This window comes from Ursus arctos, unplaced genomic scaffold, assembly GCF_023065955.2.
Source record: "Ursus arctos isolate Adak ecotype North America unplaced genomic scaffold, UrsArc2.0 scaffold_12, whole genome shotgun sequence".
Lineage (NCBI taxonomy): Eukaryota > Metazoa > Chordata > Mammalia > Carnivora > Ursidae > Ursus > Ursus arctos.
In genome coordinates, this window is record NW_026622786.1 from 35578962 (window position 1) to 36107513 (window position 528552).

Sequence of the window (528552 nt, forward strand, 5' to 3'; positions counted from 1 at the left end):
CTCACCCTTTTTTGTTTTGGAAAATAGTTATTTTTCATTTAAATATTTGTATTAACATATGGATTATTTTAAAGCAGTTAACACAAATAGTTTTAGAATTGTGTTTTAATTTCTACTGTGGTAAATACTAAAAGTTATAACTCACATGAATAAAAGTTCTTTAAGCCCCTTAATAATATTTAAAAGTGCAAAAAGTTATTGAACTGAAGAGTTTGAGAACTCTTATGCGGGGTTTTCTAAGATCAAAGCCCTAATCACAAACCAACTGGAAAATATAAAGGTGGCTACTATTTAGTACTTGATTCAGTTGCCCATGTTTAGTGCCAATATTTTTATGTGACCCATGCCCAAAATCTGCTCATCCACACAGGCATGATGGTCAGAATTATTCTGCATAGAACCAGAAAGGATGACCTTCTGCTTTGTGAATAGACCATGCTTCTCTATCTGATAGCTTTTGTGCAAGGCTGTTCCTCTGCCTGGAAAGCTCTCCCATCCACTCTCCTCACATTTAGTGTTCAGATATCAGATCAGATGTCACTATCTCAGAGAAACCTTCCCTGACCTGTTCCTTCCAAAGCTCTTCTCCTCCAGATTTCACTGAAAGCCCCTAATCTCTTTATGGGTCCAAGCATACTTTTTCTTTCATTAGCACATATCACAATTTGTAATTATGGGGTTTTAAGGTTTAATTAGTGCCTTTCTCTCCCTTAAACTTCAGCTTCACAAGGGCAGTTTTCTCTTTAGCTTACTGTTTTGTCCTCAGTATGTATCACATTATTTGGCAGTATATATATACAGAATGATTCAATTATTTTCCAATATGAAAACCACATGTTGAGGCAAGGAAGAGTGCATTTTATTGATTGTCCCATCATTTTAAATAGTTTTTTCAAATTACTACCCATGAGTTATGAGAGATCTGTTGAAAACAGTTTTTATTGTATGGCCCTCCAAGTAAAAAGATATCTTAGTGGCACAATCATTCTGAAAGAAATTAGATTGCTTGATTTGTTGACACAGATGCCATTTCACAGAAGTTTCTCCTAACTCATACTTCTTAGTTTCCAAGCTTTTTAAAAAATAAAATACAAAAAGACTTTTACTAATGGTTATGCTGAGCCTTTCTCTAAAAATATCTTTTATTAAATACAGGAGGAGATTGGATTCATGCTGTATTATTTCTTTTGGGACTAATGGTGCATTTTCCAACTTTAGAAATTGTTTTTAAGACCGCAAAAGTATCAGATTAAACGAATGTGGTGACTACCTCAGGACAGTAGTATTTTATTATATTTTCCTTCCAAAAATGTAACTGTTATAAATTACTACAGTTATTTATTCTTCATTTTACAATTTATTAACTGAGGCGGTCATATTTCATTCCTCTTCCATTTGAGTAACTTTTGTGTGTGTTTTTATGTAGCAGTGGCAAATAGTTTTTCATTTGATGGCTCTAGACTTTGGTCCTGTTTTAATTAGGAGACTTTTGAGATTTGGACGAAGGCAGCATATTGTCCTTTCAGATATCCAGGCAAAATTTGCAAGATCTGTCTAACCATAAGAGTTACAAACCCCCTTCAGATAATAACTCTAGTATACTTTAATAGCATGGCTTTCAGAATTTACAGCTTTTACTTTAGAGTACTCAGTGTTGATGTTACTGCTAATCTCAAATGGTTTTGTTTTACACAGAAACAAATGGATATCAATGCTGCTATTCAAGCCTTGACTGAATCGCACTCTGCCTTACAGATGGAGGTAATACATCTGGCTTTATTTACATTGGCACTCTCAATAGACAAGCAGAAAGTTTTTTCAGAGTCCAAAATGTGGCTTTATCTCAAAGATTGTATTTAAAACAGATTGAACATAATGAAACTGTTTTTAAGGACAAAGTAAGCATTTTTAATAAACAGAAATATATGCATGGGATTTTTTTAAGGAAAACGTTAAAACAAAAATGTAATACATTTAAGGAATTTTTAAATGAAGAATTAGATACTTTAGAAGAAAATAGTTAAATGAAGCCTAGCCATTTCTTAAAATGGGATCTATCATTGTTACTCATTTTTCTTATTTAAACTCTATTCAATGCATAGTTTTCTTTAAAATATTATACTACAGTAAGCATAATGATTGTTAAGTTTTTTTTTTTTTAAAGATTTTATTTATTTACTCGACAGAGATAGAGACAGCCAGCGAGAGAGGGAACACAGCAGGGGGAGTGGGAGAGGAAGAAGCAGGCTCATAGCTGAAGAGCCTGATGTGGGGCTCGATCCCAGAACGCCGGGATCACGCCCTGAGCCGAAGGCAGATGCTTAACCGCTGTGCCACCCAGGCGCCCCTATTAAGTTTTATGTTAGTTTGAAAACTAGGCCTTTAGAGTAAATTTAATCTCTTATTTAGGATCAAGATTAATAAAATATACACATAGGTCTTTATTTAAATATAAACTGTTCTTTATACCCTACTCCCAACTCATTGCATACAAGAAGAATACATTTTTCTTCTGCCTTGGTCCATGTTGGTCATCAGGGTCACGTATTGCTGTATGCTGTTTTGCTGATATGATTCCTCTGATGACTTGGCAGAGCTACCAGAATACCGAAGTGACTCTAATTGACTACAGTGCTGAGATATTCAAAACCCTGAACTACCTTAGCAAGTTACTGCACAGCATCAAGAATCCCCTTGGCACACGAGATAACCCAGCACGAATCTGTAAAGATTTGCTTAACTGTGAACACAAAGTATCAGATGGTAAGTTCTTGGTTTGTTCAAACCCTGATGTCTGATTTCATCATTTCAGTGTGTTTAAGATTTACAGTGACACATATGCTGATTTGAAAAAAAAAATGTTATATCCTTCTGTAGGGTGAATAGTAATGCATATTTTGTTTGACTTATATACATATATGCCACATAACACACACACACTTACACATTCTTGTCCAAAAACACATACTTCCACTAGAAGTGCAATGAAAATATTCACTTTATTTATATTGATAAAAAGCTTAACTTCTGTAGATATTTCTTGCCCTAGATTACCACAAAAACTAAACTAATATTTATAGTTACAGCTGCCTATAGTAATTCTAAGTTTGATTCTTTCCCATATTTGAAGTCATAAAACTGTAATTCTATAGAATTGAAAGGAACAAAGACATTTTAAGACAAACAAGTGCCTGAAATCTAATTCAAGGTCTGCTTTCCTTGTAGGAAAAATAGCTAAGTGTATGGATTGCAAGGTATCAGAAAGGTTTTAATGCCCAAAGGTATTTTCATCACTAGGAGGCAATGAATGCTATAGAGAAACACAAAACAGCAGGGAAGGGGGCTATGGTAGAAGGTGGAATGGGGCTAGTTTTAAATATAGTAGTTAGATAAGACATGTCTGAGAACATGGCATTTGAGAAATATCAGAAGGCGGTAAGGGTACAAGCTACAGGAAATCTAGGGAAAGAGCTTTCCAGGCAGAAAGAACACCTGCAAAGGCCCTGGAAGTGCGTGTCCTTAGTGTTTTCTAGGATTAGCAAGAAGGCCAGTGTGACTAGAAGAGAGTGCATAAGGGGAAAGTGGTAGAAAATGAAGTCAGAAAGATAGAAAAAGCCAGATTATATAGGATCTTATAGACTACTCACAAGACTCCAGCTTTTATTCTGAATAAGGTGGGAAGCCACCCGAAGTTTTTCAACAAAGAAATGGTATGATTTGACTTAGCTTTTTAAAATATTACTCTGGCTAATGTATTGCAAATATAATGAAGACAAGAGTAAAAGAAGCCACTGAGAAGACCATTGAAAAAATCCAGGAAAGAGATGATGATGGGTTGAACTAGGGTTGGTAGCAGAGGAAGTGATAAGAAATGATCGAGTCTTTGGCTATGCTTTAAAGTAGAACCAACAGTTTTTGATGATAATTGGATGTGGGTTAAGAGAGAAATAAAAGGATAGAGGATGACTCTAACAAGGTTTTTGACTAACAGATGGAAGTGTGGGGTTACTAGAAGAGAGATGGAGAAGCAAGTTTTAGAGAAAAGATCAGGAGTTCAGTTTCAGGTACATTTCATTTGAGATGTCTGTTAAGCATCAGGTAAGAATGTCCAGGAGGCAGGTGGTTATTAAAGAGAGAGGTCCTGGCTAGGGTAAAAACTTAATCCACTTACATATAAATAGCATCCAATGCCCTATAACTGCTTAAGACTCCCTAAAGAATAAGTGGAGAAGGAAAAGCAAAGAGGTCTAAACACTATGCCTTAGGGGTCTTCAATGTTTAGAGATCAGGGAAATGAGGAGGAACTAGCAAAGAAAACTAAGAAGCTATACCTGATAGGAAGAAAACTAGATGCCTGTGGAGTGAAGAAAATTATGCCTGAGGAGGAAGAGACTGACTGGGTGCCTGTCGGGTAAAGTTAAGACTGAGAAAGGCTACTGGATTTAGCAGCATGAATTTCTATGATGACCTTCACAAGAATAGTTTAAAGTAATGGTAGTGGTTAAAACTTTATCTGGTTTTAAGAGAAAATTATAGAGCCAGAGAGTGTCCATTTCCAGTAATGAAGCAGGTAATTCAAATTGCCTGGCTACATTTTTTTTTAAATTTTTTTTAAGTTAAAAGCGTCAAATAGCTAACAAAATAGTGAGGATATTTCAAGCCAACATGTTGAAGACAGCAGAGAGATGAACACACTTAGAACTGCTTTTAGTTTTGGGGCGCCTGGGTGGCTCAGTTGTTGAGTGTCTGCCTTCAGCTCAGGGCGTGATCTCGGCGTTCTGGGATCGAGCCCCACATCAGGCTCCTCTGCTATGAGCCTGCTTCTTCCTCTCCCACTCCCCCTGCTTGTGTTCCCTCTCTCGCTGGCTGTCTCTCTCTGTGTGTCAAATAAATAAGTAAAATCTTTAAAAAAAAAAAAAAAGAAAAGAACTGCTTTTAGTTTTGCACAAATTAAATACCACTTTTGGTGGCTTCATGGGGCTAGGAGTCAAAAGATGGAATCTGTGGTCCAAGAAGTGTGGGGATTTAGGCTTTCAAAGGGCTCCACTCTAAGAGCAAACATAAACCAAAAGAAAAGAGACATTCATACAGACTGTAGCCTAGCTTCATATCATGAAGGTAGATCAGAATCTTAAGCTTTGAACTTGGACTAAAATGGTTCCACACTGTTAGTACCCCCACCCCATTTTGACAGAAACAAAAGTCTTTTATAAAATATACCATCATCCTAGGGCTCAAATTATTTCCACAAATCATTTCTCAAATATAGTGCCCCTCACACAATCAATGATAATGAGGCGTATTGGTTAATAAAACACCGAATGAGAACTGGCAGAAACAGCAAACAGAATTAGACTCAAAAGCAAAATCAGAGAGGAAAAATTTGAAACTGAAGGTATAATAGACAAGGTAAACCTTATATAGGAACATGGTTTCTTCACAATAATAACAAGGAAGATTATATGTGAGCAAGGACAGGTAGGTAAATAGTTGTAGTAGTGGGAGGTTATAGAAGTTCCTTTCAGATTGCTTTAGTTGTCACAGTGAAATTGAAAGATTATCAGTCAAGAATAAGGATGAAGGAATAGGTATAATAAAGGTGAGGGAAGAAGAAAAGGTTTCAAACAGTTAACTAGGAGAGTGACAGAGGGAACTAACAAGGGAAAGTGTCGTTGTCTGGCAGCCTTACAAACATTTGAATTTAAAGTGAGTCCAGTCAGCATAGTTGTATTTTTCTTTAGCCACATTTAGCTGCGTAACTTCAGGCACAGATGAGGCACAAAACTGGACTTTTATAAGGTAGGGACTTTATAAGACAAGTACGTTGAAGCGAGGCAGGGCAGGGATGTTAAGGAAGTCTCCAAGGAAGTAATTATAGTAAAGGACTAGGGGTTTTACTTGGGTAGGGAGGGAATTGAACATATGATTATGAGGGATGATGAAAAAAGTGGTAGTATCAATGAATATTAGGTCCTGACAGGATGGAAGAATTATTAGAGTCAGGACACCAGTGTGAATGAGCTTAAAAGAGAAGAGGTGAAATTATGGCAGAATTCTAGTTGTAGGTAACAACAAAGGCTAGGATATGGCATGGGAAGTTAATGGTTAAAGTGAATGGGATAATAAGGGGAGCAGGGAAGTGTATGAGGACATTGGCAGAAGAGTTCCAGAAACTGAGAGGCCAAGGTTGGAAGTGCTATCCATGTGAATTTAAAATCACCAAGAATTGGGTCATAGATAGATTTAGTGAAAGTGATAGCCATCCAATGGTAAAATCTTCAAAGAAAGTGAATGAACGCATGGGTGGCTCAGTTGCTTGGGTGTCTGCCTTTGGCTCAGGTCTTGATCCCAGGGTCCTGGGATCCAGCCCTGCATTTTAGTGCTCCCTGCTCAGTGGGGAGCCTTCTTCTCCCTCTGTCTCCGCCCCTCCCCCTGATAATGCCTGCACACGTGCACTCTCTCTGTGTCGAATAAATGAATAAAATCTTGAAAGAAAGAAAGAAAGAAAGAAAGAAAAGAAAGAAAGAAAGAGAGAGAGAGAGAGAGAGAGAGAAAGGAAGGAAGGAAGGAAGGAAGGAAGGAAGGAAGGAAGGAAGGAAGGAAGGAAGGAAGGAAGGAAGGAAGGTGCAACAGGAAAGGTAATGGATGATATAATGTAATGACAGTAATTTTACCATGAAGTTATTTTAGGGAAAAAATAGGGAGAATGGAGGCGGCAATGAAGAGCAACGAAGACACTTCAGGCACATTGCTAATAGAGGCTGTGGCAAAACTTGAAAGGACTGCAAGAGAAGCACTGTCCTCATGAGTCAGTTTGGGGTTAGAACATTTAGGCCTACAAAAGGTATATCATGGCGTAGTGCTTTATTACGAAGTCCTTACCAGGTCACCGTTGTACAACATAATGCCTGAATTCAAACAATTCTACCCTATATGACTGAGAGTTTGCTTGATGGAAAACTTTTTATAAGGAATGTATTAGCTCACGTAATAGAAAGAAACTATTTCTCTGGAAGAGAAGAGATAATAGTGAAGATAATGTGTTTATCCCATAGATAAGATTGGAAGCCTGCAATCCTGGTAGATCCTGGTAAAAAATCCAGCACTGATTTCTATAAACTTTACAAAATGTCCAAAATTCTGAGGGAAGGGGACAAAAAGGGACCAGAGGATAGGATTTCTTTCACCCCTTTCTTCCATATCTCAATAGATCAGTGGTTCTTCAAATGTCCCTGGAGCAGAATGAGATTCTGTTGAGATACAGATTCTCAAGCCCTAGCTTAATGAATCAGCAACTCTGGGGATGGGGCCCACCTCTCTGTGTTTTAACGGATGGTTCTAATGCTGCTAAAATTTGAAAACGCTGCAATAGAGGACAGTCCCTATTCTTGGAGCCACCAGCTTAGCAAGTATTCATTTTGAAGGATTAGTAGAATAGTAGAGGAAAGAAGAGTTGAGGATATTTTGGAAGCCCAGAGTGAGGCAGAGGAATCTTTGCACTAGGGAAAGGATGGAACGGACAAGGATTTCTACCTACGGCAGAAATGACATTGCCAAGTACTGCTTGATTGTCTTGCCTTCTTAATGCAAAAAAGCAGGGCTATCTCATTCAAAAATTCTTGGTCTTTGCTTTTAGAATAAGGTGCTACTTCAATATTCTGAGCTTGTTACTCTGAAATTAAGATACTAGATCAATACTTTTTCAGCCTGAGTATTTCTTGTAGGCTGACTTTAAGTCTCCATTTGATGCTGCTGGGCATTCAGTGAAGACAAAGGTTGGCAGGCTTACACAGGCTGCAGGGACTCCAGTTTTTCTCACTCACAAATCTGATGAGGAAAGCACAAAAATGATAACCATTTAATTGTACATTTTCTTTCTGAAAACAAAGGATGTTTTATTATTTTCATTCTAATTATAAAAGTAATATTTTACTTCAGGGAGATTGAAGTTGTTTCTGTTTTATATATATATATATATAAATATATATATATATATAAATATATGAACAATCTATATATAATATATATATACATTATATATATATATTTATTTATTTTTGAACTCTGTAATGACAGAACGGATGTATACACGTACCCCACATCAACTGCAACTTTTCTATTAACTATGTAACTTTAGACGGTTCCCTTTAAGAAGATGAGCTCATCTGTGGAAAGGAGCCATAAATTCAGCCATTCTATCATTTTTTGTTGACATTTTAAAATGCCTTTAAATTGATAGGTATATGAAAAAATACAGTATTTTTGGTATCAGTTTTACATAATGCTCGCCACTTTCATTTATTGACTAAATGTAAACATCTTTATAATCTAAGTTTTTTTATAGTTAAGTCTGTAAAAATATATATTTAAAATATGATAATTTGTAATGATGGTTCAAATATGTTTTAGTATGGAATTTATATATTTTTATGTTTTACAATAAATTAATAGGAAAATACTGGATTGATCCAAATCTCGGATGCCCTTCAGATGCCATTGAGGTTTTCTGTAATTTCAGTGCTGGTGGTCAGACATGTTTATCTCCTGTTTCTGTAACAAAGGTATGTATTGAATTATAGAATATATGCCTGTACTTGCCCAGTATCAGTGAACATAATTTTTTAAATTCTGTCACTTTAAATAATTGTGATTTTTATGAATGGAAGCAAGGTATCATTCTCTACCATATATAAGAAAAAAAATTCTTTGTTTTTAAAAAATAATTCTAATGAATCTTGAAATTTCGATTGTGTATTTTATGATCGACAGGTCATGGCTTAGTCTACTGATTATGCTTTTTAATTTCCTTTTAAAAATGTTGGAGGGGGCATACCTGGGTGGCTCAGTCAGTTGGGCTGCCGACTCTTGGTTTTGGCTCAAGTTGTGATCTCAGCAGAGAGTCAGCTTGGGATTCTCTGTCTCCCTCTCCCTCTGCCCCTCCCACCCCCACTCATGCACAGTCTTTCAAAAAAAAAATGTGGAACCTATGTTTTTATGCATACACATACATTAGAAAATCCCCAAACTACTGCAATGTTTATAATTAGTAATCAGTTACCTAAAGGTTTTCTGAAAATGACATCATTAAAAGAGGAATTTTGCCACAAAGCTTGCTATTTTTGATGATTTGGCACAAAAAAACTCCCTTAAACATCCACTGAATATTTTTTTAAAACTTCTTTCAAATATAATAAAATGAATGAAAGTTAGTTCGGTATGATACTGGGATTATAATAAGCATTTGTAAAACCTATAGCTTAGTTCTACCTGTAACAGATACTGAAGAAATCAAAACTGCATTTCTCTCTTTTTCTGGTTAAATCAGTTTGGCATTATTACCAAGAACTTATTTCTCATTGACAAAGAACTGATAAACCTGCCCTTTGTATGTTTGGTCCATCATAAAGAGGCAGCAGCTAACATGTGCAGTCTATTAGTCCCTCTAGCTGCTTATTGTTCCCTGCCCTTTCCTAAAATATCCCTCTTCATTAAGGGTGTTTCACCAGTTCATCACAGTAGGCACTCACCGTTATTACTCCCAAAGCAGAGGCAGGAAAGATTCTTCCATTCCTAGGGAATCCGTGTTCCTCTGATGAAGAGCAGCATGATAGTCTTACTTCCAATATATCTGCATGACCATCCTCATTCCCCTGGATATGGCCCAGGATTTTTATTTGGATTATCATAAAAGACAGATGGAGACCGGGAGGTGTGTACAAAGGAGACAGGAACAGTGAAGTGGCTGCATTCCAATTCCTTCCTTGACTGAATCAACTCTCCCATCTCTCCTATCCATAAACTCAACCTGAGAAAGACTGGGCAAGTAGTAAAAAGAACGGTAGACTTGAAATCAGGGACCTGGGTTCTAGTCTCTATCCCTCTACTAACCTGGCAAATGATACTCTGAGCCACCAAAGAGCCTACTCCATGCCAGGCGCTGTGCTAGGTAAGTGACATTTGGCACCTTAAATCCTTAAAACAATCCTGCCATGTTGCGTCTTACTCCACTCTACCAACAAAGAAACTAAGGTTCAGAAAGGTTAAATAGTTTACAAGTTTGTAATTCTCAGCTGTAAAATAAAGGAATCTGAACTACTTAAACTCTAATGTTCCTTATGATCCTTCCATGTTTTCATCCTCATTGACCTTCCTTAGCCTTTCTTCTCTGTTCCTTTTACTTTTTTGGTTGTTGTCATTTTATTTTTTTCCTTTTCTGATACCTCATAACTGATATTTTTCTAATTTTATGTTTGGAAATTAATATAAATTCCTTGTAGAAACCACTTTTGTTCACTTATGTTATGATAATACATCTGCTTGAATAATAATAAAATAATAATAATAATGTCAAAACCTTGTCCAAGCCGGGGAAATCTGCAGTCTGACCTCCTTGCTCTGATTTTGCCCCATATTATTGACTTTATTATTAATACTTGTCCATGAATTCGTTCATTTCAATAAACATTAATTGATGACTCCACTCTACGACTGGAACTGTATTAGGGGCTGGCAACACAAAAAATAGGATTCCGTCCTTGTCTTTAAAGGCTCTCATAGTCAAAACTACTCAACAAGATATAATTACAACTTGTAGCTTATCTTTGAAAACCCAAAATAAAAATTCTTCAAAGGAAACTATAGACAATTTCAGATTTTTGTGGAAAAAATTATTAAAGCATTAATCAACAACAAATAATTAATGCATTTTAGATAACATTATGAAAATTACCTTCATTTTTTTTGTCATGTCTGGTAGCCGAATGGTATACTGAAGCCAGCTCATAGAGACTCAGGATACCCTATTGTTAACACCCCTTTCCAACTCCATGTTCGGTGATACCACCATGATTGCCTAAGTCAGCCATGGTAGGAGTATGTACACCATGGAAATTGGAAAATGCTGTAATCAGGGATTAGCCTCCCTAATCCACCTCTGCAAGAGCCAGTGGTTAAGCATTTATTGGCATACTCTTGACTGGCACTTAAATGCCAAGGAAAGGGGCTTTCTCAAGGCTGCATTTCAAGGACTTTCCTCAGATTCTCCCAAATTATAAGTTTCTCAATTGCCACATTTTATAACCTATATATTATTTCTGTGACATTAGTTGGAGTTTGGAGTTGGAAAAGTCCAGATGAACTTCCTTCACTTACTGAGCTCAGAAGCCACTCATATCATCACCGTTCACTGTCTAAACACGCCATTGTGGACAAGTGCTCAGTCAAGTGGCTCAGGATTGCCTATTGGTTTCAAGGGATGGAATGGCCAGATTTTTGAAGAAAACACTCTACTTGAACCTAAGGTGCTTTCAGATGACTGCAAGGTAAGTGATGGCACTTTTAGAATTGTTCAGTATAACTAACATAAAATTGATAAGGCCATAAAATTAAAATAATGGGGATAAGACTTTAATTGCAAACTGAAGATCCAGAAGGATAGTAAGTTTTAATGTGCCCTATTTGTAATAACATTACATTTTTCAGAGTCAATCATTTGCTTTTATCATATCCTGTCAACTTCTGTCACACCCACTGGTCATCCATGGATTTTTATATGCAAAACAAGCATTAATACATAAATTTATTTTTTATTGCTCATGTAAAATATTTCTATTACCCCTGCATGGATAGAAAGAGCATATAAATAAATAGATTTATTTCATACAGTTTCACTACTGTAATTTTACATCTCATTATGTATGGAAGACAGGTTATAGAGGCAAGTCCGTTGTATTTTATTTTGTCAGTCCTTATATCTGATGCCAGATATGGGCAGAATTGCAGATTGACTGGCCCTACCAATCAATATTTGAATCATAGCCCATTTTTCTAATTAAAATTAAATAACAAATGTTATGAAAAATCTTTAATTTTAAAATACTGTGGTATGAAGCAGGTGTTGGCAAACTGCAGTCCACAGACCAAATCCATCCCACCACTTGTTTTTATAAATTAATGCTATTGGAATATAGCCATACTCATTTGTTTACTTATTATCTATGGCTTTTATCACACTATGATGACAGAGTTGAATAAATGGGACAGACTATGAAACCTAAAACATTTATTACCTAGCCCTTTACAGAAGAGTTTCCCAACCCTGTTATAAAGAGTATCCACTCTACATATGTATCATTAATGACTTTAAGTTGCATGGTTTCCTGTTCTTGTGTACCATGAAGCCCATGATTTAACATCTCTTAACATTTCCAGGGGACTCTACTTTTTCACAGCATTTTATTTTCAGACAAACAGTGGTTGAGTATTTGACAAATGAGAGGCAAACAGAAATATATGGCTCATTCTCTATAAGCAAAGAGATCAATATTATCAACAAACTCACTTAACTTTTATAATTTTCTCCAGAAACTTTGAGTGACTCACTACTATCTCTGAGACACAATCTAAACTTATCAGCTCTTTGTTTAGCACTTAAAACAGCCAAGCCCCAACCTACCTTTCTAGTTCGGGCTTTCAGTGGCTGTTAACCCTAAACTATGGCCAAACTGATTTCTTCTCCTTCTCCTTCTTCCTCCTCCTCCTCCTCCTCCTCCTCCTCCTCCTCCTCCTCCTCCTCTTCTTCTTCTTCTTCCCCCTCCTCCTCCTCCTCCTCCTCCTCCTCCTCCTCCTCCTCCTCCTCCTCCTCCTCATCATCATCATCATCATCACCATCATCATCTCAACAATAATTCCTACTATTAGTCCTTGGGGCCTTATTATATAGCTGTTACCCTGTATTACATACATTATTTTATTTAATTATAACAGCTTTGTAAAGAAGTTTCATTTTATCAGTAAGAAAGTGAGGCACAGAGAGGTTAAATAACTTGCTCAAGGTCATGTAGCTAATTAGTGGAGAGCAAGAAATATACCCTAGGTGTGTATAACTCCAAAGCCCATGCCACACTATACTGCTAGGTACTTTAAATGAAATCTCATTAAATCCTCACAACTGTGTGAGATAAGTTTTCATTTTTCATGTTTTATATATAAAGAGAATGGTGGCGCCTGGATTTCTATCAAGATCTGCACTTCATCCCCATGCTAGGCTTATTTTTGCAACCATCTTCTATTTTTCCAACAGTTTTTTTGTTTGTTTGTTTTTACTCATGTCATTATCTTTCTCTGAAATGCCTTCTCTACCGCTCTAACCAAGTGAAAAAATTAGGCATACTTGAAGGCCCATTTTAAATTCTGAATTCTGAACCCAAAGGTTTCCCTAAGTACTTCAGTTGGAAATGAGGAATTTAGTGCTCACTGTCTACGTTATTGATACTGCACTCACCATATGTTGTCTTGTGTTATGTCTATGTGTTTGTGTTTCCCCTCTCCAACTAGATTTATAAGCTGCTAGTATTCAAAAGCCAGAACTAATTTATTCGTCTTCGTATTTCCCAAGCACTGTTAGAAAATAGAGGATTACTAACATAATATAATAAAAAAATCATAAAAAAAAAGAAAAGAAAAGAAAATAGAGGATTGCCCCTTATTCAACCATGCCAGTTGTACTTCATATTCAATAGATACTGCTTGAAGGACTTAACGAGTTAATCTAATGGTGTATTACACACACACACACCGAGCTGATGACTAGTAAATGGAATTTATAGCTTATATAATCGCTAAGGATCCTTCCTTAAAATCTATATCACAATAATTCTGTAAAAGAGTTAAGTGAATAAACTCCTTAATAAAAAGCTTCACAAAACTAGTCAGTTGTGTTTCTCTATTTTGTCTTGTTGAATCTTAATCATAAGAGATTTTATGATATGTTTTTGTTCCATAGTACAATTTGTCAGGAAAAAAAAAAAAAGAGCATACAGTAATAAGAAAAACAGGCCTAGAAAGAAGAGAGGGAAGAACTATATAAACAGTAACCACAGACTGGAAAAAAGAAACCTAAAAGGTGATTTAACATAATTATAATTTCCTTCTGACTGAAGCAATTCTGGTTATTTCCTGCCTAAAGTTCAGAGAGGTTGAGAGCTCATTGCCTTTCATCCAAGAATGCCCATCCTAAAGAATCAGCCCCAAATAAAGGAACACAGAACAGATGGGTGTTACTCATATTATGAATAGTACAGCCTTTTAATTCATACCTGGTCCAGTGATCCACAGACAACAAAAGCAGAAGCCTAGCCTTAGTCCTTGAGACTGAAAAATCAGAATACACACGGCCATTTAGAGAAAAGGATGAACCCATGTTTTCAATTAGTCATGGTGCTTGTTACCATTGAGCACTACTCTGCCAGCACTTACTTGGTGCTAGGGACTTTCTATTCATTATCTCTAATCCTTAAGCTAAATCTACGCTGTCTGGCAATGAAGGGCATTGTCTGCTGAGAATGACTGCTAATGACACAATTACATATCAAAGCATTTTGTTCTTGTTTTACAGATTCAAGATGGCAGCTGGCATAAGGCAAAATTCCTTTTTCACACCCAGGACCCTAATCAGCTTCCAGTAATTGAAATACAAAAACTTCCTCATCTCAAAACCGAAAGGAAGTACTACATTGAAAGCAGTTCTGTGTGCTTTCTCTAAGGTTTCTGAATTAGTTCAGAGTTTGTGCTGTTGGCCAGGTAATTGCTGCAGAGGGAAAAATATAGACAGAAAGATACTATCATTGTGAAATGCATGGAATAAAGCATTGGCTAAATCTTAAAGAATCTCAGGAAGAAAAGATTTCCTCCTAAGAAGGAGAAAAGGCATTTTTAAAGGACTATAAATGATAAAGTATTTAATTCTTTAAAAAATTATATTGATCTGAGCTTTCTTAGAGAATTCCCTAGAACTGAAAATTTATAAACATGGAATTCTTCAGATATCCTATATTTTTTGACTGAGAGCAAAGTACCCATTAGACAGCTGGAGATGCAGAGCGCTAGGGAGCAATACTGGCTAATGCTTCCATATGTGCGATGCTTCTGTCTAAAAATTACAAGCCACGGTCTCACATGTCTTATTTTCCCAAACACTAAGCTGTATTCAGGTCCCCAATGGGCATATACATCTTAGCCGGTGGTACACTACCTCTTACGTGTTGCCTTTTTGTGTTGCTCGGTGCTCTTTCTAAAACAAGGTGCTTGTGGCTTTCGTAGACTATTTTATTTCTTTTTTCGTCTTTGTCATTCTTTAAGAGTGTATGTACTGGTTACATCAAGATATGTTTTGGTCGTTAGTACTTATTTTAATTTGTTTGGTTACATACTTAATAACAAGTAAAACATTATTTATGTGAAGTCCTTGTTCTACTTAAAAATTCTCTTTGTGGATATGGAATCAAAGCCAGCACGCTGTAACCTGTGCTTATGCACAAGAGAATTGGGAGGTTTCTTTTGTTTTTATTTTTTAAATTGTTGTAAAAAATATTACAGGCCAGCTACATCCAGTAGTAGGTTTGGGTTAGACTTTGGGGTTGTGATATACTATTTTTAAAAATCCATGATCATCTGGAATGATACTATGTATATAAATATTTTGTAAAGTTTTAATTCAGCAAATCTTCTGAAATTGCTGCTGTTTTAAATTATAAAAACCATTATTTCTGCTTCATAGGAATTACACGTTTTGTAGTATTCATTGATATTATTTCACTATTCTCAAATTTACTGTGTTGGGACCTAAAAGAATTCAACTTACCAAGTCTTTAAAGCAACATTCAGGAAAAAAAAAATCTTTAGCCATTTAAAATAGGCTCAGCCCATCCACCAGACTTTCCTTGTCAAAGAAATGTTAGTTCAGTATTAAAAAAAATATTATACCTTTTGGTATATAGAAAAGCTTGTACATCCATTATAAACATATCTTTAGCCACAGCAAACCACACTTACCTATCTATAATAAAAATATGCTTTAAATCTTTTTTGGTGGTATTCATTTTTCTTCTTTTGTTACCATATCCTTTTATTATGTATGATAGCCCTTTGCCGACAGTCCTTCTGTACTCTGTACATTTACATTATTACAAAGTATCTGTTACATACCTATAAGAAGATTATAGAGTCTATTTCCTACTTGTACAAAATGAGGTCAGGGCACAGAATAAACTCTCGCACATATGGTCAAATGACTTTCAACAAAGGTGGCAAGACCATTCAGTGGGAAAAGGACAGTTTTTTCAACAAATGGTGCTGGGAAAACTGGATATCTACATGCAAAAGAATGAAGTTGGACCCTTATCTGGTATCATATACAAAACTTAACTCAAAATGGATCAAAGTGCTAAATATAAGAGCTGAAACTATAAAACTCTTGGAAGAAAACATAGGGGAAAGTCTTCATGACATTGGATTTAGCAATGATTTCTTGGAGATGACCCTAAAAGCATGTTCAAAAAAAGAAAAAGATAAATTGGACTACATCAAAATTAAGAACTTCTGAACATCAAAGGACACTATCAAGAGAGTGAAAAGACATCCCACAGAATGGGAGAAAAAATTGCAAGTCATATATCTGATAAGGAATTAATCCCCAGGATGTATTTTTCTAAGACTCCTACAACTTGGCAGCTCTTCCTGCCCACAGGTCCTGTCCTCGTGCTTTAATAAAATCACCATTTTGCACCAAAATTTAAATAATTAATTAAATTAAACTTCTACAACTCAAAATAAAAAGCAATCTAATTTAAAAATGGGCAAAGGACTTAACAGACATTTCTCCAAAGAAGACATACAAATGGCCAACAAATGAAAAGATGCTCAACATCTCTAGTTATTAGGAAAATGCAAATCAAAGCCATAGGTAGATACCACTTGACACTCACTACGATGACTATTATCCAAAAGAAAACAAAAACAAAAAACAAAAAGAGGAAAATAACAAGCATTGGTGAGGATGTGGATGAAGTGGAAATTTTGTATGTTCCTGGTGGGAATGTAAAATGGTGCAGCCATTGTGGAAAATAGTTTGGCAGTTTTTCAAAAGTTAAACATAGAATTACCATATGACCAGTTGAGTATATACCTAAAAGAATTGAAAGAAGGTACTCAAACAGATATTTGTACACAAGTGTTCATAGAGATATTATTCAGAATAACCAAAAGATGGAAACAACCCAAATGTGCATCCACAGATCAATTGATAAACAAAATGCAGTATGTACATACAATGGAATATGATTTGGTCTTAAAAAGGAATGAAATTCTGATATATGCTATGACACTGATTACCTTGAAAACATTATGCTATGTGAAATAAGCCAGATGAAAAAAGGGCTAATTGTCTGAAGTACCACTTACCTGAAGTACCAAGAATAGACAAATTCAAAGACAGGAAATACAACAGAGGTTATCAGAGGCTGGGTGAGGTGGGAATGAGGAATTATCTTTTTAATGAGTACAGAGTTTCTGCTTGGGATGATGACAGCGTTCTGGAGATGGATAGTAATAATGGTTGCACAACATGTGAATGTACTCAATGCAACTGAATTGACACAATGATCTAAACGATCAATGTTATGTTGTACATTTTACCATATTTTTTAAAATAAGGTGATGGCAAAAATGTCTGATTTCCTGCTTGAGGACCATAGAATTGTTTTTTAAAAGGAGCAGAGGTTGATTCTAACTGAAAGAAACTGGAGTTTCTGTCTATGTGCCATACCTTTTGTTTCCCTCCGCCAAAAAATATTTTATTTCAGAGACACAAGTAGTTTTCCTAGATATCATTTAAGAAATATATATAAAATAGAAATACATTACTTTATGTTTTTTTTGTTTTTGAAATACTAACTTTAAAGCACATTTTAATCAATGTAATCATAGGCAATATAGTATGTGTAGTGGTTAAGACTACTCTGGGGATTAGCTGTGTGACTTTGGGTATATTATTTTTCATTGCCTCAGTTTCTTCACTGCAAAATGAGGATAATAAAAGTAAAAATCTATAAGAGTTAGGGTTCTTAGGGAAATAGAACCAGTAGGAGATATAGATAGATATAAGTAGAAATACAGAATTTACATGTAATATACATATAATATTATTATATATGCATAATATATAAAAATATTTTTTATTTTATGTTTTTATATGAGATTTGGCTTTGATGAACATTATGATGAATTGGCTTACACAATTATGGAAGCTGAGAATTTCCACAATCTGCCGCCTATAAACTAGAGCCCCAGGAAGGCCAGTGATGTTATTCAGTTAAGTCCAAAGGCCTGAGAACCAAGGGAGCCAATGGATTAAAATCCAGTCTGGTGGCCGGCGAAGATGAGAGGTCCCAACACAAGCATGCAGACAAAGCAAAAAGGGGCACATTCTTCCTTACTCTGCCTTTTGTTTGATTCAGGCCGTCAGTGGATTGGATGTTGCCCATCCACTTTGTGGGAGAAGGACAATTTACTTTACTGAGTCCACTGGTTCAAAGACTTATCCAGAAACACTGTCACAGAAACACCCAGAAATTATTTTTAACATGGGCACCTGTGGCTAGTCAAACTGACACATAAAATTAACTATAACATTATCTCACTTGGTGGTTGAATGGATTCAATAAATTGCCATGGGAAAGTATAAAACTGCCTAGCACAAAGCCAGTAATCACTCTGTAAGCATTAGCTGCTGCTCTTGTTGAGGCAACAACAACATCATTGAAGATTTAATAGATAAAGCTCCATGCTAGTTTTCACCAAGGAGGTGGTGGTGAATCCCTTAATAAAATCATTCATCTGTTTTACAGCCATGCCATCCCCATAATTTGTTTTATAACAATAGATTTATATATTTTAGAACATAGATTAACATAGATTATTTCTAGAAATAAGGTACAACTGTAACAGTATATAATTATATAATGCGACTCCCTTTTCTCCCCATTTTTGTATATTAATGTAGGAATTACAGTGGTCATTATAAGTAAATATCACCAATCTTTTTATGATATAAAACCAGAGCAGAAGGAATATTGGATTTAGATGCATAAAAGTTGAATTCAGTTCCAACCCTCTCACTCATCAGTTTGGGGTACTTGGTTAAATCACTAAGTGTCTGTTTCCTTATCTATACTGGGCAATTTTTTTTTTGTCCGCTTCTAATTATATGAGGTAGGTGTGTTAAAAATCTCCAACTGTGATTATGGATATTCCTGTTTCTACTTTTACATTTCATATTTTTGCTTGATACTTGTAAGTAGTCGCATCCAAATTTACCACAGCTTTATTCAGAGGTGTCCTGGTAAATGTTTAATAACTAGCCCTCCAGGGTGAAAAGAGAAACAATCCCTACTTGTCGTGTTAGCCAGTTTTCATGGTGTAAATGCTTGGACCATGCCAATTTTGTGTTGTAACTTGTTAGTGTCAACATGGTACATCTTTGTTCATCCCCTTATTTTTCATCTTTCTGCATCATTCTGGTTAGGCATATTTGTTATACTCAGCATATGCTTGTAGATTTGTTTATTTTTAATCTACTTTGACAATTTTAGACTCTTAGAGTAATTACTGTTAAATATGCATTTAAACCTGATATTTTACTATTATTTTGTATATGCCTCATCTCTGTTTCTTTTTCTTCCTTTAGATTAGTAAAATATTTTTTTATTCTATTTTCCCTCTTTTAGCTTGTTAAACATTATTTTTATTTTCTTTTAGTGGCTACTTTAAAGACAGTAATAAATATCCTTGACTTTGTAGAAGCCACAGAAATTAGTACTTTTCTACTTTTCAGACAACTCAAGAATATTATAAAATGTTAACTCCACTTATCTCTCTCTCTGACATTTTGGAATGTTATTGTCAGGTATTTTAATTCTGCACATATTTAGAATCCTACGGAATATTGTTATTTTCTAATATTTTAAACTGATAATATTTATTTGGCTTTATCCACCTATTTATACTTTCCTGTACTTTTCTTTCCTTCCTTCCATCCTTCATATTTTAGGTGAACTTGAAAGAAGCAAGAGAAGATGACATATGCTTTATGTAAAGGCAGAGTTACCATTGAAGCTAATAGATTTAAGCTTTAGGGCCCTGAAATGGCCTTCAAATTGTCTTCACCTGGGCATTTATGTTCATAGAGTTTGCAAAAACATAGCAATTTTTAGTTATTTTCCATAAAGAGGACCCTAAATTGTATGAGCCTCGGGCTTCACAAAACCTAGATCTATCCCTTCTTTTTACCTGGAATGAAATACAAATGTCATTCTTTCTGTAAGAAACAAGTTTTTGTTTATTTGATGACTACAATAAACAAAAACAGGGAATGTTGCTCGTGGCACAGAAATGACCTGAGCAGTAGAAACATGGTGTTCAGCAGCAGGCACTGTGACAGACCTCATTTTCTGACCAATAGTTAAGTTTGGTCCTCCGATATGAGAATAGCAACTTTTACAGTTTCAGAAACAAGTGTAAGCTAACCCTTCAATGTAATGTGCTCTGCCCTATTCAAGCACAACTTTTCTACCATGACCTACATAGTAATTGGCTGTGAAGGTATGACTAAGTCATTATCACCATAGCCCGGGTACACAATTATGCAATTTGTGTGCTTTGGATTCAGCGTCCTGGTATAATCCAAAGCTAATTTAGAAAAATGGCACCTTTATAGAGAAGAGCAACTAGTGGGGAATCCAAGCTATCATCTTAGCTGTACCTAGGAGTGGAATTTCAGTACTGCACAGAAGTGCAAAGTAATCCCAGTAACAATTCATTAAAAATAATTTGACTTGACAAGGTACCTAGTTTAGGATAAATTTAGAGTTGAAATTCAAGAAAACTTCTCATTTCTTGAAGCAGACACTGGAAATCCAGTTTCAGGAAAAAGACATTTCTTCATGAAGGGATAAAGATCTCTCTCAACTATTAGAATATAAAAACTTTATTTGAACTTTCTTGATATTACATTCAATTTTTCTCACTTGAATGTTTCAATTTGTAAAAGAGGTTAAACCATTTAACTACCAAAACAATTGCCCAGACACTATATAAAACATGCAGTTAAAATAATTTTTAATTATTCCCAAATATTTCGTACATAATCCAGTATACCATAGAAAAACACTATATATTTTTCCAAGTCCTCCTACAATGAAAAAATAAAAAAACTTTGAACAAGACTTATTAACTAGATACTAATGAGTTTTTGTTTTAATAGTTGGAAGTGAGAAATTAAAACAATCAGACTTTATTTAGTTTGATTTTATAACCAATATTATTGCTGCCTTCAGGGTTCAGGTGTTAAAAGAGAATAAATATTTTGGAATATTTTTCAGAAATTTTTTTCTAAAATCTTTGTAGAAATCTATTTCATGTACTTCCCTGCTGCAAATAGTTAGGACTTCTGTATTAGGTCCTGGATTCCTCTAATAGTAATGACCTAAATTGTTGGATCCCTCTAAAGACTCATCAATTATGTTTGAACCTCCTGAATCATGATTTGTTTGTTTGATCCAAATAATACTTTTGCCAATAATAGATTCAGCCAATTCTTTGGAAACAAGTGACTTGTGTTGTAATAATAGGCCCATCCAAATCACAGTATGTCATGCTCCCCTGCTAAAGAATAATCATACCCAGAACAAATCTGCGGTTTCTTCTCTGTGTCCCAACCTCAGAACCCAAGCCGAGGAAATGAAACTGACTCCTGATCACCTCTAGGATAAAGAAATCCAAGTTTTTCTGCAAGGCCTATAAGGCCTTGGTGACTGGGCCTCTGATCACCTGTCAACCTGCTCACCTTCTTTTCTCGTCAGCGTCAGTGGACTCCAGCCATACCTAACTTATCTCATGTTCTCTGAACACACTATATGTTTTCATTTCTTTGCCTGGCAAGTTCTCCTGCCTTGTCCTCCTGGTCAACTCCTACTCTTTCTTCAAGTTAGCTCCTTGGAAAACCTTTCCTAACTTTTCCCACAAAGGAAAGCATGCTGCTTCCTCTTTGGATCACATTCTGTCTTCTCACTTGCTTCAGTGGGCTGTTACTGCTCTTCACATGCCTGTCTCCCTTCACTACAATGTGACCTTCCTGAAAGCAAAGTGTAGATTTTAATGCTTATAATCACGTAGAATGGCACAGTGTGTGATGCAAGTAGGAGCTCCAGTCCTCCACGTCTTCATGTTTTGTAGCATATTGTCAAGTAGAGACTGTGCTCTGAATTGGCAATTCAAATTGAGCAAAAAAGGCAATGAGCTGTGTGCTCAATGAGCTTTCTATCTAGGAGAGAAACTGATGGTTAATCAATGATAGCATTCATGAATATATCATTACAACTTGAAACCAGTGCTCTGAAAGAAACACCCACATACACACGAACTCTGACCTAGGCTGGATCAGAGGGAGGAGGAGTGCCTAAAGAATGCTTCCCTAGGAAAGTAGGGCCTACTTCCATCTGAAGGATGAGTAATGAGACATGAGGCTGAAGAGAAGATATGAGGGATCTTTGCAAGGCCATGATAAGGATTTGCTTCTTTATCCTAAGAGCAGCAATTAGACATTGAAGGGTTTTAAGGAGATGGCTGACATCATCAGACTTGTGATTTGCAAAGATGCTCAGGCTACAATTTGAAGAATGAAGAGACAAATATTTATTGACTGAATTAACAAATGAAGTACCACACCTAACTGATTCTTGAATATTTCTATTATCTAAATCTCAGCTAATTGGAGTTTGAATTCTAATAATCTCTTCTAGTGAAGCACTGCCCAATAGAAATATATAAGCCACATATGTAATTTAAGATTTTCTAGTAGCTACATTAAAAAAAACAGATGAAATTAATTTTAATAATGTATAACCTAATATATCTAAAATATTTTCATTTCAACATGTGATCAATATAAAAATGTTATTAATGAGATATTTTACACTCTTTTTTTATGTGCTGAATCTTTGATAGCTAGTGTACATTTTATATTTACAGCACATCTCAATTTGGATAACCACATTCCAAGTGCTCAGTAGCTATTGTGGCTACCATCTTGGACTCTGTAATTGTAATGCCTTCGCCCAGTGATTTGCAAACCTGCTTATACACCGTAAGTACACACAGAGACACTTGTTAAAAGATTTTCCAGTAGCTCTCTCTATTTTGATTAAGTACCTCTACAGAAAGATCCAGAAATCTCATCAAGCACACCAGGTGATGCTGATACAACAGTCCATGGACAAGTACATGGGAATTGCTGCATTGCCTCAAAGTTGCAAATGTAATGAAATCTGTGTGGATATAATAAAACAGCTTGCATCCTGGAAAAATTTGAGCAATATCATGGGAAGCCCAGTAGGAAGGATGTTTAGGACACCTCTGAAATCATTTCAGAAAGTTACTATCATCCTTATTTTTGAAGAGCAATATGGAGAATCCAGTTCCTGAAGAAGATAGACAATTAATAACACTGTTATTTCTTGGAGTCCCCAAGTCTAATCCTAAAGATGTCATATAAATGAGAGGGTGCTAATGGAGCTCGGATACTCTTCAGAAAAAACTGAGAAGCCTGTAGAAGATGAAAGGCAGTTGGGGCCCATTGTGGTGGGGTAAGGAAGGCTTAGAGTCATACATGGACACTGATGGAGGCAAGGGGTAAAATGGAGGGATAGTATCTCTGGTTCTGCCCTTGTCTACCCGCATTACCCTGGGTGGATCACAGCCCACCCTAACTCAAGGGCCAACAGCAGGGCTAGCCCGACACCTGCCCATGGAGGTGGAATAACATCAGGGAAGCTGATAACTATACATACAGGTTGGCTGGCAACAGTTCTCTTCCTTCTACCCTGGGGTCTGGGTGATACCACAGAATATAGTAGTTCTTGAAAGGGATGGAAAATGCATATGGGGCATGTTCTCCTCATGAAAGGCCCAAGTGGTTCTAGTGGAGCCCCGACTATAACATCAGAATCTTTCTACCTTAAGATTCATCCACTCTCTTCCTTACTAGCCACCTCAGAAAAAAAAAAAAAATCAGAAGAATCACAATCCAAGTTTCAGGCTTTGATCCTCCCTTTCAAGTATGAATTACAGCTGAAGTTGCTGATATTCCCAGGTGAATATGAGATCACAGGGGAAAATATTATAGCATCTGAAGAATGTAATTCCATAAAAGAACTTTCTTAGAAAACTGGACAATTTGTACTAGTGGAGCAAAATTGATGGGTTTTTTAAGAAGTGAGAAACGTTAAATGAGTAAAAGAAATATCTCCAAAGCGATAAGGGAGAATATTAGCAATACGAAGCAAAAAGAAGCTGGAGAAACTGGTTATGAAAAATACAGTGATTGAAATGAACTTAGTGGATGGGTTGACTAAGATTGGATACCATCAAATAACAAATGAGCAAAGTAGAAATTAGAGAACTCCTCTAAAAGGCATAAAGAACCCTGATAACCAAACCTGATGACATTACAAGAAAAGAGAGCTACAGACAAACATACTTCATAAACATATATGAAATCTCTAAACAAAATATTAGCTAATCGAATCCAGCTATATATAATATATATATAATAAAAAATGAATTTAGTAAGGTTGCAAGATACAAAATCGATATAAAAAAATCAATTGCATCATTATAGGCTAGTGATGGAAGATCCAAAAATGAAATTAAATAATTCCTTTCAAAATCACATCAGAAAGAATAAAATACTGGGGTGTCTGGCTAGCTCAGGCAATAGAGCATGGGGCTCTTGATCTTGGGGTCATGAGCTCAAGCCCAACATTGGGGTAGAGCTTACGTAATAAAAAGAATAAAATACTGAGGAATACATTAAGCAAAAGACATGCAAAATCTTGTACACTGAAAACTATACAGCATTGTTAAGTGAAATTAAAGACAATCTAAATTAATGAGTGACATTCCATTTTCATGGATTGTAAGACATACTATTGTTAAGATGCTAATTCTCTTCCACTGATCTATAGATTCCACTCTATCCCTGTCAAAATCCCAGCAAGCTCTTAATGTAGAAATAGATAAACTAATCCTAAAATTTATATGGACATGCAAAAGACCTAGAATAGCCAACACAATTTTTAAAAAATTTCTTGAGTATAGTTGACACACAATATTACATTAGATTCAGGTGTACAACATAGTGATTCAACATCTCTATCTGTTCTGCTATGATGACCAACACAATTTTGAAAAAGGACCAATGGAGGAGGACTAATCACCCAGTTTGAAAACTTACTATAAAATTACAGTCGTCAAGAAAATGGTGCAAAGATAAACATATAAATCAATAGAACAGAAAGTCCAGAAATAAACCCTCATATTTGTGATCACTTCATTTTTTACAAAATATCAAGGCAATTCAAGGGAGAAGGATGGTCTTTTCAACAAACGTGCTTGGATAAGAAGAGATCCATATGCGAAAAATAAATCATTAATTTGCACTATAAAAAAACTCAACTGGATCATAGATCTAAATGTAAGAACTAAAACTATAAAACTTCTAGAAAATATAGGAGAAAATCTTTGGGACATTGGGCTAATCAAAAATTTATTAGTGTGACAAAAAAGCAGAATTCATTAAAAAAATTCATTAACTGAACTTCACTGAAATATAAAACTTTTGCTCTTTAAAAAGCATGATTAGGAAAATTAAAAACAAGCCACATAGTGGGAGAATATATTTGAAAACCATACATGGACTTGGTATTAATTATCTATTGCTGTGTAGCAACTGCTCTGAAACTTAGAAGTTTAATACAGTAAATATTTATTATGTCACACCATTTTTGAATATGAGAAATCTGAGTACAACTGTTGGACAGAGCTGCAGCCCTGCCAAGACTTGACTAGGACTAGAGACTCTGCTCCCAAGCTCACTCACATGGCTGTTGACAGGCCTCAGTTCCTTGCTGTTCGTTGCCCAGTGTATTAGTTTGTTAGGGCTGCTATAAGAAAATAGGTCAAATGTGTGGCTTAAATAACAGAAACTTACTTTCTAACAGATCTGCAGGCCAGAAGTCCAAAATCAAGTGTTGACAGGTTTGGTTTCTTCTGAGGCCTCTCTCTTTGGCTTGCAGATGACCTCCTTCTTGCTGTGTCTCCACGTGGTCTTTTCTCTGTGTGCACACATCCCTGATCTCTATTTGTGTCCAATTATCCCCTTCTAGAAGTACACCAGTCAGACTGAATTAGGGTCCACCTGAATGGCCTCATTTTAACTTAATCACATTTTAAAGGCCCTATCTCCAAATACAGCCACATTTGAGGTACTAGGGATTAGGGTTTCAACATGTGGATTCTGGAGGGACACAGTTCAGCCTTATAATACAGAGTTCAGCTTCCTACTACATGAGCCTTCCTGGTAGAGCAACTCAGGAACATGGCAGCTTGCTTCCCTCATAGTAAGTGATCTGGGGGAGAGAGAGTAAGAGAACAATTGCCTGAAACAGAAACCACAGCCATTTTTCAAACCTAATCTCAGGAGTAACACAGTATACTTCTACTGTGCACTATCAGTAACTCAGGCCAATCCTGGATAATTTGGGAAAGTTTCATACATTGGCATGAATAGCAGGAGGTGGAGATCATTAAGGAACATCCTGATGGCTACCTACAGAAGATTTTTACCTATAATATATCAAAAACTACTATAATTTGATAATAAAAAACAGATAATTAAAAGTAGGCGAAAGATTTTAATATATCACTAATCCAGATAGATAACTGGCCAGTAAACACATGAAAAAATGCTCAACATCATTAGTCATTAAAGAAATGAAAATTAAATTCGTAGTGAGATACCACTATCTATCCATAATCAAAAAGACTGACAATAAATACCAACTATTGGCAAGAATGTAGAAAAACTGGAACCCTCATACATTGCCAGTGCAAATGTAAAATGGTATAGCTACTTTGGAAAACAATTTGGCCATTTCTTAAAAATTAAATATACACTTACCGTATGGTCCAGGAATTCCACTCCTAGGTATCTACTCAAGATAAATGAGAATATATATATATATATATACACACAAAGACTTATATGGGGATGTGGAAGCAGAATTTTTCATGATACCAAACCTAGGAACAATCCAAATGCCCATCAACTGATGAATGAGCAAAATGTGATATATCCATACAATGGAATATTATTCAGCAATAAAAAAGAATAAACTACTGAGACATACTACAACATGGATGAACCTCAAAAACTTTATGCTAAATGAAAGAGGCCAGACTCAAAAGACCACATATTGTATTATTTCATATGTAACTTCCAGGAAGGGCAAGTCTATAGGAATGGAAAGTGGGTCAATGGTTGGCTGGGCTGGGGATGGGAACAGGGATTGACTGCAAACTGGAACAAGGGTATTGGGCGGGGGTGGTAGAAATGTTCTAAAACTGGATTTTGGTGATGGTTGCACAACTATAAAATTTCAAGTTTAAATTTTTGAATTGTATGTTTATCATAGGTGTATTTTATTTTATGTGAATTACACCTCAATGAAGCTATTAAAAAGATGCATACAATAAAACAATTCTACGTATTTCACAAAGACATATATATATAAGGAGCCATATTAAATGTATAAGCGTGAGGGGGAAGGTAATGATAGTGGAGATGTACAAACAGCAAAAATATTGAGAGGGTTGTTGCACATGAGAAGAATGTGCCAAGAACTGGGAAATGTGATTTTCTCAACTTTGTCCTTCATGATCCGAAAAAGAAAACAATTAAGCAAGCTATCATCAGCAGGACTCTCAAAATTACTGGTAGAATAAGGAAAATAAAACTTATATTTGTAGAATGCTTTACTGTTTACAAAGCTCTTTTACATACATTTTCTCATTTAATTCTCAAAATAGTTCTGTGAAATACATATAACTGTCTCCATTTTACAGATAGATTCACTGAGACTCAGAGTGGTCACCTAGCTACTGGCAAAGGAGATTTAGACTCAGTGCTTTTCCCTATTTCCCTTACTTGGCTGATCCAATCAGATTCTTTCCCCCAGACATTTGGAATTAGACAATAATGAGTCTCCATGATTATATAAGCACTGAGGATATCTAAACCTCGGAGTTGTGGAATGGCAGTATTTTCTAACAAGGTACATGGGGAATAGAGACAACTTGCCTACAAAGAAAGTAGAGTGAAGCCAATTCAATGACAAGAGACCATGTGGCTACAGAGGAACACATTCACTCTGTGGTAGCCACGGAGATGTGCCACCCAGATCTTCTTCAAAGAAGGACTTGCTACCTAGCCACAAAGAGCAGTCCAGCTGTCAGCTCCAGCTGCAGAGAGCCCTCTTGCCCAAGATCATGCCCTTTCTGGGGCAGCCTGTATCAGATGACCCAGGGGGGCCAGATATAAAATATGAGGCGTTCTGCCTGAAGTGAGACACTCTAAAGACAAATGCTTTCTCTGAGGTACCTGTCGGGTTGGCCAAGGCTTGTCAGACCTGTATCACAATTTAAATGCTTTCTCTGGCCAATCCTGCTTCTTCTCCTTTCTCTTCACAGGTATTGATCCCTAACAACTCTTATCAGCATCTGTTTCTGAATAGCCCAACCTGCAACACATTACAACACACACGCATACACAATAAAATTCAAACTTCCAGGCCTTCTGGTTCCTGGCTCCTGCTTCTTGTGTGGACACAGCTGAAATTCCGCTTCCTGGCCTTTATCTTAAACTAACTCAAGTGCAAACAAAGGGCTTTGTCCAGAATGTTAATTTTCTGTGTCAGTGCTGCCACTAAATAGCCATTTAATCTTGAGCAAATCATTTTATTTCTCTGGGTCTTTGTTTTCTTACCTGCCTATTGAAGGGTCAGGAAAGGCCCTTCATTCTATAGTCAAGCAGACAGTTGACTACACAAAGTGTCTGCTGAGCCGCTGAAATGATTTAGCCATCCCTAGGATGCACCTTTTCATGGCATTTCAGTCGCAGCTAAGATGCTTTCCTAGAAGCACTCTTAGGTTTCTGGCTGTTAAAATGAACTCAACTATGATTTTGGCAAAGGGCCAGTTCCTAAAGTGGTTAGCAGAGCTGCAAGGTGATGCGTGGTGCAGAGGCAGGAGACAGAAATGATAGGCACAATCCTATAATGACAGAGCTGGGCTTGTCCCACTGCTCCACTGAGGTGGAAAGGGGGGAGGGGAGGAGTTTGAGGAACTGGATAAGAATTCAGTTAACAGCTCCACTTAACTTCTGCCTCCCTTTCTTTGTCCTTGTCCTGTCTCCATACTTGCATACAATGCCGTGCTCTATACTCCAACAACCCAAAGTTCCCTCCTTCAGGACCACTCAAGCCTTCATTTGCCTTCAAAACTACCATTCAACAATACCACTAAAACCTCCAGTATCACCCCTACAGTCCCACAGTGTGGATTGTTTAACTTAGGTAAATGATTAGCTGTGATGCCATCAAGGAGCCTTACCGGTTTAACGATTTTTCCTCCAGTGACTGTTAAAAAAACACACGGATTACAAGAACAAATGTAGGGAAATGACAAAAGTTTTAAAATCTTACAGAGTCATTATGCTTCTGGTGTCTGATCTGTAGTTCCAGAACTTTTCCCTTTCTTAAATGGAAATCCAGACGGTTTTATTCTCTTGAGGATCAACACTCCCTCTTGTTGCGCCCATCTCACAAATCTTGCCTTTAGCAAAAACCACATGGATTCTTTCTATCATTTAGCCCCTTTCCCCAGTGTAAGTATGTCATCTGGCCTGAAAATCCGATCAGGCTTTCTTTGACTCCATGGGCAGGTAACACCTCTAAGTACCTCCAAAAGAAGCTTCTTTCTCACAACCGGTAAGAAGATTGAACTAAACTCTCCCAATTTATTTCGGTGCTCCTTCCAGCACTACTTAATCCGTGGTGCCCCAACCAGGTTTCGAAATTTTCTTCCTCCCTTGCCTGCCCACCCATTCAAAATTCCCATTCCTTGACCAACTTGCAAATGAGTGGTAACAGTTTAATGCCATGCATTGAGGAGTTAATACAAAGCAGCCTAAAGCAGAGAAACCATTTCTTTGAAGTCTCCTTTTCGCAGCAAGAAAAATATATGTCCTATGAAGTCTCCTTACACAGTGAGAAAAATACCTCGCAGACACGATGTGAAGATCAGGTGAAAGTGCCTAATGCCCAGTGTGTAATAATAATAATTTTTAAAAGTAACTGAAATAGATAAAAGATTGGTTTTCGTTTTTTGCATTTTTGTGTGTATTTTTTGGATCTTCTATTTCTGGGGATCGAACTTTTGGCCCAGTCTTTAGGGATACACACACACACTTTCTTAAAGAGAGAATCCTGTAGGATGCTGGGAATGGGAAACTGGCTCCTGTGGGCTGTTACTGACGGAACTGAAAGAATAAAAGTTCCCTCTTTCCTATCTGAAACCTCTCAGGATTGATTCCCTGTAACAATAGCCACCATATATGAGCTTATTTCAGTAACTACTGGCTTATTTCCATGCACGATTCCATTTAATCTTCACAATAACACTTAACACCACTGTCTCTAGTGCATAGGTGAAGAATGAAGCTTGCCGAGGCGTAGCATCAAGTGTTTCTTCCATTTTCATACAAGATTAATCGTTAATACTGACCAAGGTGGGTCTTAACCATTCCAAAACTGTCTGGGATTTGCTTCTCTTTGCTCCGCTCCGCAGCTCCACTCTTTACCGAGAAGTGCCCCGCACAGATGGGGGGCGGGGAAGGCCGGCAGAGGTTGCCTCCCCCGGGGAAGGGTTTGGCGAAGCCCCGCCCCGGAAGTGGGCTCACAGGGGCGTGGCTTCACGCCGATTCTTTCAGAGTCTCGGGGCCGGACTGCCGCAGAGCCGTAAAGGGCTCTAGGAGTCGTGAAGTGGCGAGGCGCGGAAGTGTTGCTTTACGACGATTTGAAGGAAAGGTGCAGGCCGGCGTTTGCTACTTGCGACTCTCGGCACCACACGTGGGCGAGTGTAGGTGTTCCGTCCCAGAATTCGTTCCTTTTGGCGTGGACAAGCCACACTGAAGGACAGAGTGGCAGCGGAGGCCAGGGGTCGTGAGCTGATGGATTTTGCTGTTGATAATGAAGGGACATTGGGAGGAGGTCTGCAGAGTGGAGCTGAGGGGGCGCGGCTGAGGCTCGACTCCGGTAGGGAGAGAGTCGGGGGCACAGCAGGGACGGACGCTGGCAGCGTAGAAGTGGGGAATGGACTGGCAGGAATGGAGAAGACAGATGATAGAGAAGGAAGTGGACAAAAGGCAGATGAGATGCGAGTGGACATAACGGTTGTGAAACAAGAAGTTATGGACTGGTCGGAAATGGAAGACGGGATGCTGGATGGCCGGTGGGTAAAGCAGGAGGTGGAGGATGGGCCTGAGGTGAAAGAGGAGAAACCAGGCACTTTGGAGGTGAAGCAGGAGATGGAAAGTAGTTTTATGGTAAAAGAAGAGAAAGTGGATGAAGCAGAGGTAAAAGAAGAGAAAGTGAATGTGAAGGAAGAGGTAATGGACTGGCTAGATGTGAAGGAAGAGAAGAAGGATAACTTGGAGGTAAAAGAGGAGGTGTTTGTTGCTCAGAACATAAAAAAGGAGGAAATGATGGATGAAGTTTGTGTTAAAGAAGAGAAGTATTTCCCAAAGGAAGAAGTGATGGATGGTGATACAAAGGTGAAAGAAGAGCCTCAGATAAATCCCCCAGTGGGTTTCAAACGGAAACTGGCCATGTCAAGGTAGGACAGGGAGAAATTCATTGAGGGAATAAAGCTGTGGAGTCCTCTGTTGTCTGGATTGAAGGAAATCTAGCAGCCGGGTGTGGAATAATGAAGAATAAGTGCAAACTTGGGTCCCTGGAACCTGCGTGTTTGTGGTGGAGGGAGGGGGTAATTGGGAGGGCAGGATTTTGTCAAAGGACAACAAATTCAGTAAAAATGTGTCAGGCTGTTAGTGGCCAGTGGACAATGGCCAAGTACGGAAGTGATAATTCTGGGGACCAGAAAACCCTTGACCAGATTCTGGTTTGACTTAATATGCTCTTGACTCAGTATTCTTTTAAAGAGGATAGACATAAGGAAAAGTCTAATAAAATTAACAGTGACTACATGGATTAAGTTAAAATTAGACAAAAATGCACTTGAAGTCACCCATTCTCTATGGATAGTGTGAACCTTTATTGCTTTATATTTAATTTCTTTATAGTGTATGATCATGTGACAGCATAGGAAATAAAAGAGTGGTCAGATTCTTGGGACTCTTACTGTCTAGAACACAGTGGGCCAAATAGAAATGACTGTAGTTTGGTTGTCAGTATCCCAAGATCCTAGAAGAGCAATTGGAGATAGATGATGGGTAATAGCATTTCTGGATTATTTTAATGCTCATTTTAGGTTGGGTGTGGAGATGAGGAGAAAAGATGCAGCTGTTACTCTGTAAATTTGACTTGGTCTTATATTCTTTTTGTGGTATATGTGCGTTTAAGGTAAGTAAATTCATGGATTGATTGGACTTCTGGTTATATGCATGCGTACATGCGTGCGTGCACGTGAGCGCACGCATACACACACACACACACAATCTTTAGCAGACTGCCAGGAATTACAAGTTAAAATGTTAATGAATAATCTCATTTTCTGATTGCAGTAGAAAAAGAAGTCAAAAGTAAGATTTTTTTTTAAATTTAATACATGTTTCCGTGAATTATGTAGTACTAACAACGTTGTAAATGTAGTTGTCATTTGGAGACAGTTTTCTAGAGGAGAATTTTCTAAGGATGTTTGAGAGCTATCAAATATTTTATCAGTTACTTACATATACTTTATTCACTGACTACATGATTGTGGTGAGTAATCGACTCAGCATTAAAAATTTATAAATCAATAAATAGAATTAATATTTGATAACTTACTTATTAAGTTTCTTTTGGGTTTTTGTAGGTGTGAAACTTGTGGTACAGAAGAAGCAAAGTACAAATGCCCACGTTGTATGCGATATTCCTGCAGGTATGTATGTAATTTCCTACCTTACTACCTCTTTCTGTACCCGTCTTACCTCAGAGTATGAAAGTACCACCTCATTTGTCTCTTCAGTTTGCCCTGTGTAAAGAAACACAAAGCAGAACTGACCTGTAATGGAGTTCGAGATAAGACTGCATATGTTTCTATACAACAGTTTACTGAAATGAATCTCCTAAGTGGTAAGTCATCTTATGCATAACAGATTAATGCTTCATGGCCATTGGCATATGTCATTTATTTTTCTGTTTTGAAATTTTTAGATTATCGGTTTTTGGAAGATGTGGCAAGAACAGCAGACCACATTTCTAGAGATGCTTTCTTAAAAAGACCAATAAGCAATAAACGTGTAAGTATTTCTTTTCATCTCTTCCAGTTAAAATTCTTTTAGTCAGTTAGATCCATTTTTTTCACCTATTATTAAGTGGCTATTGTGAATCAGAGCTATTCCAGTTACCAGGGATACATCAGTGACCAAAACAAAGTTCTTTCCGTCCTGGAGCTTGTATTGTGTGGGGAGAGACAAGAGATGAGTAGAGGAACAAATATAATTTCATATAGAGTTAAGTGCATGTAGAAAATAAAACACAGGATATAAAAGAAAATGAAAATGGTGTTTGTTGGGAGGAGGTCATGAGTAATATGGTAGTCAGGAGAAGCTTCTTTGAGAGATGACATTTAAGCAGTGATCTGAATGATGAGGAAGAGGCAGCAATGTGAACCTTTGGAGGAAGACTATTCCAGGTAGTGACAAAAACATAAGTAAGACTGAGTTAGGAGTGAGGTTGGTGTGTTTGAGAATTAAAATGGGGACACGGTGACTGAAGTATAGGTGAGTAAGGAGGAGAATGTAATGTTGAACATGAGGTTAGAGAAACTGGTGAGGGCTCCTAATATATTCTAAGTGAAAATAGAAGCCATGGGAGGGTTTTGAGCACATTTGCTTTTTGAAAGATCACTCTTGCTGCTTTCTGCAAAATGAGCTTTCACATACATATCTGAAAGAAAAATTATCATGCATCAGCATGTTTTTCTCAAGCTTAATTAAGCATAATTAAGATTTCTGCTTAAAAGACAAATTACTTTTTAAATTTTTTGTTTTTATCGTAAAGAATTGCATGCATATTAAAAAAGCATAAAATACAAATACACTGTTTAATGAATAATTATAAAGTGAACATCCAGTGTTCAACCCAGGTCCAGAATTAGAACATTACCAACTTCTCAAAAATTCCCTGCCATTCCCTTGTGCCATTCCTTGATCCATTTTTTCTTCTAAACAGTTTTCTAGTTTAGGACCATATCATTTATTTATCTATTCGGTTGTTCATGGATTCTGAGTTTTCTATTATAACATGGACTCCAGGTTTTTTGTAATAACAACAACAACTAAAACCTTAACAGCATTGCAGTGAGCACTTTTGTTTATGAATTGTGGTTTGTGTACACACCTGTTTTTTCTAGGGTCTATACCTGGGGATGGGATTACTCTTTTGTGGGGTATGCACGTATTCAGTTTTACTAGATGTAAGCAAAACATTTTCCAAAGTGGTTATACCAGTTTAGACTCCCAATATTGTGTGTACCTTTTGTCACATCCTCTCCAATACTTGATTTGATCAGAGTTTTAAAATTTTTTGTCAGTTTGATGGCTTTGTAATTTTATTGGGGTTTTTAATGTGCAGTTCTCTGATTTCCAGTGAGATTGAGCATCTTTCAAATATTTTACTGGCCATTTGGATTTCATTTTGTAGAATGCCTGGTCAAGTCTCTTGCTCATCTTTTTATTGGTCAACTTTCTTTTTCTTACTGGTTTGTAGGAATTCTTTGTATTTCTTGGATGCCTGTTGGTAGTTGGTTGTACGTGTTATAAATACTTTCTTCCATTCTGTGGCTTGTTTTTCACTATGTGTCTTTGCTGAACAGATGTTCTTAATCTTAATGTAGTCGAATTTATCATGTTTCCTTTATAATTAGTAGTTCTAAATGTTTATAAAAAAAAACTCTTTCCTACTTTGAAGTTATGAAGCTATTCTCCCAGAGTTATTTTCTTTAAGCTTTATAGTGTTGCATCTCACAGTTATGTTTGTAAACTACCTGGGATTAATTTTTGTGTATCATGTGAAGCGGAGATCCCATTTAATTTTCCATATGGAAAATCCACTTTCTTAGCATCATTTATGGAAAAGTTCATCCTTTCCCTACTGCTCTGCGGGACTGCCTTGTCATCTATCAAGTACCCATATATGCTTGGGTCAGTTCCTGCCCTATCTATTCTATTCTGTTGGCGTACTTGTCTGTCCAATACCACACTCTCAGTTATAGTTTTTTACTGCAACTCACTATCTCAGTGTAATTCCTCAGACTTTGTCCATTTTCTGGAGCATGGCCATACTCTAGTATGGGTATGACTCTTTGTAATTCTATACAAATATGATGAATCAGCCAATTGATTGTACAGTCTCCTTTTCCTACCTGGGAATTTTAATTGGGGTTGCATTCATTTTATAGAGTAACTTGGGTGATTGGACTTCTTTACAGCATTAAATCTTGAAATCTCTGCATTTATTTAATATCTCCATAATTTTCTCTGTAGAGATCTTATATATTTTTTGTTAGATTTATTCCTAGGCACTTTAGAGGCGCCTGGGTGGCTCAGTCTGTTAAGTGTCCGACTCTTGATTTCCGCTTAGGTCATGATCTCAGGGTCCTGGGATCGAGCCCCATGTCAGGCTCTGCGCTCAGCATGGAGTCTGCTTCTCCCTCTCCCTCTGCTCCTCCCCTGCTCTCTTTCTCTGTTTCTCTCAAATAAATAAATAAATAAATAATTTTTAAAAGATTTTTTTACTAGGCACTTGATTTTTTCATGCTTTTTTAAATAGTATTTATTTTTAATCTGCTGGTATTTAGGAATGGTATTTTTATTGTTATTTATTTTATGGAATTATAATCTGCATTTTATAGAATTAAAATCTATACTTGTACCTTATCTGTTCCTTGAGATTTTCTCTTTAAACAATTCATCCCAATTTGTTTTTATCTTTCTATCCTTTTCTTCTCTTTTTCTTATTGGAATAGCTAGGACTTCCCATTCATTGTCAAGTACTAATGATGATAGTAGATATTTATGTTGTAAGTCCCACGTCCTCCCCTAGGTTTGATTTGCTAGATGGATTCACATGATTGAACAGAGTTATACTCATGGCTGAAATTTATTACAGTGAAAGAATGTAGAGCAAAATTAACAAAAAGAAAAGGAGCAAAGTCTGAAGGAATCCAGTTGCAAGCTTCCAAGAATCCTCTCCTGCTTGGAGTCACACAGTATACAGTTAATTCCTCTGTCACTGAGTTGTGATAGCACTTGTGAAGTATTGTCTACTAGGCAAGCTCATGAGAAATTCACTACCCAAGGTTTTTATTGGGGGCTGGTTGCAAAAGCATCCTCTGTCTGCCTAGCAAGTGCCAAATTCCAGGCTCCCAGAAGGAAAACAAACAAAACCATGTTGTGTATGCAAACAATTCAGGCACAGTGAACCACACTTACTGTTTTAGGAAAAGTCAGTGTAGAGAACCATTTACCAATCATTTAAATTTCCAGGCACTAGCCAGGGAATGACCTTGCAAGCAAAACCACCTAAAGATAACAGTCTAAGGCCTGCTATGTTAACTCTTCTGTACATCTTTGTTTTATAACTCCTGATTATAGAAGGAAAACTTCCAAGATTGTACCATGATGTTTGCTCTTAAATTTTTTCTAGATAGAATTTGATGTCTAGATTATGGAGGTTCTAGTCCTAGTTTGCTATCAGATTTTTCACGAATGGTGGTTATATTTTATCAAATGTTTTTCCTGTATTTGATTATTTCATTTGTGTTCTTTTAATCTATAATTTTCTAATATGAGTGCTCTTTTAATTGGTTTTCTATTTTAAGCTAAACTTGCATGGTATGTTATCATATCATGCTTTTTATTCTCTGCAGAATTCATTTGAATTATATGTGTCTTCACCTTATCCGTGTACTCATTTTGTATTTCTCTTCATGAGTGAGATTAACCTTTAATTTTCCTTTTTGATATTCTCAGGTTTCCATATCAAAATGATTCTAGTTTCATAAAATTATTTGGGAATATTCCCATTTCATTCTTAGATGCATTCACTAATATTGGAATTGCTTCTTCCTTGGGAGTTTGGTAAAATTATTCAGGAACCAGTGAGGGCTTAGAGTTTGGGTCACTGAGGTACATAGTCTTTACTATTTGTGGGATTCTGCAGGTTTTCTGTGTTTTCTTGAGTTAGTGTTACTAGATTATATTTTTCTAAGAATTTGTCCATATGACCTAAATTTTCAAATTTATTGGCGTAAAGTTCTTCATAAACCTCTCCCTTAAAGCTCTATAGGAGTTGTAGTCATTTCATTTGTAATATTGGTTATTTGTGTCTTTTTTTCCTTAGCTCAGTTGCTTTTATATGTTTTTTCTATTTTGTTAATGTGTCCTCTTGACTTTTGTTGTATTTTTTTCATGTTTAGCTTATTTGCACTGTGATCAGAGAACATACTCTTTAAGGTCATTCCTTTAAAATATATCAGTACTTGTGTTTGTGGCCCAGTATATGGTCAGGTTTTATAATGTTCTTTGTTTGCTTGAAGAAAAGAATATTCTGCAGTTGCTGAATATAGTACTCCATATACCCTTTTTAGGTCAGGTTTATTAATTATGTTGTTCAAATTGTTTATAATTACTGACTTTTTTTGTGTATGTGTTTCTTCTGTAAGTTTCAAAAAGAAGTATGTAACATTTTCCAGTAGATAAAATCAGTTTGATTTGTTTCCCCTTGTGGTTCAATTTGTTTTGCTTTATATGTTTTAAGGCTAAATTATTAAATGCATACCTCAGGAAGTATTTCTTTGTGTATTTATCCTTTGGCATCATGAGGTGACCCTTTTTGTCTCTAGCTTTTTGTGTACTTTGACTAATGCTTATGAAGTATTACTTATATCAGTTCTTTGCTTGGTAGTTCACAGTCTGTTTTTTTCCTTACTTACAGCCTCTCTGTGTCCTTATGTTCTGGATGTAGTTGGTTTCCAGTTCTTCTTCCATCTGATAGTCTGTAACTTTTAACTAAATCATTAAGTTCATTTACATTTTAATAAAATTATCTATATACTTGACTTTAAATGTATCACATCATTTTTGCTATTTGTACCAGTTTTTTTTTTCATCTTCATGTCTTTTGGCCAGTTTTTTTTTTTTTTTTTTTTAGTCATTTGAATTTTTCTCTATCAGTTGAGAAGTTATACACACTTTTTCTATCCTTCTGTTGGTTAAGGTAGACGTTACAAAATACATGCTTAATTTGCCAGTATCTAAAGTTAAGTAGTACCTGAACCCTGTGCCTAAACAATGCAAAAGACCTTAGAACAGGAGTTGGCAAACTTTTTCTGTAAAGGGTCAAAGAGTCAATATTTTTTCCAGGCCATATGGTTTCTGTCACAACTACTCAGCTCGGCTGTTATATCAAGAAAGCAGTCATAAACAATATATAAACTAATGGGTGGGGCTAGCTTCCAACTGAATTTATAAAGATAAGCAGCAGGCAGATAACAGTTTACCAGCAGTTACCTTAAATTCCATTTAACCTTATTTGAGGGAGAGAGTGCGCACAAGCAGGGGCAGGAGCAGAGGGAGAGGAAGAAGCAAACTCCTCGTTGAGTGTGGAGCCGGACACTGGACTCTATCCCAGGACGCTGAGATCATGACCTGAGCCAAAGTCAGACACTTAACCAACTGAGCCATCCAGGCACCCCTTGAGTTTATATATCCCGCTTTCTTTGCTTTTTATTCCTTCTGTCATCACCTTCGATCTTACGTCTGAGAGATCACTTTTTTCCTGCTTCACGTACATCCTTTAGAATTTCCTTTAGAGTGGGTTTGCTCTTTGTCACCTCTTGGGTTCCTCTGTTGGGTTTTGTTTTTTTGGTTGTTGGAGGTTTTTTTTGTTTTTTTGTTTTTTAAATTTCTATTTATTTGCCATTCTTCACTCTGAAATGATTTTTCTCTATGGAATTCTGGGTTTATAATTAGTGTTCTGGTGTCTTACGGCTTCCATTGTTATTATTTCAGTCACCTGGAGTTTTAAACTGCCTTTGATATCTTTTAATCTGCCTGCATTTTTTTATCTTTGCTGTTCTGCATTTGTGCTGTAATATGAAAATGCAAATTTTTTTTTCATCTTAACTTGAGAATTGTTAGATTTCTTGAATCTGTGGCATATCTTCCATCAGTTCTGGGAAATTTCCAGCCCATTTCTATTAAAAGATTACCTCTGCCTTCTTCCTTTCCTTTTCTTCTAAAACTACCATTAAATGTGAGTTAAGCTTCTCCCCATATTTTACCTATCCTTTAACTTCTCTGATTTTTTAAATCTTTTTTGTCTCTGTAATGTATTCTGGAAATGTTCTAGTTTTATTTAGTTCTTTTAAAAATTTGCTGAGTCAGTTTTTATAGTTTCTTCACTGCACATAGTTTCAAACTGTTATATGTTTTTAAATTTTGCAGAGCTGTTCTACAGTCTGTGTACGGTCCTTTTAGTGTCTGCATTTATGGGGAATTCTCAGCTACCTCTTTTTTCTCTTTTGGTTCTTGCTCACTGACCATTGTTTTCTTGCATTATTTATGCTTCTTTATTTTTTATTGAGTATTGCTTTTTTTTTCTTAAATTATTTGTGAGAACTTTTTGAAGAGTAGAACGCAGGCCTTTTTTTATCTGCCAAGTATCTGGGAATATTGCAAATCTGGACCTATCTTATACCAAGTTGAAAGTTTAAGATTCCCTTGACCACACAAAGCAAGGGAGATCATTTCAAATTTCAGCAAGAACTGGCCTTTGGCTACAGCTTCTAATGAATTGTTTTTCCTTTTTCCCCTCTGTTCCAGTCATTCCAATATAAATTTCCTTGCATGTTCTGGGGACAGGGTTTATTTCTGGTTCACCCTTATCTTATTATTATTAGGCATATTATGTGACTGAGATTCACTTGAGGTGGGGTTCCTAGAATATTACAGGGTCTGAACTCTGACCCTGTTGCTGAAAGGCTGTTGAAAGGGAAAGCCTTTGCCAGAATTTGCAAACGTGGCTTCATTGCTTTGCTTACCTCTCTTGAGTTTCCACTTCTCACTAAATAATAGCCTGTATTTTCCTGGTTTTGTTTTCACTTCTTCAGTGCTTTTAAGGTGATTTTAAAATATTATTTTATTACATATATTTATTTCCCCCGCTATCTGTAATTCTTAGATGTTTTCAGTGGGTGGGTTGGTCCTTATAATCATTGCTATTACTGAAACCAAAGTCCCATGAGTTATAATAGATTATTTCCCTTCTTAACAAATGATAACTGACTCTCCCTTTCCCTTGGCTTATGATTTAATTATCTAACTCTTTGGATCGCAAATTCTAGATTCCCATTCACTGACCCCAAAACTTGCGTTTATACTTTGCCATTTGAGTGATCAAGGAAAAAGTCTTGTGATATTACTTCCTTCACTACTCTCTGGAGTTGACTAGTTCAGCTCAACCTACCCAGATGGTCAGTGGGGTTAACACATGTCGGAGCCAGATTGATTATTCACATACCCATTTTGTATAGTCTATAGCAGTGGTTACTTTAAGTTGGGCCTTGTACTAGGCAATGCCATGGTTCTTCCCCTGAGTGAACTACCTGTCTAGTAATCAAAGCAGACATGTATACAGCTAAGTATGGTATAAAACCTTCAGTAAAAGAAAAGGAACTGTACAGGTAGCCCCTATGAATTGCCAGATTACCTACATTTTTAAAAATCCCATTAAATCCTCCTTTTGGCTTATAGAATGTATGGTTAAAAATACAGGTTCTAAAATTAGATATACCTGAGTTTAGTACAGGCTCTGTCTGTCAGAAATAGCTGTATAATGTTGGCATCTCATTAACTTTTGTTCCTAGATTGGGGATAGTAATTGTACCTATCTGATAGTATTGTGAGGATTAAATGAGATATTGCTGTTTAGTGCATTTTGTGAAACAAAAGTACCCAATAAATCTCAACTATTATATTTTGAACATTGTTTTATTCACTTCTGAAATTTAAGGCATTTTAAAATTAATTTGACTATTTATTTATTTTTGGTTATTAGATGTACTTTATGAAAAATCGTGCCAGAAGACAAGGTATTAACTTAAAGCTTCTACCTAATGGATTCACCAAGAGAAAAGAAAATTCAACATTTTTTGATAAGAAGTAAGTTTCTAACTTCATTCGTAGTACATTGGGTATTCTCATTTGATCAGGAACATCTTTTAAGGTTTCGTTTACTATAGAGCATTGTTACCCAAAGTGCAGTCTGTAAGCTTTTTGTTATTGGTTTATAGTATATGAGAATACCCGTTTAAACACCTCACTCCCACTGAGTTTAATCTTTAAAAAAATGTTGCTAACTTGAAAGGTTGAAATGACTTTTTTTAAAATTTGCTTTTTATTTAATTGCTACTGAGATATGGAATATTTGACTACATGTTTCGGAGTGATATCTTTAAAGTTCAAGCGTAAAGTTTGACTTAATCCAATCTGTTGTGGTAAGTTGATCTTTCATTCATAGGACCATTTGAGGGGTCAGTTCAGTGAAAAAAATAATTCAAAATCTGTGTAATTAAATTTTTCCATTTGTTTGTTGTTAAATTGCCCATTATTATTTTTAAACGAAAATGATTTTGCTACTAACTGAGTTTAAAATGTCTGTATTCAGATGTTAGATGAATAAAGCACTGAGGTGAGTTCCCAGTTAGATGGAAGCCATACTGAATATTGAGAATATTGCTGGTTAGTTAATTGATAATCAGCCTGGAAACCTCTTTAGTGTGTCCCAATATTTTGTTCATTCTTGTTCAGCATTTTCATCAGTGATTTAGATCATGATTATTCATCTTGGCCCTGCTGACGTTTTGAGCCAGAGAATTCTTTGTTGTAGGGGGCTATTTTGTGCATTTTAGGATGTGGCCTCTACCCACCAGGTGTTGGTAACACACATACACACACACCCCTACCCAACCCATCTCTCTTGTGGGAACAAGAAATGTCTCCAGACATTACTAGATGTTTCCTGGAGTGGGGGCAGAAGGGGGAGGCAAAATCACCCCTATTTGAGAACCAGTGATTTAGATTAATATGGAAGACATACTTCTTGAACTTACTGTATAGTAGAATCAGGATTGCAAAAAATTCTATTGCTCAAAGGTGGTGTATAAGTAGCAAGATAAATATATAAGGTCTTGTACTTCACTTGTAGGGGGAAAAAATGGAACAAAATTTAGAAAATTTAGAAGCACCTTCTTCAGGATACTTTGTTTTCTTAGCCATTCATATGAAAATGACTAGGTTTTAATGACTTTAAGTGTTATTTTATGATTTAGTGTTATTAGATAATGTGTTGTTATTTAAGATGATTGCTGGAAGGAGGGAAGAGGGGGATACTGAATCTTCTCAAAGGATTATTTTCACTACCCATTCCCCAATATTCTATTTTTTAAGAGGCTTATTTTCAGTACTTTTTTTCAACTTTCAGAAGTGATTAATGTTTTGACTCAGATAAACCTGAATTTGAATATTGCCTGTACCATTTAGTACACACTGGGTGACCTTGGACAGGATTGAATTTACTATGTTGAGAGGATTAAATGAAATTATACCTAAAGTAGTACCTGGCACTGAGTAAATAATATACAGTGACAATTCAAGGTCTTCTTCTATTATTTGAAATCCTTGGGGATATGGTAAATTTATTATATTATATTCACCTCTAGGAGGTCTGGAGCAGCATTACATAATCAAACAATACTATATCTACAGTGAAACCTGCAAATGTTGACATTATAATGGGTAAATAATGATTGTGAACTGGATCAGGCAGGTTTTGCTGGCAAAGGAGTTAATGGGAAAACTTTCAATTTCAGATATTTGGGGATTTTACTGTAACTGTTCACATGAGATTTTAGTGCTGTGTACTAAGATGATTACTATAACTCCCTTGGTATTAAATTGGTCATTTGCTTGTTTAAGCAGCTTGAGTTACAATATAGTCAAAAACTCAAATTGAACTTGTTTAAAATTAAATGTTCCAGTGGTAATTTTTGAACAGAATGCAGAAGTCTTTGTGGTATTTATGTATGGTAATAAGTATTACCATGTGAAGTGTGACTAAAGCTCTATTGTGCCTGAGTTACCTCTGTAGAACTATCAGTAGGTTATATAGCAGGTGCCATAGGTACCTTAGAACCATAATGTTCACCGTAAATCCAGGCATCCTTTATTGCAGGAGTTTTTGACCAGTATGGCTATGAATCTCTTTTTTTTTTTTTTTAAGATTTTATTTATTCATTCGACAGTGAGGGAGACAGCCAGTGAGAGAGGGAACACAAGCAGGGGTAGTGGGAGAGGAAGAAGCAGGCTCCCAGCGGAGGAGCCTGACGTGGGGCTCGATCCCAGAACGCCAGGATCACGCCCTGAGCCGAAGGCAGACGCTTAACGACTGAGCCACCCAGGCGCCCCTATGAATCTCTTAAATCGCATATGCAAAATTGTGTGATATGTGAATTTTTATAAGAATAGGAAGTGTAATTTTCATTTTATAGTCAAAGTGGGGTATAACACTAATCAATCTGTGAGGTCCAAAATGTATTTAATAGTGGGGTGCCTGGGTGGCTTGCTTAGTTAATACATGACTCTTGATTTTGGCTCAGGTTATGATCTCAAGGTCATGAGATCGAGCTCCACATCAGGCTCCGTGCTGGGCTATAGCCTGCTTAAGATTCTCTCTCTCCCCTCCCCCCTCCCCTGCCCACTGTTTCTATAAAAAATAAAATAAAATAAATTTTAAATGTATTTAATAGTGATGAATTTTAGAGGACTAGTGAATTTGTAGAAATGTCCTAATGGGTAACTTTAATGAACAAAGAAGAGTAAAGGGATGCTTATCTTAAGAATAAGTGGAGCCAAAACAAAATTGACATTCTCTTTAAAATAGAGGAGCCCAGAAGTGCCTGGGTGGCTCAGTTGTTAAGCATCTCCCTTCAGCTCAGGTCATGATTTCAGGGTGCTGGGATTGAGCCCTGCATTGGGCTCCCTGCTCAGTGGGAAGCCTGCTTCTCCCTGTTCCACTTCCCCTGCTTCTGTTCCCTCTCTTGCTGTCTCTCTTTGTCAAATAAGTAAATAAAATCTCAAAAAAAAAAAAAAAATAGAGGAGCCTTATAAGGAAATGTGTCCAGTAGAAGGCTTACCTACTTACTTTGGAGCAGATCCCAGACTATTCTTTAAAATAGTGACTCTTTCAGAGGTAACTCCTTTACCTCATCTCTTTGTGGGATGTGTAACTTATGTTCACCTTCACCATTTTGAGTATGTTCCAGTCAAAAACTGTGGAGGAAATATGAAAGATCTGTATAAAGAAAACCTAAACTCTACCAAATAACTTTAAAGATTGGAACAAATGGAAAAAGGTACCTGTGCTTAGGAGATTCAGTATTATAGAAATAACATTACTTAAATGAATGATCTGATGTGATCCTAATCAAAATACTAATTTTATTTGGTTTTGATTTGAGAATTTTTTTTTCTTTTTTTGAGAAGAAGGAAAGATTTTATGATAAAATGACTTAAGTTCAATTTGAAAAATAAACATGGAAGAAGCACGAGGAAAAACCTGAAAAAGAGGAGTAATGAGGCTGGACTCATGAAAATTTATGAAATTCTAGTAAAATTTTTTGGTGTTGACATAGAAATCCACAGGTAGCTTAAATTATAGAAAGTAGATGTAAGGCTATTTTGTACTGTAGCATATGATGAAGATAGCAATTCACATTAATACAGATAATTAATAAATGGGGTTGAGTCCAGCTTGCTGTTTGTCAGGGAAAAGCTGGAATTTTAAGTAGAACTTCAGGTGGATTAAAATGCTAAACCTGAAATTAAAAAAACTGGTGTATTTTCATAATCTTGAAGAGAGGAAATACCTCATCCAAAGCCATAAAGGAAAAAAAAATAACTAGACTTAACGTAATATTTTTTAAAATTGTATGGTAAAAAAAGACCATAGTAAGCTCAAAAGACTAGACAAAAAAATCTTTAGCATATATGACAAAGAGTGTTTATGCATTAATAAGAAAAAAGACTAGAAACTAATTAGGAAAAGGGGAAAGGCTAGAAATAGATGGTCATGGAAAGATATGTACATACTATAGAAAGATATGTATACATATAATACATGGCCTATAAATTTATATTGATAATATCTAATATAATGAAGGTATGGGTTAGCCAGGCCAATTTGCTCTTCCACTGTTGTTGAGAATATACATTAGTGGTCATTTTAGAAGGCAATTTGGTAATATTTCTCAAAATGTTATATATGCATACTCATATAATTTAGCCTACAAATGTATTTGTACAGTTTACAGAGATCCATGTGTATATATTCCAGCATTGTTTTTAATAGGGTAAAAACTGGCAACAACTCAAGTGTTCATTACTAAAAGACTGAGTTAAATTATGGTATCTTCCCAAGGTGGAATTCTAGGTAGCCATTAAACAAAAACAAGCTAGATGTGGAAGAATTGTCTTGAAATGACATCACGATATGCTCAGTAAAAGAAAAAATAGAGTTTAAACAGTTGTGTGAAAGATAGGAAGCTCACTTTTCCTATTGATGTAAAATTTGCATGCAGTGACATGCACAAATCTTAAGAGTACGCTTGTTGAGTTTTGACAAGTGCATAAATAGTCATACCTTGTTTTTGTTGTACTTCACTTTATTGTGCTTTGCAGATACTATATTTTTTACAAGTCAAAGGTTTGTGGCAACCCTGCATCAAGCAAGTCTTAAGGTGCCATTTTTCCAACAACATTTGCTTGCTTCATGTGTCTATGTCACATTTGGTAATTGTCGCAATATTTCAAACTTTTTCATTATTGTTTGTCACGGTGATCTGTGATCAGTGATCTTTGATGTTACTATTGTAATTGTTTTGTAGTGCCATAAACTGCACCCATATGAGACAATGAACTTAAATGATAAATGTTGTGTGGGTTCTGACTGTTCCACCAGCTAGCCAGTCCCCATCTTTCTCCCTCTCTTCAGGCTTCCTATTCCCTGAAATACAACAATATTGAAATTAGGCCAATTAATAACCCTACAGTGACCTCCTAAGTGTTCAGGTGTAAGAAAGAGTCTTATGTCTCCCACTCTAAAGCAAAAGCTAGAAATGATTAAGCTTAATGAAGAAAGCATGTCAAAGCCAAAGTAGGCCTAAAGCTAGACCTCTTGTGCCAAACAGTTAGCCAAGTTCTGAATGCAAAGGAAAAGTTCTTGAAGGAAATTAGAAGTGCTACTCCAGTGAACACAGGAATGATAAGAAAGCAAGATAGGCTATTGCTGATGTGAAGAAAGTTTAAGTGGCCTGGGTAGAAGATAAACCAGTGACAACATTTCTGTAAGCCAAAGCCTAATTCAGACCAAGGCTCTAAATCTTTTCAATTCCATGAAGGCTGAGAGAGGTGAGGACGCTGCAGAAGAAAAGTCTGAAGCTAGCAGAGGTTGGTGTGTGAAGTTTAAGGAAAGAAGCCCTCCCTGTAACATAAAAGTGCAAGGTAAAGTAGCAAGTGCTGATGTAGAAGCTGCAGCAAGTTCTCCAGAAGATCTAGCCAATATAATTAGAGGTGATTACACTAAACAACAGATTTTCAGTGTAGACAAAACAGCCTTATATTGGAAGAAAGTGCTCTCTAGACTTTTCATACCTAGGGAGGAGGTCAATGCCTGGCTTCAAAGTTTCAGGGACAGGCTGACTATCTTATTGGGGACTAATGCAGCTGGTGAGTTTAAGTTGAAGTCAAGGCTGTTCTACCATTCCAGAAATCCAGCATGCTAATTCTACTCTGCTTATGCTCTATAAATGGAACAACAAAACCTGGATAGCAGCAAATCTGTTTACAACATGGTTTACTGAATATTTTAAGCCCACTGATGAGAACTACAGTTCAGATAAAAAGATTTCTTTCAAAATATTGCTGCTCATTGACAATGCATCTCGTCACCCAAGAGCTCTGATGGAGCTGGACGATAAGAATGTTATTTTCATGCCTCCTAACACAGTATCCATTCTGCAGCCAGTGGGTCAGGGAGTCATTTTTACCTTCAAGTCTTACTATTTAAGAAATACATTTCATACGTCTATAGCTGCCATAGACAGTAGTTCCTCCGATGGACTTGGACAGAGTCCACTGAAAAACTTTTGGAAAGGGGCTCACCATTCTAAATGCCATGAAGAACATTTGTGATTCATGGGAAAAAGTCAAAATATCAACATTGACAAGAGTGTTTAGAAGTAATTCCAGCTCTCATGGAAAAAGTTGAGGGGTTTAAGACATTCATGGAGGAACTAACTGCAGATGTGGTAGAAGCAGCAAGAGAACTAGAACTAGAAGTGGAGCCTGAACATGTGACTGAATGGCTGCTGTCTCATGATCAGACTTTCACAGATAAGGAGTTGCTTCTTATGGATGAGCAAAAAGAGTGGTTTCTTGAAATGGAATTTATTCCTGGTGTAGTGCTATGAAGATTGTTGAAATGACAACAAAGGATTTAGAGTGTTACATAAACTTAGTTGATAAAGCAGTGGTAGGGTTTGAGAGGATTGACCTCAATTTTGAAAGAAGTTCTGTGGGTAAAGTGCTATCAAGTGGCATCACATGCTGCAGAGAAATCATTTGTGAAAGAAAGAATCAGTTGATGCAGCAAACTTGATGGTTGTCTTATTTTTAAAAGCTGCCACCCTAATCAGTCAGCAGCCATTACAATACTGAGGCAAGGCCTCCCCCAGCAAAAAGATGATGACTCACTGAAATCTCAGATGATGGTTAGCATTTTTTTAACAATAAAGTATTTTTTTAAATAAGGTATGTACATTTTTTTAGACATAATACTATTGCACACTTAACAGACTGCAGTGTAGTGTAAAAATAACATTTTATGCACTAGGAAGCAAAAAAATTCATTTCACTGGCTTTGTTGCAATATTTACTTTTGTTATAGTGGTCTGGAACTGAACCCGTGATTATCTCCGAGGTATGCCTATATCTGTATAACACAGTCCCTATGAATATATAGAATATTACCATCACCCCAGAAAGGTCTTTCCTTGTTAGCTCCCCTGCTTGCCAGGACATCCTGCTCTGACTTTTTCCCCTGGTGATGAATTTTGCGTTATTTAAAATTCCATACATGGAATCATATAGCTTACCCTTACTTTTGAGTGATAGCTTAGTTGAATACGAAATACCTTGATATTTTAGTACTTCCATTCAGTTATTTATTCCCTTGTCTTCTTTTTTTGCCACTTTGGAGAACTCTGGTTTTTTTTATATAGTCTTTTTTTTTCTTTCAGTTGCTTTTCAGATCTTCACTTTTGTCTTTGGAGTTCTGCAGTTGCAGTATGATATGGATCTTCATGTGATTTTTAAGATTTGTTTATCTTTCTTGGAATTTGTGCTTTCTGAATATGACAGTTCTGGAAATTCTGAGGCATTATTGTAATCTCTCATTTGTTTGTCTTTGCTACATTCGGGGTAATTTATTCAGTTATTATCATCCAAGTCACTATCTCCTCAGCTGTGTCTAATTAGTCTTATCTTTAGCTCATGCACTGAGTGTTTTTCTGTTTCAGTTTTGATTGTCATTTCTAGAAGTTCTGTGTCTTTCCCAAATCTATCTGCTCTTCTAGATAGAACTGTATTCTTTTCTCATGTTTAAGTTCCCCTTTGTTTAATAATTTAGAACATTTATTATCTGTGTAAATAATTCCAGTATTAGAAGCTCTTGGAAGTCCATTACTGCTGTCTGCTGTTTCTGCTGACTTTTGATTATGGTGGCTGGTTTCCTTGTTTTTTCTCCTAAAAAGTAGCTGTGAATGCAAGTTGACATAGAAGGCGGCATGCATTTGCTTATGCCAAGATACTCCATGGTGCCAATTCAGGATCCTCTTTAATTTTTTAGTTTTAAGTTTCTCAGACTATATTAGTAGGAATAATTTGAACCCCCAACCAATTTGAGGAAACTACGGTTTCTCATTCTCAATCAAGATCTTTCCCTCTACCCCATCTACCTTTCTCCCCAGAGCCCAAGCTAAGGTCCACACGTTTCCTAGTTGTCTTCTTTTGCTAGTGGGCAGGACTTTTCTGGTTTACACTTTCACTACTTTTATGTTGTGATCCCAGTTTGAGGTCTCTAGCATATGTGGGCCCAAGATCTTGTCTCCTGTCACCCGCATGGTTGTCGACAAGCCTCTCGGTACCAGAATTGGCAAAGATTTCCAGAGCAGGTTTATAGCTTCAGCATTCCCCCAGGGTCTTTAGTTCCTGCTTCCTTTTGGTTCCAGAAGGTATCTTTTACTTGCTGATAAGCTCGGTCTGTTTATTTTATTTCTCCAGGATTTCTTAATATATGCTGTTGAGAAGGTTTTCTGATTATCTTTTCTAAAATGTCCTAATTGTTTAAAATAAATGCTGGCCCCAGTACAAAGGTAAGGTCAGTAGTGGGAAAGAGATGGATCAGGAAGACATGATAATTACTCATTCACCTAGCAATTCCACTTCTAGAAATGTATTTGATAGATATAACCATATAAATGGAAAATGGAAAATGTACAAGGATATTGAGTGCAGTGTTGTTTGTAATAGCAAAAGAGTAGTATGAATCTAAATAATTTGTCAATAATGGACCTCTTCATTATGGCATGTTTTTACAATGGAAAAAGAATGGAGCTGAATGTACTAATATGGAATGTCTAAGAGAGTCTAAGTCTCTTAGACTTAAGAGTGTGAAGATGGTAGAAGTGTGCCCATTATTTAACAACAGTGTGAATTAATAATTGAGCTCCAGTCCTGTTTTAGAAGCTAGCCACTAGATGTCTCTCTTGTAAAGAAATAACCTTTTATAGAGTCACAAAATTACTTTTTCTTCAGATAAAATTACAGCATTCAAATTATATTGCAGTAATATACCCATCTACCTATTTATTAATGTCAGTAGCACTTTTTCCTTAAGCAGTTACGTGGTGATACATTTCATAAAGTACAGTATTTTATTTGCATGATGACCAATAAGTAGTATAGGTTTGTACTTCACTGCAAACTGACTTTAGAAAGGAGCAAAGGAAAATGAAATGACGGGTTTAACAGTTGTGGTCATGGGGGGGACAAGTGGATTTTGCAGTGATCTGTTTTGGTGGAAGAATTTCAGAGCAATAGCAGGAATTTAGAAAAAACTGTGAAAAAGTAGAAACTTACTGGTCCCCCAAATAGGCATTTCCTTACAGGGGCCGTGTAGGCAGTGGTGAGAAAGTTTCTGGGACATAGCATCACAGAGGTTGTACTTTTCCATAACCACAATTAGCCAGCATTCATGGAAATGGAAAACACCCTTGGTCATCTTGGGGTCCCCACCCTGGTTCAGTTAGGGAAGTCTTCCTCAGTTCCCAGGTCTTCTACTTCATGATATGCCTCTGGCATCTGTCCCTTTCCATTTCCTTAACTGCAGCATTTATCAACCATATTCTCCCATGCAAACCCACCTTGTCTCACCCTGGACTATTGAGGAACTACTAAGTGTCTTCCCTACCGCAGTGTCTCCTTACCTCAGTCACGCAACACACGGCTGTCCAATAAATCTTTATAAAATGTGTTTTTATTGTGATGGTCACCTGCTCAAAATCAAGAAGTTAAGTCTCGGTTTAAGGATGGTCTTGTGGTGAGGATATCAGATGCTGAAGGATAAAGTAGTAAATTTAAGACAGTGTATGTAGTTTGGTGTGTCTAGAAACTAGGTTGGGAGTTGATAAGTGGTAGGGGATGAGGTTGGAGAGAGCCCCACTGGGGCTGGGCTTTGCAGGACTTTATACGCCATGCCAGGGAGTTTAGACAGTCATACTTTGAGCAGAAAATATTCCTGTTGGTATGAGGGATCCATACTAAGTATGAATTTTCATAGTCTGTCCCCACCTGATTTGCTAATGTATTCAACCGAGCATACCCAGGCTGGTCACCATGCTTAATCCTAGAATATTTTCCTCATCGATTATTTTCTAGCCATCTGTGAAAATACACATGATAGCTCATCTTCTCCATTACTTTTTGCTGCAGTTCCTATAGTACATATTTTCTCCACAGTTAATACGAAACACATGCTGCATTTAGTGCTGGCATTCGGTTTTTGGTATGCATATATATCTGCTCTCCTTTCTTCATTCTAGTGTTTCTTAGTAGGGGCTCTATTGGCATTTTGAACAGGACAAGTTTTTTGTTGTGTGGGACTTTCCCATGCATTACAGGAAGGTTAGCATTTCTGGTCTCTGCCCACTAAAATGCCTAAAGTGCTTCCCAGTCTTGGAACAGTAAGAACTGCCCAGCCATTTCCAAATGTCCCCACCGCCCAGGTTGGTGCAACTCCCAGTTGAGAAGTGCTTTATTAAGTGCTCAAGTATTTATCAGTTATTTGAAGCAAAATGTACTTTTTCATTTCAGTCTTCACCTGCTATATCCATTTTCTTAATATACTGTCTACTAAAGCCAGTACCACATACTTAACCTGTTTCCTATTATTATTATGTAGTGGTGAAACTAATTTTTAAAAGAGCAAAATGTAATATATAACTGGAACTTTTCAAAGTATTTTCATAATGATGTGAGACATATAAAATTATGGTTTTCATTCTCCCCAATTCTAGTAATTTTAATCCATGCTAAGTAACTACACAGATCCTTTGTATTCACTCTTCCAAAAACAGTTATTATGGTACCAATCCTAATAAAATAGATGGATTATTTTTTATGAGGAATAGTTATATTTATTCTTGAGACTCTAAAATTTGCTCTTGAAATACATTTTAAAAGATAAAATGCCTGTGAGTGAAGGATTATGTAGATATTTTATACATTTGTTTTTTCCTTGAAGGGTTTCAGAATTTGGTAGATTTTCTTTCTGCTTTGAATTAAAATAAGGTTTTATAACTGATGGTGGAACAAAATGGTTTTTTCCTGAAATCCCTTCAGGTAGTATGTGCTGCTTCCAAATTTCATGAGTTGACAATTTACAGATTAGTCTATCTTTCCTTTCTACTGCTTCAAAATGAAAGATGAAACCTAGAAAGAAGAAAACTTTAATTCCTTATATCAGAATGCTTGATGTTGCTTGAAATAAATACCCAATTCAAACCGGTTTGAGCTATAAAAGAGTATATTATTGGCTATCATAACTGAATATCCAGAGGTAGGATGGACTTCAGAGTTAATAGATAAAATGACTCGATTACATCAACAACCCAGTTTATTGCTGATTCTCCATTGTATCTTCAGTGGTGTCAGCTGAAGCCTCATGGTCATTTGCGTGGTCATATTGCAACAGTTTGAGTTGCAGTAAACATCCAGGAGTGCTTCTCTCCCAGCATTACTGAATAGAAAGCCTGAAATTCACCATGATCGGACCATCTTAGGTTATCTGCCCAGTCCTGAGCCATTGTGTCAAGGAAAATCTAGGATAGTGATTTTCTTAGGCCAACCAGTAAGCGCATGTCCCTAGAGGTAGAGGATGGATTCTGTTCATCAAAGTATGGTTATGGATTAGGAAGGAGAATGTTGGTAAGAGATTGCCAAGGAGGCAATTAAACTGTAACTCTTAGAAATGATTTCAAAATACTAAGGCAAAACCGGGGATGTACTGTATGGTGACTAACATAATATAATAAAAAATCATTAAAAAACAAAAAAAATACGAAGGCAAATATATAAAATATAACTGAGCTGCATTTGAATTAATAGTACATAAAAATACATGGTTTGTTGTTGAACTTGCAGTTCTGGTTAAGTTCATAACGGTATAGTTGATTAGAGCATAGACTCCAGGAGCTATTGTACTGTCTGGGTTCAAATCCCACCTCTGCCACTTTCCAGCTGAATAATGACCTTGAAAGAGGGACTTTTCTCCATCTTAGGGTTCTCATCTGTAAAATGAAATAATGGCATTCATCTCAGAGTTATAAGAATTAAATGAATTAATACATGTAAAACATTTAGAACAATGACATATTAAAAGCACTTAATAAACTATTGTTATTACTATTGCTACTTGCTAGTGCTTTCTGGTAAAAGGATCTGCTGGTAGGTTTGATAAAGTGTAGACTTTACTAATTTAATTAGTGATACAGTATTTTGAAGAATAGACATGTGGAAATTCTAGCTTTAGCTTACTCCCACGGAGTCACCTGTATTTAAAAATCAGAAGTAAAAATTTTAGGCATGTTTGAACTGACATGAGCTGTCATTGCGCTTCTCAAAAGTAGTGAGAGACGTTTCCCTTAGTAATTACAAACAAGGGCTGAAAGGTTAATGTCTTGAATGTACTGTGGAATATACTATAGAAATATTTACTAGGAGAGTTAAGTTAGTAGGGTGATGAGTCTCCCTCTGAGCCCTTCATTTCACTCTTCTTTAAAAACCTTTGTTTTTGGTGCATTAACCACAGAATAAAATCCATAGTGTTTAGCAGAACATTTAGGGCTTTTAACAATCTAATACGAATGCAGATGTTCAGTTTCATCTCTAGCTACTAAACACTAAGTTCAGTGTAAGTGCAATTTGGTTAAGAACTTGTAGCAAAATATTCTCAGTTAAAGGACCTGTGAATAATTTAGAACATTGAATTGAATGTAGAATTACAACAATGGCAATAACAGTAACTAACATTTTTATATGTTCTGAGCTCTCAACATATATTTACTCATTTAATCCTATGATATAAATACTGTTGTTATCCCCCTTTTACTGTGAGAAACCTGAGTCACAGAGATTTTTCTCTTGCTCAAGATCACATCAAATTATAAAATTTTAAGAGTAGGATTCAAGCACAGAGTCCGCTTAACCTTTGCCCTGAGCTACCTCTGGTCCATACAATATATTGAGTATTCTTCCTCTCTACAGCATCCCTGAAGAACAAGGTGCTCTCATATGGAAACTCTATACTCCTCCTCTCACAGCCACATGGAAGGGAAACACAGTGCCCAGGATTGGTGGTTGTTAACGTCCTAAACAGAAGTCTTCCTTTGCCTCATCCCCTTTGTCTGTTCGCATCCTTAATGCCTAGGGAGTGCTTTGGAGTCTTCTTTGAGTAAATATTGGTTAGTCAGTGAGAGAGTGGAATGAAATTGGTGAATTTTTTTAAGAATAAAAATACCCAAGCTCATTTAAATTTTATATTAGAAATCTTAGTTCTTAGAATTTAGCCTTCATATGCAAGTCTTAGGTGTGGCGTATTTCTTGAGGAATAGCTTTGAAGCTGTCAAAATGATTAGATAAGTAACCGGAGTTCTGGTTGGGTAGTAATTTCTGAGATAAAAAGGAAGCTTCTTAAAAGAACACTTCCAATAATGAATATTTTTAGGTTTAAAAAGAATGTTAAAATTAGCCCTGTCCTTTCTAGGACTACCATCCTGTACTTTCCAGTGGAAACATTTTTGACTTTGCTGATTATAAAAATTAACAAATGATTATGTCAGAGATTTAATGGAGATATATACAGTAAGAATTAAGTCCTTTCATAATGGCAAGAAATAACCATAGTTAAAAGTTTGGGGCATGTCCTTCATACCTGTAAACACATGTATGGATATATATTTTAAACATAAATGCCCTCATTCAGCACGTACATTTTTCTACCTCAGCGCATATAGTCCTGCCTCATCTTTTCATTCACTATGTAGATCTGCTATAATTTATTTAATCAGTTCTCTGATGATATCCATTTAGATTGTTTTTTATTCTTTTCTAGAATGACACAGTGGACATGAGCATATGTCATTACTTCTCCAATTATTTCCTTGGAGTAAATTGCTGGGAATAAAACTATTGAGGCAAAAATATGTGTATTTTTTTTCATTATGAATATTTATTTATAGCTTTTATGAAATTGAACTGCCAGAAGCTTACACCAACTTATATTCCTATCAACAACAGAAAGTGTCCATTTCACCACACGTTGCTGTACTTCTAATTTTAACATTTTTGTAAATCTGGCAGGTGAAAATACTTCATTTCTATAATTCTTAGTTATAAATGAGCCTGAAAATCTTACTGTGTCAAGAGATCAGTGCCATTTAAAAGGATCTGGTGCCTTTGTTTTCTGCCCTTCTTCCTTGGAATTATGGTAGCACTCCAGATATGAAAATTAGCGATTTTAAGTAATGGAGTCAGAAGAATAATTAGAGGCATGGTTACAGAACTTCCTTCCTCTGTAAGTTTGTGTCATCATAACACATACTATTTTCTTGAAACTGTGGGAGAGAATGACCCTTAACAGTTTCTAGTAAGCATTAGCTGTTAAGCAAGTGTCCTGTATTACCTTATTAAAACCAAGTATCAAATAATATTTATTTTCCTCTTTTAAAACATATAAGTGTTTCTCAACCTTTTTTATTATTATTGCCTCCCAAGGAGCCCTTTTAGACATTTTCCCTCTAATTGCTCCTCCGTGATATTTGATATCATAGATAAACTGCTTATTTGTCTTATTTACATACAGTGACCCTTTGGAAGCCCACACACGATGGTAATATTTAAGATTTTTTTTTTTAGCCTTCCCAAGAACAAACTTTAATGCCTTTGGGGTGATGCTGCCCCCATTAAAAGTGCATGACTGAAGGGGTAGGAAAAAAGCTTTGCTTTGCATGAGTAGTTTTTAGTTTCATGGGACTCAGAGAGAGGTCACTGTTCTATTACTTTGTCATATGGTCCAGAAGGGAACATTAGGTTTAACAATTGCCACCACTTCTTCGCTAGTCTGTTAACAAACTCTAGACAAAGTACCTTGAGGTGCCTAGGTTACCTAGAATATTTGGGTACAGTATTTCCATTTGTGAGAACACTGGCAATTTATGGCAGGGACACAGTGACATTATTATAGTTGAAGGCATTTTGTTGAATTTAGGGAACAGTAGTCTTAACAGTAGGAGTAATAGTAAATGTTTTAACCTCTATCCCAGTGGTTCTCATTAAGTGGTGATTCTGCCTCCCAGAGGACATCTGCAATAATTTGGGGCCATCTTTGGTTGTCACAACTGGAGGAGTGGGTGTTGCTAGTGGCATCTGGAGGGATGCTGCTAAACATCCTACACGGGAAAGTGTCTCCCCTGTCTCCCCACCACCCCACCACCCCCCGCCATAACAAAGAAGTATGTGTTCCAAAATGTCAGCACTGCCTAGGTTAAGAAACCCTGTTCTAGCCCAACGATTCTACTCCTTGGGATCTGTCTTTACAAAATAGTCCAAAATACAAAAGTGTGTGTGTGTTTGTGTGTGCATAAAGATACTCACTAAAGCGTTACTTTTCCCTTTATGGTGTTCTTCTAGGAAATTCACTAATACAAACAAAAAACATAAAATTACTCATAATCCCCCTCAAAAATAATGTTGGGATTTTGGTGTATGTGTATTTTTGTAATTGGGGCATGTATCACCATATATATAACTATGAAAAGTGGGAAACGAGCTTTATTTAATGAACAACAGACTGATAGTTACCAGAGGAGAGGTGGGGGAGGTGAAATAGATGATAGTGCTTATAGCATGATGAGGACTGATAGAACACTGTATGTTAACTACACTGCAATTAAAATTAAAAATTTAATAATTAAAAAAAAAAAACCTAATTCTTTGAGACTTAGAAGAGCTTCAATTGTCCATGGCAGGACTACATCAGTTTCAGGAACAGTAAAGAATTGGCAACTACTTTAGAGATAAATTAACTCAACCATTTCAGGAATCCTTTATACAGTACCCTTCAACTCTCTGTGTCCATTCCTTCATTTAACTCTTCTGTTCTGAATTACTGCTTACAAATGCTTTTTACACTACCAGAGAGTTAAAAAAGCACAGGCAATTTTTTAAGGAAGCTAACTTTTAATTCTGTGTACCAGTAGAGGTAAATGATAGACCCATCTCTAGAGATAGTGTTTTTTTTCTTTACTGTAATTTAATATGGAAGAACAAATGATAAAAAATTGGACGCAGTCATGATGTCTATCAGTAGAGAATGGATAAATAGATTTTGGCACTTTTCACAAAATGAAATACTGTACGATGGTTTAAATTAATGAACTAATGTATGTATTATAAATCTAAAGCATAATGTAAAAGAAAAGCAAGGCATAGGATATTTAGAGTATGATAATTTTGAAGTAAATATTAATATCACACAAAATACTATATTGTTTAAAGGTATGTGTATGTATATATACATAAAATATAAGACCATGGATGGCAAGAATACATACCCAACCTCAGGAAATTAGCTACCTCGGATGATGGATGAGAAGGGAATTTGATAAAGTGATAGTAGAAGTAACTTTTTATTCCTTAGAAGAAAAGAGTATTTCAAACAAATATGGTAATATGCAAGTTGGTTTAATCTTGAGTATGGGTACATTGAGTGTTCTTTATACTCTTTTGCTTTGTTTTTGAAATATTGTACAGTCACATTTTTTTTTAAAGTAAACATACTTTTCAAATTTGTTCATGTTTGAACTGATCCCAAATATAGAAAGATTTTTATAATAGTCATTATTTGGCAATGTATATATAATAAAATAGTAGTGAATGACTTCTTTACAACCACAACTAGTTAACTATAGCAAATAAAATGATTTCCAAGGGCTTTTCTTCCTTTGTTTTTGGAATGCAAAGTACCTTCTGAAGGTATTTATGGTCTACTGAATGTTAAGAAAGATAAATGGTTCTTGAAATTACTCAAGCAATGATTGGGGTAATTGAATATGATTTACACCTCCATAAGATGTTGAATTCATAATCCTTTTTCCTCCCCTATAACTTAACATGGAAAAAACAAATATATTTAGAAAGAAACCATATTACACATCAAGATTTAACAATCAGTTTATTTCTTACTAAGAAATGTGGAATTGGGCCTAGGTGGCTCAGTCGGTTGAGCATCCGACTCTTGGTTTCGACTCAGATTATGCTTAGGGTGGTGAGATCAAGCCCCGTGTTGGGCTCCACACGCCACTGAGCACATAATCTGCTTGAGATTCTTTCTCCCTCCCTCCTCCTTTTCTCCCCCTCTGCTACCCCCCCCCCCCCGCCCCCACACACACACATACACGTGTGCTCTCTCTCAAATGAATAAATAAAATCTTTAGGAAAAAAAGGAAATGTGGAGTCTCTGAGCCTCTTGATGGTGATATGATGCAATGCCTGTTTCTCAGATAAGGAACATTGCAGAGTGTTTTGTTTTGGAAGAATTGTTTGTTTAAAACCAGGAACTGTTATAGTTGCATTCAAATTTTTTTAAAGTTTTTTCCTCTGAGGTTTTAGACATCTGGTCTTTAAATTAGTAAAGGGTGCTCTATGGTTTTGTTTTATCAAAAAAAACGAATGCTAAACTTAACATGATTGTTTCTTATATGTCTTGTTATTGAAGAAAACTTCCATAAGCAGATCTCTGATAGACTTACCCTAACAGAAGGATTTTTACTTGCTTTTATGGTTATTGTCTTCTGACAAAATTTGACTAAATCATATAAATATTTGGTGAGAGAGATTCTACTAGATTGTATTAAAAGAAAATTATTTGAGATTTTGGAGCCATGCTGCTAAGGGATAGATTTATCATGATGCTGGTCCTTTGCTTGGACATGCTGTTGGCCATTAACTTGCCAGTGGGTTGTTAGAAATTTCTTCTAAGTAAGGAAAACATGTAAAACCATCATATGGTGAAAACGTTTGAATTTCTCTGTCGGATTCAATATTTCGAGCATTAAATTTTTTAAAGAAGGAATGGTATATAGTGTCACCAGGTTTAGGTATGTTAAATAGAACATATGGTCAGTATGCTAAAATTAGACATTTAGTGAATTATTAACTGTTGATCCTGTATCAAACCAAAGTTTAGACCTGAAAGCAAAAGGACTCTAGCTCGTAGTGCATTCTGCTTAGCAACCAGCTTGTTGTCTACTGTTTTGCTACTGAATGCACGTACTCATGGCTCAGAAGTGTATCCACAGCCAGCTGGTCGCAACCAGAAAACACTTCATTCACCTAATTTCCAGACTAGTTAGGCAAAGACATCAGCTTATTGTTTTTAGTCATGAGTGAATTTATTTGTAAACTTCAAGTAGTAACACACTGATCTTGAAAACCCCTGAACTGTGAGAAATTGCCTTCTAATTCAGGAATGTAAAGTCCTTGTAATTCAGAACTGCTGCACTTAATTTTGTTTTCCTCTTAAAAATCCTTACAGGTATATTGTTTAAAAAACACAGCCTCTAAAATCTTAGAAAAGAGAAAACAGCAGAAAAGATACATTAAATTCTAGGAATACTTTTTGAATTCTTATCTGAAAAAGAAAATTCAGGAGGTTTGATTTGTGCTGAAACTTTTATTGTCTACCTTGATCCTCATAAGATTATCTTCTAATTTAGAAAACAACAGTTTTGTTGGCATGTGAAGCTCCAATTTCCTCAGAGTCAAGCTGTGTACATAGAAAAAAGGTATGGTATTACCACTATTAAGAACTTCTTTGTTCTTGTTGTGTTTTTGTACTTAAAGTAAACCATTAACTTAAATGTGATATCAGTAAATGTCTGTCAGGAGTATAATGGATAATTAAGTTGTTGTCTTTGAAGTTGTATACCAGACTAAAGTCAGGGAAAGGACTTAAATTTTATGGATAGGGATATATAACACAATAGTATATATGAATATGTATAATTGATTGAGGAAAGTTACTCATTCAAAGCAGTGTCTTAGTTTTGTTTCCATAGATTTATAGTTCTAAATAATGTGCACATTTACCAGAAAGTTGAAAACCTGAAATACTTTGATTCCAGGGAAAGTAGTTATCAATTTTTTACCCTGGTCTTATGATTTAGAATGAATAAACTTGAACGTGCACTGAAATTAGCATCATTTGCAACCTTTCTTTGAATTTTATATTTCTGCAACTTTCAAATATATTTCATCTTGAGTTCTTCTCATCTGTGAGCACAGGTGTGTGTTAAAAGAGGCTTCATATTTTTATAATTGATTTATAGAGAGCTTCTCAAAATATTGCTTTTTAGGACTTTTTAAGTGTGTCCAAGAAGTCTTTTTGAGCTTTTTCCTTAAGTAATTTTTGCTTAAAAGGATATTATATTTTGCCAAGAGTAAAATAAAAGGTCTGTGTTCAGTCATTTAAACAAAAAGCCACAAGATTTAGTAATTCCAAGTTAACACCATTAATAGAAGATTATAAATAATAATATAAGTTTTGTTTTTGTTTTTTTGTTGTTGGGAAGAGTACCAGATGATAAAACTATTAATGAAATCCTAAGACCTTACATTGATCCTGAAAAGTCTGATCCTGTAATTCGTCAAAGGTATGCTTCAAAACATCTTGTAATTTTCTGAAATTATTACAAATGTTGAGGTACTGGTTATGTGCATATTTATTATGTAAAGCTCTGACTTTATTAGAATGTGATACGTCAGTGCAGTTTACTTTCTGTGCCATTTCCTTGGTGTTTATTCAAGGCTTTGTCAGTCATGGATGATGCTTTTGGATAACTAAAAACAGTACATAATACTTAGCATTTACTGTTTTCCAGACATTCATCGAAGGAGATAATAAATATGTATTAATTAATTTAATCCTTACAGTAACCCTTTAAGGTAGATTACTGCTATTATACCCATTTTGCAGATAGGGAAACTAAGCCTTAAAGTGGTTAAATGACTTCAGATAGCAAATAAGCAGGGAAGCTGGGATTTAAACCCAGGCATTCTGGAGTTAGAGTCTGCACTGTTAACTCTCAAATCAAACTTCTTTAAAGTTGAATCAAAAACTTTGAAAATTAAGAGTTTCCAAGTAACTGTTAAAGACAGGGAATTCTGTTTCAGCCAGGCCGTCATAAAACTAATTAAGATACACTCTGCCTCCTGTCCAGAAATATAGCATGGAGAAAAATGGTTTACATATTATAGTAGAAAGATTCAGTTATAAATATCTGGGCTAGAATAACTCGCTCTATCCCTTTTTAGCTATGTGGTCAAAGAGTAAGTTACTTAACTTCTGGACCTTAATTTTTTTCATCAGTAAAATGAGAATGATAATATCTACTAGATAAGGTTATTTGAAGCTTCAAAAAAAAAAAAAAGCATATATAAAGTTCCTAGTACAAGGCCTAGCACACAGTAGGCAGCACTCAAGAAAGGAACTGTTATTAGAGTGTGAATTAATTTTCCTGAGCAGGAACCCATTTGACTTTGTTTTCTCTGGATGGTACCTGCTTGGGATATGAATGCTTGTTTTGGTTCCAAAGAAACCTGGTGTTTAAATTTTAGACTGAAGTGGATTCTAAAATCTCTGATCCAATTCTAGTTAAATCTCATCTTCTACTTTTATTAAAAGACTGTGCCCAGACTGAACCAGATCCTTGCCCCATATCAAGTAGTGTCTTTGGTACACGTATAAGTGGTTGAATTTCTTTCTTCTTACTGATAATCCAGTTGTTATCGTTGGTCATGTGTTTGGCAGTAAAACAAAGTACCTGTCACTAAATTGGATACATTTTTTTAAAATAAATAAGATACCAGGTTTAACTTAATTTACTGAAATAGATACTTTTAAATTTAAGATATTCTACAGAGAGAGGAAAGGTAATTTTTAAAATTCAAATCCCTGGTTAGAAAATATCTTTAACCCCTTTTCTATGCTTGGATTTTAAGTATTATTAGCTACTCATAAATGTTTGGTCTTCCATAGATACTATCTTGAAATATATTAAAATATATTAAAAATCAGTTTTGCTTCCTTCAATATGACATTTTTATTTCAGGTTGAAAGCCTACATTCGCTCTCAGACTGGGGTCCAAATTTTAATGAAGGTTGAATATATGCAGCAAAATTTAGTAAGGTAAAATTGCTTCCTCCCCATTTCTTTAAATATTTTCTAATTCTGTAATATAATTAAGTAGCTTGATTAGCTTAAGTAGCTGGTTATTATACTACTATGATTATTAATTAAAATTTCAAAATACTCTTATGGGATAAATTCAGTTGAAAAATTACTCTGGTTAAAATATCTTAAAATAGCTTTGTGTACAAGTAAAAGATTCCTAAATCCCATTTTAACTTCAAGAAATACTCTCTACAACAGAGTTCGAGTGTTCATGTTTTTGCCTGTGGAAATACAAAAATTCATGTGATCAATTGAGCATTGCATATATTGCATTTTCTGCAGAGAAATGTAAAGAGAGCTGGGTTCTAGCAAACCATATTATTTGAGAAAGTTCTTAACTTTACTGGGCTCTGTTCCTTCATTAATGGGGTGGTAAAATAGTCTACACCGAAGGATCTCTGGGAATCTCTGCAAAGTCTGCTTACGTGCCAGTACTTTGTCATCATACTGAAAGACAAAACACTGATCTTACATGACCTTTAATGCTCTTCCATTGTTCAATTAACAAAACTACTAGAATCAGTTGAGACTGTATCTGGTCCGTCTCACCTGTGATTTGATTTGTTAGTGTAGCTTAGAGGTTTTAGAATCCAAGCTGTGAAAGCAGAGCTGGGATTTCAGCCCAACTCTGCCTGCTTCCAGTTATGTTAACTTGAGTAAATTATATAACCTCACTTACCTTAGTTTCCTCACCTCTAAAATGGGGATGATAACAATAATTATAAGATTGTCATGAGGGGTGCCTGGGTGGCTAGTTGGTTAAGCGTCTGCCTTCGGCTCAGGTCATGATCCCAGGGTCCTGGGATGGAGTCCCACGTCGGACTCCCTTCTCAGTGGGGAGCCTGCTTCTCCTCCCTCTGCCGTTCCCCCTATTTGGGTGCTCGTTCACGTCCTCTCTCTTTCTCTCAAATAAATAAATAAAATCTTAAAAAAAATAAAAGATTGTCATGAGAGATTAAGATAGTTCATTTAGCACACGGTAAGTGCATGCTTTTATTACTACTACAGATAAATGGATTCTTAGAAAACATCTACACATAAGGTTATAAGACTTGTAGCTAAGAACAGATTTAAACACCAAATCTTGACCACCTTTTACCAACATATCTCAAATACTCTCAACTTCATATCATTGATCATGGTTCAGTGATGTAAAAATTCAAGTTTTCTATCACATAGTTTTTTTCCCTAGACTTCTTAATTCAGTATATTTACATGCAGTTCATGCTTTAACTCTCCTCCCTCCCCCGAAAGATTTGGGGTCTCAGAGAGGGATAGAAACTTTTGTGGGTTTTGCAAAGATAGTTTATCCAGTTATAACATCCATGTTAACCAAAATCAGTATTTCTGAAATTGATAATCAAACATGTATGTAATTAGTGAGAAATGCTGACGTAAAAGGTGCATTCTTTCAGTTTTGCTTAGCAAAATCTTAAATTTCATACAGTTTGTGTTTAAACAAAACAATTTGCATAATTCCTTTGGAATTTACCTCCTGTCAATCATTAAATAATTTTTCCTTCTTTTATTATCTGTTACCTCATTCAAATTCAGTTCCTTTCTTAACATTTACTATATTTTATTTAGTTAATTCTGGTAAGTGTTACTCACATTTACGTGGTGCACTCTTGACGAGTATACTGTGGCTTCGGTCTCATAAGCCTGTTAAGAGAACACCTATGAGGGTTTTTATGAAAAATGAAATTGCTTTCTGGATAGTTGTCTCATCTCATCTTCTCTAGGCCGTGGATCTAATATATACTCTCCCAGGTCTTCTCCTGACAACCTGCTGATGAGTCCAACATTCTAACACTTTTGCACCGCTCTGAGCATTTGCCAACTCCTTGTCATAGACTGCTAGTGTGGGGATGGCATGTATATGGCTCCAGAAGGATTGTGGAAGGGAGACAGTAAAAGTGCTACCCATCCAACTGATTGCTTCATCTTTTCCTTTGTTGTACTTATCAGACCTTGAATAATTACAGATAGCAGCCATTGGCTACTATTTTAATGGCTGCATGAATGCAATTATTTGTTTTCTTAAGATGTATGTGTTTGAAATACCATATTGCTTTTCTAGACTTAATAAAAATATTTTGGTGAGATTGGGCATCGTCTTGACCACAGTCGCCTTTTTTACCTAATCTGTTAGGCAGATAATTAAAACTCTTTACCAAAGCTAAGGAAAACAACCCATTATCATTTTGGTACAACTGCTAAGGACACAAGGTTTGGGTTTTGTTTTTTTTTTCTTTCTCCTTTTTTGTTTTTATTTCATTCTGGTTTCTGTTTTGTTTTGTTTCTTTGTTGTTTCCATTCTTTATTTCCTCCATTACCAGAAAGAGAAGGTTTGCTATATTTTCATTTTAGGTCAAGGCAAACTGGGGAGTGGCCAGTGAAGAAACGTGCCAGCTCACTGAGCCAGCCAGACTTGACTCTGGCATAGTATCGTCTTCTTCCAAAATTGAAGGAAACCAAAATTGTACATGTTAAAAGGTGGATACGGAGTATTTTAAAGTTTATAATACAGTACAGGCTGTTTGGGCTCAGATAGCATTCATTTTTAACTTGGAAACGTGTACTATAAGTGCTTGAAGAGGCAAAAAGGATAGAGATTTCAAGATGAAGATCTCAGCATGTCCTAACAGACCAGGGTTTTCCAGGAGAGTGGCTAGCTGGCAGAAATGCCTGCAGCATGACATGATCCGGAGGGGAGTAGTTGGGAAAATCATTTCACGCAATTGAATTAGAAAGAAATCAGGATACAGAGAGACCAGAGCACAGGAAGATACAGTCAGATTGGAAAGGTTTATTTTAACAGAGAGGGTAAACCTGAACCCAAAACAAGGTCAAAGAAGTGCACTGAATTGAAATTCAAATGACCTAATTCTAGGCACTCAATTTCTCTGTGCTTCATTTTCCTTTAAGGTCCTTTATTTTCTCTTACTTTATACCTTCTTTAGGAACCCATAGAGGACCAAAGTTGGGCCTTGGGTTAACCTTAATCCCAAAGGGAAAGGAATAGTAGATTAATAAAGTAAAAGGTGAGTGTTGTTCAAGGAATACCTAGAATAGGCTGTTTTGATACTAAACCTGAGCCAATCTGAATAACATGAAAAGTGTTTTGACTTTCTTTTATCTATATAAAAAACCTTGCCATCCAGATTTCCCATTTGAGCTGTTTATTTGAACTCAATGATCTGTGAAAACATTAAGAAGAAGGGGAAGGTTACAACCTAGGTCCTCAGAAATGCCAGTGAAGGAATTTTTATTCTAAATTGGGTAAGGTATCATGTATTTCGGATTGTTAAATCAGCTTCATGATACAATGATCCTAATTTCTATAAAACTTCCCAGTTTTTGAGTATTTTCTAATCGCGAATAATGAAATTAGATACATGAGAGAATACTTTTAGAAATAGATTTTCATTTGATTTTTTTAATTAAAGATTTTTAAATAACTGTTTTTCAGATAATGCATTCATAGGACAGGATGAGCACTTACAGTTGATTATATACTTAATTACACTTGTATCATTAAACATTCAGAGAACATCTAAGTAAGATTATTATAGGTTTTAAAATGTTAGGCTTCTAATACAAGATAAGCATGCTAAAATAGGATTTTATTATTTCCTAAAAAGTACTTACAAGGCAGAAACATGTAGTTTTCTTGTGGCTGTTGATTTTAAATGTATCCTACGGTTTACAGCATTCCGATGACTCCAGAGTAAAGTGTTTTTACCAAATACTTGATGTTGCCAGTTTCCAATGGTTGTGTTTTCCATTCTTGGAGGGTTTATGACAGTTGTCTCATGATATACCTGATCAGCTAGAGCAATCTTAAATGTTTCCAGTTTTTAGCCTTGCCATACATGACTTTTATTTTTAGATTTAGGGACTTATAGAATGCATGTCTAACCCTAAGGAATTTGCTGCTGATCTCTTTGGGACTTTTCTTTCCAGAATACACAGGGTTTGAATTTGTATTTTCTTATAAAAGCTAATATGGCTTCTTAAGTAAATTCACGAGCAAACAGTGATATGCACTGTGGTCCAGGCTATCATTCTAGACATTAGGGTGATGGCAGTAAGAAGAACCATTCCTGCTCCTGTGGAGCTTACATTCTCAGTGGAGGAGAATTCATGAAAGGTGCTTGTGTTAGCAGGCCACCCTTTATCTCTAGCCCCACCATTTCTTAACCATTCTCAGAAAGTAAATGAGTGGTTTTGAAACAAAAACCTATCTTGGTAATGCCAGGCACTGTAAGAGGCCGTCATTGTATTGCTGCTCATTTAAGTTGTTACTGACTGAAGAATTCAGAATACTCTCAAGTTTGATACTATTCATTCGATTGTAATTTTCCAAATCTACTTTCTGTATTTTACTTACTAATGGAACCATTGATTTCCCATAAAGAAGTTCAGATACATTTTCTGTTCTTTATGTTTACTTTGCTGTTTTGATGTTTATGTAAGGTCCTTTTTATTTGGGTTTTTTTTTTTTTTTTAAGATTTTTTTGAGAAAGAGAGAGAGGAGGAGGGAGGGGCAGAGGGAGAGAGAATCCCAGTCAGACTTCACTCTGAGCACAGACCCCAATGTGGAGCTCGATCCCACAACCCCACGATCTGAGCTGAAACCAAGAGTCAAATGCTTAACTGACTGTGTCACCCAGGTGCCCCTATAAGGTCCTAGTTTTGATAAAGATGTGGTTTAAGCTATTATGGGATAATTCTTTCCAAATTTACTCAGAAACCATTAATTAAGCACATTTTATCTTTGAGGCATATAAATAAAAACTGGGGTTTATACAAGAATGAATGAGGTATAGTTAATATAGTGGGAGAAAACAAACACAAAGCAAAGGTGACTGACTGAGGTTCCTGGCATGGATCTGTTTTTGGAGAGTTGCAGGTAGGGCCTGGAGAGTCTTAGGACACATTGAGTTTTAAGTGGAAGTGGCATCATTTTCTGGAACATTATTTTTAAAAACAATGGCCTTTTTATACTACTCATTTGTTACTAGGATCCCTTCACAGTGAGATTATATCATATTCCAGTAAGAAATAGTAATATCCTTTCAGAATACATAATCTTTGGAGTAGACCTGATTTTACTTTGGGAGGTTCCAGACTAGACTTTGTAGACCAAAAGTCTCACCATTGTAAATACTAGGCATATTAGATCACTGCTTCTCAGACCTAGCTCAGATTATGAGATGTTCCAAAATAACCTTTTTATTTTTATGCAAAAACCTACATCAAAGTAGATTTTCTATAAAGTCAAATTAATGTTAGAAATTTGGTTCAAACCTTGGAAAGTTACTAAGCTTGTTTACCCTCCTGAAAGTGGGGATCAAAACAGAACCAATAGTGCATTGTTGTGAGGATTATTTTGTGATGTTAGCTGCTTATTAACACAGTGCCTGGCACATAACAAATCACTCTTGGTAAATACATATTATTCATGTATTAAGAGTTGTGATGGGGCGCCTGAATGGCTCAGTTTTGTTAAGCATATGGCTTTGGCTCAGGTCATGATCTCAGGGTCCTGGGATCAAGCCCCACGTCGGGCTCTCTGCTCATCGGGGAATCTGCTTGTGCTCGCTCTCATTCTCAAATAAAAATTTTTTAAAAAATTATAAAAAGTAAGACTTGCGATATTCAGTCAACATCTTGCAGAAGTGACTCAATATAAGGGTTTTTATTATTGTTTTAATCCTGTAGATTACTTCCTTAGAAAAAGGAGGGGGGCGCCTGGGTGGCACAGCGGTTAAGCGGCTGCCTTGGCTCAGGGCCTGATCCCGGCGTTATGGGATCGAGCCCCACATCAGGCTCCTCTGCTATGAGCCTGCTTCTTCCTCTCCCACTCCCCCTACTTGTGTTCCCTCTCTCGCTGGCTGTCTCTATCTCTGTCAAATAAATAAATAAAATCTTTAAAAAAAAGAAAAAAAAGGAGGAAGTCTGCTTAAAACAAAAAATTCCATGTAGCCGGCATAGACTATATTATGCATTACTTTTTTTTTTTTTAAATAACAACTTGTTTCAGCCATTACGTATTTCTTATACTTGTGGAAAGCACCCTAAGTTCAATATTAGCTATACTCTCAACATGCTCACCATTAACCACATGGGGGCAGATACCCAATCATGTTAGTTTCTATTTCTTTTAACAGAAATTGGGTATTGGGAGAATATGAGGTTTGAGGAGCTTGTGTACTTAAGGTGTTATCAAGTATTATTTCTGTACAGTGACTCCCAGATATAGACATATTTTCAACCTTTCTCCCAAACTTCAAATCTTGGTTTGTATCTATCTTAACACATCTCATTAAATCTTAAACTCAAACCATTTAGACCTCGTCACACCACATCTGTTCTTCGTGGTGTGTGTTTGTGTGTGTGTGTTTTGTTTTAAATATAGATTAAATGGGTTAATGATGTTCCTGGCATCTAGTAAGCAGTCAGCAAATGTTGATATCCACGCTTTGTTACTGGTTCTGTCATTCTTTGTAGTGAAACATAAGACCTTAGAGCCATCTTGCACTCTCCCTTACCACCCTGGCTTACGCGGTTGCCTCCATAATGAGTCTCTCCTCTCCATTTTTCTGAGTAGACTGTTGATTATCAGTATTTACAGTGGAGCCTGTCCCTTCCCACCAACTGGATGTGATTTCCTTATTCTTTGAGCCTTAAAAAATATGTTGTACTTGTTAGAGTTTCCTGCAATCATATCTTATTTTTCTCTCAATAAGATTTATCCTATTTGATGATAAACTCCCTTTTGAAAACAGTGACTACATTAGGCATCTTCATCTTTATATTTCCTGCAGTACTAAATCAATGACTTTCCCATAGTAGGAATTTCAGTGTTAATTTTTTAACAAGTAGTGTACTGATTCACTTAAATATATGTATGCTTGCTATTTGCTCGGCGTTGATACCACTTTAATACCCAAAATCAGGACTGGGACAACTTTTTCTAAAATGGCCAGAAAGTAAATGTTTTTGGCATGGTGGGCCATACATCACAATTGTCAGCTCTTCTATTAGAGCACATAAGCAGCTATAGATAATACATTAAATGAATGGGTATGATTTATGTTCCCATAAGACTTTATTTACAAAACAGACAGTGGGTTGGATCTGGCCTGCTGACTGTAGTTTGCCAATCTCTGCTCTGAAGGATTTTTTTTTCTTAAGTAGGCTCTGCACCCAGCATGGAGCCCGACATGGGGCTTAAATTCACAACTCTGAGAGCAAGACCTGAGTAGAGATCAGGAATTGGACGCTTAACCAACTAAACCACCAAGGTGCCCCTAAGGCATTTTTTTATTGGTTATTTGTGACTATATCATTTAATCAGTTGAGGGCTTCAATTCTCAATATGGAAAATGAGAGAGAAAAATAGAAAGGGATTATAACAACTGCCCGGTATAATTTAAAGTTACTTTAGAAAAAGTTCCTGCTCAAAAGACAGGCTTTTTGATAAATGAACTTGACCTAAAGTATCATTGAGCCCCTTCCATGTGCCAACTCAGTGTTAAGCCAGGGTTACACAGGGCTTCTAAAAGACTAGCCCTCAAAGAGCTCACAGTCTAGGAGAGAAGGTAGATATATCGTAAATGCTATAGTAGATAAGTATTTTATATATAAGGCATAACAAGTGCCCAATGGAAGGCACGGGCATTTTGCATAGACACTCCAGACTTGTCATTTTTTGATGGAAGCACACACCAATTGCCTTCACTCTACTTCCAAAGATTGGCATATAAAGTGAAGAGTCTAGACTTTAAACCCAAGCCAAATTAAGGTATTATTTAGGCTTTGACCTAATGAGTATCTCAGAAGATTATTTCTCTTCGTGGGGACACTACCCTATTATACTTGCACAGTTTTTATTAGCTGTTTCCTACTTTGCTGGCTGTAGTTAATATTTAGAACACCTTTTTTTTTTTCTTTTTCTTTTTTTTGAAAATCAACCAGCAAAAGTATGAGCTCTTTCTCTTGGATGGTTTTATTTCCATGCTGAGAGGATGTTTTTAAAATAAAAACTAAGGTTACTTTACTTTCTTTGGATCTGTAACATGAAATATTTTAAAAATCATTTATAGTGAAATTACAGAGGTAAGATACTTTTTCCTGTGTTGTTTTAGAAAAATTGATTTTGCCTAAGGCCTCAAGTAAGACTCACCTGACCTCCTTTTGGTTTTCACTAACATATTCCCTCCCGCCTGCCCAGCAAGCAAAAACCTTTTCTACCTTAGAGCAGAGCTGACCTCCAGTTCACGTAACTTGCTCAGATTCTCATTTCCCGGACTCTCAGCTCTGCTTGGAAGATACCACCTCTCAGTCTTAGCTGATTCTGAGAGCTTGGTCTCTTGCCTGCCTTTCCTCATAGCCCTGCCACATCCCTCCTTGCTTTTCACCTAGCCCATATCCCTACTGGCCAATTATTCCTCCTTACCATAAACATCTCCCCAACTGAACTTTTTTTTTTTTTTTTTTAGATTTTATTTATTTATTCGACAGAGATAGAGACAGCCAGCAAGAGAGGGAACACAAGCAGGGGGAGTGGGAGAGGAAGAAGCAGGCTCATAGCGGAAGAGCCTGATGTGGGGCTCGATCCCATAACGCCGGGATCACGCCCTGAGCCGAAGGCAGACGCTTAACCGCTGTGCCACCCAGGCGCCCCTCCCCAACTGAACATTTAACCTGTATTTCTTCTTTTTTCACAAAGTGCTTCTCAGATTTCAGTGTCCATCATAATCATTTAGGACAGTTGTTGGAAATAACAGATTTCCAGCCTACCCTCAGAGGCTCTGGTTTATCAGTTTCACATAGGACGCAGAAACCTGTATTTTTATAGTCTCTGCTTCCTAAGTTATCCCTGTGATCATACTTTGAGAAACACTAGCCAGGGTGGTAAATTCCTTGAGGACATTTTTGGTTCCCATACAGTGTCTGACATGTTTTCTGTATAAGTATTTGGCAGAGTTTATTCAGTTGAATTGTTGAAGATGTATAAAGAAATATATAATTTGATATTAAGATGGATTTTTTTGAAATCAGATTTTTACATCTTTAAAGATACTAGTTTGTACCCTTTTGCCTAATTGAACTGGTACTGGAAAATTAAATTATCTTATTTCAGCCTTATAGAAAATAATTGAGAAATATACCTTGAAGATATTCTTTTTTTTTTTTTAATAATGATTTTTTATTATATTATGTTAGTCACCATACAGTACATCCCCGTGAAGATATTCTAAGTTAGAAATTTGTAGTATGCAGTTAAAAGTTAAGATTTTTTAAAATGTCCTGCCACTAGAAAACAAGCTGTTGGAAGTTAACATTATTTGAGAATATTGGTACAGAATTAAATATATTATCAGAGAACATTAAAGGAATTCCTGAATGTCTAAGAACAGCATTAACTACTTTCAGATGTCTTGTTTTATGAAAATTGAAGACTCCATTGTTGTGTTTTAGTTAGATCCCTTGAAAGTAACTGCTGAAGGAAGGGTTAGTAAAGACAGCAGTATGCTCTCTAGATGGGATTACTTAAATTTCCTTGTTTTCCTTTTGGAATTTGATTCTGTTAATGAGTACTTAAAATAGTAAGCACACTTGCATGTAATAGAAGATGCCATCATCCATGATTGGACATCACGAGATGCATTTCCAGTAAAAATTTTATACTTCAAATGTAGTATGTTTGTGTTTTGATCAATTTTTTACTAATAATTATTAAAATTATTCAATTCAGAAATATTTTTAACAATTAAAGTATTAAGGTCATAGATAATAAAATTAAAATTTTAGCTTACATACACATTTTTGTTACATGTATACATGGGTAATCAATAAAAGATTTTCAAACATAAATGCATTACTCAGGGTAAAATTCTTTGGAGAATTGGAGTGGAAATACAAGTTCAAGGAGAAGAGGAAACCATATAGGATTTCTAACTATTAAGGAAGAGCTTGAAAAAAGGGGGAAAAAAAGAAGAGCATGTTCATTTGTCTTTTAAATGGATGATATCAGTATCAAATGGCTATGGTATTTAGATTTGAGTGAGTTTACTTAAGAGTGAGGTAACATTTTCATTTTTAAATAATCAGTATTTACACCATACAGTAAATTTTGTTCTTTGCATCTATTTAAACTCGTGAGTAAAGATTTTAAATGAAATTTTAGAGAATCTGTTTGAAAATATACAAAAGTGGGGCACCTGGGTGCCTCAGTCCATTAAGCATCCGACTTTGGTTTTAGCTCAGGTCAAGATCTCAAAGTTGTGAGATCGAGCCCCACGTTGGGCTCCATGCTCAGTGTCGTGTCTGCTTGAGATTCTTTCCCCTCCCTCTTCCTTTACTCCTCCCCTGACTGGGGCATGCACTCTCTCTCACACTCTCTATCTCAATAAACAAAATCTTCAAAATATGTATCTGTATATCTATCTACACACACACAGAAGTATCATTGTTTTCCAAAACTATTTTATATATAACCAAAAAAGTGTGAAGATCCTGAATAAGTTTTCCCAAACACACACAAAAAATGTTTGCTGCAAGGGTGAGTTAAAATCAAGGTTAGATCTAGAGGCAAATGGGTATTTTTATGATATATAATAAATTTAAATAACAACCTCTTATTGAGTGCCTCCAGTGTTTTTTTGGTGCTTTGGTAAGCATTTTGTATACATTATGATTATGTTACATTATACATGCATTGTAAGTTTTACACTTATAATTGGCATAGAGAGCCTGCAGCTTCGAAACCACCAAATGGTGGTACCTAGATCCTAACCTAGGCCTGCTTGTCTCCCAGTGCTTTGGTATGTTTTCTTCAATATAGTACATGCCATGAATGGGCATAATGCATGTTCTTAGATTATGTAAAACCCAACCCAGTTCTTTGTTACACCTTTTTTGGATTGTTGATTATTTTTTAGGATGAGAGCCATGATCAAGATGAGTATGTGCTCAAAATAGTATTAACCTTTGGCCACATTTCGGATCTAGACCTTAGAACAAAGGAAACAAGAGATCATTTGAAGACTAGAAAATGTTAAGAGTCAATCCGAAGAATGTCCATACATATAAAGGCAATATGTAGAGTGAGGTACTAAATATTTTTATCAGAGAAGACATATATCCAGTGGGTTTTATGCGTGGCATTCTGCTTGAAGCAGTTTTATGGTAAGAACTATAAACGTAGCTGTAGGGAAGCTGAAGCTCAGCCAGTTGGCACAGCTGGGTTAGTATTTACAGGACAGATGCAAGGACAACTATTAAAATTCCAGTAGCTGTGAACTTGAGAATTTTAATTTGAGAGGCTGTACTGAAGAGTAGTTCCAAAGTGATATGATGATCAGATTCTTACTAGATTGTAAGTCCACACTTCCCATAGTGATCTCATTTCAAATATATACTGTACTGATTAGTGGTTACAGGAATTATGTGAAGTATAAAGTGAGAGTTTTCTCTGAAAGCTTGGGAAATACATTTTAATTCTCAGTGTACTCAATTTATACATTCTGATTATATGGTAATTTGTAACCAACTCTTATATGCTCTTCAGTGGCAATAATGATATGATTAGTTGACATTTCTACGTGATTTCAAATATTTCATTTTAGCCAAAGAGCCTCAACCTCCTCCAACCAGACCTTTCTTTTTAATATTTTTTATAAGTACCCCAAATGTGAATTCTACGTATATTCCCATATCTACTTTCCACTTAGTCCTATGGACACCTAGCTTCCTCCTGACTCTTATTTACCTTGTACATATACTTTCTTCTTGAAAAGCCTTCATCCTTGACCTCTAGTCAGTACCTAATAGTTCACCATTATTTTCCCAGAGCCTGGAACAGGTCTGGTACAAGTTGGGACCCTCAATAAATATGTTTTGAGTGAGGAATAAGTGAACAAGAAAACAATAAGAGTGAAGGAATTCAAGATCTGCTTTATAGCCCCAATCCTGCATCTCCTTGAGAGACCCTGAGTAAGACCCTGAGGGCTTCATTGCCCTCAGCTGGAAGACAAAAAAAAAAAAAAAAAAAAAAAGGCTAGAGTAAGTTCTTGCCAGTTCTAAAGTGATATAATTCTGTGGTGGTCAATTCATGAACTAACCTTTAAGCAAAAGTTTCTCTGACGAAACTGATCGTATTTTGCAAAGGGATAGTTCCTAATAAAAATTGAAAATTAAGGGGCGCCTGGGTGGCTCAGTCAGTTAAGCATCTGCTTTCAGCTCAGGTTATGATCACAGGTTCTGGGATCAAGCCCCACATCAGGCTCCCTGCTCTGAGGGGAGCCTGGTTCTCCCTCTGCCTGCCGCTCTCCCTGCTTGTGCGCTCTCTCTCTCTGTCAAATAAATAAGTAAATCTTGAAAAAAAAAATTTGAAGATTAAGAGTCTGTTCTAATCATACTCTTATATTCAATTTAGTACCAGAAGAAATATGTTTTATTAACAAGAGTAAGGCTAATTAAAATTCCCTGTGTTAATTAGAATATCTTTAAAGGAAGAAGGATTTTAATAAACAGTTAAGAAGGGGAGGTAACTAGACTTAGCAAATGAAGTACCTAGATACTGAAGGTATGTGCAGCCTGAATATCTGCAGGTGGGTACGGAACAAGAGAGAATGTTTTCTGAGTATCTACTCAGCTTTAGATTTCTATTGACACTTGTCCCAATGAAATGTGATTATTATTTCTTTGACTAGTACCCTCAGTAAACTGTGGGATTTATTTCTGTGAACTTCTGTTACCTAGCAGACCACCTGTATGTGGTAGACACTAAATAAATATTTAAGGAATTAATTGATGAATAAGTGTTTACATTTCCACATGCATTAATTGTAATGAAGAACATACTATATCTCTACAAGATAGGAAGGTTAAGCACTGAGAAATTTACCTACCCAAAAGAAACCCATTTATAATTACAAAGCCAGGATTTGGACTTAGGTCTGTCTACAAGATCATACTTGTTCTACTAAGTAGTCTTGTTATAGATCATGAACATAATTCCTGACTAGTATGTCATTTCCCTGCTTGAGGTGCTTTTAAAAAATCTTTGGAGTATAAAATCTTATTACTGATACTAGTTGGACAAGTTCCATTTTAGAAACATTTTCATCTGTTAAATTCACTTATTTAATCTTTACAAGCTAGCCGTTGAATAGATAACTTTGCCATCATTATACTGATGAAGAAAACGGAGTACCCTTGAGGAGTCTCACATCTTAAGGACCTTAAGATCTTCTGGATTTAAAAGTAGCTGAGCTTCCAGTAAGGATCAGGAAAGACTGAACAAATGGCATGTAGAACAAGTAAGAGCCTTGTAAGGCCCTCCTTAAAGTTTTAAAATACATAATCGGTCACTATTTTACCACATCCCATAGCTGTCATACCATGGATAAACTGGAATCATTTACCACTGCAGTTATGAACTGTTGAGCTTTCTGAAAGAAGAGGCATATGTCTGCACTACCCAACTCATGACTGGTGCCCCATATCAAGCACTTGTAATCCTCATTTACATAGATATATTAAAGTCCCAAAACAAAGTGCAGCAAATTACTAATTCAACTACTGTTGGCTTTTTTTTTTTTTTTTTTTTTTTTTTTTTTGGTAATATGAGAACTAAGAGAAATTAGGTAAGAAAAAATTCAGCTTTGGCAAGATCCATTTCTAATCTGACTTGGACTGTATGAATTGCAAAAATTGTGACATAGTATTATTTGGAAGAATTTTAAATAGTAACTTTTTCTTTTAAACAGAAAAATTCAAACTCTCTGACTCTTGTACTTAGTTTGGTTTTATATGTTTTAGTTTATGTATTTTTTTCTCCTATCCTGTGTCTTCCTTAACAATTTGATTTCTTTATTCCTTTCATTCGGATTTTGAAAACCAGTTTGTTTCCCTAATCCATTCACTTTCTACTTTATTAAAATTAGTTTAGTATAGGTTGTATTATTTTCAAGGAATTTGATAAATGTGAATCTCAAACAATTAGTTTTTGCAGTTGATTCAAAAAACCATAGTTCAGTTAATGCCAGGATGAGCTGTACCTTAAAAACAGTTAACTATCAGATAACTGACTTATATTAAGGTTAATTTGGGGCTCCATGCTGGGCATAGAGCTTGCTTACATTAATATATATAAATAAATATTTATTTACATAAATAAATAAACATATATATAAATTTTTTTAATAGCCAAAGATTTGGCTTTGTACATTTGAAATCAATTAATTGCGCTTTTAACTTAGAAATCTAGATTGAAAAATGAATGGACCGGTTAAGAACATAACTGAAGAGCTATAAATATCGCATAAATATCAAAACTTGGCGGGGAGCCTGCTTCTCCCTCTGCCTGCCACTCCCCCTGCTTGTGCACACGCTCTCTCTGTCAAATAAATAAAATCTTTAAAAAATATATCAAAACTTGCAGAATTTTAAAGCTGGAGTCAACTTGGTGATCACTTCATCCAGTGACTTTATTTTTTTGTGAAAAAAGTTCTGTGGCCTAGGGACTACTATTAGATTATTAAATTTGGAGAATATTCATATTTAGTTTCAGTTTTTTTAGGAGGGGAAAGAGATAATCTAAGGAGTGTCAGCAATGGAAATAAAGTGGTTTGTGACTTTTTTAAATTCTGTCTTCTTTTGAGTTAGGAGAAATTTTGTTTAAATCCTAATATGCAAATAAAATAGAGGAAGAAGTTGAGAACTTGGCCAGTTTCTCTGAAAGTTAGTAACAGAGCCAAGGTTAAAAACATTGACTATCAAGACAACTTTTATTTATATAATGTCAATCACAGTAACACCTGTTTAGCCTACTGAGCCATGCTGCCCTTATAATGCCCCTGTGAAGCCGCCTGGAGCGGGGTCAGCTAGCAAGCCCGTGAGGGTGAGCAAGTGAAATAACAAGAGGAAATGTCTGAGAGGGTCCCTAAGGGTAAAAAAAAAAAAAAAAAAAAAGACAAATGTTGGTGTCTTAATTCTTCCAAACCTAAGTAGTTTGTCTTATGGTAGCAGAGCCATTCTACTAATGGGAACTCCAGAGTCTGAGAAAATTTCAAACAGATAAAGCTGTCCTTTAGGATTCAATAACTTAAAGGCTTGCAAAAGAACTAAGACCTAAATGTTTTCGGCACTGCCAAGCTGGACTCTACAACTTGCCTAAAGATAATAGAAATAGAAACATTCAAAGTACTTTTAGCCTCCTGGAAGTAAATGTGATCTAAAATAATAGTTTGAAAGTTGTAATTCTATATTTAAAATGTAAAATGCATAAAAAGGCCAAACATGTTTCTGTGCTTACGTTTATATAGTAAGTGCCATTCTTTGTTACTCTGAAGAAGTTCAGTGACTGTCCTGAACTGAAGTTTCTATCAGAATGTGTTTTAAGTAAATACAAATGTAAAATTTTGTTCATGGCTGAAGTATATGAGCTAACAGTTTCTGTGTTTTATCATTTAACCCCCACAATAACTCTCTGAAGTGATACTGTCATTCTCTCCAGTTTCGTGTGTGGAAACTAGGGATCAAAGAAGTAAAGTAACTTGTCTAGAATCACATACCAGTAAGTGATGGCACCTGGACTTTAACTCACAGTGTTGGACCCCAAACCCAAGCAGCCACTAAAAGTTGCTGCTTCATTTAACTACAAGTCACAAAATGTTACCCCATATGTTTTGATAGCTTTTCTTTATAAAGTTTACATAATTTTCTTTTTAAATTTATGGGCAGATTTTAATGGTAGACTAAGAGTAACCACTAGTAGTAGAAAAATAAAGAAATTCAGGATTTCAACTAAAAGATTATCTAGTGAAGTCCAGCCTCTTTAACAGACTTAAAAGCTGAAGCCTAGAAGCTTACTGACACTCAATACTAATATTGCTATGATTAGAAGTTTGGAACATTTTAGGGTAAACATTAAATAAAATTCATCGGTTCTAATGAAAACCATACAGCATACCAGATTTTCACTGTATTTGAATAAAGTATTTTAAAAATAATTCATTATAAGTTCTTATAAATCTTTGCATCCTAAGCGCTTTTGTTAAAGTAGAAAGAAAAGTAAAAGGGCCTGCTACACACATGAAACAGGGACCAAAATTTTTTTTAATTAGACAAGTAATCATTGTAGTTTTAAGGTTGAAGTAATGTATAACTTATTACATGGTAATTTTTAAGTATCTCTAAATGTTCCTCTGCTGGGAACATATTTTATACTGTATCAGCAAGAATATTAGGCTTCCCGTTACCATATGGCTTTTGAAGAATTTTTTTTTTTTATTTAGCTTTGGAAATCTAGAGAGACCTAATGATTGAATATTATGAAAAGAAACAGATTACCTAAAATATTGAGTCTACACTGAAAATTATCAAAAACTGAAATAAGTAGAAAACATTCCCTTATTTGTGAAATGTCTCTTAATAGAAGTCTTATGATTCAGTTTAAGTTCACAGAAGATAAGTTACATCAAGTGATTGTAGGATACTATTTGAAAATTTCCTATTTGAGAATTCAAGTCTTATTTTCTCCTAAGAAAAATTTGGTTATATCCATTTTATATTTTACTTTAAAAGTTAATCTTTGATATCTAATTCAATCTCATTTCTCTCTTATGTATAATTACTGCTAACTTTAGGGAAAAAAAGACACAGCTTATTTCAAAGGGAAATAATGTTTAAAAGATGTGAAGCATTTAATCCTTGAATGCTGGAACCACTTTTCAAGTATTGTAAGCACATCTGCGTTACATTACACAGGGAAAAGAATGTATGCATTCCGTGGCCTATGGGCACTAGGGTGGCTGGTTTAGGAAAACTGAGTATTTTGCATTTCATGTGTTTTTTTTTTTTCAACATAAAAAAATTTCTGTGATTCTAAAATGAAGAATTGAATTCCAGGGGTGGGGAATGTAGTCAGGCAAACGTAAGTTAAGCACAGTTCTCTCACTTGCCATCTACTTCTGAAAAAAATCATTTCTGTAGTGGGTTTGTCTTTGCATTTTGTTAAGCACTTTTTTTCCCCCTTATTTGAAAAGTATTCCATGGAACAAACTTAAAGAGATATCACTACACCGGGAGTTCTTCATAAGTGCACTGCATGTCTCAGTCAACTGCGAGTTACAGTACAAATAATCTATTACTAATTAGGAAATAGCAAAGTTTGCAAATGATTTACACTTAACAAAATTACAGCAGATTCAAATGTATTCCAGTGATAACCTCAGTCTTGATCACTTATATCCAGTATGCTTTCTTGAGTGGGAGGGAAAAGAATGGAGTTACAGCTATCAGGCTGGGTATCCCTTAGGATGTGTGTTTTGCATGTGAAGATCATCTGTCATTGGTGGAGATGGAAGAAAAAAGTTGGAGAATTATGACTACACTGGTGGACGTGTTCTCAACTTTTTTCCTCTTTAACGTGACATGATATTCACATGCCAACACATTCCCATATGCAACTCTTAGTGAGCTAGATGAAATTCCACCTCTTTCTCTGCTACCCCAGAAAGCAAGCAAGGGGAGAATGTTAGGGGAATGCATCTTTAATCAACTCAAAAAAAACACCCTTTTTTTAAGTAATGACTTAAGAGTTTCATACCTTAAGGAACATTAGCATCTAATTACCTGTGACACATTTGACAGCTACATCATGATACCATGACTTATAAACTACATATTCCTTGAATTCATTGTGTTTTAGCCTCATCTAGAAACTCAAACCTGTTTTATTTTTGTTTTTTTTTTTTTAATTTCAAAATAAAGGAAGGCCAAATGTATGGCAATGTAAATTTCTGGAAACTACTTAGAATTAACTTTTTACAAAAGTATTTGTAGCCAGTTATTTTAACACCATATATTACTGGAAATTATCATGGGATAGTGTTTTGTTTTTCTTTTAAGGCTCAAACTAAATATATTTGAGGAATTTGAGTTTTGAACTAGTCATTGCCTGTTCCAAGAAGAATTCATGACACATTAAACCATAGATATTGTATAAAAGTTAGTCTTTATTCCTTGATCTGAAAATGACTTGTTCTCAAGCTTTTCTAATGTCAGATTATTTGATATGCTCTTGATTTAGCTTTAGAACCTGTATTAATAGCACTTTTACATGGTTTTCTTAGAGGTATTAAACTTACTATATTATAAGGAAATAACTATTGAATTAATGTCATTAACATTTTAAAAAATTTTAATATAAGGGCCTCTGATATATTTTATTTATTAGTAACTTTGAATATGAAGGGTGTTTTTAGTTTTGTTTTGCTTTTTTTATTGTAAGGTATTATGAACTGGATCCTTACAAAAGTCTCCGTGACAATTTGAGGAACAAAGTGATCATTGAGTATCCAACATTACATGTGGTATTGAAAGAATCCAGTCATGACATGGAAGTTCTTCACCAAGGTAAACGTAAATTTGTTCCTGTAATGCTTAGAATAACTCTAGTGAACTTGAGTGATTACATGACTGTCTTTATTTCTTTATATATTTGTTTTCCCCCTGTATTTACATACTTAACTGAATTTGCTCTACAGCTAGCTATAGTTAATGTAAAAAACCAAATGAATGAGCTGCTGATTCTGTCATGTTTGAGAGCACATAACTTGCAATATCAATTTAAAATGAACAAGTTTGAGTGGCTACAAAACGACATTCTTTGCCGTTTTGGAGTTCTACATGTTTTTTGTCTTTTTTAAAGCTAATACCCTTTAAGTAAGAGTGTGTCCAATATCAGATAAATTTACTCTCTAGTTAAAACTCTTCCTTTAGGGGGGCACCTGGGTGGCACAGCAGTTAAGCATCTGCCTTCGGCTCAGGGCGTGATCCCGGCGTTATGGGATCGAGCCCCACATCAGGCTCCTCCGCTGTGAGCCTGCTTCTTCCTCTCCCACTCCCCCTGCTTGTGTTCCCTCTCTCGCTGGCTGTCTCTCTCTCTCTGTCGAATAAATAAATAAAATCTTTAAAGAAAAAAAAACAAAAAAAAACCTCTTCCTTTAGAGATTCCTAAAATGAGGGATTATAAAACATTTTTAGTATCTTACCTTATAGAAAGGGATAATGTTTGAAAGGACGTCATGTTTAAAATTTGGACTGTGTTTACAATAAGCTAGTGCCATTGATTTGACCTTTATCTCCTTTTTTTAAACGCACTGGTTTTATTTTCCTTGATGTTTGTTTCTTTGGCTATATTCCTTGTCATTTTAATGATTCTTTAAAAGTAGATAATTGTCCCTCTTTGGTGAGTGGCAGAATTGGAAGTATTAAAACTGAAAATGGTATATGTATAAGTTTAGTATCTAAAATGACTTATCCATATTTCCAACTGCTGATTAGAGTAAGCTACTTGTATTTCTGAATGCAAATTCTAGAAGATGAATAAAATTCAGAAATTACTTTTTAAAAGGGAGAGAGGTGACTCAGCTCAAAACCATTAGATACCACTTTCAGCTAAGAATAATAGCTACAGGCCACATTTCATTGTAACAGTCTCTGGAGAACCAGTGAATCCTTGGACTGGATTGAAATCTATTTTTTAAATAATATTACTTGAAACATGTGGCTACATTTTATTGTTACACCAGTAGTATAGGCTGAAATAGGCAGTAACCTTTGTTCTAAGGTGTTCTCTTACATGTGTATAATAGGTTTTTTTTCTTGGCAAAAGTGAATAGGAGAAATTTTTTTTTCAAAGTGGCCGAAATTTTGTCAGCGTTACAATTTGAAAGTAGAATTGTAGCTAGCAAACGTGAAATTTCTAATAATTGGTTATGGGCCTCCAAAACCTTAGATTAATTCTTGACTTTATATTTTTCACAATTTGAGAATGTCTGATTTTATTTTCTCAAATTACAAGTGTGTTCTAAATGACCAGTTTTGCTTTTTTTTTTTTTTTTTAAGCTATGTAAAACCTTACTTTTTCCTTAATATAATTCACATAGCTCTCTAAACGTTGGTTTCAGGGAAAGTTGTTTAGTAATGTGGGTTACTAGCCAGGGCAAACATGTCTGTGTAAATAAACAGAGCACACACAGCTCGTCTTTCACCTTGTTTAGGAATGCACACTGAAGGAAGGCTTCCTGTAATGAAGCAAAATGAAAAGACTACTTTTGTAGTGTACTTGGAACTTGATTAAGTAAAATTTGCTATTTTTTGGTGGGCGTATGATATTTGACTTATTTACAGGAAGACAAGTGACTAGTGCTTTCAGGATACAGGATCATTTAGAGCTGCTGTGGCAAAAACTTAAAGAGGGCCTGACAGGATCTTAGGGACCATACCAGTGTTGTCACATCATAAATACACTCACTTTAAAATAATGCCAGGTCTTTTGTACATGAATTTCTTTGAGCACTTCAAGATATCTATTTCTTTGTACATTCTTATAGGTTTGGATATTCTGCAGGGTGGTCCCTTAATGCAGGAGGAGGGTTATATAAGAACAGGGCATTTTCTTTGGAAAGCCTTGAAATTCCTTCTCTCTCCGGAGGCAAAAATGTTGGATTTTGATCTTGAATTCATAGCACAAGGTGTCTCTCTTCTAGTTTGGGAAAAATGTGTTTCTGGGCTGGCATTCAGTAGTTTTCACACTTGATCATTGTTATAATGTTTGCTATGGTTGTAGATTGCCATAATTTCTTTTCAGAAGTCAGCCAGTATTGATGGGCAATAGGCAAGTTTTGTTTGTTTGCTTTTTAAGGAATGTAAAAGGTTGACTATAAAAGATTGAGCAGTTAAGGTAGCCCACTAGATTGAAAATGTGGAGTTCTGGTCACCCATCTTGTATCAGTCCAGTGGGAAGTGCTCAGAATGGTGTTACTTGCTTCACAGTTCCCTATTTGCCAAAGTTAGCTAGTAGACTTAATTGACTTAAGAGCATGCTGCTTTTCAGTCTTAAGAAAAAAAGAATGGAGTGCAATAAAAAGAAAACAGGCCACCTCAGGAAGCAAGGAAAGAGAAGCGGTTCCCCAAACTGCAGTAGTACAAAGCTCCATTAATTTAAAAATATCAGCAAAACGTATTTCTCTGTTCTAAGATAACTCCAGTAGAAAGTGTCTCTGCCTTTTGAAAAGGAATCCAACCCAAAACTGATGACTTCAATTAGTGAAAGTACATACAGCATAGGAGCTACTCATGCATCAGTCTCTCATTGGGCTAATATATCCTTTCATCCATTCTCCCTCCCTCTCTCCTCCCCTCATTCTTCCTTACCCCCCTTTCTCTTCCTGTCTTTCACTGTGTGTGACACATTGGGGTGGGGGTGGGGGGATGGATCTCAGGCACGAGAACACACATGTAAACTTCACAGTGCAATAGGTACTATAATGAAATGTGTATAAATTGCAAAGAAAGCCAGAGGAGAAACAACTGACTTGTATTATCATGGAGATACTTGAAGAATGCTGCTAGAGTTTATAAAACTCCACAAGGGTCAGGACTATATCTTGGATTGAACCTGTTTCAGTACTTTACTCATAAAAAAGGATTCAGTAAACATTTTGGTTGATGGGACAATCTTAAATCTTGGTACCATCGACAAAACCCAAGGAACTTGGCAGTTGCATATGAGGCAAGATCTAGGTTTATGATTCTAGCATCAGCTCTTAAGCTGTGGGCCCTTGAGCATTTACTCTACCTCTGAGCTTTATTTCCCTCACTACACAATGGAAATAAGTGGCTATAAGCCTGAAGCAAAATAATCTGTATTTTAACTGTACTTTTCATAGTGTTTTAATATATTATTTCCTTTTAGCTTCACTTTAGCAATGAAATCGAGCTGTTACTCTGGTTGACTTGCATTCATATTGATTCAGCAAACAAGCTACACTGGGAGGTTAGATACAAGGAGGAAAGATCTAGTCTCTCTCCTTAAGGAACTCTCAGCTTAGCAAGTGATTCACAGTCTTGCTTACTGTAGTCAGGACAGCTCCTTTAAAGGAGCTCCATTTCTGCTCTAAGTTATCTTTCCTATGAAAGGAAGGAACCGATTAGCTAGTCTTCTCTCAGCCCACATTCACTCAACATACACTGACCCTCAATTTTAAGTTTAAAAAAAAAATTATGGAAAAATTTATTCCAACCACATTTGGCCAGCCTATGTGATAATAGTGGTTTTTTCAGTGGTACGAATATGGGATCATAACCACACTGTGAAGTGACCATTCCCAAGCCTTCCACAGAGTCAGGGAGGATGTTGCCTCACAAAATATAATTGCCACTGTCAGACATCGTTTCTTTATTGTGGCCAGAACTGTATATCCCGCCTGCCTGGAACATGACATGGTGTGTCTGTCCCCATGAGCAGTGCTGTTGGTATGCACCGGAAGGGAGGAGAGAAGAAGGAAAAACAGAACAAGCTAAACAGAAACAGTATAAACACTTGACTGTATGTTTACTTATTTTTTTCAGTGAAAAGTGAATCTACCAAGAACATTGGCAATGAAAATTGAGCACTTCTTCTGGAGGAAGAAGGCGAAAATTCCCAGACAATTGCAGAGGACTGACTATGCATTGACTAGCTGTTGGATGACTGGGATATTGTCAGTGGGTGGTTGAAATTTTTTGTTTCTCTGAGAGTAATTAAACAATCTAAAAATATTTTTGAAAAAGGTGTATTTTCTAGCCTCTTGGATTGACTTATAAGGCCCTTATTCCTAGTAATAACCCTTTTTCTGCACCTGACCAGGATAATGCTTATTTTAGTTAGGCCCAGGATTTTAATATGCTTAATTCCATAGGCTGAAAACTCTTTTTGTTTGTTAGTTTGATGCAAGACCAAACCCAAGGATCACCTGTGTTAGCCACAAAGTTGGCAGTCTCATTGGTGGAACCTCACTAAACATAAAGGCCATGTGACACACCATGTAGCCACAGGAGGACTGATCCATCAGTTGCCCATTCTTGCCTTTGGGGTTTATTTGTAACTTATCCTCTTGAGATGGCCAAGTGGGTCTTTTTTACTTGGGTATCATCTAGTACAGTGTCACATGTAAGGGATAAATAAATACTATTACTTCTTATATTCAGTTCACAAAATCACTGGCTTCTCATTGTTTGAACCATCAGTGCTCACAAATTTGGCTCTCCTTGTTTGCACAGTGAGCTGTGTCTTATTATGAATTCTGTGCCTTTCATCCTGTTCCCGTTCCATTCTCCTCATTACCATACAGGGGTATTGTGATGAGCAGTTTTATGCTGTTTTGAAACATCCAGCAATAACTAAAGAAAGAAACACTTGGAACTCTTCAAAGTGTTACTGGAATGTATATGTGCATTTATGTATATACATGGCTTAATTTATACCTTATGGCAGCTCCGTATACATTATGATCTCACATATTGAAATTAAAGTTTCCTAGTTTTATTGGAATTTATACAGTTATGAAATTGCAATATGGCCATAAAAGAGTAAAAGATTATTACATCTGTGTTGCATCTGTGTACTTAATGGTTAAGAAAACAATGATAAAATGGGAAATTGGTGAATTCATTTTTAGTTTATAATTGGAATAAGTTTTAGACCAAAAGGAAGCCAGAGGCATTAATTAAAGAGGCTTGGGAAAAATAGAAATATGAACTAATAATGAGAGGATGAGCATAGGAGAAACTTGTAGAACACAAATATGTATAACCTGGGGGTCAAAACTGGAGAAGCGAATCCAAAGATAATAATGCCACAAAGACCCTTAGTGTAAAAGTAATAGTGGAACTGTGACTCATAGAAAATAAGCCTTGCAATTTGAGAAATAGGTACACTTCCTAAAGCAACTTCAGGAATCTGACTCATACAGTGAAAGGTTTGTGTAGAATTAGGTTTTTCACAGTATTTCTGGGGAGACAACTAAATGGTATTTCAGAGGATTCGTATTTAATCTAAAAGTGACATTTGTTTTCTCGAAACAGGCAAGAAATAGGATGAATTGAATCAAATGTGTCACAGCATTGTTAGTGGGGAAAGTGGGATAAAGTACACACCAGGAGCATATGATCTGAATAGCAGGATGGAGAGCAATTTCCTGATAGTGAAATCTGCTATGACATAGTCTCGTTTCCAAAGAAAGTATTGAGTTCCATGTCTCCTAGAATTTAAATGAAAACTGGACAACCGAAGGATTTATCCTGTACTTGCCCCTCCCTGCCTAGGAGGAAAACAAAAGCAGAAGAACATCTGCACCATCCAGTGCGTCTTTGCCATCCCTATAGTCTAAACTTCTATCAGATTTTACAATTATAGACTCTTCCTTAGGAAGGAATTTGGCATAATTCCCTTAAATATAACTATCAGCTCATTTGATTAATGTACATATTTATTCCCACAGGATTTGCAATAAACATGTTTGAGTGAATAACTATGACAACTGCTTGGAGGGGGTGAAGTGGAAATGATTCACTGAGAGCCTTAGAAGTCTGTAGTAGTAAAACTTAATTTCTTTTTTTTTGAGGCCCTCTCCATTTGGATTCTTGACAAATTCGGATGAATAAACAAACTCCCTGACCCATGTTAAGTTCAACATCCTGCATTTTGTTCACGAATCACATTTGAAAAGGAGGAAAGCTTCACCTGGCCTTCTTTATTTTTTAAACAATGATTTCAAAGGCAAGGTAGGCCTTTCATAATTGCTAATTATTATATATGGGATTAATAGCCATAAATTACAGTAAACAAAGCTTGCACCTGTTCATATTATAAATAGGAATTAAAGAGAGTTAGTATAATAGATATTTAAGATTCCAAAGTGTAGTTGAGCCAATTTGTTTCCCTGTAGCAAGTAGTACAATTCAGGTTTCACGGTGTATAGTGAAATGTTAAACGCCTAGCTCTAATGCCAACAATTTTCTTTATATATTTGGTTTAATGTGGTTGACATATATAGTGTGTTATACCTGATTTCATATTAGTCATTAAGTTTTAAGTAAAGATACCTAGTCTGCTCTTATTTAATCATATACTACTGTGTTAAAATTTATTTTCGAGTATATGTTGTACACTTTTGATTATTAACCAATTGTTCTTCATTTGCAAGTAACAGAAACTCAACTCAGGCTAGTGTAAACATGAGTGGCAACTTATCAGCTCATATACAGGGAAGTCCAGGCATGACTTGGTCCAAACACCCTAGGAAGCCATCTTTCCATCTCTCCTACTTCGCTCTGATTTATGTTTGCCTGGGTTGGTTTTCTCTTTCAGGCCGACTTTCTGTATGGGGAGGGAGGCAGTGAGGTGAGAATGGTAGATGGCAGCCATTGACAGTGTCAGCTTACGCCATCATAACCAAAGCATGGCAGCAAGTTATGTAAAATTTGGGAAAGAACTTTGATTTGGCTCACATTTGATCACATTCCATTCCTGATCTGATCCGGAGAGGAGATACCCCGAAGGAAGGGGAAATTATGAGAAAAAGGAAGAGGGTAGGGAATAGGAGAGGCAAGACAGTTACTGAGAATACAAAACTAACAGATGTTCATTGCACCCTCTTTGAGTTTGTGTATCAAGAGTTTTCTGATTTGAAATAACATAAGGAGTAAAATTCAAAACTAACCTGTAAACCCTCATTGGCTTTAACTAGAGATTTTAATTCCTACTTGATGCCAGTGCAGCTTTGAGTTGCCATTATAGACTTGTAAAAAACACTTTCCGTTTGTGTTTGACTTTGTGTTGCTGCTAGTTTCATCACATGCACATAGCACCAGTCCGTTGCCATCACAGATTTGGAAACTTCCAGTTTCATCAACATTTGAGAAATTTTGGTATTGAAATTAGAGTTGTACTGGAGGAAAATACTTTAAAAAATGAACACTACTTAAATAAAAATAGGCCCTTAAATAAATTTGAGGGGATCTTCACTACAAAGTGTTTCCTTTCAACTTTGGTCAATGAAAGCTATCTAAAGTACGTGTGCATATGTTCTTTAAAATGAACTGTAATGTAAACATTTCCCATATTGGAGAGTGGCAGACTGTGCTTGTTTTGAACTTCATAACCAAATACATCCTATAGCTTTTGATGAGCTACTACACAAATCTATTGCTGGTTTTCTTTCTCGCTGCATAAAGTACCAAAATCCTTACCCTTTATGACTTGGCCCCAACCTCCTAGTTTTACAGCCTCCTCCCTCCTTCTCTTTCTCTCTCTCCTTCCCCCCCTCCTCCTTTCCTCCCCTTTCTTTTTCACCCGTTGACTCAGTCACAGGAAACAACATAGAGGCTACTATATAGACATTTCAGGGTTTTTTTCCTCTAATGTGCCTTTCTTCTCATTCATTGTCTCTCCATGAACATATTGTACCTATTCTCTGAGACGTGGCTTGAGCGGTAATAGTTGTGATCCCTTTGTGTAGAACTCATAGTTATGTTCACGCTGTACGTGTCTCCTGATTATCTGATGCTAATGCCATACTGTCTATTAAATGTGTTTAATATCATACCCATAATAAGAGTAATAGCTAACATCTATTAATAGCTTACACAATACCAAGCATTATTCTAAGCACTTTATATACTTGGATCAACATTTAAGATTTCTCACAACAGTCCAGTGAAGTAGATGTGACAGTAAAGCCCTGCAGTAAGTGGGGTACAAAACAAAAATTCAGTAATGTGAAATGGATCTGCATTGTTGCAGGCTGAAAGATAGGATAGGCTGAGTTGGTACAACTAACTGTCCAAGAATTCCAAGTGTCTAACTGTAGAGTCCCAAGTCCATTCTCTAGTTTGGCACCCATGGTGGCACATGTCCACCCAGGCTGAAATGTCGATGGGACAATTCTGAGTCAGTCCTATATCTGACTTGTACTTCTAGGATAACAGAGTGAGTCCAGCAATCTCCTAGATAGTTGATGCCTGTTTCATCATCCTTATCTATTAACCCACCCCCTGCTTCCCCACTTCCTGAGACAGCCTGCCATTTCTTTCCCCAGCTTCATCTCCCCTCTCATATTCCTCACCTTCACCAAGAGTTAAGAATTTGAGCCCACCTGCCACTTGTGAACAGGAGCTAGATGGAGAATGGAAATGATCGTGTTGGCAGCATCACTGACTGGATTTACCTTCAATCCATTTTACAGATGAAAAACCTAAGCATAGAGGTTGAAGCTTATTCTGAGGTCAAATTGCTAAATGCTAAATGATGGAGCTTGAATATTTTCCTTGTCTTGATTCCTCTCTGTACCTGGCATTATCTTTCTTCCTGTCTATGTAATTATTGGTGAAATTCTTCTAGTCTTAAAGGCCAAATCTATGGTTGATACTTGCATGAGAACAGAAGCAGTTACTGGCATGAAGTAGCCCTCAAGAAAGATTGGGCATTGAGATAAGGTGGGAGGAGTAGGAAACCTCTCTAGGTTGAAAGATTTTATAAAAAGTTTTAATTTATATAGATGGATCTCTTTCAATCTATAGCAAACCCCCTGACTTATCGATAGGTTAATGTAAATAGCTAAAAACCTAGAACTTAGCATGATCTAGGCACCATTGTAAACAAAACTATCAGTCATTGAATCCTCACAATCCTGTGAGTTAAGTACTGCTGTGTTTCTTTGAACCTACAATGTCATTAATATAAGATGCACATTTTATGTAACACTAAAAAGAAATTGCTGCCAGTTAAATTAATGACATAATGCTTTTTAAAAACTCAATTCAGGGGCACCTGGGTGGCTCATTAAGCATCTGCTTTCGGCTCAGGGCATGATCCCAGAGTTCTGGGATCAAGCCCCACATCGGGCTCCATGCTCTTCTGGGAGCCTGCTTCTTCCTCTCCTGCTCCCCCTGCTTGTGTTCCCTCTCTCACTGGCTGTCTCTCTGTCAAATAAATAAATAAAATCTTTTAAAAAAATAAAAATATAAAAAAATAAAAACTCAATTTAGACTTTATACTTACATAGAGAGCTTTTAGTCATTTTATTTCAACAAATCTAACACTCCATCAATTTGTAAGACATACCATTTTGTATACCACCAGGAACAAAAAAACAGAGCTTAATTGTGTGACACATCCTGACTTGAGATGGTAAAATATGGAATAATCATGCAGAATTGATGTAATAGGGAATGGAGACAAGTTTTTATATCACTCTGTACTCATATAAAAAGAAAAACATAAGTGAAATTCACTGGATAAGGCATTCCGAAAGCTTCCCATCAATCAGGACAGTGATTTGTGGACCCAAATACTGAAAGGCTGCAGTTGTCCACTCTTGCCACCAGAAACAGCCACCAAGTCCATGTACGCACAAGCAGTGACAACTACATCGCGACTGTGGCCTGGCCAAAAGCTATTTCACAACTAAAGATTTCAGAGATGTTAAAATGTGGGCTCGCTCAAGAGTCCCTTGAGTACAGTACCATCATCGCCTTTTTGTAGGATATGGGAGAGAAACTGAGCCGCAGGTCAGTCACATGGAGAGTAAAGAGGTGAGCCCAGATTCAAACCAAGGCCAGTTGGGCTTCAGAAGTCATGTTCCTAACCTTTAGGCTACATAACCTCCTGAATGGGTTTGATCTGGGTCATCCAGCGACATTATTTTTTGGAAAAGGACAGTTTCTTTACAGTTTGTGAAACTGCTTTGCTTGGAGGTTTTTCTCTTCGGTGATGGGCAGCAGGCTGAGTTTCTCTTAGTATGTTTAGTTCCTCTCGGGTATTTCATCCATGGTACTCACATATTTCACTGGTTTGGGCATAAAAACTTCAGTCGCTTCAGTTTGTTTGAAAGCAGCTGTTAATGCTAATGCCGGTTTCTTTCAGTGGATTCCAGGGTGTTAGCCTCAAGTCTGTTTTACTGGCCATAATGAATTGTGTACTGCCGATTTGAGCACCACTCGAAGCATTTGCAGCAGACCTCAGGGCACGTGGCCTCCAGGACTCCTTGGGGAAGGGGCCCAAGGGGAAAGAACACAAGGATGCAGAGACAACTGTTAATGATTGTCACGTCACAGGAGGAACTTGTGCTGGGCATGCTGGTGACCTCAGCTGAGAGCTATTGAGCATTGCCTCTGGCCAGGACAGGCTTGGGGAGTCAGGCTGGGGGCAGTTAGGACAACCCCATGGGAGGAAGTATCATTTCAGGACCTGTTGGGAATCAGGAATGGCTGTAGAAGTGGAAATGGGGTGGTTGGAGGAAACCCATGAAAAGACCAGAGCAGACAAATGAAAGGCCTTGTAAACAGGGAAATGTGAGTTTTAATTCTTAGTTCCGTAGAACTAAAGCCACTTCTCATGCTCTAAACTATATAACCAAGGAGAGAAGTACATTAAACCACTTGATTTTTAAAAGGGGAATTTTCTGTCTCCCTGGGGTACATAATGAAGGGACTATCGAATGGTGGTTTTGCTTTTAACTTCAGAAAGACTTCCCTTCTCCCAGGTTTCTGCTAAGCACTCAAAATTATTTTTACTGTGAGAAGAGACTGTCACACACTACCTCTTGGTATCATGATTTTTTTTGGCTCCTTAAACAGTTGATTCTAGTTGAAGTCCATGTGGTATAAATCTGTGGTGCAAAGACAGTCCCAAAAGCCCACTAACGTCTTAGTTTTCCTAGAGCCCTGTGGTCCTACTCTTGACTGCTGCTCTGTGTTCCTAAAGAAAAACAGTAGGGTCCAACCTCTGGGTTTGGAAGTTTCGGTGGCTGGTTAACCAGATGCTGTGATGCTATGCTTTTGGGCCCCCATCATTACCGAAGAGACAGCAGCTTTTTCCATGTTCCTGACAGATTGGAAGGTGTTTTTTCACATTCTCTGCTTCAGATCTCTTCCCTGGAAAGGTTGGTCAGTTGCTCAGCCAACATCTTTGGCCTCAGCAGCGAGTGCAACATAGAAGCCTGTAAATAGTTTCTGCCACATTTGGACCCTCACAAACAAAACTTCTAAGCATTGGAAATGGAAAACCTGAGGTGCTGAGAAGAGCCAGGTGAGAGCGGGCATCCAGTCTCCCCGGGAATGAATTCGTGGGACTCTGTAAGAAGGAAGCCAGTGTTTGTGGCTGACCTGTGTGTGGACAGTCAAAGGGAAAACATGATCCAGAGGTTCTTTTTTCACTTTTCTAAGTGGCAAGGGGAGCAGTTGTGAGGTTTGGCTTGGTTTTCTTTCTGAGCAATCAGATTCTCTTTTTTCCTAGCAAACTTGGGTGCCCCTTAGGAGTGAGAGGGCAAGCACGTTATTTTGCAGCTTGTATCACACATCAAAAAGTCCTTGATTTGAAATTCTGTAATTTGGCCCACCCAGAAGTACTTCATTATCATCTGCAATCTCCTACAGTCCCATTTTGTCTTTCTCCAAAAAGTAGTAAGGAATCTAGAAAGCTGAGGCCAAGTGATGGTACCGTATGGATTGTATTAAAAGGTATAGTAAAAATCTGTTGTTTGCTCCCCGACATGCATCCCTCTTCTTTCTGGTAACCATACCTTGAGTTCCTCTGGGGAACTACCAGCTCCCCTTTGTTCTCAGCCTTTTGGTTTAGATGGGATTAAGCCGAACCCTAGCTCCTGGGTGGGTTTTCATCAGCCTAAACAGATCAGAATATCCCACTCCTGTGACCACATGTTTGGTTCCAACTGTGCAGGTGGCCTAAGCTGGTGCAATCTGAGGGAGCCACAAAACACGCAGGGCATGGACTCTCCCCTGCTGTAAAAATGTAAGGCTAAAAAGTGGGTTAGCCTGTTTTGCTACTGTAAGGAGAGCCAGCCTGAAGCCAAGCCATCTATCCCCATGGAGTGTTCAGTTGCACTCGCCAGTGCATTCCTTTTCTTTTTCCTTATTCAAGCATTTGTAAGTTGGATTTTCTGTCAACTATATCAGAATTTGAAACCAGGAAATGAAGTGTGGCAAGTTATAGGCCCTTGATTATGGAGTTGACTGAATCAAGATCGTGAAGAGAGCCTCTGTCCCAGACTAGAGTGTTAGTAGGGACGACATTGGTACATAAAGGGAAAATAATCTTTACTTTCCCTTTAAGGACATTTTACGGCAGTTGCACACAGCACTTCTGTGCATCCCATTTATAGAACTCGGCCATGTGGCCACACCTACTTACAAGGAAACCGAAGAGTCTTGATGCTGGGTGGCAATGTGATTGGCTAAAAGTTGTGGATCTCCTCTAAGGAGGAGAATTAAATGGGTATTGGAGGACAAGGAATAGTCTTTACTGTAGTTGATCATTAGCAATTCTTGCTTTGTGGTACTGGAATAGTTGGTTTTTCCATTGTCTAATGTATTTTGGGACCTTCAATTCATATGTCTCCCTGGGCTACAAAATTAAGAGACTTGGACAAAAAGTTCAGGCTGTAGGATGGATTGATTATAAGTTGAAGCCTTTGTAAATCTTATAAGAAAGAGAGATTTACTTTGAAACTAACACCTCTAAAAACCAAGAAAGCATAAAATAGAGCCTTGCTGGGGCGCCTGGGTGGCACAGCGGTTAAGCGTCTGCCTTCGGCTCAGGGCGTGATCCCGGCGATCTGGGATCGAGCCCCACATCAGGCTCCTCCGCTGGGAGCCTGCTTCTTCCTCTCCCACTCCACCTGCTTGTGTTCCCTCTCTCACTGGCTGTCTCTGTCTCTGTCTCTGTCAAATAAATAAATAAAATCTTAAAAAAAAAAAAAAATAGAGCCTTGCTATAAGAAATGGTTTCTGCTTGTGGGGGTAGTCCCAAGTAGACTGAGTGCAGTAGTCTGGATCCTTGACTGAATGGGAAAGCCAGATTGCTTCCTACAGTTAAGGTAGTTCGAGCAAAATAAGGGAGAAGGGAAAGATTGGGACCTGGAATAAGTGTGATCTCCCAACTATCTTCTAGAATCCTCTTTTTATACCCTTCCCAGCCTGTCCAAAGGGACATCCATGCCTTTTGAAAAGATGCCGCTGGTGTACAGCCCTCTGGCAAAGGGATGGTAGCTGTTCCTCCCCTCTGTAGGTCATTGCTTTGTATTGCCCCCCAGACAGAGGCCAATATGGAAGTGGAAGCCCTTAATTATAACCATCCAAACCTGTACTCTAAATGAAAAGCTATTGTAATCAACTAGATCGCTATTTTTATTACATAACCCATGGAATTGACCAGTGCGTCAGGGTTCTCAAAACAGAGCCAAAAGGGTATATATAGAGAGAGAGAGAAATTTATTTTTTCTCATCTTTTTAAAAAATTTTTTATTTTTATTTAAATTCAGTTAGCCAACTTACAGTACATCATTAGTTTCAGGTGTAGTGTTCAGTAATTTATCAGTTGCATATAACATCCAGTAGTCATCACATCACGTGCCGTCCTTTATGCCCATCATCCCCCCCCCCACCTTCCCTGCAGCAACCCTCAGTTTGTTTCCATAGTTAAGAGTCTCTTATGGTTTTTCTCCCTCTCTAACGACTTCCCATTCTGTTTTCGTTCCCTTCCTATGGTCCTCTGCCCTGTTTATGTTCCACATATGAGTGAAACCATACAATAATTGTCTTTCTCTGATTGACTTATTTCACTCAGCATAATACCCTCCAGTTCAAAATAGATTTATTATACAGAATTGGCTTATGTGATTATGGAGTCTGACAATTCCAGATCTGCAAGGTGAGACAGCAAGCTAGAAACCCAGGAGAGCTGATGTTTCAGTTCAAGTCTGAAGGAATGTCCTAGTTCAAAGGTAGTCAAGGAAGAGGAATTCTTACTCTGGGGAGGGTCCGCCTTTTGTTCTTTTCAGGCCTTCAGTTGATTGGCTACGACTCATCTACATTGGGAGAGCAATCTGCTTTACTCAGTCTTCTAATTTAAATGTTAATCTCATCTACAATACCCTCACAGAAACATCTAGGATAATTTTTGCCCAAATATCTGGGCAGTACGTGGCCCGGTCAAGTCGACACATAAAATTAAACATCACAACCAAAAACACACAGATGGGAGCCAACTCAAGTCATGAGGTGGCTGTGTGGCTCAGTCAGTTAAGCATCTGCCTTCAGCTCAGGTCACAATCCCAGGGGCCCAGGATCCAGTCCGTGTCCGGCTCCCTGCTCTGCAGCGAGTCTGCTCTCCCTCCGCTCCTCCCCCCACTCGTTCTCGCTCTCTCTTGCTTGCTCACTCTCAAATAATATCTTTAAAAAAAAAAATCATGAGGGATTTTTAATACAGAAAAATCCCCAATGACAAAAATGATTGCCCAACCCCAGAATCTGTCCTCAGAGCCCCATCCCCCACCACTCATACACTCTAGTGTTAAACCAACAGCAGTGACTGCTAAAGCTGTATGGTCTTCTGCAGAGGTTGGACAACGGAGATCCTCTTAGAGAGTGAAATTGAGGCAACACCAGACCTTCACTTCACTGCAAGATAGGGAGTCTTCGCCATTTCTGTCCAGAAAGACTGTAATATGTGTGAGGACTGATGGCCACTGGATGTTTCACATTCTCCCCTCTGCAATTGGGAATTTTTATTGCAGTTCCGTTTTCTCTGTCCTGTTATATATAGGGTGTGGTTAAACTTACTATTTACCCACAGATCACTGAACCATGAAGAGTTACTTGACATGATTTGCACGTTGACATAAATATTGGACTTGGATCTAGCTTTAGTAACTGGATGAATTTTTATATTATCTCCCTTTGGGAAGGGAATGTGGCCTGTACGTTTGGAAGCTGTGGGATGATGTTAGGTGGCCAGAGAGTTTGGACTATCCAACATTGCTTTATCCTTCTATCTAATACTCCACATTTCCTTTGAGAGCTACTTGTCCTCATTCTCAGCTGTATGATTTGGCTGCAATTGATACCCCTCTTCCCATTCCACCCTCTCAGCCAAAGTAATTGGTTCAGGAACGGGCATGTCAGTCTCTTCCAGGATGAGCCTCTGGATTTTCACTAGGAGCGCTAGAACTCCATCTCTCTTCCTCATTGGGCTAACGTACATGGGGATACGTACCCATATACGGTGCCCCAGGGGGAGGCAGCCTGAGAATCAAACTAGATGTGGAGTTGAGAGATGATCCTAGTAACATTTTCCTGTCATTCTACAGTCCTTCTGGCATGCTTTCTTTCCTCTCATCTGCAACTGCAGCAGTAATAATTTCCCAAGTGATAGAGAGAATGTGAGGAAGTTCAAATGAACGCCTCCTGTTAGTGGTTTTGTCATCTTTTCCAAACAGCTTTCCTCTGTGGTCACCTCCAACATGTGTGATTCAAGTCTGCAGAACCATAGAATCCAAAAGGATCATAGAGATCAGCTAGTCCAGGGCCTCCCAAGGTGCCTCAGGAGGTAAGCAAAGTGATTTTTAGGTGATTCATGAATATTTTTTATTTTCATAAATATAATTATTATGATGAATCCTAGTAAAATATAACTAGCACTTTCATATCAAACTTGTGTTTTCACAGGTTTTATGTGGTGCTTTTACTGAAGGGGAAATTGAAGCTTTGAGAGATTAATGGCTTTTTTAGGGATTGCCCAGGTGGTGAATGAAGGCTGAGAGATATTAGTGTGGAATCTGGTAACTGGGAGGGATCCTGAAGATCAGGGAGTCACTTCCACACCTTCACCCACCTCCGGTGTCAGAATTCCCTCCACAGCATCTCTCACAAATGGTCATTCAGCCTCTATTTGAATACCCCCACAGATGGGAAGCTTATCACCATTTGAGGCAGCACATTGTAGTTCTGAGAGTTAGAAAATTCTCCCTTACACTGCACCCAAATCAGCCCCTTGCAATTTCTTTCCACTTGGTTCCAGTTCTTCCCTCTGAATTCACTCCCCACCTTTGAACATTCAAGTCAGTTATTCTGCGCCCCCCTCCACTTCTCCCTCAACACATATACATGCACGCACACGTGTGCACACACACACACATATTTTATGCAATGTGGTTTTATTGTTATTACACCTGTATGTCTAGAACACGACTTCCTATTTATGCAGCAAAGACTAAACCCGAGTAATCCACCCTTTGTCCTGGACCCCATGTTTCTCTTGAGGAAGCCTGAGATTACCACATCCCATGGCTGACCACTGAATGACAGCATCCATCTTCTTTTTTAGCCATCATTCCGTAGTCTATAATAGGCTGACTGACGGAACCTCAGTTCATGATTTGTAATTTATTCTTACTCATTTCCATTCCAGTCAGTTGAGGGTTTTGTTGGTTTTTTTTTTTTTTTTTTTTTTTTTTTTTTGAGATCTTGATCTATCAGCAATTCTATTAAATCTGGGAATACTGGAGTGCCTGGGTGGCTCAGTCGGTTAAGCATTTGCTTCGGCTCAGGTCATGATCTCAGGGTCCTGGGATCGATCGGGTCCCACATTGGGCTCCTGCTCAGCGGGGAGCCTGCTTCTTCCTGTCCCTCTGCCCCTCCCCCCGGCTCCTGTGCTGGCTCACTCTCTCAAATAAATAAATAAATAAAATTTTTTAAATAAATAAACAAAGGAATACTAGAGCATGAGGGCTTCCCTTGAAACTTAACAAAAGTAGTTTCAGGATGCATAAAAATGTAGTGAATGAATAAAATGATAAACTTACAGAACCTAGTATCTGAGAGATCATGTAGACTGAAAACATTAATGGGTTTAACACAGATTAATGAGTGATAAAAAGGTATTTAGAAGATTATTCAACTTTTTTAATACGGTGTCCTAGCCTTGCCTACTTAATGTCCATGCTGGTCAATATCAGAGGCAGAAAATTGAGTTATACTAGTCAAAGGTCTCAACATGGAATTTCTTACTAGTTTTTCCCTGCTACCTGGAGCCAGTCTCATAAACTGATTAAAGGAACTGGTTTGGGAGTTAAATAGAACTGAGTTCAAACTATGACTCTATGATTTACTAGTTGTATAGCCTCTTGCAAGCTATACAGCCCTCCTTTGAGCCTCAATTAGCCAAAGAAACAATATAGTACCCATTTCAGGCTTATAAGAATTATACAAGATGTGTGTGTGTGTAGCATCTGGCACATAAACATTCAGTGTACCGTGACTATGGTTGTTTCTAAATCTATTGATACACAAAATAATAAGAAAAATTGAAAATAAAAATTAGCCCATGAAGAATGGAGCTATCCATCATGACCTGGTATACTTTGCTTTGGTCAGTTTTTCTGTCCTGAAGCATGTCAGTCGGGATACTCTGTTAATTTGATGAAGAAAATTCCTAACTCTCCTAGGGCTTCCATGTTGGAAGGAGTAGAGCTTTGAAAGGTTCAGGGAGCAGCTTTGATGAAGGAGCCAGTAGAAGCCAGCTAGAGCCGTTTCCTTCACCAGTGGGCTAAACACAGTGCTATCTGGAAGGCACAGGGGTGTCTCCTTGATAAGGAGGCCATTCACCCTGAGTGTCACCTCTGGAGGCATCAAAGTCCTTCTAGACTTGCCATCCGAAGTAGCTTTGAGGGACTAAAAGACTTAGGAGTGTAGAGACAGAAAAAAAAGCAATAAATGGGTTGTTTCTCTCCCAGTGTTTTTTTTTTTTTTTTTTTCACCCTGGGATTTGCCATTCTACCTGAACACAGTTTTGAATCTAAGAAGTTACTGGATGCATATGTCTGGGCAGGCACAGGCTTCTAAGGATTGTGCTTTCAAACACTGGCAGGGCTTACCAGAGTTGGGCGAGGGTAGCCTCATCTGATCTGAGGATTATTGTCAGGCAGGAGGGTTTTAAAAATTTAAATCCCGGTTTTTTAACATGCAGGAAAACACCTGGCTTCCTACCCTGTGAAATAAATGGCTTCAGTTGGCTTCCTTGTTTTTTTTTTTAAAGAGTTTTTAGATGTAGTGTTTTTTTTTTCTTTCTTCATCAACAAAAGAACAGTCAGTGCCTAGTTATCCATCTACTGGCACCACTGTTAAGACTTGCAAAGGCTCCTAGATTTATACCTTCTGGTGACCCCATGGTTTACACCAAGTCCCCCACTCACTGCCTTTCCTTTAGCATTCAGTGCTGCCTTCTTGAGACAGGAGTACAAACAGACTCTTGGAAGTTTTACGGTATTTAATTAGTCATTTCTCTGTAGATATTCAAAGCTGGGTGTGCGTGTGTGCGTGCGCGTGCACACGGATGCATTTTGCCTTTTGCCACATTGGTGGTTGTGTTTCTTTTCCATTTGCACAAGGTCACATTCAGAGTTCTTCCTCCCCGAGGGGAGGTTGCACATTTGTCACTTAATCTTCGTCTCATTTCCTTCTGTTAGGATCACATAGCCCTTCCTGAGGTATTACCGTTTTTCCATTTCTTCTTTGCTCCCTCCTTTCTTTTAATAACTCTGGGAGACAGGGAGGCACCTTGTAAAGTTAATTTCCTCTGAAGCGTTCAAAGTGAAGGCATCTCTCAGCCCAGACACCACCACCCCTCTCCACCCCTCAGCGACGACGCACTCCCCTCCTCAAAGCCTTAGTCACCCTGGGTTGTGCCCGCCGCCCAGGACTCTCCATGCCGGGCTTCGTCTCAGGGGCACAGTGAACTGCTCTGTCTGGTGACTCTTTGGTCTGGGTGTGGGGACCCTAATTGGGAAGAATCTCCCCATTTATTTGCTCTCTTCCCTCCTCCCCTTTTTCACTTCCTCACTGCACTCCCCCTTCCCCTTCACTGCTTTCTGCTTCTCTCTGGTACTTTCAGGACTCAGAGGCTGGCTGCCTGCCTGTCCCGGGGATGGCATTTCCTCTTCAAAGGTCTGTGGCCTCCGCCACCCAGCTCTACCAGGCACACAAGCCTTTGGAATTGCTGTGGCTTTGCTGCCTGCCTGCCTACTTGGAAGGCAAGGGCAGTTTTTTAAACACCCCTTTGGTTTCTTGGGGTGAAGCTTTCCTCAATCCTGTTTTATTTATGTGAACATGATCTGTGGCTTTTGAATGTTTGCTTTTGAATGTTTGTGTTAATGGACTAAACTGAAAGCGTTTCCTCTTACCGGAGAGAGGGCCGGCACACACAGCTGGGGGCCAGGCCGCTCAACTCGGGCGAAACTGTCCCAAGAGGAACAAGTTACCAGCCAAGGAAGTCTGGAGGCTCCAAGAGGAATTCACTGAGGCCTTCATGGGCAGCCGCGGTCAGAGCTGGGATCATGGACTAGGCCACAAGGCTCAAGCAATTCCTTGGATTAACAGGGAGGGCTAAACTGGAGACACCTGTATTTTTGCAAAAGTGTTTTTTAAATTGTGCATATATTTACCAAAACTCTGTGTGGTTTCCAACAGCTTAGGTGTCTGATCTTTCGCCCATATTCCCAGCCTTCCGGGTCTCTCCTGGCAATCTTAAGAACTCCAGCTTGATCCCTGAATCATCTGTCTGTAGGTGAGCTATCATCTGAAAGTGTAGCACTATCCTAGCTCAGCCTACTAATGTGCTTCCTGTGTATTTCATTTCTCTTCTCTCTTTCTGGTACCTCAGACAGGAAGAAGCAAACACCCAAAGGATCCAGCAAATGCAGTTTTTCCATATCCAGTGACTGGATAACCTAGCACTGAAGTGAGGGAGAGAGGCAGGAGAGGAGCAACTGGGACCACACTGTGTGGAGGGAATGCCATCCTCAAATCTGCCATGAGGACCAAAGAATAGAGTAGAAGGCAGGGGCTCAGTCAGGGCTAGGCTCTCCTCAAGGGTGGACCCCCCCCCCGTCCCACCACCACCAGTCCATAGCCTGTATAGACCTGGGTCCAATGGCCCTGGAAATCTGTAAGCCCTTGAACCAAAGGTAGGGGACCTACCCGGACAATTTGTGTGAGATTATGGGCATGATGAGGGACACCTCTTTCTCTAAACAAGATGGAACAGAACTAGTTGAGACTCTACAAGCTGAAGCTAATGGAGGATTCACCAGGACTGTTGCCTAACTTACTAATCTCCTCAAATGAAGGAGCTGGCTATTGTTACAGCCTATAGAATAAACTGCGACAGAGAAGACTTGATGTGGGGCTCCACAGGATTCAGAAGTTACAGTTCTTGAGGCAGAATACTCCAGGGTTTCTTATTTAAACTATGAGTTCAATGTTGGTGACCCTCACTGTTCAATTTACACCTTCTGCTTGGGCACAGTCTTCTAACTCCTTGGCTTCGTGCCCACTGATAACTCCATATTCTGAATCTCTCTACTGAACCTGAGACCAGACACCTCACTTACATGAGAATCACATATGTACTCAGTGTGACCCACAGCTAATCAATCCTTTTCTTCACCTGCCTCTAACCAGCTCCTCCTGGGCTACCCATTGTCATCACCAGTCATCCAGTTGCTCATACCAGAAATACCAGAGTTATCTTTGTCTCTTTCCTATAACACTTTAATCACCTAATCCTGTTCATCGTGCCTCCTAAATATCTCTTTATTCTGTGCATATCTCTGTATTCTTTGGGCACCAGACTAGTCCAGGCTACTATCTTTTCTTTTCTAGCTACCTAACTGGTCCTCTGTCTGGTGTGTTGGCTTCTGTTCTTCTCCCTTGGAGTCCACTCTCTCTACATACCATTTAGAATGGTGTATCTAAAGTACAATCTGATCATGTTTCTTGCCTGCCCAAAACCTTTGAGTAACTTTCTGTTGCTTTTCAGATAAAGTCCAAAGTCTAAATTCCAACCTTGCTTACTCTTTCCAGCCTCATCTGTTACCAGAGCAGAGACCATGGCTTTCCATTTCATTGCTGTTCCCTCAGCATCTAGAACAATGTCTAGCAGAAGGTTGCTCTCTATAAATAGTGGTTGCATGGATGAATAAATGAATAAACAGAATTTCAGTGCATTTAAGAATAACCAAGGAGAAAGGAGAATGAGTGAAGACCAATATTAAAACCTCTCAAGGGACGCCTGGGTGGCTCAGTTGTTTAAGCATCTGCCTTTGGCTCAGGTCATGATCCCAGGGTCCTGGGATCCAGCCCCACATCGGGCTCCCTGCTCAGCAGGGAGCCTGCTTCTTCCTCTACCTGCCACTCCCCCTGCTTATGCTCTCTCTCTCTCTCTCTCTTTCTCTGACAAATAAATAAATAAATAAATAAAATCTTAAAAAAAAAAAAAAAAAAGAAAGAATTTTTGTTCATATTCTAAGACTTAAGTATTTTAATCCCAGAGCTGGAAAAGTGGAAAGTTCTTGAACAAGCATTGCACAAAATGTAACAAATAGGATGGTCTCCATTTTTCTTCCCCACAGGTTCCCCTTCTGGATGTGAGGAGCATGCTATCTGTCAAATTATCTATATGACTGTGGGGACTGGGCAGGTTTACAAGGTGAAGAGAAGAAATGGCAATTGTAAAGTTGAGTGTAAGGGATAGTTTGGTTGGTTTTCAGCTAACGAGCATCCATTTCACTTCTTAAGGGTACTTCAGTTTCCTTTTGAAGAAGGATCTCTTTCCTGTTGGATTCGATTAAGAGCCTGCCCTTCCTTGAGGCCCAAGTTAAGCCAATAAAATGCTTTCTTCCTAGAATTAGACTCTTGGGGGTGCCTGGGTGGCTCAGTCGGTTAAGCATCTGACTCTTGATTCAGGTCACGATCTTGGGGTCATAAGGTCGAGCCCCACGTCATGCTCCGTGCTGAGTGTGGAGCCCTGCTTGAGATACTTTTTCTCCCTCTGCCCCTTCCCCTGTTCGCATGCTCTCTCTCGCTCTCAAAAAAAAAAAAACAAAGAATTAGACTTGAGCCCAGAGATCAAGAAACTTAAAACATTTGCTATTTGGAGGTGACCTTCCAGCCATACCATGCCTGCTGTGAGACCACCATGGTGTTCCTGGGGCCCAGTCATCAATTAGTTAACTCAATAGGGGTCTCCCAGTAGTTGTCTAATATGTTTCTTTCTCCATAACTTGGTCTGAGTTGTTTCTGTTACATATAACTGTTAGTGTGATAATGGTGGTACAAGGGAACATTATCAGAATACATTTCTGACATCTTTTAATGCTTTGGACCAAAGCCATTAAATGAATCCAAGAATAAACACCAGGTACAATTTGACCTTAGGAGTTCAATTATGATTGACTGTCCTGACACGGAAATGTGTAACATTCACATGTGGATCTTCGTAGGAATCAATAGCTCAAAATATCACTGTTTTGGTGGTCATCTGTATCAAAAAGAAACCAAAATCACACTTTCAGCTTTGTCTTTCATTGTAGCCATAGTAAAAAGAAGGACTAAAAATTATGATCAGCCATACTACTGGCCAAAGACAAATTAAAATAAGTACCGTGCTCTTGTCTGTCAGTTCTGCCAAAATTTAAAAACTGGCACTCTCCATTGTTGATGAGAATGTGAACAAAGGGTACTCTTTCATAGTTGGTAGAAGTGCAAATTGGTCAATCTTCCTGGAAGGCAATTTGGCAGTGCCTATCAAAATTTAACACATGCATACCCTTGATCCAGCAGTTCTCCTTAAAAAGAAAAACAACAAAAGGATGCAAATATAAGAATGTTCATTGTGACATTAGTTTGTACTATCAAAATATTAGAAACAACTTAAATGTTCCTTAATAGGCTGAATATATTATATGGTATAGTTTTACTGATTCATGATTCATTCAGGAGTCATTAGAAAAAATGTGGTTGATAAGTAATAGAAGTAGAATCCACAATATTTTAATGAGTGTAAAAAGTTACAGAATAATGTGAATAAAAAATTCTTTTAAAAAACACAAAGCTATACATAAATTTAGTGAATATATGTATATGTATGTAAATATGTCTAAATGTGCACAGAAAAGTTACAGAAGTATCCATACTGAACAGTTATTGCTGGTTACTCTTGATGAATGGGGAGAACAATGGAATGGGAAAGTTTGATTTTTTTATTTTGTATCTTTGGTATTACTTGAATTTTTATTGCCTTTGTGTTACCTTTATAATTTAAAAAAGTTGAATAACTTCGGTAATTTAAAAAAGAACAGAAAATGAATAAAACCTACTAAAATGTAAGGAAATAATCAAAAACCAGAGAAATTAACCTTTCCAGAGGTTTTGACCCACTTGTCTAGACAGGTGGAAGCTGAGGGACCAGCTATACCCAGGAAACAGCCAAGTTTCTGTAAGAGAACCACCCAGCAGGCCAGAGGAGCACCTCCTGGAAGCTTTACCCTGGGCTGGGTGGAAATCACCCCCTACAGGAATTAGAATTGCGTATTTGATTGTTTTTATTGGCTCTGCCCTTCTTACCTTGAATACCTCCTTCTTTTGTTCATGAACATTTAATTTGTCATCTTGTTTATGGCTGAAGCAAGATTCCTGTCTATCTAATGACCTTAATGATTCTGACGTGAGTGTCTAACAGACAGTAATTAGAACCTCTTTGGCTCATTGGGATGGCATAATACCACCAGATGCCTGCTTTTGATGCTGCCTTGTTTGGGCAGAAAATTTATTTATTTGTATTCTACTTTATTCCAAAACACATTGTAGGTCAAATACACTGTTTTTGTTTTTAAATCAGAAAATGGTGAATGAAAGAAAAATAAGGGTATAAAAACAAGATTAAGCCAACATGAAGTTACCACACAGGCTACATGCTTACCCAAAGTTTTATGTACTTAATTTGGTTCTGAGTTTCCCAGTAGCCAATGTAAAGTGGACATGATCAGGTGCAGATTTTTTTTTTCAAAGATTTTATTTATTTATTTATTAGAGAGAGAGAGCCAGCGAGAGAGGGAACACAAGCAGGGGGAGTGGGAGAGGAAGAAGCAGGCTCCCAGCGGAGCAGGGAGCCCGATGCGGGGCTCGATCCCAGGACCCTGGGATCACGCCCTGAGCCGAAGGCAGATGCTTAACCGACTAAGCCACCCAGGTGCCCCTCAGGTGCAGAATTAAAGTGATAGTCTTGGTTTTCCTGAGCAGTGAAAAAGGACAGATTCTCAGTGAGGTTGGATATATACATATACATACGTGGGGAGGGGGGCAGTGCTGAGAAGGAAAGTGTTCTACTGTAGTCCTATGGACTTGAGAGCTGATTCCTGACTAATGTCAGTCAACTGATGGTCCTTTTCCAAGGCGGCAGTAATTTCCTTCTTTCAAATGAACCTTGAGTCACTTTGACCCTTTGAATTGTTGTCCCTCCTCTCCAGAGGAATGCTTGTCCCTTTTCTCAAAACCATAAGCCTGGGGAAGAATGCTACTTTGTTCAAGTTATTCTTGATACTTTGGAACTTCCTAAAGCTCCTGTCATGTGGTTCCAAGTTTAACCATAGCCACTTTGGACATGGTTTTGTTTCCACAGTGATGTGTGTCAGCAACCACAGAGTGAGCTTCTTGTATTTTTATATCAATATGATACCCTTTGTTTATTTGTTCCTCAGAGGTTTCACTTTCGCTTATGTAATGGACTATGGCATTTTACAGTCATTACCTCATGCTGGGATCTCCTTTTTCTTTATACCTCCTGATGCGTCATATTCTTGACTCTACTTCCTTGGATCTCTTGTATACAATGCCCTGAGCTGGTGGGTGGGAGTGGGTGGGAGCCAGATTATATGATGACTTCTCCACCCTTCCTCACACAAGAGCTGCTTAGGTTTATCACCACACCGTTTCTGTACTCAGTCTTTTGGCATCTTTCAGAATGTACACTGGCTTAAAACTACAGCCACTATCAAAAGCAATGGGTTTTGATGGGGCTGGAAGACTCCAGGCTTCACTTCTGGGTTGGGCACTGTGCATACAGAGTTTCCTGAACCCTGGAGCTACATTGACTATTCCCACAGGGTCTGGAGCTGGAAGTGGTCAGTCTCCTATGCGTACCCCCTGTCCAAGCCCACACTATAAGAAGATCTTGAAGGAAACACACATCTCAAAATATGATCTTCCTTCCCTTGGGGCTCATTTTCCTGAGCTCCTCCATATTCTTATATACAGCTGTCTACTTAGATGTGTGATAAGCTTCTCAAGCTTAACATGCCCAAAACAGAACTCCTGCTTCATGTTCCCACCTCACCCCCACCCAAGTGTTACTCTTCTGCTCTTCTCCATCTTGGAAAACGGCACCACCCTTCATCTAGTTGCTCAATCCAAAAATAGGAATCATGCTTGATTCCTCCTTTTCTTTCCTTCACCTTTTACATAAAAAAAAAAAAAAAAAAAAAACAGCTAAATCCAAACACTTTTCTCCATATGCACAGCCATCATCCTGGTCTAAGTTTTTGTCATCTTATGCCTGGACAACTGAAATCGCCAACAAGGCTCCTTGCTTCCATTCTTGCCCCCACTACAATCCATTCCCACACCACACAGTGGCCAAGGTGACAGAGCACACTGCTTCCTACACTTCAAACCTTCCAATGACTTCCTGCTGCTCTCAGGAAAAAAGAAAAAAAAAAAAAACCATTTCTCCTGCCCACCTCTCAGATCACATGTCATATCACTCACTGTTTCACTCACGGAACTCCAGACACACTGGCTTCTTTCTCTTCCTTAAAAATGCTACCTTATTTCTTATCCAATGCCCTTGCAATTGCTATATATGTTGCTTAGGATGTGTTCTTTCACTTGACTTCTTATAATTGAAGTCTCACTTCTTCAATGAAATCCTAATCCAAATATATCTATTAAATAACCTGTTTACTTCCATCATATCACTTCTTATAATCAAAAAGGATCTTGAGTATTAGTTTGTTCACTTATTTATTATTTGTCTTCTTCATCCAGAACACAAGGTCAATAAAGACAAGGATTTTGTCTATTTTGTTCACAAGTGTATCTCTGGTGAATTTTTTAAATAAATAGGTGTATGAAGTTATGGACAAGCAAATGCTATAGCACATGTGTCAGTTCAACTTAGTAAACATTTATTGGGCATCTACTATGTACCAGGCACTTGCCAGATGCTTTAGATTCAAAGATTAAACAACCCTACTTCTTTCCCTTAATCCTGGAAATATTTTAGCCATTTTCTCTAAATATTGTCTTTCTCGCATTTCTTTTTTTTTTTTCTTCCTGGCCTCTTTAACATCTTGTTTCTTATTTCTTTGCCTTCCCCTTTTTTGCTGTATCCTGAGTAATGTGTTCAGATTTATCTTCCAGTTCTCTAATTCTCTCTTTATCTGTATCTATTCTACTTGCACTCACTTTCTGTTTCTTATTTTAATAATTATACTTTTTTTATTTTCAGAAGTAGTATTTTTTCTCAATTCTGCCTGGTCTTTTTAGATTCTGTTTATTCATTTTTCATGTTTTGTTTCCCTTTTCTATTGCTTTAAACATTTTAAACAATTGATATTTAGCATATGATAACTGTTATATAATGTCTAATTCTGTTCATTGTGGTTTCTACTGGCTTTCACTCATAGTAGCTTGCATGTTTCCTAATGTAGTTATCATTTTAATTGTGATTTTATGTTCAGTGGGACTTTATCTGTTTTAGACTCCTATGAAACTTGTAGAATGTCCTTCTACAAAAGATCAGCTTCTTTCTGCCAGGTGCCCTAGTATGCTACCAACCTGGGGCCACTTTAAACTAATTTTACAGCTGAAGTTTCCCAGACCAGGTAGATGTATAAATTTCAAATCCTACACTTGTGTGAGGGAAGATTGTGTTTTAACATCTCATGGTCTAGGCTTAGACAGACATTTCTCTTCATTGCAGATAGGCAGGCTTTTTTTTTTTTTTTTTTTTTTTTTCTATTCCTTTCATTTAGTATGTATCCCTTTGTGGGTCTCACTTTTATGAAGAATTCTCTATTCCAGCTCTCCATCTTTTGAGGGAACTACGCCTGGTCTTGTGTCTCCCATAATGGCCCTAAAACCAAGCCTCAAAGTCACTGGGATAGACAGACTTTCCAAAGCAGCAGAGCTCCAGTGGCAGTTTACCACTTTGAATCCTAGTCCGTGTGCATACACACATGTATGTGATGAGGATTTCCCTAATTTGCATGAGAGTTTCACTATGTATTTAAAAGTATATTTGGTATATTTTATCTAGGATATCCAGATGATCTGTCTTATAGCTAGAAACACAATACTCTGCCTTCTGTGAACATGTGATATTGTTCTGGGAGACAGAAACATCTGTTCATCCAACCATCAACATTTTTATTGGTTTTTCTGTATCAGACACTAATAACCAGGTACACATAAAAATATGCTGAGAGGCAATGCCCACAGTGATGTGAGGATATAGGGGTAAAAGAGACCAATTCTAATGGGGGATCTGGGAAGACTTTGCAGATAAAAAGGTGTTGGAGCTGGATAATAATAATAGTACCTAATTTTTATCTCATGCTTATTCTGGACCAAGCACTGTGGCAAGTACTTAACATGTACGGTCACATTATCCTTACAAGAAAGCATAAAATAGGTACTATTCGTAGCATCTGAGTTTTACAACTGAAGCATAGAGAATTTGAGTAATGTTCCCAGTCATACAGAAAGTAATTGGCAGTGCCTGCATATGAATTCAAGCAGTGTGAATCCTGATCCAGGGTTTTTAGCTACTATGCTATATTGTGCTTGAACAGACAGGGATGGGGGAGGGTGTTCCATCCAGGAAGAAAATGATGCCTATATCCTAGATGACTGTGAGGATTGTTTGAGATACTGTAAGGAAAACCACATGACAAGCACTCGATAAATGCCTACTGTGTTTTCTCTTTAACTTTGTACCTTTAGGGATGGAGCCATACTATATCCATGAAGATAGCTTCACCCCCACAGAACCTGATGTTGACTAGTGGTTAATCCCTTGGCTGATTTGTCGATGGAACTAAATGTTACTTTGACGGTAGCTTTAGCACTTGGAATTGTATTGCAGTACAGCTCTCAAAGCACTTTTACATCTATCAGCTCAGTTTATCAGCACATCAGTTCTCGGAGGTAGGGCACATATCTGGCTTTAGTGACAAATGTGAGTTTTACTGAGGTGGGAATAGCTTCGTCTTGGGTGAAGGGTAAATTATGAATTCTGCAACCGGATGAAAAGACCGAAAAAGACTGACTGTGGGGCTCTAGATAGCCTCAGGAAGGAAGTGGTGGTAGGAGGCCAGGCTTCGATTCCTGAATGGTCTCTCTAGTTCCAATCTTGTCATCAGCAATATGTGAGAGCCTCTCTTTGAGTCTTAGCTGCCTCCTGATTCAGCGACTGCTAAATGCTTGAAGTGGGCTTCCCTTCACGTGATGCCTGCCACACTTTGTGGTCGATGCTCCTCTTTAGACTGATCTCTGTAAGAGCAGAGACTCCTTATTCACTGGTTGTAACTCCAGCATCTAGAACATATCTGACATGGAAGGTGATCAAATATCTAGTAACAAATGATGAATGAATTATTTGGATAAAAAGGAAAGAAGAGAGGAGAAACAAGGTCAGTGTCGTAGATTCAGATCTCAGGAATGGGGAGAGGAAGCAAGCAGGAACCATGAGAAGGTTGAGCCAGAGAGTTGGTCCTACCAGAATGTGGCACTCAGTGAGCTAAGTGTGGTCATGTCTGATTACAAAGCACGTTAAGAGTCAAGGGGTTTCCCTGGTGAGTTTAATCACAGCCTGCCCTTTCCATTTGTTTAGCCCCACCTTATTTTAAAGGTAGCACACACATAAAATGTAGCACTGGCCTTGCCCAAAGGGCCACAAATTCCAGAGAGCTGAGAAAGCTCGATTAGTGGCATGTGTATCAGTGAGATTTTACACTGGTGAGGGATTGCAGAGCACTTTGTGAACATGGCCCAAATAAGCTTTCATCTGCAAAATAAGCCTCCATTCCTTTGGGATCCCCTTTCTCTCTCTGTCTTCAAAGTCCTAGGTCAAAGTTCAGCCTCTTGTACTGACATGCATTTCTGGGTTCACCTCTGGGAGCAGCTTGCCCTTCCTCTTCACCCTAGTACTTCCCTTTCCTTCTCTCTTGCTCAGGGTCTACTTCAGCAGACCTTCCACAGACCAAAGAAGCCACAGGCCTCCAGGAAACAGCCCTTTCTTTTGTCTGGAGCATTACGATACAGGGTTAGATTTGGCCCAAGGAACAGCATGATTAGATCAGCAAATCAACCCGAAAGTTATAGAAACAAGATGTGCTTACCCACCATTACAAAGGGACGCTGTGGTTCTCTCCACTTGGTTGAATGACCTACATTAAAACTTTTGGATCCTGGGTGCAGGTAGAGTCTTTGGGATCAACAAGATGGGGATCTAAATGCGCATCCCAGGAGAGAACCAGCTACCGGCTGTGGCTCATCGCACGTCTGAAGCATCTCCTCACCCAACTATGAAAATGACCTAATTGTGTACAGACAACAGCAATTGTACAGGGAAAATAATACAGTAATGCAAATATTCAAACCAAATTGGAAAAGCAAAGCAAGAAGGAGCCAGAAAACATTAGATCATTCAAATTGCAACCTGGCCAAGACAGCATCTGGGCGTGCATCCTCTGTCCAGCTTTTGTTCACATACCATCCCTAATGCTTCTTTGCATTTATAGAATAATGGCTCGGTATTTGCACAAAACCCTTTGTGTGACTGCATTCTAAGGAACAAGGTTCTCACAGTGTCCCTTCAGAAGGGTCAGAGAATTCCGCAGTGGAATGCTTTAATAGGCCTCCAGTTCAGAAAGGGCCTTTCTCTCGCTGGAGGGAGGGGTGGGGGAGTGATGTACCTTTGGCCAGCGTATATATTTTAATTGTATGACCAGGGCAGGCTGTGCTCATTTTCCTTCCTCACTGGGTCATTTCCACCTTAGTTCTGAAAACAGAAACCAATTGATTAAAAAAAGAGCCTTCCTGAAACCTTGGGTCCCCTCTTTGGATCTGGACAAAAAGCAGGGATGTTCCCACTCCCAGCTGCCCCCTCCATATCCTAAAGCTGGTTCAAGTTGGCCCGAGAGTCTGAGGAATAATGTGGTCTCTCTGTGCGCCCTTACTTGCTTGTCTCCAATGAGTGGTCCCCACCCCCTTCTATGGGGAAGTCCCAGGCTCTGGAGTCAGCCGCCCCAGGCAGAACCCGGCTCTGCCACTGCAGGATCTTGGACAGGACAGACTACCTCTGAAAGCTTTGGATCGCTCATGCGTTAAAGCAGAATAATCATACTGCCCCCTGGGTTTGTGAGGGTGAAATCTTATAAAGAGCTCCTCAGAGTGCCTGGCACCTACTAAGTGTTCCAGAAGGGGCAGGCTTCCTTGTATCACCACTTGGCCGTCCCTCACCTCCTCCCCGCCACCTCAGAGGATCACCGGGTACCTCAGCACAAGTCCAGTGAGGACGCCGCCAAGGAACATATTCTTCAGGGTTTAGCACCTGTCATAACCAGTTTCTCAGGTTCGAGGACCGGAGAATGGCATTTCCCCGGTGGATTCCTTCCCCCTTCAGCTGAAGTGACTGCTGGACCTTCCTATAGGAACAGGAGCCAGTCCGGCCCCAACCCCAACTGACCGGTTGGAGATGTCTTCGTTTCCGAGGCGTCTGCATTTGTCAGGGCAGAGGAAGCCTTAAAAAGTGTGGGCTCCGGGGAGGAGAGAGAACCAGAGGGGAAAGCAGGGACCGCAGACAGACAAACCCGCCTTTACCTGCATCACGGCAGCCGGTCCCCTGGAGGCACAACCAGGACGGAGCCACCGCACAGGTCGCACTGGGGCAGGTTCCCCAGCACCCTAGCAGCCAGGGGCCACGCGAAGTAGAGTAAAAGAGGAAAAAAAGTCCTGGATTCAAATCCCTGCACTCTTCCTTTCCAGCCGTGTCACCTTGGGCCAGTTGCTGTCTTCCGGGAGGGTGGAGGCCTTCGTTGGTAAAATGTGGCTAATCCCGTCGCGGGAGGCTCGTGAGGAGGATGCAACGGGCCGCGGAGGGCACGCGCCTGGGCGCGCGGAGGGAGCGCGAGGGGATGCCAGGGCCGGGCGGCTCCCGCGGCCCCGAGTCCCGCGCAGCACCGGGCGAGCCGGGAGGGGCCGGAACCCCCCCCCCCGCCCCGCCCCACAGCCACGAGTGGTCCTGCGGGGCGGCTCGCGCCTGGCCTCCTGAGGGGACCGGACCCGGCGTGGTCGCCAGAGCCGCTCTGAGTGCCACAAGACTGGGAGCACGGCCCCGGGGTCTCCGCGTGCGTCCAGCGCCAGCGGCGGGAGCTCCTGGGCGGGGACTGGCGCTCGCGCGGAGGGCAGTGGCCATTGTCCCGCAGGAGGCCCGCGCGGCCAGACGGCTCATCGGTCACCGGATGGGGGCCCTGCTTAGTCACAAGTGTTGCAACCCAGTTTCTGTTCTAAAACTATCGCAAAGGAAAGAGAAGATTTAAAGTAAAGAACCAAGTGTATGTTTGTATTTGTTACCAAGGGATTCGGTTCAACTGCATACACATGTCGTTTTTTTTGTTTTTTGGGTTTTTTGGTTTTTTGGGTTTTCTTTCTTTCTTTCTTTCTTTCTTTCTTTCTTTTCTTTCTTCTTTCTTTCTTTCTTTCTTTCTTTCTTTCTTTCTTTCTTTCTTTCTTTCTTTCTTTCTTTTTCTTTCTTTTAAACCTTCCAAGCTGTGTACTGCAGTGGACAAAGATTACACCATGTTTGTGTTGCAGTGTTGCTATGGAAGTGCATATGGTTTTATTTGGTGGAAATTTGCAGAGAAATTGAAGGAAGTCATATGCATGCATGGCAAACAAACATGAAGTTTCAGGAAACAGGCCTCCAAACAAATACTGGAATTAAGGGGGGCTCTTGACAATAACTTAAAATCTGTAATACTAGTGCATGAATGCAGCTCCACCTGCCTAGGTCCTAACCCAGGAGGCAGGGGAGGTAGAGTCAGGCAGTGGAGTTTAATCCGATCTGCCACTAACTGGCCAGGTGTCTTTGGCCGAGTTACTGGGCCATGGCTGGCCATTTTTTCTATCTCTGGAACAGAGAGCAATTATCCTTACTGTGCATCGCTTTGTTGAGAGAAAACAAGATCACTGGTCATGAGCACCATACATAGTAAGTGCTCATTAAATGGTAGCCGTCATTCTGGAGTGGTGACAGCATCCCATTTATGCTCCAAGGCTATGGGCTTGTTCATCAAATATCTTTTGGGCTTTGAGGTTTGGAGCACTTTGGGGAAGCCAGGGGTGTTCAGTGCTGGCCCAACTTGGTTTTGTGTACAGTTATCGTCAGACTGGACAATTGCTAAAAAGTATATATACTTCAGCTGTCAAGGGAATTGAAAGGTCACCCTCCTGCAAGCAGTAAGGGTGCTGAGTCTCAGCAAGTTGGTGACACTGTCAGAAACAGTGGAACAGTGTGTCCCTCTCAGCATTTGGCTCTGATCTCCCCACTCCATGTCGCCAGCAGTGGTCAGCATAGGCCTCAGCACCTCCAAGAGAACAGAAGGCCCATCTCCAAAGTGCTCACACCTGCTTCCTACTCTGAATGAACATTTATATTTGTATAATTATAATTATAATTGTAATGTTTTAAAATCTTCATTTAAATCTTCAGGTTTGATTCATGTAGATCGAAATCTTCCAGGAAAATACTCTGTATACACTTTTTGTATGGCTTGAGTTTTGAAAGATTCACAGACCTGCTGAAAGGCTGTCTTGCCCCACCCTACCCCCCACTACTTTCTCCAGTACACACACTGGAGGTTGGCAGAGCGCACTGAGAGCTTGTGCCAACCTTTATCAGGTTACTGGATCTAACTGGGCCTCTGTTTTCTGATCTGGAAAACGAAGATGCTGGATTAGGTGATTTCTGAAGTCCTTCTAGACCTACGTGGCTATGACAGTATGCCATTCATCTATGTTGAATAGAACACAAGAGGTCTCTTTCAGCATTCTAGACCATTGATGTTCTAACCTACATTAGGAAACAAAGAGAAAAAAGTCTGTATCCTCCCTCAACCTGAGTGTTCTAGTTTCTCTTTAAAAAAAAGCATCTAAAATATACTGACTCACCCACGCTTTTCATAGGCATGCTTTTCATGGGCATGGGGCCTTGCCCCAAGCCGGGGACTCCACAGTTAGGCGAACTGTTCCTCACCCTGCCAGCACATGGGTAACGCTGATTGAATGGACTTTTGTCTTTGTGTCTGCTTAACACCTTCATTAGGACTGAAGTCAAGTTTCTAAAACTAACAAATAGTAGAAAAGGGGAGGGGGACCTAACCAATTTTGTTTTTAAACTATATGCCATATAACTTTGTCATCATTCTGTCTATAATTCAATTAAAGTTTTTTTCTGACAAAATTAAGGGACATATGTTCACTCATTCAGTCTACATAATAGAATGGTCAAGGTGTGTGTTTAGACAGGAAATGTGTAAATCTCTTTTTATGTATGTATTATTGCTACAATCGTAAACTTGAGAAAAATGTCTGCCACAAATGGCTACTGGCACCAGTCACCTCATTAGTGCAATAAATATTGCCTTTCACATTAAACACATTAGCATGTTTCTCTGGCTAATGATGTTAACTGTGTGTCTAATGATAGGATTACTAATGACTCTCAAAGCTCATAACTTCTCCCCTTGTTTCTGCCTCACAACTACCGTGGTCTTGGGTGACACATTGGCCGAGACAGGGGAATGAAAGTCAACTCACCGGCTCTGCTCCCAGCTGTGTGTCACACACCGACCGTGTGACTTTGGACAAGCCTTTTACCCTTTCTGGACCTGGGGTTCCTCACCTGAAAAACAAAGGACTCCGTCTTGGGCCATCTCTAAGGTACCTTCTGGTGTGGACAGTCAAGGATCCTGTCATCCTTCCTCCAGCCTGGAGAGGCTCTCTGCTGCCAGCTACTGTTGACTCTCAGAACTTCTATTCCCACGAGGCTGATTCCAGTCTATACCAGCTCTAAAAATCCTTGGCCCTTGCACTCTATACTGTTCTTCCTAGAATCAAGAGTGCAGCTTTTGCTCAGACTTGGGAGTCAAAACTCCAGAGTCAATAAGAGCCTCCTCCCGTTTAAAGACGAATTCAAGAACCGTAGTCCTTCCTGGGGTAGGTAGATCATATTTCCTGTGTGTTTGCTCTGTCACCTGATGTTTGCTTATCTTCTATTCAATCATTCGGGGTGAACATTCCATTTTTTGCCCTCTTCAGATTCCAGCCAGTTGAGCTTGTGGGCCCTTATGAAAACTTTCCCTGTGGGTATTTTTCATCTCTATTCTCTTTTTTAGAGAAGTTCCCAGGAAGGAATGTGGAATACAGCCAAACAGGGTGGTAGATGGTTCTCCAGGAGTGGCCTCCATAGGCTCCTGGGCCAGAGAAACAGCAGCCCTTGGTGATAGAGACTAAAGGTTGGCTCTGGCTTTAACTAGCCTTGAGTATGTGGTCCTCCCCTGTATCTTTTTCTTTTTTTTTTTTTAAGATTTTTTTTTTTTAATGTGACAGAGAAACAGCCAGTGAGAGAGGGAACACAGCAGGGGAGTGGGAGAAGAAGAAGCAGGCTCCCAGCAGAGGAGCCTGATGTGGGGCTTGATCCCAGAACACCGGGATCACGCCCTGAGCCGAAGGCAGACGCTTAACGACTGCGCTACCGAGGCGCCCCGCTCCCCTGTATCTTTTAATTCTGCCTGCAATGGGTATATAACACCTTTCAATATGTACCAGACAGAGAAGTCACTGTAAAGCCGCATGCCTTAAACAGTACTCTGTAACTCATCAAAGAAAATCTTTACAAAGCATTTAAACGGAATATTCTTTCTGGACTTGGGATAAGGTTTGTTTTCAACTTCTCCTGTAAGCTCTTTATTCTTTTGTTCCTATGTTTATTCTTTTTTTTCTTTTCTCTTCTTCTACATCCTAAGTGAAAACCAGGGGATGATTTCTGGATTATCTTGAGTTTTCAGTAAATTTTTGCTGCTAAATTACCCAAATGAGATCAGAATACCCTGGAGCCACTATACTTATTTGTTATAGGTTGTCACGTAAATAGAGAAGAGCTCTTCTGGGGGGGCCCATGCAGTGAAGCCTTCCAGGAGAAGGCCTTTGTGGGGAGAAGGAATGCAACGGACCAAAGCAAGAAGCATGGTATTATTCTGGTAAAGCAGGGCACATCATCTGCCTCCCCCTCTTCTGCTGGACCCAGTGCAGGCAGCATGTGGTGCTTGGGAAGGGCCTTTCTGAAAGGCGAACCACAAGAATGCAGTCCTGCGTGTTGCCTCCTGAGCCACTCAGGGCAGTGATGATTGGCCCCACACGAATGTGCCGATTGGTTCTGCCGCTTAACAGCTCATATCTGGAAATAGATACTCGTGTCATTGCCAGACTAGGGATGGGGGTGAGGTTGGGGACTGATTTGACAGCTAGGGATTTCAAATTCGTAAGTGCGCAGCCCAAGCTGGACAGCGTGTCCAGCTTTGTCCTGTTGGGACGTTGTTCCTGCCATGTGTGTGGCAGTTCCTTTCCCAAACGGGTATTTTGTTCTGAGTCCTAGGGCAGAAGAGAGCAAAGAAACAGATGGAATACATTAACTACATCTCTTTTCTTAGGCCCTTTGCTGATATTAAAGCTGCTTAGCTCTTTACTTGGAAGTAGTTTCGACTCCACTTTAAAAGTAACATTTGCAAAGGGAATGCAAACCAGTGCTTTGTCATGATTCCTCATGTTCAGGGAATTCGAGATTTGAGCTCTTGGCGGAGTGACGGAGGCCTCGAGCAGCATGTCTTCCTGAGCTGTGGCTGCAGAGATGCTGATCTGAGGGCAGGGCTGCTGTGCCTTTCTCCCTCTCCTCCCTCCGGTGCGACTTTCTGCGCAGACCTCAACCCAGGGCTGCTGGTTTTCATCACTGCTTCATTTGGAGGTGCATTTTGGCCAGCTGTGGACTCCTTAAGGCATTTACAAAGCCACTGAGGGGAATTCAAGGGTCTCGAGGGCAAGGTGGAGGGACTGTGCATATCACATGCAAAACCTCCAACCGGCGGGGGCAGGACAGGCAGGAGCAGAGCTTTCATGATTCAAGGATACTGTTACATAGCCATTGAAATTCGGTGACATGGATGAATCTCACCAGGATAGTGGTGAATGAAAGGAGCCAGACGCAAGACTATGAGCAGTAGGATGCTTTCCATAAAACCTACATAGACAGACGAACCTAATGTAGTCTGTTCAGGAGTCAGAAGAGTGGTTACCCTTGGTGAGGGGATGGGTCGTATCTGGAAAGTTGCTGGGGAGGGATTCCTGGGGAACGGGTGATGTTCTGTTTCTTGAGCAGGGTGCTGGTTATACGGTGTGTTCAGCTTGTGAAGATTTATCCAGCTGTAAATATATGTACAGTATATGCACTTTTCTGTATGTACATCATATTTCTGTATGTACATCATATTTCAATAAAAATAATTAATTAAGAGGCAGGTCTATGTACAGTGATGTGGAACTATCTCTAAGGTATATAGTTAAGTGGGAAATGCACATAACAGAGCAATATGCAGAATATGCTATTCATTGTGTAAAAAATATTTGTGTAGGTATGCAATTGTATATGGAAGGCTACTGGGAAGAGTGGTTGCCCTGTGGTGCCTGGAGACAGAGGTAGGAGGAGAACTTGCTTTTTACTCCATGTCTTTTTTGTGCCTTTTGAAATTTGTATCGTACATATGAATAGAACATTAAAATTATTAATAAAATTATTCATTAAAACATTAATTAAAGAAGATATTATGCTAAGTGAAATAAGCCACAGAAGGACACAGAAGGACAGATACTGTGATTGCACTTATATGAGGAACTTTAGAGTAGTCAAGTTCATAGAGACAGAAAATAAAATGGTGGCTGCCAGGGGCTCAGGGGAGGAGGGGATGGGTTTTTGTTTAATGGGTGCAGAGTTTCAGTTTGAGAAGATGAAGTTCTGGAGTTGGATGGTGGTGGTGGTTGCACAAGAACAGAATGTAGTTAATGCCTCCAAACTATGCTTAAAAATAGTTAAAATGGTAAATCTTATGTTGTGTATATTAAAAATTAAAAATATATTAAGGCTAAATAGTAATTTTTAAATGAAAGTAAATTTGTATGTGCTGATTCTGTCATTTGCAAGCTGTGTGACCTTAAGAAGTTCCTTAACCTCCCTGTGGCTCCATCTCTTGGCTTCCTATTCTAAGATAGTATTAGTACCTATCTTACGGGGTTGTTGTAAGAACCAAATGGAAGAATACACATAAAAAGCTTAGAATAGTCCTTGCAACGTAAGTGCTTAAGAAATGTTAATTATTTTTATTACCATTTTTGGCAGAATTCTTTGTGTGATACCGTCTGTATGTGTGTGTGTACGCACGCACCTAATGTTTTCATGCCTGTGTCCATCATATGTTTATCAAATACCTTCTGTGTGCTAGACATTGTGCTGAGGGTTGGGTAGACAGTGGTGAGCATGGACTGCCAGGGTAGAGAACGGTGGTGGTGATAGGATTGCTGTTTAAATAGAGAGGTCACAGAAAAATCTTTCTGGGTAGGTGACATTTCTGAGTAGATATTAACAGAATACTGAAGGAGCCAGCCTTGCAAAGACTAGAAGAACTTTTCTGACAAAGGAAGTGGAATATGAGATCCCAAGTTTGAAGGCCTCTTGTGGGTGAATAAGGAAGAGAGTAGTGTCAGAGGAGATTGGAATGTACATAGCAAGTTCTAGAAAAATGGGGAAGAAACTATTAAGAGTGGTTTCTGCTGGGGAGTAGGACTCAGGAAGGTGTGGGGAAGAGGGTGTGGAGTAGAGGAAAGGAATTTTACTTTTCATCTCATTTCCTTCTACGCTGAATTATTTGCCATAAGCATGTATTTTATTATTTTTTAAAAAGCTAGTTAATAAAAAATTAAGAAATTTTAATGATTAATAGCAAGGAATCGAATAACCTTTTCTTTCAAGAATCACCTTGTCTCAAGTCTCCAGTCTCTTTTCATGAAACAAGAGAGTAATGTAATTTATGTCTGCTCATTGGTCTGAAAATAGGACCGATGTAGCCTTCTTCTCCTATCTATTCAGCCATCTTTCTCTTTGAGCCGGTAATACTGTTTTTCAGTGCCTTTCAGTGAAACCCTTGAATCCTCTCTTCCACTGGGAGTATTTTTACTTAAAAAAAAAAAAAAAAAGTCTTTCAAATTCACGTGGGATTCTTACCTTGTGGTCACCACAGTGACAGAAGCATGCAGAGGCAGGTGCCTGCCCTTTCCAGCTGAGGGGAAGAGGAGAGGCGACGGGGACTGAAGGGCCCAAGTAGAAAGAAGAAATCAAGCACTGTGCCGGCCAGACATTCCTGAGGCCCCACGGGGCTTGGTGCTTTCCTTCTCTGGGGCTCACTCTGTGGCCAGTACTTTGTCTAAGTTGGGCAGGAGTGAGAGTTTCCCTGAGGAGTGTTCTGAAAGGTAGAGAGAGGTTCACCTTGTCCAAACAGAATTACAACAATGGAAAGACCGCTTGGACTCAACTCTTTGAATCAAGACAACTGATGATGTGTTCTAGGAGAGATCTCAAAACCAGCTCTGAGGCAGTGTGGGTGGCAGTTTTGATCTGGAAGTCTCCTGGCATTTTCAGTTCTCTAAAGTGACCTGGAATCAGAGAGGACAGCAGCTGACCTGTGCTTGGCCTGCCTTGCTGATAATTTCATTGCCTTCATGGCAGCAGGAGAGAGAAGGTGAATAACCAATTTGGAACTCTGAATGGGGCTGTTTGGATGCCCCACCCATGATCCTACTATCTCTTCCCTGTCCCCTGTGTTTATTCCCTTCTCATTTTGATACCCGTTTCCATCCTGGAAGAAGACTGTAGTTGAAACTGGCATCTGGCCAGATGTGACACTTGAGTTTCTTCTCATCTAAGCTTTGGCACTGCCGTTCCCACTGTGGGTATGCTGCAGCCCAAGTCGTCCTCATCCAGACAGCTCTGTACACTGCAGGGGACGTCTTCCTTCCAAGTTGAACTTCCGCAGTCCTGTTCCAGGAACACTTCCTCTGTCCCCCATCACTTTGTGTTTAGAAAACTCACTCTTTGCCAACTATGAGCAATAATATCAATAAGAAACTAGTATTTCTCAAGTGCTTATTCTGTGTCAGGCAGTGTTCTGAGTACTTTATGTGGATTAACTCATTTAACCTTCATGACAACTCTCGGAAGCCGGTGTGGTTACTGTCCCTGTTCACAGATGAGAAGACCAAGGTACAGAGATAAAAGCTCGCGCAGCTTTCTTTCTGCCAGGGCTCTCTGCTTCCTGCGCCAGCCGGCCTTTCCCTGTGTGTGTGGATGGCCCCTGCCAAAGGGGCCTGGCCCCTGATGAATAATCTCCCCTTGATCTCCTTTCACATCCTGAGCAAAAAATGTGTCCCCGGATTCCTCCTGCCAGCTCCATCTGTGAAGCATGTGGGCCGATGTTTGAATAAGAATGACTAAAGGAGAAAGCGATTTTATGAACTTCAGACTGTGAACTCAAGGAAGAGAGTGAGTCAGGCCTCCACATTCCTGAAATACTTGCAGGAGGCTCAGTGACCTCAGACAATAAGAACCTGAGACCGAGCTCTTTGGACATCCTTGGGAGGCCCCCCACACGGAAGAACGTGAGGGCAGACACTCTGCACCTGGTTCCTGTGTGCGCTGTGTGGGGCTGAAGATCATGAGCCAGAGCAGCCCAGGACTGCCCAGAGCACCTCCTTGCCTTTGCCCAGGCTGTTCCCTCTGCCTGGAATGCCTTCTCCAAGCCCTTGTCAGCCTGCCCTCCAGGGCTCACCTGATGTGCCGCCTCCTCCGGCTGCTCCAGGCAGAAGCAGAGGCTCTGCTGTCTGACTCCCCAGGGCTTTGCACATGCCTCTCTCAGCCCCAAACTCCTGGCCCCTAGAGAAAATGGCTTTCTGCCCTGTATATAGTTATACCTGCGGAGCTTGGTGACAGCTCCAAGGTTGGGGAAAAAGTCCTGTCCTGGGAGGTGGGAGCTGTGGGTTCTAGTCCCATCTCTGGCCTTGGCCATGCAATGTAACCTCCCACAACTCACATTCCTCGTGAATTAAAATGATTTGTTTTGATCTGCCGCTCCCACAGACAATGACCTCCCGAAGTACAGGGACCTTTAATCCCCAGAACTGTTAGTGAGAAATAGGCACATGTCTATCAAGTAAGTTTCAATAACCATGAACAGATTTTTCTCCTTGGCTTATACTTCCATCCATCCCTTTCCCTACCAAGTTTAACCACCTAGTTGTCATGGTGTACAAACCATTCACAAAGGGAAGTATCATCCACTAAATCAAAAATGGGTGATTTTTGTGTGCACATTTTGGGAACAGAGTAACCCAAAGCTGCACAGGGCTCGGTTCTGACACCACACAGGTGAATCGTGGATAATGACCAAGAGGAACCATGTGGTATCTCGGGAAGCCTTCCAAGATCTTTGAGCAGGGAAAGAGTAAAAGGCTGTACTTGGGGCCCATTCTGTGGATGGAAAAACTGAGAGGAGAGTCATAGGCATGAGAATTCTCTTAACAGCTGCACCATGTTCCAAAAGGAGCAATCACTGAAGGATGGAATGAGAGCATGCAACTAAGCAGGCTGTGAGTTATTGGCCTAAAGGCCATGATTTGGATACTCTAGTCCCCTGACTCCTTGGGAAAAGTGCTTTCAACTGTTCCCCCCAAACATTCATTAAACCTACTGAGATTGGCAACAGCACCAACGCCAAGGGGGAAGCCCTGCCCTAGAGTTGGGAGATATGGGTTCTAGTCCAATCTCTGGCACTAACAAAGTCAGTGAGTGGCTTGGCCATGTCACATAACCTCTCATGTCACCTCATCTGTGACATGAGGAGGTTGGGCTGGTAAAGACGTGAGCTGAGGTTCTATGACTCTCCTGCCCTTACATGTCGCCTGCATAAACGTTTGTCCAGTGACCAATCTGGCACTTGCCCCAGCCTCTACTTTTACATTGTAACAAGGCTGTCACCTCAGAGTTCCACAAAGTGTGGGTAAATGCAGGTACATATGGCACATATTCGATCAGGCAAATGGGATTTTTATTACCTAATGAGCTTAAAATCCATTTACAGGCTAGACAGGGGAGGCCCTCTTCCTCCATCCCATTCTTTTTCTTTTCTTTTCTTTTTTTTATGATTGATTTATTTGAGAGAGAGGGGCAAAGGGAGAAGGAGAGGGAGAAGGAATTTCAAGCAGACTCCCCACTGAATGCGGAGTCTGACACAGGACTCCATCCCATGACCCTGAGACCATCATGACCTGAGCTGAAATCAAGAGTTGGACGCTTAACTGAGTGAGCCACCCCAGTGCCCCCATCCCATCCCATTCTTGCCTCCATTCTTGCCCACTGGCCAATTCCCTCTCCCCCTGCCCAGTGGTGGTCTTTTCCTCATTCTGGCTGACCACTGGAAGCTGCCTGAGGAAGCTGAGTTCTGCCATCCTAACTGGAGCTGCCCTGGTTCACCTTGCTGCACCTGCCAGATGCCTTCTGCAGCCTCCCAGGTAGTTAATGATCTCCCCTTGGGCAGAAGAGCCCTTTAATAATTTACCCGAGTAGATAAAGAAAAAAGCATAGTTCTCTACTTGGAGGCCAATTAGGCTGGCAATTCAGACAGTATGGATGGGGTTAAGATTGACTTCAAGTTCAAACCCAGCTTTTTGTATAGGAATCCTGCCTTATAACTGTGTATATAAAGTCTTATCAGAACCCTCATTCAGATACTTAAACTCCCCAGCCCTGTTGGATGATCAGCGCATTAGGGCTCCTTCACTTCTCAGGAGAATTAGCTATTAAAAAAAAAAATACCCTGGGGCAAAACAAGATTTAAACATTTAAGGAACTCTAGGGAAATAAAAGTTATTTTGCATTTTCTGACTTCTTGGGTTCTTTATTAGCATTTGAGAAACATTTTTTGCAGAGAATTATACATTTCATGAGTCAATAGTGCAGACTTTGAGAGACAGCATGGTACAGTGGTAAAAAAACACATGCTTTGGAATGAGAAAACTAGGCTGAAATCTTACCTTCAACTACATGTGAGGCCTTGAGGAACTTATTGAGATTCTCTGAACCTCACTTTCCTTATCTCTAGAATGAAAGTAATAATTCTGTCCTTGGGATATTTTTCATGAATCGTAAATATGAAAAGAATCACCTGGCACACTGTAGACAATAAATGATGTATCCTTCTCCTCCTCCTCACGCTTGCCTATATCCAGAAAAAGTTGGATTCTGTAAAGTCATGAGAAAAAATACTCCCTCTCAAAAGTGTAACAATGAAATTTAGTAAAGATAAATAAAGTAGACTGTAAGACTGGTGGCGTCCAATGAATTGCACGTCCTGGTGTCCAAGACCTTGTGCAGCTCCCTCCCACATTGATTTTGGGTTTGACCATGAGACTTGTTTTGGCCAATGAGGCCTTAGTAAGTATGGAGCACTCACGGGCTTACTAGGTGCTTGCACAATGGGACTGTCCTCTTGGAACATCTCCTCTTAGTAGCCAGCTGTTTGGCTATAAAGAAATTCAGGCTAAACTACTGAATGATGAGAAGCCACAAAAAGAGAGACCCAGGGGATGAGAGGCCATCTTGGACATTTCAGCCCCAGCCCAAGCTCCTGGCTCAGTGAATTACTGAGTGAATTCCACCCAGCTGCACCTAGTCGACAAACAAAACTGTAACAGATAATAAATCCTTGTTGTTTTAAGCCATCAAATTTTGGAAGGGTTTGTTACACAAATGCCAAATCCTAAATTTACATTAAGGAAAGTCAATAATATAAGTAGAAGTGGCAGATTATCCTTATAGAGGTCATATGAAATAGACCATGAGATTTCAGTTAATAATTGTTATATTAATAAGTATTTACAAAGTGCTAAGAAATTAAATGCAAGCTGAACCTGCTTTCATTAAACAAACGAATTGGTTAACTGACCGCGCAGTTGTTTGGTTACCTGGTAACTGGTTACCAGGTTTTGTGCTGGTGTCTGGGGATACTAAGAAAGTTAAGACCCAATTCTCCTGTACCATACTGTCTCTTGGATTCTGAAATTTAAGTCTGTACCTGTGTTGGAGGCTGGGAAGACAAGAGCGTAAGTGCTCATGGTTTAGTAGGAAAGGTGGATTTGTAAGTAAAAGTGAACTTAGATTCCTTAAGGGAGCTGATAGGCTTTCTGGCATTGGCACTCAGGGAAGATCTAGAGGGCTCTGTGAACCCACCAATGTCCCGTTTTTAGAGGGGCCCTGATAAACTCCAGTGTATCTGGAAGCAAGCAACCAGGGAACGAAGGCCTGAAGACTAGACCATGTGAGGAATAACTGTACCCACTATAAATGTTTATCTGGGGGGGGGGGGCGGGGACAAGAAAAGAAAGGCTGGGAGTGCAGGTGAAGATGAAGCACGTAATTCAGAGGACTTAAATATGACATGTGGAAGAGGATTAAATTCATTCTGAGGACTGCCAGGAGGTGAACTATGAACAGTTACTAAAAGTTATAGGGAGATGGATTTCAAGTTAATATTCAGAAGAACAGCTAACACTTCTGGAGCGTGAACTACAGAAAGAGGCAGAGCAGACACCATCTCTGTCAGTGAGGAAGGCCCAGGACGGGAGGAAAATGTTTTGGGGGTAGGTGGAGCCAGGAACCTCCCAGTCTCTCCCAAGTGTAGGGTGCCCCAGTTCACCGCTGGAGTTCTCTCATTTTTATTCTGACTGAATAGTATTAAGAAGTAAAACAGATGACACCTGCCCACAAGTAGTGAGTGGGAGAATTGTCCACCAATGATGACAGGAGACTGAGCCCAGAGATTAGGAACATGAGAATTCAAGCCTCAGAAACCCATAGCTGCTGCCTCTGATGTCTCTCAGCACTTTGAAGAGATCATGAGAACTTGTGTTTTCCGGGGATTATTTATCACACCCTGGGGGCAGACTCAGAGGAGCAGGTCAGGCAAATATGAGCCTGAGGATTTCGCAAGCATGTGGCAGTTTAGGATGAACGAGGGAAGAGAACTAAGCAAGTGTACGAAAGCCATCTGGCATTTCTGATCGGGTATTATAGCCTCGTGCCAGAACCATCACCAAAGAACCTAACTGGCAATCTCCTGCTTCTCTCAACCTTTAGACTGCAAAACTATAGGGGAGGAGATCTTTTCAGGGATGTGGGTCCCTTTCCCTGTCGGTGGGCCCTTTGGCACCAACAGCACCAGGACTGGAACTACAGGTTCCTACGTCTGTGGGAAATAGAGGATCTGGGAGGTCAAGTTTAGGATTCCCTGGAGGCTTGCGATGATGGGCCCAGTCTAGGGATGCCTTTCACTTACTGTCACCGGCTGCGGGTGGGAAGGAAGGGAGAGATTTGCAGAGTGCCCTCTGACCATTAATTTCCAGGGTCTTCATGGTCGTGCACACCTGTGCCTTTGTACGCGCTGTCCTCACTACCCGCCTTGCCCTTTTTCCCTTCCCTTTTTCTACCAAGGCCTGACTTCCAGGTAAAACCTTCTCCAACTCTTTGAGGCTGAGCCAGCCTCACACCTGCATAGTATTATTCAGCACAGCTTACTGTAACTAAAACGTGAGGCCAGAGGCTGAGTCTTGTTCATCCCCTTATTCCCCCAAAGAAGTGGCACAGAACCTAGAAAGTCTCAGAGGCTCAGTACACATTGGTCAAAGCTATGAAGCCCCTTCCTGTCCCTCTCCACACGTGTGGCACGCTCACACGTGCTCTGTTCTGTGAGGGGTACGTGCCTACGTCATTCCCGCGCTCACAAGTGCGCTGTTCTGTGCGAGATAAGTGCCTGCGTCACGCACGCGCTCACGCGTGCTCTGTTCTGGGCGCGGTACGTGCCTACGTCGTTCCTGCGCTCACGCGTGCTCTGTTCTGTGCAGGGTAAGAGCCTGTGTCACGCGGGTGCTCACAAGTGCGCTGTTCTGTGCAGGGAAGGTGCCTGCGTCGCACGCGCGCTCACAAGTGCCTGTTTTGTGCGGGGTAAGTGCCTGTGTCATGCGCGCGCTCACACGTGCGCCGTTCTGTTAGGGGTCCGTGCCTGAGTCACGCGCGCGCTCACTCGTGCTCTGTTCTGTGGGGGCTACGTGCTTGCGTTATGCGTGCGCTCCCGTGTGCTCTGTTCCGTGAGGCGTAGATGCTTGCGTCGTGCGCGTGCTCACGAGTGCTGTTCTGTGAGGGCTACGTGCTTGCATCATGCGCGCTCACGTGTGCTCTGTTCGGTGCAGGGTAGGTGCTTGGGTCATGCGTGTGCTCACGTGTGCTCTGTTCTGTGAGGGGTACGTGCTTGCGTTATCGCTGTGGCCTATCTCTCTGAAGTTGGAATGCAACTTTCTGGTCAGAAATAACTTCATTTTAAAGTCAACGAAACAAAGGAAAATGTGGTTTCCATTTGCTCCATCCACGACAGGGAAGCCCTGGCACTTGGGGGAGGGGATTGGTCTGACTAGGACCGCCTGAGCGGACCAGGAACCCTCAAGGGAGAGAGGCTGGTCATAGCAAAAACGCTTCAAGCTACTGACCCAGCACAAAGACTCTACTGTGGGGAAACTCAATATAAGGGTGTGTGCCTTGCTCTACGGGAAAGCGATACACAAAATACAAAGTCATTACATAGATAAACCTGGGATGGTAATTGACTTTACAAGAGAACTTGCCAGCGGTTTCCTCTAAATAGCCAGCTCCCACAGTCCACTTAAACTGTGATTTTATTTTCAGAAGTTTGATATTACACACCGGTTTTCAGAAGAAACATAAATAGGTCCCCGAGGAGCCTGGCGTCACAGTGTGTCTGGCCAGCAGCTCCTTGACCAGGCCTTGAGGTGAGCAGGCCTTCAGCTGCTGTGAGTGCTAGAGGAGCTCCCTCCACGTTTGCTCATTGTCTTGCTGTTTCTAATGTTACCTATGATAGGAAGAAGCAGACCCAATCTGGACCTTCTTATCTCTACTTGAGTGCATTGATTGAATGCTCAGCACACTTTCCTGTAAGCGGGACATAGAATTTGTAGCAGCTCCTCATTCATTCATTCACTCAAGAGTGTTTACTATGTACTTCCTATGTGCGTGACACCATGCTAGACACAGCAAAGTAGAGAAGACTATGAGATGTGTTTCTGTGCTCTCAGAACTCAGTCTATTTAGAGAGATGAGCACTTGAATATCATTGGTTCTAGAAAGGACATATTTTTACCCTTTAACATCTCTGAAATCAAGATGCGTTTTACTGCAGGTGGTATGACATAGTTGGCCATAACTGAATGGATTTTTCTTAGTGGTGTGGAAAACGGTGGTGTATCTTAACAATCATCAAAGTCTTAGATGATATAGGGTATATGAAAGTGCGAAGTAATGGTTTAATGCCACAGGACTCCAAGTGGGATTTGATATTTGAAGGATAAAACTGGGCCCCTATGCGAATGTACCACGTGGATTTCTTTTTGCAGAGAATGTATATCATAAGTTTAAAATAATGTCCCTTTTCCATAGTTATCCAGGGAACCTGGGCTAGAGTGGCCTTGCCCTTCCTCCGTTCTGGGAGTGAGGAATGCGTAGCGGCCTAGCCCTGATTCCCTTCCATGCAGGTCATGGGAAAACCAGAGGAGCAAAGCAGCAGGAACAGTTGCGGGTAGCAGCCTTTGAGTAATGAGGACCTTGGTTTTGATTCTGTGACTCCTAGATGGCAAGTCCTTACTGAGGGCTATGTCCCCTACGGCCCAGCACTATGCCTGGCCTATAACAAACAAGAATTATAAAGAACAGCTCTGTGTGTGTGTGTGAATGTACAATAGACAGATATAAATGTATGTGCAGATATATTTCAGTGAATGAATTTCTGTTACTGAGGCCAAAAATGCATCACAAAAAATGTTCAATGTGACGGCTAATCTTGACTTTTTGGCCCAAATTCAGAACAACTTCTTACAGTGTGTCTAATGTTACAGGGGATTTCTTCCCTTTCTTTTTTTGGCTTCACCATTCCTCACCCAAAAAAGCAGTGGCTCCTGTTGCCGGTGCTGAACAATTGCCATGTTCCATTTATTTCAATGGCTGTGTTCCCACAGCATGCCAAGAGATCTGGTCTCTAGCGTCTGGGAGCATAAAGAGAATGTGCAGCTTCTAGGCAGGTGACCACGAGGGTGACTGTGGGGATTAAACACGTCCTTAGGAGCATATGCAGATACGCAGAATGGTGTAGACCAAATGCAAGGACGTAATGAAATCATCCAAATCCTCTAATTCAGCTATCCTTGACGTAGCACCTAAAGACTGAATTATTTACTAATACGCGCGCATACAGAATGTGAAGACTCTTGGCTGTTTAGTTAATGCCTTTTCTCGATGCTCACTTTGATTGTGAGTGCAATTGTGATAGTTCGTTCGAGTCTGGAGGAGGAGACGAGGTTATGGAGCCAGCATGGAGCTGTCCCTGTGGCCTTTTGTTTACATGTCACATTACTGCTGGCTTTAAACTCCTGGATGAGAAAGCTGTGCGCAGCTAGTGGTAAGTGAGAGCATTTCCCTGGGAGGAACCGGAAGCCATTAAGGGGCTGGCCTCCTGCGAGAATCTGACCTGTGGCACAAACACAGGGGCATCTGGCGGCAGTGACCAAGTTTTCCAGGCTGCTTGTCTCTGGGCTTTTTGCCTTTGTCACTGGCTCCAGGTTGTCACTGGGGCTGCCTTGGGTGACCCACCAGTGGGTCAGGCCTCGGCTGGGTCCTGTCAGGCTGAGGTGAGCCTGTCATATTGAGGCTGTCATGTGGGAGAAGCAGACGGCTTTTATCTCCCCCTGGTATGGCGCAGTGGCTGGACTCCCCCATTTTCAGCTCGTATCTGGTGACGTCAGTGCTAATTCACCCTCTGCAGGCCAGCAGCTCTGATTACTGTGGCAGTGGGGGATTTCCAGAGGTAACTCCCATGGAAGGAATAGGCCTGTCCCCATCACCAGGGTGTGTCTCCTACAGGTCCCTGCTGAGGGCTGCTTTTCCTTTTATCAGCCATAAGTGCAAAAGTAAAAATGCAAAATGGCTTTTACTACTCTTGTCTGAGGCTATAAATTTGCTGACTTTGATAGTATTCCTAGGCTTCGAAAAGTTCAGTGTTTTTCAATTTCGGACATAATTCCAAATAGCGAACTCCTGTTCATCCTTCAGAACCCTGTTCAGTTATTTCGTCCTCTGTGAAGCTTTCTCTGCCCTCTATAGTCACATATTCCTGGGTTTTCTGACATGGTTACAATGCACCAGAATTATTTGTATATATTGCTATCTCTGCTAGATGTGACATCCTTAAGGCCAGAGGCCATGTCTCTTTATTTCCTTGTTTGTCACCTCATGTCCGGCTGGCCCATGGCCTATCAAGTGCTATATACTTAGTAATGTTAAGTAAATAACTGAAAGTTTTATTCCCGCCAAATATTTGTTTGTCGGTTCATTCACTCACATCTAAAAGTACTTTTGTCTCCTTTGGAAATGGTTATTGTTATGGCTATGCTATTTATAAAGCCCTTAGACATCAAAAAGGGCCAAGTGTAAAATCAGTTAGGATGATTTTAGCTATAAGTGACACTTGGCTTAACAAAAATAGCTTAAACAATGGGAAATTTATCATCACACCAAACAAGAGGTCTGGCTGTCAGGTGAGGCAGGGGTTGGGTGATTCAGCAGCTTAGTGATCTCTTCAGAGACTCAGGGACTTTTCAACCTTTCTGCTTTGCCATCATCAGTGTGTCAATGACGCCTCCCTCCTGGGCTCAAGAGGAGTGATGTCCAGCAAAGAGGAAAGGCATTTCCTCTTCCAGGCTCTTTTTATTATAAAGGACCCCTTTTCTTAGAACCTATCCCTACCCCTACAAGATTTCTCCTCGAGAATCACTGATTAGGACCTCTCACTGATAAGGGAAGGAGTCTCAAGCTGGCTGAAGCCAGGCCTGATGTAAACCCTGGCATTAGAGTGGAGACAGAATTTCCTTTGTCAAATGGAAGGGAGAACACCTGAACAAAATTGGGGCTCCAGTAGCAAGGAGTCAGGGATGTTCCCCTAAGGCTGTTAGATGGGCATCCAGTAGTGTCTGTCACACCAAGTATTTAAATAAATTATGCACATCAATAATATAATGAAAGTCTATAAAGCGATTATAGGGACTAAGGGAGAACTGCATATAGCAACATTAATTGACTTCCAAGGTATAGTAAATGTAAAGCTCCATGTATAGTTCAATCCTTTTTTAATAAATGCAAGTTAGGTACTCCCTAAAATCTGTGAATAATACACTCTATGCACTTAAGATTAGCTGTGTGTATGAGTGTGTGCACACAGGCACATGCATTTACTAAAGGGGAATGTTTACTAGGGACCTTCATTTTTGACATTCTGTATTTCTTATAGTGTTCTTGTATAAGTATGCCTTCATTTTGTTAAGAAAAGCCCCCAGACATTAAGGACAACACTGTAAATAACTAAGTATCATTCTGAATGCAAGAAGTCAATTAAAGACGTGGGCTCCTTTCCAAGAACAAACTATTTTGGAATATAGGAAGGACCTCTCTGAAAGTTTTGCTCATGAGCCCAGAATTTAAACTCCCTCTATGAATGAGCATTTTTTTTTCAGCTAGCAAATCTCCTTAATGGAAGATCCAAATTTTTAGCACATTGAATCATTCTCTGTTTGCTGGAGAAGGGCGTCATCCTTGCTATGGGATGCCGATGATGCTGACTCGCCTATAGAAAAATCCACTGGCAGAAGTCTTCCCAGAAGCCACGTTGACACCAAGAACTAGCCAAACCTACCCGTAGCCCAAGTGCTTCCCTGTGTCCAAATGCCTCTGTCAGGGATAACGGGAGAATAAATCCTCTGAGGTCTACCTTCTACTCTGCCACTGGCTAACTAACTATAACTACTTAGACAAGTTCTCAGTCTCTGTGGAGTTTATTGAATGTCTCTGAAAAACGAGTATTATTTATGTGACAGCCCTTGAAGGAAGGACTTCACGTCATTTAAAAAAAAAAAAAAATTCTACAGCAAACACCCTGCTGTCTGTTGTGATTCCCCTTGGAAGGTTCTTCGGTTACTACAAAAATAGATGGTTAGATTCCGTGGGGGTTCAGGATGCAGTGTATATCTTTGATGAACTTATCCAGTGCCTGTTGGAAAATGTGACATGGTATTATAAATGGAATAGGTATACTTCTACTCAAAAATACACAGACTGTCATTGTACAAGGAAGCTGGGAAGTGAGGCCATGTTTACAGCCCCACAGCCATTTGAAATGAATGAAGTGGTCTCTATTCTTTCCTGGGCTTATGACACAGTGTTTCCATGCCACAAATTATTTTTCTAAGCACTCTCATAGTAAAAGTGGTGCTCTAGGTTGTGCCATTTTAAGAAAGAACCTGAATTTTTAGAGATCATCTCTTCCTGCCCTTCAACTCCCCCAGCCACCCACATACACACACGTGTCTCTCCGTGGTCTGTGCCGCTGAATGGCAGAGCACACGCTCTAAGGAAGCTGTAACTCAGCTCCCATCACATAGAAACCGTAGTCCACTGCTGCCAGATCTATGAAATTTTCAAAAGAAGCCAGAAATTTGGACTTCTCAAAAAACTTCTCAGCTTTCAAATCTTGGCAACAGATCTCAGTTTTTATAAACCCTGTGGCAGTTGAACAAAACACGTCTATTAGCCCAGTCCTGCCCAAGCCACCAACCTGGGAACTCTGCCCTGGGTGGTTGTAGAACAAACTTGCTTTCTCTTCTCCATGAAGATCTGGAGATGTTGGAAGATAGTTCTCATACCTCTTTCAGTTTATTCTTAGTTGGTACTCACTCATCGACAAAACTCTTCAAGGTTGAACAGTCAGTCACGGGATAGTGGTGTCAATGCTATCGTGAGGATCTACATGAAGGGCCAGAGGAAGGAGTACTATTTGTCTGTCTTGGGGTGTGTCCAGGTGATGGATTCTGTCCTGCTGTGTCCATGCAGATTTAGAGAAAGCCTTTATCTAGAGCTCTTATAAGGATCTCTCTCCACTCCCCCACCCTGCAGCAATCTCAACTAAAGTAGATCCTGCCCTTTCTGTAAGGAGCTTGGGGTCAGTGTGCCAGGAGCATTTTTGAGATGCCTACAAATCTGGTCAATGCAAAATAAATGCTGGCATCATTCCCCACCCATGCACAAGCACAATGACAGGCCTGGGGGCATCTTGGGTGTAACTAGCAAAGCTTTTGCTTTTTCTGACGCTGCTCAAATTCATTGCATTTTAGAGAGTGGACATGAGTTTCTTGCCCCCAAAAGATTCTACTACACAGGTACTATGATGGCTAATTTTATGTGTCATCTTGACTAGACTATGGATGGCCATTTGGTCAAACATAAGTCTAGATGTTGCTGTGATGGTATTTTAAAGATGTGATTGACTTTGAGTAAAACTGATTACCCTCTGTTATGTGGGTGGGCCTCATCTAATGAGTTGAAGGCCTTAAGAGAAAAGAGTGAGGTTTCCCAAAGAAGAAGGAATCTGGTCTCAAGACTACAAAATAGAGGGGCGCCTGGGTGGCACAGTGGTTAAGCATCTGCCTTCGGCTCAGGGCGTGATCCCGGCGTTGTGGGATCGAGCCCCACATCAGGCTCCTCTGCTGTGAGCCTGCTTCTTCCTCTCCCACTCCCCCTGCTTGTGTTCCCTCTCTCGCTGGCTGTCTCTATCTCTGTCAAATAAATAAATAAAATCTTTAAAAAAAAAAAAAAAGACTACACAATAGAAACCCTGCCTTGTTTCCAGCCTGCCTGGCCTGAGTTATGGATTTAACTTTTACCCAAATTTACCCGCTGGCTTTGTCTAAGGATTTTGGGCTTGCCAGCCCCCATAGCCCCATGAGCCAATTCCTTAAAATAAATCTCTCTTTCTCTTGGTGCATGTGTGTACACATATACATATATCCTATTGGTTGTTTCTCTAGAGAACCCTAATATGGGTACTGTCTTCATGATACTTCTGAAACCAGAGCAAAAATACAAGCAGCTCAAATACCAATGGTCTATAAGACTCCAAACCAGGTAGTGGAGGTGTCTTTGACTTCTGTTAATGGCTGAGATGAGGAAGGTATCGTGGGTTATTTAAGAAATTTCCTACTCAAGCACCAAGACCTTTGAATTAGTTTCCAACCTGTTTATCTTTGAAAACACTACTGAGGTGACATCTCCAAGAACCCCTCTTTCATCCCAGCTTCACAGAGTTGGTAGCTTTCTCCTCAGCCATCCCCTGTGCCCTATTATACTTATTACAATGTATTTTGGGCTACGTGGTATAGACTACGAGTGCTCTCCTCTATAGTAACAGGCTCTCTGATTTTTAGCTGGGGACATGACAGCCCAGCATATGAACTACATTTCCCAGCCTTCCTTGTAGCTAGGTGAGGTGATTTAAGGAATGGAGGCCACACATGGTGAACAAGATAACAGGAGCTTTGGTCCCTGAAAGCTTGGGGCATCATATCAGCCCTGTATTGCCTACCTGGATTTTCACATGAGAGGGAAATAAACCTCTGTGTTACTCAAGCCATTTTTACGTAGTTTTCTGTTACTTGCAGCTGAACCTAACCTAAACTCATTTTTGCTTACGTGCATGTCTCCTCTACCACAAAGTGAAGGACCCCTGCTTCTTCATCAACTACTGCATAGCACCTTGCCTGGAATATAGTGGTGCCAGACAAGTGTCTATTGACTGGATGTATGAATGGAAGGACAGATGAATGACTAACAGCCTAGGGGAAAGCCCAGGGTGAAGTAGGAGGAACACATTGTGCCAGGGAAGAAGTGCCTTCTAATTCAGCCTCAGTTTAAGACAACATTAGTCTAAATTGATGAGCACCTACTTTATGCCAGGCACAGTATCAAGTGGTGCTTTGACAGGGGTGAAAAAGACAGACAAAAGTCTTTCCTCTCATAGAGGCTATTCTAGAAGTGGGAGGCATAATAAATAAACAAGAAAATATCAGGTGGTGATGAAAACAAAATTGATATAATGAACTACTTTAGACTGGGTGGCACAGGAAGGTCTGAGAAGGTAACATTTATGCCAAGACCTACATGACAAGAAGAAGCATAGATTAAGGGGCATTGAGGCAAGAGGGGCATTTGAGGCAGAGGAATAGCTAGTGCAAAGGTCCTGAGGAAGAACTTACATGGCTTACTTCAAAGAGGAAAAGACAAGTGGTATTATGGTGAGGGGGAGTGAGAATAAGTAGGTAAGGTCCAGGACTTGTATGCTAAGTAAGGGGTTGAATGTTTTTCTAAGAATAAGGGGCAGTCATGGAGCCTTTAAACCAAGGATTGACATGCTCTGCTTCATATTTTTAAAGAATCACTCTGGTTCCCATAAGGAAAATGGATCCTTGCAGGAAACCAATGATGTTTGTGTTATGTATTGCTGTGTAACAAACAACACCCAAAACTTAGAGCCTGAAAATAACCACATTAGTTTGCTCAGCATTTTATGGGTCAGGAAATCTGGGAAGGACTCAAGTGGTATTCCATCTCTGATTCACAAGACATCAACTTGGACAATCTACTTCCAAGATGGTTCCCTCCTGCACATGTGGTTCCCATGAAGGTACTCCTGGCCTTTCTCTTTTCCACATGGCGTCGTGTTCTAGGGCCTATCAGTGTGGCATGGGCTTCTCACGCCCTGCTGGCCTTGGGGTAGTTATACTTCTTATATGGAAGCTCATTTCTAAGAGAAATGAAGTAGGAGCTTCTAGCCATTGCCACAGTGTATTGCCTCCTGGGTATTCATTGGTTAAAGCAGTCAAAGAGCCCACCCAGATCCAAGAGGGTGGAAAAATAAACCCCATCTATGCAACAGGGTCACATTGCAGAAGGGACAAAGATATGATGTAGGGCGGAAGATTCTATTGCAGGCACCTTTAGAGAAGACAGTACATCACAAGTGAGGCCATTTCAGTAATTCAGGCAAAAGACGATGGCTTAGATTTGGGTGTTTGCACTGGACATGCGAAAAGGGTGGATTCAGAATGTGCGAGCAGAATATATGAGAACTGTAAAACACTAACAAATGCATCCAAGTACTTGTTTAATTGAATTATACTTTATAAGATTACGGGATGAGTGTTGCCCACCACCAATAAAGTAAGTCACAAATAAGTCTGTTCTATCCATAGGACACATACATCATTGTCATGCTTCACAATGTGCTTTGTTTTGAAGAACGAGTTATTTAGGGCAGGGATTTAATGAGGCCCAGATATTGGGGCTATACAGGGAGATGAAAGCATGGACCTATAGACTGAGATTCAGGGATTGCCACATCCTGTAACCAAGAGTACTTTAGAGAGGAAAGAGGGCCTAACAACATTACATTTTCAGAGGCTTCGTATGGGTGAGTGCATTTGCCCACAGAAAGACCTAAGTGTGGTGTTCACCGCCTGTATTCAGTTGCTTGAGAGACAAAGTTTTCAGGTATGGAAGTCAATGCACCAAAGAGAGCATGTGAAAAAGAATATTTATAGTGACAAATATAGCTGGAAGCTATTGTGCCATTTTAAAAAAGAGAGAACCATCCAGAAACTTGCCCAGAGTCACCCAGTTAATTAATGGCAGAGCTGATGCTAAAAGACATGTCTCCCAATTCCAGTCTGGGATTCTTTCCCTTGCATCACCTACCACCCTGCCCAGAACACGGCTTAGTTCTATACTGTGATTCCCACTGGGCCCTTGCTATTGCTCAAATAGTGTCCAGAGGGCAGGAGAAGACTGTGGACAAAGCAAATCTAGTCTCTCTGCTGGAAAAATAACTCTAAAATGTACTTTGCTAATTTTTACTAAGTTGCTTCTCTTTGTGGAGTGAACAACACATGTGTTTAAGTGAAAATCACCACAGTGAGACCACTTACTGTGCTGCTAAATGTCCCATAGAATATTTCTTAAAATTCACTAAATTCCTAAGATTCTGAGGTCACCCAAAACAAAACCAAAAAACAGCTTAAGACCACCAGGGTCTTTTGGATTGAAAGTGAGAACAACACAAATCTTTGCTGTGTGTAGAGGGGTACATCTATATTACAAGGAGTGCTTATATATGTAACTTCTGTTTCATATATGCAGGTGCATGGTATTTGATTTTGTTTTCTCAGTACTTGATGTAGGCAGAGCTCCGTGCCAGACCTAGATTAAAGTTATATGTTCTAATTTGTATAATTTTATTCTCAACTACTTTGAATTTCTTCACCTTTTATAGCCAAATAAAATTGACATAATTTGCATCTATTCATCTTTGTCAATTGAGCACTCTTATTTAAATGGGATCAGCATTTATGCATCACTTACTGTATTAATACAATACGATTAATGACCCAAAGATCCAGTATTTTCCCATGTCTGGTTTTGTTTCACATTTGAGCTTCTTTGTATACATATTACTTTCCCCACACACTTAAGGGATCTATAACATACTACTCTTTGATCTCTATGTAAAAAGCAATTTGTTGGGCTTTAGTGTCCGAGGAAAAGACCTCAGGATTGCTGCCTGGGAATGTGAAAATCTTTCCTGTGAATTTAGATGTCTGTTCAATGAGAATGCACCACAAAAAGCTCATTTTTATTGTTTCACATGTTAATGTTGCACTGACAAGTTTAACTGCATCCAAGACCGCACCAGGTGGTGTTTCAGTTCCCAAATACCTTAAAATTTGAATGCCTCAGGCAAAAAAACCCTGACAACTCAGTAGGTACAAGTTGTAATATTTCAGGCAAGACATTGCCAAAGTCAGGAGAGCCTTTGCCCATAGATTTTACCATCACATTTCCATTAACCTTTATGTGTTTCAGTAAGGCTTTAACATAGATGCTCGGGCAGTGCTTTGCTGTAAGTCTTCATTAAAACATCGGTATTAAACCTTTTTGAAAAATTACCACAAGCTGTCCCCCTCTTCCTCTTTTAAAGCATTTTCTCTATGCCTAAAAATTCAAGTACTCTCTTAACCAAGTGCAGACTGAAATATTTCACTATGGATTTGAACAAGAGCCAAGAGAGTCGATGAAAGGAAAACTCCTCTATAAAAGGTTTATTGTCAGTGCTTTCTAAAGAGGTAGATTCTTCTAAAACAGGCTACCAACATTTTCACAAACATTGACGCAGCCTTCTCAACCTTTCCTAGACTTAAGATTGAGGTCCTTTTCTTTTAGGAATGCTCTGCATCTAGCCTTTGACCTTCTGGATAGCCAACTCTATCTAACTGCTCCCTCCTCCATCAGTATAATGTATATTATAAAAAGGAAAGGGGGGATGGGGTAGCTCGGTCCTCACGCTATTGGAAAAGTACTTGAAATTCCTTGCATTCCTTTGCATTTAACAGCATGTTTACCTAATCAGTGGCTTATTAGGATTAACACAAGTCATTGCTTCAAGCTCATTCAGTGAAAACAAACTGACTCCTATAGACTCAAGATTTTTTTCTCTGATTCCAACTAAAGGTGGATTTTTAAGTAGTTCGCCTACACTTCAGGAGCAATACTGGGAAAATACAAAGTTATAAACAAGTGACCTTTTATAACATATCCAACCATACTTAATCTTGCCCATGGATTTAGATATGGGTAGCCTGGGTTATGGACTCTTTTCCTTAAAGTTTCTCTCCTCTACCGGGGTTACAAGCCCAATAACCTAGTGATTAAAATGATAAATGACTCTACTATACCCACCATACAGTGAGGGGGTGATGGAGACCCTTGATTTGAATTCTTATGAAATAAAGCATTATTATTTAAATCACACATTTAGCTTCAGATTCCTTGTGCTTCCTACAATGCCTATTGATCAAAACATGTTTTAAAAACAGATTACTTAAAATGCAAGGGTTTTTCTCAACTGAGGATAAAAGCAATTATTGTCTTATTTTTGTAGGTTAGTTCCCTGCTCTTATCCTAAGCTCCTAGAACAGTTCCTGGCACAAAGTAGGCACTCAAGTAGTCCTGTTTGAATGACTGAAAGAATGCATAATAAGCTAGTCTGTTCCCAATGACTCTGGGTCATCTCTAAAAGTACTGAATGCCACACACGCAGATATTAGGTAAATATTTCTTTATTAAATGATTAATTCCATAAATAAATTCTTTTCACTGAATATAAAATTAAAATCATTTACAAATTATTCCAGTATTACATTTCCCTTCCCTCCCGAAAAGCTACATTTTTGATAAATAAAAACATTCAGTCTTAAAACACCTGATTTCTGTTTGCAGTTTAGAGTGCAGATAGCTGCCTCTCATGGACACTCACAGAGTGTCACCTTCAGGAAGGGATGGAATCCCCTCCCATTTACTTCTGTCAAAAGATGAAGGCTTTAACTGATCAACTAGTACTTTTTTTTTTTTTAACAATTGTAGAACCGAAAGGGAAAAAGCCTAGAGAAAAATATGCTTACCAAATAATTTACAAACAGAAAACAGAACGTCATCAACAGCACAAGCTCCAAAATGAAGCAGTAACATGGGCTCCAATATTATGAAGCGAAGTATTCTCCAATTGTGGCTGCCTTAGGGTCCATCTGCACCAGCACCCCGGCAGTTTCAAAATACCTTAATACTACTCACGAATGAGCAGTGCATCCCTTCTACAATGAGTCCCTCACCCCCACCGCCCCCACCCACAGCTCTGTGATTCTGGCACTCTTCTCCCCAGTTCTGGTCACCCTGGTGCTGGAAACCGGGGTAGCATTTAGTCCCTAAATTTGTGAATGTCATTGAACAGCCTGTAGAAGGGAAAGGCCGCCTCATTGGCATGCGGGCAGTTGTAGTTGCACTTGCAGGACTGGATCATCATGACGTTCTTGGAAAACGTCTCCCCGTCTTCGCAGCGGAAGCGCATCTTCACCGTGCGGGTCTGCTGCGGCGTGCAGCACCGGCCGTCCACACAGGAGCCGCAGTACTTGGGCCGGTACTTCTTCACACTCGAGCATCCAGCGTAAGTAAACTTGACTGGTTCCGGGGATTTCTTGGTCTTGCTGCACTTCTTGCCCTTCTGTAAGAAAGAGGCAAGAAGGCAAGTTAGGAACGGGGTTTGTCGTTCTTGGAGGAGAGGCCCACATCTCCCCCAGCTGCCCGGGAGCGGTCTACCAGCACCCCCACGAACTTACTTTCAGGCTGCTGTACATCGGCTGGCCACAAGGCCGCACTTCGCAAATCCGGGTCTCCTTCACCAGGCGGCATTCAAGGTTGTCATTGGTGACTCGTGTGGAGATCCCAGTGCCGCATGTCTTTGAGCACTGGGACCATGAAGTTGTTTGAACGATACATTTCTGGCCGTGTAAAGAAGGGTTGTATAGGATTCGAGGTTCCGTTCCAAAAACTAGACACAGACAAGAGGGCAAATTTCTCAGAGGCATACTGACCCCAACACATTCAAGTACTCATTTCTACGAAGTTTCAAACTAGGAATGTATCGCAGTACATCTTTCGGGCTCAGTCCCAACTCACCTGGGAGCCGCTTCAGGGAGCCACCTTTTCCAACTGCGATTAATTCATTGTTCCTGGTTAACTCCACCTCCGAGGCATCGAAGGCCAGCCCCTTGCCCAGGAGGCCATCACTGTCGTCCATGGGGTCCTTGGCACCATCGTCGTCACAGACCCACTCCTCACAGCACTGCCCGGTAACTTTGACCAGCCGGGGGTTGGGACAGCCCAAGTTGGGGAGAGAGAGTTCTTGGGGACAGAGAGGAATGCAGCCCACAGCGCCGTCGATACATGTGCACTGATGTTTACAGTTGGGCTGGAAACTTTCCCCATTCTGGTAGATTCTGGAGTTATATTCACAGGGTCTGCCCTCTGACTGAGCTGCAAAGAGCACCAAAAGAGAAGGAAAGAGAGGCTAAAGTTAAGATTCCCAACCATGGCCTTAAACGCATACATATTTTCTGCTGTTAAATTCAATTTATGGTAAAGTTCCCTACAATTCCTCGGGGACTCCAGACCAGAACAATAAGTTAGTCAGGAATCACTTTTCCGTATGCGCTTTTCGTTGGGCCCAGACACACTGAATTGCATTCCAGACTGTTGAAATCATGTGCCTTTCTGCCAAGCTACCAACAACAAAGCATCACCATACATGGTCTCAAAATTACTAAACTTCTGGACTACGAGGACTATTATTTTTTTAAAGGGGCCAAACCACAAGCATCTTACCTCTGCAGATCCCCTTCAGAGCGGTGGAACTGGCGCCGAAATTGCATTCCAGCCCCTTGGTGTGGTCGCAGGGCTGCATTTTGCTGCAGTCCTCGTTGAGCTGCTTGGCGCAGACCTTACAGCAGCCGCAGCCGTCCCGGACCAGCCCGACTCCTGGGGCGCACTTGGGCGCCTCCTGGGGGCAGTGGCAGGCGGCGGGGCAGGTGGAGAGCGCCTAGAGAGGGGGAGAAGGCACGCGTGAGACTCCGTGCGGTTCGCAGAGGAGCCCAGGGAAGGGAGGGGGGTGGAGGAGTTCCTCCCACTCTACCCGCACCGGGTCTCTGATCCTGTCCAGCCTGGCCACTCCGGGCGGCTGCGTCTGCCAGCAAGGCCCCCGACGCGTCTCCAGGGGGGGCCCAAAGAAAGAGCTAACCCGAAACGCCCCCAAACTTTTTAGTTTAGTTTTCTCTGCCGGGGACAATCTGGGGAAAGGGGAAGGGCCTGGGAGAGCGGATGGGGAAGCTGAGGCAAAAGAACTCACCAGCCTGGCCAAGTGGAGAAGAGTGACGGCGAAGGCGAGCGTCCTGGCCGTGCGGGAGCTCATTGTGGCGCGCAGGAGTCGGGGCGAGCGCGGAAGCAAAGACGCCAACACAGTGGTGCGCAGCAGACCGGGTCGGGTCCGTAGATCCGGGAGGCGGGACAGGCTCCGGTCCGGGCGGCGGGGCGGCGGGCCCGGTGGCAGGAGGGCGAGGGCCGGGGGCGGCGAGCGGGCTGCAAGCGTCCTTCTCTTGAGGTCCTTCCCGAGGAGGCGCGAAGGGCGCGGGTGCTGCTCGGGGGCGCTCTCGCTCGCGGTCTGCCCAAGCGCCCAGAGCCCGCCTTTTATACGGGCCGGCCGCGGCGCCGCGTGTTGCAGTGACGTCGGCTCTGTCTGCGAGTTCCAGAATTCTCAAACATCTCAGGAATGCTGGTTGGCGCGGGCTGCTGCCAAGCGCCTCCCCTGGCTCCGTTGCACCTTTTTTTTTTTTTTTTTGTCCTGGACCCGTCAAGAAAACAATCTCCCGTTTTTTCCACTTTAAATAACTACTTCTGTTGGGGAGGGCTCTTTCTGGCGTGTTGGTGGTAATGGTGGTGGAAGGGGCGAGGGGGGGGCGAGGTCAGAACTTTGCCTGCACTGGGAGGGTGGGAGGACCTGGGAGGGAGGAACAAAAGTGGTTTTGTTTGGTGATGCCGAGTTGACCGGGCAGCCTTGGAAGCCCTCACCCGGGAAGGCAGCGAGCTGTTTGCTTGTTTACTGAGAAGGTGAGAGTCAAGTTATCTATTGACAGGCGAACGGGGAGGAGGAGTGCGTCTGTGAGCCAGGAATCTATTTGTGGATTTCATAGAGGCATGCTCGAATCCAGTCCCAAAGCTTTGGCATGGTGTTTATTAGCCAGGTTAAGTGTATTGCAAATTAATACCCTCAGTGGCATTTATGAATGAGAAGAGGGAAAAAAATCAACTTCCCCCACTGTCTGGCAGATTCCCAGGCAGAGGTCTTCCCCCTTCCGCCCCCCTCCCTTTTTTGGTATGTCGTACTTGTTTGTTTTTGGAGGTTCCCACTTTAGTTCCAGCCCACTGCCTGGGTTGGAAGTCCGAGAGGAAATGAATGCAGGGAGTTCTCCGGGAGGCTGACTTCTACTTCCTCACGGATGCGGGAGACTGGGTAAGCCCTTCCAGCCTCCCTCCGCAGGCGGGCGGGAGGCGATGCTAACTAAGCAGCCAGCCAAAAGCCCAGGGGACCACCTTGCAGGGATTTGTCCTGAGATCATCACCTGTGTATACTGCAATGCCAAACCAGATTCCAGCACCATTGTTCCCAGTGGATCTAAAGCTGAAAGTTTTGAGGGGTTTTTAACACATTTCCTTGGGACCACTTAGGAGCCTCCCATTTCAAATGGATTGCAATGCTTTTCTAGTCAAGTACAAAGAAATAGGAGATTATAATGTTCTGTAATAAAACTGTTAGCAGAATCTAAGATCCTGGGGCGCCTGGGTGGCGCAGTCGTTAAGCATCTGCCTTCAGCTCAGGGCTTGATCCTGGAGTCCTGGGATCCAGCCCCACATCAGGCTCCTGCGCTGGAAGCCTGCCTCTTCCTCTCCCACTCCCCCGGCTTGTGTTCCCTCCCTCGCTGGCTGTCTCCCTGTCTGTCAAATAAGTAAATAAAATCTTAAAAAAAAAAAAAAGAATATAAGATCCTATTCTGTCTTCAACACACTCAGAAGACCCCCCTACAAAGCAATTTGCTTTAACATCATCAGTATCATTCGTGTGACTGATAAATTTTCCCTCAAAATTTCAAAAACTATCTTCTTATGCAATTTTAATAAAAACATACACAAATAATTATGCTAATCTTTCTATGTGCTCTAGAACTCTTCGTCCTTTTAAAAGTGAAGGGCTGTTCAGTCTTCACAATTTAGCAGTCTTGCTTAAGAACTCCTTCAGTGCCAACTTTTCTGTGAATGACTCTGATAATCACAATGAGAAGCTATTGCAGTGAAAACATCCTCCAATAAAGAGAACTGTGGCAGGAAAGAGTTAAATTTCATTCATTCAAAAGTGCCCTTTCATAAGTCTAAGAAGCTTTTGCTAGTTGGGAATAGGATCTCTCAGGCTTTGTTGGAGGGGGTTTGGGGTGCAGGGCTTACTTTTCAAGACTATGGCTTGTCAGGTGCTATGCAAATAAAATGAGGAAAATCTGGGCCCTACTTCATACTCAAGACAGTCCATCTATTATTATTTGGAAAACATTTTTTCCTGCATTAAAGCTTCATTATTGTTTCCGTCTTAATGAAGTGACTGGGGATGGGGGTGAGTAGGCGCAGTACAGGGTGGGAGGAGGTCGTGGGGAGAGAATGGAGAGGAGTGTTCCTGGCTTCTGTTGTGGAGTCTTTTCTATTTGACTTCATGGTTGTAAGTATTTCCAGATGGTGAATCAGACACCAGACGTAACAATATTTCCATATTTGGGTATAGCAGTAGCCTGCGTTTTTAACATTTTTCTGCCTCTGTTATCCAACCACAAAGCATTCTTGACAGCTTCAAATGTTGTTAAATATAGACTTAACTTCTGTTCCCAGAGCAGGAAATTCTTTGGAATTCCTTGTTTTTCACGCAATCTATCATGATTTGAAATAAAATTATAGTGGATGATCCAACTGGCCGGTGTATATACCTTGCTCTTTTATTGAGCGGGACGGAAGATACGCAAAGAGATTTCGTCTGCCGCACAGCTTTGAAACACAGGCCATTCCAGAGATTCCTTTAAAAATCAGATTAAAGTTTTCTAACAAGGATGTGTGGGTTTGTTTCTGGGCTTCAGTTGGGGAATCTTGGAGGATGTTTGCCCTAGAGGAGAAACTTAGAGAACCTTACCATCAGCTACCCATTTAAAGCAGGGAGTACGTTGTGGGAGGAGGGTGGGGAGCTGGAGCAAACAGGGCCAGGAGGTGGGGGAGAGGGAGAGACTGGAGCAACCTATGTGCACAGCCTTTCCGTATACTATGTCCTGGTGCGCCTGCTAGTAAACGACGGCATCAGACGAGAGGAACTGCAGCTCCTCACGTCCTGCTTAAGGATGGTCCAGAAACCCCAGATGTCCCGTCGCCTTCTCGCCTCCTCCGCTGAGAGCTGCAGATCAGTTCACGTTGACAGATTAGAGGGGAAATGTGCAAATGTTTATGGGTAAGTGTCTTCGGATGCTAATTCTGCATGGCTCTTTTGCTCTTTTTCCTCACTCCCTCCCTGCACCGGCGCCCCGTGAGTGAATAACGGCCCGCGTTGTTTCCTTGGGCTGCAAGGCACAGAGAAGGAGCTGCTTGTCTTCGGCAGCTCCTGGCTTTGAGCTCAGTGATGGGGACATCTCTCCCCCGCTGCTGCCAGGGAATTTCAGGTCACCAAAAGAAGGGTTCACTGTCGGGCAGCAACTGAGAATAATAATCACCCTGAAACTGTCGACTCCAGTTTCCCAGCCCTAGACCGGTAGTTCTCAAACGTCGTCGTGTCTCAGAATCACCTGGAGGGCTGATTAAAAGACTGTTTGCTGGGCCCTACCCCAGAGTTTCTTACTAGTTACATTTCTAACAAGTCCCGAGGCGATGCTGCTGCTGCTGCTGGCCTGGGGAATCACACCCTGAGAACCACTGCCTTGGACGATAGGAGTGCCTCTGATAGCGGTGTGTCTGCGCGTGCATGTGCCCTCACAGTCAGGTCTTCGCCTGCACACCCCGTCTCACAACTACGCTTTTTATAGCCACTTTAATGAACAGAACAATTTATGGCGACGACGAAAGGTCAGCTTTAAGGTGCCGCCCCCGCGCCATCCTTTCCCTCCTCCCCGCTCCGGCTCCCCACCCCACCCCCACCCTGTGGAGTGATGGTAGGGAGAGCCGGAGGTAATCGGGCTAGCGGCAGGAACTGGGTGGCCGGCGCGCGGGGAGGGCCTCGGCTGTCCTGAGCACCCCTGCGCAGACAGCGTGCAGGGGGCGCGGCGGGGAGACCCAGGGCTGGAGCAGTCGGCGCGCCGGGGCTGCTTGCTGCCCGCCGCCCCCTGCCGGCCGCCTGGCCAGCGCGCCCAACGTCGCGGCGGTGGGCTGGACTCGAGGTTTCCGGAGGCGCGCGCCTTAGGACGTTTCCAGCCCCGGCCCATATTTGGTGAAAGTCTTTCAAGACTCCGTCATCCAGCTCCGGGGGGCGGCGGCGGCCCCCGAAGCGGGCCCTGAGACCGCGCTGCAGCGGAGTGCCGGCGCCTGGGCCTCGCGCGGCGGGGCCTCAGGCGCTGCGGGCGGGCGGTATCGAGCGCGCGGGACACCCCGGCGGCCCAGCCCGGGCCCCAGCCCGCACCCGTGCGAGGGCCGAGGCCCACCCCGCGCTGCGTGGGAGGCTGGCGCGGAGGGCGCCGCGGCCGGATTATGTCACTTTTCCCGTCCACCCCACTGTTGAGTCGTCCTCCCAGCGGGGCAGCGAGTTGCCGCCTTGTGCCAGACTTAGAGGGTACGCCCAGGCGCGGGGGTGTGGGTGTGTGTGTGTCAGAGGGTGGCGTTTGCTCCGACTTCGAGCCCACCCGAGAGCAGGGACATGGAATTGACTCTGGGGAGAAGTCCCAAAGGGCTGGGTCCTATTATCCCCAGAAGGGAGAGAGGCTAGATTCGCTCTCGGCTTCTCTGGGTCTCCCACAACCCTTTTCTCTCTTTCTCATCAGTAAGTTCCAAGGCGAGGGTGGGGTGCGGGGGGGGGGGGTGGATCCCTGATAGGAAGATCTAGCTCTGCTGTCCACTAGCCTGCAGCCTTCGGTAAGCTCTTCATCCTCTCTAGACCTTGTATCCTTCACTCGTGCATTGGGAAAGGGGACCAGGAGATTGGAGAGCAGGAGCAGCCCCTTTCAGGGCTAAATTTCTTGCCATTCTCTCCTAATTAGAGAAGCAAACACTTAGACCACTCTATGTCAGGCACAGTTTTGAATGCCTGCTGTATGTTGACTCATTTAATTCTCCAATGCCCCATTGAGGCAGATCCTCTCGTTGACACCATTTTTTTATCTAATGAAGAAATGGAGGCACAGAAGGTAAGTGGTTAACCAAAAGACACTCAGCTAGGAGGTAGCAGAATTGGACACAAGGGCTTCTTGGTTCCAACAAGCCTCGTACTTAAGCATGGTGCATACTGCCTATTCCCCATCTCTTCAAGCATTTAGGCCTGTTCCGTTTCCTAGAATTTTACTTTTATCTAACTCTATCACAACTTACCCAGATATTCCAGGATAAATGCATCAGATAGAAAAATAGTTGGTAAATTAACTGAAGCTGTGCTAATCTTTGAGAATTGCCTAATGTACTGGCTCTTGGGGAGGAAGGGGGAAGGGGTGTTCATTTTAACAGGAAAAGCCTTAATGTAAGTAAGTTTATACAGTGGGCTTTTAAGCACCTCAGCAGGCTAGTTGGGAAGATATCTAGCACCTTTGGGGTCCTTCTGATACCTCACAAGCCACACTGATCAAGGAGTCTCAATGTCTGGAGTAAGGCTTGAACTGATAGCAATTTCATTTGTCACAGAGATAAAGTTTTCAAGGTCACTTACTTGACAGCTTATCAGTCTGAGTGTGCCTTACGGGTTGAATATGCTATTAATCTGTTTTTTCCACTAGACATTATGAATATAATTATTTATGTATCTGAGGACAAATTGATTATCCCCTTTGAGCCCCAGATTTATTCAGAGCTCCTGGTGTGTCATGGCACTGTGATAGGCACTAGTGACATCAGAAAGAGGGCCTTAACATTGACCTTCCCCTGGAGGACTCTGCAATCTGTTGTGGAAGTGGGTACAAAATGCTGTGTGGACACTTCTCTGCCTGGGGAGCGAGGGTGGAAATACTCTGAGTCTGAAAGGATGAGCAAGAATCTGATACAGGGAAAGACATTGGACACAGAGGGAAACAGAGCCTTGACCATTCATGACTAGAGTGCACCTAGTGTGTCCTTTGGGGAACTGGCATGAGATGTTAGCTAGGTCTGCAAATGGCCTGGCCTGTCATAACACCGGGCCTCTGGCAGTTGTAAGCCATGTGAGGTTTTGCCTTGGTTTCCCCATCTATAAGATAATGGGGTTGCCTGAGTTCAGGGTACATGCACTGAATGGCTCACAGGGGTCATCCAAGTAACAAAATACCATCTCAAGGATTCGTGGTGGCTGACACTAGGCCGCAGCATTGGAGAATGATGGTGTTAGTGGGGACCAACCATGGGGGTCGGAGAGGTTGACTGGTGAAAATTAAGGTCCACTGTTTGCCTGTTTTCTCATTTTGTAAAGGATACCAGAGATCTGGATTTTTCTGTGAAGTCCTTTAATTTTTTAAATGTTGGCAATTAAAATAATGTTAAAATGCCATCTAAGTTAATCCTAGGAAAATCAAAGAAGGCACTATCTGGGGGCTGCCAGTTGTGATCTCTGGCCTGAATGACTCTAGAACCTGTCCTGCTCCAGCATTCTGTTGCTCCCAACCACTCACAAAATATCAGGAAATAGCACCCTGGGCTCCATTTAATTGTCAGGCTGACCAGACTTTCATTCACTTAAGAGTCAGGGCTGCCACTTAAGTCAGTTGTAGGAGTTTGTACTTTATAAACAAAATTGGAATGAGTTTTTTTCTTATTTTCTACTTCACTCACTCCCAGACACTACTGAGTTTCCTTCTTTCTTCTCCCCCTGAATTTATGTTATAACCAGCTAGTATTGCCTTGGCAGCATGATAGGAAACACTTTTTTTTTTTTAGGGCATCTGTAACCAATGGGAACTGTATCTGTTTATTTCCTATACCTGGCATCTGTCCACAGGAAGCCAGGCATTTCTAACCCCCTCACCTTATAGAACTTATGATCTAGTGATAACACAGAAACATTTCATTGGAACAGACTAGAAGGCACCTCTCCCACTCCACCCTGCAATCCATCTTCTAAATATGATTAAGCAATATGATATATATTAATTATCAGTCACTACCAAATGGCTCCAGATTCAAATGATTAAGAATTAAGCTTCTCCTCTTGTGTTTTATTTCCAGAGATACCTGTCTCTTAATTGCCTGCTTAAAACCACACATACCACATTCAGAATTTAGAAAAGATTTGATTTGGGCACAGTACTTGAGCACCCAGATCCTACAGAAAAATTGAAGCAATTTATTCTTGCAGCTTTTTGCTGGTCTGAGAACTAAGTACAGAGGAGGATTCCAGCTGTTGGGCTGATTATGTGAAATAAGACGTAAGATACATTTAATGCTCAGCAGGATGCTTGGGACAGAGTAAGTGGCTAATAAATTCCAATTACTGCTACAGCTAAGTGCCATCATTATCTTCACTTTTACTACAATTAGCATAGAATGAGCTAGCCTTATCCTCTAGAGAATATTCTTCATTCTTTGGACTAGATGAAGTCAAGTTACAAAAACATTTGATAAATGGTATATAAATGAAGTGATTTTAAAAGTCCATGCATCCCAATTCTCTGGCTGGCACTGGAGTCCCAGTGACCATTTAAGAAACCACTTGAGCTTTGTGTGTCATGGAATTGCAAATTTGCCTACAGGCAGTAGTGAGCCTTGTGACATTCTGCCTTGGTTTCCTCACCTATAAAAGATAATGGGGTTGCCCCAGCTCAGGGGTCATGCACTCAAGTGCCCCAGAGACCAGCCAGATACCAAACACCATGCCTGAGGAGTATTGACAGCTGACTCGTGGCCTCAGCATACGGAAGCCATGGGAATAGTTAGATCTATGGGACCTGGGTTTTGCCTGCCAAAGACTAGGGAGTTAATATATATAGATAAGTTAGTGATTTTATGTAATGTTTATACCGTTGTTGGTTATAGCATTCCATTTTATGTCCATTTAAATGATGAGAAAACTGAGGCTTAGCTAAGTAGAGTCAGTAGCTGGTGCAAGGGCACAGAGCTGTTGAGGGAGAACAGAGGGTCTGTCTCCAAAGGTTATTCTTTTAAGGAAGAACATGGGAGGGACGCCTGGGTGGCTCAGTCGGTTGAGTGTCTGCCTTGGGCTTGGTCATGATCCCAGGGTTCTGGGATCGATCAAGTCCCATACTGATCAAGTCCCATACCGGGCTCCTTGCTCAGCAAGGAACCTGCTTCTTCCTCTGCCTGCCACTCCCCCTGCTTGTGCTCTCTCTCTTTCTCTCTGACAAATAAATAAAATCTTTAAGAAAAAAAACAAACATGGGATTCGCCCTCCATGAAATCTGCCTTAAAGTTTAGAAACTTGCCCTCAACTTCTTGACCTCCCCTAACAACTGACTGTGGGTGTTAGTCAGATATATTTCTAAATGTTTCTTGGACTCCTGTGGTTTTCAGTAATTGTGGGCCCCAGTTTCTTCACAAGAGTCTGGTAATGAATGAGTTAAACAATAAAAGAGGGTTCCCTCTGCACCAGGGACCCTTGCCTAAGCTTGCTCCTATTTCCTCTGAAGAAAAAGAGATGTGTCACAACAAAGGAGGAACTCAGAGATTGAGAGATACTTCTACTATAACTTAGTCATCGCCATCAGCTTTGTTACTGGAGGCAGCCAGAGCCGCCACCTCCCACAACCATTGGTCACCCTCACAACAGTTACCAAGCACGGAGCCCCCCAGGCACCCACCTCGAACACTCTGTGTCTCTGAGACTTACGCAAGTGTTTTTCAGCCTTGGCTGTGAGGGTGGGGGTAGGGTGCCCAAGGTTATGACAACAAGTAAAAAGCAAAGAGCCCTTTGAGGCTAGTCCCAAGCATTTCTTTTAAATCTTGTACCTCCTTTCCTTTGAGTAGGTCTTAGCTCTCCAAAGGAAAAAAAAAAGTTTTTAAGCAGCCAATCCTTGTGTGTGTGTGTGTGTGTGTGTAGTTGTTTCTAACTTTTTTTTCTTTTTTTGAAATTAAGATATAATTGACATATAACATTATACTAGTTTTAGGTATACCACACATGGTCCAATATTTGTATTTATTGGGAAATGATCACCACAATAATTTTAGTTAACACCCATCATCTCCCATAGTTACAATTTTTTTTCTTGTGTGGTGAACTTTTAAGATTTACTCTCTTAGCAACTTTGAAATATACAATACAGTATTATTAACTATAGTCACCATGCTGTACATGACATCCCCAGGATTTATTTATTTTATAACTGGAAGTTTGTGACTTTGATCACCTAAACAGTCAATTCTTTTTTTTTTTTTTTTTTTATTTGACAGAGATAGAGACAGCCAGCGAGAGAGGGAACACAAGCAGGGGGAGTGGGAGAGGAAGAGCAGGCTCCCAGCAGAGGAGCCTGATGTGGGGCTCGATCCCATAACAGTGGGATCACGCCCTGAGCTGAAGGCAGGCGCTTAACCGCTGTGCCACCCAGGCGCCCCTAAACAGTCAATTCTTAATGGACAAAGATAATATGTGTTCAATGCTTGAATTTCTGAGACTGTGGGAAAGGCTGCTGGGGAATGACAAAGTGTAGAATATATACTGAAGTACTGCAGATCCAGAAGATTGGTCATTCAGGTCAATCCTATAAATATGGTATTATGCCAGGCTTTGTGCTAGGGGATGACACAAAGAGGAATAATATCTAGGCTTTGCCATCACAGCTCTCGCAGCCTGGGGGAGATATAGATGTTGATGCAGGTAATACAGTACAGTGATCTATGCTGTAAGTGCAGTGCAACCAAATTGCTTTAGGAGTGCAGACAAGGGACGTCTAATTTAGAGTCCCACCCCTTAAGGATGGGAGGACTTGTCGAGTGGGTAAATTTCGATGGCTGGGAGGGGTCAGGCACAGTTATGCATAGGCACTCACATACACATTCCCTTTGAAGCTCGCAATTGCAAAGGGCATGTGCATCTTCAGGATGTATTAGAAAACACCTGAAGTCAAGAACCTTAAGATGAGCCTCTTAAAATGCATTGATTACAGACAAGAGTAGCCATTTGGGTGCTGTTGGAAATTCTTATCTCGACGGATCCTTCTTTCTGAGAGGGGAGGGAAGGGAACTAACATTTACAGGACATCTGACACGAGCCAAATGCCTTTAAGGTTATCTCATGTAATGTTTATGAAAATCGTCTAAGATGAACATGTTGACATCTTTCAAAGCTTAGAAAGTGGGGGTTCAGAGAAGTTAAGCAACTTGCCCAAGACCAGGCAGTTAGAATGTGACCAAACAAGCATTCTAACCCAGTCCTATCTGACTCCAAAGCCCATGCCCTTTCTACGTTTCTGCTGCACTGTCCTGACTCCCTGAGTTTCCACTCCCTTTATGAGTGTTTCCTCTTTTTCTCTTTTGTATTGTTACCACCTCACCATTATAGAGCCAGCCTTTCCCTTTTTCTTAGCACTTTCAGATTCATTCATGTTGAAGTCTTTCAGCCACTGGCGAGTCTAGCTTCTAAAAGGAGGTACAGACTGAAGTGAATGGGATCGTTACCGTCTTGTCAACATCGTCAGCACATTGTCATAATCAGAAAGCAGGGATGGGGACATTCATCTCCACTTACATTTGCTTCCTTGCTGGGCACTGTGTAGAATGATTTAGATGTATGTTATTTCTGTTACCTGGGGACAAATGACAAGTTCCAGAGGATGTGGAGTTTAATGAGAAATAATGAAGGAAGTATTATTTGGGGATTCTGTGTTTGAAAGACAGAAGAGAAGTGCCAGGGCAGTCAGAGCCGGCGCGAGAGTGCTGTGCAGGCTCTATAAAGACAACGTGGTAACAATAAAAGATAACAGAGGAAGAGGAAGTACAAAGTGTGGAAACTCAGAAGGGAGCCACGTGCCTATGTGAAGAGGGTATTGGGCCAGTGCACTGAGGCACGCGTGTACGCGCATACTCATGAGCGCCTGTGTTGCGGAAGGTAAGGAGGGGAGGGTGGGAATGAGAAGATCATAGTGAATTATGACATCCCCATGGATTCATTTTCTTTTCTTGTTACCACAATCGATCTAGATTTCATTCATCTTTCTTTTCTCTGGGCTTCCGCCACTTTCTAGGTCATCGTTCTACTATTTTGAGTAGAGAAATCCTTTACTCTCAGTCCAGGAAAGGGAACCAGAAAGGGCCTACTTTCATAGCTAGGCCATCGGTTTTCAGGGGTTTGCAACCCTAAGAGCTGGGGCCACAGAAGGAGGTAGGGGTGAGGATGGGAAGGGGAGCAAACTCAGGGAAGCCTTCTGAAGTGGCATAAACTGAGAATTGTGACAATTTCCACTTGAAGTCACCTCTCCACTTATGAGTCATTAACCATCTGGAACTAAACACAGTTAATTTAGCACCACGTTGGAAAGCTTATAACGTGAGCCACATTCCAGGGCCCGGGCATCCAGGTTTTAATCCTTTGTAAACGCCTCTCTTTTGGAACACAATTTGGTGTCAGTACATAGGAACTAAGAACTGTGCCAACTGGTGAGTCATCGCTCTCTGCTTTCTTCCAGAGCTCTGTGGGAAAAGGATGGGCAGACTGGTTCAGATAAAACCCAGTCCCACCCAAACTCTCACTGAAGACTTGAAACAAATCCATTTTTTAAATGTTTTTAAAATCTAATTGAACTCAGAGAAACGATAATAAGCCTCTGTTCTTTGCTTTCAACTTGGATCTGAAGGCTTGTTTTGTTTTTCTAAGTCTCTAGGCTATCCCATTGGGTTATAACCCTTTAGCTTGTGCTTGCCTTTTAAAGGACATTTAATAAATGATTGCACTGAGCTAGGTTTTGGGGATATAAAGATGTGGTCCCTTACTTTAAAGACCACACAGTCTAGAGCAGTGAGAGCATGCGTAAATAATGTGTGTGTAAATACTGTGTAATAGAATCCTTCATAAAGGTACAGCGTGCACAATCTTTTCTGGATCTCTGTCTGAACGTGGACCCATACTAAGGGTGAGGTTTTCTCATTGCACTGGACGGTGTTGCTCTTGGAACTTTGAGTGCTTCCTCTGCAAACTCGGAAGAACAAGCAATGTTTTTCTCGGCTTGAATTTAATTGACTCTGCTTATGATATAGTATCAGCATGAGCCTTGGGAGTCCTCTGACAACCCCTCATTAGTAAGGGTTGGATATTTTTGTCTCAAATGCCTTTCTACTTCCCTTTGATAAGCTGTCCAGGTGTTTGGAGCCTTTTGGGTAAACTTACATCTTCTGGTATTCTAATGATAACTAGTGGATATGTGAATTATATTTTTGGCCGTGGCTGAAATGGTGCATGGTGAATCTCAAGATTGCTGTTCTCTAGTTTTAAAGGTGAGCCCAGTCATTTGAAGCTTTTTTCCTAAGCAGTTGACTACAGTGGGAGTGGACAAGAAGGGAGACATATTGAGTAAGAAGACTGTACTCCAGGGTTCTATTACACTGGTGGCATTTTAGAGAGTTGTTTAATTTGATTCCACCATTGTTTGTGGTGTGCCATCTGGCGTTATTTCCTTTCTTCTATTTACTTTGGCTTTAGTTTTCTCTTATTTGTCAAGTTTCTTAATCTGGAGGCTGAGGTCACTGATTTAAGATTTTTTTTCCTTTCTAGTATAAGCTTCTAGTGCTATAGATTTCTCTCTAACCCTGCCTTCAACTGCATCCCACAGATTTTGTATGTTGCTTCCATTTTCATTCAGTTCAAAGGACTTTCTAATTTCCTTTTTGATTTCTTTTTCACTTCTGAGTTATTTAAAAGTGTGTTATTTAGGATCCAATGGTTTGGATAGTTTTCAAGTATCATTCTGTTGTTTATTTCTACTGTAGTTTAATTGTGGTCAGAAAATAAACTGTGTATGACTTGAATTCTTTTAAATTTATTGAGACTTATTTTATGCCCCAGAATATGGTCTATCTTGAAAAGAATACCTATGCTGTTGTGGGTAGAGTGTTCTGTAAACATGAGTTATGTTAAGTTGTGTGATAGTGATGTTCAAGTGTTCTGTATTCCCACTGATTTTTGTCTCCCTATTCTCTGGATAAGTGAAAGAGGAGTATTGAAACCTTCAACTGCAGGTATGGATTTCTCTGTTTTTCCTTTTAGTTCTATCAGGTTGTGCTTTGATATATTTTAAACATCTGTTATTAGGTGCATAAACATGTAAGTTTGTTAAACTCTCTTGATAAATTAACCCCTCTGTAATTATGAAATGACCTTCTATGATAGTTAATTTTATGTGTCAACTTGACTAAGCCATGGAGTACCCAAATATTTGGTTAAACCTTATTCTGGGTGTGTCTGTGATGGTGCTTTTGGATAAGATTAACATTTGAATCCGTAGACTGAGTAAAGTGGATTGCTCTCCCCATGGCCCGGAGGATGGGGGTGGGCAGTATCCAATCAGTTGAAGCCCTAAATAGAACCAAAGACTGAGTAAGAAGAAATGCCTCCTACCTGAATGCCTTTGAGCTGGGAACATCAGTGTTTTCCTGTCTGTAGATGTGAACTGAAACATCTGTTCTTCCTGGGTCTTGAGCCTGTTGGGACTGGAACTACACCATCAGCTCTCCTGGGTCTCCAGCTTGCCAGCTGCAGATCTTCGGGTTTGTCAGCCTCCATACTCATAGGAGCCAATTTCTTATATTAAACGTCTCTTTTTTAAGGGGGAAGGGGCAAAGGGAGAGCGAAAATCTTAAGCACCAGTGCGGAGCCGGATCTCACAACTCTGAGATCCTGACCTGAGCTGAAATCAAGAGTTGAAGGCTTAACTGACTGAGCCACTCAGGTGCCCCTAAACTTCTCCATATATATATGTTTCTTTATATTATATATATTTATATAATGTTTACTTTATATATATATTTGTGTGTGTGTGTGTATGTATGTATATATATATATATATTTCCTATTGGTTCTGTTTCCCTGGAGAACTCTAATACATTCGCTTATCCCTACTAATATTCTTTGCTCTGAAATCTACTCCCAACTCCAGCTTTCTTTTGATTAGTGTTAGCATGTTATATTTTTTCATCTCTTACTTTTAATCTATGTGTGTCTTTATATTTACAGTGGGTTTCTTGTTTTGCTTGTTTATCCAATGTAGCAGTCTCCATCTTTTAATTGAGGTGTTTAGACCCTTCACACTTAATGTGATTATTGATACAGTTAGGATTACATCTATCATCTTGCTGTTTTCTATTTGTCCCATCCATTCTTTGTTCCTCTTTTCCATTTTTCTTCCTTTTCTAGACTGATTTTTTTTAATACTATTTTACTCCTTTTATTGGCTTATGGGCTATAACTCTTTGTTGCTTAATTTCAGCAGTTGCTTTAGGGTTTACAGTGTACATTTTAAATTTATCACAGACTACCTTCAAGCGACTTTATACTGTTTCACATATAATATAAGTACCTTACAACAGTACAACAAGACTTCTCTCTGAAGCACTTCTTTTCATGTTTCTTGTGCAGGTATGTTAGTGATGAATTCTCTCAGCTTTTGTGTTATCTAAAAAAGAATTTGTCACATTCCTCTTTTTTTAACTTTTTTATTTTGAAATAATGTAGCCTCCAGAAAGTTTCAAAAAAAAGTATTAGAGTCAGTCCCATGAAGCTTTCACTGACCTTTCTCCAATGGTGGCATCTTGTAACTGTAGTATAATAAAACCAGGAAATTGACCTGAGTACAGTACTGTTAGCCAGCCTACTGACCTTATTCAGTTTTACCAGTTGTTTCATGTATTCATTTGCGTATTTTACCTTCATATTTGAAAGCTATTTTTACTGGATATTGGACTTCTATGTTGCCAGTCTTTTCTTCCATTAAAAGATGTCTCACTGCTCTGGTTTGTGTTGTTTCTGATGAGAAGTCTTCTGACATTCTTATCTCTATTTTTCTCTATGTAATGTATCATTTCTGTGACTTCTTTTAAGAATTTTCACTTTATCACCAGTTTTAGGCAATTTCATTGTGATGTGCCTTGTGTAGTTTTCTTATGTTTCTTGTGCTTGGGATTCTTGGATCTATGGGTTTATAATTTTGATCAGATTTGGAAAAAATTTTCAGCCATTATTTCCCCAAATATTTTTTGGTCTCACATCACACTCCCTGTCTGCATTTAGGAGACTCGTATTAGGTCACTTGAAGTTTTTACCAACTCACTGGACTCTGTTTATTTTACTTTTAGTCTTTTTTTTCCTCTGTGTGTTTTATTCTGGATAATTTTTAACGCTATATCTGAAGTTCATTAATCTTTTCTTTTATGATAGACATATAACCTGTTGTTAGTCACATTTATTGTATTTTTTCATTTATTATATTTTTCATCTCAGACATTCTATTTTCAACTCTAGAAGCTTGATTTGAGTCTTTAAAATATCTCCATGAGCTACCCAGTAGTTAATCTTTTTATGACCGGACCTTGTTCAATACACAGAATATAGTTATGATAACTCCTTTAATGTCCTTTTCTATGAATTCTATCATATGTGTCATTCCTGGGTCTGTTTCTACTGAATGATTTTTCTCCTCACTATAGATCATATTTTCTTACTCATTTGAAAGCCTGGCAATTTTTTATTGGATGTCAGGCATTGTGAATTTTATCTTCTTGGGTGCTAAATATATTTATATTCCTAATATTATTCTTAGATTTAATTCTGGAACATAGGTTATTTAGAAACAATTGATTCCTTTCAAGTCTTGATTTTAAGTTTTATTAGGGACCAGAGCAGCATTTAGTCTAGGCTGAATTTGTCCCTAATACCGAGACTAAATCTTTCTGAGTACTTCAACTGCTATCATCTAATTTAAGAAGTTTTTCACTCTAACTGGTAGAAACACAAACTATTTCCAGTTCTGAGTTCCAAGAATTGTTCCCTCCACTCCTTTTAGACAATTCTTTCCCCAGCCTTGAATAGTTGTCTCACCTGAATGCACCATTCATTCAGTACTTAGTTGACGACACAAATGCTGTGCTTTTCAGATATTTCTGTGCGGCTCTTCCCTGTCCAGTACTCTGCCCTATTTTCTCTAGATGCTTTGGCTTCTCTAGACACCTACCTCTGTCTGATCAACTCGGGGAGACTGCTGGACTCTGACAGGGTCCCCCTGCCTGTGCTGCAGCTTGGATATTCTTTTCAGGCAATAAGCCGGGGTAATTTTAAGTGTCATCTCTTATTTTCCCACTCTAAGCAGTCACTAGACTGTACTGTTTGATGTCCTGTGTCTATAAAATGTTTCCTATATTTTGTCTGGTTTTATTATTTGCTGCAGGTAGGAACCATGGTCATTGTTGCTCCATTTTAGCAGAAAGTGGAAGTCCTGCAACTGGAATTTTGCTGGAGAAACTAATTGGCTCCCTTAGGGCTGCTGTAACAACGTATCATAAACTGGATGACTTAAAACAGCAGGAATGTATTCTCTCACAGTTCTAGAGGCTCAGAGTCCAAAATCAAGGTGTCAGCAGTGCCGTGCTCCTTCCAAAGACTCTTCCTTGCCTCTCTTAGCTGTTGGTGGTTGGCTCCAACCCTTGGTATTCCTTGGCTTTAGATTCATCACCCCAATCTCTGCCTGCATCTTCACATGGCCTTCTCCCTGGTGTGCCTATGTCTCTGTGTCCAAATACTTTCTTCTTATAAAGGCACCAGCCATTAGATTAGTGGTGCCTATGATCCATTAGTAGATCCTAATCACCCCAATCCAGTATAATCTCTTTTTAACTTGATTACATCTGTGTCTTAGTCTGGGGTGCTGTAACAGAGTATCATAGACTCGGTAGCTTAAAAAAACAAACATTTCTTTCTCACAGTCCTGGAGGCTGGGAAGTCCAAGATCAAGGTCCCGAGAGACCCAGTGTCTGGTGAGAGCACCATTTATCTGCAGATAACTGTCTTCACTGTGTCCTTAGAGCAAAGAGGGCAGAAAGGTATTCATCTCTCTCAGGTCTCTTCTTATAAGAGCAGTGATCCCATTCATAAGGGCTCCACTCTCATGACTTAATTACGTCCCATAGGCCCCATTTCCATATATCACCCACATTGGCAATTTAGTCTTCAACATGAATTTGTGGAGATGCGGGACATAAACATTCAAACATTCAGTCCATAGCAATCTGCAAACACCCTACATCAAATAAGGTCACATTCACAGGTACCAGGAGTTAGCATTTTAACATATCCTTTGGGGGACACAGTTTAACTCATAACAGAAATATGTATTTTTTTTAATATCTCTTTTTTTAAGTAAGCTGTACACCAGTGTGGGGCTTGAACTCATGACCCCAAGATTAAGAGTTGCATGCTCTACAAACTGAGCCAGCGAGGCATCCCATTCTTCATTTTTTAAAATGATTTTTTACATTTTATTAAGTTTCTTATTTTAATTTCAGTATAGTTAACAGACAATGTTATATTAGTTTCAGGTGTACAAATATAGTGATTCAACAATTCTATACATTGTTCAGTGCTCATCATCCTTAGTCCCCATCACCTATTTCACCCATCCCCCACCCTGTGCTTCTTGATTGAAGTATATTTTAAATAAAACAGAGGTGAATTACTGATCTTTGTGGGGAAACTGTTAAAAATACTCTGCATTATTAGTTTATCTTTAGATATCCTCAAGTATTTATGATAGCTTCTTTTTTCTTTCCTTTAAGAAGGAAATCAGTTTTATTTTATTTTTTAATAAGATCTTTATTATGAAAGTGATACAAACCATATTACAGCTGATATAGAAAATAGAGGGAATAATCAGCTATAACTTTATAATAGTTTCTAAATCAATTCCATATTTATCTTATTATGATTTGTTAATACAATGAAATTACTGCTTTAAAACTTTTCATATTGGCTTTTCTTAAAAATAAAGCCATTATAAATTTTTTGGTCTTCTGTTTCACCCTGAACCAAAGGGATAATTAGGGATTAAAAGGGTTCAAACTGGAAATTGTAGGAATCAGCTGCTGTGATGTTATCTTAAAAGTAGCTTCTTGCCTGAGGATTAAAATGTGTAGTCAATTAAATCTTCATTATTTGGAGGGATTAGAAGAAGTGCTGTCAAATAGGCTGACCCTTGGTTCCATTTACAAATTCTTTTTAAAGGAAAGCCAGAAAGGAATCACTCACATACTCATCCAATTTCTAATAAAGTTTAATTCCATGAGCTAATATCATCAATGACAGAACCATGGTCAAAATTAGAACAGGCCTACATTCTAAATGGACTTTCCCTAGGGTGATAATAAGTGTTTAATCATCCATGTGCCCACAGATCCACAGGCTTTCTGAAGTGGAAGGGAATTCCGACATCTCCATCATCATACTTAATATACTGTACTATTTTTTTTAAATATTTTATTTATTTATTTATTTGACAGAGAGAGACATGGTGAGAGAGGGAACACCAGCAGGGGGAGTGGGAGAGGGAGAAGCAGGCTTCCCGCTGAGCAGGGAGCCCTATGCGGGGCTCAGTCCCATGGCCCTGGGATCATGACCCGAGCCAAAGGCAGACGCTTAACAGTTGAACCACCCAGGCACCCCAATGTACTGTACTATTTTAATTGTCTGTTTATGTGACTTTCTCCCCCAGAAAACCATGAGACAACAAATACCTTGGTACTTAACACAGTGTCATGTACGAGGTTTTCAGTAAATATTTGTACAAGAGGTGACAACAGGAAATGAGGAAGGAAGGACCAAACAAGTAGATGCATAAGGCCCAAAGAAGTTCAGCATCATATGTATGGCCACACAGATATTGATAGGGTAGAACTAAAACTTGCTTTCCCAATTCTCAAGTAGTTTTCTTTTAAAAAAATATCTCCTAAATTTATTATCCCTTTTTTTTTTTAAAGATTTTATTTATTCATTCGACAGAGAGAGACAGCCAGCGAGAGAGGGAACACAAGCAGGGGGAGTGGAAGAGGAAGAAGCAGGCTCCCAGCAGAGGAGCCTGATGTGGGGCTCGATCCCAGAACGCCAGGATCACGCCCTGAGCCAAAGGCAGACGCTTAACAACTGAGCCACCCAGACGCCCTTATTATCCCTTTAAATCTTAGTTTTTTATCCACATTTTACTAATTTTTGTGAATAATAATATATAGCACTCTTATAGTACTTACTACCTTCCTGGTATTTTGCTAAGTGCTTTCAATATATTAAGTCGTTTGATCTTTATAACAACCCTATAACATAGGCACTATTTTCCCTACTTTACAGGAAACTAAAATACAGAGATGTTAAGTAATATGCTCAAGACCACATGTCTAGTAATTGGTAAAGCTGAGATTGGAACCCAGGCAGTTGAACACTAGAGTCTATGTGTAAACCATTGTGATACATTCCCTGAAATAGAGTCACATTATCTTTTTGTTAAAGTTGTGTGAGGAAAAGTAAAGTAATACTTAACAATACAAAATAGCATAATACAATTTTATTGCACAGAGGACATATATGTTTTAAAATGTCAGTTGATTTTATGTTCAAGATGCTCATTATTTTTTATTTTCCATTGGAAGATATAGAAGTAATAGAAAAAAATAATGTTTATAAACTAATATTATTGAGAAGTAAATTAAAAATATTCCTTGGGGGGGTGCCTGGGTGGCTCAGTCGTTAAGCATCTGCCTTCGGCTCAGGGCATGATCCCAGAGTCCTGGGATCGAGCCCCGCATCGGGCTCCCTGCTCTGCTGGGAGCCTGCTTCTTCCTCTCCTGCTCCCCCTGCTTGTGTTCCTTCTCTCGCTGGCTGTCTCTCTCTCTCTCTGTCAAATAAATAAATAAGATCTTTAAAAACAAAAATATTCCTTGGGTAGTAGTTTGACAGGGTTTTTATAAACAATATCCAAAAAGTCAGAATCAATTCTTTGTTTCTCCAAGGAAATTCAGACTGACTCTTTTTAACCTTTCCTGTATAGTTCTAAAGGGAAAGTCACTCTAGTGCGATTGCTCTAGGGTTTGCAATATACATTGTTAAACCTATCACAGTCTTTCTTCAAATAGTATTACACAGCTTCATGCATAACATAAGAACCTTACAACAGTATAATTCCATTTCCCTCTCTGATCCTTGTGCTATTGTATTACACATTTTACTTCTATATGTCTTAAGCGCCACTTGCCTGGTAATTCTTTTTGCTTCAGTCAACCGTCTTTTAAAGAAATTTTAAAATGAGAAGAAAAGTACTTCAAATTTACTCATGTATTTATCATTTCTGACACTCATTTTTCCTTTGTGTAGATCCAAATTTCCATCTGATGTGATTTTCCTTTTGTTGGAGAAACTTCCTTGAATGTAGTTTTGTAGCTCAGGTATGGTGATAAGTTCTCTCTGATTTTGTTTATCTAAAACAGTTTTTATTTTGCCTTAATTTTTGAAAAATATTTTGCTTCCCCCTACCCCTTTGGCACTTTAAAGCTTTTATTCCATTGGCTTTTGATTTGCATGTTTCTGAAAAGAAGTCAGCTGTCATTCTTATTTTTTTGTTGTTGTTGTTGCCTCTAGGTAATCAGTCTTTTCCTCTGGCTGGTTTTAATATTTTGTCTTTATCGTTGGTTTTCAACAATTTGGTAATCATGTGACTTGGTGCTATTTACTTTTGTTTTGTTTTTATCCTGCTTGAGAATCATAAAATTTCTTGGATCTGTGAGTTTATAGTTGTTGCCAAATTGGAAAAATTTCTAACTATATAATGTCTTCACCTATTCTGTTTTCCTACTCTCCTGGGAGTTCCATTTCACAGCTACTAGACTGGTTGCTGTTATTCCAAAAGTCATGAAGGTTCTGTTCATTTTTTTTTTTTTTGGTAGTCTTTTTTTTTTTTTTTTTTTCTGTGCTTAGTTTTGGATATATTCTAAATTGCTATACCCTCAAGTTCACTATTTTTTTTCCTTCTGCAGTGTGGCTTATTTGTTGTTAACCTCATCAGTAAATTTTTCATTTCAGATAGTATCTTCTTCATCCCTAGAAGTTCTATTTGATTCTTTAAAAAATATCTTCCATTCTCATTATATTTATGTTTTCCTTTAAATACATGCACATAGCTGTAATAGTTGTTTTAATGTGATCTTCCAGCATCATTATCTCTGTCATTTTTAGGTCTGTTTCTATTGATTAATTTTTCTCCTGGTTCTGAATCACACTTTCCTGCTTCTTGCCATGTCCAGTAATTTGCTATTGGAAACTGAGTACTGTATATATTATGTTGTCGAGTTTCTGTATTTGTTGTCTTTCTTTGGATGGTGGGACTTTGTTATGGCAAGTAGTTGAATTACGTGCAGATTAGTTTGACCCGTGTAAGGCCTTACACTTTTCCAAGACAGGCATAAAGTAACCTTCTACTAAGATGTGACTCTACTGTGTCTGTACTGAATGATCTCGAATGTCACTGTGGTCTCTCCTAGTCAAAATTAAAAATTAGGGATGCAATTTAAAAGAAGCTGGTCAGGATGGCTTTACTGAGAAAGTGATGGTTTACACATGAATGATTTTCTTTTGCTTTTCATCGCTCGAGCAGTGGGTGTGAATTATTCTGATAATATTGATATATGATATCAAACTGCTTTGCAGGGCATAACGTTTTATACTTTCACCAACAGTTTAAGAAAATGTTTGCTTTACAATATCCTTGCCAGATGTTTCCATAGTATAGTGGTTATCACATCTGCCTCACAATTTCCTTGCCAGCATTGAGTATTATGTTTAATAAATTATAGTATAATCTCTTGGAAGGAATAGTATGCAGTCATTAAGATCATGTTTTTTGAAAACTACTTAATGACTTGGGGTAAGAACTCTCAAACCAATGTCAATTGAGCAAAAGTAGGATAAAAAATTTTATATACATTAAGCTCTCATTATTAAATAAGGATAATATATATTCTTTGTTAATAGCATTTATCTGTGGATAATGGGGTTATGAGAGATTTTTATATTCTCATTTTTTTAGTATAACCTTGATATTAAAACCTTTAAAATGTGAGGTATCTGATAAATGGGTTACTCTGAACATGGAAATACTTGAGAATAAGAAAGTCTACACACATAGAAACCATATGCCCCCAATACACTATAATTGGAGTCACATCTTTCAGTGTCTGTATTCATCAGGAATCCTCTGATAATGGAGCTCTCTGGGCTATCAAAAGGAATGTCCTGACAGCATCTCCCACCTAATTGTGAATTTACAAAAGTTACGTAATTGGTCAATGCTCTGTTTTGGGTTGGTTTTATTTGTTTTGTCTAATTTGGTCTCAATGCGTTTTCCTTATCTCCCATTTTATACTTCAGCACTGAATGTATTAGTTTGCTAGGACTGCCATAACAAAAGATCACAGATTAGTTGGTTTAAACCACAGAAGTTTATTCTCTTACAGTTCTGGATGCTGAAGTCCAGGATCAGTGTGCTGCCAGGGTTTGTTTCTTCTGAGACATCGTTCCTTCGCTTGCAGATGGCCATCTCCCTGTTTCTTCATTTGGACTTTACTTTGCACGTGCCTGTGTCCAAATTTCTTCTTATAAGGACACCAGACATGTTAAATTAGGGCCCACCCTAATGACCTCATTTTACTTTAATTCTTTAATTACCTCTTTATGTTTCTAAATATAGTCACCGTAGGAGTACTAGGGGTCAGGACATCAGCATATGAATTTTGAGGGGACACAATTCAGCCCGTGATACTGAGTAAGTTTAGCTCTTCAAACTCCTCATGGATGTAGCAGAAGCAGAAAACCCATTTCTTTGTTCTCCAAGCATTAGCTCTAGATCCCAAAGTGTGTGGTGTTGAATTCTGGCTGTCTCACTTAAGAGCTGTTGGACGTGAGACAAGATATCTAGCCTCTTTACACTTGAGTATCCTCATCTCTTAAATGGGGACTATGCAAGCATGTTCTCATACATTTATTGTAGTATTCGGGGGTTTAATTTATGCAGATTTGAAGAACCGTGTTTGTCATAAAGCTGAACACTAAGTGCTCAATAAAGGTTAGCTGTTGTTATATCAAATTATCTAATTAATACAGCTGTCCAGCACTGTATTTAACACAGGAAATATAGTGATGAACACAAAAAATACTCTCCGTCTTCACTGAGGGGGGATTTTCCCTGGATCTATGTGTCATTCTCGTTTCTGGTGAGGCAACTTTTGTTCTCCTTTTAAAAATTCTGTATAGACATAATTTTCTAAGGGATATTAAACAGTCAAAGCCTGCTTGATCTGTCCTTCCCTCATTGTGGGCATTGACTCTTATATATGGTTTATAGATCTAGGGAGAGGTAAAGTCTGAAAAAGAAACCTGTGGCGATAAATCCTATATTTTCTTTATGATTGTCTCCTCTTTCTCTACTCCTTAAACAACAGACACACTTATAACCTGTTAGCTGTGCTGGACACATTTACTAAACCCACGTGCCCAGATTCTGTACCTAGATAATGCTGTCTTGTGAGGTCGTGGTATCTACTCCATTAAGCAGTCCTTCTAGAATGCTTTGATGACTAAAAATATGGATGATGTATCTGTCCTTTGTACACCAGCTCTTCGCCCTTCTGTGGGAACATGTGGTTTGGGTGCTTTTTCAAGCAAGGACTTGTGCTGATGTGCCTCATACATTAATTCGAGCTGTAGTAATACTTTGGGAAAGGAATATGATCCCAAAAATAACCACAAGGAGACGTGTGTCATGAAAGGTCATGGCAGTGGGGCAGAGGATATTGGACAGAAGAGTTCTAAAAATAGGGAGCAAGAGATCAAAGAACCAGCAGCAGTGAGGAACCTTTTTTGGCTTTGATTCACAGAAGGAGGAGGCAGCACTCCCCAGCCTGCTCGTGCCTCCTGCTCCACCTGCCACTCCCATCCCACTTGTGGAACTCCAGGGGGTGGGAGGATGGTGAGCGTGTTTTTCTCCCCTGGAAGCTGACTGCCTTTAAATCATCCTGATGAAAAGTGTACTTAAATAATACCTTAAAACATGTCAAAATAAGTCACATTTTGGAGAATTTTACCTTACTGCCATATTCCTGATATTGCAAGGAAAGTCTAAGCATTCTGATCAAGAAGACTGAATTTCACTTTTCTTCCGGACCAGATCATTGGATTTTACAACTTAACATGGATTTTTTTTTTTTATTGTCTCCCTACATTGTACCTGATGATTAATTATTTGCAAAGCCAAGCACCAAATTTTATGTGCATGCACTGTGCATTGGGTAGGTATGATCAGCCATATCACATTCCATCAGCTACTGTATGTGTTCTGTGAGAATGGGGTATGTGAGTATTGGGCTGCAATTGAAGAAGCTGATTTTAGGTATGCTGTCCAACGTCCTCCCCTTGTATATATAATACTACACACACACACACACACACACACACACACACACACACACCATTATTTGACAATAATGAGGTGGGTAGGTTAAGACAGGTTAAAAAGATAGACCTCTTTGAATTTTGACAGATGATTGCATTTGTGTGTGGGAGGGTGGAGTTGTTCTCTGATTTCTTAAACTAGAGAATCAGAAAATTTGCAATGCGTCCCATAATCTGTCTAAAGGTCAGTTTCCTCAATGATAAAATGAGCTTATTGGCACTTGATTTAGAGACAATATATGTGTAGAGGTGCTTGTAAACTATACAGTGCTTTTGTACAAATATTCCTTTTAAACCGCATGGTTGTCAGACAATCAGTCTGTGCATTCAGATGGAATCCACCCTTTCCTATTCAAAGAGACTTCTTTTCATTTCAGAACTATTTGCTTCACTCTAGTGTGCAAGGCACTGTGCCAGGCACCAAGACTCATTCAGAGATGAATCATACCCAGAGCCTGCCCTCAAGGGAACTTAGGGTACAAGGAGGCAGATAAAACATTGAAAAATGCACTGCTTCATTTTAAAAATTTAGCTTCAAATGACTGCATAATTGAGCATATCACATTTTGAAAGCAATTTAGCAATCCCTCTTAAATATTTAAATAGTAATGTACATGTTAATCAACATGCATTAGTCTGCTAATAGACTAATTAACATGTATGCCATTAGTCAAGAATATTGAGAAATGCATGTGAAAACAAAGTGTCTTGACTCAAGACAGGCAATTTGGGGTACTGCAGTGGTTAATGATGACTGACAGTACACTAATACCAGCTCCTGTTGAGAGATCAGTCTTCATTAGGCTCCCCATACCAAAATTGACCCAAAAACAATTGATTCTGTCTGGTCCTAAAGCCAATGTCTCCATTCGTTTTGATTTGAGGCTTTCTTAGCCTGAATCCATGGGTGAACGGCCCTTTTGTTTAACATTTTAGTTGCAGTTAACAAATCTCTGCCTTTATTCTAAAAAAAGGCTGGGGGTTGGTTGAGATATCTGCAGGAGCCTAGGATTCCTAATGTTTGTGTGAGGGAAATACGCAGTTATGATCTTGAAAATTATGTAATTTGTTGTTGATTTAATGAAAATAAGATGTTTGGCTAATAAAACTTCCAGCTATTTGAAAACCACCACAAAATCTGACTTTTGTAAAAATCTAGTTTAAAACACATTCTCAATCAGAATTATGACTTCAAAAATATTCCTTGAGTAAGAATATTATAGTACTTCTGAAAATTTGGGACATGATTCTGATCTCTTCCAGTAGAAGAAAGCTGCTTCAAAGATCAGAAATCTCACCATTTCCTTTTCAGGATAACTGTAAGGGCCTGTGCATTGGTCTGGAGTCGGCCGCTCCTTCAAGCTTTCATAGGTTTAAATCAGCGTGAGAGATCTTAAATATGGTCTTCAGGAAAAAGAAGCTATTGTAAGCTCAGAAAAGAGGAATGTTTCATTTAGTGCTCAGAATAATGGTTGAAAAGTATTATGAACAGGGGGATCTGTGGGTGTTAACACTTAGCTAATGAGTTCCACAGAATGGTGGGAAGAGAAATAGAAGTACTGTGTGAGCAACAGGTGTAACCTTCAAGTGAAGATGCTCTGGGCTGGCATAGAGTCCAGGGCTTCATGATGAGGACAAGACGTACAACTCCCAGCTAGAATCCTTGGAAAGTCCCTTCGCAGAGAGTCTGGAAGGCTGGCCCCAGCTGTGACTCAAATGCCTCAAAAAGAGAGCCCAGATCGATATCATATTTCCAATCACAGGTGTTTAGGGAGACCTGTAATGCCTCAGTTGCCCATTGTCTCTCAGTAAACAGTCTCACCAGTAGTGCTGCCAGTACCTGGATCCAGTCAGTTCATACAACGAGTATTTATCAAGTGTCTAGTCTCTACCTTCTGCCAAGCACAAAGAATTGCCTCATACCTCCACCCTCCAATTTGTGTTTTGATAAAGTGCAGTGAGCTTCTGCAGACCTACGATGGGATGCCTTCCACACGGCCCTTTGCTGGCAGCCTCTGGGGCCCCAATGGCTTCTGGCCTCATGTTCACAGTTAGGACCCAAGTCACTCACTGGTTCTCACCAAGCACCCTAAATGTTTCCGGGAGACTCTGAAAGCTTTCATCTTGAATTGGCCAGTGATTTTAACTCTTTCAGAAGACTAATCAGCTTTCAGAATAAAAGTAAGGGTCAGGATTTATTCCCTGGCTTTTCTGGTATTTACTACCATGTACCAAATGACTCTAAAACTTAGTAACTTAAAACAGTTTCCATTACAGCTAAAACTAATATTACACTGTATGTTAACTAACTGTAATTTAAATAAAAATTTAAAAACAAAAAAACAGTATCCATTAAATTATGTCTCATAGATTCTGTGAGTCAGGAATTTGGACAGGACTTAGCTGGGAGATTTTTCTGCTCCTTCTGAGATGGCTGAAGTTATTAATTAGTACTTAGCTTGCAGATGGGCTGCTTGAGAGGGTCACCGAGAAGATTTTATGATACGTTTAGTGAGGATGGCTTGAAGTATGGGCTCGGCTGGGACCGTCTACTGGAGCATGTATGTGGTGTTTCTAGCACCACAGTCTCAGGGTGGTTGGACGTCTACGGAGGTTGAGCAGGCATCCCAATGGAACCAGGAGGAAGCTACACGGCCTTTCCTGACCAAGCCGCAGAAGCATTACCTCTGCAGCACTCCATTGGTTGCAAATGAGTCATAAGGCCATCTCGGATTCAAGGGGAGGGAAATGGGCTCCCTTTTTTGATGGGAGGAGTGCTCGGGAAATATTTTTGCAGCCGTCTTTAGAAAATGCAGTTTTCCACCTTAGCCTTGTCTCATTTATTGCTCAACTGCCTCTGAATACCTGATACTGGTCTGGGAGTCAGTTGCTGTATCTACTCAGAAGGCAACCTTCTTCCCTCCCTTGTTTTCCTTCTCCCTAGTCGAGATGCCCATTCCAAAGAAACTTCCTGAAGACCACCTAAAAGACAAGGCAGAGTGAATAGGTGCTTAGTTGAAACCAGCAAGATGATATGGGTCAAAGGGGGAGGAATAATCATGATGAGAAGAATTAAAGGAGGCTTCGTTGAGGAGGTGGCCATTATGCTGCACTTTGATAGAAAAATAGAATTTTGACAGATTGAGAATGGTGGAGAAAGGCGTGTCATTCCCACCTGAGCCAAAGCACAGAAATGTAGAAAGGTATGTTGTATGAGGAAACGTTAAGACAGCCAAAGAATTGGAGCTTCCGATTCTGCAGCCACTGAGAAGCCAGGTTTTTAGCTGTGTTTTAGGAAGGTGACTCTGGCAGTAGTGTGAGGAGGTGAGATTTAGGGGTGGGGGGAAAGATGACCAGTATCCTACAGTGTATAGTATCCTTTTGAAAGGAAAGGAGACAGCTTTCTTTCTCTCCTGATCTATGAGAGAAACAGTCATAGTGACCCTTTCACCAGAAATGATGGCTCTAAGTGGTACAGTCCATCCCTATGCTTGGACCTTCTGTCAGCAAAGGCTTGTCTATATGTGTTTGGATTGGATACTTCATCAGACTAGTCATCCCCTTGGGATTTCATCCCACTCACCCTCCACCATCCCAGTGAAATTGTGCCTCAGCAGCCCTGCAGACCTGCCTTCAATTTCCCATGATCACCTCACACCCTTGCCCCAGCTAAGAAGGTCTGGACTTTTCTGCTGCTTCTACCCTCATTCCCTCAAACTCTTGGCTGCAACCCCATAGAAATTCTTATCATTCCCTGGCAAGCTGTGGCCCATCTCACTGCCACATCTCTGCATATGATTTTCTCTCTGCCTAAAGAATTCTTTCTATCACCCTTTCTCCACCTGGCAAAGTCCTAGTCCTCAGTTCGTACCCAACTGAAGCATCACTTGTGTGAAGCATGAGGTACTAGGCTGCTACCTTCTGGTCTCCATGACGCTCTGGCTTCTATTATAACATCTGTCCCTTTTGAGTGTCATGTGCATTTCATGTATATTTTGTAGATTAGATCGAGGCCTTTGAGAGGACAGATCGTGTCTTATCTTTGTATCAGTAGTGTCTCTCATAGGATTAGGTAGTAAATAAATATTACACGAAGGAAGGAAGGAAAGTGGGAACTTCATTTGACTCTTGTTGATGTAAATGTTGTAAATGTTGATCTCTGTTTCTGTCTAAAAATTCAAAGTCCGACACTGAACGAGCAAGTAGTTGGTACCCTTCTCTGCAGAACAGCGGTGTTTAAGTTCGTTCATAAGAAGCTAGGTTTCTGTTGGCATAAGGTTACCGAAGTAATCTAGAAAATCAACCACAGAAAGCCAGCAGATCCCAGAGTACTAGAGCTCTATTCACAAACCTTGTTAATTTCTAACAAAGTTTCCCAGAGGTATTATGAACAGCCCAATTGCGGTATCTCTCATGCCCCAGTAACTATTAACACTGGCAATGTCTTGCCTGGTTTCAGAGCTGTGGAGCAGCCCTGTGTTGTCACCTGGATTCATCAATAACATTCTTTTCACTGAAAGGCTGACATTCACAGGTAGTTGAGGTCATTGTCAACTTCTGTGGTCTCCTTTTAAAACCTAAGGTCACACATTCATAAAATCCTTCCTGACATAGTGAGGATAATAGTGGGGAACTCAGCTTACACATATACTAAGCCCTAAAGAATGTGCTGTGGGCAGAGCTCAGCTTACTTGGGAGAATTTTGTTTGCACAGGGTTTCAGAGCCTGAGCAGTTTCCAAGCCAGGGTAGATGGGATGTTTTCCCTTTCACCAAGAACCCTGCCATGAAGGGCTTTATATAACCAAGGCAGCACTCCCAGGCTGGTGGTAGTGGTGTTTTCACGCTAGCTAGCTGTGCTGCGTGTGCCTTCAAGAGCCTCAGATTAATGTAAACATACTCATGGACAACTTTTACATTCTACCTTTTTTATTACACCCTTGGGGTGTTTGCTGGGCTTAGTAAACAACAGTCTGTAAAGCTGTAACATTTTGTATCCTTCTGAGTACAACATTTTGATTTCATTTTATCCATTGGTTAGCACCCACCCTTCTCTCTCTCAATTTCACTTTCAGGTGTTTTCACCTCTAAGGTGACCCCTATATGAAAATGATCATTTTAAAGCCTATGGATTATGGGTAATTCATCCCAACACCAACTAATTCTCCCCTACAGCTGTCGTTTAAAGAGGGAGCTCCCCTATTCCATCAAGGGATCACTAGGGATTTGAAGCAGGTGAAATTGGGGAGGTGTGGTGAAGGGAGAGGGAACTCTGGTTTGGTCTCGCTGGCCTGTGTCCTAATGCTGCCACTTATCCATGTGACTGGACCCTTTTGGGGGGTGCCTCAGCTTTTCATGGGATCGATTCCTTGTCAAAGATTTGATATAGATGAAATGAGGTAGTCCTTAGAAGATGTGCAGTAAAGATTGGTGTCTGTCCTTTCTTCCTTGACAGGTCACTAGGGCTGGAGAGGGCAAAAGAATCAGAAACTTCACACTGAAGAGTTAGGAAACAGTGTAAGTTGGGCGCATCTAAAATTAGAATATGTAAATATGTAAATAGGATCAAAATGACAATAATTTGACTTGCAATTTTTGAGGAACACATCTATTATACCAGGCGGCGCCAATTTTGTGACTCAGTAGCTACATTTTTAATCACCATTATTTTAAAGGGCCCTTTGATTCTCAAGCTTCTTTGGCATAAAAATTTCTGTGATAGAAATTAAAGGTCTAGAAATAAAGGTCTGCAGGTTCCAGTGAATGGAGCCCCAGCCCAGGTGCCAGTAATGTAAAACTTGTCTATATTTACAAAACATTACTTAATCATTCCTCCAAGGAGATGAGAAAAAGTTCACACTACTGAAATTTAATCCGTATAATTAAATGAGAAATAAGAGATTAGCTCTTAAATATATTAATATTTTCTTCTATTAAAGCTTGATTGAAGACACTCTCTATTTTCCTTACCCCTTTCTTCATCTTTGATTCCTGAAGCTTTTGAAACTTGCAAGTAGAAAATGTGAGGTACACTTTGAGGGGCGCCTGGGTGGCACAGCGGTTAAGCGTCTGCCTTCGGCTCAGGGCGTGATCCCAGCGTTATGGGATCGAGCCCCACATCAGGCTCCTCCGCTATGAGCCTGCTTCTTCCTCTCCCACTCCCCCTGCTTGTGTTCCCTCTCTTACTGGCTGTCTCTATCTGTGTTAAATAAATAAATAAAATCTTTAAAAAAAAAAAAAAAAAGAAAATGTGAGGTACAAAGAAAATGCCGTTGATATTCGGCTAAATAGTCAAGAGTCAAATTTACAGAAGCAAGAGAAAAGGTAACAGGTCTTGATGATGGAAGCAGAGACCAAACATCTTTCATGTTCTATTTCAAGGTCTAAATCTAATAGACGAGATCTGAGTGAGTGGCATAGGCTGCAGACCAGCTACATTGGCCCCACCTGGGACCTTGTTAGTCCTGTAAATTCTTCAGCCTCATTCCAGATCTACTGAATGAGAAACTCTGAGGTGGACTCGACAGTCCTTGTTTTAACATACTCTCCAGGTGATTCTGATGATGGTTAAGTTTGAGAACCATTAGACTAGTAGAGATTTTGAAGAATAGAGGAACATAATCCTCAGAGTGTCATTATAAAAATTTCACTCCATGCTTGAAGAGAAACAAACAAAAATTACTGAGTGGTATGGTGCTTAAAGGAAATAGCTTTCTGTAAGCCAACACCACTTCAGAATAACAGTTTTGGGAAGATTCAAAAGGTCACCTTTATAGTCTACCTCATTAATTCAGCAATGTTTTAACTGCCAAAGTTGGGTTATAACCCATGAATGGTCTTGGAACTAATTTCATGAAATAGTTATTATGTACAGAGGAGATTGATGCCCAGATATTTTTAGGGTACTCTGGGTTACACAGAATGAAAAAGGTTTCCTTGTTGAAAAGTGCTACAAGAAGAGAACGTGTTTAATTTCGTGTAATCCAGTGCTCTGCAGGACTTCGCAGAGCTTTTAATATGTGAAGGTGTAATTGTGGGTTTCCAAAAGAAGATATTCTCTTTTGTATGTGGATGGTTCTTTTGTTCGTGGTATTTCTCAAACTGTTGGACTGTGAAAACCTTTTTCTGTGGAGTGTCCCTTGGGACCAGAGTTGTAGAGAATCTATTTTGGGAAATGCTGACTTGAATTATAGAATGGTAGAGTTTCTTGTTTGGAGATGTCTCTAGATATTAACCAGTCAAATCCCTTCATTTCTAAGCACCTCGCTTGCCTAAAGTCACAAAAACTAATTATTCTGGAGCCACTTTTAACTTTCATTTTGTGCTATTACCAACTTTTGCAGATATGAGAATCTTTTTTTAAACATCACATTTCATGGATAGACACCCACCTCCTACATGGATGAAAATAAGTATGTTTTACACGCATCCATTGGATAGTGGCCTAACGATGGGTAAAACCACAAGCTTTGGAGTTTGATTCTAGCTCCATTATTTACAGTAAAACCAAGGGGTGAGTTACTTAAACTCTACAGATCTGTTTCTTGTGTAAAATGGTGACAGTAATTGTACCTCCCTTCTGGGTGCCAATAAGAGGCAAACAACATAATTTCTATAACATGGTTAGCATTCTGCTTGCCACACTGTAAATGCTCAATAAATGTTAGCCACTGTTTCATTGATTGATTAAAAATATATATAATGGACAGAAGTTATAACCAAATCCACAATACCCTTAAAGAATTTGTATTTTATTAAGCTAAAATAGAGTGCATATGCATTTGGGGGAAAATATTGTGTAGAGGTGCAAGACATTATTCAGTCTACAAAGTCTAATGTGCAAATCAATTTGCAGATTCTTTTTAAAAAAATATTTATTTATTTGAGACAGAAAGAGAGAGCACAAGCAGGGAGGAGGGTCAGAGGGAGATGGAGAAGCAGACTCTCTCCTGAGCAGGGAGCCCAATGTGGGGCTCGATTCCAGGACCCTGAGATCATGACCCAAGCTGAAGGCAAATGCTTAAGCTCTGAGCCAGCCAGGTGCTCCAATTCCTTTTTTTTTTTAATTTTATTAATTTATTTGAGAGAGAGAGAGCACAAGCAGGGGGAGGCCGAGGGGCAGAGGGACAAGCAGACTCCCACTGAGCAGGGAGTCTGATCCCAAGACCCTGAGGTCACGACCTGAGCCGAAGTCAGGTGCTTAACCTACTGAGCCACCCAGGCTCCCCTGGAGATTCTTTGCAGGAACTCTGCAGTATTCGAGGTTTACACATTAGGAACCAATGGCCTGTGTTAGCCTATTTTTGTCTAAAAATAGACTGTCTATTTTTAAAACATTTACATGAGGAGAGAACCCTCTGTCTTCTTTGTTCCACTATCCTGTGTTTAAATTCCCTTGCAGTTAATTTTTTATGTGTCTCTTTGGGCATGTTCAAAACCCATTTCCTCTGACCTAAGCTTCTGCAGACCTGAACAACTGGTCGACATCTTCTTCACAGTCACATTTAACTCAGCGTAAAACCTCTTCCTAAAGAAACCACTCTATCAATCAGTTAATGATGTTATGTGCCTGGCACTTGAGCAGACACCTTTGGACAGTGAGAAGACATTTGAAACCTCTGCTGTCACTTCAAAGAACTTATGACGTAGCTGAGGGAACAGATTTATCGTCTGAGAGTATTCAAGTGCTATCCTGATAGTACTGGTTGAAAATGCAGTTGGTGTTCAGAAAAAGGCCAAATCAATATGGGAGAATATTTGCAAAGCTTCATGGAAGCAGAAACATCTCTAGTGTAAAAATGCTGAATTAGGAATCAGAATTTAGGTTCTAATCCAGGCTCTGAAACGAACTCACAGTGTGACCTAGGGCCAGATCTTAACATCTCTAGATCTTCTTATCGGCAAAATGAACAATTGGAGTGGGCTCCGTCTGCTGCCACTTCATAGGGGGAGATCTTTATCCCCAGTGCACGTTTTCACACTGAGTGCTCACACAGACCCTGACACAGGTACTGTTAGTCGTCCCATTTTTCAGATAAGGACACTGAGGCTCAGCAAGGTTATATAACTTACAACTGCTTAGCTGTAACCGGTTCCAGTACTCTGGCCGCTTTTTTCTTAATCACAACGCCAAACTTCTCTTTTCAGGGGATGGGCAAGGGTTTAAGCTGGACCTTCTGAGATGGGTGGGGGCAGAGATTGAGTTTCACTGTGGGTCCGACTCAGTCCCCAGAGTGCACGGTAATTTATAGTACAACTTCTTCCCTGACCCCAGAAAACCTATAATATGAGGTTATTTCTGTCCCCAGACACCAGTATTATTATGGAGATAGCTGAACGTGAAGTTAGTTTGTTGCTTATTCATTAACCTTTTCTTTTGTAGGCACTTTTTTTCTTTTTTTCTTTTTGAATTCACCATTTTTAAATTGCTTTTTCTAAGTTCTTAATTTCTTAAAGCCCTTCCTAGCATCATGTATATAGAAAAACCGTTTTCTCCCCACCTCTTACAAATCATTAGCCCGTAAATAATCACACGTATAATATAGCATTCAGACTTTTAATAAATCTATTTATTTATTGTTTATTTGAGAGAGAGAGAGAGAGAGAGTGAGTGTGTGCAAATGGGGGGGGGGGGTGGCAGAGAGAGCGGATCTTAGGCAGACTGTGCCCTGAGCTGGGAGCCTGAAGTGAGGCTCAGGTGGGAGTCGAGCGGGGCTCAAGGCCGGGCTGGATCTCACACCCCTGGATCTCACACCCCCTCATGACCTGAGCCGAAATTAAGAGTCGAGCCCTTAATCGACTGAGCCACCCAGGCACCCCACGTTTAGACGTTTAATAAAAGAATGACTACATTGACTTTCCTTTGCTTCTGCTCCACTAAGAGCTGAGAATTCTGTGACTTTTTCAATCTCTAATTAGCGTTGTTTGGCTTTTGTCTTTGCTTGAATCTGACCTTTTAGAGGTGGAAGCGCCGGTGATAGTAATCCCGAACGTCTACCGAGTGCTTACTTGGTTTCAGCTTCTGCTCAAGGTGTATTATATTTGATCTGCACACAAACCCCAGAAGTTAGGACCTACTAATTGTTCCCATTTCACAAATAAGGAAATTGAGATGAAAGTAATTTGTCCTAAGTCATGTATTCATTGAGCAGAGTCAAGAGTCAAACTCAGAGTTTGGCACCCAAACGTAAGCCCTTAGACGTTTTTGAGATTATACTTTTGTCTCCTCTAAAGGAATGACGTGAGATATATGTAGGAGGGTCAGTGACCTTTTCTTCTTCTTTAGGTTGAACTGATTTACATGGACTTTATTTGAGGAATGTAGGAAGATTACTTATTTAGGCTAGGAGAAAATTAGCAGCAAGGGAAGGAAGTTAAGAGAGGGAACATTTTATGGGGCGCCTGGGTGGCACAGCGGTTAAAGCGTCTGCCTTTGGCTCAGGGCGTGATCCCGGCGTTCTGGGATCGAGCCCCACATCAGGCTCCTCCGCTATGAGCCTGCTTCTTCCTCTCCCACTCCCCCTGCTTGTGTTCCCTCTCTCGCTGGCTGTCTCTATCTCTGTCAAATAAATAAATAAAATCTTTAAAAAAAAAAAAAAAGAGAGGGAACATTTTGGATATACATTTATGTCTCATACACACCTCTTTCCCGAAAGGAGAGTTGTTTCCTGACCAATTTTCCTAGTGAAAGAAGTCATTCACCGCTAGGAAAAGCAGGCCCCATGGCTGGCAGGATTCAGCGGCCACTGTGATGCAGTTAGTAGTGAGCTGGAGAAATTAACAGCTTACTGTCATTTCTAACGTATTTTAATAATCGACAGACTGAAAATTGACCCTTGCCTTTAGAAAAGCAAGAAGGGCTCCAGGAAATTACTCCCTCTACTTTATCACCTCTGCTTTGTCTTATTGTCATGCTAAAATCACACGTATGATACCTTCTTTCCCCTTGCTAATAGCAGGACTTGAAATTATTCAAGGAAAAGAATGTTAAGGCCTCTGCGTTGCTGCTTCTCTCCTCTCTGCCCTGAGAGTTGGTTCACTTTTTGAGCTCCCTCTCTCTGACTTGGAAAGGGTTCCTTTTTTGTTGGGAGTCCCATCCCAGCCCGGCTTCAGGCCTGTGAACGGGAAGGGCAGAGTTTGGGCTGCTGACTGAAGCAGAGGAATGTTTGAGTGGCAGGGGAAGGGGGTTGTTGACTTTACTTAAAATATTTTTTGAAAATATTTCATATAATGTTGGGTTTTGTAGCTCCCCTAGCTCTTCTCTGACCCCCCACTTTTAAATAAACGTGTAGAATTACAGTGTGTACAGAGGAAGTTAGAAAATGAACCCCACTGTTCCTATCTCCACAGACATCTGTGCGGGTGTGCCTGGGTGAATGGGCCCTTTGGGAATTCTAAGGGGCATCCTCTAGAGCCAAATTCTTCAACAGGGCAGATTTCCATCAGCTGTGTAAATAGTGTGGCAATGTGTGGAGGCCACAGGCAGTTTCCTGATAGTCGGCTACTGTGCCCAGGTAGTTAAAAGGAGTCGTGTTCCATCCTGAGGCTTGCAGAATGTGAGTTGAGTCTTGTAGGCCCTGATGAGTAGGTGGGTAGAAATTTCCTCTTCATTTTATTCAGGGCAAAGAAAGGCAGTCTGATGAAGATAGGTAGGGCTGGTCGCTAAAACCACACCTAACAGAAGGCTGCTGGGTGTCTGACTGAAGAAAGTACTGTTGACTGCCAGCTGAGGACACAATGGGGCACACACTGCCAGTTGCTCATCCCAGCTCCAGAGATTCCTGGGACCCACCAGAGGACCTGATGCTCTGAGGATGGTGTGCTCCGAGGTTGTTTATTTAGCCGCTCTTTAGAATGTCAACTTCGGGGGACACCTGGGTGGCTCAGTTGGTTAAGCATCTGCCTTCGGCTCAGGTCACGATCCCAGGGTCCTGGGATGGAGCCCCACGTCGGGCTCCCTGCTCAGCGTTTCTGCTTCTCCCTCTGCCTCCCTGCTCCTTCTCTCTCCCCTTCACTCTCTCTCTCAAATAAATAAAATCTTAAAAAAAAAAAAAAGAATGCGGACTTCAATGCAGTTCATGTATCTAGTTTCTTCACCCCACACCGTCTGAGAGCAGGTAGCAATCCTGAAGGCTTTCCGTCTGTCAGTGCCTGTGCTGGGAGCTGGCCTGCAGATGCATTCCCCTCGGGCTCTTCCCCCGGGCGGAAATCTGGATGCTGGCCCCAGCTCCTGGATCTCAAGTCCTTTTCTTTTTTGTTTGCGTATTCTGCAGTCTTCACCACTCTGACATCCAATTTTTTTGTTTCGCTTAAACGAATGGGCATGGAGACAAAACAGCAAGGTACGTGTGGTCCTCTGTGTACATCTGTACATAATGCGTTCCTGAAAATAGGTACAAATCTGCAAGGCCGAAATAATAGATCTGCCTATTGTAAACAGCATCCCAGTACCAAAGAGCTCAAAATGCTATAAGGTCCCTAAGTACATCTTGGTTTTTAGAAATAGTCTTTTATTGTGTGTTTTTAGAATTTGGTTTGTAGTCCTGAATTCTTCCCCTTCACCACTGGACTCAGTGGCTGGAGTCCAGCTATCATCCAGTCGAGGCCAAGGTTTCTCTGCGTTTGACTTGGCCACTGTTTTCCCATCTTCTTCTTAATCGTGTTAAGTTTATGAGACTTACCCTTCTTATCAATAGCATCGGTATTTATTTTTCCATTTTCAGCCCCACTTTTATGAATGTATGTGGTTACAACCCATCAAAATGTTCTAATAATTATTAAACAAATACTCTTGAGCAAAGATGGCGCCCCAGTACCCAAACAGAACAGCTGTACCCTCTGTCATCCAGTTTCACCATGACCAGTCGAAGTGCTAAGCTTCTCCTTTCTTTAGTGTCCTCTCAACTTGCCTAAGCCATGCTGGGAATTACTAGAAAACGGGATTGCATGCTGTTGTGGGTATGTTTTCTTGAAGTGATCAACTTTTTGGCATTGGTGAATCGCCCAGAACCGCAGGAATTGATGGAAGACAGGATTAGAGGCAGTTGCTTGTGCCCTGTGTGCACGATGAGCAAGTCTGCCTCACATCAGTCTGGGAGAAGCCTGTCACCCAGCTAGCTCTCAGAAGAGCCTTCGACTGTTGTTGTTTTCTTCAAAATAATAGAATGTTTGAGCTGTTGTTTTGTTGTTTTTAAGGTTCAGTGTGTTAGGCGTGTGTATACACTGTTGTGGCTAAGAATTTAAGAGTAATTCCAGAGAGGAGGGAGGAAACGGAAATGGGAGGCTGGAGAGGGGTCTGGATTGTTCTATGTCTTTTGTTACCATATTTACTCGCTCCGTATGAAGACAATCTGGTGAAGTATTATATTGGACTTCATCTCTGTCTTCATATCACATAAAAATGGATCTGAGAAGTGGTGTAGTAGAATCATTAACAGCGTAGACTCTGGGGGAAGAAAGAGTTTGGATCCCACCTTCACCACTTTCTAGCTGTGTGATCTTGGGTGAATTGTTTAACGTTGCTGAGCTTCAAGGTATGCCCGTTCTCTCAAGGTCATTATGAAGATTAAACATATTTCATACATTTTTGTGAAATTAACCCATGTTAGTCACCCAACATCAGTTTGTTTCAAAGATTTTCTTGGTGTGGTCTGAAAACCTGTGCTTCCCCATTTCATCTGTCACAATTATTAGCCAAGTAACAGTACTAACCATGGTAAAAGAGGAATGGAAGACAGCTGGAGGGCATACAAGTGTACTTTGGCCTTAGACAAGGTGGGCCTATTATCGGTGCCATTATTTTCTCCCTGTTTGTAGGTGACTTTTTATAAATAAATATGTTGGTTGAGGGTATGGAGAGATGGAGAGTTGTTTCCTTTAAAAGATTGGAGAACCATTGATTGAGCCCTTGGATTCTCACATCTTATCACCTTTTATCTGGATTTGTGATGTTGAAAGATTTTCAGAAACTGAGCTACGAGGTGACACAAACTGCCTGTTTGCTTGTGACCGAAATCCCAAGCCAGATAGCTGGAAATAGTAGAACTTGGAGAGGAGATTTGAGAGGGTAGAGAATTCTGATTTCCTCAGAATCTAAGCAGATCTGGGCTGAGGTATCATTTTAAAATCACACAGATTCCTGCAGGCCCACACTGAGACTTTTAGGATTATTCAGTCTTGGTGTCTTTTCAAAAGTCAGGACATACTAGTTTGTCAGACTCTCCCATAAGTGGTCTCATGTTTAAAAACACCAGTTTTAGGGCACGTGGATGGCTCAGTTGGTTAAGCATCTGCCTTCGGCTCAGGTCATGATCCCAAGGTCCTGGGATCAAGCCCCGAGTCAGGCTCCTTGCTCAGCCGGGAGTCTGCTTCTCCCTCTCCCTCTCCCTCTGTCACTCCCCCTGCTTGTGCTCTCTCTCTCTCTGTCAAATAAATAAATAAATAAAATCTTTAAAAAAATGAAAAATAAGACCACCAGTTTCTCATCTGAGCTCCCTTGTAGAATTATGAACAATATGCAGGCTCTGGAGTGAGAAGATCTGGATTCAGCCCTAACCTCTGCCATTATTAGCTATATGACCTTGGACGAAAGGATTCTTTAACAATTATGATCCTCAGTTGATCCGTTCCTAAAATGTGTATATTAATACCGACATCAGGGGTACCTGGGTGGCTCAGTCGATTGGGCGTTGAACTCTTGGTTTTGGCTCAGGTCATGATCTCATGGGTCGTGGGGTCAAGCCCCACGCCCAGCCCTGCACTCAGTACAGAGTCTACTTGAGATTCTCCGTCTCTGCCTCTCCCCCCTCATGCACATGCACACAGGCACATGTGTGTGCACTCTCTCTCTCAAATAAATAAATAAAATTTAAAAAAAAACCTACATCAAGGAGTTGTTTGGGGAACTAAATAAGAAAATATGTTTAAAATGTTTTGCAAGCTCTACCACCGAAATGAGGAGTTTCAGTAGTAGATGGTCTAGGATTCTGCTATATCCTATAAAACATTAACAAACACAAAACTATACAGAATCATTTACCCATTTTTGAGACTATAACAATGAGGAATGTAAACAAATGCCTGTAAAATGCTTTTTCTTTTTTCCTGTAACACTTTCCTGTGAAATGCCAAGGCAAGGGCCAAGAGCAAGAAATATTTAGGTTTCCCACAACAACTTCCCCTCCAGATGAACAAAATAACAAAAAAATTTCCACTTTAGCGCACAGGGCATTTCTTCTATTTTTTTCCTTCAAAAGATCTTATAATTTTTTTAAGGATTTTATTTATTTATTAGAGAGAGAGAGAAAACGAGCAGGAGGAAGGGGCATAGGAAGAGGGACAAGCAGACCCCCCGCTGAGCAGGGATTCCCCACATGGAGCTCGACCCCAGAACTCCGAGATTGTGACCTAAGCCAGAGGCAGATGCTTAACTGACTGAGCCACCCAGGTACCCTGAAAGATTTTATAATTTTAAAAGGAAGGTGGGTTTAGCCTGAGTTCTAAAGAGCCTCCTTCAAAAAAAGAAGTTTTAATCTCAGAGAAGTAAAAAGCTACCACTTAGAAGTGCAGCTGTGTAGGCCTGTCAGCTTGTGACTCGATTATGGCAGGAGAATTAACTGTCCTTGAAGCACTACACCTCAATTCTTGGCTAAGCAGTGGCAAGATGCTTGGGGACCATCAGTCTTATTTGTTCGTAATGAATGATAAAGGAAAATCACTAAATGTGCTCTGATTAGACATCCATTGATAAATATTTTCTAAGAGCCTATTATATGCAAAAAGTTGCTAGGTTTTATAGGGGGGCAGGAGGATGGTTTTGAAGGTAATTGTTTATTTTATCTGTTTATTTATGTATTTTTAAATATTTTATTTATTAGAGAGAGACAAAGCACACAAGCAGGGGGTGGGGGAGGGGAGGGACAAGCAGACTCCGTGCTGAGCACAGAGGCCAGTGCAGGACTCAATCCCAAGACCCTGAGACCATGACCTGAGATGAAAGCAAGAGGGATAGGCTCAACCGACTGAGCCACCCAGGTACCCCTGAGGGTGATTGTTTAAAGATACATGAGTTACAGTCTGGATCTCAAAGAAACTTATACTCTAGCGGAGAGATAAAATACACACAGCTCAATCACAAGGTACAAAGAGTAGATTCATATGAGAGTGAAAAATGTATGATAGCTCCGAAGAACAGAGGTCATTTTCATTTGGGGAATCCGGAAAGAGTTAATAAGGAGGAGAGACTGTTTGAGCCACACTGCTCGGACATGTGAAGTAAGGAGGAGTGCAGTTCCTGGTACAGAAGAAATGAAGGTCAAGGTACAGGAGTGAATAAATGTTAAGGAACATCAGGAGAAAAGAGGGAAATGAGACTAAAAAGTTGAAGCCTAGGCCAAAGAAAAGGGAACCACAGTGTACTGGAAAGAGCATTGGCTAGGTACAAACTGGAATGATATTTCCTTTTTTTCAAAGATTCACATTTTTGGGCCATTTTTATGCTTTCGAAATCAAGAAAAACCCTACAGTTGACACGTATATTTAATGTAATATTTCTTTATCACCTAAAAGAGGTCATTGAATCAATGGTATGTTCACAATTGATGAAAATATTTTAATATTCCATGATTGTAATTCTCTATTTCATACACAAATACCCACTTTGTAAGCTGTCTGGAGAAATAAGAAAATGGCACATACAAAGCACTGCTCGCACAGTGTGCTCAGTAAACTATTCTTATGAAAGTAGAGTTGAACTAAGTTTGATAGGCCATGGAGAAGTCCATTCCTGTCAGAAAGGAGAGAGAGGATGAATCAAAACGTGACATCAAATTCACCTTCCAATAACTTCAAAAACCAGTTAGGGATGGAACCCACTTGGGATGCTATTCAACTAGTCTAGGCAAGAGTAAATGAAGGGTCAATCTAGGGGTGAACCGGTGAGAGTGAATGTGATCCATGCCTTGCCTGAGAGATGCTGTCAATAGGACTTGCTAACCGGTGGAGTGCATCAAAAGTAGAAGTAGTCATGACTGAGAGGATTGTACTATTAACGGAAATAAAAGACATGGGAGGTGATAGTATACTTTGTAAAAGAATCTAAATTTGGTCATCTAAATGACCACATGATATATTTTTTTCCTATAGTTGGTCTGCACGGTTCCTGACTCCCAGCTCTCTAAACCTTTGGGATTTCTTGCGTTGAAAGAGAAAAAGGTGTCTCTTGTTGTGTTAATGAAGTGACTTTTGGGGGCACCTGGGTGACTCAGTCATAAGCATCTGATTCTTGGTTTTGGCTCAGGTCATGATCTCAGGGCCCTGAGATTGAGTCCTACTTCAGGCTCCGTGCTTAGCTCAGAGTGTGCTTGAGATTCTCTGCCCACCCCCACCCCCAACTCACATACTCTCTGTCTCTTGTCAGATAAAATCTTAAAAAAAGGAAAAAAAGAAATGACTTTTGGACGTCACCTAAGGAGGGGGGCTTGCTGCCAGGAGAATCAACCTTGTGATTAACAGCTTGGAACTTTCAGTCCCACTGCCCAACCTCTGGGGAGGGGGGAGCCTGGAAGTCGAATGCGTCAACAATGGCCAGGGATTTAATCAATCATGACTGTGTAATGAAGCCTCCACTGAAAACCAGAGGAGAGGGTTTGGAGAGCTTCTGGATTGGTGACCACTTGGGCACCCAGAAGAGTGCATGCCAGGAGAGGGCATGGAAGCTCCTTGCCCTTTTCCCATACCTTGCCCACCCCATCTCTTCTATCTGGCTGTTCCTGTTTTCTTTTATAGTAAACCTATAATCTAGTAAATGAAATGTTTCTCTGAGTTCTGTGAGCTGCTCTAGCAAATTAATGGAACCCAAGGAGGAGGTTGTGGGAACCTCTGATTTAGAGCCAGTTGGCCGGAAGTACAGATAACAATCTGGACTTCCGATTGTCCATCTTAAGTCTGGGGGTCAAAGAACCTCCAATCGGTATCTGGTTGGTCAGAAGCACAGGTAACCTGGGCTTGCAACTCACATCTGAAGTAGTGGGGGATGGAGGGAGGGCAGTCATGTAGGACTGAGCACTTAACCTGTGGAATCTGACACTGTCTCTGGGTAAATAGGCTCTGAACTGAGTCAGATTATAAGATGCCCAGCTGGTGTCCTAAGAATTGCTTGGCAGCATGGGTGGAAACCCCTTTACCCCCGCACATGCTGCAGTCGGTGATCTGGAACATTTTACAGGAGACACAGCAAGTGTGGAAGCAAAACTGATGTTTGATTGGAGACACATTGAACCCAGCTCCAGATGGAGACATCCAGGAGGCATTTAGAAATTCGTAATATCATTTTGGGAATGAGAGGGGACTAAAGATGTCATTTTAGAGTCATGTTCATTCAGATGACAGTTGAATCCATGCATACAGATAAGATTTTTAAACAAAGGGACTATAAAGGGAAAAGAAGAAAATTAAAGAACGGAGACTCTAGAGAAAAACAACATGTAAAACAACTCATTGAAAAGAAAACAGGAACCAGAGAAAGAAGAATTTGAGCATTTCAAAAAGAACTAGAACAGAACCATGATCCTGAATCCAAAGAGAAGCAGGGTTAAGCATGAGCACACATTCCCAGACAAATGGGTGCAAATGGATACCTCTTTTTTTTTTTTCTTTTCCTTTTCCTTTTTTCTTTGTAATTGAGATATAATTGACATATAACTTATTAGTCCCAGGTGTACAGCATAATGATTTGACATTTGCATGTATAATGTACAGCGTGGTGACTATATTAATACTGTATTGTATATTTAAAAGTTGCTAATAAGCAAATCTATTAAAAGCTTTCATCACAAGAGATGCCTCTTTTTTTTTTTTTTTGAAGATTTTTATTTATTTATTTGACAGAGATAGAGACAGCCAGCGAGAGAGGGAACACAGGCAGGGGGAGTGGGAGAGGAAGAAGCAGGCTTCCAGCAGAGGAGCCTGACGTGGGGCTCGATCCCAGAACGCCGGGATCACGCCCTGAGCCGAAGGCAGACGCTTAATGACTGAGCCACCCAGGCGCCCCAAGAGATGCCTCTTTTGAACACCTGAATTGTGAGTATCTCTTGGTATGTGGCTATCATCTTTTTGCTGCTTTCACATCTTTCCTTTTGCTTCAATTTCTGAGCCTTTTTTCTTTTGACCTGCATTTCTGTGGTTGCTTTAGTAGCTTTGAGGGGTTTTATTATTTTTTTCCCCTCTTGCCTGTGTGCACACACTATCATAGGCAGCCCCATGGGGTAATCCAATACTGATGCTTAAGAATGTCAGAGAAATGAAACTAAGCCCACCTGGGCAAATCACAGAGGCAGGCCCCCAGTGTTCCTCTTTTATGGCAAGCCAACACTAATAATAATAATAATAATAATAATAATAATAATAATAATAATAATACCATCACCATATGGTTTAGGATCCAAGCACAGACCTACCCTTATTCACTTTAAAATTTCCTGGAAAACACTCTCGCCTGTCACACAGAACCTGCCAACACTCCTGTTCAGCTCTTCCCATTATGTGGATAATTCTATTTCCATGTTGTTCTATATACAGTAATCAGTTCTTTCTTTACCTTGCCATTCAGAGCCCTTTAAATGAGCACATATCCACAGAACCCAGCTCAAGTTTTGAGAAAGTTACCCCATCCTATGCTGAATGCATTCTATACTTGTAGACGGTGGTAGTCTGTATTTGCCATAACCACCACATTTTCATGTGATAAAGTATTATATACATCAACAGCTGTTGGCAGTGCATTTAGTTCTAGTGTCGGACACTTGCAGGCATAAATTAGGTTTGTTTTGATTTTCCGGCTAATGGGGATTGTGATGTCAACGTTCAGTGCAGCACCAAATATTCGATTCTGTTAATGTATCAGTTTTGGGTTGTTTTTTTTTTTTTTTAGATTTTATTTATTTATTTGACAGAGAGACAGCAAGAGAGGGAACACAAGTAGTGGGGAGTGGGAGAGGGAGAAGCAGGCTCCCACCGAGTAAGGAGCAGGATGCAGGGCTCAATCCCAGGACCCTGGAATCATGACCTGAGCCAAAGGCAAATGTTTAGGGGCACCTGGGTGGCTCAGTCATTAAGCGTCTGCCTTCGGCTCAGGGCATGATCCCAGCATTCTGGGATCGAGCCCCGCATCAGGCTCCTCCGCTGGGAGCCTGTGTCTTCGTCTTCCTCTCCCACCCCCCTGCTTGTGTTCCCTCTCTCACTGGCTGTCTCTCTCTGTCAAATAAATAAATAAAATCTTAAAAAAAAAAAAAAAACAAAAGCAAATGTTTAATGACATAGCCACCCAGGCGTCCCCAGTGAATCTATCAGTTTTAAGTGCAAAGCAGGATTTGCTTTACCAAAAGTAAAGAGAACACAGTTATTTTTTTCTGCGTGGTTTTTTGTTTTATTTGTTTTTTCCAATTTCAATAATGGGCTTGATAACTTAAAAAAAATGCTCTTGTTGACTAAACCAAATAAAAACTTTTGAATGAGAGCAACTGAAAGATGTTAGGCCATAAAGATAATTTACTGAGACTGGTCCAAGACTGGGCCATCTTATTTTTAAGAAGCTTCCCTAATTTTCTAAAGCACACCGAAGTTTGATGATCCCACTTTTTCTAAAATAAGTTCTAGAATAAGTAACAGAAAACTAAGCATAAGTAGGGAACTATCTAGTCAAAAAAAAAATTAGCTAGATATACTAAAATGTGCAATTACTTATAGCTTATATAGATATGCACTTAAATAACTGAGTAAAGCCTATAAAAGAGGGACAGGTTTTTCTGAAAATTTGTTGACGAATGGAGAACTTTCAGAAAACTGAAAAAGAGCCAATATCATATCTAAATATTTTTGAAGGAATAGAAGAGATCCAGCCAACTGCAGGCTGTGTGTTTAATTTCCATTGCTGAAAAAATTACACAGCACTGGGAATGTTCTCATAATGTTGGTTTGGTAAGTGAGCGACTGTTCTTCAACCCAACTTAGGCAGAGCAAAAGGAAGTGGACTGAAACCAGAACGTGAGGGATTTAGGTTAGAATGTAAGTTTTACGACTGGGAGGAATATTGGAACAACTTCCTAAGAAACATTGTGCAACCTCTTTCTCTAGAGGTCTTTAAAAATAGGATAGATTTTCATGTCTGGTTTAAATCTGGTGCTGCCCAAAGGTGAAGGAAAGCCAGAGTGCTTTATTTTATGCCTCATATATATTTTGAAGACTTTTTAAAGTCTATTTCCTCATTTCAAATATTTGAAACTAAGGATTTGTGTTATAATACGACATCACTAATTTTTTAAAAGATTTTATTTATTTATTTTGGGAGAGAGAGAGAGAGCATGAGTTGGGTGAGGGACAGAGACAGAGGGAGAGGGAGAAAGAAGCAGGCTCCCTGCTGAGCAAGAAGCTCCACGCGGGGCTCAATTCCAGGACCCTGGGATCATGACCTGAGCCGAAGGCAGATGCTTAACTGACTGAGCCACCCGGGCGCCCCGGCATCATTAATTTTTAAAATATTCTTCCACCTTAAGTAAATTATATATATATATATATATATATATATATATATATATATATATATATATATATATATATATCTTTGTGTTATATATATACACACCAGATATATCTATCTGTCTATCTATGATTTTCGTCTCCTTTCCATGGGAGAAAAAACATTGCACAGCCACTCCCATCCTACCCCCTTCTTTCTTTTGCTTTGGTGCACTGTGTTTTTGATCACATGTATACACAACAGAGTTCAGATGAGTAGTCCCAGGAACCTTTTCTGGCAGGCTTTGGCAAATCCAGTATATGCTATATAATGTATAATAATTATACATGGAGAAAAGAGGCAGAGGGCCCAGAAGCTCTTGGCAGCTGTGCTGTCTGGTTAGAAAAGGAAGCAAGTTACAGAGTTTGGACATTCAGTTCTGAGACGTTATTCCTGAGTCAACAGGATTTTAATTATGTATGTGGCTTAGAAGAGACATTTACGCAAGAGGAACATATTGTTGTCGAATGTGTTTGTGATTTTGCTCCTGGTTCAGAATTGGAGAGAAGCCGAAAGTAATTTCTAAAGGTACATAACTGAAGTGAAGGAAAACAGAATAATGATACCTCCCCTAGTGACAGGAAAATAACCAAAATCCTGGTCCTCCCTTCCCACTCCCTCGCTCAGCACACTCCCTTTTCTTTTATAATCATCCTTTTGCAAAACACAACAACAATTAAAATATATATATATTTTCACACGACATTCATCTGTTTCAGATCACACTATTGAGACAAATTAAGGGTGTATTAAATATAACTTCATCTTTGACCATCTTTTTCTCCTGTCATGAGGTTGAGGTCGCTTGAAGTGTTTGTTTATAAGTTCATTGTGTCCCGGTGTATATTTTACTCTAGTTTTGGAAAAAGTTGAAAATTTACTGCACCGAAATGGAAATGCTGCATGGGGAATAGAAAGACTATTCTGAATTATATGGATAACTTCTCTTACAGATAGAGTAGAGGGGAGCAAGGGCCCTGCGGAAGGCAAAGACTTTTGCTTTTCTGAAAGTTAAACTTTGCTTCCTGTGACTGTTCATTGATTCATTCACTGACTGATTGATTTGTTCGTTCAGTTTTTAGTGAGCACCTACAATACATCAGTTCTATCATTTAGGTTTACAGAGGGAGACCTATGGTTATCTGTGTCTTATTTTGACTTCTTACCTTACCTTCTCCATGCCCATTCATGGGTGCAGTAATAATAATGACATTTTCTGCTTTTAACAACTAACAGTTCTTGAGCAATTACCAGACGTTGTCCTAAGGGCATTTTATAAATTATTTTATTTAATTTTCACAGCAAGCAACCTTATGGGATAGGTCTTGTTAACAACCTCATTTAAATAGGAAGGAACTAAATACAGGGAGGAGAGGTGTCTTGCACAAGGTCATATACCTAATGAGTGAAACCCAGGCTGTTGGAATCTGAGCCTTTTTCTTAACCCCATGCTGTACTGCCTCCCAGGATTATTTATTCTGTGATTTTTTTTACTTAGAGATATTTCCATAAGTGCACATTCTCAAGGCTGCCTCGATGCCTCACTGAATGACCATTTCTAGCTTCTGTTTTTGTCCCTTTATCTCTTGAAAATCCCTGTGCAGTTGTTTTTTAAAAAACAATAAACTGTGTGAGTTCCTAGTTATTTTAGATTTTTCAACACTTAATGCAGTCTCAATTCTCTTTGAAAGCCTTATAAAGTAACCAAATCAATGGGGCACATTTGTAAAGGTTAATGTAAAATAAATTATTTTAGAATAGAAAGGGACTTTTTCCTCTAATATCCATATAGAGAAAAGCAATCCTTGTTTTGAGTGCTTCGAGTAACTAAAAATACTTAAAACTCTGTGAGTTTCTTTGGGAAAGGGAAGAAAATGCAGAATATATCTACATCTGTACAGTATTGGTTTCCTCCAATTTAGTAAGGGATTACAAGACAGTCTTCAGCAAACCTAGAAATGACAACTACGATTTTATAAGCATGAGAACTTGAATCATGTTTCTCTAATGCCATATTATTCAGTTATACCTTCCAAAAAAGCTTCCTTTTAAGATGAGCCAGATCTGCCAAACCAACATGTCATCTTGGAGCAATGAAAGGTTTTAGGGTTTCCCCCACTGGAATCCTATTTCCAGTTGACAGATTTTGAAGTTCCTCCAGGGTTTTAGTAGATCTTATGTACCTTTTAATGTAGGGCTTGCAAAAAGCAAATGATCACTTTGTTAGAACCTGGGGGTTCCTCCTTGGCTCTCCTCTGTGCACCCCAAGTTAACGTCTAAAATGGCTGGGGACATTCAAACAGTAGGTTCTCTATTTCATGTCCTGGCTCCACCACTTGCTAGATAGCTGTGTGATCTTGGGCTAGCTACTTAAACTCCTTATGCCTTGGGTTTTGCTCCTGGAGGATGAGAATAACTTCAGTATTTATCTTGTTAAGTTGTTGCAAAATAAGATAATCTATGGAAAGCACATGGCAGAGCGCCTGGCCCACAATAAATACCCAATAAACGTTATATTTTCTCCATCCCAACAGTGGTGAAATTGAAGGTGACATGTTGAACTTAGTTCTTTTACACGACCTTCGTAGAATGATTTGATATTCACACTGTAATTCATAGCTTCACGGCCCTAGAGACCTTGAGGGTTTTTAGTATTTTTAGTTGCTCAAAGCAGAAAAGATTGTTTTTCTCTGTGTGGACATGGAAAGTAAAAGTCACTTTATATTCTAAAATAATTTCTTTCACATTAATCTTTACAAACGTGCTGTATTGCTTTGGTCTTATTACAAGGCTTTAAGAGAGAATCAAGAGTACAGATGGAGTTTTTGACATCTAGCCTCTACATCCAGGAGATTTGGTTGGTGAGGTATGCAGATGGAGACCCTGGGGTCTTTAAGAGGCAGGTAGAGCACAGTGGTGAAGGACATGGACTCTGGGTTGGGAGAAGCGAGAGGGCCTGGGTCAAGTGGAGAGAGGTGGACCTGGGATTCCCAAACTGTGTTTTCCCCAATTGTTAACAGTTGTAACAGGCACGACCTACAAATGGTTCCCTAGTCAAACAAGTTTGGAAAGTCCTGGTTTAAATGTGGTTAAATGTCTTTCTTTATTGTAAAACCAATCAATAATCAGCCTTAGCCTGAATTCCAGGCCCATCTCTTGCTTCCCTATGTGACTGAGGCAGGTTGGTTAACTTCTTCACCCTGTTTGTCCAGTTGTAAAATGCAGACCATAATAGCACCTTCATTGGTTTATTATGAGTGAAATGAGTTAACACTTGGTGCCTGGCTCATAGTAAGCTCTCTAAGTGTCGAGTCATTACTGTGGTGGAGGGAGCAGAGGACTTGGTGTCGTTAAACCCCAGCTGAGGACGTTAGGCTGCACAATTTAGCATCTTTGAGGCCCCACAGACTGTCTGTAAAATGAAGGAGCAAAAATGCCTACTTCCTCAGCTCGTTGTGAGCAGGGTAATTGTACATACAAGAGATACCGAAACTGGAAGTACAGTACAGTGCAAAACATACATGGTAGGTATACCGTAAATGGCTGGTATGATCATTCCCCAAGTCTCTATTAATATCATCTGCTAAAATACATAGACGCTGGGTTGATGGCATTGGAGACAGGCATAAATAAGCAGAAAGCAGCTTGCGTATTGCCACGTGGAGTATCCTGGGCCTCTGCCTTTTCCCCGTTGCTCAGAAACGTGAGAAGCTGAAATGGATCTCTGTCCGTGTTGACTATGTAGTGTATTCAGGCCCTGGGAGTCAGGGTTGGGAGAGGCCAGAGGTGCCTGGATTATGGGGCAGAAATAGTCCTGCTAATCACAAACTGTTAACTGTGGTGTTAGGCATTACATTCAAATAAGGTTTCACTAGTCAAATAAATTTGGGATGTCCTGGATGACACATGGGTAAATCACTTTATTGTGGAACCATTTCAATACTTTGCTATGCTGATCTGATAGTTTACTATGAATTTGGAAACGTTAGGAAAGAAATACCGTTTGTAGCATTCCTAAATCAGTCCTTTTCTTCTTGCCCCACAAAGTGTCTTGTGGGGCTAAAGAGCCTTAGAATACACTTGGGAAGGACTGACCTGGGCAGTCTTGGGGCCTTCCTGTTCACTCTGCCCTTCGTCCTGCCTGAAGGCTGCTGATGGCCTGGTATGCCATTCAGGCTTTCTTGTTATCAGCAGAATTCAGCCTTGACTTGTTTCTAGCAATGAGGTGGCACATTTAAACCTATAATAGGTCGAACTATAGGAGGATGATATTTGCTTGTCTTTGACCTACTAAAATGACAGTTTCGTATGGTTCAGATTCACAGGAGAGTGACTGCAAATGCCATTTGTGTCCACCTGGTTCAGGAACCCTTCCTAACAGTACCAGAAGGAGGGTCATTAGTGTCTCGGGACTGGATCCTTCTTTGAATAAATCCTCATGGACAGCCTTTTACAGCTGGCCCTTGAACAACACGGGTTTGAAATGTGCAGGTCCACTTACACACGGATTTTTTCCGATAAATACAATATAGGACTGTAATTGTGTTTTCTCTTTCTTACAATTTTCTCAACATTTTCTTCTCTCTAGGTTACTTTATTGTAAGAATATGGTATGTAATACATATAACATACAAAATGTGTTCATCTATGTTATCAGTAAGGCCACAGTCAACAGTAGACTATTAATAGTTAGGCTTCGGGGGAGTCAGACATTATATGTGGATTTTCAACTGTGCGGATGGTCGGCACCCCTAACCTCTATGTTGTTCAAGTGTCAACTGTATATGCCTCAGACAGTACTATCCCTAGCACCTTATCTATAAAATATTAACTTCCTCCCTCTTATTTTACCTGGAGGGCGCTGGACGCCTCTTGGAAGTGAGCTGCCTATTGGATTTGGAGATGGGAGTTGCCCTGAAGAGTGCTTGGCACTTGCTTCACACAAGGCTGGGTGTATAGAGAAGGCTGACTCTTGCAGGGGGCTACAAGTTAAAGTGAAATTTACAGTTCAATTCTAAGGAATCATAAAGTGCCCAGAGCCAGATTCTGCATTTATCCTCATGCTGCATATGGCCTTTTTATTACTCTAAAATGAGGGCACCTGGGTGGCTCAGTTGGTTAAGTGTCTGCCTTTGGCTCAGGTCATGATCCCAGGGTCCTGGGGTCCAGCCCCGTATTTGGATCCCTGCTCCCTCCTCAACAGGGAGTCAGCTTCTCCCTCTCCCTCCACCCTGCTCATGCTCTCTCTCTCAAATAAATAAAATCTTTTAAAAAAAAAGAGATATATATATATATATATATATATATATATATATATATATATATATATATATAAAATTCTGAAATGAGCTCGTGGACGTCTGTTATGGTAAAACCTAGACTTTTACTCTTAATTTTGTATTCTCTTAAATATCATTATCTTTTCCTTAAAAAGGGGGGTGGAATGGGGAGGAGTGGGAAGCCTAAGGAAAGGAGGTAGCTTAATTTTTAAGTTTGTAAGTTTGTAAAAAATCTTTTTCAAAAAAAAGAAAGGGGTTATGTGCCTATTCTCATTTTTCAAAAGGTAATATTCTCCGGGATGTGATAACATAATAATGATCATAATTAACTTAAGTCAAAGATACAGTCCTTTTATTAGCACTCAGTTGTTTCCTTTAATCATTTCAAACAGATGCCCTTATTATTGCATTGTAACATTTTATTTTCTTTAACAGAATTATGAAATTATTTGAAGGGCCAGGTAGAACAATATTTCTCAAACTCCAGGTTATGACCCATTAGTAGGTAGGGAAATTAATAAAATGAGTCATGGCTGATATTTTATACAAATGAAGAAATAGAGTAGGATAGAAAATACCAGAAATGTATCACACTTCGTAAGGGCAAGTTTTGTTTCATGAAATTTTGGGGGGTGTGTGTGTGTGTATACACACATATATACACACATATACATATATATCCATATAGATACATACACATACGTTCTCTCTATATATACATACATACACATTCTGTATATATACACACATATACACACATACTTTCTACACACACACACATGTTCTGTATACATATGTACATACATGCACTTTCTGTATATATGTATATACATCCACACATGTTTATGCATACTAGTATGTGTATATAAAGAGCATATAGACATCTGCATGTGAGTGTACCGAGTCAAAATTTTAAATGTATTTCTTACTGTGCAATGCAGAGAGAAAGCTTTGGAGGAATCCTGTGGTGGAGAATATTCAAAATAAAAAGTAAAAAAATAAATGACCATGGTACCTTAGACACTAAATATGATTTTACATGCTAAATATCTTTACTAAAGCAATGCCTTCAGCCTTAGCAAGTTTATAGTTCTAATAAACAAAAAAGGCATTCAGGCAAAATGTATTTTCATATATATGTGTCTGTGTATACATACAGACAGACACCTATCTATAAATGGAATCTTTAAAACCTTTAAATATATTTAAAACCTTTAAAATATATTTAGAAAGAGAACTTCCTGATTCCATGAATAACTGTTGTTAATAACGTAAAGTCAAAGGTGCTGTTATGCTGATATTTTAACAAGTTCGTTCATTCATATACTAAGCTAAAGTCCGGTATGAAAAAATTGTGGGTAGTTGCTACTTTTTTTGCTGAAAACTGATAGCCTATTTAGCACCTACCCTCTCATTAGCCTGGAACGATAGTAGGTGGTCTGTGTGATGCAGTTGGAATCCAGAAAGAAATTCTGAAACTGCATTTAATGGTTGAGAAGAGACAGGCTTAGCCTTCCTCTTAATGAACCCCCCCCCCAATCTGTCTCTGATCTGAACTGGTCTTGCTGAACATGGTAATACTGCTCTGCCCATTCTTCAGCATGGACCATATAGGAACTCTCAGGACCAGAAACATTCCAGACATTCCTTAACACAACGTTCCTCAAAAGATTGGTTTCTTAGGATCCTGCTGGAAGAGCTGCTTGCATGGTTCCCCGAGATGGCTGCACAGCCTTTCAGGAGCAGGTCGGCCAGCCCACGGCAGCTGCCTCTCTGCTCTGAAAGACTTGCTTTACTCAACTGCAGTCCATCACACTCGCCTTTAGAGGGGTAAATGAGGACACTGGGATTCTCGGTAAAGAGGAATCAATCAGTGGGGCCGAGTTTCCAGCAGCACAACGAAGCTACACATCGATTGTATATCTTGGTATGATATGTGTTTTCTTTGGAAAGAGGAGTTTAAATGAAGTTTCCTATAGCAAAGTCTTGGCCCCCCAAATCCAAGAGTCTCAAAGTTACTTTTAATGAATTCAAGAACCAGAAATTCTACACTGGAACTCTTATTAGCTGCCTTTCTTACACAAATAATTACAGGACACACCATTTCCCTCTTTTTCCCTATTAATAATTTCCAACTCTGCCTCTCTCTCCACCCTCCCTCCCCCTTTCCTCCTTAGGCTTCTCATACACTTCATTGGAAGCTGTCTAATTCTCTTCTTAGACCAGGACAGCTTGGTATCAAATGTTCCAGGGTTGAAGGTTTTCTAAGAATGAAAAGACAAAAACCAAAAAACTTCTTTCACTTATGACCAGGTCACTTCACATTCTTTCTGGCTGATGGGCTATTCACAATCATCTTGGGGGTTCGGTTTGCCTACAATTCTCCTTACCCCCTTTGCCTCAACTCGACCCCTCCTTTGGATTTCCACATTCCTTCATAAATACGGCCAAACCCAGATCATTCTCAGAAACACAAAACCCGAGTGCAACCTCTTACACACAATTCTCCATGAAATATGATTCTTGAGTGTTATAGACTGGGCTCACACTCCTGAATCTGGGTGATCTGAGTGGAGTTTGTCCTCAGGCTCTATTCTTTCTCGGTGACCCATGAGATGCTGAACAAATTAGAGGTGCTCTATATTCAGCATGGAATTGACTGCCAATGAGATATGACTCAGAGCCCAGAAGTGCGGCACAGACCGGGATGATTAAGAAGCTGAGGGATCATTTCACATTCCAAATGTATAGTATGATAGCTGGAGGAAACAGTACTAGCCTCGGGCTAAGCATTTTTCTCTCTTCATCTCTTCCCTCCATCCAGCCGTGGGCTGAGGCTCCCGGAAAATATTGCTAAAATGAGAGTAAGGAGGACAGTTCTTTTCCCTCTAGCATGTAGAAGACTTATATTTCCATGTCCTTTGTTGCCATATTTGTTAATCACTTTCCTGGGTCATTTAACCAGAAGGCCTTCTGACTTGGGAATCTGTGGCAAAATTTTCAACTGCCAGCTCTCAAACAGAGAAAGGCACCTAGACAAATCCTGTAAGATGGCGTCATCTAAAAATACGCCTTAGTGGGTTATTGGGAGCAGGAAATGAAGCAGAGATAGCAAGTTCACACTGACTTTTTAAAGTCACTACGGAGCCTTACAAGGATCCCACAGATGACTAAAATTAGTTTATTCTGCACAGCATTATCCCCTGCTGACTCAAGATGGTGATACAAGCAGTGTTAAGCTGTGAGCTCACCAGGAAGCTCATTCCCTAAAATTATTCTCTGTCTGGGAAAGGCCCCTAGTTCACATTAGTGGTTGGAAGATGGGGCATTAGCGGCACCTTGTTTCGCCATCACTCAGGAGCTATGTTTTCCACTTGCTTCCAGTTCTCTGTTTCTTGCTGATGTGACAGCCTCCTCATCTGCCTATTTTCTCTCAGTGCTCAGGAGTATAGGGGGTGTGTGTGTGTGTGCACGCACGCATGGGTGAGAGAGAGAATGAGAGAGAGAGAATATCATTCTTTTAGTTGTGTAATACAGTAATTAGAAAACATGGAGGCTGGGGCACCTGGGTGGCTCAGTTGGTTAAGCATCTGCCTTGAGCTCAGATCATGATCTCAGGGTCCTGGGATCAAGCCCCGTATCTGTATCTGGCTCCCTGCTCAGTGGGGAGTCTGCTTCTCCCTCTGCTCCTCCCCACTCTGCTCGCTCGTACTCTCTCTACCTCTCTCTCAAATAAATAAACAAATAAATCTTAAAGAAAAAGAAAGAAAGAAAACATGGAGGCTAAATGATCTGGTAAGGCCCATCCAGCAATTCACGGACACTCAGCACTGAGTGTTATAATTTCAGTCCTATAATTTTCAAAGACTTCTGAACATGCTGAGGCTTTGCTGTTTCTCCTACAAGGAAAAATACAGGCCCTATAAGCTATCTTAGTGTAGGTGGTCAGCTGATTAGAAACATGGTCAGGTAGGTGTAGGCAGAAAATATGCAGACATATATGCTGTTGCAGTGGCTTTTCTGTTGTGAGAATAGGTTTTCTATTTAAGGGCAAATTTTTAGAATAAAGCTGTATCCACACTCTACTAAAAGTTACTGTGTTGGTTGATTCACTCAAGAAGTCAGTTCAATGAAAAAAAAAAAGTCATACAAATCAACTATTTATCTCAATTGGCTAATCAGTCTTGTAAAGAAGTAGCTCCAGCATTTCTATATCAGCCCATACCCTGTTATGTTCTTTCTTCAGGGCTGATTTTATATTCCTTTTCATACAGATTTTTTATAATGTTCATTTCAGGACCCAAATAGATATTCTTTCATGTATGCCAGAGTCATTTTGGTTCTAAATCATTCTGTTTCTCTGTAGGTGCCCATTCTCTGCCACTGATAACTTTGCCCCATCTGTTTAATCCATTTTTTGGTTTATTAAGTACTGGGTTTATTTCTTTGGTGACAAAGCCCTCAAACTATGCATCACTGATTTTCTATTTTTGAAGCCCTGGAATTTTCCTTGTTGGGACATTGAGTGCTTCATTTCTAATTAGGCTTTCCTTCTTACTCATATTTGGCTTTGCTTTATCAATAAATTACACAACCAATAATTGGGAACAGGATTTCAGAGTGTGCTGCAAACATGAGTCCCAGTGATTTGTGGGAAAGAAGGAGCATTCAGGGAGAAATGTCACTGGAACTGTGCTGGAGGCAAGAGGACGATTGGGCTTGAGAATGTAATGGGAGGTAGATAATTTTTGAAGCAACAACTGGACCCTTGCTCGGGTTGGTAGTAGGTCTATCTTGTAGCCAGATGAAAGTTTTTGGTATAAACTATCCCCCTTTGGTTGGCTATTTCCTTTAAAATAGCCTTTGTACCAAGAAGAGCATCTTTAGAAAAAGCCATTGGACCTGTTCTGCTGTAAAACCTGGGTTAAGCATGATGCTTCAGGAATATTTTCCAAGATCCTGTTCTAACGCTTCCACCTTCATGAAGTTTTTCCTAATCCCCCCAGCTCAGAACCATGATTCCTTCCTCTCACCTCCCAGGCACTCGGGGGTAATGCATGGAGCACCGAGCCTGGTGTAGAGAAAGCATTGTACAAGTGTTTGTTATTACGACCTCCACTTCTTTGTAGCGTGTATCACCTTCTGCAGGAGTTTTATCGGAATCACCAGTGATCTGCACTTTCTGGATACTTGCTAAGCATGTATTGAATGAATAACAGATTTTCAGACCTATTCAGGTATCCTTGTAGGCCCAGGCCTGACATTCAGTGGACACTCAATAAGTGTGGGGATAATGAACATTCGATGAATGGTGATAAACAAAAAATTCCATTGCAACTTTTGAAAGGCAGCCAAAGGTCAGTCCTTGTGTTCACAGGGTTAACTTTTCTAATCTCCTTTAGTGCCAAAGACATTAAACAACAGCAGCGTTACTTCTGAGCCCAGTCCTATAAATGACATGCTGGTTATTAAAATAACTGGCGAACTGGCTTCATCGGCACTTCCCATGTATGGAGTAGAATAATTATGGCTAATACTTATTGGGCATTTGTTTTGTCCCAAGCTCTGTTCTGAGCACTTTACATACACTCAATTATGTCCTGCTGCAAATTTTTGTAAAGACAAGTCACCGAGGCACAATGAGGTGAAATCCCTTTCCCCGGGTCACACTCTTGCCAAATACGGACTTAGAGCCAGAGCTGGGCCAGAGTCACCAAGTTATGGTTTGATGGCACCTATTGCCCTACTTTGCACAAACTGCTAAAATAAGTGCAAAGGCCAGAGTTAGTTCAGCCAAGATGCTGCTGCACAGAGATTTAATGTTTCTCTCAAATATATTTGAACTCTCAGCTGTCCTCTTTCTGGTAGGTGCCCCAGGTAGAGAGGGGGAGGAGGGCCCCAGAAGCACCTGCTTATGTTGTCAACATAGAACATTTTTAGTTAGAGTCTCAGACCCCATATTTTTGCAAATATCCGCCCTGCCCTGTCAATAAGCCTCATCTTCTCCCACATTCATTATAATCTCATCTCTCCCAGCTCTTCCCCAGGCTGTGAGTTTTCCACTTCCCTCCCCTCCTTCAACAGTCTGGGCCGTTTGGGTCATTTGAAGATGCATCTTAGATGGCACTTCCAGCCCTCGCTGACTATCACAGTCAGAACCCCTGTAACTCTGAGGACCCCCCTGCCCTGGCTTTTTGTTCTATATTGTAAGTGTCGGGTTAATTGTCTGCTATGACACTGTGAGTTCATCAAGGGTGGCAAGCCTGTCTTGTTCACTTGTATGCTGAGAGGCCAGCACAATTCTGGGCACACAGGTTGGCACAGAAATGTTTGTTGAATGAGCAAATAAATGAGTAAATAAAAATGTTCCCTTGCATGTCCATTCTACTCTCAAGTATTCCATAAGTCAGCTGTGGGGACCATGCATCTCCACATTCAGATGCCCAAGATTGGCTGGGAGGACACAGCCAAGAATAACACATTAGACATGTTATTTCTTTGTCCCTACATATCAGAGAAAAAATACCCCACTGCCATACAACCTAAGGCCATAGGAGTAAATAATCTCTGATGAGGCGGGAAAAAAGATGCCTGAAAAATTTGTGGCTGGAAAAAAATGTTGCAAACAGCATTTCATTTTTCCCCACTGTGGGTTTATTGTGTAAATTATGTGTGAGACAAATATGTGATAGAGAGATTCAATGGTAATTGCTTGTTCTCAGATGTTTGGTTAACCACGCCTCTTAATCCTATATACAGTAGCTTAGCTCAGAATTAAATTCTGCCCTTTAGGCAGGATTAGCATTTGGAATTTCTTGTTTCTGTAGTTTAAATGCTTTTATCCCAATATTTGTACTTTTCTACTTAGAATAAATGCACTGAGTGTGTGTGGGGAAATATAAATAGCATGGAATTCTTATGATTCAACTCATCATCCTTATTGGTTTGCGGTCGATTTTTATGGATACTAATTTTTTTAAATTACTCATCTGTAATTAGTTACAGGAACAGAGAAAGAATTGCTTCTAATGAATCTAGTGTCCTCTCTTTGCCAATAATCAAGGCCTTTGATTTTATAAAGGATAAAAATTTCTTTCAGCCTTTACTCTCAAAATGCAAAGACTTCATGGGACAGTGCTTTTGACATAATGAGGGAGAAAGGTTTTTCCCTGCTGCCACATACAGCAGAAATGGGAGGGGGGGGGGAAATGTTGATCTAATTAACCGAGGAAACTCTTTACCCCATATCAGTGGTAGTACTAATTTTTTCATTCAACATCCATTAGTGTTCACTGTGTGCCTAAAATGTACTAGAAGCTGCTATTTACTGACTGTGTAAAAAAAACTAGGAGCCTGGGTGGCTCAGCTGGTTGAGCATCAGACTCCTGGTTTCAGCTCAGGGTGGTGAGATTGAGCCCCGAGTCAGGCTGCACGCTCAGTGGGGAGTCTGCTTGAGGTCCTTCCTCTTCCTCTCCCTCTGCTCCTCCCCCCACCTGCACTCTTGTGCTCTCTATCAAGTAAATAAATAAATCTTAAAACAAATAAACACAAAAAAACTAAGACATGGTCCCTGTCCTCAAGGAACTTAACAAAGGATTGCAATGAAACAAGACAAGTCTTATGTGGAAGTCTACACAAAGCCCAGCAAGGCTTTAGGAGAAGGATGTGAGCCAGCTGGGGAAGTCAAGACTATGGATTCACAGAGGAGAAAGGATCTGAGCTAGATTCGCAGGAACAGGAGTCTGCCAGGCGACAGAGCCAGTGACTGAGCCATGGGGGAAGGCATTCTAGCTAGACAAGGGCTAAGACAACTGTGTCACTGGAATCTTTGGGCCTTTATTATCCATAATACATGGTCTGTGACCCAACTTACAACTCACACAGACATCAGTGTGAGGCATCCCCACTGTGAGGCCAACTTTCAGCATGGCAGGAATCTGTTCGGGTTGTCAGAGAGAGAGAGAGAGTATTCACTCTGGCCACAGTATGGTGGGGAGACTATGGAGAAGCTGCCCCAGTATTTGGGCAAACAGAGGTGAGGCCAGATCTGGAACAACAGTGGTGGGAATTAGGATGTGAGTGGTGTTGAGGAGGCAGGGGCAGCAGGACCTGGTGACTGACCACATGGGCCACAGGGCACCTTCTGTGCTGTAAGCCACAAATCTGGACTGACTCAAATTTTCTGTTAGTGGTCATAGCCATCTGCAACCGCCCAACAGAAATTAGGTTGAGCCTTTCATCAAATTAATTTGAAGGCAGAAAGATGAATTTAACCCAACATTAGAATATTTTGATAGCATTAAATGGGATATTTTCAAAATAGATTGTCCTTTGGGGGGGAGGATATTTATCCACTTAATCTATTAAATAATTATATCTAACCCTAGAGAGATCATTCTAACACTTCCAACAGAGAGTTAAGGGAGGCTAACTCATGGTCTCCATCAGCATTGCCCTTTTTCTTTTTCAAAGCAGTTTACAAATATCAGCTTCACACTTTACATTTTTACCATGGCTCCACTGGAGCCGGCAAATATAGGGAACACGGTGATTGTCACAGTCAGTGTGAACCTGTGACGTCGAATCAGTTTTGCCGGTAGCCTAAATCTTCTGTTTAATTGTCTATTGACATTTTTCTGTGCATATGTTCATGCAAATACCGGTATCTGTTTTCATAACTCTCCAGAATTTGGAGAAGGAAATTCTGCTCCAACTACCTTAATCTTCTCCTCCCTGCAGTCTGCTGACAAGGCCCCTTCTTTATGACTCATCGTAGTCCAGTTTCCTATTTGAATTGTTCCTTCTTAGAAATTTCTGGGGGTGCCTGGGTGGCTCAGTCGGTTAAGTGTCTTACCCGGTTTCGGCTCAGGTCATGATCTGAGGGTCGCGAGATTGAGCCTGGCATTGTGCCGTCCTGGGCATAGAGCCTGCTTAAGATTCTCTCTCTCCCTCTCTCTTTGCCCCCTCCCACCCCACTCTTGTGCACATGCGCGTGCTCTCTCTTTAAAAAAAAAAAATTCTGAACCTCTCCTTCAGAATCTATCTTAAAATTAAATTTCTCTACAAAATGTGATCACTATTCCAATTCTTTGTTTCTTGACCACATTTATAGACTGTTTTAAATTTACATACATGTTTTTGGTTAAGTCTTCTTAAATATTTTCATACATATTTGGGCATTTTCAGACCATATCGTCCTCAACCGATTATGAGTGTTCAGTAGGCGTTAACCTTAACTGATGGACAGAAAGTGGAAATACATTTTCATCTGTCTGCCCTAATTTTATGTTTACCTCTAAAACTTTAGATTTTTTTTTCTAGAACCCAAAATACATGTACCAACAGGACAGCATCCCTATTTTCTGACTTCTCCATGCAGTTCTTTTAAAAACTTTTAAACATTTTATATACACAGAAAAGTACAGACTGTAACAAGTCAGAACCTTAAAAGGCAAGTATCCTGGGGTGCCTAGCTGGCTCAGTCGGTGGAGTGTGCAATGCTTGATCTTGAGGTTGTAAGTTCAAGCACCACGTTGGGCATAGAGATTACTTTTTAAAAAAGGCAAATATCCTGTCATATATGTCTCAGAAGTTTTATTTTTGTTAGAAAAAAAGTATTAAAGATAGAGTTGGTATCTCTTTGGTAAACTTCTTTTGGTATCCATCCATTTTTCCCCTATACAAGTGTAACTAACAAGTGTTAATCTTTTTTCCTTTTTTCTTCTTTAAAAGAGTGGTTAGGGCGCCTGGGTGGCTCAGTCCTTGGGCATCTGTCTTCGGCTCAGGGCGTGATCCAGGCGTTCTGGGATTGTGCCCCGCATCAGGCTCCTCCGCTGGGAGCCTGCTTCTTCCTCTCCCACTCCCCCTGCTTATGTTCCCTCTCTCACTGGCTGTCTCTCTCCGTCAAATAAATAAATAAAATCTTTAAAAAATAAAAAATAAATAAATAAATAATAAAAGAGTGGTTATATTGTACACACTTTTCTATAGCTGACTATTCTTAAATATATCTTTTGAACATCTTTCTATGTCAGTAATATGGTTCTGTCTCTCCTTTTTTTTAAATGGCTACATAGCAGTGGTGATGATAGCTAATATTTGCTGAGTGATTTACTCTGTGCCAAGAGTCTGTCTCATCTGTAGTTTACAAGAACCACAGGTGGAAGAAACTCCATTTTGGAGATGAAGAATCTGAGGCTCAGGGAGGTGTGATAGGGAAAATAATGGCCCCCGAAGATGTCTATGTCTAAATCCCTGGAACCTGGAATGTGTTACCTTACATGGCAAAATGGACTTTGTGGATGGGATTAAAGTTAAGACCATGAGATGGGGAGATTAGTCTGGACTATCTGGGTGGGCCCACTTAAATCACTTGAGTCCCTAAAAGTGGAACCTTTCTCAGTTGAGTTAGAGAGAGATCTGATGACGGTAGGAACAGAGTCAGAGAGATGGCAGCACGAGGAGTCCATGCTGTGTTGCTGTTTTTGAGATGTAGGGGTCTATATGCAAAGACCAGCAAGAAGACTCTAGAAGCTAAGGGCAGGACTCCATTAAAAGCAAGCAAGGAAACAGAGACCTCAGTCCTACAGCCACATGGGTGGGACTGAATTCTGCCAATACCTGCATGAGCAAGGAAAGGGATTCCCTCCTAGACTCTATAAGAAGGACACCAGCACTGCCAACACGTTGTAAGTTTTAGCCCAGTGAGACCCAGACCAGAATTCTGACCTATCAAACTGTAAGATACTAGATTTGTGTTGTTTTACAGCTCTAAAACTGTGGTAAGTTATTATGGCAGCAATAGAAGATAAATACAAAAGGCCACAACTAATAAGTTGTACTGAAATGAGAACTCAGCTCAAGTGGTCTGACTCCAGGGTGTGGATAGAGCTAAATCATTATTTATTTAACTAGTCCATATTAATGGGCATTTAGACTGCTTTCAGTTTACAGTATGTTAGACAGTAGGATAGTAGATTTCCCTCATATCTGAGTAGGCTTTACTCCTAAAGTGGGATTTGAACTCATGATCCTGTGATCAAGAGTCACATGCTCTACTGACTAAGCTGGCTGGGTGCCCCAATTTTTTCATATCTATATTTTCAAACACTTGAGCTAGAATTTTTCTATAGGGAGATTTCCTAAATGTGAAATTACGGGGTCAAAATATAATGATATTAAATATGTTTATAAATACTGCCAAATTGCCTTGCAGAATGGTCCCAGTGCAGCTCTTAAACAAGAACTGAAATTAGCAGGAAAAGAGTGAAAAAAAATACAAATGGATCTGGCTCATCAGTGACCATTTCAGCAAAGCAAAGAACTGAAGTGACCACATAACGGAAAGTGCCTTTCTCCTTCATTTTAAGCAGAGAGCCTATAGACGTCAGTTCCAGAAGAGTCCCTGTGGCTCTTTCTTCTTTATGTGCATTATGGATAAATTCATTTTGTGCTTTTATTTCTGGGTCTTGCTTTGGCCTTTGAGGCAATAAAGACTGACAAAAATAAATAGCCTTTTTAGTACATATCTCTTGGGCTACTGATCTATTTTAAAATGCTCTATTCCTTCAACTGAGACCAGATTTTTCCCTTGTGCACAATTAGATTCTTGAAAATAGTAATAGCGTTTCATTAATTTTTGACTGATAGGCTTCCCAGCAGGGTCCTGGAACCCAACTTTTGGAAAAAAATTACTGATTAAAGAAAATTAACGTAGCAACCTGTTCAAGGGTGTGGGCTCTGTGACTAGCTGGTGTTTTATGGGAGTCATTGCAGCAGGCCCCATCAGGATTTAAAGGTCAGTTCCTCGTGTGAGTCTACATGAGAACAGAGCTCTTCACATTGTTCACATTAAGAGATCCTTGGCTCTGAAAAACAAGAAGTTTTTCTTGCTGGAGATGACTTTTACTTTCTTTGGGCATCTTAATACCATTCTTTGATCTGGAAAGTGGTCTCTGTCACTCTTGGCTTGTCCCAATGCTTTTGTTGAGCTTACAGACATGATAGCACCCATCCCCCACCCCCACCCCCGCCCCCCAGTCTCCTCCTTTTGTCTCAGAACTTCCTTGTCTCTTACTCGGCTGCCTTGGAGATTTTGGTTTTCTCCTTCGGCTGTGATTTTTTTGTCTTCAAAGTTGTGAAACTTGACTCAATTGTTGATGCTTGTTTTTTGCCCTGGTGCTCAACTGCTCGATCCCAAGGCATCGTAATAAACATCCTCTTGGCTGTGAAATGGAAACATGTCTAATGATGATGTTCGTTTGTTTACTTATTTATTTTTGCTTCATTTTTGCCTAGGAAACCAGAATGGAAATTTTGAATTCTGATAGATGTTAGGGAATTCTAATGAATAATAGCATCTCTTATTAGCACTTAACATGTGCCTAACACTACTGATTTTTTGGTAAATGGGTTCAAGTCCTCAGGGCCATTCTATGAGGTGGGTGCTATTATTATCCCCATTGCACTATTGAGGAAATTGAGGCTTTTAGCAGTTAGACAACCTGCTTAAGGCTATAGAGTAGTGAATGATAAAGCTGAGATTCAAACACAGGCTTGTTTGATCAGTCTGGATTCTTAACCACTATCCAGATTGTTCTTTGGCGTTTCAAATCATTCATAAGCAATACTTCCAAGCATGTTTTAAAACCGAAAAGATTAAACCAGAGCTAAAGAGCTACTTACTCTGTGGTGAAGTAGAAAGAACACTGGAATAGGAGTCAAAAGGCTGTGTCCTTAGTGGCTGAGCAGGTCCCCGGGCAAGTCATCAAGTCATTCACCAGCTCCTCCTTGACCTTTGTTTTTCCCATCTTTAAAAGTGCCTATCTTCCCACATCCTTAAAAAACAAACAAACAAAAACCAACAACCTTGACTTCCTGTTTTATTTTCCCTATTCTAAGGTAGATGGAACCTGCCTCTCCCATAGCATTTGTGACAGTTAAGGCTGGTGTCTGATGAGTCAGTTGGCACAGAGCTACTTGTCCTGAAAGAGAAGGAAAAAGCAATGATTAAATGCCACCACCCCCCACACACACACCCTGGCGGAGAGCGAAGCTAAGCATAATGACTCAAGTTCAAAGCTTAGAAAATCTTGGCGGAAACAGGGTGGATATATTCTTCTGTCTCCAATTTTCTCTGTATATTCATCATTGACCATAGAAATGTGGATGAATGTGTGGTTCGTCATGTAATCATCATCTCAAACTTGCTCAAGCTGTTGTGGAGTACTAATGCTACCAAACTGTCTTGGGCCAGTCAGAAACGAGACCTAGCCATAGAGAGGACCTGCTAACTTCCTCAAGCATGTATCTTTATTCTATCACGTAGCTTTTTTTCTGTCCTGTGTGTTCTGGGCTGAATTGTGTCCTCTTAAAATTAGTATTATGATGTCCTAATCCCCAGTAACTCAGAATGTGACTATATTGGGAGGTAAGGCCTTTAAAGAGGTGATTAAGGTAAAATGAGGTCATATGGGCTCTACTCCAGTGTGACCAGTGTCCTCATAAGAGATTAGGACACACAAACACACATGAAAGAATGAACAACCATGTGAGGGTACAGGGAGAAAGTGGCCATCAGCAAGTCAAGGAGAGAGGACTCAGAAGAAAACAAACCTGTTAACACCTTGCTCTTGGACTAGTAGCCTCCAGACTGTGAGAAAATAAATTTCTGTAGTTTAAGCACCCAGTCTCAATCTCTGATATTTAATTATGACAGCCCTAGCAAACTAACACAGCATATTTTAAATCCAGGGTTGTTTTAAGGTTTCTCCTTTACTTCTCAGAATTTCTTTATCTTTATGTTTTTATTTCTTTTCTCCTTTGCTGGAGCTTGACTTTCTTGCCCTAATAAGTCATACTTGGGTATCAAGTTTCATCCATGCCCTGGGGTGCAGAGATTTCACAAATGTTTGAAGAATACCAAATGTTAGATTAATATTGACTGATACTTTGTGGGTTTTTTTTAAAAAAAGATTTATTTATTTATTTGAGAGAGAGACAGGGTGCACACAAGTTGGGGAGGGGCAGAGAGAGAGGAGAGGGAGAATCCCAAGCAGACTCTGCACTGAGCACAGATCACAATGCAGGGCTTGATCCCACGACCTATGAGATCATGCCCTCAGCCGAAACCAAGAGTCAGACGCTTAACCGACTGGGTCACCCAGGTGCCCCTTGACCAATACTTTGAATATAGTTACATTCTACACCTATGTAAAGTCCTTGTCACTGACTTACCTATGTGTGTCCGTTCTTAAACAGATTATTTAATTTATAACTAGTATAATAAAACTCTGAACTATATGCAACTGATTTCTTATCCTTCACCCATACCCCAGGAATTTTTCTATTTTTTCTTACTTCCTATCTTGATAATATGGCAGCAGCAGTGCCGTCCATCCAGACTCAGAGTCTCAGTATAAGAACTTAGTCCTTCTTGTCCTTTCTTTCTCTTGCCTCACACATCCAACTCCGTATCCACTTTTGTTCATTTGTACTTTAAAACATCTAATGGGAAAATGCTTTTAATATTAAACTATAGTATTAAATTTGAATTTAAAATATCAATATGGACTTATGTATTAAAATATATGTATGTATGTATATCTATTTATCCATCCTAGCTCTGTCTACTAGAAGGATATAGAAACAATGACATACAATAAACACATTGACCAATAAACACATCTAGAATCCACATTTTGGTTTCTGCTCATCATTACCTACTAAAAAGAATAATGATCTTTGGAGAAATAGCTGATTCTAATTGTTGAGCAGGGAAACTACAAGGTAGAGCTTAGGATATCTTGTTATGCCTAAAACCAAGGAAGTGCTCAGTGATTTATAGGGGCACGTTTAAAGGACCCAAGAGCTGGTTTTAAAGGGCTTCCACTGGACAGATTTGGTCAATTTGAAGCAAACTGATCACAAAACATTGAATATTTAAAAATCCACAAGTCTATAGTGATACCCAAAAAAGTAATGGAAAGAAGAGGGGTGCCTGAGGGCCCAGTCGTTAAGCGTCTGCCTTTGGCTCAGGGCATGATCCCTGCATTCTGGGATTGAGCCCTGCATCAGGCTCCTCCACTGGGAGCCTGCTTCTTCCTCTCCCACTTCCCCTGCTTGTGTTCCCTCTCTCGCTGGCTGTCTCTCTCTCTGTCAAATAAATAAATAAAATCTTTGGAAAAAAAAAAAAAGAAGAAGAAAACTCATTTGCATCATTAGAGGTAACAAATCCTTACTCTGAAATTGATAGTAAAAGGGAAAGAACTAAATATTTACCTTGCCTTTTTGGAGGAATTGTATGTCATCCTAGTTGATGAGGGAAAACTCATCTTTAGAAAAAAAGACCAAAGAAGGAGTGATATTTGAAAGTCATTATTTTGCAACCCCCAATGAAATAATTGATTCAAGCAAGAATCATCACTGGTGAAGGAGTATTGCAGAACAGGATATTCACACAGTGACAAAGTGTCATCACACAGGCAACTTACCAGTTGTAAAGGAGCAATCTGGTAGTCACTACTTGGACTGTATCAATTATGTGGGATAACCCTGAATTATGTTCCTTCTGATATGATGCAGATGAAATTCACCAAGTCATTTATGAACTATTCTTGCCAAAAGTGTTAAATTGAATCTAATTAAGCCTTTAGACCTAACTTCAAATATATAGAAATTACAGGTAATCACAGAACAACCAAATTACAAGGAGATCCACAGAGGAATCCCTAATGTGAGATATTCTATAAGACTACTTTTTTGGATTCTTTCAAAAGTCATTATCATCAGGGGAAAAAGAGTAGGAAGAACTATTCTAGATTAAAAGGGACTAAGGAGACATAACAATCAAATATAATATATGAACCTTGATTGGCCCTTGGCTTGATAAAAACAGCTAAACATTTTGGGGACAATTGGAGAAAATTTCCATATGATATATGTTAAAGGACATATTAGGTGGTATTAAGAAATGAATATTAATTTTCTTAGATGTGATAATGACATTGTGATGATTTGTAAGAAAATTCTTATTTTTAGGAGATGTATATTTGAGTGTGGATATTTAGGTGTGAAGTGTCATGATATCTACAACTTTCTTTCAAAATACACACACACGTGTGTGTATAAAAATAAAGCAAATATGTCAAAATGATAACAGTTGTTGAGTTGAGGTTGAATCTGGGTAGAGGCTGGTATTTATTGTACTATTCTTTAAACTTTTGTAGATGTTTAAACATTTTTATTTAAACAATTTGAGGGGCACCTGGATGGTTCAGTCAGTTAAGTGTCTGACTCTTGGTTTCAGTTCAGGTCATGATTTCAGGGTTGTGAAATCAAGCCCGGTATCAGACTCCACACTGAGCTTAGGACCCTCTCTCTCTGCCCTCTGTGCCACCCCCCCCCCCCCCAATTTGTGCATGCCCTCTCTCTCTCTCTCTTTCTAGAAAAAAAACCAACAAAACCGATTTGGGAACATTTTTATGTCTCTGCTTCTTTTATGCCTCTGCCCCTTGCCTCCATCCCATCACCACTCACCTACTACAAGTCCTTATCATCTCTTTCCTGAACCATCATGGTGGCTTCCTAAGTAGTTTCCATATTCAGTCTAAATGCCCTCCAAGCCATCTGCCAAAGACCACCTCCTAAAAATCAACTCTTACCATTTTCCTACCCTGCTTCACCCTCCCCCTCACCCACATGGTAAAGTCTGAAAACACTTGGCAAGCAAGGCTCCAAACTTGTCACACCACGTTCTCATTCAAGGCTTTCTCCACCTCATAGCCTGTTCTCTGCTAGGGGTCACAACCACAAATGCCCACAGGGAGGACTGGGAATAAAACAATAGAGGGTGTGGGGTCTGGGGTGGGCTGGAGATAAGACTCTCCCTCCAAAGGGGGTAGCTATTACTCAAGATCTCTTGAAAGTGGGCCCAGTGTAGCTAAATCTTTGCATTTTCTTTCTTTCTTTCTTTCTTTTTTTTTTTTTAATATTTTATGTTTTTGAGAGAGAGAATGAGTGGGGGTAATGGCAGAGGGGCAGAGAGAAGCAGACTCCCCACTGGGCAGGAAGCCCCATGCGGGGCTTGATCCCAGGACCCTGAGATCCTGAACTGAGCTGAAGGCAGACCCTTAACCAACAGAGCCACCCACACAGCCCTGTATCTTTGCATTTCCAGTAAGTCAAAAATAAAGGTTTGTGTATGAATTCTCCCCGTTTTAAACACTGACAAGTAATTTTAAAAAAAAAAGAAAAAAAAAAGCTCTGCAGACTGAAAAAAAAAAAATTGTGGGCTGCAGTGTGTGACCCCTCCATGACTGAATGCTCGCTTTTTCATACTGACCTCTGTGTCATTCTTCCAGTATTACAGAATTTTCTCCATCCTTTTCTCTCAAAATCCTGTGAATCCTCCCAAATCCAGCAAGCAAGGCCCTTCACCTTCCCTCACTCCCCTAGGCAGAGCCAGCGTTCCCTCTGTAGAGTGCCTGACCATTTGTACAAACCTCCATTCTAGGACTTGTAATGGAATTACCTACTTGGTCGTCTGTCTTCTCCCGCAGGGTTCTGAACCCTCACATTTTACTTATTGTCTCCCCAGTGCTGCTCATGGAGTCCAAATATTTCAGCGTTTGATGAGCATCTGTTGATTGAGTTGCAACCTGTTAAAAGTAACGCTATAGAAAAATCTAGGACATGGCTTCTATGGCACCCAGTTGGAATTGTACTTAAGGATGTCTATGAATCGGGATGCCTGGGTGGCTCAGTGGGTCTGGCGTCTGCCTTTAGCTCACGTTTTGATTCCGGAGTCCTGGGATCAAGCCCCACATCTCGTTCCCTGCTCAGTGGGGAGCCTGCTTCTCCCTCCGCCTGCCACTCCCTCTGCTTGTGCCCTCTTTCTCTCTCTCTGTCAAATAAATAAATAAAATATTAAAAAAAAAAGAATGTCTATGAATCACTAAAATAAAAATTATTATTATATTCTAAGTAAGGTTGCCTTCTGGGGTCATTTGTCTATTGTAGGAAGTTAAGTAAATATGTTTAGTTTTTTAAAAATAATTCTGAAAAAGAGGATTCTTTCTGACCTTTTAACCCAAGAGAATGATAATAGGGTTTTGTTTCAAGCATTGCCTTTCTAGGGCAACATTGGCCAAGATCAGGCCAATGATCTAGGCAGCTTTGGTAACCTACAAATACTCTAAACCTGCTTGATTTCTTGTAAACAGAACTGAGTGGCGGGCTGTGTACTGAATCAAGTCACCTCCTCTCCTTGGAACATCAATTTTTATCAGTGCCCTACATACCCAATTCTCTCCTTTTTGTCTGGTTCATGGCTTTCTTTCCTGCAATGCTTGCTTTCTTTTATTCAGCATTCCTTTCAAAATCTAGCTGAAAACTTATTTCTTCCAAGGAATCTCTGATAAATGCCACTGGCCTTGATTGTTCCTCTATTTTATATAGTCCATTTATTCTTTATGCTGGGTATGGCTTATTCTAGTGTAGGCTATAAAATTAGAATAATTATAATATTAAGAATAAGATAATAAGAGTCATTTGAAGGCCACTGTTAAAGCTTCCCAGACTCCTCCCTGGAGATTCTGATTTGGTGGACCTAGCATGAAGTGGGGGATGGGTACAGGTATTTGTGTCTTCAACAACGGCCACAGCTAATTCCTAATATCAGGCAACTTTGGGAAACATTAGCCTCATCTCTATAAGGTTGGATTTGGGGTCAGACTGATTAGGATTTTTAGGCAGAGCTCTAATTCTTATAGCTCTGTGTAACGTTAGGCAAGTTACCGTGTCCAACAACCATGTTTTTTTAATCCAGAATATGGGGATGATAATCATGATTATAGTCCTATTCTGGGGGAATCTAATGATTCATGTAGAAATTAGCACAGTGCCTGGAACATTCTGGGTGTTCAGTAAATGTTGACGATTATGGTTATATTTGCTTGTAATTTGCTTGGTTGTGTAAGTATGATTCGAGGTTGGATGATGGTTTCTTTGGTTCTTTTGTAACACTGTGGTGATTTAGGGTAGGGTGTCCCAGAAGATTTTATTCTAGCCAGAGACCATTGTCAAGAGCCTGCTAACCTCTGCTAATTTTTTATTGCCCCAACAAGGTATCATCCTTTGTTCTCTTTAATTTTACCTGTCAGCTCCATTAAATTACAGAAAGTTCTTTGAGGCCATCAACCTTGTCATCTACTTTTGTCACATAGTGGATCTAGTATCCTGCATGATGGGCTATCAGCAGAGAACACTGTCTAATAGTATACACATTTGTTTCGTGGAACTATAGAACCATCATCTCTTTCTTAGGTTACAATAGCTCCTAGCGTGTCTTGGGGTCTTCTACCCCCACTACCTTCCAATCAGTCCCCACACAGCACCAAAGTGATCTTTTCACAATATGATCACAGAATGTCATTCCCTTTTGAAATTTCCGTGTTTCGCACTCTATTTAGACTAAAATCCAAACTCCTTACCACAGCTTTGAAAGCACTACCTGACCTGGGCTGGGTTGTCTGACCTCATTTCCTGTCATTCACAACATAGGTCATTACATTCTTATAAATTTGCTGTCACCCCTCCTGGTCTGTCTTTTCCCTAGATCTTCATGTCATTCAGCCCTGATGTCACTTTCTCAGAGACCTTCTTTCACCTCCTTATCCAATATTTCTTCCTCTCATTAGTTTCTATCCCATTATCCTGCTTTATTTTCTTCAGATTACTTACCACTGTCTGATATTGTACTTACTAGTAACTGGTATTATTTGTTTATTCTAAACTCTCCGAGATCAGCTATCTTGTCTATCTTATATTCTTAGCACTGGAAATAGAACCTGGTACTTTTCATGTTCTTGGTAAATATTTGTCAAATTGATTGATGAAATTTACAGATAGACTAAAGAATGACTATAGAGTTCAGTAGATTTCAACTTTTTAAAACAGAGAACTCTTATCAAAACATAATATGTGGCTTTAAATTGTTAATTTGTGTGTTTGCTTAGTTCTTTTTGCTCATCTCCTGACAAGCAATAGGATTCTGTACACATAACAAGTTCTTAGCAGATACTTAGCAATTTAACGAATCTTTTTCAACAAGAGCTACCACCAGGGGGAAATCCATCCTCTGACCAGGAGCTGTAGATGGTGAGAAAATCTGGCTGGAGGAGAAACAGACCCGAGCTCAGGGGACAAGGGCAGGCAGGAGGCACGGAGTGTTCTGGCAGCACAGCTCCTCCAGGGCTTTCCCACAGCTCTGAAGAGAGGCAATAGGAAGAAGCAGGAGAGGCAGGGCCATCATTTGGAGCATACAGAGGAGAAGTAGTGAGACAGGGCTCTTTAATGCCAGCCTGGGCTGCAGTGAATAGCTGCCTGGCCTGGAGCAGCCCTGGGCCAGCGCCTGCAGCGCTTGTCTTGAAGACAAGATGGCAGTGGGGGTGGCGGTAGCAATGGTGGTACCCAAAGAACAACATCTCAGAGAGGTACCGACATGTAAAGCCGCCTCCCACTGGGACTAAGCCATGAGGGATCTGGAAGGAGGCAACGAGTGCTGCGACAGCAAGGGGCAGTGAAGAGGGCGTTTGACTCCTCACCCTCTCCCAGGTGACAGGAAGGGATTCGGGGACTTGGGATTCCAGCAGTTGAGCATGTGTGATCTCGGACAGAACTAGTGGTTTTGTTGTTATTTGGGTTGTAGTCATTTATCTTTCAGTATCAGCTTCAGGGATCAAACATATCCACAGATGACAGAAATGTTGGAATTATTAAGCAAGGACTTTACCACAGTTCTTATAAATGTGTTTAGGGATTTACAAGAAAAAGACTGAAATGAGTATAGGAAAAGTCTCACTAGAGAACTGGAAACAATAAAAGAAACCCAACTAGAATGTCTAGAACTTAAAAATAAAATACCTGAAATGAAAAAAAAAAATCACTAGATGGGCTTAACAGTAAATTGCATTCTACAGAAGGAAAAAAATAGTGGACTCAAAGACAGGGTAACGTCAGCTATGCAAACTGACGCACACATAGAGGAAAAAGGCTAGAAAAAATGAGCATTCTCATTGACTTGTAGGGTAGTGTGAGGTGGCCTGACATCTGTGAACTGGAGTCCCAGAAGAAGAGGGTGAGTGGGATAAAATATATATATATATTTCAAGAAAAATAGCTGAGAAAATCCATATTTGATGAAAAATATTAACCTATGAGTTTTATAAGCTCAACGAACTACAAGCAGGATAAAAATAAAGAAAACCACATTTAGGCGTATCATAGTCAAATATCTGAAAACCAAGGACCGAAGAGAAACATCTTAATAACAGCCAGAGGGAAAAAACTCATTCTGCACAAGACCTTCGGGGAGCAATCATCTGACTTCTCCACAAGCCAGAAGACAACGCAGTAACATCTTTAAAGTGCTGAAAGAAATAAAACCTGTTAACCTGGAGTTAGAAACCTAGTGAAAAGAGCCTTTGACAATGAAGTTGGAGTAAGAGAGAAAGCAAGAGCAAGGAAGAAAGAAGAAAAGGGAAAGAGGGAGGGAGAGAGGAAGAAAGAGAGAAAAATGAAAAAGGAAAACATTGTGAAATAAAAACCGAGAGAATTTGTCAATAGTAGACATGTACTTTAAGACATGTTAAAGTCTTCAGGGTGAAGGAAGTGATACCAGATGGAAACGCCGATCAACATGAAAAATGAGGAGTACTGGCAATGGTAGATCTGTGGATCAATAGAAATTTATTTTTCCTTGCTTATTATTGAATGAGTGTCACTCTTAATGATAGAGCTAAGTTCTCAGTGGACATTGCAGTTTTCTGGGAATCAGGACATCTGGGGCCTGGTCCATTTCTATGACCTTAAATAAGTGCCTTTAATCTCTTACCTTGGTTGGATCATGGGCCAAGTAGAATTCTAATAATTGATATTTTTCTCTTTTTGTTAAGTATTCAGTAAATGTTTCCTTTTATCACTGCCAAACACCTCACAAGGGCTATGTACCCATTGCGTCTCAAATTTGGTGTGTGTCATATGAACCACCGGGGAAGTATGTGAAGTCCTTTTCAGCCCCTACCTGCTGCGTTAGGTGAAACAATCCTTCAGGAAAGTCACCTTTGCTGTCCCAGTGGCTATTCCTTGGAATTTCTTCACAATTCACACTAGAAAAAAAGGAGGGCAGGATGCTTCAAGAGGAGGGTGAATACTGGCCAGGGCGTGAGGAGGATAAAACCCCTTTAAGTCTGTATTTTAAAATCTCATTAAGCTTCACTTTTTATGAACTATAATTTGAAGAGATAGATTTCTTTTTAGAAAGCAAGTTGTGAGGCACTTGGAGGTTAATTCACCCAGGGGGATGTTGAAAATTATGTTTGAATTGTCAGTAATTCCAGAAAGCAAAATGCAAATACTGAAGCATGAGTCTGTAATTGAAATCCCTAGGCAAAGAAAGACCTTCGTTTCCTCCCAAGGTCATCTGGTATGGGAGTAAGGGGGTTTGAAGAAAATGTGTCATTGATGATTTAATATTTGACATGAGAGATTACACTTTTGTAATTTTAATTTTTTTACATAGAAAACGGAAACTGCCTTAAAACTGCTGGTGACATATTTGGGTTAAAATTGCTGTGAACAACATTCCATACACTTCCTAATCCCCTCAATGTTTGCAATGACTATGTATCCCCGTTAAAATATATGTTTGCGTTGTACTTTAAATTTATATTTCCTTTGGACATTCTCATGTGTTGTAAGAATAGAAAGCTTGTCGAAGGCTTCTCTCCATGATGGGAATAGAAACCTTGCTAATATCTGAATCACGCTGAGCATAAAAAAAGAAAACTGGGGCCATCTTCACACTCAGTACCCTTTCCTGGCCTAGAATGACAGAGTATTGATATAAAAAGGATGCTTTTTTTTTTTTTAATATTCAAAATGTTCCTAAGTACCATAGTCCTTCATCTTTGGAAATATTGTGGCTTTCAGGGTCGCTGGCTGTGTGTCATGTTCCCGTAGAGAGCACAATCCATCGACTGTGGATATCCTTTGTATTCTTGGTGTTGTTCATGCCTGTTTTACCTCATGAGCTCCATGACATCTTTCATTTTAAAAAGGCTCTCATGTTTGTGATGACTGTGTGTCAAGTTACTGGGTCTGTGGCTGGCCTTGCAGCTGTTCACCGGCTTGAGCTCGAGTGAAAGTGGACACACTTATCAGGGTCCTGATGCAGGTTAAACAAAATTTAAAAACCGGTGGTATCCAAAAAACGTCTGGTATAAGGATTATTTTGTTTTGTTTTGTTTTGAATTGATGAAGCAGAAATACATGCTGTGAATAATGACTGTGAAGAGCCTTGGTTTTTCTGTGAGGAATGTCCTCAGTGTTAGCACCCGCAGGAAGGTAGCACGTGTCATATTCATTTTATAATATTAATATTTGTAGAGAATGATGGCAGGGAGACAAACTGGATTTTCTTCCTTCCTGGTTATTATTGGTTGATGGTACTCGTGTGAGGGCTTATGGTATTAGGTGAAACCATGTGAAATTGCTGTTTATGTGGGCAATTTTATATGGCTCTAGGAAACAAGAAATATTTTAATTAGTTTTTTCTACATCATTGTGAGTCTGCCACAAATATTTTAAATTAATACATATATTTAAAAATTGAAACTTGAAAGGCAAGATTTGTTTGTTCTCACTCTTGCTGTGTTTTTACTCTTTGTCATTGCCTGCTTGCTCTCAAGGAAATGAAAATTCTCTATACAGAAAATCTGACATTTGTCATTCTGTAGCCCCTTGAGAGATAAACAAGTAAAAATAAGAATATTACTTACTCAGTCGTGGGTTAAAGTCGTCTTTAGATCCTTCTAACAATAATTTAAACTTGCAGCAGTTCCTTTATGAATTTTTATGAATTCTTTTTTCTAGAAATAAGACAGTTTCATCATAGGAATATATTACAAGTATTGAAATGTCTTTCCCCTCCCCCTGCTTCCATATTTCTCCATTTGCAGTTTCATCTGTACAAAAAGGAGATCTGGTTAGCTTCTGCTGAGACTTTTCAGTAGAAAATGCTTCAAAAAAGAAAAGAAAGGAGCAGCTATTTTGAAGACTGACTTTCTTAAATTACATTTAGGTAAGTTAAATTTTAGATGTCATCCCTTAGAGCTAAAAGTAAACACATTTGATTTAATCATGTTAATCAAAATGTATTTGCATTCAAGTGTTCTTATATATCGGTACTTCTGGAGAGATTTAAATTATATTGACAGAAAACATCCATTTCCTCACATTTTCAAATACCAAGCAGGTTTTAGAACCTGGTCTACAGCATGGTTGTTTTGGGGAAAAAAATGTAATTCAGCCAAGGTTGATCTTGTTTTTCCTTTATTCTTTAAGCCAGAAGCAATTACTTTTCATTGCAGGATTAAGCGGCTATAACATTGCCATTCGTCGCTGAGGCTCCTGGTTTCAGCATGTCTCCTTGGTTCCCAGCCAGTCCTGGGTGTTCAGGTAGCAGCTGGAGCTGGGAGTGCCTCTCCAGCCTGCATTCCTTGGCTATGAATTTTGCAGCCCTGTTTATCTGATGAAGACCTCCCCACAGCAAGTTGCTCATGACACTGTCACACAGACCTTAATGAATGATATGGAAAGATACTGAATATTTTTCCTCCAGGAATGCCAAGCGATCCTGCATGCCAACCAGTCCCCTCACTTTGGCTGATCATGGATAAAAAGCCTGGTGCTGAGATCTGATGAGACCTGTCCCACATAAACCAAATTCTAACAGGATGCCTGCAAGTCCTCTCTATGAGGCTGTCACCCAAGCCTGTTTGGAGAATTTTCAACAGTTACATTTGCACAGACATTGGTTCTCACTTCTCTGCACGGTTTATACTTTCAATCTATATATGTTATCACCCACTTCAGCACACAAAGACCTGTCTTTCTTCTCTCGGAACCATGACTTGACTTGAGATAGCTTGGGGTGGCCTCAAAGCAGGGCTTTCTCACTACTTCATGTGTCTTCATTTTGCCTTCCCAAACCAGACTGTAAATTCCTTGAGAGAGGAGACCCGAAAACTGATAATACCTTATACAGACAGATAGACAACAGCAGCAACAACAACAGCAGCAACATTTGTACAAAAAGGCTGTTGTTGCTCTTAGTAATTGAGAAAATTTGCCTTAACATGTTCAAAAGACTCTCGATCATTTGCTCTAACATATGTCTCTTCTTTCCCCTGCCTGCCCTCTGCTGGAGCTGCTAATGAGCAATAAGAGGGCCAAAGCAGGACACGGTGTGGGAAACATGGGGAAAACAGGGGCTTGTCTCATTGAAAAGCAAGCTGAATAACCGTGATTTGTGAGTTCACAACCTAGATCTTTGAAGTTCCTCGTTATTCGTCTTTGGGTAACTAGCAGTCTCATTACAAGACCGCTTGTGGGTTCAGCTGTACTTGGGGATGTGATTCTGCCTACTGGCGTGGGACGGACCAAATGACCTTGTGTGTCTAACACTCTTCTGTGCTTCTCTCATCTCTCTCGCTCTTGCAACCTTCCAATAGATGGCACACCCCTGAGCCAGGTAGTGCCCCATCCTAAACATGAATGCCCTCCTGCTTACCAATCCCGCAAAACCTTGACCACCTTCCTATATAACAGGCATTTTCAAGGATCTGGCAAGACTGCCAGTTTGGTAATACAAGGCAGAAGGTAAGTGTGAAACTCCAGACTGGTTTCCTGTTTCGAAGGGGAGCAGGCTGTGACAGCTGCTGAGGCAGCCCTTTTGCCCTTGGAGAGGAGAAGCCAGAGTGCCTGATCACTAGATGACCTGTGCCTCTTGCTGGCTCAGGGATGCTGTGAGCAGTCCCACGCCCCCACCTGTTCTTGGTCATGATGGCTGCATGTTATGAAAATAGGGAGGAAAAGCATGTTTTTTGCTTTTGTTTTATTATTAAAAGAGGCACTCTCTGGAGAGGCAGAATCCATTAGCTGAATCCATTTCAATACTATGGTTAATTAATTTAGGCAGTTTTAATGCACTTTTATTATGTAGCCTTTAAGAGCAATTCTGGTAAATGTCCATCCCATAAATACTAGCACTACTTTATATGTATGATATCCTTTTTGGAAGGGTGAGTCTGAATTATTATACAGATGTTAATTTGCACACAACACTGACCAGACAATGCAAAAATGCTTCCTCATAGTTCGAACATTGTTCGATACATTTTGAAGTGGGAAAAACTGTTGGATATGACACTCTGTGTTTTAAGTCAGTAAGTTACTCTGGTTGCCTCCCAAAACATAACTTTGAAAAGCAGTTTTGTCATACTATGAGCTGAATAATTGATTTCCGCATTTCATTCTGTAAATTAAACAGTAGACTTTGAGTTACTAGAAGAAATGGCACAGTTAGCCAATAAACCTTTCTTATAAAATGACAACATTTTAATTTATTGTATGCATTAGCGTTTATTCATGGCTAAGATTTCATCAATCAATTTCCCATTTAAAAAAGATGTCTCTGAAAACAACAGTGGAGAAATGCTTAGTTCCAAAAGCAATGTTGTGGGAGGCAGCAGCAGGTCTAGCATTTGGGCACGCATTTAACTCAATTATTATAGTCGATAATCATGCGGCTCCAAGTATAAACCCATGTTTTTTAAGTATCTACCTTATGAACTGACATTCTTGGAATATTGGTTTAAAAATGAAAATATTTAAATTTCATTATTTGAGAGGTGTGCTGCATTTGTTCAAAATTATAACAATGTCTGATATTATTTTACAATATTTATTTTGCTACTTTGATGGGCTTCTACGGTGCTTTGGATTTTTAATTTTGTTTACAGTAATACATTTCAATAGTTGACTTCAGATTAAATGAATATTAGTATATTTTGATGTTTTTATTAATTAGTTGCTTTTTGAAAATATTTTAAACTGAAAATTTCTCCAAAATAAAAGCTTTAAGAATCACTACCACCAGATAAATATTAATTTTAAATCATTCATTCATTTCATTCATTCAACGAAATAGTATTTAACGCATAACAGGACTGACTTATCCATGCACAGTATAGGCATAGCACCTGGAGCCCACAATACTTTTAGGGGCCTGTGCAAATGCTTTAATTTTTTTTAATTTTATTTTTTTAAAGATTTATTTATTTATTTGAGAGGGAGAGAGCATGAGCAGGGGGAGGGGCATAGGGAGAAGCAAGGCTCGATCCCAGGACCCCAGAATCATGATCTGATCCCAAGGCAAACGCTTAACGGACTAAGCCACCCAGGCGCCCCTGTTTTAATTTCTTTTAAAGTCAGAAGGGAAAAAAAAAAAGAAATTTTAAGTAAAAACAAATGTTTAAATGTATGATACTAATTAATATATTCATCTTTTTACCAACATGGTCATAAAATACACTTCTTATTATTTTTTATGGAGGAACAGGTCCATGCAGGCTAAAGTTCCCAGAACCCCCGAAAGTCCTATGCCAACCAACCTATGCCAAATTTCACCTATACTAGATTCTGGAGATAAGAAGATGTGTAAGACACAATTTCTATGCCCAAAGTATTCAGTCTAATGGAGAAAATGGACATAAAACAGATAGTTCACAATGTAGTTTCCATGAAGTTGTTTGAAATAGTAATAGTTATAGCTTGAGGAACACACGTTTTACTACAAAGGGTCATTTAACAGGTAGCCTTGGTCTTAACCTTCTTTCAGTTAAACTTCTACAAAAACAGGATTTACATATACTGGTGCATAGCATGACTATACGTTTGTTCATTTTAAATACCACTGATATTGCCATCCAGATCTGCACGTGAAAAAGTTCATATTTTATAAGGAACTTCATTAACAGGGCCACAAAGGAAATGCCAGGGCCTCCGTGTTGATGGCTCAATAAGGAAAATTAGAAATGTCTCCCTAGCTTAGCAAAGCTTACTTACTTATGTCTTTTGGAATTTTATTGAGGCTTCAGAAATGGAACAGAATCTTGGCTGTACTTTCTCTTTTCATAAAATTTCTCGTTTATATGAGATTCATCATTTATTTTTCAGTTACTGTTTCTAACACCGTAATTGGGGTAGTCAGAATGTTCTAAACCTAAATCTTCCTTGTTAATGTTTGGGCCCACTTCCACATTTTTTATTGTCAATTGGAGAACGATTCTTGATCTCGTTTTATTTTTAGAGCAATTGTACCTGCATTATCTTATTATACACGAAAGCTTTTTGAATAAGTAGGGCATCATAGGACACTGGAAAGAGCACAGGCTCAGGCAAACCTGGATGTGAATCAGAATTCTGTCATTCAGGCTGTGTAACCTTGGTCGATTCATTTAAGCTCATTGCATCTCAGCTTCCACATCTCTAAAATGAGGATCATTACGCATGTGTTACAGTTTTCGTAGGAACTAGAATAATGCGTATTAAGCATTAGGCCATTACTTGGGACATAGTAGATGCTTAATAAGTAGTTGCTATTGTTATTTGCCATATTTTACAGATTAGGAAACTGAAACACAGACATATTATATGACCTTGGCCAGGTTCGGGGGGCTGGGTCTCCCAGTTATTACGGGAAAATTGCAGCCTTACCTTTGATCAAGTCTCACTGAGAATGAGGTTGTAGGACACAAAAAAAGTGCAGAAGCAAAAGGTATAGAAAAATCAGTAATACTGAAGCAACCAGAAAATCATTATCTATTTGTTGAGCACCTTGTAAGTATAAGGTATTCTGTGCATAAGTTGGGACACTTTGGGTTGAAAATGGCAAAATCCCAACTTGCCCACACAAAAAGGAGAATTTATGGGCTGGTGTAACCCAAACACAGGATGTAGGGAACTGGTCCTGGAGATGGCTGGATTCAGTGGCAGGAACACTTTTAGGGCTTATACTCTCTATTTCTGCCTTGTGTTTCTGTTCTCTTTGCAGATAGCTTTTTCCAGGCCATGCGGAGCATAGCTCTTGGTAACTTTGGTCTCTCATCTCATCCTAGCAGCCCTTCTACCAGCAAAGAAAGATTTCTTCCCCTTTGGCTCCAGCCACAAGAATGACTTGCACTGCATCAACGAAGGTTACGTACTCTTTCCCAAACCAAACACCAAGCCAGAGACGGGGTAATATCGCAATGTATTAGCTCATAGAGTACAAACTTAAATTTCTTAACATGCATGCCTTTTAATGGAGAAGGTCATAAACACTTGGGTACCGTCTTGGAAAAAGCAGAACTCTCTAAAGAGGGTGACTGGAGGCTGACACAGACTGACATCCTGTTGTATGAAACTGGGGGAATGCACTATTCTAACAGCTTGCTTAATGCTTTTGCTTCCTGTGGAGTGGCTGGGGGTGGGAACCCAAAGCTGACTTATAAATTGTGTTCTGTAGTGGAGGAACTTCTCTTAAAATCTCTGCTGGGGTTATTTAAGACGCTGAGCTTGTTGGGGTTTCTGGGTGACTCCATCATTTAAGCGTCTGACTCTTGATTTTGATTCAGGTCATGATCTCAGGGTCCTGGGATTGAGACCCGCGTTGGGCTCCACACTCAGTGGGGAGTCTGCTTGAAGATTCTCTCCCTCTGCCCCTCCCCTGCCTCTCTCCCTCAAATAAATAAATATTTAAATCTTAAATATATATATATATATATATAGAGAGAGAGAGAGAGAGAGAGAGAGAGAGAGAGAACTGTTTGCTCTTGGCTCCAGTACTTCAGTGTCCTCTCCCCGTTACATTCATGGGAGGCATGGTATTCTATTAGAGATCTGGAGAGCTCTTGACGGGTTGTGGATCCAGTGTTTCAACTTTTTATGCCAACATCAGCATTTCCCCACTTGTTTCACATTTCTCCTGTCAGTTGGGCCCTTGATTCAAGGTTACTTTGATTACTTTCATGTCTTTTTAGTCATGAATCTTTCTTAACTATTTTTACCTCAAAATGTTGTCTCTTACCTGATGTAGTTTTCGGAATATATAGGTGAGGTTTGGTGGGGTCTGGAGCCCACAGGCAAGAAAGAATTCTTGAGCCGTCTTCGGTGCAAAATGGTGGTTTTAGTAAAGCATGGGGACCAGACTTGTGGGCAGAAGGAGCTGCTGCTGCCCCCTGCCCTGCGGCTCCCTGCTCCCCCCAGCTGCTCCCGGATTATGAGAGCAACTGCTTATATACTTAGGTGTTGGCAGAACTAAAGATGAAGGACGTTCAAAAGGATTTTCATGTGCTCAAGGGATGCAGGAGGCCTTGCTATTGTCAAACTAAGGTAGTTTTTCCCTCTAGCAAGGCATTAACATTGAGACCGTTAGGAGCTTCCTGGAGGAACACTCTGCCCGCCTCAAGTATTTGTCAATGGGCTGCAGATTCCATGGACATTTAACTTTATCTACATTTCCTTCTGCGTTTGTTTCCCACATCATTACCCACTACTCTTTTCCAGCACTAAATTCTTTCCTCTTTTACCTCCCTAAGAAACTAACTCCATCCAAAACTCCAACCTTTATTTACATCTTTGATTACCCCTCTCCACTGCATCTTTCTCCACACATCTACCTGCAGGACTATCCCCTTGAGATATCATCAAAAGAGAGAATATATGTGGAAATACTCTATGACTTTACAGCGGAATAAAAATGTGGAATAACATTGTTATCCTTTCTTCTTCACAATCATCTCAAAAAATTATCAGTGTAATGCATTTTTTGAGGTTACTTTCTCAGTATTCAACTTGTTACTTAATGTCTTAAAATCTGATGTCTCCTAACGTATTTTGGGGGTGTCCATATCTTTGTTGACCCTTCTACCAGCACGTGGCACATTTGACTTTCCCCTCCTCTTTTGGTGTCTGCAACTCACTGCCTTAGTTCACCTTCTCTCTCTCTGACTATTCTTCTCTCTCCTTTAATGCCCATCTGTTTCCTTCTACCTCTGAATGTGAGTGGTCTCTATCCTTCTGTCCTTGCTCCTTCTTGCCCCACCCCTCTCTCTTATTCTCATAAATACTTCTTAAAACAAATCCCAGATCTCTCCCTTCCCTTCAACCTGGTGAATGCCTACTAATAATGATATCTCATTAGCCCTCAAACATAAGGTATATAAAATAAACTCACCCCTCCTAAATATCTTGCACCCTATCTCAGCCAACAGTGTTACTTTTCTACCCAGTCACCGAGGCTTGAAACCTTGGTTCCCTCTTTGATTCCTTGCTCTCTTATCCCTGAATCCAATTTAAGCTATATTTTTAAGACACATTGTTCTGTTCACTACCTTCTGTTCACTCTGTCTCTCCCTTCTCTTTTTTCAGACAGTGATGGTTCAGGCTGCTGGAATAGTGATGTGATTTTGGAATACAGGTGAGGCTTGATGGGATGGAGTCCGGAGCCATAGACCAAGAAAGAATTCTTGAGGCGTCTATGGTGCAGAATAGTGGTTTATTAAAGCATGGGGACAGCACCGTGGGCAGAAAGAGCTGCTGCTTGGGGTGGTGAGGGGTGGCTGATTATATACTATGGGGTTGGGGAACGTAAGGAAAAATGGAGGTTGAGAAAGTACTTTCTTTTTTTTTTTTTAAAGATTTTATTTATTTATTTGACAGAGATAGAGACAGCCAGCGAGAGAGGGAACACAAGCAGGGGGAGCGGGAGAGGAAGAACAGGCTCATAGGGGAGGAGCCTGATGTGGGGCTCGATCCCATAACGCTGGGATCACGCCCTGAGCCGAAGGCAGCCGCTGTGCCACCCAGGCGCCCCTGAGAAAGTACTTTCATATGTTGAAGAAGACTCACAGGATACCGGAGTCCTTGCCATTGTCAAGGTTGTTTTCCCCTCTAGCAAAGCATTAGCATTAAGATGGTTGGGGCCTTCCTGGAAGAATGTCACACACCTACCACCCAAAAATGGGGGAGGGGGGGTTGCAGGGTGTCAGCTTCTTTGTCATCAGCCAGCCTTCTGCTCCCTCATCAATAGCATACAATCTATTATTTTGCTTTCAGTAAGGTTGTCCAGAAGTATTTTGTGACCATACTTTTTTTCTCTTCCTCATTCTTGATTCGTTTCCTTGTCTGAACTGAATAACCATTTGAATTTTATTAATAAAGATCACTAAATTTTCTTCTACACAAATACCTTTCTCAAAACCTAAGCATACACTAACATGTTTAGGATGGCCTATATAACATGTCTAGTTAAGTAACAGTCAGGTATAAGCTGACTGTTGTCTATCAGCATTGACATGAAAAAAATACATTTCACGGCTATGTGTTTTATTAATATAATTTGCATCTTCAAGTTAGTAACTTCATATTAGGATAATATTTCAACCATATTTGATTTAGAAAGCTGAAGTTTTGAGAATCTAATGATGGGCTTACGAATGTGCATTAAACATATTACGTAAGTTTTGATACATTTCCAGCAATCATCAGCATATATTTCCAGTTTAGGTGTCAATTCAAAGAAACATCACCTCAATCCCTAGGACTCCTATCGTCTTACTTTATTTCTGCAAATCCTATTAATAAAGAATGACTAAGGACTGCTTTATTTTCCCCAGTTTCAATTTTAAAGATGTATGTTGTAACAGTAGCATACTGTGCAGCTGTAAAAAATAAATAAATAAATAAACTAGAGAAGTTCTTTATATGTTTAAATGAAAAGATCTCTCTTATAAACTGAATGTTTGTGTCCCCCCACCCGAATTCATATGTTGAAGGCTGAACCTCCAATGTTATGGTATCTGGGGAGGAGTTAGAGTTAGATTAGGTCATGAAGGAGGGATCACGTCATGGTGGGATCACCATCTAATAAGAGACACTGGAAGACTTGCTGTCTCTTTCTGCCTAGTGAGGACACAGTGAGAAGGTGGCCACCTGCAAGCCAGGAAGAGAGCTCTCACCAGAACCCAACCATGGCTGGCACCCTGACCTCAGATTTCCAGTCTCCAGAAATGTGAGAAAATAAATTTCTGTTGTTTAAGCCACCTAATCTATGGGGTTTTGTTATGGTAGCCCAAGCTGATTAATACAATCTCCAAGATTGATTTTTAGGTAGGGAAAAAAGGGAGGGTGCCAAAACAGTGTACTGTTGGGGTGAAAAAAAGGAAAAGAATCTATCCTTGTGCTGGCTTGTATATACATTCTAAAATGCCCGGGACTTTATGAGAAACTAATACTGTTGGTTACTTGTTTGGGGGGTATAGGAACTCAGCAAATAGAGGGCAGGGGTGGAAAGGAGACATTGCTGCATATCTTTCTATATTTCTTGATGCTTGAACTATGTGAATGTGCCACCACTTCAAGAAATTAAATAAGTAAAATTTATTTTAAAAATAATAAATCCATTTGGAAAAACAAGATTATATTGAAATAAGGAAAATATTGATTATAGTGAAAGAAAATTGCTGATTAGCAGAATAATTATGGCCGAAGTTGACATTTGAAGATGAAGGACTATGAGCAGTTATATTAAATTGCTTTCTGGGTCAGTTACTTCATGAGTGCTGTGATTATGTAGACAGCTCCGATTGCCTACTGCCCTTTCCTGGGATCTGCATTGGTTACTGACAGCAGAGCTTGAAGTGCCCGTGTAACATGCATTTGATTGAAAGATGATGGCCCCAGGTTCTCAAGTACTCTCTCAGTAATGTCCAGATGGTCTCTCTGAGAATAAAGCCTTCTTCACCTTCCCTCAGTTGGTGGCCCTATATTCAAGGACAACAGCTGCTGAGAAAAGGACCAAGCCACTCATTTGAAAGAGGTCAATGTCTTTTCTGTGGACAAAGATGTGACTTCTCTCACAACTTACCTTAGCCAATTAAACAGCCAACTGCTTTAGGAACATTATATCATACTACCCCAGAGTGTTGTCCTTAAATGTAGTTCTGATCATTTCCTTGCTTTTAACTTCCATCAAAGATTTCTTCTCCATTGGTCACCTGGCCTATCTTTTTATCCCCATCGACTCTTTTTTTTTGTTTTTAAGTAAGTTCTACACCCAGTCTGGAACTTGAACTCATGACCCTGATATCAAGAGTCACATGCTATATCGACTAAATCAGCCAGGCATCCCCTCCGTCCATCGACTCATTTTGAGCTATTTTGCCATGACCCCAAAGTGCCTTTGTTTCTGTCCCCGCACCTTCATGAATGTCATTTCCATTGCCTGGGCAACCCTTCTATTTGTTCCTTTTGATGAAGCTCCCCCAAATGGAGGTGAGTGTCTTTCCTGACATCTCTAAATTTTTGAACAGCACTGATATTCTCAATGCACTTTTTACTTCTTGTGAGATTCAAGAAGTTCAGGGGCCACATAGCATGTTCATTTTACATCCCCAATGCTGGCATCCAGTAGGCACTTGATGGTTGAATGAATGAATAAATATACACTCTGGCTGAAATGTTAAAGACAAAAATATCATAGTAGCCTATAATAAAATCCTAACCAATGCTTAGGGAAAATGCTTCACAGGAGGATTCTAACTCTGCATTCCAATTGTGTTATTCAAGTCCTGATTGACTTAGAAGAGCTGAATTCTGTCAGGACAATTCTCCATGAGCTTTCAATTTTGTAGATATTTTTGTGTGTTTTGAAAACTCTGCTGGGCATCCCTGTACTAGGGCATCTCTGAGAATCTCTTCTGTTTATTTATTTCTAACATTTTAAAGTACAGATCACAGGTCTCAATCCAGTGGATTTTCATCCTTATCTTCAGAAAACCACATTTTTTATGCTTTGTGTAAAGTAAGTTGTATGTCTATAGAAATCACTCTGTGTAAGTGAGCCTTTGGCTAGAAGCTCAGATCCACATTTGCTTGCCAGAGAGCAAGAGTGATAGCAGGGTGATTTCTGTCACTGTAGAAGATACTTTTTTCACGCGTCTTTCTCAAAGATGTTCTTTTAAAATATTGTGAAATTTGCAGAAAACAAACCATTAATATTTTCTAACTGAAAGAATTCACTTGCCACTTTTTGGAGGGTTTCAGCTGGGCCGATAAGGACTTGTGAGACACATATTAGAATGAGGCCCATTATCTTTTATTAATTCAGTTTACCCTGAACAAAGTAGATAAAATAAATGCTTGAACTCCAGCTATTCAGACACGCTTTTATAAACATGGCCTCATAATAATTTGTTTTCAAAGTTCATTGACTTTAACTGTCTTACTGATACTGTCTGTGAAAATGTGTCCATTTGTGTATCTAATGTATTAGTGTTTCTTTTCTTTTTTTATTTAATTTTTTATCATTAGTTTCAGATGTAGTGTTCAATAATACATCACTTGCATATAATACACAATGCTTATCATATCACATGCCCGCCTTAATGCCCATCACCCAATTACCCCACCCACCTCCCTTCTAGCAACCCTCAGTTTGTTTCCTATAGTTAAGAGTATCTCATGGTTTTTCTCCCTCTCTGATAACTTCCAATTCAGTTTTCCCTCCCTTCTGCTATGATCCTCTGTGCTGTTTCTTATATTCCACATATGACCGAAACCATATGACCATTGTTTTTCTCTGATTGACTTATTTCACTTAGCATAATACCCTCCAGTTCCACCCACCTCAATGTAAGTATTCATCCTTTCTGATGGCTGAAAGATATTCCATTGAATGTATATACCACATCTTCTTTATCCATTCATCTGTAGATGGACGTCTTGGCTCTTTCCCTAGTTTGGCTATTGTGGACATTGCTGCTATAAACATTGGGCTGCAGGTGCCACTTTGGATCAATACATTTGTATCTTTGGGGTAAATACCTAATAGTGCAATTTCTGGGCCATAGGGTACCTCTTCTTGAGGAACCTCCATACTGTTTTCCAGAGTAGCTGTACCAGCTTGCATACCCACCAACAGTGTAAAAGGGTTCCCCTTTCTCCGCTTCCTCACCGACATTTGTTGTTTCCTGTCTTGTTAATTTTAGCCATTCTGACTGGTGTGAGGTGGTATCTCATTGTGGTTGTGATTTGTATTTCCCTGATGCCAAGAGTTGTGGAACATTTTTTCATTTGTCTGTTGGCGATTGGTACATCTTCTTTAGAGAAATGTCTGTTCATGTCTTCTGCCCATTTCTTGACTGGATTATTTGTTTTTTGGGTGTTGAGTTTGATAAGTTCTTTATAGATCTTGGCTACTACCCCTTTATCTGATAGGTCATTTGCAAATCTCTTCTCCCATTCTGTAGGTTGCCTTTTAGTTTTGTCCACTGTTTCCTTTGCTGTGCAGAAACTTTTTATCTTGATGAAGTCCCAGTGGTTCATTTTTACTTTTGTTTCCCTTGCCTTTGGAGGTGTGTCTAGCAAGAATTTGCTGTGGCCGAAGTTGAAGAGTTTGCTGCCTGTGTTCTCCTCTAGGATCTTGATGGATTCCTGTCTCACATTTAGGTCTTTCATCTATTTTGAGTTTGTCTTTGTGTATGGTATAAGAGAATGGTACAATGGTCCAGTTTCATTCTTGTACATGTGACAGTCCAATTTTCCCAGCACTATTTACTGAAGAGACTGTCCTTTTCCCACTGGATACTCTTTCTTTTTTTGTTGAAGATTAGTTCACCATAGAGTTGAGGGTCTATTTCTGTGTTCTCTGTTCTGTTCCATTGATCTATGTGTCTGTTTTTGTGCCAGTACCATACTGTCTTATGATTACAGCTTTGTAATAGAGCTTGAAGTCTGGTATTGTGATGCCACCAGCTTTGGTTTTCTTTTTCAACATTCCTCTGGCTTTTCGGAGTCTTTTCTGGTTCCATACAAATTCTAGGATTATTTATTCCAGCTCTGTGAAAAATGTCAATGGCATTTTGATGGGGATTGCATTGAATGTGTAGGTTGCTCTGGGTAGCATAGACATTTTAACAATATTTCTTCTTCCAATCCATGAGCATGGAATGTTTTTACATTTCATTGTGTCTTCCTCAATTTCTTTCATAAATGTTCTGTAGTTTTTAGAGTACAGATCCTTTGCCTCTTTGGTTAGGTTTATTCCTAGGTATCTTATAGTTTTTGGTGCAATTGTAAATGGAATCGATGCCTTAATTTCTCTTTCTTCTGTCTCTTTGTTAGTGTATAGAAGTGCAATTGATTTCTGTGTATTAATTTTATATCCTGCCGCATTGCTATATTCCTGTGTGAGTTCTAGCAATTTTGGGGTGGAGTCTTTTGGGTTTTCCACATAAAATATCATGTCATCTGTGAAGAGTGAAAGTTTGACTTCTTTGCCATTTGAATGCCTTTTATTTCTTTTTATTATTATTATTTTTTAAAGATTTTATTTATTCGACAGAGATAGAGACAGCCAGTGAGAGATGGAACACAAGCAGGGGGAGTGGGAGAGGAAAAAGCAGGCTCCTAGCAGAGGAGCCTGATGTAGGGCTCGATCCCATAACTCCAGGATCATGCCCTGAGTTGAAGGGAGACGCTTAACCGCTGTGCCACCCAGGCGCCCCTATTTCTTTTTATTATTTGATTGCTAAGGCTAGGACTTCTAGTACTAGAAGTTGAACAACAGTGGTGAGAGTGAACATCCCTGTCATGTTCCTGACTTTGGGGGGGAAAGCTGGGAGGTTTTCCCCATTGAGAATATTAATTGTTGTGGGCTTTTTATATATGGTTTTTATGATATTGAAATATGCTATCTCTGTTCCTACACTGTGGAGAGTTTTAATCAAGAGAGGATGCAGGGGTGCCTGAGTGGCTCAGTCATTAAGCATCTGCCTTCAGCTCAGGGTGTGATCCCAGAGTTCTGGGGTCGAGCCCCGCATCGGGCGCCATGCTCCACTGGGAAGCCTGCTTCTTCCTCTCCCACTCCCCCTGTTTCTGTTCTGAACCTCTCTCGCTGGTTGTCTCTCTCTCTGTCAAATAAATAAATAAACTCTTAAAAAAAAAAGAGAGAGAGAGGATGCAGGACACTGGGGTAGCTCAGTCAGTTAAGCATCTGCTTTTGCATGATGGGGGGGAAGGGGGGGTAAAGTTGAGCACAGTGAAAGGAAGCCAAAAATGAAGAATATTTCTATAAAATATAAATGTAAAAATGAAAGTTAAAAAAAGACTTAAAAACAAGGAGTTGATGAAATAAGAAACTCGTTGAAAAGGAAAAAAGAAAAGGGAAATTTTAACTGAAAAGATAAATGAATCACGAAAAAACCCCTCAAATTCTATATACTATTTTCCCCTAGCACTGGAGTTTTGCAGTTCTGTGTGCTCTGTAAACTTGGTGTTGGCCTGTTGTTCCAGCTGGTCTTTTGGGGGAAGGGCCTGCTGTGCTGATTCTCAGCTGTCTCAGGTAGTCAGAGTTACACTGTCCCTTACCAGGGTGCCAGGCTCAGTGTAAGCTGCTTTGGGTTGTTCTGTGTGGCTTTCATTCCCTGAAGCCATTCCCCACCACTTCAGAGGATGAAAATAAAAATGGCAGCGCCCCAATCTCCAGACCTGGAGCTGAAAGTTTCCGGCCCCCTGTCTTTCCCTCTTAGGGAAAAGCAGTCTCCACTTCTGTGTGCGCAAACACTGCAGATTCCTGTGGTCCGAATCCACACTGATCCTGCCAGGGGAAGGAGGAGGGTCGCCCCATTTCTGCCCTTTGCAGTGCCCCTGCACAGAGAGCGGTCACCAGATCCTGCTGCGGTTCCTGGTTTATGGCAAACTGAGCTGAGAGCCCACTCCCAGGCTCGCTGACGGTAGCCAGTTTCCCCACTCCAATGCTTGGGAACTCTGCTGGCTCAGGCACCCCCGTTTTTCCTCTGACCCCGGGGATCCCGAGACCACACTGTTCCACCTAGGATTCTGCCCTGCTTCGCCTCCTGAGCACCTTTCAGGCAGGGACGTCTCTCACTGGAGCAGACTTCTGCAAGTTCTGATTTTGCACTCCAGGGCTATAGCACTTTCTGGTAGCCAGCTTAAAGAGGCTCCCTCCCCCCACCATTTATCTTCCGATATATACCCTCAGATTCACTTCTCTTAGCCTCTACCTTGCAAAAAGTGGTCATTTTTCTATTTGTAGAATTCCAGCAGTTCTTTTCTTACATCTCAGGTTGAATTCATGGGTGTTCCGAATGACCTGTTAGATATCTAGCTAAATTCAAGGGACCAGATGAAATGAGATCCCCTACTCTTCCACCATCTTGCCTCCCTCTAGCATTTATTTTCTATAACATCTTGAGATCTAATGTACAGCATGATGACTGTAGTTAATAAAACTGTCTTGTGTACTAGAAATTTGCTAAGAGAGTAGATCCTTGCCACACGCACAAAAAAAGAAAGTGTGTTTGGAGCTGGATATGTTGTTAATCAGTTTGACTGTAATAATTATTTCACTATGTATATGTGTATCAAACATCATGTTGTACTCTTTAAATATATACACTCATTCTTTAAAAAAAGCACGCAAGATTTGCAATAGATTGAATGCAGAAGATATGAGAATCCAGCTGTCCTCCATTTGTAAAAATGTAAAATAATGCCACTCAGTACATACTTTTGTTTTGGAGATTATGGTTATTTTTTTTTCATAAAAAATATATTATTTGTCTTCACCTTAAAAAATCCAAAACATTTTCTGTAGTAATGAGCACCATCAAAGCTAGAGTTCGATATCCATTTGAGCACAATCCTTATTCTTTTCTCAGTATAAATAGCACATCTGTTCTTAGTGGCATGTGGCTGAAGGCAAAACTTGAATCCAAGAGAATTTGCTGGGCCTTAGTTCTGATGCCATTTCTTGCAAGGTTTGAAAATAAAAATGACAGGAATCTTGGAATATTTCTCCCACTCCAGAATTTTAGTTATTTTGCAGTTACCAAATCTGCAAAATCTCCAGATTTCCCTTCTTCCAGGAAAGAGTGTCTAAATTAAATAATTAATTAAGCCCTTTAAAAAACCAGTAGTTCCCTGTGGGTTGCTTTTATAATTGCCTCTACACTCACCAACTAAAGGTCTACCTACGTTAACTGTCTGATTTGTTCTCAATATAACATTTTACCTACGTAACTCATGCAATTGTTGATTCTATAGCTTGTGTCTCTCTCTGTTTGTTATAATCATCTTCAAAATTGTAAGGTCCCAGAAGATAAGACTGACTATCCTTCATTTATTTTCTATGGGGCCGAGGCAGCACTATATGATATTAAACAGGTAATAATTATTTTTAGTGTGATGACGATGAAGACGGGAATCTAAAGTAGGCTGATAAAATGTGAATTTAACATGAAAACAGAAACTTATTGAAGCTCTAGTGCTATTTATAGCACACCGTAGTCTATCAGCTGCTGAAAACAGTGATGAAAATGTTCAAAATAGCCAACTCCCAATAATTCAAGGGTACATGGGTCCCTTAAGTTGCCCTACTGCCAAGTTTCCGTTTTTGTGACTCCAGCCAGAGTTGAGAAGGCACACAGGAGGTCACATAAACGAGTTTTCTGAATATTGATATTTCTGATAATAAGGTTACTTAGAAAGTAGTAACGATTGCTAAATCATTATTTTGAGGAATTTTTGTAGAATTTAGATCTTGATGGTCAACTTGCGTTAATAAATCAACATTCATTGAGTGCATGGTTGGTAGAAACATGGAGGGATTCCTTGTGTCAGAAGCTCTGTATGGCAAGTCTGACTGTGGAAGATCTTGTAACCACAGGAGAAAATCAAACTGTGCATCCTGATGAACTAGCAGAGCTTGGAGGAGCAAGCCTTAAAGACAAAGCAGTTTCCTAGAACTGAAGAATTTAACCTTTGTACTAGTCCTCCCTTTTGTCAGCAAGAAAACTGTCAAGGTTGATTTCAAATGAATCATCCTTGGTATTTTTTCACCCTAAAACTGCTTATTTGTCACTTCATAGAAATTGCTATTTGTCCTCAATGGTATGCAGTACGAGCTCAGACATTGCACACAATTCATTATACCACAGAAGTTGAAAAAAAACCCCACATTATTTACATATATATTAACGATATTAAATAAATAAATTTCCTTGAGCTGGCTATGTATCAATAAACTCAGCAGTTTTAGAGTTAAGGTCTGAAACCACAGCCATTTTGTCACTTAGCCGTCAGTGTTCTTCCAAGAGAGATTAGGAAATGTTTGGCTTGGAGACAGCCTTTAAAAAATACTGAGAAATGCTTTTTGCCAGATCTATTAATATTGCTTCTACTTAGAACACATTTCTTCACATTTTTTAAATGTTTGTAAAGCATGCTTACAATAGCATTCCTTTCACCTTTCAAGCCACCCCAGACCCCTTAAGCACATGTGTCTTCAAGACACACTTTGAGCGTTTCCACTCCTGGAGCGCATCTATCTATGATCAAATACGATCACATGCTCTAACGGGAATCGAAATCAGTGTTATGACTCCTACAATTAGAGCAAGTGCTCGGCTTAATGACCGGGAGCTGAGGAGCAGATAATGAACGGCACCCTGCACAGCCTTTAGTGCTGAGTCCTCACATTGCCCGTCCAGCTCCACAGCCTACAATGCAGAAATCCAAAAGGCTCTGCAAAGCAGGACTTTATAGTAACAGATTTGGTGGCCTAGACTGATGAGAAGTTTAGAGTCCTTATTCTAATAGTCCCATCTCACTACATGGGAATATTAATATGTTAGACTATGGGGTGCTGGCCCAGGCCTACTGGGGGTGTTCTGTAAATACATATACTCACCACATTACCTTTCTAAAACTACCCCCAAAACCAAAAAATCTAAGTTTTGAAGCATATCTGGCACTAAAGATGTGTATAAGGAATTTTTTATGCTAAAGACTTTAACACAGAATCATTGTGGACAGTAACTATTAAGTCTTCCATCACCTATGTATATGGGTGGTTAGTTGTTCTCATAACACCTTATACAAAACAATAACACTTATCATAACATAGTAATAGTTTGTTTTCAATCTCGTATCTTCTGGACTAAACCGACAACTCTTCCAGAGAAAAACTGCCTTCAAAAAATAGTTTATTGGTTATTTGCTCATTATAACACAAGTACATGCTCCTGGAAGAAAATTTGGAAAGTACATAAAAATGTGCAGAAAATGAACATGACATATAATCCCACATATTAAAGACAACCACAGTTCCTATGCAAAAAAAAAAAAAAGTTCTTTTTTTTTCCTATGCACATTTTTAAAATAAAACTGGGATTATACTAAAGCATTATTTTCTTTTTTCCTCCAGTTTCATTGGTAATATTGACATAAAACACTGCATAGGTTTAAGTTGTATGGCGTAATGACACACGTACAGATCGTGAAGTGATTACCGCAATATGTTTAGTTAACGTCCACGATGGATGGAAGCATTATTTTCAAAAGCTTTATTTCTAGTGGCTACAGAGTATCCCACAGGTATGGAGGACCATGATTTATTTAACTACTGCCTTATTCTGGAGCTTTCTACTTGTTCCCAATTATTTCAATGAACAGAGTTTCCTAAGCAGATTGTTACCCACAATGCCTGGCACTTAGTCACTCAATAAAAAATATTGAATTGATTAAAGTTATTTTCATCTACTAAGATCCTAGCACAAATAGGTTTATTGGGTTTAATTAGACACTTAGGAGGACGCTGAAAGAATGAACTCCAGAGCGAATACATCTTGATTATGAAGGGGGCAGTTTAAGGTGGGCTGAGAGAGGCAATGGGGAGAGAGTTGCTAACGGTGTGTGGGGTGGGGAGAGGGAGCTTTGAAGACCTTCTAAGATGAATTTTGACTATGTCAGTTTGACCTACTGAGGGAAGTGTTGGACCATCTACAATGGTTTCGTTCTCCCAAGCTTCTGAAGAAGTAACTGTTTTGTCATGTGATTCTGTTTTCTCTTTCAATTGCTTGCAGTCCTTCCTTTGAGAGCAGACGTGTGCTCTTTGAATTTAATTGAATGTTGCTTTAGAATAATGTGACAAGGAAATATCATACTCTTAGATTCCAGTATGTATTAAGATAGGTATAGTAATTTCTGAAAATTCCAAAATCAGATCTGTGTGAACTCCAGGAAATGTGACTAGGCCAGCCCAACAGGACTCTCCCTCAAGCAGAGACAAGCAGAATGCAGGCTTCACCCTAACGGGATTAAGACAGGGCCCAGCAAACTGAAGTAGCAATAATTGATTGTCTGGTGTTTTGATGATATTCACTTGGGCTCCTCCAGAATGCCTGTTCCCAGACCATGGAGAGCGAACACTGCCTGTTTTGATTTAGGGCCAAACCTACTCTACGTTCAGACTATGTGAAATTGTCATAATACTCAAATAAGGAATTAATGGTGCAAATACGAGTCATGGTAATATTAGAGCTCGACGTATTTGTTTAATTTAATTAAGCATTTAATTTCCTTCTGGTGTTTTTTATAAAAGAAAAATGAAAGAGAGGAAAAATAATCTGTTATTAACTACTTTCAGCTTTTCAGTTACTACCTCTTGGGCTAGAGCAAACCATGAGTCTTTTAAAAGCAAAACACAATTTAAAGGAAAATAACAATTATGTTTAAGCTTTCAAAAGGCAATGGAAATATAACTTCCATTAAAGGGTGTATTACTTTCACCATATTCCTGAGAATAAATATTATAAAGAAATATAAAATTATATAGAATACAATATTATAGTGATATAAATCCTGAAGACTATTCCCTAAAATGTTAGTCCATTCTTTGTCAGTTAATATTCATCAGTGTTTCCTGACAATGCCCAGCCTCTTTCCATGATCTCCTCCAATCAATCAACCAACAACCAATCAACAACCATTTCTGATGATCACCAGAAAACTACAGTGAGGCAGACAATATTGCGCAGCTCAAGAAATATTAACAAGTCAAAAGGAAGGATATAACTGGAACGATAATCCCTAAAATTAATTAGGATGTCAGAAAGAGTTCTTGGCAAAAAGTAAATTAGCATTGAAACATCTTTCTTTTCTTCTTAAAAATGCATAAAAGTGCAATTCTGGTTTTCCTGCATAATATTCTTATCCTTTTTCCCCCTTAAATGAGGTAGCTATCACAGAATGCCCACAGGGTGGAAAAAATGCTTTCCAAGGTAATCTTCCTGTTTTTTTCTTTCTGTATTTTTGAAAAAAATCTTTCTTTAAAGGTTTTTCTAATGCTTTCCACTTTTGAGTTGGCAGATGACATAATTAATTTTTTCTTAGTTATAATAAATACATTAAAAGTAATTTAAGAACTGAGTAGAGAATTGAAGCCCATATGTTAGGATATAAAAGCATAAAATATCTTAGACTGGTAAATTATTGATAATCTGTGCAGCATTTTATACTGATGCATATTTTGATTTGCTGGCATGTTTAAATAAATTATCAGGAAAATTTAATAAGTAGCTACATGTATGACCTGTATGAACACAAATTTCCATTTTTCTTTGGCTTTCAGATAGAAGTTGAAACGTATATATATATATATATATATATATATATATATATAATGGAGATAGTAATGTGAATCCTAAATCACATTTAAAGAGTTAGATAATCTTGGCATGAGTTAGTCTTGATTTACATTTAAACTAAACTCATATCTGTGATACCACCAAGAACTATTATATTTTCTGCAGATGATGTTTTCTTAAGGTAGTTTTTCATGCTGATTTCTCTGAGTCTAGGTGACTCTCATGTAGGACATCATTCGGTTTGTAGAGGATGCTTTTCTTGTTGTAAAAGGCTGTAAAGGAGGCCTGCAGGCAGGTGGCAGATCATTGGCAAACTCCCCATCATTGGGGAAACACACTTGGTGGAGCCCTTGCCTTGTATGGGGCTCTCAGCTGGGCACTGACACTTAGTTTCCTCACTTTTAAAATGAGTTAACAGTATCACCACATTCCAGCTGTGGTACATGGATTTCTCTTTCCTTTCCTCAAACACATTAAGCTCCCTCTCACTTTTTGTCTTTGCTAATATGCTCCCTTAGTTTGGAATGTTCTCTCCAATCTTAGTTAATACTTAGCCATCCTTCAAGTCTCAGCTCAAAAGTCACCTCCTCAGGGAAGTCTTCCTTGATCCCCCCCAGACAAATGGGATTTCCACCATTATATGTTCCACCAGTCCTCTTCCTGTATAGCACTTAGTTTATAAGTATTTAACTATATGATTGATTAATAGCTGTCTTCCCTACTAGTGTCCAGCGCTAGTCAGTAAATAGTGCTAGTTGTGTAAATAAATCTATATGTATGGACCCCTGATTTTAACTCAGGAAGTTAGCAATACTTCAGGAAATTGAAGGCAAATTCTCTGAAAAAGTTATATAAATATTTTACTGGAATAACAGAGCTTGGAGAATAAAAGCATGGCTGATTCATGATAGGCACTCCTTCCATGAAGAGGTAGTGTCTATTTCTGCTCTCTTTGATCTGGACAGGCCTGTGACAGCTTTGACCCATACAGGATGACAGAAATGAGGGCTTGCTAGTTCCATGTGTCGCCCTTAAATGGCTCGGCAGTCTCCACTTCCCACCTGTAGGAAACCAACCATCTATTAAGAAGTGAGACTACTCTGAGACCACCATTCTGTGAAAGCCCAAGCCACAGGGAGAGGCCCTGGAGGAAGAGACTCAAAGGAGATAGAGGCCAAGGAATACTGAAGCACTGAAGATGTGAGTTGAGGAAGCCATCTTGGAAGTGTATCCTCCGTCTCCAACTGCCTCAACCAATTCCACGTGGATCAGACATGAACCACATAGACAAGCCCTTCCCAAATTCCTGACTTACAAATCAGTGGCAAAATAAAATGATTGTTTTAAGCCACTAAGTTTCAGGGTAGTTTGTCATGCAGGGATAGGTAACTGGAACAAAGAGTAAGAAAAGTAAATTCATGATGATGAGTTGCTGAGGAAAGATGATTCAGAGGAGAATATACAGAGAGGGTGAAATAAGGAAATGTGTAGCAAGAACCTCAGAGGTAAGAGCTCAGGTAATAGAGAGGTTGAGGCTTTCTCCATAAAAACCACTAGAAGTTTGCAAGCTACCCATTTATGCATAATGCAGGTCCCAATTTAGAGGACCTTCTACTATAATTTTATGATGGCGCTGGGAAGAAAAAAAGTGTAGGGAAATAATCTGACACCATTTTTTACATGACTTTATTTATAAGAGTCGTCCCTGTACATTGTCAAGCATATGGAATACAAATAACCTAATTTATTTAAAAGGCTGTAGATTTTCACCCAATATTCAGTACAAGAAGGTTCCCATTTGTCAGGGGAAGTTGGGTAACAATTTTGTTGTAATGAGATTTGGCCCTAGAATGGGTATGTAAAGCTTTACTCAACCACGAGGGGAATGAGAACAAGGAAAAGGATTACCTTTCATTGAAAGCCTATTTTTGTCAGGTTTTGCATATTTTCTTCTTCCTCTTCTTCTCCTTCCCCTCCTTGTTCTTCATCATCACCATCATCATCATCACAGAAGCTGATAACATTTGTTGAGTGCTTACTCTATAAGCTATAAAGCTTTATTTACATGGATCATCTCAGTCTTTATAACACCATAAGGTAGGTGTCATATTCATTTTACAAATGAAGAACCCAAAGCTCTGTGTATTAAGATGATTGATCAGGATTGTATAGAAGCCAGGATTTCAACAAAGGGCTCGCTGAATACTGACTAAACCAGTGAGAGGACAGGGCACACATATGTCATATTTGTTTAAGATAATTTTATTTAATCCTTTTAATATCCATCTTAGGTGGGTATTACTATCCCTGTTTCGCATACAAGGGGCTTAGGGTCAGAAAGGTTAGGCAAATTGCACAAGACTGCACACCTGTGACAGAGCCAGGATTCAAACCCAGACCATGAACTCTACTACTGCATGGCAATTAACAGGTATTTGGAGGAATAGAATCATAGACTCTTGGCCTGGCATAATCCTCTAATTTTATAAGAACTGAAACCCATTCTTATGAAGGTGGGCTGATGAGAGTAGAGAAAGGTGCATGCTATCCTTTGCTTTAATTAAGTCATTCTCTAAACACCTGAATTGACAATTCAGCAATAAAAAGGTATGTCTGCCGAGAGCTCCTCAGCTAGCAAGTAATACAGCACTGTGATGAGAGTGAAAATGAACACAGGTCCACCACAGCCAGCTTAGGGGCCTTGGGGAAGTCTTCTTAGAAGGGGTGATGCCTTCACTGAGTCTTAAAGGAGGCCTAGGAGTTACCCAAGCAGGGATGGGATCAAGCACATTCCAGGTGATAGAACACCATGTGCAGATATCCACGTAAGACAAACGTGACCAGAATGAGGGTGTCTTTAAAGGGGTGTCTTGCAGGACGTGATGAGACATTTGGACTGTATTCTGAGCATAGGAGAAGCCACTGGAGGATTTAAGCAAGAGAGTGTCATGGTCAGATTTGCAGTTTAGAAATACCACTCTGAATAGGAGGGCTGTTGCAATAATCCAGAAGACCAGTAATTATATTCTGGACTGGGTGGTGGCAGAGTTGGAGAGACATCGATAGATTTGAGCCATTTTAGGAAGATTATCTGTCAGAACATGATGGTTGATTAAACGCAGAAGCAAAGGAGAAAGCTAAGCTAAAGATAATGTTCAGATAACTGGCTTGAGCAGCTCTCAATGGAATAGAAGGGGAGAAGGATCCTCGGAGGAATGTGTTTCTGTGTTTCTGTGGGCATGTTGACCTTGGAGTTTCTGTGGGAGAGCCAAACAGTGGTGTCTTCTAGGCAGTTTTGATGCACTGGGGAGATTGCAGGGCCAGAAATGAAGGTCTGGGCATTGTGGGCATTGAGAAGTTATTTGAGCATTGGGCCTACATTAGTTCACCCATAGGAGGGAACATGTAAAGTTGGAGGAAAAGACAATGAGGCTAGATAAGTCTGGGAAACACTAACATTTAAAAGCAGTGGGACAAGAGGTGCCTGGGTGGCTCAGTCGGTTAAGCGTCTGCCTTAGGCTCAGGTCATGATCTCCAGGGTCCTGGGATCGAGCCCCACGTCAGGCTCCCTGCTCAGCGGGGAGCCTGCTTCTCCCTCTCCCTATGCCCCCCTCTCCTGATCATGCTCTCTCTCTCTCTCTCTCTCTCAAACAAGTAAAATCTATAAAAGCAGTAGAATGGAGGAAGGGAAGGGGGAGGAGGGGCAAAGGAAGACGAGAAGAAGGGGAAGAAGAAGGAGAAGCAGCAGCATTAGCCAGGAGAGAGCAGTACCACTGATGCAAAGGAGGAAGCAGGAAGGAGGATCCCGAGGACACGTGTGTTCTGATGCTATGCTAAAACAGTTGTGGATTGATACCACAAGAGCAAACATGACAATTCCCTGGAATTACAACACTGGCAGTTCATTGTTCTTCATAAGGAAATGAAGCAGCTTCATTTCATAAGGAAATGAAGGGGGCTTATCAAAGCCCAGGAGCATGTGAGCGCACGCACACACACACACACACACACACACCAGTTTCAACTACAGAGAGATGTTTTTCTTTTCTTCAACATTTAGATTACCTAAAATTTGAAAAGGTTTTTCCCACAATCTATTTCTGCCCCACAAACATACATTTAAGTAAGAAAGAACCATACGGGATAGTCTGGAAAGACAATATTGCAAAAAGCTCTAAGAAACTGAAAATAAAAAGAATTCTAAAATGTCAGGGCCACAGTAACCTTTGCAGATCATCATAGAACATCACAACTTGTTCAGACTCGAAACATTTATGTAGTATTCTGTACTGTTCAGGATACTTTGATTATCTCATTAGCCGCTAATGTGGTCGTAATGAAGTAGATGACTCTGGCATCAATGGGTTATTACACTGCTAAGAGAAAATAATAAGCAGCATACGAGAGGAATAGAAAGGGGTACAGAGGTCTAGAAAGGGGAAATGTTCCTTGTATGGGAAGGGGTGGGGGGAAGAAAAAGCTGAGCTTTGAAGAGCCAAGAGCACTTACTGAGTGCTTATAGCATCCCCGTTACTGAGGTAAGCATTTCTTATATGTTATTTCATTTGCAGGACTTGGGTGTGTAGCATGGTGGAAATGGACATTTTACACAAAGGCAGATGGAAACTTTGGTATTCATCGTGATGCCTGGTACAAGAGCACAACACTAGTAATATTAGGGTTGATCATTAATTGAATACTTCACGGTGCCAGGCACAATAAGAACCTTTGTCCATGCTATCACATTTCAGCCTCAAAACAACCTGGAGATTAAGGTATTATAACTCCCACTTTACATATAGCTCTCATTTACATATAAATTTAAGTGAGTCACCCAACTAAGCTCCCTGGTGAAAAAACCAATGCATGCTCAGCTAAGAATTTTGAAGAGAATGCTTTTAGAGGTATGGGCAGGGTAAAGACGATGAACAAGGGATGTTGAGGTATCCAGAGACTAGCAAAACTGGGAAGCCATTGCCACCCCCAGATGTAGATAATTTGAGGAACACCAGTAAGCAGTTCAGCTGACCTGCAGCAAATTAGCTGCTTCTTTCCAGAACATGGGGGTTAGGCATTCTACCTTTGCGGCTTTTGTTGACATCTTTACATTGAACACACCTGTGATGGTTGTTATGCTGGATCTGTCAGTACGTTCTACAGCTACTCTGACCAACGTTCCAATGCCAGGAAACACTTTGAGAAACTGGAGAAAGTGGATGGCCCTAAACCCAGCCTCCTTATACATTGAATATTGCCAAATACTCTTTCTGAAAATGCTGAATTGACCTTTTTTTTTTTTTTTTGCATTTTGTTTTTTAAAAAACGTTCAACGGCATGTGCTTAAAAGTGGTTTTTGGAATGTGTGCTATTACTTCCGTGTAAGTAGTTATCAGAACCCAGCCAGGAGCTGGAATCACCCAAAAGGGGCCACCAGACAGAAGCTATGATTATACAAGGGTGTGAATGTTGTAGAACCATGAAAAAGTAGGAAAGGAGTGAGAGGAGTAAATATGTTGACCTCTTTCTCCCTTCCTGCCCTCCAATCTCTGGTAATTGCCTCCCACTGGCCAAAGTCAACAATATGGGATCCCAGGTGGTGCAGTCCATGAAGATCAGTCCTCCAGAACTTAGAGTAAGATAAACAGTGAAGCACAGGTCTAGGCACACCAAGGTTACGCAACTAGAATGCAGGAAGGCCAGGAGCCAAAGTCAGGTTTGTTGTGCCTTAGTCACTGCTTATATATATTCCTCTACCATGTACATTGTAGGTACTTGGTAAATATTTGTTTAGTGAATGAATTACCAGATGAAAGTTGAAGAAACTGAAGTTAGGAGGCTACACATTTTGACTTTAGAAACCAGAGCCCTGACTACCCTGGAACCATCTTCTGGTCTATAACCTACTGCCTGCCCATTCAACCAAACATCATCCACTCCTTGGATGTCAAGGAAACTCTGTGACAATGGGTGTCTTCCACTGTAACCCTTTTTTGCCTCAAATTTAACGATTATTATGTGGGAACACTCAGGACTTGTTGTCAGAATGCATACACCTGGTACTTACTTGACCCAGTATTTCTAGCACCAAAATGAATGAGGACACACTTGAGCTCTCATTCTCTTTTAGGATTCCAACCCCCATCCCCAAATACCCATTCCCCAGTGAAAGTAAATCTTGAATCTTCTAAAAGTAGAGTAAGAAAGGACTAAGGCAGGAATCTCTGTTTTAATCCTGAAGTAATTACTATCTAAAATTGACTCCAAATGTAGGTACCAGCAATAGTATCAATGGAAAGGAAAAGTTACCTTTGTATCAGTGTCCACCCAGGAGAATAGAAGCAGCTCTAGGTATTTCAAATGGAGGAAATTTAAACAGAGAATTGGTTATAAAGATCTTAAAATGTGTGGAAGAGAAAAAAGGGCAATTTGACCATAATAAACCGTACATTATTGGTGCACCTGAGTGGCTCAGTGGTTAAGCATCTGACTCTTGATTTGGGCTCAGGTCATGATTTCTAGGTCATGAAATCAAACCCCGCATTGGCCTCTCCACTGAGCATGGAACCTGCCTGGGATTCTCTCCTTCTCCCTCTGCCCCTCCCCCCATGCATGTGTGCTGTAAATAAATAAATAAATAAACCCTACATTATCTTCAAGACTGCAACCCCAGTGCCTAGCACAATACATAGCATGTAGTAAGGGTTTAATAAATATTTATCAAATCTATGATTACATCTGTGGGTGAGATTTGGTCTGTCACCCTAGGAAAGCCATGGTTGTGTTGGAAAGCATTAGGATACCTGTATGATTCTGATAATTCAGTGAATATGGATATGTGGTTTGACCTTTGGTAGGAAATCACATTCAGAGCCTTCTGTTCACAATCTGTCAATGGGTAATATTTATTGAACATCTGCTAGATGCTAGGTACTATTCTGGACATTTTTCTAAGCACCTTGTATTACTAACTTAACCTTCATAGTTGGTAACTGTAACCTATCATAGAATCCATGATAATGGATTCATCGTTTCCCATTTTACAGATGAGGATGAAACTGAAGCAAACAGCTTTTAAGAAACGGGTCTAAGATCATACAAGAAAATAGCAGACCCACACTTCCACCCACAGAGTTTGGCTCTAGAAGTTGCCTTCAGTCTCCATCCATACCATTTGTCTCTTCATTGCTCAAGTGAGGAAAGCTTAACCTATCTTTCTACCTTTATTTCCCATTTTTCCCATTGTACTCTAGGGCAGAACCCTGCTGCCTGTTTCTGTGACCTGTTACCTCTTCTTTCTGGGCCCACAGAAGACTGTATTTCATAGCTCTTCCCTGTGATTACTGCAGCTGTGACAGCTCCAGCCAGAGGAATGTGAGCAGGGATGACGTGCATCACTTCCTGGCCTGGCCTGTTAAGCCTCTCACACATGGTGCTGTACGTTCTTTCTCTTTCTTTCAGCTTTAGAAAGAAGCATTGGTGAGCTTGGGTGCCATATTTTGTAGTGTTGGAGCCACAAAATGGAAGAAGGCTGGATCCCTGCATGTTTCTGGGAGAAGAGTCAGGAACCAATCAGGACCATCTGTGTTAGACTTCAAGCAAACAAGAGATAAACTTCTACCAATTTCTACTTGATTTGTTATCCCTGGAACATGTGTCTGGCTTTTGCACATATTTTTCCTTAGAATTCTCATTCTCTCCCTCCAATTATTCACATCCTAAAAAGTATTCAAGTCCTAAACCAAGTCCATTCACCTCCAAGCAGCTCTCTTCCACACCCATCAGCCACAATGATCTCTCTTTCCCTCAATTCCTGTAGCACTTTGTTGTCTATGCCTTTCATGTGCCCTTGTCATAGCTTCAATTTCAGATGTCTTTTTTTCCCAGTGTGGATGTAAGCTCTTCAAAGTCAAAGATCATGTTTTTATGCTTCTTGTATGTCTCTCAAGTATGTAGTATGGTGTTGTGCCTTGGGAATTTTCAATAAATATTTGTGGGAAAAATGAATTTATAAATGTATTAGGCTCAATAAAGTCTATTTTCCTAAAAACAGTCCTTCATTACTCAAGCAGGAAGGCACGTAAACTATAATTTACTGGAGCTGGTGTTCTTATTATTCTTTTTCACCGACATAAACATTCTAACACTTTTGACAACTGCTTAGAGGAGACAGAAGGCATGCTTATCAAATTTCAGATGACACAAAACTAGGCTAATAAATAATGCACAAGATGACAGAATCAAAACTAGGCAAGTGGGAATGAAGCAGACGGATTTTAATAAGGATTACTACAAGATTAAATTTTTAAAAACCAATGGCCCAATTTCAGTATGCAAAGACATGGCTAACAGAAAAAACTTTCAAGTTTTAATTGGCTGCTGGGCTGATATGAGCCCAGAGTGGGACACAGGACCTCACTCAAAGTTAGGCTCAGGGCACTGAGTGGCGGCAAAGTATTTAGGCTCTAAAAGGGCACTGGCATGAATTAAGGTTGCTAGGTAGAGGCCAGTTGGAGGTGGATGGAGCCTCGATGTTGAGTAAAGGGAAGAACAAAGTCCCAATTTTAGCCAGGTCAAGCTCAGCACATGGGTTGGCTTTCAGCTGTAACATTAGTGGGAATCCCTGTCCGAGGTCACCATTAAGTGATTTCTGACACTAAGCTAGTACAGATACGGCAGCCTGGGTCCCCTGAGAGTTTTGCTCAGAGGTAGAACAAAGTAGGTCTTAAAGGTTTGTTATTTTAATTTTGGCCCCACTCTCCTATGTCACGGTCAGAGCTGTCCTTCACTTAAGACCCCTCATTTTTGAAGCTGAGAAATACTGTGTCACCTGACATTTACATTCAAGTCACCTTTGAGACAGGGGAGAGAAGGCAGATCACATCTTCTCTGGGCTCGGTTGGGACAACCATTCCAGGATCCTCAGGCAGATCTGCTCCTAGAAACCCACATTTCCTAAACACTGGGATCAGAATTCTGGCGAGAAGCCTGTGGCCTAGGCCTTGGCACTGATCGTCAAAAAGCGAATACAATCTTAGGTGGTGTGAATAGAAGCCTAGCATCTGAATAAGGGTCCTGCTGTCATCTGTCACGACACACAGGAAGAACTGTTTCTATTCCAGATACCATGATTAAAGGGATATAGGCAAACTGGTATGTGTCAAAAGGAAGATGATCAGAATGTTGGAAACTAAACCACTAGTTACTTTTTGGTGGTTCAGGCTCAAGGCCTAGAAGGGGTCAAGATGGTGGGTGGGAGGGTGGTGTCAACGTAGATATGAGAACTGTCTTCAGATAACATGAATGCAATTTTGTGAAAGAATACGAGCTTGTTAGGTGACGCTAGAAGACAGAATTTGGACCAACAGGTTTTAAGGCCAAAATGAAGATTTTAAGCATTATAGCTCTTCAAAAGTAGAATATGCTTTCTAAGTAGGAGAGGCTTAAGATGTTCAGGTAAAGATCTTATGACTCGTATATGTTTTAGCTGGAATTCACGACCTTTGGGTGGGAAGTTAGAGGATCTCTAAGGTCTCATTCAAATCTAATGTTTAATCGATCTAATCTTTAACTTAGAAATGTGCTACAGAATCTGAGGAATCTGAGGAAAAGATTATTACCTGAGATTATTTTGGAGTTATGGTTTGGTTTTTGGAGTGGATCTTCTCAAAAGAAATAGAACGCATGGATTATTTAATCTGCCATATGTAAGGGGAGAAAAATCGTGCCATTAAGAAGGGAAAGGCACTCCCTGAGGTGTATGGAAAAAGAAACATTCAACAAATACCATGGGAATTGCACTGAGTCTGTACAGGCGTGAAGGGAATGTCAGGGAGAAGGTTGGAACCCTTCTTTCCCAGTGATGAGAAGTTGTGACGCTGTGTTTGACACCGCGCAAGGGGAGCGCTTGTCTATAGTGGGGAAAACACGCTTGCTCTTTGCCTCCCTGCATCTGCGGGCCCTGGAGACAAACACACCAGAATCACATTGTTCGTGACAACTGATGTCCTTGAAATACTGTGTTTCTATACCTCTATTCTACTCTCTACGTGTGTTTTTGGACTCTTCCTCTTTCTCGCGGATGGGAAGAAATATATTCTTTTTATAATCTCTTGTCTCACTTGGGGTGAGAGGTCATTTGCAGACCTGGGTAGGAAAACAGATTCTCACGCTAGCAACTGGGGATGGTACCACGTGCTGGGCAACCTGGGACCAAGAGAGTAGGGAGAGAGGTCAAAGTATTTATCCACAAAGGAATCATCCCATCCTTTGCCTCTTAACCACCAAGAAGCCCTCCAGTCACTCTGCTCAAACCACTGCACGCTCTTCATGCTCTTCCTGTGCGCCTTGGGGTCGACGTGAGGTGTGCACCTGCGGCGGAATACAGGCAACCTAGGGTCCGGGTCCACCGAGGTCCTCCACCTGCGCACAGCTCTGGCGCTCACTCCTCGCGCGGAGCTCGCCGCTACAACTCCCGCCTCGGCTGCAGCAAACCCGAAAGCGCCGGGGTGGGCGCGCGGGTTGCGCGCGGGCCGGCGCCGGGAGCTCTGGGCATGCTCAGTCGCTCGGGCAGGGCTCCGGGCGCGAGCGGGGCTCCTTCTGCACCACATTCATCTGCTGCCAAGGGGAGCCGCCGGGCGCTCTCAGGCTCGGCGCGCGCTGCCCGCGGGAGGACCCGGCCGCCGCGCCCCCGCCGCCGCCCCGCCGCTTCCCGGAGCCATGGCAGCGCTCGGCCACCCCGCCGCCTTCGGCCGGGCCACCCATGCCGTGGTGCGGGCGCTGCCCGAGTCCCTCTGCCAGCACGCGCTGAGGCGCGCCAAGGGCGACGAGGTGGATTTCGCCCGTGCCGAGCGGCAGCATCAGCTCTACGTGGGCGTGCTGGGCAGTAAGCTGGGGCTGCAGGTGGTGAAGCTGCCAGCCGACGAGAGCCTCCCCGACTGCGTGTTCGTGGAAGACGTGGCCGTGGTGTGCGAGGAGACGGCCCTCATCACCCGACCCGGGGCGCCGAGCCGAAGGAAGGAGGTAACTGCCCGCCCGGCGACGCAAGGGGCGCGGCCGGGGACGCGCACCCGGCCCTCCCCCGCCCCCCGCGCGCGAATTGCCCGAGGAATCGCGGAATTGGCCCCTCGGCTAGTTCAAAACTTCTCGTTTGGGGGAGAGGGTGTGTGTGAGAGGGAGTCCAACAGAGGGAGAAGTTCATTGTTCACGCCTCCTGGTTGTCGGTACAGCTTGGGTGCCTCCAAGACGCCCCGACTGAGTGTGGTTGTGCGGACTCCAGCAGGTGGGTGGGGTGGGGAATCCATCCCACAGGCATTTTTATTTGTAAAGATTAAACAGTGGTAAAGACAGTGCAACTCTGAGCGTTTCCCAGGGAGCGGGGGCAGAGGTTTGCCTCTCCAGGCAGGGCGAGGGCTGGGGGGGGGGGGGGGGCAGCGCTGGCTGGTGACACTGTAGCCTAGAACTCGGAGTCCTGCCTAGGACTCGGAGCAGCGCGAGCCAGATGAATGAACCGGGTGTTGGTGCCCACAGACCTAGGGCGTCCCGAGTTACTTTTTAGTGGTGGCGAGTGAGTCCGGCAGAAAGGGACGAGTGTCAGGGGAGTGGTTTGCTGGTGAGCTGTGAATACGTGTTCATGAATAGGGTAGGTGTGAAAAGCTGTCCTCGGTGTAGGGTGTTGGGCGTGTGCATCTGTGCGTTTAATTAAAAATGGTTGTTTCACAAATTCCATGGTTTTTACTCTATGTTTTTAAACTTATAGCAATTAGAGCTTTTTGCGTTCTCAAGGGAAAGTGACTACTTTAAAATATCGCAGCTTTGTAAAAATGGCTGTGATAGCTTTAAACCCAAGGTAGGTTAGTGGGGAGAGAGAGAGTGTGTGAGAATGGATTTTAAAATGCCATCTGGCCTGGGTTCCCCTTATCACCAGGCTAAAAGCCCAGGCTCAAGAATCTCCGTTTCTATTGGCATCAAGTGGCATTGCAAGAAAATGGTAGTTTCTTTCATATCTGGACGGGTTAGGGATTTTTCCCCCTATTTTGTCTTTATTCGATGCACATTGGAAATGCCCTGTAGAGCTTATAGTTAAAATATGCTTATTCTACACATGCTTCACTACTTAGTGGATAGAATCATAAATGGGCTGAGAGAATAAGCATATTGCGTTTCTTTCTTACTGAGACAATTCAGCTTTTGTTCACCCTACCTTAGCAGAAAACAAAAAGAGTAACAGGTCTCATTCTCTCTTCCTTGTATTTCCTTTGCCACACCTTTGAGTCATTGAGATGGCCCACTCTATTTTAAACTGATAAGCATATAATCCCATTTGAATACTTTCTAGTGTGTCCTAGGCTGTATGGCACAACTGTGGTTTGTGCTTAAAAGAGTAAAAGAGATTTCAAAAACGCTTTCAAAATGGTAGTCTTTGATGAAGGTAGTCCAATTTCATGTCGAGAGACTGTCGCACGTTTAATCATCCATTTCATTTTATTCCTAAAATAAAACCTTCCAAATTTTGGCCTTTCTGAATGTAAGTGGGCAGTGATCTTTCTCCCCTGTCAGATTTTGAGGCATACATTTTAAATTGGCTTCACTCATATCAATCTGGTGACCCCCTGCCGGATAGTGTGGTGGATAGGAACGCCAGACTGCATCTAATTCTGTGACCTTGGGGAGTGTCTCTGGCCTCATCTTTCTCACCTGAAAAGCGGACATAATACCTCTTTCATAAAGTTGTACTAAATTTATTAATCCATCTGAAATTTATAGGACATTTCATGAATGATGGTTGTTATTAATTACTTAACAGTGGGTCATGGAAGATTTACTTCTTTTGAGCAGTAAGAAGTCTACTGTATACTGAACTAGTTACAGTGACATTTCCCCTTCCCACGGTGAAGGGGAGTCATTTTCTCACTTTAGGATCCATCCTAATCTACTATGTAGCACTTCTTCGCAGCTTGAGCTTCCTACAGGTGCATGTTGTCTCCCAAAAACGCCTTTGCCATTGCACATGATCTGAATCAGCAGAGTAACAGACCTTCCAGCCAGAGAGAGAAATACGGGGAGTTGCGTTGGATGGGGTACTTCTGGAAAGCAGGGCTATGCAGGGTAACTAACACTCTTTGAAATCTCTCACAACACCAGTTCACTGCCTTAGTTGTTGAGTGAATAAATGAATGCATGAAATGCTAACTAATATTAACAAGTTGATAATAATTACTTCAAGGCCCCATTTGGACGGTTATATCTACTTCTCATGTGATATCCGCTTCCCTAACTGAAATTCCACAGCAGCGAAGGCATTATTTTAAGAAGATTGCCCCCGATCTCCTTGCCTTCTGTCTCCTTACTGTCCATTTCATTCTTCACGCTGTAGAGTCCAAGTCTCTAAGCTGGTCTTTCTAAAATTTAAATCTGATCCTGTCCCTGCTCCGGTGAAACTTCTTGAAGAACGTCCATTAAGCTCGATAAACTCATTCAGCTGGACTTCCAGCTTCAGCTGCTTCTCTGACCCTACCCCAGATGCCTCCCAACCCTTTGGCTCAAGCCAGTTTCTTTCACTAAAGCTCACCGTGCTATCTTTTCTAGGGATACATTTCTCCTTTGTCTGGAACATTCTTTCTCTTTCTTCTTCTCCCTTTTACCGAGCTGTTCTATTCATGTGTCACTTCTCAGCTTACTGTTATTAATATTATTAGCTAATCGCTACTTGGTGCTTGCCATTTGCAAACATAGTGCCAGATTTATGACATGGATTTCATTGAATGCCCACGTCAACTCTTTGAGCTCAGTACTGTCATTATTCTTATTTTAAAGTTGATGGAACTGAGGCGTAGAGAGATTAAATACCTTGGCCAAGGTTATAGATTGGAACCAGTGAAACTAGGACTTGAACTCAGGTTTGTAGAATTCGAAAGCTCTAGTTCCAACCACTGTGATACTAAACAACCAAGTATAGGATTGGTCCTCCTTTTATGAGCACTTGTAACTCTCTGCACTTCCTTCTATGGTATCTTTTATACCATATGATAACGGCCTGTTTTAGCTTTCTGTATCCCCCCACTATTATGAAAACTGTCAGGACAAGGATCACATCTGCATTCCTTAACATTTTATTCCCAGGACCTTGCACACAAGAGTCATGCAGCAAACGTTTTGTTGAACAGGTGTGTCCATTACTTTAGATCAACCTTAGGTTTCCCTGCTTATGACATATTTGGTGTTTTGCAGACATTCTCAGTAGAGTCCCAAAAGTTTCATTACAAGTGCAGGTGATTTATAACTGTTCTGTTTTTCTCTTCCTCTCCTTGTACCTGTCTCTTGTTATTTTGCTTGTTTTTATAGAAATCCTGAAAAATTCCTGTATCAAAACATCATGTTATATTTAATGACTTTTCTTCCTTGGAAGAAAAGACTGAGAACTGAACTCAAGAAAGTAAACTTTCTGTGAAAGCCACAATGGGGCCTCCCAAGATTAATAAAACACGGGTGCTGTCTGCAGGAAGCTTCAGTTTTAGTGAAGAAAACTGTACAGAGTCAGCAAATAATGTTAATTGTCTCATAACTCTGTGTCTTCATGAATAGGAATATTTTAATGTTTAATACTTGAAAGACAAATTAATTATCTTTGAGAACCAGTCATATTTTAAATGAATTCAGCTTGATTTTAGAAGAAAAAAAAGTCAACCTATCAATGTCAACATTCTGTAAACAAATATCTAAGAGCTAAAGTACGACAAATGACCGAGTGTAAAGATTGGGTTTTAAAAAATTAAAATTTTTGGATAGGTTATACATTTCTGCAGTACCAAAGTCAAAAGGTTCAAGAGGATAGATAGGCAGTGAGTGTAAGTCTCCCTACTCTTGTACCTGACTTACCCCGTTCCCTTCCTTAGGGGCAACTGCTAATACCATTTTCTTGATTTTCCTTCCAGAAGGTTTTTAGTACCTAGTAAATGATTAACTGATGAAGGTTACTCAAGCAAAATTATAAAGTAGATCCTGTGCCCTTTTGCCCTTCTTTCAGAGTCATTTTATCCTTTCCCAGGTACCAAGGATTAGTATGTGGGCTATTCTGCTAGGTGAAAAACCACACAAACTCATTCTCACAAGGAGATAATGGCCTTAATTACCCTTTCCTGAACCATTTGTATTTTTAGGGACCTCTTGAGGGAGAAGGCATTGCATAGCCCAAGGTAACAAATTCAAAAAGTGAAATTGAACATTGGGTAGGGACATGGAGACATAAATGGAAGGCATGAGCAATACATATTTAGATAGAGATTCCCCTTTTATTAGGGCCCTAACCTGTTTGGACCTACATATTTTAACTCTGGGTTTATTCTTTGGTTAGGCTAAAACCATAACCCTGTTGATCCCAGAGGCAAGGTGAGCATCAAGACCATGTCTAATGACTACCCAACATGCGCTAAGTTATGTGTGTGTGTGTGTGAATTGCAAAAGATGGTATTATTATTAGCTCTATTTAAAAGAAGGAAACTGAGGCTCAGGTAACCAGAGTTAAGTAAGTTGTCCAAAGAAGCACAGCTAATAAGTGACAGAACGGAGGTTTTCATGAAAATGTGAAGGTCATTTATTCTTGAAGCGCTTGTAGCCAATTGTGGTTAATCATAACAGAACATTAAATCAATACAAAATAACTACCGGAATCCTTTTTTATGCAACTAATAATATGCAAATCTGAGTTGGATATTAACGAAGTGAATGTTTTACTTCCCTCCTATCATAAATGCGAGTAGATTGTTTTCATTTTAGTTAAATAATAATAATCTGATCATTTACATGAAACCCCAAAATTCCGTAGGCACAATTTGTGCAGAATTGTATCTTCTTTACCAGCAGACTGGATGATTGCTTTTTAAAATGCCTATTTTCCTCAATCTTCTTTTTAACATCAGGTGAGAAAACTGCCCTAAGCCATAATTAGAACTTACTCTTATTCTCACCAAGATGGAAAGTAAATGTGCCAGAGGCTCTTTACATGGCAGCCGATTAGCGACTCTTGATAAATCGTCACCTCCAACTGGTTAGAACAACTGCTCCCTTTCAGGATGTTTCTTTTTTGACTCTCCTTGGCCTTGGCAAAAAAATGTTTAGAAATTGATATGTCTTGGAAACTGGAGTGCATCTATTATATAACGCAATCTATTCCCATGCAGTTGATCTTGAAAGCCTTGAAGATAAAGAACAGAATGATGACTAGGGAGTGACTTCTATTAGATACTATTAGCTGAAAATGAGCTTTCTGCAGATTTCTAGGATCATTAGAGGATCATTATAAGACTAAGAAGGCAGAGATGGATTCAAATATGCTGGAAATTTGTTTTTGCATGTATTTAAATTCTTGTTGAGCTCAGATTTCTTCAAAATTAGTTTTATTATAGTAATGGTAGGTATCCATCCATTAATATAAGCCACAACACAGAAGAGTCTACTTAAGACTTTTGAACAAACAGATTTACCTTCTTTTGCTTTTGAATCATACATAAATTATTCATGGCCTCTTATGAATCTCAGTATAAATTTGGAGATGCATGTTTTAAAAATGAGTGCTGGTTATTGTTTATTTTATGGGCATTTGCTATTAAAATCTGTAACCACTTGAGAAAGCCTCATTTTCTAACTGGAGACTTGGATACATTGTAGCATTCGTTCCCCTACTCAAAGGGTATCATGATTAAAGGTAAAATAACGGAAATTTTAATGAAAGAAAAGTTTCACTCATATCTTATACAGAACACAGTGTGTTGTTCATCCCAGATAGTCAATAGATATTTATTTACCAAAGCTAAATTCCTGATGTTCCATCAAAATGCTCCCCTGACCTTTGAAGTTAGCTTTTATTGCTTTCCCTAAACTGATATTAGGTATTAAATCTGTTAGGGTCCTCAGGCTTATTTCATGAGCAGGCACTTTTCATTCAAATGGACAAGCAGGAGTCATCTCAAACAACAAATGCCGTTTAAAAATGTGTGCCTGTAATGCCATCCTAGTTCCCTTCATCATTGTCAAACAATTTAATAATGTACATTGTCTTCCTGAAGCTGAGTGCTAAAGGAGCAGTAGCATCACATGCAGAGAATAAATAACCAGACTTTAGACTCCTGTTTCTAAATGTTTAGGTCATCCAAGCAAGTATGACCAGAGAAAACAGCACAGCAGAGTACAAAGATGAAAGTACACATGATTACAGGGTTGGTTTAATTTTGCCCAACAAATCAATGTGGGCAAACCTGACTTAGTTTATATTAGCAAATTAAAGAGAATACAACTTTTAAGCTGCTTTTGCAACTGGATGGGCTATAGGGGTAAATTATCATTATCACGAAGATGACTACATCAACATTTTGCTTGGTTTGAATATGTGTGGTTAAATAAACCTTTGCCTTAATGAAAAATATTTTGCCTTGGTTTCTTTGTTCTTGTTTTGTTTAAGAAATATGAAAGTTTTCTAATTTGCTTATGGTACTAATTATGAGTGTCATGATTGCATTAAAAATGACTGTACTTTAGAAGGTAAAGGAATAATAGTCGCATCACTCCTATATGTTTGTGCATTCATTTTTTTAAATTTTTATTTTGTTATATTAGTCACCATACAGTACATCCCCAGTTTTTGATGCAATGTTCCATGATTCATTATTTGCATATAACACCCAGTGCACCATGCAATATGTGCCCTCAATACCCATCACTGGCCTATCCCAATCCCCCACCCCGCTGTTTGTGCATTCAGCACCTGTCTACTTCATGCCAGACTCAATGTTTGGTGCTAGGGAGACACAGCTGAATTAGACAACACTGCTGCCCTCAAGATCTCACAATTCACTAGGGAGGCAGACTGGTGGCAGATGCTTGCAAAGGGGACAGGAATCACAACAGGTTTCTGTCTAGTGTTATGGAAGCTCCAGAACTTCTCCGAAGAAGAGAATATTGAGCTAGAAGTAACCAGGAAAGGAAGAGAGGCAGCCTTCCAGAGACAGAGAGTACTGTAAAATAGTCAGTAAAAGTAATTTCATTAACGTGGAAAAGGATACAGGATTGAGTAAAGCCTGCCTATGCCCTCTCAGAGCTCTGAGGTTTTGGTTCCCTGGGTCCACATTCACCAAGAGCACTCCATCCTTAACTGTATTTCCTGTTTGGGGTCTAAAGGGATTTGACCCCCTAACACACCCTATTCCTAATTGTCCACTCCAAGTCTGAGACTTATTTCTTGGGGTTGCTAGAATGCCATTTGGCAGGGGCAATAATTTTTCCTCTTTGGCCCCAAATTTGCCACATTAGGATGTATCAGGTAAACCCGGCCTCCCATAGTATACAGTTATATATAACATTATCCATGTCAATGGCAAGTAAGAAAAAATTACTTCCTCTTCGCTGTCAAAATGTATTTTTACTCACAAATCTTTCCACCTTGGCAGTAGACATTAGTGAATCTCACACTAAATCAAATACAGCCTAAAGTAAGCATACACGTGTACTCGTGGGTTAAATTTTGTACGTGCTGCAGAAGGCAACGTGGTAGGGGTATAATACTATTGTAGGGATCAGGGGACACTGGTTTCGATTTTTTTGTAGCAATGTGAATATCTAATATTCTTTCCAGCTTGGAGATGCTGTGCTTTCTTTCTGGATCTCAGGTCATGTTGGGATGGGACGTGGAGGGTGGGGAAATAAAGGGTAAGGAGATGTGGAAAAAATGATGGGGCAATGATAATAACTTACATTTGTGAGACGGGATTAGGTTTTGATGAATAAAAAATACTGGATTTTATTCAGCCTGAAACATTATGCTTGTCCTACTTAACTAACCAATCATATGAGCTCATGCCTTGCTAATGATAACTCATTGTGAGATAAAACTGAATTTCCTAACTCTATTTCAAAAGCTCAGCTTACTCAACCATTTATAACATATTTAAGCAATTTTTTGTTTAGAAAACTTAGATAAAAACCACTGGAAGAGTATAACATCCCTAGACCCATATACTGTCTGTCATCACATGACTTTCAGTGTCTGCCCCTTGATGTCTCTGTGGTAAATGTGAATCAATGGCTTGAAGACATGGAGAGCAAGTGAATGTGGAGTATATACTGGAAGTTGTGTTTTTATTAGCACTAAAAGTCTCGACTTGTCCGTGGCAGTTCTTTCTTATAAACCCTCCGTACATATGTGTTGATTTCTATTCCTGGCACTAGGATTTGAGTTTTGTTTTTATAATTTTGATTTTTATCTTCCAAAACTGCATAGTTATTTTTCTGAATAAAGAAAAAGAAAGATACCCATTTAGATGTAGCCTTTCTGTAGATAGCTATGTATAATTTAAGATTGTTAACAGTAAGATATTGTTGTAATTATCATTAAAGTTTGGAGATATGCTTGTGGTAAACTTAAGACATTTTTGTCTGAAATTATTCAGAGAGCTGAAATTAGCTAATTTAATGATATTGGTATAGTTAAAAGATGGTAATGGAAGAAAAACACATCCATTTTATTCTCTAAATTATTATTATTTTTTGGTTCGTATGGAACAATCATTTTACAAAGAAAGAATAATATAACTGCAGTTTGGCTTTGGGTCATATTTTAGGCCACTTTGATACAGACGTTTTCCAATTCCAGAGTTTTATATGGAGAAATTTAAATCCAGGGCTTTATTTTGTGGTTCTCAAATCATTTTGCTGTTGCCTTGGGTATTCTTCTAACTTTCTTTATGCCCTCTTAGTCCTTCATCAGCGGCCCAGGTTTTCTACCTCCCCTTTCTGCAAAAAAATAGTGTTGGGAGACAAAGAGACCCTAGTCACAAAGCGTGGTGATTTCTTCATTTTTATGTTATTCTCAAACTAAACATCTCTGAAGCTTTAGGCCTCCCCTAGTCTCCAGGATTTCCCAGGCCACCCCAAATATGTGAGTTGTTCAACAATGAATAGAGCACAGCTTCAAGACAAGACTTTTTGTACAGTCGTGTGTGTGCATGTTCTCAAACTGCTGCCCTCCACCTACCACAGAGGGGGCATGAAATCAATTTAGTGGGTCATGACCAGCCCTTTTATTTTTATTGTAACAGAATCAATAGAAAATGTCAGAGTGCACTGCAACATGGTAAGATAAATATAGTGTCATGAAACTTTTTTCACTTGTATACATTTGTGTCTATGTATACTAATTATGTATATAAAACGTTTCTTACTATAGGTTACTGCCAAAAAAAAAAAAAAAACCCAAAAAACCCCCAAACTGTGAAAACCCACTGTATCTCCTTTCAACTGGATTGCACCTCTCAGCCTCTTTATAAAAATTATGGAGGACCATGCCTGTTGTCCTGTTGGGATCTGGGAATCCTGGCCAAAATCCCAACTGTTTCTCTATGTATATCAAGTCATGCTTGATTTCCATTTGCCTAGGTTGGAAATGGAACCTTCTGGCTATTTGGAACCCTGTCCATCAGGGGTGGGGGGGGGGCAAAACTTAATTGAGGAACATGAGGAGGAGTAAGACTGTCAACCACCATTTGCTAGAAGCCGATTCTACCTCTCCTTTGGTGACATTCTAAACGGGTTGAGGGAAGGTTACATTAAGACAGGCAAGCATAGTTTCCATTGAACTGGCATCTTTTTCGCTTTTTTGCAAGTAGGTTCTGTGTGGCAGTACAGAACTGAATCACTGAGCAAATTGCATCCAAAGGGATTGACTCCTGCATTTTCCTACCGCCAGGCTCCAGACGGAAGCTGAGATCTGCAATGACCCCAGAAAGCCTCAGTGTCCAATGTTAGGATTTCCATTGCATTTGGGGATGGAAACTCAGAACACTTTTTTTTCTTCAAGGAATCCCAGATGTGTCAAAACAGAGAATGTCCTGAAACATAATTATAATGTTCATGCCATTCTCAGACCACCGCCTGAAGGCCTAGAAGGGACCTTGAAATCACTGGTTTCGCCATTTTTCCTTCATACTCTGCAACACTAAAGAGGTGTAAATCCAGCCTTTACAGAAGAACGCCCAAAGGAAATTTAATTTTCTTCCCCAAGTAACCCATTTTAGCAATATTTGTTAGTGTTAGTGCTAAGTATGAGTTGTTTGAACTAACATATGGGTTGGGCTTCATTCTGACAAAGTGTATCTGACTGGTTAGTAGTAAGTTAGTCTGTGATTACAGGGAAACAGAGCATCCGATTTTCAGTGGTAGCCCCCCTTTGCACAGCTGAGCAGAATGGAGTGTACGCTCTCACACCTGCTCTTTTGTCCCCCTCTAAAGGAGTGCTTTGAAGACTGGAGCAAGGGAGTAATAATAGAGGCGAACAGTGTGGCTGTGACTGGAGAAATTGTGTGTTTGTAGGAAAGGGGCTTGGGATTGTGCATCTTGGGGCTGTATCACATGAGAAAAAACAGGTAATACATTTGTCATGTCCATGACAGCATTTTTCTTTGTGAGCACTGAGCTGAATAACTGAAGCCTCTGAGTGATTTGCAAGAAAACTGAGGATGAATATTGCTTCTAAACTAGTCCCCAGAGAGAAGCTTCTTGGTGAGGAGGAGAAGGAATAGGGGTTTTTTTGAAAGTAAGCGCAGAAAAACATACAAGATATAGCCCACTGGCCTCAACATGGCTGAGGGCTCAATTGTGATTCGATTCACGCTCCCTGAAACACTTGCCTGCCCTGAGGTCAGCCTAATGACTGGAAATTCTGCAAATGTAACAGCTACTGTCCCTTGGACTGTTTTAAACACACACACACACACACACACACACACACACACACACAGAGTTTATATACATTCAGCATCTAATTTGTATAAAAGCAGTTTTCTAACAATGCCTTCCTTGTGGATAATGCTTGGTAGTAATGCAGATCATCAAAACTAATTAGAGGGTTTCTTGAGTTACATTATTTTGGTGGACCACTAGCCAGGAGAAATATTTTTTTAAATGAATTCTGCTTTTTCACTGGACACTTTCAGCCTGTAATCACCTCCATGTTACCCTTCCTTCCTCCTGATTTCACCCTTTTTTTGGAGCTGTCAACAGAGGAGAAAGAGTATATGCAGTTCCTGGAGCTTTCTTACCTTTTTTATTTTCCTCCTGTTGAGGAGTTCCCGTAACACCATGACTTTTTCCTCATATTCTGGTCTGGATAGTGATTTTCAAACTGCAAGTTTCAACTCGTAAGTAGATCATAAAGTCTGCCTAGTGGGTCACTCTGCTTTTTGTTTGCTTTCTTGTAAGTGAACTAGAATTGAAAATACCAGAGCGCATGCATGACCCGTAAGGCAGCCAGGTATTGCTTCATTTATCTACATACACACATATACATGTTCCCTTGTGTGTTGTGGATTGTGATGTGAGGTGTATTTCTGGCTGTGGGTCATTGCCATTGAAATCTGCTTAACTAGGAGACCAAGATAAAACTTAACTAAGTACTAACATTAGCTTTTATTGATATTCTTCGCTGTTTGCAGCACCAATAGAATTTTGACATGTGTCACAAGCACTGACTTTCACTGAGCAAATAGGCAGTTTGTCTCATTTTATTACCTAGTGGGAAGGTAGAGCCACTTGTCTAAATGCAGCAAAATACAGGAGATGGAAAGGAAGAGAAGAAAGGCAGTTTAGGTGGTAAGTTTGGGTTCTTCTCAGTAAGTATCAAGGACTCCCTCACATAAATGCTATAGAGTATTTCCATATACTTAGACATGATATCTTCATTTGTAAACCAAATTATGATGATGTGTTATGATAGACCAGGATGGTTATGACACACAGGCTTTCTGTGTGTATTCAGAAAGCACACCTGTTATTAAAAGGGCCACATTAGAGCCCAGTACATTTTTATGTTTTTTGACCCCAGCCTCATTTCCACTAATTCTACTTTCCTCTACCCCCCTGCATCTTCAGCTTGCCCCACTCCCAAATCCATCAACACCTGAAGGGCCAGATCATCTCAGGTGCCTCAGTCATTGTCTCTCCCAGCATGCACACCTCTCACACAAAGTCTGGTACCTAGACACACAAACTCCTCAGGAGGCAGACCGAGTCGTGTGACATTCCTTGAGCTGTGCTTTCTCTTCCTTTCCATTGCCTTCAGGAGTGGAAAAGGACAGCTATGAATTCGAATTATGGTTCCACTGCTTATTAGCTGTGTAGCCTTGAACGAGTTGAGCTTAGGTTTCAACATCTGTAAAAATTGGGGTGGTTTTGACAATCTATATCTTTGTTACGTGCCTAGATCCATTAACATGTTAAAGTGCCTCGTAGTACTGTGCGCAGAGTAGTTCTTCTGTCAGTGATCAATCCCTCCTCTTCTGTTGTTATCTGCTTTTTGTATTTCTAGAGAGCAGTATTCAAGACCCTAAGGATGAGACTGCTTTTCTCTTGCTACTTCTCACTGTGGAAACTAAAGACCTCCATCCGTTCGGCTTCAGGCTTGCTGCCTACAGCCTGCCCAGACATTAAGACTTTGCCTAGCAATAGGGATCCGTGGCTCTTGTATTTTGCACCCCAATGCTGGCTCCACCTGAAACATGCCAGGAGGTTGGGAAGACCTTTAGAACCTCTGCTTGAGACTCAGTGGGCGCCTGGGCCAGTCCCCCAGCACCTGTGTGTGCTACTATGCAGGCAGGTCTAATGGGGGCCCTGGCTTTCTCTTCACCTCACTTTTTTAGGAATAAGTCATCCTCAACTGAATCAGAAGATACTGTTCTTTCTATAATTCTTTTTCATCCTCTGATCTTCTAAGTAAATGAATACTTAGAGAATCTCTGCCTTTAAATTTACCATTTGATCTTGAGCCAGTCATTTATGGGTGTTTAGATTTGAATTCGTATTTCTAATATCTTTATATATTTAATGTTTTCTATTTTTAAGAACTTAAAATTTTTTATTTTATTTAACTTTTTCTTTATTACCATTTTTTATTGAAGTATAGTTAACATACAATATTATATTAGTTTTAGGTAATACAACATAATCAACAAATTCTATACATTACACAGTGCTCACCACAGTAAGTGTAGTCATGATACATTATTACAATATTGTTATTATTTTTATTTTAGTATAGTTGTACACAATGTTACATTAATGTCAGGTATACAGCATAGTGATTCAATAAGTCTATATGTACGCTATGCTCACTACAAGTATAGCACCCATCTGTCACCATATAGTGTTGTGATTCTATTGACTGTATTCCCTATACTCTACCTTTAATCCCGGTGATTTATGCATTCTGTAAGTGGAAGTCAGTATCTCCCACTCCCTTTTACTCATTTTGCCTGTCTCAGACCTCTTTACTGTCCCCATTCTGGCAACCATCAGTTTGTTCTCTTTATTTATGGTCTCTTTCTGTTTGGGGGTTTTTTTTTATTTTTTCATTTGTTTTGGTTTTTTAGGTGCCACATATAAGTGAAATAATGTGGTATTTGTCTTTGTGTGACTTATTTCACTTAGCATAATACCCTCTAGGACCCTCTATGTTCTCATAAATGGCAAGATCTCATTTTTTTATGTCAGAGTAATATTCCATTATATATGTGCGCATGTGTACATATATGTATGTACATATATACATGTATACACACACACCACATCATTTTTATCCATCTATTGATGGACACTTGGGTTGTTTTTATGTCTTGGCTGTTGTAAACTTGCAATAAACATAGGAGTGCATATATCTTTTTGAATTAGCATTTTCATTCTCTTTGGGTAGATAGCCAGTAGTGGAATTACTGGATTATATGATAATTCTGTTTTTAATTTTTTGAGGAACCTCCATACTACTTTTCATAGTGGCTGCACCAGTTTACATTCCTACCAACTATGTAACAAGGATTCCTTTTCTCCCATCCCTGTCAATACTTGTTATTTTTTGGTCTTTTTTCAACTACCATTCTGACAAGTATAAGGCAATATCTCATTGTGGTTTTGATTTGCATTTCCCTGATTAGTGATGTTGAGCATCTTTTCATGTATTTGTTGGCCATCTATATGTCTTCTTTGGAAAAATGTCTGTTTGTGTCCTCTGCCCATTTTTTTTAAATCAGATTATTTGTTTTTATGGTGTTGATTTGTGTAAGTTCTTTATATTTTGGATATTAATCCGTTATCAGATATATCATTTGCAAATATCTTTTCCCATTCAGGAGGTTGCCTGTTTGTTGTTGTTGATGGTTTCCTTTGCTGTGCAAAACCTTTTATTTTGGCGTAGACCCAATAGTTTATTTTTGCTTTAGTTTTCCCTTACCTCAGGAGACATATCTATAAAAATGTTAAGGCTGATGTTAAAGAAATTACCGATGGGGCGCCTGGGCTAAGCGTCTGCCTTCGGCCCAGGGCGTGATCCCAGGGGCCTGGGATCGAGCTCCGCATTGGACCCCCTGCTCAGTGGGAAGCCTGCTTCTCCCTGTCCCTCGCCCCCTGCTTGTGTTCCCTCTCTCACTGTGTCTCTCTGTCAAATAAATAAAATCTTTAAAAAAAAGAAAAGAAAAGAAATTACTGCCTATGTTTTCTTTTGGGAGTTTTATGGTTTCAGGTCTTGCATTTAGGTCTTTAATCCACATTGAGTTTATTTTTCTGTATGGTGTAAGAAAGTGGTCCAGTTTTATTATTTTGCATGTAGCCATCCAGTTTTCCTAGTGTCATTTGTTGAAGAGACTGTCTTTTCACCACTGAATTTTCTTGCCTCTTTTGTCAGAGATTCATTGACCATACAATCATAGGTTTATCTTTGGGCTCTGTTTTCTGTTCCTTTGTCTATATGTCTATTTTTGTGCCAGTACCATACTGTTTTGAATATTACAGTACTAGATCTTGGAATCCGAGATTGTGATACCTGTAGCTTTGTTCTTCTTTCTCAAGATTGCCTTGTCTATTTGGCAACTTTTGTGGTCCATGCAAATTTTAGGATTATTTGGGAACCTGGGTGGCTCAGTCAGTTAAGCTTCTGCCTTCAGCTCAGGTCATAATCCCAGAGTCCTGGGATCGCGTCCCACATTGGGCTCCTTGCTCAGCAGGGAGCCTGCCTCTCCCTCTCCCTCTGCCTCTCTGTCTCTCATGAATAAATAAATAAAATCTTTAAAAAATTTAGGATTATTTATTCTAGTTCTGTGAAAAATGCTGTTCGTGTTTTGAGAGGGATTTCATTGAGTCAGTATACTGCTTTGGGTAGCATGGCCATTTTAACAGTATTAATCCTTTCAATCCATAAGCATGGAATATCTTTCCATTTGTTTGTGTCATCTGTAATGTTTTTCATTTTATACTTTTCAGAGTACAGGTCTTTTACTTCCTTGGTTAAGTTTATTCCTAGATATTTTATTCTATAAATAGAATTGTTTTCTTAATTTCTCTTTCTGCTACTTTGCTATTAGTGTATAGAAATGCAACCAATTTCTGTTTATTAATTTTGTCTCCTGCAACTTTACTCAATTCATGTATTACTTATGATAGTTTCTCATGGAGTCTTTAAGGTTTTCTATGTGTATTATCATGTCAGCTGCAAATAGTGACAGTTTAACTTCTTTCTTACCAGTTTGGATGACTTTTATTTCTTTTTCTTGTCTGATTGCTGAGGTTAGGACTTCCAGTACTATGTTGAATAAAGGTGGTGAGAGTGGACATCTTTGTCTTGTTCCTGATCTTAGAGGAAAAGGTCTCAGTTTTTCACCATTGAGCATGATGTTATCTGTGGCGTTTCCATATATAGCCTTAATTATGTTGAGGTGTGTTTCCTCTAAATCCACCACTTTTTTTGGAATTTTGTCAAGTGCTTTATCTACCTTTATTGAGATGATCATGTGATTATTATTCCTCATTTGTGGATGTGATGTACTATGTTGATTGACTAGCAAATATTGAACCACCTTGCATCCCTGGAATAACACCCACTTGATCGTGGTGAATGATTTTTTTTAATGTGTTGAGTGTGGCTTCTTAATATTTTCCTGAGGATTTTTATACCCATGTTCTTCAGGGATATTGGCCTGTAGTTTTCTTTTTATGTAGCATTTTTATCTGGTTTTGGTACCAGGGTAATGCTGGCCTCATAGAATATATTTAGAAGCTTTCCTTCCTCTTCCATTTTTTGGAATAGTTAGAGGGAAATTGGTATTAACTGTTCTTTAGATGTTTGGTAAAATTCACTGGTGAACCCATCTGGTCCTGGACTTCTGTTTGTTGGGAGTTTTTTTCATTACCAATTTAATTTTGTTACTAGTAATTGATACGTTCACATTTTCTATTTCTTTCTGATTCAGTTTTAGAAGATTGTATGTTTCTAGAGATTTATGTATTTCTGATAGGTTGTCTAATTCGTTGGCATATAATTTTTTGTAATAGTGTCTTATAATCTTTTGTATTTCTGTGGTGTCAATTATTGCTTCTCCTCTTGCATTTCTTTTTTTTTTTTTTTTTAAGATTTTATTTATATATTTGACAGAGAGAGAGACAGCCAGCGAGAGAGGGAACACTAGCTGGGGGAGTGGGAGAGGAAGAAGCAGGCTCCCAGAGGAGGAGCCTGATGTGGGGCTCGATCCTAGAACACCGGGATCACACCTTGAGCTGAAGGCAGATGCCTAATGACTGACCCACCCAGGCACCCCGTCCTCCTCCTCTTGCGTTTCTAATTTTATTTATTTGAGTCCTCTCTTTTTTCTTTAAGAACTTTAAAAATTATTGCACTTCAAGGTAAAATTACACCTAGAATTGAGTCTTAGTTTCACTTTTAAGTTATATCATAGTGGGCAATTCACAAGTTTTAGTTTCCAGTAAAATATCTTTCTTCCTGATTCCCAAGGATGTTGAAGAACAAAGTGTTCTGAGTACTGTGATCCCTTATACAAATGTGATTACACTGTAACATTGTTATGGTAAATGATGGATTGCACATAATGGTAATAGCAACTGTATTATTTATTGACTAGAGATGATGGGCTTTTCTTGAAGATGTCTCTGACGAGATCTGACCAGTGTCACTGCACTAAGCCCTGACAATCCTTTGGGAGAAGCTATGATAGATGTTGCTCTTAAAGCTTCAGGCAACTGTAAAGACCCAGATCTACTACTTATTAGCAAGGTGAACTTGGGCAAATAAACTTTGAGTACAGTTTTGTCATTCTGTAAGAAAAGATAACATGACTTTTATTCATGTAATTATTATTGAGTGCCTGCTGAATGTAAAACTGATAAACAAATATGATGCCTGCCCCCGATGGAACCTAACTGGGGAGTCTAACTGGGGAAACAAACATAGAATAAACAATCACAACTATATGCATATTTAAAAATAGTAAATGCTGCAAAGGAAAAAAATGATTTACTTCATAAGGTTGTAAAAATAAGAGACCTTCACTGGAAAGGGCCCTGAGTATCAGGTCTTAGATAGATCTCTTATTATATAGTAGGCAGTAAATGTTCATTGATAAAATAATAAATGGTCTAATATGATGTTACCAGACATACTCCCCCAGGCAGTAAAGAGGTAGTTTGGCATTGAGGGTGACCTGGACTAGGAAGTGTTAAAATCTTTACTTAAAAGCAGTATAGCTCAGGGCTGGCAAGTGATTGCTGTGGACTTCAGGATTCCCATCTGTAAACTGGGGATAATGCTGCTCTTGGTCAACCTGTATTGTGTTGAGGTTTAAATGAAAAAAATGAATGTGAAGGCACACTATAAGATCAGGGTTCTGGGTATTACACAGTGGTTATCTGTGAACTGTAAACTCAGCGCCTGTAGGAATTGGGCCACAGCCTTCCCTGCCTGGAGATGGGTCCCCAGTCCCACAGTCCTCTGTGGAAGTCTTAGAACCAGCTCTTGGAGGATCTTGGCCTCCCTGAGTTGGCTGTCAGACCTTTGATAGCAGGATCTCTAGTAGTGGCTAACTTTTTGCCCCATGATAAAGGATTAGCTATTTTATGGGACTTCTGGGGAGAGCCCTCTAGTTAGATCCAGGAGACTAATTATATTAGAATATGCATCCTATAAAAGAGTTTGGGAGCTAGATAGGCTTCAAGAGCACATGTTACTACCACTTATTTTGTACTTTTTTTGCTGTTTTGTTTACCCTACTTCATCTCAGCCATACAGTCCCCCCCCCCATTTTACAAATAGGGAAACTGAGGAGAGGTTACATGACTTGTTTAAGGTTAAGTAGTTATTAAGTAGTAGAACTGAGATGGACAGCCTCATCTTTCTGACTCCAAGACCTGGGCATTTGGTCACTAAACCACAGAAAAGGCACAAACAGCCATGCCACCCATTAGAGAATTTGGGTTAGTGAGACCCTATTGATGCAAACACCAAAGTCACAGGCTTGATGCCCCCAAAGGGCAGCTGTCCAATCCATTAATGAGGATGCTGAGAAGAATGAGAGACAAAGGCTTCTCTTGCTGAAGACAAGGTTTCAGCTCAGCAGCTACCCATCCCTCTATCCCTCATCCATGAGGCTAGCCAAAAGACCTTCCATACCAAAGAGAATCACAGAGAAGATGGCCAGCATCTCCAGCCATGCATTTAGTCTGGGCTTGATATTTGTTGGCAGGGTTCCTTGCCAAATAGTTAAGCAACCCATGGAGAACCTTGACCTTAACTTATAAACACAGAAGGGCATACTGAGTAAGAGTCTGAACGGGAATCCTAGGATGGCTCCGACTCAAGGAAGGAAACTCCCCTGACTCTCTTGAGTAAAAAAACAAGGGTTAATTCCATCTATACACCCACACTAACTTTTGCTCAGTCTTCCCGGAGCCAAATCAAAGGAAAAATTATGTGAGTAATACATGAAAGAAATAGATTGTCACTATTTTCAACATAGATGTTACCCTAACTCTGTATGTGTCTCATTTGGTAACATAGACCCCAGGCCAACAGTATAAACGATAGTACAAGCCATAACACAAACAATAATATAAGCAAGCTGCAAACCTGTCTAATTCCTGTACACCTGAGTTTTGGTTGCAGGAGCCGGGATGCCCACAGAAGCAAGCCTGGATCTTACTGTCTTTGTACTTTAGAGAAGGGAGGGTAGGATGACATGTCTGGCTTTGGGTTCCAGCATCCCTTAACCCCATAACTAAGGCAGTTAACTTCTGTGATGACTTGGTTAGGCCACTGGCTCCTTACCCTTCCTCTCTCTTTGAGTGTTTTGTTCTTGGGACCAGTGTTACCCATATTCAAGAAAATGAATACATTTCCCACACTGTTGATCCTCTTTGGACAGCTCTGATTTTGTTCTGATGAATATTCCTTCTCCCTTCTGTAGAGGACTAGAGTCCTGTCCCTGTACTCTAGCCCCATGGGAATTTGTCTCTTATCTGATATGAACCCTGGACCCCGCAGTGTTCATCTCTCCACCACCATCACACCTCTTTCCTAACCCTCAGCCTCACCTCCCACTTGTTTCTGACACCACACTTTCTGGATATTCATTCTGTCTACCTGCTTGGATTTCTACCTACCTGTCTCCGTGGGCCTGGATCTACTTTTCAGGTTTATAGACACCCTTCCAGGGCAACCTACCTTCTGGTTAATTCTCTCCCCTACAACCAACAACAGCATAATATCGTTTGTCATGTATTTATTGTATGTTAGCACTTTAAATCTTTCTCATCAGCTGCCTTGATCCTGTTCCATGCTCTTGGAGCAGTCTGGCTATTAGCAGAGGAATTTAGAAGACCCCTTAGTCAATATAGATCAGTAGTCAATAGTGGGTCAGCCCCATCATTTCTGCTGTTGGCCTTGTTCTGACATGACCCTTGTTCATTTCAGATGTTCAAGTTGTGCCCTGGTTCCATTAATTGCATTTATATCTTGATCTCCTTTGCTGATTACCTGCCTGGATCCCCAGTGTAAGACCTCAAGACTAACCTCTCGTGTCCTTATGGGACACTTCCTTACACGTACCACCAAATCCTCTGGTGCCATGTTGTGCCAGCTTTCTCATACATCTGCCTGGTAAATGTCAGGCCAAACACTAGCCTACCTTGTGCTGGGGTGGACTCATCAGCCTGTGCCCTTTTGCTGGAGTCGCTGATGCCACTGCCAATTCTGACTCTTCTTCTTCCTGCCCACAGTTAGAACCATCCCTGGTCGCTGGCCTTGCCCTGGTGGACCATTCTGCTGACTGGACCTCAAATCCAACACATGCTCTTATGTTTTAAAGTATCTGTTAGGGGGCGCCTGGGTGGCACAGCGGTTAAGCGTCTGCCTTCGGCTCAGGGCGTGATCCCAGCGTTATGGGATCGAGCCCCACATCAGGCTCCTCCGCTATGAGCCTGCTTCTTCCTCTCCCACTCCTCCTGCTTGTGTTCCCTCTCTCGCTGGCTGTCTCTATCTCTGTCAAATAAATAAATAAAATCTTTAAAAAAAAATAAAGTATCTGTTAGGTTCAACCTATTAGGAATTTTGGAGTAAAATAACTTGACTAGGATACACCCTTAATTTTCCTTCTCCTTTCCCACCTCCTATAGTAATTAGCTATCAATTAAATGCTACTTTTCTGACTCAGTTTAATAAATCAGTCTGTTCTCGGAACTCTCCCTAAACTGATTTTGGTACGATTTAGTAAAATGGTATTTTTAAAATGGTATTTGCTGGTAGACAAGTAATTTTAATGTGTTTAATTAAGCAGATTAAAGTGTGATTATCTCAATTGTCAAAACTGTTTTTGTATATTTCCTGTGGTTTTTTTGTTGTTTTCTGTAGAAGAAAAATTATTCACATTATTGTAATTCCATATAGTGCAAAACTAGAACAAAGGAAGTGATGCAAATCCTTTAGCAGAAAGGTCATTTGAGTCATTGGAGCGTCCTGAACCATAGTGGGAATTTAGAGGCACTGTTGATACACAGCACATTTCTTCAGATTATGACACCACTCATTTATGTAGATGTTTTTCATGTGAATATTGGCCCTGAAGGAGAGCAATAGACATTCACTTGTAAACAGAGGTGGGTGGTGTGAGGAGGAAGTGAATCCTTTGTAGAACTCTGAAATAAACCAGATCCTCAGAATGCCTCACTCTTAATAGTTCCTGACATTCTTTATCTTTTAGAAAAGAGGTGATGGAGAGCATTAAAAAAGCAGAATTAGCAATGCTAAAAACATGAACTCTGATCGATGATCCAGGATAACAACTTCAAACTAATAGATCTTGATGTTCTCACAAGAAAGGATGATGAAGATTCTGGTTCCCAGTCATAATTGGTTGATATTTACTGCTGAACACAGCACTGCACAAGGTCTCCATGACTTCCTTGGGTTAGAGAAAGTGATAAATTCAGGGGCAGAGCTGGCTTGTTTTGATGATTGACTGTGAAGAAAGAGGGTAGTTTTGCAGAAGAGAAATCTTTCCAGTGTTTCCATTGAGGATTAGCCTGTCAAAATTCAGGCAGCAAAGGCCAGTGTAACTTTTGGTTAACATTTTGCATAACTTAGACTGACTAAACCTACAATTCCTGGTAACTCAATTTGAATCTTTGGCAAGCTTTGGAACTAGATAGGGGGCTATCAGATCTACCTCCAGGCTAAGACTAGCAATCATATTACTGGGTCAATGATTTTGCATTCTAGTCAGATTATTTTAGATTGTTGGAAAACAGCAGAGACCTATTCATGTCTGCTGCAAGAAAAAGAAGGAAATTGTAAGAATATACTCAAACGGAAACCAGCAAATCATTTGGAACATGGAATCTCTCTTTTCCTCATGCTCTCTCTTTTCTCTGTGGATCTGCTTTATCTTATTCTGTTTCCGAATAACTTCAGCTTCCTTGTGGTCCAGAATTTACCTCATATCCTCTTAACTTACCATATCAATGTGACTTAGACTTCCATTTTCCCAGTTTCCAACTCCCAAACGGGGAGTCTCATGGGCCCATACTAATTTTTTGAGCCAGACAACAAAGTCTTAGGTAGTTGGCCAGCCTGTGATTGTTTCACCGTCAAAGACCAGTGTAGGCTTGCTCAGAGCCTCAGAGACTGTGGACAGGACAGATCCAGCATATAAAGAGACAGGCAGCCGTTGGTGTCTCACATATGACTAGCTACCTCCTGCTCTAAGCGAACCTGAACACTGAACTGTACTGAAAGAAAAAGCTCTGGGGGAGGAGACCACAGTCTGGTCTTTTTTCCCTTCGAGTTTTGAAATTCAGTGATGATGACCTCATTTTCTCTTCTGATGAAAGGTGGCCTATCGCATAGCCCTTCCCTCCTGCCCCCAGGTGAAAATTAAGACATAAAAACCTATTGCTGCAAGGAGAGTGGTGACTGAGAAGGAAATAGAGCAAATGGGAAGCAAGAAGGAGGAAGAGAAAGGGGGAAGAACTGGCTAGAAATGAGATCTTCACTTTGCTCCCAGAAACTTAATACATTTCCATGATGCTAAGCCATAAACCAGATGATTGGGGGTGGTGTTGGGAGGTTTGAAGGAGATGTAGAGGAAGGGAGATAGGGCCTCAGTAGGTGGGAATTCCAGCTTGATGTTTTTGAAGTGAAATTGCCAAAGGATAGGACAAACGGTGGGCTCGGAATGGAGATGAACCACTGAGCAAGGCCGTTTTTTCAGGCTTTCCGTCTTTTTGAAAGCACTCCAGTAGGGGGCGCCTGGGTGGCTCAGTCCTTTAAGCTCTAGCTCAGGTTATGATCTTGGGGTCCTGGGATCAAGCCCCCCTTTGAGCTCCTTTGGGGACTCTGTTTCTCCCTCTCCCTCTGCCTCTCCCCCCACTCATGCTCTCTCACTCTTCTCTCTTAAATAAATAAAATCTTAAAAAAATAAATAAATCTGAAAGCGCTCCAGTAGGAAAGTTCATGAGCAGTCTCTGGGGCAATAGAGCTCAGCATGAGTGTCTCAACTTCTAACCAGCCCCAATTAGAGATGCACCAGACAACAAGCATCTGGACATTCCAGACATCTTTACTGGACTGTAATATTTTGGTTTGCCATTGTAACAAATGGTCAGAGTTGCAGATGACATTGAACTGTTCGGAATGATTTTTTTGGCTTTAAAATGTAACCTGATCTTTTCGTTGAGCACATACCCTTTAAGAAGGAGAAGAACCCTCTTTATTCTCTTCTAACATTAACCGTCTCTCCTCATTTGATGTCCTATGGTTAGACCTGCAAAGCCACATACATCAAGCTTCCTAAATATTTGGTCTTGAGCACAGCACCAATCAGTAATCTTTTACCTTTCTTTCTTTCTTTTTCTTTTTTAAGATTGTTTATTCACTTGAGAAAGAGAGAGCTCGCAAGCCCGCAGAGCCTGAGCAGGGGGAGGGGCAGAGGGAGAGGGAGAAGCAGACTTCCCGCTGAGCAGGGAGCCTGGCCTGAGCCAAAGGCAGACAGATGCTTAATCAGCTGAGCCCCCTAGGTGCCCCTTACCTTTATATCTTGATGATTAAAAAAGAGTGCCTCCTGAACTCCTGATCTCATTCTACTAAAGCTAGCTCAGATGTCCTCCTTCCTTGAAGCTTTCACAGACTCTTAGAGTTAATGTGACCCCTGTACTTTGGCTAGCACATACACTCTTTTTGTAGTTACCTGTTTGCATGATGCTTTCCCTCACTAACCTATGAACTCCTTTCCTACATCCCCACTTTCTCTTTTTTTCACTCCTGAGCCTCCAGCCCTGAGCACAGTAAGTGGTACATAGTAGGTGCTCAATGAATGTTCATTGCATTGAGTAGACTGTGTTCTATACAGCTTAGCATGCACAATATTCTTGGGACCCATCCTATGGGGCCACATGATAGCTGGCAACTTGGGCGTAGTGGGAAGAACACAGGAGTTGGAATCCAGGCACCTGTGTTCAAACCCTTGCCTTTATGAATGTGTGGCTTTCATCAATCTCCCCAAACTTTGGTTTTCTCATATGTAAAATAAGGATAATGATTCCTGCTGCTTAAAGCTTTTGTGAAGATGAAATTTTTAAAAATGTGAAAAGTCTTTCTATTGTTAAAGTGCTATATATAAACATGATATCATCAAAATCAACCTTCTGAAAATTCAGAAAATAATCCCCCTTAGATGTTTGATTCAAGACAGACCACCTCCTTTCTGCTCTGTAGCAAACATGACAGAGAGTTGAAAGCTATGCTTTTGTGAGAATAGTAAATATGAAACATCTGGTATAGTGCCTAACATATAGTAGTCACTCAATGAATGATAGCTGTTATTACTGTTTTCACTCCTATTATTATTAGGATAACATAGCATTTCCTCAACTGGTTCAGAGGAAAGCAGTTGGGTGATCCAAGAAGGGTAATGAATCTTCAGTCTTCAAACAGCTGTAATCCTCTATCCCTGAACAAGCATCCGATTTCTTGCCTTCTTTTTCCAAACTCCAATATTCATGTGTGTACTGTCGGATAACTTTGAGCTCAGAGAAGAGGAGCTGTAAAAATTCAGGTGAGCATAGCTATCCTCTTGAGCATGTACTTTAGTTCTCTTGTTACCTGTTTACCAGATAGCAGAACCTCTGTTGAGAATGGGGAGGCTATGGAAACGTCTGCATTACTCTGCAAAGCTGATATTCTGCTTTATTTGGAAGTTGAGGTGGAGATGGAAACCTTTCAAGTACTTGATGCCATTGAGCCTTGTTAATTTGTGAAGGGGTTTTGTACTTGCCCTCTTTTTTTTTTTTTTTTCCTAAACCATTCTTAATTTTCCAACCCTATTTTTTGCTGGCTTCAAATGTGCTCACCAGAGTCCTGCCAGCTTTAGTTGGAAGGAATATATTTCCGAGCTTAGTTGGACATCAGTTTTTTTTGGGCCCTGCCCAGACTTTTGACAGAGAAGGTAGTGTTAAGAGGGTTGATGGTGTCTAGACAGTAAAATCAGAAACTGTGTAATTTATGTTGTATTACAGACATCCACTTCCCGGATTGGAAAAAGGAAACTGGTTTTTATCTAAGGAAGTTACATTAAAAACCAAAGCCCCTGGGTATTTCTGACCTATGAAAAGTTGAAGCTTGAATAGTTTTACATAACATTCTTCAGCCCCTTCAAAGACAAGAATTATTGAGAGTATTACTGTGTAAGACCAGAGATGAAAAACAAACTTCCAAGTTCCGGAAGACGATTCGTAGAACTGCATAGTGATCCTTCGCTGCTCCTCACCACTGGTCGGACCCCTTTACAAGCTCACAGTGCAATTTACATTTTGCACATCAGTTTTAGAGGGAAGTTGGAGAAGAGAGAGGCAAACAGCCGAAGAGGATGGAGTTATTTGGACCTGTAAAGAAAATTGCAGATTTTTAAGGAATTAAAAAAAAAAATCAAACTTTGCCTAAAGAAAAAGCATGCTCTTGATTAGGAAAAAAAAAAGTATTAGATATTTAAAATACCTCAAATCCACAATATTTTGTGTTTCTTTTCAGGTTACTTAATGCTCGTAAACATCAGATATCAATATTTAGTACTGTCAAAAGTGATGGAAAGAAAAAATCTTAATAAGCTAGGCAAAACTTATGTGAAACTAAAGGTTTTTAAAGCCCATGATAGCTTTTGTTTTGTTTCAACCTGGATAATTATCTAGCTCTTTAATTAAAACTCTGCATTTTTTTCAGAAAAGTATAAACTCCTCTACGTAGAGCTATGAGACATCATATCAAAGGCTGCTCTCGGAACCATTTTAGAGCCCATACACTTAAAATGCTGTAGTCTTATTAGTATCATGATTAATACTAGAATTTGCTTTTCAATCACTGTTTAAAAGCTAATATTACTTAAAATAGGAAAATTAATTCTCGAACTTTATTCATTAAGGAAGAATTATCTTATTATTCTTACCAGATCCTAGGTTACTCCACTAGATTTAAATTTCATTTTAATCATTTTTACCAGATTGTACCAGGTCCTAATAGTCACTCAAGGAGTATTAGTTGAACTGTATGTTGAATTGCTTCTAAGTTTTGCAGGGAAAGCACTTTTTAGTGTGTAGTAATTAGGCAATTAAAATTTGTCTTAAAGAGCAGATAGTTTCAGAAATTATATATTAATATTAAATATTAGATATCAAAAAATTGAGAACATAATATATAATGTATTGATTGCTACATACTCATGATATATGTAATATGAAGAAATCTCTATAGCATCTGGAGATTGTGATAAAAGCCTTTTCCACAGCATTGTAGCCCTTTGGCAGGAAGACTTGGAGGTCATAACTGCATCAGACACTTGGAAAGCTAACGTCACCAGTTCAAAACTTGCCATTCCAGTCTGAGATGTTTAGATTGTTGGCTTCTGAGGATGAAAGTCTACACCTTCTGCGGTTTCCATGGTTCTAGCACAAAGATGAGAATATAGAGGACACAGTGGAAAATGCTCAATTAATTGGTGGAATTGTCTGTTTAGAATGCATTGATAACCAGCATCGGCTAGAACATTAGTACTCCACCACTGCTAATTATGGTTGAACGCAATGTTTGGAAAACTGTATTAATAATGGTTATAATAATAATAGTCACCATTAATTAATGGTGATAACGGTCACCATTAAGTACTTACTATCAGCTCATTTAATCCTTCCAATAACTCTATGAATTTGATTCTATTATTATAGTTTTCCAGATGGACAAGTTGAAGTTAAGTAACTTGACCAAGATCACAAACTTAGTGAAGTCTGGAGTCATTTAAATTCAGATTTGGTCTGTCTTGAATCCAAAACCTATCCTTTTAGGGGTGCCTGGGTGGCACAGTTGACTAAGTGTCCAACTCTTGATCTCAGCTCAGGTCTTGATCTCAGGGTCGTGAGTTCAAGCCCCATGTTGGGTTCCACGTTGGGTGTGGAGCCTACCTAAAAAAAAAAAACAAAAAAAAAACCTACCCTTTTATCATACTGTTCTGGAACTTTTTACTCACCTTCCCCACTAGTTTCTCATAAGAAGCTATATTTTGGCCTACCCTCAGCTGCTCAACAGAGCTCTCCAGATATTGTATGTCATACCTCAAAAGCTAAGGTTAGTCTTTTGAAAATCTTCTGCCATCATCCCAGTTCTTGTTCTTGTTATTTCATGCTACATAACAAATTATTCCAAAACATAGTGGCTTAAAGCAATGACAGAATTTAATTTGTTCATGAATCTGCAATTTGGGCAGGACTTAGTGGGGATAGCTTATTGCTGATTTGCTTGGTGTCAGCTGGTGTGGCTCAAAAAATAATTATTTACAATTCTGGCAGCTGGTACTAGAAAGACTCACATAGCTGGAGACTGCCACAGCTGAGGCCCCACAGGCCTCTCTCCCCATCTCTATGTGGATATGCTTGTGGTCTGTCCAGTATGGTGGTGCCAGAGTTGCTGGGGTTCCTATATGTTGGCTCAGGACACCTAAGAGACAGGGTCAGAGAGAGAGAAAAGGAGAGAGAAAGCCAGATGGAAGTTGTATTGACATTTCTAATCAAGTCTCAGAAATCACGCAATACCACCATTTTTTAATTAGAAGCAAGCCACTAAGGCTGGCCTGTAGTCAAGGGAAGGGGAATTAGATTTTACCTTTTTCTGGAGGAATGTCAAAGGATTTGTGAACTTGTTTATCATGGTACCATGAGCCTTTTTTGAATAGGTCTACTCCTGTCTCAGCTTCAGGCAATAGCACTAGCCCTGGGCACACATGTGCAAGACATACAAGCTGTCAGCAACATCCATCACTCCACAGTTGTGGCCTTCACACCTTTTCAGAGCCTCTCTTCTTACCAGTAATGACCCTGTATGGCTGGAGAGCTTCCGCTCTCTCAAGCCCAGAACTTTCTAGCTCCCCCCCCTCCGCACCCCTCATCTCCATCACAATGCTTATCTAGATGACCAGTTCCCCCACAAGACAGTGCAGCTGGAGAGGCACTCGGCACCAACACCAACACCAACACAGGCAGCAGCACTCCTACAGTGTCAGAACTCTTCACCAACACAGTGTCCACGCCAGCTGGTGCCTGAGCCAGCTCTCACAGAGGTCCGCCGTGTGCCGGTGTTGCCATAGCACCTATTTTCCCATCACCAACCATACGTAATCCCTTTCTCATCATTTCTATTAATGATAGAGCACAGCTTTCCCAAGGTGTGTCTGCCCATACCTTCATTATCCACTTGAGTATACCGCACTCTTGTGTTCTCCGAAATTCTAAATCCACGCAAACGGCATTAACAGAAGATACTAGCTCTGGAATGGCAAACACCTGTTTGATGGCAAAGAAAAGAGGTGGGTTCACTTACCTGGGAAGAGTACAGCGGTGGTAAGGAAAAGCAGGGTTTTACTTCTTTGGCTGTCTTGGTGATTTTCATGTGCTCGAAAATAAAATATAGCAACTTGGTGTTTTTTAAAAATCTTGCATATTTTTCTCAAGTTTACAAAAATGCACTTTTAGAAAATAAAATATAGCAACTTGGTGTTTTTTTAAAATCTTGCATATTTTTCTCAAGTTTACGAAAATGCACTTTTAGAAAATAAAATTTAAGTACTAAAAGCTTCTTACATCTTTGAGAGGTAATAGGGAATATTATTTTATGTGCTAGTAAAATAAATTATTATAGTTTTGTCTGGAATGTCCTCTGCCTTATTTCCCAAATATCGTATTTTCATTGTGTTCTTGCAGCTAAAATAACCTGCAGGATTTACAGTTGTGAAGGCCAAAGACAATGTACCTTATTTCTAATCATTTTATATACTGCATAGTGGTCTATAAAGACACCAGCCAAGTACATTTTCTGATTTTAAAATGTGGCACTTGATTTGGGGAGTATAGACATGGCCCTTAATTCCTGATTTTGAGTTTACTTCATCCTACATGAGCAGTGGAGCCTTATGCTACTTAATCTTACTTCCGTAAGTAGCTGTCTCCAGTCTTTGCTCTCCAGGAGGATGCAGTAACCTGCACCCCGGATCCTGGTACATTACTACAGTGCCTGATGATGAGGCGAAGTTCACACAGTTGACTCTGACAATCACTAGTGCCTTTTAGGGAGTGTTTACTGTGTGCCACTGACTTGAGAGGTTTTATCTCAGTCCTTGGAGACAGTTGTTAATATTCACATTTTACAAGCAGCAAAACCAGTGCTTCAAGAGATTAAGTCATTTGCCCAAGATTGCACACCAGTACATGGTGAAAACTTGATTCTAAACTGGGATTTTTTTTTTTAAGATTTTTATTTATTTATTTGAGAGAGAGAGAGCTGGAGGGAGAGGGAGAAAGAATCTGAAGCAGAGGGGCGCCTGGGTGGCTTAGTTAGTTGGACATCTGCCTTTGGCTCAGGTTATGATCCCAGGGTCCTTGCTCAGCAGGGAGCCTGCTTCTTCCTCTGCCTGCTGCTCCCCCTGCTTGTACTCTCTCTCTCTGTGTCAAATAATTAAATAAAATCTTAAAAAAAAAAATCTGAAGCAGATTCTATGCTGAGCGCAGAGCCTGACTCGGGGCTCGATGTCACGACCCTGAGATCATGACCTAAATTGAAACCAAGAGCCGGACATGACTGAGCCACCCAGGCCCCTAAACTGGGCTTTTTGACCCTGCAGCTCTCGCGTTTAGCCTAATACTCTACTACAACCATTGTTTGCCATTCTTTTATCCCCTCCCATTACCTTATTGAAATTCAGAAAACTCCCCATTGCCAGAAGATGCTTTTTCTTTCCAGTGGTATGGCTGTGAGGTAAGTCTATTTCTCTCATGCACTAGGAAGCACCACGTATAGTAGGAAGAGAATCCAAATAGACATCTGAGAGCTTGTAGAGTTTCTGTTTGCATATGGGTCAAATAAAACTTGTAGGGCTCAGTGACGTTGTGTTACCACATAATGAATTTCTTTTTTATAATTGAATTGAACTCATGGGGCGCATTGGAATTGATGGCCAGCCCTGAATTGAGACGGTGGAGCAGGAGGAAGGACCCTGGCTGCCTCCAATTTTCTTGTGTTCAACAGTGTATTTTATGAGCAAGCCTGGTTGGGGCGGGGGGCGGGGGGCTTGTGTAGAACTCAATGAGACGATAAGCTATGAGCAGTGGAAAGACCAACTCTCATGAAAGGAATGACATTAAGCAATAAATGCCTTTAAAAATTAGGAGCCTAGAGGGCGAAGGGCACTGCTTCCACCTCACACAAAAGCTACTAAGGAAAGAAAAGAGGAGCAGAGATTTCCAGGTTGGTACCCAGGGAGAAACAGTGAAAATCAGGGTTCGAAGCCTATCCGCTGACTCTGAAATCAGTGGCAGTGAGACAGATTTGCTCCACAGAAGTTCATGGTAATTGAGGTCCTAATGACAATTTCCTTTTGACTTTGGATTGTGTTGTTATCCAGCCAACTCTTACGATAAAGGACCTACATGAGGTCAGTGTGCTAGACACTCCACCATAGTCTACTGGGACTCAGAGTAGGAAAAAAACAAACAGACAAATGTAACAGTGATAAGAATTATGACGGAGAGAAATATTGTCTATAATAGATGGGTCCAGGAAGACTTACCAGAAGTGCTGACATCTGAGACAAGATGAGCATTCATTTGCTTTTTAAGATAATTTTATTATTTTTAGGGGTGTGTGTCTGTGTTGTGTCTGTTTGTATGCATTTATCCCAGATAAATGAAAACTTTAAAAACTTCTACAGTACTATGTTAAATAAGAGCGAGTGGTGACCGTGAATATGTTTGCTTTGTTCCCGATCTAAGAAAGAAAAACATTCTGTACCACTGCTTTAACTATATCCTACAACTTTTCGATATTTTGTATTTTCATTTTTGTTCATTTCAGTGTATTTTTCACTTTCTCCCGAGACTTCCTCTTTGACCCATTGACTATTTAGAAGTGTGTCATTGAGTTTCCAAGCGTTTGAAGCTTTTCCTGTTATCTTTTGGTCGTTAGTTTTAGGTTTGAGTCCACTGTGGTCAGAGAACACAGTGTGTATTTTCAGTTCTTTTAAATTTGATGAAGTTTGCTTTATGGCCCGTGGTACACTAAGTTAAACATATCTTAGTATATGTTCTATGGGCACTTGAGAAGAATGGGTATTTTGTCATTGTTGGGTAGTCTATAAATGTCCATTAGATGCTGTTGGTTGATGGTGGTGCGTTCTTCTATTTCCTTGCTGTTTTATGTCTAGTTGTTCTATCAGTTGCTGAGAGTGGGATGTTGAGTTTCCAACTGGAACTGTTGATTTGTCAGTTTCCCTTTCCAGTTCTCTCAGTTTTGTTTCACATATTTTGCTGCTCTGTAGTTTGGTGCATGGCTATTTAGGATTGCTCTGTCTTCTGGATGGACCTTTCTCGCATTTTGTAATATCTCTTTCTCTCTGCCTTTGGTAGTTTTCTTTGGTCTGAAGTCTACTTTACCTGACATGAGTGTAGCTACTCCTGTTTTCTTTTGACTAAGATTTGCATGCTGTATCTTTCTCCTCCCTTTTATTTTGAACCTACCTGTACCAGTATGTTTGAAGTGAGTTTTTAGTGGACAGCGTATAGTTGTGTTACATTTTAAATCTGTGCCAATCTTTGACTTTTAATTGGTATATTTAGACCAGTTGTGGTTAATGTAATTATATTTTAGAGCTGTGTCAGCCATTTTATTTTTGTTTTCTGTTTGTTCTGTTTTTCATTTCTCTGTGTTCTTTTTCCTGCCTTCCTGTGGATTACTCTAACAGTTGTTAGAATTTTTTAATAATGTTTAGTGTTTTTGAGTTTATCTCTTTGTGTAGCTTTTATAGTGAGTGCTCTAGGTCGTACGTTACATAAACATAACTTACCACAGTCTGTTGATTTTGACATTTTATCAGTTTGAGTGAGGTATAGAAACTTTATCTTCCTTTACTTCCTTTTACTTTCTTGCATTTATAATATAATTGTCTTAAATACTTCCTCTACATACATTTAGAATCACATCAAATCACATTATAAGTTTTGCTTCAAATGTCAAACATTATTTAGAAAACTCAAGAAAAGAACCGTACTGAATTTACTCATATTTTTATTATCTGTTGCTCTTTCTTTTTCTAATGGTTTAAGATTCTTTCTTTTATTTATTTATTTATTTTTAAAAGATTTATTTATTTATTTATTTGACAGAGAGAGAGAGACAGCCAGCGAGAGAGGGAACACAAGCAGGGGGAGTGGGAGAGGAAGAAGCAGGCTCACAGTGGGGGAGCCTGATGTGGGGCTCGATCCCACAACGCCGGGATCACGCCCTGAGCCGAAGGCAGGTGCTTAACCGCTGTGCCACCCAGGCGCCCCAAGATTCTTTCTTTTATTATTTTCTTTTTACTTAGAGAACTTGGTTTAGCTATTTTTTAGGGTACATCTGCTGGTGACAAATACTCTTAGTTTTCATTCATCTGGGAATGTCTTATTCTCTCTCCATTCCTGAGGGACATTTTCATGGATATAGGATACTGGAGTGACCATTTTTTATTCAGCACTTGAAAAATGTTGTGCCATTTTCTTCCAGCCTCCATAGTTTCTGATAAAAAAAAAATCCAGTCTTTCAGATTGTCCCTCTCCCACCCAAAAAAATTGTTTTCCCTCTATAGATAAGTTGTCATTTCTCTGTAGCTACTTCCAAGATTTATTTATTTATTTATTTATTTATTTATTTATTTATTGTCTTTAGTCTTTAGAAGTTTGACTATGACATGCCTTGGTGTGGATTTGTTTGTTTTTTGTTTTTTGTTTTTTTAATCTTGTTTGGAATTCTTTTTTTTTTTTTTTTAAGATTTTATTTATTAATTTGACATAGAGAGACAGCCAGCGAGAGAGGGAACACAAGCAGGGGGAGTGGGAGAGGAAGAAGCAGGCTCCCAGCGGAGGAGCCTGATGTGGGGCTCGATCCCAGAACGCTGGGATCACGCCCTGAGCCGAAGGCAGACGCCTAACGACTGCGTCACCCAGGTGCCCCTATCTTGTTTGGAATTCATTCAGCTTTTTTAATCTGTAGGTTTATGCTTTTGCCACCTTTGGGAAGTTTTCAGCCATTATTTCTTTGAGTGCTTTTTCAGCCATACCTTCTTCCTCTCTCCATCTGGGATTCTGATGACACGAATATTATAACTTTTCTTATAGTCCCACAGGTTCAGTTGGTTCTTCTTTGTATCTTCTGTTCTTTGCTGCAACTGTCAGTTTTTTCATTTGTTTCTGGCATGTTTGTAATTGTGCATTGAAGTATTTTGTGATGGCTGCTTTAAAATCTTAGTCTTATAATTCTAACATCTCTGTCATCTCAGTGTTGATATCTGTTGATTGTTGGTATCTGTTGAACTTAATTCAAATTGTGCTTTTCCTTGTTCTGGGGATGATGGGTGATTTTGAATTGAAACCCAAACCTTTTAGGTATTATAAGACTGGTATTAAACCTTCTATTTTAGCTGACTTTCTCTGACATTACTCTGGCAAGGGAAAGATGAGGGCACTGCTTAATTACTGCCAGGCAGGAGGTTTTGTCTTGGCTTATTTTGCTCAACATAACTTTTTGAAATTCCTTAATGTTGGTGCCAGTATTAGTAGGGCGTTCATTTTTATTTCTGAATAATGTTCCATTATATGCATAGTATGCCTGAGTACCCTTGAAAAAATTTCGCAATTTTTTTCATTTACCTTTTACACATTGTGTTTATTGTATTGAATCTGTAAATCAATTTCGGGAGAAATGACATCTTAACAATATTGAATCATACAAAGAAGACCCAAATGTATATTTAGGTCATCTTTAATGTCTGTCTGCAGTATTTTGTAGTTTTATAGTCTCCTTAACTAGTTCATTTTTTTTTGGTGCTATTATAACTGATATTTTTTAAAAATATATTTTCCTTTGTTTATTGCCAGTACAGTAGTCCCCCCTTTGTCTTTGGTTTTGCTTTGCATGGTTTCAGTTACCCACAGTCAACCATGGTTCAGAAGCAGATGGTCCTCCTTCTGACATATGATCAGAAGGGCAGTAGTAACTTAATGCTGTGGCACACTGCCTGTATCCTTCACCTCACTTCATCTCATCACATAGGCATTTATCATCTCACATCATCACAAGAAGAAGAGTAAGCACAGCATAAGATATTTTCAGAAAGAGGGAAATTTTGATATTTTTGAGAGGCAGAGACCATATTCACATAACTTTTATTACAGTATATTGCTATAATTGTTTTATTATTTATTACTTTTACTGTGCCTAATTTATAAATTAAACTTTATTTTAGGTATGTGTGTATAGGGAAAAACGTAACATATACAGGGTTCAATATATCCAAGGTTTCAGGAATCTATTAGGGGTCTTGGAACTTATCCCCCATGGATGAAGGGGAACTACTGTATATAGAAATACAGTTGATTAACTGCATTCTGGAATCTTGAGTCTTGTATCTGCAACCTTGCTGAATTCACTTACTGGGTTTTTTTGTGGACTTTCTATGTACGTGATCATGTCATCTGAAAAAAGTTTTACTTCTTCCTCTCTACATAATATGTTCTTCTTTCTTTCCTCCCTGCCTTTCTCCTTTTTTCATTTTCTTTTCCTTTCCTTTCCTTTGTTTTCCTTCCTTCCTTCTTTCCTTCCTTCTTGTTTTTATGAAAGAACATGGATGATTTTGATGGTATTTTCAGGAAAAAATAGTATAAGATATAGAAGAATGAGATTTTTAAAAATTCGCTCAGTTTTTTTAGCTTAAGAATTTAGTACAGGTTTTTTTTATTATGTTCAGTTAGCCACTGTATAGTACATCATTAGTTTTTAATGTAGTGTTCAGTGATATCGTTAGTTAGTATAACACCCAGTGCACATCACAACACGTCCCCTCCTTAATACCCATCACTCTGTTACCCCCTCCCCCCACCCTAGTAGAAGTTTTATGCATATTATCTGCTATTTCCTAGTTGTTGAATTGACAATACCTATGAAACCCCTTATAATTCTGTGTATTAATTAGCTTTCTCCAGAAAATTCTAATTATGTCCACAGTCCGAATGCTAGATGTATATTGTTGCAGTTATTGTTGTTGTTTAGCATTAAGGACAGGAATCTCTACAGATGTCAACCAAATACCTAATGCGTTTCTCAGGAGTCACTGAGGGGAGGTAGATTTCATATGCAGAGGTAAAGAAGAAAGCCTTCTCTCATCCCCTCAGCAAGCTCAAACCCACACTGTTCCTCTGTTAGGTCAGGTCCCCTGCCAGGTCTTTGACGTCTTACCTCCTAATTGCAACTCTTCTTGGTACCTCAGCCATTCCATGAACATCACTAAGTGGCACATATCAGAACTTGAAAACAAAAACTAAACCAAAATTGAATCCTGTACACACACATACACACACATACATACACACACACAGCCTGGCAGCCTGGCCCCAAACCAGTTTTGTTACACAGATTTGTATCACACAACGTAAGTATCAGTGTCACAGAGTGGGTTCCATGGTTTGGAGTCATCTTCTCTGAACCAATAAGTTTAAGCCAAAACTGAATGGGGAATTATAAGGTCTGAAGTATTGTTTGTTTTGCTGGTTTTGGTTTGTGGGAATCAGTCCAAGTTTTGATGAGTTCATGCCCCTAATTTTCTTTCACCACACTGTGCCTTCAAGATGCTAAGATACAAGAATGAAAAGTGAAAAATTCTGTTGGTTTTATAGATGCCTTAAGTACTAAACATTTGAATTAACTTCTATTAATAATAGAAGGTGGAAGAGGTAAACCAAATCATCAAGTAAACTAAAATTCATTTGTATTTGCTTCTGGAGTGCATCATGTGATATTTTCCAGGGAAGATTCACATTCTTAATTATGTTTGGTCTATAATAATATTAAAATAACCACATCTCCTGAATATAATTCAATTGTGCCATTAAGGAATATGGTGTTCTTTTATCATCCCAGTCAGGGTAGAATCCACTGGAAATAAAAATTGGCCATGAATAATCCATGCAAAAGTAAAATAGATTTGACTGTATTTAGAAGCCTCTATACCAACAGAATTTACATTATCTCTGTGTTCTAGTGTTTCTTAGACATCTCAGAGTCCTAGCTTTGGGAGGGATACTGGGGAGTCTTCTCACTGGGTTAGCATAGTTAGACAAGGGTCTGCTTTATATCATGCACTGTGTTAGCCCCTAGGGAAAGGAAAATGGGAGATGGAGGAGAGGTCATGCCCTCTAGGAGTTCCTTGTTTGGTGATGTTCAGTCTGGCTATCTTGAGCCGTTGCTTGAACATTCTGAATAAAGCACCGTGTCTTTGCTGTCCAGGCAAGCAGGAATAAACAGGCAAGCTGCCGGCTGTTTGTGTTGTCTGGGGTTACTCGTCTTGAATTTGCTGCAGGAAGTTGGTGGGGAACAGACTATTCCCACTGCCTTCTCAGATATCCGTTCAGTGACCTGGCAACAACCTTACCCCTCTTGAATAGTGTTTGTCTCCGAGCAAACCTCTGCACAGGCAATAATATCCCTCTCCTGAGCTTTGATTTTCAGAAGTCTGGAGAGGCACAGGGATAACTTGAAGAGTCTTGGGTGACACAAACTACTTGGGTTCTTAATATGGGTGGACAACAGAGTGGCAGTTAGCTGGGACTCGGCTGGTTAACACTTGACTTCCAAGTAGTCTACAACCTTCCATAACAAATGAGACTAGTATATGGGTTGGTGCCAAGAATGTTGTAAGGGTTAGGCCTCGGTACCTCGGATTATACTACTTTGACTCATGTTCAGATCTCAGTGTTGGGGGAGACATATGACACCTGAAGGAGATCCTTTCCAAACCCCTCCCTCCCAGGATATTTGGGAGGACAGTTCATTAGGGAATGCATAAATGTTTATGAGGTGGGCAGGGTGCAAAAAGAGGGGAAAAAAAATACGCTCAAATATCAAGGACCCACCCCTGTTGTGACCTTTTCTATCCCTTCCACTTTTTCTCACTCTCACTTCCATAACATCCTTGGAGAGAAACAAGATATTTCACCGTGTTTATTTGTTTGTTTTCCAAGAGCAGTTGACAACAGACAGTCATGTAGGCACGCCCAGTTTAACGATCATGTAAGGAAATAGATGACTATTCCTGTCTGTCCCTTTGAGCTGGCCCTGCCTGGGCTGGCAAGACACAAACATTTTACACATGCCATTTCTATATAGAGGTCTCACAGCTATAAAAGTCGTCTTTGAGTCCAAGTTACCATATGAATCAGTTGGAATAAAAACCCCAAACAAATTTCCACAACTAGCTTGTTTCTTCTGAGCAGGCTCCTTGATAGCTAGAAATCTGAAGCTTCACATAAAAAATTTCAGAAAATGATCAGATTTTCCAACATGCCGTAATACAGAATACCCTCTTCCCTAACTTGCTTTCCATCATCTCTTCCACTTTAAAAAAGAAAAACAAAAACAAAACCACAAGAATGATGAACTCTTTACACATTAAGGAACTGAGTAGGGTTTAAATAAGAATCGGAGGCCTATATTCTGTTTCATGTGTGAACACACCTAGCACGTACTTGTCTTTGGTTAAGTGTGAAATGGAAACTGGTGCCCACACTAACTAGCTATGATCCTGAGAAAGTTACTTAACTTCTCTGAGTCTTATTCGCCTTAGCTGTAAGATAAGGAACTTGAGCTAAGATCATCCATAAGCTAATAAAAAGATTTAGAAGTTCTAGCCTGAGTGGGTGTGCAAAGAAAATGTAATGTTCTTCAACACCTTTGAGATATCAGGTAACTTATTGATAGCCAGTATTAACTTAGCAGAAGTTGTTTGAGTAAACCAGTAGCTAGTTACCAACTTATAAGTATCTTGGTCTCAAGCATTTTGGGGATTGCTTGAATAGTGGCTATGTGATTACGTAGGCAATAAATTGACTTTTAATTCAGTAACCATGTATTCAGGGACTTCTGATTTGCATGGACTTATTCCAGGAGCTGTATAATGACATCTTTAATTGGCATAGCACTTGATAATTTATGAAGCCCTTTCATATGAATTGTCTCACTTGATTTTTATACCAACACTGTGGAGCAGAAAGGGCAAGTATTATCACCATTTTACAGATGAGGAAATTGAGGCTCAGTGATATCACATAGAATCCTAATTTCAATTTATTATTCCTGAGTTCTGAGGAGACAAGGGATGGGAAAAATATAAAAGGAAAAGTTTTTATGAAAAATAAGTATCCTCTGATGATGATGATGGCAGTTACCATTTAATGAGCTCTTGCTGTGTGCCGGACTCTAAGTATTATATATGTAGTAACTAATTTAATTCTCACAGCAATCCTATGACAGAGGTACTGAAATTACTCCTACTAGTGATAAATGTAATGTAAAATCGACTAGGGCAGGATTTCTCTTAATTTGTTTTGTTCACTGTTATATCCCCAGCAGTTAGAATAGTGCTTAACACAAAATGGACACACCATAAATATTTTTTGAATGAAAGAAAGTTTCTGAATGTTTTGAATGAATGAATCTCTGTTTCTCCAGTAGAGAAACTGAGCTTAGGATAATTGGGTAATTGTTCTCGACTAAGATCACTCAGCTAAAACAAGGTGAATGCAAGATCTGAATTTAGCTTTATCCAGAGTTCTTTAAGACTACAAGCTATCCTTGTATCAAAACAACCCACCAACTATACTAAGTGTATGGGCTTTGGGGGGAAAGTTTTTAACTTGTAAAATCATAATAACTTTTCTTTTTTTTTTTTTTAAGATTTTATTTATTTTTTTATTTAACACAGAGAGAGACAGCCAGTGAGAGAGGGAACACAAGCAAGGGGAGTGGGAGAGGAAGAAGCAGGCTCCCAGCGGAGGAGCCTGATGTGGGGCTCGATCCCAGGACCCTGGGATTACGCCCTGAGCCGAAGGCAGACGCTTAACGACTGAGCCACCCAGGCGCCCCCATAATAACTTTTCTTATCCTTGGATTTAGGTTCTTGCAAAGCAATATTTAATTCATGTAAAATCCTAGATTTGATATACAACTGTTATGTATTTATTGATGGTGATCAGTCTTGGAAAACGGTAGTTTAACTGAGTATTCACTTGGGGCACCTGGGTGGCTTAGTCATTAAGCATCTGCCTTTGGCTCAGGGCGTGATCCCAGGGTCCTGGTATCAAGCCCCACATCAGGCTCCCTGCTCTGCTGGGAGCCTGCTTCTTCCTCTCCCACTCCCCCTGCTTGTGTTCCCTCTCTCGCTGGCTGTCTCTCTCTCTGTCAAATAAATAAATAAAATCTTTTAAAGAAAATGCATTCTCTAATTAAATGTGTGATGTTTGTTTATGTTGGCCGAGGCACTCACTACAAACTAGGAAAGTCTAGGCCTGGTTTATCCACAAAAGAAACATAAATGTCTGAGAGATGGTGTGACTAGCCATAGAAGCTTGAAGTGGGAGGTTGTTGGTGGGGATTGGGTGGTGGGCAGGATTGCAAATTCAGGTTAGTCAGAATAAAATACTTAGGAAAAACTGAATTATTAGAAGGTTGCCAGCTTGCAAAGATGAACCAGTGAAAATCTAGAAAGAAAAATAAGACAAGAAATGATGCATTGCCTTTGAAAAGTACAAATTTAAAACATATAATCCCATTGTGAGATTTTGGCTTCACAGCAAAAGAATTGCAGTGTGAAATGTAATGCCTAACTTCACCCGGTAGTTAATGTGACTTGACAGTTCACCTGGAAATGAACTGTAAAGAAATGCTTAATTTAAAAATTATATTGTACCGTCTTCATAATTGAAACATTAAAAACTTTTTAGCAGAGCATAAGTAAATGTTTCAGTAAAAAAAGTATACTCTTTCCTTACAAATAGCCTGTGACAATAGACTGAATGTGATAATTTTCATTATTGTTTGTATAACTAATGCAGTTCTTACCTCTTTCTTGCATATTTACACTTGCTTCTTGTTTTACATTGATAAACTAGAAATGAAAGCCAAAGACGGATTTCTCTTTATTTTGTAATTTTTTCTAATTATAAAACTAATTAATTCATATTCATTGGAGAAAATTTAGAAAATATAGAAAAATTTAAATGCTTTAATATCAGAGTTTAGAAATTTCTTTTAAGGAGGTGGTATTTATGTCTATTTTAAGTCCTTTAGGAACTACAAAAATTGGTATTTTCTAATTATATACCCATGTGAACTAAAAAGGAGAGAGATAATGGTACTCATTTTTATATTTGAGAAAAAAGGAGATGCTGGCTAAGGACAGAAAGAAAAATGGGAGGCGCCTGGGTGGCTCAGTCGTTAAGCGTCTGCCTTCGGCTCAGGGGGTGATCCTGGCGTTCTGGGGTCGAGCCCCATGTCAGGCTCCTCCGCTGGGAGCCTGCTTCTTCCTCTCCCGCTCCCCCTGCTTGTGTTCCCTCTCTCACTGGCTGTCTCTCTCTCTGTCAAATAAATAAATAAATAAAATCTTTAAAAAAAAAAGAGAGAGAGAGAGAGAGAGGAACTTCCTCAACTTAATAAAAACACCTACCAAACAAAATGAGTTCTACTGCTAACGCATACTTAATGGTAACGCTGTTTTCCCCTAAGGTCAGGAATAAGGCAAAGATGTTCTCTCCCACTACTGCTATTCATCATTGTAGCAAAAGTCCTAGTTAGTGCAATAAGACAAGAAGAGGAGATTAAAAATATACAGATTGAGAAGGAAGAAATTACACTGTTTTTATTTGCAGATGATATAATTATCTACATTAGAAAATCCCAAAGAATCGAGTGAAACAAAAAATAAAGCTCCTGGAACTAATAAAGTATAGCAAAATCTTGGTCATAATGTTAAAGCACAGAAGTTAATTGCTGCCCAAATACCAGTAAGGAACAATTTGAATTTGAAATTTTTAAAAAACCATTTATAAGAGCCAAAAAAATGGAAGAAAACAAAGGAAGGAAGGAAGATAAACCTACATATAAATCTAACAAAATATGTACAGGATCTATATGTGGAAAACTACAAAATTCCGATGAAAGCAATGAAAGAAGACCTAAATGAGAGATTCCGTGTTTGTGGATTAGGAGACTCAATATTGTTAAGATATTAATTATTCTCTACTTGACCTAAATATTTGGTGCATTCCCAATCAAAATCCCAGCAAACTATTTTATAGGTATAACAAACTGATTCTAAAGATGAATGGAAAGGCAAGAAACCTAGACTAAGCAACAGAATACTGAATAAGAACAACAAAGTTGGAGAACTCACAATACCTGATTTCCAGACTTATATATAAAGCTAGAGTAATCAGTACAGCATGGTATTCATGAAAGAATAGACACATAGATCAATAGAACCAAGTAGGAAGCCTAGAGATAAACCCACACAAATGTGATCAACTGATCTTTGACAAAAGAGCAAAAGTTATTTGTCTTAATTTATCTTAATGGGCCATGACAAAATACCATAGATTAGGTGGCTTAAACAACAGACATCTATTTTCTTACAGTTCTAGAACTCTGAGATCAGGGTGCCAACTTGGTTCAGTTGTGTTGAGGGCTCTCTTTCTGGCTTGCAGATGGCCACCTTCTCAACTGTGCTCACATGGCCTTTCGTCGGCGTGCGTGTATGGAGAGAGAGAGTGTGCAAGGTCTCTGGTACCTCTTTAATAAGGGCACTAATCCCATCATGAGGACCCTAAACCCCAAAAATTTCATTTAAACCTAAGTATCTCTCAAAAACCCCAACTCCAGAAACTGCCACGTTGGGGGTTAGAGCTTCAATGTATGAATTTTGGGGAGATCCAATTCAGTATGTAGCACTCTTCAATGAAGAAAGGATAATTTTTTTCAATAAATGGTATAGGAACAATTGGATGTCCACAAGCAAAAAAAATGAACCTAGACATAGACCTTACATTTTCCTAAATATTAACTCAAAATATAAAATGTAAAAGTATAAAACTTCTTGAAGAAAATATAGGAGAAAATATAAGTGGCGAAGGGTTTTCAAATATGACACCACAAGCATGATTCATGAAAGAAAAATGTGATAAATACACTTTATTAAAATTAAAAACTTTTGCTTTGTGAAGGAAACTATTAAGAAAATGATAGATAAGCCACAGGTGGGAGAAAATATTTGCAAAACATATCTGATAAATGACTTGTGTCCAAAATATACAAAGAACTCTTAAAACTCAACAATAAGAAAACAAACAACCCAGCTAAAAAGTGGGCAAAAGGTCTGAAAAGACTCCTCACCAAAGAAGATTAAAGATGGCAAGCAAACGCAAACATATGAAAAGATGTTCAATATCGTTTGCCATTAGGAATTATAAATTTAAATGAGATACCACTACCCGCCTATTAGAATGGCTACAGTCCAAACCACTGACACTAGCAATTGCTGCCAAGGATATAGAACAACAGAAACATTTATGTATTGCTAGTAAGAGTGTAAAATAGCACAGCCATTCTGGCAGTTTCTTTCTTTCTTTCTTTCTTCCTTCCTTCCTCCTTTCTTTCTTTCTTTCTTTCTTTCTTTCTTTCTTTCTTTCTCTCTCTCTCTCTCTCTCTCTCTTTCTTTCCTTCCTTCCTTCCTTCCTTCCTTCCTTCCTTCCTTCCTTCCTTCCTTCCTTCTAAGATTTTATTTATTTATTTGACAGAGAGAGAGACAGCCAGCGAGAGAGGGAACACAAGCAGGGGGAGTGAAAGAGGAAGAAGCAGGCTCCCAGTGGAGGAGCCTGATTCGGGGCTCGAGCCCAGAATACAGGGATCACTTCCTGAGCCAAAGACAGACGCTTAACTGAGCCACCCAGGCGCCCCTTGGCAGTTTCAAAGGCCCCTTTCAAAGCTAAACATAATTTTACCATATAATTCAGCAGTCAGGTTCCTACATATTTACCCAACTGACTTGAAAACTTATGTCCACACAAAAACCTGCATGCAAATGTCCATAGCAGCTTTATTCATAATCACCCCAAAGTGGAAGCAACCAATTTGTCCTTATTAGGACCTTTATATGATGGATTCATATAAAGGAGTGTAAATCCACAATAAGCAGACATGAGCTATCAAGCCATGAAAACACCTGGATGGATCTTTAGGCTATATTGGAAAGTGAAAGAAGCCAGTCTGAAAGGGCTGCATAATACTACTGTATGATTCCAATTATATGACATTTTGGAAAACGTAAAGCCATGACAGTGAAAAGATGTGGTTTCAGGGGTTCAAGGAGAGAGGAGGGTTGACTCCATGAAGCACAAGGGATTTTGTGGGGCAGTGAAACCATTCTGGTTGACACTGTAATTATGGACAAACACACTATGCATTTGTCAAAACCCTTAGAACATTGCAACACAAAAAGTAAACGTTAATGTGTGCTGACTTTTTAAAAAATCATTTAAGAGATTGGGAGTCCCAGGATGGAAAACAGAACATGATTAAAAAAAAAAAAAATCTATTACAAGGTATGAAACCTCATGAAGGGCGTGGGGCAGAGCTGCTGCTGACCTACAGTGGAATCTGTAAAATTAAAAGCAAAAGAAATAGTACATAGGCACCGAAATATAGTGGACAGTATTGTTTCCCTTGGAGACACGGGTTAGCAATTCTGATATTTCTGTACTGGAATTGAGCAGTTAAGTAAATGGATGGCAGATGGTCGAAGCTGGGGTTCTCATTGTTGGAGTGAGAGTTTACTGGTAAGCAGAAAAGCTAGAATGATCCCTATGGCAGTAGCTTAGAGTTGGAGATGTCAGTTTGAATTCATGTTGAGCTTAATAGAAATACAGATGGTGGCACATAGAAATATTTATAGATCTGTGTATGTATGGGGGTTAATATATGCAAATATATTTTTTGCTCCTCAGCTGAGAGGGCCAGGAAATAACAACATCCCAGCAGTAACAAGGGTACTCAGTGCCCAGATCTTGGTTTCTTATGCTCTCCTCCAATAAAAGGAACCAGGACTCCTTGGAGAAAGATATGATTTTAGCACTAGATCAGGAAATATACTAGATGAATCTGGAGCGTCTCTTAGTGCCAGAAAGTAAGGAAGTACTTCTAAAAACGCACATGATGATAGAGGATGTCAAATGGACACAGAAGGCAGTTGAAAGAGCTCCCAATGGCTAAAGATGGAACAATTTGAACAACGAAGTAAATAAAGCACTGGGAGGATTATAACCCAAAGTACAAAATAAATATCTTTGAGTCCGTACTGATATAAATAAAAGATTGAATAAATACTTGTGGGAGAAAAGACAAATCTCCCAGGCAGAAGAATTCCGAATAATTTATGTAGATACTCTGCCCTCAAGGAGATAGGGCAAAACTCCCCATACCTTAAGTGTGACTGCACAAACTGACTTTCTTCCAAAGGTACAATCTGCAACAGGGGTGCAAAAAGTAACTTTAACCTGGGAGAGGCCTGACAAACACTGTCTGAGCCAGGTGATCAAGGTCAACACCAACAGTGATAAGTCATGTTGATAGTGTGTACTCTTGATATAACGTAGCACTTTACCTCAACAGTCTTCCTCCCCCAGAACAATAAGCCCAGTCTAATCATGAGAAAAACATCAGACAAATCCAAGTCGAGGGGCATTCTGCAAAATACCTGACCAGCACTCTTTTAAAAACATCAAGGTCATCAAAGATAAGGAAAGTCTAAAAAATTGTGACAGCCAAGAGTGGCTGAGGAAGACATGGTGACTAATTGGCATGTGGTATCCTGGATGGGATCCTGAAACAGAAGAAAGGTATTGGGCTAAAACTAAGATAATCTGAATAAAGTACAGACTTCAGTAAATAAAACTCTCTCAGTATTGATTCCTTAGCAATGTACCAATCTTTGGTACCAAATGTACCACACTAATGCAGGATGTTAGTTATAGGGGAAACTGGTTGCAGGGATATATGCGACATGTCTGTATTCGCTTCACAATTTTTTCTGTAAATCTAAAATCAACCTAAAAACAAAGTTTGTTTTTCTTTTTTAAATGTTTCCCAGACTTTCTTGGTGCGGCTGTCCTAAGGGTCACTACATTGCACAACTCCAGGAAACACCATTCATATAAAATTCAGTATGAATGGTTTTCCCTGGAGTTGTGCTACACTGCAACTCTAATGGCTTTTTCTTAAGAAAATGTATCATGTTTGCCATGTGTCAATTTATGTCTTCCAAGTAAAATTTTCCATCAGTTGATTGTAGATCCTGCCTTACTGGTTTCCTCTGGAGGAGAAGGTTGGGCTGGATCAGTGACCAACCAATTTCAGACAGAGGTAGGAAAGCCACTTTCTACATGGGAGCAGTCAGGGAAGACGCAGCCAAGTTGGGGAGATCTGATTGGCTTCTGCTATCCTGGCCTATGATGTATACTCCACACTTTTACCCACCTCTGACCTTGGTGATAGGGTAGGAAGCACAGCATGACACATGGCAATGCGGGTGCTTTGATCTCCTGAACCAGGAAGCAACCCAAATGGGCCAGGAAACCCCAAGGAATGTAGGAATTGTGTTGAAAGTGGCAGCAGAAACATTTCTGGACTGAGAAGGGCTTTTCCAGCATCCAAAGAAATGCTACATTTTCCAGCCTGCTTGAGTAAGATCCTGAAAGATAAAAATTTTTGTTGACTCTTCGGAAAACTCAGGCATTTAACTGAAATACGTAAATGAGATATTCAATTTCTATGAAATGTGAGGGCTTCCCCTGGTATTTAGTTCATAAGTTGTGTTCCACCAGCTTTTACAGCATCACGTTCCCCCATTCTAGACCAACGTGTAATGGTCTTTCACTTTCTGTTTCTGTAAATTATAAACCCCAGATGTGTCACATTGTGTAATGAAAACCGTCTAAAAAGAAATTTGTTTTTTAAAGAACTTCGTAAATTTCTTGTTTTACTGAGGTTTATTGGTCCCTACTTAATGGGACAGAAGAAAAATTAACTGTTCATGTTTTGACTTTTTTGCACACTAAAGGAAGACCTTGAAATGTTTGGGCAGAAAGGGAAAATACTTTACTTGGGCCAATTTTTTTTTAACAGAGTAGGTCCAGTTGTTGAGATAAGCCTCTTGCTGAATCAAATGTATGTTTTTGTGTTTGGTCTTGGATCTTATCTGCCTGCAGCAGCAGCAAGCTTCATAACAAACGAGGTTCAAAGAGGTGAAGCTGCTGTTTCAGCCTCTTACACCAGTGTTTTCAAAGAGTTCTGTAGATTTGGTCATTAGGCTCATCCTAATCAAACTCTTTGAAAGCTTATCTTCAGCCACCATTTCCTACAGGCTTTCCGCAAAGCAACCATTATTTGCAATCATTAGAAGAATGGCATGTGGTGTGTAAATACACTTAATAAATTTTTAAGACATTGTCTGAGACCATCTTTGGAAGAATCTCAGCTTGGCATGAATTTTTTTTTTTTTTTTTTAGTTTCAATTTTCAAATTGGAGTATTTTGCAGTTATTTTCCACACATTGCAGTTGGTTTCCTAAAGCTGCTCTTCAGTTCATGAGCGTTACAGTTTTTATAGTGCAAATAAGTTAAATAGATGCCTTTGGGTATGTAGATGACAGGTTGTTTCATTCTTTTTGTCCTAGATAACTCTGCCGGAAGATGCTCTCAATTACAAGAAGAATTATGTATATGAGGGTTGATAAAGAGGAGCATTTTTAAGGCTGTATGATCCCTAGAATGAGATGGGATTTGCAGTCTAACCTTGGTTTTCTTCAAAGGACCCTGTTGGCTTAAACTCTCAAAAAATATGATTGTACTCTTCAGCCAACTAAATTGTAAAAGGGATCAGGTGCCCTACCCTGAGGTGGGGTGGAGGGCCTGTCAACATTTGGAGTGTCTGAGGTGGTGATGTTGGGATCAGACTGGCATGATGTAGGGATGGGGACTAAAATTCCTAGAACGCGAGCATGTTGAGCCCACTTGCCTGTCTGTGAATGGGGCTCTTGCCCACAGGCCTGGCTCCCCTCTGCTCCCCTCCCACTCACCCAGCAGAGGACTGACCCACTCCTGCCAGAGACAGCTGTCCTTGGGTAGAGCCAGCTCTTGGCTGCACGCTGTGCTCCACACAGCCTTCCAGCCCAGCCAGCTTGGCTAGAGAGGCCTCAGATTTCATCCCCAAGTGCAGACAGTTCGTACACTAAAATCAGATTTTCTCACCTGGTAATTTGATCATTTCTCAGTTGGTAGATTTCATCCACAAAAATTGTCTTCTAGAAAATAAAAATAAAGTCCAGTGTTATCTTGCATGGCCTTACATGTAGGAACACCACCCAGTGAAAGCTCCTGAGAGAACCTTGGTTAAAAACAGAAGTTTAGGGGCACCTGGCTGGCTCAGTCAGTAGAGCATGTGACTCTTGATCTCAGGGGTGTGAGTTTGAGCTCCACGTTGGGCGTAGAATTTACTTAAAAAAAAAAAAAAATGAAAAACACCAGTTTATTTTTCTGATCCATCCAGATCTGACCATGCCATTCTAAACTTGAATTTCTTTTGCAGAAATTAGAGATACCAGTTTTTAAAATAAATACCATGTGGGAATGTGTTACAAACTTCATGAGCATTTCCCTGAAGATAATCAAGCTAACCAGATACTATTTGTAGAAGGAAAACAAAGTCATGGTCACACAAAGACTGTGATAACATGAATGACTCTCTTAAAATAAAAAATTCAGAAAAGAGCTATTGTCTCTTCATACCTTGAAGTAAATTTTATACAAATATGTCCTAATATAAGTAAACTCAAAATTCAAAAGTGTGAACATCAACATAGAGACGTTGGGGAATTATTTTTTTTTCCTCTACTAAGTCTTTCATGATATAATTTATCTAAGTAGATAATTTCTATGGTAGGATTCAGGTTGGATTTAATTTGTTTAAAAATGTCGCTCAAAAAAACTTTTTTAAATGCAGCTCACATACATTTTTTAAAATTACAGAAAACTACACATTCAGAAGGGTGTTATAACTAAATAGCTTAAAGAAAAACAATGAAATGAACACTTGTGTATTTATTACACAGATTAAGAAACCAAAACTTAGATGGCCCCTGGATATACCCCTCCTCAATCACAATCCTCCCCACACAGGTAACTAACTACTCTAAATTTTATGTTAACCTATTCCCTTGTTTTTCTTTATAATTTAATCACCTATGTCCTTCAAAATAACATAATGTTTACTTTTGTCTTTTTTTTTTAACTTTACATAAATAAAATCACAACTTTGTGTTTTTGGGGTCATTTCTTTTGCTCAACATTATTGTGTACTATATTCTAGTAAATGAATATATCAAATTTGTCCATTTTTACTGCTGATTTACAGTTTCTTGCTGTTATAATGAGCAACCCTGTAGATAGTCTTAAACATGCCTCCTAGGCCACAAGCGCAAGAGAGTCTCTCAGGTAGATGTGGATTGTAAGGTACGTGTATTTTCAGCTATACTAAGTTGCCAAAATGTGTCCCAAAGTGATTGCTTCTATTTACGTTCCCATGAGCACTGGATGAAAGTGCTGTTGCATTCATCACATGTCCTCCAACACTTGATATTATTTGATTTTAATTTTTTCTAGTATAGTGAGTATGATGTGGTATCCCATCGTGATTTTCATTTTTATTTCCCTGATCACCAATGGGGTTGGATATCTTTTCATATGTTTATGGGCTAATTGTGTTTTCATGCATTCAACAAAAGCTGTTTGAATACCTCCCATGTGCCAGGCACTGTTAGGGTCTCTCTTCCTCTTCTTTGAAATTTCTCTTCCTATTGATTGCCCATTTTTTCCATTGGGTTGTTATCCTTTTTCAAAAAAATTCTATGCTCTAGAATGATCTTTTGTTGGATACATGTTTTGCAAATATTGCCTCTGTGTTTATGTCTTGCCTTTTTACTCTATGGTATTTTTTGATTAACAGAAGCTCTTAATTTTAATGTAGTCAGATCCTTTTTCTTATATTGTTTTTAAAAGCATTTGAGTTTTGCCCTTCAAATTTAAGACCTTCTATTTGAGATGAATTCTTATATATAAGTTAGGGATCCAATTTCTTTCTGTTTTTTTCCCCATATGGAGAACTAACTCATTGTGACCATTATTTATTTATTAATGAGTGGTTTCTCCTTTACCTACTAATCTAAAATGTCCTCTTTGTCATGAGTCATGTCCTTATGTATATGTGTGGGTCATTTTCTGAGTGCACCCTCTTTCATTGTTCTGTCTTTCTCTGTGCCAGTTCCACTGTATCCCTGCATTCGTTACTCATCATAAAAAGAAAAGGATAATACAGTTGATCCTTTAACAACACAGGTTTGAACCATGCATGCCCACTTGTACATGGATTATTTACAGTGCAGTGCTGTAAATGTATTTTGTCTTCCTTATGATTTTCTTAATAACATTTTCTTTTCTCTTAACTTACTTTATTGTCAGAATACAGTATATAATACATACAACCATACAAAATATGTGTTAATCAACCAATAGTTTATATTATCGGTAAGGCTTCTGGTTAACAGTAAGTAGTTAAGTTTTGGGGGAGTGGAAAGTTGTGTGCAGGTTTTCAACTGTGCAGTGGGTCAGTGCCCCTAACCCCCATGTTATTCAAGGGTCCATTGTAATTATTTTGCACCGTGCCTGGCACACATGTGAAGCATTCAGTAGTTGTCATCTATTATTATTTTAGTAGGGAACACATTTGGTGGGGTGGGGGGGGGCACATTTTAATATGTTGTTTTAAAATCTGAAACTGTAGTAATTTCGTGAACGTAGAAATAACCACTTCTTTTTGCATTTGATCTGAGTTATCTGACTGTCCAGAGACTTAAGAAATACACATCCTCTGTCATTGTCTTTGCCTTCTTCTGAAGCATGTAGGAAAAGGTGAAAGATGAACTCTCTAGATTCTCCACTGATCCTCACTTGGAATCTCTTAGGTAAGGCTAAATGAAGGCGGCTTTACTTTTGTACTTTCTTTTTTCAGAATTGAGTTTTGGAAGAGAAAATGATATGAAAGAACATAGAAGCACATTCAGGAAGGACTTCCAGTGATATCTAGGGCATCCAATTTTCTATACCCTGCTTCTATTCCATATTTGACTTATTATAAACCACCTCAGACTCTTTATAAAATAAACCCATTTATTTGATGAAGGAGAGGAAAGTGCCACATTCTAACTGTTACTGAAAGAAATGTTCTTTGCTCTGTTAGTATTGGACTTCCACAAAATACTTGATTCCAGATGTTAAATTGTTTTTTCAGAAGCCTTGTTAAAGCGCCAGAGCATTAGATTTTCGAAGGCATTTCCAAACCCCAGCTGATTATCACAACACACAGGAATCCAAACTTTCAAAGCTCCGCTTTGGCTCTGAAGTCTATCAGCAGCTGCAAAAAATATGTGCGAAGGCACAGGTTCATAGGACTGAGGTCCGATGTCCTTATATGGTAAAACTATAAGTGAATTTCCTTTACTTCCTGGTTATCAGAGATTCAGGTCAGTTGTTTAAAAGGCACTGAATTTCCTTGATCCTATAAAAAAAAAATAACTGTAGCTCAATAATAGTAATAATCATTCAGCAAGGTGATATGTGGATTCCATTATGTAATATTATAGGTTTTTAAAATTTTTTTAAATTTTATTTTTCTACCAAAGCATTCACAGTGATGAACTTATTTTACATCTTACTCCAGCTGTATATTCCAGAATACCTTTATAAGATCACCTTTCCTCAAATTATTTTATACATACTCACTATTTGTGTTCTTCTTAAGAGGGTTATTTCATCATTTCCTAGGGAACCAACCCAAGAATGGAGAGAAAGTCCTCTCCATTCACCTGCTCTCCCCAGCTGATGGCAGAGGGATCATCAGTGTATGCCTGAACATGACAAAGGCGGAACGGGGAGTTTAGCAGAAAACCAAAGGGGGATATCTCAGCTACATCTCACAAATGTGTTCCAGCAGCAGACTGATGATCTTTGTGTTCTTTTGTATCATTTAACAAATAGCATTAGAGCATCAAGCATGGTATAGTAGACTCCACACTCCATAAATTATTGTCATCAGATAAAGTTGAACTATAAGGACTGTCTATAATAAATGAGTCTGTCCTAGCCCCTAAAACAAAATGTTTTAAATTAATTTTTAATGTATATTCTATTTCCTACCACTGGCACTATGCCTAGAATTTGGTACATGTAGGAATTAAAAAATCAGTCCAATGCCTCTTTCTCTCCCAAATTCCACTAGTACCTTCTACATTGGCATGACAATTTGGAAGGAAGCCCTGATGGTATCAGGGCAGAACATTCCTCCCGGCCTGGGTGGGGTAGAAGTTCTGCTCTCATCCCTTTCTAATTCCTTTTGCAGCTATTGATTGGCTTCTGCCGTGCTGAGCGCAGAAGTGTCGGCTGATCTGTCCCTGATTTCTTGAGAGTCCTCCCTTTCAGAGCAGAAGCCAGCATGACCAGGATATTTCTAAGAAATCCTCAGCAGCCATCTCCATGGGGAGCCTCAAAATGAGTGAAACACAGCGTTAACCTCAGATGGCTCGGCAGTTATCATCATGGCAGCTATCGAGAACTGCAGATGTCTCTCTCACAGTCTTTATATTTAGGGCCCAATAGAATTAATTGTCTGCTGTCTTGGCATCTGGATCTAGACAGATGTACATCGAGCAGCCATTTTGCTAAAGGCTGGAATCCAGAAATGAAAGATCGTTGATATTCCGATGTGATAATCACCACACCGATCCCTCCCCATTGGGGTCCACGTTTGCTTTGTCAGGCAAAGGAGCATTTTACTTAAGGCAGGTCCATTATCTTTCTAATTGTTTTTCCAGTGCTGTCAAGTCTTTTCTTTGTCTTATTTCACCTCAATACTTGCAGTTTGTTTTTAAAATCTTATTTTCAGCTACTTATTGCAATTGTGCCAGATGTTTAATTCATAATTCTTTGTTCTAGCTCCTCTTACTTTGTGAAAGTTAACTATTTTTAAAGCCATGCCGAAACAACAAAAACCGAAGCCTACAAGCCTACCCTTCTTTAAGTAATAATTCTATTCTAAAAACACCTGTGTGAAAATTCAATTCAGATAATTTATAACAATTTATTGCTCCTTCTTAGACTTTTGCCTCTCTGTCAAACTGCTATTGGCCTGTTTCGTGGATGACGGTGGCTGAATGTTTTCCCATGCAATGCAGTGGTTTTTGTGATGTTGTAATAACTTGTGGGCTAGACCAAGACTGGCCTGGCACTAGTCCTGGCCAGACACTCAGTCAGAGGACCCATGAAAAATATAGTTAGATAGATTTGGATCTCAGGACATCATCTCAGCCCCAAAGGTGTTTTCTACAGCAGCCTAACTCTGTACTATTGTACTATCTCCCTCACTCATCAGCGTGTCTGCTCCTGGTTTGGGTCCATAGTCCCCAAGGTTGCCATACTTGAAGCAGGAGGATATTTCTCATTGCTTTGCTTGCTTTGGTGTTCTGTCAGAGAAGCAAAGACTTAATTATTTGTGAGATAAAGTTAAGTAAAATTGAGAATCAAAATATTCTTGGGGCTAAGCCATGTCTACCACTGCAAAATTATCTTTTAAAATGTATTCAACTCATGCATTCTAAACTAAATCATATTTAAGGACCTAAACTAAAAATATTCAATGTTAATCTCACTTTCCCTTTTCTCAAAAGGAGATCAACATTAATTTTAAGGAATTTTTTCCAGATCTATCTTTTCATAATCTCTGCTGGTAGATATGTAAGGAGAATTGTTATGATTAAATAGGCGTTGAACCTGCCTAGTTAACTTTTAGCACAACAATTCAAGTAGGGAATGAAGACTAGTGAAGCAATGAGTTATGACCGATAGCTTGAGTTTCGGTAAAAGCTTTAGCACAGGATCCTCAAAATTTGTTTTAACCGATAAGGAACATTTCCTATAAGCAGGGTTGAAAGCTCATCCGTGCAGTGCAGTAATGCTGTTACAGCATGAAATGCCATGAAATGCCATCGTAGAGGTGAAAGCAAACCGCTCGGAGAGCACAGAACTAAATACCTTCTGTGGAGTTTGGTAGCCCTTCACAAAAGATACAGTGTTTGAGCTGGGTCTAGGATGATGAGTTGGCATTCCAGACGGAGAAAGGTGAAGGGTAGTTTAGGCAGTATGTGAAAAAGCATAGAGGCGTGACAAAGGATCTCTATACACAGGTAGGAAGTTTGATGTGACTAGAACTTTAAGTGGCCGGAGAAACACTGAGAGCGTACGCTATGGATGTCAAGCTGAGATGGTCATTCGTCATCCTGTATTGTAGTGCAGTGGCAAATAGTGAAGATGTTTCATTGGGGCAGTGATGTGATCAGATCTTGTCGTTTGGTGATATCTCCATGTAGATTAGAAGTTCAAAACACTGGATTCAGGGAAACCTCTTAGGGCTTCTGGAGTAGTTGATGTCAGACACGTTGGGAGTCTGGACTCACAGTGATGGTGGGAATGCAGAACAGGAGATGAAGTTGGAAAGTATTTAAAGTTAGGTTATTAGCTCTGTGAGGGCAGGGACCATGCATATTTTATTGAAGTTTGCCCCATGAAGCTCTCTATACCTGTTGTGTGATCCCCAAGTTCACATGGCCCTTTTCTTGCAAGATCCCCCATCCTTTCCACTTTACTACTCAGTTTTTTCTGGTTGGTCCAAATTGTTCCGTGTAGTAAGCCCATTCATTGCTTCTGCTGGTGTCAGATATATAAAATTGTCATGAGTGAATTAAGTAAAAAATTAAACTAAATATCCTTACCCATTTGTACTTTCTCATATATTTCTATTTCATTCTGTTTGTCCATCTAGCTTATGCCAGAAGAACAGCTACATTTTTAGTGGAGGTGTGTAATTCACCCCATTCAGAAAGGAAGGTACATATTATGAAATACTTTTTAGCAATTTTTAAAATGAAGTGATGTACAAATATGGAAACATTTCCAAGAAGTAGAGGTGAAAAGTAATTTATAGAACAATATGATAATATATTAAGCAGAGAAAATAAACCACAAATCAAAATTATGTATCTTATTTTATATGTATTGTATAATTATGCAGATACCCAGACAACAGTATGAAAAAAAAAATACTCTAAATTGATAACAGTGGTTTCTTCCGAGGGAAGTACCAGAAAAGGGGGGGGGGTGGAATCTTTCAGTTAATCTTTATTGTTTGAATATTTTACCACACACCCTCCCTGCAAAAAAAAAAAAAAAAAAGAAATGCAAGGAAAAGAGAGGGAGAGGGAGAGAAGGAGGAGGGAAAGAGGAGGAGGATGAAGTAAGGTAGCCAAAAGCAGAACTCTTTCAAGGCAGAAACCTCCTTGTTCTGTGCTTATGTTTGTCAAGAGCAAAAGGAACTAAAAAGTATGTCTTTGTCCAGCACTGGGGAAAAAAGAATTTGATTTCATGAATAATAATAATAATAAATATATTAATAATTATTATTATTATTACTATTTAGAGAGGGTGGAGGGGGCAGAGGGAAAGGGAGAATCTCAAGCAGATTCCATCCCAGCGCAGAGCCCCACGTGGGGCTCCATCTCACTACCCTGAGATCATGACCTGAGCTAAAACAAAGAGTCAGACACTTGACCCACCGAACTACCCAGGCGCCCCAGGATGAATGATTTTTATTATTGCCGCTGAAGTTGTGATTGGTGAAGTAGTACAATGAATCTAATACCCAATTTTAAACTAGAAAAATCCATATTGTAAACCTGGACCCGCCTTTGAATAGCTATGAACTCAGCAAATAATTTAAATTCCATGTGCATTGTCTTCCAACTCCAAAGCAGGAGAAATAATACTTACCCCTAAAAAGGATGTTGGAGGAAATGACAAATGTAAGCAAAAGAATTTAAGTCTTTTGAATTTTATGTAAGCATGAGATAGGATGCTCTGATATAATCTCTCCCTATATACATATACTGACAGACCCTGGGTATCTGTTGCATACTGTTTACCCATTTTAATGTGCAGATTATTGTTTAAGGTAGTCTGTATAACCCTTGGGTCAATATTAACAAAAAACTAACAATCAGTTCTTTCAGTTTCAGATTTCAAAAAGCCTCCTTTCAGATTTAAATTGAATGGGCAGCCATTATTGTTAGTGATTAAAAACACAGAGGCGTCCCCTTGGAAATCCCTAATTAGTAGTAGCTATTGTCTAAATTAGGTGAAAATGATAATCTAAGAAAGTCTATTGATGGTTTTCAAAGCAAGATATTGTAATTCAAGCATATTTCCAGATGCCAGTGAATTGCTGGAAAGCTGCAAGTTTAGCTTTTCCGCTCTGATAGATTTAAAAGAGGTCAGAGTACGTTTTACCATAGTGTCTAGCAATGTGAGTCTGTGCAGACCTTTTGGCAGACCTTCCTGCACACTCAAGCTAAATCCATGAATCATCCATTGTTGGCTGGCCCCGCTCTCAGTTGCTAAGAGATTTTTCAAGCATAATGAGGCTTCATTCTACATGGTCTGAACAAAGGGCAAAATGTGTTAAATTTATAAATGTCTCATCTTTCCTAAATCAGCAATTAAAACTTTGCCCAGGATTTTAACATTTGGGGCAATGGGTAAGTCAGTGTACAGCTGGAGAACTTTCTACTGGGGAAAATACAGGAGAAAACTTCCTGTTCATAACTCCTCACAGCTATGTGTGTGGAGGAAGTGGAAATATTTAAAAAGTGGACGCAGACACCAAAAACAAACGCTCAGCTAGGAAGGTCTAAACTCTTTTAATGAAAAATAATTGTGTTATTATGTTTCAAATGAAGATTTTCTTTCATTTTTATTAAATATACTTCAGTTTTCATCATTTCTCTGAGTCATACACTTTCTTTGTAATTTAGCATGTAATTATAAAGCTTTGATATAATAGTTTTTTAATATAGAAATTTAAAAATATCATAAAAATGGGATATAGCAGGGCACCTGGTTGCCTCAGTCAGTTGAGTGTCTGCCTTTGGCTCGGGTCATGGCCCCAGGGTCCTGGAATTAAACCCCACATCAGGCTCCCTGCTCAGTAGAGAATCTGCTTCTCCCTCTCCCTCTGCCTCTCTCCACCGCCCCCCCACCTGCCCCGGCTTGTGCTGTCAGAATATAGTTTTTGTCAGCTTACTATTTAAGAATGTGTAAAGTTTATTGTGTTTTATATGTATCCTTACTGATATTTCAAGTTCTAAAACATTAATAATAGTTGTTTTATTTATGTTCTTTTTGGACCTGGAGATAATTTCACATTATTGAGAATCCCATAATTTTTCATAGAGGTTAATGACTCATTTGATGAGAGGAAAAGGATGTTTGGACTACAGATTTAAAAAGAGAAAGCATAACAGATCTAAACTTAAACACGAGATATTTTATTGGATTTGAGTCCATTCCTTAGTTTCCCAGGATAAAATTCTATTCCATAAATCTCTCATAAAGATGAAGCTTTTGACATAAGTACGTGGGCTTTGAAGTTGGACAGGTCTGAGTTATGATCCTGGCTGCTCCATGTTCTAGGTGGTGTGACTTTGAGCAAGTTACCTTCTTTGGGCCCCCACTTGCACACCTGTAAAATAACATAACAATGTACAACACACCAGGTATGTTACTCAAACAAGGAAACATCATAGCCCTGTTATGTAGTGGGTCCTCGGTTCTTAGCTTCTCTAAAACTGTGGGAGGCTAATACCAGTACGCTCTTAAATGCTCACAACCGAACTTTGTTTGTTTTATGTTGGCAACATTACTATTTGTTTTACTTCTAATTTCAACAGAGATGTATTCGGATGAGTGGATAAGAACATCTCATGTTGGGGAGCTTGGGATAAGAGCACCTGAAGAGTCTTACACCCTGGCCTTCTTCCTTGCAAAGAAACAAAACATTTGTGATTCGTGGCTTCTTGCCTCCCTTCTCTCTATAAGGTCCTCTTGTTATGGACCCCACCTTCTTTCAAGACTTCCTTTCCAACATGCCATCTCCAGTTTACTGTTCACTGCTATAAAGCAGGACTTCATTAAGGGCACTTTAGTTGCAGCCAAGGACCAAGTATTTCCCCAGCCAGATGCAGAGCAGGGAATGAACTGCACCTTAGTACCAGCCCTGTTCTGTTGATCCAGAACATTACTTTTTAAGACTTTAAAGCAAGCTTACAGAAAAATAAAGACTGACCCTATTTATATGCTTAAGCTTCCTGACACCTGTGTTTGTTTAGAGGAAATCACTCACTGTCTGTACTAACAATTTGATGACGTACACCCTTTATAGAACCAAGTACATTATTTTTACAGTAAGTTTTTTAATGTCAGGGAAAAACAATATCTTGGCCTCAGGTGTTTGAGTGTGTTTCCCTCTGTAGTCTTAGATACAGTTTAACCCTATTTCTTTTAGGTAATTTTTGTTATTATGCTTGATTGTAGACCGAATGGAAATGAACCCATCTGGCTTATCGTTTAGTTATACTGAAGAGAATTGCTAGCATCTCTGTTCTCGGGATAATAGAAAGTGGCAGCTGTATAGAACTGATAGAGAATCTGGTAGCCCCCGATTCTGGTAGTAAAAAGAGAAAGCCTAATGTAGCTTAGCAGTAGTATCAACAAAATAACATGTCTGCCCTTGCCAGGAGAAGGTAAAACAGAGGTAAATGACAGAGAGTGAGGACATATTGTGCAGGCTGTCCTAAGGGCAGATTGTAGAGTTGGTTATTCCCTGGCAAAAATGAAGTAAAACAAAACCCAAAGGAAAGAAGTTCAGGTTTAACACATAAAGAAATTATGTTACCCGAAAATAAAGAAAATCAGCATAAACTAACTTAAATTGCAGTGATGGCATTCAGTTAGCACTACATGGAAAAACTCTTGTGGCTTTCTGTTAGAGTTTCACTTAGCAATTATAATTTTCATACAATTCAGCTTGAGAGAGAGAGAGGGAAGAAGGGAGAGGGAGAATTTCCCTCACTTTCTAAATCATGGCTCAGTAGTGTGTTATAAAACACCAAGAACGGAAAAGCCATTACGTGGAATATAAAGAAATACTTGAGTCTACAATATCATTGAACTCTTGGATTCAGTTTCAGCAGACATGCTCTGTATTCCCACAAGAGTCTGGAAAATTAACTTCTATTTTTTTCTGTCTGGAGTTGCAGTTAGTGTTATTATTTGCTCCATGGCTCAATCCGGGTCAGACTGTTCTGCAGGAACACAGGTGGATGTTAAAACAGGGAATCTGTTGAAAAGATTGCGGAGGAACTGCTTCCCTAAAGCAGTTTTGGATGGCAGTTTGATGGCAGTCAGCTATGGTAAGGACAAATGAAGCCTAGCAGTACCTTCTAGAATGTGGTCTTGCAAGGTTTGTCACCTGCAGTTCTTAGGCAGAAGTTTCATGTAAAATGGGTCTTTAGGACCAGGTGGCATCCTCTAAGAAGTGGATCTTAGAAATGGAGGTCATTGAATTCTCTTAATCTTTGTGAATTGTAATGTTGTTCTGCATTTCTCTGATTAGCTTTTTTTGTGAAATATAATATGCAATTCTTAAAGGAAAATTACATAAACCTCTTCTGTGGGCTTGAAAATATTCTAGAAATTTACTGTTAAAAACTAGTTATGGAAAGACTTCTTATCCTATTAAAGGTAGCAGGAGGATTATAGCTATGATTTAAGATACAGAAATTGTTTTGTATTACCTCAAGTGTTTTATTGTCAGCAATTACATTGTTAAAAAGTAACATGTAAATTTTGCCAAGGGTACATGTATCCACTTGTAAGCAGTCTCACAAGGGAAACTCTCTATTTTATGTGTTCAGCCCATTGAATTATTTTTCTAGTAAACAACCTGACATAAAATAGACCGAAACATCCATTTATTTTAACAACTATGTTAAATTACAGATTAATGGTCCAAAATAAAATTTGAACTGATTGAATACATAATTCAGCATTAGGGGAAAAATAGATCTTTTTCCAACTGAGGATAGACATAATTTTTTTTTTTCTTTTGTGAATAACTTATTTTCTCCTCAATAAGTTTAGGACATGCCTGAACCACAGCCAGCCTTCAGAATCCCTTTGTTCAGAAACGTTCAGTGTTATATTGACTAAGGAGCAACTTGGGGGTTGAAAAATAGATCAGTATTTCAATTTCTGACTTTAGACTATTTTTAAAGCGCTGAGAGTTCCAACTGAAAAATTGCAAATGCTCCAGGACACTGTGCCTGGAAATAAGATTCCTGAATAGTAGGGCTTGGGGATGTTTAGGCGGCCCTTACAGAAATGAACCTTCAAGTACATTTTAAGTACAGTGTGTCTCGCACGTTTTGAACAGTTCTTCTCAGATTTTTCTTGGATATAACTGTTTCATTTTGTTTTGCTTCTTTTCCGTAATTCTGTTTGGTAAACCCAGGAGTTTCCATGTCCAAGGGAAAAATTTCCTCAAACTTGCTATCATTCCTCTCCAGATCAAACCCTCACAGGCCCTAGGGAGGGTCCCAGCCCACTGCCAACACACACAGATTCCCTTCTTATCACTGGGAACAGACACTCCTCTACGAGCGCACACACCGCTGTCTTAAGAGAGCAGATATCTGTTGAGGTTAAACTAATATTTTTGGAGCAAAAACAAGAATTCTGAGATTTTTTGTTTGGTTGATTGTGTTTTCTAGAAATGAAACTTTAGGTCAGCTGTATTTACCAGAAAATCCAGAAAAGAACTTTTGTATCTTGGTATTTGTAACAAATTACAGATTTCAAAAGAAAATACCAAATTTGAGTCTAAAACAGGATGGGAAATTCATATGTATCCTGTCTTTTTAAAATATTTTGTCAGTAAAAAACTTGGAAAGCAGTCGCATTTGTTATTAGGTGTAAGACTGATTGAGGAGAAAAAAATATTCACTCTTGAACCCTGACTAGAAAAGAGAAACAGGAGGTGAATTTTTTAAAAAACCACAGCTTCAGAGCACATTAAAAAAAAAACAAACTAGGTGCAAAACAAGTTTACGAAAACATGTTTTCTTTCAAATAAGATAGTAATAGTGCTTTTAAAATTTTTATATGTAACAATATCTGATTCTATGCTTAAATGGATGGCATTTTAAAATAGCTCAAAAGCTGCTTCTCTTAAAATTCAAAGTAAAATTATATTTCAGCCTCGTTGCAACCTTTTTTTCCTTAAGGTAAATATGAACCATGCTCTTCTGTATATTCTGTTAAAACTGTCTTTAATATTTTGAGTATATTTAGTTGTTCTTTTTTACCCCCTAGAAACTGAATAAATCCAAGTAAAAAGAAGTTGTCAGTAATGAAGATTTCACTTTTAACGAATTTCAAGTTTTCACAGTAGTCTCCTTCTCTCTTAGGAGCTCTGGGCACATGGAAAAAGGGAACATTTCTGTCATTTTATTGTTAAACTCCATCAGCACGGTGTATTATCATAGCTACTCTTAATACTCGAAGTTTCTACACAACATCAGAATTTACACTAATGAAAGTGTCAAGCTAGTGTATTCAGAAGTGTTCACTTTCCAGCCCATTGTTCTACAACTGTATAGATAAAGCTTTAGAAGTCCCAGATACTGGGGTGCCTGGGTGGCACAGCGGTTAGGCGTCTGCCTTCAGCTCAGGGCGTGATCCCGGCGTTGTGGGATCGAGCCCCACATCAGGCTCCTCCACTATGAGCCTGCTTCTTCCTCTCCCACTCCCCCTGCTTGTGTTTCCTCTCTCGCTGGCTGTCTCTATCTCTGTTGAATAAATAAATAAACAAAATCTTTAAAAAAAAAAAAAAGAAGTCCCAGATACTTGCTTACCATGTCTTTAAAGAGCGTAATCACGGTTGTGAGTATGGATGATATCTCTGCTTACATTTTTATGTTTTCCATTTATGTATCACCATGCTGCAGAAGGGATAGAAGACAGCTTAGCAGGATATATAAAATACGAGGCAGAATCAATCAAAATATGGAGAAAGGAAGAAAATAAGAATAATTACCATCAGGAAGAGCCAGGAATGCAGTTAATGATATGCATGATCTAGCCACTATTACAGACGGTCACAAATTCCACTCTAAGCTTTCTACTGCCAACAGTAAGAGGTGGACCTGGTAGGTGTTTCAGTCTGTGACGACCCAAAGATTCAGGCAGATCAGTTACTGAGAAGTGACAGTGTTCTTACTACTAAGCTCAGAATTTCCTCTTGGGGCCCCATGTGGCCATAGTGTGATGATATAAATAGCATCAACTATCACATTTCTATAGTGCAACTCACTGAATTCAGTATTACACTAGGTGAACTAACTCAATTCAGGTGTACATTTTAGAATTTCCAGAAGAGTAGACTGTTCTTCAGGCAGTCCTCCCTGATTGTTTTTAATAAATTGTGCCAATGAGCTCATGATTTTGTTATGAAAAAGTAGCAGAGGCATAGCAAAACAAAGCCAAGATTCTCCTAAACAAAAATTTTGGGGTCTCCTCAGGCACATGGACCAAAAACAACACCAAAAATAACAAACAAAAGTGGACCTTCACAATCCGGTTTTGTTCCTTTAACAGGGCTGACACAGATGCAATCTCAAAAGGTCCTATATCTGCACTCTTTATGACATCTCAATAAAACATTGATTAAACGTGCATTGAACTTGGGTAATACTGTTTTCTTGCATTGTCTCCAAGATGAACTGTTTGAAAACTGTATACCCAGGCAACTTAATGATTTAATTTCTCCCAGATTATTACTTCTAAGACATATAAACAATGGAATAACTTTGGTTTTAGGATATTTGAGTTACAGTGCTTTTTGTTTTGTTTTGTTTTTGGTTTTGTTTCTGGGGTGTTTTGGTTTTTGGGTTTTTTTGCTTGGTTCTTTTGCTGTTGTTGTTGTTGTTGTTGTTTGTTTTTTGCTTCTTTGGTTATTATAGGCTGTAAGTTTGTCTTATCAGGCCATTCTTAGTTAGAGATAAAATATACCAAATCAGGAAGCTTGGCTTTCTGCCATCTATAGCAGAATAACAAGAATCTGTTTCATCCCAAAAAAAGTATAACATCCTTTCTCTACTCAATAAAAAGTTGCACATGCAGTACAAGATGCGGGGACTCTTGTATTTCTTTTCCTCATGTCTTCTTAAAGGAGTCCACTGCATGGAACCATTCTGGTCCTCTGATCCATGGCAGTAAGTCGCTCATCCTGTTGGTCAGCCACATATTTTAGTAGATTCGCAGGTCATTTGCTTCAAGTAGGAAGCGGGTTCCACCTTTATCTCTTTGCTCAGCCAAGCATTCTCCTGTTTCCTATTTCCTTGTGGAATGCCTTGGGACAGGTGGGTGGGGTGAAGAGTGGTGTGATTGAGCTCTAAAATGACATCAGCCCAGCTCATAGATGAGGTTGTGGTCAGTTCTGACTGGAAGGTAGGAGACCTTGCCAGTTCTCTAATTGGATCCTTACCAGGGGAGGCTGGATAAAGCTGATATCTGATCCCTGTTCTTCCTTTGTCTCTTTCTAAGTAGCCATTGGATGGAGAAGAGGAGTGGGTAGTAATTGGTACTCCTAACTGCTAGCACATAAGGGAAGGACACTGAGGCAGAATTAGGCTTGACCAGACATAGAACACTCTGTGACAGTGTATTCTCTTCTGTCCTTTGACTTCAGATATAAAATCGACTAGAGTTTCTTTTTTCTATGATAAATAATAAAGATATTTGTGGGGTTTTTTTGTTGAAAGTTTAAAGGTCTTCTAGAAATGTCAAATTTGATTACACATTCTTTTGCCATTATTGCTGAACTATACTACCATAACTATAATAGAAAGTTTCAGTATTTAAAAGGGGGAGGGGATGCCTGGGTGGCTCAGTCAGTTAAGCATCTGCCTTCGGCTCAGGTCATGATCTCAGGATCTTGGAATCAAGCCCCATGTCGGGCTCCCTGCTCAGCAGAGGGTCTGTTTCTCCCTCTCCCTCTGCTTCTCCCTCTGCTTTTCCCCACTGCTTGTGCTTGCTCTCTCTCAAATAAACAAAAATCTTTCAAAAAAAAGTTTTTTTTTTCTGTATTTTACTCATAGTGATCCCACTACCTGAAATACCCTCTTGAAGTCCTCCCTGCTTTCATTTTCCTTTTGGAGGGATAATTCCAACTTCAGCTAGAACACGAGTTCTCTGAGATCAAAGAGTTCATCTTAATCATCCTTGTATTTGGTCATTCATTCATTCACCCCTCACTTATAATTCATTCAAAAAGAAAAAACAGGGGCGCCTGGGTGGCACAGCGGTTAAGCGTCTGCCTTCGGCTCAGGGCGTGATCCCGGCGTTATGGGATCGAGCCCCACATCAGGCTCTTCCGCTATGAGCCTGCTTCTTCCTCTCCCACTCCCCCTGCTTGTGTTCCCTCTCTCGCTGGCTGGCTCTATCTCTGTCAAATAAATAAAATCTTAAAAAAAAAAAAAAAAAAAAAAAAAAAAAAAAGAAAAAACAGCCTAACTTATTAGCATCTCCTATGTGGTTGGTCTTGCGCCAGGTCCCACAGTGATGTAGCCATCGGCATAAGAGCAGAGATGCTGCTCTCCCAGTCTCCGGTAAAGCCCCTCCTGACAAAGGATTTCAGTGAAGGAAAGCATTGAGCACAGGGCCTCACAGCATCAACCACTCAGCACACATCTGTTCAGTGGATCGGTAGTGAGGGAGGTGGCACGTTGTCTGTGTCCTGGGTTTTTTGTGTGGATTATCTGGATTCCCAGGCTAAAATTTAACAGATAGTAAGTTATAGTCAGTGAACATTTATTGTGGGAAGGTCACCATGCGAAGTGCTTTATGTATACCATTTTCTTCATCACAATAACCCTGTCAGGAAAAAGCAACTTTTAATGTCCATATTACAAATGAGGAAACTGAGGCTCAGAGTATAAGGAACTTGCCCAATCAACCAGCAACTATCGGCACAAGGATTTGAATGGAGTTGCTCAATTCCGAAGCTTGTGAACTTGAGCATTTTTCTGTACAACTTCTCAGGTGTTATCTGTTTCAACTCCTTTTAGTGAATCCTGAGACCTTCACAGGGAAGCCATCTATCAGGCAGGAGACCAAATATTCCACATTGAAAGCAGATAAAAAATAGCTTCCTCAGGAACATAGTGAAGGTGACGCTTTCTTGTTTTTTGTCATTTTTTCAGAGAGCCATTGATTGTCCTAGAGTGGTAGTTTATCTAAGCAGGACCTTTCCGAATGCCGCATCCAGCTAAGTTAAAGAGGAGATGCCTATGGATGCTTATAGTGAAATTTTTGTGAATTTTAATATAAAATGTAATTTTATAGCTTACTAAGGGACCAAATGATTCTGGACAACACATTTAGAAATGGGAGGCAAAAGGGGGGAAAGTGAGACAAATTAAATATGTTGTTCTCTTCCACCATCCTTCCAGTTTCATTTCTTAGGGAAAACAGTAAAGATGAGGTAAAATTATATAATTAATTTTCATTCAACCATTCAGATTATCTCTGTAGCCTCATAGTTTTATGACATTTACTCTCTATTTATATGACTTGTGTTTACAAAGCTAGTGTTCGAGAGGCAGTTTGGGGTTTTTTTTTCCTTAACAATAGTAGCAACAGTAACAATAGCTAAAATTGTTTGCTATATTCCAGGCTTTGTGCTAAAGCTTTTACATGCATTATTTCATTTGATCATCCCCGAAACCCTAGGAGACAGTTATTATGATAATCTCTACTTTAAAAAGATCCAAAAGTTAGGTCAAGTAATGGCTCAAGGTTAAGGAACCAAGATTTGGAGAGGTTGAGGATTATCTCAGAGTTACACAACTATTAAGTGGCTGACTTTATGTTCAAAATGAAGCCTGGAAGATTCCAGAGTCCATGGACTCAATTACTCTCCTAGCCCACCTCCTTGAGAGGCTGACCTGACTGCTGGCTGTACGGCATCAGGTAAGGCCATGCATTCCAAACATAAGAGTTTCCCAGGGTAAAATGACTTGAAGAAGAAAATGGCACATTTTCCAACTTGATAATATTCTTTTAAAGTGTGTCTTAAGGGGCGCCTGGGTGGCTCAGTAGATTAAGTGTCCGACAATTGATTTCGGCTCAGGTTGTAATCTCAGGACCCTGAGATGGAGCAGCACTACAACTCCGCACTCAGCAGGGAGTCTGCTTGAGATTCTCTCTCCCCCTCTCCCTTTGCCCCTCCCCCTGCTCATGCTCTCTCTCTCTATCTCTCTCCTAAATAAATAAATAAATAAATAAATAAATAATTTTTTAAAGTGTGTTTTAAAATGAGATAGCCCTCCTAAAAGCAAATTATTATAGAACATCCATCATTAAAATTATATTTAATACCTATTATTTTCTTCTAAGATGTTCCTGATTTTCTTCACCAGGCCTAAAATTCAGTAGTTTTTCCCAAGCCATTCTGAATTCATTTTTGCTTCAAGTTGAAAAAGCGCCCTGGGTGTAGCTGTGGAACCATGTTTCTAGCTGCTCTGTTCTGCACTGATGGTTTTGACTCCTTTAGCAAAGGCACTGTGGCCTGCCGAGGCTCTCTTATACAGGAGTTTAAATAGATATTGCGGGGGAGAAGAATCAGCAGCAATTATGAATTGTGCTTCTGGGTCTCTGTTAATTTTAATATAATGGCTAAATTTTCTTATTAATCTCTCTGCTACAGGTTCATCTCCTAAACATAGTCCAGAAACACAGTGCTGTGTCGTTACAAATGGCCTTCTTAATTAGCTTCCAAGCTCTATTAGAGTTAATAGCTATATCAGGGCATAGCATTTTAAATAACACTTAACTAAATCCTCAAGGAGTTTTATAGCACTTACTGTCTGCTCCCTTTCATGCCATTGTCACCAAAATCATCAAGAATCATTATACTTGTTCTTACAGAAATATTTTCTAGACCATCCACTTATTTGTTAAAGGGGAAGATGTTGGCCCTCACTGTTTTAATGAGAAAAAACAATCATTTGAGTTAGGAGAAATTGTAGAATGTTGTCACAGAGGTTGTTAGGGAAGTAAGTTACAATGTTTGAGTGTATGGGCTTGAGCCTTTTACTTCTAGCCATGAAAGCCTACAGGAATTTCCCTTTTGTTGTGAACAGTTACAAAACTGGACCAATTATGTGAAACCCTGAGGGAAAGAAAACAAATGAAGTGAGATCTGCACTTGCCCCAACTCACTGCCCAGAGGCCACATAGGAGAGAAGCAGAACAGAACAGAGCTCAGTGGTCTTGCTGAGTTCAGAGGACAAAGATCAGAGTTTGAGGAGATCAAGAATTTCAGGACAGAATACAGGAGGTGAGGTGCTTCATGAAGAGAGACATCTGCAGAATACTCCTTCAGTCTTTAGCTATAAATTTGTCTGCATGCATAAAAGCAACTACTTAAGACTGGAGAGAGAATCACTAGAAAGTAGGCCAAAAAATTACAATAGATGGGAATAGTTCATATTCCTATCAACCAGAATGGAGAGATCTCACAATGTCTGTGTGTGTGTGTGTGAGAGAGAGAGAGAGAGAGAGAGCTAGACAAAGGAGAGAGCCAACAATATTGCAAAGGGATCTTACAGTCAGAACTGAAATATATAGCTAGAGAAGTCAACATGAACAATGTAATCAGTGACCGGTGGGAGTATGACCATATCAGCTGTGACAGTGCCAGTGACCAAGAATCTAGGACCATGATGAGATGATTGTATATCCTGGAAGATTCCAGCACAGAATTCTCTGTAAATGCACACTGTGAATGTCACCTAGAAAGAAAGAGGTAGAGAAGAAAAGGAAGGACCTGAATTTAACTTAGTTTAAGTTGTAAATGATTGAGAAATTACTGGATTTGACTACATTTACCTGGTTTGTTTTCTGTCTCTAGAAAATATGTTCAGTTATAGGAAAATAAAATAATTTATATATAACAATTTATAGTTTTAAAAATTGTCTGTTGCATATTGCTTAATGTTATGGGGCCTGATTCATCGTCTTTGAAATAAGGAGAATAATATCGCCTTCACACAACTGAATAAGGTTTCAAGGAGTAATTTGTGAAAAACAAAAACTTTATACATTTAGAAGAAAATTTCCAATATGAATGTTAGGTGAGCTTAGGTTTTCTTGGGGGGTTTTTTGTTATTTTTCTTCAAGTTCTATGCCCAGCATGGGGCCCAAACTCATGACCCTGAAATCAAGAGTCACATGCTCCAACAACTGAAATAACCAGGCCCCCCTAAGCTTCAGTTTTTAAACGAATATGATTTCCGCTGTTTTAGGAGAATTGCTCTGGCTACAGTGTGTGTGATGACTGGAAGAAGGAAAGATCATTAAGAAGAGACCAGTTAGGAGGCTTCATAATTGTTCAGACAACAGGGAATGAGGACACCTTAGGAAATTGCAGTGTATGTGGGTTCAAAAGCTTTTCCAATGGTAGAAATGGGGGGGGGGGCAATTAGGGAGGAGACAGAGATGACTCCAAGGTTTCAGGCTTCATGACTTAGAGGACAAGGATGACTTTAACAGAGTTCAAAAATAAGGATGTCAGGTTTTGGAGAAAGATGAGTTCTATTTAAAGCATGTTGATACAGAGTACAAAGATGCCCTCACAAGAAAAGTCAACAGTAATGTAATGGTTACGAATGAGGGTGTGGTGTGGCTCTGGAGGCAGACTCTTGCAAAAGTTACTTAAGCCCTCAGTGCTTCAGTTTCCTTTTGTGGAGAATGGTGGTGAAAATAGTGCATACTTCATGGATTTGTTGGGAAGCTTGAATAGAAAGTCATCCAGAAGGAACACTTAGAATGACACCATCTTTGAATGTAGCTATTGTGACCGTTGTTGGTGGGAGGACAGTGCCAAGGACATGAGGAAAGAGCACTGCCCATTGATCTGGGTGGCAGGAGATATAGCTCTGAACACTTAACTAGCTGGGGACTTTGAACAAAGGATTCAGCTCGACCTCAGTTCGTTCATCTGTGAAAACAAGGGACTAGGTAATTCTGTATAAGGCCCCTTATAGTTCTTACCATTCTATGATTATGTTGAGACTGAAAGTAAAATTTGTCACAGATAAACCATAAAGGAAATAATTTATTCACAGATAATGGAACAATCAATGATGTTCATCACATTTTTAAGTACCTGTGTGTCCCTAAGACATATTTTTTGCATTTAAAGCACATTAGAAATTTAGACATGGTAAAGGTAAAAAGCTTTTTTGAAATTTGCCTCTGGAGATTCTTTTTTAAAGATTTTATTTATTTATTTATTTATTTATTTGACAGAGAGAGCACACGCACAGGTAGGCAGAGCAGCAGACAGGGAGAGAGAGAGAAGCAGGCTCCCCACTGAGCAGAGAGCCTGATGCAGGGGCTCGATCCCAGGACCCTGGGATCATGACCTGAGTCAAAGGCAGACACTTAACCTACTGAGCCACCCAGGCGTCCTTGGAAGTTTTGTTTTTTTTTTTTTTTAATTTAGAATTTCAACTGTGCATTATTCTAGTGGCCTTTCTATTTACCTGTCACTGTAAATTTTCTGCAGGGTTTCTGGTAGATGTATGGAGCCTTCTCGTGTTATGTTTGGCTTAGTGATGTTACAAAACAGCTGTCTGGATACTTACTTCATCTGCAAGAATAGGGTATTTCATTTGCCAGGATTTTCACTTGTTAAAAAGAATCCCAGTCTCCATAGACAGGGTATTAATTTGCTGTTTTTTAATAAGCCTTTTAGGGCAGAATGCAATCCTCTTCCCATTAGGTTACTAGAAATTTTTATTAATAGAAACAAGCTAAGCACCCAAACAAAGCTAAGATTTGCATGTGGCGCATATGGGGAAAAGCTTATGAAGGGGAGGAGCTTTAAAGAGAAAATACCAAAAGGAGTCCTTCTTAATAGCTTATACTCCCTCTACCATTTTGCCTTTAATAGGGGAGATTTTTTTCACCCTAATTAATTTCTTCTATCTCTTTCAGGTTTGCAAAATTTGACACCCACCCATATGTATTGAACAAAATCATTTTTCACTATGTCCTTTGTAAAATGCAATATGTGGAATATGGTTGAAATAATAGGATGGAGTCCAATAAGTCATCTCTAAAAATCAGCCCAAATTACTTTATTATCTCGTATTCAGGTCAGAAACTTTCTTCATATGACACATGTTTACTCTTCACTTTAGATATATTTTCAAAGTGTTCAGCTATCAAATGAGAAATCAAATACAAAAACTGTGTTGCAGTTTATATATTTTCCAAGTTTTCATGTGGATAGGGTTTCAAATATTAATGAAGAGGAAGAGAGGTTGTCAACTTATTTAGGAAGCCAAATCTTCCATTCTGAGATTACTCAAAGTCTTATTGCACATGGGTGTGTATGTATTGTTTCTGTGTATATTGGCACAGAAGGGGTTATGTTTTGCCTTGTGAAAGAACCACTTGGGGAAAATCTGGCAGACATTGTGAATAGCTTTGATTAAAATTTTTTCTTATCAGTTGAAAAACAGTTGAAAAACACCTGGACCACTAACTGTGCATTGTGTGGAAATGTCTAAAAATGTGCCTGCCTGGATAGTGTCATAGAGGGCCATGGTCCTCACTCTTGTCTTCCAGTGCCAAGCCACATCTATTCTGTGAGCTTTGGTTTCGTCAGATGGCAGATGCTTCCTCATTTCATTACACGAATAGTGAAATTCCAACTAATATGAAAACTTTATAAATAAAATATGGTAATTTGTATCTGAGTCTAAGAAGATATTTTAAATTTATATGTATATATAATTGTGTATTAATTATTTTAAAGCTGTTTAAGTAGAAATGATTTTATATTAGTAGTCTTAACATTGGCTTTTTGTCTTAAAAACATTTTTACTGGGATGCCTGGGTGGCTCAGTCAGTTAAGCATCTGCCTTCAGCTCAGGTCATGGTCCCAGGGTTCTGGGATCAAGTATTACATCAGGCTCCCTGCTCAGCACAGAGTCTGCTTCTCCCTCAGCCTGATGCTCCCCCTGCTTGTACTCTCTCTCTGTCTCTAATAAATAAAATCTGTAAAAATATATTTTTTTTTACTGAGTCAGGAATCTTGTTATAGTGTAAATATGGGTCTTGGGTTTTTAGTCCTGCTTTAGCCCCTATGACTGAGGAAAGTTACTTAAAGCTAATGGGGCTTGGTTCCCTGATTTCTATGACTCCTAAGATCTCTTCTGATTTTAATATTCCATGGTTCTGTAAGTTATATCATGTGCTAGTTTCTTTTCACTTAATTCTCCAGTTCAGAAATTTATTACACATATATCTGCATCTAGCTTTGACATCTATTAGGTGATCAATAAATATTTGTTAAAGTAATGGGGTGTTTTGCTGTTTCTGATGGGTTGTGAAATTACGGTAATTTCACAGCTTTTTATATTGGGCTGTTATTCATCTTTATTTTTGTCGAATGATATTATTGCTGCTTTAACATTTACTTCTTCTCTGCCACAGCTTTGTGCATGATGTCGAGTTGGTTTTTATGTGTTCTCATTAAGGTATTTCAGAGAGGAATCTGCAGGAGGAACTCTTTCCCTACACCTTATCTTGGTCACTCTAAAAAGATAGAGGGTGGCTCAGTAGGTTAAGTGGCCGACTCTTGATTTCAGCTTAGGTCATGATCTCGGATCCTGGGATCAAGCCCTGGGAGCCCCTCAATGTGTCTGGGCTCCACATTCAGTGGGGAGTCTGCTTCAGGATTCTCTCTCTCCCTGTGCCCCTCCCCCACTCACACACACACACACACACACACACACACACACACACACTCTCTCTCTCTCTCAAATAAAAAAATCTTTAAAAAAATGAAAGGTAAAAAGATAGATACAAATATTTTCATAATCATAAAATAATCCAGAAAATAAATTTTACTTTTATTCAGTTTGACTTTACTGGTGAAAAAAAGCCCAACATTCTGATACTGGCCAGTTGCTCTATGGAGAGAAATGGTACCCCAACTCTACCCATGGGAAAACTAATTAGAGACAAATATTAGGTACACTGAGCTTGGGAATACGTATCCTTTCTTCTAAGGCTCTTAGATGGATATAATGAATAGAAAAAAAATTACAGAAAAATGAATTGTTTCCTGTTTAATAAAAGAATTTTAAAATTATAACATTTGTTCCCTTAACTTTGATTTTTTCCATCATATATTTTCAATTAATCTTTAAGTGAGGGCTAAACTATTTAACTCAGTCATCAGATATACTTACTGAGATAGTATATTAGTTCTTTAAAAATGCCTAATTCTATAGGATCTATATTCAGCTTCGTCTATTTTCTGTATTTAACACTAACACCACAGTGGCTTAATATGCCATTTGTGATGGAGAGAGAGTTAATTAGTTATGCGAGTATGAAGCAAACTTTAAAGCATTTAATACATTTTATATTATTATTTGTTCTGAGAGACTAACTCAAGATTTATAAGGTTCAATTTTGAACCTCAGAATAAATAAAGGGAAGGGAAGCCAAAACTTCCCTGGTGTTGAGGAAAAACCCCTGCTTTCTAACTTCCTATGAATGGCAGTATTGTTCACCACAGTGCAGGGAACCGGGACCTTGCCATTCCATACTTAGGCTTGTTTTTATTTTTAAGGAATGTCGGAAAATTGTGGAAATGAATGTTTTTTCTTTTTCTTCTTTCCTTAATACCTCATGGATCCTGACCTTTTCCTTTAAACTAGTTTAGTATGTGTTTCCTTTAAAATTGGTCACTGACCCAAAAATAAGTTTTTCTTTTTCCATGATCTTCTTTAAAGAATTCTGTTAATAGCACACTAAACTGGATTACAAACTTACTGAATAAGTGCTTTGAATTCTGGGCAACCTTGGAATAAAGGGCACAGAAAGAGTAATACTGCATAAAACGAAATTGAGCAAGTTGGTATAAAGGACAGGAATGCAACTGTACGGTTGATGTGATCAACATCTTCTAGTGGGTTTATTAGCAATTTAATGGAATATGGTTATTCAAGCACAATAATAGCTTCAGTTGAAATGTCTGCTCTGCTCTTTTTCCCATACACTTTGGAAAGGGTTGAATGTGACAGTTGAGCTTTCAACAAGCTTCATGAATTTTAAATCCTTTTGAGACATAAAATGGGTTCCATGGCATGTAGTCCGTGTGGACAAGGAGTTGGCAGCCTCGCAGGTGTTATGGGATATCAGGTGTCTTCAACATACTGAGGATCTGGATTCACTAGGTGCATTCTGGGTCTGCTCTGCATATCCACAAAGAACAGAGGACCTCTTTCTGTCTAAAATTTAATAATGAATTATTTTGCAGTTGTACAGTTACTTTCCCCGCAATTGGTTCAAGCCTTAAACTTCATATCATCGCAGAAGAAAACCTTTATTAATGTCTCAGAGCAGATTAGTTTTTGGCAGTTAAATAATTTCAATTTTTTTTCTTTCTCCTATCTGATTCATGTATATTTAGAGAAGAAAACCTCTGTGGATTGTGACATAGATTTGTAGCCTCAAATCTTAACACATATCCTGGTTGGTCCTGAAGTACTTCTTTAAATACTTAAATGTTTTATAAAGTTGTTCGCAAATTCTGTTACCACTATAAAAATCTGAATCTTTGCCTTGGGGATAAAAGTATTGAAGTATTCTGAAATTCAGTACAAGGAGCCTCACTAATTGTATCTGGAACTACCTTACAACAAAAGACTATTTTCAGAAGATAATTATTTAAGAAGTCCATTGTAATGCAATCTCAATTTAAAGTGTGAATTCATTCTTAAATTACCTTATAACAGCGCCCCGTATTTTATTTAAATATGGAATGTAGGTCCTTATGGTGTAATTTTATAATAGCATGGGGAGAAAAACATTTCCATAAACAGGAAATTTTGGAAGTTTATGTGACAGATTATTAGTAGTGGTCTCTATAAACGGTATTGGGATTACAAAGTTTTTAACGGTTTCATTTTTACTGATCTGTCCTTTCTCATTTTTCTGCATGAATGGATGGAATGGGATGTGCTACCTTTTTCATCTCAAGTCTAGGGAGAGTGGGTTTTACAGAGACCTCTCAGAGAGTTGATAAACATTCCCTGCAGTTGGGAAATGCCCTGGGCGCTGGTCTAGGAGATCTGAAGAGCGAGAAACTGGGTGACTAATGGCTTAGATACAGAGCAAGAAATGTGCCACTTTGTTGGGGACAGACGCACTGCCAGAGTTTGTGGAAGTCTTTGCGTGGACTAGAAATGCAGGAGCAAAAGCTGGGCTGGGGCTGTTTCAAGTCCAGTCCAAGGGTATAGCCCACAGAAGCAAGGGGATCCCCACAGTGAGAGCCTGAATGGAGTGAACCACAGGTGAAACAGAGGCTGGTAACTAAAGTGAAGAATACTCCTACAATGTGGCTACACATGGTCCATTCTTCCTTATCCAGAGTCACATCAGTATTTGAATGTTTGGAATAGTAGACAGCATGCATTAACAAGCCATGTCCTCTGTGCATAGATCTCCCTTGGGAGGGGTTACTACAGTTGTAGGTAGTAGGTGAAGTTTTAAATGTTCAGGTATTTCTCAACTTTTATCACCAGTGATGCAACAGTCATTATCCACTGACCAACCATAGCTCTTTTCATTTGAGCACATTTCCTCTTAATCTTTGTTAACAGTCATACTCTTAAAAAATGTTGCAATCTAGTTTTTTAACAGCTAAATTTATCCATATTCTTATTCTTAGAGATACCTCTTAGTTTCTCCCTGAGTATTTGTAAGGATACACTTCAGTTCATTGCACAAGAACTAAATGACATTAATCACTAAAGAGACAGAATGTTTAATTGTGTTCTGAAGACCTGAAAGAATTAATCTACTTTTCAAAGTTCCTGAGGTACTATCCAAGAGCAACTGAAGCAACAAGAAAATCTGGCTAACTATAATGTCAATAAGAAATACTTAGGGAGTGTATTTGTGTAATACTAAAATGTATTTCGCTTTGTGTTTGGCATAAACATTACTGTGTTCACTTCATATTTATTTCCAGGTTTGAGTGTCAACTTATATGATACCAAATTTAGTTCAGATACATTAAAAAACTTTACAAACTATACCCACTGTTAAACAAAGTGGTTTTGGCCAACAGATTGTGTGCTTTGTTAGACTATAAGCTTTGTACATTTATAATAAGCACATTCCTGTTGTGAAATGGAATGCGTCTGATCCATGATAAATCTGGTTGAGAGACAATGGAACTTAGCCAGCTCAGCCCTGGTTCAAGGAAAAAGACAATAAATAGGGGCAATGACATTTAGGGGAATCTAATTTCATCATGCACTGACTCATAAGAAGAGAATCTAGATGGCATTAAGGTTATTGTACTTTAAGAATTACTCAGAACCAGCCACAAAGTGCCTTCCATGTTATAGAAGCGACTAGTAGCTGTTCCTCAGATAAATGTTTTAGTTGAAAGTTAATACTTGGTGATAAATTGGAAACAGAAATAAACTTTAAAAAGAGAGAGAGAGAGAAAACTGTAAGGATAAGAATGTTACCATATTTTTCTGAAACAATTTGGGAAAGGCCAAACTCACCAGCTAGACAATAATTAGTTTTCCTTGGTAAAACGTTGACTGGAATGTTTCTATTAGGAAAATATTATCGAACTGTTCCAGTCTCAGTCCAGCTGAGGATACCGAGATTCGATAACAGAGACGAGAAATTACTCACTATTTTTGTTACCGCTGTTAGAATTTGGACAGCTGTCAAAAACAAGAACAACTTCTTGAAACTAGCTATTTTATACAACTATGGTTGGAAATAAGCCTGTACTTAATATTTATAAGCATACAAATATTCAGCTGGTGGTTTTTCACTAATGTATTTTAAATAAGCTCTAGGAGAAGCAAATGTTTGAACATATGACAAAGGGTGAATATTTACAAAATCACTTGCCATGCTACAGCCTGGAATCAGAAGGCAACTTCTCAGAATGAATTACTATGTCCCCTACTAACAATGACTGCAGCCTGTCAAACCATCCCTAATGAAGGCTGCAATCACAACACGCAAAAAAATCTAGGATGAGGAAGGAAAAAAGAAAAGCAGCATTCCCCCAAAAAATAATCCCAGCATTCCAAAAAACCATCCTAAATATTATATTCAAACACTGGGCAATGTGGTACAGTTTAAAAAGTACCAACTTGTACCAGTTGTGAAGAAAGTTAGTTTCAATTGGTAAAAAATTAGTAAGTGTAATATTTTAAAAAGATATGCAGCCTTATTCATTTTTAGCACATACAACAGTCATTTAGGATATACTAATGAAGGGTTTCTAAATTGAGATCTTTAGCAAACCTACTTGAATAAGTGAGTAAGAATGTTTTAATTAGCACAGCAAGCACCCATTCAGTCCTGTGGTGCTTTGGTACGAATTATTTTGGACTAATTGATCTAGAATGTGTTTGAAAGTTGTTCTTTCTATAGCCTTGCTAACTCTGTTTGCTTAATAAACTTCACCTTGTCTCCTGTTTGAAGTGATCACAATTTCAAAATGTATGGTTTCTGAAAGAATGAAATCTTATACTACTGCTATGTTTCATAACATCCACAAAACTGCATCTAACAAGAAAACGCACAGGCATGTGACACAATAAGTAGCACTTGAAGCCTTAACACACCTATGACATCCGGAAAGTTCATTACAATCCATTTATTTTTTTCCAGACCTTTTATCCGGGTAGTATCTGTGCAGTCATAATGTATGTGTGTTAAGTAGTCTTTTCCTGCCAAAGGGGGATTATTCCTTCCATTGTTGCTACCAGCCACCATACTGTGCAACCAAAATGCCTCAGAAATATCTCCAGGAGTCTATTTCTTGGAATACAGTTAAGAGGAATTGTCAAGGCCAGATTTCTCACATCACTTCCTGCAGAACATAGTATGAGAGAGTTCTAACTTCCCTTGATTTTATGTCTTACTTCCAGTTCCCACTACACCCCTAGAAGGCTAAGTTAATATATTCAAATGTGGTGGTCTCTCCATATTGAGAATATCTAGAAGGCATTTCAAACACAGCTTGGCTAAAACAGAACTCTTGAATTTTCTCCCTAGATGTGTTCCTCTCCTTTGCCTTTTCTATACCAGGAATTAGTGCTATCATCCACCCAATTGCTTAAATCAAAAATCTAAGTCATTCTTGTTTGTTTTCTTTCCTTTACCCCCACATCTAATCCACCACCAAGTCCTGCCAACTGTCCTTCAAAACCCGTCCCAAATTCTGCCAGTTTTGTGTGGTTTTTTTGTTGTTGTTGTTTTGTCTCCACTATCATCACCTTTGTCCAAGCCACCATTATCTTTTGCTTGGACCACTACAGATGCCTCTTGGTTATTCTCTGCTTCTGTTCTTGCCTTCCAGTCCATTTTACACAAGGCAGCTAGCCAGAATTCTCTTTGTATATTAGATTGTGTCACTCTCCTCCTTCATATTTCCAGTGGCTTCTGATAACACTTAAAATTCAACCCTTGATGCTAGTTTACTAAGTTTTTTATGGTTTGTCCTCTGCGTACATCCCCAGCTTTATCTAGTACTTTGCTCTATTCATTTTTGAGAGCTGCCATAGCAAAGTACCATACACCGGGTGGCTTAAACAATAGAAATTTATTTCCTTATAATTCTGGAGCCTAGATGTCTGAGATCAAGGTGTGGGCTGGGTTGTTTCTCCTGAAGCCTCCCTCTGGATTGCAGATGGCCACCTTCTACACCTCCCCTTATGTTTTTACATGGTCTTCCCTTAGTACCTGTCTCTGTCCTAATTTCTTTTCATACGGATGCCAGTCATATTGGATTAGGACCCATGCTAATGGCCTCATTTTAACTTAATTATCTCTTTAAAGGTCTTATCTCCAAATTCAATCACATTTCAAAATACTGGGGATTAGAATTTCAACATATGAATTTTGGGGGGAGACAATTCATCTCATAACACTTGCCCTGTTCATTTAGCCCCATACTGGCTATCTTTCTGTTCCTTGAACAAATTAAACTTGTTCCCACCTTAAGAAGTTTGCATTGGCTCTTGTTGGAACATTCTTCTCCCTGATGGCAACGGTTGATTCTTTCAGTCGACTCATACATATGTCACATGTTCTGAAAGGCTATTATTCCTGACCTCCCAATCAAGCCCACTCATTTTCTAGGCACACCTTGATATGACATGTTCAGTTCCACATCACAACAATGAAGTGAGCCAATTGAATTTTTTGGTTTCCCAGTACATATAAACGTTATGTTTATACTGTAGTCTTTTAAGTGCACAATAGCATTATGTCTGAAAAACAATATGTATACTGTAATTGAAAACTACATTATTGCTAAGAAAATAATGCTATAATCATCTGAGCTTTCAGTGAGTCCTTTTGCTGGGGGAGGGTCTTGCCTCAATGTTGATGGCTGCTGACTGATGGGGGTAGTGGTTGCTGAAGGTTGAGGTGACTGTGGAAACTTCTTAAAATAAGACAACAATGAAGTTTTCCACATCGATTGACTCTTCCTTTCACCAGCAATTTCTCTGTAGCATGTCATACTGTTTGATAGTATTTTACCAACAAAACTTCATTCAAAATTAGAGTCTATCATCTCAAACCCTGCCATTGCTTTATCAACTAGGCTTATGTGATATTGTATATCCTTTGTTGTGATTTCAATAATCTTCAGAGCACTACACCAGGAGTAGATTCCATCTCAAGAAACCACTTTCTTTGCTCACTCATAAGAAGCAAGTCCTCATCCATAAAAGTTTTATCATGAAATTTCAGCCATTCAGTCACATCTTCAGGCTTCACTTCTAATTCTAGTTCACTTGCTGTTTCCACCACATCTGTAGTTACTTCCTTTACTGAGCCCCTCAAAGTCATCCATGAGAGTTAGAACCAACATCTTCCAAATCCTGTTAATGTTGATATTTTGACCTCTTTCCACGAATCACAAATGTTCTTAATGGCATTTATTGAAAACCTTTCCAAAAGGTTTTCAATGTACTTTGCCCAGATCCATCAGAGGGATCACTATCTTTGGCACATATAGCCCTACAAAATGTATTTCTTAAATAACAAAACCTAAAAGTTAAAGTTACTTGTAGATCCATGGGCTACAGAATAGATGTTGTATTAGCAGGCATGTAAACAATATTAATCTCATCGTCCTCTCCTCCATCAGAGCTCTTAGGTACCAGGTGCATTGTCAATAAGCAATAATTTTTTTAAGGAAAATTTTTTCCTGAGCTGTAGGTCTCAATAGTGGGCTTAAAATATTCAGTAAACCTCGTTTTAAACAGATGTGCCATCATCCAGGCTTTATTGTTCCATTAATAGAGCATTAATAGATTTATCATAATTCTTAACCCTAGGATTTTCAGAAGGATGCATAAGCATTGGGCTTTGACTTAAAATGATGATTTTAAAGAGGGTGGGGGCGCTTCATTAGCCCCTAACAGCAGAGTCAGGCTGTCTTTGAAGCTTTGAAGTCAGGCATTGACTTCTCCTCCTTGGCTAAGAAAGTCCTAGAAAGCATCTTCTTCCAGTAGAAGGCTGTTGCATCTACATTGAAGATCTGTTGTTAGTGTAGCCACCTTCATGAGTTCTCGTAGCTAGAACTTCTGCGTAACTTTTGCCGCTTCTACATCACTTCTGCCGCTTCTACGTCAGCACCTGCTGCTTCACCTTGCACTTCTATGTTTTGGAGAAGACTTCTTTCCTTAAACCTCATGAACCAACCTCTGTTGCTCAAAATTTTCTTTTGCAGCTTCCTCACCCCTCTCAGCCTTCATAGAAGTTAGGGCCTTGCTGTGAATTAGACTTTGGCTTAAGGGACTGTGATGGTTGGTTTGGTCTTCTATCCAGACCACTAAAACCTTTTTCCATATCAGCAATAAAGCTGTTCTGCTTTCTTTTCATTTGTGTGTTCACTGGAGTTAACACTTTTAATTTCCTTCAAGAACTTTTTCTTTTTCTTTTTTTTTTTTTTTTATTTATTTGACAGAGACAGAGATAGAGACAGCCAGCGAGAGAGGGAACACAAGCAGGGGGAGTGGGAGAGGAAGAAGCAGGCTCATAGCAGAGGAGCCTGATGTGGGGCTCGATCCCAGAACGCCAGGATCACGCCCTGAGCCGAAGGCAGACGCTTAACCGCTGTGCCACCCAGGCGCCCCAAGAACTTTTTCTTTGTATTCACAACTTGGCTGTTTGGTGCAAGATGTCTAGCTTTCTTCCTAACTTGGCTTTTGACGTGCCTTCTTCACTAAGCTTAATCATTTCTAGGTTTTGATTTAAAGTGAGACTCAGCCTTTCCTTAGAGGCCCTTGTAGGGCTATTAATTGGTCTAATTTCAATATTGTTGTGTCTCAGGGAATAGGGAGGCCTGAGCAGAGGAGGAGAGATAGGGAAACAGCTGGTCATTGGAACAGTCATACATACAACATTTATCAATTAAGTTCGCCATCTTATATGGTGTGGTTAGTGGCTCCCCAAAACAATTACAGTAGTGACATCAAAGATCACTAATCACAGATCCCCATAACAAAGAATGAAAAAGTTTGAAGTATTGTAGGAATTACAAAAATGAACACGTTTTGAGACACAAAATGAACAGATGCTATTGGTAAAATGGCATTAATAGTCTTGCTCAATGCAGAGCTGACACAAGCCTTCAATTTGTTAAAAAAAAAAAAAAAAGTAGATGCAAAGTGCAATAAAGTGCCATAAAATGAGGTATGCCCGTATGCCACATACCTTGAATAAACTCTCTATATAATACCTACTACTACCTAATATTTTTCTATTTATTATTTATTGTCTATCTCTCCATTTTCCCACAAGAATATACACAAGGATCTTCTCTCTTCACTGATGTATTTCTAGGGCCCACAATAGGGCCAGGTGTATTAAGAATGTTGAATAGATATTTTTTGAATAACTGGGTAAATGAATGAAATTATTAAAGATGGTAAAGAGAAGACTGGCAGTTAATGATTATTGTGACAAATAGACCAAGGATAGTTTTCCCGCTTGGAGGTCTTTAGAAATAAAGATCAATCTGCTTACCATTGAAATGCCATAGGAGTTGTCCAGAAGAGGTCACCCCACCTTGCAACTATGCCTTGGCTAGACAAAGTGGATATTTTTAAGTGAGCCATAAGTTTATTATAACATTTCTAGAAATTATGTGTAACGTGCAGAGTTTTTCAGCTATTCCTTCAGTAAATATATGGAGAGTCTGTTGTGGCCAGATCTTTTGTTAGTAGAATGCCCTGGGAAACATGGGAGTGCATAGAAGGTATATCCAGCCCAGCCAAAGCCTCCCGGTGGGGTGGGCCCTGGGGTCTCTTGGAAGGCTTTTAAGGCAGCTTTTAATGCCTACAAGGTATTAATTGTGTACTGGACATACAAAATATTTGTCATACTTTACACCTGTTTGCCTTTATAAATGGCAGCATACAGCTTCTCTGAACTTTTATGGGCACTTCAAGTTCTATGTCCGGTGCTTATTTTGGATGGCGTGTGCAGCAAATCTTTATGCTTCTCGACTTTTGGGAAAATTACTTTAAAATTTGAGTACCTTGTCAGTTCCCTAGTTTTTAACATACTAAATGTTGCAAACCTTTTAGCAGGTAACACTTATTTTTATTTGGTATTTGGTGACAAATCATATTTCTGTTTGTTCTCTGCAGACAGAATGTCAGTGGCTCTTAGACACTCAGTACATGTATTGTGTCATTATTTTCAACAAGGAAATGGGCCACTTGAATTAGTACATTATATGTCAGGAGAGTGACAAGACCAGCAGAGTTCCTGCCTTGTTTTTCATTTAAAAAGATAAATGTTACTTTCAGTCTTCTTCTGGGAAACTGTCTTGTTGTGACATCTTTATGGAGGGGCCTCTGGATTTTTGTCTGGTTTTTGTTTTTTTTTGTTTTTGTTTTGTTTTGGGTTTTTTTAGTATAGTTGACACACAATGTTGCATTGGTTTCATGTGTACAACTTAGTGATTTGACAAGTTTATACATTATGCTGTATGTTCACCACTAGTATAACTACCATCTGTCCCATTACCTCACTGTTACAGTATCGCTGACTATATTCCTTATGATCCGCTACTTATTCCTGTGATTTACTCCTTCCATAACTGGAGGCCTGTATTTCCCTCTTCCTTTCACCCATTTTGCCCAATTCCCCACCCCTCTTTGCTCTGGTAACCATCAGTTTGTTCTTTGTATTTATAGCTCTGATTCTGCTTTTTTTCAATTCATATTTTTAGACTCCATTTATGAGTGAAATCATAGGTATTTGTCTTTTTCAGTCTGACTTATTTCACTTAGCATAATTCTCTTTGGGTCCATCCATGCTGTCTCAGATGGTACAATCTCATCCTTTTTATGGCGTGTAATATTCCAGTGTGTGTGTGTGTGTGTGTGCGCATGCGCGTGCACGCATGTGTATACCACATATCCATTCGCCTATTGATGGACACTTAGGCTGCTTCCATGTCTTGACTATTGTAAATAACCCTGCAATAAACGTAGGGGTGCATATATCTTTTTGAGTTAGAGTGTTAATTTTCCCTGGGTAAATACCCAGTGGTGGAATTACTGGATCATATGGTATTTCTATTTTTAATTTTTTGAGGAAACTCCATCCTCTTTTCCACAGTGGCTGTACCAATTTACATTCCCACTAACAGTGCACAAGGTTCCTTTTTCTCCAACACCCTCACCAATAATTCTTGTCTTCTTGATGTTAGCCATTCTAACAGGTGTGAGGTGATATCTCATTGTGGTTTTGACTTGCATTTCCCTGATGATGAGTGATGCTGAGTGTCTTTTCATGTGCCTGTTAGCCATCTTTATGTCTTCTTTGGAAAAATGTCTATTCAGGCCCTCTGCCCATATTTTTATTCATTTTATTCATTTTTTTATTTAAGTTTTTACTAAAATTCCAGTTAGTTAACATACAGTGTAATATTAGTTTCAAGTGTACGATATAGTGATTCAACACCTTAACACACTTGACACTATTGTAGGCCCTAGAAATACATCACCCAGTGCCCCTCACAGGTGCACTTCTTAATCCCCATCACCTATTTAACCCACCTTCCCTCTGGTAACCGTCAGTTTGTTCTCTATAGTTAAGAGTCTGTTTCTTGTTTTGCCTCTCTCTCTCTTTCTCTCTCTTTTTCCCCTTTGTTCATTTGTTTTGTTTTTTAAATTCTTCATATGAGTGAAATTGTATAGTATTTGTCTTTCTCTGACTGACTTATTTTGCTTAGCATTATACTCTCTAGCTCCATCATGTTGTTGCAAATGGCAAGATTTCATTCTTTTTTATGACTGAGACTAAAGAAAATGTGATATATGTATATATTCATATATACATATGAATATATATATTCATTTGTCAGTCGATGGGTACTTGGGCTGTTTCCATAATTTGGCTGTTGCAGATAATGCTGCATGGATTCCTTTGAATTAGTATTTTTGTATTCTTTGGGTAAATACCTAGTAATGCAATTGCTGGATCATAGAGTAGCTCTGTTTTTAATTTTTTGAGGAATCTCCATACTGTTTTCCAGAGTGGCTGCACCAGTTTCCTCTGCCCGTTTTTTAATCAAATTGTTTGTTTTTTTGGTGTTAAGTTGTATAAGTAACTTACATATTTTGGATATTAACCCCTTATGAGATACGTCATTTGCAGATATCTTCTCCCATTCGGTAGGTTGTCTTTTTGGTTTATTGATGGTTTCCTTTGATGTGCAAAAGCTTTTTATCTTGGTGTAGTCCCAATAGTTTATTTTTGCTTTTGTTTCCCTTGCCTTAGGAGATGTATCTAGAAAAATGTTGCTATGGCTGCTGTCAAAGAAATTACTGGCTATGTTCTCTTCTAGGACTTTTTATGGTTTCAGGTCTTATGTTTATGTCTTTAATCCATCTTGAGTTTATTTTTGTGTATGATGTTAGGAAGTAGTCCAGTTTCATTCATGTACATACAGCGGTCCAGCTTCCTGGAGCGGCCTTTGAATATCTAGAAATTTCTAAATAATGAGAGGGATCTTTCCCAGTTTTCTTCAGAGCTATTTTTATCTCTCCTGGGTACTCTGGCCCCATTGATTTTCCTTCTGAATTCTTATCAAGTCTTTCTATTCCCATGTCCTCCAGATCTGAGTACTAGTGCAGAGATGGGAGTGTTGGCACATTAACTTCCAACTCTGACATACGGAGCTGTAGTAATTGTGCTTCATCTACAGAATTGAGACAGTATAATACTTTCTTTTGGCTTTACAAATTATTATTTACAATCTGCTGTTTTCTATAGACAGGATGGTCTGAGTGTCACCAATGGCATTTGATCAACATTCTTATCAGCCATGATAGCAGGTATTATCAGTTAAAATAACTCCTTACATATTGTGTAATTTGTTGAATGGCAAGCCGTGGTATATTTCTAGAGAAAGAAAAGCCCTCCATGTAATAGTTGTCTCTACAACAGGACTTAATGAGTTTCAGTAATGTGGTCTAAATTGCATACTGCTTGTCAGTTTTGTTATATAAGTAAATGAGTTGCTTTTAGCTACAACTAACAGAGACTCAATTCAAACTGGTTAAGGAAATGAAAAATTACATATGCCAAGAACTTCAGGACTCCAGGATTGATTGATTCTTCAGCTCAACGGTGTCATCAAGGACCCAGTTCTTTCCATCTTTCTGCCCTATCATCCTTGATGACAGTTGTGTTCTCAGACCAGCACCAGTGCCAGGTACCATATCCGGACAGGGCAATGTTCAAAAGAAGAGGTGGGATTACGTTTCTCTCTATACCTCCAGGATCCTTTCAACGGACTTCCCCTCTGTGGCCAAAATTAGGTTATTTGCGCTAATCCCTGGCGAGGGGGATGGGACTACGATGACTGATTCAGAGTAGGAGGTACCCGAAGGGATATGGTATTATTAAGTGAGGTAACCCATGTAAAATCACCTAGCACAATGCTGAGCACTTAGAAAGAGTTTAATAAATTTTACACATTATTAATGACGATAAGTTAAGTCTGTGATATTGATATTGTAAAAGAGGGCCAGAGTTATGAGTAGTTAAGAGGTAGATTCCTCAGCCCTTGGGGATACTGATTCTATGTTGGGGAGATAGAGAGAGATGACAAGCCCCACTTGCGTGTAGTAGGTGCACATACAAAGCCCATCTACAGTGCAGGGCTGTAGGATGAAGGTTCAGATCTTTTGAGACAGCACAGAGAAGGTTCCTACTCATAGGAAGAGATTGGGATAAGCTACTGGAACAGGACTCCCAGGAAAAGAACCAAAGTAGCACCTAGGTATATGGTCTAAAGTGGAACAAAGCATAAAGAATGACTTAATGCTGAGTCTCAGGAGGATTGGCCTGGAGCTCCTTAGCTCCCCCTTTTCAGATGGTGATTGATGCTGGGAACTGGGTAGGGATGAACCCAAAATTGATGAAGTCTCCTCTACTACATGTAGATATGAGAAAGGACGCGGAGGTTAGCAGCTAAGCAGGGCCTGATAGCTGTTTTCTCGTGAGAAAATTACTGATGCTCCACATAGTGTAATTATTATCACTGTGGGCAGGTAATTAGCACTAAAAAAAAAAACCCACAAAGTATCATAAGTTAGTGTTAAGTTGACACTCACACACCTTGTTCTCCAGATATAGTTTTTCCCACTACAGCAAAATCCTTCTGTTGGTTTCTGAGGGTTTTCATCCTACTCACATTTTTAAATCTAGTTTGGGGTTTACCATCTCTTCCCCCATCAATATACTCAGCTTCTTGCTTCTGACTGAATTTCCTTAAACATCAGAATACTTTATGCGTGAATAACCATCTGGGATGTTTTCAGTAAACTCTCTTGGAGGGAAATAGAATTACAGTTAGAGTCACATTTATGAATGCCAAAAACCATTTTAAAACTACAACTCTGAAATCTAGAGCTGGAAATGACTTCATTTTTAAGCTCTACCCCCTCCTTTTACAAATATGGAAACCAAGATGCTAAATATCCTGGTTAATTTTTAGAACTTGTCACTAAAGATAAACCAATACATTTAGAAATCCATATCACTAGAGATAAACTAATAAGTTTAGAAATCCAAGAAATCAATGGGGGAAATGCAATGGATATTTAATAGTGTGTGGGAAATGTTTCAGAGATCTTTGTCATGCAACAGTTATTATTATTAAAGCTCAATAAAAGGAAAATGAATGAGGTAGTTATAAAACTTTCATACATGTTGGCCGTCGTGAATGTCATGAGTTCCCAGAATAATCACAGGATTAATGACATTTACTTGACTCTGTCTGATAACTTTTGAAGATTTTAATGTAATACACAATTTCCAGTTCTATTGACCATTTTCCTAGCACAGTAAGCCCTTAATTGATTTTTCATATATTAAGCGGAACTATTTATGATCTGAGAATCATCCAGAAACCCGTTTTATTTCTAAGGAAGACTTCCAGATGACACAGCAGCAGGAATAGATAACCATTATTAACATTTTTATTTCTTAGTTTAAATGTTACTTCCTCAAAGTGACCTTCCGTGACCCCCTGAATCATGTACCCTTCTTAGTTCTCAAAGCACACTGTTGTTTTCTTGCATAGCCCTTATCATAATGTATAACTATATGTTGACTTGGGTGAATCTCTAATATCTATCACCCTAAAGGCACTATATAGCAGGGGTCATGTCTATTTTTTGATGACCACTGATCACTGTCTATCATGGTATCTAGCTCAGAACAGACCCTTGATATTTACTGAAGGAATGATAACTGAGAATAAGATTGAGGGGGCTCAAGGCACATGTTTACTTTGTATTACTACTTAGGTATATACTTTTACATTTTCACTTCTATGAGCAGTGTATTAGATTGGTAATTTTAAAAAAACAGTATTGCAACTTGTTTTCCGTATTTTAAAATATAACTGTACATTTCAGTAAATAATGGATTAAGGAAGTTGGTGAATCTGGGACTTTAAACTCATGCAAAACATTGTTTTCTTGGGAATTTCTTAGGAACATCTTAAGAAATTTTGCACCATTTTCTGGACAAACAACTGGAAATAAGCATTTAGCTCAACATTTTCCTTCTGATCAAAGGCCTTTATAAATAAATTTTCAAAATAAAATATGTTTAAATTTGGGGCTTTCTGTATTAATTTTCTATTGCTGTGTAATCGCTTACCATAAACATAGCACTTAAAAGAACACCTACTTATCATCTCACAGATTTCACAGATTGGAAGTCTGGGCATGGCATGCCTGGTTGTTGGCTGGGCTCTGTTCTCATCTGGAGCTTAGATTTTCTTCCAGGCTCATTCAGGCTGTAGGCTGAATTCAATTCCTTTTGGTTGTAGGATTGAGGTCCCCGTTTTTTTGCTGGCTTTTGACTAGGAGTTGCTCTCAGTTCCTAGAGGCTGCTCTGTAGGAGTCCCTCCACAGGCAGGTCCTGACATGACTGTTTGCTTTTTTCCAAACTGGTAGGACAACATCACTCTGACTTCTTCCATCTCTGACCTGTAAACTCCCTTTTAAGAGCTCACTTGATTAGGTCAGGCCCACCCAAGATAATCTCCCTTTTGATTAACTCAAGTCAACTAATTAGAGATTTAATTGCATCTGCAAAATATCTTTACCTGTGGCATAAAACATGCCTACTCACAGGAGTGATATGCCATCATATTTATATGTTCTTTCAACACTCAAAGGGAGAGATTGGTCCCCGGCCTATGCATCAAATGCGGATAGCCTTGGGTATCTAAGAATTCTTGCTCCATATGTCCCAATGTGGTAGATTCTCAGAATCTTTCCCAGTTGATTGAGTTGGTTTGGAATATGTATGATGACATGGTTTGGTGTGTATCTTCATGTCCATGTGCTTTTGTAATCTTATTGCAATTAAGATACATTTGTTGACTGTCTAAAGATTGCTCTGCAAGTAACTCCTCATAATCTAATCTAGAAATTGGAAGGATAAAGTAGTGGCTCCCAAAATTCATTAGTTTGTATTTGCTTAGGAAAACAAGAGGACCTTTAGAAACCAAACGTTAGTTCACATTGCTGCAGTTTGTAGCCTCTTCCCCCCCCATTCCTCTAGAATGTCTGAGTACACATTTTTATTCAAATAAATAAAGTGAACATAGTCTGTTTTTAAGAGTCTTATATCTTTTCCAATATTTATTTTCATTTGACTACATAATAGATATATAAATTATCTTCTTGTTAGTGACAAGTTATATAGGGAAGAACACAAACTGCAGAGTAAAGTTCTCTGAGTTCAAATCTCAGCTCTGCTGCTGTAAGACCTTGGGCAAGTCACCTACTGTGCCTCTGCTTCCTCACCTCTAAAACAGAAATAATGCTTGTACTTGTTTGATTGGATTATGAGGGTTAGATTAGTTAAATATGAGTTCTTAAGAGATTGGCACATTGGAAGACTACGTAAATGTTTGCTGTTATCATTGCTAATTAAATTCCTCCTAAAAGTTTCATTCTTCCAATAGCAGAGGATTCCAATATGTTTTTACTTAGGAATTTTTAAGACTGAGTCATTTAGTATATTAAGCCTCTCCTTGATCTTTTTTTTTTTTTTTTTTTTTTTTTGGTAGGTCTGGTTAGTTTTAGTAATTTAATTAGCACATGTGGAAAAGTTAAGGAATAAACCACTCAACAAACCTCAGGCATCCCAAAGTTGAAGGGGGGTAATTCATATGCAAGCTGTCATTGGTGAGCATTCCTGGTGTGGTTTATACATTCTGTTCCTATTACTTAGCATTTCAATTATACTATACCCTAGCATCCTAAGGCCGTAGCATACAGAAATGTCACTCATCTCTGAAATGAAGAGATCATGGAATCTAGAGTCACCTGGAATAGAATCTTGCCATACCAAGTGGACTTAAATGTACAGAGCTGGAAAACAGAATGCATGAGTTCAATTCTGTTGTGGGCTTTGCTTTGTGATGAGACTTCAGGAAAATCATAATCACACAGTTCAGTGAATAGGAACACAAGCAGGAGCATGGACTCAGGAAGCTTGACTCAGCAGATCAGTCAACCTCCTCTAGCTTCAATACGTGTATGTAAAATGGGTATACTAATGCCTATCCTTACTGCCATCACAAGTATTTCATTATCACCAATATCCATAAGGTATATCTGCCCCACTGGCTTGTTATTTTCCCAGGAACAGAGACTGTGCTTTTGTGTTTTTCTAAATATTTGTAGCCTGATTGAAAAAAAAAAATTGGTATCTACTAAATGTTTGTTGAACTGAAATGTTGATTAAATGAGAAAAGATATATAAAAGCATGATAGAGACATTAAGTATTGTTATAAAATCAGCCAAATGTTCACTAGTCCAAGTGGCCACAGGATCAAAGACGTGCTGATTAACAAAGAACATTGAAGTGGTACAAATGAAATGTGGCCTTTTGAATGTGACCAGGGACGACACAGTGTAACTTTGATGTATCAACAAGTTTCAAGCCAGCTGTGCCTTGACGTGATAGAGACGTCACATCAACTTCTTGAGCGGCTTCCTCGGCATTATCTACATGTCACACTTAACACTGAAAGGCTAAACAAAATCAACAAATTGAGAAAATGAAACTATTTGACTACCAGCAAAGCCATGTTGCTGCTATTCAGCATTTAAGAGCTAGATAGGATAACGGTATAATTTTAAAGCTCTTATAATATGATACGATGAGTAATAAAGGGACTTGGAACATTGAAATGGGCATTGAAAACCTAGTGGCAATAGTGTTGATAGCACAGCTCCCAACACGTGGCAGGTCTGTGGGGGACAGAGACCTATCGGCCACAGACCAGCCAAAGCCAAGGTCCTCATTTGGAGTCGTAAGATCTGGCACCGCACTGAGCAGAAGCAGCTACAGGAGAGCAGCTTGGCAAACAAGTTGGTGCAGACTCTTAATGGGACTGCAGCACAAAACTGCTCATCAGGCCTTGTGAACACATTCATGACATCCAAAGTGAAGATGTGAAACATTCAATGTGGACGTTGTTGAGTCAGCAAAGGCAACTTTGGACAGGGCTGACTGGAAAATGTCGGCATCTCAGTAAAGAATATTGAACTAATTACAGTGCTCTTGCAAGCTATCGTGAATATAACTTCCCAATAAAAATGTGTAAGGTTTATATTTGTTTTAGTATTTTATGTCTGGGGGAAATTTTGCAAGAGGAAAAGAAGAGTTGGGATCAAATGGTATATTTTTGTCTTTTATTTCTTTTTGAAATGTAGCCACAATCCAAACCAAGCACCGAGCTAATTTTAGGGCGAAACAATAACACCAGCAAGCACTGGTATTGAGTGCAGTGTGCCAGGCACTATGTATTAGCTTATTTGTTACACAATCCCTGTTAGAGAGAAAACACTATCCCATTTGTAGACTAGGAAACCAAGGCTCAGAAAGTGTAACGCGTCCCAAGTAACATACCTAATAGTTCAAATCCCCAATTCTTTCCATTCACAGTGAGAACCCAAAAGGAGTGAAATGAGAAGACAGAGTGATGATGTAAACACGAAGGACAAATGAGGGAACAGAAATGAGGGCTGTGAAAGAAGGTGAGAAGAGAGTAGAACAGAAAATGTAGGGAAAGGGACCTGGCATTGAAAAAGAGGGGGGAATTCTTTAGATTGAGTCCTTTAGAGTGGTCCTATCTTCAGAAACCGTAATCATTCTGTATCATCTTGGCTGACGCTCCTCTGAGTCCTGTGCGACATCTTACCAGACAGGCCCACTTCCCACCTTATGTAGCACAGCTAGGGGGCTGTTTGAAAGCAGGATTGTACAAGAAATCTGCCTCATAGCCTGACAGAGTCCAGAAGCTGGAAGGAAATCAAACTGGCATGATTTATACTTCAATGTGTCTTCAGTGTATGTGTTCTAACTTTACATTGGCTTTGCAGAAAAGACTGTAATTTTAATTCACTGGAAAGCAGATGGGATCTGTCATGGGAGTAAAACATAAGAAATTTGTCCGAATGTAAGAAAAAGCAACAGCTTTCTTTTGTGGGTCAGTTTCATAGTACAAGTATTTGTCATTGGGTCCACATAAGCTGATATTCATCAAAATGATAGAAGTCCTATCTAATATTTATTGAGCAATAACAGTGTGCTAAGTGCTTTACGTGTATCTCATCATCAGGAGGAGCCTAGGAACTTGGTACCATTATAACTAACCACCCATTTTAAAGATGAGAAAACTGAGGTACAGAAAGTTAAACAAGCTATCACTGGCTAATAAGTAGCCGATTGGGATTTGAATCCCAGGCCCTTGATGATAACAGTACACTATGCAGACATTCCCAGGGGATGCCTCTGTCTGTGTAACCCCAAGAGCTCTACAGTGTTGACATTAGTACTCCAGGGGAAAAAAAAAAAAGAAAGAAGGAAAAGGAGGTGGGAAGGGAAGGAAGAAGAAGAGGAAAAGATAATGACCTCAAAACTAGTACCAGCTCTTGAGAAAGACATGTGGGTTGGATGGTTGGAAGCCACAGAGGTGGTCCGAACCCACTGTGGTCAGGGAAGGAATCTTTAGCGAAGGATGGGAGAGGAGCAAAGAGGGGGCAAAAAGTAACGGGAGTACAAAATAAAAGAACAAAACAAAGTGCAGTCAGAGTGGAAAGGGGACGGATAAAGGCCTCGTAAATTTTTAGAGTATGAAAATAATACCGTTAGGTTTTAAATTAATTAAGGTTGTTTCTCTGATTCACCCCTGTATTTCTAATTTCATGGGCTGAAATGAACTATTCAACTCAACCTTTAGAACTAATGCTGTTTGTCTGACAGTTTCTCTCCACCCTGAGTAATGCTAAGTTCCACTCTGCAAGGTTAGTGTCTCAGGGAAAGGTGGGTGTGTTGTTTGGTCTTTTTTTTTTTTTTCCTCTTGAAAGTTAATTAAGTCAACATTAACCATGGCTATGTAACCGCAGAATGGGCAGTTTCTTTGAAGGCTCATGGTTTGGATCTTTTCCTGCAAAAATTCCCACTTCTTTAGTTATATTTAGTATTCTAACTGCCTGAAAAACTGACTTGCTCTGGGTCCGTGTGTCAGGGCGATACTGGGCCTTGTTTGCAGCTGAGTGTGTCGGCTTCGTGGAACCGCTATGCCAAGAGTTTGCGGTTCTCAGTGTACAGCCTCCGGGTTCAGCCTCTCTTGCTTCTTCTCCAGAAATTTCCCTGGAGTTAGCATTGCCAGTTTGATGCCATATGGTTCTACAATTCTCAGAACTATTTACTTGACATTTAAAAATTTTTTAAACTTGTCCATACCCTTAACTCTGAAAGTAATATGGTATCATCAATGTTTGTGTTATGGACCTATCCTGATGACTTTGTTTATATAGATGTGACTGAATAGTTAAGGAGAAAAAAAAAAAGTATGAGCCTTGCGCAAAAGCCAGTTTTTTCATATTGGTGCAGCTGTTTTAACTTTTAAGAAACCACAAGCATTTTATCCTCTGAAACTTTAATTTGAAAGACACAGGACTTTTAAAGAAATACAATATTTCTGAAACTGGCATATAATAGCCTCCCTACTTCTGTTCTCTTAAATTCCTAAGAATTGAATAAAGTTCCTCTTGAAACTCTTAAGAATCGAACAAAGTTACATATATATTTTTCAGACCATAATACATGTTATTGCTGTATCCCTAGTAATCTTTGAAATGTTAAGTTACAATAGAAGCAGTAACATCATAAGACAGACAAAAGGGACAGTAGCTACATTCTAAAGATCTCTCTCCATGCTCAGAGAATTTTCCATAGACCCAGAGGCAGATGACAGAAGGAAACAGTTCTGTGTTTTCCTGAGTTCACTGTAGCCCAAGCCATGGTAAATGTTATTTTGTTTCTTTTTTTATGCTACGGTAATGATTCCCCTTCCTGTTACATAGAAAAACCTATTCTGCTGTTAAAAGAGAACACTAGATATATTTATTACAACATGAAGACCATGTTGTCCATGGAAATAATTTTTTATTGTTCTGAGTCACTCTGGTTTGTGGAATTTTTACATGAGTTCCAGGACAAGGATGAGATGATATATTTATTTTAATTTGTATCCTCTTTTTTTCTTGACTGCATGAATGTCAGGCTTGTTGTCAGAATCTTTCCATATTTTGATTACTGGAGAAGTTGCTCTGCTGTAGTTGTTTCTCCTAAACTCTTCATTGACAATTCAGTATGTGTCCTGGGCATGCTGTATTTTGGCAGAACTTCCTCCTTTTCTCGGTATCATGTGATCTCTTGTTTTTCCTTTGGCCCCTATTCTTGTTTTCTTGATGTAGGTCTTCACCATGTCAAAGGTTATAAGAGACCTTCAGAAATATTTAAATTGTTGAGCTGCTGGAAGGACTTGAATTAAACTGTACATTTCAAAAGGCATTTGTTATGCCTTAAATTTTTTTTCTTGCATAAAAATAAACCTCACTGGAAGTATTCCCTAATTCAGCCCAGAATATCTGTGTGCTTTACACTATACCCTGCAATCCTGGAAAGCCCCGAAATTCATTTTTCAAGTATTCTTTGGTTTGATTGAAATTACTGTATTTGTTAATCACCCTTAGGGACCTAGATTAAATTTAATTAGCAGTTCAGACTTACAGAGAAGGTTCTGACATTTTAGAAAATATTTGAACAGAAAACAATGACTGTCCTGTGGGCTGAGATTTCAAGTAACTGGTTGTTGTCATTGATACTTCTTCCATATATTACTCAGTGTATGCAATGCTGACTGACTTACTGACTTAAGGTTTAAAATTAAATCTTGTGCTTTCTGGCAAGAATTGGAGGATTTGTTCTGCCTTCCACCTTTCTTGACTCATATGCCCTAACTAGTCAGCCTCCAACAGTGTCCTAACCAGTCAGCCTCCAACAGAAAAAGGGACTATAATATTGACTTTAGCATAGACTAGACAGAGACAAAATGGACAATTTCTAATAGATAATTTTTTCTCTTGCAAATGGTCATTGCAAATCCAAACTACACTACATATATTCATATATTCACAAGGGTGTGTGTGTGTGTGTGTGTGTGTGTGTGTGTACGCACTTGTGTACGTAAGAGCATGATTCAGTGTTCAGAAGTTTTAGATGGTTACTTTTGTTAGAAAATTGTAGGATACCAATCTGAGTCATTTTATTTTCAACAGGTTGACATGATGAAAGAAGCATTAGAAAAACTTCAGCTCAATCTAGTAGAGATGAAAGATGAAAATGCAACCTTAGATGGTGGAGACGTCTTATTCACAGGTATCTTCATCCTCACCTTCTCCTATCCAAAACTACTTCTAATACCTGGCTTGTATTCACTTAACTGTAGGGTTGTTTTTGTTTGTTTATTTGTTTTGTTTTTTAATTACCAAAGTAAAAATGCTAACTGCAGGGAATTTGGAAAATATCGGAAAGCACAAAAGAGAATAAAATGAAAATGACCTTTCATTCAAAGATAATCATTTCAACACTTGGGTGTATGTCCTTTTAGTACTTTTGTATGCATGCCATATTTGTGTATTTTTTACAAAAATGTTATCAGCATGTACCTATCATTTTGTAGGTTACATCTACTGTATTCTACAATGTGAGTTTGTGGTTTGCATAGTTTTGCATTGCATGTTATTGTTTCTGGTTTGTATTTAAAAGATTCTTAATTCAAGATGTGTCGTTTACAAATAATTTTCTTGCCCAGACAGCAAGATGAATTTAAATTATTTTCAATGCAAATTGATTTGGCTTCAATGCCGGATGAATAATAGCAGAACTCAACGAAATACAAACAGCTAATATTATTATGGAGCTAACTAGAATCAGTTTTTATAGTGGGCATAATATTACTGCTAAAGAAACAGTAATTGTAGCATTTAACCTTTCCAGCTCCTTATGATCATATTATTGTTTTGCAAAAGTCATGTGCCAAAATTTGGATCCCCCAGATTCATTCTAGTTATACTGATAATCAAGACAATCGATAATAATTTTTAATTTATAATGAGAATTTATTTTCCCCTGAATGTCAGAGAATAAATACCTGTTTCATAGATGTACTCCTACAGGGATTTGGGAATGTAGCCCAGGTGGCCCACTGAAAACATGAAGCTTCTTAGAAGTCTAATATTTTAGCTGATGTGGCTTTTATATTGAATCCCTTGTATATAGAGAAAATATAGCCATCTTCATTTTAATATAAACATAATGCTTTGTATTACTTACATTTTGATATAATTCATGTTCTTTGAGGAGGAGAGGTATTTATCCTGTGACATTTGAATAGTTCCTTGCTCAGTGTCACATATCTATGGGTGTGGCCACTGCGTTGCTGAGCTCCAGGCAGCACCATTCTTATCACAGGCTTTTGAAAAGTACCCCCTGAAGTTGTGCACTGCACAACCTGGGCTACCGTTGTCACAGGCAATGGCCCTGCCTCTGGTGCGCACCCATTGAGCCATAAGAAGACATAACAAGGGGTCAAAGAGGCCTACCCTGCACTGTCAGCTCTCGCCGCGTCCAAGCCGACTCAGGCATTCTTTCCAATCTGCCTAGTAAGTTCCCCTTAGAATATTCTTTGTGTCTCCCATTGATGGCACTTTCATTCTTTTTTGGCAGCACAGAATAACAGCCTGTTTCTCTTAGAAAATAGGCTTTTGTGAAAAGCTAGACGTGTAAATCACGCTTCCTTACAATAAAACTCTTTTTTACTGGAACATAGCCATATAATAAATAACTTCTTGTAAGCAGGTACTGATAATATTTGAAGTATGGTTTAAAACAAGCTGATTCACAGCCATTTAGCTATCTTAACAGCTGAGCTGAACAGATTCCATAAAAATCTTCTCATGTTATGGCACAGTTTAGTCTGTAAGAACCTCTTCCTTTGATCAAAGATCTTTCCACAGCATTTCAATCCTGGTGCCTTTGCCCCAACTTCTAACTAGGTGCCTAAATACCGAGGCTTGCCTTTGACATTATCTGTAAGCTTATTTTGGTAATATTCAATCCTTATGTTAATATCTTGAAAGTTATTTTACTCAAAACTGAGATCACGTTGGGATCTCTTGGCACCTCATTCATGCCTGACGCACGGTCCTGCCTTCTATTTCCTACTTCTCAGTTTTTTTTCTTTCTTTTTTCTTTTTTACATATAATATGAAATTTGCCATCTTAACCATTTCTAAGTATACAGTTCAAGTGGCACTAACCACATTCACAGTATCATGCAACCATCCCCACTCAGTTTTTGGGTTCAGCAGATTTGGGTAAGAAACAAAATCTGTAGCACTTTCCACGCATTCTGGGTCCTCCTCCTTGTGTAACTCAGAGCTTCGTTAACAGCTGATCAGGAACTGGACAGAAGGAAAGCCGCTATCCAACCCCAGTTCTACTGGGAATCTTGTGAGTCAGGCGAGCAGCTACTGGCAGAAATTATTTCAATCCTATTTCTCTTACATAGATATCAGCTTATGTCTACTTTCATTTTTTTATTTTTGTGAAATATGGAGCAATTAAAAACAGAGTTATAAATGTGTATGTACAGTTTAAAGACCAATGATAGAGTGAGCACCTGGTGCCTGCCACCTGGCTTTAAGAAATAGAATATTGCCAAGACTATAGGAGGCCCACTCCCAGCCTCTCTCTCCTTTCAGCCCGGGGTAACCACTGTCCTGCATTTTGTAGTAATCAGTGCCTTGTCTTTCTTTGAGTTTTACCTCAATCTATGCATTCCTAAATCATATGTTGTTTATATATGAGTATTTATATATGTTTGCTTGTCTTATAACTTGATATGATTAGGGTCATACTGTATGATGAAGTATTCTATGATTTGTCTGCTTTCGATCTAACCTGATGCGTATAGCGTGGTTTTTTGTCTTCACTGCTGTGTGGTAGTCCATGGTTAAGAATTACCACAGTGCATTTATTCATTCTACTGCTGATAGATATTTGAGTGTTTTCCAGTGTTTTTCAATTATCTTCAGTGCTGCTATGGACATTCTTGTGTGTGTCTCCTGGGAATGTGTAAAAGAGTTTCTCTAAAGCGAACAGCTAGAAATGGAGTTTCTGGTGATAAAGTCTTTTTGCTCCAGTGAAATGTATATGATTTTCTTCTTGAATCTATTGATATGGTTAATTGCACTAATTGATTTTTCTGATATTTGATCAGTCTTGTATCCCTGGGACGAAGTCAAACTCCATTGTGATAGACTTTTTTTTTTTTTTTAAGATTTTATTTATTTATGTGACAGACAGACAGCCAGAGAGGGAACACAGCAGGGGAGTGGGAGAGGAAGAAGCAGGCTCCCAGCAGAGGAGCCTGACGTGGGGCTCGATCCCGGAACGCCAGGATCACGCCCTGAGCCGAAGGCAGACGCCCAACGACTGCGCTACCCAGGCACCCCGATAGACTCTCTTTTTAATTAGAGCTGGGTTTAGTTTGTTAATTTTTTTCTTAAGACTTTTGTTTCTGTGGCCTGTCATTTTTCTTGCTTGCTTTCCTTCTCTGGCTTTGATAAAAGAATTATGTCAACCTCATAACGTGTATTAGGGAATATTTCCTATGTTTCTGCTCTCTAGAATCAGTAGTAGTTGAATTGTGCTTTCCTTGAACTTTGGTAGAACTTACCTATGAGCAGGCTCTGTGGGCCAGGTGCTTCCTCTGGGGGGAGATTTTAAACTGATTCAATTCCTTCAATGATTGCATGACTGTTGAGGGTTTTCTGAGTCAGTTTTTGTGAGTTCTGTTTTCTAATATTTTATCTATTTTATCTAAGTTTTCCAAATGTTGGGTATAAACTTCTTCATATCTTCTTAATATCTGTTTTAAGCTTCAAACCCTATAGCTATGTCCCCTTTTTTTGGTAATGTTTACTTGTGCCTTCCAGTTTTCCTTTTGTGCCAGAGATCTGTCAATTTTATTCATCTTTTCAAAGAACCAGTTTTGGGCTTTGTTGAATTATCTCTCTCTTGTTTATTTCCCTTCCTCTTCCTGTTTCTATCTTTAATTCCTTCCCTCAAATTTCTTTGTTTTTATTGTTCTTTTTTTCTTACGTTTCAAGTTGGAACTTTGTCTCTTTAATGTTGAACCTTTTCTCGCCTTAAGGCAAGCAGTTAAAGCTATATAACTTTCCCTCCGAGTACTGCTTTAGCTGAATCCTTTGTGTTTTGATATATTTGTTATCTTTAGTTTTACATGTTTTCTGATTTCCATTATGATTTATGCTTTGACTCATTCCTGGATAATGGTGTTACTTGAAAAACATATTGGTCATTATTGTAAGTTGCTGGGGACACCATCTTACTACTCTGACAGTTAATACGTGGAGGAAAGAGTCAGACATTTAGCTATCTGTCCTTTATGAATTCTATTTCAAATAGACCAAATACTTGATTGAGAACGTTCTTCTTTTTAGAATTCCAGCCAGTAAATGTAGATTCCTGATAAAATAATGGATCTGCATAATGATCATGGGGAACGTCATAATGGAGGAATCAGGCTGATACCACCTGAACACACAGATTATTCTAGTGTCACTGACAATGTGGCTGTCAGTCATGTGCCTCATGATGTGATACAGTAATACAGCCCCACCTCTGAAGTAGTCCTATCAAAAAAAAATTTTTTTTAACAAGAATCTATTTAAACATCTACATGAAACTATGTGTTTACTGAAAATACAAAGGACAAAGGAATAGTTTCGTATTAGATAATACACAAGGAAGCAAGCAGTCAAATCCAGAACATAGGATCATCAATAGGACAAATGACCTGTCTTCTCCTATAAATGAATGAGGTGAAAGGGTGGATTGATAACAGAAAAGATGACATAAAAGACATAACAACAAAAATTTTTTTTAATATTTCCGTTCCAGAAGTTCAGTTATTTTCATCAGAAAGACCATTTAAGGAATTTTGGGGCACCTGGGTGGCTCAGTTGGTTAAGCGTCTGCCTTCAGCTCAGGTTGTGATCCCAGGGTCCTGGGACCGAGCCCCGCACTGGGCTCCCTCAGCGGGGAGCCTGCTTCTCCCTTTCCCTCTCGCTCTGCTTGTGCTCTCTCTCTCTGTGTCAAATAGATAAATAAAATCTTGAAAGAAAGAAAGAAAGAAAGAAAGAAAGAAAGAAAGAAAGAAAGAAAGACAGACAAAACCGACCATTTAGGTGTCTACACGATACTGCCAGAAACAGAAGTCCAGCTGACTTTTAAATGAGATAAGCAGTTTGCTTTTCTTTGTGCTTTGCTACCTTAGTCTTTTAAAATAGAAATAGTGCACATGCCACTGTTATAAATTTGTTTAAATTTGCTTAATCTGTTAAATACTTTTCCTAAAAATTGTGTATAAATCTAATTTATAAATCTATTTTTATCTTAGAAGAATTAAGGAAAATTTTTTAAAGTTTCAGCTGACTTTTTTTTTTTTAACAAAGTGAGTAATATTTTTGCCAAGTAAAAGATCTTTCCCTTAGTTAAGTTTTGATTTGTATGTAGTGAGTTTTCTCAAGGGACAACAGAGGTATACCATTACCAAACAAAAACAAAAAAAAAAAACCCTGTCAGTGTGCCACCAAAGAGTCCTCTGACTGCCAAGAGCATAAGCCATTGGAATTTATCATAACATCATTTGACCTAGGTCATTAACCTCTTTTTTAAGGACATCATGAGGATTAAGGTTGTAACATTTGTAAAGTCTATCAAGCAATTCTTTTACATGGTTTTTCTTCTTATGCTTTACCCTAATGTTGTGGATCAAAATATATATTGATTTCTCTTTGAATATTTTTTCGTATTTCATGTAGAATTCTTCTTCGAAGAATTAAGGGACATTAAGAATCCCCACCATTATATATTGCCTAACACTATCTACTATAATTGTTTGCTTGCCTCTCACTAGGAGACCATTTTTATTTGGTGTTTTGCCTTCTGAGAAGAAAATTTATGGAATTTCAGAAAAGCCAAACGACTAGAAAGTTCCATCCTTCTAAACTTTAGTATGTTGCAAATAGACATCTCTGATGTTTTGACTTGAAACAACAAATAAGAGTTTTAAGGACATCTCTTTAGAGGTCATGCCTGAAGACCAATCAGCCCTAAACTTCCTTTACGCAGATAGTTTCTCCAGCCTTTACATCATCTTTACAAGAAAAGGAATCTGACTTCATCATGAATGTCTAGTATTATTCTTTTAGGGAAAAAAAGGGAAGCATTACTAACTTGTCACTGCGATTATTTAATTTTTTATTACACAAGAAGGTTTAATTCCGTTATTTCCTAAATGGAACGTTTATTCTTTTATTGTGCTAAAATCTATACTACATAGAACTTACCATTTAACTATTTTTAAGTGTATAGTTCAGTGTGCAACCATCACCACCATCCATGTCCAGCATGTTTTCACCTTCACATGCTGAAACTTCACACCCACTACACTGACTTCCCAGTTCCTCCTCCCCCTCAGACCCAGGCAGCCACTATTCTACTTTCCACCTCTGTGCATTTGAACAAGTTTATTTCTAAGGATAATAGTTTGAAATCAGACCTGTGTAAAGAGAGCAGAGGTCAGAGTGCAAGCAGAGCTGCCTTGTGTGGTAGGAAAGAACTGTGCGGTGCTTCAGGGTCATTATTTACAGGTAAAGAAAGTGTGCCGTCATTGGTGCCATGTACTCACAGTGTTCCATGACATTTATTATAGGCAGAGAATTTTTTGTGGGCCTTTCCAAAAGGACAAATCAACGAGGTGCTGAAATCTTGGCCGATACTTTTAAGGTAGGTAAAGTTGGATCATTGATGCCCCGCATACAGTAATTAATAAATATTCATAGACACATTGAATCAGCATGTCATGAATAATAGTATCTATATGTCACCAGCTTCGCAAAATAATTCCTAATATTTGTACATTTGCTAGAAGTTTTAAGAGCTATCAAATTCAGATTTCTCAACAAATAGGCTGCATCGGGCTACCGTAGCCACATAAGACAAGGTTATGGACATCTTCTGTTTTTTCCCAGTGTATAATCATACAGCCACCTAGCACATTTCCTGCACAATAATGACTTTCACAGCGGAATCAAGCATCACTTGTACTTTTAGAACCTACTGTGTGCTGGAAACTGGGCTAAATATTGCACATACATCCTCTCAAGTTCCCTTTACTCCATTGATTTATTAATAAATAGGCTCACCAGACTGCTTAGGAAGCTCTTTTCCCCTTGAGGACGTGAGACTCTAGTTTGCACAGGCTATTCAGATATAGCCTTCCAGAGTAGCCCATTCCATGGATCAACCAGCAAAGTTAGCCGTTGACACAATCACACATCTGGAAGGAGGCTCTACACTTTCTTCTTAAAAGTAGTCATTATTGGGGTGCCTGGGTGACTCAGTCCGTGAAGGGTCCAACTCTTGATTTCAGCTCAGGTCATGATTGATCTCAGGGTCCTGAGATGGAGCTCTGCACCTAGCTCTGTGCTGGAAGTGGAGCCTGCTTAAGACTCTCTCTCTCCCTCTACTTCTGCCCCTCCCCACCCCCCAGGCACACGCTCATGCTCTCTTTCTAAAAAAAAAAAAAAAAAAGAAAAGGTAGTTTTTATTTAACTGGCAATACCAAAACCTACAGGTCCCAGTTTTTCTTCCAGATATCCAGGGCCCCCTGTAGCCTCCCTAGAAATAGCCATGTTTCAGGCAGGTTTAAATTGGTCTTAGAATTATTCTGAAGTGCCTGTTTCTATAACACACATAGGACTACGCAGTCTCCACAGTCCCGGTGGCTGATGCGTTGCATCTGAAGAGCTTCTGCAGCATGGCGGGGCCTAACCTAATCGCAATTGGATCCAGTGAATCTGCGCAGAAGGCCCTAAAGGTAGATACAAAACTATGCTCCTTCGAAATGCAGCAGGTAATGCCTGCCACATGGTTCTTCTAATTCTGTCTGCTGGGTGGGCGGCAAGTAGGACTGGCGGGACGAGAATAGGCTGCTACTCCAGCTTTCTCAGATCAACACCGTCGTGCCCTCACATTCTTTGGGAACCAGGAACACCTAAATGTAGGAAGAACTCTTCACCGGTGAACCATTCTTACTCCTACACCAGGTATCCTCGAAAGGCCATGATTTAGAATAAGAAATACCAAACACATCACAGTTATTTGCTCTGGGGAAAAGGAGGGCATGCCACCAATAGCACTTTTCTTAAGATAGTTGGTACACAAGCGTTTGTTATATTATTCTTACCCTTTTGTGTGTCTGAAATATTTCATAATAATCTTTTAGAAAGGCATGATTCAGAAGTACATAAAAAACTTCTTTGTTTGCATTTGGAATACTTCAGTTTTAGGACAGGAATTTGTTTCATTTCACAGGTGAGAATAGGAAAGCCCAGAAAAATTATGACGTGCCCAAATCACACAGCTAGGTCAAGAGTGGAAGTCACTGATAATGAGGAAAACCTTCCACTGCTGCAGTGCTTTACAGCCCAAAGACACTTTCCTTCTCTGTAGTACCCCCGCAAGATGACGGGGACGCTCCATCATGGCAAAGACCGTGTCTGTATTGCTCACCATTGTTCCCCTTCACACTTGGCCCATGGTGGGCCCTTAATTAATACTAGATGAATGGATGAATAAATAAATGAGAGAGGTGGTATTATTTCCATTTTGCAGATGAGAACTAATCAAATGACTCACCCAGGCCACAAGGCTAACACTAAATGGCGGGCTGCAATTACCAACCTTTCCTCACGATTTACTAAAGGACCAAAGACAGAAGCTCCTCTCGGGCAAAGAGGGGAAATCTGTGTGTCCCAAGGTACACAATTAATTTTCTTGCCCTTTTAGGTCTTCGCTCATTGCCCTCAGTGCTAGACTTGTGCATTTTGTCTGAGAAGAAATCATTGCCTTCCAATTGCTGATCTCCCCGCCGCAGTTCCTGCAGCTTCTCCAGCCAGCAATCCTGGCCGTTCCGTCTTCCTTTACTCCTACTGTATCTCTGATTGTATTTCTAGGACCTTTAACAATTGTTGCTAAACAGCCTGCCTCAGAACTTGAATTTGGCGGTTTTTTCTATGTTTCCTTTAGAGAATGTCTTTTGTTCTGCTTCATCTGGAAGGCTGTGTCCACTTTCCACAAATAGGAAAGGTGGTACCTTGAAAGAAAACATTTGGTGGATGGTATCGCTCGAAGGATCCAGGAGGATTATTTTTCTCCTCAGGGACTAACTGTGGTGTCCATCCGTGGCAGCCGGGTTGGTCAGCACATGCCTGAAATTGAATATAAGGGAAGGAGAGGGTTGAAGCTGGCCTATACTGTGCTCTTATGTTAATTAGCAGATGGAACGTCCTCTGGGTAGACGAATTACAAAAAGTAGCTCCATCTGCCATTCTGGGTAGACCAGATCCCTAACTTAAAGAACTTGGTCCCTAATTCCGATAGTTCCCTAACTTAAATAGTCTGGAGAAACTAACACATAACAAACTAAGAGATAATACAATATAATTAACTAGCAAAACTTTATATGAAGTAGCCCTGACTGCTATTCACAGGATAGGATGGAGCTCCTTGAGGGCTAGATATTCAGAGAGAACCTCATGGACAAAAATGGGGCTAGACGTGGGTCTTAAAGGATTTGGCAAGGTGGGATTCAGTGACACAGTGTTCCAGGTGGGGACACGGTATAGACAAAGACTGAGCCAGATACATACATGAGATTTGAGCAAACTAGTCCAACCAATAAAGAGTTTTCCTTTGGACTGCTAGAGATATGGCTGGATGGAGCAGGTGAAGTCTGAAGAGGTAGCGACTTAAAAGTGAGGAAGAAGATGAGTTTATCTCCATGAAGCAGGAGTCTGGGCTTCTGAACAGAAGGGTCTGTATTGCTTTAGAGATGTTGGACCACCATTCCTTTTGAAAAAAAGAAAAGGAAAGGGAAGGAAAGAAGGAAGGAAGGAAAGGAGAGAGGGAGGAAGGAGGGAAGGAAGAAAAGAAAGGGAAAGACGTTGCAATCAGAAAAGAAGACCACTGATAACCTAGAAAAAGAAAGCCAAGCCCCACGTCCCATTGTATGCCTTGGACTCACTACCATTTCTCCATTCATCTTTCCCATCTCATCATCAAGTCAAAACCTCTAAGATCACATCTTTTAAGGGCATCCTGTGTGGACTTTATAGTCCTCCTTCCTGTAGAGTTTATTTGAGTTAGTGTTAATAATGATGTTCACTCTATACTTGAATCCTTCTGTGTCAGAAGCTATAAATAATCCTCACTTACTGGAACAGTATTCACTCTTTGGAGATCATATTTTCCATCAGCAAATGTGCTCCCTAAACTGTGGGACCGTAGAGCTGGCAATTGCCCACCTGCCATGTTTCTAGCATCAAAAAGATTCTCTTACTTTGTAGTGAAAGCCGAGGAATAAACTGAATGGAAGAATAATGAGATCTCCATGCAGGCATGTTCTCATGTGGGAACTAGGTGGGTTGCTGAAATTCACATTTAGTGAGCTGAACTGTTTATGTATTTGAGAACAGTTTTGGCTTTTGTATTAGAAAAGTCAGTAGAATTGATAGTGTGGTAAGTTCTACTAATTTGGAGATAATACTGATATGGGTAGGAAGGAAGACAGATGGATAGAGACAGATCATTTGCACATAGTGAACACATATCGGTTTTATTTTTTCCATTTTATAGATGAAAATACTGAGATCTGATGAAATAAAACATTTCGAATATGATCTGGAATCAGATTTCCTGGGCCTTAATTCCCCCCCCCAATTGCCCACCCCACTGCATACTCATTCTTTTTCAACTGGAAAACTTTTCCCAATAATTTTGCCATAAATTTGCTTCAGCTGAGCTTCCTCTTTCTCCTCCCCTCTCTCCAACTACCCACCACCTCTTCCCATTCTTTTGCTGGCATGTCCAGGATCTGACCTGTGAGGAAAGATGTGAGTTTTGTCCCAGATGTCTGTTTTTCCCTTGCAAATCTTGATGTCTCTGTAGAGAAGCCCGTGACCACTTGGGCATCTCTTTGAAGGGCATAGCACTTAAATGGAGGTGAATTGTGCCTTCCTGTACCACACACTGAGAGCCTGAATACTTCCCACATCTGTCACTGCTTGCGGAATACTTGCCTCCTCCAGAGCCAGAAAACTACTTCTTACATATTCATGCAAAGCTGAGAGCCCAAGGGTTTCTGGATAGTCTTAGTGCATTTGAAACACTCTGTAATGGGTTGCAATCGATTCTGGGTTAATGAAGTGGGATCTTATGGAGGTAGTCATCATAACTGTCTAGGTTGTAGTAGATTTAATAGTGTGTGCATTGTATATTTAAACGAAATCATCAATCTAGGAGGACTTCAGCGACTCTCTGCTGAAAAGCCCAGAACACATTTTAATACAGGGCACATTTAATACACATTTAATACAGAGTATATTTAGTGAAGGGAAGGAAGAAAGGAGGACATATTATTACTTCATTTTACTGTTGATATGGGCAAGGTACTGGAAGTCAGGTTGATTTGAACAAAGACCTAAACACAGTTAACATCAAGTCTTATTCTAGAAATACTATTATCTAAGCAAAATCCATCTTCAGAGCAACCTGTCCATTCTATAGTTTTTTTCCCCACACTTTACATCATTCTGCACATGCCTCTGGGCATACCTTTATCCTGCCCTTCTAGCTATAAAAGAAAATAGTGTAAGATTAATTAATTCTTGCACAGGCCATATACTTACTGGTACTCTTGCAGAGGGAATGTTTGCCTTCTCAAAGATGATAAGAACTCCAGATGCTGCACATCTGTAACTGCTGGTCACAAAGAAAATTTGAGCAAAAGAAGTCAATCCCCAAGAAATACATATTCTTGGGACACCTGGGTGGACCAGTCGTTCAAGTGTCTGCCTTCAGCTCAGGTCATGATCTCAGGGTCCTGGGATTGAGCCCCACCCCGCATCCCCTTGGGCTTCCTGCTCAGCGGGGCGTCTGCTTCTCCCTCTCCCTCTGCCCTGCCCCCTCCGGTGGTGCTATGTCTCTCACTTTCTCTCTCTTTCAAATAAAATCTTTTTTAAAAAAATTTAAAAAGTAAAAAAATAAAGAAATACAATTCTATTATTTGATTCATTTGAACAGGAGACAAAACTATGCCATCAGCAGTCAGAATAGTGGTACTTTAAGGAGTGAGGGAGTCATGGTCCAGGGTGCTGCTTTGTATGTTTACTTTTAAAGTTTACAAAAATATGTATATAATGTATTATTGGAAGTGGGCTGAGATTAACTTACATAAATAATTTTCCAGAAGTGGGGTCTAACTCTCAAACCCCCGCTTTACCATGATTCTTGTCTTTACTGCAGACTAGCCTGTTTTTTATTTTATTAAGAAAAAAAAGACAAACTTTGTACCTCTTGAGCAACCTCTCCCCATTTTCCCTCCCCCTAGCCCTTACACCTTAAATATACACAAGCTTGAATTGTCAGTTCCGCCTCAGTAAAGTTGGGGAGGCAAAGGCACGGCAAAGAGTAGATTTGCACCACATCCCATCCATTTTTTCCTAGATCCATTCCAGGATCGACTTCCTTTCCAGGAACCTGGATTAATATCATGCTCTCTGTCGTAAGAGGACAGACCGTAATTCCTGCCCTCTGGAGGGACTCACTGTATTGATTTTTAACTCAATCTCCTTGGTAGCATTCAGTCCTCCAGTCAATTGGGGTGGGAGAGGAGAGAAAGGAAGGAAGGTGGACAAAGAGAGGGAGGCAGAGAAGGTGGGAAGAGGTGGAGGGAGTGACATTTAACTAAAACTTTCCCCAAACTAAGATGTGGCAGCTCCAAGCTGGAGGGGCCTCTGTGCTGACAAGTTGGGGGGCTGTGCCATCTGCTGGCCAGGCAGCCAGGAGAGCACCTTCCTAACCCCTTGCAGAAACCAGTTCTTTTCCCCTTTTGGCATCTGCAATTTTGTTTATTAGCCGTTTCTTATATTAATAATTTTCTTCTTTCGTATCACAATGAATTATTATTTTAAAACGCTTTCGATAGAAGTACTGAAAGGATGTGGTAAGAATTATGAGATCACCACTCTTTTATCTTTGTCATGTAAATGGAGCTGAAATCTAGTAAGTGGAATTCCAGTAGACTAGTAATTTTAAATTATGATGCTCATAATGTATCTTGATGGGAATGTCTTTTGGTTTCTTATCTACTTCCTGAAATAACTAGCTGCATTTGTAAGATTCCTTGAATGAGCACATGGGCTGCTTTGCAGCTAATTTAAATTGCATAGCATGAAGCATGTTTTTTCTTTTGAATGACTAACTATATAATAGAGGTCACTCAGACAGTATTTCCTCTCATTTTGACTCAGCTTCAGCATTGATTTCATGTCCAAAAATGTCCATGGTGTTTTATAAATGCTCATATTAAGAAAGAAGATGGAAAAACCCTTCGTATGTTTGGATTTTGTATGTTTTTTATTGCCTGGAATTTCCTTTGATGGCGACTGGAACAACAAATAGCAAAAAAACCGAAAGACAGAATGAGAGCTAACTGGTATCAACAGGGTGATTGAAATGGAAAAATAAAGACTCTGCGTTTGGAGTTGTTGTTGTCACAGGGAATTACAGTGTGTAGCCACAAGATTCCCCACTTTGGGTCTTTACTGTGAAACGCATGCTGACAATCCCATTGTGGGTTTAATTTAGTCTTATTATTTGCTTGTCTGTTCCAGTTGTATTCACCAGATCCACAAAACAATGATTTAAAAAAAAAAAATCTACCATGCCTGAATTAAGAAATTAACAGAAAACCAAATAGCCTCCGAGTTTGTAACAACTGTTGATGCTTCTTTTCCTGGCAGCAGTTGTCTTATCTGACGATATTCCCAGAGCTGTATGCCAACAAAGCTGGGGTGGCCAAAATGAAATACTTGGCATGATAGGGCCATAAATAATCTGAAGCTGTGAGACCAAAACAGCCATGCTGAATTTCAGCACCAGTTCCAAGGCAGGAAGAAGGCAAAATTGGCCAAGTAGGAGAAAGGGAATAATAATAATAGGGTTTTTATTCTCTCGAGCTTTCAAGAAAAATTTCAGAGAAAAAAAGAGGAAGAAATTACATTTAAAGTGCTGTTTATTCTGTCCATGATATGATGGGACATTGATAAATATTCAACAGACTGTGGGAAGTTATACGGGGAATTCAAGCATCTGTTGCATGGCCTTTGAACCCAAAACTCTTACTTACAAGAGAAAAGGCCTAAGTGACCTTAAATTAGTGGGTTTTAATGAAAGGTGTGGCTTAAAACCATCTGAGGTGCTTTCTGAAAACACTGCCCTGGACCTACCTCATGGGTCTGATTCACATGTGCATTTTTAAAAAGCTGCACAGCTTTAGAATTCTGAAGCACAGATGAATTGAGAGCCACTGCGTTCAAGGATTTCTGCAACTTCCAAAAGCACCTACTTAGAATCCTGAATAACACACCCTGAAGGAGCCAACCACTATGCATTACAGATGCAAAAGTATGTATTCCAAGTTGCAATAGAAGTAAGAAAGTGTCATGATTAAAGCCATCCAAAGCTAGAAACTCTTTACCTTTTTGCTGCCTGGAGGTCAACATGGTATAACTTAAAATATAATACCTTACTGGATAATAACTTGAATGCCATCATCCACTCCACTGGGCATGCAGAAATTCCTTATTAAAATACTCCAAATGACCAAAAAATTGCTGTTATCATTTTCTGAGGACAGGATATTTGCATTTGACTCATGTTCCCATACCCCCTCTCCCCCCACACACACACACAGAATGAGAGAGAGAGAGAGAAGTCTAACAGGACCTGATTTCCAGGTGTGAAAATTTGTGCCAAAGAGACAAAAAAGTTAAACTTTACACCCTTACTGATATTAAAGAAGAACTTCCCTTTAAAAATAATCGTATGTTGATTCTAGTAAAGAAGCATCGCTGTCTAAAGAGCCAAAGTGGCAATGAGGGTAAGCAAATTACTTAGAATCCCAGTTCATGGGTCGTCCTTCTGGCTCTGCCACCAGTTCTCCCTATGTGACCCTGTCTCCTGTACTCAGCCCCATCCTGAACGAACAAAGCTGAATCAGCCTCACTAGGGAATGAGAGCTTCAGTCCTTCCCATCGGAAGTTCCGGGCTGGACAGTTAAGGTGAAGGATTGTGTCTTGAACATGTGGATGTGCAAACACCTGAGAAAAAGTAGCAGCCATTTAATTTTAGAGCACCAGCCATAAGGATAGCTCCAAAGTGGGTTGACGGTTGACTCTTGACCATTGCGACATTGTTCTTTCAACGGCTAGAGGTGATGGGAGACTTGTGCTTAGCTGAATATCTTCATGACTCTTTGAGGATAGAAAACCACAGAAGACTCCAACATAATTCCGTTTCTCTTTGAGGAGGCATCAATTGAATATAACTATCAGATTGGATATCTAACAAGCATCATCCTCAAATATATACATAAAAATCCAATAGGAAAAAAAGGTGATGCTTTGGGGCACCTGGGTGGCTCAATCAGTTAACCATCTAACTCTTGATTTCGGTTCAGGTCGTGATCTCAGAGTCCTGAGATTGAATCCTGTGTCAGGCTTCAGACCCAGCTTAAGAGTTTCTCTCTCCCTCTCCCTCTCCCCCCCCCCCCCCACATGCTTGCACTGGCCCATGCTCGCTCGCTCTCTCTCCTCTAAAAAAAAAGGGGAGGGGTGAAGCTTCCAAAATCTCTCATTACTGTCCCTTTTGCAGAAAGAGTTTTTAAAAGACAGTAGAAAAAAATAAAACAGCAGGCGGTTGAATAGAGTCACAGATAAGCTTGAAACTCGAGCTTCCTGAGCACTGTCCACGAATCCTCTTTATTGAGCAGCAGCTCTATGAAAGATCCTGTCCCAAGCACAACGGACACTGAGATGAGTGAGAAACAGTCTCTGCCCTCAAGGCCCCTCTGGCTTAACTGAAGAAACAGAACAGGACATTAAAAGATAAATACTGTCAGTGTAACACAAGATAAATTGACTAGTAGGTGCAGGATTCTCCCAGAAAGGATAGGAGTTCCAAGGAGGGAGTGATCACAGGAGGTGGGAGTCCGAGTTCGAATGGACCAGAATGAACAACAAGCCTGTCGTAGAGACAGAGTGGTGATTGCAAACAGGACAACTGGGGGAATATCTATTTTATAATCAATAGACAGTGGCTGGAGCAAGGGCTGGAAGGGGGAGGTTTCTAGATATGAGTTGGGGCTGGTCCGAAGGCCAAGGAATGAGGGTTTTCTTGTCTGCAGGTTGTAGGGAGGCACTCAAAATTGTTTAGCAGACGTGTAAAAGCGGAAGGTGGTATTTAATGAAATAAATAAAGACGAACCAACTCTATCTGGCAGTATGCCTGTAATGATTTAACAGGCATAAAGATTAGGAGTAATAAAATCAGGTGCCATCACACAGTCCAGAAATAAAGAAGAGGAGAGTCTGGACTAGAGAAGTAGCTGTGAAAATAGAAAGGGCCGTGCAGAAGCTGAGTTCCATTTAGAGAAGGAACAGAACACTGCGACTGAGGGATTTGAGGGGCACAGGAGAAAAAAGGAGCAGATCAGCACTTTGACGGGTATTTATAGAACTCTGGAGCTGTACCGGGCCTTGTACTAGGTCCTAGGGGACAATGAGGAACAAAATGCCTTCAGAAATGACTACCAGATGGGGTGACTTTGGTGGAATTTTTGAAAAAGAGTTCCACCTCTCCCTGTCACCATGAACTCAGTCCTCCCCATCTACACAGGAACAAACCATAGAAAATCAGTGGGCAAGAGTATGTTGCGGGATTTCACTGACCTAGATTCACATTTTGGGAACTGAGCTATACTCAGACATATTCAACTGACAGTGGCTCGGGTAGACATCCCATGTCTAAGCTTGTAAGACACTAACGGGGTTGGCTCCCATTTCAGTTTCCACTGGCAGCAGTCAGTGGCTCATCCAAATTTGGAGTCTCTGTCCTTTATTCTTTTCCGTTTATTTTTTATCTTTATCTACTCACCCTAAAGCCATACCGAAAATCACTTAAACATTTACATGCCCTCCATCTCCAGCAGTGTCCTATTGTTTTTTTGGCTGAATTGAGTTGGCAAAAGACTGCCCCTCCCTTAAAAAAAAAAAAAAAAAAGAAAACCAGGACGATTATTGCGTCGTGGGCTGAAATTGTGCATCACAGCATGACCTATGTGACACTCTCAGCCATGCCAACACCAATACCCTTGATGCTGAAGGGATTAGGAAGTGTATCAGTTGAGCTAGAGGGAGGATGGTTGAGTTTTGGGTTACTGTTTCTCCATGGAAATCACATGTATTAAATGCCTTAGGTGTTGATGAGTATCCTATTGCATGGCTGAAGGTTAATGAAGCATATGGTAAACCATAGACACTAAATTAGAAGGAACATTTTAACCATGAAATAGTCTCCAGCCTCTAGGAAAACCATCCACATTATCTCATACAACACCAGAATTTGGACCATCCTTGGAAATAATGACATGCAAGAGAAACAAATTAAACTTGCCACCACCTTCCTGCAAAACCATTCCACTAGTATTATTACCCTGCTATTAATAATCACTTACTGCGATGCCTGGGTGGCTCAGTTGGTTAAGCATCTGACTCTTGGATTTGGCTCAGGTCCTGATCTCATGGCTTGTGAGATCGAGCCCCACATCGGGCTCCGTGCTCAGCGGGAATCTTCTTGCATATTCTCTCCCTCTGCTCCTTCCCCCGCTCACTCTCTCTCTCTCAAATAAAATAATCTTCTTTTAAAAAATAATCACTATCTTTCCTTTTATCTTTCAAAGTGTCATATTAGTCCAGCAATCTTTAAGAATATTTCTAAATCTACTTTTTGTTGATGGTCACTAGATGCTGCAGTTGGGGTCCCTTGTTGCTTAAACAGTATCTGTCTATAGATATAAAACAACAACAACAAAAAACGAAGCTTTGCAGATATGTTACAACAGCCATCCCGTTTCATCTCTTTCTGAAGTGGGATTAAGTTCAAAGCTGTAACCACATATCCAGAGGTGACTCATCATGTAGAGTTTCAACCCAAAAAAAGCCAATTGGAAGCTAAATGAAAGGTGTTGAATCTACTGCGTTTTGTGCACATTTCCTCATCACTCATTCGTTTTTCCATCCACACTCTGGCAAGTGATAAGAGCTCAATATTGCTCAATATGCAACTGCTAGTTGTTGTAATATCAGTAGCAGGAATCGTTCCTTTTAGGTGTAAAAATCATGTTAATTTATTTTGAGAAGTCTAAGCTCGTGGTTTTCAACTTTTAGTATACCCAAGAATCACATAAAGTGCACATTTGAAATGCACGTCACCTTCCTCAGATTCAGCGGGAGGAATTCTGATTCAGCAAGGCTGGGATGGAGCCCAGGAACCGCTGCGTGATTTGGATGTAGGTAATCCATAGATCACGGGGTGAGGAACACTGGCTCTGTCTGAAATTCACCAGATATCAGTTCCTACATTGGCATACGAAGGCAGGGGGAGAAAATTCATTCTAAACGTAAATTGCTATGTCCTTGAACAGAAAATGCCACCAATTATCATTCAGAATAATATCATACTGAGTAAAATAACTGGCACTTCAGAGGAATAGCTCTCATGTGAAAGAAAACAATGCAGAACTCCACTAGATTATTGAAATACAACTACTTACGAAGAGCCCACTTTTTGTCTAAAATGCTGTGTCTTTTTAAGGGAAAATGCTTACAGAGTAAAAGATAGAAATCATGTGTTCCATCTGTCTCTATTGATAACACTTGCATGTTAAAAGCAATGTATCTGAAGTGAGTTATTGCTCTAATTCTCATTAGGTGCATAGGCCATCAGACTTGAATAGAAAAGTCTACATTTCTTCTGAGCTCTGAAGTCCTGCGGCTTGAGAATAAACATGATACTAAACTCATCAAATGGGGGGAGCGCCTGGGTGGCTCAATCAATTAAGTGTCTGCCTTCAGCTCAGGTCGTGATCTTGGAGGTCCTGGGACGGAGCCCCACATCACAGCAGGGAGTCTGCTTCTCCCTCAGCCCCTCCCCCCCAACTCGTGTGCCCACGCACTCTCTCTCTCTCAAATGAATAAATAAAATCTTAATTCTTCCAGTAGGAATAGAAGAAGGAGGAGGGAAACCCAGATCTCTCTTTGGGTAAGAAGTTTGGTCCCATCCTTGAGCTTGTTAGGGAGAATTGGAGAAGAGCCTCTGGAGAGCAACCAAAGCTGGTAAAGTCCAAGATTCAGTGGCCAGTGTTGATTACACAGAAGGGTATGGCACAAGTGTTGATGGGCAACTCCTCTTTGCTGTTCAGTAAAGGTTGAACTCCAGTTGTGTCTTATAGGAAATCGCATTAGGAGACTTGAGAGGGATTTTAAGAGTTGCTGAAATGCTGAAATGCAGTGCTAAAAAGGACTCATTCACTCAGCATTCAGCAGATATGTACTGGGCATCTACCACACGCCAGGCACTGCTACAAAGTAGTGCACAAGGGGCCAACGGTGTGACTGTGCCTCCCTGGAAGCTTTCCAATAACCTGTCCTTCTGGGATGACTCGGGTAGCTTGACTTCATTGGATTCAAACAGTATGTCAATTGCCAAAGGGATCAAAATATATATAATGGCGATGTAAATATATATATTACTTTCTGAATCAGTTGATGACTGCCAGCTAGCTGTCGTTCCCAACTTCGTATTCCACCTTCCTTTTTATTAACTGAACCTTGTGTTTTAAATGAGCACGTTGCCACTTGGGAGAAAGTCTCCTTTGTGCTAGGTAGAACAATGAGACTAAGTATTGCCAATGAGAGAAAAGTAGAAGTGCTGGGTATGAAATCCAGGACCTGGACTGAAAGGGAGGAGATACACCTTTTTCCCCTTCCCGAATCTTGCTGCTTGAAAAAAGGATGTGGTGGTTGGAGCACCTGAGCTCTCATACCCCATGAGGACAGGGGTATGCTCTACCCCAGGTCTGGAAGTGCAAAAAGCTAGAAGGACCCTGGACACGTGATGACTGTCAAGTGACGACACTACACTATGACCTCAAAACTCCTCTCACATGAAAGAGAAATAAACTTTTTTTAAAGTCATTTTGGGGGGCAGGTCATTTCTATTATAGCCAAATTTCATCTATTTTAGTCAAATTGAGATAAAGGCTGTTTGTCTGCCTTATGCATTAAGAGAAAACTCAATTCAAGCTGCCAGAACAAGGGAGATTTATTGGTCTATGTAGTTTTAAAGTAATGCAGACTTTACAGTGGGTTTGATTGATCTGCTCAATGATGCCATCCAAGAACCAGAATCTTCTGTGTCTCTTCTCCACCTAACCCAGATGCACTTCATCATACAGCTGGCTCCCATTCAGGGGGCACAGTGACTGCCAACAGCTTCTGACTACATGTTTGCACACCTATATTCAGGGAGGCAGGACATTCATCTTCTCAGAAAAGTAAGGAAGCTTCTTTCGGATCTTGTCTATTCTTATTAGCCTGAATTGGTCATCTGCCCATCTTGGAACCACTGACTGTAAGCAAGGGCTGACTTACACTGGAATTACCATTTCCTGATTGCATGGAGACGTGTGGGGGCATCACAGCGAACTCTCAGGGGCACCATGGCCTATTTTAACATTTCAAAGACAGCACAGATATCACTGTCAGATAACACACACAATTCTACTGTTAGGTTGCTTGGATCTAAGTACTTCATAAACAAAAGTGTTAGGGTTTGAGGGGAAACCTTTTTTGGGAAGCAAGGAGAGTAGTTGTATTTTGTTTGTTTATTTTGGTTGTGGTTTGGTTTGGTTGGCCTCAGGACACCATGGGTTCTACGAACCAAGAAAGGAACCTCTAGCCCAGAGTCAGGTAGAATTAACTTGCGCTGATTATGTGGACTACAGAGAGCTGTGTAGATATACAAATGAAAAGTGGGGTAGTAACTAAGAAAGCAGAGAATAAATGTTGGGGGAGCGACCACAATGTTCACCAGACCCTCAGAAGAGCTCAACCCTGACTTGCTCTTAGGGAGGGAATTATCTTGGTTTAGGAAAATACGATAGGTCCTTTAGGGTGAAAGGTGTGATCCTTGAAGGCTTGGGGTCAGCAGACAATACAGCAAAATAGAAAGCAAAAATGTCCTTTGTTAGAAGCACTAGGAATGGGGAGAAAGGGAGTGAGAAGAGGCCCCAGCCACAAGACAGGGTTGTCAACTCTTTGAAGAACACCAGCATTCGGTATTCGATTTTAAGTGTTCATATAACTGCAATACTCCAACCTGCCAAAACTGAGAAAAATCTATTATCCTATGTGAAAAGGGTTTTTTGAGGCAATCAAAGAAAGACTGAAGTCCCTGCCTACGTTGACGTGGTTGAAAAGATGGTACGTGTAGAATAACTGTATCTCTGAATGGATCTAATTCACTGGAAGCTGGGGCCAGAGGTAACATGAGAATATAAGGCCCCCCTTTCCCCTCTCCCACTCTATCCCCAAGACTGGTAGAAATTATTGGTAGAAATAATTACAGAATAGTGGTTCTCGATCCTGTCTACATATTAGAGTCACCTGGGGGTGGGGGGATGTTTAAAAAGAAATACTGATGTTTTGTCTTACTCCAGACCAAGTAAATAAAAATTCTCAATGATTGGGACCCAGAAATCTGTACTTTTTAAAAAGCTCTCCAGATGATTTTAGTCTATAAGCATGGTTGAGGACCACTGACCTAGGATATTACATAAATCAAGGAACAGAGGTACAAGACATTCTTATTTAGATCTTGAAGAGAAGAGAGACCCCTCAAAGTGGAGGTGGAAGAGAGGGCAAGGGAGGAGTTGACATTGTGCCTTCTTGTCCCACTTAAATTCTCTCCACCAACCTAAGACCAATAGAAAAGCCTGGACTGAGTCAGGAGAGCTAGGATCTAGTCCTCACTTTGCACTTCACTAACTTTGTATGCTTTTAGCTAAGTCAATTAATTTTTCATCTCTGAATCTCTGTAAAAGAGAAGTGGACTTGATAATTTCCAAATTCGTGCCTAGTTCTCAAACTTATGATCCTTAGTATTCTATAAAATGACATCACTTCCTCAGCTGCTCTGAGTACTTTATCAACATTCACTGTCTGACGCTAGCAAAGACCACTCCAGAAGGAAACCAAGGTTTCTCCCCAACCCACACAAGAGTAGGCAAGGTGGGGATGGCTGCTTTCTTCATTGGCCAGGGTTTGGTTGTAGTCATTTACAGGGTATTTCGGTTTCTGGGAAAAGATATATGGGGACAACAGCTGTTTTCTTAAACACTTATCCCTTTCTTTTCAGGGCTCTTGTTAATTCAGAGGAAGAATAGAAGAGTAAATAGTATACTTATTTGGAAATTTGATTTCTTTCTTTTTATGGTTGTTTTTCCTTCTTCTTCCCATAAATATCTGCTCTTCTGCTAAAATATAAATAAATTTGATGACTTTCTCCTAAAAACAGTGGTTTTCAACCAGAGGCAACTTTGCCCCCCAGGGGACGTTTGGTAATGTCTGGAGATATTTTTGTTGCAACATGGTGGGTGGGAGAGTGGACGCTCCTGGCACAGTACATAGAGACCAGGGCTGCTGCTAAGCCTCCTACAAGGCACAGGACAGCCCCCATAACAAAGGATGATCTAGCCCAAAATATCAATGGTGCTAAGGTTGAGAAACCCAGTCCTAAAATGTGAATGAGATTTGTCAGCCCTGTTTCACAGTCACTTTAATTTCTGAGCATATCATGGTTAAGGTACTTAGCCTGATTAGGGGCGGCAGTGACTCCTGAACGTCAGGTAGCCCACGCCAGCAAGAGGGCTTTCAGGAGCCAGGAACTCAACAGCCATACAGTCCCGGTGTTCATTGGATTTTTGTATAACATTATTTTCAGGTATTGGAACTACTTCGTATACATGGACGAAAAGGAAATAAATGTGAGATGATCACAGAAATCAAATAACAAGGCCGCATGTAATGGCCTCTAGCAATTTTCATTACCAGCCTTTGAGGGACGTAGGGTTGGGGCCTCTGAATTGCGATGTTCAGGGTCCTTTACTGACAAATTCAGTGGGGGTAAGTGGATTTTGTTTTGAGTGTGTATGTTTTTAAAAAAGATCTGAGGAACTCATGTCAAACTTTTAATAGTGGTTACCATAGAGTAAGGGGGAAGAGAGAAGAGTAAGATGGGGCAGAGAGGGGAGAAAGAAAACTTCAATTTTTTAAAATCAGCTTTATTGAAATATAATTTCCATATAATAACATTTTATTTCCATACAATTCACACTTCAAATGTACAATTCAATGAGTTTTGACGAATGTATACAAGTTGTTTTTAAGTCCAATAGAACTTTAACTTTTCATAGTTGAATCTTTTACAAGAAGCTTATGTTTTATCATTTTGTTCATAATTAGGTTTTTTTTGTTTATAATTATAACATGTTTTTTGAAGAATTGTTTGAAATTATACACTCCTACCTCACCTCATTTTGCAAAAGTGGCTTACGAAGATGCATGAAGGATTGCAAAATAACCAGAAATAAAAAGGTAAGATGACTTAAAAGGAAAACAGCGATTTAACGTGGAGCCAAAAGGTCCCTGGGTGGCTCTGTCAGTTAAGCATCTGACTCTTGATCTCAGCTCAATTCTTGTTCTCAGAGCCATGAGTTCAAGCCCCACACTGGGCTCCATGCTGGACATGGAGCCTACTTTAAAAAAAAAAAAAAAAGAGGCTGTAGGGCTACTTAAAGTAACTTTCTATGAAGAGCCAGCTTATGCTAACATCCAGGAACCAAGTCTTATGAAACGATGAAGTCTCCTGTGTAGGACAGTGGTTTGCTGGAGTCAGCTTCTACCAGCTTACAAAAGCTGATTGTTAAATTTTCAGGTATTTTGGGACACCTGGGTGGCTCAGTTGATTAAGCGACTGCCTTCAGCTCAGGTCATGTTCCCCTGGGGATCGAGCCCCACGTCAGGCTCCCTGAGCTGCTCAGCAAAAATCAACAGAAGCATTCTGTTGTGAGAATCAGTTGGCAATATGAAATTTATATGCAAGAGAATTGACCGTTTTATTATTATTTATAAATTATATGCTGCCCATCCTTCATATCCGTAAAATTTATAATAAATGTATGTGGGTATATTATGCATGTATTTTTCCCTACATTTACCAGCACACTACTGCCTGGAGCTAAAAATCTCAGAGTACTGAGCATACATTAAAGATTTTTTTTTAACCACCTAGGTTAAAATAATTGGCGGCCCCAGTGATGATTTTCTTCATCTTGTTCCGGGGGGGAAAAAAGGCACTCTCTTTCATGAGGACAGATTCTCTAATCCTAAGGCAACCCTTTCGCAATGGCCAAGTAGACTGGGCAGAGGATTTTGAAGGACTCTAAAGCAAAGCAAGCACAGTTATTGTAAAAGAAAATTTAAATGCATGCCCTACTGATGAGCTAGCCAAGGAATATTTGCTCATATAGAAAATAAGCACTAATCCACCAGTGGTAGAGCCAGACTGAACAGGACTGATCCTGGGCATCATTGCAAAGTGTGTGTGTTTGGCCATTTCTCCTCTCTCACTCGGGAGCCTGTTCCTCTGTTCTCTAGAAGCGATAATGCCTCTTTATCCACTGTCTTTTTCCATTCCGAAAGGCTTTGCTCTTCTTTCATCTACTTAAAGAACAGCTTTAAGAAAACCAATCCCTGTAGTTCAGTAGAGAACTCAGATGGCTTCAGGAGCCAGACCTTCTCCATCTAAAAGCATTTAAATGCAAACTTTTAAAAATATATGCATGTCGGGCTCCTGGGTGGCTCAGTGGGTTAAGCATCTCCCTTCAGCTCAGGTCATGATCCCAGGGTCCTGGGATCGAGTCCCACATTGGGCTCGCTGCTCAGTGGGGAGTCTGCTTCTCTCTCTCCCTCTATGCCTCCCCCACCCCGCTCACTGTCTCTCTGTGTCTCAAATAAATAAAATCTTTAAAAAAATAAAAAATAAGAATATATGCATGTCACGTAAGTTGTATCTACAGGAAAAATCAACCCAAAGGCTGCAAGTTAGTGAGCTCAGAGTCTAGTCTTTGAAGGGATATTGGAGAGGAGGTAGTTTGGTGTGACAGGAAAAAGGTAGGCATTTGGAGGTTGATGTACCTGGACTTGAATCCTGGATTTACTGTGTTAACATGTGACCTTAGACAAATTACTGAATTTCTCTGAACCTTGGTTTTCTCATTTGTAAAAATGAATAATTGTGAGAAATGAATGAAGAACCACCAATAAACAGAATGTAGCTCAATAAATACTCCAGTTGTCTCTTGCTGTCAAATGATACAGGCAACCTAGAAGATCCCCAAGTCCCCAGTAACCAAGGGAATTAATTTTTGAAGGTGGATTTAGGTGCAGGTATCTGGGGAAGCATAGCCAGGGCATGACGTCAATATCTAAGTAGGCAACAAGATATATCTTTATGAACAGGACTGTGGGAGACCTGTTTCTGCCACAGAGCTAGTCTTAAAGAATGCATGGGCAGGGGTTAGAAGGGAGGTAGGATCCCAGATTTTGCATTTTGGAAGGGGTGCTTTGGTCTGAATTTCTTTTGCTCTACACCCCTGAAATTAGAAAATGAGAACTGTGACTCACCCAGAGAATCTCTCTTGTTCCTCCTGCCTATGCCATGCTCCTTAGCCCTCCATAGAGCTCAGAGTGGCCCTCTAATGAGAGGGTAAGAGTTTTTCCCAGCCTTCCACAGTAACCATTGTTTTTGAGGATCCCTTCCAGAAATGGTTCATGTGCTTTGTGGTTGTAGTTTGAAGGACAGAAGGACAGAATTTCATCCCCGTATTCAGGTGGGCCTTATGACCTGAACAAAAGCAGCAACTCCAAATATGAGAGAGAATTTGTGGAGGAAATGGCAGTTAGCTTCGAAGGGAATATTTGGCGTTGAAAGCTGGCCCAGATTTAACTGAAAGGAACCATGTTACTTTGTTCTTAGGATCTGTTATAGCCCATCAATTCAGAGAGGATGTTTAACAGACAACCTCTCTCAGATTCTGTTCATTTTGAGCTGATCCATGGAAATATTCATAAAAAAATTGAAACCATAATAGTTCTAGAATATTATCCATAGCTATATTGACTCAGCCTTAAAAAGACCGGGCTTAATGCCTAGTAAATTGTCAGCTCTCAATAAACTCTTGATGGACAGATAAATAAGTGAATGAATGATTTTAGATATACAGTAGTAACAAAAAGTGTGCTTCAGAATCACGTATCATATATCTCAATAGAATCTATAAACTGTCCCTTTTAACATTGGCTGTTCTGATATGTTGATATGGGTACATATGTATATTTCATAATGATCAATTATGAATGAGCCAAACATGCTCTGAATATTTCCTAACCATCTCTAAATACCTTCTATACACCTTTCGGTATTTGACCCATAAAAGTCCTAAACTGTTCTGTGAAACAACATAGCCCAAGAATTTTTTTTCAATAATTGATGTAATACAAAGAAACCATGAGTAACAAGTGGGAGAATGTAGCTGCCTTCCAGCCCTTTGAATGAGAAAATTCCCAGAAATGCTGGAAACTGCCGGAAATGCCTGGTTGTTAATGCAACTAGCCATGCAAATTCTCTTGGGCTGGAAGCCAGACGTTTCCCACTCTATTTTGTGACAGCTCCACTCTGGGGAGCAAGGCGGATTCCTCCAAACCAGCAGCTGTGTAACAGAGCACGATGATTCGGCCAACATGGTTCTCAGAGCCGTTTCCACTCTGCCGCGTGCCTTCTTCATTAAGGGAGTGCCTGTAATGGAAGTGAGGTTGACTTTCTTTTTACTGCTAGCATCCCCTTCGTGTGCTTGTCCTGCCTTAAATTATAGATTGTCATCTCCTGAAGGAAGAACCTGCAGCTAAATTATCTTTGGGTGTCTCTTTCCCACCTCTCGCTGTCATCATGCCTAGCCCCAGGGTGGCCCTCCACAGAGAACTGTTGGATTGAACCCAACACCAACTGTGTCCAATCCCAAAAATACTCTGTTTTACACAAAGTGGAATAATGCCTTTGAGAAGTAGCACAAGTCAGAAATGGCATTTAGAGCACGGACTTGACTTCTCAGATCTTTCTCTAAAGCCGTGTTGAACTCAGTGGGTATTATCCAGAGTCTAGGGCCTCTCAGGAATTTAGAGTGTCCATAAAGGGTTTAGGTGCTTTCTCCTTTCCATTCTGGCTTGGGGCACAGTGAGAAACAGGAAGTCGGTCCCCTGGGGTTAAAAGAACACTTTACACAGAGCTCTGGAGCAATACACCACCTCCACCCTTTTTTAGGAAAAAATGCTGGCACATAGAACTGAACAGCCAACAGCCACATTCTCAAGATACTTGAAATGATGCTCATCTTTTAACAAAGGCTTCTGTGCATCCACAAAGAGCAAACAAAACCTGCCCCTCCCCTCACTGTGGCTGCATCTCTGTCCCCGGGAGCCGGAGCTCTTTGAGGCACAGCCTTGCCAGGCTGGCCCTGAGCACATCCTCACAGCGCCGGTTCCAACAGCAGAGGAAAGATGTTAGAGACAGTCTCCTGAATCTTTTCCTGTGTGTTCCTCTGCAAATGGTGAGCACCCTGCCTTGTGTATAGCCGTGTATTTCCTGAGCCCAGCTATGAATAAATGGCCAGCTGTCTTATTCAGACAATAGCAACATATACGAGAAAGAAAAACAATCACTCTCACAGGAAAAGAGAAACCTGTTCTTTGTTCCAGAACACGGAGACTCTTGGTATTTAGAATAAGCACCTTTGGCTTTTTCAAGAAAAAAACGATGTATTTTTTGTTTAGTATTTATAGTTACCACTTCCTAAGTTCTTTTCATTTAGAAAGACTACGCCTGACGTAGCTTTTGTATTTTCTTCTTTCCACAGTTAAACATAACCCCTCACTGCTCCCAATGGGGCCTGTTCTATTGTTAAAAGTCATTTCCCTAGGCACATTTTTTAACCTGTCTTAAAATGATAACCATGGGGCCTTGATAAATTGATTGAAAAACTTCTCCTAAGGTGGCTTTGTTAAGACATTTATTTTTAAGAGTAACTCTTGGTAGAATTTATCAGTGAATTACTTTATCTAATCCCAGTGTTAAATTATTTCCCTGCCAAGGGTATTATCATTCCTTTCCTGACAACAATGAAAAAAATGTAACTATCCTCAAACAATGCTAGGTTGGTACTAGCCAGTAATTTTAAGAATACTCCCACCAGAAGCCATAAATTATAATAAGGTCTGGAAAAGAGAGAAATACCAATGACTGAGAAAAAGCAGTGATTACAATTTCAAATAAATGTCATTAACTGAAGAACAAAGCAAACACAGAGGAACCAAAGAGGCAGAATTGTTCCCTCACGGAGCTGGGGGTGGGGGATGGGAGGGAGGGTGGAAAAAGGTGGCACCCAGGTAAGTAAAGCACCCCAAGAATGGAAATATAAAGTCTTCATTACTCAGAAGAAACTGGGCAGTTTCGGAAGTAGGCACAACCTTGGAGATTTTAATTTGTTCCCTCACTGATAAACAAGAAGTCAGCACTGATAACGCTCCTTGATAACACTTCCTCTGGAATGTACAACATTCCATGTTTCTGCTTCTTAGTCACTCCCGGACATGCATGAGTCAGACTAAGATGTGGGGAAATTGCCAGGCTGCTCGTGGGACCATTGAAGGTAGAGTCAGGCCCGTAGGTGTGATCTTGCCTCCTTCTTTCTCTTTCAATTCAGCTTACAGTCTGAGTGATAGGTGATTTCTTTACCTTTGGATAAAGAATGTAGTGAATCATCTGTAGACCGTGAATTAAACTGGAAAACCAACTGGCATCTCTCTAGTGCTTATGAATGGTGGGCGCAATTGGTCTGAATGTGATGGACCAAAACATGCTGCCCACAATTCTCCCAGTGGCTTAGAAAATTAGGTCAATGGAAATATTCAGTTTTCTGGATTTTGTTTTCTTTGTGTCTAAGCTTGACCAGGTAACTATGGCTGTACGTACCGTGTTTTAAGGATCTTTGTCCTACTTAGTAAGCCTACTGAGGTCCTACTTAGTAATAAGCCTCTGGCCCCGGAAACTGTCTCCTGGTGGTCTGGAAGAAATCCTGAATTTCTCGGGTAAACGCGATCTAATCCACATGAAGGATGACAGTCAGTTTTAGCGGTAAATGAGCAGACTAGCCATCTTGGCCCACCTTCAATAACACATAATAAGTAGAGATTCAGACATAGTGCAATCCTATTCCCTGCACCCAGAAAGAAACATGCTGGCCAGACTGACCAAGAATGATTGCTGAAAAGTTTCATAAATCTTAACTTGCGTGTTGCGTTTAGAGACAGCTCCACTTATATCTTAAAGACATCCATCTGCCGATGGGGCTTCTGGACCACTTTACTAAATCACAGGTCACAAACTGACAGAGACATATGTATGTTCGGTTTGGTATACACAAGGTTTTTTTCTTTTCTTTCTTCGTTTTAATGCTTTCAGGTGCTGCAAACTGTCTAGTTTGCCCCAGGCCCACCACTCCATATTATGTTACATCCAGGATCATTCGGGTTAGGGTCACAGAGTATAGCATAAGGAAAAAGCCAAACATTGGCCTCACTGATTTAGCCCCATTCACATTAATTAATGAATTGTATTTCTTTTTCTGGATGAAGACCATACCTTGTTTTATATATGCAGTTGTTCACATATATAAACTGTGAACATCTCAGTGTACTCTTGAGGTTTGCTATATCCTCTGAAAGGAGTGAAGAAGGGGCACCTGCGTGGCTCAGTCAGTGACGCATCTGCTTTTGGCTCGGGTCATGATCCCCAGGTCCTGGGATGGAAGCTCCACATCTGGCTCTCTTCTCAGCACAGAGCCTACTTCTCCCTCTCCCTCTCCCTCTGCCCCTCCCCCTGCTCATGCTCTCTCTTAAATAAATAAAATCTTTTTAAAAAAGAAGAAAAAGAAAGGAGTGAAGAAATGAATCATTTCATTGCAAGCATATTTTTATTACCTGCTAGATGCCAAATGACTTGAAAGAAACAAAGAGGGAAGGGTGCACATTTATTACAGAAAGAGTCTACATGACTAAGCCCGAAATATATTTGGGTTTTTGTTTGTTTGTCTGTTTTTGGTGTTTGGATATTTTTGTAGTGAGGGAGGGGTGGTTGTTTTGTGGGTTTTTGTTTTGATTGTGTTGAGATGAGGATAAGGTGTCAATTTTTTAAAATTTTGTAGAGTTCACTTTTGTGATTTTTTTGAAGTTATTATATACGATTTATATAATAAATCCATCATTTGATGAATAGACCTGTTAAATCAGGTGGGGGTTTTTTTGTTTTTGTATTTTTAACCAAGTGTGGTCTGGGACCATCTGCCTCAGAATTACCTGGAGAGCTTTAGAATACAGATTGCTATGCTTCACTTCAGATCTGCCAGATCAGAATCCCTGGGGGTGAAGCCTAAGAATATGAGTTTAACATTCCCCTCTAGTGATTTTTATGCTTATTGTATTAAGGGCATCACCTGCCAACAGACAGGTTAATTCAATTTAAGTGTATCTACAAGAGGAAAGTGTGTGTGTGCGTGTGTGTGTGTGTCTGTGTGATTGCTTAATCAGATTATTGACCAGAATGATTACCACTATGGTCCCTTTTTCCTGTAGACCAGGGCAGCCCTGCTTCCTCAGCCAAAGATGTCATCAAAACCCCCAGCTGGGCCTTTTGTTTATGTGTCCCTTTCAGGTCTCACTGATAGATCTTATGAACAAAAACCAGAAAAATTATGGATAGTTTTAAAACCTTTTAAAATTATGGATAGTTTAAAAACACACACTTTCAAAAAAGCAACAAGAAGAACCCTTGCAGTTCTTCCAAAGAATCCTAGCTTCATGGAGTTTGCCTCTTGGGAGTCTAAATGACGAGAGGAAATAGGCAGGAACTTCACAGGAACATTCTTAGGCACCGTTGCAAGCTTATACCCACACTCTGCCTTCCTTCTGTTCGAAAGTGTGGGGAAATGCTCTGCTTAAGCCTGCTTTGTTTCTCTTTATAGATCATGCAACAGATGAGTGACCACCGCTATGACAAACTCACTGTGCCTGATGACATGGCCGCAAACTGTATATACCTAAATATCCCCAGCAAAGGCCACGTCTTGCTACACCGCACCCCAGAAGAATATCCAGAAAGTGCGAAGGTAAACAAACATCCTTCCTGGCCACTGCAGCTGAACAGGCCTCTTCGTGACAGTCTTCCTGCCTGGGGATTTTTTTCATGATGGAGTGACAAATAACAGGGACTTCCTTTTCCTCTATACACGTCAAATCATTCTGAAAGCAGAAAGGCTAATATAATTTCAGGGCACAAGGAAGGTTAATTTAACTCAGTCTTCACATTGCTGTCACTGATCACGAATGCATGCACAGTAATTGAGGTGATCATGCCTGGTATTCAAAACTTTTCAAACAAGTACTTAGATCTCCCAAGTCTGTGCTACAGCTCTGATCACACATATCTCCCCACACTTAGATGCTCACTAAGCATAGAGACCTACAGTTAGGCGGTCAACTGTGTCATTGTTTTCTGACAAATCTGAGCTGCCCTTCATCAGAAGGTCATTTGTTTTTACAGCAGAGAAGTGTGAATGACCCAAAGAGGTGGGTGCTCAATGTCAGGGCTGCAAAAAGGGGGCTTTTGGCTGTGCATCCCAGGTAGGAAGGATCAAAAAGTACAAAAAAGATGATATACTTGCCATCAGGCACGTGTCACTCTAAGAGCCTCTGCGTTTGTGCGCCAACACGGGAATTGTCCCTAGATGCGGAATTCATTCCTGGTCTAAGATGTTCCTTATCTTTCTGGGCATTCTGCCAGTCTCTTCTGCACACGCAGACACAGCTGTGTTCATCCGCAGACCCTCCAAGTGTCCATTTCTGTTTTAGGCATTTCAGCATCTTCATCTCTGCCCAGAGGAATCAGATATGTACACTCAGCATTACAGAAGAACCTTTAATAGCCACTGATCTTTTTGTATATGTATCTAAAAAGCTATATCTTTAAAATTTTTAGAAAATATTCCGGCCACCTTTCAGATATGTGATATTGTGTAATCACTAGGCTTATCTTCTGAATCAGTCACCTTCTTAGCAGATAAAAAGAAAAGGGTGGGGAGATACATAGATGATTTCTCTGTGTCCATGGCTGAAAGTGTGAACCTGAGGAAAATAGAGGACCCCTGACCCCAGAATAGGGCTTAACCAACTCTCAGATGAATAGAGGGTCTCATGCTTTATTGTGCATCAAGATTGTTAAAAATATAGGTTTCTAGAACCGCACCCTAGAATTTGCAGTTTCAACAAGCACCCAGGTCACAGAACTCACTTGGAGAAACACAGCTCTGGACCGTTTGTGCTTCACCGACCACATTGATCATCTGATGACCAGATGGTGATTAACTGCCTTGGATTCAGCCCTGTGTCCGTCCACAAGTAACGATCCTAATATCCACGGTCACTGAGGCTTCCCCTGCGCCAGGTGCTGGGCCAAGCCCACTGTGTGCATTGTCTTCGTTATACCTCATAGCAGCCCTGTGAGGGCGCTCTTGTTACTCTAATGTTACTGAATAGTAATCTAGGGCTAAAGAGGGGATCTGGCACTTGGCTGAAGTCACGCTTAGGTGGTGAGTTGACAGAACTGGGTTTGGAGCCCAGCTCTGGCTCCAGCACTCTTAATTAGACACTGTAGTGAATTTTAAGGAACAAAGTGCTTCCTAAGGAAGCACGCTAGATTGTTTTTTAGACCATGTGTTTCAGGTGATTTTGTATTTTTAAAAAATGTGCTTTGTTTGATCATCACAGAAAAATCTGTGGACCGTTAATTCAAAGTTTTGACACATGCTTTCTATTAGTGTCAAAAGACGCTATAAAATTCACACCTGTAATTTAAAAGCAGTTTGACCTGAAATACTTCACTTAAATTCTATTTTGTCAAGTTTTTCCAGTGATGTTGGTAAGGAAAGAAACCTTAAAGTACAGTTGAGAGGGTTTTAAAGTGTGGCGGGGAAGGGTAATATTCAGACTGAAAACACTGCCACTGGCTTTCATGTATCGCTCAGTCTCCCGGTGACAAACGGCAGAGTTGAAGGCATCTCTAGTAACGACCACATTTTTGACACATCTCTCGCTTTGAGGTTAAAGCATAGAGCTAGTGGTTAACCAGTGCCGCTCACTCCATTGGTATGGCTGTGGGCACATGTGGTCTAGATTGCAGGCACATCTTGGGGTTCAGTGCCTGAGAGGCTTAAACTCGCAAGCCCAGTGAATTCTCACACTAGGCGAGGAAGTTGGGCGGGGGGGTAAGACAGAGGTGGGAACATAATCCTTCTGCTTTACCTTTCCTTGATTCCTGCTGCAGGTTTATGAAAAGCTGAAGGACCATATGCTGATCCCCGTGAGCCATTCTGAACTGGAAAAGGTGGACGGGCTGCTCACATGCAGCTCAATTTTAATTAACAAGAAGGTAGACTCCTGAGTCGAAGTCCCCCCCCCCCCCTTTATAGCCGGCAATACTGCACTCACAAGGCCGATGACTGTACCGCTCCTGTCGTGTTCATTGACAATCTACTGTACCGCTGTGCTACTAACTCGGGTTTACAAAAGTCTCCTTCTACGTTTGCTTCGTTCTGCGCCCTCCCCTTCTTCCCCTTGCGGTGGTACCTAAACTGTGGGTTTTGCTAAATGAATTAAGCAATCTAGAAAATATAGAGCTCATGAATTATTGAACTGTGATTAATAATAGTAAAGAAACACTCATTTTAGTGTTTGTATTATCAGTGTGAATATATATATGCTGTTTATTTGCCAATATATGCTGAAGAATGTCTTCTTGATCAGTCAGATAGGCCAGGGTTAGTTTTTTTTTTCCTTTCTGTATCATTAATCATCTTTGGTTCCTGTGAAATTCCCTGGTCCTGGATTCTACCCCTTTCCTTCTTTTTTTTCATCTGAACTCTGGATATTTCTTTGCCAGTTACCTTTGTTACTTCTGTTACCTTGGGTAAAATCCACGGTCTTGCCTTCTGGATACCTTCTTGCAGGTCCCTCCTGTCTGCCACATTAGCCTCCCCTGGCCCATGGCTACATCTTCAGCCGCCACCCTCACTCTCCCCAGGAAGGGCAAATGGGTCCCTCAGCAGAACTGTGACCAAAATCAGAATGGCTGTTTGGAGGGAGAGTTAACCATGCACAGGCATATCCTGATGGGGTTTGTCCCCGAGATCTAAATTCCAGAAGTAGGGCACCACACCTAGGTAGGTAAATTCAGCTCCAGAGGGTTACTAGGGACCGTAGATCAAGAAGCTTGGAAACACCCTGTGGGTACATCTCAGAAAGTCTTTAAGTCACATTCCATGAATTTTTGCTTCGTTACTGACCATTTATAGACCTTGGGGAATAGTCTTATTTTTTCCTTCAGCTCATTTCTATTCCCACCCCCACTCATCATGACTCACCCTACTTCCAGCCTTCTACCCCCAGCAATTATCCTGGTCTAGCAAAGTTACTTCTTTCAAAAGAGACGTTGCATCTAAAAATGATTGTTGATGGTCTAGTGAGAGCCAGATAGAGCATGTCCAGGAAGTGATCAGCTTGGTGCTTGAAACCGCAGACAATGGACAATTCCACTTTGAAATATCTATGAATATACACTGTGGAATTCAATTAAAACTTCTTTCCTCTCTAGCTTTTAAATTACACAACCTGAGACTGATGCTGGTCTCTTACAAAGAACAATGCCGCAGTGAAGGGAGAGATCATTGTCTTTTACTTAAACCTGACAGAATCAGCCTTTTAGCAGGCCAGGGAAATGGTACTTTCCAAGGAACGGTGACTGATCCAGGCATGTTATCAAACTTCCTAGTCATCTCCACCTTTCCTGTATTGCCTGTAGCTTGTTGTTCAAGATTAACAATCAGGGAGATTAAGAAACATGACTCGAGGGTTTGCTCTACTTACCTATGTGATTCTTTCTTTTTTTTTTTTTTTAAGATTTATTTGAGAGAGAGAGTGCATGGATGTGGGTGGGGGAGGGGTAGAGAGAGAGTCTCAAGCAGACTCCCCACTGAGCGTGGAGCCTGATGCAGAGCTTGATCTCATGACTCTGAGATCATGACCTGAGCCGAAAACAAGAATCAGACGCTTAACTGACTGAGCCACCCAGGAGCCCCTTACCTATGTATTTTTAACCAAACATTTCTTATGTTTGGTGACCAAGACAGAATTCCCTCCATTCATATCTCCCCTTAGCAAATGGAAGTGATAAACCTCTGAGAAAACCAAGACGTCCTTAACCACTACCTATCTTTTTCATTTATTTGATGATTTTATGCCAGAATTTGAAGAAATTCCTTCTCCTCCTCTTTGCTTAACTTTAAATTTATTTCCATGAAGATATCTTAGTTATAGTGTCCAATGAATGAACCATCTATTGCTCACTGTCTTATTTCGAATTGTCTCATCGTGGGTGAACAGTGTGTTTTTACCAGAGAGAAAATGAATGTTACCGACATGCTCAAGTTAATAAGGAAAAATTGTCCTCTGGCCCTGTGCTGGCAAAAGCAGAACTTCTCCGTGGGAGAGTCCAGCATCTCAGAAACAACTTTGGGAAATTAGCCACGTTAGGCTTACTATTAAGGCTAAGTGGCATATAATTTTCAATATCTTTACTCCTATCATCCCAAATTGAAGAACTGTATTATATTTAGTCAATTGCAAGTGAATAGATTTTTCTTTTGAACAATTTGTCCTACAGAAGGCTATTTTTCACTTTTCCTTTCCTTTGCTTCTTTCCCTCTTTGCTCCTCTGTCTCAAAAAATCACTTAGAATCTATGTGCCTCTTCCACAGAATTGTATTCTTTGCTATGTCGCTGGCTAGACTGTCTTCTTTGGACTCCCTATGTGATATGACGATGTGAAAACCCACATATCTGCAGCATAGTAGTAGTATTTTTTGATGTCCTCATTAGCATAACATTATCTTTGCAGAGGAAAGATGACCCATTACATAGGTTCCCCTCTAGTCTATTGTGATTTATAAAGATAAATAAACTAACAGAAGCTTCTCTTTGACATTGTAAAGACATTAAGAATTGTATTAAAGTAAGGAAAAGTTGAGTCCGAATTACTTGGTAAGATTCAGTCTAACGGGCAATATAGAGAAAGTACATTATTTAGCATTATCTCTTCAACTATAATGGATTGCTGTGGAAATCAGCAGACAGATTTCTAATGTGTGTTGATTGCTCTTTAAGCTACTGTGAACAGATTACTAAGGCTATCTCTTCATCTCTAAGGGGGAGATAGTCCGTAGGTGAATAATGTGACTTATATAGAGTTGCATGGTAGTCTTTGTGCTTATTTACTCTCTAACGTTCTACAGAACTCAGACATGGTCTCAACATGGTGTTAGACTTGTGCATTTTGTTCTGCTGACCATCACATTCCAACCAATGTATGGTTATCCACTCTGTGTGCCAAAACCAGTCATGCCTCTCACGGCCTTTTAGTCCAGAGAAATTCTCCACTGATTTTAGTCTCTTGCTGTCCTGATGCTACAAGTATACCAATCACGATGGAATAAAGTGTGAATTGTACTGTGACCAACAGCATGTGTCTCTTTTTTGCAACAGAAACGGCTGTAGTAAATGAAATCACCATTGCTTTGCTGTCAGAGATGGGAAGTTTTCTCTGTTGTCCCGTAATGAGAAATACGATGCCTGTAAATCAACTGCCATGAAAAGCTTGGATTAAAATGATATCTGAAGTGATACTTCGTACTTTGGGCACTTAAAAAGCAGGCATGACACCCATGCAAGGTCAGGAGGTCGTGATTTCACCTGTGCACCTCCTTGGAGGCTTCCTTTGTTCCCTTTCACTCCTGACTCTGGTCAGCACATTATATGGCTCAGTCGTGGAAGCAGTGGAACAGGTTTTCCCTCATTCACGCAAGAGTTGGGTTGTGGGTTTTGTTTGTTTATTTTACAGTAAGCATCTGTTAGGACATTTGAAGATATTTTAATGAGTCTTTTTTTATTTCCAACAGTTTTTTTCTAGCTGGAAGCAGCTTTATTGTTTTCCTTTTCTGATTGTAAAAATAATTGCTCACCATAAAAATAAAATCCAAATAATACAGAAAAAACTCTAAAAACAAAAGTAAAGAAAAAATTACCCAGAATTTCATCACAAAGGAATGCCACTGTTAACATTTTGAAGACTATCTGCACATCGATGAATAGACAGATATAAATGCGGAGTAATTTTACATCATCATGCTGTTCTATAGCACGCTTCCTTCACTTAGCAATAGATGGCAGGCGTCTCTCCATGTCAATAGAGATCTACATCATCGATTTTAACAGCCCTGAATGTTCCATGATACTGTTGGCGAAGCAGCTCTTTCTAATTTATATGGAGTGTTATATCACAGCTGTTCAGTATGCCCACGTTGCTAGTAGCCTGGGGTCTTCAAGCTGTCAAAAATGTGCTGCTTACGAGGTTTCACACACACCCAGAGTTAGTTCAATCTGATATCTTCTTATGGTAACTGAATGGTACATGCAAATGCTCACTAGAAGCACAGGCAAGTATTAAAATTCCTTGAAAAGGTCGTTGATGTATTCATACCTTCTCAGTTGATGTTGCATTGATTAGTTCTCCCTTATTCAAGCCAACATTGAAATGGGCACAGAAGCTAAAATTTTTTTTTTTAATGCCAACTACCACCCCTGCATACCTGCCCTGGGCCCCCGTAGGAAATGGAGCCCTCCACCTAAGTGCCAGAGTATTTACTCCTCACGGAAGAGAATGGAGACAATTTTTAAAGGAAGAGTTGGCAGGGTTTCCCTGACTGATCTTTCTCTTAGCCTTCCAGAAGGATGACAGAGGTAAGAAGGAGAAAAATCCCCTCTCGTGACAAGCCACAGACTCTGGAAATGGGACTTTTGCTGAATGAGTGGTGCTGGTCAACAATAGTTTTAGACAGGCGAGCACATGTTTAACAGGCTCTGGGGTACAGTTCCTGTCTTTCCAGAGCTGGCAGTCTGGGAGGGGCAAAGAAGGAAGACTACACAAGATCACAAATGATTATGACACAAAAGAAGGCAAGGTAAGAACTAAAAAGGGTAGCGCCGTGGTGGTTCCCAAGAAGAGGAGACCTGATGGAGGAACTGGGGTTCGATCTGGGCTTGGAAGAACAGCCCTGGCTTCAATAGGCCAACATAGGAGGTCAGGACTTTGAGGTGGAGGAAATAGCATGAGCACAGGCATGAAGGTGGGAGAGCATAGGATACACTTCAGAAGTGTCCATCATGGACCAGTTAACGCTACTAGACCCTGGGGGTACAATGGTGACAGGACCTGCTTTCGTGGAATTTACATCCAGAGGAAGACAGACATTAAGCAAGCTATGGCATGTGTGGTGAACACTGTGGAAGGAGAATGCCATGCTCAGAGCAGATGACAGGGACAAGCAAGTGGATCTGTTCAGCTGAAACATGGGGAAATATAAGAGCACAGCGAGACCATGTAGCAACGTTGGGATGTCAACAGTCTTGCCTGCTAAGATAGGCTATTAGAACTGAATTCGGCAGTCTGTGAGGATCTCCTGAAGACTTCGGGGTCAGGGAGTGATATTACTGGAGCTTGATATGGCAGCATTGTATAGGATGATGGGAACTGAGACGGGCGTTTCTCTAAGTTTAGTTTTCCTCTAGTTTAATTTGTCATTTAAACATCTGTTCTCATCTCCAAAATGGAGTCTGAAAGCTGGGCAATTATCTCTCTTTATATATATATTTTTTCTCTCCTGAAAAACAAATTAATAACACCTTTCTCTCCCAACTCCAAAGGGACATTTTCAACACAAATGAGATGAAAGGACCGAAGAGTTCTTTGGAAGAAAGGTATAATGTAAATATCATTATCATCATCATTATCCTCATTAACTCCTATCACAGCAAGTCAGGATCCCATCAAAATGTCATCTTCTATTTGAAACATCAATCACCACTCCAGAAATAACTCAGGATTTTCATCATTGATGCCTCTAAGCTAGCCTGACAGCTTCCATGACGAACTCACAGGTTTCCTTGGTAGCTGACGTGGCTGTTCTGAAGACATACGTGCATTAGGGAACTGTTGGTAAGTCGGAATATCCCTCATCTTCCTTCCCCCTCCAAGCACTCATTTCTAACTCAGTGAAAGCTGGTCACTTATAGCACAAGATAACTGGGGTTATCAGGCTTTTAGGAGAATGTGTAAGAGCCAAGTATGTTATTGTCACTATAAATAAAAGATTTATACCAGTATGCCAACTAACCTCTTGGTAAAATATAGCTTGGGCTGGCTCGTGACATGAATGCCTACAAGTAATGATGGGTCTCTAGGTCTTGGGAAGCCCCCTCTATTTATAAATAGAAAGTTTAGTCATCTGGCTATGAATACAAAGATAGAGCTTGAGTGAATTAACACAGACCTAAGAAGGGAGCTTGCTTTTTCCTACAGTTAAACTTTAAAAATAATTTTTTTAAGTTCCTGCTCATGGACAAGGAAACTTATTGATTAGCTACGAAGGACTTTGGGACAGAACTCAGAGGACAACGGCTCCAAATTAAATTAGGAAACCATGGGCTATGTGTTGAAATTTCCCACTATCCATCAAGGGTGCAAAGACTACAAATTTCACATCGAGGCAGAAAAAGTTCAGGAACCAAACAAGTTCTGATTCTAAGCAACAGCCAAGCTATGTAGAAATGTTACCTCTCCTATCTCCGGAAAGAGCTCGTGGAATGAACAGATTCATGGATCCAACAGAGCCTTCAAATTCCAGGGCAGGATATGAACAAAATCATCCGTTTTGTTTACGTGGGACCCATGTGAGCATATGAGGTCCTCTAGAGTTAACGCTAGGACAGCAACATGGGGCTTGCTTCCTTTCTAGGCTTGATTATAATTGGGGGAGACCTAAGGAACATTGTTATCTTTGAAGGATGGTAACAAGGACTTTATCTGATAGGAAATAGAATTCACCCCCCTCCTTAGAGCAAATAGAGATTTTAACGATGGTCTGTGTCGAAGACATGCATGTTCAGGGTACACACAAGGGGTGGTGACACCCAGAAACCAGCTGTCAGCAGCACCCCTAGGCCCAGCAGGATAAGGACAGGAAATCATATGCTATTGCATCTGAGACAGAGAAAGAAGGACCACAACTCCAGCCAGAGACCAGATTCCAGAGCAGGAAAACATACCTCAGCCTCTCTCTTCCCACTCTCTGATCTGCTAGTGCTCCACATTGACTGAACACAATGGCCAAATGGCTAGTGGGGGAGCCCAGGCAATGCCTTCTTCAGAGGCAAGCCTCCTGAGCCATGGAACTGGCCGAGAAGGGCAGGGGAAGGAGCTGGAGAGGGTAGAGGGTAATCAGCACAATGCCACTACGAAAATGAGCTCTTAGCCCTTCAGGGAGAGGCCATCGCCAACTCTGTCTCTCAAAGTTGGCATTTAAATCATATTTCTTGGCAAATTCCTTAGGGACATGCCAGTTCCATGGTCTGGATCTCCCTTTCTGAATATCAGAAAATGATTGGCGCAGAATCAACAGTAGGACATGAGTCTGCACTGCCGGAGGGTGAGAGAACGTCACATTCCAGACCCATGAGTCCTGAACCTCTTTAGTAAGCACTATGTTAATTCTAAAATTAGAGCAATCTCTTGGGCACCTGGTGTTCAAAAACAGCTAGGTGCCTTTTTACAGCATGCTCATGACCTGCTGGTGACATAAAGTTGTTTAGCATTCCACAGAGCCTATTTTCTCTGTTTCCCCCTTTGTTTGTACACACAGCCGATCCCACTAGGCACAAGCTGTGTTTGGTTTTACATGGTTATGTTGTTCACGGGGATAATATTCTGTCTAAACTCATCCAGTTAGTTCTCCATTCCTGGAGGTGTTCAAGCAGAGACTAAAGGACCACAAGCAAGAGTGGTTGTGGAGAGATTGCTCTAAGCAATAACATCTAATGTCCTCTACCACCCTGCAGTTCTATGAGTAGGTATTTGCGCTGTTCTGATCCCGGGTGATTTCCTTCCCACTCTGGGCCCCACCCCCCAGGCTCTATATGAACGTTGTTCTCATCTAGTAAATAACAATAATAAGAGTTCCACTTCTAGCATGATCGCAGGAAGAGGTCTGTGGACTAACTCCCCAGCAAAACTGATGAACATTTTTTTTGAGGAGTCATTGTTTCCAGGTTTATTCAGGTATAAGTGACAAAACTGTAATGTATTTACATTGTACAGCATGGTCATTGGATATACCTATACATAATGAAATGATTCCCACAATCAAGTTAATTAATATATCAATTACCTTTACTTAGAGAGCTAAGAACACAGAGCCCTTTCTCCCCACAGATGAGAGGAGAGACTTCTCCATTGTTCATCCTGCCCCCAGCCACCTGTTTCTAAGACTAAATTCTGGGCAAGTGTGTCTGGGAAGTGGGGCTCCCCTCTTCCACCCAGCCTCACTTGTATGGGACAGAGGCTCTACTTTGAGCACAGCACCAAGAAGAATATGGAGCCCTGAACACCGTTCCCCTAGCTCATGGGATGCGAGTTCTAGCCAGAAGAGGCCAGCCAAAAAGACCTGAGGCTACAGTCTCCCCTTCAAGTAACACTCACCAGCTACAGCAAAGATACCAGTTAGAGAGGAGCTCACCATTTTCCCTGTCCCCAGCAACTGAGCCAAGCCTTGGAGATTTTGCCCAGGAGGAGAAGCAGGCTACAGAACAAAGAGCTCCAAATTCCTCACCAAAGGACTGACTTCATTTGTAACAGAGTGTAAAGAAGTTCACGTCTAAAGGTGCTCTCACAAGCAGTGGAGGTTGTAATAAAAAGCAATTGGGAGGAGATTAGTAGATTAGGCTAAACTTTAAGTAGCCAGCTTGAAAAAGGAAGAAGTAAAACTATAATATATATAAATCCTAAGGAATCCACTAAAAGATGATTAGAACTCACAAAAAGAGTTGAGCAACATTTTAGGCTCCAAGACCAATATCAAAAAATCAATTGCATTTCTATATACTTTCAATGAACAATCTGAAAGCGAAATTAAGAAAAACAATTCCACTTACAGCAACATCGGAAAGAATAAAATACTTAGGAATAGATGTAACAGAAGTGCAAAACTTACACTCTGAAAATGACAAAACATTGTTGAAAGAAATTAAAGAAGAGCTAAATAAATGGAAAAATCTCTCATGCTCATTGATAGAAGACTTACTAGTATTAAAATGGTGATACTTCCCAAACTGATCTACAGATTCAATGCGAAACCTACTAGAATCCCAGCTGACTTCTTTGTAGAAATTGACGAATTGATTCTAAAATTCGTATGGAATTACAAGGAGCCCCCCAAAACCAAAACAATACTGAAAAAGAGACACAAAGCTGGACGACTCATACTTCCCAATGCGAACTTCATAAAGCAACAATAATTAAAATAGTGTGGTACTGGCATAAGCATAGACATATAGATCAATAGATTAGAATTGAGAGTCCAGAAATAAATCTATGTTTTTATAGTCAACTGATTTTCAGCTAGAGTGTGAAAGAATATTTAATAGGGGGAAAGGATAGTCACCTCAACAAATGCTTCTGGGACAACTGGATGCCCACCTCAAAAGAATGAAGTCAGACTCTTCCCTCACACTATGTGCAAAAATTAACTCAAGGGGCACCTGGGTGGCTCAGTCGGGTAGCATCTGCCTTTGGCTCAGGTCATGATCCCGTGGTCCTGGGATTGAGCCCCACGTCTGGGGTCCCTGCTCAGCGGAGAGTCTGTTTCTCCCTCTCTCTCTGCCCCTCCCCTGCTCACATGCCCATGCACACGCTCCCTCTCTCTTTCAAATAAATAAATAAAATCTTTAAAAAAATGAACTCATTGGGTGCTTGGGTGGCTCAGTCGGTTAAACATCCGACAACTCTTGGTTTCAGCTCAGGTCATGATCTCACAGTTGTGGGATTGAGCTCTGCATTGGGCTGTCAGCTCAGCTTGGAGTCTGCTTCAGATTCTCTCTCCCTCTCCCTCCTGCTCTCTCTCTCTCTCTCTCTCTCTCAAATAAATAAAATCATAAATAAACTCAAAATGGGTCACATATCTGAATGTGAGAGTAAAAACATAAAAGTCTTGGAAGAAAACTGGACTTCTTCAAAATTGAAAACTTGGTGCTTCAAAGGACACCATCAAGAAAGTTAAAAGACAATTCACCAAATGGGAGAAAATATTTGCAAATCATATATCTGGTAAAGTATTACATTTAGAATATATAAAGAACTCTTATAACTCAATAATAAAATAGACAAAAAACCCATTTAACATGGTGAAAGGATCCGAAGAGGCATTTCTCCAGAGAAGTGACATTGATGACCAATAAACACATGAAATATCGCTAGTTATCAGGGATCAACATTCCTGATGCAAGTCAACATCACAAGGAGATACCACTTCATATCCATTAGAATGAGGAGAATCAAAAAGTCAGATAATAAAAATATTGGCAAGGATATGGAGAATGAGGCCCTCATAAACTGCTACTGGGAATGTAAAACACAGCCACTTTGGAAACAGTCCCGCAGTTCCTTGACACGTCAACATTCAGTTACCGCATGACCCAGCAGTTCCCCTCCTAGGTATATACCGAAGACAACTGAATGCCTATGTCCACGCAAAAACCTGTACACGAACACTTGTAGCAGCATCATTCAAAAGAACCAAAGAGTAGGAACAACCCTAGTGTACAGCATATGACGAGTGGATAAACAGAATGGGTTAGCTCCACATAGTGGAGTCTTACTGAGCCATAAAAAAGAATGGAGTGTTGATACATGCTGCAACATGAAGGAGTGTTGATACATGCTGCAACGTGAAGGAGTATTGATACATGCTGCAACATGAAGGAGTGCCGATACATGCTGCAACATGAAGGAGTGTTGATACATGCTGCAACATGAAGGAGTGCTGATACATGCTGCAACATGAAGGAGTGCTGATACATGCTGCAACATGAAGGAGTGTTGATACATGCTGCAACATGAAGGAAACTTGAAAACATCATGCGAAAGGAAAGAAACCAGCCACCAAAGACCACATATTGTATGATTCCTTGTTGTGTAAAATTCAGAATAGGCAAATCAGTAGAGACGGAAAGGAGATTACTGGTTGCTCTGAGTTGGGGGGGGGGAGAAAATAGAGGAGTGATAGCTCAGGAATAGAGGGTTTCTTTTTGACAGAATGAAAATGTTCTAAAATCGATTGTGGCAGTGTCTGCATGTATCTGTGAATATGCTTAAAACCCCTGAGTTGTGCACCTTAACTGGGTGAATTATTTGGTATATGAATGATATCTCAATAAAACTGCTTTTTAAATAACAGTAATAATACTCTTTGTGCTCTTTATATCTCGAAGGGTGGTTGGGAGCGTGAAATGGAGAATTTATGTGGAAGTACTTGGTACCCTATGCCGTGCTATACAAATGGAGCCTATTATATCCCTGAATGGGATCAGTTCGCTTTTCCACCAGCACCTGTCAGTGCAAAACTCATAAACTGCCATTCCTGAAACTACCTTAGCCTCCAATTAGATTTCCTTTCCTTCAGTAGTTAAAACTCATTGACAAATTCATTCATTACACCCCTGAAATAGCTCTGCATAATAGTTGCTTGTGGAATGCTTCTTACCATCACAGGCTTTTTAAAAGAGGAAATAACATTTCTTTTATATGTTTTCCTAAATTTCAGCTCAAGTGTGCATAATTACCACACACACCAAGTTCCTCGCTGCATCAACCATGAAGTCTGCATGGTGTGTACAATAATCTGCTAACTGCTAATCATTCCTTTCCTCTCAAGTTCCCAAACCCCTCATTATATTTTGGCCATCGCTATGCTCTTCCGAGCCGTGGTGAACGGCAGTCCGAATAAGCAAAAGGAGATGAGAAAGATATTTGTCAAAGTGGTGAGGTTGAGAACAATATTGAAAGAATCTGGTTCTTGGCCAGGTGAGCCTATGAACGCAGTGCCAGCACACCATTTTTAGACATGAGAAGAAGGGAGAAATCAAGTGACCCTTTCTGGTGGCATTTTCTTTGCTTGGCTGACCTGGCCAACCCTGCAGTCCAAATCACCTTAGCTTTTCATCCAATTTATACAGCCTTGGACCCCAGCCACGTTTCATTTGGCTTGCAAGCAGCCAATGCCCTCTTGACCTCATTTTTACATTTTGCAAATAGTATCTAATGATAAGAGCTTTTTTGTAAAGCTCTATGTACCTGGCATGGTGCCGAGAAGTGTTATGTGCCTCCTCACAAGCACTTTATGAGGCGGATGGCAAAACTGAGGCCCAGAGAGACTTAATCACCGGACAGAGTCACACAGCTGGTGGCGGTGGCACCAGGGCTCAAACCCTGATTCTGTTTGAACACAGAGCCCATGCTCTTCTACGTTGTTCTGTGCTGCACACTGAAAACTAGTGCCCTCTTACACTTGCTGAATTGTTACACATCGAGGCATTTTCAGAATGTGTGAAGTTTCCCTACCTCTGCTTTTCCACGTTAAGCTGATCTGGGAGTTCGTATTGCCCCTCTCTCCCAGAGGCATACCTTGGTTGAACCTCAAAAACTAAGGAAGCCGGACATCCTTGGTTCCGGACAGCAGTTTTCATAGAGAAAGTGTGGAGTAACAGCGCCCCCAGGTGGTCATGTGCATTTTCCCATGTGGCCTCCAGGTGAGAAGTGGGAAGTAGAAACCTGCCGCTGCTGACCTGATGGCCTCCGTGGTATGTGCGTGTGACCGCCGAGGACCTGGCTGTAGACCTGGGCAGATTCCAGGCCTGGACTCTGCCACCGTGGCTGAAACGAGAAGTGCAGTCAAAGTCCCAACAGAGGTATTGAAGATCCACCCAGACCCATAGGCAATCTGAAGGCTTCGTGGCCAGGAAAGTGCCCCCTGCCATCCAGTCCTTGGCCCACACCTGCATCTCCTCCCACGGAGCACCGGCTCTGCTAAAGCTTCGTTGCCTTGCTGGAAGTAAAATCACCAACCTGAGGTAGGGGTGAGGGCAGCAACACTTTAATTCTTAGTAATTATTCGCATCTTCATGTGAAATATGTCCCTCTGGTCCATCCCTGATAACAAGTGTTTCAAGGGAAAGAGAACCTAAGGATGCTGAGAGCCAGGAGTAGTGGGGAAGCAAGAACTAGAGAAAGGAAGAGGACTCAAAGAGAGGAGAGAAGGAGGAAGGAGAAGGGAAGGCGGGAAGGGCCCAACAAGACAGGAGAGGGGTGTAGCCCAGTGCCCTCTGCAGTCTGACTCAGTCCTCCTTGCCCCGGGCTTCGGAAGCCGGAAGAACCTGCAAAGGTAGGTATTCAATACACGAGACACTCCAAGGGCTCCCCCCTGGGTTCCCGTCATGGCTTTGTGGCTTCATGGCTTCGTGTATAGTCTGGGCTCTCCAGAGGAGCAGAATGAACAGGTCAGAGAGATAGGTAGGTAGGTAGATACTACAAGGAAATGGCTCGTGAGATTTGGGGGCCTAAGAATTCATGATCCACAGCCAGCAAGCTGGAGACTCAGGAGAGCAAGGAGTGTAGTTCCAGTTCAAGGCTGAGGGCCCGAGAACCAGGACACTGGATGGTGCAACTTTCAGTCTGAGTCCAAGTCTGAAGGGGGGAGAACACTGGTATCCCAGATCAAAGAGGCAGAGAGAGAGAGGATTCTCTCTTAGTCAGCCTTTTATTCTATGCAGGCCCTCAGTGGGATGAGGTCCACCCACACTGGGCAGGGCAATCTGCTTCACTCACTCCACGGATTCTAATGTTAATCTCATCTAGAAACATCCTCACAGACACACCCTGAAATAATATTCAACCAAATACCTGGGCATCCTGTGGCTCAGTCAAGTTCACACATAGAGCGAACCATCCCACTTGGCAACAGCCCCTGTTGGCACACTACTTTTTGGTTGTTTGCATCCAGGCTGTTCTCACCCTAGACAGTAGAGGCCAAGGGCAGAAACAGTCTCTTCTAGCATCATAGCCCCAGCATCTGACACAGTTAAGTCCTCAAGATGTTTGAAAAGTGTGAAAACAGACAAAGGAACAAACTCACAGATTTGGGCCCAATATGAAGAATGTACAGTACTCGGCTCATTACAGAGCCGTGCCCTCTCTGGAGGGCGGTAAGCTCTGAGTTCAGGGCTGTGCATGTCACCACATTCTCAGTGCTTAATATGGTGTTTGACACATAGGGGGTGCTCAATAAATGTTTGCTGACCCAGGGACCACTGAGTGGTTCCCTTCTTAGAGAAGGGGCTGGCCTTGCGTTTCCCATGGAGCTGACCGAAAACCACTCTCACTTCTCAGGAGAGAAGTCTGAGAACAGGCTTTTATGAATTGCTATCTTTTACATTTGCTTCAGGTTTCAGAGGCCTTTGTTTGCAAAATCCCAGCCTTGCCTGCTGTCACCACAGCAAGGAGAAGGTGTCAGAGAGCCATCGGACCCCTTGGGGGAAAGCCAGGAAGACTGTGCACTTAGTGCTGTCTGTGCGCAGCCTGCAACAGCACCGTGGGCCCTCCTGGGGAGAGTGAAAATCCTGATGAAATGGAGCCGGTCATAGCCCAGGAGCCTGCTGAGCTACAGGAGAGTTGCCCTAATGCTGTAAGACAGTTTCCAGAACAATTTGGAAAAAGGTAAAGAGATCCAGTCCAAGTTCATCTTCCTTGCTGGAAGTCTCTGCTCTTCGGGAAAAGCAAGGAAGAGAAATCTGCCTTTGGGGCTTCTGTGTCTTAGTTTTGCTTGTGGGAAAAAGTGATGGTGGTCCCAGAGAGTCACAGAAGCATGGGAGCTTGTCAACCCCCAATTCGTCAGTCAGGAGGCTGGGCTCAAGGAAAACCAAAGTCCCAGTTAGCCACCACTCCCGGCCACTTGCAGAAGGGCTATGGGGTAGTAGTGAGTAGTGATTCTCTGGAATCAGAACTGCCCTCCGATGGAGTCTTCATCATCTGCTGGCTTGGGCCATTACAGGGGTGACACCAAAGGTAGCTTAGAGGGGCTTTAGCCACCCATGATCTCCCGAAGGCTCAAATGCTTCTTTTCTACGATGGCATCACACCTCCCGTGTAGGTCATTAGGAGAATGTTAGAGGACATTATGCATGTTGCTATTCTGTGCATTTGTAATACAGCGGACGTACTCAATAAATGGAACTTTCCTTCCACTCTTGTCAGGCCTGCCCCAGAAAACCCCAAAAGGACATACGTGGAAAAAATCTAGCTCTGGTGTTCCAGCCCAGATTCGAGGAGATGCCCCGGGACCAGCGTAGCAAGACTTCGAAGGCCCAAGCCCTGAGCCCTGGGTCATGTGATCTGCCACATGGTAGCGTGTTGCCTCACTCAGGAGTGGAAGTGATTGTTGGAATCTGATGCAGTTGGAGGTATAAAAGACGATCTCACACCCCTGATCTTTTGGCATGGCAGGTATCTCTGAGCCCACCAAACATGACTGTGTGGTCTATAGCCAAGCATGCTTGCACAGTGGGTGAGGGGTCCCAAGCCTCTCCCTTCCCTGACCCTGGTCTAACTCACCTCCTATCTCCATCTTTCCAGCCCCTTTACTTTTTCCATTCTTCTTCCTCTTGTCATCCTTTCCTACAAAGGGAGATCATATTAATACAATGTGTACATGAAAGTAGATGTGTCTAAAAGTGCTTTGTTAACTGCAAGGGGCTATACAGAACGTATGTTTCATTGTTTTATTTTTCCGTACAGGAACTCCTCTCTATGCATCACATACCATCAGTTAAAAGCACTGGCTTTATTTTGGGTGGGGGGGAGAGGGGATGTTTGTTTAGTTTTAGGTTCCTTGGCTTTTTCATTTTCTTGTTTTTTAGTTCTGATTTCTGTGCACATTCCAGTTCCTAAGGGAATTTAGTGGCATTTTGAAAACCCAGCTGGCCTCCCAGCGTGGCTGAGATAGAGACATGATTCTCTGGAGAAAGAATTCTCACCCTGCAGCTTGCTACATAGACTTGCTCAGGTGAGAAGTGGCTCAGCTCCAGACTCACACCTGACGCTCAGAGTGTCTGTCCTTGTGACTTTTGATTTGGGGATTGGATCAGAAACTACAGTACGTTTCCTTTGCCCTAACGTATTAGACTTGTCTCTCCAAATTGGCAGGTGCGCAGGCTTCTGACTGTCAAATGCAACAGTTCCGGAGGACCCTTTGAGGGGCCCTGCAGGACCCTGTTGGGGGCTCAGTAACAATGCTTTACTTCCCAGCCTGAGTCCTGAACCTACTGAGAAGTAAGGCAAGAGACCAAATAGTTAGAGCCCAAAATGTCTCATTTTTTGCTGAAATAGGTTAGGTTGGAAAATCTGACTTGTATCTGTCGGCAAACGGAACCTCACCTTTAGGCTGGACCCTGGTAAGGGCATGCTGGACCAGAGCAAGCCTCCCCCCGCCGGGGATGCGGCCGAGCCCGCCTGGAAGAGCAGAGCAGAGCAGAGCATGTGCGCATAGCAGAGACACCTGCTCCCAACAGGAAAAAGTGAGACCCTGAGCCAAGCTCCCGGTTTTCTTCCCAAGTTCACCAAGTAGAAGGAACTCTGCCCTAGACTAATCCTAGCCAAGGACTATTCTTTGCTCTCAGTCTCCTGGAGGCAAATGTTTACAGAATGACGATTTCCTTCAAGAGGGACATCTGGTACCCTATGATCTATTCTCTTCTGACATAGTAATTAACACACCTCCATCGCATGCTCTTTCTGGTGTTTACCACAAACCCCAGTTGTGTTCTGGCATTCACACCTCCCACCACTGCAGTCACTTCTTCCGTTTACCTAACACCCAACACCTACTCACCGCCAGCTGTAGTCTGAGGGCACGCATGACATCGTGGCTCGAGTTAGCGTTTCCTCCTAAACCGTTTAAATGATACAACCTGTCCCTCTTTTGTCCTTACATAGGCACATTCTGTTGGTGGTTTCCATATTTTTGGACTCCAGTGTCATTAGTGTTACATGAACCCACAGCAACAATAAATGGAAAACCTAATCATTGTGGGGTTTTTTGTTTAAGTCTGTTCCATTCAAATGAGTCATACCATTAAGTAAATACACAGTTTCCTTTAAGCGCTTAATCAGTTACACAAGTTCCAAAGAGTTCACTCTGACCCCGTGTTGTGTTACGGTTTTTTCCTTGTTCTGTAAAACTTTCGTTCTTGGATTACACATTTTCAGGGACGACTGCCAATTCCTCCTTTCTCCTCTGTCCTTCTCTGAGCATTGTGTGTGTGTGTTTTCATGTCAGCATCCTAGTCCTGCAAATTAAAGCCACCTTTCCTGTTTTTTTCAGCAAATTGAATCAATTCCAATTTTCTTCTGGGTTTCCCTGTTAGTGTTTAGTGTGTGTGCTTAATTGTTCCAGTAAGCTTCCCACTCTGTTTCAAAGGCATCTGAGGTGAAGAGCAATACACTGGAAAGGAATTGAACTTTCTGAGTTCAGAGCCTCCTCCTTGGGGGCCCCAGCAGTGGGGCAGGAGTCTAAGGGAACTTGGCAGGTAGTTGCATCCTCCCCGTGCTTCCATTATCTTCCCAACAACACTTTACACTTCCTTCAGCCATGCACACACCATCCGTGTTTTCATGACTTGCTCCTCTGTCTTTCTACTCGCCTACTCTGCGAATCCGCCAAGGCAAAACTCTGTCTTTTTTTGGATCTCCTCCAGCTAGCTCCTCACTCCTAGTGGGGGCTCAGTTACTACTGGACGAAAGGGAAAGGAAAAGAAAGAAGTGAGGCGCTCAAGAGGGGCCGGCCGCAGCACCCATGCCTATGCTAGTCCCCCTCTCCACAAAGCTGTCCCCACACTACACTTTCTCAAGGAGAGCTCCCTCCCTTCTGTCACTCCCATGTCCATTCAGGGTCACCCCCTCAGAGTATCTGCATCCTTCCTAAAGGAATCACCAAATGCGCACACATGGACACACACACACGCGCGCGCGCACACACACACACACACACACACACACAGAGTCACCTTCTATCTTCCTTCCCTGCCTTATCTATTTCTGACTCTTCACTATGGGAAATTATGTTAGCTGTATGTGCAGTTACCGTCTGTCTCCATCCACTATAATGTAAGCGCCTGGAGGTACCTTAAATAGTGCCTGGCATGTGGTCAGTTCCTAACAGAGTTTCAATGGAGTGAATAAATGGAGGAAGAGGGGAGGAAGGAAGGGAATGTTTCCCCTCCCCCCAAGCCCTATTCAATCAACTTTTTTAAAATGTAGAGTAGTGGAACCTCCAGGGAGAAAAAGGAAACTGTTCTTCTGCCCTTTGCTGACCTGCCCCCTGGCTCTTCAATGTAGACAACAGGGTCCAGAAAACATCTGTGGTGGGAGAACAGGTGGGGGAAGGGAGAAATGTCTCAATCCATGTATCCTTCAAGATGCAAAGGAAGAATGCTGTAAGAAATGTGGCGGGCCAAGACACGGAGCTGTCCTGGAGACGGTTCGAGCCACACTGCCCGTGTGCACTAAAGGGCCGGCTGCACTTCAGAAAATGGGGAACACAGCTTGCACAGACTCCCACAGGCAGTTTAGATAGGTCGCGGCACCCGGGAAGAGCCGGCACAGTGAGGCCTCCGTAGGGCCTGAAGTCAGCCCTGGAAAGCCAGCAGCCAGAGGCTGCAGCATTGCTGCTCCGCCCACTACATTGTCTTCTCCTTTGCTCTGTGGCTCTGCTTCCTTCTCTCACCACAGACCGATGCACAGGAGCCAAATATGGCTGGTTGGGAGTCCCACAGACCCATTTCCCAGTTCCAAGGAGGAGAATCTGATGGGACCATCTTGGGTCAAGTGTCCACATCCCCTTCTCATCAGCTGTAGGTGGGGTCACGTCGCACAGGCGTGGCAGCCAGCAAGGTTCAGAGAACGGGGTGTGTGGCTGAAAATCACCCCAAAGGACATTTACCATCTTTACCTTAGTCAACAGGTGGTGTATGCACTCCAGACTGACAACATCTGAGAAAGTTTATTGTCATTTCTTTTCAAATGTCCAGATATTTTCCATTTGTTTTCTCTGTCATTCACCCAATATCACCTAGCCCTGGGAGCGTAAAATAGAAAAGGCCGCCCTGTGAAATGTTTGCTGGGTCACTAGGGCATTCAACACTTGTTTCCAGGGGTCGTGGATCTAAAGCAGCAATCATGAGTCAATGACAGAGAAATGTTCACCGCCCTAAATTAGCCTAAAGAAGCCAAGTGTGACAGAAATCCTGTGGGCAAGTTTCCACCTTCCTCTTTCATTGATTCTGGGGCCTGAGAAAATAACTCCTGGAATGTACCCACTGAGTCCAACCACCTCGACAGAGCAAGGTAGTGTATCCTGAATGCACCCAGAACACACTTTTCCATGGGTAATTATGAGGCCAGCTCACACGGCCTTTTGCCTGTCTCGCTGACTATTTCTGATTCATTCAAATGGTTCGCTGGCCAGGGAGCCCAGGGGTATGTGATACAAGATGACACCAGGTGAAGGCATACCTTGGGCTTTTTTTTTTTTTTTTTTTTTGAATACTTGGTATTTTTTAATTGATTTACATTTGAGCAAAGTGTTCCTTTATGGTGGAAAGTCTCTTCGATAGACGGGGTGGTGGGGAGGGTAAAACGAGGTGGCTACAAGTAGAGACGCTGCTGTGCACATTAATGTAAGATTTGTCCTCACTGTGGACAGGGACGTAGCTCCAAACATGAGGACTCCTTTGGAGAAATATTCCTACTCTAGGAAAGTGCAGGTGTGTGTCCACCATCGTCCTGCCTTGTGGACAGGTTTGGGGCCAGTTCTGGCTGGTTCCAGGCACTGCTTGCCCAGGTACAACTCCATGAAGACCCTCTAGGTGATCAAGTCTTTGATCCCGGAGATTTTAAATATTCTGAACTATTGGAAGGAGAGCAGCTGAAGGACATCCTGGCACACAGGTGGCTGCGTTCAGACCCAGCTAATCATCACCGTGACTGCAGCCAATGAGCATTCCTCACAACAGGTGAACAGGACACCTAATCTAGGTGCATGCTTCTAGGAGTTGAGCTGCCTGAGGTCTCCACGGGTATGAGCTGCTGGGCCATGGGCCATGTCCCAGTGGAGCACAGCTCTCACTTTCTGGCCTTGAGGTCCTTCCTCTCTCCTCACCTCTCCCCCCACCCCCCCACCCCCCCACCCCCAGTCTGTGGAATCTTTAGTCTGGGGGCAGAGCTCTGTTTGCACTACAGCAGCGATGCAGCCGGCTCTTTCTGTCTCACCCCCGTATCAGTGACTTTTGAACTTACACATTACTAATTCGCCTCCTTTATTCTCTGCCTCAAGAGGAACAGCCTTCCCCTAGAAGCCCTGGATGATTCATATCTAGTTTTCTGGGCTGGGAGGAACATCTTCAGGGTGCAAGTGAAGAAAACCTGAGAGTGCAGAGTTGGAAGGATTGTGGGTGTTGAGGGGTGGGTGAGAACACAGAACCGATTCCTTCAAGTATTATCCCATTCCATATGGATTAGGCATTGTGCCCATAATATAATGCTTGTTACTCTGGAGTTTTGTGTTCTTGTTCACGTGGTTTCCTGCAGGGCTACAGGACAGACAAGGGGACCTTACCCAGTGGAGAAAGCAGGAAGATCGGCTGGATTTGACTCAGTGCAGCCCAGGGGGGGCTAAACCGCGGATGTCCGGCTACAGAGTTGACTAAGGGACCAGATCTCGGGAAATGTACTGATATTAGATGTCACTTCCTTGTGTTTTTTGAAGACCATAATGCCAGACCTCATGTCCACCAATGAAGGTATGTTTTTCCCTTAAAGGGGTGTCCTTTCAATCATTTCTTAGGTAAGCTGACCTCAAGCTAAGTGAAGGGGAGAAAATAAGTAAATAGCTTTTCCTTTTCCCTGGGGTGAGTCAGGCCTAAATTCGGAGGATGAACATAAGTGAAACCCTCCTGTCTGGGAGGTGAGGTTTGTTGGTTAAGACGGCCTTTCCTATGGGAGGTAGAAATGAGGGAGTGTACCCCCACTGCATGCCTCGGCACCCACCACGTCTTCCTGGCCCCCTACCTAGAGGTTGGAAGCACACTCTGCACATGGCAGCCAGAAGTACCAGGGAGATAACACCCCCAGGGGAGTGTCAGCCAGGGGTGGCTGGGAGCAACTGGACAAATATACCCAATTTCTTCAATCCTCAGGACAATTCTGAGACGTGTTCTACACCATTACTGTCCAACAGTAAAATAATGTAAATGATTATAATTATCACGCAATCCTCATGGAATCTTACATTTTCTTGTGGAAACATTTAAAAAGGTAATATGAGGCAGGTGAAATTAATAAAATAATTTGTTTAACCCATGTATCTAAAATATTGTCATGTCAACATATAATCAATATAAAAATTATCAATGAGATAATTTACTTTTTTGGTACAATTTTTTTTTTATGTTAGAAATCCAACGTGTATCTTACATTCAGAGCATGGCTCAATTCCGATTAGACACATTTTAAATGCTCAGCAGCCACGTGTGACTAACGATCATATTGACCACGCCTGTTCTATACTGTCTCTCAAAGTCTCCCGGTGCGATTGAGCCCCAGTTGCCCTACAGTGGTAAATCTTCACATCGATGCACCCTATTTAGTCTTCCTTCCCTTCCCCGAATGACTTCTGCAGTTTTTTACCAGAGCTGCCTGAGGTCATCTGCCAGGTGAACTACTTGCCTCCATATCTGTGCCTCTGAGTCAGCTTCTGGGGACCACAACCTGACACACGATGGATCTAAGCCTCTAAGCTCTAAGGCCAAATCTCATGTTAGTTGTTAAGGTGTGCTCAATTTTGAACTTTCCTTCTGTTATTTTTACATGGGGTAAATACTTGCTAAAAGTTACAACAAGGTGTGTTCTATGCTGTGACAACCTGAGGGAAGGGTCTGTCTGTTCTTGAGCCTCGATAGCAAAGGACAGAACAGTGTCCCCTCCCCTGAGGCCAAAGTGGTGGTAGCAGTAGCAGGGCCCATGAAGATAGCTATGCCCCACAGAGGGGCAATTTCACGAGGGTCACCAGCAGCAATATAGCCTAGTGACAAGGAGACTGGGGCAGAAGAACACAAGGGACTCTTGGCTTTCACATAAGATGGTGCTGGGGACCCTCAGGCCAGAGGACAGTTTCTAGCCCCCAAACCAAGGGGAGGGTGTACCAGCTATCACAATTGTATATTTAAAAGGAAATTTAAATTTCTTTTTTTTTTTAAAGATTTTATTTATTTATTTGACAGAGACAGCCAGCGAGAGAGGGAACACAAGCAGGGGGAGTGGGAGAGGAAGAAGCAGTCTCCTAGCGGAGGAGCCTGATACGGGGCTCGATCCCAGAACGCTGGGATCACGCCCTGAGCTGAAGGCAGACGCTTAACAACTGCACCACCCAGGCGCCCTGGAAATTTAAATTTCTGTAGGCATAGGTGGTAAAGCCTGGACACTGGAGTGGCTTGTTAGTTAAGTCTCAATTTGCTGCCTCAGTCAGGATGACTTCAGAGAATCCTCCATCCATACCTCGGAATGAAAAGCAACGGCAGGTTAAGATGCAGATTGACTCCAGCATTGTTTATAAATTCCTCTAGAAGAGGACCTGACTTCTAGAACAGGTGCGTGCTTCTAGGAGTTAGAGCGTGACTTATAATTACGTAAAACAACACTAAACACATAGACCAGCTCTATCAGGGGGCACGTGGGTGGCTCAGTCAGTTAGCGTCTGCCTTCAGCTCAGGTCAGGATCCCAGGGTCCTGGGATTGAGCCCCAGTCAGGCTTCTTGCTCAGCGGGGAGCCTGCTTCTCCCTCTGCCCTCTGCCTACTGCTCCCCCTGCCTGTGCTCCCTCTCTCTGTCAAATAAATAAATAAAATCTTTAAAAAAAAAAAAAAAGGAACAGTTCTATCAGGGTATGGAGCAAAGATGAGAGAGCAACTTTGTGTCAGCAAGCATGAAAGTATCCTTAGAAGAAACCTGACCCCAAAATGTTCACATGTATTAACAAAATATTTTGTTTTGTATTTACCTACTGAAAATGGAAAATTCTTTCCTGCTTATCTGTGCTCCCTCTCCAATTCTCTTAAGCAGAATGGAACTAGCTGTTTTTCCAGGCATATTTTTTTTCTCAAGCCATCATCTTCATCAAATATAGGCCAATATATTTTAACTTCTATGAGCCAGACATTAGAAATGAACAAAATATCTTACAGAAGACTAGTCTAAAGCTGTGGCTTTATATCCTTACCTCCTAAAACCATGTGCCTTCACTACCTTTTCCAAAAAGTGAATTTAAAATGACAATGGCAATATTTTGTCTTGGCTTCCACAACACACTCTGTTGAAATTACTTTCCCTAAAGTCACCAGTGAGCTCCTGTCCTAATAAACCTAACCAGGGATACTCTCTACATTCTCATTCTACTTGAATTTTTTCTGCAGCATTCAACATCTTGAACAACACTTTGTTTATTCCGTTTCAATAAGTATTTACTTATCACTATAAACCGAGCACTGTTATAAGCACTTTAGATACATCAGCAAATAAGACAAAGACCTGTGCCCTTCTGGAGCTCACATTATAGTATGGGCAGACATCATTAAACCATAGTCCCCAGTTACTGATAGTTTTTAGAAGTTGGACACCAAAATGTCCTTTCTGAGCAAGCAAGGAAAGGTCTTAGGCTTTGGAGGCTGGAGAATGTGAGTCAGACTGGAAGACAAGAGAAAGCTGTGGGGTGATGTGTGATTTTCACCTTAAGTATCCCCAAACAGTCAGTAAATTCCTAAGCATCACAAGGTGCCAAGTGTAACTGGATTTCTTATGGAAAATGGAGCTGGGGTGTTGCTTACGTCTGGGCCTGGAAACCGTGCTGGTTCTCTCAAACCCACACTCTCTCTCCCCACTGCTGGCACCATTTTATGAGTTTGGGGCCTCAACCTTCAAGCTGCTCTCCCTCCTGAGCTCTAGTCTTACTCTTCTCTACCCCAGCCCCCATGTTGCTGCCTGAGGGATCGTTCCCTAAAATACAAATCAATTCTTGTCACTGCCTTTTTCCTGAATCAGGCCTTCTGAAATTGGTAATATGCTTACCAAAGATCCCTTGATAAGATATACACCGAGAGACACAGATTCATTTGTCAATAGAATCATACATAGAAAAAGCACAATGGGGTAATTTTTTTTTCTCTCAAAACAAGAGTGAAATGCTCTTCCCATTTAAAAGGGGTTGACACGCTTTTCACTGCTGTAGGACCTGTCTGTAGTTAAACAGCAAAGATTCTCATGAACTGTGAATGGTTGATAGAGCTAAGCTAATCTTGACAGCAACCCAGGTCATCACAAGTGGTTGTCTGGGAGTTGGGAGAGCCGACACCAAGCAGTGTAAGGCATGCGAAGCTGGTTCATTGCCCAGATGGTCCGGAGCTGCAGGTTAATCCTCACATTCAGCAGCTTGAGGCTTGAGATGACTGACGGCCCAGTAGCTGTTCAATGTCCCATCAGAAAGATGGGATCAAGTTTTGTTCGGTTCTGAAAGTCGTCCAGAGGGTGTGGGTGCTGCCCAGGGAGAGCCAGCGTCTGGAGAAGCAGCCTAAGGACTGAGTTTCCTCAAGGCAGCATAGCTGGGGGAGAAACCACATAGGGGCGGAGGGGAATCAAGGTCCTCATCACGAAGAAGGTGCTGACAAGCATCAGATCTGGAGGATGACTTAATAATGACAATAAGCCTCAGAAAAACAAAAGTGGTAATTGCTAACATCTACTGCCCACTTGGTATGGAAACTAAGCTCGGTACACGCGCTCAATCTGTGAGATGAGAGGCTGCTACTTCTTATTGTTTTATGTTCGTATTTCCCAACACTGCACCTTTATTCCTCTGCTCTTCACATATTGAAACTTCTTTCCTGGGTAGATGAGAAACCTTGGGCATATAGCAGTTAGGAAACTTGCCTGAACTTGAGCAGTAAGTGGTTAAGGAATGACTCAAGGCCAAGTGGAGTAAGGCTGAAAACCAGACAGTGGGGTGTGAGTCAGAGACCACAAGATGGAGGTCAGGATGGAGGACAGGCAAGGGATGGGTCGAGGCAAGTGGGCTAGAGCTAAGGTCAGGACAAGTTACAAAACACTGAATTCTCCTTTAGCTGCGTCCTGGTGTGTCACAGAAGTGAGGATGGCGGCTGAGAGGAGCCACACAGGACCGGTTGGGGATAATGGAAAAGGTATGCCGACGTAAAGAAGAATGATTATTTTATTTTGCTTTCTATTATTCTGTTGTGGTAAGAACACTTAACATGGCATCTACCCTCCTAACAAAATTTTGGGTGCACGATACTGCGTTGCTAACTACAGGCACAGGGTTGTACAGCAGGTCTCTAGAACATATTCATCTTGATTAACTGAAACTTAAGAGAGAGAGCAAGTGGGAGGGGCAGGGAAAGAGAGAGAGAATCTCAAGCAGACTCTGCACTGAGTGCGGAGCCCTGCGTGGGGCTGGATCTCATGACCCTGAGATCACGACCTGAGCTGAAACCAAGAGTCAGACGCTTAACTGACCACGCCACACAGGCACCTCCCTAACTGAGACTTTATATGCATTGAATAGCTCTCGGTTAGCCAGTCATTCCACATGTATTTATTGAACACCTACTGACTTAGTCCATCAAGGCTGCTCTAACAAATTACCGTTGACCGAGTGGCTTATAAACACATCGGAAATTTATTTGTCACAGTTCTAGAAGATGTAAGACCGAGATCAGGGTGCCAACATGGCCCGGTTCTGGTGAGAGCCCTCTTCCAGGTGGCAGACTGCCAACTTCTTATGACATCTTCACTTGGCAGAAAGAGCAAGGGAGCGCTCTGGGGTCTCTTGCACAAGGGCGCCAACCCCATTCATGAGGGCTCCACCCTCATGACCTCATCACCTCTCGTAGGCCCCACCTCCTAATACTCTCACTGAGGGTCAGGATTTCAACACATGAGTTTTGGGGAGACACATTCATTTCAAAAACCTACCACATAGCAGGCACTGTGATAGAAGCAACATTGAAAAAGTCGACAAAACGCTGGCCTTACGGAGGCTACCATTTAGCTGAATAACAATAGATTGAATATTAAACAATAAAAACAGTAAATCTGATGTGTTGTGCTGTCACAACCAGCTCTTTCCAAGGAAAAATCCTAGTGGAACTGGATTTAAAAAATTAGGGGAAAGATAAAGAAAAAAACAACTTCAGACCAGCCCCCTTCCTCAGTTTAGCAAAGATTCTCAAGGTTCGAGTAGCTCTGGCGTATGAACATGGTCCCCCAGAGGCTTAGAGTTGGAAGCACTGTCAAACTTCCCTAGGCAAACCGCCTTACCTTCTCCCTTCCAGCTTGCGTATTCCCTCCCAGAAAAAGTGCTCTGGGATATGCTTGAACACCTTGCAGGAAAGAAAACTTAGTGTTTCTCAACTCAATCCACTCCAGAGAAGTTCAGTTTTTGTTTTATTTTGTTTTGTTTACCTTATGCTGGTCCCTGATAGCGTTCATGCTAACCCTGAGTCCGTCATTAAAAGTATTTTATGTTCTCAGTTCTGGGTTACCCACAAATTAATTTTTTTTAAATGCCTTCTGGATCACTGTTTTTCACACAATGCTCTGAGAAGCCCTGGGTATTGCTCCGCTCTGGGCACTCATAAGCTACGCCTTCGACACTCCTTCCCAAATTATGCTGTGATAGAGCCCTGCTGGAGTTTGCAAGCACTGCCTTCTTTCTCCTTCTGCGACCTGTGTGTAAGTCCCCTCACTGTTGCACACGGGTCTTCATGCCTCGTGGATCTTCAGCAGGATCAGGCATGCTCCTTTACGAGATGCCTTCTGTATACTCCAAGGTGCCATCTGACAGCACCACGAACCTCTGAACTCATGTGAAGCTGTTTTGTTACCATCTCCTCATTCACCAGAAGAGCGTCCATTTGTAGAAACTCGCTATAGACTAAGGAGTCCTCTTACTAGATTTTCCTGAGCTTTGGCTTCTGCTTAATTATGTTGATGCCACCTTCTGAGTCCTGCTCCATCACTTCCATCCCTGGGGCTTGATGTAGGGCCCATTCCTTAGCTTCCTCGCCGTGGCAGGAGCTCTTGAAAGGCAGCAGAACCGGAATGCTCTCTTTCCTGTCAATCTTGGGATGTTCTCTTTCGCATTGAGGAGGTTGGACAGCCTCTTGGTAAGTTTCCTAGCTTTTCTTTTTCCTGCCTCAGGCACAGAGAACAGACCTGAATGCATTCTATCTGCCCTTGCCCCAGGGAATGTTCTTAGCTCCTCTGACTCACACCACATCCTAAAGCAGTTAGCTCAGTCTACAGCTAGTAGTGAAGAACACTGGCCTTGTAATCAGACATGCCCTGTTGGAATCCTGATTCTACTAGTTAGTAGTGGAGTGGCCTTGGGCAAATACTACTTTCTAAACCTCAGAATTCTCATTGTGAAGTGAGTATAATAAAGCCGACCTGGAAGGACTGTTATAGGTATTAAACCTCAATAGAAGAGGTATTGTGCTTGGTTCAGAGTGGCTATGAAATAAATCTCTAGTGATCATTTCTTCCCAGGCATTTGTATGATGGGGAGATCTAACCCCTCCATCAAGATTTCTGGGCCAGTATATAGGATAGCGTCTCCCCTCAACTATATTTAAGGTACTTTGTCCCATAATCATGCAAGCCTCTAATAGTAAATTCCAGTCTTCACTCTCTAAACAAACCTCCTAGGGCAAGGCAGAGGGACTGATCCCTTCCAAATGAAGTTTCCTCAACAACCCCAACAATGTCCTAGTCTTGGGGTATACTTATGAATGTCCTCCGAGTATTTCCTCAGGCCGTGCTTACCCCCTGCATCCTCCTGGTCTTTCCTTCCTAAACGGAGAGCCACTCCTGGGACAGACTACCTTGGAAAACTCATGAAGTTCCTGAGCTGAACTGTCTGAATTCCACCCATCGCGTCTGGCCGTGAAAACCCAGGAGTGTCTGGCTCAGAACTGGCCACTTTTTTCCTCCAACTATTGACAGGAAATTCCTAATTCACAATCACTTGGAATAGAATTCATTGCTCAACACGACACCTGGTATCTGGTAGGAAGTTTTGGGAGGAATCAATAAATAGCAGTTAAAGTACCACCTATTAAAGTCCTCTGGTCCAGTTTACATACACTTCTTTCAGGGCACCTGGGTGGCTCCGTTGGTTAAGTGTCTGCCTTCAGCTCAGGTCATGATCCCGGGTCCTGAGATCGAGCCCCCTGTTGGGCCCCCTACTCAGCAGGGAGCCTGCTTCTCCCTCTTCCTCTGCCCCCTGCTCATGCTCTCTCTCTCTACCTCAAATAAATAAATAAAATCTTTTTTAAAAAAATCTAAATACACCTCTTTCATGTTGTCTTGTCAGAAATGGTTTCCTGGGGCGCCTGGGTAGCGCAGTTGTTAGGCGTCTGCCTTCAGCTCAGGGCATGATCCCGGCGTTCCGGGATCGAGCCCCACATCGGGCTCTTCCGCTGGGAGCCTGCTTCTTCCTCTCCCACTCCCCCTGCTTGTGTTCCCTCTCTCGCTGGCTGTCTCTATCTCTGTCGAATAAATAAATAAAAAATCTTTAAAAAAAAAAAAAAAGGAATGGTTTCCTGTTCCCGCCCTCTGCATCCCTATAATAGCTATCTTTATTGAATACTTATTAATTGTTCCCAGGTCATATAGCTGATAATTGGCAACTGTACTAGATCAACTAGAATCCAACTGTACCAAGTTAAACAGTGTCTTCCCAAAATCCATGTCCACTGGAACACAGGAATGTGACCTTATTTGAAAATAATGTCTTTACAGATGTATTCAAGTTAAGAGAACGCCATACTAGATTAGAGTGGGCTTAAATCCAATGATTAGTGTTGTTATAAGAAGAGGGTTTGGAGACAACGAGACAGTGGGAAAACAGAGAAGGCCAGGTAAACATGTTAGAGTCATGTTGCCAAAGCCAAGGGATGCCAAGGATTTCTGGCAACAACCAGAAGCTACGAAGAGGCAAGGAAACAGTCCTCCCCAGAGTCTTCAGAGGGGACATGGCCCTGCCAATTTTGAACTTTTAGCCTCTAGCACTGTGAGAGAATACATTTCTGTTGTTTTAAGTCACCTGGTTTGTGGTAATTCGTTACAGCAGCCCTAGGAAACTAATACACCAGCCTAAGTCTGTCAGATGACAAACATCTTCATATTTAGCCAACATGATATGCTGTCTCGTGTTTGTAGTGCCTCAACTCTTTCTTTCATGGTACATTTATCAGATGCCTTGTATTTCACAGTAGGAGACAGTGCACCTAGAACTTGAGGTGGGGTTGGAGAGAGTGGGGAAGAGGTCAAATTACTGCAAGGTAAAGAATGGACAGGGCTATTTCTGGAAAAGGTGCCCAATCCTCATTACGGTCTGACCATGTGGTTAGCAGAGAAGGGGAAGTGTGTCTGCTTATGAAGGAAGTATGGTGCACTAGAAAGAAAGCAGGACTGGAAACTGCAAGGCCTGCCATGAACCAGCTCTGTGATTAAGCACATGATATTCAGACATGGCTGCTTTGACACAGACTGTTGACTTGGGAACATTGAGACATGGCCTCAAAAACAAAATAGTAAGCTCTCAGCTTTAAAAAATCCCTAAGCTCTTCACTCAGTCCCTCCCAATCCCTGATCCTGCCTCCATAACTCCCATATCTGACACATAGCAGACACTTCACTTTTTAGCTGAGTTAATGAATAAAGAATTGCATACTGAGGATAGAAGGACGTTGGAGGTGTCAGAAATGAGATAATGGTCAACAACAAGGAGAAAGTCAAATGTATAAAGAGTCATGAAAGAAGCCTCAAGAATCAGAGATGTCTGCCACTAATATTGGGTAATCAATAGTGGTAACAAAAGGCAATGTGGCAAAATATCAATATTTGTCAAATCTTGGTAGTAAATATAGATGTTTGTAATATTTTTCTTTATAGTTTGGTGTGTTTTAAATGTTTTGTTTAAGAAAAGAACAACAGGGGCACCTGGGTGGTTCAGTCAGTTAAGCATCCAACTCTTGATTTTGGCTCAGGTCACGATCTCAGGGTCATGAGACTGAGCCCCATGTTGGGATCTCTGCTGGTGTGGAGCCTGCTTAAGATTCTCTCTCTCCCTCTCCCTCTGCTTCTCACCTCCATCCCCTATTCTCCTCCCCAACTCAGGTACACATGTACATGCACTCTCTCTCTCTAGAAAAAAAAAATAAAATAGAAAGAAAGAAAGAAAGAAAGAAAGAAAGAAAGAAAGAAAGAAAGAAAGAAAGAAAAAATAGAACAACCACCACTTCCTAATGGCTTTATCCATATGAATGTGTCAAATTGGCATCGTTCAAATCACTTTACTTTGATGGATGCTGAATCCCCTCCTTCGTGAGCAGACCTTGTATAGTTGTGGTAAAACAGTTCATTTCCACACGCAGATGGACCAAGACGTTGCAGAGAAGCTGTGGAAATATATATATGAAAAGACATTTCCTTGGGCTCTGTACTCCTACTCCTGAGAATTTATGCAAAGGAAATGATAATTCAAAAGGAAAAAGGATGGAGAATATGTAGATGAAAAATTGGGGGACAAAATTATAACAATGACAAATTGGGAATAACAAGGTAACCATGAGGGAGTGCTCACCACTGCTCCCACTCTGGTCACGCCACCCTCATCTTCCCCTAGATCACTGTGGTAGCCTCCAGCTGTCTCTGTGTCCACACTTAACACCTACGGTCTACTCTCAGCAGCCAGAGTAACCCTTTTAAAAAGGAAATGAAACCGCGTCCTCACTTCTCTTCCAAAGGTCCCCACCATCCTTGCTGCTACTAACCCTGACGTGAGCCACCACCTCCTGGGGCCTGGATTTTGGGAACAGTACCTTAACTGGTCTCCTCTTTTCCATCTTCTTTCCCCTCAAGGAAACAGTGAAAGTGTTCCTTTTTCAAATCATAAATCGGATCATGTCACTCCCCTGCTCAGAACCCTCCAGTGGCTTCCCATTTGACTCAGAGTACACCTGTATGACTCAGAGTAAAGTCAGAGCGCACATTTACAGTATAGCACACGAGGACCTCAGCTCCTTTCCAGTCCCGTTGGATACTTTTCATTGGCTGTTCCCTCTACTCCTAATCTTTCTCTGTATGTCCACATGACTCATTCCCTCACTTCCTTCAAGTGGTAACTGAAATCTCCCCTTCTCCATGAGATCTTCACTAACCACCCTGTTTTAAATGTTACCACTCCAGCGCTGAGTGCTGAGTAATGTAGAGAATTGTTGAATCATTTTATTGTACACCTGAAACTAATATAACACTGTATGTTAATTATACTTGAATAAAAAAACTTTAATGTTAACATTCCATATACCCTCATTCTACTTTCCTGTTTTGTATTTTCTCTTAGTATTTATCATCTTCTAACATAATAACTTTACATATCATTTTCCAAATGTCTCTCTGCCCTGCCCCAAAACACATGTATGCTAGAATTTAAATTCCAGGAAGGAAGGAATTTTTTATCTATTTTGTTCATCGCTATTTCCCCTGCACCTAGAACACTGTCTGGTACATAGTTGACATTCAATAAATATTTGTGAAATGAAAGCACAAATGGTTAAGTAAATTGGGTTATACCAAGATGAGGGAAGATTAAGCAATCAGAAAAAACTGGACTGTGTATCAACATAGGAAAAGATATGATGTAATGTAAATGTCAGAAGCTTATGATGCAACCTGATCAAAACTACATTGGTGTGGCTTTAGCAACATTGTTCTTTTTTTTTTTTTTTTTTTTTTTTTTTGCTTTCTCTTCCCTTAAATGTTAGAGTTCCCAAGAGGTGTCTAACTGGCTGGCTCAGTAGGTAGAGCGTTCAACTCTTGATACCGGGTTGTGAGTTTGAGCCTCATGTTGGGTGTAGAGTTTACTTTTAAAAAATGTTGGAGTTCCCAAGTTTGACTTTGTTCCTCTTGTCATTTCTATCTACCATTTCAGATACCATCCAGCTTTTCAGATACCATCCAGCTTATTTATCATGTTGCCCAAACATGTCTTGTGCCCAGGCCATGTTTTGAACTTCTCACCCACGTTATTCATTATTTATGTTGTTTTGTATACACCTCTATTAGTAGTTAGATAACATTCTGGGAAGAGTTGTCTGTTTATCAGTCTCCTCCATAAAAGTAGAACTCTTCCAGGATAAGATGACTAGGACATATTAGTAAGGACTCAATAAATGTTTGAGTAATACAAGATAATAATACATTGAGTTCATACTGTGTGCCAAGTACCTCTAAGAACCTTACATACATAGTATCATCTAATTCTCACAGCAGCCCTGTAAGCCAGACATATGATCACACAGATGAACAAATAAGGAAACAGGATTATAAAAAACAGCGACCAAAAAGTATGCAGACGTTAAATTAGGTATTAAAACGAGGGGATTATAGGTGGTTTCTCTCTTTCAAAAATTTCTTTACTATTGGAGTTAAGCTGCGTGTGTGTTGTATATGTGCATGCGCCGGTATCTGCACGTGAGCAAATAACCTAACACTTCAGTAGGCTAACACAGCACCCGGAAATTGCAGGGCAGGGTTTGGGAAAAGGGGCGGAACCCAGAAGTACTGACAGGCAGAGACCCGCCTCCACCGGTGAGCAGCCTGCGAAGGCGGGGCGTGCGCCGGGAGGAGCAACGGGCCCCACCTACGGAAACGAGCCCTTACCGGGAGGCCAACCGGCTGCTCCTCGCAAATAAGGTGCGGGGACTGTGGGCGGAGCCACTCCTGAAAGGATCCGGCCGGGGGGCAGGGACAGGCTAGGCCCACTGGCCGGCACCGATTGGTTCCGTCTGAGATGGGGCGGGTTCCAAGGCTCGCCCAGGCTCGTCGAGGGGCGGGGCCTGCGCCTAAGCCTCCTGGAGAGGAAGGAGAGCGACACGGAACCCAGTTTTGGGACGCATAGGTCTGCAGTGCCCTCGGCCCCAGAGGCGGAGCCGGAAGCTCTACGGTTTCGTCCCTAAGCCCCTCTGTTTTCGAAGGGGCAGTCCTCTTCCTCTCGACTCGTTCCTCCTGCCCTTCTCCCCCTTAACCCGGAGGCCGAAGTCCCCAGCCTGGCCGGGCGGTGCTGCAGGAGCTCCCGGACCCGGAAGAAGCGCTAACTCCCTCCTCCGCCATGGAGCCCACCGCGCCGTCCCTCACCGAGGAGGACCTGACAGAAGTGAAGAAGGACGTGAGTAGCACAGCCTTGTCCAGGCGCCGTCCAGGGCAGGGGGTCGAGGGTGGGCAGGAGCAGGCAGCGGCCCGGCGGGCGAGGAAAGCGGAAACCCGGAGTGGGAGTCCGCGTCGGAAGAGGAGCCTTGGGGTGGAAGAAGCGGAAGGTCCAGGCACCGCAGGACGGCACCCGAGGTACCTTGGTGGAAGTGATCCCTCGTAACCTGTTAATCCACGTTTAAAATCGCTAAAAGCAGGACTTGGGTTCCTGAAACCTTGTCCAGTGGAGCGTTTCTTCGCAGTCAGCTTCTTGCCCACTCATCACTCATCCCCCGGTGATTTTTACCCCTGCGCTTTGGGGCTGCGTTGTTGGGAATCCTCTGCCCAGGTTCATTCTTGAGTCAGAATCCTTAGGCTGCTGGCTCAACCTGGAGCAAAAACTGGGCCAGTTAAAGGATCCAAGCAGTGGAGCAAATATGTGAAACTCTTTTATAAGGGGGGTTGGGGGAAGCTCAACAGCTGAAAGCACAACCTGGAATTCCCCTAGTAAGCAGACGCCCACATATTTAAATTGGGGGGGGGGGGTGTAGCCGAAAATTAACTTACAGGTAAATGCTGAAAATATTCAGTACCTAAATTATGGTCTGTTGCTTGGACGCTGCAGAACTGCCCAAATCTTAATACTTACTTGTTAAGTTATTTCTTGTTTCTTTTGCTTTTAATTACTTGTTTTGCCATATAAGACCTATATGGGTACCACTGAAATAACTTCATGTAACTTAAACACAGAAACTCAACAGAAAATGAGTTCCAGTTTAACACCTTAATACGTACACAGAATCATGTTTGTGAACTGGACAAGACAGCAGCTTTTTAAATGTTCATCTACCTTAAATTCTTCCCCTTTCCCTCCCTTGGAAGGTTTATTACACTGTACTCATAATTACATAATTACAATTGGTGTGACTCATTAGCAGAAGGAAACTGGATATGATTGGGATTTCTGCCTTAGTTTCTTCATTCAGCAGATTTTTATGGAGCACTTAATATATGGAAAGTACTGTTCTTGGGCCTAGAAAGATACAAAAAAAGGACAATCAGGCCTCTGCTTTATATTCTATTTGAGATAAGACTGGGACATTGATAACTACCATAGAATAAATGAGTGTTGTCTTATATAAAATTTGTGCCAGTGGAACCATGAACTTTAAGAGCTAGGCCTGTGGTGTTCCAGGTTCTTTGTCACACAATTGGCAATATTCCCATTTAATCTTTACAGCAGCCTCTAAGGGAAATAATTGTCATTCCCATTTTACAGCTGATAACAAAAGGCTGTGAGAGGTTACAAGTGAGCATAAATATAAAACCTGTACACAAACAGTTATGAAGAGTGTCTTCCAGGTCTTCATTCATGTTTTCCTATCAGTTCATTGATATTATCTATCTCCATGATTTCAATTTACAGCTATACCAGAAATTCATGACCTTGGAGAATCATGAGTGGTTTGCAGGAGGTCTATAAGAAAAAAGTATATGCACATTTTTTTTTCTTAGAAATTTTTCTCATCTGTTTTCAAAATGGTTGATGACCTCAGAAGGTTTTAAAATTATACACATATTTGGAGTTCCTTCTTTGTCAACTCTAGGTACTTATTTCCAAATATCTACTGGAAATCCACTTTTATATTCTGCACACTTCTCATCCTGTCAAAAACTGGACTTTTTATCATCCCTTCCCCAAAGCTGCTTGCTGTCCCCTGCGGTATTCTCTTTCTTGATGGATAGTATACCACCACCCAACATCCTGGAAAGTCCCACTTTTTCACTATGCTCCTCCTGCTCCCCCACCCACCCACTCTAGTTGTTTACCTCATCTTTTGGGTTGGATTTAGTTCAGTTTCATAAATATGGATTAACAGACTGCTGTGAGGCATGCATGATTCTAACAGTTCAAAAATTAAAGACTAAGACACAGTCCCAGTTTGAAAAGAACTTGATTTCTTGGGAGGAGGTAGACAGACATAAATTAATAATTTCAAATTACAGTATAAGTGCAGTGAATTTTCCGTTTATCTGAAACACTATCTACTTGACACTCTGCTAAGTGCAGGATATACAGAGTTGAACAAAACATGCCTGGTTTTTGCCTGCTTCAAACATATAGGTCATTAGGGTTGAAAACAAATATATGATTACAAATTATGGTAAGTACTATGAAGGAGACAAACAGGTACTGAGACAGTAGCAGGGAGAATCTACTTGACATAGAATGGTCAGGGAAGGTTACATGTAAACTGGTTGCGAAGAATTTGACAGAACTGGGGGAATAATCTAGGCAGAATAGAATTTGCAAAGGACCTAAAACAGGCAAGACCTTTGTGACTTGGGGAAATTGGAAACAGGCAGAGGGTGCCCTGAGGTGAAGTTACAAAGGTGGGCTAGAGCCAGTTCATGAAGGGTCTTACAGGTGGTAATAAAGTGTTAGGATTTTTTTTCCCAAGTGTAGTAGGGGGTCTGTTGAAGAATTATGTTATATTTTTAATCCCTCTGCCTGTTGTATGGACTAAGGAAAGCCAAAGTAAGAAGAGGGAAACCAGTGAGGAGATTCTTAGAATTTATATAGTTGAGAGCTGATGGTGATTTGGATCAGGCTGAAAGCCATGGAAATGGATGGAACAAGAGAATTCCAGATGCATTTTTGAAATAGAAATGATAGGACTTGGTGATGGATTGAGTTGAGAAAGAGAGTGGTATCGCTTCTCGGCCTTTTGGCTAAGATCAAGTGGAGAAAGAGAGTGGTATCAGACTGGTAAGTGAAAATGTTAAATCAGCAATTAGACCTACAAGTCTGAAGATCAGAAAGGAGATCTGAGCTAGAAATATAAGTGTGGGATTGAATGAGTTCACCTTGGAAGTTGAGAGCTAAAGAGAAAAGGGAGATCATAGGGGAGTTTTAAAAAGTGAAAGGTGATAGCCACAGAGGTGGGAATAAAGAGTGTGGTATTCATATAAGACAAGAAAGCAGTATTTCAAGGAGGGAGTGAGTGATCAGCTGTGTCCATGCTGCTGAGAGGTAAGATGAAGACTGACAAGTATGAGATTTGACAGTGAGGAGGTTTTTGGTGGCTGAAAAGAGTAGTGACACAGAGTAGAAATGAATTGGGAGATAAGAAGTGAAGTCGTGGTATATAGACAAGTGAAATAATCGCACAGGGTGCTATAAGGACAGAGGAGAGGGGTGCCTCACTCCATCTGGGGAGTTCAAGCAAAGCTTCCTGAAGGAGTGACCGCTGTGCTGCACTGTAAGTGATAAATAGGGGCTTAGGGTCTGAGAAGAGAAAACCAGACAAAGTAACAACACAAAGAACTATATAGTGACAAACAGCAGCTTTTAGGTAGAACATAAAGTACCAGGACAGGTAGAGGTGGTGATAGATTACGCTCCAGAGGTAGGCAGGATCCGTATTATGAAGTACCCTGTCTGCCATTATCAAACAGCTGTTATTTATTGGGCACCTACTGTGTATCAGAGACTGTGTCGAGTCTTCATATTCACTGTCCTACTAAGTCCTTCTAACAGTCCTGCAGGCTGTTTATCACTATTCCGTAAGTAACCCGAAGCTTAGAGAGGTTAAGTTACTTGCCCCAGCTCTTACAGGAGTATATGGCAGATTTAAGATCTGAACTGAAGTTGGCCTGATCCAGAGCCACACTCTTGACCTCTGTACTATTCTGCCAAAGTTGAGGAACTCTATCTTTTAAGTTGGTGGAACACACCAAGTTTTAAATTTTTACAAAATTAACTGACAATATTTCAATATTAGTAGAATTCACATAACACTCCAGATTTCCATTTTCTCTTGAAAAATTGGAAGACCTGATAGATGTGTGAAGGAGAAATTTGAGCAGGAGAAAAGAAATAGGAAGTACAGCTAGGTGTCTTGTTTGTTAATAGTCCATGCAACATATGGTGAAGACCTGAGCTAAGGCAACGCTAATAATAGAAATGAAGTGAAGGGGCCGATTAGATAAACATAAGGGGTAAATTGGCAGGACTTGGTGGGTGGGCGATCAGATGTGGCAGGTGAGCAAAAGAGAGGAAGTGGAGGATGAATTGTAGGTTTATCGCATGATCGGATGGATGGTGGTACTCCCAAATGAGTTAACAATATCAGAGGGAAAGGACAGGCAAAGATAACAAATTTGGTTTTGGACAAGGTAAATTTAAAGTACCTTTGGGATGTCTAGGTGGAAAAAGTCTTGATCACATACACAAGTTTGGGGATCATCAGCATATAAATGGTAGAGTTGACAACGGATGAAGTTTTTTCAAGGAGTTGAGCTTTAAATCTATTCTCTCTCTCCATCCCCACAGCTTAAATCCATGCACTCGGGGCGCCTGGGTGGCACAGCGGTTAAGCGTCTGCCTTCGGCTCAGGGCGTGATCCCTGCGTAATGGGATCAAGCCCCACATCAGGCTCCTCTGCTATGAGCCTGCTTCTTCCTCTCCCACTCCCCCTGCTTGTGTTCCCTCTCTCACTGGCTGTCTCTATCTCTGTCGAATAAATAAATAAATAAAATCTTTAAAAAAAAAAATCCATGCACTCAACATAGCTTATGTAAAATATTGTGACAGTCTTCTTATGGGTCTCCCAATTTTTGCTCCCCTAGTCCTCTGCAAACTTTTTTTTATTGCTTCTTATTTGTAAACCTTTGATAACTCTTTTGGCTGCAGGGAAATGTATGTTCCTTAACGTGTTATAAAAATTCTTCCATAATCCAACCCGTTTTCCTTTCCAGGTTCATTTCTTAACTACTGTCTCACATGCACCCTGCATCCCAACTACCCCAGACTTGTTAGTATTCCCCTCTGTGCACCTTCATGCTACAAGTGTAGCCTCTGCAAATTTCCCAGGTCATGGAGGTGTAGTTAGTTGTTTACTCTGTGCTTCCTCAGTACCTGTGGGGTTTTTTTCTGGACCATATCACATTGTCTTATAATTATTGGTTGTGTCTGATATGTAATCTCCAACTAGACCATGTGCCCTTTATGTACAGGATTCAAGTCTTGCTCATCTTTGTATGCTCAGCACTTGGCATATTAGGTATTTAGATATATGAAATGTTTGTTGTATGAATAAATACATGAATGTGGGAGTTCAGTGGACTGAGAACTATAGGAACCCTTCACCCAGCCTACTTTCCTGCCACCATGTACTCGGATACTTCTAAGATCTTCCATTGCCTTTAGCTCATCATGATAAATGCAAGTCAAATTAGTCATCATTGTCTTCATCACTAACATTTGTTGACGACTTACTATGTACCAGGCACTTTTCTAAGTACTTTACATATATTATTTTATTCCTCTTAATACTCAGATAAGGAAACTGAGGCACCGAGGAGTTAAGTTGCTTACCCACGATCACATATCTAATAAATGGAAGAGATAGGATACAGTCACTGATACGAAATTATTAATGCTATTTATTGGGACCCACACCAGCTTTCTGCTAATTACGCTCCTGTTTTCAGACCTCATATCTAAGCCTGTTTTCTGTGATTTTCTTTTCTTCATTTCTTTAATTTCTTGCAGCATTCATTATTTCTTTAGCATACTCCCCCATCCCACTCCCACTTCCCTTCTACCAGTTGACTCGTTGAGTTAGGGTATAGTCTTTCCAACTGATTCCAAAGATAGACACATTATGGACTCCTATGGTTTTACTCTAGGAAAAACACTCTTACTCTAGGATAGACACTCTTATGGTTTTACTCTAGGAAAATGGAAAATTAATAAACATAAGAAAGTTATAAATTATGCGGCCTCACTAAGTTATCCTCTTTGGTCCTGACTAATCCTGGATTCCTTGTTAAATGGGTAACTAAAATGTATGGAAGCCTCCGCTCTCATCTTTATCCCTGAAGGTGGAGGCCCTGAGCATATCTCCCTATTTCCATGGACCTGTGCCCTCTAAATTTGACCAGCTTCCTCCTCACAACAGCCTGGTCTTGGTTTATAGGCGTGAAAATGAGATTAAAGCACAACAGAAGCTGCGAGGAATGTTTAGTCTAGGACCTACTTCTGTCTTCTTGGCCCTTCTTCTTAATAACATGGATTTTAGTAGGCCTGAGCCTCCTGACTTCAGTACGTTTTCTCTCACCAGTTAAGATTCCTAACTAATAATCAGTCACCCATGTGATTTCAAGTGTTTAAAAAAAAAAAAAAAAGGCACTGAAGCACAGTTTGATGTCTTTTAGGCTTTAGAAAATCTGCGTGTATACCTGTGTGAAAAAATCATAGCTGAGAGACATTTTGATCATCTACGTGCAAAAAAAATACTCAGTAGAGAAGACACTGAAGAAATTTCTTGCCGAACATCAAGTAGAAAAAGGGCTGGAAAATTGTTAGACTACTTACAAGAAAACCCCAAAGGACTAGATACATTGGTTGAATCTATTCGGCGAGAAAAAACACAGAACTTCCTGATTCAGAAGATTACAGATGAAGTACTGAAACTTAGAAATATAAAACTAGAACATCTGAAAGGTAAGATGTTTTGGTATCCAAGAATTCATTTAAATGTGACAATGCTTTTAAAAGTAAAATACAAAACAAAAAACTCAGAAATGACTATTTTATTTTTATTCAAAAAGTTTCAGCTTCAGAATTACATTTGACTTACGTTTTTTTTTTTTTACCTTATGTCATTTCATTGGAAAAGTGGAATATCAGTGTTCTATATTTATATTCATTTAACAATACCATTTATACAAAACTTTAATGAAATCCCAGGATACACATGAGTTTGTTTCTGAAGTCTGCAGAATGTAAGATCAACTCAGAAGTAACCCCTGAAAATGCACTATCACACATGAATAATACATAGGCAAAGTATTTTTAGTAAGTCCAACTCAGATGGTTCTTCTTCCCCCAGTTGATCACAGAATGAAGTGGTTAGCATATGCTTGTAAGAATCATGTTATATAAGTTATCCATAATGTAAAACACTAGAGTCACGCTCAGTCTGGCATGATGAGAGAGGCATGGGAACGGAAGTTGATCAATGGCATAGCAAATTCATTTCCTGTGTTTCACCCTCACCCTGGAGCATACATCACTAATTGGAATACTACAGAGAATTGCCTGCACTGTTTAAATCCTCCTCTCCCCACAAACCCCATCTCTCTCTCTCCCTGGGCCTTTCTCTAGAGCACTTAAGATAAATGTGCATGTGCTGTAGCTCTACTCCGGCTGTTCTCGGCACTGGGGACACAGAAAAGAGTAAGTTAGGGCTCTGCCCTTAAGAAACTCTGTAAGTCCATATTGGGACACATTGTAAGTCTCCCCTCTTGAGCCATATTTAAGAAAATAGTTCCTATAGCATGGAACAGAAATGCTGAATGTATTGTGAAGTTGAAAAGCTAGTGGGGGAAAAAATGACATATAAATGTACTTTATAGACTTCGCAGATTTTACATAAAATTTGTCAACTCAGAAGGTTCTGTGCCTCTAGACAGTTAGGTGAAATATTTGCTGAGACTAACAGCAAGATAGAATTTGTGGGTGTTCTTTTACCCTGAGGCTGGCTAATTGTTGGCTATACCCCTTGGATATGGTAAAATTCTTTGATCAGAGCAACAACCACTGTCATTTAAATAAACTGTTAGGTTGAGAACCAGGACATTATTTAATGTGAAGAGGAGACTGGGTTATAGTTCTCACTTTCCCATGAAGTAGTTCTGGAATGTTGGGCATGACTTAACTGTTTGGGGCCTCTAGTTTTTCATCTCTACTAGTGAGGAGCTGTCCCACGGGACCTCTGAAATCCCTTCCACTTCTAACACCCTGTGATTCAAGAATCTGTAATTGGTATTAATTAACTCAGAATTTTACATACGCTCTGTTTAAAGTTTTTTTTTTTATTGTGTAATACATTTTGTGCCAGAATGCTAAAGAATATTAGTTGTGACAGCTGTTTCTTATTTTATGAAAAACTTTAAGGGCTACTTAATTTTTTCCAGGTCATTCAATGGTTAAGTATATAAGGATACAAATTAAATGTGAATTGTAGCATGTCATTTAGCTTCCTTGAGACTATTTCCTTATCTAGGAAATAAAAATAATGGTATACTTCATGGTTGTTGGGAAAAGCAAATGAAACGTGAAATGGATTATGACAGAATTTATAAATTGCTGTTTAAATCTTGGTTGTGTGGTAACTCGCTTGTAATCTTTAAAAACTGACAAGATGGGTATGGGCTCAATTTAAGTTACTTTTTCATTTACATCTGAATAATTTTATTGTAGGACTGAAATGTAGCAGCTGTGAGCCTTTCCCAGATGGAGGAGCCATCAACAACTTCTCTCGATCAAATTCAAATGAGAGTAATTTCTCTGAAAAACTGAGAGCATCCACTGTCATATACCATCCCGAAGGAGAATCCAGCACGGCGCCCTTTTTTTCTACTGAGTCTTCTCTGAATTTGCCTGTTCTAGAAGTCGGCAGAACTGAAAATCCCACCTTCTCTTCCACTACGCTTCCCAGACCTGGGGACCCCGGGGCTCCTCCTTTGCCACCGGAGCTGCAGTTAGAAGAAGGAGGAACTTGTGGAAACTCTAGTGAGATGTTTCTTCCCTTGAGATCACGTGCCGTTTCCCACCAATGACAGTTTATAGCCTTTTAATTTTTTAATAATGACAAAAAATATTTGAAAGGAGATCAATCTTTTTATAAAATTGCTATAATGACAACATTTGGTATATGTCTTTTAAAATGCTATGGAAGCATACTTTGTAAGTAGACTTTTTGAGGACAAAAGAAGCGTACTTTCAGATAGCTAAAGAAAATCGTGTTGATCATGTACTTTTCAGTGTTTTCTATTCTTTGCGTTTTTGAGGTATCGAGTGTTTTCACATTTTTTATGTTTTAAGACTAATAGGGGACATTTCTGTATTTGAGAACAGAGTCTGAGGCTGGGAATAATGTCTCAGTGCATTTGTGCTAGAATTTTCACAGTCTAATAGTCCTTTCCAACTATTCAGCAGTAATTTTCAGATTAAGCTACATCTATATGATGATAAAGCCAATCACTGACCGGAAAACTGCTAGTGTACTGAAAAGAATCTCCCACTTTCTTGAGCTTATAGACGCTTACAGAGAGTCCCCTTCTGATGCGGAGGAACATCTAAGGGAATTTGAGCCACCTAAGATCTCAATTTGCCAAAATACATTTCTTATTATCCTTACTAATTAATACTGTTTTCTTAGGATTTTCACAATCTTTGCTTATCGTTTTCATTCCTACAGAAAAATCTCAGCAAAAGCCTGCGATTGTGTGTAATTTGGTGAGATTTTAAAAATATTTTTCTGTACTTTTCATTCTCTTTTAATGAGGACCATTGTACAAGTTGAAATAACTAGGACGAAATGTTGTGTGTGTGTGTGTGTGTGTGTGTATATATGTGCCAGTTCTGTCTTTAATGCTCTTTGGAACAAGTGGGCCATTAGCCTGATTTGTCTTTTTATTTTAACAAAGTTTGACTAATTTTACACCTTTAAAAATTTTATGCTATCATTGTTTTTATTTAAATTATAATTCTGCCTATTTCCATTACTTTTAAAAAGCAGAGATGGAAATATGCTATTAACAATAAAAGTTTTTCAATTGTAGTGCTATTTTTTTGGAAGTTTCAAGTATTTCAATAGGAAGTAAATACCTAAAATACCTTTTTTTATATGTACCAATTTTTATAGAAACATTACTTCAAGTGGTGAGATCAAGTGCATTTCTGGATAGACTGATGCATTTATCAATCACGAAGAAGATCGACATACTCTTTAGATAAATTTTTTTCAAGCCTGGATGATTTTTGTACTGTGTCATTTTCTAAAGATTATGGGAAGCATGTTTCACATTCAGCGAGGCATAAGAAAATAGTGGCATTACATTTAAAGAAGTCTCGTTAAAAAGCAGAACCAGGCTTTTCATCAATTAAAATAAAATTTGATATGTGGTTACTTTAAATAGAGTTTACTCAGAATCAAAAAGAATTTAGATATGTTGTATCACCTACATTTATAGTTTATAACACTGAGTTTTCTTTCAGACTGTTAACTATACAGACAATAAAATTAAGGTTTTAACAAACAGCCTTTTGGGTGTTCTGAATCTTATGAAGTCAATTTTTTTTTTCCCTTTAAACAGTGACACCACCTGTTGCTGAAAATACATAAATTAGAATGTCAGACTGACAGGTTGGTGAATGCAGGAATGAAAAAGTTACTTTTTATAGATACCATGTTATCACTTCTTACAAAAACAACAATTCTGAGCTCACTTTTAAAATTTTATCTTAATTAATAGACTCTTTTTTTGCGTGGTTTTAGATTTATAGAAAAATTGACCAGAAAGTACAGAGTTCCCATTTATCCCCGCTTCCTCTGTTTTCCATTTTCACATCTTGCATTAGTGTGGTACATTTGTTAGAATTGATGAACTAGTCCTGAAACATTATTAACTAAAGTTAGTAGTTTACATTAGGATTCACTCTGTGCTGTGCAGTTCTGCAGGTTTTTGGTGCTTTTTTTTTTTTAAGAGTTTATTTATTTAGAGAGTGCTAGCAGAGAGGCAGAGAAGGAATCCTCCAGCAGACTGGCCGCTGAGCTAATGTAAATGGACGAATAATGCGATGAAGAATGGGATATTGACATAGTCTCAAATATCTCCCTACAAAACACACACTAATTACAAAGGAGGAAAAAAGAACCTTGATAGTAGAAAACCCTGCCAGATACTACTTAAACAAAAAATCAGGGGAGCCTGGCTGGCCCAGCTGGTAGAACATGTGACTCTTGATCTTAGGGTTGTGACTTTGAGCTCCACATTGGATATAGAGATTACCTAAAAATAAAATCTTAAAAAAAAAGAAAAAGTTAAAATTAGTACCAAAGCAAGTGAAACCACATGCCTCCTGATAGAACGCAATGAGAAGAACACAACACGACTTTCATGATATTCTTAACAAAGATTCGTAACCTTAATTTATCACTAAGACAAACTGAGGCATCTTCTACAAAATAACTGGTCTATAGTCTAAATATCAAGATCACGAAAGTTAAAGACAGAAACCATTTCAGGTTGAAGGAGATGATGAGACACAGCCACTAAATGTAATGCATGAAGCTAAACCAATTTAAAGATTATTAAATGTTAAAATAAGCAAGCTAGGAGAAAGGTAGTAGAGGTAGAATTGGTAATAAGTGTTTGGACTTGAACTATATTTTAAATTTGAAATGATAACACTTGGCTGACTTTCCACCTGAGCACCTGGATTAATAATGCTGCAATTTGAGGTGCCTGGCTGGCTTAGTCCATAGAGCATATGACTCTTGATCTCAGGGTCATGAGTTCAAGCCCCACGTTGGGTGCAGACATTACTCAAAAATAATGGTAATGCTGCAATTTAAAGAGATGGGGCAGATGATGGGAGGTGGGGAGTATTGAGGGTAGGAAATGAAGAGTTCAGTTTGCACATGTTTTTCAGGTATCGCTGCATAACACACCACCCTAAAACTTAGTGGCTTAAAATAATGACCATTTATTTGTCGTGATTCTGCAAATTGGGCTAGACTTGACTTCATAGTTCTTATGATGGTCTATCCTGGGATCATTCTGCATTTTTTTTAAAGATTTTATTTATTTATTTGACAGAGATATAGCCAGCGAGAGAGGGAACACAGCAGGGGAGTAGGAGAGGAAGAAGCAGGCTCCCAGCGGAGGAGCCTGATGTGGGACTCCATCCCGGCACGCTGGGATCACACCCTGAGCCGGAGGCAGACGCTTAACGACTGTGCCACCCAAGCACCCCTCATTCTGCATTCTTATAAAGGCTCAACTGGCATTGTATAAATTCACTCACAAGTCTAGTGCCTTACCTGGGATGGATACACTACCTGGGAGCTGGCTGGGGTTCTTTATTCATGGTCTCTCCAGCAGAGGAGCTGGACCTCTCTTTACATGGTGGCTCAGGGCTCCTGGGAAAAAAAAGAAAGCAGAGGCATTCTAGTCATCTAAGCAAGGCACAAGGCTAGCCCAGATCCAAAGGGAGAGGAAATAGACCCATGAGGGAAGGAGCGGCATGCAGCACTGGCATGGCAGGAATTGTTGATCACCATCTTGGTAGAAAATCTACCTCAAACATGTTAAGTTTGCAGTGTTTGTTAGACATTGAAGTTGGAAACTGGGTACAAGGATTTGGTGTTCAGGGAATAGTTCTGGACTGGTTATATAAATGTGGGAGTTATTAGCATAAAATGGTATTTTAAACCATGGGACTTGATGAATTCACCTTGAAACATAGGATTCATAGAAAAGAAAGGATGATCCAGGACTGACCCTAAGGTGCTCTAACATCTCTGGACGTGAGACAGAAGAAGGCAAGAGAGGAAACTGAAAAGGGCCCTGTGAAATAAGAAGAGAACTAAAGTGTATGATCTAGTGAAAGGCAAGAGAAAAAAGTGTTTCAAGAAGGCCTATCTCGGGACGCCTGGGTGGCTCAGTTGGTTGATGGTCTGCTTTCGGCTCAGGTCATGATCCTGGGGTCCTGGGATGGAGTCCCAGTTCCGGCTCCTTGCTCTGCAGGGGCCTGCTTCTCCCTCTGTCTGCTTCTACCCTTGCTTGTGCTTGCTCTTTCTCTCTGACAAATACATAAATTCGAAGAAAAAAAAATCTTAAAAAAAAAAAAGAAGGAGGCCCATCTTCTTAAAAGGTGAAGTAAGAAGCAGCCCTTGGACTTGGTCACACGGAGGCTATTGGTAGCTTTGATAACAGGGACTCCATATTACTCAAATTGGGTACCCCAACCCCACAGGCACTCAACAGTGGGCAAGGTTTTGGTTTTGTTTTTTTTTTTAAGATTTTATTTATTTATTTGAGAGTTTTATCTAGGAAGGGGCTAGAAACTGAGGTCAGCCACATGGGCAATCAACTATGTCTACATGACTGAACCCCAATTAAAACTCTGAACGCCAAGGCTTGGGCAAGCCTCCTGATTGGCAATACTCCATGCACACTGTCACTTATCTCTGCTGCAAGAAATTAATACTGTCTATATCTCCATGGGGTCAGGATATTGGAAGCTCTGTGTGTGGAACTCTCCCGGACTCTACCCCTTGTACTTCTTTCCTTGGCTGACTTTAATCTGCATCCTTTTGCGGCAATAAACTACAAACAAGAGTAAAAAAGCTTTCAGTGAGCTTTGTGAGTCCTTTTAGCAAAAACTTGCAATTGGTGTCAGAAGTGAGGATGGTTTTGGGTGCCCCCAAACTTTGCACATTGGGACGATTGTTTTCCTCTGTCAACACAGGTATTTGGATGAAAAATGTTGAGAAAACATTTATCTAGAACTACACACTCAAAGTTATCATAACCCACATTATTTACTGATCATCTACTCAGCGAAAGGCACTGAGCTGGGTACCAAGAATGAACAAAAGAAAGAGGAGTGAAGAAAACAGACATGGAGCCCTGTGGAGCTTACCTCCTGCAGGAACAGCAAGTCATGAATGAGTGTATCATCTGAATGAGCAGGCATCCCTCCCTGTGCTCTGTAAATGTTTACAACCAACTTTTCTTTTTTTTTTTTTTTTTAAGATTCTATTTATTTATTTGACAGAGAGAGCACAAGCAGAGGGACAGGGAGAAGCAGGCTACCCGCAGAGCAAGAGGAGCCCGATGTGGAACTCGATCCCAGGACCCCGGGATCACGACCTGAGCCAAAGGCAGTCGTTTAACCAACTGAGCCACCCAGGGGCCCTACAACCAACTTTTTCACTTTGATTTAAGTATCGTTCCCTCTTAGATCACCAAGAGGAGTAAAAGATTTCTAGTTTTCCTGGTGCTTAGGTTATATCATTTACTAAGAGAGGGAACACATACAGAGACAAGTCATATGGAAAGACAAGTTACTGATCTAGTAAATGGATGTTTGAGGTCCCAGCAGGATGTTCACATGGAAACTTTAAGAGCCAAATGGAGGTCTGGTCCAGAGGTTGGACGGAAAGATTGAGGCTGGCAACCCAGATTTGAGAGTCACAAGCATAAGGTAGTTAACGCCATGGAAAGAGATGGGCTCACTTGCAACTTTGTAATGCCCTCTACAAAATGATAAGTATTGCTGAAAGATGGTATAATACGTTGGGCAAGACCAGCGTTTACGGGCTGTACAGGGCAAAGCAAGAATGGAAAGAAGCTGACAATGAGAAGCCAGAGAGTTTGGAAGACCCATTGAGTGGTGGGATGCAACCCAAGAGGAATTTCATTAAAGATAGTTGTTCAGGGGCGCCTGGGTGGCTCAGTCATTAAGCGTCTGCCTTCGGCTCAGGGCGTGATCCCGGCGTTCTGGGATCGAGCCCTGCATCAGGCTCCTCTACTAGGAGCCTGCTTCTTCCTCTCCCACTCACCCTGCTTGTGTTCCCTCTCTTGCTGTCTCTGTCTCTGTCAAATAAATAAATAAAATCTTAAAAAAAAAAAAAAAAGATAGTTGTTCAGAGCCCACAGGAATGAGGTCAAGCTGGAGAGGATTTAGTCTGTGACTTGATAAGTCCTCCATCCATAGAGGTCTTCCATGATGACTGCGGGGAGCAACCATACTGAGAGCGATTTTCATTTTGAAGAGGAGATGCAGTGACATCAGGAAGAAATCCTGGTGTCTCTGGGTAATGGCTAAGGTGAAGTGGCAGAGAAAAAAAAATTCTTATCTCTTGTATGCCTTTAATAAATTCTTATTGAATGTTGAAAGTTTGGTTGGGACCACTGGTTCAGGACTTGTCTCCTCTCAGGGTTCCTCAAGAAGGAGCATAAAGCAGCCCCTGCTTGGCAAAGTGCGCTCCCCGCCTCCAGCCACAGTCCGGAGTCAGGCGGCAGGAGCTCAGCGCAGCCGTCAGGGGGCGCAGGCCCTGCGCTCTACCGCAAGACTTGGGGCGGAGCCAACCGCGGGGCGGGCCCTGGGGCAGCTTCCGGCTTCCGGCGGAGCTTACAGTCGTCGCGCGCAGCCGTCATGGCGGCAGAAGAGAAGGACCCTCTGAGCTATTTCGCGGCTTACGGCAGCAGCAGCTCAGGTTCCTCGGGCGAGGAGGATAACAGCGAGCCGGAGGAAACGAATCGCAGGACCCCAGATCCTGCGAAGTCGGCGGGCGGCTGTGGGAACAAGGCGGAGAAGCGGCTGCCGGGACCCGACGAACTGTTCCGGAGCGTGACTCGCCCGGCCTTTCTCTACAATCCGCTCAACAAACAGATAGACTGGGAGAGGCACGTCGTCAAGGCTCCTGAGGAGGTGAGGTTCCCGACCCGGTTTCCCGATCGTGGCCCCGGCCTCCGCCCCCTTTCTCCTGAGCCCTCTCCTGGGGACCGGCAGTTCGTTCCCCCACACGCAGTCACCTCCTGCGGGATGCCGCACCACCCCTCCCACCTCCAGCCCTGGGGAGCCCGGGCCCCCTTCCCCAGCCTGGTGGGTGTCAGACTGGCCCGCAGCCCCCGCCCCCTTGTGAGGAGACCCAAACCTCCGCGCTCGGTGCCCCGACCCCGCGCTGCGAGGACTAACAGTGGTGACTCCCCCGCCCCCCCCGCTGCAGCTTCTCCCCGAGACCCCTTCCCTTTGACGCCGAAGTGCCTGCGGTGCTGCCTCCAAGACAGTGTCTGCTGCAGCCTCCTGAAGGGGTCAGCCTTGGCGTAGTATCTCTGAGACTGGATTCTTCTTTGGTAACTAAAAGTTATTAGCTTTATTCGTATAGGGAATCCTTTGGCTTTTCACTTAACAGTATTGTGATTTTGATGGAAAAAAATGTGTCTTTAAACCTTAAAAAAAAAAGTCAGCCTGAACAATAAGCGAACGGCAGGGAGATGCATGTGCTCGTACCGATTGTAGGAACCTCGGTTCGTCACGGTGCTTCTTAATGTGTTTGCTTAACAGCCTCCAAAAGAATTCAAAATATGGAAGTCAAACTATGTACCACCTCCGGAGACCTACACTACTGAGAAGAAACCTCCCCCTCCAGAGCTGGATATGGCAATAAAATGGTCTAACATATATGAGGACAATGGTGATGATGCCCCACAGCATGCTAAGAAAGCTAGGCTTCTACCAGAAGGGGAGGAGACAGTGGAATCAGGTAAGGCGAGTCAGACTCCCTTGATAATACCTTTTGGTCCCTGTGATGAGTTTAAAAAGAACAAGATATTTAATGAGTGGAATTTAAATCTAGCGACTTAACAAATTAAATACGGTGTATGATTATTACTTTTGCTGCAGTTTTGAGAAAGATTGTATAAATTCGGCTTTGAAGTGAAGTTTCTGAAAGCTCAACCAGTAGTATTTACAGTGTTTTAGAAAAAGATCTTAAGTTATTCAGGCTTTAGAGTGAAATCTCGGATATCTCAACCAGTAGTATATATGATTTATGGTGCGTTATTAAAACAGAGCCAGTTAAATCATGGATTCTTTCTTGTGATTGCAGCTTTGAAGAGCTGAAGGCATTATTTTATATTAAAGCAATTGTGGTTTAAAGCCAAAATTAGTGTGACAAAATGAAGTTAATTGAGATTTACTACATAGTAATAGGAAGATAATGACTTAGTTGACTTGTTTATATCATAATTTCATCTCGTATTTAGAGTGTAAGTAACCACAGTAATCTCTGCTTACACACTTTTACCCAACCTCCCAATTTCATCCTTCACACTGTAGCTAGTGATCACGTCTAAAAGTAATGTCTGATTATGTAACTCACCTGCTTAAACTCCTTCACCAGCAGCATAGTCAAAGCCTTCTGATAGGCCCTGCCTTTCTCCACCTTCATTTTAAATGGTGCTTCTTCTAGCACTTTAAGATCTTAAAATTGAAAACTGAACAGACCATGCTATTTTAAGGTTCCATGCCTTTCAGCATATGTTGCTCCTTAGTCCAGAATGTTCTTCCCTCCCTCTTTCATCCTTCAAAATCCAATTCAAAGAAGAAGGAAAAAAATGTCAGCACCTCCCTCAAATTATTTGCTCCTCTGTACTTTATGTGCCAATGCTCTTGGTTGCACCTATCGTCCTTTATGAGATTGTTTGTTCGTAAGTGCATCTTCTTTATGAAAATGAGTTCCTTTACAGTTTGTAGTACATTTTAAATATTCAGTGTATAATTGCTGAATTGAACTAAATATTTGGACTGTTATTTTTATGGAAGGGCATGCCAGTTAAACAGATATCTGATGTTCTCATGAATCCAGGACTATTTACTTAGCTCCTTTTACAACCAGGCAGAGAGTTTTGTTTTAGAAGAAAGAATAACTGGTAGGAGTTCTTCAATTTTGATTCTGCTTGGCTTTTCCATTTCTTTCACTGATTTCCAGCATGGATTAGAAGACACTTAAAAGGCATATTTCAGTAAATGGCATCCCTTTAAATCCAAGTATCTCATACTGTATAGCATTATGTAATTAATAAAAAACCATTTTTGCATAAGTAATATTTACTCCTACACCTTGTGAAACCAAATAGGGACATGTGGAAATGAGAGCTTAATGTGGCTTCTCCATGATCACAAAACTAGAAAATGCCAAGCTGTAAAATAGGTACTTTCACACAATTTTTAAAATTTATTGATCTTAGCAGTCTAGTACAGAAGTGGTACGTAATTCATTATTACTCTTTTATGGACAAGGAAATAATCTCAGATTAAAGAATTGGCCTAAGTAGGGGGCGCCTGGGTGGCACAGCGGTTAAGCGTCTGCCTTCGGCTCAGGGCGTGATCCCGGCGTTATGGGATCGAGCCCCACATCAGGCTCCTACGCTATGAGCCTGCTTCTTCCTCTCCCACTCCCCCTGCTTGTGTTCCCTCTCTTGCTGGCTGTCTCTATCTCTGTCAAATAAATAAATAAAATCTTAAAAAAAAAAAAAATTGGCCTAAGTAAATTCACACACCTAGGGAAAGGTGGAATTAGAATTCAAATTCAGGCCTTTAAATGAAAATGATACCTCTGTAAGCTGGAGTTTATTCTCTTTATGTTTTGCAAGCTGTAGTGCTTGAGAAATAGCTGTTCTGTAGGAAATAAGACCTCTAGAGTTGATACTCAAAGTAAGGTACCATAGGCTGGTGCTCTATCTTTGTTCCTATATGGAAAAAGTGAGGATTCTATACCAGGACAAACAAGCAGAAAGAATTACCTTTTTTCCAGCTTGCCTCTTGAGTTCATATAGAAGAAGTCCCAAATATGTGGCAAATAATATTGTTATTCTCCTAGATAATTTCGTTCTTTTGATTATATGATGGTCCTCCATCAGAAAGTATACATAAACAGTATCAAACAACAAAAGGACCCAGTGCTTAGACAGTTTAAAGCTAGATCATAAAATTAAAAGATAATCCTGGAATCTTTAATGTGGACTCTCACATTGGTTATTGAATATAACTACCTTCTTTTTTAGATACTCTTTTTAGAAGTGATTTTTGCCAGTTCAGAATCCCATACCATGTTCAACAAAGTCATTATAAAATCGATCATCTTTTACCTGTATTTTTAACTTACACCTTGTTTAAGAAATTCCATACCCTTAATTTATCTGATTTTTATAGATTATTAAATTATTTTTACTTTTCCTATTCATTTTTTGCACTTTGACCTTTTTTGCCAGTTAACTTCTTCCAGAATTTTTTTTTCTTCTAAGCTGGGAAAGATTCAAAACTCATTGAGGCTTGCTACTTACTAGCACTTCTTGTTTGGTAATTGTGAAATGCAAATCACTAAGGCTTAGCTATTACATGTATTTAACCACGAAATCCTAGTTAAGGTAGCTAATGCTTTTTTTTCTTTTTTTAAGAATTTAGAAAGTTAGTTCATATTAACAGTGTAAACTTATTTACCTCAGGTGGCATGAATTCCATAATAGAAAAATTTTTTCCGGGGCGCCTGGGTGGCACGGCGGTTAAGCGTCTGCCTTCAGCTCAGGGCGTGATCCCGGCGTTGTGGGATCGAGCCCCACATCAGGCTCCCCCACTGTGAGCCTGCTTCTTCCTCTCCCACTCTCCCTGCTTGTGTTCCCTCTCTCGCTGGCTGTCTCTATCTCTGTCGAATAAATAAATAAAATCTTTCAAAAAAAAAAAGAAAGAAAAAAAAAATGCTTACTAATGCATCTGTAATATTTGGCCTAGAGTAGAAAATCAATAATCTTGGCAAATGAACATTTCAGGGTGTTTTTTTTGTTTTGGGTTTTTTTTCTTGGTGTTTTTTGTTTTGTTTTGTTTTTTGTTTTAATCCTGCTGTGGTTTTTAAGGCAATGCCTTGTTATGTCACTAGATGGCATAAGCTCCTGTTCAAATTACTGATAGAAAATTATTTTTCCAACCCTAGTAATTTGGGGTTTTTTTTAAAGATTTTATTTATTTATTTAGAGAGAGCAAGCATGAGCAGGGGGGAGGGGCAGACGGAGAGGGAGAAGCAGGCTCTCTGCTGAGCAGGGAGCTGAATGCGGGGCTTGATCCCAGGACCCTGGGATCATGACCTGAACTGAAGGCAAACACTTTACTGAGTTAAGTCAGGCACCCACAGTCATCTTTTTAATATGTCAACAGTGGATTTTATAGCAGAATTAGAAAGTAATTTCAGTGTTTATACTGTGAAGATAATCTCAAAGTCAAGCAATGATGTTGATTAAACTCCAGTTAAAAAACAAAGGCCTTGGCTTATTTGAGCTATGTGCCATATCAGTTGGTTTGTACGTTGTTTTTGTGTATACATGATAAACTATTGATTAAAACTCTGGCTTGTAAATTCCTAGGATGATTCATTGATCTGAATTTTATTTTATCTTGCTGCCTATATAAACCCATAAGTGCTTTCTGAAATACATGAATAACATCGCCCTGCTGTGCTTGAAGATGAATGAAGATGAGTCATCTGTTGTTGATTCTAATTATTCTCCACATCAACAAAGGAGATATTCTGAATATGGTGCAGTTAGAAGGGAATTGAAGGCTTAGGTTGTAAATGTATTTTCTCCATAAGGAGTTTATGGTGTGATAAGCAGCGTTTCCCCTGCTTTTTATTTTTAGTATCATTTTTTTTTATTAAGTAAGCTCTACACCCAGCGTGGGGCTTGAACTCACCACCCGAAGATCAAGAGTCGCATGCTCTACTACTTAGCCAGCCAGCCAGCCACTGCAGCTTCCCAGTTTTTTCTAATATGAAGGCCCCTTTCGACATCAGAATATCTTATAGATCACCACGTGATAGTTGTTGAACTTTGGGTATCTGTTGATTGGGAAGGTAAAGCCAAAAGTGCAGTGAATCCAGTAATGTGCTTAAAATAAATTTGTATTTTAAAATTTATTAATTTCTACACGTTACTCTATCTATATGGAGTTCTTAACATAAAGCCACACAACATTTACCAGTGAGTGCTTTTTAAATTTCAAAATAAAAGGACAGGGGTTGTAGCTAGGGAAGGGAGTTGTTTTGCGGGGAGAGAAAGAGATTGGAAGGGAAAGAACAGCTGATGGCCACTTAAATGATGTCATGGTTAGATTGATACTCTTCTTTGGTAAAAAGAATAGAATGTGTTCCATTTTTACAACATGTAGATTATTTAAGTGTACACAAAATGTATACTGTGGAATATTTGGGGATAGCTTTTTTTCAGAACAAGTCTGATTTTTTTCATTTTTAACTACCTTAATATAGCGCTAAAAGGTCACTCTGTGAAATTTGTATGACACTACAATTTAAAAATTTCTTATTTTTACTTGCACTTTAAGTCAGAGTTCTAAAAGTTAATTTTTGGTGTTTATTAGGAAACTGGAAGAAACATAAGTTGAGGGTAATGATTTTGGTCTAAAGTCAGTGAAATTTTAATGCTTAACTTTTTTTTTTAATTACTGATTGAAACTTTTCCTTTCCTGTTTAAAGATGATGAAAAAGATGAGCATACTTTTAAAAAGCGCAAAGTAGACCCAGGAGAACCAACAAAGAAGAAAAAGTAGAAAACAACAAATGACAAGAATTTCTGGACTGTGAAACTTGTTGGAACGGTTTTTTTGGGGCAGATTAAGTTGACATTTTAAATTATTATGAAACAACATCTCCATGAAAGTACATGTTAATTAACTAATAATAAGTATTGCTGTGGGAATGTTCCACTGTAGGATTCATTTTTTATTTAAAATTTTTATTTAAAACTCAAGTGGTGATTTGTGATTGTGAAATTGACAACATATGGAAGCATTCTTGCTATCACAGAGTTGGTGACATGCTTTGAGAGTTTTGTCACGTGTCGACATGCCAATGTTCTATGAACCTTTTATAAAGGAATATATTTTTAAAGTAAATATATTGTAATGTACTGTGAACTTGTAGGGTGCTTTTCAACAATGTTTGTACAGTGTAAATAGATCATGGAAATAAAATTACTTATTCAATATTACTATTATTGCATAACATTAACATTTGAATATTTGTGACAAGTACCCTCTTTGCCATGTGATGTTTTAATAGTAGGTATTACCATCTAAGAGTGCCTCCTGTGTTCCAGGTGCTTTGTGGATACTTTTTTTCTGATCCTCAAACAGCCTGGTAAAGCAGGTATTAGTGGCTTCATTTTATAGTAGAGCGAGATTAACTTACCCAAGGTTCCACAGGGAGTGAGCAATGATTTGGGGATTAACTGAGGATACTTGAACTCCAAAATCATCACCCGAAACCACCTACCCACCAATCAAACCTCGGTTATCTTCTAGGGACTGCAGTTGTCATGTCTTCAGGTACTCTCCGTGGTAAGCAAGGAGATCTTCCCTGATTGTATTACTGCACTTTATCATGTAAGCCTGATGTGATGGTTATTCATTAATTTCCCTGGTAAATAGTTTGCTGAAGATAAGAATTCTCTATAAAGAACTGCCAGGTGTAGCAAATAAAAATACAGGACACCCAGTTAAATTTGAATTTCAGATAAATAATGTTTTGTATGTGCAATATTTGGGACATACAGTAAAAATTTGATTATCTGAGACTCCATTTTAACTGAGCATTGTGTGTTTTATCTGACAGCACTCCTTCTGTTGTGTTTTTGTACATGACTCCTATTTTAATGCTTTGCATATAGTAATAATCAAAATCGGCAAGGGGTGGGCAGGAAATTAATCATCTTTGATTTTACTTCTTGTGTCCGAAATGCAGTGCAGTTATTTGTAGCATTTGGAACTATAAAAAGGAGAGGCTATACGTTAGAGCTGTCGGTCCTTGCATCTTAATGCCTTTCAGAGACAAGAGTTAAATGCAGAACACTGCACCTCTAGTGTATAAGAAGAATTAAAGACATTGGTCTTTGAATTTAAAAAAAAAATCCTCAGTCCAGTTGTTTTTCTTCAGTACTAGAAAATCAATATTTGAAAAACTATGAAATTTGTTTAATTGGAAACATGGATCAAGTAGATTAAAATTTCTAAAAGGCATTAAAAGTGATGGTGCTAGCCATGGGGTTTTGTGGATTGAGGCAGGAATATAACAGTATGATAGCTTCCAGTACGTCTCAAACTTACAAAAACTAATTCTATAGCTGCTTATCCTCTATAGATATATGGTTCCCAGAATTGAAGAAATTGGTAAAGCAAGAAACTTTCTGTGTAAAGCCTTTGTATATGAATAATTTGGAGGGCTATAGTATCCTATTAGGGAGTGGCATCAAGTGATAAAGCGTGACTCCAGTGTGACACCAAACTAAACAAGTGGAATTCTAATTTTGAGTCTGTGTTTCCCAAATCTAGAGAAATCTGTTGTCTGGATACATTTTAGAGGAGCAGATATCTCAAGAAGTTACTGAAATATTGCAAGATTTAAAAATTAGCATGAAGGCAAACCTCATATAAAAAAAAACAGAACCCGGCAAGCCACTGTCTAGAAATCCAACCTTTTTATCACCCATTGGATCAACTTCCAACTTAACATCAGTTAGTTTATGATAGATCAAAAGCTCACTAGATCAGTCCCTGGTGATGCTTTGAGCCCCCCTCCTAGAAGTTAACAGAATGGGAGTGGTGGGGAGGAATAAATACCACTTTTTTAGAAGGGGGATTGATATTTTAGGACATGTAGTGGCTATACTTGTGAGCTTATGCCCCTGCTGGGAGCTGTATGCCTATTTGAGTAGTTGTAATGTAGGAGAGGGAAGAGAGATTTCAGGAAGAAGGAGGCTAAATATTTTGGGGCAGTCTGATTCTGCCTTTTGTATCTCATTGGGTTTCTTTTCAAAATATGGCCCAAAAAACAGAAGGGGAAAGGGACCTCTATCCAAGTTGTTTCTTTTTTAGACAAGTCACTTGATATTTGACTCAGTTCCTCATCTTTAAGGAAGTTAAGCCATATCAGGCATAAATGACTTTCTTTTATGCAAAGACAAAATTTGAGAAGAACTAAGCATCTGTGGGCCATATTTTAGAATTCAAAGTGTAAATAGCATTATGGAGTTTTGTGGAAAACATTCTAACGAGTCAGAGAACATTGAGAAAACTGACACTGATTTTTAGCCATTAAAATACTAATATTACCTGGACTTATTTGCAAACTTGCAACTTTCTAGTCTAAGTCCTTAATGCTGTGTGGTGCTTTTGAATTCACAAAGTTCCATCACGTAGTATCTTAGTTTCCAAAAACCTAATGAGGTAGGCTTTATCATTTCCAAATTAGAGAAATGGAAAACAGGCCCAGCCAGATAAAACAATATACCCACAAATATATGAGTTAGCTTCAGAGCGCGAGCTAAAATCTGTAATCCCATTCCATATAAAGTTTATGGAGTACCTATTGTACTCCATAAACAGTGCAAAGCACTGTGTTAGGAAAAAAGGACCCATCTTTGTTTTAGCAAAGTCAGGTTGGTAGCCCTAAGGAGAAAGGACATGTAAGGGCGGAGTCTGAAAGACCAGTTGCAGTAGTTGAGTAGAGCAGTAGGTGTCTGTGACCTAAGGCTTGGAGAGGAGACGGATATGAGAAACCTCTAGTCCTTAGTTGGACATAATGGCTGAGAGTGAAGTTTTCTTTTACTGCATATATATATATATATATATATATATATATATATATATATATATATATATTGCGGGTTTTTTATTTCAAACTACATATATATAGTTTGCAATATATATATATATATATTTAATTAAAATGTGAATGGGCTAATGCAGGTTTGGACATGACCTGCATTATAAAACATTGTCACACCATTTAGACACACAGCCCTACTAGAGATATTTTTTAAATATAATTATTTTTACAGGTATCTGCATGAACTCAACAACTTTGAATAAGTCAAATTTCTGACTGAAAACCACAGCTGGACTTTAATGTCATTGGTGGTATTTCGGATTTTAGCCTTTTGTGTCCATACTGAACTGCTTGCCTAGTTCACTTAGTACAGAAGTTCCAGACATTCTTACAAAAAAGGTGTTAAATTCCCAGCAAGTGTTTTGGACTTTTCATTATATTGTAAAGCTTTCTCTCTTCCCTTTCCATAGTTTTCTCAATTTAAAGCATTGCATTGCATTGTAATGCAAAAAAAAAAAAAAGGGTACCGAGGAGCATTTGTACGTACAGTCCACAGAGGAGGGCCTCTGCCTGTTTTGTTAGTGGACTAGAACCATGCCTCGCACATAGAAGGGACTCAGTAGAACTGATTGTTGGTGGTGAGCCGAACTTTTCACCTCTGGTTTGGAAGTGATCCTCCAGAGGCTTGTGTCTTCAGTTACATGGGCCAATAAATCTTGAGAGTTTAAACCAGTTTGAGTTGTTTTCTATAATTTTCCATCAAAAACATCCTAATTGATGTGAAACTCTTTTTACTCCCTTGGTTTCTTGCAAGGCCCCACACTATCCTGTTCTCTGTTTCTCTCTGGCTCCTCTGCCAGCTGCCCTGGAACGACTATGTAGCCTATGGCGTTGCCTTCTCACTCTCTACCCTGGTTCTCAACAATTTCAGTGGAGTTCGCGGCTTCCACAGTCAGTAACACTCTGACAGTTTCCTACACTGCTTGCCAGAGTGTTCTCAGAAAACTCCAGATTTGTGTATCCAGTTGTACATCTCTGCTTGAGTCTAAAGGCCCCTCACAGACTGGATGTGCAAAATCAAACACACTGTGGCAATACCCATATCACCTCCTGTATTTGTTTCTGGTTAATCGCATCACCATCGACCCAAAAACCTGCCCTCTGCCTCATTTCCCGTCACATGGGTTTAGTTACTAAATCCTAAGGGTTCTCTCCACTCCTGCTCACACACTCAATAAACCAGCTCTAATGAATCATTTATAATTCCCCAGATATGCTAGTTTGATAGTTCTGTGTGTTCACTTGTACCATTTGCTTGGCCTGACCTTTCTACCGTGAACTCCCTCTTATCCTCAAAATGGGAGTCCCAAGCATTCCCTCTCTTACACACCTTGCTCTGTTTATCTCTGTATCTGCACCTGTCCATTGCTTTTCCCTGTGCCCTGTATTTGCAGAGTACTTACTGAAACCGGTAACCCAGGGGTTAATGGGGCTACATGCAGCTGCAGACTATTAAGTGCAGCTGCAACTTTTTACCTCGATTTTTTTTCAGATACCTTTACAGTTCCCTGATACTGCAAGAGGTGGATTTGAGGCTTGCCCTCCTGTCTCCTTGTTTGACTGCCTCTCAAATAAACCCTCTCCTTGCTGCACACTTGTCTTCAGTGATCGTCTTTGCTATGAATTGGGCAGATGAACTTGGATTTGGTTACATTACCGTGTGCCAGGCATTGTTCTTGGTGCTTTACGTGTATCAACTCATTTAATTTGATGAGGTAGGTGCTATTACTAGCCCTACTCCTCCCCGGGGAGCAAATGGAGGCATAGAGAGGTTAAGTGATTTGCTCCAGGTGGTAGAGCTGGGAAGGCAGGCAGTCTGTTTCCAGACCCAGGGCACTCCTTCACTGCATTGGAGAGGAGGAGGAGCGCCCAAATAAGCCCATAGATTGATGCATTAATTTGTATGTGTTTCATTCAAAGGACGTCTTATCCCTAGAAGGCACTCAGAATATAAATATTTGGAGAACTAATGAATCCAAAACCAGTTCACTAACCAGAGGCATAGCATTTGTTTAATGCTATGGAAAGCATAGCCAATACATAAGTGTGTTAGGAAGAGTAATGAATATTTCAATGATTTAGTACCTTATTTATCACATATTTGGAGTATTTTTCATTGAAAGCCTTAAAACAATAGGGTTGAGAATATACCCGTCCCTCCAAAAATATATTTTAGCTTTTCACTTGTTTTTCAAAGTCTACAGTTTTTTAAGCGAAGTGAAGTAGCTTTAAATCATCGATTTTGCTTCAAATTTCATTGGCTTTTTTCTAACCTTTCAAACAATGGCTTAAGTGTAGAATCCTAGCACTAGGGCGGACGAAGACCTCCAGAAGTCCTCGGGTACAGCCTTGCCAGAATGTAGGAATGGCTTCTCTGTGATCTTTGTCTCTCTTTTCTAGGTTCACAGATGAACCCACAAAATGACAGGCTTACAGGCTGGATTTGAAAAGTCATTTCCTGTGTGTCTGTAATAGTTTGGTTCCCAGGGTCTGGAACTCCTGTTCCTTTCCCTGTGTTTACCATTTTCTGAAAAAGAAGAAACAGAGTATTTGGTGCCTATTATTGAAGTAAAAGTGCAGCTCTATTCCTGGCATAATTACCTGTCTCCCGTTTTTCCATGAGACCAAAATTCTAGCAACCTTCTCTAGCGCACTGGGGAGTTTGCGTTAACATTTTAAATTTAGAATTCCTGAGAGAAACTGCAGTAGAATAACAGAACGATCACTTCCAACTGAGGAGGTGACTTGCCTGCCGGCGAAGTTACAAGCAAGCCAACTCAGAAATAACTCCTCCAGGCTCCTGCTGCAGAAAGAGCTCAAGACCCCCTTGCTAGTTTTTGCTAGTTTTCAGTTTAGAGAGAGAGAGAGAGAGAGAGAGACACACACACACACACACACACACACACACACACACACACACACACGATTTTCCAGGTAGTAGGACCTTCTTCTCCTCTTTCCACCAAGCTCTGCCTCAGGCTTTCCCTCCAACCCTCTCCTCAACTACAAGAAGTGGCCTAGAAGCTTTAGCAGTAAAATTTCTTCCATCACATCTGGAATCCTTATGTCCAGTATGTAAGGCATAAAATCTTTTCTTTTTTTCCTTTTTATTTAGGCTTAATTACTTGAGCTCAAAATCCTGCAGGCCCTTGCGTCCCTCCATACCAAACTAATTAGAACAATTATCTGAGCCAGCCATGGCTCCAGATCTGTTAAAGCCTGTTATTGAGGTTAACAAATGAGAGGGTTAATTTCTCCAGATTGCTCCATAGTTGGCGAAGAAAGATAACAAGTCTTTTACATTAGTAGGGTGCTTTTGAGATTTCAAGCTATTTTTTCTCAACACCGAACTGCCACCCAGGAGAAGAGCTTTCTTTGGGGTTCCAGCCTGTCTGGAGGTAAGTGACTTAATTCTGAACCGAAGCTCTTGGAATTCACTACGGCACATGAAAGAGGGCCTCCTGGCCTTGCTGCTTCAACTGTGTAAAAATATTTTGATACTTTTTAGAAAGAAATGGGATTGCCAGGTAGTAGCCTCTGGTGCCAGCTTGGAGAGGTTGACTTAAAACTTTAAGCAGTAAGTGGCTTTTTCTAGATAATTAGACCAGGGCCCTGTGTATTTTTAACTTAAATTCATCCAGTCACTTTGGCTAATTATAAACTACCTAGGTTTTTCTATTCTTTTCCCACTTTTGTGTCCCCTGTAACAGTAGCAAGGCTATCCTATGTCAGTCTTACTGGCTGGCTAAACTGGAGTTCCTAATTTAATCTTTTTTTGCCCTGGAGGGGTTTTTTTTAGCTCGCTTAGCCTAGTGTTGATTTTTTTTTTTTTTTTAAGCCCAAGCGATTTAGTTTAAAAAGAATTCGAGTTTCTTAGCATTACCATGATTTCAAATAATTTTTCCAACGGAGATTTGTGAAAATGTAATAAAAAGTGATAGGAAACGAGTTTTCAATTGCCTCACCTGAGTGCCAAAAGTGAGAAAAAAAATCCTTATGTCACAGAAGCGCAGAAAACAAAAACTTGTATGTTTTCTTTACTACAAATATATTTTGTCTTTTTCAAGGACAGGATCAAAGTTTATGCCAAAAACACAATAACAATTTATTACTTTCAAGTCACGTTGTTCCAATTAATTCTCATAACATCAATGTTACATATAAATTGTTTATAATAGTAATGTTCATTTAAAAATATTTCTGGGGCCGCCTGGGTGGCTCAGTCGGTTAAGCATCTGCCTTCGGCTCAGGTCCTGATCCCAGGGTGCTGGGATCGAGCTCACGGCGGGCTCCCCGCTCAGCAGGAAGCCTGCTTCTCCCCCTCCTTCTGCCCCTCCTCTGACTCATGCTGGCTTGCTCTCTGAAAGAAACAAAATCTTAAAAAAAGTAAAGGAAAACAGTATTTCTGATTATGGGGGTGCCTCAATGGCGCAGTCTATTAAGCGGCCGACTCTTGGTTTGGACTGAGGTCGAGACCACAAGGTTTTGGGATCGAGCCCCATGTCAGGAGGCTCCACACTCAGCATGGACTCTGCTTGAGACTCTCTCTCCCTCTGCCCCTCCCCCCACTTGCACACTTCTCTAAAATAAATCTTAAAAAATATTTCTGATTATGACAATGGTACACATTCATTGTAGAAGTTCTGGGGAAAAAATATAATGAAGAAAATAGAAATCACATTTAGTACAGAAATCCACCAGTAACGTTTTGATATGGAGTATTAGAGTGTTTTTTCCTATTCACATGTGTACATATTCTGAACAACATAGATATTCTATACTGCACATTAAGCATTAATTCCATTAAGAATCCTCAAACACCTTTTTAAATTTTCATTTATCTACTTGGACTTTGAAATTATTTCCACATTTTTCACCACTATAAATAACGCTAAGATGAACATCTTGTAATTTAGTATTCAGTTGTAGAATCTGATTATAGAACTGCTTTTGTGAATAGGAATTTAAGACAGAGTCCTCTGTAAAGTTGATCTAGCTTGCTTGACTTAATGCTAACTTCTTGAGACCACATTTAAACAAATATTTTAAAAGTTTTTGTACTTTTTGACCTCCTCCATGTTAAGTCCCTGTCCAAAAACCAGCTCTTTATAACAGCAATCTGGTATTTCTTTTTTTAAAGATTTTATTTATTTATTTGGCAGAAGAGAGAGCACAAGCAGGGGGAGCTGCAGGCAGAGGGAGAGGGAGAAGCAGGCTCCCCGAGGAGTAAGGAGCCCAATGCAGGGGCTCAATCCCAGGACCCTGGGATCATGACCAGAGCAAAAGGCAGCCGCTTAACCAACTGAGGCACCCAGGTGTCCCCAGCAATCTGGTATTTCTAATATGTCCTCTTTTTAGCTGCTCTGAAAAACCATGTTTCTTTTTAGACTGCTCCAAAAAGCTGCTCAGATTCCAAAAAGCCATTCACCAGTGCTCAAATTGAGAAGCTGGTTATTTTGCCTTCAGCAAAAGGAATTTGTGGTCACTCTGAACTAAAGACGGACTTGAGGGTGGAAAGTGGACAGAGGGAAAATAAATAAATACGTAAAGCGGACTGGGCTTTCCTTCCAACCCACCTGTACATTATTGACAATATAATTGCAATTAATAGAGAAGAGCCTTAGGTGGAGCCAGAGAGGCTTCTGGAGAAACCCCTTCTGCATTCAGGCAGGCCCCATCGCCCAGATTCCCCACAGCCGCTGGCTGGCCTCACGGCAGGAGGCGTCCAGAGCAAGCCAGCCAAGAACGGAGCACGCCAGGGAGCACCTCCTCTCAAAGAGAAGAAAAAAGGCCTCCTTATCGTGGTCTGTGGAATTGGGGAAATTCCACAGCCAGAGCTCCTAGTCAAGTTTTACCAGAGGGTTTACAAAGCAGCCTCCCAAGAGAGGAGCTCCCTGGGAGAAGTAACGTTACCCCCTTTCTCATCTGGTCACTTAATCGCACTTACATTGTTACCTCCCTGCTGGGCATTTCTTATCTTCCTAACTGGATCTGGAGCTGCTGGGGAGTCCGCAGGGTCTCCCAAGTCTTGTGGAACAAACCCTCGGACCCAGCCCAAAGCAATAAAATTAGAAGTTGTTCGGTAATTATTTGCACAAGTGAACCAACACTTAGCATCTTGGAGCAGATGAGCCGTTAGGTCCTTCTCTATTAGTCTCTTTTCGATGGGGAACTAGGCAAAGCAACCCAGGGGAAAGAGGCCCAGGAAAGGGCAGTTTACCAATGACCTTATCTCCCTGGGCTGGCCCTGAAGAAAGCTAACCGAGTCCAATTCTGATTCCTGTCCCTCAGTTAATCCAACTGTTAATAACCTTCAATTAACTGAGATCCTCCCCCACTTCCTCAATTTTTAGGAAAAAAAATTATGAGAAAACAATAGGGATTTTTATCTTTTAAAAAACAAGTAAAACTACTTCCTCAATGTTGGCCATGGGCTAGGTAAAAATCCAACTCCGTCTCCTCAACCTTCTCTGTCAATGTTTCCAGAAATATGTTCCAAGAAAACTGCTTGCAGATGCTCTGAGAAAAGGTTTCCATTGACAAGAATCTAGGATTCTTCCCTTCTAGATATTCACAATGAACATGAGAGTTACAAGGGTTCTGAGGAGTCACTCAATAAAGAAGCCTCTACCTTCTTGGCCCGTGTGTCTCAAATTTACCCGAGCACAGAATTCTTGTGAGGAACAGCTGGCAAAAATTTGTGGAGTGCACTTGCAGACATGCTACCGTCCACCATGTGGCATGACAGTACTCACTTGGGTTTACATTGGGTGCGGGGAGAGTTGATCATCGATTATTCAAGGAGTATCTTCAGTACAGTCTACTTGCTAAATTATTTTTCAAAACAGTTGTTGAATCAAAAAAAATTTTTTAAAGATTCATTTATTTATTTGAGAGAGAGAGAGCACGCAGTTGAGTGAGAACACCAGGGAGGAAAGAACAGAGGGAAAAGGAGAAGCAGGCCCCTCTCTGAGCAGGGACCCAAGACCCTGGGATCATGACCTGAGCCGAAGGCAGACGCTTAGCCGACTGAGCCACCTGGGTGGCCCCCCCACCTTTTTAATCAAAGATATTTTTAAGAGAAATGCAAATTAATACTCCTAAGGGATACTCTTTCTCCCTAAGTAGGTTAGAAAAATGACACTTGACAGCACATTCTGGTAAGGATACGGAGACACAGCATTCTCATACAATGCAAGTAAGAAGGCGAAATGATCTAAATCTATGGAGAACAATTTGGCAAAAACTACAGAAATTACAAAAATATTTGTTGACCCAGCAATCTCACTTCTGGGAATTTATCCTGTAGGTATGCCTATACATGTACCAAATGATATATCTAAAAAAGTCATTTATTGAAACACTATTTATTATAGAAAATACTGGAATGGATTCAAGTGACATAGGGGACTGGTTAAATAACTATGGTTTATCCGCACAATGGAATAGTATTCAGTGCCAAAAGTAAGGAAAAAAAGAAATTCTCTGGATGGATATGGAAAGATAACCAGCATATATTATAAAATGAAAAAAGGAAATTGCAGAAGGTGTCTCTACTGTGCTACTGTTTACTTTTTGTGTAAGAAAGGGGGTGATAAGAAAATATATTCACCAGACAATGGAATATTGTTCAGCACTAAAAAGAAATGAGCTATCAAGCCAGAAAACATGGAAAAAACTTAAGTGCATAAATGAAGGAAGCCAAGTTGAAGAGGCTGCATACTGTATGATTCCATCTGTATGACCTTCTGGCAAAGATTAAACTATGGGGCACCTGGGGGCAGGGAGTCTGCTTCTCCCTCTCCCTCTGACCCTCCTCCCCGCTCACGCACGCGTTCTCTCCTTCTTTCTCCCAAATAAATACAATCTTAAAAAAAAAAAAAGTAAACCTGTGAAGACTGTAAGAAGATGGGTGGTTGCCAGGAGTTGGAGTGAGTGGGGGATGCATAGGCGGAACACAGAGGAATTTCAGGGCAGTGAAAATCCTCTGTATGGTACCATGGTGTTGGATACATGTTGTTATCCGTTTGCCCAAAGCCGTAGAATGAGCGAGAGTGAGCGGTAACGTCAACTATGGCGTCTGGGCGATTATGTTGTGCCGGTGCGGCCTCATCAGTTGTAATCAATGCACGACTCTGGGGGGGACATCGATAATGGGGAGGGCTGTGGGTGTGTGGGGGCAGGAGGTAAATGGGAAAAATCTGTACCTTCTCAATTTTGCTTTGACCTTAAACCTGCTCTAAAAAAAAGCCTTTTGAAACTATGGAGAGTCGTGTTTGTTCGTGTTTGTATCAGGTGATCCTGCAACTATGCAGAAGAGACCAATGAAAGCAGTCACCTGTAAGAGGACAGGGGGAGTTTGGTATAAATAGCGACAATGTCAAACTTTACCTAAGCCCTGTGCTCCAGACAACCGTGAAGCCTAAGACATCCCCAACCCTTTTGTGTACTAGGAAATAGCAAAGGAACCCCCTCCTATCTGAAATGAGACCCATCTTCATAAGACTCCCATAAGACTCCTTTGGATGGCTCCCTTGTTGACCCGCTCCTTCCCTCTCCTTACGACATGACATCCCTTATTAATGAATGCTCTCCCTATTATAGCAGCCAGAATAAAATTACCTCTTTCATTGTCGAGTGCATTTTCACAACAAGCATGGGGACAGAGGTTGAAGACTTCTTGGGGTAAACCTTTATATATCATTTTGATGTTCCAACCATGTGACTGCCTGGCCCACTTTAAAATTTTTAATTTAATTTAAAATACCAAACAAGCCAAAGATACTTTTGACAAACTAGGGGCTACCTTGAAAGTGCCATTAACTAGACTACCTCAGGTCTGGCATCCCAGTTCAGTGCTTCAGGATAGAAGCTTGTCCCACTCTTCAGCTTTCTCTATTGACCGATGAGGTGACGGCTCACAGACCTTTCCAGGCTTTTCCTTCCTCATAAGTACACTTGTAATGAGATAACATGGAGAAGAAGGGAAAAGAGGGAAAAGGCAGGAAGCGGTCCTGTCCTCTCCTGTATATTTTTTTTAACCCGTGGCTGATAAAATTTCCTAGCTGGAACCCATAATCTTTCCTCCTACCGCAGAAACAAGTCATTTTTCTCTTTTCTTCCTCCACATATGTCCACCCTTTGGCTCTTCTTTCTCCTTCCACCTTCACTTTTCATTAATGTTTTGGAAGCCTGGGCCTACATGTACCTCGTGCATGGCCGTTTCCCTGTTCTTGCTGGCTGGACCTTGGATGTGGTGGCCTTGCTTTGATGACCAGTCCTAAGAGAGGGCACTGCAGTTTCCTGGAAGGGGCCTGAATCACTGAGTGACCAGGAGGAGCAAAGCTGCACTGAAGACCTGGACCATTCATACTAAAACTGTTACACGAGAGAAAAAGAAACTTTTTTTAATAAAGCCACTGTATGGATTAACTTTATTCAAACCAGCACAGTTTCTTTTCAAGGAAATCGAAAGGGTTGTATTAGATAATCTCTAAGAAGCTTCCCAGTGCTAACTTCTGTGAATCAAAGCCTAATTTTGCCACCATAAAGGGTTATAGAGGCTCTGAACTTAGCCGTGTTCCTAGAACGGGTCTTACACAGCTGGGATGCGTTTGCTATTCTCTGGCCTAATGGATAAGACCTGGACTTTGGGTTCAGCCTCATAAATCCAGTTCCTGGCCCTGCTCCTTACCACCTGTGACCTTGGGCAAATTGCTTAAGGTGTCTGAGTCTCACTTCCTTATCTATAAAATTCAGATAACATTAGGAACGGTTTCACAACCTGAGGTAATCCAGGAGAAGTTCTTGACTAATAAGAAATGCTCGATAAATTGTAGTTGCGTTTTTTTATCGTTGTTGCTGTTAATGTTATTGTTATCATGAACTTTGTTAAAAATATAAACCTCAAGTGTAATAATATTTCCATGGCCAGATCTTATCCAAATTCTGATTATCTGCTTGGTATCATCATTTTAAAGAATTAATGGACAAAAAAAGTATCATAACAGATGAGGATCGAGGTAAAGGGTGAGGTGAGTGGATGTGGAGGAGGCATCCACTCTTTGCTGGTGTGTGGTTCTCCTGTTTCGTGGGAATAGGGGAGACTGTACTTCCCAGCCTTTTTGCAGTTAACGCAAGACATCGTGACTAGTTCTCGTCAAGGGACCGTGAGTCCAGGTGCTGCAATGACATCTGGTGCGAGAGATTTCCAAGCGGATGTGCATTCTCCCTCATCTCTCTCTTCCTGAAGCCGCTGGCTGAGCCGATAGCATCGTACAATGATGGAGCCCCCATCGACCTGGGTCCTTGAATGACTATACGGAGCAGGTCCACTTCTCACCCTCCGCCTCTGACTAACTCACATTGGCCATGCGGAATAAGAAAGAAGCCTTGCTGTGTTGACATTGAATATGCTATCCCGTTACCTATGTTGTTCTAATATAATGAGTCACGACCAAGTTGCCATAATATCCGGAATACTTAAACCTTTGCATTGAAAGGTCAGAGTGCCCACCATCTGCCAACTGTGATGATCCTTGCTGGAAATTTCCATGATTAAAATACCTAAAGGTGATTTAAAACATAGAAATTTTTATTTCATTAACAAAAGCATGCCAATGAAATTTCCAGGAGTGATTAATATAGACGTTCTATGATGAGAGCCCCTAATAGTACAGAGAAAAGCTCTTATCATTTTTTGCTGAGTGTATTGAGATGATTTTTTTAAAAAGATTATTTGTTTGAGTGAGAGAGAGTGGGGGTTGGGGGGGCAGAGGGAGAGAGACAAGAGGACTCCCCACAAAGCACAGAGCTTGATCCCACTACCCTGAGAGAACAACCCCCCCCCCAGAATCAAGAGTTGGCTGCCCAACCAACCAACTGAGCTACCCAGGCACCTCAAGATGGTTTTTTAAATAGTCTTTTTAAAAAAGATTTTATTTATTTATTTGACAGAGAGAGAGAGCACAAGCAGGGGGAGTGGCAGGCTTCCCCGCTGAGCAAGGAGCCTGATGTGGGACTCAATCCCAGGACCCTGGGATCATGACCTGAGCCGAAGGCAGCTGCTTAACTGACTGAGCCACCCAGGCCCCCGCCGCCAGGTGATTTTTTAGTGTATATTTATTGCGTAGTTGTTAAGAATGCCCTAACTCTAACTGACTCTAAAGTCAGGCTGCCTAGATTTGAATCTTGACTTCACTTCTTATTTTGAGCAAGTTCCTTCGTTTCTCTGACCCTCAGTTTCCTCTTGCACCTCACTTATACAGTTGTCATAAGGATTAAGTGAGTTAATATATATAAAGTTCTTAGAATGTACATGACACATGGTAAGTCTTATGTAAGTGTTAGCTATTATTATACTGATGATTATTTCTAATAATTCTGATTATTTCTGAAATTAGAAATTATGCCATACAATCTTGTCATAAGACTAGACTGATAAGTCATTGGCACAGAATAGAGACCCCAGAAATAGCTTCAAAGCAGGACTGCTATCCACTTGGTTTGCATGTTGTCCCTGCAGCAGTAATTTACAGACAGTATCTGTTCTGGCTGATTTGGACTATACCCTTGGTCCCAGGCCATGACAATTCAGTACATGCAAAATGTGGTGCCTACAGGCACCTAGGTGGCTCTGTCGGTTGAGTGTCTGACTCTTGATTTCGGCTCAGGTCATGATCCCGGGGTTCTGGGATCCAGCCCCACAACAGACTCCGTTCTCAGCAGGGCGTCTGCTTGGGATTCTCCCTCTCCCTCTGCCCCTCCCCAAATCAAGCTCTCTCTCTCTCTCTTAGTGTCTCTCTCTGTCTCTTTAATTTATTAATTAGAGAGAGGGAGAGAGAGAGAACAGGCAGGGAGAGGGGGAGTGGCAGAAGGACAAGGAGACTCCCTGCTGAGTGCAGAGCTGGACCTGGGACTCAATCCCAGGACCCTGAGATCTTGACCTGAGCTAAAGTCAGATGCCTAATTGAGCCACCCAGGCACCCCAATAAATAATTCTTTTAAAAAATGTGGTGCTTCAATTCAGCGGTTAAAGATGATTTATTCACATATATTGCTGACAAACACCTTGCTAAACATGTGGTAAATAAAGTGAGACAGTTACCTTATACGATATAGACATAAATTTCAGATAGATTTGAGTTTTAAATGTAAAAAAAAAAAAAAAGGAAATTTAGCCCTAAATGTTGGGAAGACTTCTAGCAGGAAATCTAGAAGCTGTAAAATAAAGATAGATAACTACTCAAATGTGGGGGGAAAAAAGCATGAAAAAATTGAAATTTTTAAAAAAATTTTTTAAAAATATAAAAAAATACAGTGTGGAAAAAATACCACAAATTCAATGGACAATGATAGATTGGGGAAACGATTTCCAACATATGCACAAAATGAAGGGTTAAGAGTTAAGCATTTTACTATACAAAAAGTTAAAAAAAAAAAAAAGAGTAACCTAACAGAAAAAGGACAAAGAATGTAAATAGGCAATTCATATAAGATCAAATGCAAGATTTGTGTTTGCCACTAAACACAGAAAAAGATGCCAAGATGCCTGCCTCACAAGGAATCAGGGTATTGCAAATTAAAGTAACAACAAGATATCCCTTTACAGATGCCAGATTGGCAAAAAGAAAAAAAAACAAAACAAAACTAACAGCTACTGCTTTCAGAAATATGTGGAAAGGGTCACTCTCACACATTGTTAGTGAAAGTGTGAATTACTACAGTATTTTTAGAAAGCAGAATTAAAAGTGTAAAATATAAAGTGTAAAATATATGTAAAATATGTAAAATAAGTGTATATATATAGATATATGTCTATATCTATATATGTGTATAGTTATATCCACTTCCTAGCAATCTTACTCCTAGGAGGAATTTTCCCATTTAAATAAGAGCACTGGTACAAAAGGATATACGTACAAAGATGCATCCTTGCTTGCCATTGGCAAAAAATCTTAAAAATGAGGCATTAGGTAGAAAAATTATGAATTAAATTATGGTTCATCCACACAATGAAAAAATTACACAGTCATCAAAAAGAGTGAGTTTGGGACTATACCAGTTTTCTCGAAGGGATCTCCACGATACCATTTAGATGAGACAGATGAAATGCAGAGAAGTGTCAATTGTACACACACACACACACACACACACACACACACACACAGCATGTATATATCTGATTATATGAGTATGGGGGAAGAAAAGCACATATCCATACATATTTTATATTGATTCCCGAAGATGAAAAAGCAATTAACGAAGCAATATTTTAAAAAAATGTTTTGGGGCACCTGGGTGGCTCAGGGGGTTGAGCTTCCAACTCTTGGTTTGGGCTCAGGTTATGATCTCAGAGTTGGAGCTGAGTAGGGAGTCGGCTTGAAGATTCTCTCCCTCTACCCCTTCCCTCGCACTCTCTCTCTCTCTCTGTCTCTCTAAAATAAACAATCTTTTTAAAAAAATGTTTTAAGTGCTGCGATGCCCGGGTGGCTTAGTCAGTTGAGTGTCTGCCTTGGGCTAGGGTCGTGATCTCTGGGTCCTGGGATCCGGTCTGAGCTGGGCTCCCTGCTCAGCAGGGAGTCTGCTTCTCCATCTCCCTCTGCCCCTCCCCCCCACAAATAAATAAATAAAATCTTTAAAAAATGTTTAAATTCCACAATAAGAATAACACACATGACATTCCATTTACATAAATTTGTATGTAGACATAGAGATACGTGAAAGGATGGGCACCAAAATGTTAACTAACAGTGGTTATCTCAGGCAGAGTAATGAGATTTCGGGGCATTTTAATTTTTTTCCTTATATGTTCATATATTGTTTTTATAATTTTCAGAATGATTATTTATATCATCAGAAAAACATAAAACTTTTCATGGTAGGAACAATAAATGAATGAAGATCCTCAACAAACTTTTCGGTAAGTAGGTATGAATTTTGGGAGGAACTTAAAATGTCATCATTTTACCTAGACTTAGCTAATATTAATTCATAGTTTATTTAAATTTGAATTAAAAAGTAAATTTGACTTAATACAAATATTTAAGTACCTTCTAAAGATGTTTTTCTAGCTTTCTACCTTAAATAATAAAATGTAGCAAAAACCTCAGTTCACTTAACTTGAGATTTTGTTATTGGGAGAGAAGCTGTTCGCTGTAATTCAAAAGAATAACATTAGTTAAAAGATGTATTTTCTTTTCATGCTTTCAGTACAATCTTTCTTCAATGGCCCACATCCTTATATCCTCATATTTACCTCATATTGGAGACCTGCTACTTAGTGGTTTTATTCCCCTGCCCTGGTTCTTTAAATTTGATTGTATTTTGTGGTTAACCAAATTACTGCAACAAACTTATTGCTTAGCACTTTGTTATGACCTCAACACAAAGAAGTCATAGTATTTTCAGTTATTATCTTGTGAGTCCATTCATATATATGTATAACTTCTTTTAAACAAGTCAAAAGCCGTTTATAAAAGAAAAGTTAAATCATAACCCTGAAAAGAACTCTACCCCTTACACAAAAGTGTAAGTCAACAGTGAAAGCACTCTCAGAACAAACCCATGAGTGGTTAGATGCAGTGAGATAGGGCACTGTTCCAAATAGCTTAACTAGACACGTATACCACATTTTTCTCTTTTCTGGCTCCCTTGGGCTTCTACATTCCAGCCCTCTTACCATTGTCTACCCACTCAATCTTTCCTTTCTTTAAAAAGTCTTCATGGTTTTCTTGAATATTATGTTCTAGTAACTTCTTTCACAATGAGAGGCTTATTGGTATCTGATTTTAATAAATGTATTCTCTCTTCAGTGACCACGGTTTTGAAAAGACCCAGCAGAATTTCTGGAACATTCTCTGGTCCTTGAGAGGGACATAGGAGTATGGAACCCTGTCAGGTCAGTGCTGGACCGCTCTATTCCTACTCCGGCGGGAAGCCTCACTTTACCATGTAGGGCAGTCCCTTTCTCCCTGACCTACCCCCATTCATATTTATTTCGTATGAGAAAACTCATACTAAAATCAAAAAATGAGATCTGCAATACTTAGACAATAGGGAAGTTGTGAAACTTCAACCATGTTTTTATGGCACTTTCCAACCCTTTGCTGAAAGAGCTGCAGAAACGCAGTGTTACTCTTGTTTCTGTGGCTATCGTGACTCATTCGCTTCAGTGATGCAACAGATAAACAACGGTCCAGATAAGGCCGAGGTTTGCCTGTGACTTAAAGAAGCAAGGAATTGTCATCCCTCACTCCTTCACAAAAGTCCTATTCCAGGGCTCTCTGCAAGGACTGGGTATCAACACTTTCTCAAATCAGAAAGTCTGTTCTGATGTTTTGGAACATTCCAGCTGCTCCCTGTAGTTTCCTTATTGACATGGGCTATCAGGCTTTCCCAGAGGGTCTTATCTGCAAGCCGCGGCAGTGGTTGAGGGAGCTGCCGAACAGGTTCAGTGGGATTGCACAGCTGCCTGGGAGCTGGAGGCCAGGCTGGTGAGCTCCCTGCTTTCTCCTTCCAAGGCCTGCAGGCTTTGACCTGTAAATAGGCGCCTAAACAGGGTCTAATCTGTCACACAAATATGCCCTCGCCAAAGTGGTCATGCCCCTTATTACCTGGCTTAGCAACAATCCCAAGACATCTATTTAGAGAAGGGCTTGCATAAATTGCTATACTTGAAGCTATGCCTGGTATTTCTATAAAATCCTCAAGAGATAGTATAATGAATCCAATTTTATTTATAGCAGCCAATGGGAACAAGTCCCTTCCTATGACCCCAGCTCTTAGGAGCAGCCCTAAAATAACAAACCAACGCTGTGCCCTTGATGGCTGTCCTTTAGGCCGAGCTCAAGTATTCTGTTCTTGGGGATTGTGTTTTACTCACTCGAGATGGTATTTTACTAACTCTGCCCACCATGATAGGATCTTAATGCTTAGATTAAAAAACACATTTTCGTTTTTAGGGTTTTTTTGTGTTTTTTTTTGAGAATTCAGAGAACTGTTTTTAATTTGTGAGAAAAACGCTCTAACATTGGAATGATCGTTGATATTCATGGTTGGAAAGAACTCTCATGACCCTAAGATCACGACATGAGCCAAAACCAACAGTTGGACACTTAACTGAGTGCGCCGCCCAGGAAAAGCCAGTCTTTTTGAAGATAGTATTTAGAGGTTTTTATTCACGTTGGAAGACTTTACATTCGCTCTCATTATTAGCTTTGTGATAGAGGGGGGTGGCAAATACTATCAGGTTTTCAGATTTTAAAAAAGTTGTTACAAGTTTTTAAATGTTTATTATTTTTTTTATTAAGTAATCTCTGTAACCACTGTAGGCCTGAATTCATGACCCCAAGATCAAGAGAGTGGCATGTTCTACGGCCTGAGCCAGCCAGATGCCCTAAAAAGTTGCTACAATTTTAACATTAAATGAACAACTTTGAAGCAGTTTATTTTATAACAACCCGAATCAATAGATACCCTGTTTATTTCTCCAGCAACAAGTAAGATACCCTGTCTATTTATCCAGCAACAAGTAACTACAAGATTTACAAAAGACACCACATTATGGACACTATACATTTCTTAGAGTGGTGTCCCAGTTTTAGAAATCCTTTTTTTCTCCGTCTCAGTCTGATTGATTTTTATTTTTTTAACTGTTCTTTTTTTTTTTTTTTTAAGTTTTTATTCATTTAAGTAATCTGTACACCCAACCTGGGGCTCAAACTCATGACCCCGAGATCAAGAGTTGCATGCTCTTCTGACTGAGCCAGCCAGACGCTCCCTGATTTATGTTTCTGTGTGAAGACCACTGCCTTTTGCCTCAATCCTTTTCCATTTTTCCTTCCTTTCCTTGATACATACATCTGCCAACTATTGAGCCGAAGAAGTATTTGAGCTGAAACTTGAAGAATAATTTGAGTTCTAAGCCTGGTCCCTGTCCCCCATGGATCTTACATCTCGGAGGGATAGAAAGTAAACAAGTAAAATACATCAGTAAATAATGATGATTATAGCCTGTGATATCTGTTATGTCTGGACACATTTGAGCTGAGACCTGAAAGATTGAGCGTGAGCCACGCACTCTCTGCAAAGAGGAATTCTTGTGCAAAGTCTGGTGGGGAAGTGCTTTGCAGGTGTGAGAAACAGAAAGGTGACCAGCATGGATGGAGGGTGAGTGGGAGAGCGCTGTGAGATGAAGATGGAAAGGCAAGCCCAAGCCACATCATGCAGGCCCCTGGAGGCTGAGGAAAGAAGTTTGGAATGTATTCTACGAGCAATAAGCAGTAAGACCTTGAAGGGCTTAAGCAGGGGAGAGTCAGGTGAATATGGATGGAGGAAGTGTTCAGGGTCAAGGGATAGTCACACTATCCGGAGATATGAAAAAAGTGTGGTAAGATTGTTAAAATTCAGGAAAGAGCCCCACATTGAGAATCTTGTAGGGAAATGAATATGATGACTAAAGCAGTTTTCTGCACCAACACTCTGTCATTTGTCAAAAATGAAAAGCCTCTTTTTTTTTTTTTTTAATCTCCCTTAAACATTCTGTTCTGGGAGGAAATTGCCTTTTTTTTTTTTTTTTTTCCCTCTTTAAAGACTTCATCCATTCATTTGACAGAGACAGACAGCCAGCGACAGAGGGAACACAGCAGGGGGAATGGGAGAGGAAGAAGCAGGCTCACAGCGGAGGATCCTGATGTGGGGCTCGATCCCAGAACGCCGGGATCACGCCCTGAGCTGAAGGCAGACGCTTAACGACTGAGCCACCCAGGCGCCCCCAAAATGAAAAGCCTCTTAAGTTCAAAGCCCTGGAACGTTGCACTCTGCCAATGGAAACCAATCCCGTATTTTTGAAATTGATTTATCACGCACAGAGAACATATTTAACGAACCAAGAGACCAACTTTGATCCATTGCTTATCTTTCAAACGAGAACAGTAGGCAATCGGAAGTTATTAGTGATCCTTCTACTTTTTATTGGCTCAGAAATGTCTGCCTCTCTAAAGGGTGCAGGAGATAATTTATGGTGAAAGTGTCCATTTCTTTGTGTAAAAATTGCATTACCGAGATGGAATTTTATATTTCTAGGATATTGAAGTGCTCAGAGAGAAATCCATTACATTTTTCTAAAACCTTCCGTTTATTTGAGTTCGATTTCAGCCTTGTGCTTACTGTTACTCGTCACGCTGATGCTGATGAACACCCGGTCTGCATCTTCCCAGAGGGAGATGTCTAGTGGGTTCTTCAGCGATTGCCTTTTTAGTTATAGCCCATCGTCCTAATTCCTCTTTGCCTTTCTGTCTTGGCCTATAACTGACTCATTCATGCATTTTCTCAGGTCTGTTAGCATACTAACCTCCCTGTATTTCTCCAAGAGCAGTTTTGGAATGTTTACACAGAGAATTAGTTTATAGTTTGGCTCATTCTTTTGTTAACATAATGCTATGGAATGAAATCTTTGCTTCCCTTCAGCCTTGACAGGTCTTGGCAGTAACTGTTACTTACTTCGTTGTGATTTCCATTTGGGGGAAAAGCATTCACTTTTCTTTTCATACACAGCCTTGCCTCAGACATTCCTCTTGCCAGGATGGTACGCCTCTTCTTCTTCTTTTTGCCCGGGAGCGAACCCTGTATTCTTCTTGAAGCCGACCTTACGCTGCTCTCAGGCACATTCTTTACTTTCCCCTCTATGCCTTTCCTCATGCACTAGTAGGGATGCCTTTCTCCTCATTTCTGTGGGCCAGCAAATGCTTCCTTCCTCCTTCACCAAGCCCTTTCAGAATGCTTTAATCAAAAATCCTTGTTTGATTTCTCTTCGGACATTTTTCCCAAAACCATGCAATGACCTGTTCAGATTTCCTGAAGACAACAACTAAAAGCCAAGAAATCATTTGATAAATAGTTAAGCAGTGATTAGAGGGGGGGACATGTGATACATAGTCACTTACATACATAGTCTGACACAGTCGATCTGCCACCAAGGTGTCAGACAGTTCCCCCCTGGACAGCGGTCATCCTGAGCACTCACAGTGGACTAGCTCGATAGACTCTCAGCAGTTAGTAACCAGGTCAGCCCTGCTGAGAGGAAAGCATCTGCTTCATCCTACCAGGTAATCTCACTGAAGGAAGGAAGGAGGAGCAACAAAAACAGCCTTTATCAAGGTAAATGTAACAGACTGTTCTTTTCCTCTTAAGGTTTTCAAAATATATTTGATGGTTGAAAGTAGAAATTACAACATTTTCTGAGGGAGTTTCAAGGTGGATATAAGAGGTAAGACAATTACAATATAACGAGACAGAGCGAGAGGACCTATGTGTTGGTAGATTTCTACATTCCACTTGAAGTGGTAAAACACTCATTGTAAGTGGACTGTGAAAAAGAAGCATGAATATAGTTTTTCTAGAGAAACTAACAACAAAAGAACTATACAAACACATAGAGTTAAAATCACCATACAAAAGTTAAAATGGAATACTAAAATGTGCTCAGAAACCTGAAATAGGGGGTGCCTGGGTGGCACAGCGGTTGGGCGTCTGCCTTTGGCTTAGGGCGTGATCCAGGCGTTGTGGGATCGAGCCCCACATCAGGCTCCTCTTCTGTGGGCCTGCTTCTTTCTCTCCCACTCCCCCTGCTTGTGTTCCCTCTCTCGCTGGCTTTCTCTATCTCTGTCAAATAAATTAATAAAATCTTTAAAAAAAAAAAAAACCTGAAAGAGAGGAGAAAATGGAAAACAGAGTAACAGTGGAAACACACAGAAAAGTAACCAAATGTGGTAGAACTAAATTCAAACATGTAAGAAATTTTGTTAGATGTAAATGGAGTGTAAATTTCTTTTTTTTTTGAACCCCCTAAATTTCCTTCTGGTATTATTTTTCTTCTGCCTGAATAACTTCTGCACGAGAGAGAGAGAGAGAGAGAGAGAGAGAGAGAGCACGCACGCATGCGTGAGTGCTCGAGCTGGGGGGAGGGGGCAGAAGCAGAGGGAGAAATAGAATCCCAAGTAGGCTCCACACCCCACCGAACCCAACCTGAACTGCTATAAGGGTCAGGCACTCAACCAACTGAGCCACCCAAGGAGCTCTCTGAAGAACTTCCTTTAAAAATTATTTTTGAGCTGGTCTACTGGCAATTAATTCTCTTAGTTTTCCTTCATCTGAAAATGTTTTTATTTCATCTTTATTCTTGAAGGACACCCAGGTGGATACATATTCTGAGTTAATAGTCTTTCAACACCTGAAAAATGCCATACCACTTTCTTCTGACCTCCATGGCTCTGATGAAAAATCCGCAGTCATGTGAATAATTGTCCAGCTAAAGGTAATACATCATTTTGCTCTGGCTAATTTTAAGCTTTCTTTGTAGTTTTCAGTCAGTTGATTATGATGTCTGGGCCTAGATTTCTTTGGCTTTATCCTGTTTGGAGTTAGCTAAATTTCTTAAATGTCTATGTTTTATCAAATTTGGGAAGTTTTCAGTCATTACATCTTCAAATACTTTTTTCGGCACCACCCTCCCCTCCTTCTGGGACTCTGATGACATGAATGTTGGGTTAATGTTATTAACCTACAGAACTCTGAAGCTCTGTTCATTTTTCCAAAAATATTTTTTCTCTGTTCAGATTGGAAATTTTCTATTGACATGTCTTCATGTCCATTGATTCTTTTTCTGTTATCTCTATTCTTTGGATCCCATTCAATGATATTTTTTGTTTGGTCACTGTCTTTTTCTATTCTTATATTTCCATTTAACTTCTTTACAGAGACTTTGTATTTTTCCCTTTGTTTTAAGAGTGTTCGCAATTGTTTGCTGAAGCATTTATATACCAGCTGTTTTAAAGTTTTTGTCCGGTAATTCCAACATCTGTGTCACTCTGGTCCTGATGGCTATTCATTGTCTTTTTCCATGCAAACTAAGATTTTCCTGGTTCCTTGTATCCTAAGTAGTTTTGAATTATACTATCCTGGACCTATTGAATATTATGTCAAATTCTAGTTCTAAATGGTTGTTTAAACCCAATAAAGAATGTTGAGTTTTTGGGGCACCTCGGTAGCTCAGTTGGTTAAGCATCTGCCTCAGGTCATGATCCTACAGTCCTGGGATTGGGTCCCACATTGTTCTCCTTGCTCAGTGAGGAGACTTCGTCTCCCTCTACCCCTCCCCCCTTCTCGTAATCTCTCTCTCTCGTTCTCTCTCAAATAAATAAATAAAAATATTTTTAAAAATGTTGATTTTTTAAAAGATTTACTTATTTTGGAGAGAGAGAGAATGTGTGCATGCATGCTGAGGGGCAGAGGGAGAGGGAGAAGGAGAGAAGACGACTCCCCTCTGAGTGCAGAGCTGACTGGGGCTTGATGACCCATGAAATCATGATCTGAGCTGAAATCAAGAGACACTTAACCAACTGAGCCACACAGGCGCCCCAATATTTGTTGTTTTTTTTTTAAACAATCGTCTGGCTAGGTTAAGGCTGCAGGTTTCAGCCCACCTTATGTGGGCCGTGGTGCCAAGATCAGCTCAGCTCTTCCAGCCTTCCAGCACAGTTCAGATCTGTCCCACATAGGGTTGTCTCACGGTCACTTTGGGATCTGGGTGGTGCTGTACCCGTTAGTCCAGTTCTCAGTGTCTTCAGTACGCTGATTAAGATCGGATCGACACACGCACGAAGCTCAGTGGTGAGCCCAGCACACTGACAAATTCTGTCTGGGTCCACACAGGCTGCTACAGCAGGCATACCGTAGACTGAGAGACTGGGTGCTTATACCACCAACGCTTAGTTTTCACAGTTTCTTTATCATAGTTCCGGAGCCTGGGAAGTCCAAGATCAAGGCACCAACAGGTTGGTGGCTCCTAAAGAACCATTCCTGGTCCGTAGACGGCCATCTTCTGTGTACCCTCAAGCGGAAGCAGTAAGGGAGACGGCTGCCGTCTCTTTTACAAGGGTACTCATCCCATTCATGTGGGCTCCGGCCTCCCGACCTAATCACTTCTCAAAAGCCCCTCTCCTAATGCCATCATAATGAGGGTTATATTTCAACATGTGAATTGTGCATCTAGTCTATGGCACAGTCTCTCAGGCCCCTTTTATTTCCTGGGCACTGTCCGTTTTGGTCGTCGCGCCCCCAGCCCGAGGCTTCAGTGACCTCGCCCTATTGCACACTACCGTTACTGTGCTTGCATTCGGGGCCAAGCACCAAAGGACGGAGAGAGAGAAACATGCAATGGGCGTCTGGCCCACCCTCTTTGAGGCCTCAGCGCCGCCCATTCAGGTGGGGACCTCTCCATCACCGCGGCAGGTGCGCTTGGGCGGTGGCGCGCAAGAGAACAGAGAGGGAGAAAGTCCTAGGGATTTCTGCACGTTCTCTGAGAATTAGGAGTTCCCTTCCACCTGCATGAGAGACTACAGGGCTTCTCCTGAAACTCTCCCTTTTGGGGCCGCAGGGCCATTTCCAAGTGTGAAGCTGCGTTGCCTGCAGGTCAAGGAATCCTGGCGTGGTTTGGTGGTCCTTTGAACTCTGGTCTTCCCGATCCATCGGCTGCTGGTTAGTTTTCAGAGTCCTTAAAGGGGTGCTGCACGCATCCTGTCCATGTCCTACAACTAAGAGAGAGAGCGAACATTTTATCCACAGCCCTAGTTTGACTTTTTGCTTTGCAGCTATTTTACCGTTCGAGTCCCAGCTGCATTCTAAGGAGAACGATCTAGAGCTGTGGGAATATGTTCAGTTTTCGTTAATAAATTTTATCTGAGAAAGAATTCTTTTGTCTCTCTCTGTCTGTAGTATGTAGACCAAATAGAACTGTGATTCATGTGTTAAATATGCATTTATTTAATTTACTCCTGGGTAAACAGAGACATAAAACTTATTATACCTTCAGGCAGTCTTGACATATGCATTGAACTTTGCTTAGGAGCTTTGTTCCCTTTTTATTTGAACAATCTTTGGGTATGTAATTATGAGGTTGCCGACTGGTGTGCATAGTTAAAAAAAAAAAAAGTTTTCAGATAAGTGAACTTCTGCATTTAAAGAAAAACATTTTTCCCCCAATGTAATTTCACAGAGATCCTGGTAGAAATTACATTCCTTATTGGGTCATTTAAAATTCTTGTTGTAAAATAACTTTATTTTTTCCCTCCTCAGACATGTTAGATCAAATACACTAGCAAGTACCTGTCGATGTTTATAATAAAACACCACGCTCTAAGAGAATTGTTCTGTATGACCAGAATATTATTTTAATACTTCTAATGAGGTTGTTGAAATACTGAAAAACCTGGTTTCCCAGCAGTAACTATCCTTCACATGGAAACGTGGATATGTGTGTTTGGGTGTGGGGAAGTAGTTACAGGAGTTCCTTTTCTTGGTTATCTTCGCTTTTCTATATTTTCCAAGTTATTTATGAGTTTAAAGAAAGAATCACTGTCATCAGATTTTAAAAATGCTTTTAAAAGTGAAAGGACTGGGGTGGCTCAGTCGTTTAAGCCTCCAACTCTTGGTTTCGGCTCAGGGCATGATCTCAAGGTTGTGGGATCGAGCCCCATGTCTGGCTCCACACTCAGCATGGAGTCTGCTTGTCCTCCCTCTGCTCTCCCCCACACCACGCTCTTAGGTGCTCTTTCTCTCTCCCCCTCTCAAATAAATAAACAAACTAATAAACGAATAAATAAAAGCTTAAAAAAATAAAAGTGAAGAGATTTGTATTAGAAATTTGGAAGACCAAGCTTAGATCGTCCCCAGGCCTGAGTCACCATGATTCAATGGCTTCCCCTCTCTGGGTCTCAGCTACTCATCTGAATGTGGTTATAACCCTCTCTGTTCTATCTCCTTCTAAGACTTTTGGTGAGCATCAGACTAGGAGGTAAAGTAAAAGCACCTCACTGTCCATAAAACCCATGAGGCTCATGCTGATATGGAGATTGTAATGATGAAAAATAAGGCAAGAAAAGGGAGTTTCATCATCACCATAGACATTGGCCCATTGGGTCATGGGGCTGACAACAGATTATTTAAAATAATGGTCTGAAGCTTCCTTTCCTTCTGGAATGTTTGTGTCATATTCCCTGAAGGTGAGAGGTTAAAAGCTGGCAACTAGTACATGTATTTGGGTGGCCCACCCAGAGTTAGCCTCCATAGTATTTTTTAAAATGTGAAACTCACTTTCATAGTCAAAGGGTTAAAAGAAAGATGGGGAGACAAGGATGAGGTAGTGGCTCTTTGTCATTCTTCATTCCTGGAGCTGAGAAAGCAGTTGTTGCCTTTTACTGGGCAGGCATGGTTCTTTGTTGCTATACCCGGACTGGTCCACTCATTGCCAGGACCTGCCTAATCCTGGTGGGCTCTGAGTTTGGATCCTGCTGTAGATGTGTGATGTCAAGTTGTCTCTACATGAGATTCTTTTTTTTTTTTTTAAGATTTTATTTATTTATTTGAGAGAGATAGCATGAGCAAGTGGAGTTGCAAAGGGAGAGGGAGAAACAGGCTCCCTGACAAGCAAGGAGCCTGATGTGGGACTCGATCTCAGGACCCTGGGATCATGACCTGAGCCAGAGGCAGAGGCTTAACCAACTGAGCCACCCAGGCGCCCCAAAACTCTTTCATTCTAAAAGAACCTACTTGTTTTAGCCTGCTCACACTGCTGTGACAAAACACAATATGCTAGGTGATTTAACCAACAGAGATTAATTTTCCTACAATTCTTGAGGCTGCAAGTCCGAGTTCAGGGTGCCAGAATGGTCAGTTTCTGGAAGGGTTCTCTCCTTGGCTTGTGGAGGACTGTCTGCTCATTGTGTGCTCATCCTATAGACTGGATGTTTGCCCCCTAATTCATATGTTAAATCTTAATGCCCAGGGTATTTAGATGGTATTTGGAGGTGGGGCCTCGGGAAGGTGATTAGATCCTGAAGGTGGAATGGAATTAGCGCTCTTACAAAAGAGATTCCAGAGAGCTTCCTTGCCCCTTCCAGCATGTGAGGATATAGAGAAAAGCCAGCCCTATAGGAGCCAGGAAGTGGGCTCTCACCAGACGCCAAATCTGTTGGTGCCTTAATCTTAGACTGCTCAGCCTCTAGAACAGTGAGAAATAAATGTTTGTTGTTTATAAGCTGCCCAGTCTATGGGTTTCTGTGACAGCAGCCCAAATGGACTAAGACAGCTCACATGGACTTTCCTTGGTCTGTCTGCCAGACAGGAATCAAGCTGTCTGGTGTCTCTTCTAATACAGACACAAAGCTCATCAGACCAGGGCCCCTCCCTCGCAACCTAATTACCTCCCAAAGGCCCTACCTCCAGATCCTACCACGTTGAGGGGCCAACATATAAAATTTGGGACGACACAACTCTTCAGTCCATGACACCCCCTGAAATGTAGTTCTTGGGATCTACCATTTCTACAGTGAATGGACATTTCTGTCCTTGCATATCCTGTGCTCCCCTTTCTTGTATGTGTCATAATTGATACATTACCACAACTTAAATTAGAAACTGAAACAAAATTGAGATTTTTTCTAAAGAAAAACCATGTAGGTATTGATAGTGACATGTGCTGTTATGAAAATCAGCTTAGGAGAAAAATACCTGGTTTTATACAATAAAAAGAACCTAGCATACTTTCCGGAGTACCTGAAACAGTTAATAAAATAAGCGCTTACCTGAAGTTTCCTCTTTACATATAACTGAATAATCAGAAGATGATTTTTAATCAGGAGAGACATTATTAGGCAATTTTCGATTTGTTTTTCCCCCCAATTGGTTCCCTGCTATTCCAGAATGTTAAGTAATATACAGCTCCTTACTCTGTGCCTTAGAGAAAATCCTCTAGTAAAAGAATACTAAAGGCTAACATTGTGTTTACTTACTTATCTCTTTTAGTGTAATTATGGTTTTTCTTAGTAGCTTCTTGCCTTTAAGTAATGCTCTTTAGTTTTGTTTACACGAAAGAACTATGACTTTCCAGTAGGAGATGAAAGGAAGTTATTTCTAAACACTGAAAACGTTTTTGTTTTTGTTTTCTTGGTGGTAGTGAGAGCCTGAGGTGGTTTATTTAATTTTTAAGTCTGGATTTGAACCCATTTGGTAACTGATAGAGAAAAGTACACTTTAAGTAAGAAAGTTTTTATTTGTATTTATTTGTCGAACATGTAGAATTGAAAGCTCTATTGAAAAACTGGGATTCGGTACGTGAAAACATTTCTGACGGCGAACACCCAATGAAACACATTTCAAGCTATTCTTATTTGCATCTACGATCTTCTCTTAATGTTTCCCTTTAAACATTTTCTTTTGAATGGATATTTTCCATGAATATTAGCTGGGAGTATAGTTAAACTTAAAAGGGCAGGGAAATACTGCTCCTTTGTTTAAAGAACGGAGATAGAATTTGCTTTTACCATAAAATGCGCCATTTTAAGTGTGCACGTCCGTGGTTTCTAGTATATTTACAAGGTTGTGCAAACATTACTGCCATCTAATTCAAGAACATTCTCATCATCCTAACAAGAAACTCACACCCTTTAGCAATCATTCCTCATTCCCCCTTTCTCCCAGCCCCTGGCAACCACTAATCTACTTTCTGTCTCTATTGATTGACTTATTCTGGACAGTTCATAGAAATGGAATCTACAATATGTGGTCTTTTGTGGCTGACTTCTTTCACTTGGCATAATGTATTCAAGGTTCATCTATGTTACCTCTTTTCATCCTCTTAAAGATACCTCATGGAACAATAGCAATCAGTTTTCCCATGAAGGAGATGGAAACATACGTTAACCTGCTCTTGGGCATGAAAATCACATAATCACTAAACGAATATATATAAATATACATGGAACATCTCCACATGACAGGAATATTTTACAAAGTGGGGTTGTGGCATTTAGGGGTGGTGGTGGTGGTGGTGTCACATAAACCAATAGATAGCTAATGTAATATTAGATAGAAATAAGTACAATGAAGAAAAATAAAGCAAAATGAATGGATAGGAAGCATCAGGGGTATTATTTTAGGTAAAGTGGTCAGGAAAGGGCCCTCTGAGCAGGTCACATTTGAGGTGAGACTTGAATGGAGGGAGGGAGTCGCACAGAAGGGACAGCAAATGCAAAGGCTCAGAGACAGGAGTGTGTCTGGTGTGTTGGAGGAACAAGGAAGGCAGTGTGACTGGAGGGCAATGAGAGGAGGAAGGGGAGCAGTGAGGTAGGAGGGTGGAGAGGGGACCTCGGGTAGGCACGGGCGCAGCAGCTCCTCCGTCATAAGGGGACCCGAGGTGGGATATCCGAGTGCAAATGATGGCAGCTGGAAGATCTGGAGGTGGGAGGATGAGGCAGTTCTCTCTTGAATGTTTCTGTTACTTCAGTGTCACAAAAAAGGAAAGTAGTAGCTGACAGTGAGGAGGGGATAGTGGTGTCAAAAAGTTGAGAAAGAGACGAGAATGAACGGACTAAGGATATTTAGTGGGGTCATTTGGCAGCACTGAGGGACCCCTGGAAGGTTGTAATGTGTTTTTCTCCAGCCACTCAAGTCATCCAAGTGTCAGCATGAAGTTTGTGGGAAAGTCAGTTGTCACCAGGGTTGAAGTTTCACCAAGTGAGGAGGACAGTGGGAGAGAGGACAAGAGAGTTGAGGATGTATGCAAGGAGGCGATGGTACAGGGACCACGCATGCAGTCTAAGCTGGGAGGAGAAAGGACAGAACCTGAGGAGTGATTGACTGGAGGGCTGGTGGGATCGAAACATTGTTGGAGACTGAGTGCTGGCGGGAGTGAGCTAGAATTTAGGAGGTGGCGTCTGGAGAGTTTGCAGATACTGCTTATGACAGACTCTACTGTATGACTCAGACTAGGTGGCTGAGGTGGGTGGAGGACAAGATTATTAGAAAAGTTAAAAAAAAAATAGGTCAGATTATTGGGTCCTGTTTGTAAATAACAAAATCACCAATAATGATGACAAGAAAAATGGCAGAGAGATAGTGAGGCAGGTGCTAGAATGAAGGAAGGGGAAGCTGGCAGATGATGACAAAAAGCAGAGGCAGCAGGTGGTATAGTTCAATGCCATCTGTTTCAAGAGAGATGTGGATTTTCAGGAAGAGGGAGGATAATGATCTGGAATTGACAAAGATGAACAAGAGCTCGCTCACCACGATCAGTGGTTTTTGAGTATATGACTGATCAGGATTAGGATGTGAACAAGTTCTATCTGATTTCAAATAATTTCTATTATACCACTTCAGATTTGGATTAGAATTACAGTCCTTAGACCTAGATTTCAATATTCTCTTGCTATCTCTGCAGTGTAAACCATTTGGCCACCCTCAAAATTATGTTGCTTTACATAGTTGCCAAGATCCATTTTGAAAGTTGGATTCCTATTTTTTAAAAAAGTCCCCATCATGCAATTGGTTAATAGGTTGCAGAAACTGAATCCTCTGGCCTGAACTTTCCCATAGTCTGGATTTTATAATTGCATCCCCCTGGTGTTAAATGCTCCTCTGTTCTCTGCAATTCCTGAAAACTGGTAATCAGATCTTGAGGCTGATCAAACTCGGGCTCATTTCTGGTAAAAATACCCCACAGGTGGTGGTGTGTACTTGACTAGAGGCCATGTAAATTGGGCTGTCTCTCTTGGTGATGTGAGTAGCCACTTGATTCTTGCAGAGCTCCGTTATTAGATCCAGCTTTTCATCAGAATGAAGGATGTCGGTATTGCACCAATTCTTTTTATTAGATTAATAGCTTTGGGGGAAAAAAAACACAAACTATTTCCCTCCATCAACTGTGAGTTACCCTGAGATACAAATCACTTAGGAGGAACAGGCTATACCCTCTGCTCACTTCTAAAAGAGGCTTATCTGAGAGCCCCTGTGTTTTTAAGGATGCATATATTTTGCCTTTAAAGTATTTAATTGTAGTTTGTCCTACTTTTAAAATTAGACTACCTTTACAGGATGCAGTTGCACATTGTGGCTTAATATTTGCAGTTTAAGGGGAATATATGACAGGATTTAGTTCTAACACCTTTGAAGAGGACTGCACAGAAAAGCATTCAAATCTTCAACAAGCAGCTTTCCAATGATCTGCTGCATTCACAAAAGCTCATAAAATATTAAACTCTTCTGAAAGGTGACCAACTAAATAATTTATGAAAACAAAGTTTCAAGTCAGTGCAAGTACAATTACAGCAAATGGATATTCTATTTTTCTCTACAGGGAAATGGCCCAGGGCTGGAGGCTATAGTGGCTTTGGAATCAGATAGATGAGGTTTGAATTCTCCTTCACTTATTACGGTGACTTTGAGGAACTTACTCTACAGATCCTAAATATACCCTAAGAAAGTGTGAAATCATGCATATTCTAAAACATTATACATTTCTAAAACATTAGAAAATACATATGTTTTGGCAAAGCCTCCTTTTTATTCCTTTGGTTCAAGGTAGGGGATGAGGTAAGGAACATGACTAATTGCTAGATGTTGTTAATTATGGAAAAAAATTAACAGTAAAAGATGCTGTATTGAGGACATGCCATCTTTCATTCTCAGGGCGGTAGCAGTGTGGTCAGTTTTGGGCTGAAACACTTTTTACTCCATGTTGATGTAACGGCATCTGGTCTGCACCACACGGGTGTGCACCAGTGGATCCCTAGAAGGCAGCTTAGAGAGAGAGGGAACTGGGCAAATGCCAGAGTTAGGTTTGTCTTTGGTTCCACTAAGACTCTAATGGAAGACTGAACAGCAGTGAGACAGAAATGCACTCTAAATTGCTTAGAAAATAACCATAACGTACCTAGACATTTGCTTTGTATTACTGTTAAACTTAGCCCTCTGTCTCAACCTGCCTTGCTTCCCACCCTTCTCCCAGACTGAGTCAGTACTACTCCATCCCTAGTTTGGCTCCCTGCCTTACTGGAGTCCTATTATCCCATAGTTGTTTCATCTTTTGTGACTGTGCCGACATAGTTGTTAATTCAGAGGGCGTCAAAATGATTTCCAAGTCAGTGAGAAACAAGTACAAACACTGGAAAATGTATCCCCACCCCTTAAATTTTCATAGGAATCTGTTCATTAGAATTATATGAAAATTGAGATAACTGAGGGAATGGGGTAAAACTGTTAAAACACAAAAAGGATTTTACAAAGTATTACTTCTGTTCATATCTTGTCACAGTCTTATTATATGTGTAATGTAAATTCTGTGGGTACTGTCTTTGTAGTTACATTTTTATAAACTTTTTATTGAAGTGTAATACCCATATAGTAGGATTTGCATTTTTAAGGTTATTATTTAGTGTCATATAGCCTTGACTGCCTTATTAATTTGTTGTGACCCTTTAAAACACTTCTTAAAAATTGTGAATTTATGTGATAGAATATTTTCAGCTTCAAAGTGGCATTAAGTTCAATTGTGTTCAGACTTAGTTCTGAGTAATATGGAGAACAATGTGTAGTATTTGATATTGGCCAATGTACTTATAACTCTTGAAATCAACAAGCTGACAAGCTGAATTAAAGAAGTTCAACCTAGACCTTCAAGGTTATATTTTTATATTCACTTTTACACATATATGCAATTTATGGTATACTTAACAACCGTTAACTTAGAAAGAATGAACAGATTTTGCAACCAAGAGTTGGAATGGAAATAATTTCTGAGATAGAGATCAAATTGTGTTTATAGACACCATTATTGGCAGATTTACTATCAGTCATTTCCTGTGGGATATTTCACTGGGACATAATTGTATGCCTTGATTATTCATTAAATAGCCTCTGCTCCATGGAATAAAAATACTGTAGGACTATAAATAGTAATGCATGCAAATTATAGTTTAACATTTCACCGTATTTTCCACATGAGGATTAAGATTATTTAACAAACAAACAAAAGTATTTCTTACTCGTAACTAAAAGAATTTTAAAACAACTCTAATACAATATGGTCTAGTGAAGAGTTAGGCAATAGATTGGAAATTAAAGCTGTTTGTTTCCTCTAAATTAAAACTAATATTAATTCAAAAATATTTATTCATCACGTATATATATATATATATATAAGATGCTATACTTACACTCTGTAGAGAATACAGAAGTTAATTATAGATAGTCTCTGCCCTTAAGGAATTTATGAATTTTCTTGTAGGATAGATAAGGCATGCTTTGTAGAAAACAAAAACCAATATACTATGAATGGATATGAAACTCCTAGATATGAAACTCCTAGAGTTTGGAAGAATGAGAGATCATGTCCATCTGGAATATCGCAGATGAGTGGAGTCTTAAAAGGATGGGTAAGATTTTTGCAAATAGAGATGCAGGTAAAATTATTCCAGGAGGCAGGGACTAGGTGCTAAAGAAAGTAGTATATGGCAAAGTACATTTAGAGATTGGAGTCTTTAACTGGTGGGGAAAAAAGAAACTTACATAAATATATTTGGAAATTGGATAAACTAGTACCAGATTTTCTTTCTTTCTTTCTTTCTTTCTTTCTTTCTTTCTTTCTTTCTTTCTTTCTTTCTTTTTCTTTCTTTCTTTTTCCTTTTTTTTTTAAGTCACTTCTGCCCAACGTGGGGCATGTGGGGCTCGAACCTACCACCCCAAGGTCAAGAGTTGCATGCTTTACTGACTGGGCCAGCCAGGTGCCCCAGGATTAAATTCTTTTATTTAGTTAGGCAAACATTCATTTATTCAACAAATATTTCTTTAATTCTTATTATGGGCGAGTACTGCACTGGGAGTTGGAAGTACATTCATGAGCTACTCAGACAAAGGCCCTTTCTAAAAGTAAACATTTAAAAAAATGAAACTGGGGGCATCTGGGTGGCTCAGTGAAGTGTCTGACTTGGGATGGAATCCTGCGGGGCATGGGGCTCCGGGCTCAGTGGGAAGTCGGCTTCTCCTTCTCCCTCGCCCCCCCCCCCCCCGGCTCTAATAAATAAAATCTTTTAAAAAAATGTAACTGAAATCGGAGATGACAGCAACGATGATTCTTACCAATCAGGGATAGGCCCATTCACCTGTGACAACTCAAGGTACTTTGCAACTGTTACACAGCATACGGGATTTAATATTTTTGAGAGAATTGGTATTTCCAAATAACACAGTTTCCCAATTTCAACCCAACTGTTTCTCAACCAAGTTTTCATTAAAGTGAAGTGTTAGCGAGACGATGGGGTGGGGGGCACTATTTCTGCGGCTCCACTTTACAAGTTTTGGTTGATAATCGGAATTGTGTTAGCATGCATTCATTAAGAAAAGAAAAATGCGCTTAGAAGAACAAGGGGGTGATTTTTTGGGCAAAAGGATTCTTCCTAACTGAAAAGTAATCGCTGCAAATTTCCTTTAAAAAGCTAGCTCCCCGTGCCATTAAGATAATTCGGAACGTTTCTAGAACAAATTGCACTGAGATACACCTGTACTCATACTGTGTCCATCAAAACGGTCTTTGTTTTCTCTCAAGCTAGGACTTGTATTAGACACGCTTTGTGCAATGGTGGCAATGGGGAGGGGGTGAAGGTGACCGGGTGGCAGCCAGGAGGGCACTTTCCCTTTCTCCAAAACTTTGCAGCCTTCCAGCCGAGACACCTTCCCGCTCATTCTTTTTCCTGCTTCAACTCTCACTGTCCACCTCTCGCCCGCTCCCCACTCCTCATCACGCTCAGGGCGCTCCCTCTCGCCCTCCTCCCTTCCCTGCACTCCGCCTCGCAGCGCGCCCACCCGGGGAACGCAGCTGGGTCGCCAGCAAACTGCGCGCCCCGTCGCGGCCCGAGGCTCCGGGGCATGCGCTCTGCGGCGCCGCCGCCCTCCCCCACCCCTTCCCGCGGCGGAGTTATGCCAAGTATGTGAGGAGCCCGCGAGGGCCAGCGCCGGTCATGGGGAGCCGCCGCCGCCGCCGCCGCCTCCGCGAGGGCAGATTTTTCCCGAACTGGGTTCCGTCCTCTTCCCGCAGCAGGGGCGAGCCTGGTTGTTGAGGAGGAGGGGATGGCGGACCCTCTGAGGAGGACGCTGTCCAGGCTCCGGGGAAGGCGGAGTCCCCGCGCCGCCGGGGGGCTCGGGCTCCGGGCGGCTGCTGCAGCTACCGTGGCGGCCTCCGCGGTTGCCGAGAGAGACGCTGGCGGTGCCCCAGACGCCTACCCCTGCGAGCACGCCCGCGGAGCCCGGCCGACCCTGGAGCAGCCCCCGCCGTCGCCGCAGGCGTGGGGTCCCGAGGCGCCGGTCGCGGGAGGGCGCCCGGAGCAGTGGAGAACGCTCGGGCCTCGCCAGCGCGGCGGGAAGGAGGCCCTCTCCTCGGGTCGCGGACTCACTCGCGCCTATCTGCACGCCCCGCCGGACTCCGAAGGCAGCGGAGAGGAGGAGGACGACCAGGAGGACGACGCCGACTACTACGAGAACCTGCCCGGCGGCTCCCAGTCGGCGCCCAAGCCTGAGGGGGCGGAGGCGGAGCGGTGGCCCCCGCCTCCCCTGGCGGCGGGCTCCTCCCTGGGGGCGGAGGGCGGCCGCCTGGAGACAGGCAGGCTGCAGACCCAGTTGCGAGAGGCCTATTATCTGCTGATCCAAGCCATGCACGACCTGCCCCCTGACTCGGGCGCGCGGCGGGGCGACAGGGGTTGGGCGGGTCGCGGCTGCCTTGTGGGAGCCCGGGCTCTGGGCCAGCCGCCTTCCCCCTGCGGCGCTGCGGACCGCCGAGCCTGCCCTCAAGACTGGCAGCGGGGAGGCGGTGGCCGCCCTTGGCAGCAGGTGTCCCCGCCCCGGTCGCCTCCGAGGGAGTCGGGGGGAGGCCGCCCGCGGGCTCGTCGGATGCGGCTGTCCTGCAGCAGAAGCCTCGAGAGCCTCCGGGTGGGTGCCAAGCCTCCTTCCTTCCAGCGGTGGCCGAGCGACAGCTGGATCAGGTGCGCCGCGCGCGAAGACCTGGACGAACCGCCGCCACGTGGAGGCGGGATGGACGGCTGGAGCGGAGGCAGCGCCCCAGCCGCGGCGCCCTCCGACCTCCTGACTCCCGGCTCCAGGGACCCCGGCCGCTCCTCGGGAAGCCCTTTCAGGGGTCCTGCGGGGTCCGCTGTGGTACGCAGTGGCAAAGGAGACGGCCAGGAGGGGCTGCCCTTCCTCAAGCCTCCCGCGGTGACAGTCAAGAAGCTGCAGAAGTGGATGTACAAAGGACGTCTGCTGTCCTTGGGAATGAAGGGTCGCTCCCGGGGGACACCCCCCAAAGTCACGGGAGCGCAGGCATCCTCTCCAAATCTGGGCCCTTTGAAAATGCGTGAGGGCCAAGTCCTCTCCGTGCCTCCAGACCAAAGAATTACGCTAACAGGTAGGTTACTTTGCAATCAAAATGCTAACACTTTGCGTCTTAATGTTTACCAAGGAGGCTTCTGTCTTAAGAGCGAAGAATAAGGTCTGTTTTTTCAGACAGGTACGTGCCGGTGCCAAAGTAAGTGTCATGTAAGTGGCAGCTGACTGCACCGGGTTACTTAGTATAATGCATTCACTCGTTTTGCCTTTTTCTTTTCTTTCTCTCCCCCCCCCCCTTTTTTTTATAAAGACACTGGCATGAGGAACTTGGGGGTTTTGTTTTTTCTTCTCTAGGAACCAGTGTGCCTACTCTCAGCACAACAGTGAGTAAAGGTTAAGTTCACCACGCGCTTTTAGTATAGAGTTGGGCGGTGCTGCCTTGATTTTTATTCTTTGTGGCTCTAGGCAAATCCATAGACTTTGTGGAGTTTGTGAATTTGAATTTGATCCAAGGTAGACTTTACGGGCTTCATAAACTGTCATTTTACTCATTACATGTTTTTCTTTTTTCCCCTCTCTCCCAGGGGCGCGTGCACACAACATAGACACAACCAAAACCCCAAAACAAACCAAACCAAAAAAACTACCAACTAAAATTTCTTTTCAGTCACATAGGATTTCACATACTTCTCCTCTCCACCTTTCCTCCCTCCTCCCTCCCACAAAAAACTAACAAGTGAGTAATCTTTTTATTGTGGAAAATCAAGGGCACTATTTTAATCAAAAAAAGATGTCTCATGTACTTCTAAGAAAGTGCAGACTTTTAAAGTCATTTGTAAACTTAACTATATTTGCCCTTATAAATAGGATTTTGCTCCCAATTTTGTATGTACATGATTTTTAATTTTCATTGAAGGTTTAGAGTACCAATTCTAGAAATCTTTTAGTTATGTTGTAAATAGTAAAAATTCTTTCCTGAAAGAATTATAATACCTTCAAACTGAGTCCAAAACAACATGATCCTTTGAACTACAATCTTAAATACAAAGACTTTTAGTGAACATAAGGACTTACGTGTCATTAATTGTTTAAAAAATATTAGATGGTGAAATGTAAAGCGTATTCAGAGTACTTGGCATTCTCTCTGGTAAGAATTACAAATCCTCTAGGACCAAACATTAACTTTGTTTAACCAATAAATACAAAACAGTGGGGAGAATCAAAGTTCACAAAACTTCTAATCACACAGTGAACACAAATCAAATGATTCATTTAAAGCTTATACAAACTCGGAAAGTTTTTGAGCCTGTAAATCTCTAATCCATACCTGTCAATTTTTTTCCTCAAATTTATTCCATTTCACTGAATAAAAGTATAACAGGATGTAAATTTTTTTGTAAAGAGAGGTGTACTTTATGCTAAATTCATATTAAAATATGCATTTGCAGGGGTAGAGTATTTGTAATCATTATATTTTATTGCCACTAAATCTTTACCTCCCTTGATCTTGGTTCAGATAACTCTTTGTAAGATCATTAAATTTCAGCCATAACAAAAATCTGCATTAAACTTTAGTCAAATGTTTTTTACCCTTTTGTTGCAAAGGTTAAGCATTTACCATCTGATGGCTTTTAAGGCCCTCAGTTATAGAGTAAATAAACATTCAAGGATTTTAAAAGTAATAATAAATGTAATAATGCTTAAGAATGCATTCATTGATCTTTTTCATTGAGAAACTAATTAAATGGAAGTAACTTTAAAAGAAATTAAAATGAAACATTAGAATTACTATGTGGTAGTATTTTAGATATTTTACAAGAAATCTAAGCAAAAGCTAGGGTAATTTCTGGTTTAAACAACTTTCTCAGATGTTATTTAATGTTATTTAATCAGATGTTATTTCCTTTCAGATCTTTTAGGAAAGATAAAAATAATTTGTGTAACGTTTACATATCTAGTGTAGATCTGGAGAGTTAATCTTTTTTTAAAAACTATTTTTCATGAAGGGTTAATTTAACTTATTAAAACCATTCTGTATACTTTATGTGATTCTCGTATTACCGCCTCCCCCCTAGGTATGACTCTTGTCATTTAACAACAAAAGCAAAAGAAACGGGTTACATAATTTGCCCATGATCACTCAAAAATGGTTTGTATACACTAGTATATGGATTCAAACCATTACACAGATTCAGACTCAAGTCTCTATGACTCCAAAACCTGTATTTATTTAAGGTCAAACCGTTGCTGAAGTTCTTTAGAGGTCTGATCCAACAAATTCTATTATGTTGCTTGGATTGAGGAGATGAATGTAATTTCAGCAAGGTTTAGAAGGGTAGGTAACTACCTCAAAGTTGCAAGGATGAAGGAGTTCTCAAAGGTTTTAAGACAATTTTTAATCAATATATGTATTTAAACCTTTACCTTTAAATAACTTTAGTTCAGATTGATGTTTCTTGGATTCCACTTTTTTCTTTTTTTTTACACATCTTTTCCAGATTCTACTTTACAATCATGTTTTCTAAAAATTAATCGGGCAGTCCAAATGATGCAGTGCATTGTAGATTGTATAAAGATGTTAAATAGACTAAAAGGTTGATATCACACTTTTCTATACAGCATTATTTGTGAGGCTACTTTGTTTCAAAAAAAAGTTACAGAATTTATAATATAGAATAAATATATAATGGGATAGAGATACCTAATCTACCTAATATTTAGGTATTTTGGAAATTTTTGAGACTGTGTAAACAAATGGAAGCCTAAATGATTTTCTATTTTGATTTCTGGTTCCTACTGAGAACCCCTAAAACTTTAGATAGTATAACAGTGCCAGTGATTTGGTGCATTGGGTATGTAGTGCTCGCAGATTGGCCAATTTGTTCTTAATTGAGATGATTATTTAAGAAATCTAAAGTCATTACACATGGTAAATATTGTCAAGTTTCTGCAAGCCTTAAGATTAAGAAGGAATTTTAATCTGCCAACTATAGTTCATTAAAAGTCTTTATAAATAAGTTTAATTAGCATATGGTACCCAGAAATAAATTCAAAAGCACTAGGTTGAGCTATTTCAGCCTTTTATTGCTTTAAAATTTTTTAAAAATATTTCTTCATTTAAGACAGAGATAGAGAGAGCGTGAGCAGGGGGAGGGGATGAGGGAGAGGGAGAAGCAGGCTTCCCGCTGACCCAGGAGCCTAATGTGGGGCTCAATCCCAGGACCCTGGGATCATGACCTCAGCCGAAGGCAGGCGCTTAACTATCTGAGCCACCCAGGAGCCCCTAAAAATAGCCTATTTTTACTCACTTTTGCTGCTATACTATCTGTGAAAGGAAAAATTTAGGGCATGTAACTGGTTAATATTTTGTCTAAAAATTTTAGGCATTCCTTTAAAATAGTATTAATTAACTGGTATAATCTCATGTAATATACCTTAAAGTGAAGCTGATGTTTATAATGTGGAGTCCCATCTGTTTCTTCTCTTTTCTTAAGTATTTGTAGCTCTGATTTCTTAGCTTTATGAGTTACATGATCTTTATGAATTTTCCAACAAATTCTTTTATGCATTAGCCCTCTTCATGATTAGTAGCAATATGCATATAATTTTTGACTGTCTTCTAGTTTTATTTTTATTTGTTTTATTTAGTTTTTAAAAATATTTTATTTACTTATTTGACAGAGAGTGAAAGAGAGAGAGTGCGCGTGCATGTGCGCACACGCTTGCACAAGCAGAGGGAGGGGCAGAGGGAGAAGGAGAAGCAGCTCCCGGTTAAGCAGGGAGCCCAATGTGGAGCTTGATCCCAGGACCCATGACCCGAGCCGGAGGCAGATGCTTAATCGACTGAGTCACCCAGGCACCCCGTCTTCTAGTTTTAAATCCCCCTCTGAGAAATTCTGCCATTGTGGCCTTAGAAGCAAGTCCAGTTGCTTTTTTTTTTTTTTTTTTTTTTTTGGAAGAGTGCCATAGAACATTGGAGTTGCTGGTGGCAGGAAAACTCTGAGACTTACAAATTCAGCAGAAAATAGTGTGTTGATTTGAAAGTCCTACATTTCTAAGTGGAGTTTATTTTTTGAGAATTGCCAAGGCTATTTTCTAGGCCACTGCCACTCAAAGTGTGGTTATGGAGAGTGCTTTTTAGACTTAAAGTACATATGAATTCCCTGGAAATCTTGTTAAAATGCAGATTCATAGGTGTGAGATGGGACCTAAGATTCTGCATTTTAACAAACTACCAGTGTAGATGCTACTGTTTGGTACATACTTTGAGTTGTTAGGTTCTAGAGTTCCCAGTGCCCCCATCACCTATCTTGATACATTTGTTAAAGTTTTGAAAAAGCATTTTACTTTATTCTGATACCTTATTCTTAAACTAATCGCTTATCAGAACAAAGCAATTGAGCTCTTTCTGCTTCAGTTTTGTTATGTATAGATTTATACTTACTACTTGCATGTGACAAGTTTCAGCAGTTCTCTCTATATTGGTTTCATCTTGCACCAGTAAATGTGAGACTTTGGAATCTGCCAGAGAGGAGGCCATATAGTAGACTGGTTAACAGAATAGGGCCTCTGGGTTTCTGAACAGACCCCACCACTTACCTTACCACGCTTGTGACCTTGAACAGGTTACTTAACACTGCATAGCCTCAGTGCTCAGGTTGCTGTGAGGATGAAAAAAGGTAATCCACTTGGTACCCCGCTTGATGCTTAGTTAGCTGTTGGTTGGTTAGCTGTTACCAAAAGAAAGGCAAGCAGGCTTTGTGAGAGTACTTCCTTGCCCAGATCATTAGGATTCTGGATGGGGAGTGAAATGGTCAGAAGTTGAGGAGTGCTGCCTTGAAGAACATTAGGAATTGAGGTAGAACACACCCCTTATGGGACACTTATTTATTCTGCTCATCTTTTCTTTTGTGCATCTTTGTCTTGCTCCCCCCCTTTACTTTTGTGGGACTGAAAACAGTCTCAGGGTTTTCTTCTCTACTGTCCCAAAAGCTAGCACACAGCTTTTTTCTTAAGGGTTTTTATTGCTAGTCACAAGGGAGGAAACATAGAAGATAGAAAAATAACTTTCTTCCTTTTCACTGTACCCATCTCCCCATTTAGATTTATCTGGAAAAGAGAAAGGCATGTATATAAATACAGTCATGCATAAACCTAAGGTTTAAATTTACTCTAGTCATTTCTTCTGGGCTCCCAGGTTTGACTCTAAGCAGGGCTGTTTGTATTTTATTTAAACTCTAATACAATATTTGTAAGAATACTTTTATTTAGGATTTTTTAAAGAGAAGTAAGCAAAAGCAACAGAGTTTATTTCCGCAGTAGTACTTTTTTAAAATGTCTGTTTATAGGTACATTTTCATTGAGGGTTGAAACACACAATTTCTCAGAAACTTTGCTGATGATTTTGAGCTGGGACTCTAGTTAAATGTTTAGTAATAATAAGTCATTTTAATTTATTATGAAGAAATTGAGAACACAAAATTGGCTTGAGTAGTTCAGTACTATGTAGAGTATTTTTCTGCATGAAAAACTTAATTCCCACTTCTGCATTCTCCTACGGATTTTCAAAGTAAAATGACTTTAATTAGTCATTTAATTAATTACACCACAGCATGTATAATTATAAGGGAATAGAGACTTTTTGGCCATGCAACTTTGCATACTTATTTTGATATTTTTTTTTACTTGCATCTTCTTTCAGTGTGTGTGTGTGTGTGTGTATGTTTATGTATGGATATAGCTGTAGGTAAAGCTAACAGAAGCTAAAGGTAATTTAAACTTAAGCCAGTAGGATTTAACATTAATTTTCGCATAAAAGGGAGAAAGTAGAAGATTACAAATAGCTTTCCATTTCTATGTAATTAATATTCATATGCATCCCTTTAGTTAATGAAGATAAAAATGAAATGTTTTAAGTTCTTTATAAATAATTGCTCAAGTAAAATTTAGTGCCTGCAGGCATTGCTTATATTCAGTTTTTTTTTTTTTTAAAGATTTTATTTATTTATTTGACAGAGACAGCCAGCGAGAGAGGGAACACAAGTAGGGGAAGTGGGAGAGGAAGAAGCAGGCTCATAGCGGAAGAGCCTGATGTGGGGCTCGATCCCATAACACCGGGATCACGCCCTGAGCCGAAGGCAGATGCTTAACCGCTGTGCCACCCAGGCGCCCCTATATTCAGTTTTAATAAGTGAATAAATTTGACCTTTATCAGAAATCACAATAATGTACCTATTTATCTCTAAAATAGCAGTAGCAGCAATAGCAATCAGACTATTTGGTTTCAAGTGTTTGTAGTTTCATGAAAAGTAGTTGCATTGTATCTCGTGTAATTATTCCTTTTAATATTATACATTAAATACTCATGTAAATAGATGTATCAATTTGCATAAATATAGGATGGTAGTAGCTTTGTTTTTGTCATTGTCATTCCTTGGAATGCAGTACAAGTAGAAGCATGTTTATTTCATTTTAAAAGTCAAAAACTGTAGGACTCAAAATAATTTATCCAACTATATAAAATTTTGGATCTTTTGAGAGACATCTGAGAAAAAGATAAAATAAGATGGGACTCCTAGCCATTGTGATTGTATAATTTTATACTTTTGGCTTCAAATTTATAATTGTGTAAAAACTACAAATACTGTCTCATGAATGTCTGAAATGCTATTAAATAATATGGGATTTGGGCTTAAATGTGAAATGGATTTAGTTTTTAGTACACTTGGAAAAAGACGTGGCCATTAAAAACCCAGAAGCTCCAGTGATTCCTGAGAGTATGTGTTGATTTCAGTTTTTAATTTCTTTAATTTTAAAGGAGACAGAACCAAGAAAGACTTTTGAATCTTCATGTTTTTCATTAATTAAACTGAATCAATTCAAGATATTTATTAAATATCTGTTATGTGTTTGCATGTTAAATCTTGGAGGGTGGAGGTGTGTCTCTTAGTAGTAGCCCAGGTGTACTGCTACAAACTTTGGAGTCAGAAGAGTTTATTTTGGGTGCCGCCTCTTCATTTATGAACTAGGTGATCTTCGTCAAGTTACTTGATTTTTCTGAGTAGTACTATATAGTTTTCAAAATATTTTCAACATTATCTCACTTAATTCTTACCAGCAGCCACCCTATAAGGTTAACTGGGTTGGTATTATCACCATGCTCAGAAAGAGCTGCCTATTTCCCTGCTTTTGGTGGGTAGCATGGTTTAGGAGAGACAGGTTAAAGAGTGTGAATTTTAGAGTTGGACTGGCTTAAATTTGAATACTACAGCAAGCACCTTAACCATATTCCTCATTTTTTCTGGCTTATGGAAATAATCATACCTGTCTTAGCATTTTTATGGAGGCTAAACGAGGTTAAGGGCTTTCTTAACTGTTTTCTCTCTCATTGCTGATATACAATAGGCACTCAATAAATAAATAAATGCATAGTAGGCTTGCATCGGAGCTTCCTTCCCTTTTGAGTCCTAGTCTATTCCTGCCTCTGGAACTAGTTGAACTTGAAAACCAGTTTGTGTTTGAGGGTTTCTTTTTTTTATTATTAATTTTTTAAAATTAATTGCTTGGGTAAAATTAAGGATTAAAAAAAGACAAGTTTACATTTTTTTTTTAAAGATTTTATTTATTTATGTGACAGATACAGCCAGCGAGAGAGGGAACACAGCAGGGGAGTGGGAGAGGAAGAAGCAGGCTCCCAGCGGAGGAGCCCGATGTGGGACTTGATCCCAGAACAGCCGAATCACGCCCTGAGCCGAAGGCAGACGCTTAACGACTGCGCTACCCAGGCGCCCCAACAAGTTTACATTTTTAAAGGGATTTTTGTTCAGTAGAGGGAGGTTACTGAAAGCCTTCATTATGCATGAACCTAATTTTTTGGTTGTTATTAAGCTCTTCATAGCTTAATGTGTTTTTCTCACTCTGTTATTAGGGTATTATATTTTATTTGCTGTAATAGTAAGATGAACCAACCATATATATACTTAAAGTAGCGCAGACTATAATTCTATAATTTATAAACCTGACATGATCTTACAGTTTTAGAAATGTGGTTTTGTCTGTTTTTCTATGTCTAGTGAATTAGTATTATGGTATATATTTAGCTTATTGACTGTCATTGAAGCCTGCTTTATGCAATTCTTTGGATGTGTTCCTCTTTATATGGAATTAATGTTATGTATCATTTTTAGAGTCTTATCTCATTATATTAACACAAACACATATCAGCTATTTGATGGCCCTCATTGGACTATGAATTCCTTAAGGGTAGGCACTATTTTGTTCATTCTTATGTTCTTGCTCCTTAAGTTTGTGCCCGATCAGTAATAAGAACTGGTTGTATTTACTGCAAGATAAGATACCTGTTTTTTTGTTTTTTTTTTTTAAGATTTTTTGTTTATTTATTCGACAGAGATAGAGACAGCCCGCGAGAAAGGGAACACAAGCAGGGGGAGTGGGAGAGGAAGAAGCAGGCTCATAGCGGAGGATCCTGATGTGGGGCTCGATCCCATAACGCCGGGATCACGCCCTGAGCCGAAGGCAGATGCTTAACCGCTGTGCCACCCAGGCGCCCCAAGATACCTGGTTTTAACCTAGAGCCTTCTTAAGGGATTTTTGTTTTTACTTTTTCCCTGGATATTTAGAACTTAAACCCTGCATAAGGTGCTATTGCATAACTATTTGATTAGGATATAGATGTTACACTGAAATTTCAGTAATGAGGAAAGCATTTACTAATAACTAAGCCACACTTATTTTTAAAGATTTACTCAAAGTTAATCTTTGTGTGAGAAAGTAGAAATATTACTTATGTTTTCTAAAGATTTCTGGTCCTTGTAGTAGTGAATTGGAAATTATTAAAAATATTAATTAAAGGCATACTGTGTACAAGGCATTGTATATAAGCTTTTTATAAAGTATGTTTTGCTTAGGGTAAGTTTTTGTTAGCCCTATCATGTCTATAAAGGCAATCTCAGAGTCACTTATACTAGTAGTCCAAATAATAGAAATTATTTTTAGGTGAAAAAGCCAAAATTTTTCTTATTTCATTTTAGTCTCCAAATGTAATACTACTTTTCTATCTTTTTAAAAATAATATATTTTTAAAGATTTTATTTATTTATTTGACAGAGAGAGAGACAGCAAGAGAGGGAACACAAGCAGGGGGAGTGGGAGAGGGAGAAGCAGGCTTCCCGTTGAGCAGGGAGCCCGACTTGGGACTCGATCCCAGGACCCTGGGATCATGACCTGAGCCAACGGCAGATGCTTAATGACTGAGCAACCCAGGTGCCCCTAAAAATAATATTTTAATAACTGATTTCAAGTGACCTGTCTTTCCTGGTATGCTAGGCATTACATCATTACATTTCTACTTTCTTTTTTTCCTTTGAAACAGATTTATTTGAAAATGTCTATGGGTCTTCAGTGAAGAGAAGAGAACTTGAAGATCTGAAGGATAATATTGGATTCAGAGGTCATAAGCCACTTAATAGCATCACTGTGTCAAAGAAACGCAATTGGCTGTATCAGAGTACTCTGCGATCTTTTAATTTGGAAGAAGAAAATAAGAAATGCCAAGACATAAGTCACTTATCCATCTCACCCAAACAGCAGCTATCACGACCTTTCTTCAAGTCATCTGAAGAATACTGTACATATATGGTGTGTGATGCTACAAATTCTTCATTATCAAGAAACTGTTTAGACTTTAATGAGGAGAATGATGCAGATGATGAAGGAGAAATATGGTACAACCCCATTCCTGAGGATGACGACTTTGGTATATCAAATGCCTTGCATTTTGGTGAGGGAGACCCTCCTGTTCTGAAGTTTCCTGCTGTTAGCTTGAGAGTATTATCTGGTAGTGACCTAATGAAAGCAGAGCAGTACACTGAAGACTTGTCTTGCTCTTCAGAACTCAGAGCCACACAGTCCAATGAAACGAATCCTGTAGAGTCCATCCATTCCCCAGAGCTCATGCAGCAGTTCAAGGAAAAGCTTGGACACAAGACACAAGAAGGTATCATGGTAGAGGACAGTCTCATGTTGAAATCTCCTTTTGCAGGTAAAGATGATCATATGTTTGCCTTTTCTTTTTCCATTTTTCAATTCGTTGACAGCTAAAACTAAATATAGATGTTTATTATAGCTATGTACTTTTTCTTACAGAGTGAGTGTATTTTCATAAAAATAAAACTCAAAAAATGTTTACAAACCTTTTTATATAAATGGTGGTTTAATTATTCCTATCACAGACTTGGTTTTTTGTAAGGGGTGGAGGTGCTGGGGTAGTCCTACACCAACTCTTACAATGTCTGTCCTTTGAGATAGTAATCACTTTTCTCTTAGTTGAAAGAATGGAATCACAAGGAGTGGAAGAGAAAAATATATTCTTTATGAAAATCTGATTTTGCTTCATTCATTCATTTATACCTAGCCTGGTTACAGCTGAAAAGTTGTGTATTCAGTGTACTGGTAGTTATTACTTTATGGTTTCATGCCTACATTTCCTCATGAACAAAGGAAAGGAAGAAGAGAAAAAGAAATGAGAGGTAGAAGTGAAGACCTTGGAATAGGTGCTACAATACTTATGGAACCTAGAAAGGAAATAATCAAAGTTTGATGCATATTAGGTTGAACCATATGAGATTGGTGAGATTCAACAGTTTCTAATCTGCAAAACACGGCATTTCATATAGTTCAACCTGATGGTTTTATTCTTCTTTGATTGCCTTGATTTTTTTATATGTTTCTTTTCAAAATTGGTCCCAGACACACTACACAGGAAACAGCATGAAGCATATTTAGTTGCTGATATCAAATGTTGGAGAGAAAGCAGTTCTGGTTTATATCAAGTCATTTTAATTTATAAAATTTCAAATGAGGGGCACCTGGGTAGTTTAGTCCATTAAGCATTTGACTTTGGCTCAGGTCATGATCTCAGGGTACTGGAATTGAGCCCTGCATCCAGCCCTGCACTAAGCAGGGAATCCGTTTGTCCCTCTCCCTTTGCACCTCCCCCCACTTGTGTATATGCTCTCTCTCTCTCTCTCTCTCTCTCTTCATGGATAATTTTAAAAAATCTAAAAAAAAATTCAAATGATACAGAATATTTAAAGATGTGGGGTAGAGCAGATACTGTCAGTACCTCGTCCATATCCCTTGGGTTTTATTAGTTATTTAGAGGGAAGTAGCCTACTTCCAAACATTAGTATCTGCATCTCTGATTGAGGACTCTGACAGAAGGGTTAGGGAGTTTCTCTGCAGGGCAACCTGGGAGTGCCCCTCAACCAGTGACTGACAGGAGTTGGTGTTGGGCTACCTACCTCAGCTTTCTCCCTCCTTGAGTGCCGTAATTCTACATTGTTTCCCAGAGTTTTCTCCTGAGGCTAAGCACCAGTTGCCCATAGTAGTAGCAGGCTTGATAATTCTTGGATTTTCCCCTGAAATTTCTCACTTCTTGCTAGAATTTCTGTACTTTACAGATAAACTACTTGCATCTGAATCCTTTCCTCAGGGCTATAAGGAGGTGGAGTAAATGTTATATTGATAAGGGAAAAAGTGAGTTAAAAAACAGTGTGTACTGTATGATAATAGTTTTTTGAAAGAAACACTGAAAACTTATACTGGAAATATTAAGTAACCCCCCCCCCCAACCTTGTGTTGGGATTGAAGGTAATGAAAAATTTTGAGGGTGTGCATTTCTAATTGTAGCCTGACTTTTCAGCATGAATTTGTATGTGTGCGCGCACGTGTGTGTGTGTGTGTGTGTGTGTGTGTTTGTAATCTGGATGGAGAGAGAAATAAATGCTATATAAGATAATAGTTCGGAACACAGGTTGTGATTAGGGTGGAATGGTAGGGAAGACTTAAAGGAGTATAGCAGAGAGTGGCAGAAAAGGCAAGAGGGTATAAGAATAACTGCAAAGTTGGAAAGCCAGTATCTGTAAAGTGATACATACTTTAAGTTACCATCTTTAAACTTTATTATTTTATGTTTGGCAAATTGTGAACCTGGGAAGACTAACAGACATTACAAAAACAAAAAACAAGAGCCCCAAAACTTGAAAATATGGTAGGGCTGTCATTTATGTCTCCTTTCTCACTGTTTTTCTTCTCTTTAACATATTATTAAAATATAAGCACTATTAAATATGACCAAAGGACATAAATGTGTATATATATTTACTTATTTATTTTAGAGAGAGAGAGCTCATGCTCAGGTGGGGAGGCGGTAGTGGAGGGAAGGGGCAGAGGGAGAGGAAGACAAGCGACAAGTGAACTCCCACTGAGTGTGGAACCCAACATGGGCTTGATCCCAGGACCCTGAGATCCTGACCTGAGCCAAAATCGAGAGTTGGACACTTAGCCAACTGAACCACCCAGGTGCCCACCAAAGGAAATATTTAGACAGTTTATTTACATGTCATATTTTTTTGTTTTAGTTTGATCAGAAAGGTCACCTGAAGTGATGTTTTCTTTAGCAATATTAACAGAGAATTGTTGAGAAATAGCCAAAGAGAACGGTTTAATTTTAAAATAATTTTCTGATCAAGAAATAGGAAAGCTTGAGTATATTTAATATTAATGACACTTTTTAATCATCCTAACACAATTATGACTTGTTTTTTTTGTCTCCCTAGTTTCATATGTGTATGTGTGTTTTATCTAGCTGCAATCATAGCACTCTGCATTTGGTTTTTGATATTTTCACTTGGTATTTTCATCTTGTATTGTTACACGTAGAATAACATTATTGTTTAGCAATTTCTTTTTTTTTTTTTTTAAGATTTTATTTATTTATTTGACAGACAAAGAGAGAGCCAGCAAGAGGGGGAACACAGGCAGGGGGAGTAGGATAGGAAGAAGCAGGCTCCCAGCGGAGGAGCCCAATGTGGGGCTCGATCCCAGGACTCTGAGATTACGCCCTGAGCCGAAGGCAGACGCATAACGACTGAGCCACCCAGGCGCCCCTGTTTAGCAATTTCTTAGTATTTAACTGGATTGATGTGTTCTAATCTATTTGGCTGGTTATGTTGGATGTTAATAGATTGTTTCCACTACTGTTGGAGTTATCTTCATCTTGTTCTATTTTACTTAATTAGGATTAATTACTAGTAGCATTACTGGGTTTTTATGGCTGGTAACTATTATATGTAATTCCTATATTATATTTCCTAAAAGATTTACCAACTTCCAGGCAACTAACAATTGGTTGGTTGATTAATTCACTTATTCAGTAAACACTCAGTTTCTGCTGTGTGCCAGTTACTGTTCTAGGTGCTGAAGGAATGTGCCGGTTTCACTTGATTCTAGCCTGGTCCATGAATTCATAAAGATTTTCATTTTGTACTTTCCCTTTGTAGCTAGTCTGTGATTTGATTAGTTTGATTTTGGTTTAATTTTAAGCAGTTATCGAATGTGGTAATGTTTCAGCTCTTGGATTTTATAAAAACAAAGCATTTTTATTTTAATAAATTGTCTTGTCTGAAGTAGAAATTGCTAATTTACACAGTATTTCATTTTAATAATTAGTTAAGGACTTAAGAAATATTTAATGCATGATGTGTAGAAAAAATCAGATGTTAAATACCTCCTTAATAATGTAAAAAAACCTAGAGCAATTTAATGTACTGGATAGCTTTTTAAACCATGACAAAATAGATTGTAGACTACAGCAGGACTCCAATTACTATACAATGTTTTAGGCCAGTAAACCAGTAGAATTGTACTACAATTTACAGTACAAGGGAATGCTTTGTCTAGTTTATCAAACACTCCATTTCTTATTAGTTACTTACCAGAAAAGCCCAGCAGGCATACTTAAAATAGTCCTTTCTCTATAAAGAAACCACTTCTTTGTCATTAGGGCACACAAAGAGGGGCGGAGGGAGATTATATTAATACTTTAAAGAAAGGTCATTTAATCTATTGATTTTTGAAATGAATTAGTACTTTTTTGATCATTTTAATTGTGAAATGTATTACATAGAGTAGCCTGTGATATGAAGGTCATTAGAGATCTTTGTAAGGAATAGTTAGATGAAGTATGAAAAATTGATTTAAATTTTAAATAATTTAAGTAATAGATGGTTTCTTTCTTTCTTTTTTTTAAAAAGTAAGCTCTAGGCCCAACCTTGAGATCAAGAGTTGCATGCTCTGCTGACTGAGCCAGCTAGACACCCCTAGATTGTTTCTTTTTTTTTTTTTTTTAAAGATTTTATTTATTTATTTAACACAGATAGAGACAGCCAGCGAGAGAGGGAACACAAGCAGGGGGAATGGGAGAGGAAGAAGCAGACTCACAGCGGAGGAGCCTGATGTGGGGCTCGATCCTGTAACGCTGGGATCACGCCCTGAGCGGAAGGCAGATGCTTAACCGCTGTGCCACCCAGGCGCCCCACCCCTAGATTGTTTCTTTAAAGGAAAAGTTTAAATTTAGATTAGATTTTAGAAGATATTTTCATTTTGCTTCATTAGTTTAAACCCTTAAATAGGAGCAATTTCAAATTTTAAAATAAAATTTATTAGTCCATACAGTTTTAAAATTATTTATTTATCTATTTATTTATTTATGTGAGAGAGAAAAAGAATGAGCAGGGTGAGGGGCAGAGGGGGAGGGAGAAGCAGAGTCCCTGATGAGCAGGACCCTGAGATAAGAACCTGAGCTAAAGGCAGATGCTTCACTGACTGAGCCACCCCGGCGCCCCAACATTTTTTTTTTTCAATATTTTTTTTTTAACTGGGGGATTGAAAGTTTGAGGTTAAATAGAATATTTTAACTTGTTAATAATAGTTGAGAAAAGGTCTTAAAAATCCATTTACTGTGTTTGTATAGACAGAAAAAATGTTTAGAAGGATGGAAGGGCTCTAAACGATAGTATTTAAGAATATAGGCTTTGAAGGCCTATGCTTAGGTTTGAAACGTGCCTGTTTCTGCCACTTACCAGCTTTGTGATCTTAAACAAATTAGACAGCTCTGTGCATGAGGTTTTTATCTGGAGAATGGGATGCTAGTGGTATCTTAAGTCACAGGGCTATTTCAGATGAGGAGCTTTGCATAGTAAGTATTAAATTAATTTTTCAGACTTTGTCTAGCTCAATGAATGTTGGTGGTGTTATAAATATTAACAATTTAATATTAAACAACTTTTAATATTATTTTCACCACAATATTTACAATGCCTAATCTCTTAATAGTGCGGTTTAGGTTATTTATTTGTATTTCTTTGTATCTTTTAAAACCTTTTTACTTTCACATTCTGAAAAAAATAAAGCTATTTTTGGGTGGAGAAGAATTAAGAAGCATTTCAATGCTTTACTCTTCATGAAAACTAAGCATTATAAGAAAACTTATTTATGTTTCTGTACTGTCATTTAATATATTGAAATGCAAGGAAAGGCCCTAATTTAGCTCTTGAAGTTCTAGGGAGTTACTGTATATAAATAATATAAGAAATGTCTTTCTAGTTTTTAAAATTAATCAATTAGCTTTATGATAGTCAATATTCAGTTATTCTTAAAATTTATTTTATTATTTCCTAAAGATTTTATTTATTTGAGAGAGAGAGAGCATGCACAAATAGGGGGAGGGAAAGGGACAAGCAGACTTGACGCTGAGCACTGAGCTCGATGTGGAGCTCGATCTCATGACCCTGAGATCATGACCTGAACTGAAATCAGGAGTTGGACACTCAACCAGCTGAGCCATCCAGGCACCCCTCAATATTCAGTTATTCTTGATTGACTAGAGTTCATTTTATATGATCTTCTGTGGAATGTTCAAATAGGACATTAAAATAAAGAAGGGCTCTTAGTTGTCAAAATTATCAATTTTGTTTGGTTTAAAAAATTTTTAAAACAGTCCTGCTACATGATAAAATTTAGTTTTTAGAGGATTGTAAATAGAAGAAATGTTCTTTTGGAGCACCTGGGTTGGTTAGGCGGCTGCCTTCTGCTCAGGTCATGATCTTGGAGTCCTGGAATCGAGCCAGCTTTGCATCTAGCTTGCCTGCTTGGCAGGGGAGCCTGCTTCTCCCTCTCCTTCTGCCCCTCCCCCTGCTTGTGCTCGCTCTCCCGCTCTCTCTCTCAAGTAAATATATAAAAAAATCTTTAAAAAGAAAGAAGAAATGTTCTTTTATTAGAGTAGGATTTTTTTAATTAGAGTAGGATTTCTAAATAAACATGTTAAAATAGGAACTATGTTAGAATAAATGTGTATTAATATGCCAAAATAAACCTATTAAGATAAGAAGCTTTCCTAGTTTCCTCTGGTAGCCACGGTTTATGGTTATAAAATAACATACTCCCTGAATTATACTGCAGTGGGAAAGATTTAAAAGGAACCTATATTACCCATCCTCCAAACCGTTAGAATAGAAAAGCAAATGGAAGGGTGCCTGGGTGGCTCAGGCTGCCTTCAGCTCAGGTCATGATCCCAACATTCTAGGATCAACCCCCCCCCTCGCCATGGGCTCCCTGCTCAGTGGGAAGCCTGCTTCCTCTCACACTCCCCCTGCTTGTGTTCCCTCTCTCACTGCCTCTCTGTCTGTCAAATAAATGAATAAAATCTTTAAAAAAAAAAAAAATCGGATGGAGAGGTAGCCATTTGAAAATCCCTTTTTTTTTTTTTGAAGATTTTATTTTTAAGTAATCTCTACACCCAATGTGGGGGCCCAAACTTAACAACACCAAGATCAAGAGTTGCATGCTCAACCAACTGAGTCATCCAGACACCCCAGGAAATCCTTGATACTCTGTTAGGTAAATGGAGATTTACCTAAACTTGTAATAACTAAATCTCTCCAATGAGATGAAACAAGAGAAAAAAATCTGTCCATGTAAGAGTTTGTTTAGTTGATGATTTATAAAGTAGGAATCAGAACATATCACCTTATAATATCTTTTTTGTTTGTTTGTTTTTTAAGGTCCTGGGATCCTAGCTGCTGCAAATAAGACTGAATTGGGAGTGCCAGAACCATCTTCTCCAAGCCCTAGCCCTGTGAAAAAAAGTAGCTCAATTAACTGGTCTTTCCCAGATAAAATAAAGTCTCCACGAACCGTGAGGAAACTTTCCATGAAAATGAAAAAGTTGCCAGAACTTAGCCGAAAGCTGAGCGTTAAAGGAACTTTGAATCATATGAACAGTTCAGATAATACTCCTTCCTTGTCTAAATGTAACTGTCAGGAAATTCATCATACTGATATTCTGCCTTCTGGGAACACAACCACAGCTGCTAAGAGGAATGTTATAAGTCGGTACCATTTGGATACCAGCGTATCTTCTCAGCACAACTACCAGAAGAAAACATTCATGAGTTCTAAGTATTCGTGTAAAGGTGGTTACCTCAGTGATGGAGATTCACCTGAGCTTATAACTAAATCTAGCAAACACGGATCTGAAAACAAATTTGGAAAGGGAAGAGAAATAATTCCAAATAGTTGTAGCAAGAGTGAAATAGACATTGATGCTTTTAGACATTATAGTTTTTCTGATCAGCCTAAATGTTCACAGTACATATCTGGGCTCATGAGTGTGCATTTCTACGGTGCTGAGGATTTAAAACCACCTCGGATAGATTCAAAAGACGTCTTCTGTGCAATTCAGGTAGATTCAGTAAACAAAGCAAGAACAGCTTTGCTCACATGTCGGACAACATTTTTAGACATGGATCATACTTTCAACATAGAAATTGAAAATGCACAGCATTTGAAATTAGTAGTATTCAGTTGGGAACCGACTCCAAGAAAAAATCGAGTGTGTTGTCATGGAACTGTGGTTCTCCCCACCTTATTCAGAGTGACAAAGACACATCAGTTGGCTGTCAAACTTGAGCCCAGAGGGCTTATTTATGTGAAAGTGACTCTTCTGGAGCAGTGGGAGAATTCTCTTCATGGACTGGATATAAATCGAGAACCAGTAATGTTTGGTGTTGATATTCGAAAAGTTGTAGAGAAAGAAAATACAGGACTGATGGTGCCACTCCTGATACAAAAATGTATTACGGAGATTGAAAAGAGAGGCTGTCAGGTATCCATTTCACTTTTTCTCTCTACCTCCTTATCTATTTATCTACCTTAATTAATTAATTATATTTATAGTAGGTCTTAGGGGAAGGAATTCAAGGTAAGGTTAAAAAAATCCAATTGAGACATTTTCTCATTCCTGTTTTTTATTTTTATTCCATTACTGTTCAGGGTATAATTCATACCTTCACCTGTGTTGTCAGTGAGCAATTGAGAGCATGCTAGCTGGTTCCACGGTTTAGGTTGTGAAGCAAAGCTGCATGGGCCTTATACCTACATATCAGGATTGCTTTACAATGGCATTCCTAGGAAAAGCCAGAGCTGATAAGATAGGCAAAGACTAATTCATTTCAGGAATGTTTCTGCATGGTTTGACCTTCTTATGGTACAGAATTCCAACAGTGAATCTTAAAAACCCACTTTACTCCTAAAGCTAACTCCCTGCCCTTACCCCCAACTCTCCCTCATCCCACTCTTTAGGAAGCATCAGCTTATCTGTCTCTGAACTTTGGGATGGCTTGGAGGATGAAGAGAGGGCCTACTAGAAACATTTCTCATTCTCTTTTCCTTTTAAATAAGAAGGTTAAATAAATAAATAAGAATGTAAAAGCAGTCCATTAAACAAAAACCCTGGTGTTAAATGTAATCAGATATGTAATATTCACCAGTTTATTAGACCTCATCTTTCTTTATTTTCATTAACACGTGTGGACTATGACAATGAGAAACAGCATATCACTGAGTATATTATTTTGAGGCACAAGCAATTGTTTCTATTCAAAAATTAAGCCTACTATCAGTATTTCTGAGGTATTTCTGCTTTACTGCTATCAGAATTTATGACACTAATTAAAAACATCAAGGGTAAGTATCCCCACGTCTGAACTATGATTTCTTTATATGTAGAGAAGATTTTAAAATAACTCACCTTGGACCTGATGTGGAAACTACGGAAACAGTGTAAGTAGTTTAGTGGGGTTTTGTATTAAAGATGCAGGAGACAGGTACTGGTTTCTCCTCCATTATTAATTCACTGTGTGATGTTGAACAAGTCACTCATCTCTTTAGGTCTTTATTTGCTGATATCTATAAAAATGGATGAAGTAGCTTTCTGAAGCTGAGAGATAGGAAGGACATCTGAACTTTTAAAACCTCTTCTTAGGTATATTATTCAGATTGAGTTTACGTTGTCTACATGAGATTGAGGCCTTTAGTTTCCAATCTAACTTTTGGTCCGGTTCCTTTCTCTTAAGGTTTTCTGTCCCCCCCCCCCCACCGCCTTTTTTAAGGCAGCATGTAGAGAAGTTAGAGATTAGGCAGACTGTAAAGCTAATTATTAAACAGAAACTTTTACAATTGAATATTAAAATAAGTAACTCAAATAGCACTGTACTTGTATAGTCTCTTTTCTGAAATATTTTATAAAGAATGGATATATAAGACTGTTGTAACTTGTTTTAAATAGTAAGAAAACATTTTTAGCAGTGCTTTTTATTTCTATACTTAAAGTTTAGAAATAGCTATTTTAATAAAGAATTATTACCTGTGATGGGGCACCTGGTGGGTGGCTCAGTCGGGTAAGCATCTGCCTTCAGCTCAGGTCATGATTCCAGGGCCCTGGGATCCAGTCCTGCATCGGGCTTCCTGCTCCGTGGGGAGTCTGCTTCTCCCTCTCCCTCCTCCAGCTTCTGCTCTCTCTCACTCAAATAAATAAATAAACTCTTAAAAAATGGCGTATTAAAAATAATTATTTCCTGTGAACTGAAAAGTAAAATTTATAGTAGTACATTTGGAAATGCAAGTTTAAACACTTTTTTTTTTTTTTTGGTTTTGTTTTTTTTTTGTTATTGTTGTTTTTTGCTTCACCGCCCCCTGCCCAACACACAGAGAAAGAGGCTTATTGTGTCTGTATTTTACAGACTTGCACACTGCTTAGATTTTGTTTACCTTTTTAGTCAGTAATTATTCTTGCTATTGTTATCATGAACATGAGGCTTTAACAGTCATACAGAAGTAGTTTGTGGCATCTTCCAAATGCTTTGAAGGCTACTACCACCTATCCCGTGCTTCTAGTGGGAAAGATGATGGTGGAAATCATACTCATGGTCAATCCAGTACAATTCTGTCTCTGATAGAGGCATCGAGCATGTACTTCAAGAAGTCAACCTCTGAAGTTAGGGATAATATCCTCAAGTGTCCTTTCCTTGAAATGTCTGTATTAGATCTCTCTCTTCCTTTATTCACCTTTCGAGATAGCATGTCCATCAACTTATTACTTACTACTGAAGTATTCCTTTCTTTAATTTATTCTGGGTTCATCTCCTTCTCAAGTTGAAGGGGATACATCTTTATTAGGGAATTTGTGACACTTAAGTGTGCTTACACCAGAGCAGTCTACTCGAGTTAGTTTTTTCTCATGTGATAGCATTTTCTTTGATCCTGTTTAATAGTTTAGCTTTATTTTCTGGATCATCTATGGTTCTCCCATGCCTTATGAGACATGACCAGCAGAAGACATGCTATTCTCAGTGTGAATGCACTATGAAGGTGGACCAGAGTAGGAAATTTCCTTCTCAGTATATTCCTTAGTTTCCTATATTATGTTGATCCTTTGGAATGTAGCAGCACCTTGCATTACCTTCTCTTAAAAATAGTTGCAGATTCCTGGGACACCTGGGTGGCCCAATCAGTTAAGCATCTGACTGTTATTGAGGCTCAGGTCATGATCTCAAGGGTCATGAGGTCAAGCTCCACATTGGGCTCCGCACTCAGTGGGGAGTCTGCTTCTCTCCTTCTCCCTCTCCCTCTGCCCCTCACCTTGCTCACATGCACACACTCTCTCTCAAATAAATAAATAAATCTTAAAAAAAAAAAAGAAATTGTTGTAGGTTCCTTACTGTCTTCCAATTAATATTTAATAGTTTATCATCTCCAATATTTTGGATAACATTCTCTGTATCTACTAGTGACACTTTCTTGTATCGAGACCCACCTTCTGTATTCTATCAGTTATTTAATGACTTGGAGAGGTTTGTGTCATAAGTACACCTGGAAATTTCATTTGTATACTCTTTCTCCTAGATTGTTTATAAGGTTTTAAAGTGATTCCTAGTTCAAATCCTTGGGGATCTTCATTGTTTGTTTTTACTTTATTTGTCTTGAAATAATTTCTTTATAACTTCCTTCAATTCAAGGTGATTCGGCTTCCTAAATAGTGTTTGATGTGGAAGTATAGTTAATAATCACTTATTTTTCTTGGTTTTCTTGAAGGTTTATTTTTTTTTAAACTCTGATTGCTTAATCAGACATGTTTTCTCTTTAATACTGTGTTGATTTCCTCTCAGCAAATTTATAGTGAGCTTCCTAAGACTTAATATTTTATCTCTTGTATGAATTAACAATGTTTAAAAAATAAATCATTTTAATGTAGGTTGAGGGGAGGGTGGGTCTTATATATATTTTGAACTAAAGGTTTTATTTTACCTTTAATATATTATTTTAATTGAATTTCCTTTATCACCTTGTAATTGATTAATTTAGTAAGTTAAAAAAAATTCCAGGTTTGTTTTATTTCTTCCCTACAATCTTTTTTTTTTTCCCTACAAAGATAACTTCGCACAAATAGTATACTGGAATCTTATTTCAAGTATATGCTTTTTAAATGGATAAATAAACCGAGATTTAAAGAGATTAAATAATTTGCCCAAATTCACTAAGCAAGGAGTGATAGAGTGGGGCTTTATGGAATCCAAAATCCTTGTAACCACCATGCGGCATTTCTTCAGTTTAGAGCAAAAGATGTGAAAGGGCGTGACCTTGGGGCATGGAGATATTAGCTGAGTATATAAAACTAAAGTGAAGGGCTTGTATCTTAAGATAAGAGAGCTAGCACTACAGAAATCATAGTATATTGTTTGAATTTAAATGAAAGAATAGAATGTTTTTATTCAACTGGTGAATATAGTCTATGGTGAGATTTCAAAAGCTGAGGTATTTTTAATTAAATGTCTTCAGAACATATTTGATTACCAATTTCATGTGATTTATACATTATATGCAATTATATTTTCTCTTTATCAAATTTACCATAATATGGCCATAATTTTATTTTTAGGTGGTAGGCCTGTACCGATTATGTGGTTCGGCAGCAGTCAAGAAAGAACTTCGAGAGGCTTTTGAGAGAGATAGCAAAGCTGTTGGTCTGTGTGAAAACCAGTACCCAGATATAAATGTAATAACAGGTAAAACATGTTTTTTATTCTATGTACATATTCTGGAAAGGCTACATCTGTAGGAAAAGGAATTGAAATACTATTTGGTAGCCTAAATTGAATTGGTTTTTATCCTGAAGTCTTATTTTCCTTCCTTCACAAACATTACTGTGTTAACTTCTGTGGGCAGGTACCAAGATATGATCCCTGCCCTCAAACAGCCAACAAATATGGGGGGTGGGGTAGGGGTGGGAGTAAGACCTACATTAAATTAGCTATACTAGGTAGCAGAAGGAAAAGAGTGCATTTTCTTCATAGAGTGAAAAATAAAAACACCATTAGAGGTCAGTTTGATTGGAGCTTAGGTCATGTAAAGGGCATTGACTATGTGGTCAGAGAATTCAGATTTATTTAGTAGGCAGAGGGGACCCATCAGAGATTTTTGATCAGGGGAGTGAAATCTTTAGACATAATCTTCTAATCTGGCAACTCTATGTGATGGATTGGAATTAGAATTCTGAAACCAGAAGACAGAAAAGCAGTTAGGAAGCCTTGGCAGTGGTCCCAGCAAAGAGGTAAAGAGAGCTGAAGGAGTCTTGTAGCAGTAACAATAGGAAGAAATAGAATTGAAAGGATATGAGAAAGAGAGGGCCCAGATAAGCATGACTTGGACACCTGGTTGATTGGGTACCATTTGCAGAAACTAAGAAGCTGAGAGGAGAGCTACTGCTTTTGGTGGAGAAATGTAAAGAAAGATTATGAATTGGGGTTTTTTTCAAACATATTGAATTTGAGTTATTAGTAGAAGATCTATGTGAGTATATGAGGCAAAGTAGAAAGTACAGCTAAGGAGAGGATGTAGTAAAATTTACCAAGTGTGAATACAATCCGAAGTATAGGATTGAAAATACACTTCTAGTACTCCTGAGATATGGGGGTGGAAAATGACAATGTGAGGGTCATTAACATGTAGTTGTAATTAATGCCCTGCGATTGTCCACAAAGTTTGAAAAGACAAGGGCTTTGAGGATCTCCAAACTTTGGAGGGATGCAAAGAAAGAAGACCCAGCTAAAGAGATTGAGAAGAAAGGAGTCAGAAAGTTTGGAAAACAAAAGACACAGAATTTAGGGAAAGGTGTGAGGCAGTGTCATTTGATGGAGAGATCATATAAGATAAGGCGTTTGAATTTGGCCATTATAGGATTGTTCATAACTAATGGATATCTTCAGGGACTATTGGCTTATAATTCCATGTTTGTTTTTGTTGTTGTTTTACTTTTTATTAGCAAAGTTTTGAAGCATATACAAAAGTAGAGAGAATACTATGATAAACCCTCTTTATCCATCACCTGGCTTCCATAATCAACACATGACCAAACCTGTCTCTTTTATACCCTTCATTTGATTCTCCCCTAGACATGGATTATTTTGAAGTATATCTTGGATATCATATCCATTCACCTATAGATGCTTTGGTATGTATCTCCAGATCTTCTGTGTTATTTTGATAGTTCTCTCTACTGTTAACTACCATTTTTTTTTCATGCTGTAATATTATTTATTTATCTCTCTAATTTGATTTTTTAATTGTACATGCAGTTAATTGCCTAGGAGAGAATTTGAGGAAGGTTCAACTTGCACATATTAAAGAGATTTTTGTTGGTTGGAATCCTTTAAAACTTACTTTTAGGATTAAGGCTTTTCATATAGCTGAGGTTCCCAGTCTCTGAACTCTGAATGACTATATTTTCAGAGTATTTAGATATATACTCTTAGATAATCAAAACTTTGATCCCAACCATTTTAAAAGAGACAACAAACCAAGGCACTTTTTCTTTCTAATAAATCTTAGCAAATCAGAAATAGTTGGTACTTTTATTTTTGTAAAGGAAGAAAGTTATCATTTCTACAAAAAAAAAAAATCGATCATGTCTACAAAAAAGTAGAATTTTTCCTTTAATAATATGTAATTAAAATCAGCAAAGGACCCATTTTTTGAATTCATTAATGGGGAATTTTATAAATAGCAATTCCCAGGAAATTACACTCTGTGACCAAAAGAAATGAGATTTTGTCTTGGTGAAGCATATCTTAGAAGTAAAAATCATGTCAAATATGTACAAATTAAAAAGATGAATGATGTGGTTTAATTTGATTATTTGCTAGAAGACAAGACCCTTAGTTAGAAATTTGTAGCATGTGTAGATGATATGAAAAATAGGTCAATGAATATTAGATTTGTAGCATTCTTTCCTAAAATTGAGATTTTCCATAATTTATGAATTGGGTATTTTTTGGCTCTATTGTTTGTACTCTTCCATTTCAGGAAAGCTTTTTTTTGTTGTTTGGGTTTTTTTTTTTTTTTTTAAAGATTTATTTATTTATTAGAGAGAGAGAGAGCAATGGGGAGAGGCAGCGAGGGAGGGGAGAGAATCCCAAGCCGACTCCACGCTGGGCATGGATCCTGACGCAGGGCTTGATTCCAGGACCCCAAGATCACTACCCAAGCCAAAATCAAAAGTTGGATGCTTAACTGACTATGCCATCCAGGCACCCCAGGAAAGCTGTTCTTTTAAAAGAACGTAGAGCTATTTTCTTCCTTGTTAAAGAGCCAATGAAATGATTTAAAATTGTCTGAGAAATATCAGTGGAATTACAATAAATTATATACAAGGTCTCATTATGTCTCAAAGGAAAGGATATTATTGATTTGGGGAGTTGGCCAGTAATGATGTTGCCTCATGTGTTTGTTCCATGTGAACTCACATTTCTAAGTAAACTTTGAAATATAATTAACAGTTCAATAGTTCTAAAAAATGAGCTATTAATAAAGCAAATGATAGAGTTTACTCACAGTTTAATGTGTTCTTAGTAGTTGGTTTGTCTGGAACACATAATGAAGTGCTCCAGATAAACCAGATGTTTCAATGAAGTGCAAAATTGAAGGTACAAAATCTAGTCGTAGTTGTTTATGGGGCTTATTTATCAAAGGAACAAGAAAAGAAATTAGAAAAGTAAAAATATTTATCATTTAGTGATTATTAGAAAAGAATAAGCCTCCTGCGGAGGAAAATTCAATTTGAATGTGTCTGCCCTATGTAAAATAGACTCATATTGCAGTATTACACCATTGATATCTAAGTTCAGCACTTAAAACGTTTATTTGACCATGAATTTTTCTGATTTTAATTTTCTTTTTTTAAAGATTTATTTATTTAATTTATTTATTTGACAGAGAGAGAGAGAGAGAGAGAGCACACAAGCAGGCAGAACAGCAGGTAGAGGGAGAGGGAGAAGCAGGCTCCCCGCTGAGCAGGGAATCCAGTGTGGGGCTCCATCCCAGGACCCTGGGAATCTTCACCTGCGCCGAAGGCAGACACGTAACAACTGAGCCACCCAGGCGCCCCTCTGATTTTAATTCTTTTTAAATTATTCATTCTTGGGGCGCCTGGGTGGCACAGCAGTTAAGCGTCTGCCTTTGGCTCAGGGCGCGATCCCGGCGTTATGGGATCGAGCCCCACGTCAGGCTCCTCCACTATGAGCCTGCTTCTTCCTCTCCCACTCCCCCTGCTTGTGTTCCCTCTCTCGCTGGCTGTCTCTATCTCTGTCAAATAAATAAATAAAATCTTAAAAAAAAATAAAAAAATAAATTATTCGTTCTTTTATTTTCCCTCAAAAGAAAACTTGCTCAGAAATAAACCCAAAATTATCTTTAAAACATAAATAATATTCTGCATTTATGTGTGTTAAATATCCATTTTCCCTACCATATGTATCGTATGTTCTCTGATCTCTGACATACTAACTTTCAAATTATTTCTGTTTTTCTTTACTTGGGGGATTGAACATAGATACCTGAACTGTATAAACACTAAGAAATGCAAAACACTGAGGAATGGTCATTGATTGAGCAATCGGAATATACTGAGGCAGTGTATGAGAGCCATTTGCTCTCAGTAACATCTACAGGGTATGACCAAAATAAGCAGGAAGTTCAGAAAGAGTAAGTAAGGTAGGGTGGGGTAGATTAATGGATTTAAAAAATTAATTTATAGCATTAACTTCAGGAAGTGTCAGTGATTCTATGTTCAAATCTATCCACTCTAATGTATCTTTATTACCTATAGAGGTCTCACCTGAGAAAGAATGATTCTCACAGTCCTGTACTTGTATTTTTGTATTCTGGTTCTGGGGTGCAGATAGAGGATAAGGGCACTTTCTCAGGGGACAGTGTCTCACTCGAAGAATGAGGTTATTTAGTGTATTAATCTTCATAGTCCTGCAGTTGCTGGTAGAAAAATGGTATCCATCCATCTAACTGTCATATATTGAATGCTTACTGTACACTAGACACTTCGCTAAGGCATTTGGAATACAATGATGTGTAAGAGATAATCTCTCAAGAATACTAGTCTAAGGGGGAAGACAGAGTCAGAGACAACTGATTATAATATATGAGGAGAAGCACCTAGCTTATTGTGGGAAGATTAGGGAAAACTTGCTGGGAAAGGTGACTCCTCAGCTAACTTTTAAAAGGTGAACTGGGCTTAGCCAGAAGGGTTGGAGGAAAGCAATCTATTAGCAAAAACTTGGAGATGGCTAGCTGCATGACTTACATACTTGCTAGAGAGGAAGGCATCAGACAGGTGAGTGGTAAGAGATGGCTGGAATGCTCTGTCAGACTGGAACCCAGACCTGGCAATGAGGGTCATTTGGAAACAGCAGAGTTAGAATGTGATCATTTTCATTTTTCTCTCTCTTTCTTCCTATCTTTCCCTTCCATCACTCCCTCTCTCTTTTTCTCCCTCCCTCTGTCCTTTCCTTCCAAGTTAGTTGGATGAGTTTCCATGTACTAGGTTTTATGATAGCACTTCCACATTAAAGCATAGAGGTAGCTGGGAGGGCTAAAAGAAAGGCAAGGAGATGACCTACTGACTCTTTGAGGTGAAGATGTGTAATTCTATAGTGACTTTTATTATTATTATTCCCGTGTATTTAATAAAAAAAAACTTAAATTGTTTATTTGTGTTGCAGTGCTAAAGGGTAAATACTGAAAGATTATTTGTTTTGGTTTTTTCTCCAAATCAGAACCAGAGTTTTGAACTTAACACTGTATATTCCAGGGGTACTGGCGTGATGATGGCTGTGGAAATCAAAGTAAGAAACCCACAGGAGAAGGGGAGTCTATGCAGAGGAATAACCAGAGTCCACTTAATCACTTATCCTTCCCTACCTAGAAATTCATTGGTTTATTTACTAAAATTTATTGAATATATGCCAGGCATTCTTCTAGGCACCAGGGACAAATGAACGAGATGAACAGTATCTCTCAGTCCTTATGTATGTATTCTAGTGGGGGAAGAGAATCAGTAATCCATCCAATGAATAGTGAGATATCGTAACTTATGAGTGATAGGACATTGGGAATAATACTGATTGGAGGTAGTAGTCGGCTTGGTGACTCCCGTGGCTAGGGGGTCAGAGAAGAAAGTTCATCTGAGAAGTGCCTTTCGAGCTAAGATCTGTGTAATACAGAGTTAACCGTTGGAAGATCTGGGGCCAGACTTCTAGGTAGAGAGAACAGAGTGATTTTGCAAAGTGAGAATTAATAAAATACAGGTACTACAAACCAGTTTTTAACAGGTAGAAGTAGTTTTAGTTATTAGAATGCTTTTTTTTTTAAGTGTGATGATACCTATTATTCTATCATGGGGATGAGTAGAATTTTCCTGTGTAGTTGGTTCTTGTGCCTGAATGAAGGTGAGAAGCATATGGTTTCATAGTATCTAATTATTACAGAGCAGCTTAAGGGATGCAGCCAGAACCAGTTCTTTATTTACCTATAATTGCCTGCATTTTCTTCCAGTACATGAGAAAAGATTTACTGTGTTGCACTAAAATTTCTCTATGTAAGTTTTTCCCAAGTTTCCCTTTAGTAGTTCCTATGGCAGTAAGATTGTCACCACAAACTTATTATCTTAAAGCTTTTATGTCTCCAGAGCGTTTGAAAGATGTTAAGAAGGTAATATGGCTTATGATACTCCAGTCTGTCACTAAGTTTTGAGATAAGGTATATTAGCTAATGTCTAGATTGATGGGTAGTAACACAGCATATGTCACAGCACAGTATAAATACCTCTCCTCCATATCATTTTATGAAATCTTGGTTATTTTTCCAATGAATTCTTTGCATATAGAAAAGGAGCTATAACTTTTATTTCATTGAATGTAATGTACCTTGAGCATTCTTTAAGTGCTTAGTATTTGTGAGTAATAATTCTCCCTTATTTGCCCTCAAATTATAGTGAAGTAAGTAATCTTGAACTTGGATTAATTTAAAATTCCATTTATATTAATGGTTGTTTAGTGTATTAATTATATAAAGGATAATGATATTTGAAATATGTGTTTTACTAAGCTATAAAGTTATCTTTTCTGGAGATCTTTTAGGTTTTAATTTAATTTAATTGCTCTATAGGGCGAGTCTCAAACTACCAGGGCATATTAAATTTTGTTAGAACTGACAAGTCTTGCTTTGTTAAGGAATACATATGGAATCTTTTTTTTTTTTTTTTTAATCATGCCCTAGAGGGTTAGTAGTGTCTTTATTTGGCAACTACAGGCAATTGCATTTTCACTTTCTAACTGTAACTCAGTTGTCCTCTTTATACCATATGTTGCTATTCATTGTAGATAGGTTTAGACTGCAAAACTAATGATGGTAGTAAAAAAAATCACATGATATAACTTAAGAAATGGGAATAAACAAGTGCTCCTGTCTACTGTGTATAAAATGCCTTATTATTATCATCAGTGTACATCTAACATGCATTGATTGTTATGATATGCCAAGCTCTTTATATATATCATATTTCTTTATGTCAAGGAAGAAGTTTGGTCAATATTCTCTTGGTTTACTAATGCTATTTCCAGATTGTTATCTTTTCACTGTTGAGTAGAAACTTATTCTGTGCTGAGGAATAAAGCTCTCTTGAGGCTCATGACACCACCTCCTCTATCTTTCCTATTTAACATCATCTGCAGAACTCTTGGTCATTCCCGTTTATTCAGTGAACACTTTGGTATCTCACCAATGGTTATATTTCCAACTGAAGTCCTGCCTTTGTCCTAAATGATTTTAATATGCAAATGACCCATCCAGAACCTATTTGTTAAAAGATGATTCTCTTTCCATTGGATTGTATAGAAATACAGTTGATTTTTGCACATTGATCTTGTACTTTGCTAAACTCATTTATTAGTTCTATTAGTTTTCTAGTGGATTCCTTAGGATTTTCTATATACAAGATTATGTCATCTGTAAATACAGATACTTTTACTTCTCTCTTTCCAAGATGGATCCTTCTTATTTCTTTTTCTTGCCTAGTTGCCCTGACTAGAATCTCCAATATATGTTGAACAGCAAGAGTGAACATCCTTATCTTGTTCTTGATTTTGGGAGAAAAGCATTCAGTTTTTGACCGTTAGTTATGATGTTAACTGCATTTTTCATAGATCCCCTTTAGCAAGTTGAGGAAGTTCCCTCCTATTCCAAGTTTGGTGTTTTTATCAAGAAATTGTGTTGGATTTTGTTCAATGACTTTTATGAGTCTATTGAAATGATCATGTGGTTTATGTCCTTTATTTTATTGATATTAGTATATTACATTAATTGGTTTTCAGATGTTAAGCCAACCCTTGCATTCCTGAGATTAATCCCACTTAGTCATGATGTTTCTTCTTCTCCTCCTCCTCCTTCTTCTCCTCCCTCCCCTCCTCCTCTTTCCCCCTCCTCCTTCCCCTCCTCCTTCTTTTTCTTCTTTTTCTTCTTCTTCTTCGTCTTCGTCTTCTTTGTCTTCTAATATATTGCTGGATTTAGTGTGCCAGCATTTTGTTGAGGATTTTTGTGTCAGCATTCCTAAAAGATATTGGTCTGTAGATATTGGTCTAGTTTCCTTTCTTCTACTCACTTTGAGTATATTTGCTCCTTTTTTTTTTTTTTTTCCTGTTTTCTTAAGATAGAAACTGATGCCATTGATTTGGGACCTTCCTTCTCTTCTTTTAGAGTTCCCTCTAAACTCTGCTTTAACCTCATCCCACAAATTTTGATGTGTTGTGTTTTCATTTTCACTTAGTTCAAACATTTTCTGATTTTTCTTTTTCTTATTTGATTCATGGGTTATTTAGAAGTATGTTAGTTTGTGTCAAAATATTTAGGGAGTTTTCCAGATATTTAAAATTATTAATTTCTAATTTAATTCCATTATAATCATAGCACATAATTCATGTGACTTGAATCTTTTTGGTTTTCTTTTTAAGATTTTATTTATTTTGAGAGAGAGCGAGCGAGAGAGAACATGAAAGGGGGTGGGGGCAGATGGAGAGGGATAAGTAGACTGCCTGCTGAGCAGGGAACCTGATGTGGGGCTTGATCCCAGGACCCTGGGGATCATGACCTAAGCTGAAGGCAGATACTTAACCAACTGAGCCACCCAGGCCGCCCCATCTTTTTGTATTTATTTAAACTTGCTTTAACATCAAGGACAAGCTCTTCTGTGGTGAATGTTTTCATTTGTACCCTTGAGAAGAATGTGTGTTCTGGTGTTTTGGAATGTAATATGCTATAATTATCAATGCAGTCAAGTTGATTAATAATGTTTTTCCAATCCTCCATGTCTCTATGTGTTTTCTTTCTTCTTGTTAAGAGAGGCATGTTGAAATCCTCAACTATGATTGTGGTTTTGACTCACCCATCTTCTACCTCCCCCTTTCCTTTAAAGACTTCAATTACACATGTATTAGGTCACTTGTGTTTGTTTTACAGCTCACCTATATTCTGTTCATTTTTTCCAGTCTTTTTTTTCAATCTCTTTGTTTAATTTTAGATTATTTCTACTGCTGTGTCTTCAAGTCATTAGTCTTCTCTGCTAATATTAATTTCATCCATTGTATTTTTAATCTCTCATATTTTGGTTTTCACTATTAGAAGTTTGACCTTTTTTTCATACCTTCTGTGTCTCTACTTAGCATGTTCAGTCTTTCTTGTAGCTTCTTGAATATGTGAAATACCATATAACAACTTTTTCAATGTCCTATCATCTATGTCATTTCTGGGTTGGTTCATGATTGATTTTTCTTCTCATTATAGATCATATTTGCCTGCTTCTTTAAATACATTGTAATTTTTTGTTAGATGTTAGGTATTCTTAATTTTATCTTCTTGGGTGCTAGGGTTTTTTTTATCCTTTAGACACTTCTGGGCTTTGTTCTGGTATACAATTAGGTTACTTGGGAACAGTTTGATTCTTTTTAGTTGTGCTTGTAAGTAGAATGAGAGCAGCTTTTACATAAGGCATCTCTTTTTCTATTTCTTTGATCCACTACTGAAGCAAAACCCTTCTGTGTACTCATACTGGTTTCCTATGGCTGCTGTAGCAAAGTGCCACAAGCTAGGTGGTTAAAACAACGGAAATTTATTTCCTCATTATTCTGAAGGCTGGAAGTCTGAAATCAAGATGTCAGCAGGGCCTTGCTCCCTCTGAAAACTGTACAGAAATTCTTCCTTGCTTCATCATAGCTTTTGGTGATTTGCTGGCAATCTTTGGCATTCCTTAAGTTTATAGATGCCTCACTCCAATGCTCTGTCTTCACAAGGTGTTCTCTCATGCTTCTTCAAGTCCTCTTCCATCTACGTATATCTGTCTCTGTGTCCAAATTCCCGTTTTATAAGAACACCAGTCATATTAAGACCCACCCTAATGACCTCATTTTAATTTGATTATCTCTGTAAAGATCCAAACAAGACCACATTCTGAGGTACTGGGTACTAAGACTTAAATATATTTTCGTTGTGGGAGAGATAATTCAACCTATAACAGTACTGTACCCAAATCTCATGAGTTATGAAGTTTTTCACTTTGGTTGCTCAGAACAGGTGCTGTTGCCTGCCAGTGTAAGCTCCTGAAATTGTTCCCTCTAATCTTTTTTGGGCGGTTCTGTCTCCAGCTTTGGTTAGTTTCCTCACCGGCACGTGCTGATCAGTACTCAGATAGAAACTCGGGGATTTGGAAATATCCAGCCTTTTTTCTGGACAGCTGTCTACTCTCTAATACTCTGTCTTTCAAGCTCTAGCTGCTTTGATCTCCTTAGACTTCTAGTTTCCTCTCCTCAACTTAGCTAGATCTACTACCTACCTGTGTTCGTGCCTCTTCAGTGTGACCTGGAAAGGCTTTCCAGGCAGTAAGCTGAGGCAGTTATGGGCACACTTCATTAGTTTCCCATCCCTTAGGGATCATATCCTTCTTTGCCCGATGTCCAATGTGTTGAACATAGTTTTGTTTTGTTTTGTTTCTAGATATTTTATTTGGTGTTCCCAGTTGTTTCACGCAGGAAGTTAAATCTGGTTTGCATTGCTCCATGTTGGCTGGAACAACTGGTCTGTTTTTCTAGCCTGTATCTAAGTTATGATTGCTACTAGAAAAAAAATCACACAAGGATATATCTTGGTACTAGTATAAATCCATGGACTTCAGAATTAACTGGCCTTTCAGTGGTATCTGCTAATAAATATATATTCTTATCTCTCCAACCCCCCTTCTCTCCTTCTCCAGAGTGTCTGTTTAATATTTTCTCACTCCCCAAATCTCACTTCACCCATGTCACTCTTAGCAGACGACCCTGCCTCCTAACTTCTTGGAGAAAATAGAAGCCACCAGAGAGGAACCTCCTCTACTTGTTGTGACCCAATCTGCCAACGTGCCTTCTTTGGCATACATCCTTTCCACTTTTCCACTGCCTTTTCTGTAACAGTAGAGAAATGGTCTTCCTCACATTTTGGACTAATTTTAACTCCTTCATGCGTTCTCAGGAGTCTCTTCTTTCCTCTTTGGGGATTTTGCTCGACTTATTCCTCTCTCTTGGACCTTGAAAACCATTTTCATATCTTCTTTATATTAGCATTTAGATGTTCAAGTTTCTTTCATCCCTACTTTGATCCTGCTTCTCCCCTTCCCACTCATCTGTGGTTTTCACCTTCTCTCAAAGCCAGATTTCTGGAGCAGATTGCCTATCTTTCTTTCTCTTTCTCTATTTCTTTAACATCCGTTTACTTCCTAACCAAATGCAACCTCACTTCTGTGTCCTTTATTCCCATGAAGCTGTGCTTACCAAGGTTGCTGACTTCTTTGTCTGGTGGACATTTTTTGATCCTTGTCTTAAATTGTCTCATGTTTCTTATACCTAGTTACAAAAACTGACACCTTAGAATCACAGCAGGAATGGTTGAAAATACAAGGACATGAGCCCTGACCCCTGGAGATTATGATTTAGTAGGGCTGGCATGGGGCTCTGGAATGTATTTTTTTTAAGTTCTTCAGTTTATTTCAGTGTGCAGTGAAGTTTGAGAAACACTGTTCTCCATAGTACTTAATATGGTTCTTACCTAACCTGCCTGTTGTTGGCTATCAGTTGATACCATAGACTCTTTCTTGAAACATTCTTTTCTTGCCTTCCTTGGCAGCATACTTGCCAGTCTCCCCTTAGCCCATCCCCACCTCTTCTTACCACCCATACTTCTTTAGTCCCCTTTGGAAAATCCTCTTCCTGATGACCCCGTAAAAGCTGGTATTCTTCGGGCCTTCTCACATCACCTGTGCCTTCCTGGTCGTCTCAGCTATTCCCAAGCTCCGTTAGCATCCTTAAGTTGATCATTCTCAGGGTCTCCAGCTCTCTCTTTCCTGAGCCTCAGATGTTTGTATCTAGCAGCCTCGAATGTCCCATAGATACTTTATGCTGAACATATTCAAAATCAAACTCGTTTCTCTCCCCTTTCCCCCCTGTTTAAAGTATAGCACTGCTATCCACCTGGGTGCTCAAGCTCCAAGCCCAGGAAACACCCTTAACCGCTCCTTTCCCTCAAAATCACAAATGCATTTTTGATTTAGTGATCCTGTTTTGGGGGTTTATCCTGGAGACATATCTGCGTACATACAGGTAATGACGTGCAAGGTTATTCATTGTAGCATGTTTTGGAATAACAAAAGATTAGAAACAACTCAAGTATTCCCTCTGTAGTGACTGACTAGATAAAATTCTGGAACATCCGTACTTTGGGATACCGTGACATGGCTGTAAAACCCCACTTTTACAAATCTTACGGCATAGCAGGAGGATGTGGTTCCGGTTTATCCAAGCAGATATTTTGATCCAGCCCTCTCTTTGGATACAACACCCAAAATCTACAAAGCAATGTAAGAAAGAATACTCTGTTTCTCGTTAGTCAGTAAATAAATAAATAAATAAGACAAAACAAGGTCTACTCTCTTAGCAAATTCCAGATACACAATACAGTAGTATTAATTATACTCACCAGGCTGTACATGGACCGTTGGTATTCTTTAACTCTCAAAAGTCTAGAAACTCAAAATTCATGTAATTGGAATAATTTCCAATTAATATTAGTATGCCTTGTTTTCTCACCTTTTGTTTCACATGTATTTATAGAGGGCCAGAATTAATAGAGTATATGTACCGTGAATTGCTTACGTTATGAATAAGAAACCTAATATGTACGATCGTTGGAAATTATGTGTGTACATTTTTAGCATGCTTTCAAAACAAGAAGTCAATTACTGAGGCAATTTATAAGGTTACAAAATGCTAGTGTTTTGTTATAATAGGTTTTTGTTGTTGTTTTTATTTTCAGAATATTAAAGGTTCTCTATAACAATACATAAAAAAATTCACAGTTTTTAAAAATTTTGTTCTGAAGGCCAATTGCTATCTCTCTGTCTTTGTTTTCTAAAGGTGTTCTTAAGGACTATCTAAGAGAACTTCCTTCTCCTCTGATAACAAAGCAGCTTTATGAGGCTGTATTAGATGCAATGGCAAAAAATCCTTTGAAAATGTCATCAAGTGGATGTGAGAATGACCCAAGTGACTCTAAGTACACTGTCGACCTGCTTGATTGTCTTCCTGATGTTGAGAAGGTAAACATATGTGCTATACCTTTTTCTCTAAAAGCCAGCTAGTGAATTTATACTTAGCTCCAGGGCTACAAATAATTTTTCAGGTATTTCATATTTGTAGCACTACGAGTTTAAGCTCTGTCTTTACTAAACACTCCTTAACATAAATCTAAAAAGTGCTTCTTAAGCAGAGTAAATCTAGATAACAATCTGTTTTCTGTATGTAATTTTAGTTTAGGCACAGGTACTTCCTATACATTTTTAGAAGTATGATTACCTTATTATTAAAATAATATGTTTATTATAGAAAAATTGGGAAGATATAGAAAAGAATGGAAAATTGCAGTTACTAGTATCCAAAGGCAACTATAATTAACATATTAGTTTATTTCCTTTTAGTATTTAAAAAAAATATGGTAACTGTTTTATGTACATCACTTAGCCTGGAGATTTAGCAATCCTCACCACCACCATTTCTTTCCTTCTTGCCTCTTCCCATTTGCTGCCTCCTGACAATCTAAATCTTGAGGTCAGTATCTTCAGGCATGCCTGCAGAGCAGATAGAAGGATAGCCGGGTCTGCAGAACCAGTCTTAGCCTAACTTAAGCTGTTGTTCCTTAGTACAAAAGGGAAAATAAGAGAGATATGGCTGGGCTTGTCCAGATGAGGCCAACTTTACCTATATTTGTTATCAGTGAGGGTAGAAAGGGCAAGAATGAGTATATAGAAATTTTTTAAAGAATATTTTATTTATTTGAGAGAGAGGGAGAGCACAAGCAGGAGGGGAGTGGCAGAGGGAGAGGGAGAAGCAGGTTCCCTGCTGAGCAGGGGTCCCAACTTGGGGCTTGATCCCAGGACCGTGGGATCATGACCTGAGCTGAGAGCAGACGCTTGATTGACTGAGCCACCCAGGTGCCCAAGCAGATAGAAATGTTAAGCCCCAAAACTTCATTCACCAGTTCACTGTAGTCTTCTGAACATCCTGTGCTCACTCCAATTAGATGAACAATTACTATTCCTTTGGGTGGGAAGAGGGGAACAGCTACAAAGAGGTGGGCAGCAGCAGAAGGGTGGGGTGAAGGGATAGAGATATTCCTTCTTTGATATAAGGTAAAATTGTGTCATTTTACTTTTAAGTGAAGAAATGAGTGTCCAGGTATTTAAACACTTCTCCAAGTGATATAGCCTTTATGAGTGTTGTATCTTTCACCTGAATTTAGGCCTTTTAGGCCCTAAAGCTCGTACTTAGCGTCCTTTCTAAAAGGCTTCATAATATTCCATTGAGTGGACTTGACATAATTTGTCACTGTTCTCTTTTGTATAATATTTTGGTTTTGAACCTATTTGTATATATTTGTTTGCAGAGATTTCTTTTCAGTTAGAATTATGTATTTGGAATAGAATCTCGGAGTGGAATTGTTGATTTAAATGATATGAACATTTAAAGGCTCTTAATACATTTTCATATTACTTTTCAAGAGGGACACAACAATTACATTGTTTGGCTCGTCTTACTTAGTAGACAAAAAGTATTTTTTTTAAGTTCTATTTTTTGGTTTGCTGTTGAGAGTAAACCTAATATATTTAACCAGAGGTGGTTGTGTGTGTGTGTGTGTGTGTGTGTGTGTGTGTGTGTGTATGTTGTTCACAGCACAATATGCTGAAACTAGCTTTTAGATGTCAATGAATGTAGAGTCCCACTTGTGTTAGGAAATGTGAAGAGGAACAGATACTTTTTATTTACATTGTTTTTATGATTCATTGATTTGTTTTGATTTCAAAATGTCAATTATAGTCTCCTCTGGCTTTCATTCTCTCTTCATAACTTTTTTTCACAGCCAGACATTGAAAAAATGTTTATTTCGGCTGTCCTTACTTCTTCACCACCCTTGACTACTCAACACATTGTAATCTGGCTTCCTATCCTATCTCTCTGGACTTGTTTTTGCCAAGGTTACTAATGACCTTCTGCTCACTGAATCCAGATGTCACTTTTGGCCCTAGAAATACGTCATTTCGATTTTTTTTTTCTTTTTAAAAAAACTTTTATAATTACAGTTTTATTTGTCATTCATTTCTTTAATATAATTATTAAGAAGAAATCATATACTCATTTTATTTGTTAAATGATTGATCATATGCCAGGACTTCAAAAACATAATTTCTTTCCATAATTGCTTAAACCTAAATAACCTTCCATTTCTTGAGCAAACTCCCCTTACTAGCTCTTCAAATATTAAAAAGTATTCTTTTTAAACAAGTTTTTCTGTTATTTCTAGGAATACTATTCATGGTTTGTCTATTTAAAGCATTTTTTAGTTAAGTGCATCGGCCTTTTTCCTAGTCTGAATCATGTGAGACCAGGTCATGTTTGAAATCACTGCCTTCCTAGATTTAAAGATGGTAGTCCCCTGCTTATGACTACAGGATTTATCTGTGCTTAAAGATGAAAACTCTTACCTAATTCCTCTATCATCACAGCCTTTGCTGTTGTCATTTTAGTGGAGGAAAGACGAAAATGTCGATGTATATTTTCTCAGGGACTCCAGTTGAAATTTGGAATGCATTCATGAGCCTTTTATAAAGAGTATATATTTTAACCATTTAATGGATCAAATTATGTCATTGGAACCTAAGGGTCCTATGTAATGTTTTTATAAGAAAATAAGTTTCAAAGTTCCAAATATTCCAACTTAGAAGCAAATCTTTGAAACAACCATTTAAAAAGCGACAGGATGCTTATCTATATTTTCTGCTATAAATTGTGTCCTTGAATTTGCCCCTGTGTGTAACTCTATTAAGTGAAATGTAATTTAATTTAATTTAGGCAACCCTAAAGATGTTGCTGGATCATTTGAAATTGGTGGCTTCTTATCATGAAGTGAATAAGATGACTTGCCAGAATTTGGCCGTGTGCTTTGGACCAGTATTGTTAAGTCAGAGGCAAGAGACTTCCACCCATAACAACAGAGTCTTTACTGATTCAGAAGAACTTGCAAGTGCTTTGGATTTTAAAAAACATATTGAAGTTCTTCATTACTTACTTCAACTCTGGCCAGGTAAATGATTCTATGGAAATATTTTTCTCTTTCAATGATAGGGGGTTTGAATTAGCTAATCAATAAATACGCCCATATATGAGTCAAGAAAATCTTTTCTAGATTTTGCTTTTTCAAATAGTTATGAATTGATACCTTTAAATTTCTCCATTTACATTTTTTGCTTTTGCTGATAATGTTGTAGACATATAGATCGATGTACACATTTTGGCCAGACCTGGATTTGTGTCCTGGTTGTGATACTTCTTAGCGGTCTGATCTTGGGCAAGTTCTTTAACATCTTAGAGCCTCAATGTCATCTTTTGTCCTATGGATTTAGTAGTATGTTTATAGAATTTATAGGAGAATTAAATAAAAAGTTATGTTTGTAAGGTGCTCGGCACAGCTCTTGTCACAAAATAGGTACTCCATAAATGTTAATTTCTTTACCCTTCTCATTTTAAGTTCAACCGGTATGAAGCAGAATTCATTTTTCTCCTTCATTCAGTTCTTCTTCCTGACATCTTTACTGTATTCATGGTTGTTCTCCAAATTATCCAGGCTTAACTTGACAATCACCTTTGATCTTTCCATCTTACTTATCCATCCTTTGTTCCAGTCAATAACAAAAAGTTGACAGTTATTTTCCTAATACCTCTCTTATATAGTTTCACAGCTAAAAGGAATATGTATTTAACTAGATGTTCTATATAGGATGCTGTATTTAAGTTCCAAAAAAAAAGAAAATTCCCAAATGTTCTTATCCTTTGCAACTCCCACTCCCCTTCCCCACCCTGCATAATACCAAACATGAAAGTACTTAGAAGCTGTGTGTAGCACACAGTGGTAAAAGTGCTTGGGCCCTGGAGTCAGCCTTGGATTCGGATCCAGACTGTGGCCCAGGCACATATTTAATTCCCCTAAGCCTCAGTATGCTTCTCTATAAATAGTGCCTACCTCCTGGTTGTGAAGATTCTGTAGACAAGGCATCTACGGCATCGAGGCAAGTGTTTTGCATAAAGTTAGTTCTTTGTTACTCTTTTAATGGTACATATGAAGATAGACTAAAGTACAAAGAAATGCTTGATTTAGTCTTTTAAAATACATCTAATTAATTATAGAAAGTGAATAAAAAGTTTCAACTTTTAAATTTATAAAGTTAAAAGTTTTGCTTTCTTTCAAACTTAAAATTATTATTATTATTTTTAAAGATTTTATTTATTTATTTGACAGAGATAGAGACAGCCACCGAGAGAGGGAACACAAGCAGGGGGAGTGGGAGAGGAAGAAGCAGGCTCCTAGCGGAGGAGCCTGATGTGGGGCTCCATCCCATAACGCCGGGATCATGCCCTGAGCCGAAGGCAGACGCTTAACCGCTGTGCCACCCAGGCGCCCCTAAAATTATTTCTAATCTATATTTTAACTGAGGTGGTATATATCATTAATTATTTAAAAATCCTGAATCAAAATGCTCTGGATAATTGGTTTGATTTCTGCGTTTGGTACCCAACATAAGGGAGATCTCGGGTTAAAGTTTTAAATGTGTTTCCTATAGTTTTTCCTACACCTGCTTTAATTCTAATAAGCATCAGGAATTGGGAAAGGAGCCATCTTAATCATTCGAATCAAGATGAAAACTTGCTTACCTGGAGTTTACTATCAGTACTTGATTTCGTTGTCATTAATTCTGTATCGGAGGTTAATGTTACTTAAAAATTACTGCCCCGGAGGACCTGAATAGACATTTTTCCGAAGAAGACATCCAGATGGCCAATAGACACATGAAAAGATGCTCAACATCACTGATCATCAGGGAAATACAAATCAAAGCCAGTGTGATATATCACTTCATACCTGTCAGAATGACTAATACCAAAAGACAAGAAATAACAAGCGTTGTTGAGGATGTGGGAAAAAGAGAACCTTGTGCTGTGTTGGTGGGAATGTAAATGGTGCAGCCACTATGGAAAACAGTATGAGGATCCTCAAAAAATTAGAAATAGCACACAATCCAGTAATTCTACTGTGGAGTATTTACCCAAAGAAAATGAAAACACAAATTTGAAAAGATATATGCACCCCTGTGTTTATTGCAGCCTTACATCAGCCAAGATATGGACGCAGCCTCAGTGCCATCGGTAGATGAAAGGATAAAGAAGATGTGATACACACACACAGACACACACATACACACTGTGGAATATTACTCAGCTATTTAAAAAAAGGAGATCTTGCCATTCACAACAACATGGATAGACCAAGAGGGTATCGTGTGAAGTGAAATAAGTCAGACAGAGAAAGACAAATACCATATGATTTTACTTACATATGGAATCTAAAAAACAAAACAAATCAATAAACAAACCAAAAAAAACCGAAAATACACTCATAAGTACAGAGAACAAACTGGTGGTTGCCAGAGAGGAGGTGGGTGGAGGGAGGAGTGAAATAGGTGGAGAGGACTAAGAAATACAGACTTCCAGTTATCAGATCACATCAAGTCCAGGAGATGAAAAGGACAGCATGGGGAATATAGTCAATGTCATAGTAATAACGTTGGTGACAGATGGTAACCACACCTGTTGTGGTGAGCGTTGTGTAATGTCTGGAGTTGTTGATTCACTGTGTTTACACCTGAATGTGATATAACCATATGTCAGCTGTACTTCAATAAAAAACAACAACAACAAACCTGCCCCCTTTTCTATAACCTGTATTTTTATTTAGTTAAAGTACCTCAGATAAAGGGCAGAAAGATGAGAATAAATACCAGTTAATTTGGCCCTCTAAATCATTTGCTTTTGGATTCAAGGAAAGGCGGACATTAAGTAGAAGCAGTGCAGTTACTGTGCCTGAGAAAATCGATAGTGATACAGAGAATGGGCCATAGCACACGAACTTGGTGAATGCCCATCTCTATGCATCAAACCCTATGGAAGGGTTTGACCCTCCTTGCTATGCATGTCTTACTTATTTTTCTTTTTTGGAATTTCCCCTACTCCGGAGGTAAAGAGTTGCTTCCACCCTCCCCCACCGACCTTCGTTTTTGCTCTTTTTGTTTATTTTTTGTTTCTTAATTTGGGGCAGTATTAAAATTTGCTTTAAGCTTTCCATTTGAAAAATCTTATCTGCAAAGTGATCAGTTAGAATCCTGGCAGATGGGCACTGGAAGGTAAAAATCATCGTGCCAGCAGCATTTCAGATTGTCTTCTGCCAAGCCCTCAGGTTCTTCGGAAGCAGCTTTGGAGCCAGATTGGCAACAGGTGAGGGAACAGAATGTAAACACACTTCCCTTTTGATCAAAATGGTCTTCTTTTCATCTTTTTTACGTACTGCAGTTTTACAAAATTGTTGCTTTTTAAAAATGGTTTTGCTGTTTTAAGAAGAATATTGAAATTTACTTTGTCTTTACAGATGGGGAAATAGCTTTAGAGTGAGTGTAACTCCTAGACCAGCTGTTTGCTGTATCACATTTTCTGTGATGAGTAAATTTGGGGCAGGTTTTTGGGGAAAAGCTGTAATATTTTCCTATTCCATTTTGTTTCATTTTTCTCATTAGACTAAGCTTTATGAAGTCAGGGATTAGATTTTGCCTACCTTTATGCACCCAAGTTCTAAGACAGTGGTTGGCATTAACTAGGCACTTAATATATTCTGTTAAATAAGGCAATTATACTGTAGATAAAAGGCTAATAAACTGGTGATTAAAAATATAAATCTATCAGTAGAACAAGAAAGAAAATTAAGTTTCTCAGTACTTATCTTTACATTTTGAAACATTTTCAGCAACTTTATAGATTGCATTTTAAATTTTATTCTGTTGAAGATGGGCAGTCATAGTGCTGGGGAAACCAGAACTTTCCTTTTGGGGTTAAAATTAACCATTTTCTCTGCATTTTTTAATAGGAAACCACTCCAACATCAGTAGTTTAAAAAGTCAGTGAAGTTGATTTTTCACAAACTGAATTTTTAGCTTAAAAGATATAAAATTATGATTGCTTTCTTAAATATTTTCCAAGGAAATATACAAAAACCATGTTTGAATAGGGATTAGTTAAACAACTTTAAGTAACTGGCAACAAAATAAATCTGGGTTTTGCAGATGAATGTCAGAGGTGGGGGCACAACAAGATAAGCTCAACCTACAGTCAAAAATGTTTTACTTTGGGGCACCCGACTGGCTCAGTTGGTGAAACATGCGACTCTTGATCTTGGGGTTATGAGTTCAAGTTCCATGTTGCCAAGGCATAGAGCTTACTTAAAAAATAAAAGGTTTACTTTGGTTGGATCACAAATCAGATGACTTCAGGGTTAGCAAAGTACTGTAATGAAAAAAACAGTCATGACACTTAAGCATTAAGAACAGGAATAGCACAGAAAAGGAGGGAGAAAGGCAAGGAGACTTAGTGGAGATTAGCAGCTAGAGGAGAAAAAGGAATATGAATAATTAAACAGTGGAAAAAATTCAGATATTCATTCTGCAATTGCATCAATTAATGGCATGGGGCATTCGATATTAATACTGTTATTAAAGATCAACTTAAAGTAAATATCAGACCTTTACTTTCCAGAAAATTTTTGATCAAGTGATTTTTATCTATTTGTAATTATACATACTGGCCATCATAAAAATATAGACAAATGGAAATGTTAAAAACATACCTATAGATAGTTATCAAGTATTTTAATAAAATCTAAGTTAAAAAAATTATGTGATCTGAAAAATGTTAAGATCACTGTACGTCTGGAAAACTAGAACGATGCACATGTTTATATTACTTTTCAATTATCTTATTTTCTACAATAGGAAACAAGCGTTCATTATATGCTGGAGTGTGAAAAGTAGGTGTGTTACTACTGATAATATTATTCACACTGATGATATGTGTCTTAGTGAAAGAAAGTGTAAATGGAGAGGCATTTATTAATGGAGAATAAATAAGCAGAAAGAGAAAGATATTACGGACAGTTTTTTAAAAGCTATGCCTCAACATTTAAGTCCATTTTATGTACAGGAGAACCTTAGACAAATGTTTGTCCAATATTCACAGAAAGGGTAAGCAGTAAAGCCTTGGTTTGTCATGATATGTATATCTAGTAATCCGTATGGCCAGTACAATGTATACTTTTAGGAGAAATGAATCTTAATATGGAGAATGTTATTTGAGATTGTTAGATACCTAACCAGAATGGGAAAATAAAATATCTGTACTGTTTTCAGGCAATAAATGAAGACTATTAGTAGCTAATGCTGTGTAACCAAAGTCAGGTAACAAGTGATCAAGTCTAGTATTTGTGCATTTTATCAAAGTGAAATTTGGGCTGCTTAGTGAAGTAAATTATAACACTGCTGCTAATAGAATTGCAAAAAAGCACAAAGGTTAGAGTGAGCACTTTAGATGTCTTTGCCTCATTTAGATGTTTGCAGAAGAAGGACCTTTTTGTTTTCTCTTGTTTATACACCAACATGGCTTGCCTGCTTTTTGCTGTAGCTTTTAATTTAGAAGAAGCTACCAGCTTAACTACTGTTTGGATTATAGCTAGATAATAATTAACTTGCACCGAAAGTTAATCAACATCAGAAATTTGTTTGGGGATGTTATGATATGGCATGAATTAGCACCATTGAACATTCTACTAGCTTCTGTCCCTAGTCTTGATTATTTCTGGTGATAGAAAAAAGTAATTATGGAATGCCTTTTTTTAAATAGTGTGCATGTTTTGTTTTAATGCATGTTTGTAGTTGATTATTAAACGGCTTATCTTTGCTGGGTTTTTTTAAGGCCAGTCGGATGGCTGTGACTAAGCAAATTTATTGTTTGTTTCTAGTGCAACATTTAACTGTCAAAGAATCAACAGACAATTTGTTTCCAGAGCAGAAGTCTTCTCTAAATTATTTGAGGAGGAAGAAAGAGCGACCTTGCATGTTAAATTTGAGTGGTACTGATTCATCAAAATTACTTAGACCAAGGCAAACCAGATTAGACAGTCCAGTTAGCAATCGTTATGCAGGAGACTGGAGCAGCTGTGGAGAAAACTACTTTCTAAATACAAAAGAAAATTTAAATGATACAGATTATGATGATATCTCTTCAGAAGATAGAGAAAACGGAGAAAATTGTAGCAAAATGTATGGACCAGATATAATGATTGAACAGCCAGTACCTGTGTCCAAAGAGTACACATTTCAGACATACTTGACAATGCAGACAATTGAGTCTACAGTGGATCGAAAAGTCAATCTTAAAGACCTACAAGAAAGTATTGATATTTTGATTGGAAATCTGGAGCGTGAACTCAACAAAAACAAGCTTAATATGAGTGTTTGAGATGGAGAGTTTTAACTTGCTTTTTTGTAATGTTTTAAATTTCAAATCAGTCTTTCTCACTTTCTTATACCTCTCACAGTGATGGCTTTATTTTTTTACTCTTGAAAAGTCCATTAATTTCTAGTAAATTCATGTGATTCAATTAAAAACACTTCATTAATATCATTTTTACTTATCTCATTAGAAAATATTTTGGGGGCAAAGGTAACTTGGACTTGTGGATATTTTTAACAAATATGGCCAATTCTATGGAGATAACTTTTAAATGCACTTATAAGGTTCAGATAAGTTATTAGCCCCTCATGGTTCTTGTACTTAGTAGAAACTGCTCTTTTGTAGCTGAGACAAATGTTTCTTTTAGAGGAACGTGGCAGCTGCTCCTTCTGGTTTGCAGTGTGAGTCCATGTACACTGCAACATCATTTGATCGTATTTCATTTGCAATGCAAATGCTGCTATAAAAAACCTTTTTATAAATAAAAGTAAAATTATACAAATATTAATGTATTCTGCATTAACATTCCGTGATTATTTAAGCTTATAAAAATTAAATATTTTTATAATCCTGAAAATGTATCTATTTATAAGTGCATATATGGATAGATATTAGAATGGGGGAGGCATTGGCTGCAGAATCACATGTATCTTTAAAGTATATATGTCATGAGGCCAAAATTACTAGCTTAAAATGTCTTTTTCAGGGAAAGAACATTTAAGTTAAAGGAGTTCCATAGAAACACTGGAACCAAAACACTAGAAGCATCTGAATAGAAATCATAGACTTTCTTTTTTTTTTTGATTCACAGTCATAATATCCCTAGTGAGAAGTCATCTTTTAAATTGATAGCCTCTAATTTCTTAAGGGATTAAGAGCCCAGGTTTCTGCACTAGTGATTTGCATTAAAAAATATCTTCACCTGTTCTATGCATTTTTATGTTCTGCTTTTTAAAACAAAGTGATTATACTTTAAATGTATTTATTTGTAGTAGTACATTATAACGTTGACTTTATAATTACCCTCATTTGTTTTTAAAGAAATCTTGCCCAGCATACTCCATGTTACTGATTTTGAAAAATTAACTTATTTTGGCTAAGTATATCTATAAGATAGTCACTAGAGCAATTACAGCAGTGTTTGAAAATGTAAATTTGGAAGTCTTTTTTATTAAATTGGAATGTATTTTTTAAAACTTTTATACCTACAGAACATGTAATTTAAAAATTATAAATAAAATTTGAATCACCAACTTAAAGATGTAGCAGCTGTTAGAAAACTGACTTCTTGGTGTTTTTCTAAATATTAAAGTATTTAACTTTCTATGTAACATACATTGGTAAACAGAATACCTTATTATTTAATTTGAAAACTCAATTGTTAAAAAGCCAGATAAATAACTATTTTTATACGAAAATTTCATTTTTTAAAGCTTTGTATAACAATTCCGAAGAATACCAAAAGAATATGTGACAGGTATATATATTGAGTAAACAGTCAAAAGAAATGTGCTTTAAATGTTTTTGTTTGCTGTATCATGTATATTGTATGAATTGAATAAGTTGTTCCAGAAATGTAAATATTTTATTAAAGTATTATAACCTTGGTGTCATGCTATTAATTATTATAATGATTTTAAGGATTACTTATTTTGATGTCATTCTTTTTAAACAAATGTGTTAGAGCATTGGACGATCGAATGTTATCCGTAAATACATGTAACAATATTTTTTGGTCCAGAATTGAATTTTCCAGAATCTGAAATACTTTCAAGGCCAGATGTGTTTTGTTATGTAATTTTGGATGGAAATAGTTTAATCTCTGCCATCTTAAATAGAAAATACTAAACATCTGTGTTGTCTAAATCACTGAGTCCTAACTACAAATCTCTTTTATTGACTCTGCTGTATTTAGTAGTTCTTAGTAAGTTGATGCTTTTACTTTAAATGACCTGTAACTTCAAACCTTTTTTGAGTTTTTTATAACTGCTTTTTCTGCACTATTAGACTGTCAGCTACCATTTCCTTCTAAGTCTACCAGCCCCAATGTTTTATAGGATTAAAAACAATCTTAATTTCAGTGCATGTACCTGAATAAGGTTTCAAGCAATTCAGACGGATAGAGAGTAAAAAGTAAAAGTATGCCTCCCTGCCATTCACACCAGCCCTGCTTCTCAGAGGTAACAGCTAGTTTTCATTCTTCAGGTAGGTACTACCTCCATCACCGGGTCTAGGTTTACTGCTGCTGTTTCTTGATTTGTCATTTAAGTAGTATCTGTTGATTGTCGAGTATGAATGATAAGGAATATCCATTCCTCCTCCCCATGTAATATTTTTAGTTCTTCTTTATCTCTTAATTTCTCTAAGTTACACCATTAGTTGATATAATCAACATTAATAGATTATATTATTTGGGGGGAACTATATTTGACATAGGCTTTTCATTTATATATTGATTCTAAAAACTACAAATCAATAACTAGCCATTATGCACTGGATTATGCAAAAGCATTTACAGGTTAGCCAGGTGGTTTTGTCTCCTACATACCCAGTCTTATGTCCTGAAGTCTATGCTGATTTAAGCAGAATATTCCAAGCTAAAGGTCAAATGGATTATTTTATGTTATAGCCATCAACTTCTCCAAATCATGTTGTGTGTTATTTGCTTCATAATTGGGTCATGGCTTTTGCAGATTTTTATTCTTCTTTTATTACGCTATTGAAATACCAAATTTGTTTAGAGTGCTTTTAACTCTCATTCTGGGATTCATGAAGTACATTCTTGCCTTTATTTTTCTTTGACAGAAGAAAAATATCTTCTTCAGTATAACCCTGAGATCATCCTAAGCTTTTTAATCAACTTTATCAAACGTGGATGATGTGGTTTTTAGGGGTCATCCTGGGATATGTTTTCCTTGCACTCTTATATTCTGTTTTGTTTTATATCTCACTTTTCTAAAATTTAGGGGTGTTCTTCTTTTGTTTGCTGAAGTATAGAAGTAGTTCCCTCTACCACACACACCACTTGCCACCCCTTGTACCCCCCACTTCCCTCACCCCCACCCCCGACCGGAAGGGTGCTTGAGAGAGAAAGTTTTGGGTCCTTGCTTGTCTGACAAGGCCTTCATTTTTTTCCGTATACTTCATTTTGACTGGACCTGCAGCTCTGGGTTCAAACTCACTTCCGTTTAGAACTGTGAAGGCATTTCTGTATTACCTTCTTGCATCCAGTTTTGCAGTAATCCAGGCAAGAAAGATGGTGGTTTGGACCAGGGAAGAAGCAATAGAGGTGGTGAGAACTGGTTGAATTCTGGATGTGTTTTGGAAGTAGGAGCCAAAAGAATCTGCCAGTGGACTGTGAGAGAAAGGGGTAAGGCCTGATCAACTGAAGGATGGAGTTGCCATCAAGTGAGATTGAGGTGACTCCATTATATATTTTAAATGAGCTCCTTGTAGTGGAAGTTGCTATTATTAATGCAGTATTTACTAAAATACCTTATAATGTCCTGTTACTAAGTACTAATGCTTCTGTACCTGGTAATGATGCCAATAGTCACGCAACAATAAGAAAGCAGGAAGAGTGAATATATATCAAAGCCAAGTTCATATCCTAACTCTCTGGAAAACTTCAGATTGTGTGGCTTTATATTAGGAACCCTAAAGAAACAGGTTGGGGTAGTGGTATGGTTCCTGAAAAGAATTAATGTTTCCAGACAGAATGACTTTAAGGCTTAGGATTTTATAATTTAAAGACACCAACTTGTAGGTACTTGGAAAATGATTTTAAAAATGATAAAATTGTATTATGTTTAATAATAACAAGTTTCTTTTTGAATCTTACAGACTTGAGGACTTTGGTATGAAGAGGAATGCTCTTTTGCTCTTTTCCCAGCCCAAGGCTCATTTTTAATTCAGTAAGGCTCATTTTTGATAAACATTGAAGTGCTAGAAATCAGAGTTCTTGGTTGCTTTCTGACTTAGCCAAAAACTGGCTAATTCAGGCAGAAATGGAATTCATTTAAAAATAAATAATAATGTTTCAGAGGGAAGACTGTTACAGGGTGCTGAAAATGTTTTCTATCTTGATCTCAGGGGAAGTTTCACAGATGTTTACATATCAAGTTCCATACTTAAGATTTTTGCCCTTTATATAAGTCATACCTCAATTTTTTTTTAAATGGGAAAGCTGGAGAACTAGACTTGGAAGATAAGCAGAACTAAGAGAGGCTAGGTGATCAGAATGACAGCAGCCAAGGCTATGCCTGATTAGGGCACTGCCACGAAACACAGCTCATGCACACCACTGGAATTAGTTATAAAACAGCCCTGCTCCGCAGCATCATCCCTGATTCATGATCCTTGACGGAAGCATTAGATTGTGCCCCAGCTTCCAGGCGTCAGGGAGCAATTAGCTAGCATGCTTTCCTGGAATTTACACAATGATAAATTATGAATTTAAGAAGGGGCTTCAAATGCCCAGCAGCCTGACAGTCTTCATATGTCACAACACTTCCCTAGTCTTCATCTCACCCTATTGCCCCCAAACTGGCATCTTTTTCTCACTCCCCCTTACTCAACCCGTCAACAGTTCTGACCACAATATATCCTTGAACCATACACTTAGGTTTGTCACTATTCACACTCTAGACCAAGCTCCCATCATCTCTCAGTCTCTTCCTGTTTCATCTCTTTGCTATCACTCTCCTCTCTCCACACTCACATCCATTCTACCCACAGAAGCCAAAGTCATCTTTAAAAAAAATAAACTGTATCATTTCCGCAGGCTCTTCCCTTGCTCCCTGTGCTCTAGCAACACTGAGGACTTCATTCCTGTCCTAGGATCTCTGTGCTTGCCATTTCCGCTATATGAAATGCTCCTCATCCAGACTTTCCTTGAGTGGCTATTTTTTGTTCTTTCACTTCTGTGCTCAAATGCCACTTCAGAGGCTACCTCTGAAAACCCAATTAGTGACCTGCATTGAAAATTGGGGGAGGAAGAAGATGTAGATTTCTGTTTCTTGTAACAAGTACCAAATAGTGACTGTACTATTTGATTAAACGATGGACATTTATAACTTTAGAAAATAAACCTAACTTAAGAAGAAAAACTTTAAGGGGCACCTGGGTGGCCCAGTCGGTTGAGCGTCTAATTCTTGGTCTCGGCTCAGATCCTGATCTCAGGGTTGTGGGATCGAGCCCCACCTTGGGCTCCACTGTCAGCTCAGAGTCTGCTTAAGACTCTCTCTCCCCATCACCACCCCCTGCCCTGCTCTCTCTCTTTAAAATAAATAAGTAAATCTTTTTTTTTTAAAGATTTTATTTATTTATTTGACAGAGAGAGGCAGCCAGAGAGGGAACACAAGCAGGGGGAGTGTGAGAGGGAGAAGCAGGCTTCCCACTGAGCAGGGAGCCTGATGCGGGGCTCGGTCTCAGGACCCTGGGATCCTGACCTGAGCTGAAGGCAGACGCTTAACAGCTGAGCCACCCAGGCGCCCCTAAATAAGTAAATCTAAAAGAAAAAAAAATGTAAAAAAGTATATCCACACCTTTATATATCTATTTCACTGCCATGTGCCTAGAAACTATAACAGAGATGTTCAGTTAATTGTTAATAAATGAATGAATGTAAAGGGATTCTCAGACAATGGTTATCTTTTTGTCAGGAAAAGACCAAGGACCAAGAGGGGCAATGTCTATGTAATTATTCTAATATTCGCTCCGGGGCAGCTGGGTGGCTCAGTTAAGTGTCTGCCTTGGCTCAGGTCATGATCCCAGGGTGCTGGGATGGAGTCCCACATCAGGCTCCTTGCTGAGTGGGCAGCCTGCTTCTCCCACTGCCTACCACTCCCCCCATTTCCTCTGCTTGTGCTCGCTCATTCTCTCTCTCTGACAAATAGATAAAATCTTAAAAAAAAAAAAAATTCACTCCTGTGTAGCAACTATTTGTAGTTAACAAAGTGTTCTCCTTTTTTTTTTTTTTGTTTTAAATGACTTGTGTTTCTTTTGGAACTAGAATGGCCTTGGGAATATTCATGACTTGAAAAGTTAGTGGGTTCATAAATTTGGGGTATTTTTTTTTTTTTTTTGGCTGAAGAATAGCAATTGTTTCAGTGGAAACAATTATTTAAATAACGTGTATGAAGAAGTGTCACCATAAGAAAGGAAGGTCTCTAAGAGAGCTTTTGTTAAAACGCGGCATTTCTTTCTTTGTAGAAATCATGAGCAAAAACCATCCTGATTCATTTCAGTGTGTACTTTTTGCTAGAACTGAAAAAAAACTATTTTTCATTTTATTAAAAGAAAATATTTTCATAAAGTTGAATGAACCCAAAAATAGAACTCTTATTAGAAAGAGTAGCAGAGACCATTTTGGGGAAACAGCCACTGCATTTCATGTTTTTTGTCTTCCTTAATGTCAAGTGTTTGTTTTAAGCAATTGAGAAAAATGCCTAGATATTGCCCCTGGGTTGGGTTAACTTAATCCTTATCTGTTTGATAAGGCCCCTGGCATGCTTTTAAGTCATTTGAGTTAACCTTTCTTTTGTTGTTGTTGTTTTGCTTACTGGAGGTATTTATGAAGTGGAAACTTGGTGTTGGCCTCAACATTCTACCTATTTCTTTGACTAGAAACTCCTCTAAGGAGAGTTTAAAATTTCAACTTTAGAAAAATACGGTGAATATTAACTAAATCAAGAAAAGGGAAAGTCTTGCATTCAAGACATTTTTGTGAAAGTGAGAGACAGCAAGCCTGCAGCTCACGTTTTTTCACAGCTGCAGATATTGAACAGTGACCCCTTGTTCTTGACCTTTGTTCAAGAAAAGGGACACAGTTTGCCAGCATTTGAGTCTCTTTTTGACTAACTTTACCCTGCCCTGTAGCCATTGTAAAACTCACATTTTAACCTAAGGGCAAATTTGAATCATTAGGTAAGTGAAAATAACTTGTCTAAGCTGGTTGACAAGAAATGTTGGAGCACGAAGTACCATCTGTCCAAGGCTGTGAATCTATGTTGGATTCTGTACTCAACGTCAAAACTCACCTGTAAAGTCAACTAAACTATACATAAAAGAAGGCATGTTAGTATCTTTTCCCATGGACATTTCATTATGAATGTTTACAAGTATAAAGGATAGTTGAAAATTATACAGTGAACAGCCATATACCTACCAGCTAGATTCTGTAATTGTAAGCATTTTGTTATATGTGTTTCATCATATGCCTGTCTATCATTATCTGTGTTAATTTTTGGTACATTTTAAAGTAAGTCATAAGCTTCAGTATACTTCACAGTAAGTGTCATTTTGGAAGCCCCCCCCCATTATAATTAATTCCTAAAAGAGTCACAAAATATGTGAATTTACTACAAATCCTAGATTTCATCAGGGTTAGAAAGATATAACATTGCTATTAATAGCCTCTAAAAAATAATGCATATTTTGAGTATTGTGATCCTTTCCACATAACTTTTAGTTTCCCAGACTTCTCTCATTACAGGTAGCCTTCACAATTTCTACCATATTCAAATACCATGTGTAGTATTATTTTCTTATTTTCTCTAAAAAATTTTATTTTCAATTTAATTTATTTTTAGAGTACAACTTTATATTGCTACCATAAATGGAAAACCAGTATCATTTGTCATAAATAAGTTGACCATATTTTTTTCTATAAACAAAAATAAATTTATAATGTATACCTTGGCATGCATACTAAGGGAAATTCTGAGTTATATAGCCTCTATCCTTCCCCCTTTCCTTTCACAAATATTGGGGCACAAGAAAACTCAAATCTGCATTGGAAGTTGGACACATAGATGATATTAGGCTATTCTCTTTTTAAGGGACAAAAGCACCACATCCAGACTTGCCTAAATCTCACTTGAACTGGCAGTGGAGAGAGAAGGCAGGGTGAGGAAGGGTCTGTCTGCAGCCTGTCTGAGATTGTGTCCCAAGTGGGGTGCATTCCTCATGAGCCCTGTGTTGTCAACCCCAGCTGCCCTGGAGTTGCAGACTCCATACTGGCCAAAGCCCAGTCTTTGCAGCCTCTCAGAGCAATGGCTCTGACCATATTTTCTTTTTCATTTTATTTCCTTTTAAAGTTTTAACCCTCTCCTACCACCCTATCTTCCTTCAAGCTCCCTCTATATTAACATAGGTGTGGTAGGAGACTAACAGCACACCTATTTTTCCCTCCTGAAATTAGAACCAAGACCTAGGAGCCAGACATACGGAGATCAAAATACCAGATTTACTACTGAGGAAGGTAAGCTGGAGAAAATAGCTAGGTCTATGGCCAAGTAAGCTTCTTTCTACAGTCCCTGGGATCTGATCATTCCCATCCAGTCACTGGCACATTTAGTTAAAAACAAGCCTCCTGGCAGGGGTACGGCCTGTCAGCGCTACAGCGCTACAAAAAAGAAAAAAAAAAGTGCATATTACAGACAGGCTGGCTCTGTAGGTGAGAACACAGAAGGCTCCCAGGCAGGCATACTCAAGTCCTGCTCAATTCACCAGTCAGATGAGTCAGTCTCCGTGACTTGGAGAAAGTTAAGTGAGGGAGTCAGAGGGAAGCTGGAAGTGATCTTCCCATACTCCTTCCTCTTGAGAAGTCAAGTTCCCCCCCTTTTATGGAAACACGAGAACAGGATGTTATCCCCTAACAATTACCTCCTATTGCTTCCTCCTATAGTGACCAACTGTCACAGGATGAACTTTGGGACCCTTCGTCAAATGGAGCAGGAAACGGAAGTGTGTATTGGCAGCCAAAACCAACATGCAAAGATTTTCCAGGTAATTGCTAGGCGATGGCTGCCATTGGGCATCCTGTTAACCAGCAAAGTAGCCAAAATTAGGCATATTCTTGCCTCTCTTGATGAACTATTTCCTCCTCTAGCCCCTGTGGCCATGTGCCAGTTCTGGTGCCGTGAGCCTCAGATACCCCAGCCAGTCTTGCCTTTCCCCAGAATCTGCCTCCTCCTCTGCCTAGAAGTAAAACTTACCTTCCATTAGGTTCTGTAGTCTCGCCTGGAAGTATGAAGTCTCATCATCTGCTAAAATACTAGGGTGTTAACGATGGTAGGGGTTATTTAGATTTTATTTTAAAGTAGGAGTTTGTTAAACCTCATAAAGGGTATGCATAAGAAAATATCAGAGGCACTCCTTTGCTTTTTCTCTGTTCTTTCTGTTAACTTTCTGCTCCCTGGATGGTGCTTCTACAGTTGCGTGCCACATTTGCTTCTGAGAGACTGCTAGCTCCTTTATTAGCCATCTCAACTTCCTCCATCTGCTCACATCCTCAGTTACCCCAGGATCACTTAAGCCATTATCAGCTGTATCCTCAGTGCGTTTACACAGGGCCTGAGTCACAATGGGGTTGGACCTCTAGCTAATCACCTAGTGGAAATTTTATGAGTCAGAATTGCATATGTAAATTAGCATAAATATACATATGAAGGCCAAAACAACCTTGGGGGGAAAAAAAAGAATGACTATGGAGGACGAATACTATCTGATTTTAAGGGGACTTTTAAAGTGACAGTAATCAAGACAGTATGGTATTAGTATCAGGATAGACACATCTATGGAACATAACAGAGTTCAGAAAAAGGCCCTACATATATGGACAACTGACTTTTAAAAAAATTTATTATTGAACTATAATTGAAATGCAATGTTATATTAGTTGCAGGTGTACAACACTGACTCGATAATTTTTTTTTTTTAAGATTTTATCTATTTGTCAGAGAGAGAGAACACAAGCAGGGGAAACAGGAGGAGCAGCAGGCAGAGAGAGAAGCAGGTTCCCCCCCCCACCAAGCAAGGAGCCCAATGCGGGACTCGATCCCAGTACTCTAGGTTCATGACCTGAGCTGAAGGCAGATGCTTAACCAACTGCGCCAGCCAGTTGTCCCAATCTGACAATTCTATACATTACTCAGTACTCACCACAATAAGTATAGTCACCATCTGTCACCAATGTTATTACAATATTATTGACTATACGTATTTCCTATGCTGTACTTTACATCTCCGTGATTTATTTATTTTATAACTGGAAGTTTGTTCCTCTCAATCCCTGTCATCTTTTTTGCCCATTCCCCCCACCCACCTCACTTCTGGCAACCACCAGTTTGTTCCCTGTATTTGAGTCATTTATTTCTTAGTTTGTTTTGAGTTTTTAGATCCCACATATAAGTGAAATCATATGATATTTGTTTTTCTCTGATCCACAACTGATTTTTGACAACAGCAATCCAGTGGAGAAAGGACAGTCTTCTCAATAAATAGTGCTAGAATGATTGGGTATTTATATGCAAACCCCCTCCCCCTGAAACCAAAAGAACGCTTTGATCCATACCTTCTACCATATGTAAAAATCAACTTGAAATGGATCATAGATCTAAATGTAAAGCCTGAAAGTATAAAACTTCTAGAAGAAAACCTTGGTTATGCGAAGATTTCTTAGATAAGTCAACAAAAACATAATCTATAAAAAAACAAACTGATTAATTGAGCTTCATCAAAATTAAAAATTTCTGCCCTTTCAAAGACACTGTTAAGAGAATGAGAAGATAAACCACAGACTGAAAGTAAATATTTACATGTATCTGGTAAAAGATTTGTATCCAGAATATATAAGGAACTCTAAAATCTCAACAATTAAAAAAAAACCCTCCAAGAATAATGAGCAAAATATGTAAATAAACACTTCATGAAAGAAGACATGTGGATAGAAAATACAAATGAAAATTAGCTCACCAACATCAGTCATCAGGAAAATGCTAATGAAAACTGCAATGAGATACCACTACACACTAATTCGAATGGCTACATTTTAAAAGACTGACAATACTAGCAAGAATACGGAGGAACTAGAACTTTCATACACTTTCATCCTGGGCTAACTGAGGATGTAACTTTCACACTGTTGGTGGGAATGTAAAATAGCACAACTACTTTGGAAACATTTGACATTATCTTAGAAAGTTGAACATATACACACCATATGAGCCAGACATTCTACTCCTAGATATTTATCCAAGAGAAATGAAAACATATGTCCATAAAACAACTTACACAGAAATGATCACGGAAGAGTAATTTGTAATAACCCCAAACTGGAAACCACAAACCCAAATGTCTATCAAACAAATTGTGGTGTATCCATGTAATGAAATACTATTTAGCCCAATAAAAAGTAATGAAATATTAATGTACACAAGAATGAATCTCAAAAGTGAAAGAATAAGACAAAAATAAATACCATATGATTTCACTTATATAAAATTCTATAAAATGTAAACTATAGTAATAGAGTTGTTAGTGAATACATGCTTGGGTGATGGTTACATGGTTACTTGGGTGTATACATAATTAAAAATTAAGTTAGCTGCACACTTAGAATTTGTACACTTCACTGTTTATAAATAATAGTTCAGTAAAAAGGATAATAAGAAATAAAGAAATGCATGTTTCCTGTAGTAGTTCCAACAGTTCAGAAGAGTATGTAGTTGAAAGCCCATTCTTCTATGCTCCTCTTATCTTTTCCTTATCTCCTACTTAAATGCAATCCCACTCACAAGAGTTCCATTATTCATAGTTTGATATTTATTAAAGACCTTTTTCAAATTTTAAGATACATAGCACTAATTTTATTCTGTTTTCTGTTGTAATTATTTGAGTACATAGCTGATTGTCTTACTGGATTATATGTATTAAAAGCAGCTTATGTTTCTTTATAATTCTTAAAGTAGGGATAGAAATAAATAAATATGCTATTTTGAGGCAATTGCCACAGTTATGGATACATTATAGATAACTCACATTCACTGTGCTTCAGACACTGTACCAGGAATTTTCTATGTTCTATTTCATTTAATCCTCACAAGAACCAAATGAGGTGGTTTTCCCAGGTATTTACCTCTACATAAAAAATCATACCAAAACTTAATGGCTTAAAATAATGGCAGAATTTACTTTGCTCACTTGCTCACAAACCTGAGTTCGGGCAGGTCTTGGAAGGGAGAGCTCATCTAGGCTCCAGTCAGCAACAGCTGGGTTGGCTCAATAGCTCAGGCCTGGAATTATCTGAAGGCTTGTTCCTTCCACATGTATGGTGGTTGAAGCTGGTCACTGGCTGAAATCTTACTTGGGCTTATCAACCAGAACACCTCCGTGTGCCCTCTCCATGTAGCCTGGGCTTCCGCACAACATGGTGGCTGGGTTCCCAGGGTGAGTTTTCAATGAGAGAGCCAGGTGGGACCTGTATCTGCGTTGCCCTTTATGACCTGGCCCCAGAAGTCATTCAGTATCATTTCTGCTGCATTCTATGCTTTGAGGCTACCACAGAGTCACACTCCATTTCAAGAATCTGTCTCCTGATGGGGGTGTGGCAACGCTTTTAAAGAGCATGTGGGATGGGAAATGCTGTGGCCATTTTTGAGAATTTATTTTGCCACAGCAGAAAGTTGTTATGGTTAAATTACTAAAACTTGTAAGTGACGGAGTGCTCAGAACTGTCTCTGACTCCAAAGTTCTAATTACGATCCACGTAGCCGTCTTACTTCGTGACTTTGAAAACGGTTAATATCACATTGTCAATTCCTGTTATGGTTTCTAAAATAAATCCCTTTTTTTTTTTTTTTAAAGAGTTTATTTATTTGAGAGAGAGCGAGCGAGCAAGAATAGGGCAGAGGGAGAAGCAGGCTCCCCCCTGAGCAGGGAGCCTAATGTGGGGCTCAGCCTGGGCTCAAGGCCAGAGAGGGGGTGGCTTGAAGCAGGCTGGATGCTGGGCGGGACTCCTCCATGCGGGGTTTGATTTGCGGCTCAATGCGGGGGCTCTATCCCAGGACCCTGAGATCATGACCTGAGTCAAAGGCAGATGCTTAACCAGCTGAGCCACCAGGCGCCCCTCTCAAACAAATCCTTATGAGCGCTCTTCGTTTCCCATAGGAGAACTACATATGAATCATTTTTTAAATATATGTAGATACTGTTGTACTGCATTAGATATTAATTCATTTTAGGGCATTTTAAAAATTCTTGGTAGGTTTTTACCCATGAAAAGGGAATAGCATTTTCTAGGAAGCAGAGGTGAGATAGAGCATAGGATCTGCAGAAAACAGCATGGACTGCAACATCTGAAGGGGAGGCAGGGAAGCCAAAGCTGTAAAAAATGGGCTCAAAAAGCAAGCAGGGCTGTGTCATTAGCAGGTAAAGAACTTAGACCCTATCCTGAGGGCAGCAAGGACCCTTGAAAGGTTTTAAGGAGGGAAGGGGTGGGGTTCAGATTTGATTTTTAAATGACCACTTTGGCCTCAGTGTTGGGTATTAAAATCATGGGATTTGGAGTAGTATGCCAATCCCAATTCACCCACTTACTGAATACGCTAGGATTTGCTTGGAATATAGTGTACTCTTTTCAACATGTGGATAGAGGTATTTTCTAATATAAGAAAGTTGGTTTTCTTTTGATATCTTCAGCTATGGCTTTTTAAATTTTTCTAGCGTCTTATTAAATGTGCACAGATTTAAGTCCAATTCCTGATTTCCAACTAACAGTTGTGTTCATGTGTTCTAATGAGACTGAGTATTCTCTAATCCACCCAAATTCATCAGGATGGGCAAGGCTATGAAGTGGTGACAAACACTGATGTATCCGTGGTTTAATACAATAAAGGTTTATTTCCTGCCTGTCTGAAAGTCTGAAACAGGTTGAAAAACGTTATTTTATAAACATGTCATCTGAAACACATAGCAGTTGGAGGATTTCACAAGATGAGTTAAAGCCAGGTCCGGAAGTGGCTTCTATCATTTCTACCCACATCCTGTTGGCTAGAATTCAGTCACAGGCTACAGTCTATCTGCCAAAGAGGCTGGAAAATGTAGAGGTGCGCGTAGATATTTGACAAGCGTTGGTGATTTCTGTCACCTCCCTCCCTACGCAGATTTTCTGATACCCTCAATCAACTGAAATTAAGATCCTCATAATGAACTGAGGCAAAATCTCTTTATTTCAGATTCTGTCTATAGTGTAAAATTTCTGGGGACTAGATCTCCCTGCATGCATAGCCCCATTACCAGGATGATCCTTACTTAGATTTTGTAAAACGGGGAGTTCATTCTGTTTTCTTGTTAGATTTAGATCCATACAGTCTGGAAACTTCATTAAAAGTGAAAAATCAGTGTCAATTTTAATTGTTAATTTAGCTTGTTTACTAAGGTCAAAATAAAGCAGAAACTTGCCATGTTTTAGATTTGATTTAGTGTGGTTTTGTTTTTTTAAGAAAAAATTTTAAAGAGAATTATTCTTAAAAATACAGCTTCAGGCTGGAAGAACTATCTTTAATTGATGGGAAGAATGTGAAATCTGGTATTTACATCTTCTTTCCTTCTCTTTAAGAAAAAGGAATAAAAATAGCCCAGAATATTACATGTACAGGTGACTTAGAGAAATCTTATTTTCTGTCCCTTTAAGTTTGGAACATTGGCATGACTGCAGGGAAACACAACCTAAATTATTTACCATACTCACTGCATATATTTTTCATGTCATATTTGTGAACAAGAGAGCATTTGGAAGTAATTACACTTAATTTTTTTTTTTTAAACTATCATTTCCCCAGTAAACTGTCGAGGTTGGATTCTTGGGTGTTTGGGATTCTACTTTGATGGTGTGCAGTTGTTTTTACATGACCTGTGACCCTTAAATAGCTCATCAGCCATGGAAGGAGTGGATTCATCACACAGGGTTTAATTTGCCCTTAGCCGAGGTATTTAATTTCCGTCCTGGGAACCTTGCTCAGTTACATGGTATCTGACCTGGCGATGGCATCCTAGCAACTGGGTGGAAGATGGCCTACCCCAAGCAACGCTTGGGGGTAGAGGGCACAGGGTAATGTTAATCATTGACAGTGGTGGATTAGTGAAGCTGTGGAAGTGTACCCAGGCCAACGACCACCATCTACTGGAGTCAGTTGCCTTTTCATCTGAAGTGCACCAGATGATATGGTTATCTGAGGACCTGAAAATAGGCTTGTTTCATTATGCAGCATTTCTGGTTGGGTAAAAAAGCAGTCTATAAAGCTGAATGATAATTAAATTTAACCTAAATAAATCAAATATTATTAGAATGATTAATTTTCTAGGTAGCCATACCATTTTAAGTTCTTCAAAAAATAAAGCTACTGTTTAAATTTTAAATACTAGGTCCAGGGGCGCCTGGGTAGCGCAGTCGTTAAGCATCTGCCTTCGGCTCAGGGCATGATCCCGGCGTTATGGGATCGAGCCCCACATCAGGCTCCTCTGCTGGAGGCCTGCTTCTTCCTCTCCCACTCCCCCTGCTTGTGTTCCCTATCTGGCTGGCTGTCTCTCTGTCAAATAAATAAATAAAATCTTTAAAAAATACATACATACATACATACATACTAGGTCCAACATATCTAGTCTCATTAAAATGATCAAGGCTAACATTAAACTAGGTGTGCAGAGCCACTGCGTAAGTCATATTTGAGAATGAGAGACATTCGCATTATTGTTAATAATAACAAAAAAGTTAAAATCAGAGATTATTACATAGGACAAAGAGGAAATACTATGTTTTCTCTGGGGTATGTGTGTGTGGGTACCTGAGGCTTAAGTGAGAAAAGGAGGCAGCACTTACTAGCACCCCCGAACTGCCAGGTATTTTACGTACATGACCTTTGGGTGAGGTAGGTATAATCATCATCCTCAATATACAGATGGTGTAACCAAGACCTAAGAGACAGTATAGCTTGCCTAAGGGGATGAAGCTGGGATTCAGACTCAGGTCTGCCTGGATCCCAGAGCTCTCTTTCTTTTCACTACACTGCAAGCCAGATCAAAAGACTGAAGGGCAGAAAAAGAAAACTGAATTGACCTATAGGGCCGTTGGGAAGGAATGGTCAGTGGACAAAGGGCTGGAGCACTGGGAACCGAAAGGAGGCACACCAGTTAACTCCATTTTCATTCATGCCCAGTATCCCCCTATCTTCCATTATAGGAAGTTAGCTTCTCAGCTGGAGCTTCCCAGTGTGAGTTGAACAGCCTCAGAGAGAACTCATCCCAGAAAAGGGAGAAGCAGCGCAGCACATTTGCCTGAGCTCCAAAGCCTTGGAGTCCAAGAAAGGTGAGCGTTCTGAGTGGTCTGAATCATCCCACCCCAACCTTTTACCTTCCCTCTCTCCTTCCATACACACCAGACTTGCACTGAGGTCTAAAGGCCCTCCCTGGCTGCTTCTGCTCTCTCTCCTAATAAATCTCTTGTACATCTAGTCGTGCCTTGGCGTTAGCTTCATGCAGAACCTAAGTTGACACAAAGGCATTTTGTCCCAGCACCCTCTGCCATGTTACAGGCCATTAGGCAGCTCTAGCATGTTGAGAGAAGGGAGCCTTGAAGGACTGATGGTTGTAGGCTTGTTTTTAAACATATGTGAGTCAACCTCCATCCCAGGAGCAACAGGACATATCTTGGGGAGCCTTGCAGAAGGATGAGATACCAGATAAGCAGGTGGTGCAAGATCCCATGAAACTTGGGCTGTGACTCTTTATGTAACCCCACTGGTGGCCATAGGCTGGTGACATGATAAGGAAAGCTAAGATTATAAATACACAATACCAATACCATTCTGAACTGATAATAACTGCCATCATAAGCCAGATGAAGTTCTTCGTTTCTATAGCAAGAATATTATAATTGTGTTGTAGTTGTGAATTAGGTAACATAGAGGCAAAAATTTACTGCTTGCTAAATGCCAGGCACTATACTAAGTTCTTTATTTGATATACAATATCCATTACTCCCTTCTTCTCTGCTAATAGAACCCTGCTTTTGTTTGAGACAATAATGAGCCAGCCCTGGGTAATGGCTTCTGTCACGCAATCATGACATTCCTGTTCTCCACGGTCCCAGCTTCTGCATTAAGAGGTGTCCACACAATGTAGTTCTGTCCAGGAGACCTAAGCAGAAGTTTGTTGAGGTGGGGATGGAAGACTGAGTTATGAAACTGTTTCTCCTAGAAGACTGACTACAGGGGCAAATCCCTCATCCTCTTCAGGTCTTTGTTCAAATGTTGCCTTCCTGGTAACACCTACCCTGAACACCCTGTTTAAAATTGTAGAGCCAGGCACAGTGTAGGCACTTAGAACAGTTTTTTTTTTTCCCTTTGGGGGAATACACGAAAACAAAATAGGGAAAATTTACTGGACAGAGTGCAGAATAGCAAGCACAAATGTCCTGGGACAGGAACGTGCCTGGTATGTTTGGCGAATTGGGAGGAGGCTGGCATGACTAGGGTGGCATGGTGTGGGGGAGGAGAGAGAGAGAGATGAGACCAGGGTGACAATGACAGCCTGATGACATGAGGGCTTGCAGATCCCAGTAAAGCCTTTGGCTCATACTCTGAGTGAGCTGGAAAGCCAAGGAGGAGCTCTGAGAAGGATAGCCTCTGCCTTCCATTTAAAAGCATTGTCTGGGGCCACCTGGGTGGCTCAGTCGGTTGAGCGTGGGACTCTGGTTTTGGCTCAGGTCATGATCTTAGGGTTGTGAGATTGAACCCTGTGTCAGGCTCTGTGCTCAGCACGGAGTCTGCTTGAGATTTTTCCTCTCCTTCTGCCTCTCCCCCCACTAAATAAAATATTTAAAAAAAATAAAAGTACTATCTGGCTGCTGCTGAGAGAGAGACTGAAGGGGGCCAGGTGGAAGCAGGGAGAACAGTTAGGAGGCTACTGCAGAAATCCAAGCTGGTGATGGTGGTAGCTTGGACCAAGGCAGTAGCAGTGAGGAAGGAGAGAAGTGATCAGGTTCTGGATGTATTTTGAAGCTGTAGTCAATAGGATTTGCTCACAGAGAGGGTATAGATTGTGAAAGAAAGAGAAAAATGATGGATGACATCAAGGTTTTTGACTGAGCAACTAACTGAAAGTAAGGTGATTGGGAGGACTGCAGTGAGAATGGGTTTTAGAGGGAAATCCAGGCACTCAAATTCTGGATATGTTTAAATTTGAAATGCCTACTATATATCCAAGTGGAGATATTAAGCAGTCAAATGGATATACAGCTCTTGATTTTGTGGGAGAAGTTCATGCCAGGGATATATGTGGTATTTAAAATTATGAAACTGGATGTATTACGTAAGACGTAAGTGTGGGGAAAGAAAGAAGAGAGAGAAAACGAGAAGGAAGGAAGGAAAGAAAAGAAGGAAAGAAAAAGAAAAGAAAGAAAGGGGAGGGGAGGGGAGGGGAGGGAAGGGAAGGGAAGGGAAGGGAAGGAAAGGAAAGGAAGGAAAGGAAGGAAAGGAAAGAAGGAAAGAAGGAAAGTTCATTCCAGTGCAAGGCTGAGTCCTGGGACAATCCAATAATGATACTAATAGGTGTGGGGTGCTGCCACCTTACACGGAGGTGCTCATTTGCCCCTTGTAAAATGTTGCAAGGTAAATACTCTCACCTGACAGGGTAGTAGGGGAATCTGTTTCACAGGGTAAGTCATCTGTCCAAAAGCACACAGATGGTTAAGTGCTAGTATCTACCTGACTTTTGAGGTAAATAACTTTGAGTTTAATGTCCTCCAGCAACTTAACTTATAAACCTTGGCATCGTCCTTTGTCTTCATTCCCCATCCAACCAGTCTTTCATGTTTATTTTCACATTAAGCTTCAGCACAACGTGTGTTAATCTCTTAACTTGAACCACTACTACTGCCTCCTAATAGGATTTCCTGCCTTTGGACTCTCCCGACTCCAGTCCATCCCTTATCTTCCTAAAAATAAAGATGATTGTGTCACCTTCCTGCTTAGCCCTTCTATTAATTTCCCATTATCTCTAAACTCTAATCCAGCGTCTTTATCTTGGTTTCCCTTCACAATCTGGCTCCAAGCTACTTTTCCAGCCTCATCATCTCCTGCTACTCTCCCCGCAACCCCAACTCCCATGCCAGTCACTTTCCTGGGACATTGAACCTCTGGTTGAGACACATCAAGCTCTTTGGCAACTGTTTCACATGCTTTTTCCTTTCTGTGTCCACATTAGTTAAACGCCCGCCCCATACAACATTGACTAGAAGACATGTTGGGGGCACTGTGTTGTTCCACATCGCAGAAGAAAGCTTTCAATTGTTCACCATTGAGTATAATGTTATTGTAGGACTGGTTTAGATATCCCACATCA

General features: G+C 39.8%; 7 protein-coding genes and 3 long non-coding RNA genes across 22 annotated transcripts in view; 7 read left to right on the forward strand and 3 right to left on the reverse strand.

Moving 5' to 3' along the window:
• COL24A1 (collagen type XXIV alpha 1 chain) overlaps nucleotides 1–15847 on the forward strand; it is a 366899-nt gene extending 351052 nt beyond the window's left edge. Inside the window, exons 56-60 of the mRNA XM_057310505.1 lie at nucleotides 1696–1761; nucleotides 2595–2763; nucleotides 8452–8561; nucleotides 11106–11321; nucleotides 14396–15847. Coding sequence (XP_057166488.1) covers nucleotides 1696–1761; nucleotides 2595–2763; nucleotides 8452–8561; nucleotides 11106–11321; nucleotides 14396–14542 — 708 coding nt within the window. The 3' untranslated portion in view covers nucleotides 14543–15847. The remainder of the gene's footprint in view (nucleotides 1–1695; nucleotides 1762–2594; nucleotides 2764–8451; nucleotides 8562–11105; nucleotides 11322–14395) is intronic.
• A 14869-nt stretch (nucleotides 15848–30716) lies between these two features.
• On the forward strand, nucleotides 30717–84607 carry ZNHIT6 (zinc finger HIT-type containing 6). Its single transcript, XM_026497678.4, has 10 exons — nucleotides 30717–31623; nucleotides 32824–32889; nucleotides 32977–33083; nucleotides 33165–33250; nucleotides 41073–41176; nucleotides 59464–59532; nucleotides 60319–60399; nucleotides 61858–61935; nucleotides 80294–80418; nucleotides 84421–84607. The coding sequence occupies exons 1-10, from the start codon at nucleotides 30959–30961 to the stop codon at nucleotides 84459–84461; spliced, it is 1422 nt and encodes a 473-aa protein (XP_026353463.2). The 5' UTR covers nucleotides 30717–30958; the 3' UTR covers nucleotides 84462–84607.
• A 14602-nt stretch (nucleotides 84608–99209) lies between these two features.
• On the reverse strand, nucleotides 99210–112031 carry LOC113254461 (uncharacterized). The gene is made up of 5 exons (XR_007190335.2): nucleotides 111406–112031; nucleotides 110499–110584; nucleotides 109927–110119; nucleotides 103127–103310; nucleotides 99210–103003 (listed from the first exon to the last, which is right to left on the reverse strand). It is a non-coding gene; the product is annotated as an uncharacterized LOC113254461 (long non-coding RNA).
• A 25800-nt stretch (nucleotides 112032–137831) lies between these two features.
• On the reverse strand, nucleotides 137832–140838 carry CCN1 (cellular communication network factor 1). Its single transcript, XM_026497680.4, has 5 exons — nucleotides 140466–140838; nucleotides 139946–140159; nucleotides 139241–139597; nucleotides 138901–139112; nucleotides 137832–138785 (listed from the first exon to the last, which is right to left on the reverse strand). The coding sequence occupies exons 1-5, from the start codon at nucleotides 140526–140528 to the stop codon at nucleotides 138483–138485; spliced, it is 1149 nt and encodes a 382-aa protein (XP_026353465.1). The 5' UTR covers nucleotides 140529–140838; the 3' UTR covers nucleotides 137832–138482.
• A 3941-nt stretch (nucleotides 140839–144779) lies between these two features.
• Nucleotides 144780–376709, forward strand: DDAH1 (dimethylarginine dimethylaminohydrolase 1). Of its 10 annotated transcripts, none has more exons than XM_057310506.1 (10): nucleotides 144780–144956; nucleotides 215640–215761; nucleotides 220577–220761; nucleotides 222934–222982; nucleotides 224471–224575; nucleotides 340140–340239; nucleotides 346667–346740; nucleotides 347714–347833; nucleotides 371111–371254; nucleotides 373468–376709. In XM_057310506.1, the coding sequence occupies exons 6-10, from the start codon at nucleotides 340146–340148 to the stop codon at nucleotides 373582–373584; spliced, it is 549 nt and encodes a 182-aa protein (XP_057166489.1). In that variant the 5' UTR covers nucleotides 144780–144956; nucleotides 215640–215761; nucleotides 220577–220761; nucleotides 222934–222982; nucleotides 224471–224575; nucleotides 340140–340145; the 3' UTR covers nucleotides 373585–376709. The 10 variants fall into 10 exon arrangements, with proteins under 10 accessions (XP_057166489.1, XP_057166494.1, XP_057166491.1 ...); XM_057310511.1 differs by having other exon boundaries at nucleotides 220577–220718; XM_057310508.1 differs by having other exon boundaries at nucleotides 220641–220761.
• Nucleotides 303227–308046, reverse strand: LOC123000982 (uncharacterized). The gene is made up of 3 exons (XR_006409408.3): nucleotides 307903–308046; nucleotides 307721–307807; nucleotides 303227–303489 (listed from the first exon to the last, which is right to left on the reverse strand). It is a non-coding gene; the product is annotated as an uncharacterized LOC123000982 (long non-coding RNA).
• Nucleotides 376710–392710: 16001 nt separating the features above from the next.
• On the forward strand, nucleotides 392711–399339 carry LOC130543439 (uncharacterized). The gene is made up of 2 exons (XR_008958791.1): nucleotides 392711–393989; nucleotides 398357–399339. It is a non-coding gene; the product is annotated as an uncharacterized LOC130543439 (long non-coding RNA).
• Nucleotides 399340–405033: 5694 nt separating this feature from the next.
• BCL10 (BCL10 immune signaling adaptor) lies at nucleotides 405034–416623 on the forward strand. The gene is made up of 3 exons (XM_026497686.4): nucleotides 405034–406488; nucleotides 412731–413019; nucleotides 414781–416623. The coding sequence occupies exons 1-3, from the start codon at nucleotides 406432–406434 to the stop codon at nucleotides 415137–415139; spliced, it is 705 nt and encodes a 234-aa protein (XP_026353471.1). The 5' UTR covers nucleotides 405034–406431; the 3' UTR covers nucleotides 415140–416623.
• A 4881-nt stretch (nucleotides 416624–421504) lies between these two features.
• CUNH1orf52 (chromosome unknown C1orf52 homolog) lies at nucleotides 421505–429236 on the forward strand. 2 transcript variants are annotated; one of them, XM_026497687.4, is made up of 3 exons: nucleotides 421505–421806; nucleotides 422443–422641; nucleotides 427421–429236. In XM_026497687.4, the coding sequence occupies exons 1-3, from the start codon at nucleotides 421531–421533 to the stop codon at nucleotides 427492–427494; spliced, it is 549 nt and encodes a 182-aa protein (XP_026353472.1). In that variant the 5' UTR covers nucleotides 421505–421530; the 3' UTR covers nucleotides 427495–429236. The 2 variants fall into 2 exon arrangements, with proteins under 2 accessions (XP_026353472.1, XP_057166496.1); XM_057310513.1 differs by lacking the exon at nucleotides 427421–429236 and having other exon boundaries at nucleotides 422443–424416.
• A 34186-nt stretch (nucleotides 429237–463422) lies between these two features.
• SYDE2 (synapse defective Rho GTPase homolog 2) lies at nucleotides 463423–510978 on the forward strand. 3 transcript variants are annotated; one of them, XM_057310515.1, is made up of 8 exons: nucleotides 463424–464891; nucleotides 474204–474872; nucleotides 481735–482837; nucleotides 486948–487074; nucleotides 499849–500030; nucleotides 502837–503068; nucleotides 508269–508316; nucleotides 508877–508951. In XM_057310515.1, exons 1-7 carry the CDS (start codon nucleotides 463565–463567, stop codon nucleotides 508277–508279), a joined length of 3651 nt encoding a protein of 1216 aa, XP_057166498.1. In that variant the 5' UTR covers nucleotides 463424–463564; the 3' UTR covers nucleotides 508280–508316; nucleotides 508877–508951. The 3 variants fall into 3 exon arrangements, with proteins under 3 accessions (XP_057166499.1, XP_057166498.1, XP_026353474.2); XM_026497689.4 differs by lacking the exon at nucleotides 508269–508316 and having other exon boundaries at nucleotides 508877–510978; XM_057310516.1 differs by lacking the exons at nucleotides 499849–500030; nucleotides 502837–503068; nucleotides 508269–508316; nucleotides 508877–508951 and adding an exon at nucleotides 488461–490050 and having other exon boundaries at nucleotides 463423–464891.
• The last annotated feature ends 17574 nt before the right edge of the window (nucleotides 510979–528552 follow it).

Bases quoted from the DNA above. Each gene is read 5' to 3' on its own strand.
- ZNHIT6 (XM_026497678.4), top strand. From the start codon at position 30,959: ATGGATTTTGCTGTTGATAATGAAGGGACATTGGGAGGAGGTCTGCAG. The intron at 33,251-41,072 runs GTAAGTATTTCT...TTTGGTTATTAG, and splicing joins GACCAATAAGCAATAAACGT to ATGTACTTTATGAAAAATCG. The intron at 41,177-59,463 runs GTAAGTTTCTAA...CTTCTAATTTAG, and splicing joins TCAACATTTTTTGATAAGAA to AAAACAACAGTTTTGTTGGC.
- CCN1 (XM_026497680.4), bottom strand. From the start codon at position 140,528: ATGAGCTCCCGCACGGCCAGGACGCTCGCCTTCGCCGTCACTCTTCTC. The intron at 140,160-140,465 runs GTGAGTTCTTTT...CCCCCTCTCTAG, and splicing joins TTCTCCACTTGGCCAGGCTG to GCGCTCTCCACCTGCCCCGC. The intron at 139,113-139,240 runs GTGAGTTGGGAC...GTCTGTGTCTAG, and splicing joins CTCCCTGAAGCGGCTCCCAG to TTTTTGGAACGGAACCTCGA.
- DDAH1 (XM_026497682.4), top strand. From the start codon at position 246,729: ATGGCAGCGCTCGGCCACCCCGCCGCCTTCGGCCGGGCCACCCATGCC. The intron at 340,240-346,666 runs GTATCTTCATCC...CATTTATTATAG, and splicing joins TGGAGACGTCTTATTCACAG to GCAGAGAATTTTTTGTGGGC. The intron at 371,255-373,467 runs GTAAACAAACAT...TTCCTGCTGCAG, and splicing joins AATATCCAGAAAGTGCGAAG to GTTTATGAAAAGCTGAAGGA.
- BCL10 (XM_026497686.4), top strand. From the start codon at position 406,432: ATGGAGCCCACCGCGCCGTCCCTCACCGAGGAGGACCTGACAGAAGTG. The intron at 406,489-412,730 runs GTGAGTAGCACA...GATGTCTTTTAG, and splicing joins TGACAGAAGTGAAGAAGGAC to GCTTTAGAAAATCTGCGTGT. The intron at 413,020-414,780 runs GTAAGATGTTTT...ATTTTATTGTAG, and splicing joins AAAACTAGAACATCTGAAAG to GACTGAAATGTAGCAGCTGT.
- CUNH1orf52 (XM_057310513.1), top strand. From the start codon at position 421,531: ATGGCGGCAGAAGAGAAGGACCCTCTGAGCTATTTCGCGGCTTACGGC. The intron at 421,807-422,442 runs GTGAGGTTCCCG...TTTGCTTAACAG, and splicing joins TCGTCAAGGCTCCTGAGGAG to CCTCCAAAAGAATTCAAAAT.
- SYDE2 (XM_026497689.4), top strand. From the start codon at position 463,565: ATGGCGGACCCTCTGAGGAGGACGCTGTCCAGGCTCCGGGGAAGGCGG. The intron at 482,838-486,947 runs GTATCCATTTCA...TTTTATTTTTAG, and splicing joins TTGAAAAGAGAGGCTGTCAG to GTGGTAGGCCTGTACCGATT. The intron at 487,075-499,848 runs GTAAAACATGTT...TGTTTTCTAAAG, and splicing joins AGATATAAATGTAATAACAG to GTGTTCTTAAGGACTATCTA.